Source organism: Lepus europaeus, chromosome 5 (assembly GCF_033115175.1).
Source record: "Lepus europaeus isolate LE1 chromosome 5, mLepTim1.pri, whole genome shotgun sequence".
In the NCBI taxonomy this organism is placed as follows: Eukaryota; Metazoa; Chordata; class Mammalia; order Lagomorpha; family Leporidae; genus Lepus; species Lepus europaeus.
Genome location: NC_084831.1, coordinates 155,192,923 through 155,769,638, shown reverse-complemented (window position 1 = coordinate 155,769,638; position 576,716 = coordinate 155,192,923). Strand labels below are relative to the sequence as shown.

Genomic DNA, 576,716 nt, shown 5'->3' with positions numbered 1-576,716 from the left:
GGGGGAGAAGGGTGGCCCCCCCGGTCTCACTGTGTCTGACCTCAGTAACACAGCACTGGGCCCTGGGGGAGAAGGGTGGCCCCTGGTCTCACTCTGTCTGACCTCAGTAACACAGCACTGGGCCCTGGGGGAGAAGGCTGGCCCCTGGTCTCACTCTGTCTGACCTCAGTAACACAGCACTGGGCCCTGGGGGAGAAGGGTGACCCCTCTGGTCTCACTCTGTCTGACCTCAGTAACACAGCACTGGGCCCTGGGGGAGAAGGCTGGCCCCTGGTCTCACTCTGTCTGACCTCAGTAACACAGCACTGGGCCCTGGGGGAGAAGGCTGGCCCCTGGTCTCACTCTGTCTGACCTCAGTAACACAGCACTGGGCCCTGGGGGAGAAGGGTGGCCCCCCGGTCTCACTCTGTCTGACCTCAGTAACACAGCACTGGCCCTGGGGGAGAAGGCTGGCCCCTGGTCTCACTCTGTCTGACCTCAGTAACAGCACTGGGCCCTGGGGGAGAAGGGTGGCCCCCGGTCTCACTCTGTCTGACCTCAGTAACACAGCACTGGGCCCTGGGGGAGAAGGGTGGCCCCTGGTCTCACTCTGTCTGACCTCAGTAACACAGCACTGGGCCCTGGGGGAGAAGGGTGGCCCCTGGTCTCACTCTGTCTGACCTCAGTAACACAGCACTGGGCCCTGGGGGAGAAGGGTGGCCCCTGGTCTCACTCTGTCTGACCTCAGTAACACAGCACTGGGCCCTGGGGGAGAAGGGTGGCCCCCGGTCTCACTCTGTCTGACCTCAGTAACACAGCACTGGGCCCTGGGGGAGAAGGGTGGCCCCCCCGGTCTCACTCTGTCTGACCTCAGTAACACAGCACTGGGCCCTGGGGGAGAAGGCTGGCCCCTGGTCTCACTGTGTCTGACCTCAGTAACAGCACTGGGCCCTGGGGGAGAAGGCTGGCCCCTCTGGTCTCACTGTGTCTGACCTCAGTAACACAGCACTGGGCCCTGGGGGAGAAGGGTGGCCCCCGGTCTCACTCTGTTTGACCTCAGTAACAGCACTGGGCCCTGGGGGAGAAGGCTGGCCCCTGGTCTCACTCTGTCTGACCTCAGTAACACAGCACTGGCCCTGGGGGAGAAGGGTGGCCCCTGGTCTCACTCTGTCTGACCTCAGTAACACAGCACTGGGCCCTGGGGGAGAAGGCTGGCCCCTGGTCTCACTCTGTCTGACCTCAGTAACACAGCACTGGGCCCTGGGGGAGAAGGCTGGCCCCTGGTCTCACTCTGTCTGACCTCAGTAACACAGCACTGGGCCCTGGGGGAGAAGGCTGGCCCCTGGTCTCACTCTGTCTGACCTCAGTAACACAGCACTGGGCCCTGGGGGAGAAGGGTGGCCCCCCGGTCTCACTCTGTCTGACCTCAGTAACACAGCACTGGCCCTGGGGGAGAAGGCTGGCCCCTGGTCTCACTCTGTCTGACCTCAGTAACAGCACTGGGCCCTGGGGGAGAAGGGTGGCCCCCGGTCTCACTCTGTCTGACCTCAGTAACACAGCACTGGGCCCTGGGGGAGAAGGGTGGCCCCCCGGTCTCACTCTGTCTGACCTCAGTAACACAGCACTGGGCCCTGGGGGAGAAGGGTGGCCCCTGGTCTCACTCTGTCTGACCTCAGTAACACAGCACTGGGCCCTGGGGGAGAAGGGTGGCCCCTGGTCTCACTCTGTCTGACCTCAGTAACACAGCACTGGGCCCTGGGGGAGAAGGGTGGCCCCTGGTCTCACTCTGTCTGACCTCAGTAACACAGCACTGGGCCCTGGGGGAGAAGGGTGGCCCCCGGTCTCACTCTGTCTGACCTCAGTAACACAGCACTGGGCCCTGGGGGAGAAGGGTGGCCCCCCCGGTCTCACTGTGTCTGACCTCAGTAACACAGCACTGGGCCCTGGGGGAGAAGGGTGGCCCCTGGTCTCACTGTGTCTGACCTCAGTAACACAGCACTGGGCCCTGGGGGAGAAGGGTGGCCCCCGGTCTCACTCTGTCTGACCTCAGTAACATAGCACTGGGGCCCTGGGGGAGAAGGGTGGCCCCTGGTCTCACTCTGTCTGACCTCAGTAACACAGCACTGGGCCCTGGGGGAGAAGGCTGGCCCCCGGTCTCACTCTGTTTGACCTCAGTAACAGCACTGGGCCCTGGGGGAGAAGGGTGGCCCCTGGTCTCACTGTGTCTGACCTCAGTAACAGCACTGGGCCCTGGGGGAGAAGGGTGGCCCCCGGTCTCACTCTGTCTGACCTCAGTAACACAGCACTGGGCCCTGGGGGAGAAGGGTGGCCCCCCCGGTCTCACTCTGTCTGACCTCAGTAACACAGCACTGGGCCCTGGGGGAGAAGGGTGGCCCCTGGTCTCACTCTGTCTGACCTCAGTAACACAGCACTGGGCCCTGGGGGAGAAGGCTGGCCCCTGGTCTCACTCTGTCTGACCTCAGTAACACAGCACTGGGCCCTGGGGGAGAAGGCTGGCCCCCGGTCTCACTCTGTTTGACCTCAGTAACACAGCACTGGGCCCTGGGGGAGAAGGGTGGCCCCCCGGTCTCACTCTGACCTCAGTAACCGAAGCCACGCTTGTGAGGACTGGGATTCTCCAGCAATTGTTTTTTTTTACTAATTTTATTTTTATTTATTTTTATTTTATGTTAAAGGCAGAGAAACAGAGAGGCCTCCCATCTACTGTTCACCTTTTGTCCCCCCTCCCCGCTCCCCCTCAAATACCTGTAACAGCAGGGCAGGGCCAGGCTAAAGCCGGGAGCCCAGAACTCCATCCAGGTCTTCCACACGGGTGGCAGGGGCTGTCCCCAGGGTGCAAGTGCAGGAAGGCGGATGGCAGCTGCCATGGCTCAAACCTCGCACTCTGATTCGGGGCACAGGCTCCCCAAGCAGCATCTTAACAGTTGCACTGACTGTCCACCCCTCCCCGGTGTCCTTTACCAACCCCTGGCAATGGGGAACGTGGGGACAGCATGGTCCCCAAGTGCAGAGTCCCTGGGCCCAGTTCATGCTCTGCCATTTGTTGTGCATCTTCAGACAAATTCTATACACTGAGCCTTAGTTTTTCCACCTGTAAAATGGGAACAGTAGTAGCCCTGCCCTTCAAAGGTGACACTATAGATCAGGTAGATTCTGTCTGTGAAGTATGTAGATCATGGCCGGACAATAGGTTCTTTTTTCGTTTGTTTTCCTTGCTCCTGTGGGCTGATGCTACTGAGCAGGAAACACAGAGCTGCTTCTGGATGAGCCAGGAGAGCCTCATCACCCTCCAGGCAGACCTGGGGTAACCGCTCCCTGCTGTACCAAACTGCATCACTGACAGGGTCCGGGCAGGCCGGCTGCTGAGCTGGACACCGGAATGAGATGCAAAGCTTCAAAAATGAAAATGCTATCTTCCTTCTCCGGCAGGCTCTGCCTCTGGTGAATAACCCCCTTAAGCAACATTTGACCTTAAAAACTTCGAAGGAAAAGGGCAACACGCTCCAAGGAGTGGCAGCAGGCCTCCTTCACCGCTGCAGCGAGGGGGTGTCCGGTGGGAGCCGGCGGCCCCCAGAGGCCCCCAGGACCCCACCAGGCAGTGGAACAGGTGTGTGCTGGGAGGTGCCAGCACCTGCCTGCTTCCTGAGCTGCCACTCACAAAGCAGGTCCTGGCTGCAGGGAGAGCCCCTGCGGCTGGAGCGAAGCCGCCGCCGAGGGCCCCGTGGGGCTCCAGCCCTCCCACTCCGGGCCTGGGCCCCGTGGGGCTCCAGGCCCTCTCCCTCCCAGCCTGGGCCCCGTGGGGCTCCAGCCCCTCCCACTGCGGGCCTGGGCCCCGTGGGGCTCCAGCCCCTCCCCCTCCCGGCCTGGGCCCCGTGGGGCTCCAGCCCCTCTCCCTCCCGGCCTGGGCTGGGAGCTGCCTGAGGCTTCTCTTCCCACTGGACTGAGCTGCTGAAACACCACGCCAAAAAGGGTGGAGCGGGAGGAGGGCAGGTGCACTCTCACTTTGCATGTTAACAACACAGCACTGGCCTCAGACTGTTTTAAACATAGCGATTGACTGCTGGTGGTCTCCTGACCTCCATTCGGTGTTCAGTACCTATTAGCACCCAATCAGCAGCAGCACCCTTTCCTCTCCAGAATATTCCACTGGCCGCTCCCTGGGAGGGTGACCCAGGATGAAACTCAGGCCCCCAGCAAGGCTCCTTGACTCTCTGGGTAAAGAAGGAAGTACCAGTCGCCTTAAGACACGCCCCAGGGAAACCGGGCCTCAGCTGGGCTGGGTGGCTGACTGTCATCTTCCCAGGGAGCGGTAGATAGGGGCGCAGCCAGGTCCCTGTACAGGCCCAGCCTTGTGGAGACAGACCTAGCTCGTGTGGGCGGCCAAGCTTACCTCTGAGATGCTCCAGCTAGGCCCCTCTGCAGCACCCAGGCAGGCAGAGGGCAGACTCCAGGCCTCTCTCAAGAACGCTCCTGCCCCTGCAGCCAGTCTCGGCCCCCATGGGGCCTCCGCCGCCCCTGGGGAGAGCACCCATGGAGCAGCCTGCGACTCCTGATTCCCACGCTTAGAATGCACCCTTCTGCCCCAGGCATGCCCACCAAGTGAGAACTCCATTGGCTGAGGGCCCGCTGTGTGTCACGTGGAAGAAACACCTCACTGAACCACACAGCAATTCTGAGAGGTAGGAACTACTTAGCCCATTTTATGGATGCGAAGACGGAGGCTCGGAGAAGTCGAGCAAATCCCCCATCCCCAGCCTGATGACCACCAACCATACAGCTAGCGAGCGAGTGGCAGGCCAGGGTTCAGACTTGCTGGGCGGGGCTTCCTGAGCTGTTTCTGCCTGCCTGGCATGGGCCGTAAGGAAGGCAGGGCTACAGGGATGGCATGGGGCACGTGGCTGGTGACAGGCCTTGCAGTCACAGCCCATCTGGAGCCGCGAGGAGCAGCGCCTGGCAGCCCGCGAGGCGGATGAAGAGCCGGCCCTCCTCAAATCGTTTTATTTCAAGCCAGACTCCTGACTGTTTGGAGCCGCTTGATTCTGCCACTGCTTTTCCCTTTTCCTTTCTGCTTTTCAACATCCCTGGGAGATAAGGGGAGAGATGGGAGCCGGGCCCCTCGCTTGCAGACGCTGGGGAGAACCCTGCCTCTCCCACCACCCGGGGGGCCGGCCCCGAGTGGCAGCTTGGTGGCACGCGACAGCGCAGGTGCCCAGGGCTCGGGGCTGAGGCAGGCAGGAAGCCCCGCGCTGAGCCGCACCTGAGCTACAGATACAGCTGAAGCCTTTTACCTTTATAGTGAGTTTCACCGGCATTAAACTTCATTCATGTCTCCATAAATATATACGGCTTTGAAGGGAAGGATTTACAGCTGCGTTTTTCTAAGTTCCATCTCTCGGTGGCACTGCTGGGGTCACTGTGCGGGGACAGCCCCTGCACAGACCACTGTGGCTTCTGCCCTTTTTCAACACGGCCCTTTGTAGGTCTCCGGTGTTCAGGGCCCTGTCCCCTTGCCCGGCTGGCCACGCACGCCCCCTGCACCCGAGCTGACAGGGGCTCTCTGCCCTGGCGCTGCCCTCGTCTCTGTCGGCAGAGCTGCCCTCCGCCCCTGGCTCACAGCTGGCTGGGCTGCCGGGAAGAAGCGGAGGGGGCACGGGGCTGGCGGCTGATTTCCTCTGCACACCTGTCTGGTGGCTCAGGTGCCTGTGCTGCCCTTGCAATCGACAGAGCTTAGCGGGGAACGTCAGGAGGTGCTTAAACAGGACAGGCCGGCCACACGCGGCTCATGAAGGTGTATGTCTTACAGAAACGCCTTTGGACGAGCAGGCCATCCGCGCGAACGTGGCGCTCTGTGGCTGTGAGGCTCCCATCACTCTGCGAGGCTGGCAGTGGCTTCTCTCCCGATGCACTTGCGGAGATAAACTCAGGGTAATCCATATAAACCCCAGCCTTCGAAACTGCATGCCGTCAAAAAATTCAGACAATTACTCTAGCCCGGCCAGGAGGTGGCTGCTAAATGTTCTTCTTACGGAAAACATAATTATAAAGGAAGGGGAAATGTTTCATAAATAAAACTCAGAACGGCGGAAGAAGCAGAAGAGGACGGCAAAGGTTCTTGGTGGCCTGGTGCGTGCTCAGAACCAGTGTCTCCCGAAGGCTCGAATTAATTTCAGTCTGGTACAATTTCCAGGTAATTAATTGGCAAGAGGCATCTTTCAGATATGTTTAAATATTGGCCTGTCGGGCTCTTGGTGCTCGAAGAGTAGAAGAAAAAATAGCCCAACACATGCTCCTAAAATCAAGGTGATGTAAAACAAGGGCCAGCCCAACCCATTAGTTCTTGAGTAGCACATAAAATCCAGGTCAGCCCAGCTAATTGCTGGCTTGTTAAAATGCCAAGTACCCCAGGCTGCATCCAGCCCCCAGGCCACATTAAACAGAAAGGGGCACGGTGGCTCACAGCGGACACGCTCCAGGCCAGCACCGTCCCGGGCACTCTGTGCTCATGCCCCACTTAATTCCCACACAACCCCTTCAAGAATTCATGGCCTCCTTCCAGGGAACGAGGGGGGCCTTCTGATGAGGACCCTAGACACAGCCTGAGTGACTGTCCAAAGTCACAGGGCCAGTATACGTGCAGCAGGACCCCGCAGCTCCCTTTCCTGCTGAGTGCCCCGGTCCTGCTGCCTTCATGCTGTGGGTCCTGTGTAGGTGCCACCCAGAGTGGGAGAGGTTGTGGCTCAGACACAGCAGCAGAGAGGAGGGGAAGAACTTGGGCTGTTTCCACCTCCTGGCTGTGTTACCTAGGGCAAGCTAGTTAACCTCTCTGAGCCCTTCAGAAGCTTTGTTTTTTCCCATCTGTGTGTCCTCTCTCTAGATCTTCCTGGGGAAGACCTGTTATTATTTCAGCTCATGTTTGTGCCTGACCAGGGTCTCCCTTTCTCACTTCGGGGAAGGTGTTCCTTCTGGGTCGTTGAGAGGTTACATAAGAGAGTGTGTGTTTCACACCAGCACAGGGCCCTCATACAGCAGCCACCAAAAAACAGGAGAGCTGTTTTACCCATTCTTGTGAGAATCAAGTGAGACACTCACTGTAGAACCTGGCACGGAGCTGGACACATCAGGAATGCCCCATAAAACATGGCTGTTGTTATTATCACCGCTGAAAACAGAAACCGTATGGGAATTCTGGTACTCGGCTGAGCAGAGTCAACAGCAAATCTGGGTTTTTATTGAGCCCCACTATGGGCCAGCCCCTGGTAGATTCCCTAATCTCAGCAAGAAGTTTTCACCCAGAAAGAGGAGCAACAGTGCCAGATGTCAGGCTCCTCTGAAGAAGCTTGAGATGAGTCACAAGGGATCCATCCTTACCGCCGAACGCATGACAAAGGCGACACAAACAAGCAGTGAGACGCAGCCTCCGAACGGGACTGAGTCCCAGCACTGCCACTGCTTGGCTGTAAACAGCTGGGCGGGTCATTTAGCAGCACGGTGCTTCCACTCCCCCGTCTGCAAAATGGGGATGATAGTAGACGTCGTCATAACGTTTTAGCCACTCCGTGATATCAAGTGCTTAAGGTATTTATTTAGTAGTAACGAAAGCACACAGGTCGTGAAGGGCGTTCTGTGTGCTAAATTCTTGGCTCAAAGTCCTGGTAAGCACTCAGCAAATGTTGGCTGGCACCATCACTGAACAACGGAAAGATCCAAGCGACCAGGGCTTTTAGGGGAATGAGGATCAAAGACCAAAATCCAAGTGTCAGCCATCCTGGGCTGACACTGTCGCAGGATCAATGCTGCGGACTGTCACCTCTGTTCCATGCAGTGCGATAAGGACCCAATCAGATGAAAGAGACTGTGAATCCCTCTGGGTCTGAGTAATAACCCTCATTGAGTCACCTGTCGCTGAGCGTGAGCTGTTATTAGAGAAGCTGTTGGAGTGAGCCTGGGAGTGCTCTGCTTTAGGGACCGTGGTCCCTAGGGCATCAGGGCTAAACCTTCAGTAAACTGACCCCGGAACTCCTTCCTTTATGACGGCATGTCACCCGTGACCTGTAACCCGGAGATGTGTCTGCCACATGAGGGCTGTGCCTCTCCCCCGCCTGCAGGTGCCTCTCTGGGATAGCAGTGGGGCACTTCAGCGGGAAGAGCAGGTCCCGATTCACTTTATGACGGCGTGTCACCCGTGACCTGTAACCCGGAGATGTGTCTGCCACATGAGGGCTGTGCCTCTCCCCCGCCTGCAGGTGCCTCTCTGGGATAGCAGTGGGGCACTTCAGTGGGAACAGAGCAGGTCCCGATTCACTTTATGACGGCGTGTCACCCGTGACCTGTAACCCGGAGATGTGTCTGCCACATGAGGGCTGTGCCTCTCCCCTGCCTGCAGGTGCCTCTCTGGGATAGCAGTGGGGCACTTCAGTGGGAACAGAGCAGGTCCCGATTCACTGAGGTGGTGTCCGCTGTGCCCTTTGACAGTGAGCCTGTGTGCAGGCGATGGATCTGTTCACTCCTGTGTGTCAAGCCCAGGTGTCCTCTCCCATTTCCCTGCAGGAAGCCACCTGCTTGGGCTTCCCGGGAAAAGGGAACAATTTCAACGCAAGTGAGAGCCATGCCCAGAGGGTCTCCCTTCCCTCTTTGCTGGAAAGTAAAGCCGGAACGATTGGCTGAAATTAGAGGACGGGAAGAGGAAACAACTCAAGTGCCCATCCACTGATAAATGGATAAACAAAGCGTAATCTACACATAAATGGAATATTATTCAACTGTAAAAACAAAGAGGTCCTGACATCACTGCAACAATGAACCTTGAAGCCATGATGCTAAGTGCAATGAGCTATATACAACAGGACGCATACTCAATGACCCCACTTGCATGAGACATCGAGAGCAGTCAGATCGTCCGAGACAGAAAATAGAGTGGTGTTCACTGTCCATGGCTGGGGAGAGACAGAAATGAGGTTATTGCTGAATGGGTACAAGTTTCAGTTTAGGAAGATAAGAGTTCTGGAGGCAGGTGGTGGTTGTGGTAGCACAGCAATGGGAATGCTCTAATGCCACTGAACTGTACACCTAAAAACGGTTCAAACAGTACATGGGGGAAATGGAAGAAAAGAGCAAGGCTATTGAATTCCCTTTGCCAACTGACACACTGGTTACTTGCTGTGTTCAAAATAAGTCAATATAGTTCTGGTCTACAGTCATATTCCAAGGTAAAGATGAGTGTTCTCACAGATGATAGGAAACAGCTTTTAGACAATTCTCTTCCAAGTCTCCCTTCCCCACTAGAACTGCTCTAAAGAAGATGAAACTCTGGTGAGCCAGGGAATCTCATCTTTATTGATAAAGCCCGTAAGCGAGATGGGGCAGAGGCACACCTCTGCACTCCTGTCAAATCACCCACTGGGACTGGCCCCCGGACTGTCACTTGGCTTTGGTGTTTCCATACCGACTTTTGCCTAGATGTCAGGATTTCTTCATGCTGGCTGTCTTTTTACTCGCCATGACCTAGACTGAGCTCTGTGGGATCCCAGTTGGGAGAGATGACTCAGGCACCTGCTCGTGAAAGAGCTGGCTGGGACACTCTCTGAGGCAGGCCAACCCAGAAAAGGGCAAAGCCTGGGGAGAAAGTGCCAAGGCAAAGTCCCTAGGTGGAGCAGGTGGAGGACACGGCTGCCTGCTGAGTATGTATATGAACAAGTCTGTGATCTGCCTGGACACTTTCTGAAGTCTGATCTGCTAGTTAACCTGACAGAAACACTGATTTCCTGGCTGAGGACTCCCTGCTCAAATTGTACACAAAATGTCCATTTCTACCCAGTGATCCTTCAACTAGATACAGGGTAGAAGAGAACTGAACAGGCAAGGTACCAGGATAGGTTGTGTGTGTGTGAGAGAGATGTTCTCTTAATAGTCTAGGGTCTACATTACATGTCTATTAAGTAATAAATTCAGCAATGCATACCCACTGCATAATGTAGCAGTGTAAGCTATGGTGAAAGAAGTCTGAAGGTGATAGGGTTAGGGGAGGGAAAGATCGATTGGAAAGAAGCATAAAGGAACTTTTGTAGATCTTATTTGAGGTAGATGTTAAATGAGTGTACACAATACTCAGAGCTTACTAATCTGGATACCTAAGACCAGTACATTGTGTTAGATTCAAATTATACATCGATTTTTAAAAAAAAAAGCAACAGAGGCCCTTTCCAGGGAAAGGACGGTTGTGGAGGACAGGCAGGGTGCTGGCCTTCACCTTACCTCCCTTTCTCCACCATCTCCCATCCCCTGAGGTCCCAGAGGCATCCCAGGACAGCCTCTGACAGTGAAGGAGGGCTGCATAGGAGAGCCCAGTGCCTTCCCTCCCAGAATGTTGGCCAGATGTGAGGCCTGGGACTTCTGGGTTTGTCTGTGGGCTGGGTTCCAGTTTCCCACCCTTCTTGTAGGGTTTCTATCATGGTTGGAGCCCAACCATCTCCTGCTCCTGCTCTTTAGGCACCTTCCCTATGTTCTGAGCCACAGTGGACTCGATGAGGGTCACAGGAGAGAAAAGTTATCCAACATCCCAAACCATGACATCTACAGCAGTGTGTGATGGGAAAAGTCTTCATCTGTGATTTCTGGGGCAAGGTCAGTGTCGCTATCCAGAGCGTGGCACCAGTTCAGCCTGGAGGTCACCAATCTCTTGGCCTTCACTCAGCTCCTGGACCCATCTTCTTGGCTGAGAGCTAAAGGTCAACAGCACCTTGGGGCTCTTGCCTGATTCTCGTTCTTCACTAGGGGGAAGCCACCCCCCACACGGAGTTATCTGAAAGGCTTGGTTGCAGAGCTGTTCACCGAGGAGCAATCCCTCCCTGCTCTCCCGCAATGAGCTCTTCTGCACGTTAGTGGATCAGGAGTCCTATTTCCGCTTTTGCTACCCTGAGGCCTAGCAGTCTCTCTATGCCTCTCCATTTATAAAATGGGCTCAATAATGTCATTAAGTGCTTCTTTCAGAGAAAACTTAGGGGCACTAAGGAAATAATGACCACTATTATGAATATATATAATGAGTACTGCATATTCAGTAAGACACAGTAGCGCCGGACAGTGCCTATTGCAAAGGCATGATTTTATACACAAAAAACACTGAGAGAGAGATATATCGTGCAGCAATCCATCTACTCCCTCATTCAGACTGGGGAATTTGAAGGACAGGAGCAGTTGAAATATGAATGAGTCAGTGTTGGTTTCTGGTGCTCTGCATTTGTCTATTTCAATCATTTTCCCTACCGTGATAACCTCTGACTTCACACTCTTGCTGTCTGCCTTCTACTTCCTGCCATTCTAGGGACTTGCTAAGATTTCTGGATCCGATGCTGAGCGTTATAAAAAGGAAAGCTCTGTCCTTCACCAGAAGAATCTCCAGCCAGTGATAACATATTTCCTTCATCTTGGAGGAGGGGTCCAGGGTGCGGAATTCAAAGCAAGACCAAAAAAAAAAAAAAAAAAAAAAAAAACAGCCCACTAGGGATGGTCAGGGTTACAAAGAGTGAACCCCCAGCCTGTATTTCCCCTGCCTGGACACACTTGAAGATGGCAGGCAGAACCATAAAAAGTTAGGAGCAAAATCAAGGCAGGGCTTTCTCTTACGAGAGGCCACATCTCTTAAATACCCCTAAGGGATGCTGGAGAAAACCCAGGGAGACTCAGGCAACAGGAGAAAACCCCCAACACCACTTGTTGAATGGACCCACTCAAGCAGCTCTGGGCAGGACTGGAAGGGGGCAGGCCAATAGTGTCTCCACAGCAAAGCCACGGCAGATGCAGAGAATTGATGAAGTGTACTTCAAGGAGGCATGGAGGAGAAAAAAAGAAGTACCTTGCAAAAAGTAGTAGCAATGATGTAGTAACTGTGATGAGCTCCTGTTGGCGGAGCCCCTTGGTACTGGAGGACACAGCACCACTTCTAGCCTTTCTGAGCCAGGAGCCAGTCTACGTTCAGTTTTGGCTCCCTCCCTATGTGGAGACAAACCTTTCTATGTGCCAGGTGCCCCAGAAAGCAGAACAGGACAGACTTTGTCCTCTTTCCAACCATACACAGCCAAGGATGACAAAGTGGAGGGGACCGCCTGCCTCCTTGCAAATGTAGAATAACCCATATTGGCCAATCTCTGCACAGTTCAAGATGCTGGTATTTTCCTCCCATCATGAAGTCAGAGAGACTTCAGTGCCTCATGCTGCCCCAGCCCAAGGCTCACCTGTTGTACCTGCCCACTTACCATGGGTTCACACCAGGAAGAAGTAAAAGGTCAAGTTGGGCTCTCTCCACAGCAAGAACCCAGAGGATCCTGGGGAAATTGACATTTAATAGAACCACCTCCTCTGAGCTCGTCCAGAGAAGCATAACTTTTAACTCTTCCGCCACTTCCAGCCCCTCTCCGCCAGCCAGACTTCCTTTGCAACACTTTCCCACCACGGAGGGCTCGTCGGGAAAGAGTTAAAGACGGTGCAGGAGTAAATCCCCCCAATCCTCTCTCTTATCTACATACAAAAAGAACAGCTGCACACCCAGCGACACGCAGAAGCCACCAGCAATCCAGCTCCGACCTCACCTGTCTTATGCAACAGCACACACAGACACACGCACCCGGCAAGGCCCGCGTCCACATCATCCCCCTTCAATTCAGCAGACACAGTTTTGTGCGTTGCTTTTCCCTACGCAGAAGCTGGCTCCCCCGGCAGCACAGAGAGAGAGATGTAACCTTAGCGCCAGACGCCTTGCAGGAAACACACACAGACCAGAACGCATCTCATAGCTCTCCTTGGTGCTGAAATCACGCTAGGGAGGAAAGCAGAGGCGCGAGTGCTCTGGACTTACCGGGGGGCTGGGGGTGCGCGGCCGGGCAGCGAGAGGAGCTTCCTGGGAAGAGGATTCTTGCCTGCTGGGGCTGGAAGCAGCTGATGCGCTCAGAGACCTAGAGAGCCCACCTCTCTCCCTTCTCTTCTTCTCTCCTTCCTCTTCTGAGAGGAAGAGAGGAGGCTTCGCGAGAGAAACGAAACCCAAGCTGGCAGGGCTACGAGTGCAAGGAGGCGGCAGAGGCGAACGAAGAGATCAAAAAGTCAGGTGGCTTTGCTCCGCTCGCAGCAATTCCCTGGGTCAGGAAGGACCCCCTCTCCTCTCACTCTCTCTCCGTCTGCCCCTGCCTCCGTCTCTGCATGTTGAGCCAACAGCCTCAGCACAGTTGGTTCCTGCCTCTGACGTGAACGAGAGGAGGAAGCCTGGGACTGCTCTGCTGTCTCTCTCTCTCCTCTCACGCGCTCTCTCTTTTCCCCTCTTGCTGAAATTTCAGCAGCATGGTATGTTTTTAAGGCTCTGCCTTTTCCATCCCCCTCTGGCAGCCCTCTAGTGGACAGAAAAGGAAAGCAATCCCGATTCCTCTTGAACAGTCCAGATTCCGGCACCAGAATACTCCCGGCACCCAGGAACTCTTTGTGAGCTGCACCTGCACAGCCAGGCTTGAAGAGAACAGAATCTGCCCCCTGGCCAGCTTAGACAGGGCGTGAGGGAGAGGCGCTTCTGTAGATCTTTTGCCCGCGATTGCAGGAGAAGTAATGGGTGCCACAGGCTGGGGGAGTGGATGGGCACAGATGCTTTGCAAGATCAGTCTTGGAGATCTCACGTGTTTTATGGCCCTGGCTCAGCAGAAGAAAGCTTCCGAAGAGTCAAGGCCTGCACCAGGTGATTCAGGTGTATATCCAATACACCCCAGGCTTACAGACACAGGGCGAGTCGAAAGCCAAAGGGACAGTTTCTGGCTGGCAACCCGTTCACCCCATTATATGGCTTTTTTGAGAGTTGGTAAGAAAAATACCCGGGAAGACATAGCCCGAGCTCAGAGTCAGAGACAGACATGACCTTGCTGAGCATCCATGGCGAAACTCGGCCAAGAAGAAGCCTCCTGGGGTCCCTGCTGACAGCCTCACAAGGGATCTCTAGCAGTTGCTTCCTGTGAACAGTCTCCTGGTCTCCTGGATGAGCACGACTCCTCGTATCTACAAACGAGTCTTAGTTCCGGACTGCCACTTGCTTCTCCATGGTTCGGTTCCACCATTTGTAAAATGTGGATAATGCTGCCCCCTCCCTACTGAAGAGAGATGCTGAGGGAATGGAATGACAGAAAAGCAGAACCCTGGCAAGGCACTTAGGGAATCTCAGCCAAGCGTTTTCTGGTGTTTGCTCAACCCCTGCAAATAATAGCTCACACGTACAGAGTACCTACACTGGTGCTAGGTACTGTTAGGGTCTTTGTATGTATTAGGTCATTTAGTCCATACCGTAATGCTAACATTCAGATGTTATATTGCCATTTCATAGACTAGGAAACTGAGGCACAGAGGAATGATCACACCGTTAAGAATAGCAGGGGTGGGGTTGGTACAGGGGCCATCCCACCCTGGGCCTCCTCTATTCATCGCCATAGGCAGTAACAACATCTGAAACAAATATAAAACAGCACCATAATTATAATTGTCTTTATTTATAATAAAGTTCTTAGATCATTAAAATAAATTTTTGTGTGGCTTAGATTTTTAAAATATTTACAATAAATAAAAATAAGATATTTACAACTTTGAGTACCAAACAAGCTAGAGACGTTGCTATTACCAACACAAATCCCCTAAGCAAAATAGTTCTCGGTGATTTGGGTAGTTTCCCAAATGTTGCAAACTAGTTATATATCTCATGAAATCGGAAGATATCAGATTTTCTCATCAGTCAATTCAACACATCATTCAATTTCCTACTGAAATCAGTTTGTTATCTGGTTCCCAACATAGTGCTAGGATGGGGCCAGCAGCTTCCGGAGCACTCAGCAATAAGCACTCAGTGAGAGACTGACACTATATTCAGAGTTGTGGCATTTCTACTCTGATCTGGCTTACTTTTTCTGACTTTCTTGGGAGCCATGGTAAATGGGACAGGGCAAAGACAGGCCATGATGGTTAACAAAGCACGGTCCCAAAGGAGGAAAGGCAGGGCAAGACACAGATCATTATGGTCCAGGGGCCAAGCGCCCAGACTTGAACAGATGCACTGTATTAAGTGAGGGCACGGAAAAGACAATTAACTCCATCTCTGAGGGCCAGTGAGCTTCCTTAGGAGCGGAGCATCTGAGCCAAGGCTTTAAAAGGGAGATGTTATTACAGTCACGGAGGGGGGGGGGGTGCTAAGCTGAATGCCCAGCAGGTGCAAACTCCTGGAGGTGAGACAGAACAGTGCAACTTTCAAGGCAGCTCAGCGAGCTCGGTGGTTTGCCCAGGGCACACGTCTGGCACCTGTAGATCTCAAGTCAAATGCACGTCTCAGAAAGCCAGCCTGTCTGTGAAGCACCACGGCATTTCCCATCACTGAGAAGGGCACACGCTAAACAAGGGGGTTCTTCAACATACACACAGTAACTGGGTGAGGACAAGGCATCTACCAGGAAGATGGAAGTGTAACCAGTTCCTATTAGACAAGGAGGCCACAAGAAGGCACTAGTCAGTACAAAACAGGAGGAATTTATGATAGCAGAACTGTTTCTGGTGGGTATGAAAGCACTAAACGTAGGGAAAACTGGGAATATTTCAGAAGTACAAAGTCATTAGAGACTTGCATTTGAAAGGAGGGATGAATGTAGGAAGGGCTAAAAGAGAGTATCAGGTCAGGTTCTATGCAAGCCCAGGGGAGTGGGAGGGTCCTTCCACCCAGAAGGGATTAGGGGAGACTTTACAAGGGCAGTGGGCATTCATCCAGCCCTAAAGGCAGGTGGGTCCCGGAGATGGTGCTCCGTTGAATGCAGACATACAACATGTGGAAAACATGAGATCTGAGCCATCCTGAAGACTAATTGGACAATGATTAAAGGGAGAGTAGAAGACTGTTGCAGGCAGAAAAACGTTATGGCTCTTCATACTTTGGAAGAGGGACACGTTTGGGAGAGGTGGGTGGGAAATGAGATTGATGGTTGAATCTGGTTGTGAACATGCTAAGTTTTAGAAAGGAGCAACTATATACCACAACGAGATGTACAGAGAGTGGTTGTGCTACGTCTCTGGAACTCTGCAGAGGGATCTGGAGTTCATGATATAGGAGATTGGCAGCCCAATGTATGTGAATGTGACAGTGGCTGGGTGGAGATCAATGGCAGAGAAAACTAAAGAGATTGAGGACAGCATTCTGAGTCAAGTTTCTTCTTTCCTTTTAATCCTATGACCAAAGTGCTTGGTGCCCAGGAGCTATATACGAAATACTTATTCATTGGCTCACAATACAGCCCAAAAATATTGGTTGGAGGTGATATTGGGACTAAGATTAATTGTTAGCTCACTGGCTTCTGACTCACTCTTCGCTTCAAGGCCCCTTGGTCATAGTTTCCCCTGTAGAAGCTGATAATCACTGGCCCCTCCAGCTTTGGTTTTGACCTCACACTTCAGTCCCCAAACTTTCTCCACATTAACTGTCCATCCACACAGTCAGACACTCAGCTGTTTTCAGAGAATCAGCAGTTACAGTGTGATCAACCACGATGCTGCGATGTTCCAAGGAAAGTCTGAACTATGATACGGGCATTCCAGAAGACCCTAGGATCCAGCCTTCCAGAACCTGAGGTTTGGACACAAGGGCTCAGAAGGTGCAGCTTGTAGCTTTTACAGAGAAAAGGGAAGGAAACTTAGGACTCCGGTTTGCAATGTGGTAAGTCCACAATAACCAAGGGGAGTCCTCCATTCCCAGGCTGACCCATGCCCACATTGTACCATGGTTTCAAGGAGCACAGAAAGGAAGGAACTTTGCTGTAAATATCAGATAAGACATGCAATGGCCTTGGGCTTCTGGCCAAGAAAAAAGAGGAGAGGAGCTGCAGATGAGATCCAGGAAATGAATCACCACCCAAAGCTCTTCTTTTCCGGGGAAGTCTCTAAGAGCAAGACTTCTGATTTCTCAACCACCCACCCCTACCCCATTTCTAACTGTGCCTCCGCTCTTGGTCAAATAGGTGTCTACACCTGGCCACAGTTACATAGGACTGTGAAGTATGGCCCTTGGGTGTACCTTCAGGAAACATCTACCAGTGCCCGTGGAGCTCTGTCCACTTCCAATCCATGGGTGAGCCCAGGAGACAGAGACTGTTAAGGAAACAGGGAAGGAGGGAGGAGGTGGGGGAAGAGAAGGAGGGCTTCTAAGTAAGTCTGCGATATCAAGGGAGAGAGCAGAGTGGATTGAATTAAGGCTCCTCCAAGTTGGAGATATTGTGTGGGAGTTAATTTCCTCTCTCATTTTCCTTACTCATAACAAAAGTGAGAGGCTGGGCTCCCTGTATATTTTTCCTTTTTTTGTCCTTTGGGATTTGTTTTATTTGTTTAATGGGCAGAGAGAGGGGGAGAGAAGAGAGAAAGATCTTCCATTTGCTGGTTCACTTCCCAAATGGCCCCAACAGCCAGGACAGCTCCAGCTGAAGCCAGGAGTCAGGAACTCCACCTGGGTCTTCCATGTGCGTGGCACAGGCCTGAGCACTTGGGCCATTTTCTGCTGCTTTCCCATGCGCATTAGCAGGGAGCTGGACTGGAAGAAGAACAGCCAGGACTCGAACTGGCACATGGATGTGGGATGCCAGCATCACAGGCTTAACACACTGCGCCACGACACCAGCTGTTCCATTCAGTCTTCAAGGAAACTCTGCTACTCCGTACTAGAGCTGCCTACTGTGTGCATTCATGGGACATTAGTTGCTGTATTCTGTACCCAGAGAGCTGAGGAGTGTTAGGCACAGTGACCCAAGAAATAAGTGAGTCCTCTAAAGTAATGCAGCGTCTTAGCCTTGTCAGAGTCCCAGTACTAGAGGAGGAGGGAGGATGAGATTGTTTTACAGTGTCCCAGAGACTCCTCTGGAGCCCTGCACCCACTCCCAGGCCACAGCCCCTGACTGTGTGTGCACTAGGAGAGCGTCTACAATGGCAGAGAGCTCATGTCTTCCTGGCACCTACCATGCGAGTCATCAGGACTCAAAGAATCAGATCCATCCTGGAGAAGTTGGAACCTTTAAAGTGAGGGTCTGGGCACTATCTTTTGCTCCCAGGGTCCGCGAAGAAAGAGAAAAGCAGAGAGGGCAAACTGCCAAGTCAGAGAGGTCCAACCATGGGGACTTCCTAAAAACGGTTCTACTAAGGCAGGACAGCCTCTTGGTAGAAGATTGTGGGGGATAGTCAAGCATTGCTGACTGACTCATCCGTTCCCTTCCAGCTGGTGTAAGGTAGGATGGTCCTGGCCTAAGGCTAAGGAATTGACTCAGAAAGGACACTTCCTTTTCTGGGAAGTGGAGGGAGGAATTCTTAAAGAAGACCATGAAGATGATGAAGCTGAAGATGCTCACTCTCACAAGGAGCCGAGGAGGCTGTGTCTCCCTGCAGCCAGCGCAGGGCTTGGGTTCTGTCCCAGCCTGACTCAGCAGGACTTGGTGACCTCATTGCACAATAGGGATGATGTCTGGGAGGAGTTCTGGACAGCTAGCTGACTGCCACAGACAGGCAGGCCAGAATTACAGGCAAGTGGGGGGGGGGGGGGTATGTGTGTCTCAGGAAGTGGCCTTTTGGAGCATGGATGAGGAGGGAGGAGGAGGAGCCTAGGAGAAGACAAAGGCCTGTAAACCAGGTCTTGTCCAAGCTGGGGAAAGACACAGCAAGAGCTGTCAGCCCATCCAAGAGCCAGGATCTGCCTGTTGTATTAGTGGGATAGGCAGGAAGGGATCCCTGTCCCAAATCTGTCTCCTACCCTGGAGCCAGCAGGTGCCAAGCACCACTGCAGTAAACTGCGGTATGTACTATTTCCCTTGCCAAACCCTCTTCCCTACCTCGTTCTTCTTTTTCTAGAGTCAGAAACTGCCCATCCCCAACCCAGGCTCCAGCCCCAACACTAGGACACTGGCCACGTAGAATCTCTATTCCTGTACACAAAGGGATGGATGGGTCAGAGTTGGGCATGTGTGCTAAGCGGGGCCAATCAGAATCTCTCTCAGGATTTGGGGAAGCAGGTTTCCTTTTCTGATTGGTTGCCAAAAATCAGCTCCGTGAGCCTAGAGTTCAGCAAAGTCATCTTCCCTGGCTTTATGGAGGCATCCCACCCACTGTTACAAACAGTGACGCCGACACCCGCAGAAAACAGTGACAAACATGGGGACAAAGGGAGCCCCGAGATCCACCCAGCCCTGAACTCTCAGTTCAGTGAGCCAACAAATGCTCCTGTCATTCAGCCAACATGTGTTGGGTTTTGCTGAAGCCAGCTTAACGTCTGATCCTTCTCTATTTCCTGGGAAAATTCAAATTCCCCTTAGGTGGATGCCACCTCAATGAATCAATAGTTGCCTGGGGTATGGGTACGGGAGTCAGAGGGGAGGCTGAGTGGGTCTTTTAGGGAGGAAAGTCAACGTTTTCTTCTCCCTCATCCTGCTGAGAATGAGCATTGAGGCTCAAGTACTGTCTTGAGGAGGGCAGAGAAAAAGTCTAGTGAGATGATAAGGTAGCTATTGCTACATCTGTATAGAAGATGGTAGAACGTGGGAGATATGGGGCATACATTTATGGTGAAGCCAGTGTGGTTACCTGTGCCTTTCCAGATGGAAACATGCCGTACCTGGGACCTGTTACTGCTGGCATCAGGGGCTCTGCTGCTCTGCTTTGTAGAGTGGCCACTGGGTGTGGATGGCAATCACAGGGACAAACTGGCAGCAAGCTGCAAGCCTGAGTCCATGTGCGCAAGCCTGAACCATCTCCCTGGGGCAGGAACCCTGGTCCTCCCCCTGTCCAGTCCCTCAAAGTTCTGCATCAGGTATGCCTGGCCACCTGCAGGCCACCTGGGGAAGGAGGGCGGCTGGGTGATGGAATGCTAGCCAGGGAGGAACGCAGTGGAGCCCCTGGCTCCCCAGTTCTCCTGCCAACCAATGGGAATTGTTATCTACACCGCGTGAGCCAGGCTTCTCACACTAAATTAGCAAGAGCAAAGCAGCTGTCTCCCTTCAGTGCTGCAATGGATTAGCATCGAGGCAGCTTCTTTCCCCTGATGCTACGGATACGTAGCAAGTGTGAGCACCCAGGGCAGGTGCCTTTCCTGTTCTGGGACCTCACCATGGCTGGGCAGCTGGGACCAAAGCTACATCACCTATGCCACAACCCAAGCTCTTCCCCTCCCTGACTGCTCCACAAACTTACTCATTTTGTTTTCAGAGCTGGTATCCACTTCCTACTGTCTTTGGGAAAAAAAGGGGGGGAGGAGGGCTTCATTTTAGGTCTCATCTTCCTTTGTGCTGCCCATTTTAGAAGCTTCAGATTCGTGCCTCACCCACTCTTCCTCCCTGAGCCCACCCTGCTGTGGAAGGGCTCTGGTCTGAGGCACTGGGTCCTCGCTTCTCCAACTGCTCCCCCTGCATTGTGAGAAGTGCACTGTTAGGCGACTTCATCGTGTGGACATCAGAGTGTACTAGCGCAGACCAAGATGGTTGTGACGTCACTAGGTGACATACTCTTGGGGGATCACCATCCTATGTGAAGCCCATCGATGGCCGAAGCATCATCACACAGCACACAACTGTATTTATAAACTCGGCAGTCTCCAGCACTTGGTTACAGTGACATAGACTAAGAAAGGAATGGAGGGGCTGGGGGCCTTCCGGCTTGTCATTGTCACTCTGTGATCTCCCAACCCCCTCTGCATCTCAGCCTGGGTTCCAGTGGCTGAAACCCGCCCACTGTTGATGGCCTGACTCGTGCCTCCCTCTTTACTGTAAGTTTCACTGCAGGTGGGGGAAGATGGCAATGAGGGCGTGGCTTCCTGCACTGACCTGCTGGGTTTCAGTCTTGGGCCCGGCCCCTCTGCTAAGGCGTGAGGGGTGCCCACCTCTCTCCCCAACTGCCTCCCTTGTAAACTGAAGATAATGAGCGACCCACGCACAGGGCAGCTGTGTGGGTTCTGGGAGCTAAGCCATGGGCAGCCCCAGCTGCAGCGTGCCGCACCCACACGGTCTGTTAGCCAATCCTTTTACATAAATGCATTTTTCCAAACCCTCCCCATGCTGTCCACATGGCTGGTCCTGACTTCATGAGTAAAATTTCTTTCTGGGTTTAGCACCTGCCCCTGGCTTCTGACTTGGACTCCGCCTGAACTTTAGTAAGAATCTCAGCCTTCGGCTCTTGGAGGCCTCATCAGGTTCTGCCAAGACACACCTGTGTGCTGACGGAAGCGGCGCCCGGAGCCTGAAGCCTGCAGACCTGAGTTTGAGCATCTGGGAAGCCACGTCTAAGACGCACAGCCTCTGGCTGGTCACTTTTCTCTGCACATCTTAGTTCCTCGTCCACATTGACAAAGAGAGGTACATTGATCAAACGCAGTAATGGAGGAGGGTTTCAGGGTCAACGCTGGCACCGCAGTAGAAACGGCACAGATGTTTGCTGACTGTGAACATCTGTCTGCACCTGCCCGAGCTAGCTCCCTCTCTGCCTGAACCCTCCACCCAGAGAGGGCTTTCGCTCTACCGTCCACTGTTGGCACCACAGGCCAAGGCCCTTCCAGCATCATTCTTCCTCACGCCTCTTTACACCAGCGGCTCTTTTCTGGTTCAGTTCAGTGTCCAATCCTCCAGCACACTTCCTCTCCCAGAGAGCAGGGCTCTGCCCAAGTCGTGCCCCCAGTCATACCCAGCCCATGCAAACCTACTCCAGAAACACGACCACACTCGCGAGCATATTTATACCCTCTCATTCTGAATTCCCTCGTAGCATGTTTCACAGCAAGCAGCAACATCTCTGAAGCAGGCAGAGCGGAATTTAAACCTTCTCTCTTCTACCTTAAAAAATGCACTCTGGGCTCCTGGATTTTCCTCTGTGAAATCGAAAGATTATGCCACAGGCTCGGCGCCTGAACAGCGATGGACTCACAGATGTACCTCATTAAGTCCTTGCGGAATGGACAAATGAAGGAGGGGAGACCGAAGCGCTCTCCCCCTACTGGTCTGGCGGCGGCCCCACCTGCCCCTCTTCCTTGCTTCCTCCCTCCCTAAGGCTGGCATGCCGAGAATCCTGCTAATCCCTCAGCCACAGGGCACCTGTCTCGCTGAGCCCCTGCTGGCTATAGCAATCTGGATCAGCGTTAGAAGTTATTACCCTTTACAGCAAGGGTCGGCCACTATTTTAGCTCAAGTGCCACAAATATGGAACAAATTTTGCCAGAGGCACCAGAGTGGCCGAAGGAACATTTTTCCAGTTTTTGCAAAGGTGTCACCAGCACCCAGTGGCAGTTTGGCTTCGTGTTTGGCTTTTCTATAGTATGTACCTCCAGGATCTCATTTCATCTTCTGGCCTATCACTCTTTTTCTTTAATAAAGCTTTATTTTTTTAATCTGATGGGAGGTATATGCTGCCCAGCTGAGCTCCTCTCCTCGATGGAGACCAGGGCCTGTGCGCTAGCCCCCGGGGGTATAATATCGTCCGCCCTGTCCCAAGGACCACACACAGGATCTGTGCAGTCCTCAGTGTAAGCTCAGATTCCCCTGCAATGTCTCACCAGGTAAGCAGGAGCCCCCGGGCTTGTGGCGTCTCCCGCTGGACTGCTCCAAGGCCCAGCCACACTGTGGGTCCTCCCGCACCCTGTTTTTTTTTTGGCCCAGGTCAGAAGCTTCCGAGTCACAGGCTCCTAGCCCCGTTAGCTCTCCCCACCAGAGCCAGGAGTCTCCGCTCAGCAGATTGCCAGGCGCAGCCCCGAGCTGGCGCAGCTGTGAGGTATGTCCACAAGGGCACCCACTCTATCGGCTTGTTACAGCCCACTTTTGTAAAGTGATCAGAGAGAAACATGTCTGTCCTGTCCTTTATTTTCTCTCCTCTAGTTTGGCTGGTGCCCTTTCCCCCGCGGGGGTCCAAGCCGGGTTCCCTCTAGGCTCTTCCTGCCACCTTTTCGCCAGTGGCTCGAGCTGCTGCAGGTGGGCTCATCTCGCTTTCCAGCGCTGATGCGGAGGCTCCCGGCTGCTGCAGTCCCGAGCCGTGGGCGCCCACGCCCTCCACGTAGGCCCACCGTGTCCCTGTTTCGGGACTGTTTCCTCTGCCGTTTTTTTTTTCCCAACTCTTCCCTGAGACTACACTGTCTCCACTTTTTTAAACTATCTTCTCCTGGGCTACAGCAGTAAGCTCCCCCCTCCTCCTCTGCCACTCCAGAGCACTGCTTCCGCCTCCACCACACCACAGTGCCGGCCCCACCACAGCACCGGCCTCACCACGACGAAGCACCACCGCCACCACGCTGCAGCGCCGGCTCTGCCTATCACTCTTGGGTAGAGTCCCTCTGCTCTTCCTCTCCTTCTTTCCTTCTCTGGGGACTTTTGGCTTCTTCAGTATTACAGTCTTCTCCACTGCCGGGCCACTTTTTTTTTTTTTTTTTTTTTTTTTTTGGACAGGTAGAGTTATAGACAGTGAGAGAGAGAGAGAGAGAGAGAGAAAGGTCTTCCTTCCATTGGTTCACTCCTCAAATGGCCACTACAGCCAGCGCTACGCCGATCTGAAGCCAGGAGCCAGGTGCTTCTTCCCGGTCTCCCATGTGGGTACAGGGGCCCAAGCACTTGGGCCATCCTCCACTGCCCTCCTGGGCCACAGCAGAGAGCTGGACTGGAAGAGGAGCAGCCAGGACTAGAACCCGGTGCCCATATGGGATGCTGGTGCTGCAGGCGGAGGATTAACCAAGAGAGCCACGGCGCCGGCTCCCCACCTGCCTTGGTCGTCCTCTCCCCAGGTGGGCAGCATGTGGAAAGATGCCAAGACGCAGGTATGGGAGGAAGCGGATGGCCTATCATTGGGAGGTCCATGTCACTGAGACACTGTTGGCCCAGGGGGATCTCCATTATCCCTACCCAAGCTCTCAGAGTGAACGCTCTGGGTGAAAACCTACCACCATCCTCTGTATTGTTTTGTGAGTCAGCACCTAGGCATGCGTGGTTAGGATGAGTGCGGGCCTTCTGAAAGGAGGCACCCTGGTCTCTTGGTAGAGGCTGGTGCGATTTCAGTCTTCTCATCCCCGTCCGTCTGTTACTCTCTCAGACTTCTGCAAACCACACGCACACAGGTGGCTCACAGAACACACATTTTAACCTTGGTGCAACCAAGAACCTGCCGAAGTCCCCCAGGCTTCATTATGCTTTTATCACCTCTTGAGTTTGCATTTTTGCTCCTCCTAAAAGTGAGAGCAAGAATCTGTCCTCTCAGCTCTGCACTCCTTGGAGCATTTTTCTGAGGGCCACTATGAGGCCATAGGCTTTGGGCAGCAGGAGGGGCACAGCTCCAGAAATAATCTGTAAACCCATCCCACCTGCCTTGCTGTTAACATGGGGATGTGGTGGTGGTGTGTGTTGGAGGGAGTCCAGTTCACTATTCCTTTTAAAAAGATTTATTTTATTTATCTGAAAGGCAGAGTTACAGAGAGAGGTAGAGAGACACACAGAGAGAAAGAGGTCTTCCATCCACTGGTTCACTCCCCAAATGGCTGCAATGACTGGGGCTGGGCCAGGCCGAAGCCAAGAACCAGGAGCTCCTTCCATGTCTCCCACATGGGTTCAGGGGCCCAAGGACTTGGGCCATCGTCAACTGCTTTCCCAGGCACATTAGTGGGGAGCTGCACTGGGAGCAGAGCAGTTGCGGCTCGAACCGGTGCCCATGCGGGATGCCAACACTGAAGACTGGGGCTTTAACCTGCTGCAACACAACACCGGCCCGCACTTTTTTTTTTTCCAAATATAAGGACAGCCCAGATTCCTCGGCCTAAGCCCCGGCTGACATGGACTTAGATCTTCTTGCTTGGAACAGCCCTGCTGGGGGATGTCAACTCAGCAGCTCAAAAGCAGAGTTTGGGTGTCTTTGACCTCGTGGATGGGGGCCCTTGCAGTGTCAGTGACCGAGCTCCACAGATGAACTGGGCCAGGGCTGGAGTTCCACAAAACACACGTTCCTGGGGCGTCTGTGAAGCGTGAAGACGAGGCCTCGCCTTCACCAGAATCTGCTGAAGTGCTGGGGGCCCACGGTGCCATGCATCTGACTGCAGGCACCGCCAGGGGACGAATCCCAAATGCACGCTAAGTGGCCTTGGATTTTTCTTTAAGTATTTCAAATGACACAGATATTTTGGCTAGAGGAGAACATCAGAGGAAGACGTATTAGGAGAATATATATATATATATATATATACACCCTTATACATATGAATACATTATTATGAGCAGGCATTGTGCTGAGCACTTTACACACCAGGTTCCATTTATTTAAATGCTCCAAAGAAAAATGGGGGAGAGAGTTTTCTAAGCAGCCGAGAGCACACATTTATCCTGTACTAGAGAATGAAGATGAATGAAAAGCCCTGGTGAGAAAGTAGGTAAAAGGATCCTACATGGAGGCCATTTTTAGTCTGGGCTGCTCGCCAGAGGTGTCCAGAAGAAAGGAAATAATGAACTTGTAGAATGTCAGAGCTGCAAAGAGCCTCAGAACGTACCTCGTCCAGCCACCGTCCGTTCCGTCTCACAGAAGAAGCCGCTGAGTGTGCCCCCAGCCCAGTGCACGCCAGCTGCCATACCCGGTGTCTGCTCCCTGTCCAGAGATCTTTCTGGAAATCTAACAGTGACTTCACCCCCCGCCCCCCCCCCCAGCACCATGTTTTGCAGACTGAAGATTCATTTTCCCTTCACTACCGCACATACGTATTTCTTGTATTCAGCTGTTGGCCTATGAATGGGTCATGGCCAGTCACCACCAGCACACTAGGGCTGTTTTGCCTCAAGCTGACCAATCCAGCTCTCTGGTTTCCCAGCGCATCTGCTCAGGGAGCCTGCGGCTTCGTCCTGCAGCATGGCCCCGGTGTCATTGCTGGGACAGCCAGAAGTGGCTTCTGCCATTTGAACGTGCTTGGGCACCCTAGAACCTTAGGTTCACAAACATTCAAGCTGATAGAGAGCCCACGTGGCACCTGACTCAACTCCACCAATCAGAGAGCAGGGAGCCAACGTCCCCGATGTGGCACAACTGGTTAAAAGCTTCAATGCCAGTGCCTCTCTTCACTTCCTGTAGGAATACTCATCAATACTAGTAGTGAGCACAATCACTTACCAGTACACTAAGCGTCCTAGTAGATTGTAAGTACTCATGGCTACTGAGAGGGCCACTGTCCGCAGTGTGAGCTCAGAGGGGTGGCTGCACAAGGAAGCATCCACGCAGCTGGGTGTCTGGGCACTGCTTCCCCGGCCAGTTGAGGCAGCCAGGAGCACTGCTACCTTGCATTTGCCCAATCCCTTCGCACTGTCCAACCCTTTTACATCGAATCTGCCCTTTATGCAGTTGATTGATGCTCTCATCAATTCCCAGCCCTGCTGCCCAGTGAGGTTCTGCTGCTTCATAGATAACAAGCAATTGATAATAAATAACAACACTGTTAAAATACAAGTTTAATATAACTAACAAATGATAATACAGTATTAAATAAGGGACTATAGTCAAACAATAAATAAGATATAGAGCCTGAGGTCTCGTATCTCTAGGTGTGTGTTTCCCTCATAATGCAGCCACGAATAACTTATTTAGCACTTACCAGGCATCCCACAATGTTGTTCTAAGCTATAAAATGCATGTGTATCTATGTGCATATGTTTATATATAGACATATATAGTAGGTGTATGTACGTACATTCCCTTCACATACTCAACATGTATATTCCCTTATCCTTAGTCATTCTGCATAACAGCCTTTTGTATAGATTAGAATACTGATGGCTACACAGGATAAACAAGCTCAAAACAAAACCATATTCAAACAGCAATACACAGGGGCTGATATTTGGCCCAGTGCTAAGCCAACACTTTCGATGGTAGCATCCCACATCTGGTTTGAGTCCCAGCTGCTCCTCTTCTGATCCAGCTTCTTGCTAATGCACTGGGGAAGGCAGTGGAAGAAGACCCAAGTATTTGAGCCCCTACGGCACATATAAGGGACCTGGATGGAGTCCCTGGCTCCCAGCTGCAACCTGGCCTAGCTGTGGCCATTGTAGCCATTTGGGGAGTGAACCAGCAGATGGAGGATCTCTCTCTCTCTCTCTCTCTCTCTCTCTCCCCCTGTCACTTTGCCTTTAAAATAAATGAATGAATCTTTAAAAAAAAATAGCGATACTCATACTTTGTTCAGGACTTTCAGCTCATGGAATCTAGCCACAGCTCCCTGTTCTGGAACCATCAAGTAGAGGCAGAACGTTCCTCCCCTCACTGCCCTCACTGCTTTCTAGCTAACCAAACAAAGGGGCCAAACCAAAGCCCAGAATTTCCATGAAATGTTTAGTGTCTTCCTGGGTCTCCCAACTCTCATTTTAAGCCTGATAACAAGAGGCAAGAAAAGTCAGCTTGCAAACGCTGATGTGGAGCCAATCAGGGGTCTGGGCGTGAGAGGCAGCCAGGCAGCTCCAACAGCGCCGCTAGAGATGGCACCGCTGAATGGCGAGACGGTGTTCTGCGCATAAACAGAGGGTTGGACTGTAACCTGAGAAGCTATAAAATGACATCTTTAGATCCACCTAATGCCCCACAATCAGAAACCAAATTATCTGTTAGCAAGAGCAACTGAGTAGATAGTTAAGTGCAGGCAAGGAAGAGGTGGGCCGTGGAGTGGGAAATTCTGGGTGCAATGAGCGTGCCGGTCAACAGGTGGGAGAGGGGAAGGGCAAGACAACGGAGGCTTCGCAAGCAGGCTCAGGAAAGTGAGATGTTTGGACAGAGCTGAGCTGCGGCATGGGGGGCAAGGCGTCTGCTTTTCCTGCACCCTTGACACAGAGGACCACCCACGGGGGCTGCTCAGCCTTCTGGGGGGGGAGGAGTCGGCAGTCTACCTCCCGTTCTGGGTTGCTACTGTGGCAAGAGCTTCCTTGGGAAAGGCACGCTGCAGGTGCCCTGCGACCGGTGACGTCAGGGAGAAGCCATTCCCGAGGGAGCGGAAACAGAAATTGTGGTTAGCATTTTTTTTTTTTCATTTCTACCAGTTTCCAGGTCACTATCCCAATAATGAGATTGCTCACTTAATGACACTTGACCCCAGGCACCTGCTCAGTTCACGTTTGCGGAGGGGAAGGAATATGTGAGCCGAGTATCGAGGACAGCCACTGTGGGTTTTAAGGAGTCCTCTACTCTCCAGAGCTCACGTTCCAAATCCGTCACCACCTGTCCTTTGTTTTATAGACTAACCCACCTGGTCAGAGATGCAAGGCTTCAGACAAGAGATCGTACTGCATACATAGTTCAAGCCTAGAGCTCGTGACCCTTAGTGGAGAGAACTTACGGCCTCTGTGCATTGCTGATTGTGTGTGTGTATGTGTGTGTATGTGTGTATGTGTGTGTGTCTTAGTGGAGAGAACTTATGGCCTCTGTGCATTGCTGATCGTGTGTGTGTGTGTGTGTGTCGTGGGGAGGGGTAGTGGGCACCTCGGAAATAGGAAGTGGTCTCCCACAGGCACTGGTGAGGGCACCCCAAAGGGGCCCTGTGCACCATGAATGTGTTCCCCGGCACCCATGGGCCAGAGCCGTCTACAAAAGCATAACTCGGGGACCACTCACAGAGACACAGCCCCGAGGAGAAGGGAGGGGGAGCGGAGGTTGGAGTGAAGCAAGAGGGGGTCCTGGGTGGAGAACGGGGCTTGGCTGCAGCTCTAAGTTTCCCATTGTGTGGGGTCATCCCCTCTGAGTCCATTTCCTGGGGCTGCCATCGTAACGTACCACTCCATGGTGGCGTCTGCAAATCCAAAGTCAAGGTGTCAGCCATGCTGTGGTCCTCTGACACTTGGAGGGGCCGAGATGCTGGGGGCTGCTGCCACGCTTTGCCCCCCGAGGCTCGGAGCCTGGCAGTTCCACCTCTGCCGCACGCTGTGGCCTTCCCCTGCCATGTTGCCCATGAGGGTTCTGAGCGCTGGGGCAGGGCCTGCTGCAACGCAGTGCGACTTCTCTGGACTCGATTCCATCTGCAAAGACCCTATTTCCAAATCAGATCACGCTCACAAGTAGCACGGGTTAGGCTTTGAGCATGTGCTTGGGCAGACACACTTCAACCCATCAACCCGTCCAGTCTTGGGTTGTAGTGTGTGTGAAGAAACAAGGGACAAAACAAACAGAGCAGGTGCAGCCGCCGCCCACCCTCTCCTCCGGCGGCTCCTGAGAGCTGCTCAGAAGAGCAGTGGCCGCCTCCTCCCTCACTCCGGCTCCTCCTTGAGCTATTTCAGAGGCGCTAACCCTTTAACAGGAGGTGTGAGTGTCTCCGTGTGTGTGAGGGTGATACACGGGCACTTGCCTTATTTCACCTCCATCCTCTGCAAATTACAGCCCTCATGGGAATGAGAACAGTGTCTGACTCCTGTGTGTTTTCTAGATCCAGGTGCAGGACTGCCTCACTCAATAAATATTTGTCGAATTGAACAGAACGAAACTAAATTGAGTTGTGGGGAGCAAATTGTGCCGACATTGCTTTAGCCTTGGAAAGCAGAGAGAAGGGAATGTGTTAAGAGAAGAACAAAGGCTGGGGAAGGAGAGAAAATGATTCCCCCTAAGTACTGATGAGGCCACAGCTGGGCCAGCCACGTGGATACGACATGCTTGGCTCTTCTTTGAGTACATTATTATATGTCAAAGATCCCCTGGCTCCCAGTCCTCAGGGGGAGGGGGCTGTACCTGTCCAGCACCATCCCTGCACTGTCATGTATTTGCCTTTAATGTGCATCTCCACTGATGCCTGTTTATGTCACATGACTGCTAATGACCCCCAGCGCCCCCAAGTGATATGTCACTGTTGACACCTTAAAGCTAAAGTAAGAAGCTGCCGCCTGTGACACTGGCATCCCACAGGGGCACCAGTTTGAGTCCCGGCGACTCCATTTCTGATCCAGGTCCTTGCTAATGCACCTGGGAAAAGCAATGGAGCATGATCCAAGTATTAGGGCCTCTGCTACCCAGGTGAGAGTCCCGGATGAAGCCCCGGCTTCGGCCTGGTTTAGCTGTGGCCATTGAGGCCATCTGGGGAGTGGATCAGTGGTTGGAAGATATATCTCTGTTTCTCCCTCTCTCTCTTTAACTCTAACTTTCAAATAAATAAATAAACCTTAAAGAAAAAGTTAAAGATGCTAGCACCAACACTGGTCCTCCCCTGTTGTATCACTGACTCCCACAGGTGAGCTGCCATGGCCACGCCACAACACCAAGGCCACCACCACTGTCACCAGCGTTGCTTCCTACAGAGGCAGCACCTTCATCCAAACCTGCAATTTCTGTCAGCAAAGCTGCAGCCACACGCAGCCCCCAGTCCCTACGCTACTGCCTGGCTGAGCGACTAGTGCCCCTTGGATGATGGAGGGATCACTCTTGGAGCATTTATATGTCTTTTGGGCAACTTCCCCACCCTGGGGTTCAAGCACGGGACTACGGGGCAGGAATGAAGGCGCTCTGAGAAGACCAGGGCTGCTCTTCAAATCGCCCCTGCAGCTTGGGGAGGCTGCCTGTGTCCTCAGCCCCTTCAGAGTCAGAGCCCACCTAGGGGTCCACAGGACCCTCAGAGCTGCCCTTCACTGGACTTCTCACAGGCCTGATTGCGAGAGCAGGCTTGGAGAAATCTGCAGCTAGAAATCCCAGTGTGTCCCAGCATTAGAGCTCAAGTTTGCCTCAAATGTGTTTCTCTTGGTATGAAAGTCAAGCTTCATGGCAGGCCCAAGAGCAAACAGCACAGGGCCAACCAGCGGGTCATACACAGCTAAAGGAACAGCCCGAAGAAAACTCCATGATTTACCTTCCCTAAGCACTCTGCATGTGTTTACTGTAGCCATAGTCCTTGGGAAACTGGTTAGGAACTGGGGCCTTGGTATAAATGGAAATGGCCCAGATTGTGTGGAATAAGATGAGATTAGAGTCCCGGCTGCTCCACTTCTGATCCAGCTCTCTGCTATGGCCTGGGAAGGCAGTAGAAGATGGCCCAAGCCCTTGGGCCCCTGCACCTGCGTGGGAGACCCAGAGGAAGCTCCTGGTTCCGGATCAGTGCAGCTCCGTCCATTGGGGCCATTTGGGGAGTGAACCAGCAGATGGAAGACCTCTCTCTCTCTCTGTCTCTCTGTCTAACTCTGCCTTTCAAATAAATAAATAAATCTTTTTTAAAAAATGTAATGTGTATGAGCAAAATTGACACTCTGAGCTTCACTGATGGTTGACAGCCCTGGTCTTTATGTTGAGGAGCAGAGTTGCTTACTATTCGCTGAATTCTTTAGTGAGTGTAGGGTTAACCTACGAGTATAAAATAAACTGAAAGTAGACCACTGCAAAAACTAAAAGAAAGAATAAGGAAGGAGGAGGGAGGGAGGGTGGGCAGGGGGGCGTATTACCATGCTCCTAAATCTGTGTGCATGACATATATGAAATTTGCTCACCTTAAAAACTAAATAAAGTGGGCCGGTGCCACGGCTCACTAGGCTAATCCTCTGCCTGCAGCACCGGCACCCCGGGTTCTAGTCCTGGTTGGGGCGCCGGATTCTGTCCCGGTTGCCCCTCTTCCAGTCCAGCTCTCTGTTGTGGCCCGGGAAGGCAGTGGAGGATGGCCCAAGTGCTTGGGCCCTGCACCCACCTGGGAGACTGGGAGGAAGCACCTGGCTCCTGGCTTTGGATCAGCGCAGCGCACCAGCCGTGGCAGCCACTTGGGGGGTGAACCAACGGAAGGAAGACCTTTCTCTCTGTCTCTCTTCTCACTGTCTAGCTCTGCCTGTCAAAAAAAAAAAAAAAAAAACTAAATAAAGTAATTAAAACGGAGCTAGAGCCCTGATATCTGCCCCGCCTACCCAAGGGCTCCCCAGGCTCAAGGGCATGTGAAAGCTCCACAAGCAGGTGTGGCCGCGTTTCCAGGGCGAGGAGGTGGAATCCCATTCGGCTTCGGCCACATTTCTTGTTCCTGCCTCTACAGGAGTGCCAAGGGCAGCACGGGCCTGAACTCCAAGACCAGCACGATGCTCTCCGTCCACGGGCTCTCATCCATGGACGGTGAGGGCAGTGGACACTCCGGGAGTGAGGCTCGCGGGTGGAGTCCACCTCCAGCGTGGAGTTTCCTGTCCCACGTGTGCATCCTGCCTTCCATCATGGGACAGTGCAGCAGATGAAGATCCTTCTACTTCCCAGCCTCCAGAACTCTCTGCCCCCACCGCCTGCCCAGGCCCAGATATTCTAACAACACAAAGCGGACTAAGCAGGCACCTTCCAGGTGGCGCAGGCTGGGCTCCTCCCATGCAGGGCAGATGAGCTCAGAATGCCGTGGTCTCATCCCCAGGAATGGAGACCGACAGCAGGAAAAGCAGCCTCCTCGTTCTTTCCTTGTCTGGAGAGGGAGGACATGGAAGAGGCCAGAGGCTTCGCCTGTGCACCCTCATCTTCATCCCCACAGCCTCCCGAGCAGGAGGGAGAAGGGGCTGACCTGGCACAGCAGCTCACATGTACTCAGCGTGCCCACACACATACCAGAGAGCCTGGCCTGAGTCTCAGCTCCTTGGTTCCTGTCGATCTTTCCACTAACGTGCGCCCTGGAAGGCAGCAGATGATGCCTCGAGTGCTTGGGTGCCGGCCATGCACATGGGAGACCTGAACTGAATTCTGGGCTCTTGGCTTTAGCTTTGGCCATCCCTGGCTGTTGTGGGCGTGTGCAGAGTGAACTGCTGGGTGGGAGATTCTCTCTCTCTTAAAAAACAAACATAAGTAAAGATAATCCTTCTCATTGCCCCAGGAGCCCGTGGTGGATGACTAACCCTACTACTTGGGCACAGAGCCTTTGCCAGGCACAGATCTACCAGATTCCAGTACGAATCACGCAGTGAAAGTATTATTAGCTCCACTGACAGACGAGGAAAGCAGGTGCCCACCAAGGATAAGGATTTGGCCTGCATCGTGCCCGGAACTTTGTAGACATATGCTATCCAGGGCTTTTGCACCCCAATTTAGCTCCGCTAATCATCTGGTGGAATCCTGCAAGGGATTCTAGTGGGTGTGCTCACCCAAGACAGCACAGGGCTCTGCTGAGAAACCAAACTTGGGACAAGAGGGAGGGATTTGGATTACACAGGAGAATAAGTGAGTTCAGTTCCAGTCAGTTCCACCAGAACTTAGTAGCTCCTCTTATTCCACTGAAAAGACGACTTGGAGATGGCTCGCGTCCCTCGGGGACCGCTGGCAAGGTGGAGACAGACCTCCACAGCCATCACATGGGATGCTCAGGCAAGGGTACAGGTGAGTTCAGGATGTCAGATGCATCTCGAGGAAGGGTTAGGACAGCCTTTGGAGAGGGGAAAACACTTGGACCGAGTCTCAAGGATGAGTGAGACTTCCCAGGGAAAGGAGAGGAGGAAGTGAGGCGGAAGAGAGGCAGGACGTCCAGAACGGAGGGAATGGACAAAGACACACAGCTGAGAACAGCCAGGGGCCGGGCAGAGAACTTGCTGCTGGGAGGCACCGGCAAGGGACCCCATGGCAAACATCTTGGCCATTATCTGGGAAAAGTAGAAGCACATTTGTTGCTGTTGTCATTGTATTTTCCCCAGAAACCTTTTATTTAGGGAATACAAACTTCATACATTTCATAATTACAACTTTACAAACATGGTGACTCTTCCCACCATGCCTGCCCTCCCACCTTTTCCTCCCCCCTCTCCTAATCCCATTCTTATTTTTTCACTAAGATCTATCATGTTTTAGAAGACAGGAGAACCACAGACAACCAGAGATCAACCTTGCCATCCAGGTGAGAGACAACATGCCCCTGATCTAGGGGAGTGCAAGCCCCGAGACGTATTTGATTGGTCACCAGGCCTTGAGGATCCGATTGTTTCTGTATGGAAGCGCCATACCTGATGCTGTGAAATTCTCTGTCTGCATGATGCAAACCCTTCCCAGCGCAGCCACAGCTTCTTCCTGTAGGCTGCGGCCTCTTCACAGTCTTGGAGAAATCCAGAGCTGAGACCCTCACATACGACCTCAGTTTTGCTCTGTTGGACCTGATGCTTGGCTCTGTTTTCCTGTGACTCCAGTAGAATATGCTAAGTGTGGTTGGTATGGCAACCCATGGCTTAGGGCTTCCCTGAGCCCTGGACTCCTCTCCCAGGTCTCTTGACCCATGTTGAGTCTCTCAGCAGAGAGTGTGGGACAGCCCAGGACTGTAGGATCGACTGACCTGACTACCCTTGCTAGCCCTAGAGTCCAGTGTGATCATATGCTGGAATATTCCATGAGTCTTTAGACTTGAGGAATCCCCAAAGCAACAGGAAACACCCCCACTGAAATCTCATAAAGAATTATAGAGCAATGCAGGTGGGCATTTGGCATGGTGTTTAGGAAGCCACTTGGGCCACCAGCAGCCCATACACAAATCCCTGCTCTGCTTATTATTCCAGCTTCCTGCTACTGCCTTGGGAAGCAGCAGGTGATGGTTCCAGCACTTGGGTTCCTACCACCCACATGGGAGACCCAGATTGGGTTCTGGGATCCTGGCTTCCACCTGGCTTATTCCCAGCTGGTAGTGGGCATCTGGTGACTGGAGTAATGGATGGGAGAATTCTCTGTCACACATACATGTGCACACTCTCGCTTTGCCTTTCAAATAAACAAATACATTTCAAAAAAATTTTTAAAGGATTATAATACTGGAGTGATTGAAAGTGTTATTAAATCCTTTCAAAGGCAAAAATGATTTTTTGCCTTTTGGTGGTGTGGTGAGGAGGGGACAGTGGGTAGGATCTCTGGCAGGAGGGCTGAGAGGAGCTGGCTCTGTCCTTGGTCAGGTGAGCTTGCTCTGGCTCAGAGATCGCCCGAGACTACCCCTCAGTCTCCTAGACACAGGGGTTTCCTGGTGTTTCACTGATGCTCTGAGGCTGTGACCTGTGCATGGGAAGCTGGGGCTACAGCAATCAATCAATCATCTTGCTCTTTGTTATCTGGCCAAGATGTGGTGAGCCCATGCTTCATGCCTTCTGTGGGATGGCTGATTTCTCCGGGGGAGGGCTCCAGGGAAGGGGCGTCACTAGGGCCGGCCTCTGCTCTCACCTCTGCTGTGCACATGACCCTGTACATCCATCGGCTGCCCTGGCCAAGCCACCATCCAGCACCAGTGTGAACGGTCCACCCACCACCCTGCCTCAGTGTAGTAGCCAAGAGAAAGGAGCACCCACCCCCCAGAGTCAGCTTTGAAAGGCTCCCTCCTACCCAGCCGTACCGCAGACTCGCTCCCCACAAGAGCTAGAGCATAATTTTAGGGGAAACTACCAAGGCTTGGTTTTGCTTTTGCAAATGGCAGAGGACTAAATTTAGCAGCCTGTCTGGAACACATTCCCCAGGGTGTCTCTACCCTTTAGAGAGAACTGCAGAGAGCCGTCCACCCACCAGGGATGTGGCAGCAGAAGCCGGTCCCTCCCTTCCTCCGCCAGAAGCTACCAGCCGCACGGGTGCCTCAGAGAAAGCAGCAGCTGCACCCCTCTACTCTCCTGCCCAAGATTCTGCCGTGAGTGCCCACGGCCTCTAACGCCCACCTAGGAGAACCTGCAAGGGACGCTCGAATCCGAATCCACTGATGTGCATCCACTCCATAAGTGACTGAGTGGAGAGACGGGGTCACAGCTCCTGCCCTTAGAGAGCTCAGGGTTTGGTGCTTTATGCTGGTCAGTGTGATCTGGGTGTCACCTTGATCAGGCTGAAGCTAAGCTGTTAAAGCAAACACCACTCTAGGTGTGGCCATGGAGGCACGTCGTAGGGGTGGCTGAAGTCCATCATCAGTGGGCTTTAAGTAAGGGAAATTATCCCAGATCATCTGGGAAGACCTGAGTCGGTCGTCGATGCCGTCTCAGGAATAGAACAGTCCACTGTGGCCAGCAGCTCCACTCTGTCCAAGAATTCCAGCCTGCCCTTTCCCACAGTCAGCCTCACTCATTCCCAACATGTCCCCACAATTAACAACAAATAAATAAATCGCCAGGCCGGCGCTGTGGCTTAGTGGGTTAAGCCTCCACCTGTGGTGTTGGCATCCTAAAATGGCAATGGTCCAAGTTCTGGCTGCTCGTCTTCCGATCCAGCTCTCTGCTTATGGTCTGGGAAAGTAGTAGAAGATGGCCTAAGTGCTTGGGCCCCTGCACCCATGTGGGAGACCTGGAAGAAGCTCCTGGCTCCTGGCTTTGAATAGGCCCAGCTCCGGCCATTACAGCCATTTGGGAATTGAACCAGCAGATAGAAGACCTTTCTCGCTGCCTCTCCCTCTCTCTGTCTGTAATTCTGCCTCTCAAATAATTTTTTTTTAAATTGCCTAATATTTATCTCCTACTGGCTGTGCTTCCTTGGCTGACCATGAGGGGACATGGGTCATCTCAGGCCAAGTACAACATGGACCAAGCTCCTGCTCCGTGCCAGGCACTGGACTAGACGGTCTCATATGCATGACCTCAGTTCTTCTCCCCAGTTATCTGGCTAGGGAGGACCAGCAGAGAGGAAAGCGAAGCTCAGAAGGACTGAGTAATCTCCCTGCGGTCGTACAATTAGTAAGTAGCAGAGCTGGAACTCAGACCAGTCCTGCCTGATCCCCAAACTTGCGCTCGTCCGGCTGCACTGTGCAGGCTGCTGACTTACTTCTCTTCACTGTCTCAGTCTGTTTCCTCAATGGTGAAAAATGGACGCCCTCCAAAGCGGATCCCACTATGAGAAAGCAAAGTGCGAATTCAATATCACCATCATAGCTGGTAGGAAAATCTCTTCCCAAGAGCGCGGTCTTTGTGGAGAATAGAGTTTGATAAGAGCTTATGGGAATCAAATGTCACCAGTCTGCAGGGAAGTGGAGACGAACCTGCAAACCAGGAGTGGGGTTGGCAGCCCTCAGGGGCAGAGAGTGAGAATTGAGTTGGGAAGAGGGGGCAGAGGGAGGGAACCCCCAGGAGGGCAGAAGTCTGTGTCCCTGGTGCTGGCTTTTGCGGGACCTTCAATACAATCTACTCAGGGCACAGTACTCAGTAAAAGTACCTTTTGTTGTTGTTGTTGGAGAAGGGCCTGTAGAAAAGGCTGATTTACACCGAGATCAGCACAGAGCTCGCACTCAAGAAAGCTGGAACCCAAGAGGCAGAGGAACCCAGAGCAGCAGACTTCACCTTGCCGAAAGGCTAGCCACCAACTGTGTCAGAGATTGGTAAAAATCTCAGGGACCGGTGCTGTGGCGCAGCGGGTTAACGCCCTGGCCTGAAGCGCCAGCACCCCATATGGGCGCCGGTTCTAGTCCCGGCTGCTCCTCTTCCGATCCAGCTCTCTGCTATGGCCTGGGAAAGCAGTAGAAGATGGCCCAAATCCTTGGGCCCCTGCACCTGAGTGGGAAACCCGGAAGAAGCTCCTGGCTCCTGGCTTTGGATTGGCGCAGCTCCGCCCATTGCAGCCATCTGGGGAGTGAACCATCGGATGGAAGACCTCTCTCTCTCTCTCTCTGCTTCTCCTCTCTCTGTGTAACTCTAACTTTCAAATAAATAAAATAAATCTTTTAAAAAAATCTTGAAAAGGCTTTGAACTTGCCCAGTCTGTGGACTTGGGGCTTATTCAAAGCAATTTCATTCAGATTTAAGGACAAGGGAAGCCTCCAAGCACAGCTGCTTCACACAGAGAGGTGTGACCACCCCCAGGATCGCTACTCCCTCATGCCACAGCCAGCTCTGACTCAGGCACAGTTGCTGGCAGCTCGGGGCCCTGCGTCGTGCTCACGGCTTGGGCAGGCTGCATTTTGACTTCCCAAACAGGCCACACGCTCGTTGCGGGGCTCAGGTAAGAACGAGCCTCACACTTCTCTGTAGCCCCCTTCATTCCCGACTCGAGCCTGGTGCCTGGGCGTATGGAATCCTAACACCAGTTGGTGGCCTCCTCTCCTGGATCCCTTAAGTGAAAGATTAGTGTCCACGCCAACAGCCAAAGGAGACAGTCATCAGTGCTGACACTTGAACCCAGAGACTGTACCCTCTGGGGACTGTGGCCCCAGGTCTGCAGCTGGGAGAACACACAGCAGCACTGTTCCCAGATCAGGTGACCCACTACTGAGCGCCCTGCTGGGGATGTTTGCCTGCACCAGGCGGCCAAGGCACCAAAGCAGACCTCAGATATGGGAGCTGCGACTCTGTCAGTCCAGCGACGGGAGGCATCCCTGAAAGTCCCCCAGGGCACAGCGTGGGGGAATCCAGCGTTGCCAGGGGCGGAGTCTCTATGTGGGGTCACACACCAGGATCCTAGAGTTTCCTGTGCACCCAGACTCCCGCAGAGACCTCCTTCCATCGCACCTGCTCCGGTCACGCCCCAGCGCTCTCTGCCGGCTCATTTTCCCTCCACTGTGAGGCTTGTCCAAGGAGCAGCTGAAGTGGCCCCATGCCTCCCTGCACGGTAAACCCTCGGCCTTTTTCCTTCTGGCCTGCTGTCGCCTCTCTAATCACAGCTGTGTGAGATGCTGGTGAGACCAAGACACCCCAGGGAAATGCACCCGAGAGGCCACAGGGAGAAGAAGGCTTCAGGAAGGCAGGGCGGTCATGCAGAGGCACACACAGATGGCACTGCTCCTCTCCCATCTCAGCCTTGGGCTCTCCGCACAGCAGCAGGGGCAGGGGGCAGAGTCCCCCTCCTGGGTGCACAGACGCCCTTGATTACGGGGAGCCAGGTGCAGGGCCCCGCATCTCATCACCACGTTAGCCCTGCTGGCAGGCCCCACTGTTGCTGAGACTGGAGCAGCAGAGGGCAGGGGAGGGGAGGGGAGGGTCATAGGGAGCCAGGCGCAGCTCCACCCATTCCCTGGGACTGCTCTTGGCTCAACCTCCTCCACTCCGCCAGCCGGCAGATTTGGAAGCTGGGAGCTCAAAACGCTTATTCATTCAGACGTCAAGAATGCGGGATTTTAAGCTGCAGGGAGGATACTCAGTTGTGTAAGGAACAACAGTTTGCAGTGCTCTCAGGGACCTTGGCAGGTCTGCTGAAATCGTCCTTGTGCAGGATCAGGCTGCCCACGAACCATTTTCATCTCCTCATTTGAGGAGACCCCTGAAGTATCTGCTGGTTGTGACTCACCTAGTTAGTTATAGGAACTCCTGGAAAATAGAGGAATGCACCCTTTCTCTTGGAACTGGTACTTGCCACTAATCCATTCTGGCCCTCTCCTACTCTCGGTATGTACAAGGTACTTCAGAAAGTTCATGGGAAGTGGAATTAAAAGCTAAGTTTATTTTGATGCAAAAAATTTAGAACTACTTGCACAATTTTTTCATAATAAGCATTTTCCATGAACTTTTTGAAGACCCCCTCATACGAGATGTTGCTGAACTGCTCATCTTCTGGCTCTCTCTTCTGCTTCCAACGTGGGAGGAGTTGCTGGCTTCCCCTCGGACCCCTGGCACTGTGCTCTGACTCACTCATACCACCCCACCCCCACTCTTGACCTTGCCCTCCCCCACTTCCTTTCCCTCCTCCTTCCTGCTTCAAGGACAGGGTCAGAGAAGCTATGGGAGAGGGGCTTGCTGAAAGCGGATCCGGGTCCCTCGCTGAAGATGTCAGCAGAATGTGGGACGTGTTTCTGGGAGCTGCAGAGCGGCGCCATGCCTAGAACAGGAAATGATCCCATTGCCACCATCGTCTCTGCTCATCAAGCCTGGGCCTCAGACATAACAGAAGCCCCAAGGATCACTGGGAGGCCCGATCCAATCACTTTCTATTCGAGTTGACAAATTCCAGCTGCCAATAACAGGAATCCTGAGCTCCAGTGTGTTTCTGCATCTGGCGTCTTGTTAATTAAAGGCACAGACATGAAATGCCAGTGACAGGGTAGCGAAGGGAGAAGATGTAAAGAGCGAGAAATAACTCGTGCCCTCAAGGAGCTTACAAAGGCCCAGGCAATGAACCACGAGGCCCTGAGTGCAAAGATGTCTCCGTCATTTCTGACACCAGCTCCCGTGAATGACAGGGAAATCGAATTGAGCGCCTGGCCGGATTACACAGGACCGGGGGATTGTCAAGATGTGATTACGAAGGAGCAGAAAACACGGAGATGGGCACTGACTACTTGATAAAGAGGAGGATGAAATGTACAGGTAAGAAGAGGAGAGAGAAGTTAAAGCTGGAACCAAGGATGGCTTTTGCCATCCCGTGAACCTTTAGTTTGTGGATTTTAAAACCCTCCACTTTGTAGATATTTAGTAAGCAGGTGCAAAGCTCGAGGCTCTGAGCTGGCCGACTCAGCTACCACATAAACATCAAGGGTGAACATGAACTTGGCTCCTAGGGGCTGTGGCGCCCTCAGCTCCAGTGCTTTGTCTGGTGCCGTTTAACAACAAAGTTCTTCAAGGATCTGCCAGTCAGAGCCCAACCTGTAGAAGCCCTCCCCAGTGGGCCTCTGTCGATGTGCAGGGGTTAGTGCTGGATGTCTCTCAGGCAGCCACCCCCACTCCTGCTCCAGTGGGCGTGGGCAGATCTGGACTAAATCCACCAAGCCTGCTCTCCTGGGAAGAGATGCCAGAGGGAGCAGGCCAAGCAGGCCAGCGGGGTTTCTGATGATTTGCACATGTGTTGGGTGACATTCTCACCAGAAGGCATGGAGCCAGGGAGCAAGTGACTTTTGCCAGCTGAGGCTGTGAATAATCAAGAGAAAAAGCTGATTGCTTAATTGCAAGGTGGAATGTAAATAGCAAACAGGGAGGCCAAGGGGCCCGGGCTCCCTTCTCCATGGCTCCTGCGGGCATTTGCTCTGCCGCACACCAGGTTCTTGGAAGACTTGCTTGCTGCTGCTGTTTGCCACTGCACAGCCAGCCACGTGCCTCGTGAGTGTGTCCTCCCCTGGGGGGCTTTGGGCAGGACAGAGAGGCACGGTTGTCCTGCATTACAGCACCAATGCAAGCAGCACCAGGAAGACACGTGCCTTGCTCAGGGTTGTAGCAGGACGTGAGCCGGGATAGCTACTAGCAAGCTCCTCAGCCTCATCACCTGCCATCTACGTCATGGAATCACTGGTAGAGTGAACCGAGGTGGAAAGTAAACCGTGTTACCCGGGACCTAGAACATGGTAAATGTGAGGGCACAACTAGTACTACTGTTATATTTGGAGATTATTTTAGAGTTTAAATATTCCTCATTTCAAAGAAAGAGCTTGTGTGTAATTCTTTCATGAAAAATAATTAGAATTGAAAGACAGCTCCTTCCCAGCCATTTGAGCAATGCTACTCAAATGCAGTGAGTGTAAAAACCTCCCAGTGCACCAGTTAAGATGGCAGAGTCCCTAGCTACCCTCCACAGCCTCTCCCTTTCTGTGACTATCTAACCCAGTCTCTAAGGGGAGGCCTCCGCCATACTTCATGCAAGTGATTAGCTTGTATGTGTGTGTCTATAAATCCAAGGAGGGAGGCAAGTGTGTTTTGTTCTTCTCTGTGTCCCCACTCTTAGCCCAGCTCCTGGAACGTAGGAGTAATGCCACAGGAAGCTTCCAAGTGCCATGTGTCCTCATGAGTTACATCTGGGTGAAATCGCGACCCAGAACTAGAGCTAGAACTTCCATTTCACATCCGATCCAGAGAGTGGGTGCTAAGCGAGAGGACAACAGGACTGCACCCACCAAAAATATTTAGTGCCTCTGATTGCAGCCCCTGCGATAAGAAAGGAGAAAAAGCTGCTTGAACTTCCCCAGAGCAGAATCTGCAGAGAAAATGCAGTCAGGCCTTGGAAGGGAACAAAGGGATAATTTTCCTTAGGCAAGGAAGGAAAATCAAGACAAAAGAAAAACCATCCAGAAAGAAAAATGGAAACGTGAAAGCAACGAGAATTTCCTTTGCCCCTGTGCCTAACTCCTCTTTATACACCATAGACACCAAGCCACTGGGCCTCCATGCAGTTCCACGGCTACCTAACTTTGTGACCAGAGGTAGCGTCCTAGCACTCCCATCTATAATTACAACGGTAGCTTCTTCACCTTGAGTCGCTGGGAGGGTGTCTGGAACATGTGCTGAGGGGAGTGAGTGGAAGAGGAGAGGGGGAGAGTCTGAGATTATTTTCTGAGATAAGAAAAATGTGCCCAACTGTTGACCGGCAGGTGACTGGAAGAAGGGCAACCTCAGTGCTGTGGGAAGGCAGTCGAGAGATCAGCAGGCACGGAGTGGCTTTGACTCCAGCACTGCTGTGTTCACTCATGAGCAAAGGCCACCCCTGGGACAAAAGTCCTTCGCTTCCCCACTTCCTAACTGACAGCAGCTGGTTGGTGCACAAAGAGCACTTCATCTGAAAAGTTGAGGTTGAACTTCCAAGGCACTCCTGGAAGGAGTCCACCATGGGCTAGGAGGGAGGAAGCACCCGCGAGTGAAGCCGCTCAGAACAACTCACCATGAGCAGCTGCCCACGTCCCCCAGGGCTGCCCGCCCTAGGCAAACCCTGAGGAGTGCCTGCGCCATGTATGATCCTGAGTTTGGGTGGTTTCAGACCTAACAGCATTTGAATCCTGCCTTAGATTTCTCTGTATCCCACACAATCCAAAATGGGCCGGACAACTACACAGCCTCACATAAAAGGGGCTTGAATAAACGTCATGCTTCCTTGGGTCCTGGATGGCTGTGTGTGTAATCCACACGATTCATCTACTGAGACTGGAAAATTCTATCCTATTTCACTGAAGACACTGAGGCACAAGTAGGTTAAGAAAGTTGCCCAGAAAACACAACCTACAGAATAAGAGAAAAGATTTGAAGACTCCACCTTCTACAAGGGCTTAATAACCAGAATACATAAGGAACTCAGACAACTCAGTGTTGGGGGACGCCCACACAAAATCTAATTTAAAAATAGACAATAAATCTAAACAGACATTTTCCAAAGGAAGACATACAAATGACACACAGGTTTATAAAAAATGCTCAATACCACTAATCACCCAGGAAATGCAAATCAGATCTCACCTCACTCCAATGAGATTAGCTACTATCAGAAAAACGGAAGATAACGAGTGTCGCTGTGATGTGGAGAAAAGGGAACCCTAGCACACTGTGGGTGTGATGTAAATTAGCATAGTCATTGTGGGAGACAGAATGCAGGCTCCTCAAAGAACGGAGACTAGAACTGCCAGGTGATCCAGCAGCCTCACTTCTGGGTACATATCCTAGAGAATGGAAGCAGCCTGTCAGAGACATCTGCACTCCTGTGTTCACTGCACCACTATTCACAATGCCCAAGAATGGAAGCAACCTCAGTATCTGCCAGCTGATGAATGGGTAAAGAAAATGTGGCATGTGCACCCGACGGAAAACTCTCCAGCCCCCAAAATGTGGTATGTGTACCCGACGGAACACTATCCAGCCACAAAAATGTGGTATGTGTACCCGACGGAACACTATCCAGCCACAAAAATGTGGTATGTGTACCCGACGGAACACTATCCAGCCACAAAAATGTGGTATGTGTACCCGACGGAACACTATCCAGCCACAAAAATGTGGTATGTATACACAACGGAACACTATCCAGCCCCAAAAATGTGGCATGTGTACACAACGGAACACTATCCAGCCACAAAAATGTGGTATGTGTACACAACGGAACACTATCCAGCCCCAAAAATGTGGTATGTGTACACAACGGAACACTATCCAGCCCCAAAAATGTGGTATGTGTACCCGACGGAACACTATCCAGCCACAAAAATGTGGTATGTGTACCCGACGGAACACTATCCAGCCACAAAAATGTGGTATGTGTACCCGACGGAACACTATCCAGCCACAAAAATGTGGTGTGTATACACAACGGAACACTATCCAGCCACAAAAATGTGGTGTGTATACACAACGGAACACTATCCAGCCACAAAAATGTGGTATGTGTACACGACGGAACACTATCCAGCCACAAAAATGTGGTATGTGTACCCTACGGAACACTATCCAGCCACAAAAATGTGGTATGTATACACGACGGAACACTATCCAGCCACAAAAATGTGGTATGTATACACAACGGAACACTATCCAGCCACAAAAATGTGGTATGCGTACCCGACGGAACACTATCCAGCCCCCAAAATGTGGTGTGTGTACACAACGGAACACTATCCAGCCACAAAAATGTGGTATGCGTACCCGACGGAACACTATCCAGCCACAAAAATGTGGCATGTGTACACAACGGAACACTATCCAGCCACAAAAATGTGGTATGTATACACGACGGAACACTATCCAGCCACAAAAAGGTGGTATGTGTACCCGACGGAACACTATCCAGCCCCCAAAATGTGGTATGTGTACCCGACGGAACACTATCCAGCCACAAAAATGTGGTATGTGTACACAACGGAACACTATCCAGCCACAAAAATGTGGTATGTGTACACAACGGAACACTATCCAGCCACAAAAATGTGGTATGTGTACCCGACGGAACACTATCCAGCCACAAAAATGTGGTATGTATACACAACGGAACACTATCCAGCCACACAAATGTGGTATGTGTACACAACGGAACACTATCCAGCCACAAAAATGTGGTATGTGTACCCGACGGAACACTATCCAGCCACAAAAATGTGGTATGTATACACAACGGAACACTATCCAGCCACAAAAATGCGGTATGTGTACCCGACGGAACACTATCCAGCCACAAAAATGTGGTATGTGTACACAACGGAACACTATCCAGCCACAAAAATGTGGTGTGTATACACAACGGAACACTATCCAGCCACAAAAATGTGGTATGTGTACCCGACGGAACACTATCCAGCCACACAAATGTGGTATGTGTACACAACGGAACACTATCCAGCCACAAAAATGCGGTGTGTATACACAACGGAACACTATCCAGCCACAAAAATGTGGTGTGTATACACAACGGAACACTATCCTGCCACAAAAATGTGGTGTGTATACACGACGGAACACTATCCAGCCACAAAAATGTGGTAGGTGTACACAACGGAACACTATCCTGCCACAAAAATGTGGTGTGTGTACACGACGGAACACTATCCAGCCACAAAAATGTGGTATGTGTACACAACGGAACACTATCCAGCCACAAAAAGGTGGTATGTATACACAACGGAACACTATCCAGCCACAAAAATGTGGTATGTGTACCCTACGGAACACTATCCAGCCACAAAAATGTGGTATGTGTACCCGACGGAACACTATCCAGCCACAAAAATGTGGTATGTATACACGACGGAACACTATCCAGCCACAAAAATGTGGTGTGTGTACACAACGGAACACTATCCAGCCACACAAATGTGGTATGTGTACACGACGGAACACTATCCAGCCACACAAATGTGGTATGTGTACACGACGGAACACTATCCAGCCACACAAATGTGGTATGTGTACACAACGGAACACTATCCAGCCACAAAAATGTGGTGTGTGTACACAACAGAACACTATCCAGCCACAAAAATGTGGTATGTGTACACAACGGAACACTATCCAGCCACAAAAATGTGGTATGTGTACCCGACGGAACACTATCCAGCCACACAAATGTGGTATGTGTACACGACGGAACACTATCCAGCCACAAAAATGTGGTATGTGTACACGACGGAACACTATCCAGCCACAAAAATGTGGTATGTGTACACGACGGAACACTATCCAGCCACAAAAATGTGGTATGTGTACACGACGGAACACTATCCAGCCACACAAATGTGGTATGTGTACCCGACGGAACACTATCCAGCCACACAAATGTGGTATGTGTACCCGACGGAACACTATCCAGCCACAAAAATGTGGTATGTGTACACAACGGAACACTATCCAGCCACAAAAATGTGGTATGTGTACCCGACGGAACACTATCCAGCCACAAAAATGTGGTATGTGTACACGACGGAACACTATCCAGCCACAAAAATGTGGTATGTGTACCCGACGGAACACTATCCAGCCACAAAAATGTGGTATGTGTACACAACGGAACACTATCCAGCCACAAAAATGTGGTATGTGTACACAACGGAACACTATCCAGCCACAAAAATGTGGTATGTATACACAACGGAACACTATCCAGCCCCAAAAATGTGGTGTGTATACACGACAGAACACTATCCAGCCACAAAAATGTGGTATGTGTACACAACGGAACACTATCCAGCCACAAAAATGTGGTATGTGTACCCGACGGAACACTATCCAGCCACAAAAATGTGGTGTGTGTGCCCGACGGAACACTATCCAGCCACAAAAAGGATGAAACCCTGCCCTTTGCAGCGACAGGACTAACACTGGAAGTCATTATGTTAAGTGAAATAAGCCACGCACAGACACACAAGTATCACATGGTCTCAGTCATACATGGAATAGTTGATGTCCTAGGAGTAAGAGACTGGGTAGAGTGGCCAGGAAGAGAAGTTAAGTCATTGGTTATCGTTACGCAGGAGGAGCAAGTTCTGGTAGTCTAGGGCACAGTAGCGTGACTTTAGTGAACGAAGTATATTTCAAAATTGACAGTGGGGATAATGTAGCAAATGATGTAGCCTCACCCTGATTGGTTCTTGTGAGGATTAAATGCAAAGACTTGGTATAGCGTTCATAACAGTGGTCACTGCAGAGCCTGCCTTGTGGTGCAGGGGGTTAAGCTGCTGTCTGCAATGTTGGCATCCCATGTGAGAGACAGTATGAGTCCCAGCTGCTGCACTTCTGATACAGCTCCCTGCTAATGCACCTAGGGAGACAGAGGAGGATGGCCCAGGACCTGAGCCCCAGCTATCCATGTGGGAGACCTGGAGGAAGTTCAGGCTCCTGGCTTAGCCTGACCCAACCACAGCCAGCCATTGTGGTCATTTGGGGCAGTGAACCAGCACATGGAAAATCTCCCTTCCCCCCTCCCTCATCTCTCCCTCCCCTCTGTAACTCTGCCTTTCAAATAAATAAAACAAATCTTAAAAAAAAAAAAAACAGTGATCATTGCTTGGCAGGTATAACTTGGCAGGAACATATCACTCGCCCCACGTCCCACAGCTGATAACTTGTAAAGTTAGGACATGAGGCTCTCTGCCTCCAACGATCAGGGAATCTGCTCTCAATGCGACAACCGGCTAGCGTGGCAAACTGGCTTAACATCATTATTGCACAACAACATTTTCTCTGTAGTCTGTTCACTTTAGATGAGAAAAACAGTATGCAGTATATGGTGTGTATGTGTGTGTGTGTGCATACGCTTTTTTAATCAGATAAAATCATGTCCAGGCAGCCACAAAGTCATGCTCTGTGTGTGCTGCAGCCTGTGACAAGGTGACGGACAGTGCCTGGGGGCCTGACAGTCAGTGCTTCTAACAGCTGTGTTATTCATTCCCAGCCCCGGCTCTAATTTTCTGACACAGAAAACCACTTTTAGCACCAAGCCACGGCACGAGCCAGTTCTTCGTAAACATTTGCTCCATTGGATTCCTGCTGAGCTAGAGGAAGGTAGGTAGAGGGTGGGCTGGCACAGGGCACACAGAAGTCCACCTCCCCCACAAACAGCCAGCAGGTGGGCCTGCTCCTTTGTGCCTGGCCCCAGCTCACATCTTGGCCCTACTGATGAAGCACTCTGCAGAAATAGCTGTGTAAGTGCTGATATGGAGCCAGAATTTTAAGAAGCCATTAAAAATAAGCAGAGCCTATGACATCACTGTCTGTTGCACAGCGAAGCCAGGGAAACTGCAGTGACCCACAGCCAACGGGGAGTTAGGTCACACTGACAGCAGTGGCGAATGAGGCCAAAGCACACACAGCCCAGGAGCAGCACCAGCCTTAGGACAGCAGACCCAGCCCTTCCCACGGTCCCCAGCGCTGCTCCGTGTGTTTAAGGGAATCTAGCATTTCCTTTGTCTCACCATTGGTCTTTCTTTGTTGCTCTCCAAAGTCTTCCCAGGAAGAGAGGTCAGTGCTGGGCTTGGAGGGGCTTGTGTAGAGGAGCCACACAGGATCCCAGGAGTCAGTGCTCCACAGGGCACTGCTGCTGCTGCGTCCTGGCCACCACCTCACAGGCAAGGCCACCCACCTGGGAGGCGGATTCCTAGGTTCCCTGTGTCCTCTTTCACAGAGCAGGAAGCCGGCTCACTGAGCTAGTACCTCACTCCACCTCTCTTGCAATGCACCTGTTACATTTGTATCCCTCCATGGTTCAAGTCCTATCTACTCACAAGATCTGGGCTGTCCCACATTCCCCCTCCCCTTCTCAGAGCCATGCACTTTAGAATCTCCGTCATTTTTCGCATGGTTTTTTCTCTCCCAAGCCTCCCATGGTACGTTGGCTTTGTGAGGCTCAGTCTCTGATCCTCATCTTCCAGCTACATCCCCTCCTGGACAGTCCCTCCCACCAGCACCTGTAAACTCAGTGGCAATTCAGAAGCGCAAACCCGTTCACGTTTTTCTCCTACTTACAGTCCTCCAGTGGCACTTAAAGCTGAAGAATGACCATCGTCACTCTTCATAGAGCACAGTGAAGCCTTCCACAGCCAGCCCCTCTCTCTGCTCTCCAGCCACAGCCCCTCCCACCTGTGCCGCAGCCCAGAGACGGGCCTTCTGTATGCTCGATGTCCTGCCTCAGTGTACCACACTCTCTGTCCTCCAAGCTTCTGCTCAGCTCTCAGTCATCCAAACCTGCGCCCCTCGCCACTGCCCTCTCTCTCCAACACAGCGAGGACTCAAAGAGCCCATGGGCTCAGCCTCAAGAGCATCTTTGCCACCTGTCCCCTCCTCTTCCATCGTCTCCTGCCCAGGTGGTTGTGACAGACTCCTTCCTGTGTCTCACCCCACCCCCACTAACCCATTCTCCCTACCCTTTTCTCGAGTTTCCGTCAAAAATGCAACTCTGATTTTTGTCCCCTTTCATCGCCCGCTCTCTGCCCCCATGAAGTGCAAGGCCTTTACCAGTCTCCTTCTCTCTACTTCTCCCCAGAGGCTCTTGATGGTCAACAGGCTTCCCCAACGCTGCACACGCAGCTTCTGCTGGTAGATTCTCTGTTAGCAAAGCACATTTCACCCCTCACATTTAAACTAACCTCACTGTACCTACTAAACCTGCCCAGCTACTCCGGTGGAACACAGTCCATGAGGTCATTGCACCTGTGTTAGTGGTAATGATCCTGAGCCACCCATGTCCCTGTCCACATGGGCGCTCCCTGAGCCTACTTCCCATTCAGCTCTGTGGGCCCAGGTTCCTGTGAATGAACCTCTCAAGCAGGACAATACCTCAGCTATATTTGTCTCACACTTCTACTAGCTGGGAAGGCCCTGACCCCAGAGACCAGTTGTATCACTCTGCTGTGTTTAAAAAGACTGAGAAAAAACCCAGTGCGTGCCCTGTCGCTCCACCATTGATGATCCTTTATTTTAGATCCTAGAATAAGCATCAAAGGCTTGGAAGGTAAAACAAATCACAAAACACAGCCTCACACATCAGGACCTGGGAGAATGACACCTCCATCCTTTTCGCAGCATGGAGAGACAGCAGGCTGGCTATGTATGTGGCCTTTGATCTGTCTGGAGTTCCCATCAGCCTTGGTGAGCTAAGGAGGAGGAACGAGGGTCTCGGAGCCACCCCCTACCCCCAGCTCCCACTTCTGTACCCAGAACAGAATGTGCCTGCTGTTTCTAGGTCAGATTTACAGCCTGTGTGACTCTGTCCAACGTGCTGAACCTTCACTTTGCAAAGCCGACGTCGACTTCCTAAATTCATGCTGCCCAGAAATGCTCATTTTAAGGCAAGGACCTGAGGTAACTTTAGGCAACGAAAATACGGCAGACTCCACTGGATCACATTCTGTCTCTATTGTCAGTCCTCAATGAGTAATTAGATGGCTGCTTTTCTTAAATAAGACTATGTCCATTTGTTTTTTTTTTATTATTTTTTTATTTTTATTTATTTATTTATTTATTTTTTGACAGGCAGAGTGGACAGTGAGAAGGAGAGACAGAGAGAAAGGTCTTCCTTTGCCGTTGGTTCACCCTCCAATGGCTGCCGTGGCTGGTGCGCTGCAGCCGGCACACCGCGCTGATCCGATGGCAGGAGCCAGGTGTTTATCCTGGTCTCCCATGGGGTGCAGGGCCCAAGCACTTGGGCCATCCTCCACTGCACTCCCGGGCCACAGCAGAGAGCTGGCCTGGAAGAGGGGCAACCGGGACAGAATCCGGCGCCCCGACCAGGACTAGAACCCGGCGTGCCGGTGCCGCAAGGCGAAGGATTAGCCTAGTGAGCCGCGGCGCTGGCCTATGTCCATTTGTTAAACAAACTCATCCAAGTAATGTCTGATTTGAACCCAAGACAAATACGTAGGCTCGTGTCGTAGAGCACTCTGAAAGCAGCCAGTCCACAAAGAGCAGTGGTCACTGTGTTTTCCAGGGAGAATCACTCCCAGGGACACAGAGGAGAGAGCTCACGTTCTGAGCCCACTGCCAAGGACACAGGTACATCAGATGCCAGAGACAGGGGGCCGCGTACCTATCATCCTGCAGTGGCTGGACCACAGGGAACTGTGAGGCTGCACGTTCCCGTCCACCAGCAAGCTGGGCTCAGAAAGGTTCAGGGTCCAGGGGCAGGGGCAGGTTCCGGAGGCCAAATCCCCAGGTTCGCACAGAAGTTCTGGACTGTCACAACATTCTCACAACAGGCAGGAGCAGGGAAGGCAGGCAGAGGAGAACTGTCAGAACCACAGGGACAGCCAAGTGGGGATGACCAAGAACAGGGGTAACAGGAAGGAGCGGGGTGTCCCAAAGCTAGGGAAGAGCTAGGAGCACCGTGGGAGGTGGGGGCACACTGACCCCAGTCTTCAGAGGAGGCAGTGTCTGATGACCTGAGAACACTGTGTCCTGCTAAGACCTGAGGGATGTGGATAACACGGGACAGGGCCTTTATTCTCTCCGGTACCTTGCGTCTGAGCCCCATAAATGAGCAGGAAGACATAAATGTCTAGCAGCCCAGTCTGGATGGAGATGGGGTGAGGATGGGCACCAGACAGGGGCAGGGAAGCCTCTGAAAAGCCCTGAGGGGTAGGAGGCCACCGAGCTCTCAGAACAGAGATGGATGCGTTCGCTAGGAAGCTGTGAGTCTGCTGCCGCGTAAACAGCCCTCTCCCCACCTCCCTTCCAAATCAGCACCGAAGTCTGCCTTCCACAAAGAGCAGGAATAGAAGAAACAACACGCATTCTCCGTCTGGGTCAACGCAGGGCAGCAGAAACAGCTGACGCCACAGGACCACGTGAGGACCCATAAAATGAGCTCGTTCTGCAGATGGTCGTCAGGGTCAGAGAGCGGCGAGCACTCACGCGTCTGGGAAAGAAGGGGAATCCTGATGGAAGCATTGTGATTCCGCGGGCTGCACCGTGGCAGTGCAAGGAGTCTGGTCTGGAGCCTGGGGGCTGGCGGATCACAGGGACAGGAAGGCAGAAGCTCAGCAAGAGTGTGTGCAGAGGACACGGGCATAGCGTTCTCCTGGTCAGAGGAGGACAGGAGGAAGAGGCAGGAGTCTGAGGTTCTCACAGTGGGAAGTCGCCTCCAGGAAGAACACTCCAGGGCTCGCCCTTGCCCATGGAAACAATGCTGGAACAGCCTACATCTTACTGCCTTCCCAAGTGGGAGGGCCCCATCAACACAGCTCCAAGTAGCTCTCCCAGTGGAGAAGGAAAAATTGGACCCATGGAAAGTTCTGGAAGGTTGGAGTGGTCACGTGTGAAAGAGATGCTCCAGTAGAAGAATCTGGTCCAGGCCAGGCTATGGTGATGGTGAAGAGATGGTGTAGGGAGAAGCACTGGCCAGCTTCAGTGACAGACAAGAAGCTGTGACCACCTGAGTGAGAGGGGGCTGTGCAGAGGGTGGAAAAAGCGAAGCTGTACCCCTCCGCAAAGGTACAGACGTGGGACATAGAGGAAATAAATCAAAGACTCTGAGCTTGGCTGATGGGGAAAATGATGGTGAAAGCGCTGGAAATGATGAAGGGATGTGGTTTCAAAGAAGAAAACAAGATTGTCTCCAACAGCGCTGAGTCGGAGGTGATAGTCATGTGGACGAGCAGAAGTGCCTAATGAGACCATTAAAATGATAGGATGGGCTCCAAGGCCAGGACTTGAAATTGTGTGAGGGAGTCATTTACTTAATGACACGAAATTGCGAGAGGAAGCGTGTGATAGATGATGTGGGAGACCCCCGCGGCTGCAGAAGTGGAGGGGACACAGTAGTCAGAGAAGGAGGCGGCCCAGGGAGGGAAAGAGAGGCCAGAGAGAGAAGAGAAGGCAGCGCGGTGAGGGCTGCCACAGTGTCACAGAGAGGTGTTTAGACTCCAACCCGGAAACAGACCTGGTGGGTCCTCTGGGGAGAGAGTGGCCAGGTCCACGGCCCTTGGGAGCTTCTGTTAGTGATGTGTGCAGAAGGATTCAACGTGCAGAGACCAGGGTGAAAACCTGATAGAGGAGCACTCTCCTGCCTCACTAGATTCCACCATCAAAAGAAGAAAGGAAGGACTGCAGGAATAGAGGAAGGATCTTCTCACCCCGAAGGCAAGGGCTGGGAGGCAGCCGGGGAGGGAAGAAGGGCGTTTCGAGAGGATGGTGAGGGAGCCAGAACTGGAAAAGGGGGAAACTGGGAAAGGAAGAGGGCCTGTCTCCTTTAGCTATTGCTGCATGACAGCCCCCACACCCAGTGGCACCACACACTGCTTATCAGGGTTCTCCAGAGAAACAAGATCACTAGATCGTGTGTGTGTGTGTGCATGTGTGTGTGAGAGAGTGTGTGTGCCTGCAGCTGCAGGAAGACACAGATTCATTGTAAGGTATGGCCTCCTGCAACTGTGGAGCCTGGCAAGTCCAAGTTCTGCAGGCTGGAGACTCGGCACACAGTTGGTACTGATGCCAGCGCTCAGACAGTCAGCTGGCAGAACCCCCTCATTGCGGGGGAGCGCAGTCCTTTCCAAAGGATCTCTAAGATCTTTCAGGTCTTCAGCTAACTGCGCAAGACTCACATTGTGGATGGTCATCTGCTTTACTCGGCCTACCGTTCCAATTGTTCATTTCATCCGAAAAACACCTTCACGGCGTCCAGATGGGTTTGACCAATTACCTGAGTACTGGGGCCTAACCAAGGCCACACACAAAAGTAAGCACGGCAACAGCTTCGGTTTTACCGTGGCTGACCGAGAGGCTGAGCTGTTCTGCTCTCAGGACCAGCTATGATCAAAGCCATCCAGGTTTGCACACAGATCTGCAGTCAGCTAGGGACTTGGCTGACCTGAGATGGCTCTGCTGCGGATGCTCAGCGCTCCTCTCCATTTTCTCCCGTCTTCCAACGGACTGGCCTGGGCTTGCTCTCATGCCGGGGAGGGGCTCTGAGAAACAGCAGAAGCCTGCCAGTGTTTTTGAGACTGAGGTCCAGAACTGGCACCCATTCCTTCTGCTGTACGGTCCTGGTCTAGGCAGGTCCCAAGGCCATTCCAGATTTCAGAGGGGGGCGGATTGGAGGAGCCACCACATTGCATTGCAAGGGGCGCAGATACAGGAAGGACAAGACCTGGGGCCATGGCTCTCAACGCACCTGCGTCTCCTTGCCCTCTAAAACGTGAGAGGAAATGCACATGGAACAGGAGGAAGGCAAAGCAGGGACAAGGTCCTGGTTTTCTCAAGAGCATAGGAAGCCGAGAGCGCAGCCTGGGAGTAGACCTGCAGCTTACGCAGAAGCAGAAAGATGTGCAGTAGCCACTGAGAGCCGCACGTGAGGGAGCCATGATGCAAAAGCAGTAAGGACTGCCGGGTAGTGCAGTGGGGACCCAGGTGAAAACAGGGGCACCAACCAGCAGTGGCCCAGAGCTATACAGCACATGCATAGTGGGACAGGAAACACACACAGCTGGGGATGATGGGGATTCAGGCTTTCGTGGGGCTAATGAGATAGGGCAGAAGAGCAGCAAAGTCGGGCATGTGCTTTCTCTTTGAAAATGCTGGGAGGCCAGATGTGGGCAACACAGCCAGCTGCCCCGGAGACTGCTGGGAGCCTTCTCTCGGGAGAACCATGACCCTTGCTGTCTCTCATGCCCTCAGTACTGGCAGGACTCCCCACAAGGAGCCTAAAAAGTGTGCAAATAGCTGAGTGGTGGCAGCTCTGAAGGGCGACGCAATCAATGAATGGAAAATACTTCATTTCTGTCCCATTGATTTCTTTTTCTGCTCATTGAGGTTGCCATTCCACACTGTCATTAAATCAACCACTTTTCAGCGAGATGCTTTAACCCTCTTGAAGATCAACTCCTGGATAACCAACGTGTAAAATACATTTTGTAGAACACATCTGTTTTCCCAGACGTGAATTTTTAGGTGGTTGCATACCCACAGTGGGGCAGTCAGTCCAGAGACGTCCTCCCATTGTGGCAGAGCCTCACCCCTTGTCCTTTCTGTATGGGCAGGCTTAGCAGCACCCGCCTTTGGGAAACGCCCCCTTCGCCCAGCCTCCCACCAGTGTGGCTTTTCTTCTGAGTCCCTGAGCCCTCCCACAGCAGACCCTGCTGTAAGCCCATGGCGCTGTTCTTATCCCCTCCCCAAGAGTCACTGCCAGCCTTCAGGCCTCCAAGGTTGCCCATCGTTCCCCGCCCCTCCCACAAGGCAGGTGCACCCTCTCTGCCCAGTGACAGTGGCCCAGGGCGGTGCAGGGAGTGATTCTCACTGGAGGGCAGGGAGTTACCAGCTGGAGGGCAGTAGCAGTGTGGCGTTTAAAGCCTCCCACCCCATTGACTCTAGCGTTCCTTCTTCCTCTTCTCCCAGCTAAGATCCTGTGTCGGGAGAATGCTTGTTCACACACAGCCCTCTGCCTGGAGGCACGAATGCCCACTGGCAAGCTGGCTCCTCTCTGCTGGATCCCTCACAGGGAAACAGACTGGAGGCCAAAGACTCTGCAAGAGTAGCAACATTCAACAGGAGCTTTGCTGGTCCTTATTCTGAATGAACCCTTCCTGTGTGTCCCAAATCATTGTTAAAGGCTTCCTCTTGGAACTATTTTAAGAGAGGTGGTGCTCGGCCTCTCGTGTTGGAGTGTGTGGCTATTCTGGAAGGCCAGTCCCTCCCATGGATGGCTGCCCAGCTCTCTATTTCAGAGTTGCTCTTTCTCCTGAACATCTCACTCCCGCTGTTGATGGGACCCTTGCAGTTGGATGTTCCAACTTCGAATTAAAACTCAAAATGCCTAGCTTGGGATCTTATTACTTATTCTTGAATATCCGTGTCCCCTAGGGACATCCGGGTTTCTGTTGACGACATCACTCTTCACCTCACTTAGATTTTAGATCGCCTGTGATGCTGGCCTTCTCGGCCTCTCGTCCTCCCTTGCTATCCCCGGCTACCGAGTTGAGTCAGTTTGTAAGTGCCTCCTGTTCTCTCTTGTCCTTCCTCTTCTTGTTAGCTTGCCATGCCTACGTGATCAACCAAGGGCAGCTGAGCACTGGTCCCCTCACGCCTACATGTGAAAGTAAAATCCTAAAATTAAACCTCGTCAACCCTCAATTCCATCTGAAGTTTCATGATCTGGGGTCACTCCAAACTTAAGGGCTCTTGTTACCAATCCCTTAAGGACCACCTTAGCCGTCCATACTTAGTCCCCACAACATGTCCCTCACTGACCTCTTACAGTTCTCAAAGTGCATCCATTAGCCCAGCCAATCTGTGCCGCTCGCTCTCCTCACACACACTGTGCTCACCATGTCTCCGTGTGGTGCTCACGCTGTCCCATACCCAGGGATGTCTCCTTTCCTCCCGTCTGCATTTGTAAGTCCTGCCCAGCCTTCCACGCTTGGCTCAAGCAGCCTTCTCCAGAATCCTTCCCTCCCTCTTCCTAAAATGAGGAAAAGACGACTAATGTGTCTAGCGCTCCTGTTTGAGCTGCACATACACTTCCTCCCTTCAAACCCTTTGGAACTTGTTGTTCATTTTACTTCTAAATCCCTTATTCACACCCGCCATTCTACTGGGCTCCTGAATATGCTGCAATGATTAAAACTGTTTTTTTTTTTTGGAGCTTATGGAATGCTTACACCTGTCTTACCTTAAAACTTATGTGTGTGTGTGGGGGGGGGGGTGCCGGCACTGTGCCACAGCAGATAAATCCTCCCCCTGCAGTGCTGGCATCCCATATGGACGCCAGTTTGAGTCCCAGCTGCTCCACTTCCAATCCAGCTCTCTGCTATGGCCTGTGACAGCAGCATATGGTCTCCTCTGCACCTGTGTGGGAGACCTGGAAGAAGCTCCTGGCTCCTGGCTTCAGATCAGTGCAGCTCCAGTTGTTGCGGCCATCTGGGGAGTGAACCAGCAGATGGAAGATTCTCTCTCTCTCTCTCTCTCTCTCTCTTTCTCTCTCTCTTCTGCTTCTCTGTAACTCTGCCTTTCAAATAAATAGTCTTTTAAAAGAATAAATAAACCTTACATAGGAATTATATGCCACATTTTAAAGATAATTAAACCGTTTTGAAACAGCTATGTCTAGAGTAGAGAATGGGGCAGGTGAGCTCTGTGGCTTCTACACTGCTGAGTGCTAACTCATAGAGAGAAAGAACACTGACTGGACCGAGACACAAGGATGGGCCCAATCCTGAAACTGTCTTTCATTAGAACTTGGTAAGTTCTCTCTGGAGGGTGGAACAGCTATGCTGAGATTCAAGAAGCAGCCAATAACAATGGTACAGCGGGTTAAGCCACCACGTGTGATGCTGGCATCCCAGATGAGCACCGGTTCCAGTTCTGCCTGGGGAGAATAGTCCCTTCAACAAATAGCGTTGTGGCATTGTTAGACAGAAGTCCTATGTTCTAGGGTTCCACAACACAGGGGGCACTATAGATCACAGTACGAGTTACACACTGAGTAAGGAACTGAAGGAGAGGAGCTGTAAGCACCAACATGGAGGAAGGGCTGGGATATGGGGATGCTGTCTGTCTAACCTGATCAGATTATATTGCATACATCTGTTGAAATATCCCATGGTGTCCCACAAGGATGCACAAGTAACATGTGTTAGTCACAATTTTCAATAAAATAAAGACAAGACAGTATTGGGTAATCGAGATATCTGCATACAAAAGAATGGAATTGAACCCTTATCTTATATCATACACAAAAATCATCTCAAAATGCATTAAGGACCTAGAGGTAAGTCTCGAAGCCATTAAACTCCTAGAAGAAAAGTTTCTTGACCTTGGCCATCTTCCACTGCCATCCCAGGCACGTTACCAGGAAGCTGGATTGGCAATGCAGCAGCCAGAACTTGTACCAGTGCTCATATGGGATGCCAGCACCATAGGCAGAGGCTTAACCTTCTATGGCACAGCACCCACCCCTCCATCCACATTTTTGCTTCTGGGATTCTGGGTCAGGATTCCCTAAGATCACCCTCAGACACAGCACTAGCAGTGTCACAGGTCCTAGAAGAGGAGTGACAGTAACGTCTACAGTTAACACAGCAAAAGGTTGCAGTGTAGAGCCACTAAAAGGAACGAGGCATGGGACGAAGTCCAGAAGAAACCAGGCGTAAGCTTCCAATGCCTCCTCCCCATGCGTGAGTTTAATTCTCCCAGCAGCAAGGTACGAAACAGCATGAAATGTTGCCAATCAAAGAGGCTCGCTTGAGACTTAGGGTACAGACTTATTATTAGGGGTCAGCTATTTCCATTGTGTCTGGGCTTTAGAAAATATTTAACAAATTATTTTAGCTCGGTCTGACATGAGATCCGAAAAGCGATTGTGGAGATTTTGCTCTGTGCTGAAGGGGCTTAACTTAGAAAGGCAATTGGACTCTGGGACTTTCTCCTTCTCAGTCAATGGCCCTCCTAGACGCCAAAACCAGAGACGAGGCCGTTACCCTGCCTTTCGCCCTTTCCCCAGCCTCCACACCAGTGAGCCATCAGCATCGGCCGTTCCTGCGGGGTTTCTGTTTACAGAGTGAATGTGGGTGAGGGGAAAGGAGGGGTGTTTCTGTGTTTTACGATAACACAGTCAGCCGATGCCACACAAGAAGCAGGAGACGGCGCACTACCTAGCATGCATTAAACAGGCGCTTATTGATTGTGTACATGAGGTTTTTGTAGAAATATGCTTTCACGGAAGTGCTACTTTCGTTTGGTGAAGCTGACTGGTTCATAATGGAGACCCAAAGAATGCTTGGGAGCCTTTTATGTCTTCTTACGGAGGCTTTGTGTGTCTCTATTCATTGATAAGAGCAAGGAGGAGAAATTCTGGCACATTTTATCATTATGCAAAAAATGAGCTGGCTTTTCAACAGCTTTCTTAAGATAAACTGCTAATTTCCATTTAAAAAGAAAAGCCAGAACTTCATGGAATGACCTTGGTCCCAAGCTGTTGTGCAAAAACAGGTCTTTTCTGTAGTTCATTTCTAGAACTAACATTTCTCTTGGCAGGCATTTCAAAAAGAGGCACAATGCACGAGGCACACATACCTAATAAATAAATAAGTAAACAGTTCACTAAAACCATGGTAAAATATCCACAGATTCTGCTCCTATTGGTGCTAAATCCAGGGAGGAGGTGGGAGTTTATCCCCATGGCGATCCTGTTAACAGCTGTGAGCTTTCTAACAGCCTCATACAGAGCCTTGGGTAGATGATTCAACCTCCTGCCCCATCTAAGCCCATGGCACCTCTTGTCATCGCCTCCCTTCTTATTCCAGCCACAGCTGCATCCCTCAGCATCAGGGTTCTGGGCTGCTGCTGGGCCCTTCTGAAATTCCCTGGGATGAGTCTAAGGGATGGATCACTGGTACCATGGACAAAGAAGGTCCAAGGTGAATGGCAGCCAAGTCAGTATCTACCAAGGTCAACAAATGACGGCAACCCTCATCAATGAAGCAGGAAGTCTACGCAGCTCTCCATTGAAAGTTCAGAAAATAACTCCTTCTACCACAGCCTTGGGCCGGTGGGCACCAACAAAGTTCCCTGTGTACCTATGCCATCCTTGCAGTAAAACCTTCCAACCTCCACCCTCGGCCTTCTGAGAAAAAGCAGCACGAGGTTCACAGGCCCCCTTCGTCATCCACAAAGCCAGCAACCCTGGCTGCATCAGAGGGGTGTGGATCCCGTCACCACCTCCTGGCCAGAGGCTGCGCCCTGCCTGCTAGGGGACCAGACGGACAGCTTCTCAGGACACCAAGCACCCTTCTCAATCACGCTCCTCCCCAGGGCCTCCAACTCTCCCACAGAAGGGACAGGACTAAAATGTAAATACCGACTCCGCTCCTGGGCTTACGGGGAGGGTAGCGGAGGCCTCCAGAGGTTATTCTACACCAGAGACAGGCCAAGGGCTGTGGCTGCTCTATGGCCCAGAGAGGGATATTTCAGTCAGCCCTATGGGAAGTTCCTTTTAGGCGGCCGCTTGGTGAGGTTTGGTGAGGCTTGGTGAGGCTTGGTGCATAACTGGAAATATTTACAGGGGAGGCACCAGCAGGGGGCAACCTAAAGACACACCCTTCATTCTTATAAAGAATTCCTAAGACAAACTGTTCTCATGGATCGAGCACTGAGGTGTGTCAGGACATCAGGTATACACAACACCCTGATACAGCTGTCCTGACCCTCGTTTCCACAAACAAGACAAGTCGCGCTGGAAGGCAGTTACAAAGGATCACGTCCATCCAGGCCCATCTCTGACCCCTGAGCCAGAACTTAGTCCTCTCCACCTGGTCACCCTCATGTCGCTGAGAGTCCTGCACGTACTCCGAAGGGTGCTGACCCGATAGCTGCTCAGTCGGACCCATGGTCTCCCAGCTGGAATATGCTAGAACCCTTGTGTTAAATGATGGAGAGACAAGTATGAGAGCAGGCATTCAGCCTGGCAGTCAGACCCCGGCATTCCACATTGGGTCGCTGGGTTTTATTCCGACCTCTGGCTCCTGACTCCAGCGTCCTGCTCATGCAGACCCTGGGAGGCAGCAGTGACGGCCCAGGTAGCTGGCTTCCTGCCACCCACAAGGGAGACTTGGATTGAGTTCCTGCTTCCTGACTTCACCCCAGCCCTGCTACTGTGGGCATTCGGGGTAAACCAGTGGACAGGAGCCCCCACGCACTGTCTTCGCTTCAGCCTCTAAAATAAAATAAAGAATTTTCAGAGAGAGAAATGAGTTCCAAGTTGGGATTTTCTGATAGAATTGGCAGAGTAAAAGATGCAGAAATGTTTGTGAAGAGAATGTTTTTGGTCTTTTTTATGCCAACAATAAAACACTTTGTTCTATTTTGTTGCTGAAAGGAGTTTTATGGAGGCAGAGAGAAAAGAACACACCTCGTATTTTCTTCGTATAATTTCCATGTTTGAAGCCTCAATCCAGTGATGTGTTAATATTTTAAAACCGCTCCTCTGGAGTGCGGGAAGGGGCTTACTTAGAGCACTTGCTGATTTCCCTGGTGTAACTACTCCCAGCATGCCCTACTTCAAGCTACTGACATATGGTGCTACGGAAACTTAATAACAGGCTCTCGTGAGCCCATGCCAACAGCCCCGGCACACCGCGGTTTAAATCTATCACAGTGATACTGACTGAGTCTTTGACTCCCTTGCAATGGCAACTGACAAGACGCCAACGTGCAGCTCAGACAAGCTTCACTGGGGTTTATGCGCGAGCACGAGGGAGCAGCGTGGCAGGCAGCAGGTCCACGGACTGGCTCAGGAGGGGAGCAGGCTGGGGGTTTTCGCCGGGTGAGGAGGCGTTGGTGCTGCCCCTTCAGCACGTGGTATTCTGAGGCTCCCTGCCCCATGCTCTGTGAGGCACTGGTGTCTCTCAAGCACACGACACACTCAGAGCAGCAGGCTTGTTTGCTGAGACCACCCCATCAGCAGCCTGGGACCACCCCGGGCATGGGCACAGGCAGCCTGAGGTCTTTCACAGTTAGGGGATGGAGGCTTGGTGCTTCTGCTTGGCTCGGAGTTGGAGATGGACACACAGTGAGGTCGGGAGAGGGATACAAGCCGAGAGGGAGGACCTGATTCTGAGAGTCCTGCTTCTGCCCTGCCTCAACACAGGAAGGGCAGTGTGGAAATCCCAAGAACCCACCAGTCGTGCTCACTGGACTCGGGCCAGACTGTCCACTGGTTTGCAGCATTTTCTCTTGTTACATGCAAACGCCTCTCGGAGAAGAGGCATATGAAGTTGTTATCAGTAACTGTTCTTCTTTAACAGTGCCTAGTGGCCACCAGTGCAGGGGGCACAGGGAACACTAAGTGACTTCAGGGACCTTCGGCTTCCTTATGCCACAGACATTCCTGAAGGCTGAACAAAGGAGTTATCGTGGTTTTACACAGTCGCTTTTCTTTTCTTTTTCTTTCTTTCTTTCTTTCTTTTTTTTTTTTTTTTTTTGACAGTCAGATTTAGACAGTGAGAGAGAGAGAGAGATAGAGAGAAAGGACTTCCTTCCGTTGGTTCACACCCCAAATGGCCACTGTAGTAGGTGCGCTGCGCCGATCCAAAGACAGGAGCCAGGTGCTTCTCCTGGTCTCCCATGCGGGTGCAGGGGCCCAAGCACTTGGGCCATCCTCCACTGCACTCCCGGGCCACAGCAGAGAGCTGGACTGGAAGAGGAGCAACCAAGACAGAACCCGGTGCCCCAACTGGGACTAGAACCTGGGGTGTCGGCACCGCAGGTGGAGGATTAGCCTAGCAAGCCGCGGCACCAGCCACACACAGCTGCTTTTCAAATACATGTATTAGTATGGTGGTTAATAGTACTCAATTTTAGATTATAGCATTATTGGATTCACAATTTCTCACTGGACACACACACACATACACAAGCAACCACTAATGTGTGTGAATTGTGGACAAGGCATGAAGAAGAAGGAAATCTACAAGTTCTGATGTTTAAAAGTGTTTCCAAAAAATGGGGAATCAAAGAACATATCAAATAACATCAGAAAGATGCAAATCGGGGCCAGGAATTGTGGTGCAGTGGGTTAAGCCGCCACTTGGGATGCCTGAATCCACACTGGAGTTCCAGCTGGAGACCCAGCTACCTGCTTCTGTTCCGTTTTCCTGCTAACGCTCACCCACGGAGGCAGCAGGTGATGGCGCAAGTACTGGAGTCCCTGCCACCGTGTGGGAGACTCAGGTGAAGTTCCAGGTTCTTGACTTTGGCCTGGCCCAGCCCTGGCTGTTGCGGACTATTGGTCAGTAAACCAGTAGATGGAAAATCAATCAATAAAATACATTTTAAGAGTCAGTGATCCTTAAAAACAAAAATGATGCAATCAGCCACATACAGAATGTAAGAAATTCTAGTAGAGAAATGAATCTGTTTCCTCAACAAATAAATGGCATTAAAAATATAGTGAGAGAACTGTTCTGAGTTTAAGCAGACAAGTCAACCAATTGCAATGAACAGACTTCGACTGGATCCTCAAACAAGCATCAGAGGACCAAAGGACATTATTTAGGCAACTGGGATGATTTGAACATGATCTTACACTAGATTATATTATGGAATTATTATTTTGTGTGCTAGGATAATGGTTTTGATGTTTTCAATTGCCTTGAAAAACAAAAAATAAGGCCAGCACCACGGCTCAATAGGCTAATCCTCTGCCTGTGGCGCCAGCACACCGGGTTCTAGTCCCAGTCGGGGCGCCGGGTTCTGTCTTGGTTGCTCCTCTTCCAGGCCAGCTCTCTGCTGTGGCCCGGGAGGGCAGTGGGGGATGGCCCAAGTGCTTGGGCCCTGCACCCGCATGGGAGACCAGGAGGAAACACCTGGCTCCTGGTTTCGGATTGGCGCAGTGCGCCAGCCGTAGCGACCATTTGGGGCGTGACCAACAGAAGGAAGACCTTTCTCTCTGTCTCTCTCTCTCTCTCACTGTCTAACTCTGCCTGTCAAAAAAAAAAAAAAAAATAGCCAGGAGTGGAGGCAGACAGGTGAAATTAGCTTGATAATGTTGGCCAGGTAAGTGAGAAGTACTTAGAGATTCGCCATGTTCTGCTCTTGACCTCTTTGCTTTGTGCTGAAATGCCCATAATAAACTTTGAGCAGGAACAAGTGATCATCTTTTATTTTAAAAAGTTGAGAACCAGCCTCACAGACATGACCCAAACACTACTTCACAACAGGTGATAGAAAGTGAAGGCATACGTATCCAGGGTGACAACTCAGTTTGATTTCATAGAAAAAAAAAAAAAGAGTCACAGGCCACTCACTTTACCCTCCCTGGACCTCAAACAATTCCTTTTCTGTGAAGACAGGATAATTGCTAGCTACTTAAATAAGCATTAAGCAAGCCTATGTAGCATTAGATAATTCACATTAAAGCCATCGGAACTATGAAACGCTGTGTGCGTGCAGTACTCATTTTCATCATCACCATCACCATCATCATGATCTTTCCAGCGTATTTAGCTATGGAAGAGTGCAGACGAATTTCCCGTTGAAGGTACGAGTGGGTAATGGGCATGAGTGTCTGATGGCAAGGGGATGATCAAGTAGACCAGGACAGGGTTCGAGCCTCCTCCCAAGAAGGTCTGAGAGGCTTAGACAGGACCAGGAAGGTGGGTTCTCCTGGATGCTCATTCACTCACGCATGAATTGCTTACTGGGCCCCCCGTACTACACGCTGGTCATTGTGCTGGACGCTCAGCACAACGGGCTGCTCAAAGCTGACTGGGAGGAACAGTAGCTGTGAAGACGACCATAACACCACACGGTTTTATGGGAATGCGGGGAGGCTCCTCGGAGCTGTTTGGATTAGATGGCAAGGGGGAGGAAGCACATTCCAGTGGAGAGACGGTGTGACTGAAGGCAAGAAAGAGGGGCCTTAGGGAACGACGAAGCAGCAGCTGTGGGAGGCCTGGAGCCGAGTGCTGGGACCGAGCACGGTGACAGAGGCCAGAGCCAGAGGAGAGCCTGGGCTGGGCCAGGAGAGCACAATGCTCACGGGCACGAGTGGCTGTGGGATGAGGAAACGGTGGCAAGGCAGAGGCCACCAGGGCTGGCAGGGGCCCAGGGAAGTGCTGCGCTTCTCCTGGCATCGTGACTCAGCTCACCCACGGCCCCCAGGGTAACAGTCCCCAGGTTCAGCAGAGGAAGCCAAGGCTACTGCTCCGGTGGAAGCCCCTGGGCCGACGGCGGTATAAACAGCGCCGGCTCTCACCAGGGATGCCGGTGGGGAGTGTGTGGGGCTGCGTGCACGTTCATTTGGGCCTCCCATGGTGATCAAACAGAAGCACCACCTCCAGCTCAGCTATTTTATATATATATATATATATATATATATATATATATATATACACACACACATTAAAGTTATATATATATATATCTATGAAAGTTCAGATGCCTCTCTCCACTGGCTCTTCAAACCAGAATGCCATCTGTTCTTTGACTTCAGCAGGGTGAGCAGAGACACCCACTTTACTTGTGCAGCTGCAGAAACAATGGTCCCCTTTGACATCTGGGTCTAGAGGATGGGCCCAGGGAGCTCCTCCTTGCTGCCAGCGGTCCCCGTCCCCTCCCCACTGGGTCTGACTCACACTCCTGTCCCCTTCCACGTCCCAGGGGTTTTTATCTTCCCTTTCCACGGAGATGAGTCAGTCTACAAGACATGAGGAAACATTGTAAGTGTGTCTGTCTTGTCAGCCTAAATAACAACCAGAGAGTCTCCAAAGAACAATGCCATTTATTTGGGAATGACAGAGTGTTGCCATGGACACACATGTGCCATAGTCAGCCAGGAGCATATTCAAGGAGGTTGAAGCAAGGCTACGTGTGCAGAAGTAGAAAGCGAGGAATTTAATAAGCCAGTCTTGGAAGCCAACAGAGGCAGGAATTGGCACCTGCTCACGAGCGGAGGCACCCTGGCTGGGACAGGATTTTGTCCAGAGCATTTTCTCAGCTTTGTCGCAGTCTCCAGGAAGGTTAAAGACAGACTAGTTACGGAGGTCTGTGCCCGCATAAGAGACATGCAATCGGAGGGTGGATGCAGAACGAGCAGGACACTTCCATCCTGGTGTAATCAGCTCTCACACCCCCACACCGGCGTCTGAGGACCAACAGGTGTGCAGTGAGCCCTGAATTCTCAGCAGTACCCAACTTCACAACTTGAGGCTTTAAAACTTTGGGGTTTTTAAAAATCATCATCTTACACACTAATGGAATCAGTGGAGTCATCTTGTGATTAAGCAATGGTGTAGGGTTGGGATGCCCTGCTTGTGTTTACTTCTTGTGCCAACTGAAGGTCAAACTACACAAGCCACTCCTCTCTGTGAACACAGGTTTCCAAGTTGTTTACATTAAAAAACAAAAACAAAAACACCTTATGGGGCCCATTCTGGTGCAGCGGGTTAAAGCCCTGGCCTGCAGAGCCAGCATCCCACATGGGCGCCAGTGCAAGTCCCGGCTACTCCACTTCTGATCCAGCTCCCTGCTAATTCACCTGGGAAAGTAGTAGAAGTGCTTGGGCCCCTGCACCCATGTGGGAGACCTGGAAGAAGCTCCTGGCTTCTGATAGGCCCTGCTCTGGCTGTTGTGGCCACTTTGGGGAGTGAACCAGTGGATGGAAAACCTCCTCTCTCTCTCTCTCTGTCTCTACCACTCTCTCTCTCTCTGTAACTCTGCCTTTCAAATAAATAAAATAAATCTTTTCTTTTAAAAAGTTGTTCATGTTGAAAAAGGAGCTTTCATATCTTCTCTCCCGCAAAGGTGCGCTGAATCGCCAATGTATCTGCATTAAATAAAACCTGAGATACTGCTATTTTTTTAAGGGAAACAAGGTACCTTTAAAGAATTTCTAGATAAGCTCTTACTAAAACTGGCACTTGAGTTGGCATCCTGACAGTTTTGATAAAGGCTGAGATCTGATTTTCTGGAACGAGCAAACACATCCCTGAATGTAGCAATATTGTGTGAACCAATACATTTATGTGCGTTCTTGTTGTCATCGTTGTTGAAGTCAAAATAAAGAGACAAATGTGAGAGGGGACTCCAAGGCTGCATCTTTACTGTGAAGTTCAAGCCAGCTTCAGGAAGTGGCCGTGGTCTCTTGGGGAGGGGCAGTGGTGCCATGCGCACACCTGGGAGTCAATCTGCATCAGGCAAACCCCACACCAGGGGTGTGCTCTCTGCCTCAGCTCCTTCAACTGTAAAATGGGGGTGACAATAACAATAGCACCTGGTGAATAGGGCTGCTTTAAGAACTAGATGAGGGGCTGGCGCTGTGGCATAGTAGGTAAAGCTGCCGCCTGCAATGCCAGCATCCCATACGGGCACTGGTTTGAGTCCTGGCTGCTCTACTTCCGATCCAGCTCTCTGCTATGGCCTGGGAAAGCAGTAGAAGATGGCCCAAGCACCTGCGTGGGAGACCCGGAAGAAGCTCCTGGCTCCTGGCTTCGGATCAGTGCAGCTCCAACCATTGAGGCCATCTGGGGAGTAAACCAGCAGATGGAAGACCTCTCTCTTTCTCTGCCTCTCCTTTCTCTGTGTAACTCTGACTTTCAAATAAATTAATTAATTTAAAAAATATGGGCAGAGATCTGAATAGATCTTTTAAAAAAATAAAACTAAATGAGTCAATAAATATAAATTGTTAGATAGTACCTGGCACATGGATAGAAACTTTGGAAGAATAGTCATGCAAAGTGTTACTGGTTTCATGAGCAAAAGGTAACTTCTTCAAACCAGGCAGGGCAGTGAACGGCCATTTGAGATTGTCCTGGACATTGCCCTTGCTGCCTTCTGAGCTCCAAGCTGGAGATGGAAGCCCTCCTGAGACAAGTGCTCTATATACAGCTCGGGAGTGGTTTCCAACTGCCCTCCTTGGAAACTAAAAGTATCCATGACATGTCCTGGGTCTCACAAATATTTTGACTCAAATTTCTCACGTAACCTCCAGATTTGTAATAAGAGCCAGCACAATCTCAAATGTGCTCGGTGCTAAGTCTGACATATTGAACCAACCAATGGTTTCACTTCATGCTGCTTTGTTAACTTTTACAAGATGGACTGGAGAAGAGCCTCAACTGCTTCATCCATGGGTACGTTTGAACGTCGTATAAATGAGCCATTCGTTATGACATGTGTAGCCTGCATTGATCTTTTTAAGATTCAAACATGCATAAGTAAAGGCCAAAGGTAAAAACATGAAAATGTAGATACTACCCAATACTTGATGAGACATCAGGATAGGTTGGTGCGGGGGAGGGAGAGGTCCCCTGAACCCCCTCTCCTCCTGGCTGGATCTAGAAACCCAATTTACACACGAGTAGTTTAACAAGAGTGTAAAGGTTTAATTTTACAAGTGCATGACAATCTTCACCAGACAGAAGTCTGAAGAAATGACCAAAACATGATGCTTTTATACATTTTAGACAAAGAACAATAAAATTACGAGGGAAAGATGACATCCTGCGTCTCTGAAGTGGGATAGTAAGTTCTAGGGGTGCTACTCAAAGGCGTAAGTGGAGGGGTGGGTCATGTAAGAGCTCATGGAAGACAGGGATGATAGCCTCGCTGAGTTCGTCCGCCCAGGTTCATCACCAGTCCGGTGACCCACGCTGTCTTCCAGCTGTGGGTGTGGAAGCTCTCCCTCTCCAGAGGAACCGCTGTGGCTGGCTGCGGGTAGGAAAGGACAGGCCAGAGTCCTTTGTGAACTATACGTTCCTCTGGTGATCTCAGTTTGAAACAGACAGCGCATCCACTCAACGAAGTGGAGCACGGACTGTCTGGCTCCTTCGCTGATCCTTGCCTTCATTCAACAAGCACTTACTTCAGGCCTGCAAGGAGGCAAGTTCCTCTCCAAGCGCTTGCACATCGCCACATGTATTCAGCCTGTAATTAACACGCAGTAAAAAGCAAAATCAGAACACTTGCATGACGTCACTGCTGTCATAAAACTGACAGGTTAAGACAAGCACGGGGTGTAGATGGGCTCACTGTTAGAATTCCCAGAAGGAAACGAGCTAATTGCTAGACACTGTTGATGACTCCACTTTAAACAAGTCCTATAAATCCTCTTTAATGCTTCAGGATCAGTCTAATCGAAGAGAATCTTGACAGTGCACAGTCAGCTACTCAGCTATGTAAGTCTGGATTTTATTAATATTGTGTATTAAAACGGATGTCAGAAATTAATTGGCTGATGAGACCTATGTGAGACTGCAAATGTCAGCCACAATTATGGTTTCCAATTTTTGTCTTCATCAACATAGATTCAGGATGCTCTTCGATTGACTAGGAAATAACTGGGGAAAGGAAACTTCCAAAGTGTTGCCTTTCTGTGTTTTATGTATTGAGATACCAAGTAACATTCTGCCCTGGGGGGAAAAAAACTGTTGTCTTGATGTTTTAAAATTGCTAGCTTAAGAAAGTCAAAAGACCGAGGGAGAGAGAAGTATGTATGGGTTCTACCCTAGGAGCTAAAACAGAGCAGAGAGCTCTCAGGGCTTCTAGCTACTGAGAGAGGAAAAGAAACCAAAACGGAGTTTTTTTAAGTTCTAAAGCAAAACTAAAAACCTTTAACCCCTTTATCTTTGCCTTTTTTCTTAAGTTTTGTCAACAGAACATTTAAAGAAAAAGAAAAATAAATTTAAAAAACTAGAACCCTTCAAGCAAAAGAAGATCTGGAAGGTGTTGTTTAAGGAACGGCGACGCAGAGAACAGCCGGGGAAACCATGTCATACCCACCGCATTTTTCTCCTGCTAATAGGGCCAGCCCTGGGGATTGTGGGCGAGGAAGCTACATCCCAGACAGAGCCCTGCTGCGCATCCTACCTGCTCACAGAGACGGTCTCTGAAGAGCTCCTCCCTCCTACTTCGGGCAGCCACTCCAAAGCCTCACCACGCTCCCACGTCCCTCCTGGACAGCAGCCTTCCTCGAAGAGCTGTGGAGACCGGCTTGCAGCTACAGAGGAAGTGCGAGCAGGCTCCAGGACATACGCTCTGACCTGGGCTGCCTGGGCCTGAACCCCACTGCGTCACTCAGTAACCACATGACCTTGCATAAACTAATCAACCCAATGAATTCACCTGCCTCGCACCATTGTTTTCTCATTTGTAAAATAGTAAGATTATCTTCCTGAAAGGCTGGGTACAGAGCTCTCAGAAAAGGAGTTGGCACAAAGTAAGTGCTCAATGAGCATTAACTGGATGTGTAATATTGCCTCCTTTCTCTTCCGTCATCACTAAACTGACAGAAGAGATTTTAAAATAAATCCATAGCAGTGCTACAACATCAAGAGAGGAGCCAACTATCAGCCTCCAACCAGAAGAATTTTCTGAATAGTAAGAGGATAAAGACTGGCAGCAAAGTCCACAAGGAAATCACAAATGTAACAGGTGCAAAAGGAAAGCTCTTCTTAAAAAATGTGACTTTTCCAGGGGTTCCCCAGGGAAACCTTAAAATCATAGGCACTGAGAGTCAAAATAAAGAAAAGTAAGTGCACAGTGATGGAATGCTCTTCTATTGTTCCTAATTTCAGAACAAATTATTCCAGTGTTTACCTCAGAATAAATTTTAAATATTGCCCTTTAAAATAAAAGTTCTAACTTCCACATTTTAACTTTCAAGTCAGTGTTATGGCTGGACAATCAGGGTGATATCCAAGGTAACTTAACTTTCCGGCAGTGTTTGGATGGCCCTATTCCAGGAAATGTGCTGTCGATAAGGGTACTTTAAAATGCTCATGGAAAATGGAACTAAAGGATGATTTTATTTTTGTGCAAAATTTTTTGTGAAGCCATGCATACAAGACATCAAAAAGGTAATTAAAATGCATATGATGAAAAAGCTATGCATTGATTTTAAAATATTTTGCACAAAAACAAGCATCTTTCATTTTTAAAAAATATTTATTCAATTGAAAGTCAGGGTTATAGAGACGGGGGAGGGAGAGAGAGAGAGATCTTCCATATGCTGGTTCATTCTCCAGATGGCCATAACAGCCAGGCAGAAGCCAGGAGCTAGGAGCTTCTTCCCACTCTCCCATGTGGGTAGTAGGGGCCAAAGCACTTGGGCTATCCTCTGTTGCTTTTCCCAGGCCATTAGCAGAGAGCTGGTTTGGAAGTAAAGCAGCTGTAACCGAACCTGCGCCCATATGGGATGCCAGCATTGCAGGTGGTGGCTTTACCTGCTATGCCACAATGCCAGCCCAAAACTCATCTTTCAGTTTCATTTTTGATGAACTTCTTGAAGAACCCTTGTCCATCCCCTGAACACAAGGTTTTCAAGCATGGCCAGACATTGGATCACTGTGGAGCTTTTGAAGCTCTTGAGTGCTAGATCGAATCTTCATGGGATCTGGTCTGATGACTCTGAACTACAACTGAGTACTGGGGTTCTGGAAGTGCCCATCAGTGATTCCAGCGTGCAGCCAAGGGTAAGCACGTTTCTTTTGAAACTGGAGCTGATTTAGACAGATGCTGGGGTGGGAGCTGATGCTGAAATGGAATGAACGTTTGGGGAATTTGGAAGGAGGTGTCTTGGTCTGCTTTGTGTTGCTATAACAAAGTATCACAGACTGGGCAACTGACAAAGAGAGAAAATATTTCTTACAGTCCTGGAGCCTGGGAAGTACAAAATCAGGGCCACATCTGGTGAGGGACTGAATGCTTATCATCCCACGGCAGAAGATGGAACGGCAAGAGAGCATGAGAGAGCCAGCGGGGCCAAACTTACAGCAAACCCCCTTTCTTGATAATTAACCCACTCCACAACAAAGACAGTAGTCCATTCGTGAGATCAAAGCCCTCATGACCTGCTCACCTCTGACCAGGCTCTGCCCCAAGGATTAAATTTCTTTTAGTTTCTTTCTTTCTTTTTTTTTTTTTTTAAAGATCCTACTTGGGACACTCACATCCCATATCAGAGTGCCTGAGTTTGAGTGCTGGCTCCACTCCGCCTTTTTTTTTTTTTTTTTAAGATTTATTTATTTTTTTATTTACTTGAAAGAGTTACACACAGAGAGAAAGAAGGAGAGGCAGAGAGAGGTCTTCCATCCCCTGGTTCACTCCCTAATTGGCTGCAACAGCCAGAGCTGCGTCGATCCAAAGCCAGGAGCCAGGAGCTTCTTCCAGGTCTCCCACGTGGGTGCAGGGACCCAAGGACTTGGGCCATCTTCTACTGCTTTCCCAGGCCACAGCAGAGAGCTGGATTGGAAGTGGAGCAGCCAGGTCTCAAACCAGCGCCCATATGGGATGCCGGCACTGCAGGCGGCGGCTTTACCCACTACACCACAGCGCCAGCCCCAAAGAGGATTAAGTTTCTAACCCATGAGCATTGGGCACACATTCAAACCACAGCAGGAGGCAGGTGTGTTTGCATCAGGGAGGAATATAATGCAAATAATTTGTGGCCAGCGGGCAAACCATAATAGATTAAAAATATGTCCATAAGTTATTTGAGACTCGTCCCTTAAAAATGAGTGTGTCCTTCCCTTGACTCTGGGCCGGACTTCGTGGCACAGCTATAATGAACAGAGTAAATCAGAAGTGACAGCATGCAACTTCCGAGTAGATCATAAAACCCACCGCAATTTTCTCCTTGCTCACTCATTCATGGCTAACCCGCCCTGGAAGGACATGCAAACAGGCTGTGGCATGTGACCAACAGGCAGTGAGGAGCCGAGGCCTCCTGCCAGTAGTCATGTGAGTGACCCACCTCCAGCCCCAACCAAGCCTCCAGGTGACCACAGTCCCACTGACACCCTCATAAGAAGCTCTGAACCAGGGCCACTCAGACTGCTAACTACAGAAACAGAGATCATAAACTCTTGTTGGAGTAAGCCACCACGTTCTATGGACAATTTCTTATGCAGCTATATATATACATATAATATAAGACAATATCAATGCAGATCCTACAGATATTAAAAGGACCATGTGCTAGCCTGGCATTCGGCCGAGGGGATGAGATGCCAGTTCACACGCCTACCTCCATATTGTTGCTTAGGTTAGACCACTGGCTCAGTTTCTCACTTCAGTTTCCTGCTCATGCAGACTCTGAGAGATGGCTCAAGTGACTCGGTTCCTGCCACCCATGTAGAAGATCTCCACTGAGTTCCTGGCCTCTGACTTGGCCTCTAGCCCAGGGCCATTGCAGGCCTTTTGGGAGTAAGGCAATGGATGGGAGAATTCTCTCTCCCTCTCTCTCTCCCTTTCTGTCTGCCTCTCAAATACATACATGATATTTTTTAAAGTACCGAATAACAATATTTTGAAGAACTTCATACCAATAAATAGGCATATTTAAATAAAATGGACAGTTCTTTCAAAAAAAAAAAAAAAGCTCAGACAAAAAGGAAATAGAAAATTCGGATAAATTTAAATCTATTTTAAAATTGAACTCATAATAAAAAATTTATGGTAAAGAAAACTTCAAGCCCACATTTTTATTAATTCTATGAAACATTTAAGGGAGGTACAATATTAGTTTTACACAGACTATGTCAAAAAATAAGAAAAAGTGGGATATTTCTAAACTTTTTTTTTAAGATTTTATTTATTTATTTGAGGGGTAGAGTTACAGAGAGAGGGAGAGACAGAGAGAAAGGTCTCCCATGCACTAGTTTAATCCCCAGATGGCCACAACAGCCGGAGCTGAGCCTATCCGAAGCCAGGAGCCAGGAGCTTCTTCTGGTTCTCCCATTTCGGTACAGGGCCCAAGGACTTGGGCCATCCTCTACTGCTTTCCCAGGCCATAAAAGAGAGGTAGATTGGAAGAGGAACAGCTGGAACTCGAACCAGAGCCCATATGGGATGCTGGCGCCACAGGCAGAGGTTAGCCCCTGTGTCCAAAACTTCTTATATTAGAGGAGCATAATCCTGATTCCAAAGTCTGGCATAGAAGTTATAAGAAAATTATAGATGAATATCTTAATGCAAATAAATATAAAAACCTTTAATAAGCTATCAGCAAATCACAAAAGTAACATAAAAAAACCAATATCACAAAAAGTTAAAACTTACCCTAGGAAAGCAAAATAGATTTAATCTTTCTAATTAATCATGTAATTCATCACGTGAGCATAATAACAGAGAAAACAGGACCAGCCTCACTGAGGCAGTACACGCCTTTGACAATCTTCAACAAGCATTTTCAAAATTTCCCACAAAACAGAGACAGAAAGAGCTCCTCACTCTGACACAGGGACCCTGAGAACCTGCAGCTGCCATACTCAGTGGAAGCAAAGCTGCATTTTGTTCACATCACCTAAATTCAACCTCGTATTAGAGGTTCTTGCTAGTGCAAGAGAAAGAAATAAAGACATACAAATGGGAAAATAAAAATTAAAGTCTTTTTTTTACATGACATGACCATTTATGAAGAAAATTTGGAGAAATCTACAAAAAATCGATCACAGCTTCTTACTGAGTTTATCAGTTACAATATGCAAGGTCAACAGAGAGAAACCAATTGTTAATCTATATACCAACAGCAAACGACTGCAAAATGGAATCTTACTCTGGTTATTTTTTTGCATTTAAAAAGCATCAAGTATCTAAGAATAGAAGTAATGAAAGATACGCAAAACCTTAGAACTGATACTACAGAATTTGGTAGAAATTAAAGACGACGTAAGTAAACAGAGATTCGGGGAGGAAGGCACAGAAGAGGAGACACTGCTTCACGGACACACCTGCAGCCCATATCGGAGCGCCTGGATTTCCGTCCCACCTTTCCTTCTGATTCCAACTTCCTGATAATGCTCACCCTGGGGGATAACAGGTGATGGTTCAAGTATCTGGGTCCCTGCAACCCAAAGGTGGGTCATGAGCTGAATTCCTGGGTCCTGGCTTCAGTCAGGCCCAGCACTGTGTGTTGCCGGCATTGGTGAAGCGAACCAGAAGATGGGAAATGGTTCTATGTCTCTATATCTCTCTCTTGCTTTACCCTCTTTTTTTTTTTTAAGATTTATTTATTTAGTTATTTGAAAGTCAGAGTTACACAGAGAGAGAAGGAGAGGCAGAGAGAGAGAGAGATCTTCCATCCACTGGTTCACTTCCCAGATGGCTGCAACAGCTGGAGCTGTGCCAATCCGAAGCCAGGAGCCAGGAGCTTCTCCTGGGTCTCTCACATGGGTGCAGGGGCCCAAGGACTTGGGCCATCTTCAATTGCTTTCCCAGGCCATAGCAGAGAGCTGGATCGCAAGTGGAGCAATCGGGGCTCGAACCGGCACCCACATGGGATGCTGGTACCGCAGGCGGCAGCTTTACCCACTACGCCACAGCGCCGGCCCCACTTTCTCTCTCAAATAAAATAAAAGTAATGCATTTTAAAAAACAAATACATTTCTCAGAAGTTAAAATACTTGACATTAAGATATCAAATCTCTCCTATTTGGCCAATAGATTCAACAAAATCTCAATTTAAAAAACTTTCTTTTTTTGTAGAACTTAAAAACTTGATCATAAGATGTATACGGAAGTACAAAGGTTCTAGCACAGTAACGGCAGTCATGCGAATAACAAGGATGAAAGCTGATCAACTGATGCTCTGATTTCAGGAGCCACTGTGAAGTTACAGCAATCAAGACTGTAGTATTGTGGCCAGCACTGTGGCGTAGCGGGTCAAGCTGCCACCTGCACTTCTGGCATCCCATATGGCTGCCTATTCAAGTCCCGGCTGCTCCTCTTCCAATCCAGCTCCATGCTATGGCCTGGGAAACCAGTAGAGGATGGCCCAAGTGCTTGGGCCCCTGTACACACACACACCCCACCCCCATGGAAAACCCAGAAGAAGCTCCTGGCTCCTGGCTTTGGATCGGCGCAGCTCTGGTCATTGCAGCCATTTGGGGAGTGAACCAGTGGATGGAGAACTTCTCTCTCTCTCTCTCTCTCTCTCTGTAACTCTGCCTTTGAAATAAATAAATCTTTTTTTTTAAAAAAAAGACTGCAGTATTGGCTGAAAAAAAAAGACACTTATGAATAGAGGAAACAGACACATATATTTATCAATAAAACTGTCAGGAATTCAAAGGAGAGTCTTGCCAACAAATGGCACCGGATGGAGCAAGATAAACATATAAAAAAAGCAAACCTTAAATCCTACCTCAAACCAAACACAAAAAGCTATTGCTATATGTGCAAACACTTGTTCTATCATGTTCTAGACAAAAACACGACAATATGTCTTCGTAAACTTGTGGTAGGAAAATCTCAAAGAGCACACAATGGGGCTGACGCTGTGGCGGAGTGGAGCAGGAAAAGCTGCCACCTGCAGGGCCGGCATCCCATATGGGTGTGGGTTTGCCTCCTGGCTGCTCCACTTCTGATCCAGCTCTCTGCTATGGCCTGGGAAAGCAGTAGAAGATGGCCCAAGTCCTTGGGCCCTGGCACCCAAATGGGAGACCCGGAAGAAACTCCTGGCTCCTGGCTTTGGATCAGCCCAGCTCCAGCCATTGCAGCCAATGGGGAGTGAACCAGCAGATGGAAGACCTCTCTCTCTGCCTCTCCTCTCTCTCTCTCTCTCTCTCTCTCTCTCTGTGTGTGTAACTCTGCCTTTCAAATAAATAAATAAATCTTTTTTTAAAAAGTACACAAAAATTAAACATCAAAAGAAAACCAGTTAATAAATTAGATATCAAAATGTGGCTCATCAAAAGATAAAGACAAGAAAAGGCAAGCCACAGCCTGGCATAAATCTTTTCAACACATTGGTCTGACAAAAGGCTCGTGTCCAGAACACAGAAAGAATACCTACAAATCAGTCATCAAAACAAGCTCCCTAATGTAATGGGGGGACTAAAGTGTGAGCAGACATTCTGTAAAAGTAGATATGCACAACGGGAATTTTCATCCACCACCTGTGCAAATCAGAAACCCTTCTTCTTTTTTTTTTTTTTTTTTTGACAGGCAGAGTTAGTGAGAGACAGAGAGAAAGGTCTTCCTTCCGTTGGTTCACCCTCCAATGGCCGCTGCAGCCGGCGCACTGCGCTGATCTGAAGCCAGGAGCCAGGTGCTTCTCCTGGTCTCCCATGCAGGTGCAGGGCCCAAGCACTTGGGCCATCCTACACTGCACTCCCGGGCCACAGCAGAGAGCTGGCCTGGAAGAGGGGCAACCGGGACAGAATCCAGCACCCCGACCGGGACTAGAACCTGGGATGCCGGCGCCGCAGGTGGAGGATTAGCCTAGTGAGCCGCAGCGCTGGCTAGAAACCATTCTAGCACTTGGAAAATGGTTTGTCAGTTTTTATAGCATGAAACATACACTGACTCTATGATTTAGCAATCTCACCCAAGAGAAGTGAATTATCTTCCCATAAAAATACATGTTCCAGGGGTAGACCTTTGGCACACCTGCAATGCTTGCAGCCCTTGTCAGTGTGGAGTCCAGCCCTGGCTATGCTCTGGATTCCACCTTCCTGCCGACAAGTGTCCTGAAAGGCAGCAGCTGATGGCTCAAGCACTCGGGTTCCTGCTCTCAACACAGGTGCCTGGACTGAGCTCCCGACTCCTGGCTCTGGCCTGGCCCAGTGGCCCAGCTCAACTGTCGCGGTTGTTTGGGGAGGGAAGCAGCACATAAGAGACTTGTCTCTCTTGCTCTCTCTCTCTCTCTCTCTCACTCTCTCCTTGTCTTTCTGCCTTCCAAATAAATAAAATAAAATCTTGTAGAAGAAGTTTAAAAAATACTAAAACTAAAAAAAAAGATTTCTACAAGAATTTTCTTTCTTGAAGCAAATTCATTCATCTCCAACCAAAACTGAAACAACCCAGATGTTCATCAGCAAATAGAAAATGCGTGGTGCACAGTGATACTGAGATACAGCACAGTGTTTACTGTAAAGCAATTACAGTCAATCCTATGTCTTCTCACAGACTGTGTATGGGAATGAAGAAACCATTGCTGTACGTAGTGGAGTTGCATAAATGAATCCCACAAACACGATGTTGAGTGGAAGAGGCCGGATCAAAAAACGCTTATGCCTTATGACCCCATGTGTATGAAATTCAAGAATAAGCAAAATCATTATAAAGTAATGGAAACAGAGCAGTAGTGTGAACAGGAGGACGGAATTGATCTGAGAGTGGCAGGAAAGAAATAGTCTATATCTTATGTGACTGTAGGCATTTATCAAAATCTATCAGATTATACCCTAAAGATCTTTTCATTTCACTGTGTGTACATTTTATCTGAGTTAATAAAACATAAGGGAATAGAAAATTGAATATGATATGCTGAGCCAAGGCAAAAAGTCAAACAAAAAAAAATCTAATTTAAATTAAAAATACTAAGTCAGGAGCTATAATCCTAAAAACAGCAAAATAATTTTAAAATGGAAAGAACAAATTAATAAATATAAATTAAAATAATGAATTATTTAAAATCAGTCTAATAAATTTTTATTCCTTTAAGAAAGACAGCTTATGGGGCTGGCATTGTAACATGGCTGGTTAAGCTGTCACTTGCAATACTGGTATTCGCCATGGACGCCAGTTTGAGTCCCAGCTGCTCCACTTCCTATCCAGCTCCCTGTTAAAGGCCTGGGAAAGCAGCAGAGGATGGCCCAAGTGCTTGGGCCCCTGTACCCATGTGGGAGGCCAGGAAGATGCTACTGGCCCTGGCTTCAGCATGGCCCAACCCTGGCCATTGGCCCATTTGAGGAGTGAATCAGCAGATGGAAGATTTCTCTCTCTGTCTCTCACTCTCTCTGTGACTCTGCCTTTCAAATAAATAAATAAATCTAAAAATAAAAAGACTTGTGTAATTAAGAAAGAGAAGAAAGGGCTTGTGTTGTGACACATCAATTTAAGACACTGTGTGTGATCATGGCATCATATTGGAGAGAGAGTTTGAGTCCTGGCTGTTCTGCTTTCGACCCAGCTTCTCACTAACGTGCCTGGGAAAGCAGATGATGTCCCAAGCACTTGGATCACAGCCACCTATGTAGGAGACCCAGATGGAATTACAGGCTCCTGGTCCAGTCCCAGCTGGTGCAGCCATCTGGGGAGTGAACCAGCAGATGGAAGACCTCTCTCTCTCCCTCCGTCACTCTGCCTTTCAAATCTGTAAAAAAGATGAAAGAAAAGATAAGGAAACATTGTGAGGATGTGCACAGAGCTGCAAGTGTGCAGGAATTTAAAAAATAACTAAAATGGGGGTCAGCGCAGTGGCGCAGCTGGTTAAAGCCCTGGCCTGAAGCACCGGCATCCCATAGGGGTGCCGGTTTGTGTCCTGGCTGCTCCACTTCTGATCCAGCTCTCCGCTATGGCCTGGGAAAGCGGTGGAAGATGGCCCAACTCCTTGGGCCCCTGCACCCACATGGGAGACCTGGAAGAAGCTCCTGGCTCCTGGCTTCGGATCAGCGCAGCTCCAGCCATTGTGGCTAACTGGGGAGTGAACCAGTGGATGGAAGACCTCTCTCTTTGTCTCTACCTCTCTCTGTAACTCTGTCTTTCAAATAAATAAGATATATAAAAAAACAAAAAAACAAAAACAAACAAACAAAAAAATCTAGAATGGGAACTGGCACTGTGGAGTAGTGGGTAAAGCCACCACCTGCAGTGCTGGCATCCCATATGGGCACTGGTTCTAGTCCTGGCTGCTTCACTTCCGATCCAGCTCTCTGCTATGGCCTGGGAAAGCAGCAGAAGATGGCCCATGTGCCTGGGCCCCTGCACCCACGTGGGAGACCTGGAGGAAGCTCCTGGCTCCTGGCTTCAGATCAGCACGGCTCCCACAGTAAATGCAGAGCATCTAGAGTCCTGAAGCACTAAAGAAGAAGTAATGCACTTAAGGGTGGATAAATAATAAATAATAATTCTGAAGTATCGGGTGTTCCAGGGCTGGGGCAGCACTGCTTGGCCTATTCAAAACAGTCTTCATGGTGAGAAATGCCTCCTGGACGTCTTCCCCACCAGTGTTTGAAGACAGACAGCCATACTTTTTTGAACCCTATTTTAGGGGTTTTTTTTGAAGAGCATAGTAATTGTATTAGGGATATACGAAGATACATATAGTCTATTCCATATGTATTGTATTCACATCCTTGCCAATGTAGAAAGACAACAAGAAGCATTAAGAGATAGATACTAATGGAATGCCAAGTTTTAATTATCTGTAAATAATATAGTTCTTTATCCAAAAAATCCAGAGCTGACGTAAAAACTTTTACAGCTAGTAAAAAGGAAGTCCAGTAAGTTGAGCAAATAAAACATATAGGCAAAAATTCAATGAGCATCCATTAGAACCTTCTAGCTCCTTTTCGGTCCCCATCATGTGTATACACTTATTTGTATCCACGTTCGACTTCAAGGATGATTGCCTGATAAACACTACGTGTTGGGAAACTTTGGTTTCTCCACATCCTTGCTAGTATCTGGTATTTTCTATGCATTTAACTTCTGCCATTTTAGTGTATGTACAGGGATAGCACATTGTGATTTTAATTCTAGTTGCCTGGGGACTAATCAGTGTTGAGTATTTGTTCATGTTGACTACTCCATTTGGCTACCCTGTTCCGTGCAGTGCCTTTTCGAGGCATTTGCTCACTTTTTGAAATCTGACTGTCTCTCTTTTTCTTATTGACATATGGTTCTTTATATATACTGGACATGAGTTCTTTATTGGATCTAAGTTTTGCAAATATTTTCTCTCACTCTGTTAACAGTGTATTTTGGTAGACGCTCTTGATTTTAATGTAGTTCCATTTGTCACTTTTTGTCTTTTAGGTTTAGTGGTCTTATGCCCTGTTTAAGAAATACCTGCCTATATCGTGATATGAAGACATCATCCTATGTTGTCTTCGAAAGCTTTATTATTTCATCTATCCTACATCTACATTGATATCTAAAACTTGGGGTGCGTGGAATCAAACCCTCAGGAATGAGAACCGAGCCCACAGCTCAGGACTTACCCCAAAGGGGACCCAGGAGCTTGTCACTCTGGGAGCAAATGGGAGGGAAGAAACAGGTGGCAGCATTGCCCTGTCAGGGAGACCGGGGGCCAGGAGAAGCCCCAGGGCCAGAGTGGCTGGCTCTGGGCAGCTGAGTCCGGGGGCCCCAGACAAAGAAAGAGGAGGGTGACTGACTGGGGCCTGACATGGAGCCCCAGAGCTGGGCGGAGGCGTGGTGCATCTGCAATCTAATACGGCCCTTGGGGGCTGGGAAACGGACCATCCCGAAGAGACAAGCCAACACCCTTTCTCCCCGCCCGCATGAAGATGGATATCCCTGGCAGAGACAACTTGCAGCACAGCAGACCAGCCAGGTGGAGAGGAGACAAACAAGAACGACATAAGATCCTTGCGCTCCTCGCCCACAAGAGGGATCCTTCCAAAAGGTTAAGTCTCTTTGGGGCCAAGATGTCACCTTCTAACACCTGTGTAAGTGGCTTACTCTGCTCCATCTTGTCCTCAAGGGTGTCTGGGTAACTCCACCAGGTGCATAATAAGCCCGTCTTGTCTCCTTACGCGTTTCTGCACCTTTGGGGCTACATGATCCTGAAGATCAATAAAACGCCCATTCACACTGAACTCATCTCGCATGTGGCTAAGGGCTGGGCACAGAAACGCAGGCAGACCGTGCTGCCGGGGCGGGGCCTTGCAGGAAGTGGGTTTGGAGCATCAAGTTCACTTTCAGCACTTGGAAACCATCCATCTTCGTGAGGAAATGAAATCAGCTGGTCTTTTACTGCATCAGATAATAAGTGTGTGACCCTAAAGGACACCTGCTCACCCCACGCCATCTCCACTGCTCTGAGCTCTGAGCAGCAGACACGAGCGTGAAGGAAAAGGAGCTTTCTTAATGTGCACAGTCAAGGATGGATGGTCTCAGCCAATGGGGGAGCTGGAGATACCGGGAACCCCAAACGGCAGTTAATTTTAATTTTAATTTTAATTGGCCTTGGCGTGCCCTGGATGATTTCTTGTGCAATAAATCCATCCTCCTAATTATTAGCTTAATTAACCTAATTGTCAGCTGGGCTAATATTTAAGTTAGTTGGTATTCTCTAAGTAACTCAAAGGGCAAAAGGGCCCAGGCGCGTGCAGAACGCGGGGACTGAAGCGGAGATCAGAGTGATGGGTAAGTGGAAGCGAACAGACATTCTCACAAGGAACTTCAGGCATGGCTAGCGGGGCATAAGCTGATTAGAGGGGTTCTGGACCAGCGGAGCCCCCAGAGTTTTCAGGCAACCACTGCTGGGCTGGGAGAACGGGCCCGGTGTCTGGGCGCTGGGGCTCTCCTGCGTGCCTCCACGCAGCTGCCTCCTGCCCTGCGCTTTTAACGTCACTGGACTCTCCCTCCCCGTCGGGATGACTCACTCAGTGATCCTTCCTGCTGGCAGCCTTCTCAATGGGCTCCCTCACTAATGGCTCCGTATCAGTGACGTCCAGCACATTGCCTTGTGGGAGAAGCCATTCAATAAACGATGAAGACAGGAAGCGACGACCTGAGCTTTGCACTTCCTACATCTAGAGTCATTGCCTGTTTTCGTGTGTATCACTCCTAACACCGAACGCCCCCAGAGAACTGGGAACAGCGAGTGCATTTGTATATGGCCACTCTTAAGAATGCAAAGCACACAAAAGGCACTCCATCAAGGGGGCAGGCCCACCTAGTCCCACCCTGGGAAGCCGTGAGCTAACGGTACAGCTCTCACAGGTCTCATCACCGCTCCCCCTCGTGGGAGCCAGGGACAGGTAGGGCGTGGAGGAGGGTGTTAGATGGGGCGTGGAGGAGGGTGTTAGATGGGGCGTGGAGGAGGGTGTTAGATGTTTCCTCCTGCTCCTCGTGCAGATAAGGAATCTGAGGCTCAAGATTCTATGTCCTGCCCCGATCACACACTCACAGGTGAAGCAAAGCCTGCTGCTGGGTTCTTGATTCTGAGTCTATACTCTGGTTTCTACTGCACAGCCACCGTTTGTTCCCATCTCTTACCCACAAATCCCATCTCCCAGGCATACTCACCCTTCAACTGGCTGTGAACTAACATCCACATGGGGGTTAACCACTGCAGCTTGAGGGTGAAGGGAAAACACACACAGAAATGTCTGCCTTTCAGGATGACACATCTGAAAATTGATGTCTAAGAGAATGACTCCGGGCCGGCGCTGTGGCACAGTGGGTAAAGCTGCTGCCTGCAGTGCCGGCATCCCCTATGGGTGCTGGTTTGAGTCCCGGCTGCTCTACTTCCGATCCAGCTCTCCATTATGGCCTGGGAAAGCAATAGAAGTGGCCCAAGTCCTTGGGCCCCTGCACCCATGTGAGAGATCCAGAAGAAGCTTCTGGCTCCTGGCTTCAGATCGGCGCAGATCCAGCTGTTGTGGCCAATGGGAGAGTGAACCAGTGGATGGAAGACCTCTCTCTCTCTGCCTCTCCTCTCTGTGTGTAACTCTGACTTTCAAATAAATGAACAATCTTTAAAAAAAAAAAAATAGAGAGAATGACTCTCCAGTACAAGAATTTCAGACACCAGGCCAGGTAAGGAGGTGGTGAAAGATGACAGACATAACCTTGGAAAGACAGGTCTACCGACTCTTCCTTTCCTTCCCTTTCTTGTTTTTCCTTTTCTTTTCCCCCACCTCCCTCTCTCCCTCCCTCCATAATGTTAATTATTTTTTATTTGAGAAGTAGAGAGACAGAAGCAGAGAGACACACATGGTAGAGTGAGTGAACTCCCATCCACAGGTCCACTTGTAGAATCAGAATCAAAAGGGAGTGAGTGCGGCTAGCAGCTAATTGCAGATCTCTTGCTTCTGTACATACTAGCTTTGCTTGCTAACATCTAAGGGTGGATCCTGTGAAACCATGGGGGCCAAATTCCCAGGAACTAGGTTGACCGAAATGCGTCCTTCACTGTTATCTTACCCCCATATCTTGGATCTGCTATTGGGTTTGTTGTTGTTAGCTGTTATCTTACAACCATATTCTGGTTTTCCTCTTTATTGTTCACTGCATACCAGGGGTCCAGTTCGAAACTGTGAGCCCTAGTGGACAGAACACTATAAAAAGCTGTGTAACCTGCTGTTGGGGGCTGCACTCTGGTAAGGAGTGTTGGTCCCGATGGGTGGTCGGTCCTGATCGGTTACCTTGCCTCTCATTTGCTTCTCATTTGCTTCTCATTTTCAATAAAATTCATGTGTGACTGTCACTAGTTTTTCTAGTGACGAGTGGATGCAACACACTCCCCAAATGCCTGCCATGGCCGGGACTGGACCACAAGGCAGAAACTAGAAGCAGGGAACTCAATCCAGGTCTCCCTTGTAGGTGGCAGGAACACAAATATTGGAACCATCATCTGCTGCTTCCCAGGGTCTTCAATGGTGGGAAAATGAAGCTAAGAGCTGGAGCTGAGAATCAAACCCAGGCACCCAAAGTAGGGCAGATAGGTCATCACTCATTCCAGAGGGATTCTTCCTTACACCCAGAGGAAAGAAACCTCCCTGTCCTCAAAGGCTCAGACACTAGGAAAGTCTGAACAAACTTGCAAAACATTCCCTGCTTATTGCCCTTACAGTACACACTTTTGTCCTCCAATCATATTCCCCTACAACTGTCCTCTTATCAAACTTAGTATAAAAAATGTACAGGTTAACCTGTTCCTTTGGATCTTCATTCCTAAGGCTCCTGTGTCACACAAATCTCATATAAATCAATGTGTGTGCTCTTCTCTTGTTAATCTCTTTTATTATAATTGCTTCAGCTGAAGCTGAACTTGGGATGGATGGAAAGGATGTTAGGTCTAGCACATCCCCTAAAGAGCACAGTGGTCAACGCTTACTTGTCAATGCTCTGTGTACCCATGACTGCTCCTTTGAAAAGAGGAGGAAAGGGGCTGGCGTTGTGGCGCAGTGGGTTAACGCCCTGGTCTGAAGCGCTGGCATCCCACATGGGCACTGGTTTGAGACTCCACTGCTCCACTTCCGATCCAGCTCTCTGCTATGGCCCTGGAAAGCAGTGGAAAATGGACCAAGTCCTTGGGCCCCTGCACCCACATGGGAGACCTGGAAGAAGCTCCTGGCTCCTGGCTTCAGATCGGCTCAGCTCTGGCCATTGCAGCCAACTGGGGAGTGAACCATCAGACGGAAGACCTCTCTCTGCCTCTCCTCTCTCTGTGTAACTCTGACTTTCAAATACAGAGATAAATCTTTTTTTAAAAATCTCTCTCTCTCTCTCTCTCTCTCTCTCTCTCTCTATATATATATATATATATATATATATATATATATAAAAGAAAAGAGGAGGAAGATAGAAAAAGAAAGAAGTGTGAAGATCAAATTCTGACTGCCACACTGGCTCTCTTGCCGCAGTAGAGTGGATGGAGTAGAACACATACACAGGGACCTCTCTGCCTAAGAGGGGGTCACTCTGCGTCCATGTTGAAGATCCGTCCTGCCAGCGGGGTAGGGCCAAGCTGCACTTTCTAACGTCGGCATGGAATCGCAGCAAGAGGAATCCTTCTCTGTCAGGACTCCAGGAAGACCTGCAATCCAACCCTGGGGAGGGCAGGTCCTCTGCTAATCCCAGAGGAAGGGCGGGGTCCAACGCGAGGCAGATTCCAGCCCCATGGGGTATACCCCACCTCAGTAGGTGGGGAGCTCCTGTCACTGGGAGTGTCTGTCAAAAATGCAAACATCAAATAAGAATGAATTTCGGGAGGCTTAAAATCAATTGCTTAATGGCCTTGAAGAAGTGGGTGGAGTACAGGGGCGCTGGAGCAGGGCTTCTTGCCCTGCCAGATTCCCAAGTCCTCCAGTGCTCCCAACCTCAGACGGCGCTGGGCGCGGGCAGGAACAGGGTCTCGCTCCATCTACAGGCACCGTGGGAGACTGAGCTGAGCGAACACTTGGGTCTCTTAATCTAAGCGCCTGTGTTCTGCCAAGGAAAAACTATAGAACACCCAGGAGATAAAGAACATACTCCAAATCACTCCCAGTCCGAATATTTAACAAAATTGGGGTTTGATTTCTTTTAAAAATAAGGCATCAGTGGCTCTTTTTAAGCAACAAAGAGAGTGTTTCATGCAAATTTCCCCTCAGGGCTTTCATTAAGATGTTAACATCTTTCTTGTCACAATATCTACCTTATTACAATGAATCCTAGCCGGTCTCCACTCTCTCACTGAGACGTTCTTGTAAGACAAACTCTCCAGGCTAAGAACAGGGCCTGACTTTTTAATTTTCAAGTGAAAACCCCTTATTAAGAGTTTTAAGGGAAAAGTTGGGAGATAGATTTTTAAAAAGAAAGGCTTCCCGGGGTGGTGAGATGAGCGAGTGGATCTAGAAACCTCCCTGTGGGGAAGACACTGGGAGGCTCCGCTCTCTGGTGCGAGGCACAGGGAGACCCAGGCTGCTCCTGTGGGGACACACCGCAGTCCTGTGCAGACAGCCTCGCCTCGGCCTCCAGCCCTCAGCTCCCGCTCCGGGTCGCGAGCACGTGAGCGGCTGTGTGGACACAAGTGTTTTTCCTTTGCACACGCATCGCACCGTGCTGGAATGGACAAGGCAGTCCCAGGGCTGTGAACTCCTTATGAGATCTCCTTGGGTATGGGGAAGAGAAACCTGTTGTTTAAGGTTCGAGACGGGGAGCGCAGGGCTAGTGTCCACTTCGGAGAGAACAGTCATCAAGACAGAGACTGCCGCAGTCCAGAGCTCAGCAAACTTCCCGGGAAGGGCCCAGAGAGCAACCATTTCTGGGCTCAGAGGGAGGGCCATGTGGTCTGCGCTACAATACCCACTCTGCTCCCCCTGAAGCACCACGCAGGTGTGGCTACGTTCCAGGTAACTCCCGGCCTCTGAAACTGGAATTTCATGTGATTGTCACGTCACCAAAAAAAAAAAAAAAAGAAAGAAAGAAAATTCTTCATCGGATTCTATTGTGTACCCTTTACAACTGTAAAAACCACTCCTGACTCGCAGGTCGATAAGCACAGGCAGCTAACTGCATCATGTCCTCACTCCCACACTGGATTCGGACAGCCGGCTGCGTTCACGGCCCTCCGTTCCCGGGTACCTGGCCTACACCCACTTCCCATCCCCAGAGCCGCTTAGGCACTGTGCCTGGGCCACTACTCACTCCTGCGTCATGACCCTTGCCATTCAGCTTCTGTCTCCTGACCCCACGTGCAAGATTCCCGCGAGGAACCACAAACAAGTGCAGAGAAGGCTTCAGCTCTGCCTGCCTGGACGCGATGGGGTACGAGAGTGGGGAAGTCGCGCTGCTCACACCTGGCGGGAAGAGCTGTACGAGAATGGGGGGTGGGCTTCCCCTGACAGCTGCGGCTTCTTTCTCTGAGTAGGGAGTGTGCGGGCCTGAGCCCTAGCGTCGCTCCAGCTTCACAGGTGTGGACAGGTAACTTGTGACCACCCACTTCCTCTGCAGGCACCAACTGTCTACCATGTTAAGGGGATTAAGCAGCCTAGCCCGACTGTCAGTGCTTCTGACAATGCTCAAGAACCCCTAGCATTTCTCATGAGTCGCATTCCATGGACCTCACATGCTTTCCCCTTAAAAATGTTGTGAGTAAAGCCGCCACCTGCAGTGCTGGCATCCCACATGGGTGCTGGTTCGAGTCCCGGCTGCTCCTCTTCCAATCCAGCTCTCTGCTGCGGCCTGGAAAAGCAGTGGAAGATGGTCCAAATCCTTGGACCCCTGCACGCACATGGGAGACCTGGAGGAAGCTCTTAGATCCTGGCTTTGGATCGGTGCAGCTCCAGCTGTTGTGACCATCTGGGGAGTGAACCAGCTGATGGAAGACCTCTCTTTCTGCCTCTCATTGTCTGTAACTCTGCCTTTCAAATAAATAAATAAATCTTTAAAAAAAAAAAAAAACTGTGTATACCGTTCCCATTTATCTGAATAGCTTTCAGATGAAGCTTGGGTTATATGTGTCCTCCCAACTGGGGTGTTTCAGTCCTCATAATTATAAGCGATGTTTCCCTACACATCTGTATAAAAATAGATGTTAGCTTATGTGCAATTGTCCCCTTGAGTCTGTAGAAGGGGAAACACCAACTGAACACACGAGCGACCTATTCGTGGTCTCACGAGCTGGGGACAAACGTTGACACCAGAGACGGAGAATTCCGATCTTCAGAGAAACACTCCAGCACCAGGTCTTATTATTTTTGGCTGGCGTTTGCTCATTCTTGTGAGGTGGGAGCTTGAGTTCCCTTACCTCTCATGTTTATCATGCGCGATGATTCTCTTCCTCGCTAACCTTACCACTGCGTTTGCTCTTTGTCCACTTTCCCCTGCCACAAGTTAAACAGGAGCGTGACTGCACCCCTTGGAGATGTGCACAGACCCTTGAAGTATTTGGAATTCGGCTCTGTTGTATCTGTGATATAGATATTTCCCATTTATTTCTCCTACATCTGATCTTTGTTGTTTTCTATGAAGTTTTAAATCTATGTGAATCTTAACCTGCCAGCTTTATTTTTTTTTACTGTCTTGAACAACTTGGATATACAGGTCTCCTATTAATTTATTTATCGTTGTTTGAGAGGCAGAGAGACAGACAGGAGGCCCTCCCACTTGCTGATCCATTCCCCAAATGCCCAGGAGCTGGGAAATTAATCTGTGTCTCCCACGTGGGTGGCGGAGGCCCAACCAGTTAGGCCCCCTTACTGCTCCCCAGGACACACTCTCAGGGAGCAGAGCTGGGGCTTGAGCCCAGCCCAGGCTGTAGTCACCCCAAGTGGTGCCTTACCCACTGTGACGAATGACCACCCCTCACCCTGTCACTCAGCAAGGGATCATTAACTGCTCCCCAGCTGCGTAAGGATGTGCACACACACACACCCCCCCCCCCCCCCGGTGCATAAAGATGAGACTGTACTTTATCCCTAACCCACCTGGACACGCGATGCCATGCGTTAGAGATCTGGATTTTTTTTCCACATTGCTTCCGGTGATCCCAACAAAGCACAGTTGTTTTCCTAGTTCTTTATACTTCCCTTGTCACATATTCTTAAAATACTTCATTCTTTAGAGTCTATTTCTAGAATCTCTATTATCTCCCAGTGACCTATATTTTGTTTTTAAACCATTCTGTAGCATCTTAATAACTGTCACACACACACACACAAAAAAAACCAAACTTGCTTGAGCAAATTTCTAGTCAAACACACCAATACCAGAGCCGGTGCTGTGGTGCAGAGGGTTAAGTTGCTATATGGGTGCTGGTTTGAGTCCCGGCTGCCCCACTTCTGATCCAGCTCCCTGTTAATGTGCCTGGGAAAGCAGCAGATGGCCCAAGTCCCTGGGCCTCTGTACCAACTTGGGAGACCCAGATGAAGCTCCTGGTTCCTGGCTTCCACGTGGCCCAATCCTGGCTGTTGCAGCCATCTGGGGAGTGAACCGATGGATAGAAGATCTCTGCCTCCCCGTCTCTCTGTGTAACTCTGACTTCCAAAAAAGTAAATAAATCTTCAAACACACACACACACACACACAGTTCCTAGGATACATTAGAGGCTCAATAAATGTTTGTGGAAGGCTGCGGCCCGCAGGACCAGAAATACGCATGCGACACCTGAGGGTAGAGCCTCAAATTCCTACGCTGAGCCAACACCGCAAGGCGCTCAGCCACCAGTAGCCCGGGGCGGCGGGGACACGCTGCCCACACCCGTGCCCGCACCCGAGAAGCCCCGGCCGCAGGGCCTGGCCCCAAGCGCGGCCAGCAAGGGCAGCAGGTGCGCAGCGTGCTCCTCTGGTCGCTGCAGGGCCTCGCCGGCCCCAGGCGCCCCCACACCGGGGAGAGGCCATGCAAGGGTCAGGCCTGCGAGGGACCCCGGCTCTGAGAGCCCAGAGTCCCTGGTGCAGGACCCACCGCCCGCCCCAGCCCTCCTGGGCGCTGAGTGACCACTGCGTCCATGCCCACACACACCACACAAGCCAGCAGAGCAAAGCAGCCCGAACCTGTCCACCGGGCTTCCTCTGCGCCCTCCGGCTGCCGGGGAGCAGGTGCGAGGCTGCGCCAGCAGGGCCATGGCCCTTCCCGCATGCCCGCGCTCACACCAGAGCCTTAACTACTTGGGGAGCCTCCCGCGCCGTCTTGGGCCTTGTGTTTCCCCAAACCGAGTTGTTTTTTTTTTTTTTAACTTTTATTTAATGAATATAAATTTCCAATGTACAGCTTATGGATTACAATGGCTTCCCCCCCATAACTTCCCTCCCACCCGCAACCCTCCCCTCTCCCGCTCCCTCTCCCCTTCCATTCACATCAAGATTCATTTTCAATTCTCTTTTATATACAGAAGATCAGTTTAGTATACATTAAGTAAAGATTTCAACAGTTTGCACCCACATAGAAACACAAAGCAAAACATACTGTTTGAGTACTAGTTATAGCATTAAATCACAATGTACAGCACATTAAGGACAGAGATCCCACCTGAGGAGCAAGTGCACAGTGACTCCTGTTGTTGACCCAACAAATTGACACTTTAGTTTATGGCGCCAGTAACCACCCTAGGCTCCCGTCATGAGTTGCCAAGGCTATGGAAGCCTTCCAAGTTTGCCGACTCTGATCATATTTAGACAAGGTCATAGTCAAAGTGGAAGTTCTCTCTTCCCTTCAGAGAAAGGCACCTCCCTCATTTTTTTTTTAAGGGGAAGGGTTTATTGGGGAACACCCAACTGACCAGAAAGCTGATTCCAGCCAAGACTGGGAGAAAAGTCACTCATCTTTTGTAGGTAGAGGGGTTTGTCTATAGAGAAATTTTGAACAATTATACAGCATTAAGTGGGGAAGAGGACCATCAGTACACACAGGTTGGGAGTAGAGCCATTGGAGGTAGAGTAGAGGTTATGATTACAAAGGAATGAGGCCCAAGTGCGCTAGACAGGGTCTAGAACAAAGGACAGAGTCATTATTAGAGGAGCTAAGAAAGGTGCTGTCTAAGCTACAATTAAGTTTTCTGATTGAGAGGCAAATAGAACCTGACAGAAGGGGCTTGATAATAATCTGGTGGGCTTTAGGCCTTGTAAATTCAGAGGCCCAAACCTATCTCTTCACATGGGGTATATCCTAAGGGAGGTGTGAACCTCCTAGGGGAAGGCACTCTGTTGACTTTCATTACTTGGCTGGCCTGGGAGGAGAGCTGGCCAGGTAAAGGCAGGGGACATCTCTAACAAGAAATTTACAGTTCTGCCTGCAATGTTGCTAACACTACTTGGCCATCCCCTCAGCTGCAGTGGTCACTTTGGAAGTTGGGCTGAGTGAAGGGCTTTTCAGCTTAGAGCCAATAAGATCTGTGGCTCTGACCTGGGCATCCTTCGACTCCAGGGCAGGTCCATTTCCAGTGATCCAACTCTTGGCAGAGCTGCCAGGGCTCTTCACAAGCTGACTTCTGCTGAAGCCCAGGCTTACCACATTGAAAGCCACTGCAGTGGACTGGCCTGTTGGGTCTCCTTGAGGGCAGATCACTGTACAGATCAGCCATTAATAGGCCTGCCACCCATTGCTTCTGATGCCGAGCTTTCTTTTTCTCCTGGTTTTTGTTAAAGCAGACCAGAGGATGCAAGTCAAGTGAGTGCCCAAGTCCCATCTCGAATCTTCGGTGGCCTGAACTATAAGTCTATAGTCACAGGCATGGTCTGTAGTAGTTTTTCTAAGGTAGACAATGCCCATGAGGAAAATTATATTCCCACTTAAAAACTTTCTTTCCCTTTGGTCTGAAAGTGAGGTTTTTTCTACTTACTGTTTACTTCGCTGATGGCGAAGTGAATCTAGCTATGAAATTATAATTTAAGCTCTTATTTTGGCTATGCTATTACAGAAAAATGTTAGCCATCTCTTCTATAAGGTCTAAAGATTAAATTGTGCGTCCTACAGATTCCTTCATAATAGAATTAGTTTCCTACCTTGAAGAGAATAGAGAAATGAAAGAACAAGTTGGGCTTAGAATAAAGAAATGAGGGAGCAAGTTCTAGATCGCTTGCTGACAATAGCAATATCACATGAATACTTAGCAAATAGTTTCAACCATTAGATAACAACTTAAGAAAACATTTACCAGAAGGTCCAATGCCTTCTATACATTTTAAGAATCATGTATTTGGAAACACCTCTTAAATATCTAACATGGTGTAGTTTGTTTAACCAGTAAACTTCAGCACAACCATATAAAATGTTTTTAGTTTCTTTCTACCAACAAGTATAAAACATATGATACAGAGATTCAGGTCACACGAATTAAAACGTAATGGAAAATGCTATTGATACAAATGTTTGAGAATTTAAAAGTCTAATGATCTTGTGTTACTAGACATGATATTTATCCTAATGAGAAAGCCCCAGAGGCCTAAAGGGTTAAATACTTGTAAAACCCTACAGGTGCTTTCAAAAATACTGTGAAGTAAGCAAGTGCCTCTTGTTGGTTGATGAGTTTATAATTTTAAACATGGCAACTTAAAGTCTTTTGTCATCCAGAGTTATATATGATTTGCTGCTCATAAAACTAAAAGCGTTGTTGGTTCTGTGTTTAGCTGTCCTCCTATAGGTTCCTATGGACTTTTTCCAGCCACTTCTATTGTATTCAGTACTTTGGGATGGCTCTGCAAACAGATGAAGCCGGTAATGTATTAACAGTACCAACTGAGAGAAAGTATGGTTAACTGAGGTTACTAAAAACAAAAAGCAATTCAAATCAATTGGCAATTTACAAAAAAGAGTTAAAGATTTTAAAAGCTATTATTAAAATTGCTATATTGGTCTATTATATTATGTTATATGTGTGTACATATTGTATGTCCACATGGGAAAATTTTGTTTTATTAAAATTTTATTTTAATTGGCTTATAGATAAGATTGTCCACAAATTTAAGCTGCTAAAATTAACCAAACCGAGTTTTTTAACAAAGCGTTAACTTTACCTTCTGTTCCTGGTGTGTGTGAGCAGGTGTTCTGTATCAGCCATCTAGAGCAATAAATGTTATATTTTTAAAATGTCAAAAAAAAATGTTTATCGAGGCAATGGACAGACAATGCTCTCCAAATTATTTTTGTTACTACACAGCATGATTGACAATAACTTCCACACCGCACCATGGAGTACTTTCACAGGTAGCTTAACTGGATTAAAGCTGCAAAGTAACTTGGAGAATCCCGTCATCTGCAGGACCCAGCTTTGTCACTCCGGAACAGGTTTCCTCTTTCCGCTTCGGAGTGTAGGCGCGTACACAGGTAGCACTGTATTTGAGAATATTTGCTCTAATCCTCCTCGCTTCTGTGGTTTAGATTGTAAGACCTCAGCTACTTGAAAGTATTCTTCCTTTCACTTACATGATACAGCCTTTCTTTGTCTTTAAATCTTTACCATGTTATTTTCTGATCAGCTTTCTCTGTTAATTGATCCTGTAAGAGACTCTCTACAGATTATTTATTAAAAAAAAAGTCTGGGGACAAGTGTCCAGCCTAGTGGTTAATATGCCATGTCCCACATGGAAGTACCTGGATTCAGTTCCTCCAGCTCTTTTTTTTAAATAGAGATTTATTTTATTTATTTGAAAAGCAGAGTTACAGAGAGGCAGAGGAGAAAGAGAGAGACAGAGAGGTCTTCCATCCTCTGGTTCACTCCCCCGATGGCCACAACAGCCAGAGCTGTGCCGATCTGAAGCCAGGAGCCAGCCTCCTCCAGGTCTCCCACGTGGGTGCAGGGGCCGAAGGACTTGGGCCATCTTCCACTGCTTTCCCAGGCCACAGCAGAGAGCTGGATCAGAAGTGGAGAAGCCAGGTCTCGAACCGGTGCCCGTATGGGATGCCGGCACTACGGGCGGCGGCCGTACCCACCAGGCCACAGCACCAGCCCCCCTCCGGCTCTAGACTTCAGTGCCCACCAGGGAGGCAGCGGTGATGGCTGGGAGACCTGGGTGGAGTTTCTGGCTCTTAGCTTTCCCCGCAGCCCAGCGGCAGTCAGCGCGGATATTTGGGGAGTGAACCAGTGAGTGGGATTGTTCTCTCTCTTTCAGGTATATGAATAATTTTTAAAAAACAAATTAAAACGCTCTGGGAAACTTCCTGTTCTCATGTCTTTACCGACTGCTTCCATATTGGTTTAACTTCCCTGCTTTCTATTTTCCAGAGCCAATCTTCCTATGTATTAGTCTTGTTTCTGTTCACGCATTACAATTATCTGTTTATTTAACCCTTCTCTGCATTTGTTTAATTTTACAACTCATCTTTAATCTCACTAGTTTGTTGGTTCAGTGTAGACTCGTATTTTTTCATTTCTAACAATATTCAATTTTTCACAAAACATCTATTATGCAGCCGTAGTCTCAACCTTTTTGTGTTTTGAATTCTTATTAATCCCTAAATCTTCTTTCTTTTCTCCCACCCCCCCCCCCCCAGGCGTATCTTCTCTGTTTTCGGAAGCATGCTTGCTCATTTCTGTCACTGCCCATGTCTCCCCAGGCTTTTACAGCTTTATGATTTTTTTTTCTGCTGCAAAATTTACATTTCACAGATTTGGATTAAGAGGGGAGCAGGCACAGGAACCTTTGAACCATGTTGCAGTGCACTGCCTGGCTGAGGAGAGGTTCAAGCGGAAAATCAGGGGACTCAAAGAGGAGGTGGGGGCGGGGTTGTGACAGCAGAATGGAACACCTGGCAGCTTGGAACACCTGCATCCCATATCGGAGCACACAGCCTGGCTGCTTCACGCTTCTGATCCACTTCCTGCTAACGCACGCAGGAAGGCAATCGAAGACGGTACTCGGGACCCTGCCACCCACGTGCAAGACCGAGTTCCTGGTTCCTGGCTTCAGCCTGGCCCAGTCTGGCTGTTGGGAGTATTTGGGGAATGAACCAGTGAATGGAAGATCTCTCTCTCTCGCTCGCTCCCTGTCTTTCTCTCATTCTGCCTTTCAAGTAAATAAATAAAACTTTTTAAAAAGGAGATGCGGTAGGTGACCTAGGTCTCTTGACAAAGAGGAACCCAAGGCTGAGGGTAACGGGGAGACCCCGGGCAGGGGAGGCGCAGGTTCACACAGTCTGGGTGCGAAGTTCAGGCGAGTCCCTGGCTCCCCATGTACCTGGGAGACAAACACAGGAAGATAATTGGCTTCTCACAAAGAGGCAGGAATTGGGGAAGTTTCTGGATGAATGATGAGCCGAATTTATGGTGCTATGTAAACATGAAAGCTTAACGGGAAGAGTGTAGAGAGAGGTCATGATCACACACTCCTTTCCCGCCAATTAAAAGTTGGAAATGCAGCCTGCCTGCTGCCCGCCTCCGAGGCGATCCCCGGGATAATTAGATCGGCTGGGTAGGCTCAGTGAAGAGCACGGGGCGCGGATCTCCCTGGAGCCAACTCCTCATCTGCCCTGGTGAGCAGTCGCCGGAAACAAACAAGATCCTGGTGGATCAAGTGGGAGAGGCAGAGGAGGGGTGTGGAACCAAGAGAGACCCAAGGTCTGGAGGGTAAAGTGTTACATTGCATTTCCCGCGCAGCACGGAGGAAAAGCCCCCTCCCTGCTCCCCAGGTGTGGACGTGTGACTCAGCCTCGGCCCCAGCTCCCCTGCCCCAGATTCTGTGTCTGGGATGAGAATTCTCCGCCCACCAGAAGCGTGCCAGCCTGCTGTGTGCTTTGCTGTGTTGCTGTGGCCTCCCACAGTGGAACCAAGAGCCGTGAGCGAGTCTCTCAGGAGAGAGTTGGGTGCCCTTGGGGAAGAAGCCCTTGGCGGGCACAGTGGGTGCACCAGGAAGTGGCCTGTGTGCTGGGTCCTGCGCTGCACCTCTCTGGTGGGAAGACTGCGGGTGGGGCCGGGGACTGTGTGACCTGTCGGAGGAGGCCACCGTGAGGAACCCTTCCGGTCCCAAAGTTCTGGGAGAGGAGCGGATGTGGTGCCTCTTCCGGGCCTCATCTGTGGGGAGAGGCCGCGGTTTCTGAGTGATTGACAGAGCCCTCAGGAGGAAGCTGGGGTGAGCTGTGTCTCCCCAGGACAATCCTTTAATCCTTCCTCCAAGGCAGGCCCCCTAGGGGAGGCTCCTCTGCCCAGTGCCTGGTGGGCTCTCCAGACTGACAGCACTGAGTCGTGAAACCTTGGGAGGAAATTTTCCTAATTCACACTCTGCAAACCCTTTGTCTTGGAGGAGGAGGCGGTGGAGGGCAAGAACTGGACCCCTCTCTCTTACACGCCCCAGCCTGAATACAGACTGCTCTCAGCACGCGTTCTCTGCTGAGCCCGCCCGGCCTGCCAGGTGTATTCCCGCCATGGAACCATGGAACTGTGCTGTCCGCAGGGCCCAGGCACTCTGGGATTCTGTCCCAATAAACCTTGCTGCCTTGCTTACCATCACCACTGCTCCCTGTCATACCTCTGAATTCTTTGCTTGTGCGAAGACAAGAGCCCACCCCACCCATCTCCGCTAACAGATCCTTTATCTTTCTCTGGACTGTAAGGGGTGGATCTGTTTTAGCCCCAGTCTCCAGGTCCTACTGACGGTCTCTCTATGCCTACTACTTCAGCCCCTGCTGGACCCTCATCCTGCGGCAGCCAGACTTACGACAGGAGCATCCTAATGCCACCTCCGCTGTCCCTTGGTGTCCCCCACCCCCACCCCATCCATCCTCCGCTCCTCCTCCAGAGTGATCTTCGCAAAATGCAAATAGGATCCCATCACTTCCTTGCTTAAATTGTTCAGCAGCTCCCCAGTGCCTTCCTGATAAAGGTCAAGCTCCTTAATATGGACGGCCAGACTCCCCGGCTGGCCAGCCGCTCCGGACTCCTTGAGCGCGGGGATGGTGAGGGGCTCATTCCGGCACGTGCAGGACCCTACACCATGCCTGGCACGGCAGAGGCGCCACAGATACAGAGGGAATGAACAGACGAAGTTCCCGCATCTCAGCCCGGCTCAGCGGCTTCTCAGAAGCCGGATGCCTGCCTGTCACGCTTGTGTCCTCAGAGGTGGTCCTGACCCTCCCTAGGCCCACCTTGGGTCCTGTCCCTACTCCCCACCACCCCACCCCAGGACCCCACTTGGCCTTTTCCGGAGATTTCAGGACACACAAACTGTTCAGAGACTGAGCTGTCCTCAGACAGCCTCAGGCTGCCCCCCAGCCCCTCCCGGACAAAGGTCACTGCCCCAGCGGAAGCCGGGCACTGGCTGGGCCTGCCTGGGCTCCGGCAAAGAGAGAGAGAAAACCAGGCTCTCCTCCCACGTGGCTCACAAAGCCGTAAACAAGATGTGAAAAGGGGGGCAGGGACAGAGGGGGCCACGTTGAAGCTGAGGTCAGCATCTTAGAGGAGAGAGCGGACCCCCCCACCCCACCCTCCCGCCACCAGATAGGTGCGTGGCAGGCAGGAAGGGGCTGGTCGCGTATCGGAGCGGGGACACTGCTGAATTTGACACTGGTAAACGGAAGATGTCAGTGCAACATCTGTTCCCGACTCCTCCGCAGCTAATTATTTCTCTGTGCACTGCGGTCTGCTGGCTGGGGGAGCCGAAGGGCAGGCCCTGGCCTGTCAATAAAACTGACGTTGACTGGCGAAATAAATAAGTAAATAAATAAACAGAACCCACGGCCACAATAAATAACAGCCCAACAGCCTCGCTCGCCCCAAAGGATCAATTGCACTTTGTGCTGGGAGGGGCGGAGGCCCGGGGAGGGACTGGGAGCCCCAGGACTTCCTGTTGTGCTCAGAATCCTCTCCCCTGCTGGTTTCTGGGAGCCCTGGCCCCCCTCTCTGAGCCTCTTATCCTTAGCTGCTGAAAATTTCATCCTCTGTCAGCCTGCCTCTTCCTCGTTGCCAGGCTCTGGAAAGCTGGAGAACCAAGAACATGCTTCAGCTAAGGCTTTTCCACTCACCGTCTCTCGGTTTGCATTCCAGGGGCGGCGCAGGTGTGTTGAGGAAGCTCCTTCCACATCCTTCTTCCTCTTCCAAGGCCCAATCCCTGCCCCCTCCAGGCCCCTAACCACCCCCTGGATCACCAGCTAAGGGAACTCATCTAGCCAGTTTCTTCAAAAATTGTTATCAATTTAAAATGTGACAGCTCGGTTTTCTAACCTCGTCTCCATTCTGGCTGGGGATCAACCTTGGGTCTGGAGAATGGGTGGAGCCCAGTAGGTTTGGGAAAAGGAAGTAGGGAGGGGAGGAAGGGTGGGAGGGGGACCTGTGGATGGAGGTGTTGGCAGGGATTAAGTCATCTTCGTAACAGTACATTATCTAGGACTCTAATGAGAGTGGAGTCAGAGACCATAGCTGCACCCTTGGGATGTTCGCAACAGACAAAGACGGGAAGGAGAGGACCTGCCGCCTGAGAGGGGCTCCAGCAGCCATAGATGTGTTGGTCACTGTTGAAAGCTGATGGGGTGGGGTGGGGTGGACAGGCTGGGAGTGAATGTGAAAAGACACGAAGGCATGGAGGTGAACGCCGAGTCAGCTGTCGGTGTCTCCTGGCCTTCTGAAACTCTGTCTTCCGGTCTGTAGAACAGGGATAGGAGAACTTCCCTCAGGGGCGGATGTCAAATAGAAAAACAGGGTTTTCCTGCATGCATCTAGAGGCCTTTTCCCAAGACCCGCATCCGACTGTGCTGCTTCTGCTACAAGCCCTCCACTTCCCACAGCCTTTAGAACAAAGCTCAAGACCTTTTCTCAGTGCTTCGAACTTGACCCAGAGCCTGCTATGTGCTGGGCTATCTGCCCTTTGTATCTCCACCTGGCTGCTTCCACTCGGCCTCGGAGCTCAGTGCAATGTCGCGTCCTCAGGGAAGGCGGCCCTGCCCTCCTCTTCCACTGACCCAAAGCCCATCATGTTCCTCCCCCTCTACCTCCACCCGCTTGGTTCTACCCCCATCATCTCTCCTCTGGCCTCAGTGTCCCCACTCTTGTCCACCCAGTGCATTTCCACGCAGCAGCCAAGGTTGTGCCGGCCTGGACTCTGCATGCACCGTTCTCCCAGCCTGGAACCATTAGCCCTAGAGCTCTGCCAAGCCCATGTCTGTCCTGTCCAGTCTCTGCGCAAAAGCTAGCCCTTCAGGGGGACTGTCCTCCCTACACTCACCCTGCCGCCCACTCACACCCTAACCACTTACTCTGTTCTGTTTTTCTTATCACGCTCATCACTGCGTGAACTCACGGTATAGGCTTATGTTTAAGCTCCACGTGCATCTGAGTTGTGTGTCCTGCGCTAGGATACAAACTTCACAGGGGCAAAGCTTTGCACTGTTGGCTGATACCTTCTCGGCTTCTAAACCTGTACCTGCCACACAGCATCTCTGCAGGAGCCCACAAGTTATTCTGTGCAGTGATGTCCTGGTTAGGGTCAGGGTGAGGACTGCATCTGTGCCTACTCATCACCTGCCCGAGACCTAGTGGGCACTAACAGACACTGAGCAGCCACGTGTGAAGAGAGCGGATGAATGGCAACAGGAAATGATCAAGCAACCCAGACTCAAGGTTATACACTGAAGATGACTGCGCCTGCCACCTCTGGGGAGCTGGGGGTGGATGATTTAGTCTGCATCCACCTGGCTCGGTTCTCTCTGTTGCTTTTCTCAAGGATGTTTGCCAAGCAGGGCACAGGCCCCTTCTCTCCATTTCTCCTGGACTGTTAGATCAGGCCCACAAACTCACTCGTTCAGTTTTCCAGCTCACTTCCAGTACCATTAACTATTCCCTCAATGCAGTGCTCAGAGTAAACTCACATAAGTGTTGTCATTTCCAACCCTGGCTGCACACGGAAATTTCCATCTCGCCTGCAGGCAGCCTGTGAGCTCAACTCGTGGCAGATATTTCCTGTGTCTCATGCCCCCCCGAGTCTAGGGGCAGAGGCCGAGAAGCTGCCAGAGGAGAGCCAGGACTGAGTGCAGCTCGACGCTGCGTGCTGCCCTAAACTTCACTGCCACGTATTTGCGAAGACGGGAATCAGCGACTGGCGCCTCTGCTCCACTGAGGAGGCAGTCATTTCCAACTGGAGGATATGAAACTGGACAGCACCCAGCGTTCTCGGAGCAGAGTGACTCACCTTCCGGGGGCTCCATCAAAACCCAGCCCGGTTTATTTCATCACAGCATTTGGTGTGATGATTCAAATTACCATAAAGCAGCCAGCGCCGCAGCTCACTAGGCTAATCCTCCGCCTGCGGCGCCGGCACCCCAGGTTCTAGTCCCGGTCGGGGCGCCGGATTCTGTCCCGGTTGCTCCTCTTCCAGGCCAGCTCTCTGCTGTGGCCCGGGAGTGCAGTGGAGGATGGCCCAAGTGCTTGGGCCCTGCACCTGCATGGGAGACCAGGAGAAGCACCTGGCTCCTGGCTTCAGATCAGCGCAGTGCACCGGCCGCAGTGCGCCAGCCACAGCAGCCATTGGGGGGTGAACCAACAGAAAAGGAAGACCTTTCTCTGTCTCTCTCTCACTGTCCGCTCTGCCTGTCAAAAAAAAAAAAAAAAAGTACCATAAAGCCCCCAGAACTAGTCTAGGGCGCAGAGAAACAGAGAACGGGTATCTTATCAGGCTAAGAAAGAACCAGCAGACATAGCCCTGAATTCCTTCCCTTTCTAGCTAGGAGCTCGCTCAATGCATTTTGGTCCATCCAGGATCTGGCCCTGGCAAAGCACAGGAATATCTGATGGAAAATGTTACAAGACGGTTCTTTTAGAATAACATGGCTGTGCGGGTTTTATAGCTTTGTGTTTTAAGATCTTCAAACAAGACCACTTTTATCTGACCTCCCTTTCCTGCGTTTCCCAGTATAAGTCGCCAGCACTGGCCCGTGAGTTTGTGAAAGTGCTTGGGGGTGAGAAGACCTGTCTGTTAATCAGGTGACACAAGGCAAGACGTCCCATCATCCCGAGCCTCAACTTCCTCCCCCGTAAGATCAGGATGCTCAATCCTGCCTCATAAAGCCAGGAGAGTTAAGTGAGATCATCTGTGTGGCTCCTAGCAGACGTCAGTAGCAGCGGCTTCCTCTTCTGAGACATCTCCATTGGCTGCTCGCCTCAGAGCCAGCCCCCGCCTACCGGTTGGCACCGGCTCTTGCTTCTGTTTTGTAGTCTTCCTCTGTCTTTTAGTCTTCGTTTGTCCTGACTTCACGCCAGAGGGTAAACTCCTTGGGGACAGGAACCGCCGCATCCCTTCCTTCCACGGACTGTGACTCTCCAGCATCCCGCTGTGGTGCCCGTGCACAGGACACACTGGCCCTCCCTCGACTGGCTGGACCTGGACGTGCTGCGTGTGGTGACGGTCAGAGGGAAAGCGCCGGTCTGAGGTTGCAGGGAGAGCTGAAGGAGCGCTAGCAGGAAGGAAGGCCTGGTCCCGGACGAAGGCGTGCTCAAGGAGCAAGACTGTCCTCCGCTGCCGAAATCAAAACTTGTGTTGCCTTTGTTTGTTTCTGATGAGAACTGAGATACCATCTTGAAAGAATGGCCCAGATCCCCTCAAGACCTAGTTCTACAAAGGGGTATAGTGTGTCACATGTGTTTTACAGAATTGGCAATAACAACGTAGCATGTCCATGTAAGTTTGAATTCCAGATAGACAACAAGTAATTTTATGATAGGACTATATCTCATTCAGTACTTGAGATATTTTTATACAAAACATTATTTCTTGTTCAGCTCAAATTCAGACTTAGTGGACAGCCTATATTTTATCCAGTAATGTTCATTAGACAGAGGGTACCCTCAAAACAGCAAATAGGACAGAAAAAACAAAATTTCAATAAACATCAAAATATGTAGAGCTAATATGTCAGCAAAGGAATTCCAAAATAATTTTATATGAAATTAATTTTACACAACAGCTGGATAGGCTTTTTAAGAACAGGGTCTTGGGGCCGGCGCTGTGGCATAGCGGGTAAAGCCGCTGCCTGCAGTGCTGGCCTCCCATATGGGTGCCAGTTCAAGACCTGGCTGATCCACTTCCAATCCAGCTCTCTGCTGTGGCCTGGGAAAGCAGTAGAAGATGGTCCAAGTCCTTGGACTCCTGCACTCATGTGGGGAACCTGGAAGAAGTTCCTGGCTTCTGGCTTCAGATCGGCGCAGCTCCTGCCGTTGCAACCATTTGGGGAGTGAACCAGCGGATGGAAAATCTCTCTCTCTCTCTGCCTCTCCTTCTCTCTCTGTGTAACTCTGACTTTCAAATTAAATAAATAAATATTTTTAAAAAGAAAATATTATTGAATTTTTAGAACTAAATACTTGGTAAAAACTTGATGGTAGACACTGTGAAGGAAAGATTTCATAATCTGGAAGATGAAACCAAGGAATTCACTCAAAACCGAGTATCTCGGTATATATACTAGAATACACATGTATAATACATGTATGTAGTATATATCTATTTACACATCATACATATGTAACGTGTGTGTGTATGAGAGGTCTGAACTTGTGAAGCCTCCTCAGACACAAGTGCATGTATGTACACACACACACACAATGCAGTGAAGTGACAAGAGGGACCAATTTAGAGAGAGGTTTCAACATTCATCTGATTCCAGAAAAAGAGAAAATGGAAAGCATGGCAGGTAATCAACACTGGAAGAGATGACTGCTGAAACCTTTCTAAACCTGGATAAAGACCTGAGTCTTTACGTGGAAAGTGTGTTCTAAGTATCTAGCGAGATACACAAAAAATAAAGTCACTCAGACTCATTAAGGAGTAACAAGGATTTTGGTTGAAAAAAGAGCAATTGCACCCCCAGCAGACCCCTCCGTCTCAATAAGGACAGGAAGAGAGTGTCTCCCCAACGTGCACCCTGACAACAGAGGCTGAAACCAATCAGACCCGGGACAGGGGGCGTGGGGCTCTGTGCACCTGAGAGCCCTGCCCTCCTGCCTGTGCTCGGAGAAGGAAGGATCTAGACACAGGTGTGACCCTCTGTGTGTGACCCGGCTGTAGCGAGACCTCGCCACTCAGCGTTTCCCACCTGCAGCTCACTGGCCACTCCTAAGTCCTGCTGGGCAGATGCAATGCTGGGTCCGGGGCGGGCAGTTAGCAGTCACTGCCACAGCTGTTACACAAGAGTGGGGGCAAAATACACATTTTTAGTTATCAAAAGTGCCAAGACCTTTGATAGCCACAGACCCCCACTAAAAGCATTATCAAATATGTACTTCATTTAGAAATAAAATAAAGCAGAGGGAAAATGCAGACCACCAGAAGCAAAAATATGTCAACATGTACAATTCCAATTTACTATAAGGAAATATATTTTGGGGGGATTTGGCTTTTAAAAGAGTAAAACTAGGGGCTGGCGCTGTGGCATACTGGGCTAAGCCTCCGCCTGTGGTGCCAGCATCCCATATGGGTGCCAGTTCACGTCCCAGCTGCCCAACTTCCAATCCAGCTTTCTGTTAATGGCCTGGGAAAGCAGCAGAAAATGACCCAAGTGCTTGGGCCCCTGCACCCATGCGGGAGACCCAGAAGAAGCTCCTGGCTCCTGGCTTCAGATCAGCCCAGCTCCAGATGTTACAGCCATCTGGGGAGTGAACTAGCGACGGGGGTAAAACTAAAACTGCAAATCAAAGTATAAGATGATGAGATTCTTTGAAGATGACAAGATGCTAGGGTGGTGAACATACAGGTTGTAGGTTTTTCTTTGTAAGTTTAGAGTATCCCATGGCTTAAATAGGGAGGCAATACCTACACAGAAATGTAAAACTTCAATACATCAGATGACACTACAAATAAAGGTGGAAGACAAGAAAGCAAGACCAGAGGGCAAACTCTTGCATTATGTGTACCAACAGAAAAATCAATATCTAGGCTATAAAGAGTTACTATATATCAACAGAAGAAAGCCAAAACCTAATGGAAAAAGAAAGAGGAAAGGTGAGGAATGACATTTTATAAGAGAAGAAATACAAATGGCTAATAAATATTTTTAAAATATCTCAACCTTACAATTAGGGAACTTCTATTTAGAACAAGAAGAGTGTTGTTCTATTTTACCCACTTGAGAAATAAACATTTTGGAAATTTAAAATGCCCTGCATTGGCAAGAAGGTTCTGTAGGGGACATTTGGCAAATCCTCATTGGTAGTACTTAAAATTTCAAGAAGACGTAATATTGGGCCCATAGTTCTTTCTAGAAATCTGTTCTACAGAAATGATTGCGCATGTGCACTGAAATATATGGATAAGTATAATCACTGTAGCATTTACTGGGATTACAACAAAAAATTGACTAACCTAAATGTCCAATAATAGGAGAAGAAGAAAGAGATAATGACACACCTGTGCTACAGAATATCAGGGCACCACAAAAAAAAGATGGAGCGGATCTGCAGAGTGACTCGTCCTGACGCACAGAGGCAAACGGCACAAAATGTCACTCATTTGCTCCTTTAAAATTACATGTGAATGTGCTGTATGCTTAGAGAAAAGACTGGAAGAATGCACATGAAAATACTAAGAGTGGTGGGCGACAAAGAAGCCTGGGGAAACCATTCTGTATTCTGTGCTGTCTGGATTGCTTAACACCTGAGGCTTGTCCTGCATGATCTCACCCATGAGGAATCAGAATCAGTTGAACTCATGGAAGGAGGGAGTGGGAGGGTGGGTACCAGGGGCTTCGGGTGAGTTAGGGGTGATGGGGATCTGTTGTTCAACACCGTGACTGCTGTTAATGACGATGTCTTGTGTGTGGTGTTGAAAACCGGTAAGAGGGGAGACTGAAAGGGTTCTCACCACCAGAAAGGTAAGTGCAGGAGGTGATGCATGTGTATCGGCTTGATTTAGCCATTGCAAAGGTCAACAGGGAAATGTGAAAAAGCAAGTGAGAGAAACAGTAGGATGTTCTGGAAGGAGTTCAGGAAACATTGCTAGACATCGTTTTTCTCATGTATAAAATGAGGATAACTGCTCCTGATCTTGTGAATGTGAGCTTCAGAGGTTCAGGAGAACACACTGAATGGGAAAATAGGGCATGTTCGAAAACAAGGGAGACCATACGCAATGGACTATCACAGAATGGGTAGGCTATACATTTTACACACATTCCTCATATGACATAGATAATGTCTTACTGATCTCGATAATTTATTATTTTTTTTGACAGGCAGAGGTAGACAGTGAGGGAGAGAGACAGAGAGAAAGGTCTTCCTTCCGTTGGTTCACCCCCCAAATGGCCACTGTGGTCGGTGTGCTGCACTGATCCAAAGACAGGAGCCAGGTGTCTCCTCCTGGTCTCCCATGCAGGTGCAGGGCCCAAGCACTTGGGCCATCCTCCACTGCACTCCCGGGCCACAGCAGAGAGCTGGACTGGAAGAGGAGCAACCAAGACAGAACCCGGTGCCCCAACTGGGACTAGAACCTGGGGTGTCGGCACCGCAGGTGGAGGATTACCCTAGCGAGCCGTGGCGCTGGCCATGATCTTGATAATTTAAGAAAACAGTCTAGTAAGTGGCAGAGCTGATGATGGAGCTAAAATAACCTTGCCTCCATGCTTGTCCCACAACCCCGGCGCCCAGTGTTTCCTGAGAAGCAGTTCCTGTAGTGGCTACGAGTGCCAACTCTGGAGCCCAGGGCCTTGCTTCGGTCTCCATCACCCTCCAGCTCTGTCTCCCTGGGCAACTCACCGGACTGCTGTTTCTCAGTGTTCCTTTCTGTAAAGTGACTATAACAACAATACCTATTGCAAATAGTTATTGCAAAGATGAAGTGAGCTGGCACAAGGGCACTTTGAAATCCGCACGGTAAATGGAACTGAAAGTGTATTTTGGTGTAAAATACTTCAACTTTTATTTATTTATTCATATTTGAAAGGCAGAGACACAGATAGATAGAAGTCTTCCAACCACTGGTTCACTGCCCAAATGCCTGCACCAGCCAAGACAGGGCCAAGGCGAAGCTAGGAGCCAGGAACTCAATCCAGGTCTCCCACATGGACGCAGGAACCCAAGTACTTGAGCCATGACCTGCCGCTTCCCAGAGTGCACAACATCAGCAGGAAACTGGGATTGGAAGCAGAGCCCAGCCACTCTTATACCTGGGATGGAGGGGTCCCACAAGACACCTGAAGCACTGAGCCAAATAATCATCACGTTGCCAAAAAACAACAACACAAAAATGTGGAATTCATGCATACAAGGGCTCTCCAGAGAATTCATAGAAAATGTACTTTGAAAAAATTATACATGGATTTTAAAAAAATTGTACCAACAGGTTGGCACTTTGGCATAGCGAGGAAAGCTGCTACCTGCAGTGCCAGCATCCTATATAGGTGGTGATTCAAGTTCCAGCTGCTCCACTTCCGATCCAGCTCTCTGCTATGGCCTGGGAAAGCAGTGGAGGATGGTCCAAGTCCTTGGGCTGCTGCACCCACGTGGGAGACCCAGAAGACGTTCTGGTTCCTAGCTTTGGATCAGCACAGCTCTGGCCATTGTGGCCATTTGGGGAGTGAAGCAGGAGATGGAAGACTTGTCTCTCTCTGCCTCTGCCTCTGCCTCTCTGTAACTCCGCCTTTCAAATAAATAAATCTTTCAAAAAATTGTACCAAAATAAACTTATCTTTTAATTCCATTGCGCATGAACACTGTGAAGTACCCTTGCAAATATGAAGCACTCATTTATCAAGACGCATGGCACAGTAAGTGCTAAGTAAGTGTTGGCTGTTCTTATTGTTTGCTTCAATCAACTGGTTGATCAACGGGAAAGAGAAGCATTTTCCAGGCTCCCCTGCCTTTGAACGGAAGGGGGAGTGAAAAACTCAGAATGGACCTCTTTTCTTCCTGCATAATCCTCCCACATATGGGCAAATATCCTTCATTTTATTCAGAGTCCCCAGTAGTTGAGGACATATCCATCACTCCCTCCCTGCCCACCTGGAAAGCAAACGCCAGCCTGGCCCAGGAACAGGTCCCCTGCACGTGCTCGAGACTGGCTGTCTTGGATCAGCTGTCTAGCTTAGCATTCATGACTCCACCTGCCAACCCAGAGGCCAGATTTTTAAAAATTATTTATTTGAGAGGCAGAGTTACAGACAGAGAGAGGGAGAGACAGAGAGAAAAAGGCCTTCCATTAGATGGTTCACTCCCCAAATGGCTGCAATGGCTGGAGCTGGGCCAATCCAAAGCCAGGAGCCAGGAGCTTCTTCCAGATCTCTGATGCGGGTGCAGGGGCCCAAGCATGTGGGCCATCCTCCACTGCTTTCCCAGGCCATAGCAGAGAGCTGGATCGGAAGTGGAGCAGCTGGGACTAGAACCAGCGCCCCTATGGGATGCCGGCGCCTCAGGCAGGGGTTTAGCCCACTACGCCACAGCGTCGGTCCCACTTTCAGCTTTTGAAGCCTGTGGGTGGAGCAGAGGGTGGCGAAAGCCAAGTGCACTTCAGAGCCTCATTTCCAGAGGCACCGTGGGGGCTGGTGCTTCCTTCCCAGGACATGGGAAGTCGGCTCCTCCCTTCTCTGGCACACGGCGTTGGCGGGAGACGGTGGCTGATTATTGCAGCTTATCCCCACCCCAAGAACAGGCTTTCCCAACCTCTCCAAACCTTCAAGAAGTTCACAGCAAACGAACACGTCTGCTGCTCATTTACTGACCTGGGTAGAGGTCTGACTGGGGCTGGGAGCACGGGAGCCGATGATGCCGGCAAGCCAGGGCTGCAGGACCCCTGAGGCAGGGAGCTCCAGGCCGTGCCTCTGTCTCGGTCCCACCCAAAATGTGCAAAAGCAGGGGCTGCCTCTGTCCTCTGCTTGCTAAGCTTGGCCTGGGCCCCGGGGTCACTGAATGGTACTCTCTCACCAGTAGATAGACTGGTTTTAAGAAGCACTGGATGGCAGAGGGGCCAAGGGTGAAGAGGAGGGAGAATTAGAGGACCGCCAGGAAGACCAACAGAGCACTCAGGAGGCAGCAGCTCCAAAAGGCAAAACCGAGAGGCTCTGATGTGCAGACAGAAGGCACGGCCTGATTCTCAGTGTTTACAGATCTCTGCAAAGCGAAGGAGCCTTTGGCAATGTGGAACGGCAGCGCCATCACCAACATCGCTGAGCTCTCTTCTTCAGGAGTAGCCTTCTAAAAGTTGCTTGACGTGGCTGAGCCAGTTCCCAACTTTGGAAGACAAACATACACACCAGTATAAGATGAGTTGCGCTGGCTTGAACACGATAGAGGTTTATTATCTTCTCATCCAGAAATAGGCTGTTCCAAGCCCCTGTGAAAGCTCTACAGTCATTGGAAATTCTGGGCTCTTTGTTCTTTCCACCATCCCGGCCTTGAAGTTCAAGTATACCTCACAGCCCAAGACGACTGACAGAGTGCCCACCATCATGTCTGAATTCTAGGTGGGACGGAAAGGAGGCAGGTGGCAGCTCTTAGGGGAGTCAGCCTCCTTAAAGACTTTTGCTGGGATGCACCCCCAGTCTCCTCCAGCTCGCACTCGCACGTCGTTGACCATCACCAGCTGTAAAGAAAGCTGGGAACTGTCTTTCAGCTTCGCACATTTCCACCTGGAGTGAAATGGGGAGTCCGTTGGAAAGAAAGCAGATGGGACCAGATACTGGGTAGATGGGCTCTGTTGCAAACCCCAGAGAGTTGCTTAATAGTTGTAGGAAATGCCGCCTGTGACTAAGGCGTGCACGGTAAGCGCAGAAGGGCTTTGCGGCTGCTCCCATGCTCCTCCCACAGTCCTGCAGAGAGGAACGTGAGGTGCAGAGAGACATTTGAGGTCAAGGTCACTGGCCATTAAATGAGCAGGGATTACAATTGAAGCCTGTGTAGGTATTTTCCGTCTTTCTTAGGAAGTCCCTTGTGAGCCCAGGGAGGGAGTCAGCACGTGGCTGCCTCCCACTCTCCTGAGGGATGGGGGCAGGGAGTCCCTTGGAGCTGGCAGCCTGAGGCACAGCACATGGAGTGCAGAGCGCGGAGGCCCCCAGTTATCGTCAGCCTCCTGAGCTATGGCCACGCCGTCCTCTTTGAGATTATGGATGCTTTTAATTTTACCTTTTACCAAGGGCCTTGGGACCTGAGGCCTTCATGCATGAGTGCCTATAAATTGCATCTTATTACATTATTAATTACTGTGTTATCTGGAGTCAAATAACTGACTAATGCTTTGGCGAGCAGCGCTGGGAAATAAAAGGCTTCCCAATTCCCTTCCTCCTCGGCCCTGCCAGCTCGTAGAGGGAAGTCAGGGGTCCTACATGCCCACCTGCCTTGAATTTCTTAGAGGTAAGACTCACCTGTGGCCGGGGCAGGCTGCCGTCCTAGGGTACAGGCAGCGCAGCTGCATCATGAGATAGAGTGAGCCCACCGGAAGCAAAATGAAGGAAACAGGCATCCCGGCTCATCTGGAACCCAAGACAAGGTGGAGTGGGGCCGAGGGGGGACTGGCCTGAGGTGTCAAAGTGGCTCTCCCAGGAGCCGGGACGAGAGAAGAGGGAGGCTGGTTCTGTGGGGCCAGGGAAGAGCAGTGCTGGGCCGTGAGCTGGCTGGGAGCCTCACGGAGGGAGGGCATGGGCACTGGGGCTCCCCTGGAGCACTGGCCTGGAGGCGAGATTCCGGCGTGAGAGCAGGAGTGCAGGATACACCCAAGCACGGAGGGAGCCAACCTAGAGTCGCAACACCTCACACCTGCCCTTTGCTGCGAGAGCCCAGGGTCTGTTCAACCAGTAACCCTTTCCCGATTTCCAAAAAGCTGCCACAGAGTGGCCCTGAGTGCGTCAGGCCAGAAGAGGGCCATGAGGATGGGGCGGCAGTCTGAGGACCGGCTCCCTTTCATGCGTCTTGGTTCCCTTTGTAGACAGAACCTCTGGCAGGTGCAGGAATGCCCAGGTTCAAGGCCACCCTGGAAGGCTCGCAGAAGGGACTTTGGGATATTCCAGGATTTTAGGAGGCTGAGCTGCTGGTGGGCGGTGGATTTTTGAAGGACCTGCTGACTACCTTGAGGGCAGTAGACAGGTAGCAGCCACACCTCCCCCAGCCCTCTGCAGGTGGACAGACATGCAGGGCGGTGAGATGCTGGTGGGCTCTTCCTGCAGGGGGCGAGCACTCTGCATCTCCCTACTGCCTCTGCTTCATGGGCAGAACCCTTCCTGCTGGAGTTGCTGTGGGGGTTAAAGACACAGGCAACACCCCTGGCACAGAAGGGCTGCTACGTAGGTGCCGGCTGTCCACGACTGTCCTCGCCCCTCCCCAGAGTGTTGTCAAGGGTGCTGGTGGGTGCAAGCAGACAGGGACGCCGAGCCCACGTGCACTGCCCATGGCTCCCATGAGATCAGCTGCCAGAGCCTCTGCTGGGGCAGGACTAAGCCGGACAGCCACATCTCTCTCTTCCCTAGGTGTGGACACGCACGTGGGAAAACTGCCAGGAGCATAACACTTCTATGGGCTTTCACCCCATCCCAAGAAACACAGCTGTCATCATTAGACATGACCTCACCAACATTTCTAGACAGGGAAAGGGGCAGGCAACACAAGTCCAGAGAAAGACGAGTTGATGGGGACTACCAGGCCTAGAAAGACTGAAAAGTGGGGCCCGCGTTGTGGCATAGCAAGTAAAGCTGCCACCTTCCACTCTGGCATCCCATGTGGTGCCAGCTCATGTCCTGGCTGCTCTACTTCCTATCCAGTTCCCTGGGAAAAGCAGTGGATGATGGCCCTAGTGCTAGAGCCCCTGCACTCACATGGGAGACCTGGAAGAAGCTCCAGGTCAGGTCCAGCGCAGGCCACTGTGGCCATCTGGGGAGGGAACCAGCAGATGGAAGATCTGTCTCTCCCCCTCTCTCTGTAATTCTTTCAAAATAAAGAGACAAATCTTAAAAAGAGAGAGAGAGAGACTGTCGCTCAATCAGCCATTCTCTCTCAAGCACATGTACATTTGAATATGTACATTAAAGGACTTGCGGCCCCTTCCCCTCCTCTCCCTTTTGTGGAGATCCTAGGTGCCAAACCGATCCTTCCAGTCTCCTTGCAGTGCAGAGTAAGGCACAGAGCATCTTGTGAAACAGATAAGGGGGAGTCCCCAGAGGCTTCAAAGAGACACCCACTTTTCCCCAGCCACCTATTATACCCTTCCTCCTCCCCCAGTGGCAAATTCCCTACTGGTTGCGTGCCCAGCACGCCATCTCTTCTCAAGAACAGACTGTCGCCAACCTCTTTGCTCCAATAAAGCAACCTGTCTCTGTTGAGCTCGGTCCCCGGCTCCTTTTTCCGTCTTTCCTTTCTGGGGGTATGAAAGGCCAGAACCCCGAGCTATTCCAGACCTAACATATATAGACACCACTTAAAACAGGCTGAACGCACATTTTTTAAACTGCCTGACACTTGCACTCAAAGTTGATGAAAAGTAAGTCCCCCATAGGGCAAAGTAAAGACTTGGCATAGTCCCTGGTGCATTTTACAGTGGCCAAAATCCCTTCTTGCCAAGCTACTGTGCCGATCAAGTTGCATCCATAAAGCCTTTGGCACAGCGCCTGCTGCAGAGTGGCAGTTTAGCAAACATTAGCTATGCATTATTCCACTGGGCCCCTCCCAGGCCACCCGCACAACTACACAGCTTACCCACTGCCCACAGACTAGGCAGGCTCTGCACGGCCCCTCCTGAGTTTGGGCAGTGCACGCCCTGCTGAGCCCTCCTAAGAGTAGACACAAACCACTCCAGGGCAGCCCTCTGACTTGGAAGCTCGGCTGACCTTCCAGGCCTCTCATTTGCTCTTTCCTCAACCACAAGTCCCCCCGTTAGTGGGTAGCCTATGCGGGGTACCCAGCGAAGGACAGGCCGCTGTCTCCCCTGTCTCCCTCGAGGTGTAGGTCTTGGTCTCATCATTTCTAGGGTCACTGGCTGAGAAATGAGACAATGCCACGTGCTCTGCCTGGACAATGAGCCTGGGCTCTCTGGCCTGGGTGCTCGGGGACCGGAGCTAAAGTGATTACGAGATAGAAAAAGGCTGTTAGGAGATGCCTGTGTTGTTCTCTCAGCCAAACTTGAGCAAGGCAGCTTAGGAGACTGCCGCTATGCTGTTTTGATTTAAGTGTTGCCGAGTAGCAATCCCCAAGTCGTTTATCGGTGAGCGCAGAGGCAGGGACACAGGCTGGCTCTCAAGGCCGCTCCAGTTCCCAATGCACTAATGACACTTGACAGACACCAAATCTTTGCAATTTCCAAACAAAACCTTGAGCTCCAATCCCCGGGCTCCCGGGAAACACTCCACCGGGCGCCCCAGGCTTCGCTCAGCTGGGCCTCCGTGATTGCCAACAATCCCCAGCTGAACACAGCCCGGCCCTCCAGCCCCCGCCCCCAGTCCTCCCTGGCCTCCGCTTCAGCTGGGGAGGAAGTTAAGCTTCCAGAACCATCCGAGAAGCTGGCCAGACGGTGCGGCAGACCCTGATGGATGTGGTAACAGCTTTATCCAGTGGCTCAGGTTATGCCAGTGGGTGACAGGGCTGGGATGCACAGATTTGCCGTTTTAATTTTGCAGAGCTCCTGCCACATAGCAAAAGCTGACAGCTTTTCACTCAGAAAGACTTTACCAAGATACAAGATAACACAGCTCACAGCTGCTCAGCTCTCTTTCTTAAAACCAAATTTTGTGTTTGCGTAATTGTATTATTATTGTTTAATTTTTAGTTTAATTATGGAAGAATTCAGACTTACCAAAAGAAATAGCAAAAAAGCAAACAAATTCTCATGTACCCAACACCCAAGGTAAAATATGTTGAAAACCACCAGCGTAAGCAAGCTCCACTCTCTTCTCTCTCACCCCAGATGTAACCACCCATCCTAAGTTTGGTTTTTATGATCCTCATTTGTATTTACACATCACAGCACTTTTTTATCCTTTTTTTTTTTTTAAAAAAAAGCTTTTAATAAATATAAATTCACAGCACTTTTAAAAACTTTTTTATCTTGGGGCTGGCACTATGGTGCAGCAGGTTAAAGCCCCAGCCCCATATGAGTGCCAGTTTGAGTCCCAGCCTCTCCGCTACCAATCCAGCTCTCTGCTATGGCCTGGAAAAGCAGTGGAAGATGGCCCAAGTCCTTGGGCCCCCGCACCTGCATGAGAGATCTGGAAGAAGCTCCTGGCTCCTGGCTTCGGATCAGTTCAGCTCTACCTTCTGTGGCCATTTGGGGAGATGGAAGACCTCTCTCTCTGGCTATAGCACTCTCTGTAACTCTTTCAAATAAATTAAAAAAAAAAAAATTCCCAAATGACCTCTCTATGCCCACCTAATCTAGCATTCTCTTTAAAAACAACAACAATAACAACAAGAGATAACTCTAGATTTGCATGCAGTTGTAAGAACAGCACAGAGAGCCCTTGTATCACTCACTGACTGTCATCCAGTGGTTGCACTGACACAACTGGAAAATTGGCATTGATGTGGTCACTGACTGTATCCAGATTGCACGTGTGTGTGTGTATGTGTGTGTTCAATTCTATGCAGTTCTGTGCTAGGTGTAGATTTTTTTTCCTAAAGGCATTTTATTTTATTTTTTAAGACTTATTTTATTTATTTGAAAGACAGTTACAGAGAGAGGTAGAGCCAGAGAGAGAGGGAGGACTTCCATCCACTGGTTCACTACCCAAATGACTACAATGGCCAGAGCTGAGCCAATCTGAAGCCAGGAGCCAGGAGCTTCTTCTGGGTCTTAGATGCAGGTGCAGGGGTGCAAGGACATGAGCCATCTTCTGCTGCTTTCCCAGGCCAAAGCAGAGAACTAGATTGGAAGTGGAGCAGCCAGGACTTGAACTGGCACCCATGTGGGATGCTGGCATTGCAGGCGGTGCTTTAACCCGCTGCGCCACAGTGCCGGTCCCTAGGTGTGGATTTGTGTGACCACTCCAGCCAAGGCACGTGACAGTTCCATCCCAAGGAACCCTGTGCCAGTCACTGCCACCTTCTCTCTTCCCTCCCTAGCTCCTGGCCACCATGAATTTGTTCTCCATTCCTATACTTTGAGACTGAAATTATGCAAATAGGATCATACACTTACAACCTTTTGAAACTGGCACTTTACATTTAGCATAATGCCCTGAGGCCCACCTGAGCTGTTGCATGTCAGTAATCCATTCTTGTTCATTGCTGAGTAGTATTCTACTGAATGGATGTGCCACAGTTTGTTTGAATATCCACCCACTGAAGGACACTTGAGTTCTTTCTAAACTGGGGCTATTACAAATAAATCTGCTATGGTGGAAGATGGCCCAAGTCCTTGGGCCCCTGCACCCTGGTGGGAGACCTGTTGGATCTTCCCTCCTGCTCAGTGAGGATTTTTCCAACCCGTGGGCTGACATCCCCTACAGTTACACACGTTTAAGAGCTGGAAAGATCCCAAAAACGTGAGGACAACATTTTTGTGGCCACAACTCAAAACAGTTCTAGGTCCACTGATGGCCTTCTTTCCTAGTCCGTCCCATGGGATCCAGCCATTCCCTCACACGCACTGTCTGCACCCCTCGTGGGGAAGCAGGGTCCTTCATGGGGATGCAAACATCATGCAACCTCGCCATTTTCCTAGGACACACCATTGACAGATCTCACTCCACACAAACAGTGGACCACATCCTTTCCAGACTGCTGACCTACTGCTCCTTTGCTCTTCTCCCCCACTATGTTATATGAATCTGCCTCCATTACTTACAATCCCTCCAGCTATTATCAGTGGAGGGGACCAAACAACGCATCCTATTCAGTATACATGGGAGAACTCACGTCAATGTGAAGTACAGGTTTCTGCCTTTCTCAAACATTCATTTTGCAGGAGGCTTGCTATGGGCTGTACCCTGCTAGGTTAATTGCAATCAGAGGGGTTTTTTTCCTGCCAGATTGCTATATGTTAGCATTAGCCAGGTATGATTCCTGTTATAAGGCTGGAGCCCCTATTATCCTTCCCATCAGCTCAGACAGGATGTGGCCGGGGTTGTCTGCTCAGGGACATTTTAGGGACTTGTTTGTTTTACTATTCAACAATACGCATGTCAGCAATTCCCTTCTCTAGTCTGCTCAGTTACATGCTTGAGAGGGTTATCTCTACACGCTCAGGTACCTCACGGAGTAACCCTTTCACTGTAATTTCCTGATTTTATGAAGTAAAAACAAAGGAGAGAGTTGGAGTCTGACACTTGGGACATGATTCTCGTCAAGTCTGCATGTGTAATAAACTGTTTGCCTTTCCTCCTGAAAAAAAAAAAAAAAGCAAAAAAGAAGCAGCAGCAGCAGCTCCTGGCTCCTGGCTTCGGATTGGTCCAGATCCGGCCATTGCAGCCATCTGGGGGATCCACCATCGGATGCAAGACCTCTCTCTCGTTCTCTCTGCCTCTGCTTCTCTGTAATGCTGCCTTTCAAACAAAATAAGTAAATCTTTAAAAAAAAATAAATCTGCTATGAACATTTGTGTTCAGGTTTGTTGTTTCTGTGCCTCTGGTGTGAAGGGGCAAGACTGCAATTGCTGGGTTGTATGCTGAATCCTACTATTACTTTAAATATATAGTACTGATTTGTGACATCACACTGTACGGATATTCTTCTGTGTCTCACTTTTCTCTTGCAACACATATTCCTTCCATCTCCACATTGATACATGTAGCCTGATATATTAGATCATGCTGTTGGGTAGCACTCCCTTGTAGGAATGTCCTATAATTTATTTATCTATTGTAATTCTGATTCTGGAAGGCATATAATCTTTACAAGGGAAAGGGCTTGGTAAGAAAAGGGATCACTTGTTTTTCTTAACCGAGAATGGGATAACATGGAAAGAAGCCTTAGGCAGTCTAGACACAAGACAGAGTGGTGTCTCAGTTCTTTCATAAGACGGCCTTAACAAAGTCACGTAACCTCTCGGAGCTCATCCTTCTCCTATGTAAAGTGGAACCTCAGGGCAGCGTTGCGGCACAGTGTGGTAAACCGCTGCCACTGCCATATGAGCAGCCGCTCTAGACCTGGCAGCTCCACTTCTGATCCTGCTCCCTGCTAATGTGCCTGGGAAAGCAGCACAGATGGTCTGCTAGCTGCATGGGGAATTGGGCTAGAGTGCCTGGATCCTGGTTTCAGCCTGGTCCGGTCCTGGCCATTGCAGCCATGTGAGGAGTGAATCAGCAGATGGAAGATCTCTCTCTCTTTCTCTCTTTCTTTCTTTTTTGTTTTTGACAGGCAGAGTTAGTGAGAGAGAGAGAGACAGAGAAAGGTCTTCCTTCCATTGGTTCACCCCAAAAATGGCCACTACAGCCAGCGCACTGTACCAATCCAAAGCCAGGAGCCAAGTGCTTCCTCCTGGTCTCCCATGCGGGTGCAGGGACCAGGGATTTGGGCCATCCTCCACTGCCTTCCCGGGCCACAGCAGAGAGCTGGCCTGGAAGAGGAGCAACCGGGACAGAATCTGGCGCCCCAACCGGGACTAGAACCCGGGGTGCTGGCGCCACAGGCGGAGGATTAGCCTAGTGAGCCACGGCAAAGGCCAGATCTCTCTTTCTTCCTCTCTCTCTCTCTCTCCCCTTCCTTTCTCTGTGTAATTGTGCTCTTCAAATAAACAAATTTTTAAAATAAAATAAAGAGGGAGATCCCAATAATAGTCACAATAATAATACATGCCTTAATATTAGTAGGGATGAAAATATAGTATGTAAACTAAACTAAACCAAAGTAAACCCAAGCTGAGTAACAAGGCCATTACATTTGCTAGCAAGTAATTATTACTAAATATCCACTCTACTAAGGGAAAGAACAACCAAACTTTACAATCTGGATCTTTCAAGGAAAACCCATCTCCTTCCATTGCCCCTCAAGCCACCCTGTCACACCTGCTCTGCCGTAGAATTCAGACAACATCTAGTGTCTGGGGCCAGGCCCTCGTTCTCACCGCCTTTGAAGGTGGGGACTGGAACCCATGGGGAGACAGGCCCAGGGTCACACTGGAGCTGGACTCGATGCCTCCAGAGCCACTGACCCCACTCCTCCCATGTCCTGCACAATGGGAGGAACTTCAGGAGCCTCTGGGCTGCCCCCACTCAGGGGCCAGGCTGAGACTAGCAGGGGATCCCCATCTCCAGAGACCCTCCCATGCACACAGGCTCCCGGGGCACAGCCTTGAGACCAGCGAGCTGAGTGAGAAGCTGCCACACAGGCCGGGACCCTGCCCCAGACGGAAGAGGCTTTGGCTGGCACCCAGTGGATGGCCAGGCTAAGCGTCGTGCCAACAGCCTCCAAATGGTTAAAAGGCCTGAGGCCCCAGGAAGGAGACTTTCTTTAGCCGGGAATGAGGAGGGGGAGGTGGCGGGGAAGGAGGCCGGTGAGGAGCAGACAGGAGAGCTGGAGGCCAGGCCCGGAGCCACTTTCCCTCCCTCCGCCATCTCTCCCCCTGTAGAGGGAGGGGCCGCACTGGGCGTGCCCTGAGTTCTTCGTGCCACTCCCACTCTGGAGTGTTCTCTGTGGGGAGAACCCCTTTCCCATCTGCCCTCAGGGCCCTGCCTGTCCTTCCAGGGAGGCAGAGAGAGGTCTCTGGAGCTCAGGCCTAGGGCCATCACAGCTGTGCCTGGGCTCTCTGGGACCACCGCCCTTGCCTCACCAGCCACCAGAGCTGTGGGAAGGGGCTGGAGAGGGAGGAGGGGAGGACGAGGAGGCAGAGTGGTGATGGGGAAGGCCAGCACTGCCGGAGACCTCCTGGGCCCTGGGCTCCACCCTGTGGTCTGCGAGGACCCCCGGGAGGGGACAGACGCTATCATCCAGGTGTGTACCCAAGTGACTCCCACACCGGTGAGAAGGCCAAGGCTCAGCCTTTCAGAGCCCGAGTCTCCCGGGGGAGTAACGACGTCCCCTGGCTGTCCCACAGGGGTCCCCTGAGCACCAAGCCTAAGGCCACGTTCCCGGCCCTAAAGCCCATGCCGGCTGGCAAGCAATGGCTGGAGCCGGGAGGGAAGCCACGGGTGGGATCCAGCCCTCCCCACCACAGCCTTCTCCACTTTCATTTTCTTTAACAGTTGGAGACATAATTTACATTCCACACAGTTCCCAGCAGGCGTTGTGTCTGGAGGTGCGGACTCCAGCTACAGCCCCTGCAGTCAAGGCCAAGATCCGGGCACTAACCAACGGCGCACACTCCGCCTCCACCCCTCTGTGCTCTCCACAGATGCTCCCGTGAGCCCCAAGCTCTCCCTTCACGACCCTCGCCCCGGGAGGCACCTCCCTTCCTCCATGTTGCTGATGTTCCCACAATGTGGTCACGGGCACAGGCTCTCTCTGAGGGCCCGGATGGAGGGAAGTATCTGGCCTCTCTTCTCCCCTGACCTGCTGCCGTGTCTGCCCTGAACCCCACACGTGGGCAGCCCTGCCACACCAGAGGGGCCAGGAGGAGCCTGAAGCCCCCAGGGGCCTGAGCCACGTGGGCCTCAACAGTCAGGACTCCAGCAGCTCGTCCTGGGGTCTGGCTCAAGCCCATTTTATCAGGGGAGACTTGGAAGTAGGGGAGGGTCCCCCTCTAAATACAGATTTGGAGAAAATGCCGAACTGAGCCTTGACCGGTCCTGGAAAAGCAAAGAAAGAACAAAGGTCCTGCTCCCCCTTACCTGACCCCGGGGGCCGGGCCTGCTTTGGGACTCAGAAGGTTCAGATTTGGGGGCAGACAGGAGGCTCATTCCTCCGGCTTGCACCATTGCGGCGAGGGCTGGGGGCCCTGCAAGGAAGAAGGGAGAGGGAGAGGCATGAATATTCACACCAAGTGGGCTAAATAAAAGACTATAAATAGTCGCAGTCCAGGGCAGGTTTGGTTTCTAAATGAGCTGCAGAATGACTCCGTTTGCTGGCTGTGGATGAGGGAGCCAGGGCCTGACTCAGTTAGTCCTGGCCTCCCCCCAAGCCTGGGATCGCCTCTCACGTGCCTGCTGTCCGGTGGCAGTGTCCTGCAGCCTGTCGCCCATTCCACGACCTTCCAGACTGCCCTGAGAAGGCCAAGTTCTACCCCCTTCCCCCAGCTCCTCTCCATGCCCCAGGAACCAGGACCGTCTCAGCCCCAAAACCCATCCACAGAGTCCGCTGTGGCTTGAACAGGGTGGGGCTCCCCAGCTCACACACAGCGTTAAGTCCCAAAGTCACAGATGCAGGGTGCCACCAGGGGAGCCTGAGTTCAAGTGAGGACGTGTGCAGCCAGGGCCTCTGGGGAGTGGGGAGCTTCTCTCAGCTGTTTGTCCCAGCACAGACTGGCAGAGAAATAGTTGTTACCTCTGTTCTTTGCCTCACATGGAAGAAGAATTTCCAAGCGGATGGGCAAAGAGATTTAAAAGTATTTATTAGAGTGAAGGAGACCCAACAGGCCAGTCCACTGCAGGGGCTTTCAATGTGGTAAGCCTGGGCTTCAGCAGAAGTCAGCTTGTGAAGAGCCCTGGCAGCTCTGCCAAGAGTTGGATCACTGGAAATGGACCTGGCCTGGAGTCGAAGGATGCCCAGGTCAGAGCCACAGATCGTATTGGCTCTAAGCTGAAAAGCCCTTCACTCAGCCCAACTTCCAAAGTGACCACTGCAGCTGAGGGGATGGTCAAGTAGGGTCAGCAACATTGCAGGCAGAACTGTAAATTTCTTGTTAGAGATGCCACCTGCCTTTACCTGGCCAGCTCTCCTCCCAGGCCAGCCAAGTAATGAAAGTCAACAGAGTGCCTTCCCCTAGGAGGTTCACACCTCCCTTAGGATGTACCCCATGTGAAGAGATAGATAGGTCTGGGCCTCTTAACTTACAAGGCCTAAAGCCCAACAGATGATTATCAAGCCCCTTCTGTCAGGTTCTATTTGCCTCTCAATCAGAAAACTTAATTGTAGCTTAGACAGCACCTTTCTTAGCTCCTCTAATAATGACTCTGTCCTTTGTTCTAGGCCCTGTCTAGTGCACTTGGGCCTCATTCCTTTGTAATCACAACCTCTACTCTACCACCAATGGCTCTACTCCCAACATGTGTGTACTGATGGTCCTCTTCCCCACTTAATGCTGTATAATTGTTCAAACCTGGTAAATGCCACTCTTAGGATCCTTGGTTACTATCCTCACTCTGTCTTTTATGACCTTGTCTAAATATGATCAGAGTCGGCAAACTTGGAAGGCTTCCATAGCCTTGGCAACTCATGACGACAGCCTAGGGTGGTTACTGGCGCCATAAACTAGAGTGTCAATTTGTTGGGTCAACAACAGGAGCCACTGTGCACTTGCTCCTCATGTGGGATCTCTGTCCTTAATGTGCTGTACATTTTGATTTAATGCTATAACTAGTATTCCAACAGTATGTTTCACTTTGTGTTTCTATGTGGGTGCAAACTGTTGAAATCTTTATATTAAATTGATCTTCTGTATATAAAGAGAATTGAAAATGAATCTTGATGTGAATGGAAGGGGAGAGGGAGCGGGAGAGGGGAGGGTTGCACGTGGGAGGGAAGTTATGGGAGGGGGAAGCCATTGTAATCCATAAGCTGTACACTGGAAATTTATATTCATTAAATAAAAGTTAAAAAAAAAAGTATTTATTAGAGTGAAAGGCCTCCAGAGTGGCGTGGAGGGGGCTTCCAAGAAAGGAAAAACCCACAGGGACCGGTGGCAGTGGGCTTTCCAAGTACAATTTCTAAGGAAAAAAAGAACAAACTTGGCAATCAAATTGGCATTCAGTTACCAGGCAGGCGAAGTGGGCAGGCATACAGGTTAAAACCAATTAGGTTTGTGAGCTGGAAGACCACACCTTTGCCACGCCCCTGTGTGACCTCACACCCTACCTGATACCTTCGCCACGCCCTTGTGTGACCTCTTGCCCCTACCTGGCCACACTTGGGTGCCCACCAGCCAATCAGGGTAATTAACCACTCCCCTTTGGAAGTGGGTTAAAAGCCTGGGACAGGGTGTGACCTGGCCTGTCTCTTTTCCCTTGCCTCTTGCTAGGAAGGGGCTTGTCTGTAGCCCTGCTCCTTCAGGGCGCACCCACCCTAGGCTTCCTGGCCCAGATGCTCCTCCACAGGGCTGGTTCCTGGTGCTCGGTACGAACTCAGATTTCCCTCTCTCCCTTAATAAAGCTCTCTCTCTCCTATGCATCTTCTCAGTAAATAAAAGCTTAAAATGTACCGTGCTGCCTTGTTTATCTGTGCCGGTATTTAGAATTCTTCTCTAAATATTAGGCAAGAACCCTCTTGGGCTTATTAATATTGGGGATTCATTAGTAAGCATATGGTGAAGTCGTATGGCACTCCAAATTCCAATGGCATACGTGGCACCCCAGATGGCACTTCTGGGGAACTTTAAGGGGCCACATTATTGTATGGATTTTAGGGGGTCATCTCCGATTTCAGCGAGGACAAAAACTATCAGAAGGCCGCATTTACAATTCTCCATCCTGCCTGGCCCGCTAAGGGTGGGATAGGTAACTTGTTTTTACAGTAAGCTATGAGCTTAGGAAGAGCTCCCTTGCTATTCTCATGGTAAATGTGGAGATTCCACCGGGAGGGTGGCCTGTTTGTTCTTGCTAAAGATAACGTTTTGGAGAAGGAAGCAAATTTTTACACCCCAAATTCCACTGGGGTCCCCTACCTACTAACCCATCTGACTCCTCACAGGAGCACAGGCAAGGCTGCTCTGGGACCTGGGCCACAGCTTACAGCCAGAATGCTGGGGAGGGCAGGCCCACGATGTTGTGTAAATGTTATAAAAGTGTTCCCCGTGTGGGCAGGTGCACCCAGAGGGCCCATGGCTCAGTCGATGGCCTGGCCTTCTCCCTGCAGCCTTGGCTCAGCACCACAGGCAGTGACAGGTGGGTAACTGTCTGCTGGCCCTGATGGGAGCTCTGCCCAACCTCCAGGGAGAACAGGACGGGGCTTGAGGGAGGGCAGGCTGTGTGCACAGCCCACCAGGGCCGGCAGCCCCTGGAGCACCTCTCTCAGGGAGTACACAGGAAGCCCTCCTTTGAAGACTTGGGGGCAGCCTGCATGGGGACACTGACAGCGGGTCTCCCAGAAGCCCTGGCCGGATGCACTTTGTGGAGAGTTGTGCTCTGATGTTCTGCAGGTGAGGGCACACCCATAGACGTTGAAGTGCCAGCTCCTCCACGCTCTCGCGCTGGGGAGGCCTGGGCCCTGGTTGCTGGTCCCCGGGTTAGCGGAGCCCTCCATCGTCCAATCACAGAAGGGAAGGAAAGCAGTGTGGGCTCTCCTCACAGCTCCACCCCCACCGACCCAGGCGCTGCATTGCCCCTGCCTATGCCCGGGCAGGAGGCGAGCGGAAGATCATTAGGCAGAACAAAAGATGACAAATAAAGACAAATGGAGAGGAACGAACGGCTCCCCTACCCCTCCCCACTCTCCCTAGAAGATCAGATTATGACCTGAAATCACTGGATACATATTTTATTATGTGGATAATTTAAAGGATTAGAGTGAGACAAAGAATTCATAAGCCGCAGTCACATTAGAAGACAAATTGTTTCCATTAATCTCTGAAGAAGCCAGGGAAGGAGAGAAGTGAGAACACGTGCAGGTACGTGAGCAGGAGGGAGCGTGGTGGGCGGGGGCACGGGGACCAGGGTGCGAGGGTGCGCGCCTGCTTTCCTCGCTGGGCCCCCACCCCCAGCACGGAGGCTGCACTCGGAATGAGGCTGATTTGCATTGCAGATTGAACTCAGCTGCTTTTCGCTTCTGTTGCCAACCAGCGATGGTTTAAATAACATGTATTGTTCTGTGTGATTTCTTATGCAAATGTTTCTGGCCTGTTTGTTATTCTTGAATAATTTCCAGCGCCTGCTGTCTGGGCAGAAGCGGCAGCTCGCTCTCCCAGCTGGGGCAAGAGTCACCTGCCGGAGGCAGAGGGTACAAGAACGGGGATGTCCCGGCCGGCCCCCAGCCTGGAAGGGCAGCGATGGCGGCCCAGAGGGTCAGGTGTGCGAGCCTCAGCCCGGCCAGTCCGGGATTCCAGAATGTGTCCGGGAGGACTTCCAAGATCCAGTCTGACAGCAGCCGGATCTGGTAGGAGAAGAACCCAAGTCGGAAAGGACGAGTGGCTGCCCCGTCTGAGTTTCTCTACTGAGATCTCGCAGCACGGGGCCCTCTGCAAAAGCTGACTTCAAAGCCACACACCGACCGTGGACGAGCGAATGAATGCAAAAAATGAATGATTTGGGATTTAATCTCTGAACACACAGCTTTCCCTTGAGTGCTGTTTTTTTTTTGCCAGGAACGGGCACGAGGGAGAGGTCCTGATTTAGGAGGTTATTCCTCCAGGGCCTGATTTTGGGGTGCAAGTAGCAACAGGGCCTGCAGCATTTGCTCCCTGTCAGCCCACCTGCTCACAAGACCGGGCCTGCCTCAGGACCCTAAAACCAGGGGTACTGCTCTCCATTCTTCACACATCCCAGCCACGGCCTCCTCGTAGTGAGTGAGGGCCGGCCCGCAGCCCTGGAAAGCACCACTCTGTCCTGTAGCTCACTCACTCGTCATCCATTCGTTCCGTTTCCCACTCTCAGAGTCTGTGTTGTCCTCCAGCGATCACAGCTGAACCAGCAGGCCCTGAAACCCAGCCGACCTCACTCTGGATCCCGCTCCGCGCCTCCTGTGTGATGTCTCTTGAAGCTTCAGTTTGCTCGCCTGGATTAAGTTTGCTCGTTGCTGGATTAAGCAAGGGGATACATGTGCAGTTCTGAGCACAGACCCTGACACGTTATAACCAACCGCTCCACAGTTATCATTAACAAGATACAAACAAACCTGTTAGGCAGTGGGGACACGGAGGTGACCATCAGCATCTGTGGCCAGTCCTTGTCTTCCTGACAGGGCTGGGGGACATGTAGCAGGTGCACTGCTGGGCGGTGACAACACCAAGAGGCCACAGGGACAAGTGCTCTGGGGAGAGGAAATTCCTCAGGCAGTGCAGGGCCCTGTGTGTAAGGAGAAGAGGGCAAGTGGGTGCCTCTCCCCGGGGGCACCGAATGGAAGGAAAAGGGGTGCAGAACAGAGGGGAGACAGAACAAGAACTCACAGCCAGACCGAACCTATTCAGAGAAAAGAAACTCACATTGGTCGACCAACTGCCATCAGGCTCACAGTCAGAACACGAGGCAGCGGGCCCAGACCCCAGCAGGTGGGCCTGTTTATATCTCAGGTGGGCTGGGGTGGGGGCAGTAGGCCCAGGTGAGCGTCTCCACACTGGTTCTTCAGGTTTGGCCCAGACCTGGGGAGGAATGCAGGGGTGGGTGGGGAACAATACAGGGAGTGAGACAGAACTGGTCTCTTGAGAGAAGGCCGGGGTAACAAGAACCTGAAGGGGCTGAGGCTTGGTCCTTGTTCTATCCCTGTGTGCAAAGCTCAGGACAGCAGTGCTTGTTCAGAGACCACGGCTGCCCCGTGCCTCCCCTGCGCCGAAGCTGGACTTGACCAGGCCAGCAAGGACACCACGCCCTCCTCTCGCCCCCTTCAGTCCTGGATTCCTGCCACTGGAACCCCCCACCCAGACAGCCACCCCTCCCTTGGTTCTGCGGGGGACACAGGAAGCGTTCAGCGACAGGATTTCACCCCCAGCTGGATCCCACGCTTGGCAATCATTGCACTGTGCAAATGCACACAGAAGTTTCCTTTTTTTTTTTTTTTTGACAGGCAGAGTGGACAGTGAGAGAGAGAGAGAGAGAAAGGTCTTCCTTTGCCGTCGGTTCACCCTCCAATGGCCGCCGCGGTAGGTGCGCTGCGGCCGGCGCAACGCGCTGTTCCGATGGCAGGAGCCAGGTGCTTATCCTGGTCTCCCATGGGGTGCAGGGCCCAAGCACTTGGGCCATCCTCCACTGCACTCCCTGGCCACAGCAGAGAGCTGGCCTGGAAGAGGGGCAACCGGGACAGGATCGGTGCCCCGACTGGGACTAGAACCTGGTGTGCCGGCGCCGCAAGGCGGAGGATTAGCCTGTTAAGCCACGGCACAGAAGTTTCCTTTAAAAATCATTAATGCTTTAAAAAAATAAAAGCATGAGTCGATTTAAAATATACTAAGTAAATAATTATTCCAGGTGGTGCTTAGATACAAGACCCCTTGAAGAGCTACGCCAATGGCCCGAATTCAGGCACAACCAGGGGTCTGAGGCTCACAGACTAGGAAGGGGAGTGTGTCACAGCCCGGCCTCAGAGCGTCTGCTGCCCGGGACTAAGACTTTGGGCAGGAACTCAGGACCCAGCCCCATTCCTGGGTCCCCAGTGCCGGGCGATGTGGCCCTAGACACACTGCAGTGGTCTTCCCCTGGTGCCGCTGTGTACAGCACATGACCATCAAGCCAGCCCCAAGTGGCCCTGCTGGGCCTACCTTTCTCTGGGGTCCGGAGGTGCATTTCACAGTGCGGTGAAACCACTGAATAGGGGTGGGAGCTGTGGCACAGCAGCTAAGCCATGGAAGAGCCTGGGTTTGCATTCCAGCCGCACTTCTGAGGCCAGCGTCCGGCTAACGTGCACCCTGGGAGGCGGCTGTCATGGCTCAAGACGTTGGGTCCCTCCACCCACGTGGGAGACCCGGATGGAGTTCCTGGCTCCAGACTTTGATCTGGCTCAGGCCCAGGTGTTGCCAGCATTGGTGAGTGAGCCAGTGGATGGGGGCTCTTTCAGATAAATATGTTTTAAAAATAGCAGTAACAGGGCCGGCGCCGTGGCTCAGTAGGCTAATCCTCCACCTTGCGGAGCCGGCACACCGGGTTCTAGTCCCAGTCAGGGTGCCGGATTCTGTCCCGGTTGCCCCTCTTCCAGGCCAGCTCTCTGCTGTGGCCAGGGAGTGCAGTGGAGGATGGCCCAAGTGCTTGGGTCCTGCACCCGCATGGGAGACCAGGATAAGCACCTGGCTCCTGCCATCGGATCAGCGCGGTGCGCCGGCCGCAGTGCACCAACCGCGGCGGCCATTGGAGGGTGAACCAACGGCAAAAAGGAAGACCTTTCTCTCTGTCTCGCTCTACTGTCCACTTTGCCTGTCAAAGGAAAAAAAAAATAGCAGTAACATAGTAGCTATGTCCGTGGTGCATCAGGGCAGGGGGGCTGTGCCTGCGCATCCCAGTCTGAGCACTCGGACTTCTGAGTGCGGTTCCCAGGCTGCCTGCACTGCCTAAATAACGCAGATTCCAGGCCGTTCCTACACCTCCCAAGCCAGTAACAGAGGAAAGACGGGCCCTTCAAGCCCCTTCCCATACTCCTCCCCGGCCACAGTCTCTTCCTCTGGACCGTGGGGAGAGGGTGCTAGCTTGCTGGGGCCGTCGGGAGGGCCGCACACGTGGGTCTCTGTGGCTTCTGTTCTTGCAGGGCTCCCCCGGGGAGGCCCGGAAGTCTGTATAGCGAGGACCTCATTAACTAGCACGTGTTCTGAAGTTCGGAGACCACCGCTCTCAAGTGCAAGGTTCTTAGAGCTGCTGACGCCTGCTCTTCCACCCTCTTCCTTCTACTGCAGCGCTTAACCTCCAGCTGTTAGGGCCCAGCCCCGGTGACCCCCCAGCTCTTGCTCCACCGGGACCCTGGGCACAACTGAGTGACAGGACCTGCCCTGGCTCCCCGCCGCAGATGCAGAATGGCTGGGCTCTGTCCCACCCCCACTTCTCTTCTGTGAATACAGCAAACTGCTGACAGGCACAGCTGCGTGGTGACCTCTGAGATCAGGGACAAGGAAAGGAACTCCACACCGAGAAGACAGTCGCCTGCTAAACCTCCTTCCCGATGTGGAGCTGGATCGACCGTGGTCCTGCCAGCCCTGGGACAGCCCCCCACAAGCCCAGGGGCTCCACAGGCAAAGGGCACAGGGAGACACTGGGAGCTGGGGGCCCCCAGCCAGGGCGAGGCAGAGAGATGTCCTCAGTGTGATAGGCCGGCGGCTAAGATGAGCCTGGCGACTGTCAGCAATGATGCCACACAGCCACGGCCTTCTTTAAATGCCTCTGCCCCACACCCCTGAGGCGTAGGCAGGAGCAAGTGGTATTTTTATTTCGTTAAATTGAAAGGAAGTTTTGATCATGCGGGAATTCCAGGGAAAGAAAGGGGGAAAGGAACCTTCTCCCTGGCTCTGGGGGTGCCCGGCTGGGCGAGGGGGCGGTGCCTGCATCCACAGAGCAACAGGATGAGTCACCAGGCGCATCCCTGTGTACCGCACAGCTCTCGGAGCCGGGCAGGTCCCTGGGTGCCGTGCTCGCCTGTCCTCCCAAGGCAGAGGCATCCCTTGAGCTTCAGGAACTGCCATCTCCAGGGACCTGAGGTTGTCACCCCTGAAACAAGCCAGATGGCCCAGTGAGCACGCAGCTGCTGCAGTGCAGGGGCCGGGGGGGGTGGGGTGGCGTGTGGATCCGGAGTCAGCAGAGCTGCTGTAATCTCGGGTCTTCCCCTGGCCGGGCCTCAGTGTCCTCAGCTCTGAAAAGGATATTTGAAGAGCACAATTACACAGAGAAAGGAAGGGGAGAGAGAGAGAGAGGAAGAAAGAGAGATCTGGCCTTCACCGTGGCTCACTAGGCTAATCCTCCACCTGCGGTGCCAGCATCCCAGGTTCTAGTCTCGGTTGGGGCGCCAGGTTCTGTCCTGGTTGCTCCTCTTCCAGGCCAGCTCTCTGCTGTGGCCAGGGAGTGCAGTGGAGGATGGCCCAGGTCCTTGGGCCCTGCACCCCATGGGAGACCAGGAGAAGCACCTGGCTCCTGGCTTCAGATCGGCGCAGCACCAGCTGTAGTGGCCATTTTGGGGGTTGCTCTGAGGACTGAGTGTGATGTAGTCGTCTGTCCCTATGTGCAGGGGACATGTCCCTGGGCCCCGGCAGAGGCCTGCACCCGCACACAGTCCTGAGCCCTATGTACCCTACATTCCCCCCCCACACACACACACGTACTCTCACACAGATGCACACACACACGTACTCTCACACAGATGCACACACACGCACACCCAAGTGTAGAGCCTTTTCCTTCTTAGCTAAGCACTTGCCACGCTCTGTGGTTATAACTTTGGCAGTTTGAGGTGCAATAGCAAATCGAGCACGGATTTCTTCTTCCTTCTTCACAACTTCAAAGATAGAAGATTTATTCTTACCCCAGATCTTCGCAACCCCAGCGTACAACTCTTCTCCTTCCTGATTAAGTCGAGAGCTTTCCGCTTTCCACTTACGGGAAGCACTTTACGGCTCCTCGTCGTATTGCCAGCACCAACACTCTTGTGCTTTTTGTCCCTATTAAGTAAAGTAAGGATTACGTGAGCACAAGCAAGGGCAACACTGCAGCAGTCACTCTGTAGGCAAGAGGCCACCTAGTGCCCAACAGGCAGGTAACGGACACAGCACGGATACACCCGACACAGCCATGATTCACATCCTGGGCAGGAAGGAGTGGGACGATGCAAAAATCCATCACACTACTCAGAACGGCCCACAGTCTAAAGTGTATGAATTTCTAGAATTTTCCATGTCCTATTTTTGGACTGTGGTTGATCACAGGTAACTGAAACTTGCTAAAAGTGCAACCGGTAGATAACAGGGGACAACTGTACCACACTCCAAAGCACGCGCCCATGGTAGGGTCAGGAGTCCTGCTCTCCCCACCCCCATTCCCCTGCCACGTTTCTCTCTGGCAGGCCAGGGGGTCTCTCCCAGTCCTGCCTGACCCTCGGGTAGCTTTGCAGGGACCTTCTTTCGGGTCACGGCCTGAGCCAGGGGATGGGTCACCACAATTGTCACCTGCCTCATCCAGTAAACTCAAGCCTCCCGCCTAGATGTGATTTGTCGGCACGAAGGTGGTTTGTAAAGCCTGGTGGTTGTTGCATATTCCTAACCTTGAATTTGCTTTCCATGGGACCTGGCCATTGCTCCAAGGGCTAATGGAGACTGCCGGTGTTCCGTGAGCTGTGTCCTTTGAGCCTTTGGAATATCAGTGCCTCGGCACAACTGCCAGGAGCCTCGTTTGGGGCTGGCCTGTGAAGGCAGGCATTGTTAACGCCCTGGGTGGGATTTGCTTTCTGCACTGGCTGGAAAGCACAGCCTTCCACCCGTGGCCCTCGTTTTCTGGGGGAACACGGAGAATCGTGTGTGGAGGCAGGTGGAGGTCCGGAGACGGTGTCACTGCAAGCTCTCCAGGCCTCACTTGGAGAAGGCGACTTCTGCAGGGACCCTGAGAGCTCCCCTTAGAGACCCAAAGGGTCCCTGGGCAGTCCTTCGGGTCCTCAAAGAGAGGAAGGATTTTCAAATGCTCAGAGCTGGCTCGCCAAGAAACGGCCCTCTGCAGAGGCTGGAGAAGGACTCCAGACTGGCTTCCAGGCCGTGTGCCCTGACTTCCACTGGCCTGTGGTTCCACAACGCACAGAGCATGCACCCTGTGAGCAGGTAGGCTGAGAAAGAGACATTGGCCTGCCAGAGGAAGAGTGAGTGGCTCTTAATTTGTCAGAAGGACAGATCGGAGAGCTCTCCGCTGGGAAGCTGCAGGCCCAGTTTCTTTTTTTTTTTTTTTTTTTAATTTTTGACAGGCAGAGTGGACAGTAGAGGGAGACAGAGAGAAAGGTCTTCCTTTTTGCCGTTGGTTCACCCTCCAATGGCTGCCGCGGTTGGCGCGCTGCGGCCGGCGCAACGCGCTGTTCTGATGGCAGGAGCCAGGTGCTTCTCCTGGTCTCCCATGGGGTGCAGGGCCCAAGCACTTGGGCCATCCTCCACTGCACTCCCTGGCCACAGCAGAGAGCTGGCCTGGAAGAGGGGCAACCGGGACAGGATCGGTGCCCCGACCGGGACTAGAACCCGGTGTGCCTGCGCTGCAAGGCGGAGGATTAGCCTGTTAAGCCACGGCGCCGGCCTCAGGCCCAGTTTCTTTCTCACACACCAGTTCAGCCACCCAGGCCCCCCGACTCCTGTCTTCCCACCAGTGTCTGGGGGGACAAGGGGAGTACGTGAACTACGAGAGCTCCCCAGGCCTGGAGCAATGGCAGGGCTCCGGCAGCCCTGGGCACTGATTCCTGTTCAAACACTGAGGGATTAGATGCTGAGCTGGAAGCAGCGTGTGCCTGGGGATAGGGACAAATGGGTTGTGGCTGTGCTGAGCCAGGGTCACCTTAACCATCAAATCCCATTACCCACGGCACGGGCGATGCTGTCAGCTGTGGAGGGGTCGATGGGGAAGCAGCGCGTGCACCAGGCCAAGCAGGCTGCTGCCGGATCTGATCACCGCGTCCTGACGCAGCCACCGCCGGGAAGTCGATGGCGCTCACCAGGCCAGATGGGCTCCACAGGCCGGGAGCCCGGCGGGGCCTCTTACTCTCTGTGGGGCACTGAACAAGCGACTGGTTTTCTCCAGGCCCACGTTTCCTGACATGCGAGCAGGAGGGAAAACTGCTATCTCACGAGAGAGCCCTGATGGTAAGATGAGCTAGAATGACACATCCACCTCACGAGAGGACGTGGGCTCCAGCACACAGTAGGTGCTCAGCCAGCCTCCATCGCTTCCTGTACTCACTCCTTCAGTCAAAGGGGGCGCACTGGCCGTATTTCAGAAGATACCAGAAAAAGGCCCCATTTCTGGGGTAAGAGAAGGGCCAACCTCTCACCCACTAAAGACTGTGCTCAACCAGACCAGGTTTGCAGGTCTGATGAACTGGTTCTCATCTCAGGGCCAAAAATGAGAGGAAAAAGAGCTGTCACCTGACAGACCCCAGAGACCACAGCCCGAAGCCCATGCGCTTTGGGCATAATGGATTCTAAAGACTCAGCTGAAACCTGTTCTACCGCCTCAGTCTCTTAGGCCTGGTTGGGGGAGCAGCATCTTCAGCCCACCAGGCTGGGGATGGGTGTTTGACGTACAAGGCGAGACACTGTTTGGGACGCCCACATCCCATCTCGCAGTGCTTGAGTTCAATCCCAGCCCTCCTTCAGAGTCAGCTTTCCTGCTAATGTGGACCTTGGGAGGCACTGGGGGATGACCCAAATGTTGGCTTCCCTGCCGTCCATGTGGGAGACCCAGGGAAAGTTCCTGGCTCCTGGCTCCCACCTGGATCAGCACTGGCTGTTACGGGCATTTGGAGGGTCGAATCAGCAAATGGAAGATCTCTGCTTATTCCTCTCTCTCTCTCTCTCCATCTTTCAAATAAATAAGTAAATTTAAATCCACCAGTTTTAAAGTAATATTACTGAGGGCACTGAGCCTTAGTTTCTTTGCCTGTAAAATGGGCATCTTAACACCTACTTCACAGAGGTGGTGCAAGGATTAAGCGCTGTAGCACCCAAGGATCCAGTGCAGCATTTGCACAAGATGGGCTTGCAGACAAGGGTAGCCTCCCTCCCCTTTCTTCCACCTGCTCCCGATGCCAGCCCTTGAGTGGTCACTGTCCCAGAGATGCTGTGCTGCCCTAAGCCTGTAGCTGCCCTGCCTGCTCCCTCTGTGGGCCCGGGAGTGGACGATCAACCACCTCCCCCCACCCCTAACCCAGTGGGGGACAAGGAAGAGGAGCACTGAGCAAACTGGTCGGCGTTTATTAGATGCAAATTCTCGGTGGGTTTAAGAGGAATTAGTGTACCTTGTCTCCTAGCAGATGCCACACTGGTCTATCTTTAGCAACTTAAACACGGGAAGGTTCCGGGGATGTGAGCATCCTTGCTCTCTGAGGTTGGCTCTATAAATACCCTCCCACCCGGCCATAGCTGCTCTCTCTACTCTGGTCCAGAAATAGCCCCTCCTCTCCTGCTCTGGAGGAAGGCTGGCCCAGAGCCCTGAGCACACAGGGCCCAGGGCAGAGACGTGAGGGCCCCACCTCTCCCCTTCCTCCTCACCTCTGCCTCCTCCAGGGCCCCCATACTTCCATGTCCTGTGGAGCCTGGGAGCAGACCCCGTAAAGCCACAGTCCCTGGGCTTGGGCCCAGGAAGGCAGGCAGGAAAGAAGGGAAGACAGGCGGCAGGGGATAAAGCTCATTCCGTCACGGGCTCCCTGCGAGCTCCTGCTCTGTCAGCGGGCCCAGGCGCTGAGGGACGCACCAAAGCCAGCCCTGGCCCTCGGGAGCACGGAGCCACTGAGCGCACAGTTAACATGCACGTTAACATGCACGCACTTTTCCGGGAGGCACCTCAGTACCTTTGCTGCTTGTAAACTCGCAGCCTGGGAAGAGAAGGGCAGACAGACGGAAAAGCAAGGCCAGTGTGTGTGCGCGTCCTCTGTCCTCCCACCATGGGCGCCTCCCACCTCTGCTCCTCTTCCGATCCAGCTCTCTGCTGTGGCCTGGGAAAGTAGTGGAGGATGGCCCAGGTCCGCGGGCCCCTGCGTCCATATAGGAGAGCTGGAAGAAGCTCCTGGCTCCTGGCTCCGGATCGGCGCCGCTCCGGCCATTGCGGCCATCTGGGGAGTGAAGCAGCGGATGGAAGACCTCTCTCTCTGTCTCTACCTCTCTCTGTAACTCTGTCTTTCAAATAAATAAAAAGAAAGAAAGAAAGAAAGAAAGAAAGAAAGAAAGAAAGAAAGAAAGAAAGAAAGAAAGAAAGAAAGAAAGAAAGAAAGAAAGAAAGTTGCTTTGAAGGACGGGGGGCTCCATACTTCAGATAACCTCAGGTGAGCTTGTCTGTGATGGAGCTAACTATGCCTGCTGTGTGCAGACGCACACACACACACTCCGGCTGCCTCACCAGCTCATAGGGTTCACTAAGGGTTCAGCTCCCCCCAGGCCGGGGCCCCCACTGTCAGCGCATTGAGGGTGGTCCCTGGGCACTGTGCTCTGCACGATGGCAGTGGGAGGTGTGGCATTCCAGCTCCTCCTTCCCACCACCTTCCCATCACCCATGGGTCTGCCTAAGCAGCGGGGAAGGGAGACACAAGCACAGAGGGAGGAGGGCTGAACAGGACAGGAAGACGGCTGGAAGGAGACAGAGGAGAGCAGGAGGGAGGAACGCGGCTCTCACTCTCTCCATCCCTTTCCTCAGCCCCCTCTCCCCTCACCCTGCTCCCAGAGCGCTCTCCTCTGCTGCACAGACCACACCCAGCCCAAGCCCCGCCCTCACCCACAGTGTGAACACTGGCCCGTGGCTGGGCCTTGCTCTCCAGGGGACACTCCTAGAGCCACGGTCACATGTGGCCCCAGAAAAGCCTTCCCTCCCCATGCCGTGCCACGTCCTGGGCCACGCCTGGCCAGCAGCAGCAGACGCAGCCTTTCCAAGAAGGCACAGCACAAACATTCAGCAAAGGGGGTGGAGCCGTGGCAGCAGAATGAGCCCAGCGGCATCATGGGAGTATTGTGAGCTTAGGAACTGGCCAGGGACTCGACACCCACCTCAATGGTTACCCCATGAATGGCCTTCCAAGTGGCACCCCACTGGGGAAAGCCATGAGATCCACTTCCAGGCTGGGGGCCGGGGCCACGCCCACTCCCCAGGGTACCCGAACATTGGGGCCTGCCTTGTGACTTGGCACCAGCAGACCTGAGCCTCTGTCTGGAGCGGCGGCTGGTTTGTTTTCATACCCTGGTGTCAGACTGGAGAAATCATGGGCTCGCTCCTCGGCAGCTGCAAGTGGAATTGAACAGTCAGCGAGACTGCGGGGTTAGAAGTCAAGAAAGCAATTTTTTAAAAAACCGACCTCAACTCGTTCTGTAATATTTCCTATTTACATTGAAGAAATGTCAATTCTTGGCTTTAAGCCTCACAAGAGACCAAAGATTTAGAGACGCTTATGAGACAGATATAAATCTTTGATAAGACAATAACCGCACAGAGAGGCATGCTGGAGATGTTTAGTTGGTTAGATGTGGTCGCAGCTCTTCGCTTGATTTTTCCTTCCTGATTTGACTCCCAGACACCTGGGTGCTCCACTTGCTCCGGTGACACAGGTGCTCTGTTCTGTTCACAGTAGGAAGAGCCATTAGAAATGTGTTCATTGTCCTGTCATTTGTACTGTGGTCCCCAACGTGTAAGCACTCAGAGCATGCTGGCCTTGGGTGCCTGCTACGGCCATGGCTGCTCCCGCCAGTGCCCCGTCAGGATCTCTGATGCGTGTCAGACGGCCCCACCTGCCGGGGACCCAGGTGGATTCCAGGCATCAGGGCAAGAATCTGGGCAGGAGTTGGACCTCGGAAAGGACAGCAGAGCCTTGACCAGATGAGTCTTTCGCCAGTTTCTTGAATCACAGACCCGATTTCAGGTTTTGGTAAGAAGGTGGTAGGAAGAAAGTCTAGCAGGAAAACACGCTGGAGTGGACCTCAGTACTGGTCCCGGCAGGAAAAGACAAGGAGATGGGGCAAAGTTCCCAGCAGTGCCAGGCGCAGGCAGAGAGCCAGCAGGACACCAGGTGGGGGCCAGAGGCCTGTTGGTTCACAGCCCAAGCGTCGTCTGTGGCTGAGCTCCCCAGGCATAAACTGTGAGAACTCTAAGGTCCAACTCCCTTTGGAACTCTCCAAGGAGCTTTAATCGCTGGGGCTGAAGCACGACCAAGCTAGAAGGAAGTTCGTGAGTCTCCTCCTCCCCCGGAGTGCTCACCAGGCCTCGCTGGTCTTCAGCTGTGACCCCGAGAGGACCCGAGGTGACCCGCTTGCGGGACCCCAGGGCAGCCACATCCCCGCATCCACCCTGGCGGGGTTGCCTGGGCTTGCAACTGTGAATGCAACACCCAGCCCTCCCTCTGCAAAGTCTTTCCCGGCCGCATCTCGGGGGCCCTGCCACGCGCACCAGAGCATGCGTAGTGCTTTCCCGTGCTCTCCCACTCTCCCCTCCCACGGTGGGCCCTGCAGCCCCCTTGGCTCGGCCCGAGGTGCTGCTGCCTCCACGGAAGCACCCGGGTTGCCCACTGGCACCGGAGGTCGAGAGAGGGCGAGGGCAGGAGCACCACTGGGCTTCCCAGTCGGCCTGTGGGTCAGCACCAGCCGAGCTCTATTCCACGGAGGCCGGGGCACGCAGGAGCCTGGTTCTTCGTTCGCACCGACGCTGCCACGAACCACACACACACAAGATTTCCCCTACAGCTTTGGGGGCGTTGCTGAACCTCTGGGAGGCTGTGGACCCACAGCCAGCTGGCTGGCCTCCTGGTTGCCTCTTGCCGGGTCACTCCATGCTCCAAGGACCCTGAGCTGAACCAGACCAGAGAGCATTTGACTCTGGCTCCAAGGGATGGTCGAGGGTAGGGATGGCTGTTGGCACCACTTGGCTTTCTCTCTCCGTGGAGCGGCTTAGTTTGCAGTGAAATAGCGCTGTGGCTTAGGCACCCTGGTCTGCAGCCGCCGACAGTCCTCTTGGTACTGCGTCTCACCCTCGGGATTTGGGAGGATGGGGCCCAGCCCTGCCCACAGCCCAGCAGATTGCTGGAAAGCTGCTGGAGGCCTGCCCCTGGGGGAGGCTGGGGCACCCTGGGAAGCCCTAGCACAGCCCCCATCCACTTTGGGGCTGCATCCATCGGTGGCTCCTGCAGCTCTCGCTGTCTGTGGTTTAGCCACAATCACTGCTCTCGCGCCGAGAGCTTGGAGGCCAGCTTCCCTTTGGCCCGAGAAAAAAAGAATGATTGCTTGTTTATTAGCTGGGAGGAAATGGCCAGCCACAAACGTGCGCTTGGGCCAGAGCCAAGTTCCGGCAGCCCCTCCCCACTGGAACTCCTGGGCTGCTGGACCCGTAGCTGCGGCCTGTCATGAGCAGGTGGCCCAGAAGCCCCAGGCATCCCCATGGAAGTCTCCAGGCATCCAAGAACATACTGGCGACCTTGACTCATTCCTTGGTAGGTGCAAGGGTGAGGGGGCAGTGCTGCGGGACTCCAGCCACACAAGCTACTGTGGCAAAGGGAGCCCAGGCTGGCCTGGCCATTGGCATGAGCCCATCTCAGCGAGCTGCAGGGCGCTCTGGCTGTAGGTCCCGTGGTTCTGAGTCAGGACTACAGCGGTCTAGGTGACCTGGGCATCAGCGACCATGGCTCTGGCTCTCCCTCTGCTCCCACCCTCCTTCCCTGAGCAAGGACCCTGGCGTCACCCAGGCAGGGACTCAAATCCCAGCTCCGCCACTGTGCTGTCAGATCTTGGCAAACTGTTTAAGCTCCCTGAGCCTCAACCGGGGATCAGAACGCTGGGGTCACAGGACTGGCGCCAGGGAAGACACGGCGGTGGGGAACACAAGGCCCGAGCACGTGAGGCCCCCGACACGAGGTAAGAGAGGTGCTGGTTGTCGGGCCTTTCCGTTCCCTTCCTGGGAAGGCCGCACGTCGCCGTGAAGCCTCAGGCTCTCTGCCTGCCATTGCTGGCACCCAGCTCCCTGCTGTGTCCTCTCACGGCTGGAGAAGTCAGCTGGCTTCCTTCTCCCAGCAGGCGAGAGGGCACCCGACCCCAGCCCCCACCTTCCTGCTGTCCAAGTGTCACAACTGGCCCTTGGCTTGGAAGGTCTCACTGCTGACCATGAAACCGAAACGGAAAGGCGCAGCGTTCATCGGGCCACGGCCCCAGGCTCCACTCTGTCACCACCTTGCAAAGTGAGCTTGGACAAGGTGGTGGCCCTCACAGAGCCCCAGTCTGCTCACCGGTCAGAGAAGTTTCTCCTGCCCTACAAATACGGTTTTCTGTTAGAGACCCCTGTCCACATCTTCCTAAGTATTTGTCCCTGGTCTGTTTTCCTTCACTCCCCTTGGTGCTGCCTTCCAAGCCTCTTGCCACCTGCTCTTTGCTTTCTGAGATGCTAGCCCCCCTCCCCCATCACTCTTGGTGGGGCCCAGGCTCCCGTTCTGGAGGGTCAGTGGGAGTTCAGGTGACTCAGTGGCCACTGCCATCTCAGGGGCTCCCAGGTTACTCAGGGAAGGCTGGAACCAGGCACTCCTCCTCCTGTCCTCATCGCCACTGTCTCAGCCAACTGAAGCTACGCTCAGCAGTAGAGACCAACGTCCCCCATCCTGGTGGCTGACAACAGCCCAGAGTCATTTGTCACTCACGTTCATGTTCACGGTGGTCGGCAGAGCTCTGTTTCATGTCCCCTCCACTCAAGACCAAGAAGCAGTGGTGGAACCATGAGATGGCTGGCTCCTCGGGTTTCTGCCTGGACCCAGTACATGCCACTTCTGTTCACAGGTCGTTGGCTGGAGCAACTCACCAAACCCAAAGGCTGTTGGTGGACAGAAGGCGTCCTCTTCCGTCAGGGACAACGACACGTCCACCCTATCATAAGGCTTAGCACTGGTGTCCTCTGCACCATCGCATCTCACAGATGTCACGGAGCAAGGGCATCATGGAGGAGGCGGCACTGGAGTCCAGGTGTGTGGATGGCCTTCCAGGTGGGAGAGGGGCCAAGCAGACACGGAGCCAGGCTCAGGCCCATCTCCCGCCGCACAGCCTCCACTTCCCCTTCTGTACCGTGGGGTCACAGTGGTGACTCCTGCAGGGAGGCTCGGGAGTCGGTGAGGTTTCCCAAGTCCTCACGGAGTGTGGGACACAGAGCAATCCCAAGACATATTTGTTCCCGGCCCTTCTCTCAGCTGCTCCAAACACCTCCATTTCACTCTCCCCCTCTCCTTTCCTCTCGTGAGGATTTATTTAGTTGACACTCAGAGTGACACACACACACACAGATCTTCCACCCACCGGTTCACTCCCTACACACCTGAATCAGCTAATCTGGGCCAATCCAAAGGCAGGAGCCAGGGACTCCATGTGGGTCTCCCACGTGAGCAGCAGGGGCCCACACACTTGGGGCATCATCTGCTGCCTTCTCAGGCGCATTAGCAGGGAGCTGGATTGGAAGTGGAGCAGCTGGGACTCAAACAGGCACTCAGATATGGGATGCAGGCAGCACAAGAGATGGCTTAACCCACCGCTCCACAACACCGGCCCCTCCTCTTTTTCTTTCCCTGCTTTCGAGCCTTGCTTTTGCTTTGTTTTTCTTTTTCCAAGAAATGTGCAGAAACAGAAATTCTTCTGGGGTTGCCCCAAGCTCGGGAGGTAAGGGGTCTCAAACCCCCCCTCCAGTACTACCTGATGACTTAGCTCCCGGCTGCATCCACTGTCTCCACGGATCCTTCCAGGGCCCCCTGCTACTCTGACAGTACTGATAGGAGCAGGGGCTGCCAGTCACAGCGCTCCGAGCTCCACATGTCCATGGTTTCCCGCTGCACCTGAGGGAGGCCTCGCCTCACGTTTGCCTCCCTCTCCTCACACCCCTCACCCCGCGGGGTGCAGAGAACACCCTGGTCTCCGGCTGGTGTGGGAGGGTGGCCTGGGGGAGGGCGACACCGGGAGAGGGGCTTCAAGAACAGTTGTCACCGGCCCTGTTTGGCTTCGTCTTGGAAAAATTCTGTTTTCAACATTCATCGAATGCAGGTCCAGGAAAGCCTGTTCAAGCAGAGCCATTTCCTGGGAGACCTGACAGTTAACATTTCAGGGCTACAGCAGGGATATTTATACTTCCAACCCCCTCCCGAGGCCAGCTCTGGAACCTGTTTGGAATATGTTTTTATGATTAGGTGAGGGGTGTGTGTGTGCATCTGCTTGTGTGTGTGTGTGTTGCATGAGCAGGTTACTGGCTGCTCTCTCTCTCTCTCCTTTGAAGGACTATTTTCTTTGTTCCGGGAGACTGGCTCTTCTTAGAATGTCTAATAACGGCACAGATGGTCCCAGTTTATTACCAACTCCCCTATCTGCGAGAGGCCCCTCCGAGTCCCTCTGTCCCACCTTCCCACACCTCTCTCCCCAGGAGCACCGCTCTGCAGCCAACCCCTGCTCCCTCCCCCAAGCCAGCCCCTCAGCGGCCCCCCGGGCAGACACAGGGGCTCAGGCTGGCCCTGCCAGTGGGACAGACATCCCTTCTCGGACAGACACCCCCTCTCGGTGCTCTCCTTGAGACAGGAGAACATGCCTGGTCCCCAGCAAGGGGGGGTCCTCGAACCTCAGTGGGGACCTGGCAAAGCAGAGGGGTTTCGCCGAGAGTGAGAGACGGGCTCTATTGCCAAGCTGGACTGACTGTGCTGTGCTGGGCGGGGAGAGGCGTGCTTTCATGGAGAAGCATGAAAAGCAAAGGGCCTGGGGCCCAGGCAACGGCGTGCTCAGTTTTCTTCATAGTCGACGGACCACCTCCCCAGGACAGCGGCAGCTGCATTTGCCCATGTAGGAGGCATGGGCGGGGTGGCAGTGGCCCAGCCAATCACTCACTCATTCACTCATCAGGCGTTTCCTGAAAGGTTTGGTAGGGTCCAGATACTGTCCTGAACATCGGAGGCACAAACGATTGCCTTCTGGGGATGGAAAGGGACCGGGAGCCTCTGAACACAGGCTGGTCCCTCCTCTTCCCTCCTGATTCCGGCTCGGCAGACCCCTCTGGGTGAACGGCTTCACCCCCACCTCCACCTGACAGTGGCCCTGGGGGACAAGCCTTTGTATCTCCCCATTGCTTGAGCCCCATAGCTTCTAGAATAGTGCTTTGCATTCTGTAGATGGGCAACTACATGCACCCAAGAGCAAGCATCGTCCCTCCAGGACCCACGAATGTCGACTCTCCCCTCTGTTCTCTGCCTGTCGGTCACGACCCTGCTCCATGGGATCCTTCAATTCCTGTGACCCTGGCCAGGAGGGTGAGGGATGGGGCAATCCCCGGGAGAGCAGCTTCCCCTGAGCCACACGTGTGACGCGGCAGCAGCCACTGAGACCCTGCACGAGATGCTGCGTCCCCTGGAAGAGCCCTGGGGTTTCGGCCCAGCTCTCTGCTCCATCCAGCCTCCTACTGATGGGCACCCTGGGAAGCAGCAGATGCGGCCCCAGTACATAGGCCCCTGCTGCCCACACCTGGGTAGGGCTCCGGGCTCCTGGCTTTTACCTGGCCCAACTCCGGCTGTTTCAGGCATTCCGGGCGTGAACTAATGGATGTGAAGTCTGCCTCTTTCTCGCTGGCGAGGCTTCAGGAAGATCTAGGACCTGAGCAGAGGTGGGGATGGAGGAAACCCTCTCTGGCCTTGTCACTTCCATTCCACTCTGCAGGCGTCTGCCCCTCCCCTCCCGGGGACAAGTTCATCGCAAGCAAATACATCGACCAACCGTGGAGTCCACCCCCCACCACGTGTCTCTGACCTAAAGGCTGGACACTCCCAGGAACACCCTGAGGCCCCTCCCCACCCAGTCCCGGCTCCCGGGTCCATCTCTCCTCACCTTCCCCAGATGCCTGCAGGCTTCCACTGCTGCCCTTGGTGGGCCTTCCCTGTTCCCCCGGAGCAAGCACGCAGACACACACACACACACACACTCACACATTCACACTCACACTCACACACACACACACACACCTGCTCCCCAGTCCTGAATCCACAGACGGAAAATGGGAGTAACTAGAAGCAGCGTCACAAGAGTCGGTTTGCAGGTGAAAGACGCAGCTGTCTGCAGGCCTGTAGGAATGCCCCTGGAGAATGCGCCCACGTTCTCACACGGATTCCACGCAACAGGGAGGTGCCCCATTGCAGAGGTGAGAAACTGAGGCCCAGGCTTACAGCTAGTGCGCGGCTCAGCCCAGATTCAAAGCTGGGACTTCTCTCTCTAATCTCCGAGTCCAGCACACCCTGGTGAAAATAGAATGAGTGTTCCCTGCCCACAGGAAGTGGAATCCAGGCAAGGAGCCTGCACGAGTTGCATGGAAAATTCCCGAGACTGGATCCAGAGCTGTTTTGTAACTGAGGGCCTGGGAGGGAAGGAGGCTGAGGAGTGTGACAGGCTGTCTAGCTCTCTAAGAAGCTGTTGTCGGAGGGCTCTTGGCTCCCGAGTGAGGATCCTTGCCCACTCCCTATCCCCTCCTCCCAACTCGGGCAGGCCTCAAACTGCTCCTCCTGTTTGATTGACAGCTGGCAAAGAAACAACAACAAAAAAACCCCAACTAGATTAGCAAGGCAGCATATGCTGCTCACGGGAAGTTAAACAAGTGCACTTCTAAACAGCAGCTCAACACGGAATAGAAGAGATGTCACAGGCAGGATATGATTAATTGCCAAATGAATTATTGAAACGGTAATTCAGAGGAGTTCACTGTGTGGGCTGAAATGGACCGCAGAGGCCAGGGCAGGGAGCCATGAGAGCTGCCCCTACAGTGTGGGCACCAATGGACTGGGCGCTCCTAAAAGGTCCGATGAGAAGGTGCACAAGGGCACAGGGGTTTGGTTCAACAGTTCAGATGTCGCTGGGGATTTCTGCACCCCGTATCAGAGTGCCTGGATGGCCGCCCAGCTCTGCTTCCCCGTAATGTGCAACTTGGGAGGCAGTAGATGATGGCTCAAGTGTGTGGGTCCCCGCCTCCCATGTGGGAGGTCCGAAATGAATTCTGGGCTCCTGGCTTCTGTCTGGCTGTTACAGTGGGCATTTGGGGAGGGATTCAGTGAGTGGAAGAGCTGTCTGCCTCCATCTCTGCCTTTCAAATAAGATGAAAATTAAGAAGTAAAAAAAGTAACACAGAGAGAGAGAGAGAGAGAAGGTACAGAGGTAGGTAGGTGGTGTGACTCAGGGGCTGGGAGCTCCGGGGAGTGGAATCCAGACAGGCCTGCCCACCAAGGGCACTGCACCTGGTGGCCCATCCTCGCCTGGCCTCCCACCTGCACTCTGACACCGTGGGGCTGCGTCCTCTTCCCCTTCTCTGGCCCAGTGCCCTTCTTGCCTGCAAAGTGATGGCTCATTCTGCACAGTCAGTTGGACAGAAGGTCTCTCTGTCTTAGAGAGAAAAAGCAAAACTCAGCAAGGTTTGCGGAAACCCTGTCACGCCGAGGTTCATTGTCACAAGGGCTCAGCTACACGAGTGAGACTGATCACGTTTCCTGAAGGCAGGCTAGGGGACTCAGCGCAGGCTGAGCAGTTCCCACAGACCAGAGCCGACATCCTCTGTCCTCTAGCTGGCATGGTGGTCTTGGGCAGCTTGTTGAACTTCCTCAGCCTCGGTCTTCTCATCTGTAATGTGGAGCTGTGTGTGGCTATCTCATAGGGTTGCCTTAAGAACCGCCTGGGGCGATGCTTGTCAAATGCCCAAGCCAGGGCTGGCCCTTGGTGGCTTAGCTCCGTCGACAGCGGTGGACGTTAGCAAAGGGGAGCCGAACCCTTGTCACCTAGAACAGCTGTGCCGTGGCCTCCATGACAGCATCATAAAGCGCGTACCATCTGATCTGTATCCCAAGTGGCAAGGATACAGCATGGGCCAGAGCCCAGGACCAGAGGGCCAAACAAGAGAAGGGACTTAGTGTGGAGGAAATACGGCCGTAACCAGAGACAGGGAAAGAAATCGGAGCCCTCCTGCCAACAGAGACCTTGAAAAGTGGCTGCTAGGGAGGCAGCTGCCCCCTGTCATCTGGTCCAGGGAGGGAAGAGTCCTAAGTTCTGCTTCTGTAACTCCAGGCACAAATCTGTCCTAATAATTCTGCCCCGGTATCTCCTTTACAAACATACCGGGCCCACCGACCACTGGAAGTGTGGTCCTAGGACACGCAGGCTGCAGTTTAAACCCACCAGTGCTGTACCAGCTAAGGTGTGATGCTGATGAACCTAGAAACACTAAGAAACTTGGGACTGTTGCTCAGTTCTCGGGAAATGGTTCCCGCTGGGCCCGCTGGTGTAACAAACTGCTGATCCTCCACTGTCTCTGGTGCCTGTTTGAAGGGAGGGAGCTTCCCACCCCGGGTTTCTGTAACATTGGGTGGCAGGTTGAGAGGGACACCGGCTGATGGAGGGCAATGGTGACACTTCAGGGGCCTGCAGCTCCTGCTGGAAGACAGGGATTTGAACCCAGGCCACAGGAGCCGGCACGGCAGTGGCAATTCCAGAAGACTGCAGAGACGTGGGGTGGGGTGGTGGCTAGTTAAATGGCAGGGTCTGAGGTGCCACATACACCCTGGTGTCAGCTGCCAAGTGTGGTAAGGTACTAACTTTAAGAAGCAGGTGCAGTGCAGTTGTGGGATTAGGCTACTGACACAGTGTGGAGAAGACTGACAGGAGCTTAACTTTCCTTTCAGGATTTCTCACTTTAGAACCAAATATGCCCCAACTGGCAAGGCAGCGTCTTCCCAGAGAGAGGGTGGGCTCTTTTATCCCACACCCCCACCCTGACTCAGCCCTCCCGGAAGGTGAGGCTCAATCTGCGTGTTCTGCAGATGCCAACAAGGCTGTCCTGCGAGCGGGCAGCAGGCAGGCAGGGGTCCCACGCCGGGCCTGGGCAGGTGGGGGAAGGCAGGTAGCTGGAGCACGGCTGGACTCGGTGGAAGGCGGACTTGAAACCGTTGTTCCCAAGCCTGACGGCTTCTCAGGACCAACAGCAGGCGCTTTTGGAAGCGTGACTTCCTGGGCTCTGGCCCAGAGCCACCGCAGGAGAGCCGGCAGCGTCTGCAGCGCCTCTGGGCGGCCGAGGAACCCGCAGGCCAACAGCGCCCCTCTCGGCCCTCGGAGACCCTGCGCTCACGCGCTCGGCGCCCCTCTGCGCAGTGGGTAGGGCGGGCACCTGCTCCGAAAACCCTTACCTCCTCCTCCTCCTCCAGGGACGGAGGCCCCGGGCCAAATCAAGCAAGAGCCTCGCCCCTGCGAGTCCCTGCCCCGCCAGTCCGGCTTGGGGACTGGAAAGACACGGATCACGAGTGACTCTGGATTCCAGCAGACCGGCAGAGTGCCCCATTTCTTTCTTTCTTGTCCTTGGGATGCAAATTCAAGTTGGAGTCTGCAGCCCCCCCAGAAGCCTCTCTCCTGTCTCCCCAGGGCTTGGACAAGCTGAGGCTGCAGAGCTGAGCCCTGGTGGTCTCTGGGCTTCGTCCCGGGAGCTCAGAGCGGCCCCTGTGAGTGCGTGGCAGGGAGGACTGTGCCAGGCACAGAGCCGTTGGCCAAGGCCACTGCTGGTGTCGATCTGTCCACGCTGTCCTACGCCTGGGACACCCACCATGCCGTCCCCACTGTCCCTCCAGAGCCACACCATTCTCAGGGCCCATGAGTGTCCAGGCTGGTGTCGATCCGCCCACGCTGTCCTACGCCTGGGACACCCACCATGCCGTCCCCACTGTCCCTCGAGAGCCACACCATTCTCAGGGCCCATGAGTGTCCCGGCAGAAGGCAGAAGGGTCCTGCAGGCTGAGGACCTTAGCCTGAGAGCAGCTGGGGTTTCCTAGCCCTTCCTCGGCTTCCTCCTCTTTCCTCACCTTGTGTTGACACGTTGGATTCGGTAACACAAGCCGGGTACACAGATGATAACACGACCCCCTCCGGACCACCCAACGGCTTGTCTGTAAAGCTTTTGGATGGGCTATTTTCTCTTCGGGGGATCAGGGCGTTTGTGGTGGAGTCTGGAAATGGTGCTGTTGTGTCTTATAAGGGAGCGTTCCTCTCTGGCTCGTGCCAGGTGGGGCCCACCTCGTGCGTGATGAACACACCACTTAGCAGCTCTGCAGGTCCCCGGGCCACCGTGTCCTCCTCGCCTGCCCCAAGGACGCCCATGGGAAGCTGAAGCCTGGCGCTCAGGAGGACCCACAGACGATGTGCCACTCACAGCTCGCCCCAGGGAGCAGAACTGTGCCCCCCGCCCCCAGGCTGTGTGTGCCTTCCCTCTCCCTGCCATGTTGCTCAGGAACGCCAAGAGACAGCCTTGTGCTCGGTTACAGATGAGGACAAGCGAGGTGAGGTGGAGCACACGGCAAGGGGAGGGGCCCTGCTGGCTGTATGATGGCAGCACCAGCGTCAGCACGGGGGGGGGGGGGGAGAGAGAGAGAGAGAAGGGTCTTTAATCTGCTGGTTCACTCCCTAAATGGCTGCAATGGCTGCAGCTGGGTCGATCTGAAACCAGGAGCCAGGAGCTTCTTCCAGGTCTCTCATGTGGGTGCAGGGGCCCAAGGACTTGGGCCATCTCCTACTGCTTTCCCAGGCCATAGCAGAGAGCTGGATGAGAAGTGGAGCAGCCAGGACTCGAACCCGCGTCCATATGGCATGCAGGCGCCACAGGTGGAGGCTTAGCCCACCATGTCACAGCGCTGGCCCCCCATGATGGAGTTTTGAAAGCAGAACCTGGAGGGTCCAGAGGTGCTTGGCAGGGGGAGAGAGTCGTGGAGGTTCTGTCCTAGGAGTGCTCAGGCAGGCTGGGAGCTGCCCGCTGCAATAGGCCTGGACTCTGGCGCGTGGGGGAGACTCTGGAGGAGGCGGACGCCGTCGGGACAGCGGCAGCTCGGGGAAATCCCAGAGAGACTTAGCAGTGTGTCCTGGTTACGGATTTGGACTCAGGACCCAAACTGACTTGGTTTCTTTTTAGAGAAGGGAACAGCGTACACATGGCAGGGCTGAGTGGCGGAGGAACCCGTGCGTGGAAACTTGCTCACTGTGTCACCCGGGCTCGCTCGGCGGGGTTTTTATGATTGCCGCACAGGAGAGCTGAGTAGCTATCACTCCGCAAATGCCAGGCTTTGTTCCCTGTGTGAAGTGCAGAGCACAGGCCTTGGATGTTTCCCTGGGGCCTAGCTGCCCTTTCCTTTAAAGATTTATTTATTTATTTGAAAGGCAGAGTGGGGAGGGAGAGAGACACATGGGGAGAGAGGAAGATCTTGCATCCGCGGATTCACTCCCCCAAAGGCCTGCAACAGCCAGGGCTGGGCCAGCCTGAAGCCAGACGTTTGGAAGTCCGTCTGGGTCTCCCATGTGAGTGGCAGGGACGGTCTTCCCAGGCATTTTAGCAGGGAGTTGGATCTAAAGCAGAGCAACCTAGACGGTAACTGGAGCCCATATGGGATGCCCACTCCAGCACAGCGCCAGCCCCCGTCTGTCCCTGACTGCTTACAGCACCCCCACCCACCCAGGTTTCAGAATGCATGGCCGGGAGAAGAGGGGACTCCGCAGTGTTGGCTTCCTGGATCTGATCCCACGCTTAGGAAAGGCCCCTGAAGAGCGGCTCTGTTCTTGATGCTGAAGGCCCTCCCTGGAACAAGGAGCTATCCGGGGAACTTGTGCACAGAACCATTCATTCCCACCCACCGAGCGGACTGCCAATGTGGCCATGGATAGGACTTGGGGACTGGCAGGTGTGTCAACACACACCCAGCTCCTCCCTCAGGAGAATCCTGCTATGCAGCCACAGGCAGCCCCACCTGTTCCCAGTGCCAGGACTCAGTGGCCCTGAACAGTCAGTACTGCACGCAGGGCTTGTGAGAACCTCTCCCACTGGGACCCTCCAAATGAGGAGGGCTGCTTTGGTGGCCTTGCACCGAGAGCTGAAGCAGAACTGCTGTGCTCCTCGGGTCTACAAATACATTCAGCCTGTAAATATGTATGTGCCCCAGTGCTGTGACACCGGCATCATCTGCCACGTACCCCTGCTGCACGGTCAGGAGAGGGAGTGGGGAGGAGATGGTGAGGCCACCTATGGCGCTTTCTCCTGCCTAAAGGGAAGAGAACAGGACTGCGATTAAACATGTACCTCTCCCCTGCTAAGGACAGGTACGTGCAGGTGTAAGTGAGCCGACTGCAGATGGAGCCCTTGGGAGGCTCCCAGTGTGGGAGGGAAAATGATTCAGCAGATGAACGGTACCTCTGTGTTGGCACACAGCACGGAGTGACACGGGTGTGTGTGTGTGGCCGAGACTGATTTCCGTAGCGGTAGTGCTGGTGCAGGGGCAGGACCAGGGGGCCATGAAATCATGGAAGGTTTCCATGGTGAGAGAGCATTCCTGGCAGAGTGCTTAGCTTATGGGCAGACCAAGCGATAGGAAATCCTAGAGTATTTTTGGGTGGCAAACACAGGCTGGAACCTCTTTTTATTCACACATATTTGGGGGTACACTGTGTGTCAGTGCTGGGTGCTGAATGCTCAAACGTCAGGGTGAGTGGCAGGAGTGGAATCAGCCAGGAAAGGTAGGCTTGCCCAGTGTGTAAGGAATCAAGCTGAGAACGCACGTCTTTGCATCAACCAGGAGGGATGGGGCAAAGATGTGCCAGGGGAGCATGACTGAATGGTCATGTCCCCTTCTTCCAGAGGACCTTAGCCTGGTCATTTGAAGAAAACGCCTAAGAGGGGGAGGAAGGAGCCACACACACTGAGGCTCGTTGTAGGAGCAGCCATTGCAGCCTCTGCAGAAACCCCACTTGGCAAAAGGATGATGGCAATGAGCAAGAGGCATGGGCTGTGCAGCACTCGGGGACCACAGCAAAGCTGTCACCGTCAGTGAGGCCATGGACAACTTGGGGGACTTGGTCCTGCCACAAGACAGCATGCCCCACATGGTTAGCTAAGTTAGCTAAGGAGCTGTACGAGTCCTTTCTGGTGAGCCTTAACCGATCTGAGCACAGAGGGGTGAAGAGAACAACCCCATACGGCCCTGCAGTGCTGTGTGGCCTCCTTCAGCGCCGTGGCTGCGGGGCTGTGGCAGGGGCCGTCTCAGAGAGATCTGATTAATCCTTCTTGGCTCCACCACTCTAGGGCTGCTTGGAGCAGAATTCACATCTCTTGGCCGGCGCCGTGGCTCAGTAGGCTAATCCTCCGCCTTGCGGCGCCGGCACACGGGGTTCTAGTCCCGGTCGGGGCACCGATCCTGTCCCGGTTGCCCCTCTTCCAGGCCAGCTCTCTGCTGTGGCCAGGGAGTGCAGTGGAGGATGGCCCAAGTGCTTGGGCCCTGCACCCCATGGGAGACCAGGAGAAGCACCTGGCTCCTGCCATCGGAACAGCGCGGTGCGCCGGCCACAGCGCGCCTACCACGGCGGCCATTGGAGGGTGAACCAACGGCAAAAAGGAAGCCCTTTCTCTCTGTCTCCCTCTACTGTCCACTCTGCCTGTAAAAAAAAAAAAAAAGAATTCACATCTCTTGCACAGGAACGTGTAAGAATACGGTGAAACCGTAGGACATGGTAGGAGGCCTCTTTGCTGATGCTTTGGTGGAAGTGTTGGGGAAATATCTCTAAAATCCAAGAATCTTTTCCCAAACCAGAATCCTCTTCACAAAGGTAGTAGAGAAAGAAAACAATTTTCATATTACACTGAAAACACTTTTATTATCGGATAAGCTATTCAGTAAGAACGACGCACAGCACAGGCAGTTGCCGCGATTACGAAGACAAAGGAATCTCACCTCTGAGCGGCCAGGCAGATCAACCCCTCCGCGTACAAGTTCTCAAGGCGAGTGAGGGGCCGCGAGAGCACCTCTGCCACACGGAGTTCGCCCTGCTTTACCCGGGTCGTTGGGAGACCGCCTGTGCAGACGTTAGCCAGAAGAAAACCAAACTTCACGTATCCTTACGACAGAGGTGGCTTTGCAGAGTAGAGCGAGGCCCCCACTGAAGCCGGGCTGTTACCTTCCTCAGGAACTGGGAGATGGGGCCCTGTCCCCACAAGTGTGCACTGCACACAGGACTCCCAGGCCCCTGGAGGGACACTCCCGAGTAGGGAGGCTTTTCCAGCCTCACACAGATTTGTAAACGGCAGGAAGAATAGTCAGACGCCGTGGAAGGGAAGAAGGGAGTTCCTTTTCCCTTGCTTTCTACAGGGGAGCGTTAAGTCCTATTTTTTAATTTGTATTTGCCCTTACAATCACCTCCCTGCATCACTGTGAAATAACATTACAATCTTCTAATTATTTCCATATGCTTTCTAGTTCTAGGCAACTTGTGGTTGTCTAAATATCCAGAGAGTCCATCGTAAAATGGAAACAAAGCAATTATGAGAATCACTTCATGATCAATTTCAAAATTCAGTATGGTATCTGCCGTGGGGGAATAACCTTTAAATATAACAACAACCACTTTTGTTTTTCCATCCATGTTGGAACTGCAAAGAACTTGCATCCCAGAGTTAATTCACGAACATTAGACCATCCAACAATTAGATGTTTTTCTTTTCTACATCACCCTTCCAATCAAGCCAGCTAACATTTTCTTGTCAAATGTAGAACTTGAGAACCTAGGTGCATACACATTACTTTTATGTTGTTATTATCCAGCGAAGAAGATGGTCCCACGTGTACATTGCTAAATACTAGATTGTTAGATTTGTAAATCTATACCATGTCCACACTGGGAAGTTAATTTAGAATTGATTAGAAATATGTGGATGTAATTGTGGGAACCAGGGCCGACAGCACAGAGACAAGTGTGACACTTTGTTTTCTAGTAAAAACACTTTGTTTTGTAATTCCTGTTTTCAGGGTAACTGGAATACTCCCTGCTCAGAACAGGGCAGCCAAGCAGTCTCAGAGAATAAAACGTTTTCTAGACCATTCCTTTTCTGCGGAGATCAACACCAACCACTTACTATGGAAAACTTAGGTTCCAGACCGTTTGTGGGAGCCACCCTTGAGTCCTCCCTGGAACTGGCTGTACATGGCAGCACGGATCCAGCAGTGGGGCCTTCTCCCTGTGACAGCTGTAGGCTACCAGCAGCCCTTGGAGGGGCCCCCTCTGCACCGTGAAGCTCCTCAGAGACACTTTTACGTGGATGAGGTCTCCCAGGGAGAGGTGTGGCAGAGTTACCGTGGCAGTTTCTTGTCCATCTTTTTGACTTCAGTCTCAAGGTTTCTGGGGGTGGAAGCCTTTTAATTGCTGAACGAGATTCTGAGAGGATTCAGTTAACTGGACACACGCTATGGCCTCCGACACAAGTTCACAGGCTTGCCAAAACTCAGTTCAAAGGGAGAGATCCCAGGTTTGCTTTCAGGAGTCATTCTTATTTATTTATTATTCTAATTTTCAGCAAGGATGGTGGCTCAACTTTGTATCTGTTACATCTAGGAGAACGCTGAATCTTGTCTAAAAGAGCGTTTTCTGGTCTGTTGATTTTGAGTGATTCATTTGCTGTGCTCATCACAGTTCTGAGGTGTTTAGGAATCTGTAAACACGTGCGTAATTCCTGGACAGCAGCAGAAATAAAATGATTTTCCATGATTCACTGTGCTTCGGTTTTCCCACAGAGGGAATTCTATGCAGTAGGAAAGTCCCTACCGCTTTCTGAGTATCAGCTTTTGAAGAAGGAAAGATGTCAGGTTATCTGCACATCACACACACACAAGGCTATCCACACCTGTCTGTCTGTCTGTCTGTCTCCAGATGCCCTCAGGCTCTTGGTAGAGTTGGTCAGGGAGAACTTCCTGGGCTTCCCTGTAAGCAGCAACCTGTAAGGAATTTTACTGACAAAGAGTACTTGATGTTCTCACAGGTCCTTAATCACCTTACCTTTCCGGCACATGTAATACACATTTAATGCCTCTAAAATCCCTCTTTTATTCAGGTAATTTTGTTGGTGATGCGTGTACAGCAGCACCTAGCAAGCAAACAGAAGCTATGGAATAGAAATGCATTTGTTGTGTGATCCTCAGAGTCCGATCGAATTTCTCTCAGCCCCTTGTACAACCCTTTTGTCCACCCCCTTTTGCAAAGAACACCTGCTTCTTGTGTTAAAAGTGGAGCTTTTAAGTTTGGAGACAGCCGGGTGCTGGCAGCAATCATCGCAGCCCTGTTGGCTAACGGACCACTGAGACCTAAGCTGGCACGTGTAAAGCTGCTCACAAATCCACCTGTCCAGCAGACAGGTTTTATTAGTTCTCAGTGAAGTCCAAGACTTCCCCACTGGCTTTTAAGGTTCTTGCTGTTTTCTATGATAGACACCAAACACATATTTACTATCAGCATATATACGTAAGTCCAGAACCACGAGTTGCAGCTCTAGCAACCGCTATGAATTCAGTTGCCAGTGCCAATTTAATTGCAGACAAAGCACAAAGCCGCCAACACTTCACAAGAGTCACTGTAGCAGGGATGAGTGCACGACCCACCGGTAGACGTTACCAGCTCTGCCTGGCAAGTCTGACATAGCAGGTCAGGGCCTAGCATTCTCTGTCTTCTATTACCACTGTACAGTCATGATCATCTATTGCATCGTGGTCTGGTAAGAAGGCAGCAGAGCTAAGGAGAATGCATTTTCCAAGCACAATATTAGGATTGAGTAAAGATCCTTGTTCATCCTCAGTTCCACAGTGTGGTGGAAAATGTTGGGCTTTGTGCATCCGTCAGATGACGGTCACAGCTTGTGGGGACATGGACAGAGTCAGCTGGCCCAAGGTAAGAGCCTTGGCCCTTTCCTTAAGAATGCAGGCTCTCACTGCCACCACCGCTGTGGGAAGGCAGGCAGGCATCGCCGGCACGGAGGCCTCTGGGTTGGAGGCATCAACTACTGTCTGTAGTCCAGTCAGCCTCACCAGCAGCACTTTCATTCTGATGACCAAACAAGTGGAATGGTTTTTCAAGTCTGGAATCCCTAAAACTCGGAGAGGCTATGGCCGATGTTGGCTTCGGCAGAGTCGAAGGACTAGTCCAGGAGGCCTGGAGAGTTAGCACGTCATTGCCCAACAGAGGTTTTGCATACTTGGCAAAAGCTGGGATTCATGTACCACAGCAGCTCACTAATCCTCACAGTGCTCTAAGCTGCTTCTTACGTCGCCCTGTTTTATATGCAAAATCAGCTGCTCCTACGAGGTGATGCTCTGGTCTGACCGCAGCCGGGCACCACCGCGGAGTGTCTCCTGGGCCTGATGACCCTGTGAAGCAGGGAGCTGCAGCCAAGCCCAAGGACCTGCTTTGCATTGCTCTTCCGTTTCTGAGGCTAACAGCAAATCATCTGCATACCGGATAATTATAGATCCCTCTGGGGGGACAAATTTCCCTAAGTTGTCCTACAAATGACTTAAGAAACGGCTGGGGAGTCTTGAAACCCGTGAGGACTTCTTTTTGCCATAAATATTGGGCTATTTCGTAAGCAAAAGCAAACAAAAATTGACACTCATCTGCTGGAGGACAGGAAAAACAAGGAGCAGACCTTCAGTCGGTCATCGAGAAATTCCTTGCAGGTGACAGGACCCAGGCTAGCACAGCTGCAGAGTTAAGGACTACAGGAGGTAATGGGCCAAAAATTATTTATTTCTCCAAGATTATGAACAAATCTATTTATCTGTGTGGGAGTTACCTTCCTTCTTCACTGGAAGTATACTACTATTACAAGGCGAACGTCTCCTTTAAATAACTCTGGTTTCCTGATTCCTTTATAACTGGTTTGCCCCCTTCTAACTGAGCTCCTGACAGAGGACACGGTTTTACACAAGCCATGGCTTATCTTTCTTCGAAGCTACTTTTGTTGGTTCTATATCTTGAATTGCACTGGCATCACTATTTCCGGGGGCGTACGATTGAGCTCTTTCCGTATTCCCTTTCTTCTGAGGGTGTCTTTGTTCATGGAGCTGCACACACACTCCATCCAGAGCACAGAAGATGGCAGCCTTCACTTTGCCCAGCAGGTCTCGGCTTGCAGGACAGAGGCAGAACACACGATCCTCAGTGCAGCACCTCTGCCTGGCAATCACAGAGGCAATGGACAAGCAGAGGGCTGGCCTGAAACTGCAGCAGGTGGTGCTGATCTTAGCCAGACGGAGAGCAAGGGCTTTCTGAGGAAGTTCCAGAAAAGGCAAGGGTAGACGAGGCCACGTTGGTTACTGACATAGATGCTTCAGCCGTTCCCACCTCTGGGATCCCTTCAATCTGTGTGATCTGTGCCATCTGCCAGGTATTCCGGGCCAAGGGTTTGACCTGCCCAGCCTCTCCTGTCTCTGCAGTCCCAGGATCCTCCAGTCCTGCCCAATGACCTGGGTTTTTGCAATAACAGTTTCCTCCCCCTCCGTGATCTTCAGTTTGGCCAGAGAAGGGGTTATTCCCTTTAGTAAAGAGAGCTAATGAAGCAGTCAACACCAATCTTTGCATTCCTTTTGTCTTGTCTTTCTCTGGATTATCCCAAAGCAGTGCATCTGCTGCTAGGATTTAAGCAGTACTCAGTCTGCCCTTGCCATCCTGCCATTTTTCTGAAATCTGGGCTTGGACAGTGTACAGAAGAGCTGAGACAGAGGTTGCCAAGACTACGGTGCAATTTTGATCTTCCCCGGGCTCCAGGCTAGTAACACAAAGCACTGGTGGCCTCGCTTGCCTTCTGCACTCTCCCTTGCAGTGTCTCCCAGCTGGCCTATCAGGAAAAGGCTTCAGGGCCATTGCAGCACTCTCTCTCGGGGGATCTCTAACTAGGTACTCTTCTGTACCTGTAGGGAGGGGTGGATGGTCAACTTCTCTTGGCCACAGTGCCCTCTTAAGTGAATGGCTGTCTCCTGGTCCACGATGAGATTGGTTCATCAAACAAGCAAAATCGGCTGGCTACGGAGTTCCCTGCAACAGCCAGTGTACATTTCTACGTGTGGTTTGCCTTGCACTGAAACAGGGAAAAGGCACTGTTATACAACACCCTGGTTTCCTTTCCTGTGTTGGTGTTTATCCGCTGAGCTTCGTTGTCAAGGAACTGGCCTAATGAGTTGCAGATGAAGGCCTGTCCCCTAAGTTCTCCGTCACTCCTGGATCTTGATCAGTTACATCTGCCCTATGTGCCCTTCTAGCTGAGTGGTGTGTGGATGAGAAGTGACCCCTGGAGGTGGGTTCTGACATGTAGCAGACCCTGAGCTGGCCCAGGAGGCACAGAACGCTCCATCCTCAAGCAGAGTGGGTAAGTCATTAGCGGTTGGAAAAGTTGCATCCTCCTTACACTTATCAGGGAAACACACAGAAGAAGAAAACCACTCATGTAAGAGTTCATCACCTACCCCTTCCCAGGAGTCAGTCTGAGAAAGGGAGGGGTAAAGTGAGGCACGAGGCAAAGAGGGCACTAGGACAGTGCAGGAAGGAGGAGGAGACTTCTTGAAGGACAAAGTGGTCTTGATTCTCAAAATCCTGCTTCTGTATTTTCAGTCCTTCCCTCTGGCTATCCAAATTATTTCTGTTTCCTCTTGAACGATATTCATCTCATATCTACCAGGAACTCATTTGCTTGGAATCAGGGCCTTCCAAGAACTTCTGGAAATGCAGTAATTTATCCAAACCCAAAGCAGCATCAACTGGCCACTGCAGGCTGGGCTGTCATGTGTATGTCCATTCCACATGGGGCAGCGAGATGGTAACCATTTCACAAACAGACCTGCAGTCAATATTCCTGGCAGCCCAGATTTTTCTACCACGGAGGCTAATGGCCATCAGGGGATTTGAGAGCCAATATTTCCCATGCTTACTTAATAGGAAAGGTTTGAAAGTGGAGAGGGCCGTTTGTCCAGCTAATGTTCCAAACAAACAGAGATCCAGAAGGCAGACTTTTTACATCTGAGGGTCCCTTAACTCACTTGTCTGCTTTACCCAAGAACTGCCAGACATCCTACCATCATTTGTCAAAACCGTCGGGCAACATGACAAACCACCCAGAAACCCTCTTCTCAAAAGCAGTAGGGGAAGGACTTTTCTTATCACTCTCAACACTTTCATACTGAACAGGCATTAAACCAGTGCGTAACGTGCATCACAGGCAATCCCTACGGGAAATGCAAAGACAAAGGACTCTCGTCCACTATGGCCAAGAAGCCACAGCCCATTACACGTACGTTCTCAAGGCAATTAAGAGGACAAGACAACCCCTCTGCCATGCAGAGATTCTCCTGCTTTTTCTTGGTAATTGGGAGATCACCTGTGTAGGCTTTATCCAGCAGAAAAACAAACTTTCAATACTTTTTATCACAGAAGGTAATTTTGCAAACTGGAGCAAGGCTTCCACTTAAGCTGGGCTGTTACCCTCCCCAGGATACTGGGCGACAGGAAGCTGTGTGCTCTGACGGGTGCACTCCACAGAAGACTCCCATGTCCCTGCAGGAATGTTCCTGAGTGGGGAGGCTTACCCAGCCCCTATACAGATTTATATACAGTTGCAAAGGACAAAGAAACCTTGACGGAGGAGGGGGAGCTGGGAAGAAAAGGGAGAAATATTTCCCCTAGTTTTCACCAGGGAGCACCGGGCTCTTATTAATTTGTATTTGCCCTAACCATAGGGAGACAAATATTCCACCTGTTTTTCTCCTGTCTGAGCCAGTTAGGATCAGATTCCGTTCTGAAAGTGAGCTAAAGGGAAGATTCTATCTGAGGCCCTGCCTTCAGGCAGCTGAGTGCCTGAATCATTAGGACCCATGGTTGGTTGTTTCGGAGGGTCTCCAGGGATGGAGAAGTCATCCATCTCCACTCGTAGTCCCTTTGAGTGTGTTAATAACTTGAGAGGTTCAGAGCTCTTTATTTTGCCTACTTGAAGTTCTTCCTATCAGAAATTATCAATCAATACTATAATTAATGTCATTCTATTATTATATAATAGTGATCTTATACTGGTCAGTAGTATTAACACATTAACTAAAGCCGTACGTTTCTGGTCAGACCTACAAGGTTTCTTGGTGTCTTACTAGGGTCAAGATGTGCATATTTTGTCTTTCTTGAAGGGAACTCAGTGGTGCCATTAGCAACTGTTTGGGCCATGGCAACAGCCATATGATTCAGGACTTTCAGAATGCCACTCAATCCCAAATCCTCTGTGCAACACATTTAAAATTTCAATAACTCTTTTAAACAGTCTTTTACCTGTAATATTTGTAGCAGCTTTTCAAACTCTCTTTACCTTGTTTGTAAAATGTGGGCTTTTTAAAATGTTACTTGATGGTCTTTCTGGTGGATTCCTTTGCCTTTCCCTTCAAGTTCTCCACTCTCTGTTGAACTCTCTTCTCTTTTCTCACTAATAGGCACTTACACTGATGGCATGGAGGAACGATAAGTTGAAACCCCAAAAAGCAAGTTGACAGCTCCTTCCAAAGGCACCCAGGCCTGCTAAGACAAAAGACCTATTCAAGTGCACATGGCTGAATAATAGAACCAAGACTAGGAACAGGTGAATCTACAACAGCCTAATTCTATGTCAATGATGAGTTATTATGGCCCAATAATAATGAATGTGGAACAATTATTTAACTTGTCCACCTCCAATGATTTATGGTCCCAATAACTAAACCTCAGAAGCACTGGCTAAACATTTGAAAATGTGTACAAGAGGCCTTCAAGAAATTCTGAGAAAATGTAATTAAAAATTAAGTTCACTTTGGTGCGAAAATTTTGAAATTTATGCATAGTTTCTTCATAATACATATTCTTCATGAACTTTTTGAAGACCTTTCATATGCATGGATTTTATGCTACTAAAGTAAACACCACTCAGTTCCATTTTTCTACTAACTTTTTGAAGTCCCCTTGTATATGGTCTGAAGTTGAAAGATAGGGGTGATGACTGAGAGCATGAAATCTAAAAACCCTGAAGCCTGCATTCTGCAATGAGCCCATCTATAGGAAACAGCAAGTTGAGTTAGAACAACAGAAAAGGCAGTGGGGAGGGGGAGAAGAGAGAGCAGACAAGAGTGACTGGTTACACAGCATCTCCTCATTTTTTTTTTTTTTTTAAGAAGACTGAATGCCTACCTCCCAAGATCACTGTATTATATATAAATTACTTTTTCATGTGTGCTTACCTTATCTGCCTAAAGTTCCAGAAGGGATCATGCTCTGTATTATTTGACATCCTCCATAATGCCTGGCACAGTGCCTAGCACAGAGCAAGAAGGAGGTGTAGTGGGAATGGGGAAGGAGGTCTATGGGAGCAAATTTCAGCTCAGTTAAGGAAAAATCTGCCTAACAATTATAATCAGTCACTTTAGAATGCCACTCAAATGCCATATCCTTTATGCAAACCATAATAGCCATTGGGCTCTCAATGGCCGTTAGCAGTTAAGTAGAGACTCTAAGACTGCTCACCATGGTGGCTATACAAGGAATTCCCGCATTGGGTAGGATAATTAATTCACTGGCTGCTTTGCAGAGAATTAGAAAATAACTTGGAACTCTTGAGAAGAAAAAGGTTACATACTGAACCGTACTGAGACTAAGATAGTGATGGCTGGATGTCTGCCCCAGTATCTGGCCCTACCTTCCCATCCCTGAGCCTGAGAGAGGGGCAACTAATGTCACGGTACCCCCACCACCGAGACCCTGAGATAACGGAGAAGTAAGCATGCAGTTACACTGAAGTCCCTGGACTGCCTTACACACCAAAGAAAGGGAAAGGACAATCTTCTTCCATCACCAAGATCTGTGAGAGTGCACTCAGACGACCAGAGGGGAGGAGATACTGAATAACGGCTCCCCAAGACCGAATCACTGGGAAAAAATGTTCGGCCTTCACCTTTGGCTCTCTGGATGTGACTACTAGCAGGATATTTCCCGAAAGCCAATCTATTTCCTTTGCTTTCTCCAATCTCATTGCCTTGTGTGCACAGGAAGACTAATAGAGGCAATGCTGGTTTTCAGCCTGAAGCCATAGAGTCTCACTGTTGAATCTGAGAAACCATTGGCATGTGGTAGGAAAAGGGACATTTTCAAAAGTTTCATTTTGGGAATTTTCCTAAGCTAGCTTTTCACTGCCGCTGTGATGGTGGCCTTTGGTAGGTCAACTCCCAGAGACACAGATACCATGTTTAGAGAGCACAAGGAATGCCAATTTCCAGATCTGTTAAAACTTCTAGAAGAGCTAATCTTTTTTTAAAGAGTTATTCGTTTCAAAGGTAGATTGACAGAGATGGAAGGAGAGAGGGGAGAGGGGAAAGGGGAGAGGGGGAGGGAGAGAAAGGGAGAGATCTTTCATCTGCTGGTTCACGCCCCAAAGGGCCACAATGACCAGGCTGAAGCTGGGAGCTTGGAACTCTACCCAGGTCTCCAGTGCAGGGACCCAAGCACTTGGGGCCATATTCCACTAAGTTTCCAGGTACATCAGCAGGGAGCTGGATGAGAGGTGGAGCAGCTGGGATTCAAATCGGTGCTCACATGGGATGCTGGTTGGCTTAACCTACTGCGCCACAGTGCTGGCCCCAGAAGAGCTGATCTTCTAATATCCATTTTCAATTTTTTGGGGGCCATTTTAATACTTTAAATTTCTTTCTTCTTCAAGATGGAAAACGTTGAAGAGGAGTGACTACATGTTTAATACACACATGCTACCAATGCCCTGCATTCCCAGAGGCCTTTGCGGAGAAGCCATATTACGGAAACTGTACCAAGAGCCTTTGCAACTCAACAGGAACGCAACAGGAACACCTTATATCAGTTCAAAGAACACAAGTCTGCCTGGCCTGAGGGAACTGCGGAGTTATGTTTATCCTGGGACTGTCCAAACAGAATTTGGGAAAGGTGAGTAAGGACTTTCTTAGGGTATGAACACTGACCAAGTTTGGTCATTAAAATATGAAATATATTGAAAAAATGGGCTAGCTGTAACAATGGTTAATTTACTTAAGGAGAAAAGCAGTTTTGTTGATTCTTTCAAAGTGTAACTCCTCAAGATTAGCTGGAGTTCAAAGATTATACATAAAATATGTATGAATATTTATGAGACCCAGTCATCCCAAAACATCAGGTTCCAAGTCTTAATCAGGTTCCAAGTTTAAGTGCTAAGGAATCCAAGAAACATTTTTATATTCGAACAAAAATTTCGATAGTACAAGAAGTGGAAAGGAGATAAAAAGGGGGAAAAAAAGCCAGCTTGTAAAATATCCTCTGCTTCCCGACACTCAATAGGCCGCTTTTGAGCACAAATCCATCAGAGTAGTCAGGTGTCCCTTAATGAAGGTACATGGCTGAGAAATGTGGAGGAAGACTTCCTAAATTAGAGACACACTGATTGCACATCTAAGAGAATGAATGCAAACTCAGCAGATCCGATTTTTCAACGATTTTCTTTTTCTCTATCACTGCTGTATGGTCAGCATCTAGAACAAGGGTTAGCAAACTATGGCTGTAAGCCAACTTTTTTGTGGCCTCTTTCTACATGACTGACAAACTGTCTTTCCATTTTCAAATCCTTGAAAAATTAAAAAAAATTCTGTGACATGACAGTTTAATTCGGATTTCAGTGGCTTTACAGAAATACAACCATACTCATTTAATTTTGTCTGGGCCTGTTTTTTTTTTTTTTTTTTTTTTTGGGGGGGGGCTGCTTTGACATGCAGAGTTGAGCAGTGGTGATGCCAAGTTCATTGCCCCCCAAACCAATCACTATTTGGCCCTTTCTAGAAAATGGTCTGCTGACTCCTAGTCTAGAACAGTGACTATCACATAGTAGGCACTAACATTTTTGTTGAATGAATGAAATCACCATATGAAAGTGGCTAAGTGATTTTATTCTTAACTTAAAGCACTGTATCTAATCTGAGAGGCAAACACAGAGAGATCTTCCATCTGCTGGCTCACTCCCTAAAAGCCCACAACAGTCAGGGCTGAGCCAGGCTACAGTGGTCTCCCACATGGTGGCAGGGACCCCAGTACTTGAGCCAGTGTCTGCTGCTTCCCAGAGTGCACACTTAGCAGGAAGCTGGATGAGAGGTGAAGGGGCCAGGGCTTGAACCAGACTCTGCAGAGCCAAACACCTGCCCCTAAACTCTTATCCTTCCCTGCTGAGCAGCTGGGCATATCCACTACAGACTCTGGGCTGAGGTACCAACCAAGGTAGTAGACTGAATCACTAGGTTGCTTTCCCAGTTAAGCTAACTCACATAAAAGTTAGTTGGGATCAAACATTCTTTCACCTGTATAAAAATACATTTCGGTATGTAAAACTATGCTTCTTTCTTTTGAAAATCCTTCAGACTCTTTATTCGCTTCTTTAAAAAGGTTCCAAAACTTCTAGATTAGTAGCAGACCGTAGGGCAAAGGTCAGATCTTGCATTTCACACAGTTGGTTAGCCTGGAATGCGAACATCTTTGGGAGCTTAGAAGTCGGCACAGTGGGTAGGAAGCCACTTGGATGCCCACACCCCGTATCAGAGTCCCAGTTCTGCTTCTGATTCCAGCTTCTGCTGCTGCACACCCCTGGAAGCAGCGATGGCTGAAGTAGCTGGGTCCTTGTCACTCACACAGGAGATATTCCTAGGCTCAGGCTGTTGACGATATTTGGAGCGAACTAGCAGACAGATTTATCTATCTCTCAGTCTTTTGAATAAAAAAAAAAGTTCACAAGAATCCACCTACTTCTATACAATCTCTTCATAATCTGGGCAGTAGGGAGTTTGCTTCTAAAACTGATTAATGAGGGGTGGGTGTTGTGGTGTAGTAGGCTAGGCCTCTGACTGGGATACTGACGGTGCATGGGGGTGCTGGTTTGAGGCTTGGCTGTTCCACTTCCGATCCAGATCCTTGCTGGTAGGCCTGGGAAAGCAGCAGAAGATGGCCTAAGTCCTTGGGCTCCTGCTCCCATGTGGGAGATCTGGAGGAAGCCCCTGGCTCCTGGCTTCAGCCTGGCCCAGTCCCGGCTGTTGAGGCCACCTGGGGAGTGAACCAGAGATGGAAGAGCTCTTTCTGTCTCTCCCTCTCTCTCTCTCTAATCCTGCCTTTAAAATAAATAAAAAATAAATCTTAAAAAAAAAAAAAAAAACTTGATTAATGAAAAAAGACTCATGGAGATGTGGGAACAAATTAACATGGAAGGATTTCTTGATTCTCATACTGAGAAGCTGTAATTACTCAAGTTATAAGAAGACATAAGTAATTGCAGGCACTCAGATATCTGAGTGACTAATCATAAGAATGGCATGGGCTTTAAAGAGTGCACTCTTATTTATTAACAGATGAAAGTATCATCCTCAGGAAACAGAATTTAGAGATAAATATGGAGTGAAGAGGTTTATTTATTCTTTTTGGTAAAACTACAGGATTTCTTAATGGCAAAGTTGAGACCGGGACATAAATCTCCTCTAAACTCCATATCTTTTGCCTCTATTTAAACGACAACTGGAAGAGATCTAAGTGATTTGCTTTCTCTACTTTCCACAGCTTTGACTGCCAATACTCCATCTTGAACTATTTTGTATATAGTTATCAATTCCCATACTTTAAAAACAAATTTTAAATTTGTTTCTTGGAATAATTTTTTTTTTAATTTATGGAAAAAAGATAGTACAAAGTGCCATATATTCTGCACCCTGCTTCCCTTGTTAACATTTTGAATCAGTACGGTATGATCATTACAATTAATAGACTAATATTAACAGATTAAAGTCAAATGAAGTCCATACTTCACTCAGATTTCCTTGGTTTTATGCAGCGTGCTTCCCGTTTCAGAATCTCACGCAGGCAAGTGCAGTACCTGGATTCAATCTCGAGTTCATCATGGCTATGACAGCTTCTGCTTCTTTGTTTTTGATGACCTTGATGTTTCTGAGGAGTACCGGTCAGGAAATTCAGTAGGATGTCCCTCAACAGGGATTTGCCTGATGTTTTTCTCCTGTAGACTGGGGTTATAGTTATTTGTGGAAAAAGGACCACAAAGTGCTATTTTCATTACATCCTATCAAGAGTATACAGTACTATCAACATGATTTACAGCTTTTAATGTTGACCTTGACCACCTAGCCGAGGTAGTGCCAGTGAAGTTTCTTGATTATAAAGTTACTTTTCTTGTTCTTCCTTTCTGCACTTGACTCTTTGGGAGAAAGATACTATGTACAGACCATACCTGAGGAGTGCGAGGTTACGCTCCATGTCCTTGAGGGTGCAGTATCTATCTAAACTATTTGAAAATCTGCATGAAAAATCTGTATGCTTCACAGACATTTACTTTATATCCTGAATTATAAGGTATTTTTGTTGTTCAAATTGCCCCAGTTTTGACCATGAGAGTTAACTGTGCTTTTTTCTCTTGGTCTTGAATGTTCCTTTGGCATCACAGCTTAATTCTTACTTGCTTTTCCAACTCAGTTGAGAGGGTACCTCCTGTAGGAAAAAAATTCCTGACAATTGACCTTTAGTTCTTAATCTCTCACCACCGTATGTATACCGTATGTATACTTACAGCTTACACCTGCCATAGTACTTGCCAAACCTGGCTTATTCATCTGTCTCTCCCACTGCACAATAAGCTTGAGGACAGCAATTGCATCTTCCTGGTTTATCTTCATCTCCAGCATGTAGTGAATAGTTCCTTGTACAAAGTGGGAGCTCAACAAATAATTCTAGAATATCACTATGGTCTTCCTTCAGTCCAAGAGTTCAGAAGTGTCTTTCACATCAACTAATATCAACATTTGAGTTGATAGCTGACCGCTCTGGGATGAACTACAAAGTGCTACTATTACAAGTGTTAATGCCAGCCATGTAGAGTAATAGGTTCAGGATCTAATGTAACACCTCCTAATGTCTCATTTTTAAGTAAGCAAAAGTTTCCTATGGATCCCAGTTATACTTGCATGAGTATATTAAGGGTAATGACCAATTACCTCCATATTTAGAATCACGACTAGCTGGGACAAATGGTACCCAAAGAGCTCACAAACATTTTTTCACTGTTATACTTTAAAAATTAATGAAGAATCTTCCCAGAAATAGGAATTATAGGTCAGATAATGCCCCATTAACTCTTGATTGATAATCTTCCTAACTGTATTCTTTCCATCATCTAACCTTTCACCATAAATCAGATCAGATTATATCATTTGATTTAACATCTTTATAACAAGATTCAAATTCTCAGCAACACTCAAGAAAGCTCCACCCTACTGGGCTCCTCTAATTCTCCAAACTCATCCTGTACATCTCCCTTGCTTGCTGATGGTCCAGCCAGGCTAAGCTTTCTGAATCTGTTGCTCCCTCCCTCCCTCCTTCCTTCCTCCATCCCTCCTTTCATCCTTCCTTCCTCCCTTCCTCTTACTTCTTCTTCATTCCTCTTCCTTCCCCCTCCCCCCCCCGCCTCAGTTTATCAGATCATTTTCTTAAAAGAACTTGGTAAAGTTCTTTAATTTTTGTTGTTTCTTATGTGTGAGCTATGTGCTTGAGAACAAAAGCAAGTTCTGACAAACTGCTAGAAACCCACTGAATCATATTTTGACAACCCATATTATTCCTGAGTCAGAAGTATTTTTGGAATTAAAATGTATATTAATTTTAATCAGTTGAAGTATTGTTATTTTTGCAAATAATAGTATAATATTTCTATCCTCTAGAAACTAATTCAAATTTAAAAATGGTTTCTCATTTTTTTTTTAAAGGCAGAGTTAGACAGTGAGAGAGAGAGAGACACAGAAAAAGGTCTTCCTTCCGTTGGTTCACCCCCCAAACGGCTGCTAAGGCCGGCACGATGCGCCAATCTGAAGCCAGGAGCCAGGTGCTTTTCCTGGTCTCCCATGCGGGTGCAGGGCCCAAGGACTTGGGCCATCCTCCATTGCCCTCCTGGGCCACAGCAGAGAGCTGGCCTGGAAGAGGGGTAACAGGGACAGAATCCAGTGCCCCGACCGGGACTAGAACCCGGTGTGCTGGCGCCGCAGGTGGAGGATTAGCCAAGTGAGCCGCGGCGCAGGCTGGTTTCTCATTATTTATAAGAAAAATTTAGTTTGAAAATTTAAATGAAGCATTGACTTCGTAAACAATTTTTAAAAACTGAGACCCTTTGCTAATGAAATGTACCTGATTGTAATCATCCAAACATATGAAATTAACATGACCCCACAATGTGAACTGCTTGAAATAATACAAAAAAGCGAGGCCAAATTAAAAAGGCAAAATAGTCTGCTTCTACCTAATTGCATTCAAAGAACACTAACATTTTGCCTTCTATCTTGATGATTTTCTGGACATTTAACCCTAAATGTAGTTCATTAAGTGAAAAATTCCTATTTGAATGTTCTTTCTACATCTCTGCAAAAGGTCAGTCATGAATCCTCCAAATGGTATCTGACGAAATTGCTCTGGTTGGTGACAGGTCCAGCTATGACGACACTGGCCCTTCCTCTTAAAACGGAGTTAAAAAGTCCATCAGGTCTTAACACTGCAAGTCGGTAAAATGTAATTCTTTCAAAGCCCTGAAAACTAAAAATTTTACCTAGGCAAATTCACTTGGTGGTAAAAACCTGACTCCAGTTGATGAAAGACTATTTTTAGCCTTTACTTACTAATCCATACAACGTGGACATTTATTTGTTTTGTTGCAGAAGCACTGGCATGTTTGGTTGTAGCCTACAGCTTCAGACTCTGTCAGGGGTTGTTATATGTGGCATACACACTATTATTTTTCTGATATTCAAATAGTTCTAAGCTCCAAAATACATTTGGACTCATGGGCTTAATACAACAAAATAAGAACTTGTGATAGGTTTCAGTAATTTTGAATGGAGGGATATGGTAGGATAGCCTGAATACCTTCAGCATGTATATCTTTATTCAACCAAGGGTCTCCAAGTGTTTATCTAACATGTGTGGGCTATAATTTTGTTTATATCTTAAAAAGTTATTTTTAAACATTTATTTGAAAGGCAGGGAGACAAACAGAGAGACAAAGACAGGTAGAGAGAGCTCTACAATCTGTTCGTTCACTCTCCAAATGCCCGCAATAGCCCGGGCTGGGCCAGGCCAAAGGCAGGCGCCTGGAACTCAAGCTGGGTCTCACAAATGGGTGGCAAGGACCCAAGCACTGCAGCGATCATTTGCCGCCTCTCAGGGTGTGTGTTAGCTGGAACTGGAAGTGGAGCCCAAAATTGAGCCCAGACACTCTGATGTGGTAGGTGGGCATCCTAAGTGCTGTCTTAATCATTGTGCACAACATCTGCCTCTAGTGTTCAGGTTTTTATAAACTCTTCACAATACTTTTACTTAACTTGCTGCTCTATTAACTTCTTTCCTTTTACAATTTGAAAACATTTAGAGATCACATAGCTGCAAAGTCTAAAATATTTATTATCTGACCCTTTATGGAAAAAGTTTACTGAGCCCTGCTCTAAGTCATTGTTCAGCCCAGGATGATACTAATAGCTGCGATCCTTGATAGCTATGATTTTTATAAAATAAGCTGGTTAGATACACACTTAGGGCTTGTAATATATGAAGATACTTCAAAGTGTTCATGGGAAAATGGAATTACAAGAAAAATTTAATGCAAAAATTCTGAAATCCATGCATAGCTTTTTCCTAATGTATATTTTCCCAGGACCTTTTTGAAGATTCCTTGTGTATGTGACATTTCAAAGGCAAACGCAGAACTAGAGACTGACATTTCTTTTCTGTTTGAATGTGGTCTCGCAGCTGAGCAGCATGGTACGTGTTGATGACACAGATCAGGTGACAGAATGAAGAAAAGAATTCATAAAGTAATCAAATTAATCTTTCTATCTACTATAAACATTAAATTCACCAAAGGAATCCATACACTTGATGTTTGGTTTACCTTGATATGCATAATTCCAAGGAGGTTGGGAGATACTTTGCAAGTTATTCACAGGTACATTATTCCATAGTTCACAAATGCTACTTCTTGAAAAGGAGTATTTCTTGCCATACTTGATAAAACTTCCCCAGCCTAGCTGTGGCTCAATAAAATTTTATTATTTTTTATTTATTTTTATTCAAAAGAATTTGTTTCCCTATCACAAAAATTAGAGAATCACACCACCAACAGCAGCAAAGTCCATGGAGTTACATTGATGGTGGAGAGTTTGTTGAGTATTCCCAATGTCCCAAAGGTCATAAAGGAGGGGGAAAAAGGAAAAGAAAAAATACTCAAAACAATCCAAAACCCATGATGACTTTGGGGGAGAGACATCACAGGACGGTTTCTGCTGCTTCTCTCATTGTCAGCTGCAGATGTATTTCGGCAGGATCAAGTACAATCTGACTTCAGTAAACCTTTCATACCAACTCTAGCACCTAATTGGGGAAAAAAGAGGAGGGATCAGTTTAATAAAATGGTTTTAAAATATAGAGGGAGGTTAATAAATCTTTACTGTATTTATTAATGGAGAACCAAATCAAAAACACATTTCCCAGCTGGTAAAATACCAAAGAATTTGAGAGAATTGGACATTAATCTTTCTCCCTTTTAACTCAATAGCTGCATGAACTCGTCAGGTTCGTTACTGCTACAGTTAATTAGGGAGTCTTTAAGATAAACTACATAAAACATGGATAAATGAACCAGCTAATGCACAATATGGATATAACATTTTTGAAAAATACTTTGGTATATTTCCACATTCTTAAGAAAATTGTAGGTGGTATATCTTTTTAACCTATTTATTTCTTCCTTTGATAGAAACTATTTCTATTGATCAAGGGATACAGGCCCTAAAATTCTGTCTTTTCCTACTGCTTCATTCATTGCTAGTCAATCATCTGCTGTCAAAATATACTGTAGTTTTTTTTGTCATAAAAGTTGTGATGTTGCTAAATATAAAAATAAGAGGAAGCACATGGCTAAGAAAGGAGAGGCACATGCGCTGTCAAAAAGGGCTATGGTGAGTGGGAACCGCGATTCTACGTGGCAAAGATGGGAAGGTGCAGCCTTCCCTTCTGCTCAGCTAAGGCTTGAATCTTAGTGTGCTTTCATTATGCTTTTTGTCTTTAAATTAGGCAAACACATTTCTTAAAATAAGACATCAATGCTGCTGAACAATGTCTTAGGTTTGTCAGTGACATTCTGCAAGTATCTATGCAATTTTGAGCTCCCGCAGGCATGTTAGCAATCCCAATTGCTCCAAAGTCCCAACTTGTTGAAGAATATAATGTACATCTTTTGAATTCATGTCTTGTCATGAGAATAAGACAGATTGAGAGACTATGGAAAGCAACTTAAATCAGAGTCCAAAATCTTCTGCCATCTTACTTGAGGTTTCCAGAACATAGCAAATGTTGACTGGTTCAAAAGCCTAGTTTGCATTTAAGCTGTCACTGGTTCTCCAAGTTTCTAAAGAGCAACATTAGCTACCTAATAAAGGTGACTATCATGACTAGCTAACAGTGTGGTTGCTCTGCTTATCTCATCTCTTTAGCACATGTTAGGCTTGGAGTTCCTCGTTTTCCACTTAGGATGTGTTGAAGGAAGCCACAGTAAAAATCTGCTGAGTAGCAGGTGAAACACACCCATTGTAAAATAAACAAAATATTTCCCGACATTTCCAAATCAGCAGAGATTATGTAGAAAGAACAAGTACCCTCAGAATGCATGCTAATCAAATCTTTGTACTGAACACCTCTACCAAAATGGTGTTTTGGTTAGAAAGTTTACAAGTTAGCTCAGGATCTACTTATCCATTGTATTATACTTAATCACTAAATATCCAGTGGTATAATCAGGTACATTTTTTCTTCCTCAAGCTCTAACTATAAAGAACATGGAAAACTAAGGTGAACTTATGAGATCGTGTACCAAAGGACATTCATGTTTTCAGATTACAGTAATGGCAATGGTACATGATCAATGACAAATGAATATTAAAATACTCCCTGTTGGCAACTGAGAAAAAAACCTACTAATCTGGGAAGAGATGGAAGAGAAACATGAGGAAGCTAACAGTAAAGTAAGAGTGAGTTATGTTTAAATATGGTGAATATTAAGTGCCTCCTTCTGTCTTGGACCCTGAGTATTGAATGCTGGGTAGTATAGTTACGCTGGCATAATAAAAACCAACAGTGCTTGGTCCACAGTAAGTGCTCAATAATCTTCACCCATTTTTCATTCTATCAGTCCATCTAGCATCCATACAATTTCAGCAAGTACTGTCTTCTCATGGTTGCAAGCTACCTATTCCTTTCCCCCTTTCAACCAAGCCATTTCCAAGGAGATAAGACCCATGATACAATTGTATTCTTTCACAATCCCATTACAGGCTAAAGATGACTTGAGGTAAAATGGAGATATATAGAAAGCTTACCTTAATTGTACCCTGGCTGTTAGCAGCAATCAGCACATTGGACTCCTGGAAGAGAACAAGAGCTTGTAAAGCACAGAGAAGGGCTTCCTGGAGGGCAGTCCAAGAGAAAGTTTCCTCTTCAACTTTCTTTCTTCACTCCTCCCTAAGACACCATTGGGATGCCAATGTTAACAGGTTTTTAATTATGAATTTTCAACCTAAAGCACATATTTTGAGGATTAAGTTTTAATTAAGAAATATTGTCAGAAGCAGATTAGGAAGTAAAAAAAAAAATGTGAATGAGAAAAGGAATGCCAAAAAAAAAAAAAAAAACAGAAAAAACAAAGTCTGAAATAAAATGCAAATAACTTGAGAAAAAGTGGGCAACTGCTTCTGTGGAACAGTCCTCCCATACAGTATCAGTGATTAATGTAAATAATGCTAACCTCTTTAGCAACAGTCTCTACGGGTAGACTTTTGGTATTCCAAAAAAAAAAAAAAAAAAAAAAAAAGGGAATAAATATTCATCTTGGAGAAGAAAGGCTATCTTTATTTTAAATTATTTTATCACTTTTCATATGCATTTTTAAAATAACCTTGGTAATTACTTGAATAATAATATATGTGGAAAAGTGTATTTCATACTCTAAGCCTTAGAAAAAATATTTTACTATAAAGTAAAAATGGTAAGAAAAGAAATGCACAAGGCTGATTGTATGAGAGAGAATCTCAGAAAGTTTTTAAATTAAATGTAAGTTATTTGACAGGTAGAGAAATAGAGAAAGCGATACAGACAGAGACCTTCCACTCCCAGGCTCATTCCACGAACAGCTGGGGTATGCTTCCTGTTGGAAACGGAGCACCCAACAGGGCTCTTCAGCCTGGACGTGTACTCTGAGGTCTTTTGTTCTCCAGGGTAGACCACTAAGAGGAGGCAAACAGACTTAAAATGGCCACAAAGGCTGCATGGCTGTTGGAAAGGCCAAGTCTAAATGACAGCTCTGAGAAACAGATAAAGTGGTCAAAACCCAAGGAAGGACAGTTCTGTCTATTAGCCTTCAGCCTTCCTGTTAGAGATAAGGAAAAGAAAGAACACTCTTGGCCTACATGCTGGGAAAGTCAAGTTAAGTTAAACCTGAATTTCCTTGCTATAAGGGATTTGTGTTTTTAAACTCACACATTGCTATTTTTATATTTTCCCTTAGATTGTAGTGATGCTACTTTTGAAAAATGTTCATCTCGTTACTACTAGCCTGAAAGGAAACAAGTAATTTCTGGGGCCAGCGCTGTGGCTTAGCGAGTAAAGCCGCTGCCTGCAGTGCCAGCATCCCATATGGGTGCCGATTCGAGTCCTGGCTGCTCCACTTCCGATCCAGCTCTCCGCTATGGCCTGGGAAAGCAGTAGAAAAACCTAAGTCCTTGGGACCCTGCATCCGTGTGGGAGACCAGGAAGAAGCTCCTGGCTCCTGTCTTTGGATCGGCGCAGCGCCAACCTTTGCAGCTAGTTGGGGAGTGAACCAGCAGATGGAAGACACACTCTCTCTTTCTCTGTGTAATTCTGACTTTCAAATACATAAATAAATCTTAAAAAAAAAAAAGTAATTTCTTCCACTATCCCAGAATTTTAATGAGACCAGAGTATTCCTTGGATATGACCAATGGTGACAGTCCATCAAAGGTCACAGCTGGTATGTGGGCAAGGAAAATTCAGGTCTTTCCTTGAAGCTTCCCTTAAATCAGCACGTTACATGGGTAAATCTCTTAGAGTCCTCACAATTGGAATCAGCTTAAATATCCACTTTGGGGAATTACGGGCTATTTTGGGAACTCAATGTGCATAGAATCAATGTTACCATATGGGGTAGTAGTCTGGGGTGAGGGGATCAGGAATATAAATTTGAAATTTATCTCTTCTTTTAGTGACTTGAAGATAGAAAGTGGATGTAGTGGGTTTTGGGAATCTGCAGAAAACTAACTTATCCTAAGATGGCCAACAGGCAGAATTTCTGCCTCAGGAGACAGCAAAGAGGCACTGTATGATGCAACAGGGATTTCTTTCTAGTAGAGCCTCAGAAAATAGCAATGATACTATTGCTGATGCTCAGGAATGTCTTCCTAAATAAGCTTTATGATATCGGACTGCCACAGGAGGACTCAGGAATGATTCTCCTGTCCACACCCCCCAGAATCAACCCTGAAAACAGCACTGATGGAGCTGGTCACTGTGTAAGGAGAGCAAAGACTCCGGTTTTCAGGCCAGTCCTGCAAGGAACCACCACCAGTACTTGCTCCCTCTGCTGGGAGAACACACGACGTTGGGACAAGGAGAAATTTACAGTCCAAAGCTCTAGCTCTTGCCACCATTTTCATGCCAGTGATCTTTTAACATAAAGGTAGAGAAATCTGGTAGAGGTAAGGATTCACTTGGGGGAGCAGGAGATCTACTTCTGTCAGTTAAGAGATTACAAATCACACAATTCAGGCTTCTGACTCCTGGTGGGAAGGAAGCTGGAAGTGTGGTAAATTATCGCCCAGTATGAAAGATCAGGCTCACTATAACTAAGATAATCTAGCCAGATCGCCACACAGGCGGCGTGTGAAGTCGGTAAAACTTTAAACCCAAGGAGGAAGACTCTCTGGTTTTGTAATCTCAGAACTACTATGGCATTAACAGATGACGTCACAGTGGACACTATCACAGGGATACTCTCAGGCCATCTTCCTGTGGAAGAGACACATATCTCATTTATAAAAAAGCTGACAACGAGTCGACTGCTCAGTTTAAACAGCTTTTAGGACTGACATACAAATGATGTGGGATTCTAAGAATTCTTATAAATGCTCAAACAATTTTAAAAAAGCAATGAATAAAATGGCTTCACATCTCAGTATTCCTTCTCCCCCCACAAAGACTATGCAACTACAAAAAAGTTCCTTAGCACTAAACTGTCTGTCAAAAGGCTTGATACTGGCTTAAGGGACATTAATTTTTGTGTGCAACAGAAAAATAAAACCAGATATTTTACTTCTAGCATAGAAGTCTTGAAGTGACATGTGTAAGATTATTACTTATAAATTTTGAATGCTTTGTTTTTGCAGTTTGGATGACTGGCAATTCCTAGCTGTGGTCTGCTGGAGCCTCATGGAAATAAGTTCCGGCTCAATGGGCTGTTTTTACTTGCTAACTAAAATAAAAATTTCAGCCAGCAATTCTCATTATTTTTCCTTGTTTTTGGGAAACTGGCAATCCTATTTAAAGACTTTCCTGAAGGCAAAGGTAATAAAGTACCTGCTATTCTTTCTTAATATTAAGAGATTAACAAAAGACTACGGAAAGCTTACCAAGTCTTAAAAAAAAAAAAAAAAAAGACATACAGACACACAAAAAGTGCTTCAAAAAGTTCACAGAAAAATGAAATTAAAAGATAATATGCATTTTCCAGGAAGAAACTTTGTATACATCAACTTGCTTAGAACACCAGTGATAGTATATTAACTTTCAATAAACATTGTATGAAAGGGGTCAATATACTGCCAATTTGTTAAAATCCTGAGTAAAGTGAGAATTATTTCCTTAGTTTATGATTGGACAATGTATTCCTAGAGATAGATGTAACTGATTTTGAATGTGAATTAATTTTACCATAAATACGCCAATGTATTTGAAGTAGAAAATGTAAAGAAACAAATAACTTCCGTTTCTAGGTATGCGAGAGTAAATGGACTAGATTTCCTCTCCTATAAATAGCTAGACAACTGAACAAAACATATTAGACAACACTGGGCTACAGGCAGTAGTAGACTATGAACCCTGAGAAAAGCAAAACAGATGAGGTGAGTCTTATAATCAGCCTGGTTTTCTTTCTTTCTTTTCTTTTCTTTTTTTATTTGACAGAGTTAGTGAGAGAGAGAGACAGAGAGAAAGGTCTATCTTACATTGGTTCACCCTCCAAATGGCTGCTACGGCCGGAGCTACGCCAATCAGAAGCCAGGAGCCAGGTGCTTCTCCTGGTCTCCCATGCGGGTGCAGGGGCCCAAGCACTTGGGCCATCCTCCACTGCCTTCTTGGGCCACAGCAGAGAGCTGGACTGGAAAGAGGAGCAACCGGGATTAGAACCCAGAGCCCACATGGGATGGCAGCGCTGCAGGCGGAGGATTAACCAAGCGAGCCATGGCGCTGGCCCCAGCCTGGTTTTCTGTTTAGGGGCAATTTCTGGACCATTAGCAAGGAAGGGGAATTCCAGATAGAGCACAGAGGACTCTGAGCAGAGCATAGCGGACTCATTGAGTTGAGGAGACACAGTCCAAAGTTCAGGGTTCTGAGGGCAGCTGCAAGTTTTAAGGTAAAGTCCCAGAGAGGAAGCTACATTGAAGCAGAATTCCAAGAACTTGCATAGTGGTCTCATAGGGGTCTCCTTGATTCCATGTCCAAATAATTAGCTCTGTATTCATAGTGTGAAACTACACAGGCCAGCACAATAACAAGGAACAGAAGAAGCGCAACGACTGGGCATCTATGATATCAAATCTCCAAGTTCACAAGGGCTGGGAGATCCCTGAGTTCTGACTAGCCAGAGGGAAGAGACCTCACCGAACATTCAGCTGATGCAGAGTCCCCACAGGCGCCCTGCTCTATTAGTGGGGCTAGACTTAAAGTAAAAACTTCACTAGGCTGGCCTCAGTAAACTATAGCCCATAGACTTTATGTAATATCCCACTGTCTGTCTTTTGTATTTAAGTTTTACTCGAACACAGCCAAGGACATTTGTATATATATTGTCTATGTGTGTTCTTGCACTACCCAGGCAGAGTAGAGGAGCCAAAATAGAGATCATATGGCCTACAAAGCTCTATGGCCCTTTACAGAAAAACTCTGCTGATGGCTACTTTGGATTCACCCTGATAAAAATTAAAAACAAGTATCAAAATAATCAAGTTTATCTGAAAATACTTAACTTTCTGTCAAAACAAACTTCAACACACTTAAAAGACTTCAACAAATTCTAGATATTCAACAATGCAACATTGAAGAGGCTATAACCAAGGTGGGAAACCATGCATTACAACCACAGGGTAAAATCAATAAAGAGAAACAGATTCAGCAATGATAAAGACAATGGAAATAGCAAACAAGGACTTTTAAAGCAGGTATTATAATTAGGTTCAAGAATCTAAAGGGAATAATGAACTTAATGAGAAATAGAAGGTGAAACTTATAAGAACCAAATTGAATATTTACATTTGAAAAAAAGTATTTGCAATGACAAATTCATTGGACATATCATAAAACAGTGAAGAATAAAGGATTTGATAATACAGAAATAAAAAATACAACAAAGAGGAAAAAAGGGTGAGAGGCAGGGGATTAACATTTTAGTGACCCACAGGACAATACTAATCAATGTATTATTATAAATCTATCTATCTACCCATCCATTCTGTTGGTTGTATCTCTGTGGAGAACCCTTTAATTAATTCTACAGAGAATAAATCTTCCTCATCAACTTCACAGTGGCTTCAATATGAAGCTTATTAATTTTGTGCCATTCTGTTAATCTGTGATTATTTACCCACCCATCATCAATAGGACAGATATTAGATGCCAGACATTATGCTGGAGTTTTGATTAGAATAAAGCATAATGTCTGATCTTGAGAATACAGACTCACAGGGGAAGTGGACATTTAAACAGAAATCTCATACTGCTCTAAGAAACAGAGTTCAAAAAGGCAACTGAAGAAGCAAAAGAGCAGTCCTCAAAGAGGTAGGAAAGGCTTCACAAAGATGCAAATGGAACACAAAGAGTAATAGTTGAAGTTTTTCAGGAGGAAAGATAGAGGACATGTTAGGCAAAGGTCCTGTAAATGCAATAGATTGGGGAGAAAATGGTTTCAGATGATGAGAAATTGTGACTGCAAAGCAGCTCATACATGAATTGATGAGACAGGAACACTAGGTTGGGGTACACATGCAAACTAACTGTACCGTATCACAATTAGATGTTTGTTTACAATAACAAGGGGTCAGTGACTGTCTTTTGCAAAGATGAGATAGAATAAGTTTTTCATTGATGTGGTAGGAGATCAGAATATGCCATACTTGCATAAGGATTAATTTTGCACAAAAGGCAAGTGAGAAAAACAGGGCACAGGATAAGTTCTCTGCCCTCCTTTGAATGGCCTGAAAAAAAGATAAAAAAAATTCTTCTTGTAAAGGTACATCCTTTAGAACCCTTAGCCACTTTCCATATTAGCAAGGGGATAGCAACACTATCCTCAGAGAAGAGACAGCACTGAGAGAGTCCACACAGACAAATCTACTCACTAGCACTTACCTGCCATTAATTTCCTATATATTGGCCTTTCTATAATTTGTTCCCCTAGAAACCATAAATTTATTACCTTTGCCTCATCTCTTTTCTTTACATTTATCTTTACTTCTTTTGTCGCCATTTTTGGGGACTTTCTCTTCTTCCTACTGAGTTCCCTACAGCACCATGCCACATAAAACTTTAAATATCACATAAGATTGACTGCCTTTTCTCCTGTTTTAATTCATCTGTTGTTAGTTCATTTTGCAGACCCAGCCGATCTAAGAGGGTAGAGATTTTGCCTCCTAGTATTGCTCTATTTCTTCAGTGATGTCTTAACTCAACTATAGTCATTTTCTTTAATCCTATCTTTTAAAAACATGCTTCAAATTACACGTATTAAGTTCAACAAGTAAAATTCTTTTAAGTTCCTTTTTATTCTTTTAAAAACATTTTATTTAGTTTATTGTAAAGGTAGAGTTACATAGAAAGGGGAAAGGGGGAGGGAGAGATCTTCCATCCCCTGGTTCACTCCCCAAATGGCTACAAGAACCAGAGCTGGACCAGGCCAAAGCCAAGAGCTTCATCAGGGTCTCCCATGTGGATGCAGGGGCCCAAGCACTCTGGCCATCTTCCACTGCTTTTCCCAGTCCATCAGCAGGAAGCTGGACCGGAAGTGCAGCAGCCAGGACTTGAATCAGCACCCTATGGGAGGCTGATGCTTAACCTCCTGTTCACAGCGCTGGTCTCTATGATAATATCCTCATGTGATAATTTCATCTCTTTGCACAGTAGACTTTAGGAGCTATCTAATGCCTAAAGAAGAAAACCCAAACTCTTTTTTTTTTATCCCCAGTATGGCATTCAGGACTATACAATCTGGTACGCTTTCCAGCACCAGCCCTCTCTAGACTCTTTCAGCATCTTAGACTACTCTATTACAAGTTTCCTCAACATCCGTTGCACTTTCCCTCTGCACCTCTGTTCACACTGTTCTCGGAAGTACAGCACACAGTGTTAGTTTTTTTTTTTTTTTTTTTTTTTTGACAGGCAGAGTGGACAGTGAGAGAGAGACAGGGAGAAAGGTCTTCCTTTGCCGTTGGTTCACTCTCCCATGGCCGCCGCGGCCGGCGCACCGCGCTGATCCAAAGGCAGGAGCCAGGTGCTTTTCCTGGTCTCCCATGGGGTGCAGGGCCCAAGCACTTGGGCCATCCTCCACTGCACTCCCGGGCCACAGCAGAGAGCTGGCCTGGAAGAGGGGCAACCGGGACAGAATCCGGCACCCCGACCGGGACTAGAACCCGGTGTGCTGGCGCCACAAGGCGGAGGATTAGCCTAGTGAGCCGCAGTGCCAGCAACACAGTGTTAGTTTTGAGGCCAGGCAGGCTTGGGTTTAGATTCCAATTCTACTCTTTATTTAGATGTATAATCTTGGGCAAATCTGAGCCTCAATTTTACCTGTAAACAAAGTCAAGACTATATACCTTAAAAGATTAATGATCATGATTTGAAATAGGATAGCACATAGTACAATGCCCACCTGGTACCTAACAGATACAGGTGTGTCTATGGTCTTCTCTATAAGAACTTCCTTTACTGTGACTTAAGCCTTCTAAAACCTTGTATGTCTTTATGGAGCCCAGCTCAAAAGCCCACACTGTCACAAAGCATTCTATAATTCTCCAAGTTAGATGTAAAATCTACCATCTAGAGCTAATATTGTCTAGGAATTTCTTCCTTTCAGGTTCACAACACAGTGATTTGTTAATGCATATTTATATTTACTAAGTTGTAAAACTCCTAAATGCAGAAAATTTATTCCTATTACACAATATTTGACTAGTTAAAAACAAGTATACTTGCCCATTTATATGGATTAATATATAAAACGTTGAAGATGACAACGTTATTTATTGATTTATCTCTTCTCACCTATTTTCTCAATGCATATCATGTATTTTCTAATTGTTTCCAGAATACTACATGGGAAATATTATTATTCTAATATCACTGAAGAAAGTAAGGCACAGAAAAGGTGACTAACTTGTCAGAGCCTCACAGCTGTTGAGTAGTAGCAATAGAGAGCAAACCTGGTAATCTGGCTCCAGTACTCTTACTTTTTTTTTTTTTTTTTTAAAGATTTATGTATTTATTTGAAAGTCAGAGTTATATATAGAGAGAAGGAGAGGCAGAGAGAGAGGGGGGTCTTCCATCTGCTGTTCACTCCCCAATTGGCTCCAACGGCTGGTGCTGTGCTGATCCAAAGCCAGGAGCCAAGAGCTTCCTCCAGGTCTTCTCACTTGGGTGTAGGGGCCCAAGGACTTGGGCCATCTTCTGTTGCTTTCCCAAGCCATAGCAGAGAGATGGATTGGAAGTGGAGCAGCTGGGACTTGAACTGGCGCCCATATGGGATGCCGGTACTGCAGGCGGCAGCTTTACCTGCTATGTCACAGCGCCGGACCCCAGTACTCTTACTTATAGCAAAACCCTAACACAGATACAAATAACATATGCCTCACCCTCTACCCTCAGAAGTTTAAAAACACAACTTTGTCAAATAAAGATCACAAAAAAATTCACATTTTTCTGCTGTAAAACAACGTCATTGTTCTGTGCTTAAGATTAAAGGCAGGGGCTGGTATTGTGGCATAGCGGTCTCTGTGTACAGTTTAATCTATCATGGACTTTGTGTACAGTTTAATCTATTTTTCACTCAGGCATCCCACACAGGCACCAGTTCCTGGCCCAGCTACTCCACTTCCTATCCAGCTCCCTGTTAATATGCCTGGGAAAGCAGCAGAAAATGGCCCAAGTGCTTGGGCCCCTGTACCCACATGGGAGACCTGGAAGAAGCTGTGGGCTCTTGACTTCAGCCTGCTACAGTTCTGGCTGTTGTGGTCATTTAGGGAGTAAAAGAGCAGATGGAAGATCTTTCTGTTTCTCTCTCTCTGTAACTCTGACTTTGAACAAATAAATAAATCTTATAAAAAGACTAAAAGCGAGTTCTTTGAAGATTTTATTGGGGTTAAAAGAAAAGTCTAGACAGAAAATTTAAGCTCGAGCTGTGAGAGAACACTAATAGTGATAAGAATATGTAAAATACACTGAAAATGATATTCATATTTGTACTCTAAGTGCAATAGCCACAGCTGGGAGAGCAAGTAAAAACTGACAGCAGCAGTTCTGACTTCAGCAGTTTGTCTTTGAAGTACTGAACTTTATTCTTTTTTAAAAAATATTTATTTATTTATTTGAAAGACAGAGTTACACAGAGCGAGGAGAGGCAGAGAGAGGGAGAGAGGTCTTCCATCCAATGGTTTACCCCTCAATTGGCTGCAACAGCCGGAGCTGTGCTGATCTGAAGCTAGGAGCCAGGAGTTTCCTCCAGGTCTCCCACATGGGTGCATGGGCCCAAGGACTCGGGCCATCTTCTACTGCTTTCTCAGGACATAGCAGAGAGCTGGATCGGAAGTGGAGGAGCCGGGTCTTGAACTGGTGCCCATATGGGATGCCGGCACTTCAGGCCAGGGCATTAACATGCTGCGCCACAGAGCCGGCTCCCTTGAATTTTATTCTTAAATGAGATTAGATTAAAACTGTACATCCATGGAAGCCTTTTGGACAAGAATGTGTTAAAGTGGAAATGGTCAATCACTATGTACAAGTTACAGTATCTACAAACACAGCTCCCTAGAGGCCACAGGAAGGAGAAGAGTTTCTTTAAATGAACATAAAAAAGTTAACACAAATTTAGGTTTACTAGGATTCCAACAAGAGCTCAATTTACATTTTATCTATTAAGTTCTTAAAATTCTCTCCATAGAACCTTTTGTTTTAATTGGAGAAATGCATTCATTTTCCCTTTATGAGAAGAGAAGTCTTGTTTTCTCACTGCCAGAAGAGAGAGTGGTAATTTGTAGCGATGATTCAGTGTCACTGAAAAATAACAACACTGTTTCCACTTTAAGATCTTTTCAAATAGAGTTTGAAGGCTCCTTATTTTCCTCTTTCTTTGGGGTTGGGTGGGAGAGTATTAATATTTGTATTCCAAATGCATCTTGAAATTAAAGGAGATTTTCTCCTCATGTTCATGGACTCTGTGCACAGTTTCATCTATTTTTCACTCAGGATCCTGAAGCCACAGAACAGTTTCTTGGGAATTTGCCTTTCAGGTTCCCTCTTAATGCATGATCTAGGGCTGCTTTAGGAAAATCCTTTCCCTTTCCCTTGAGGAGAGATACAATATGCAGAGATTCTTAATAGTTTTTCTTCAATCAATGCTCTGTTAAATGAAGCTATTCAACTGTTCAATTTCATCATTCTTTTTTATTTACTTCATACCATCCCAAAGCCTTTAGGCTCCCCTCCCCCATGGCACCCTCTGACTTCAATGCAAAAGAGAAAAACGTTCAAAGTGCTGACGCTTCCTTGCTTCAGCCTACTGGGCCACAGTCAATTTCCTGACAAGTAGAATAATTCTCTTACTACAATTACTTTAGATATCCTCTTCTTCTTCGTTTTTAAAATCAAGTTTCTACTATTTTTGGTTCTCAGAGTCAAATGCATTTCACTGTTGTCTGGGTTTGATTCCTCAGGAGAGTCTTTCTATTTGACCAGTGTTTATTTACCTTAACATAGACAAAAATCTTTATCACACATGTGCAGAATGTGAGAGCCCATACGAGATATTCAAACACAGGTTTCAACATGATCTTCAGAGGCTTATACATAATTCCCATCTGTAACTTGTTTCTTTTGGTTGACCTTTCTTTCAGTGTGTGGTTTTTCATCATTGACTTGATACAAGTATGTAAGTATTTTTAAGAAAGAGTGAATACAAAACCACAATCTATCAATAAGTAGTCCTGTTCCATTTCCCCCCCTTCTTAAATTTACTTATCTGAGAAGCAGAAAGTCCTATGGAAAAACAGGGGCACACAGAGAGAAAGATCCCCGAGCTGGTTCACTCTCCAGATGCTTACAATGGCTGGGGCAGGGCTAGGCCTAACCTGGGAGCTGGGAACTCAATCAGAGTCTACTATGTGGGTGGCAGGGACCCAGCTGCTTGAGCCATCATCTGTTGCCTTCAAGGGTGTGCATTAGTATGGAGCTGGAATTGAGCTGGGCCAGGACTTGAACCCTGACACTCTGATAGGAGGTACAGGCATCTTAACAACTAAGTCCAGACACCTTGCCCTTTAAACTGTTATGGTTAGCACTCCATGAATTCTATAAAAGATCCAAGGTTATGTGAATTAGTTGTGTGAATTGTGTTTGCAAGGCAAATAATAGAAACTTTGTGATTTTATAATCTAAAATTCTAAGATCTGTGCCTCATTTTACTATATTACAGAGATATTTTAAAAATCCTATGATTACTATGTAGCATTTATTGAACACTATAGACTAGCTACTTTGCTAAGAACTTATATGGATAATTGCACTTGATCTACCTAGCAATCCCATGAGGAAGATAATATTTTTAGAATCAACTTACATAGAGAAATCATTGTCTTTGAGAGACTTAATAACTTGTCCAAATGGATTCACACAGCTAAGAAATAGCAAAACTAGGAGTCAACTTTTAATGACTGATAAACACCAGTGGTGGTTTGTATCACATTGGCCCAGTGAGCTGATAGCAGACCAGGGGCCCCATCCTGAATTTACCTAATCAGAACAGAGGTAGATAGTCTTATGTGAGCTCAGAACATACGCAAAAGAGTCTCAGGGGTGGTGCTGTGGTGTAACAGGTTAAGCCTCTGCCTGCAGCACCGGCATCTCATATGGCCATTGGTTCCTGTTCCCGCTGCTCCTCTTTCAATCCTGTGGATGGCCTGGGAAAGCAGCGGAAGATGGCAGAAGTGCTGTGAGAAGTGAGAAGAAGCTCCTGGCTTTAGATCGGCTCAGCTCCAGCCATTGAGGCCATTTGAGGAGTGAACCAGAGGATGGAAGACCTCTCTATTTCTCCCTTTCTATGTATCTCTGCCTCTCAAATAAAGAAATAAATCTTAAAAGAAAAAAGAGCCTTAGCTCTCATATATATAGATCTCACATTTTAAATCTCATTAACATAGATTTCTAAAAGTCTTGTTATATGGAATTTGGTCTTTAATAGATCTACTGATATATAATGATTTCGAGTGGTATCATTGGAGGAAAGGGTTTGGCCATAGAATCAAGATGTTGGAAGTGTTTCAGAGTTAACAAATGGAACTTGGCCAGGCCAATACCAACCCTCATCCCAGGTTAAGACTCAGGAGACTGGGGCTGCAATCACAAAGGAATAATTTCCAGATCATAGGCCGGCGCCGTGGCTTAACAGGCTAATCCTCCACCCTGCGGCGCCAGCACACCAGGTTCTAGTCCTGGTTGGGGCACTGGATTCTATCCCGGTTGCCCCTCTTCCAGGCCAGCTCTCTGCTATGGCCCGGGAAGGCAGTGGAGGATGGCCCAAGTCCTTGGGCCCTGCACCCGCATGGGAGACCAGGAGAAGCACCTGGCTCCTGGCTGCGGATCAGCACGATGCGCCAGCCGCAGCGGCCATCGGAGGGTGAACCAACGGCAAAAAGGAAGACCTTTCTCTCTATCTCTCTCTCTCACTATCCACTCTGCCTGTCAAAAAATAAATAAAATAAAATAAAATAAAATAAAATAAAATACAATTTCCAGCTCACATAAATAAACCAGGCCCCCTCTTTTCTTACACAGGTACCTTGCTTAAGATATACTGGGTCTCTTGTAAAGATGACTATGAATAGAATGGTATAGTCTTAATTCTGACTAATAATGAGTCCTTGTTTTAATAAAATATGTTATCTTTATTATACTTCATCCTTTTTGGGATTCAAATACTGCTCTTAACATTTTCAATTTCAAAACATCTAACCTGCTAAATTAAGATTTTTCTGAACGAACAAGGGAAACATTTCACATTGAGAACTTTCTACAATCATTCTAAGACAAGGTGGGCTGGATCTTTCATGGCAAACTCATGCCACTCCACATGCTGGATGTTCCCTATATTGAATGGACAGACTTAAGAAAGAGTAGGAATTAACTGGATGGAAGACATAAGTGCATATGAAATTCAAAGTTTATCTCATGGCCAAAGGCCTTAACGTGATCATGAATATAAACACAAAAATACAAGCCCATTAACTAAATTTTATCATCAGAATCTGTATCTACCAAATAAATATGAAAATCAGGATTCTTTTCCCCTCTCTAGGGAAATGATCTTTATATACCTATACAGATTTGTCTAGTAAGTATAGCTTCTTGTAGAACTTCTAAGATGTTTTACCATTTTGCCTTAAAATATTTAAACCAATTAGTCAACTAATTTATTATTATTTGAAAGGCACAATGGGGAGCAGGGAGAGGAGCATGAGAGAGAGAGAGAGAGAGAGAGAGAGAGAGAATGCACGTGTGAGAGAGAGCTTGATCTTACAACCACTGGTTCACTCCTCAAATGTCCATAACATCCAGGCTGCCAGGCTGCAGCCATGAGCCCACAGGGGTGGCGGGGCCCAGATACTCGGACAGTCACCTGCTGCCTTCCAGGGTGTGCATCCACAGGAAGCAGAGTCAGAGCTGAGGCTCTCTGATTGGGTACGTGAGAGTCTCAACAGCTGTCTTAACTGCTGGGCCACAATGCCCAACCCTTTTACATTCTGAAAGGCTAACTTAGGATTTAAAAAGCTCACACAAACACTTTAGAACAGTCGACAATCACGTGTCTCATTTTACACAGACAGAACAACACACACACTCCGAAGGAGGAAAGGGAAGAAGATCCATCTGCACTAAGCATTCACCTCCATTAGAATCATCAGATCCTGTTACATTTCCTTCTGTCTCCCACTTTTCTGTTAAGACTATAATCTTTTTTGTTGGAGGTTCAAAGGTACTTGTATTCATTTTTAGAGTACATACAACACAAGCTATGCTCAAAGTGGATGTTAAATAATTTTTAAAAACTGGCATTGGTACTAACCTATTATAAAAATCTATACCACTGTACATCTGATCCTGATTTTGCTGGCCATAAGTGTAGTTATAGGTCTATTCAATCTTTAAGAATAACAGTATAAATACAGTAAATGTTCATCTTCTATCACAATGGGATTTAAAGTTTATATTGTGGAGATCAAGTATAAGCTCCTGCAAAACCTGAAATGGCAAAGGCAAAGCAGACTGTAATTAATGGTACTGGTACAGTGTACAAAATATTCACTTGTCTTTATAGTCAATAAGCCTACTGATTACAATTATTAACTCTGAGTTATAGATCTGCCTTCAGAAGAAGCCAACTGTGATCCATTACATTTTAGAGGAGTCTGTGGAAGAGAGAGCTTTAGGGGACATATATAATCTGGAAGGAGAGTGAGGATATGCACATCTGGTTACGTGTAAGAAACTGAAGCACATGGCAGCAAGCAGACTCAAGAATACAGGAGCATAGGTGGGTGTTATGGCACTGCGGGTTAAGCTTCCACTTGGGATGTCTTCATCCCCAATGGAGCACTGGTTTGAGTCCTGGCTACTTGCATCGGATATAGCTCCCTAATGTATTCTGGAAGGGAGCAAATGACAGCTCAAGTACTGGAGTCTCACGTGAGAGACCAAGATTAATTTCCTGGTTCCTGGTTTTGGTCTGGTCTAGTCCCGGTTGTTATGGTCATTTGGGTAGTAGTTGTTAACAGCCATTTGGGGAACAACCAGGGGATGGAAGATATCTCAATCTCTCTCCCTTTCTGTTGCTCTTTCAAATAAATAAACAAAAAACCAAATCTTTAGAAAAAATGAATATCCTGAGTAGAAAATCTTCAAATGACTCATTAATGATGAACAGAGTAGATTAAGGGGCCGAGAAAAAGAAGGCTACTCACTCAACAGCTGCATGATGAAGAAAATGCCCCGTGTAAAAAAACGGAGATTTCAGAACAGCAAACATGAATCCTCACACAACTGTTTACAACTAAAACCAGCTGTGGCTTGCTTATAGATACCCTGGTGTGTTCATCACACACCAGGTCAACAGAAATGTCACTGCTGCTCTCAGGTCTGGTCTACTCCTATCTTTCAACTTATGGCAGAACACACACCTTGAAAAATCAAGATTTCAAATGTAGTACTAAAAAGTAAATATTTAATAGCCAGACTTTCCCCGGAAATGCACATTTCTGATTTTTGGTTATAGACTTGAAAGACTACATAAACCATATTTTGGAAAAATCACTTTCTTAAAATGAAACCAACTCTTAATCAAACAAACTTTATGGATGCTGTTTCATATCTGTATATTGATTTAGCTTTACTGATAACCCTGCAGCCTCTTAAAAATTATATTTATGCTTTAATTCTACTTCCTGTTTCTTAAACAAGCAAAGAATGAAACTTATTTTCAAAAACCATAAGGTACCTCAAAAATCAGCATAGATGGATATAGAAGCATTTACCTAGCAGTCTTTTTAAGTAATGTAGTACCCTTAACTAGTAGAGATTTTTTTTTTTTTTTTTGGTCAGGCAGAGTTAGACAGTGAGAGAGCGAGACAGAGAGAAAGGTCTTCCTTTTCCGTTGGTTCACCCCCCAAATGGCTGCTATGGCTGGCGTGCTGGGCCGATCTGAAGCCAGGAGCCAGGCACTTCCTCCTGGTCTCCCATGGGGTGCAGGGCCCAAGCACTTGGGCCATCCTCCACTGCTTTCCTGGGCCACAGCAGAGAGTTGGACTGGAAGAGGAGCAACCGGGACAGAATCCAGCGCCCCGACCGGGACTAGAACCCGGGGTGCTGGCGCCACAGGCAAAGGGTTAGCCTAGTGAGCCGTGGCAGCGGCCACTAGTAGAGATTCTGAAAGAAAACAAAAATGGTAAGGAGAGCAGTATTCAGAGCGACTGGATGTCAAAGCTGTATGGAGGGGAACGATCAGACTTAGCCAGCTGTCCTAAGTCCGACAGAGACCTCCATGTTTATGTCGGATCGCTGCCTGCTGCAGACAAAGGGATTTTTCTCTTTTGTCCACATGGTTGGTTCCTGCAGCTTCCATTTTTGGTGAGTTTTATTATTAAGAAGTCTTTTGCTATTGAGTCTTGTTTCTCTAATTTCCTAACTGCATCAAATTCTCATTTAAATTCATTTTAATGCATTCAAATAAGCTAAATTAAAAACTCAAGATCCAGATAATAGAAGAAGAATATTAAAGAGGCACACTTTGCATACAAAACCGGTGATCTCTAATCAGTGTAAAGAACATGAACAAGGGAACGGGGACTGAGTTTTACAAAACAGCCTTCTCCGTTCTCACCAATGTCCTCCTGAACTTGATTTTCCTTGACACAAAGCACTCAGCTATCTGCACCACCTTCAACTTCATCGTTATGTCAGTACATCTCTGGTTCCTGGATGACAACCCGAATGTACTCACAACGACATGAACAAAGAACTCTGGATTGTTCATGAACATCGAGAAGAGTTTCTGACCACAGACTGTACGTGTCTAAGGGCACTACTTGCAAATTTCCTCCAAACTACTCAGAAAGGTATTTACAGAGTTTTGTCCTAGGTTAGCCACATCATATATCACAGTAGGAAAAAAGAAAGAAAAAACTTCAGACATGGAGGTCAGTATTTGCACTTGGTTCTGCCACAGGACGGCTTAGTTCTTTTAGAGACTTAATTCCCACAACGATAAAGCAGATAATCTTATGTACTTCATAGAGTGTAATCTAGATTCCAAGAAACACAGCAGAGCGTCTGATGGTGTCCAAGATACACTACCTCACAGAAAATGTAGCAGATCCTGCATGTGAAGGGTCTTCATAGACTTCACAAAATGCACAATATGAAAAAGTATACAAAATACGCAGGTAGGTTTACACATGTATTATATATATCTATACAAACACACGTGTACTTCCTATTGAAATATGTCAGTTCTGCTGCTCAGGAGAACTTTAATTTACAATTCTAAATTTTTCAACTCTAAATTACAATTCACATGGTTTGTAGATTGTTTTTTCTTAGCATTTGTCCTTTTATATTATTAATATTCTTAAATATTTCAACTGTTTCTCTTTAGAATTCCTGAGTATTCTGCCTTTACCTGTTATATATGGAAACAAATCTATCCTCATGTGCTGTCTCTTCTATTTGACTCTGTAAGACTGATTTTTCATATATTATTTATCTTACTAGAATCAAATTTACCAATGGCTCTTCTCATAAACATCTTGTCAAATCCAAAAAAATGTAAAAAAAGTATATCTGTAAAAAAAAAAAAAAAAGATATACTACCCCAAAACATGGCACCCTGGCATTTAATAAGACAACTGTAGCAATAGGGTCTCTTGCACCTTCCTCTGCCCTTCTCCCCTAAAGCAGGCCAAACAATTCAACATTCCTCTGAAGCAGGTCATCAGATCTTAATTCCAGAGGTCCCCACATTATACTAGAAGAATAGAATTTCCTTATCTCTAGAGACACATGGACAATGAAAAGTATCTGAACAAACAGGCCTTGCTAAGTTCCCCACAGTTCAATACCATTAGATCATACCCTTTTGTCTTTCTATCATATTTCTCTCCATGACTATTCATTTCTTCATCAAACCTTAGCATAAAAATACATGCATGTGTCTTTATTTTCTTTGGGTGTTTATTTCTGAAGGGTCCTGCGTCATCTAAAACTTCTATTACATACAGTTCTGGCTACTCTATTTCTGATTTAGCTTCCTGATAATATGCCTGGGAGGTGTCCCTGCCAGCCATGACATCCGGATGGAGCCCCAGGCTCCTAGCTTTGCCCTGGTCCAGTCCTGGCTGTCGTGAGCATTTGGGGAGGAATCAGTAGCTGGAAGATCTCTTTCACTTTGCCTTTCTAAATAAAAATATACACTAAAAGAGGAGAGGGGGAGGGAGGGAGGGAGGGAGGGAGGGAGGGAGGGAGGGAGGGAAGGCAGGAAGGACAAAAGGAAGAAGGGAGGAAGTGAAGAAAAATAAATTTATTCTACAGGGCCGGCACTGTGGCTTAGCAGGTTAATGCCTGCTAAGCGCTGATGTCAGCCTGCAGTGCTGACATCCCAGATGGGTGCCGGTTTGAGACCCAGATGCTCCACTTCCAATCCAGCTCTCTGCTATGGCCTGGGAAAGCAGTAGAAGATGGCCCAAGTCCTTGGGCCCTTGCACCCACATGGGAGACCCAGAAGAAGCTCCTGGCTCTGGATCGGCACAGTTCCAGCCGTTGTGGCCATAGGATGAAGACCTCTCTCTCTCTCTCTCTCTCTGCGTAACTCTTTCAAATAAATTAATAAATCTTCAAAAAAAAAAAAAAAAAAAAAAAGAAATCTATTCTCCTTCGCAGCATGTAGCCAGGAAGTAACTGGCATATTACAGCCTCTAAACAACTAAGTGCTGTCCACTCCAGCACTCCAGGGAGGTGGGGCCTGAGAGAGGTTGTTAGAAGTCACATAAAGCATCTTAGGTTTTCTAGTAACCACTGGACATCACTGGAAGACTCTAAACATAGGATACATGAACTCAGAATTATTAAGAAGCAGTGGCAGGGGATGGCAGAACTTGAACTAGTGTTAGGTGGCAGAGCAGTAGGTTTAGAAATCAGGGTAGAAGCAAGACATATTGAAAGTAAAGCAAGACCTGGATTGTGCTTAGATATATAGCAACCTGATTTTACATTTGTAAGACTTTAGACTTTAATGTTTAAAACTTTGTACTTAACTAACATTGGCCTAAAATTTATGAAATGCTTCAGAATATGCTTAATAAATTAAAAAAATTAATCCAACATTTTCCATGCCACAGTAAGTTACTGTAATAGCCAATATTATTTGAATTTATTTCTATAATGATTCCTCTGGTTCATAAGAATGCCAAATTGGCATAAATGTGACTTCATACATGTTAAGTATATTTCAGAAGTCAGATGAATTATTGGAGAAATATTTACTATGAGAATAAATAATGTGAAAGTTCTTTTTTTTTTAAAAAATTTTATTTTATTATTTGACAGAGTTAGAGAGAGAGAGAGAGAGAGAGAGAGAGAGAGAGAGAGGTGTCTTCCTTCCGTTGGTTCACCCCCCAAATGGCCGCTACGGCTGGAACTACGCCGATCTGAAGCCAGAAGCCAGGTATTTCCTCCTGGTCTCCCATGTGGGTGCAGGGGCCCAAGCACTTGGGCCATCCTCCACTGCACTCCTTGGGCCACAGCAGAGAGCTGGACTGGAAGAGGAGCAGCCGGGACTAGAACCCGGTGCCCATAAGGGATGCCGGCGCTGCAGGCGGAGGATTAACCCAGTGAACCACGGTGCTGGCCCCTTAATGGTTAAGATCATGTGACAACACAATTCTAGAAAGTCCAAATATTTTTTCCACACTTTAAAAATTCTTGCCCTTGGCTAAATTTGTATTGCTATCTTTATTAAAAATCAAATTTCAAATAGATGATTTTATTGCTACTATAAATTGAGAGCTAAAATTGAGATTAGTTCTTCACTAGACTGTGAATGGGGCTGGGAGCAGTGGAGATGGCACTATTGGGAAGTGACAGCATGAAGAAGGCTAGACAATTAGCAACATAAGCAATGGGTAGGAAAATAGAAACTCTGAAAAAGGTTTTTATTTTTTCTGATATGTATTATACCAGATTTTTAAAAAGGCAATCATCCTTAAAATACTGTAAGAAATAAAATGTCTATTTACTCTTAGGGCAGTAGAGAAATTTGATGAGCAACACAAAAATTGAAATAGTTAGAAACAAGTCAGATTCACTCCCCAAATACCCACAACAGTTGTGGCTAGGACAGTCCAAAGTCAGGAGCCCAGAATTCAACCCAAGTCTCCCATGCTGGGCAGCCAGGACCCAAGTACGTGTGAACCAGCACCTGCTGCCTTACAAACTTTTTCATTTGATTTCAGTGGATCAAAAATACCCTGAAGATCCTTATGTGACAGGTGCTACACGAATCCTACATAAATAATTTTACTGAGTTTTTATTTTCTACTACAGAAACTGAAGAGCCCCAAGGACCACAGAGAGTAATCAAATGAGGTAATTAATTGCTAACGGAATGCCCACACTTGATTTAATGACACAGCTTTGAGAAATGGTTTGGTTCTAGAATGGTCAATTATATTAACTAACTCAGTACTAAAGTGTCAGAATTATCACCTATTTTGTTCATTTTAATGTGTCATTATTTAACATAAATGAGAAGCTGATAACTTATGCAAATACTTGCCGACTACAAACAACTACATAGTTCAGAAATGTGAACTCCTCTGACTGATGCTCTCATTTTACAAGTAGAATAAGTTATCCAATCATATCCTCAGAGCAGTGTCAGGAAGGGAAAAGAAAATTCATCAGTCTATTATTCTCCTATTCCACATAATCCTTTTAAAATGTTAGTGGTTATTAGAACAGAAACTCTTCATCAGAGGAACAAGACAGAAGCAGGTGTTATTAAGATGCAATATAAACTCAATAATTTATTAACCTGTGGCAGTAAAAGTCTATTTGGGGGCCAGCACCATTTTGTAGTGGGTTAAGCTGCTGCCTGTGATGCCAGTATCCCATATGGGCGCTGCTCTACTTCTGATCCAGCTCCCTACTTATGTGCCTGAAAAAGCAGCAGAAGATTGGCCAAGTGGTTGGGACCCTGCACTGGTACTGGTGTAGGAGATCCGAAGGAAGTTCCTGACCTTTGGCTTCAGCCTGGCCTAGCCCCGGCCACTGTGGCCATTTGGGGAGTGAACCAGCAGATGGAAGATTTCTCTCTCTCCTATGTGAGCCTCTTCCTCTCTCTGTAACTCTTTCAAATAAGCAAATCTTAAAATTTTTCCTTTTTTAAAAAAGTCTACCTGAACACTTGCTGACAGTTGATGGTATAAAGGTGTCAGAGTGAGTGCAAAAAATAATACAGCGTTTACAGCAATAGAAACATTATATTCAGAATGAGGTAGCAAAGGACGAACGAAAGAGATTTAAAACACATTTCAGTGACATATTTTACAAATGAATTCAGGGTCTTTATCCCACCAATGTTATTTGTAAAATATTCTTGGAGTAGAGCCATAATCCTTAGGGGGTGTGACAATTTGCTACAAAACAATTTCTAAAAACTGCCAGAGATGCTGGCGCTGTGGCTCACTAGGCTAATCCTACGCCTGCGGCGCCGGTACCCCAGGTTCTAGTCCTGGTTGGGGCGCTGGTTCTTTCCCGGTTGCTCCTCTCCCAGTCCAGCTCTCTGCTGTGGCCCGGGAGTGCAGTGGAGGATGGCCCAGGTCCTTGGGAGACCAGGAGGAAGCGCTTGGCTCCTGGCTTCAGATCAGCACAATGCACCGGCCGTAGCAGCCATTTTGAGGGGTGAACCAACGGAAAAGGAAGACCTTTCTCTACGTCTCTCTCTCTCTCTCTAACTCTGCCTGTCAAAAAACAAAACAAAACAAAAACAAAAACAAAAAAACAAACCAGCCAGAGAAAATTCAATTTCTCCCAGAAAATTTCCTTCAACAGACGTTTTGGCTCACCTTCTCAAAAAGCTCCTGTGCTTGCAGCAGTGTTAAGTTGCCATCTGGGACATCCATGTCCCCAATGGAGTTCCTGCTCTGTTCCTGACTGTACCTTCCTAATGTGCAACCCACGATGCAGTAGGTACCTGTGCAAGTCCCTGAGTACCTGCCATCCATGTGAGAAAACCAGGTGGAGTTCTTGGAGCCCAGCTCTGGCCTGGTGCAGCAACAACTGCTTTTTTGAGTATTTAGGGAGTGAACCAATGGATAGCAGATCTCTGTGTGCCTTTCAAATAAGTAAATGAACATTTTTTTTTTTAAAGTTTCTATTGTAAAGTGAGTTATGCCCAACTAGCATAGTGGTTTTTTCCCCCAAAGTTAAGCAAAATCCTAGAATTGGAAGCAGCTTTTCCATTTGAAAATGAATTCAGGAGCTAAGTTATGAATATTACAAGCCAGAGTTCTCAGACAGTTAACATTTTGGTGAATCTGTTATGCATGGGGTGAACTAATGTTCAGCATGTTAGTTCACATACATACTAAAATAAAATCTTACTATAAGCATAACTGGTCTTATAAGTGGCTATTGGGCAACAGAAAGCTAGAATACAGCTCTCTGAAAGTAGAGAAAAGGGGCCGGTGCTGTGGCGCAGTGTTAGCGCCCTGGCCTGGCCATATGGTTGCTGGTTCAAGACCTGGCTGCTCCACTTCTGATCCAGCTCTCTGGTATGGCCTGGGAAAGCAGTACAAGCCTGCACCCACGTGGGAGACCTGGAAGAAACTCCTGGCTCCTGGCTTTGGACAGGCACAGCTCCGGCTGTTGAGCGGCCAATTAGGGATTGAACCAGCAGATGGAAGACCTCTCTCTCTCTCTGACTTTCAAATAAATAGATCTTTTTTTTTTTTTTTTGACAGGCAGAGTGGACAGTGAGAGAGAGAGATAGAGAGAAAAGTCTTCCTTTTTGCCGTTGGTTCACCCTCCAATGGCCGCCGCGGTAGGTGTGCTGTGGCCGGCGCACCGCGCTGATCCGCAGCCAGGAGCCAGGTGCTTCTCCTGGTCTCCCATGGGGTGCAGGGCCCAAGGACTTGGGCCATCCTCCACTGCACTCCCTGGCCACAGCAGAGAGCTGGCCTGGAAGAGGGGCAACCGGGACAGGATCGGTGCCCTGACCGGGACTAGAACCCGGTGTGCCGGCGCCGCAAGGCGGAGGATTAGCCTATTGAGCCACAGCGCCGGCCATAGATCTTTTTAAAAAAAAAAAAAAAAAAAAAAAAAAGAGGGGCCGGCCGTGGCTCACTTGGTTAATCCTCCACCTGCGGCACCGGTATCCCATATGGGTGCTGGGTTCTAGTCCCGGTTGCTCCTCTTCCAGTCCAGCTCTCTGCTGTGGCCCGGGACGGCAGTGGAGGATGGCCCAAGTGCTGGGGCCCTGCACCCGCATGGGAGACCGGGAGGAAGCACCTGGCTCCAGGCTTTGGGCTGGTGCAGGGCCGGTGCAGTGCCGGCTGTAGCAGCCATTTGGGGAGTGAACCTACAGAAGGAAGACCTTTCTCTCTGTCACTCTGTCTATAACTCTACCTGTCAAAAATTTAAAAAAAAAAAAAAAAAAAGAGAGAGAAATGAGATTCAGACATGTTAAGTGACTTACCTAAAAACTAATTAATTGCCATCAACCTAGAATCATCATCATTCTTCTGAGAGAGCAGATCCTGACAATTTAAACTTAACCATCTCTCAAAATCTTGGACCAAAGTAAAACTACAAGCAGTCTTGTTCACTGTGGTCAATCTTATGCACTTATGGTAGCACTATTTTTGTTTTTTAAGAAGTGAACTAATAATCATAAATCAAAAATTCATGTCAAATTTTCTGCCTGAAATTCTTCAGAATTATACAAATGAGGTTCGAGGTTTTAGCATGTTCTAGAAGGAGTAACAATCTATTTCCAGTTTCATGTCTCACCGGTCCAGTAACATTCTAGCAGCCTCCAAACACTGCGCTTTTCATATCCTTAAGCCTTGGCATATGCCGTTCCTTCTGGCCTGACATGCATAACTGAGTCATGAGGACAGGAGACATACCAAAATGCCAACTTTCCAAGCTTCATGAATTAATGTCATTAGCAGTAGCTGCCATCTACTAAAAATTTACACTGTATATGTGTTTTAGGTACATAATTTCATTAATTTCCCAACAACTCTTTGAGGCATTTAAATAGCAAACTGTACTTCAGAAATGAGAATACAGACTCAGAGAACACAAAACATTTTCACAAGGTTTAATCTGACTCCAAAGCCTGAGCTATGTGCAAATATGAAAATATATACATGAATACTGGTTTTCTTTTTTTAATCTCATCCTTTTTGTCTCCTTCTACAATAGTGCTGTCAGGGTAAAGAGAAATTGATAGTTTATCCTTTTTTTTGAAAATCAAAAACGCAACAGGTGGATATCAACCGATAAAAAAATTTTGAGTCCTTTGGTCCAAGCATGTGTGTGTGTGTGTGTGTGTTCTGCCACTTAACAGATTTTACATCACAAACATTATACTGCAAGAAAATAGGGGAAAAATAATAAACCTAAAGATACTGAAAACTTTGTTCTGAGAAAAACTAGAGGTAGTCTAAATTTTTTTTTTTTTTTAGATTTTTATTTATTTATTTGAGAGGTAGAGTTACAGTGAGACAAACCAAGAAAAAGGTCTTCCTTCTGTTGGTTCACTCTCCAAATGGCCACAACGGCCGGAGCTGTGCCGATCCAAAGCCAGGAGCCAGGTACTTCTTCCTAGTCTCCCATGTGGGTGCAGGGGCCCGAACACTTGGGCCATCCTCCACTGCTTTCTCAGGCCACAGCAGAGAGCTGGAGTGGAAGAGGAGCAACCGAGACTAGAACCCGGCGCCCATCTGGGATGCCGGCGCCACAGGCGGAGGATTAACCTAGTGCGCCATGGTGCCAGCAGTCTAAATGTTTAACAACAGACAAATGGTAAGTGCTAATAATCTAAGTGCTTGCTACCAGTATTGAGGGGAGGTGAGAAAATGTCACAGTTAGATATAAAAAGCTAGTCAGGAGGAAAGGATTTGGTCTGGTGGTTGAGATGCCACTGTACATCGCAGTACCTGCACTGGAGCCTGGTTCTAGTCCCAACATCAGCTCTCTGCTAATGTCCACCCTGAAGGTAGCAGTGATGGCTCAAAGGGTCAGGTCTCAGTCATCCACACGGATTGGATTCCCAGCTTTTGGCTTTAGCCTGGTCCAGTCCAGGCTGTTTTGGGCATTTAGGGAGTGAATCAGTGAATGGAACATCTCTACATTTCTGTCTCTATTGCTCTTTTCTGTCTCTACTTTTCAATTAGAAAAAGCTAGATCCAAAAATATATCTACACTGTAAAATTAGTTTTCAAAATGTTGGCTGAAGACTGGAAAGACAAACAAAATGTTAACTGCAGTTCTGTCCAGCTGGCAGAATTCCAGGTCAGTTTTTTCTGTTCTTTATTTTCTATAAGTTCTCTGTTAGTAGAGGACAGCGTAACACAGGCATAAGGACAGTGGGTCTCACTGCATCAAGGAGGTCTAAATGTGGAAGACGAGTTTCCGCTTGGTCAGACATCACTTACGTAACAGGCGGAGAAGGAAGCTTGTGGTTCTTGGCTGTGTTTTGACTGATACACACCAGTATAACTTGGTAAGCATGCTGATAAGGAGCTGCATAATTCAAGTGCAGATATTAATGCAAACAACCAAATCTCCCGCTTATTTTAAAAAAGTAATTGATACACCACTTACATGGCTCTAAAGGGGCGGGGAAGATCTCTCCCAAAGCATTTATTCACACCTATTCAGAGCCAACTCACTCTTTAGTTATACAGGTTGATGCAAATATCTATTTCTAAGCATTAAAGGTAAATAAAATTGGATAGGCTTTATTTAATAGAAAAAGCAGACCTTCAAACAATTTATAGTATTGCCAAAAAGCAAAACAAAAGTTCCCTGTTCCCATCACTAGTAATACTAGATGAGTGAGTTTAGAGTTAATGTGTCATTTAAACAGATTAACAAAAAACTCCAACTAAAAATAACCCTGTCATTATTCTTGAGAAGTAATCATTTTCGCCATCTCTCTAAAACAATGATCTGGAAAGCACTGTGTGAAAAGGAAAGAGAGAAATAAGTAATAGCATGCATTTAAGGCATAAAAGACAACCCCACACTAGTCTACTTAAAAAATAAAAGGTTTTTCTTCATTCTAAAAATGGTATGTGTTTGCATTCTCAGGGAGACTATAAAACCTACATGGTAATCGAGTTTTTTTTTTTTTTTTTTTTTAATCAGTAAGACCAGTGAGATCCCCACAAGGGATCGTAGAACTTACTTTACTGTCAATGATATTTCATGCTTTCTATTAACAAAGGGAAACAGAGTTGCCAGATCTTAAAAATCTTAAATGTTTTTACAGGAAAATGTAAAAGGCTTAGAATTAGAACCTCTTAGCCTTTCACAAAACAGAAAACTCTGATGCTTTATAAATAGGGACTCCTAATGATTTTTTTTTTTAAGATTTTATTTAGTTACTTGAGAAGTAGAGTTACAGTGAGAGAGAGAGAGAGAGAGAGACAGAGAGATACAGAGACAGAGGACTTCCATCCATTGGTTCACTCCCCAAATGGCTGCAATGGCCAGAATTGAGCCGATCCGAAGCCAGGAGCTTCTTCCAGGTCTCCCACATGAGTGCAGGGGCCCAAGGACTTGGGCCATCTTCTACTGCTTTGCCAAGCCATACCAGAGAACTGGATGCGAAGAGGAGAAGCCAGGACTAGAATCGGTGCCCATATGGGATGCCTGTGCCGCAGGCAGAGGATAAACCTACTGCACCACAGCGCCGGCCCCCTTAATGAGTTTTGAAGTTACAAAACTAATTTGTTGAGAAAGGCATAACCTTTCTCAATTAATAATCTATTTTATTCTTTTTAGAATATAAAACCTTTAAAATGTAAATACCTCCAAGTCTATATCAATTATTTATTATTAGTTGACAACTTGGTTTAGTCTGTATTACTATAGACCTCCATTCATACAAACACTACAGATGATCATGTGAGTTAGAGATTTGGTTGCCCAGAAAAATCTGGTAAGAAAAGGTCATGAGTATTACCCATGAAACTTAAATGATGCTTGGCTGCTTTAAAAAAGGATCATATGCATTCAAGTATGTATTTCAAATTTAGCAAAGGGATTTAGAAAATATTGCATGAAGTAAGATGTTTCATTTCTCCTTTGCCAGATGATAACATTACCTTGGGCTCCCAAGGAGACTTTTCCATGCAAACTGTAAAACGTTATTTTAGAAAATTTTCTTAAAAAGTGAAATTATAAACTCTTGTGTATCCTAATAAACCAGTTTAGAATGTTGCACTAAAACCATACTATTTTTCTCTTCCAATTCCTTGTACCCAAGTCACAAAGTCACTGCTCTAGACATCTAAGATTTGGAATAATAAATGAACAAAAGAAAACTGAATCTTAAAAGTCAGATTTACTTTCTATACAATCTATTCCTAAAATTTTCTGTTTTTTCTCAGAAAGCCAAAAATCTTGAAGATAAATATAGCGTGACCAATTGCCTATGTAATACTCCACAATGTGTAAACATCTGCCATTTAAACCAAAGGGTTCACTTTTTTTTTTTTTTTTTGCCTTCATCTTCTGGTTGGCTATCATAGTTCAAATAAATCTTTTATATTTTCTTCTTCAGTATTCTGCTATCCACTGTTAAAAGAGTAATGCAAACAAGCCAAAAAAAAAAAAAAAAAAAAGAATCCAATGGCTTCTTCACAAAATTATCATAGATCAACTCCTTTAATCCATATAGCCAAGTAATCCCAAATAACTGTTCTTACTTCCTTATCTCTGCCAAGCTACATAAGTCCTGTTCTCCAAGGACAGGCTGCTGTTTCTCTTGTGCACTGAGAGGCAGCCTTGTCGGCTAACAGTAAACTTTTCCCTTACTCCGGTGTTCGGTGTGTATGGTGCTGGCCTTTCACTGATTACATACACCTAATTAAACTAGGAAAAAAATTTTGATTAAGTATACTTCAGTATATTCAACCAATTCACAAAGTATTCATTAAAAATTTACAAGTAAAGGAAACAACAGTCAATATTCATTTTTCCACTACCACTATGGAAAACTGGGAAGAACGATGAACACATAAACAATTAGAAAGAAAGCTAAATCTCTTCCCATCTCAAAATATTCTAGGTGCTTTTAAGCATGATGGAATAATAATGAAAGGTATTTATAAGTTAGTGGCATGTTTTAGAATGTATTCTCAAAATAATTCTATTTATTTTTTCCCCTTAAGAGGTAGAACTAAAAACAAACGCAAAAGGAAGTAGCTTTAAGGTTTGTGTCAAATTGATGCTTCACAATTTGTATACTTAGAAAAAACAAATAAGAAAAATATAAATAAGAAAAAATATAAGGAATAGTCCAATATAGGTCAAATTCCATTATTGCAAATATAAGATGACAATGATCTATATTAGATATCAGCTAGTGGACCCCAAATAATATTTTGTTGATTTCATTACAATATCCACTATAAAATACTTAATGTAAAAAATGTTTTCTCAGAGGCTGTCTGCACAGTGCTGGACATTAAAACCAAAGCAAACTTGTATTTCAAATGATTCACACAGAGCAAAGTATACATAACAGGTTTGCTTGTTTTCTACCACCTGCTGTCTCCTCTCCTTTCCAGTTGTCAACCCCACTCTGGCTTGGCCCCTGTGGAAGAAGAACGAGAAGTAGGAGGATACGGGAGCCACAGTCTTCCTGGAGTCAGGGTCCATGCTCAGACTCTCCCACTTCCACTCCCAGGACAGACTGGAGTTCGTTCAGCTTGGCCCTCTTCCACTCAGCAAATTTTCTCAAGTTTTATAAACCCCCCAGCTAGAGGCAAGACGGAAGGAAAGGAAAGATAAAAGGGACAAGAGGCACGGAGGTGAAGACAGGGAGGAAGAAAGAGATGAAGTTCCCACGTCGTCTTCTCGGTGTTTCCTGAGGAGACTAAAACAAGAAATAGCTTCTGCGTATAGGACATCAGCACACCTTGAGGGTAGAATTTTTTAACTAAAGGAAAAGGGCAAAGGCCATATCTTATGTTTTTGGTTTGTGTAGGTGAGGGACTAGCAAAATCTTCTTACGGTGAGTGAGGGAGCAGTAAAATCTAAGAGCCCTTAGGTCTTTGTGATTAAGCTTCGAGCAGATTGGGTCCCTGGGTTACTAGCTACACCAGACCTCTTCCCAGGGGGTGGCATGATTCATCTGTCCCCAAACTGGATTGTTTACATCATTTCCCAAGGATACCTGGGCACCTCTTCAAAAACAAAACTTCATGGAAAATGGAAATTAAAAGATATTTCTTTTGGTGAAAAAAATCTGAAATCATACATACATCTTCACCCTCCCCATTTTCTGTACTGAAATATATATTCATGGTTTAAAAATGGAAGAATTTTGATAAGTGTTTTGGTTAGACTCCTAGATGATTCTGATGGTCAGGTTTGAGAACCACTGATATGAAATAAGATTTACTGTTATGTCAGCCAGATGAGTTCCGTCCCTAGTGTAGTACAATCTGATGCTTTACACAAAATTTGTTTACTAAGAAATCAAAGAGGATGCCTACTTCTTTAGAGAAAACGGCATTGTGGAATAATGTTAATATGCTGTTTTAAGGGAAGGAGGAACACCCATATAAATCTGATAAAATATTAGTCAACACTAAATACAAATTCCCCAATGCACATTCAGGGATTGTTGTTGCCTTTGAAAACAGGCAAACTAGACTGGAGATTATATCCCAAAAAGAAAAATGGTACTTTTGAAATGATGACATAGGTACAAACGAACGGTTCACATCAGGAAGGTGAGCTTTCTTAAGACTGGTATGGTCTTGACAGTGCCACTGAGTTTCAAGCCCATTAATGCCGGCAAGGTGTCCCATGTCTATTTCAGCATTTCTTTGGCTTCAAATAATTAGTATGTCATTAAACATGAAACAAAGAAGATAAAGCCATGCCTGAATGTCTGTATTATCAATTTCTTGAATTATATACTGATTTTGTACCATGTACAAACAAGTGAGAGCAGTTTTTACTCTGTGGAAAAAGCTGTTCTAAACAGTTCATACACACGACCTTGTTAAGAAACAGGTTGGTGCCACCGTCAGCACTACAGATGCGGACACGGAAGCCCAGTGTCGCAGAGCTAGGAAGTAGGGAATCTGAGGCTTGGACCTCTGTGGCCCGGCTCCAGAGTTGTGCTCTTCCTCAGAATATGAGGATGCCATTTCTCAAGGAGGTTACCAGATTAGCAGGAGACACAAGTAAGAGCATAAAGACACAAATACCAGTATAAGGCAGCATACTAATCCATTCAGCACATAGGTTTAAAGGATAGGAATCATGAGAAATTCAGGAAAAGAAAAGATGATGTACTTAAAAAAGTTTTAGCTACGTACATCAGAATAAATGTTACACTGTATGGCTATAACAAAAAAAAAAAAACTTTAGTTCATTAGAAATGAAGAGAGAATAATTTTATTATATGACTGAAAGCAAAGGTTCTCTGGCCTTCTACTGTCTTAATTCTGTATAGAATGGATGATAACATGACTGGCCAGCTCCTGAATCAAGGTTTGCTATACTTGGTTTCAAGGGAGGGAAATGAGGGAATCATCATCTGGATTCTCCTCATTCTAGAGCCACAGAAACTTTTATGTCATTCAGGAAATGTTCACCTTATCATCAATGCTTTTTGTGATGATAGATTATACATTTTTTGTCACTTTTGAAGAGCATAAGGAGTCTTAATTGTCTTTTACAAGTATTGCTTTTTATCATTAGCTATACATCTAGGACTAGTGACAAGGTAGGTACATATGACATGGTTTAGAGCTGAGGAAACAAAGATGAGGGTACTGCAGCCTCAGCTGGGATCAACGCAGTAGTTCTGAATAATAACATGGAGCTTCCCACAAAGGACTAAATGTAGATGATCTAGTCATCCCACTTCTGGGTTACATTCCAACAAACTGAAATTGGTCTAAGACTGCACTCCCAAGAACACCGCATCATTATTCACAAGAGCCAAAATATGGAATCAACCTAAATACCCATCAGACAAGTGAATAAAGAAATTGTGGTATGTATACACAATGGAATATTGTTCAGCCTTTATAAAGGAAATTGTCATTTGCAACAACATGGATGTAAGTGAAATAAGCCAGACACACAAAGACAAATATTGCATGACATTATTTACACGTGGAATCTAAGTCAGTCAAGGTCTCTGTGGCACAGCACACTGAATCGACTTAGTAATGATGTAATGTGTATTTCAAAATTCCTAACTGAAGATATTGTAAATGTTTCTACCACATATACATAAAAGCATGTGAGGTCACAGATATGCTAACAGGTTTGATGTAATCATTCCATAATGAACACATCTATCAAAACACCGCATTATAACCCATACATATGTACAGTGTTATTTGTCAACAGTAAAGAATCATTCCTTAAAGGATAAGAAAAACTCTCATTTCACATTTTATTTATTTTCAGCAGTTTTATGACCTTGTGCAAAGGTGTTACTAACCCACCACCAGTTGGGGGTCACAGGATCAGACAATAACTGATGTGAATCTAGCACTGACTTAGCTAGCTTCATAGGAAGATATAGGATAGGAAATTCAGCACACACAGTATCTTCTAACTCATCAACCATTCTCACGAATAGCCTCTTGGACCTCTCGTCCACCCATGTGGAGTATGCACTGTTGTCAGAGATAGTTAAGGTCCATGTGGCTTAACTTAATACAGAGCTACGCACAGGGTTCCTGCCAGTCTTACACCATTCAATTAGCACAGATATAAAGCCAGAAGCCAACTCAAAGTTCTCTAATACTAGATGTGACGCAAGAGAAGCACTTTCAAAACAAATTTAGAGATGACCAGCTCCTAGCATGTAACATTCCCAGTGTGCCTCCACTCTATTTTTAGAGAAATGGTGCTATGAGCAGGCATACCTATGGTTAGACTTCCACACAGGCCTAGGTCCAGACGTTATGTTAAACTTCACTCGTGTGGATTTCAAATCAATCGTTCTCTGCAGTTCCAAGGGTTAATAAGTCGCTGTCTTGGTGTCTTTCATAAACTAAGTAAAATCTCAACAATAATTCCTTTTACTATTTACTTCTGCCTCATTTTTTCTTCTAGGTCTCCTAGTGAATATCTTTCTGTATATTTTCTCCTAACTTACCTGCTAGTTCATTAATTCTTTTCTATCTTATTTTCTACTCAACCCATTGAACTTTCAATTTTGATAATTATATTTTTAGTCTATGATTTTCATTTTTAAAAAGTTTCCCAGTTCCTATTTGCAAATTTTCAGTCTTGTCTTTCATCTTACCATAAGCACAGTTATTTTTTTAATGCAATTTTTAAAAAGATTTATTTATTTTATTTGAAAGGCAGAGTTATAGAGACACAGAGGCAGAGAAAGAGAGACAGAGGTCTTCCATCCACTCCCTAAATGGCTGCAACAGCTGGAGCTGGACAGATCTCCAAAGCCAAGAGCCAGGAGCTTCTTCTGGGTCTACCACGTGGGTGCAAGGGCCGAAGGACTTAGGCCATCTTCCACTGCTATCCCAGGCCGTAGCAGAGAGCTGGATCAGAAGTAGAACAGCTGGGCCTTGAACTGGTGCCCATATGGGATGCCAGCACTGCAGGCAGCGTCTTACTGCTATGCCACAGCACCAGCCCCAGCAGTTACTTTCAGCTACGTCTAATAACTCTAATACTCAGAGCTGCTGTGATTGTTTACATTACATGTTGCCGATGCTGATTTTATTTATGTTGTGATTCATTTTACTTGTGTATGCCCTAGTTATATTTGCAAAAGTATAATAAATAAATAAACAAACTCCTAGGTGATGTTATCTTCTTTCTGAGATAATATAAGTTTGTAGCCTATGGACATTAGCAATCCAGGGTCACCTCAATTCAAAAATTTTAGGGATTGATATGATATGAAATTGAATTGTAATCACTGTGAAGGCTAATCTTCTTCTGGTTTACCCTAAAGTATAACCCTTTGAGGACCTAAAACAAAGTGAGTAACCCACAGTGGCTGGCACTGGACTGTAGTATCAGTGCCTCTGTGAAGCTGCGCTAACGCTTTACTTATCTCACCAACACCAGCAAATGCTCCAAGGAGAAAAGTAGATTTAAAAGCCAGACTCACATTCCAAGTTGGAAATTCTTTTCTGCCTTGTTTGCTTTCCAATGTCTTCAAATAGGCTTGTTTTAAAAATACATACTTGGTCCAACTTTTCCAATTTTACTTAGAGGAAGGGTTGGCCCAAATTACTTGGTCTGTCATTACCAAAACTGGAAGATGATTCACAGAAGTTTAAACAAGACAGCAATGGAATATATCTAATTAAAGTGAAATTGTACCGGAAGCTCAGATATTTTAAATTACACATTAAGTCAGAATGCTTTGTGTCAAAAATAAAAGCAACCATGTAAGCAACTAAAAAGCTATTTTAAAACACATGACACTAATGAATATTGTTTATATAAATCAAGATAGTTGAAAATAATTATTTCTTCTAACTTATGGAAAAGCTTATGCTTTAAAATGTGTAAGTGAAAAGTTTGAGGAAATTACTTCTTACAACCTAGTAACATAAGTTTCTCAACAAGAAATTGAATATGCTGAAATATTCTTATGTAAGTATATTTTGTAGCCAGCAACTTTACCCTGAAATAGCTTTTAATTAGGTATACTCTCCTTCTCCCACGTCATTTTTTTTTTCTTCCTGTTAAAATATATCACCTCAGCTGAATGCTTACTGAGCACATACTGCATATGGTCATTAAGGAGGAGAGACACAGTATACACTAGTTTGAAGGAGAGATAAAACGAGATAAGGAGACACTGGCTGTAACTGAGGCATGCACAAGAGTCTATGGGTATGCAAGAGCGACATCAAGTCAGTGTTACAGTGTTCCATCAGTGCCATTTCACTTACTACCTAAAATGCCTTTCTTTGGTGGGAAGGGGATGTGTATGTTGGGGAGGATGATGATGGACAATGGATATGGGGTACAAGTATTTAAGAATAACTTTTAATGTTCAACAGCACGGTATGATAATTATAACTGACATCAATTGTATATTCAAAATAGATAGCAGAGAGGATTTTGAACATACCCAACACAACAAGGTAATAAATGTTTGCCATTATGCCAATTATCCTGATCTGATCATCACACCTCATACTCATGTGGTGAAATGTCATTGTGTACCCTATAAGTGCACTTATTGTGAAGTCACATGCAAAGATAACTACATATGCACAAAGCAGCATGTGAGACAGCGAAGTGAAGATGCTGATACGAAAACCTACCCCATCTGGCAATGCTCTCCAGCAAACAGCGCTAACAAACTCATTGGTATCATCCTCTTTCCGGTCTTTGTCCAGAACACTTTTGACTGTATCAAACTTAAAAGTTAGCAAAGTCTTAGAAAGTCCTTTGTAGTACAGGTAGAGGGAGTTGTTTTCACTTCCTGAAAATAAATAATAATTTTTCAGGATGAGAAGCTGGAATTAGGATATAACATTCAAACAATAATTATCATGTTTTTAACACAAAAAGCAGTAATGTTTTATGGTAAATTTTGAAAGATTAGAACACAGGACTAAGAGGGAGTTATGTGATAAAAGAATTTTTGGACAAAAGTTACACCTTAGTACTCTAAAGAAACAATGTTATATGATAAAACCATAGTAATAATTCTAAGACTGAAATTGTCATATAAAAATCATTTATAGTAGAGGCCTACAAAACCAGAAATTTGTAATCACAGGAAGAATCTTTTTCATTGTTTCTTTTTTTTTTAAAGATTATTTTACTGGGGCCAGTGCTGTGGTGCAGTAGGTTAAGCCTCTGCCTACGGCACCGGCATCCCTTATAGGCACCAGTTTGAGTCCTGGCTGCTCCACTTCTGATCTAGCTCTCTGTTAATGGCCTGGGAAAGTAGCAGAAGATGGCCCAAGTGCTTGGGACCCTGCAACCATGTGGGAGACCAGGAAGACGCGCCTGGCTCCTGACTTTGGGTCATCCCAGCTCTAGCTGTTGCGGCCAAATATTTGGGGAGTGAACTAGTGGATTAAAGACTTTTCCCTCTGCCTGTAACTCTTCTTTTCAAATAAGTAAAGACACACAGAGAGTGAGGGAGAGACAGAGAGAATCTTCCATCTGCTGATTCACTTCCTAAATGGCCACAACAGGCCAGGCCAAAACCAGGAGGCAGGAGCCAGGAGCCAAGACCCTCCTCTGTGTCTCCTACATAGATACAGGAGTCCAGGCACTTCGGCTATCCTCTGCTGCTCTCCCAAGTGCATTAGCAGGGAGCTAACTGAAGTGGAGCAGCTGAGACTCATGTGGTATGTGGGCATCATCCTGGTTTTATCCACCATGCCGCAATGCCAGCCAGAGAGGAAAAAGAAAACTGCTGCACTTACAAAGAAAAATTTCAATAGCCTGTACAGTTAACTTCCCAATAGTGACTAACGGCATTACTCTATTAGATGGGTGGTCTATATACATTTTGAGCAGTTGATCAGTATAGGATAACTGTGCTAGATATTTGCTTTGGTATTGTTTAGGTTCATATGTGGAGAAAAGCAACTTTATTGAGTAAAAGCCATTTCAAAGTACTGATGTAAGATCATATATTCAGGCATCAGACATATTAGAGCCTTTGAGTAATATAAAAATTAGTTTTTCTATGTCTGATTTAAGAATAAACTATCAACACTAAAAGTGACAGAACAATAAATTAATGCTATCCAACCAGATTGCTTAATAAAGAGAACACTAGACAGGAGAAATGAGTATTAAGCTTAAGAAGACAAACAATGTCTTCTTATGAATATCATTAGAAGAAATTAAAACTTTTTGTCTTATTGATGTTTAAATATAGGAATTATGTTTTACTGGAGAACAACCAAAAAACACAGTTAAAAAACCCTTATGCTATTGCTTGTGTTCAGGTTTTGTGGTCAATAAAAAAGGGAAGGTCTAATGTGCTTCCAGTATAATTTGAGGAAAATTCACAGTGCAAAATCAACTTGTTGTACAAGTCTACCTGGAGTGTACAGACTATTTTCTTTCTTTCTTTGTTTTTTAAAGATTTAGTTATTTATTTATTTGAAAGACAGAGCCACAGAGAGGCAGAGGCATATCGAGAGAGGAGAGCCTTCTATCTGCTGGTTTAATCTCCAGACGGCCGCAACAGCTGGAGCTGTGCTGATCCGGAGCCAAGAGCCAGAAGCTTCTTCTGGGTCTCCCAGGGAGTTGCAGGGGCCCAAGGACTTTGGGCCATCTTCTACCACTTTCTCATGCCATAGTAGAGAGCTGGATTGGAAGTGGAGCAACTGGGACTTGAACCAGTGTCCACATGGGATGCTGGCACTGCAGGTGGTGGCCCCACTTGCTATGCCACAGCACCAGCCCCCAGACCATTTTCTGACATAATAGGCAGTCTAATTCTATTGAATTCAATTTCAGTGAAATAAATCATTAAAAAAGTTTCTAGAAAAGATGATTTCACTTACCACAAGCGATATAATCTCCATTGGAAGCGAGGCCTACAAAGTTTTTTTCATTGATATGACCCTTGAAGGAACGTAGACAGTACGGTTTCCCTACATTCCACAGCTTTAGCTGGCTATCTGTTGAGCTGAGGTAAACACAGAGTCAGAACAGATTTAAGACTGCATGGCATGAAATTCTTCATTACTCTTTAGAAAGAGGCAAGCAATCCCGTTTGATGGTCAAGAATACAGACTCTGGAGCCATACTACTTGAGTCAGAAAGTTCAATCTGACATTAATTTGCTTCTGAACCTTGGGCAAGTTATGAAATCTACTGGTTTCAGTTTATTGTCAATTAGATATAAAATATGATTCCTACTATATAAAATTAAATAAATTCTATGAGATAGTATGAAAAATCAAATTCATTTGAAACGTTTCAGTGGTGCCTGGGCATGCAGGAAATACTCAATAACCATCAGGCATAACACTACCAGACCACCATCAAACAATGAGACAGCTGTACTGAGAGTTCTGTTCAATTCCAGGGATACATTTGTTCCTCTTGGATTGATTTATTTTTCAATATTGAAGTGGACTGGCATATTGAATATAAACTATTTTCACAGCTCAGTCTTGCCTACAGGTATGGGATACAAAGGATCTATAAAATGTCATTTATCTTGCTAAAAGAATATGCAAATAGAACTATTACAAAATAAAATAACATACCCCAACATACAAATCCTGGTATTCTTTTCAATCTTAGGAATTTAAGAAAATATTTGTTTTTCTCTGAATTTCTGTTGCAAAACTTGGAACAATTTACTTTGTAAACTGCTTTCCCCATTAAACAACTTGTTTTACAGTTTCTTGTGCCATAAAACATTTCTATATATTTATTAATGGCTGTCCAGTAAGTCATCTTTTCTCTTATGTAACATTTTATGAACAGGGAACTGTGCTAAGGGTTTTACATTTACTACTTAAATAGTTAAAACATAAGATTAAGTACTATATATTTTTAGTCTCATTTTAGAGGTGAAGAAACTGAGGTTTAGAAGGTTAATGATATTTCCAAATTACTACTGCTACAACCAGGATTAACACTGATTTCAGAGATCAAATTCCTAAATATTTAATACTTTTTTTGGCTTCCTATCACTTTTCAGCATAACATCTATTCTTAAGTATTGGTTTTAATTTGTTTCTGCTGAACAATGTTGTGCTAAATTTCTAATTATACAGCCTATATTTAAAAATGTACTTTAATATTAATGTCTACAAATATACTTTTGGATGAATTTTTCTACATACTTCTAAGCTCCAAATCTATCTGAGAATAAAAATAATGATGATTTGTAAAAACTAAAAAGGAAAAAAGATTGAAGAAAGCATATTACATATCCACTAAGGTGACCTAAGATTTCCAACTTACGCAATTCAATTAGTGTTTATATATTTCAATTAACTGAAATAAAACTAATTGATTCTGAAATTAAAGAAAAATATTGTTGCAATACAAACTACCAAATATGTTTAAATATAAATAATAATTTATTTACTGCCCATTATTTTTGCTCCTAATGATGGAATAACTTTTGCCTTGCTACCACTTAATTTAAATTTGTGAATTAATTAAATATATTTCCCTTGGAAAGTTAAGTTACCACTTTCTTTGTAACTCAATTCAAATTACCTTTCTAAATCAATTCAAGTTACCAAGTTGTTATTTAGAGCAACTAGGGTGGAAGTGAATGTGGTGGGAAATGCCAAATATAAGGCATTGGCATTAAAAAAAAAAATCTCTGAAGAGAGATAAGAAACTATGTGAAAAAAAAAGAATATATTTTCAAGCTCGACAAGAAACAGTAGATATGAAAAAGAATCTAAGAATGGGTATTTGCTGGGGTAATATGAATGAAGAGAACTATGGAATGGATGTACATAAGATGGGACTGCCCACTTAGGTGGAAGACATTTATCATTAGTTTGATAACATTTATTGACCTCACTGACATCTTACTACCTTCAAAGTCAATAAGACAAAGCTTACATTCTTCAGTTTCAGAAGGCTTGTCCAAGGACTTTTTAAGGTATATGTAGTCATACTAAAGAAAGTTCTACACAAAACATTAAAAACCTACCATGAAATCAGAGATAAACATGTCAGAATAAAAGTCAAGGAAATATTATTTAAAGCCAAAGGTAATTCTACTACTGTGGTACAAGTACATACACATACTTTTCATCCTATTATACCATCTACGTTATCTCTTAAGGAGAAGCAGTAGTCCAAATTCAATTAAATTTCAGGTGCAATCAAACTTCAGAGTGTTAGAAAAAGGAGCTACTTTGAAAACTATTATCTTCGGGATTTTATTCACAAGTAACAAAAAATTAAGCAATAAAGAGCAGAATATACATACATTTTAACTGGACAAATATAAGATCTACTATTTATAAAAAAGGGACCTACAGTCCAATGTACTATATTGGTACACACACCCCAGTGAGCTCTGAAATTAGTGAATGACAGAGGTTTGCATGGAGCTCAGCCTTTAAGAAGAGTAATACTCACGCAGAGACAATTTCTTCACCACTCACAAACTTTGCATAAGAGACAGCCTTTCGGTGTCCTTTGAATACCATGATTGGTTGTTTAGTGTTACGAAGATCATAGTAGTGGACACAGTGATCTAAAAAAACCACAGAAAACCAAACACAAAATGACAACCTGTGAAACGCAGAAATGAAACAAAGCTAATTTCAACTGGATGTGGCATTTTTCAGCAAATGTTTTCACAATATCAAACTTCTAACAGAAAATTAACAGATATGGATGATTTTCAAACAATGTTAAATTGTGTTTGAGTCTAGGAAAATAATGGTCACATAAAAAAAGAATGTATGTCAATGTCAGTTTGAAATGGAGACCCACTGTTATGCCCTCTAATCTTAACTCTTGAAAACAAAGCAGAAAGGGCTCAAAATAACTGTCAATTTAAAAGTTTATCTTAAGATTTTAATGGCTTTATAAAGAAGGCAACATAAACATTGTGGGAAATCTGGATAAACATGAAACTACATAACTTTATTTCCTACCTTTTTTTAAGGAAACACTTTAATGAAACATATTTTATCTGTAATAAAATTCACCCACTGTAAGCATACAATTCAATTTGCTACTCAATGTACTTAGTGGTACAAGCACCACCAAAAATCAGTTTTAGGAAATTTTCTTCATCCCAGTAAGATCGCTCATACCCATCTGACTGCTATCTACTTCCCTAGGCAACCACTATTCCTGTTTTCCTTTAAATTACCTTTTCTGGATACTTCTTATAAACGAAATAATATAGTGAGTGGCCTTGACATATGGCTTCCTACATTTTGTGTGACATTTTAATGTGTATCAGTAGTTAATATGCTTAATTTTTTAAAAAATCAACAATTTTTAATTGTACCATTTTACATTCTCTTCTGCAATATATGTGGACTTCTAATTTCTTTAGGTGAGTACTTTGAAATATCTATATATAAGATCTTTATTAGATATGTGTTTTGCAACAATTTTCAAAGTTTCTTTTCTTATGTTTTTATTTCCTTAATAACAAGTTGTAAAGGACCAAAAAGGAAACCTGTTGAAGTGAAATGGACACTATGAGAAACAGTGACTTGATCAGCCCTTGTCCTGACTGTTGATGTACAATTTAATTCTTTATCCCTTTTAGTATTTTTTGTTCTAGTTAATACTATTGGTTGAACTCTGTAATTAACACACAATTATTCTTAGGTGTTTAAATTTAACTGAAAAGTGATCCCTGTTAAATATAAGAGTGGGAATAAGAGAGGGAGGAGATGTACAATTTGGGACATGCTCAATCGGACTTGCCCCAAATGGTGGAGTTAGAAACGTGCCAGGCGATTCCAACACAATCCCATCAAGGTGGCATGTACCAATGCCATCTCACTAGTCCAAGTGATCAATTTCAGTTCACAACTGATCACACTGATAGGTCTAAGAGTCAAAGGGATCACACAAACAAAGCTAGTGTCTGCTAATACTAACTGATAGAACCAAAAAGGGAGAGAATGATCCAACATGGGAAGTGGGATACACAGCAGACTCATAGAATGGCAGATGTCCTAAATAGCACTCTGGCCTCAGAATCAGCCCTTGAGGCATTTGGATCTGGCTCAAGAGCCCATGAGAGTATTTTAGGCATGGAAAGCCAAGATACTCTGGCAAAAACAAAACAAAAAAAACCCCAAAAAACCTAAATGAAAGATCTCTGCAAGTGAGATCCCAGTAGAAAGAGTGGGGCCATCAAAGAAGAAGGTACCTTTCTCTGAAGGGAGGAGAGAACTTCCACTTTGACTATGACCTGTCTGAATAAGACCGAAGTCAGCGAACTCAAAAGGCTTCCATAACCTTGGCAACTCAAGACTAGAGCCTAGGAAGATTACTGACGCCATAAACAAGAGTGTCAAATTGTTAAGTCAACAACAGGAGTCACTGTGTACTTACTCCTCATGTGGGATCTCTGTTCTTAATGTGTTGTCCAATGTGAATTAATGCTATAACTAGTACTGAAACAGTATTTTTACACCTTGTGTTTCTGTGTGGGTGCAAACTGATGAAATCTTTACTTAATATATACTAAATTGATCTTCTGTATATAAAGAGAATTGAAAATGAATCTTGATGTGAATGGAATGGGAGAGGGAGTGGGAGATGGGAGGGGTGCGAGTGGCAGGGAAGTTATGGGGGGTGGAAAAAGCCATTGTAATCCATAAACTGTACTTTGGAAATTTATATTTACTAAATAAAAGTTAAAAAAGGACCAAAGTTTTAAAATTTTATTAAGGTCCAATTTATTTCTTTTCAAAGATCAAGCTTTTTGTGTTATAAATAAGTTAATTTTGGTACTGGTGCTGTAGCACAATGGGTAAAGCCACAGCCTGCAGTGCTGGCATCCCATATGGGTGCAAGTTTGAGTCCCAGCTGCTCCACTTCTGATCTAGCTCTTGGCTAAGGCTTGGGAAAGCAATGGAAGATGGCTCAAGTCCTAGGACCCCTGCACCCACGTGGGAGACCCAGAAGATGATCCTGGCTCCAGGCTTCGGATCGGCCTAGCTCCAGCTGTTGTCACCATTTGGAGAGTGAAGCAGCAGATGGAAGACTTTTCTCTTTCTGTATCTCGACCTATGCCTATCTGTAACCCTGCCGTTCAAATAAATAAATCTTTAAAAAAAAAGTTAATTTTGACTAATTCAAAGACTTAAAGATTTTCTCCTGTTTTTAAATGTTTGTGCTTTTAGTTCTTACAGTTAAGTGTGAATTAAAGGTCTAAGTTCATCTTTTGCAAGTGATATCCAATTGCCCTGCTCCATTTATTGCACAGACTGTTCTTTCCCCCAGTAAATTGCTTTCTCAAATAAATAAATCTTTCTTGAACATGAAGTTATTATAAATAAGGATTTAGTACACCCTTCTGCCAGTGCAACAGTCTTTTTATTTATTTATATTTTAAATTTATTTATTTGAGAGGTAGGACTACAGACAGTGAGAGGGAGAGACAGAGAGAAAGGTCTTCCTTCCATTGGTTCACTCCTCAAATGGCTGCAACAGCCAGAGCTGCGCCGATCCGAAGCCAGGAGCCAGGTGCTTCTTCCTGGTCTCCCATGAGGATACAGGGGCCCAAGCACTTGGGCCATCTTCTACTGCTTTCTCAGGCCACAGCAAAGAGCTGGATTGGAAGAGCAGCCAGGACTAGAACTGGTGCCCATATGGGATGCTGGCACAAACAATAGTCTTAATAATTATAGGTTTACAATAAGCTTTTAAATTCAGAAGCTTTTAAATTCAGAAGAAAAGGCTTCCCAAGTTTGTTTTTTCCACATAAATTTTACGATCAGCTGATCATTTCCTGTAAAGAAGCTTGCTGGACTTTTTCCAAAAATTGAGTGTACACGTGGATCAATTTGGGTTACTGAATCTGTCAATCCGATGACAGAATTCTGTTCATTTGTTTACATCTTCTTAAATGCTCACAATACTGCTGTAATTTTCAGTGTGCAAGTGTTGCACTCAATTTATTAAATTTATTCCTTAAGCATCTTACTCTTTTTGATATTATACCACATAGGATCATGTTCTCATTTTCAGATTGTTCATTTTTCCTGTATAGAAATACAACTGATTTTTACACATTGACCTTTTATTCCATGACTGCTGAATACTTTTATTAATTCTAATAATTCCCTAAAATTAACTTACTAAATTTTTCAACATATGACATGATTTAATTTGCAAATAAAGGTAACTTTTTTTATATCTATGTATTTCAGATCCTTTTCTTACGTCAGTACATTGGCTAGAACCTCTAGTACTACACAGGATCGAAGAGACAAGGGCTAACATCCTTGTTACATTCCTGATCTTTGGGGAAAAGCAGTCAGTCTTCACCACTTCACCGTTAAATGTGATGCTTAGTGTAAGCTCTTTATTAGGCTGAGGAAGTTTCCTTCTATGCTACGTTGGTTTGTAGTTTCTATCATCAATGACTGTAAGATTCATTCAAATGCCTTTTCTACAGATTTCTACTGAGATCTTAGTTTTTTTATTCTATTACAATGGTATATTACATCAATTAACATTTGTATGTTAAATACAGCACTTCTGGGACAAACCCCAAATTGTCACTGTATATAACTGTTTAAATGTGCTGTTTGATTTAGCTTGACATTATTTTGTGGAAGACATTTTCATATATCCTCTTTTTAAAACTGTTTTCAAGATTTATTTATTTGAAAGTCAAAGTTAGGAAGGGAGAAAAGGAGGGAGGGAAAGAGACAAAGCATATGGATAGCTGTAACAGCTGGGGCTGAGCCATGCTGAAGCCAGGAACCAGGAGCTGCTTTTGAGTTTCTGATGTGGGCGGCAGAGGCCCAAGTTCTTGGGCCACTTTCGGCTAGTTTTCTCAGGCCGTTACCAGGGAGCTGGATGGGAAGTCAAATGGCCTAGGTACCAGTGTCCAAATGGGATGCCAGCATGGCTGGTTGCAGCTTTATCTGCTTTGCCATAACTCTGGGCCCTTATCTATCCTCTTTGAAAGATTTACTTTATTAAACTGAAACAGTGACAGAGAAAGAAGCGGGACAGGGTGGAGGAAGAGACAGAACAGCTGGGACTGGTACTAGGGATAGGCCAAAGCCAGGAGCCAGGAACTCCATCCTAGTCTCCCATAGTTGGGCCAAAATCTAGTTTCCCAGGCATATTAGCAAGGACCTGGATCCAAAGCAGACTAGCTAGACTCTAACAGATGCTCTGGCTTGGGGTGCTGTCTTTGGAAGTAGCAGCTTAACCTGCTTTGCCACAAGGCTGGCCCCCTATTCCATACTCTTGACAAAGGTGGGTCTGAATTTTTCTGTTCATGTGGTATCGTTGGCTTTGGTTTCAGGGAAGACTTTGTGAAGTACTGGTATTGCTTCTTCTTTAAAACATTTGATGGAATTCACCAGTGGAGCCATTTGGGACTCAGCTTTTTCCTGGGGAACACTATTAACTGCTGATCAATTGCTTTCCTTTTACAGATACATCTGGTTTTGTACTTCTTCTTGAGTCAGTTTTGGTTCCTTTGTCTTTCTAGGAACTTTCATTTCATCTACATCACTGGGAATGTTAGCATGAGGCTGTTCATGGCATTCCTTTATAATTTGTTTAATTTCTGGAAGGCCAGTGTTACTGTGCCCATCCCTCTTTTATTTAAATTTGAAAGGCAAAGAGACAGAGAGAAAGAGATCTTCCATCCGTTGGTTCACTCCTCAAATGGTTGCAACAGTTACAGCTGGGCCAAGTTGAAGCCAGGAGCCTAGAGCTCTATCCAAATTTCTCATGTGGGGTGGCAGGGGCTCAAATGCTTGGGCCACCTTTTACAGCTTTCCCAGGAGCATTCCCAGGGAGCTGGATGAGAAGTGGAACAGCTGCTACTTAACCAGTGCTCCAGCAAGGGATGTTAGAGTCACAGGCAGGGCCTAGCCTGCGACACCACGACTCTGGTCCAGCTCTTTCATTTTTTATCTTGGTAAATCTATGTATTCTCTCTTTGATCTCAGTCCAGCAAAAGTTCTGTTAATTTTATCATTTCAGAGCACCCATTTTCAGTTTTAACTGCTTTTTTCTATCATTCTTCTGTTTGCTATTTCATTCATTTCCACTCTAACATTTATTACTTCCTTCCGTTTATCTGATTTGTTAGTATTTTTCTAGATTTTTGTGATAAAAATTTAATTATTGTGATTTCTTCTTTTAAAATATACACATTTAAGGCTATGTATTTCTCTCCAGACAACACTTTAACTGTCAGCACAAAGTCTGATATGTTTCCATTTTCATTCCATTCATATTCTTTTTTTTTTTTTTTAAGATTTATCTATTTGAAAGTCAGAGTTACAAAAAAGAAGGAGAGGCAGAGAGAGAGAGAGAGAGAGAAAGACTTCCATCTGCTGGTTCACTCCCCAATTGGCTGCAACTGCTGGAGCTGTGCCCAGGAGCTTCTTCTGGGTCTCCCACATGGGTGCAGGGGCCCCAGGACTTTGGCCATCCTCTACTGCTCTCCCAGGCTACAGCAGAAAGCTGGATCAGAAGTGGAGCAGCTGGGACTCGAACCGGAGTCCATATGGGATGCTGGCACTGCTGTGTCACAGCACCAGCCCCCCAAAATATTTTTAAAATTTCCTTTACGATTTCTTCTTTGGCTAATGAGTTTAGAAATGTGAGATTTCCAAATGGTTGTGGATTTTTCAAATTAACTACAGTTGAATTCTAATTTAATTTCGTTTAGGTTAGAAAACATGTTTTGTATGACTCTAATCCTTTCAATCTTATTAAGAGTTCTTTTATGGTCTAACATAGTCTATCCCTGGAGATCTGTCCATGTGTTTAACAAGCATGAGTATCCTGTGAAGATATGTTAGGTGAGGCTGATGTTATTCAAATCATCTACATTCTTGCTGATTTTTCGTCAAATAATGTTATTGGTTACTGAGTGGATTACTTAAGGTACCAAGGACTTTTAAGTATCTACTTCTTTGAATCCTTTTAATATAGTTTCATGTACTTCAATATAGCTCCTGTTTTTAAGTTTCTTTATAATTGTATATCGTTTTTACCATTGTATGATATCCCCATTTGTTTCCTAGGCAAGTTTTTACTTAAAGATGATTTTGTTTGAAATAAGTACAGGTGTTCATGCTTTTATGCATTTTCATCTTTTATTTCAGGTTATTTGGTTGTTTCACTCTAAAGTGTGTCTCTTATAGACAACAGGGATACATGACTGGGCCCTGATTTTTTTGAAGCTCGTTCTCCAATCTCTGCATTTAAAGTTTTTATTTAAATTTAATATTTTTATCTCTATGGTAGGAATTACACCTGTAATTTTTCTTTTTGTTATTCTTTTATTCTTATATTCCTTTGTTACTGTCTTCTTTTGCATTCAACAGACTTCCTGGGATAATATTTTTAGTTTCTTCTTTTTCAATGTATTTATAAAAGTCTAATTGAAAGCAATCTCATTCGGATTTTCCCTAGCTTCATTTTAATACTCTATAGAGCTTGCACAGTAATACCACTTCTTCCCTGCTCCCCATTTGCTGCTATTATAACCATGCATATTACATCTTTCTTTTATACGTCTACTAAATGATTTTATAATTACTACTTAACTATCTTTTAATAAAATTGTCACCAAAAGATTTAAGCTAGCTTATATATATATGTATGTATATACCGTTTTACCAGTGTTGTTACTTTATATATGTGAAGGAATACTGTATTGTGTATCTATCTATATCCTTTCACTGCAGCCTGAAGGACTTTTCAGTATTTGCGCTAGCGCAGCTCTGCTACCAAATAACTGTCAGTTTATGGGAATATCTCAAATTCTTTTTTTGGTGAGTAGTTTTGCTGGATGTAAAACTGTTTAATGACAATCTTTTCCTTTCAATACATGAAGCACATCCCCTTTTTTCATAAGAAGTACGCTGTTACTCTTATTGAGGACCCTGTACTTACGGAATTGATTTCTGCTTGCTGCTTTTCTGTCTTCTACTCCCAAGGCTATGAATATGATGTTTTCAGGAATGCATCTCTTTGAATCTGTCCTACTTGGGGTTACTGAGCTTTGTGTATTTGTAGGTTTGGTGTTTTCCATGTACAATTAGAAAGACTCTGGCTGTTACTACTTCAAACATTTTTCCACCCCTCTCTGTCGTCTTAAGTATGTTGACATGCTGGATGGTGTCTCACATGTTCCTGAAGTTCTATTCATTTTCTCCACACTTTTTTCTCTCCATTCCTTAGACGAGATAATCACTAATGGCCTATCTTGGCATTCACAGCTTCTTTCTTTTGCCAGCTCAAATTTACTCATAAACCCCTATAGTAAATTTTTCATTTCAGTTGTAATACTTCTCAACTAAAGAATTTCTGGGTTGTTTTTTTTGGGGTGGGGTGAGATATACTTGTTATATTTTCCGTAACTTCTTTAATTATGGTTTATTTACTTTGAATATATTTATAATAGCTGCTTTAAAGTCTCTAGCTAGTAAGCCCAACATCTGGGATCACTTTTATTGATTGAATTTTCCATGCTTTTCTGTCTATGCCATATTTTTTCTGTTGCTGAAAATCAAGCATTTTAGATAAACTGCATGTGGCAATTCTGGAATAAGTTCTTACTCCTGGACTTGTGACGGGGCTTTCTGCTGTTTTTGATGGTAGCATTTTTGTTCATTTGTTTAGTGATTTTTCTGTGACCAATTCTGTTGAGTCAACAAGAGTTTTTATGGACTTAGAGTACACCGGCAGTGAGCAGTGAGCAGTGAAGATGCTCACAGCCCACACTGAAGTGCCCGGCTTGATGTCCAGTTCTGACCCCAGCTCCTGCTGATGCAGCTCCAGGAGGCCCTGAGTAACTGAGTCTCAGCCCCTCATGGGTAGCCTGGATTGAGTTCCTGGTGCCTGGCCTTAGTACGGAGTAGTCACAACCAACGTGGGCATTCAGAAGAGAATCAGAGCATGAGAGCTAACTCTTTGTCTATCTCTCAGGCTTGTGATAAACAAATAAATAATAAAGAAAAAAGAAAAGAGTTTATTTTGATGCCAAAAACATTTATAACTTACTCTTAGTTTCTTCCAAATATACACTTCCCTTGACCTTTCTGAAGACCTCTTGTATGCACTTATTAGATTAATTAATTCCATTTACCCACAAACTTTCTGAAGTCCTCTTTTATAATTCCTGTTGTGTGGAACCACTAAGAGTCTTTACTAAGCTTAAAATTTATTTTTAATTTTTAAACCTGGATAAGTAGGGGTTGTGCCTGGGTCCGTCTCACTTGGCAGTCTTAAGAGTTCCTTACTGGCTCGTTGTGTTGCAGGCGACCTGCAAAGCTGGCCTCCCACATGGGCACCAGTTTGTGTTCTGGCTGCTCCGCTTCTGATCCAGCTTTCTGAAGATGGCCCGAGTGTCTGGGTCCCTGCCACTCTTGTAGGACACCTGGAGGAAGCTCTTGGCCCTTCCAGGCTTTGGCCTGGTGCAGTGCTGGCCATTGGGGCTATCTGGGGGTGAGCCAGTGGATGAAAGATTCCCCTTCTTGTCTGTATCTCTGGCTTTCAAATAAATAAGTAAATCTTACAAAAAATAAAAAGAACTAAGATATCTTTATATGCATTGAGCCAATATGTCTTCTACCCTTTGCCAAAGGGACCCTGTATGTCAGGGCATGCTTTTGAGCTCAAGCAACTCACAAATCTGCTTTGGTCTTCACTTCCTGCTTGCATACAGCCTTAACTTTGGTCAGAGGTGAGTGGTGGGGCCCTCTCCATCACTGGGTGGACACACTGCCTGCATACACACACAACATTCTACATTCCCGGCGCATGTCAGGGGTTTTCAAAGTCCCCTGTAGCAGTTTTGTTGCCCATATCTTTTTAAATTTTTGACTACATTCTTATTTGGCCCTACTGGCATCACAGCCTTACAAAGGCATGATACTGTATCTGCTTTTTTGTTTGTTTGTTTGTTTGTTTTTCACAGGCAGAGTGGACAGGGAGAGAGAGACAAAGGTCTTCCTTTTCCATTGGTTCACCCCCCAATGGCTGCTGCAGCTGGTGCACTGCATTGACACGAAGCCAGGAGCCAGGTGCTTCTCCTGGCCTCGAGCAGGTGCAGGGCCCAAGGACTTGGGCCATCCTCCACTGCACTCCCAGGACATAGCAGAGAGGTGGACTGGAAGAGGGGCAACTGGGACAGAATCCGGCACCCCAACCGGGACTAGAACCTGGGGTGCCGGTGCTGCAGGCGGAGGATTAACCTATTGAGCCGTGGCGCAGGCCCTGTATCTGTTTTCAACACTCTAGGTACAGGTCTTTCCCCATGAAGAATCTGACTTCGGTCAAACACTAACAATCTTCTGGCAATGAGATTTTTTGATAGTTGGAACTACTTTTTTTTCCTGTTAGTGGTTGAAAGGCTGTTCAGTATGGATGGTAAGTTACCAAATGGCTGAGGTTTCCACAAACATGGTAACTTTGAAAGAAACCTGTGTTGAAATATTCAGAACCAACTTGCTATGTTTAGTGGCGACTTATTCATATCTATCCAACTTATTATCATGTCACCATATTGCTATTGTGAATTTTTCTTGACTGTATATTAATTGGGATTTGTTTTGAGTTTAAAGTTTAAGAGACAGGAGCATATGAAGATGGCCTAGAGTTTTACATCTGCACATATGTTTTAGTGACATTATGATTCGAAATAGTTTAGGTCAATGGGGGAGTCTAATTTTTTTTCATTTTTATATTTTTGACATCATTTTTCAAACACCCATAATTTCAGGGATTAGGTTTTTTTTTTTTTCTTGTTTAACTTGTCCATTTGAAAAATTTCAAACCCACAGCAAAACTGAACAATATAATGAACAGCTTTGTATCTTTCACTCTAGACTCACCAACTGTAACTATTCAACCTACACACTCCCTTCCCCCACTGAATCATTCATAAGTTTCAAATTATCAGGATATTTTACCCTTAAAAACTTCAGCTTCATCTACCTTCTAAAAATAAAAACTTCTAATATTCACAATACCATTATGTTATGCACAAAAATATTGACATCTAAAATGCATCCTATATTCAACTATTCCGTCAGTTATTAAACACAGCGAACTTATTGTTTTAGTCAGGCTCTTATCCGGAGAAGATCAATTAGTCAGTGTGTTATAGCATCAACTTTGCCAAGAAATGAACTGCTGTTGCCTAGGCTTCGTAGTTCTGGGAGTTCAGGAAATTTTTCTGGTCTACTCTTCAGTGTTTATTTGTTTAAAGACTTATTTGAAAGGCAGAGTAAAAGAGAGACAGGAAGAGACGGAGCCATTTGGTTCACTCTCCAAATGGCTGCATCAGCCAGGTGTAGGCCAGGCTGGAGCCAGGAGCCCAGAGTGCCAACCTGGTCTCACATATGGTCTCCTATCTTTCACAACCCAGCAGGGAGCTGGATTGGAAGTGGAGCAGCTGGGATTCGAAAGTCACTCCAACATGGTGCAATGGTGGCTTCATTCACTGTGCCATAGTATGGCCCCACCCTTAGTTTCTAACAAACTCTGCATGAGCTGAAGAGGGGGTCTTTATCTACGCTACCACCCTTCCCCAAGCAGAATAACTTTGCATCCTTTTTTGTTGCTAGGATTCTTCATGGTACAGGAGTTTTTAGTTTCGTCTGCTGTCTTAGGGCACATGTACCTGAGCTCCAGGCATGGGGCTGTTGTTAGGGTCTGGTCCTTCATGAGCATGGCCACCTAACTACATTAAATCTAAGACAGGTCTTCGGTATGAGAAAGTTTCATGTCACTCTGTCAGTGGTAGCAGATCTCTGCTTTGTATTGATACAGGGAACTTAGCCTAAGAAATTTTCCTATTCCTTCCCCAACATCTTAAAGCTTCTATTCCATGCGACATTTTCTGTAGTTTACCCAAGAACTGATTACTTTTATAAACTGCTAAAAGTCAATGACAGGGCTACTGCCCTAGTCCAATCTTTCTTTAGAGTAGGCAATGGAGGGCCATGGAGAAGACTTTGTGGGTTTTTAAGCGTGCAATTCCTTGTATTTTGGGCCTCCGGTAAACCTGAATTGATACGTCAACCCATAACTGATCATTAGGAATGCACTGAAATTTTAGTTAATTTCTTTTTATCAACTTCTAGAGTAGTTATTTTTCCTTTAGTGATCTGCAAAAGGTGAAACATGTTGTTTCCCATCTCTCCTTGAAGGGAAAGTTCCTTGTTTGCCTGTGACCTCAGCTCTCTGACAGAAGTTAAGAAAAGCCATTATTTTGTAGCTTAGGGGGCTGCCACCAGCATCCCTATGCATGCCGGTTCAAGTCCTGGCTGCTCCACTTCGAATCCAGCTCCCTGCTAATGTGCCTGGGAAAGCAGTGGAAGATGGCTCAAGTCTTTGGGCCCCTGCACCCACATGGGAGGGTCTGATGAAGCTTCTGGCTCCTGGCTTCAGCCTTGCCCAGTCCCAGCCACTGCAGTCATTTGGGAGTGAACCAGTGGATGAGATATCTCCATATCTCTCCCTCTCTCTCTGTAACTCTGCCTTTCAAACAAAGAAAATAAATCTTAAATTTTTTTTTGGTAGAAAAAGCTTTTTCTAGTTTTAAGACAAAAGTGATTCTGTGTATGTGTTTGTGTGTGTCTTCTACATAGTAAGCAGAAGTAAAATTCCAGATGAATCATTTGATAATATTTTCTTATGTACTTCTAAATTCTTGCATGTCTAAAGGAAAACTATACTACTTCTGCTGATACAATGTTCCTTCCCAACCACACCTGTTGACAACAGTAATAGTTCACTGTTTCCTGTTTACTTTACAGCATCATCTTTTAAGTACTCTGTTTAGAAAAGTTAAGCATATATGTCATCAGACACAGGGTACTTCAAAAAGTTTGTGGAAAATGGATATAAAAGTTTATTTTGGCACAAAAAATTAGAAAGCCATGTTGTAGTTTCAAATAATATATATTTTCTAGAAAATTTTAAAAGACCTTTCACATATTAAAATTGGTCTCACAATCAGCTGCCCTTCTCTTAAGATCAGTATACATAGTTAGAAATACAGAGTGATAAAATGTCTAAGAGAAGAATAACTACAAAGAAGTCAATTACAAGTTGATACAAGGCAAATAAATTAGTATCAGCAAAAACTGGAGATATCTTTACTTGCATGGTAATGCAGAAAGATATTTCTGTCAAGGCAGAAGAACCACATAGGAAGAGTCAAAGAAAACAGAGAAGTTAATTAGTGGTAAGGTAAAGAAGTCAGGAAATGTGTGTGCAGACACACAGAGAAGAGACCCAATACGGCACTAACTGTATGCATGAGGGTGGAGGGGCAAGTACAGGAGCAAAGAAAAATCGAGAGGAAAAGGACCAGAAGGAGGGAGATGGAGAAGGCAATACAGGCTAAGGAAGGGCAGGGAGGAATCAGAGGTGGAAAAGGGAAGAAGGGAAGGGAAAGACCGAGAGAAGGAAACAAGGGAGGAAAAGGACAGAAAGGAGGGAAGGGAGTAGGAGAATTCTGGGGGCAGGCAAGATAAAAGTTTCTGAGCTTCTGAATTTGTTCCTACACACACAGATGGTTCTATTATAGTAGACAGATAACAGGTTTTCAGAATTCTATATGAAGTTATTAAAAAAAAACCCATATCTTATTAAAACCACTCCACTTAAAGTATAAAATACATATTGCTTCATAATTTGAAATATTAATTTTTAATAACATTGTACCATACTGCATTTAAAGACTAATCTATAAATTCAAATACTTAGTACCTACTTTTTGTCTAGTATTCATTGACACCCTAGCATCTATACCGACCTAACCTCATCAGCCTATAAATTAATTTAGATAGAAGACTTTTATTTTCTTAAGCAAAAAACTGAAAAAGTACATTATAAAATTTTAAATCAATATCTAAAAGCTATCCTTTAATAGAAAAATTTACATACTCTTTTCTTTGAATTTGTATTTACATTTTAATTTATCCAAATGATTTTATAGTAAATTGTTTTTTCATCTTACTATTCTATATTAGAAAACAACACTTATCTCTCTATATGTACATTCATTACTCTCCTGTGACCAAACTATTATCATTGCAAGAAATTTTTCCATTTCAGTAACTATTAAAATTGCTAGTACTGACGATATTGTGATACAGTGGCTGAGCAGCCACTCGTGAGGCCAGTATTCCATATCGGAGTGCTGGTTCCAGTTCTAGCTGCTCTGCTTCTGGTCCAACTTCCGGCTGAGGCACCGGGAAAGGCAGTGGAAGATGGACAAAGTACTTAGGCCCTGTCACCCAAGTGAGAGAGCCAGAATTCTGCACTTCTGACTTTGTGTTGGCCCAGCTCTGGTTTTGCAGCTATCTGGGGAATGAAACAGTGGAAGAACTCTGTTTCTTCCTCTTTGTCACTTTGCCTTTCAAATAAAAAAATAAATCTTGGAAAAAAAAGTTAATAGTAGCACACAACTGCTCAACAATGATATAAATCTTGATAATTATTAAACAAAACATCTTTTTGCAAATAAGAGGACACTTCAAGGAGCTCACAGAAAATAGATAAATTTATTTGGGAGCAAAATTTTTGAAATTCTTAAAATTCATGTAGTTTTTTCATAATATATATACTTTCATAAATTCTTTGAAGATCTCAGGTATGCATGGATTTCAAATATTTTTGTACAAAAATAAAATCAATATTTTAATTCCATTTTCTATGAACTGTGAAGTATTTCTGCATATCTTAATGAAATGACTGTGATATTCTCTCTTCCTCTACCCCATGTCTTTTATCTGCAAATAAATTTACATGCTCTCAGAATTCCATTCCTATAATCCAGTATTTCAATACCTACTGCTCATTTTTACATTTATTACATATACATATAATCATAGAAATAGAAAGTATTCCTGGTAATGATGGATATGCCAACAACCTCACAGTAATCTATTATCAACAGTATTTTTCAGGATCTGATGAGGCTGCTCTTTAAAGAACTGGAACCTCTTGGCTTGCTGCTTAGTAATGAGGTAACTCAGAGGGGTGGGCCTTTGGCCTAGCAGTTAAGCTGCTGGTTAGTGCCTGGGTTTGCTATCCAGCTCTGGTTCCTGATCCCAGCTTCCTGTCAATGGGGACCCCAGGAGGCTGTGATGATGGCTAAAACATCTGAATTTCTGCAAACTATATGTGAGACCTGCATTGTGCCCCCACACTAGGCTTCCAGCTTCCCCTACCTCACAACACTGAGGGCACTTGGGGAGTGAATCAACAGATGGGGACTCCTTTGTCTTTCAAACAAATGAAAAGATTTTTAATTTAAAAAACAAACAAAAAAACAAAGGAGTCTCAGGCAGATTTTGCCAGTCAGCAAAATGGCTTCACCGTATAAATGTATAGGACTATAAGCCCTTATCAGGGTCAACGAGTTGCATAATTCTGAATTTTTCAAATTTTGTAAAGTATATGGTTCATGCTGTGCAATATTCCCAATAACTGTTAAGCATATTTTGATTAAATACAGTAATATTTCTGCCGTAAAATGCATGAGCAATTATACTAAGTGGAATATAAAAAAAAGTTCTGCTTCATATCTGATCATGTCATCAATTGAACAATATTTTTAATATTTAAAACTTCCTGGATTTTCACATTAAAAACAATGCACAGTGGACCAGTATTATCTTTGTTATTAATGTACTAAAAAATTATAAAAGAAAATGCTGCAGTATACTGTTACTAACATCACTTTGAGCCAATATGTTTCCTTTTTCATTTTATATTTAGATAATTTTTGTTAAAATCTTCACTATGGAGATTTAGTTAGCAATTTATATATAAAAAAGAATATTTTATCTGCCAGACTATCTTTTTCAATTCAAATAAAAGTGTTAATATGTATCCTCGTAACCACAAAACTTCTGCATTTTGATTTTCACAGACAAATGGGTAAGCAGGGTGTAAGTACTGCCTGGCTGAAGTAAGGAGATCTATTTTCAGCATTGGTGCTAATACTCTGCCTCTTCGCTCTGAGCCCTCAGACTTACTTTCAGGAATAACGTACATTTTTTGGCAATACTCAGAAAAGACAAGCAGTTTTTTTTTTAATTTTTGACAGGAAGAGTGGACAGTGAGAGAGAGAGACAGAGAGAAAGGTCTTCCTTTTGCCGTTGGTTCACCCTCCAATGGCCGCCACGGCTGGCGCGCTGCGGCCGGTGCACCGCGCTGATCCGATGGCAGGAGCCAGGTGCTTCTCCTGGTCTTCCATGGGGTGCAGGGCCCAAGCACTTGGGCCATCCTCCACTGCACTCCCTGGCCACAGCAGAGAGCTGGCCTGGAACAGGGGCAACCGGGACAGGATCGGTGCCCCGACCGGGACTAGAACCCGGTGTGCCGGCGCCGCAAGGCGGAGGATTAGCCTAGTGAGCCGCGGCGCCGGCCGACAAGCAGTTTTTTAAAGAGAAAACTTCATCCACTTCCACCATTTATCTCAACACATATCTAAAGTGAAAACACAAAGTATAAAATATAGTTTTTCTAATGACATGTTTCACTATTAATAGAAACATCTATAAGACAAAGAATGAGAAGTTACTCTAGGACCAACATTTAGAATCACCTCTAATGTTGCTGCCGATGGTGGGGTCTATCCTACAACAATGTAGCATTTTAGATTCTGGGTGATGAAAGCTACAACTTTCTATTGTAAAACAGAAGAAAAGTTACTATGACAGTTGAAGTAGAAAAAGGAGAACTGGTACATCTTAAGCTTCACTGTCACCCACAAACATACACACACAATTTAACAATCTAAAAATTCTGCACTGTCGACTTTGGTAGGTCTAATTTTCTTGGTCTTTTAGCGTCTACACACACCATGAACAGTGCAAGTGTTCCACCAAAGTTTTCTTACTCCATTTTGGACATCTATGCTTTATTATAGTAAAATGCCTAAGTATGTATTTCCATATGTGTGAAAGATTCTGAAATTATGTGCATAAAAGTAGTAGAGTGATTTTATGTCATTTTTTTCTGCTTTTAGACAAGCACAATTAGGTGAAGAAGATATAATTGGCTATAAGTACTTTGCTACTCTAAATGTAATGATTTTTTATGAACAGAAGATCAGTTAGAGCTTTGATAACCATAATGGAGAGAGGGCCTTCATTATAAAATTTAATACAACATTAGCCATTACTACAAAACTGCTACAGAACAAACTGTCCCAATATTTGGTATCTTACTCTTCCTCATCTGAGGGACACCTTAGGATTGGCTGCTTTCAGAACATGCTTAGGTATCTGGAGGTTGACTGACTGAGACTGGGGCAAGTGGACTCTACTTTATCTTTCTCCTCCTGTGACCAGCAGCTGGTTTGAGCAGTTTCCTGGTGATAGCAGAGGAGCAAGGGCAAGCAAGCCCAGTCATGCTCACACGTTTCAAACTTGTGGGCAGCGTCACACTTAACATCATTTGGACCACAAGGCCAAGCTCAGAGTCAAAGGGTGGGATGGTTTCTCATGGCAGAATATTCAGATACAGGGAGGGGAGAACTGAGACCATTAATGTAATTTACTATAAATATTAAACATAAAACAAATTTCTCAATGTCTTTCAGAAGTTTAACATTCATCAACAGAGCAAATCATTAGTTCTGTTATTTTAAGTAAAATTAGTAGAGTCTAAAAGGTAATTTATATGGCTTAATATTAGTCCAGGACCACAAAGAGAGCTTTAAATCGGCCCAGCAGCAGCCTTTGTGGCCATCTGGGGGAGTGAAACAGAGGATGAAAGACTTCTCTCTCTCTCCCTCTGTAACTGTGCATCTCAATAAATAAATAAATCCTTTTATAAAAAATAAATGTTAAATTTCTGCAGAAGCTCTTTCTAATATAATCTTTTTCTTTCTTTTCTAAGAAATTCTTTAAAAAGATTTATTTGAGAGGCAGATGGCTAAGCACTATCCTTGGAGTTATATATTCATTCCCTTTCTTTTCCTTATGGTTTCATCATCAATGCATACACTTCTCAATATTACGTTATTTATATGTTTGTATTACATGCTTATAAATGCAGCAGTACTGGTGCTCTTCTGTGACTTTCTTTCACTCAATACTTATGCTTGCTACTCAATCACACTAATCAATGCACCTGTAGTTTATTCATTTTCACAGCTGAATACATTCCACAGTATGACTGTCCTATGAGCAAACACTTATACCAGATTCAGCTTTAACCACTGCCAACTATGCTACCATAGCCACTATTTAAATATATGTTTATCTAGGGCAGGGTTTCTTATACTTTAAGAGTATATAAGGACCGGCGCCGTGGCTCAACAGGCTAATCCTCCACCTGCGACGCCGGCACACCGGGTTCTAGTCCTGTTAGGGGTGCCGGATTCTGTCCCGGTTGCCCCTCTTCCAAGCCAGCTCTCTGCTGTGGCCCAGGAGTGCAGTAGAGGATGGCCCAAGTGCTTGGGCCCTGCACCCCATGGGAGACCAGGAGAAGCACCTGGCTCCTGGCTTCGGATCAGCGCCGTGTGCTGGCTGCAGCACGCCTGCCGCGGCGGCCACTGGAGGGTGAACCAACGGTGAAAGGAAGACCTTTCTCTGTCTCTCTCACTGTCCACTCTGCCTGTCAAAAAAAAAAAAAAAAAAAGTATATAAGAATAACCTGGAAAGTCTGTTAAAACTCAGGTTTTTGGGGTCTACAACTTCTTTTTCTGCCTTTTAACTGGCTAAAATTCTTTATGCTTTTTTCCTCCTTCTTTTGGACTTGACAAATATTCTATTTCCTTTTCCTCCCAATCACAGTCTGGTTTCCTATTTTGGTTCTATTATTTTCATGGTTCCTCTGAAATGTATATCACATATGTATTTCATACAGCAAAAGTGTTTTTGTAGCAAATATTAGTTTTGAAAGCCATATGATGACAGTATCTATTACATTACTATATGACAGTATCTATTATATTACTAATAGTCAAATAACAGATGTTCGGTGTTAAAACATATCTACATATAATTTAGATAAAAAATTTCTTGTGAGCTCAGTTTTTCTATGATCTGGTAAGAGTTATTTATAGCCTGGGAGGAAATATAGACACAAAAAGGTAGATCTGCTAGATGTTTCACAGTTATTTTAGATTATAGCAGTCTCAAAAGAAGCCTTTTTTCATGATAATAAAGTGCTTCTTAAATACTGGCTTTATGTATGCCTCTTCTACTTGAGTTCACTCCTATTATTGGAGAAAATGAAAATACAAGGTCTTCTTTCCCCTATTATTTATGTGGTATAGGTAAGTAAAATACATATTCATGAGAGCTATGACATTAATCAAAATTTTTCAGAATGCTATGATATTAATCAGAATTTATTAAAGAAATATTCAGACATATGATTTATTTAAAAGGCAAAGGAAAAGACACCATCCTCACTGGCAAACACTGCATAAAATAAAAGACAAGGCAGATTAATGAGTGTAGCAAACTTAAAATGTTACCCATTATTTCAATAAGATGTGAAAACATAAAAGATATTCTAAGTACTTACATACCTATCTTACTTAAGGTCCTCCATAAAATGAATTAAATTAGGTTTCACAGATCAAATGAAAGACTAGGTTCTTTATTTTAAGATTTATTCATTTATTTGGAAAAAAAAAACACAGAGAGAGAGAGAGAGAGAGAGAGAGAGAGAGAGAGAGAGAGAGAGAGAATTTTCCCTCTGTTGATTCATTCATTCCCTAAACACCTACACTAGCCTGGGCTGGCTAGGCTGATGCCAGAAGCCTAGAACTCCATTCAGGTGTCCCAGGTACTGGGCCATACACGGTTGCCTTCTTGGGTTTATTAGCAGGAAGTTGGATAGGAAGTGGAGGCGTTGTGCTTCCAACAAGCATTCTGAAATGGGGTGCAGGACTCTAAAATGGCAATTTTACCTATTGTGCCACCACATCCATCCCAAGACTAATTTTTTAAGTTCAAAGGAATTCATTATTCTTTAGTGATTGTGAAGTTGGGGGAAAGAGAGTGATTAGGGTAGTCCACAAATTGACTTCTGAGATTCACAGCCTAAAATTGCATGAGTTTTACACATTATAAATATTCATTCTTTGGATCCATCCCATTAAGAAAGGAAGAAAACTGCTCTAAGTAAATAAAAATACTTACTGGCCTCTTAGTTAAGAAAAGTAACCATCTGTGACAGAAAGATATTCAAGGAACTCTTAACAGTAGTACCTCTGGAGGGTAGTTTAATCAAGTTTTGTAAGTGGAACCTAAGCATTATTTAAAATGTGTGAAAGTTAGAATGAGGATATAATCTTCTGTTATTAGTATAAATATAGATAACTTTAAGTGAATATATACAATTTTAAAATGGAAGATCATGTAAATAGGTTCAGATAGCCTTCTGAGACTCGAGATCTTCATGGAAGATGCTTTACCACAATCAGTGAGATTTTCAAAAAGTAAAAACCATGAGTAAAGTATAACATTGGAGCAGATCACAAAGGGCCTAGAATGGAAAGCAAAAGAATCTGTATTTTTAAGCAACAAGAAGTTGCAGAAAGTTTAAGAGTAAAGGAAGTAATACTTAAATTAAATCAACCAAAAAAGATTATTTTTTTCTTTTGAAGACTAAGAGTTCTCACATTCCAAATCACAAAAAAACTAAACAAGTTAAAACAAATGTTGTTTATGTGTGAATTGTTTAGTGCACGAGAGTAATGAAATGTTCACAGTAACTAAAATTGAAAATTTTTGTTAACCTGGTAAAATAGCACATTTTAGTCTTGTTTGTTTATTCTAGGAATAGTAATCCTTCCTAAGGATTTTTGTTATTACATTGTAAGTCATAATGAAAACAGAATAATACAAATTTTTTACGTATAGCAAAAATTTCTTCTTTTTTTCAAGATTTATCTATTTATTTCAAAGTCAGAGTTACAGAGAGAGAGAGAGAGAGAGAGAGAGAAATCCTCAGTTTGCTGGTTCACTGCCCAGACGGCCACAATAGCCAAGGCTGGGCCAAGACAAGGCCAGGTACCAGGTACCAGGAGCCAGGAGCCTGCTCCAGATGACATATTGTACCACATTTCTAAGAGGAAAATTATTATACTTTAAAGAACCCATATTCTTATCTAAGAATACCATATACCTTAAGAACCCCATATTTCTTATTTAACAATACCAATTAATTAATTTTCTTATCTATAATATTAATATCAACACATTTCTTACCCATAAATATTAATCAAATTATCTATATCAATTAATCTATGTTAATTAATAATTAACAATATCTATAATAAATTAATATCTACAATATTAATATGTCACAATATTAATATCAATCGATAACATCTGAATATTAATTCTATAAAATTATAAGATACTTCAACTTGGTTTGCAAGTAAATGTACAATTCTACTACAACAATGGGGTTGCTGGGAATTCTATTCATTTCAGTCTTTTTTTGTAAAGATTTATTTATTTATTTGAAAGTCAGAGAGTTACACAGAGAGAGGAGAGGCAGAGAGAGAGAGGTCTTTCATCCGATGGAAGCCTATGATAAGTTTATAGCCTATGGAAGATGAAGTGTTAAAAACTATATTGGGCATTGCCTAAAATAGTCCTTAATAACATGGCGCCTGGCGGATGTTGGTGGGTGGGTGGGGATGTGTCTGTGGCGAGATAGGACCACCTGCAGGGATAGGTTCAATTTAGTTCCGGACACGTGGACAGTGCATGATCCCTATACCTTGCTTAAGATGCCCCTGTGCGTGGTTCACCCATGCCTGTATGACCTTTTCGCTGATTGGCTCCTCTACTGTGTATGTCCTTCGTAAGCTTTATAAGCCTGTATACTTCCTCAATGAAGTAGTTCCTGCTTTGACAGAACTCATGGTGCTTGCTGCGGTGTGCTTGACCCATCGACCTTACCTCTCCTGTTCGCCTTCTCGGGGAGTGCTTCTACTGCCCCTTGCTGGTCGGGGGATAGTCTCAGGCTTAAGACCCCAACAAAACTATATTCCCAAGATCCTCTTGCAGCTTTGCTTCTAGACATGAATTGGAATGTACCAATCCATTACTCTTATGTAAGGTCCAAGGAGGGTTTTGTGGTCAAGTTTCTGCTGCAAGCACCATTATAAAGCTGTGAGGGTTTTCTGCTGTGATGCTCCAGGGTCCACTCTCTAGCTCTGTGGGAACTGCAGTGAAGAGTTCCTAATCCCTTAATTACAGCAATAGCATCTTGCTCTGAGTCTTAATAGCTTTAATGGCTGAAAGAGTAAAAGGAGCTCTCTTGGCCTATCCATTCTACATGCAGCGAAAAGTCATTCTAGGGGCTCTGACCCATGGAATGATGCTCTAGCCCTTCTGACAAGTAACCTTGGGTAAGACAGTGGTAACAGCTTGTGTTCTGGCCAGAAGCACGTTCCATCCACAGACCTCCTCTACACATGTACACTGACATACCTTGAAGAAACTAACAAATATAAACGAAGGCTAGACTGACAAAAATGACACAAGAGAAAAGGCATGATTACAGTCAGGGCATGTTTAAAATAAAAGGATTACAAAGAAACGTTATAAACAACTTTTACCAACAAACTAGAAAACTCAGAAGAAATCGACAAATTTCAAGGAAGAGAATAGCTTCCAAAACTGACTTCAAGAAGAAACAGAAAACACAAATTCTTCTAGAAGTGAAGAAATTGGATTAGGAATTTAAAATCTCCCCACAAAGAAAAGCTGAAACCCAGATGGTTTTTCTGATGAATTTTACCAAATATTTCAAGAATAATAGTAATTTTTCAGACTCTTCTCAACTCATTCTTTGAGCTCAGCAAACCTTGCTATAAAAGGGAAAAAGCATTACCTAAAAAACCTGAATAGCTTTTATACACACTGATGCAAAAATACTTATCTGTGAACTTGTACACATAAAAGGTATTTTACACAAGGCCAAGGTGGAATTTTCCAAAGGAATGAAGAACTTGTTAAACATTTATTTAAACAGTGAACTAATATAATATAACATTAACATCTCAAGAAAGTACTTGACAGAATCTTACACTTACTGACAGCAAAAAACATTTAGCAAACCAGAAATAGATGAAAGATTACTCAAATGATAAAGGTTATCTACAATAAAACCCACAGCTAGCATTATACTTAATTGTGAAGGACTAAATAAACGCTTGGCTTCTAGGATAAGAGTAACTCTTGCCACTTCTATTGAAAACTGTACTTTATCTTACACCTAATGCAATAATTTAAAAAGGCATTCACAAATTGCCTTAATTTACAGGTAATATGATTCTACATATAGAAAATCCCAAGAAATTCACAGTAAACCTACAAGAAATAAGAGTAACAAGACTTAGGATACAAGATCACCACACTGAAAAAACTGTAGTTTTGTACCCTAGCAACAAAATAATGCACAGATAAAATTGAGAAACAATTTCATTCACATGAGAACTGAACGTATTAAAATACTTAAGAAAAAATTCAACAAAAGTTCATCATATATACAAAGAATATTACAAAACATTTATGAGACATTAAAAATGTTAAGGACAGTTAAAAGCACAGAGAAGAGTACAGTTTATGGATATAGATATTAAAAACACCAGCAATGAAATACATCAGTTTATCAAAAGAATTCAATAGAGGAATTCAAGAAGGCAGAATAGTGTGGAAGCTCACTGTTCTAGTCTACAGAAAGACAGTTAAACAAAAGTGGAGAGAGTGCAACTTCAGAGAAGTATAGGGAGCAATCAGCAAAGGAAGCTCCACACAAATGAGACGGTCACTGTGGACCTATGTGGAGGGTGTGGACATGTACAACTCAGGACCCCAGCAGTCGAGAGCCTCTGCACCAGCTCTGGAGTGAGGTCAGACCTGACTGCAGCAGCCCAAGCTACTAGTGACAAAGATGCAGGAAGACCCTGGCTCAAGTCTGGCTTGGAGCCCTGGGGGAGACAGAGTACTTGTCAACTTAGAGGAGAAAAAAAAGGAGGCACATTTCTCTCTCCCTAGCCACCCTGCACTGGCTTCCTGTAACAGGCCAAGAGTGCAGGCACCATTTTGGACATACATAACAATTTTGTCAGCTCATGTCCATGTGTCCAGCAACCAGCTGAGAGGAGACATCTGGGTCTGGCTGGGAGAACTGACACGGGGCTGGGTGCATGTGACTGTGAAAACACTGTGGCTGTGTGGGAGAAGCTGGGACTTTGGGCAGTCACTGTGGAAGGCTCCACACACTTGGGGCTCCCTGATTCCCTGGTGAGGGTCATTGCTGCAGGATCCGTGCTCACACTGAGGACTGCATGGATTCTTTGGTTCTTGTGGCAGTGTAGATTGTAAATTGTACCAATGGGGTTAGTGCCAAGGCATTGGTATCCTTTGAGGTGAGGGGGTGAGCGTGAAAATACACCAAGAGAGCAGAATAAACTTCCCCTCTGATTAAAAAAAACAAAAAACAAAAAGAAAAACAAACAAAAAAAGGGGGAGATTTACCATACCCAACTTGGTTGTGACCTGAGACACTTCTTTCACCCTGGAGCACTGAACAGAGCTCTCTGGCTACACTCTCCACATGCCTCTGGTATTCACTCAAAGAAGGGACTAGCCACTAAGCCACAAAGGCATAGTCCAAAGATAAAAGCCATTAGAGGAAAACAAACAAAATCAACAAGTATCTCCACAAAAGTCTAGTAATAAACACAGCAATTCAAGAAACAAGTGTAAGACAACATAATGCCTCCAAAAGAAGATGACACTTCAATACTACAAAGTGAAGACAAAGAGACTGAAGAAATGCCAGAAATCAAATTCAAAAAATTGATCAAAGCCAATCCACAAACTCATGAAATCTGAACATGACATGAAAGAAAATTTCTCCCATGAAATTGAGATTTTAAACAGAAATTGAAAGGAATATTGGAAATGAAGAATTCAATAGAACAAATAAAAAATGTGGTGGAAAGCCTTAACAGCAGAGATGGTGAAGCACAAGAAATATCTGAGTTAGAAGACAAATCTCTGGAAATTTTATGAGACCAAAAAAAAAAAAAAAAAAAAAAGATGAAGAAATTAGAAAACTAAAACTAAAAAAACAGTTTTGGAGATTTATGGGATACTATCAAATGAACCAACATATGAGTGTTAGCAATTCCTGAAGGCATGGAAAGAGAATGGATTAGGCAGCCTTTTTATTAAAATAATTACAGAAAATTTCTAGTTTGCAGAAATAAAGGGATGTCCAAAGACAGGAAGCACACAGAACTCTTAATAGACATGACCAGAAAAGTTCTTCACCATGACACACTGTAGTCAAACTCTTCACAGTAAAACATAAAGAAAAGATTCTAAAATGAACATGAGAGAAATGCTAGATTACTTTCAGAGGATCTCCAATTAGACTCACAGCAGACTTTTCATCAGAAACCATACAGGCTAGGAGAGAACTACAAGATAATAGTCCAAGTCTTATGAGAAAAAAAAAAAAAAAATGAACACAGAATATTGTACCCTGAAAAGCTCTCATTCATGAATGAAGGTGAAATAAAGACCTTTCATAACAGAAATTGAAAGAATTTGCCACCACTCATCCAGCCATACCAAAGATGCTCAAGGATGTGCTACACAGAAACACAGAAACATGATCAGCACTAAGAAAGAAGGTGAATGTAGAAAATGCCCCAGTAAAAGGACAAAGGAAATTCAAAGTCAACAATAGGAATATTTATGGAAAAATGGCAGGGCCAAGTCCTTACTTATCAATAGTCACCTTGAATGCATATGGCCTTAACTCTTATGTCAAAAGATACAGACTAGCTGAATGGATTAAATAACAAAATCCATCTATTTACTGCCTACAAGAAACACACCTCACCAACAAAGATACATGCAGACTAAAAGTGAAAGGATGGATAAAGATATTCCATGCTAACAGAAACCAAAAAGGAGCTGGTGTAGCCATCCTCATATCAGTCAAAATAGATTTTAACATAAAAACTGTTAAAAGAGACAAAGAACACTATGTAATGATTAAGGGATCAATTAAACAGGAAGATGTGACTATTATAAGAGTATTAATATATGATAAACATAGATGCAAAAATCCTCAACAAAGTATTAGGTAACCAAATCCAACAACACATCAGAAAGATCATTCACCCAGATCAGGTGGAATTTTTTTTTTAAGATTTTATTTATTTATTTACAAGGTAGAATTACAGACAGTGAGAGAGAGAAAGCTCTTCCTTCCATTGGTTCACCACCCCCCAACAATGGCCGCTACGGCCGGAACTACACTGATCAGGAGCCAGGTGATTCCTCCTGGTCTCCCACGTGGGTGCAGGTACCCAAGCACTTGGGCCATCCTCCACTGTCCTCCTGGGCCACAGCAGAGAGCTGGACTGGAAGAGGAGCAGCCAGGACTAGAACCGGGTGCCCATATGGGATGCCGGCACCGCAGGTGGAGGATTAGCCAAGTGAGCCACAGCGCCCGCCCCACCAGGTGGGATTTATCCCAGGTATGCAGGGATGGCTCAACATTCACAAATCAATTAATGTGATTCATCACATTAACAAATTGAAAAACAAAAACCTTATGTTATCTCAATAGATGCAGAGAAAGCATTTGATAAATTACAACACCGATTCATGATGAAAACTCTAAGCAAACTGGGTATATAAGGAACATTCTTCAACATAATCAAGGCAATTTATGAGAATCTCACTGCCAGCATCCTATTAAATGGGAAAACATTGGAAGCATTCCCACTGAGATCCAGAACCAGACAAGGATGTCCACTCTCACCATTGCTATTTAATACAGTCCTGGAAGTTTTAGCCAGAGCCCGAAGGCAAGAAAACAAAAATCAAGGGGATACAAAATGGGAAGGAGGAAGTAAAACTATCTCTATTTGCAGATGACATGAATTTTTATATAAGGGATCCAAAAGACTCCACTAAGAGGCTACTGGAACACATAGAAGAGTTTGGTAAAGTGATAGGATATAAAAATCATCACACAAAAATCAATAACCTTTGTATACACAGACAATGCCACAGCCGAGAAAGAACTTCTAAAGTCAATCCCATTCACAATAGCTACAAAAGAACCCCAAATACCTTGAAATAAATTTAACCAAGGATGTCAAAGATTTCTACAATAATAATTACAAAACATTAAATAATGAAATAGAAGACACAAAAAAATGGAAATATCTTCCATGTTCATGGGTTGGAAGAAACAATATCATCAAAATTTCTATACTACTAAAAGCAATTTACAGATTCAATGTGATACTGATCAAAATAACAAGGACATTCTTTCAGATGTAGAAAAAATGATGCTAAAATTCATATGGTAACACACGAAACCATGAATAACTAAAGGAACCTTATGCAACAAAAACAATGTTGGAGGCATCACTATACCAGATTTCAAGGCAGCCTGTTACTGGCACAGAAACAAATGGATAGATCAGTGGAACAGAATAGAAACACTAGTATTCAATCCACATATCTACAACCAAGTTATCTTTGACAAAGGAGCTATAATCAATCTCTGGAGCAAGCACTGTTTCTTCAACAAATGGTGCTTGGAAAACTGGATCTCCACATGCAGAAATATGAAGTAAGACCCCTACCTTATACCTTACACAAAAATCCACTCAATATGGATTAAAGACCTAAATCTACAACCAGACACCATGAAATTATTAGAGAACATTGGGAATACCCTACAAGACATTGGCATAGGCAAAGAGTTCTTGGAAAAGGCCCCAGAGGCACAGGCAATCAAAACCAAAATTAAAAAATGGGATTACATCAAATTGAGAGGCTTCTGCAATGCAAAAAGAAACATTCAGCAAAGTGAAGAGGCAACCAAAAGAATGGGAGAAATTATTTGCAAACTATGCAACTGATAAAGGATCAATAACCAGAATATATAAAGAGATCAAGAAACTCAACACTAACAACAACAAAACAAAACAACCCAGTTAAGAAATGGGCAAAGGACATCTTTCAAAAGAGAAAATACTATGCTACCATGCACTCCACAATAAAAGACTGAAGCTCCGGCATCCTATATGGGTGCTGGTTCAAGTCCTGGCTGCCCCTCTTTCGATCCAGCTCTCTGCTATGGCCTGGGAAAGCAGTACAAGATGTCCCAAGTCCTTGAGCACCTGCACCTGCATGGGAGACCTGGAAGAAGCTCCTTGCTCCTGGCTTCGGATCAGCGCAGCTCCAGCCATTGTGGCCATCTGGGGAGTGAACCAGTAAATGGAAGACCTCTCTCTGTCTCTGCCCCTCTCTGTGTATCCCTTTCAAAATAAATAAATAAATCTTAAAAAAAAAAAAAAAAACAAAAAACTTGGGATTCCTGTGTCTATAGGAAAAAGCATTGGTTCATGAATGCAAACACTTTAACAAACCCATTTCTATGTACTAAAGAAATGTGACAGAATAGTACAATTAAGGGTAGAATACTAAATGAGTGATGATAGTGTACTTTATACTTCGAATTTAAAGCCTAATAATGAAAACAAAATTTAAGCCTATAAAGATATTCATTTTTAAATCTTCCTCTATCCAATCCATGATACTCAATTAACATTAAAGGAAGATAAGTCTGCCTTCATTTCTTACCTGCACAGCCGAAAGCCAAATGGTATCTGGAAGAGGGGCTAAATTTAACACAGCATACATTAGCCTTTGCCTCAATGCTTGCCACTGAATTATCTAGATTGGTAGACCACAGCTTCACTAAGAGAAAGACAATAAAAATAAAAACAAATAACATATTAACAAATGCTTCTGAAACTTCAAAAGTCTGCTTATCAATACAGGTATCTTTTTCTGCCAATCTAGAACATTTTAATTTACTAAGACCAAAAATATTTAAGTTGATTGACCAAATAATAAAAGAATTTATTAAAACCACACAAGCTTAAAGTCAATGTCAAAAATCAATATAAACTGTGGATTTATACTGAAAGGTAACAAGGTCCTACAACTCAGACATAAAAGGTGTTTAACAAAGTAATCATTAGCTAGGATGTATTCATTATGTGTACTTGTTACAGAATTCTTTAGATTATGTGTTAAGTGTGTATTGTGAAAAGTACTATACATATATCTGATAGATATATTATATCTATCAGAATACAAGGATCTCCAGGATCACTTAGAAAGTGCTCTTAATTTTTAAACTAAGAATATCAAGATTTAAAAATTTTATGTAGGTATTTACTATATGATTTAAATGCATCTAAAGTTATAGATTCTGGAATTATTTAGCTAAATTACAAAATTTTACTTTTATATTTGATAGTCTATTCTGGTGATGTGTGTTGAAATTTAGATTATGGAAAATAAAGTTGATTAACTGGAGCAGATCTGATCTGGAGCAGTAGAAAGGTAGCTGCTGTTTGACAAAGGTATCAGAGCAAATATCACATAATTTTAGACAACAGAAACAGGACAGACATTAGAATACATGCATAAAGTAGATTTTCAGGATATAAAATGTATCTTGACTGTAACATAGAATAAATAATGAACAGTAACCATAATAACAATAAAATCTTCCTTTTAATGTTTCATGTATCACAATTTCCCATCCAGGACAATACTCAAATGAGGCCCAGGTACTGGTATTTTAAAAAATGTTCTCCAGGTGATTTTAAACTTGCATTTGAAGTTGAAAATCAGCATAAGGAAATGTAGATTAGTAAAATGTTAGAAACATTTTTAGGAGTATTAATACAATAATCTTTAAAAAAGCAGTGAAACAAAAGTAACAATGGCTCCAAGAAATACTACTTCTGTGATACAGGATTTCTTTAAAATAGAGAACTAATTTCAATATATGAGATCTATGACTGGAAACCAATCCTTACTCCCCCTTCCCAAAAGCTGTTAAAATCAATTAAACTGGCCAGCGCCGTGGCTTAACAGGCTAATCCTCTGCCTTGTGGTGCCGGCACACCGGGTTCTAGTCCCAGTTGGGGCACCAGTTTCTGTCCCGGTTACCCCTCTTCCAGGCCAGCTCTCTGCTATGGCCCGGGAAGGCAGTGGAGGATGGCCCAAGTCCTTGGGTCCTGCACTGCAAGGGAGACCAGGAGAAGCACCTGGCTCCTGGCTTTGGATCAGCGAGATGCGCAGACCGCAGCGGCCATTGGAGGGTGAACCAACAGAAAAAGGAAAACGTTTCTCTCTGTCTCTCTCTCTCACTATCCACTCTGCCTGTCAAAAAAAAAAAAAACAAAAAACAAAACCACCACAATTGAACTTCCCAGAGAAAACTAAGATAGTCATAAGACAGCAGGAACTTTAAAAAGCAATGTTTTACTTGTTTTGTTATTTTAAAATAAGAATGATGCGCTATTTCAAGCAATTTACAATTATTTAAATAATTAAGATATAAAACACTAAGATGAGATGGATAAAATTAAAAGTCTCCATATCAAACGTAACACAGGTCAAATTATTAAGTGAACTTTGGTAGAAGTGTACTCTAACAGATGGAAGACAAAAGTAATCCACAACAACACACATGGGACACTTACTACAACCACTATTCCAAATAATAATCACTAATAAGCTTTATAAACAAGTGTCACCTACTATCAAGAAAGTTTAAAATGCAAGTAACCACAAAAAAGATGATGTACTGATGGAATGATAGTTAAAAGTAAATTTTTTAAATTCATGGTAATTTTCTCAGTGGAGTAATCATTAATATTTGTCAAGTGTTACAATGGTAGCTACCATAATTATAATTTTCTATATATATATATATATATATATATCAGAATTTGATACAAATTTCTGTGCTACAAGGATAGCCAAGGTTACAAATAGTTAAAGCTATAATGAATAGAAGAAACACATAGAACAGAAAGTTAGATAAAGATTTTACTTTCAGAGTGATTACTAAATAGATATTGTGAGTTGAACTGTATTCCCCAGAAAGACATGCTGAAGTTCTAACCAACATCACCTTATGTGGAAACAGAGGATCAGCAGATAACACAAATCTGCACAGGTTAATAGGCGGTCATGTCGGATTAGAACAGACGCTGAATCCACTACCACTGTCTTTTCAGGGAGGAGGTCTGTAGACAGACAGAGAGAAGGCGGCCTTTTATAGAGAGGCGAGATCGCAGTGATGCAGACACAGGCCAAAGAATGCACAAACAGCAGCTGCCAGAAGCTGGCAGGAGGCAAACACTGATCCTTTCCCGGAGTCTTCAGAAGGGGCATGGCCCTCCCAGACCTGTGACCCTGCAGGTCGTCAGCTCCACGAGAGAATAAATTTCTGTCAACTTATGGTCTATTTTGTTATGGCACCTGATGAAATTAACAACAGATATGATGCTCTACTGTTAAAAATAATTAAAATCTATTCAGTATCGGACTTGCCCCAAATGGTGGAGTTAGAAACGTGCCAGGGGATTCCAATAAAATCCCATCAAGGTGGCATGTACCAATGCCATCTCACTAGTCCAAGTGATCAATTTCAGTTCACAATTGATGACTCTGATAGGTCTAAGAGTCAAAGGGATCACACAAACAAAGCTAGTGTCTGCTAATACTAACTGATAGAATCAAAAAGGGAGAGAACGATCCAACATGGGAAGTGGGATACACAGCAGACTCATAGAATGGCAGATGTCCTAAACAGCACTCTGGCCTCAGAATCAGCCCTTGAGGCATTTGGATCTGGCTCAAGAGCCCATGAGAGTATTTTAGGCATAGAAAGCCAAGATACTCTGGCAAAAACAAAACAAAAGAAGACCTAAATGAAAGATCTCTGTGAGTGAGATCCCAGTGGAAAGAACGGGGCCATCAAAGAAGGAGATACCTTTCTCTGAAGGGAGGAGAGAACTTCCACTTTGACTATGACCCTATCGGAATAAGATCAAAGTCGGCAAACCCTAAAGGATTCCATAGCCTCGGCAACTCATGACTTGAGCCTAGGGAGATTACTGATGCCATAAACAAGAGTATCAAATTGTTGAATCAACAACAGGAGTCATTGTGTACTTACGTCTCATGTGGGATCTGTCCTTAATGTGTTGTCCAATGTGAAGAAGTAATGCTATAACTAGTACTGAAACAGTATTTTTACACCTTGTGTTTCTGTGTGGGTGCAAACTGATGAAATCTTTACTTAGTATATACTGAATCGATCTTCTGTATATAAAGATAATTGAAAATGAAAAAAAAAAAAACCCCTTGGTGTTAAATTGGAAATTGCATAGAAAATTAATCAATTCTTAAAAAATATCATGTAGAGCCGGCGCCGCGGCTCACTAGGCTAATCCTCCACCTTGTGGCGCTGGCACACCGGGTTCTAGTCCTGGTCAGGGCACCGATCCTGTCCCGGTTGCCCCTCTTCCAGGCCAGCTCTCTGCTGTGGCCAGGGAGTACAGTGGAGGATGGCCCAAGTGCTTGGGCCCTGCACCCCATGGGAGACCAGGAGAAGCACCTGGCTCCTGCCATCGGATCAGTGCGGTGCGTAGCGCGCTACCACGGCAGCCATTGGAGGGTGAACCAACGGCAAAAGGAAGACCTTTCTCTCTGTCTCTCTCTCACTGTCCACTCTGCCTGTCAGAAAAAAAAAAAAAAATCATGTAGGATCTCTGTCCTTAATGTGCTGTACATTGTGATTTAAAGCTATAACTAGTACTCCATCAGTATTTTTCACTTGGTGTTGCTATGTGAGGGCAAACTGTTGAAATCTTTACTTAATATATACTAAACTGATCTTCTGTATATAAAGAGAATTGAAAATGAATATTGATGTGAATGGAAGGGGAGAGGGAGCGGGAGAGAGGAAGGTTGCGGGTGGGAGGGAAGTTATGGAGGGGGGGAAGCCATTGTAATCCATAAGCTGTACTTTGGAAATTTATATTCATTAAATAAAAGTTTTAAAAAAAAATCTATTCAGTACCTTAAGATGGCATCTTAGATCAAAAGATCCAATACCATAATCACTTAAGAAAATACAGAAGAAACAAAAAAACTAACATAATATAAAAAAGATGGTCCTCAAAATAAGGATAGTATATAAATCAATAGAAACACGCTAGCTATTATTTTCTTGTTAAAATGATGGTAAATTTCATTTCAGCTCAAATATTATAAAATCAACATCTAATCATGAAAATTTCTTTTTGAAAGGTAAGTAAAAATGAATTTAAAAGAAAACAGCTTCAAGGTAAAGAGGTATAGTAATGAAATGAAACAAAACACACTGTACTTCCTTTGGTTCTCAGCAAATAATAAAAAGAGGGATTGCTAGGAAAATCACAAGGCAATGCAGGAGGTCAAGAATAAGCAAACTCTTTCTACATACTACCTACTTAGCTTTAGGAAATAAATCTTATCACTAAGTTACTTAATACTGAGCATTCTATACAAGTTTCATCTCTCTCTTTCTCTCTTTTTTAAAGATTTACTTATTTACTTGAAAGGCAGAGTTACACACACACACACACACTTACACACAGATTCTTTATCAGTTGGTTCACTCCCCTCATGGCCTCATCATCCAGGGCTAGGCCAGGCCAAAGACAGGAGCCTGGATCTCCGTTTGGGTCTTCCACATGGGAGACAGGGGTCCATGTACTTGGACTATCACCTATTAACCTTCCAGGTGCAGTAGCAGAGAGCTGGAGCAGAAGTGGAGCAGCTGGGACTTGAATCAGTGCTCAAATGGGATGCTGGTGTTGCAGGTGGGATGTTAACTCGCTGTGCCACACCGGCCGCAAAATTTTCTTTCTTTAATGTTACTAGGTGAAGGAAAGTTCTACTTTGCTAAAAAGTAATACTTGATTCTTGAGTTCAATTTAAAAATACTCAATTTTTAAAAGATCCAACCACCCTATGGAATGAATGAAGCTTCTCATCTAATAATCTGTACGGAGGTACTAGAAAAAGTTTGAACAAAATGAAATTGAGTTTATCTTGGCTCAAAATTTTTTTAAATCCACACATTGTTTTTTCATAGCATGTTTTTTTTTTTTTTCAAATTTTCTGAATCAAAAAAATTTGCATTGATCATTCCTCAAACCATTTTGTTCAAAATGATTTTTCTGAAACACACTGAACATCTATAGTAACATCTATAGAATCTATTTCAATATGCAAGAATTTATGATTGAGCTTCTAAGACAGAGTTCCTTCCATGTCCATTTGCAACAAAGTGTCCTAAAAAAGAATTCATTATCAAAGAAAAATTTAACAGACACAGAAATTTGATGTAGTAAGAAAGCCCAATTCTTCAGTGAGGATGTGTATGTATGAGTATGTCTGTTATTTGCTACTCCTAAAACTATTTTTACAGTACAATCTGGGTCTTACAGAAAACCATTTATATGAATAAAATGGAATAGTCATGTTTTACCCAAAATTACCATAAAATTGAGGGATATTTTCACTGTTTTATACTTCCATAAAAAGAATAAAGTACTCAACACACAGATACATCCTTTGATAATACTGCTTACCAAATATAAGTAAGCCTTTTCTTTTAAGCTTCATCAAGGAGAGAACTGGAGACTTATTTCCGCTCAGCAAATTGACCTAAGACTTAGCAACTGAAAGCAACAAGCATTTACTATCTAACCATTCAGATTCCAGGAATCTCAGAGTATGCTGCATGGTTTTGGCTCATAGTCACAAGAGGTTGCAGCTAAACTGCTGACGAGAATACTAGATTCTACTAGGCTACCACTTTCAAGCTCTCAGTATGGCTACCGGCACAAGGTTTCAGTTCCCTGCATGTGAGCTCCTAACAGTACAGATGGTTTCTCCCAAACTGATGACTGGAAAGAAAGAAAATGATGATTAGAGAGGCTGCAGTGTCTTTTCTAATCTAATTCTGGAAAATACACACCTTCATGACTACAGTCCTTTCACAGTCAGGCAGATGAGCACAGAAGCAGGGGGTTAAGGGTAAGGAGATAAGCATGACGTTAACAAGAAACAGAGATCTTAGGAGCCACCTGAGATGCTGGCCACTTAAGTATTTACATTTCCTTTGGAATCAGGAAATAAGATAGTTAAGATATAACCTATAGAAAGATAGCCTCTAAAGTTCAAAATTCTAACAAAGATAAAGATGACCATAATGCTACTTACTCATCAGGCTGCAGTTCATTTTAGGAAGTGGAAGTGTGTTCATTACTGATTTTTAAAATTCACCAAGATTTCAAATGCACCATTTTTGCATTAACTTATACAATGATTAAGGCTTTGTAACTCAAACTTTCATAAAGTCTAAACTCTTCAAACTCACATTTGAAGAAATATATTTTTAAAGAATGTGCTTATTCTAATTTAAGAATAGGATCATTTACTGCAAACTTTAGTTTTTAAGAGAAAAAATATTTTTCCAAAAGATCTATAATGTTGCTTATAAAATTCTCTTCTGGTTTGCATGCTACCTATTGGCTGCTCTTCAACATGTGCATAGATCAAAGTAAATCATTTTGAAAATACATAGCATGACTAGGAAAAAGATAATTTATATGACTCAGTACATAATTATACAATGAAAAAATAATAGCTTATGTTAAAAAGTAACTCTATTAACTTTACTAAATACAAAAATAAAATAATTTGTCTAGAATACATTCTATTAAAAGTAATTTAAACTATTTTCTAACAATAAAATTTAACTCAAAGAGAATATTTTGTAGTTAAGACCGTGAAACTGTCAAGGTATGATAAATACATTTAATTAACAATAAATAACACTCAAGATGGGTTTAAAAGTCTTTGAGCCTTTTACTGCTAGCCAAGAGAAAAAGTAAACCAACCAGTGCCAATATCTTTATGATTTTACTCTGGATAATATTGAAAAAATAAAAAGCAATTATCTAAGGAAACTAAAAAAAAAAAAAAACCAAAAAAAACAAAAACAATCACTTTTAGTAGGAAACTGACAACTTAAAAAGAAAGGATTCACAGGGGGAATCAACGTGTAATTTTCCTGTCTTTCCCATGGCAAATCGAAGCCAGCACCTAGAAAGCAAACGCTGCGGAAAACCCCAGGTTGTCTGGCCACAGAAGTGTGAAAATGGGCCTCTGTAGACCAGTTGGGGGGTCATTTTTATTTTTCCTTTTGCTCACCCAACTTTTTCTCATGGGTGGGTTCATCAGAGAGCTACAACTGTGTGAGAAGAAAAATTCAGTCTTTGAAATAAGTATAAAAGGAACATCTGTGGGAGGAAGAGTATGGCAGAAAACAATCAATTTCTTTTTTTTTTTTTTAAAGATTTATTTATTTATTTCAAAATCACAGTTACAGGGAGGGAGGAGGTGGGGAAGAGAAAGAAAGAGAGAGCAAGCGAGAGAGAAAGTCTCCATCTGCTGGTTCACTCCCCAAATGGCTGCAATGGCCAGGGCCAGGGGCAGGGCCAGGGCAGGCCGAAGCCAGATGCCAGGTGTCCCACATGGGTCAAGTGGCGCAGCCAGGACTCAAACCTACACCCATATAGGATGCTTGTGCCATGGCTGGTGGCTTTATCCACTATGCCACAGTGGGGGCACCTGTTTCTATGTCTTTGTTGCTTTGCCCTAGGGAGAGTTACAGAGAGACAGGGAAAGACAGAGGTCTTCCATCCACTGGCTCACTACTCAAATGGCTGTAACGTCCGGAGCTGAGCCGGTCCGAAGCCAGGAGCCACGAGTTTCTTCTGGGTCCCCACATAGGTGCAAGGGCCGAAGTACTTGGAGCCATCCTCCGCTGCTTTCCAAGGCACATTAGCAGGGAACTGAATCTGAAGTGGTGCAGTTGGGATGTGAACCAGCACCCATTTAGGATGCCAGCAGTACTGGCAGCGGCTTTACCCAATAGGCCTCAGAGCCAACCCCAACCAGGATTTTTTTTTAGTACAGAAAACTTAATTCATAAATGTATATGGAAAGCAAAGGAAATGAAAGAGGTTAAGTAATTTTAATGAACAAAGTTGACGGACTCACACACTACTTAATTTCAAGACTTAAATGAAGCTACATATCAAGACAATGCAGTACAGGTAGAAGATAAGACTCAAAGAGACTAAAACTAAGCCCATATACATCCTTATATCAGATATGGACATCTTTAGCAAAGCAGATTATTTAGGGCATAGCTGAATTCATAGTTGAATTTGGCACCACCAAACATAGAATAAACATTGTTCTCAAGCTTACATGGATCCTTTATCAAGGTAAATCACACTGTAGGCTATAAACACTGTATTTATGACACTGTATTTGGCAATGATTTCAGACAGGACACCAAAAAGCACAGGCAATAAAAGAAAACATTTTAAAATTGGGCTTTATATAAAAAAAAAATCGGGCTTTATGAAAAAAACTGTGCATTAAAGAATATGATCAGAAGAGTTAAAAGGCAAATTATAGAATGGAAGACAATATTTGCAAATCATATACCACAATAAGTCATTAATATCTAAAATATATAGATAACTCCTACAATGCAAGAAAATTAAAATGAAAAATCAAATTAAAAAGCAAGCAGGACTTGAATAGATATTTCAAACAGTACCTTTTGCATCATCAGAACCTGACGCCAAGAGTTTAGGATCCATCAAATTGAAGTCAACACTCCAACATCGCTTCTCATGTTCCTGGACAGAGAAGAAAGACAATGTACTTTCAAAAGGAATTAGAGTTAAAATAAGTGGAACAAAAAAATTTTTTGGTACCAACTAATGTCAATGGAGGGAGTGAAACATAACAGCCATGAAAACAGATGAAAAGTAAATACAGATACTGAAGAAGAGTGGTTATGATGCACTGCTTTCAGAAATGCATTCCACACATTCTAAAAACACAGAAGTCTGAAGGAATGCTTCAGAAAAGCATTTAGTATTACCTAGGCACAGACAGACTGAGTAGTGATTTCCAATCTGTAATTATAATAAGAAGCTTGACAATTGTTAAGAAAAATAAATACATTAAGACTGGTATTCTTATTTACCTGATAGACTTTTGACCTCTGTCCTGTAAATCCATCCCATAGGATAACAGTGCCTTCATAATCACTGCTAGCTAACAGATTCTTATGGTAACTACTCCAACTGATACAGCTAAAAAGAAAGGTAAAAGGTATTTTATATAACCTATGTAACAGTGGAATATGAAGAACTGTAATTACTTAGAAAGATTAGCACTCATTTTAAAAATGGTGTACATGAGTTCATAATCATTACTTTGCCCACAGCACATCCAGAAACATACTAATAACTCCCAGATTTTAAAAACTGAAACTATCCGTTGACTGATTACTAGCTGTAAGATAAACATGAACACAAAGCTTTCACTGGCCAACTTTGACACATGAAGAATGCATGTCCATCAGTAATGATGACAAAGGCCCAGGGGCTCAAAGCATACAGAGTAGGAGACCATGGTGAAGCCCCTAGATCTAGTTGAGCCTAATAAACTAGTGTAACTGGTCTCCTGCATTTACATAAAAAGGGTCTTGACGAATATAATTTATGACCAAAATTCCAACGAAAGGCATCTAACAGAATCAAACTTTTAACATTCACGGTTTCCATTGTGCCCAAGTGCTCCGTAAGTCTGTAACATCTAAAAACGCTGGCTACTGCTGAGACACATACGTGAATCAGCAGACAGTATTAAAGTGAATGTATGTTAAGGAAGAAGCCACCACGCAACCCGTCAATGTAGATGACTTCTAAGCATGCGAATCAAAAAGCCTCTGCGTTCTACTAGTTGCATCTGTGCTAAATTTCAGAGAGTGGTGAGTTTATCTGTGTCGTAAAACACAAACTTACTAGACTTTCTGGTGAAGTTACACAGAAGACTTGAGAACTAAATTTTGGATTTGGACAGATCTGAATTCTCATTTAGATCAGCTATTTACTGTAGCTCTGGCTAATTTAGTTCACTTTCATAAATGGTATATTGATCTTTTCAGTCCCAAATTCACAGCTTTCAGCTTTGAGTAGCTTCCACCATTTACTCCAAGGTGCCATAAAGAAATACAAATTATTTGTTGAACTCTTTTGCTTAGTGTAAGGTTAACTATCTGATCATTAAGAAAACTGAAAATTGATCATTGTAAAACTTAAGAGTGGGAATGTGATAGGGAGGAGGAGGAGGAGGAAGGGTTGGAGTGTGGGTGGGAGGGAGGGTGGGGGAACTGTCACCATGTTCCTAAATTCCTATATATGAAATACATGAAACTTGTATAACTTAAACTTAAAAAAAAAAAAGAAATATATGTACACATGTCCTGCAAAAACAGGTAGGCAGTACATTTAAACTCTTACCCATACTCCATTACAGTAACACTTACTGCAAGTACTCGCTATGAGTCAACTACTGTGTTGAGTGCACTATGGAGATTTTTTAAAGAAAAATAATCGTGTAAATCATATATAACTATTATGACCTCCATTTGATAAGTACGTTGCATGAAATGGTTAAAGAGCAGAGATTCTAGAACCACGCTGCCTGAGTCTGAGTCTGGCTCCTGCACACGCTGTCCAACTTTAGCTTCCTTGGGCATAACATGGGACAATAATGGTACCTGTCTCATAGGTCTGCTAAGAACAAAGCACAAAGAATTCCTGATACATAAAAAAATTAATAATTACTTCACATTAGTCTCTCCATATAGAACATAAACTGTAACAGATTCTCAATATGTGCCACCGATAAATGGGCAGGCTCACAAATTATCAGAGTCTAGTACTTTTATGAATGAATTAGAAAACAAATAGGAATGCTATGACAATTAAACTATACAGACTATAACACTTGCTATATTAAGATGATTAAAACATACATATGTTTATACATACTACAGATTAAACATCACTAATTGAAAAGTTTAAAATCCAAAATGCTACAAAATCTCAGACTTTTTTGAGCACCAACATGATGTCACAAGTATCATGGTCCAATGCAAATTTTGTTTCACAAATAAACTAAAAATATTACAGAAAATTACTTTTAGGCTATGTGTATTATATGTATTTGACACATCAATGAATTCTGTATTCAGCTTTGGGTTTTATTCCCAAGACATTTCATTATGTATATGCAAACATTCTAAAATCCAAAACACTTACAGTCTATCATACATTTCAGATCAGGTATATTCAACCAGTATATATATGTCATTCATCAAGATAAGGAAGGTATAAGGATGGATTTTTGAAAATCCTCAAAGTTCTTATATCAGATGATTTTCTTATATCATTCCTTATTCTCAGTGCTCAAGAGAATTGCATGTGATGCTTGTTTAAAAAAAAAAAAAAAAAAAAAAGGACCAAAGAGGCTGGTGTCATAGTATAGCAGGTAAAGTTGCCACCTGCAATGCTGGCATATCATATGGGTGCTGGTTGGTTCCTGGATGCTCCATTTCTGATCTAGCTCCCAGCTAATGGCCTGGGAAGGCAGCAAAAGATGGCCCAAATGCTTGGGCCCCTGCACCCACATGGGAGACCCAAATAAAGCTCCTGGCTACTGGCTTCGGCCTGGTCCAGCCCTGGCCATTGCGGCCATTTAGGGGCTGAACCAGTGGATGCAAGATCTCTCTCTGTCTCTTCAGCTCTAACTTTCAAATAAATAAATCTAAACAAACAAACAAAAAACCCACAAAAGGAGATTCTAGAATTCCTGAGATTTTAGAAAGTGTATAATAAGCAGGATTCACCTCCTTTAGTAGTCTTTCAGGACTGAAAAGTGCTCCTCTGAAATTACAATCACTTCTACATGAAACTTTCCTTCACTGGAAAACAGAATACTCTGCGAACGGAGTTCTTCAGCACTAGAAACAACTATAATATCCAGAGATACATTCACACTACAGAAAAATGGCTGATTTTCAGACATTATTCATAAGCTACAAAAATTCTTTATTCAATACTCCACTAACAGACACATCCAATATTGACTTTTATTTGACTAAGTGAAAGAAAACTTTCATTAGGCAACTTGAAAACCAATGCTGACCCCTACAGGAGAAAAGCAATCAAAATCAATACCTATAAGAAAGATACCTGTTTTAAGTCAGTAATTCACACATAGTCAGGTAGAGAGTCTCCCGGTAAGGTAGAGCAATGCCACATTAATTACACACACAATAACTGTCACATGCACACTGTCTTCATGCCAAGAAAAGGATGTAAATACCTGATTTTGGAATTGCAGGTCATTTCATTTTCAGGGTAATGAATGTCCACTGCATCCTGGATGACTGTGCCATATTCATAGACTTTAATTTTCTTTGTCACCCCAGCAATTGCAAAATAGTCACAATCCCGGTCAAATTCAATACTAAAGGAAAAAAGTATATGTGTAGTAAGACTAATTTACCTATGCTTGTGAGATTTATAACGACAACATTTTAGAGAGGAGTTATTTTCTGTTTCTAAAGTGGGTTTGTCTAAAAGGATTAGAGATTTACTTGAAATCTCTTCAAATTTGTCTAGGTCTCATCTCCAGATTAAATCATCAAGACATCAAATTATAAGCACTAGAGCATTGTAAATGTCTGTACAACTGTGCTTCTAGACATACTTTTCTTTTTAAAATTTTATTTTTTATTTATTTAAAAGGCAGAGTAACAGAGAGAGAGAGAAAGAGAATATCTTCCATCTGCTGGTTCACTACCCAAATGACTGCAACAGCCAGGGCTGGGCCAGACTGAAGTCAGGAGCCAGGAGCTTCTCCTGATCCTCCACATGGGTGCAAGGGCTCAAGCACTTGGGCCATCTTCGATTTTCCAGCAAGGAGCTGGACTGGAAGTGAAGCAGTTGAGACTTAAACCAGTGCCTGTATGAGATGCCTGCATTGCAGGCAGAGGCTTAACCTGCTACACTAAAATGCTGGCCCCTTTAGTCATACTTTTGTCCTAGACATCTGACATGACTTTCAACTCAACTTTAGTAACCAACCATATTACATCTATTAGGAAAGATTTAATGAGGTAAGTTACTTGGAATACTAAAAGTATGTTAAAAGAACATCACAATTTTTCACAAATTTCAGTTATTTTCCTTCCTATCATTTTGTGAAGATGACAGAATTTCACAATATTTAATGATAATCCATAAATTAGTATACAAGCTGATTTACTGGAATAATTTGGTGATGATAAAAGGGACAGAATACACATAAAAATAGAACCACACAAATTATTACTATTTACAAATCCACTCCTAATGCCCCGAATACGACCCAATACATATTCTTAGAGATTTACAAACAAGGTAAAATTTTTAAAATCTCCCTTCTTTTAGAGTTACTTAGGGATCCCACCACTCTGAGACTTGTTTTAAATTAAGGTACTTCAGAGCAAAGCACAAACTCTTACTGATTTTTATAGAACTTGGAACCTCAACAAAGTTATTATTATGAAACTAGCTAGGAATCTAATTGGACTAATTCAAGGAAAAGTTAAATAAATCATTTCATATATATGTACTTTGTTTTTCAAGATTATTCATTTGAAAGTGAGAGAGGGATCTTCCATCCACCGGCTCACTCCCCTTACACTCTCAGCAGCCAGTACTAGGCCAGGTCAGTCAGGAGCCAGCAACTCCACCAGTATCTTTCCTGTGGGTGCCAGAAACAACTCCTCGAGCCATCACCCACTGCCTCTGAGGCCCATTGGTGGGAAGCACGGAGCAGCTTGAACTCCAACATGGGATGCAGGAGCTGCACTGGGCGGCTGCACCACATCTGCCTCTCGTACATTGTTTCCTGATATGATTTCAGTGTTCTTTCTAGACACTCAGCCACAAGGCCAGAGAATACACGAGTTCTTGCAGATCGACAACTGATTAAGTAATTAGCATTCACTGACTACTCACTAACTACTAAACATTTTCTATCATTTAATTCTTAAGACAACCAGAAGCAGGTATTATCAGTATGCACAAGTTACAGAAAACAGAGGAGCAGCAGCAAAGCAATATCCCCAAAGTTAGAGGCCTTGCAGTTGCTGAGATTGTATTAAAAATCAGGTAGTCTGGATTCAGAGCTGATGCTAATCATTATTTTCCTATATCACAATTGAAAGCTCTTACGTAAATCTCAAATTTTGAAGGCCAAAAGTTTAAACCCCAATACAACTCTACTGAATATGTCTTTTATATCTGCATGTGTTTCTTCCCCTCAAAGTGACTAGGCAGTACTCTGCATAGAGGAGGGTCAGGCATTCATTATGCACACAAACACCTACACGAATACTCTTCTTTATGTATTGTCTGTGATATCCTTTCACAAAACAGTTAAGGGTGACTTAACAACTTAGTAAGAAGCTTGCTAAGAAAACTGAGTGCCCATTAGAATATTTTTCTTAAAAACGCACTGAAATGTCTCATCATAGCTTTAAATTCTTCTATAATTTAATTTTTGAAAAATTTTCATTCAGGTGTCTCACTGAGTATCCACAATTCAGCAAATGTTCCCCCCAATAAAATATGTCTGAATAGCAATGCAATAGATTTACTTGTATAATAATCTTAATTAAAATGCTGCCTCAGCTACTAGTTTTCACTGCGGATTCTAAAACAGCTTGATTATATTGATGGTAACTACTCATCTATTCCAACTCAATTTATACCTAAAGCTCTGTCATTAAAAGATAAATTCTGTATTTGGCAAAAAGATAAATATTAGTGTATCTGGCAAAGAACAGAGTTACCAGAATAGAAATCTTGTCTAAAAAGAGGATTGGGTATGGCTGAGACTTCATATGAGAACAAAAATTATATTATTCCTAAAAGCTTTTCTCCATCTGTAAACATCCATAGCTAACAAATTCACACATTCTGATTGCTGCACAAGTAAAACTATGCCTTTAAAAAATATGTCATTATCAAAGTATTTTTAATACAAAAAGCTTAAACACTAAATTATTAAATTAATACTGCAGAGAAACTGCAAACAGAAACTGACACATAAATAAAAATACTATCTGACAAAGGAATTGAAATGACAACCTAAGTAAGTCCATTATTCTGTTTTTTCCTTGCTATTTAAGACAGCACTCTTTTTTTTTTTTTTTGACACAGGTTATTACATAGCTACATTAGCTCACTCTCACCTCTCATACTGAAAATTGACTTTATTTTGATTTCATTTGTTATTGTTTTCTTACATTAAGTTTTCTTTTTAATACAGGATATCAAGGACCTGCTCAGTATGTATGTTTAATATTTTGTAGTATTGAAGTAATTTACAGTTGTAAAATAAGATTTTCATAGAAAATAGAAATAGAAAGTATGAAAAATAATTATTTCTAGTAAGTTTTAAGTAAAAGGGAAAAAAGACAACTAGCTGCCCTGTCTTTTATTTATTAAATACAAGCACTTCCATATCACTAAGACTCAAGATTTAAGTATTTCCAAATACTGCAATCCCATTTGCTCCTTATTTTTGACAGCTTTAATTGTATCCATTCCCAAGCATAAGTACATGTGACTCTAGAAACAGATCATGGAATAAAGGTGCAGAGAGCTTTCCAGAGCTAAGCCAAAGCAGATGGCCTCACATTTCACAGCATATTATAGCCACCTGGATTATGAGTCAGATAATGCAAACGAAAATTAAACAGTACCTAGATAGGCTAAACCAAAATAAAAGGACTTATGTTTAATTTCAAATATACAAGTACATTTCCTTTGGAAAATATAGTATTACTGAAAAAATACTTTAAGCATCAAAATAAATTACATTTCTCTTTTACTCTCAAATGTTCCAACTGTTAAAGAAAGTGATTTATTTCAACCCCTGGAAAATGTAATTCAGCTGTAGGAAACTGGCTATATTCTCTGTCAAAAGGGCCATCAGTCAAGTGATTAAGCAGCTAGGCAGCAGACCACACAGGACAGCTGATTAATGAACACCGTCAGTATAACGTGGCACAAGCAATGCAAAGCTGTCAGTATGTCCAAGAAGTGGATTTGTCAGTATTCCCGCAGTCTGTCATACCTTTCTGCAATTATGAAACAGATATTAACAAACAAGGTGGATTAATATCCATGACACTAGCACCCAATTATCAAAAGAAAATACAGGTAAGAGCACTATCAAAAGGTTTCATTCTTACTATGACAGTGTGCCTCAAAAAATAGACAACAATAATTTCAAAGAAACAAAATACAGGCATAAACTGCCCATTTTCATGAAAGGAAATGAGCATTTCTTTAAAGAATACAAACACAAGGAAAATAAATAAAGAATTCATGTTACTTGGGACCGGAGCTGTGGTGTAGCGGGTTAAGCCGCCATCTGCAGCTTCAGCATTCCATACGGGAGACTTTTTGAGTCTTGGCTGCTCCACTTCCGATCCAGCACACTGCTAATAAGCCAGAGAGAGCAGCTGACCCACGTGGGAGACCCGGATGGAGCTCCTGGCTCCTGGCTCTGGCCTAGCTCAGCCCTGGCTGTTACAGTGATTTGGGTAGTGAACCAGCAGATGGACGATCTCTCTCTGTCTCTCCCTCTCTGTGATGTTGACTGTCAAATAAATAAATAAATCTTTTTTTAATATGAATTCATGTTATTCACCTGAATTTCTCTCAAACCAATTTTTAAAATAGCTAAAACCCCCACAATAAATATCACACTGTGTGTCAGGCATTGTTTTAAGCACTTTAAATAAATTACATTAAATTAATTCAAATTCAAACAATCTAGTTTTAGAGACTATGCTCTCAATCATTATTCAAAATTGCCATTTTAATGAGAATAGGCTAGTCTTCAAAGACTATGCACACAGCCCCCTCAATAAAACATAGAATAAAAATATACATTACAGCCGGCGCCGTGGCTTAACAGGCTAATCCTCCGCCTTGCGGTGCCGGCACACCAGGTTCTAGTCCCGGTTGGGGCGCCAGATTCTATCCCGGTTGCCCCTCTTCCAGGCCAGCTCTCTGCTATGGCCCGGGAAGGCAGTGGAGGATGGCCCAAGTGCTTGGGTCCTGCACCTGCATGGGAGACCAGGACAGGCACCTGGCTCCTGGCTTTGGATCAGTGAGATGCGCCGGCCGCAGCGGCCATTGGAGGGTGAACCAATGGCAAAAAGGAAGACCTTTCTCTCTGTCTCTCTCTATCCACTCTGCCTGTCAAAAAAAAAAAAATATATATATATATATATACACACATTACATGTGACAATAACACATAATTCAATCTGTGCAAAAAGTTAAACATAAAAGGATAAAAAAAGCAATAGTCTCACAGGGCTTGTGACCAATAGGAAAAACTATACACAATATAAGCAAATGCCAAAGTATAAGATACTATGATATTGAAATTCAGGAGTCAAAGATTACTGGGGCCAAATGGAACAAAAGGAGGACGCATGAGTGTTGTCAGCCATCAAATACTCAAAATGCCCATCACCTGCCAGATACTTATAGAGCTGATGAAAACCCAAGATGTTATGGAAAATTACATAATATCTGAGAACTCTACAGAAATATGTATTGGGCACCCATTAATACCAAGCTGTGTTACTGTAATTAGCCTCCTTGTCAAGTCTTCTACTCCAACTTCCCTTTTATCTAACTCATTTTAAAGATTAATCTAGAGGGTGCTGGCACTATGGCGCAGTGGGTTAAATAAAGCCCTGGCTTGAAGCGCCAGCATCCCATATGGGTGCCGGTTCTGGTCCCGGCTACTCCTCTTCCATTCCAGTACTCTGCTATGGTCTGGGAAGGCAGTGGAAGATGGCCCAAGTGCTTGGGCCCCTGTACCCACATGGGAGACCTGGAAGAAGCTCCTGGCTCCTGCCTTCAGATCAGCGCAGCTCCAACCATTGTGGCCAATTGGGGAGTGAACCAGCAGATGGAAGACCTCTCTCTTTCTCTCTACCTCTCTCTGTAACTCTTTGAAATAAATAAAATAAATCTTTTTTAAAAACAAAGACTGATCTAGAACAAATTTCCAAAAACTCATCTCTGTTCTAATTTTCATTTACTACTACATAAAATCCAACCTCCAACCATGACTGCAGATCCTTTGCAACCCAGCTTGAAAATATTTTATTTTTAAAAATGTTAGGTAGGCAACAGTTCAAAATATCAGGAAAGGGCAAGTCTCCTTCCCAATCTTATAAAATAAGTATCACTCCATAGAGGCAAAAAAACCCAATTTCAGTTTGTACATGATAGTAGAGTATCCACACACGTATTCAAATTCCTTTTTTAAGTAAACACAGGAGATGACATCATACACACCTGTCTGCACCTTGGTATTTTAGATGCCTGATAGTATCCTGACAATTGCTTCATATCAGGACATGATAGTTAAACGGAATTCCATCATTGGGATGCACTATAAATTCTATTTAAGTAGTATACTACAGAGGGGCACTTAATTTCTAGTCATTTAATCTTAAAAACATTCTTCTCCTTGTGTCATTTCTCATACATGCAAGAGTATCATTAAATATACCCAGAATGCAAAATGCCAGGTAAAAAATTATGTGAAATTTAATATTAAAAGATCAGCTTTCCTTCTAAATATTGCCACCAACAATCTCAATTTCTTCCCTAAATGTTTCCTTTGCTTGTTTAACTGAAATGCAGCTCAACCCTAAAGCCCATACACATTTCATACTCAAACCTGTCTCACAGTGAAGTCAGTGTCCTTGCTATACATGGGTCTCCCAGGCATTTTTCCATGTAAAACCTACCAGTCCAAATTTTTTGTAATATAATCCGTCCAGTATGTGTCCCTGTAACTCTTTCTACCAACCCATGAGTTCTTGGGAATTTTAACTTTTAGCTCATTGTCACTCTCGCCAAACCTACTCTTGTCCTAATTCTTAATTTCTTCAATAATGATGAAGATGATTATTAAAATGTCTTGGTTTTATCAGCTTCGTGACTTCCTCTTGTCCAAAGATCTTTTATTCTTCCATTTCCATTCCATACAACTATGAACATACCCCAGACAATGTCAATGGAGACCACTTCACCACCTCCATGATCTCAATTTTGCCTTATGACAGAACACTTTCTGCCAAGCTTTCCTTCTTTTCTATGATGACTTAAAAATTCACTGATGCTATGGCCACTGGCCCTCACCTTGTTATGAACTCACTTTCTTCTTTATCCAACATAAATTATATGGCCAATAATATAACTTCTTCATACATAGCTCTGCACTCTTTCACTGTTTTCATTATCTTATTTTCTGTATGTCACCTTTTTTGGCAGAACTCTAACTTTCCTTGTATGTCTGTACCCACTCTACATCTGAAATGGAACAGTTTGTCGTGTCTAGAAAAAAAATGCTTCACTCTCATTTTAAATTCATGATCCTTAAATGGGCAGGCAATACTACCCAGCTTCATGGGAAATAAAACTTGTCCATTTACTTTCCTATTCACATAGAATGCAGTTACATATTTTTTTCATTCTTCTAAATTTCCCATGCTTCCTTCTTCATAATCTCTCAGCAATTACTCTGCTCTTCAGTTTACTGAAAATACAAAAGGAACAAGAGGATGATTTCCTAGAGCTCCCATCACCATCGCTGTCACCTGAGAGCCTTTACACCAACATATTTAGATATGCTCTATCACTTCTCTTGCCATTCTGCGTGAATGATCCATGTTCCTAAATCTGACCAATGTACACTAGATTCCATTCTTATTTGCTTATTTAAGCATTGCCTCCTAAATTCTCCTCTTTTTCATATAAATTTTCCCAATTATCTTGGGATAATTCCCATAAGACTTTTTTTTTTTTTTTTCTTTGACAGGCAGAGTTAGAGACAGAGAGAAAGGTCTTCCTTTTCCATTGTTTCACCCCCCCAAATGACCACCACGGCTGGCTCATTGCGCTGATCCAAAGCCAGGAGCCAGGTGCCTGTCCTGGTCTCCCATGCGGGTGCAGGACCCAAGCACTTGGGCCATCCTCCACTGCCTTCCCGGGCCATAGCAGAGAGCTGGCCTGGAAGAGGGGCAACCGGGATAGAATCTGGCACCCCAACCGGGACTAGAACCCGGTGTGCTGACGCCACAGGTGATTAGCCTAGTGAGCTGCAGCACCGGCCTCCCATAAGACTTTCAATACATTTTCCTTGGTTTTTAACAGCCAAAGAAAACAGAGTAACTCTTACAATTCTATTTCCACCTTAGTTGCCACCCTCTTACTTTTTTATTTTTTAAAGATTTATTTTATTTGAAATGCAGAGATATACAGAGAGACAGAGATGGAGGCAGACAGTGAGATCTTCCATCTGCTGGTTCATTCCCCAAATGGCCACAATGGCTGGGACTGGGCAAATCTGAAGCCAGGAGCTTCTTGTAGGTCTCCCATGTGGGTATAGGGGTCCAAGCACCTGGGACATCCTCTGCTGCTTTCCCAGGCACATCATCAGGGAGCTGGATCAGAAGGGGAGCAGCCAGGTCTCAGATCAGCACCCATATGGAATGCTAGCACAGTAGGCAGAGGCTTAACTTTCTACAGCTCCCTCTTACTAATAGCAGAACTTTGCCAAAAAAAAAAAAAAAAAAAAAAAAGAGTCTATACTCACTGACTACTGTTCTTCTTTTCCCATTCCTTTAACCTACTAGAATCAAGCTATTTTTATAAATGCTTATTTTATTTATTTAAAGGCACAGTGAGAGAGAGAGAGAGAGAAAGAGAGAGACAGACAGACAGAGAGAAAAGGTCTTCCATTTGCTGGTTTACTCCTAAATGGCTGTAACAGCTGTGGCTAGGCCAGGAAGAAGCCAGCAACTTGAAACTCCATCAGGATCTCCCATGTGGGTGTCAGAGGCCCAACTACTGGAGCCATCTTCTGCTGCCTTCCCAGGCACATAGGAAGGGAGCTAGAATGGAAGCAGAGCAGCCGGGATTTGGACTAGCATGCCAGTGTGGGATGTCGACATCAAAGGCAGCAAAGTAACTTGCCAGGCCACAAAGATGGCCCCTAAAATCAAGCTTTTACATCCATCACTAAAAATGCTATATCAAAGTCAACAATGACCTCCTCCAATAACAGCCAACTCTGAATGCCTACCCTCCTTTAACACCAACAACAGTTATCATAGATGATCACACCCATTTCTCTCAATGGAGTAACCTTTCTGCTACTTCACTATCTACTCCATCATAGATTTCAGTAATTCTTCCTCAACCTCACTGTCACATTCAGGCAACCAATAGCTATGGCTCATCTCTAAATCTACATGAACTTTTCTGGTTACCACATCTAGATTCATAGCTTTATTATTTTTTAAGATTTATATGTTTTATTATTTGAAAGGCAGAGTTACAGAGAAAGAGGAGGAGAGGGAGAGAGAGAGCGAGCAAGCTTACTTCCATTGGTTCACTCCTCAAACAAACCCAACAGCTGGGGGTGTGCCAGGCTAAAGCCACGAGCTTGGAACTCCATCCAGGTCTCCCATGTGGGTGGCAGGGTTGGTCCAAGCACTTGGGCCATCTTCTGCTTTCCCAGGTACATTAGCAGGAAGCTGGATCGGAAATGGAGCAGCTGGGACTGGAACTGTTACTCACATGAGATGCCGATATCACAGATGGCGGCCCAAGCCTCTGCACCACAATGATTGTCCCTAGCATCCCGACTTTAAATGGACGTATTGACACTATCAAGTGGTTGTCTCTTATACCACCACTTTTCTACTCAACAGCCTCATGCCTGACAGCCCCAATTATAACTTAAATCTAACAGCATCACACTGTGTTCTAAACTGAGCTTCTGAATATCCTGGCACACATCTTCTTGATCTCCATAGTTAACCACATTCCTCTTACTAATTTATGGTAACCCAACAGTAAATCTTTCAGCCCAATCTCTTAAAATATTCAGAATATAAGCACTTCTCATTGGCTTCTTGGTAGGTGCTGGCTGCTGTAACAATACCGTAAACTGGATAGCTTGTAATAACAGAAATTTCCTACAGCTCTAGAGACTGGAAATCTGAGACCAAGGTGACGGTAGACTGGTGTAGGGGCCAGATGGCCATCAGTGGTGCAGTGGGTGAGGGATCTCTCTAAAATCTCTTTCATAAGGGCACTCATACCTCTCATGGAGGTTCTGCCTTAGAGACCCAATCATTTCCCAATGGTCCTCCCTCACACTGGCTATTAGTTTTCACTACAAGAATTTGGAGATGCACAAACATTCAAACTATGGTAATAATTCACTGCCACCACTCTCATTAAAACCACTGTTTTTCTTGCTTATATAATGAAGCTCCTTGCTGGTATCTCTGCTTCTAAACTCGACTTTCTACATTTCTGCAGTCCATTTTTCACAAAAGTCAGATAGATCATCAATACGTGGTCCAAAACCCTTTAATGACTTCCTGTGTTACCTTATAAAAGGGCAATATGATTATAAACAGTATATTTGACTAGCCCTCCCTTTGCTCTAACTACCCTGGCCTCCTCAGTAAACCTAAAAAAATTCCAAACCTACTCTTACTTAGCCCTCTGGTGCTTTTCTCCCCAAATATTTTCATGACATACTTCCTCCTCACTTCCTTTAGGTCTTAACTCAAAAGGAGGCTTCTTACTAAGACTATTTCCTACCTCAGTTTCAACCTTATACATGTCTACATTATATTTCTCTGCTTTATTCTTTCTCCATAGAATCTTAAAACTTATATTTTGTATTTTAATACTTTGCCAGCCTTTTTTTTTTAAATTAAATATCCAATCCATCTGGAATTTACTTAAAATAATTTAATTAGAAATTAAATCCCACTTTCCCATGAAAAATACATTTTTATCATATAAATTCCTACTAAAATTTAGGATGAGTGCAGAAATTGTTTGTATACAATTTCAATCATTTACCACATGTTTACATCACTCAGTTTTAATCACTGATTCTTATAATATGTTATATCATCTTGTAGGAACTAGTACTTTTTCATTAACTCTTTTCTTCAGTGTTCTCACAGGCAAACTGTATTTTAAATTTAGAACCAAGTTAGTTTCAAAAAAGAAAAAAAAACCAAAACCTAAAATGTGTCTGCATTGGTATTTTCACTGCAATCATGTTCAATTCATACATTAATTAGAGGGAAATTGACATTTTCATGTTTATAGTCTTTCCACCTAATTATATGCATGTGTTTCCATTTGCTTAAATTCTATTTCTTCAGCAATATTTTAGATGTCATTTTTTTGGATTTCCAGTTCAGCTAGGTTTATTCCTAGGTTTATTTGTTTGAAAACTTTATTCTATTTTTGCTACAATAATTAATTGGCCTGTGTAGGCTTCTGGTGTCTTCTAGAGCTTGTTCAGATCATATCATTTATTTCCTAGAAAATAATTTTTCATCTAAGTTCCCCAAATTACTTATAAAAGACTTGAACAAAGTAGTTTCTTGCTATTTTTTGTTCTATGCACCTACAGTTATTTCCTCCATTTCATTTCTTTTTTAAGCAGTTGTAATGTCTCCTACTTTTATTAGTTTAATAATTTGCCTTTTTTATTTGTTTTAAAAAGCTCATGGATTACTAGCCTATTTTCATAATGCTTTCTTAGTTTTACATTTATCTTACGAATTTTTTCATTTAACTTCTTGGATGGGTACTTAACTTATTTTCATACTGTTCTTCATCAGTAACTATTTAAAACTAGGAATTTTATTCTTAGCATTTTTAGTTAAGTCCCATTGGTTCTTATACATCTAGAAGCAATATCACAGTGCTTGCTTTCCATTTTGTTCCTAGAACAGCCAAAATAGCTTTCAAATTATCATGTGGCAGGATTTTTCTGTTTTCTAAGTTTGTTACAAATGTCAGATCTTATTGCACCGTGTGGGATCAGAGAATGCTTTCCCTACTCTTTACTGTCTATAACTTGAGGTTTGCTATATGATCTAGATTTAGTTTTAAAAAAGGAACATTTTTATTAATGTCTGTGTATGTGCTCTAGCTTGTAAATTTTGTTACTTAGGATTTAAATAGTTTTATTTATTTTGGGTCAGTATACCTGTCATATCAAGATGTGTTCTGATTTAAAGTCTTATACAGCCAGCGCCGTGGCTCAACAGGCCAATCCTCCGCCTTGCGGCGCTGGCACACCGGGATCTAGTCCAGGTCGGGGCGCCGGATTCTGTCCTGGTTGCCCCTCTTCCAGGCCAGCTCTCTGCTGTGGCCCGGGAGTGCAGTGGAGGATGGCCCAAGTGCTTGGACCCTGCACCCCATGGGAGACCAGGATAAGCACCTCGCTCCTGCCATCGGATCAGTGCGGTGCGCTGGCCACGGCAGCGATTGGAGGGTGAACCAACAGCAAAAGGAAGACCTTTCTCTCTGTCTCTCTCTCTCTCTCACTATCCACTCTGCCTGTCAAAAAGGAAAAATAAAATAAAGTCTTACACAATTATGTGCATTTGTCTTATAGATAACACTTTTTTTAATGCATAAAGATATTTATAACTACTATAACTTTACCATAGACTGAACTTTGATTATTAAGGAGGGAAGGAGAAAAATTGATTTAAAGCCTTCTCGCCTGAATTAAATCTTATTTTCAGGTTCCACAATTCCAAATTTTAAAAATTCTTATATACATCACAGACTTGTGCTTTACATGTGACCTGTGAAAATATTTCCCCTTTGATAGGAAGCTTATTTACATTTACCAATCACATATGTTTGCTTGTTTATCTCTCATTTTGTGATATATATTGGTTCAACCACATTTTTAGTACGGAGAATCTTTGAACATATGATTGCTTTCTTTTGTTTTCTGCGTTTTTCTCATAATGGGAACTGTAGTATTTTGTTCTACTAACACATAATTACTTAGTGAGATACTACAGAAAGAAAGAAAGGATTAAACATCCCTACTGAGTCTTGTCTACAAGCAAGGGACAACATTATTTTTGCTCTCACACTGCTCTCTTCCAACCCCACCCATTATAGTCTTAGAACGTTAGAACGTACTTTATATCTTAAAAGATACTTATACCTCTTTTGTTCAAATAAAGAGCCTACAAATATTTATCTGGGTATAGAAATAACCTCAAGAAGAAATTATCCTGGCATTTCTAACATTCACTGATTACTCCAACTTATTCATAACAAGTAGGTCTAAGAATCTGATCATGCCGTTATGCTGTCTAATCGAGGCATATCTGTTTTATAGCTATGAAATGATTCTCAGTAGTTTGCTAGGGGGATGATATATGCTTCATTTACTAAGAACATACAACTGTATTACCTTCTCTCTTCCACAATATGAAATCCCATCAAATCCCATATGTGAAAACTTTGACCTCCTTTCCCTCCGCAACAGTGAACTTTCCCTCTGTGCTTGGGAATCTGACGCCACACCTTATCCGCATCAGATCTATACGTGAGTTACCAAATCGACTGAAATTCAAAACAAATGTAAAGGTTTGATACTTTGAGAGCATAGGCTGTGGCAGGTCTCACTCTGTCACTCCAAAGACCAGAGCTCAGACTGCAACAGGCCTTGGAGCTTTGAAGCTTTGCCTGTTAAAACAAGCCTTGCCCTCTAGCTCTGAAGGACCTTACAAGCAGTCAGATCTTCGCTGTTTTGGTCCGCTCAATTTCTCCTGAGAAGGTGCACCTCAATCTTTAATTAGACTTTACTTTCCAGAGAGGCTTGTATCCGTCTTATTAAACAGACTTTAATAATTTAAGAATTCATTTAATACATCGTCAATGTATCATGTTTATTGAGTGCATTCTCTGTGAGACTTATTCCTGTATTCTTCCACTCTTTAAGTATTCTGAGACCTAACAGAAAAATTCCTAGTATGGATGGCAACAACGTGTGATACATGAAATCATACTTTGATGATCCTTATTTTAACCAGACAGAATACTCCTCAAGTATATACATTTCAAAATGCATCTTAATTTAAAATGTTTTTTTCTCTCTCATTTTACTAGAGTTAAGAAATTATCATTTTTATGTGTCTTTAGGCAAATTGCAATATTTATCAATTTTACTTTAGATAATGTCAGTGTTTAAATAAAACTCTACTATGGACATTGAAATTTGAATTTCATATAGATTTCACATGTCACAAAATATTATTCTTTTTATTTTTTTCATCTTTTTTGAACACAGAAACTCTCTTTAGCTCACAGGCTGTCCAAATCAGATAACAGGCTCGAACTGGCTTGCAGGTCTTAGTTTGCTGAGCGTCACCCTGAAATAATGCATGCACTTGGTTCTGCTATGCAGACACTAGTAGAAGGCACATTTTAAAGTCTATGTATATTTGTAATTGATTATTTCTATCAGCTGGCTTGTTTTGTTTTTAATTCCATAAAGCCTCACAAGATCTGGCTTTTAAACAACCACTTTAAAAAATTTTACTTTCCTATGCACTTTGGCTATCAGTGAAATAGCTAGAACAAATACACTAATAGTATTTCTCAAACCAGTTAAAATTAAAGATGCAACTTACGGCCCTTTAAGGTCAACATAATAATCATCAGTTTTTGCTCATTTAAATTTATAGCAAGTCATAACTTATACTCACATAAATTGATTTAGTTGTGTACTCTTCAATCTGTTTTAAATCACTCTTTCTAAACACAGCATAATGGTATGCTGTGATGGGTGGTATTTATTAGTGTATTTTAGCAAACCAAAATTAATCTCTGAAGTTAAAGATTAATAAAAACATCTTCTAGAGAAAAAAACAAACTGAAAAACAAAATTATTTTTCCCAATATGATTATGACATTTTCTTTTCTTTGAAAGGTAATAGTGGCATTATACAGAGATCAATATACAAGCAAAAGTTTGAAGTCTTTAAGTTTGAAACGGAAGTAGAAAATACATCTGATTTTTCAGGTCTAGTTCTGGTAACATTTACAAAGCAGCCAATGGGATCATAATAAATCATTAATGCTACCACTGTGATGCTTTATCAGAAAACAATAAAACTATGACATAAAGAAACTGTTTCATACTAATAACGACTAATCTGAAGCAAGAATTCAGTCTAGAGAAAAATCTTATCATATTTAAAATTGTGCCCACAGAATCACATTAACAAGACAAATTTAACAAATCAGAAACACATCTCAAATTCTTTTAAGAACAAGTGATCAAAAACACTTAAGAAAAACATATGAAAAAAATGTGACACTCTCCCTTCAAACCACTGTACTAAGTTAAAAAAGAGTTCTATAATTTACAAATGCAAAGGACTTAGAATAGTCAACTTTAATAAGAATAACAAATAATGAAGGACATATTTTCTGATGTCAAGGTTTGTTATAAAACTATGGTGATCAAAACAGTATGGTACTGGCCTAAAAGCAGACATACAGAGTCATGGTGCCACATAACAACGTTTCAGGCAATAATAAGCCACATATACAATGATGGTCCCTTAAGATAGCTATCACCTCGTAACATCATAGCTTTCTGAGTTTGTGTAAGTGCAGTCTGTGATGTTCAAATAAAGAAGAAATTGCTGGAGCTCACACTGTGGTGTAGTGGGTAAAGCCACCACTTGCAAATACCAGCATTCCATCTGGGTTCCAGTTCGAATCCTGGCTGCTCCATTTCTGATCCAGCTCCTGGTAACATGCTTGAGAAAGCAGTGGCAGAAGGCACAGCACTCGGGCCACTGCACCTATGTGGGAGAGTGGGTGGAAGCTCCTGCTTCCTGACTTTGGATCAGCCCAGCTCCAGCCCTTGTAGCCATTTAGGGAGTGAATCAGCAGATGGAAGATTCTCTCTCTCTCTCTCTCTCTCTCTCTCATTCTGCCTTTCAAATAAATAAATAAATATATATATTTTTTGACAGGCAGAGTGGACAGAGAGAGAGAGAGAGGTCTTCCTTTTGCCGTTGGTTCACTCCCCAGTGGCCGCTGCAGCCGGCACGCTGCGACCGCTGCACCGCGCTGATCCGAAGGCAGGAGTCAGGTTTTCCTCCTGGTCTCCCATGCGGGTGCAGGGCCCAAGCACTTGGGCCATCCTCCACTGCACTCCCGGGCCACAACAGAGAGTTGGACAGGAAGAGGAGCAACCGGGACAGGATCTGCCGCCCCGACCAAGACTAGAACCCGGGGTGCCAGCGCCACAGGTGGAGGATTAGCCTAGTGAGCCGGGGCACCGGCCAATAAATATATCTTAAACACACACACACACACAATGAAATCGCCTGTCAACAGATCATTCAATACAATGAGGGCATAGAGTTAGGAAGTGGACTCACTTCATTTTAAACAAAGATGCAAAGAGGAAAAGGTTATCTTCCAAAAGATTGATGCTTGGAACAAGTAGATTCTCATATGGGAAAGAAAAAAAATTGAACTTCAGCCTTTATTTTCCTCACGCTCTAAATAAAAATTAACTTGAAATGGATTATAAATCCATATGTAAAATACACAACTACTGTCTAGGTCTATGCCAACAGGGCTTGTCCCACAGCCGCTTATCACTGGAAACACTTCATAGTGTATTTCTGTGGTTTTGCTTTACTCACAGGACTTTGTTTTAGGTCTGTGTGAAGGAACTACAGACAATTAAAAATATACACATACAACTACTACAATTATGAGAGAAAGCACTGCAGAAAAATCCTGACAACTTTATGGAAGGCAAACATTCTACAGGGCAGGAAATTTTAAAAAATTGATAAACTGAAACTTATCAAAACTAAACACTTATTTTCTCTGAAAGAATGGTGTTAAGAAAATTTACAAAAGACTAGAAGAAAATACTAGTAATATATATATCTGACAAAAAATCTGTATCTAAAACATACATTCTCATGATTAAATAAGAGTAAGAGCTGATTTAATAACTGGCAAAAATAGACACTTCACAAAACGTACATAAATGGCAAGTAAATATATTAACCACTACCAGTGACAAGGGAAAAACAGAAAAACGATAAGGAAATATCAGTAACATATCTACTATAGTATAAACCATCTGATATTAAAAAGAATGACAATGGCAAGAATTATTGAGGATTTGAGGCAACCTAATTTTCTTACATGGCTGATGGGGATGCTAAAAGGCAATCACTTTGGAAAACATTTGGGCAGCTTCTTAACCATAAAACTCAGCAATTCCAATTCCAGGTATTTATATACAAGAAATAAATATAAACACAAATATCCAAAATGACTCGCATGTGAACATTGCTAGCTTTATATAAAAGTCAAAGAGTGTAAACAATTCAAATGTCCATCAACATGTGAGTAAATAAATGACCTGCAAAATATTCAAACAATGGACTAAGTAAATAAATATACTAGTTTTGCATTCTACAACAATGAACTCAAAGCTGAGTTAAATAAACTACACATAAAATAGTATTTACTGTATGGCTCCAATTATAGAAATTTCAAAATGGCTAACCTATTCTGTAGTGACAGAAAGAAGATAACTAGTTGCCTGGTACAGGTATTTGGAGAGGGGATGTGGAATTACTGCAAAGTGGCAGGAAATAAATATTCTTTGATTGTGGTTTATACAATTATCAAGATTCAAATTTTGTACTTTTTTAAAGATTTATTTATTTGAAAGGCAAGTTACAGAGAGGCAGAGGCAGAGCCTGTTTTACTCCCCAGTTGGCCACAACGGCCAGAGGTGGGCTGATCTGAAGCCAAGAGCCAGGAGCCAGGAGCCAGGCGCCTCCTCTCCGTCTCCCACATGGGTGAAGGGGCCCAAGGTCTTGGGCCATCTTCTATTACTTTCCTAGGCCACAGCAGAGAGCTGGATCAGAAGTAGAGCAACCAGGACTTGAACCGGTGCCCATATGGAATGCCTGCACTGCAGGAGGCGACCTTACCCGGCTATACCACTGCATTGGCCCCCAAATTTTATACTTTATAATATGTAACTGTTTGTCAAAAAAAGTGATATTAAGTGATTTTTAAAACTATTCAACTTGTGATTCTGTATTTCTGAAATATCATAATATAACCACAAGTAAATCTCTTGGGCACAAATCAAAGCAGTTTTATAACTCTAGATGCTATCAACATCACCTATTAACATGGGAGTAAAGAGGGGAAAAGGAGAAAAGAGAATGTGAACAACAGAAAGCACTGGGGGCAGGAAAGCGGCTTTGTTTCAAGTTCAGCAGGATATAGCTGAACGGTCCAGCCAGAGAACACTTTTATTACATCTCAGGGCATCTTTCAGCTCTTCTGATAAGTAACGTCTAAAGGACCCAAACAGGCAACTTTCTGCAGATGAAACCAGAATTTGTTATCATGTAAGTAAAATCCATAGCTGGCAATAAGCCAATGATAAAGTGGTTACTAAATGAGAGGCCTAGCGCTAGTAAGCAAGGAATGCTGAAGCACATAAAATAGTTACAAGTAGATCAGGAAACCTGACAGAAGACACTTTCTGTCAAAAACACCGATGCACAAAAACAGGAGAGAATAATCACGAATGTAGTAGAACTTCTTTAGAGCCTACAAAAATCTAAGAGTCAGCACACTTTGTCTGCAACAGGGCCAGAGAAACTTTGCACTTCTCTTCTCCAACTACCAAACTCTGCTGCCAAAATGCAAAAGCAGCCACAGAGATTAGCACAATTGTGTTCCAATAAAACTTTATTTCAATACACTGAAATCTGAATTTTATATAATTTTCATTAAATACGGCATATATTATTATAGCTATATATTACTGTTTTTCAAACAACTGAAAATGTAAAAACTACTAGCTTATGAGCCATTCAAAAATAAATGACGGGCCACGGTTATTGTTTCCTGTACTGGGCAAAAGTCACTACTTTTCTCACCTAAAATGTTTACTTTTCTGTAAGTAAAACCACTGCAAAAATCACAGTTCCCAACAATTTAAAAATAATTATCAAAAATACAAGTATTTTTCATATTTCATTAACACAACTGGGGAAATTTTTAAAGTTACTTCTAAGGGCTAACCACATTACAACAGCATTTTATTTTTTCTTGAAGATTTATTTATTTATTTAAAAGGCAGCATGACAGAGAGCGCTGGAGAGACATCTTCCATCAGCTAGTTCACTCCCCAGATGGCTTTGACAGCTGGTCTGGGCCAGCCTGAAGCCAGGAACTGCATCCTAGACTCCAACATGGGTGTCAGGGACCCAAATACCTGGGCAACCTTCCAGGGCCTTCTCAGGCACATCAGCAGGAAACTGGATTAGAAGTGCAGCAGCCAGAACGTAAACCAGTCCATATGGGATGCCAATGCTGCAAGCAGTAGCTTAACTCAGTGCACCATGTCAGCCCCAAAACAGCATTTTCTGGACACATCTGAAGACACAATAAATGCTCAAAAAGTCAATTTTGGAAACAAATTTTAACCCAAGTGTAATTTGTCAAGTATAAAACATATTCTTCATTAGCCTTGTATGAATATACTGAACACGGTGATATGCCACCAGTGAACACAGCTCTGTCATTCGTAGTTCCTATGTGCTCTATTACACCCCAATGATCACAGGATCTCTTAAGATATACCGTATTGATCTCATATACCATACTGATCTCATATTAAGTGGATAACATACTGCTTCACTTTGAGGTACTATTTATGATTTTATCATTTCTTCCCCTCAATCAAGGTAGTAGCTATCACTTCTTGGCTGCTGTCATTCAGTCTCTCTACCACAATCTCTTTCCCCTTTAGAAATTAAAGAGGTACAAACCAGAAACTAAGATTACAGAAGTTGTATATAAAATAAATCAACAGGCCTAAAGTAACAACACTAGAAACTAACCTAAGAACTTTAGTAATTAATTTAGTGCCATGTGTTTGATAATAGAAATATTTTAATTTTTCATACTATGTTTCAGTCAATTGGGACTGTCAGAGGTTAAATTCTGTACAAGTGTCAGCATATATGAAATACTAGATAAAGAAATTCATTCAGATAAAGGAGAAAAAGTGGAAATGGTACATGTGGACAATTGTTCTTAGAGTAATACCTTACTTAAGAAGCCTTAAACATCTCAAAATGCCTGATGAAGGGCAATATCAGTATACGCAACTTCCATTACCTAGGGCAAATTTCTGTTTATCAAATATTTGGACTACAAAACACTCATCACCAGACTAAGTTTTGCATATACTGACATCACAGTCATTTCTGAGCAGTAGCTGTGAAAGATCAAAATATGTCACCCTGAAATATGCTCCTCTGTCCTGAGGCTGATTCTGAGCTGAAGGCCACTGAGAAACAGCACACACAACAGGAGCTTTCAGCCTCTCCAGCCATCTTGAAAGCAGAACGCAAATGCCTCTTGTAAAGAGGTCTTCCCTCCCCACCACTTCCTGTACCACGAAGGTGGCAACAACTGTATCACCGGAGATGGCACCAAGAAGGAATCCACACAGCAAGCACTATGAAGGAGAGGACTAGCAATCTTTGGGGTTATTTTCTTCTTTTGAGACACCCCTTAGGGGCATGTGCAACTTTCAACATCAAATACATTTGAATGACTTTCTCATATTTTAAGTTTACTTCACAGGTATAGTCACTGAACCTAATTGGTACAAAGCAGTCCCACTAAATTCATACCAGTGATAGAATGGGTGGACACTTTATTTTATTCTAATTAAGTCTATATGATGAAATTTCAAAAAGTTCATGGAACTTACTTTGGTGCAAGAAGTTTTGAAATCTATCTACAGATTTTTCATAATACCCATTTTCCACATACATTTTCAAGACCTCTCATAAGAATACAGAAGTTAAACTTAAGAACATTTTTCAAATTTTGTAAGGTCCAAAACTTCCACCTCAATCCCCAGAATGTGTGTCCTATTTACTGTCAGCCCAGTGGCTTTTTTCTGTGTCAAGCAAAGGTGATTTTCCAACGGAGGAAATGTAAGTTTCTTTTTAAGAACCCAGCTTTGCAAGTCAGTATCAGGATTTCATACATTAAAGAGCACAAGCTCAAATTTTTGCTGTCAAATTCCTTTACTAAAAGTGACTAAAAAAGAACATTTTTTGAAAGAAACTATATATCTTAATTGTTCTGGTTTCTAAATTATGGTGATTAGCTATCAATGTTAAGAAGCAAGGGAAATACATTACACATGTGATTGACCCTTCTGACAGTGAGATAACTGGTTTACTAGATGGTTTCCCAACCCAAGTGTCCCAAGAGCAGAAGGAATAAGGTGGCACACATGCAATCTTTCACAGCACACTACACAACTTAAGACAAGGTATCAGTTTAGAAAACTCCATATAATTAATGGCTCTTAACCCTGTTTGATTCATAAAGTATGAAAAATAAATATGACACTATAAGGGAATATATATGTCATACCAAACCCAAAAGAACATAAATACCCAACCCAAAAGAACATACACAAACCCAAACATTATCCAAACTCAAAAGAACATAAACAAAAAGTAGGCTCTAATAACAACCATGGGTGTGGGGTGATAACGATGTATCAAAGTAGGTTCGTCAATTTTAACAAATCTACCACACCAGTGTACGATGTTTTTAATAGGGAGGCTATGCATGTGTGGGGATTGAGGGGTACAAGGAAAATCTCTGTACCTTTCTCTCAATTCTGTTGTGAACCTAAAACTGCTCTAAACATTAAAATCTAGTTAAAAATAATTTATTTTTCCCTAAAGAATGAACATGATAAATATTTCCAATTAGAAATACACGTCTTCCTTTTTGAAACTCTAAACGAGGGCAGGTGCTGTCCTGCAGCAGGTTAAGCTGCTGCCTGTGATGCGCGCGTCCCAGATCGGAGCAATGTCTCAGGCCCTAACTGCTCCAATTCCAGCCCAGCTCCCTGCTCACCTGCCTGCGAGAGCAGCAGGGCCCTTGCCACCTCTGTGACAGACCCAGAGGACCCAAAGCCATTTGGGGAGCAAGCCACTGAACGGAAGATCTCGTTCTCTGTCTCTCCCTCTTTCCTGTCATTCTGTTTTTCAAATAAAGTCTTAAAAAAGAAAAAGAAAAAAAAAGCAACGAAGAAACAACTCTTGACCCAATACAGTGATTCTCAGTAGTATCAGTATCCCTGGGGAATTCTTTAGACCTGAAAATTCTTGCGGAGCACAGACAAGAGAGTCAGAGCTCGGGGAGTGGACTCAGTAATCTGTGTTCTGTCAAGCCCTCCAGCTAACTCTGAAGCACTGTCCTTAGGGTATGTCTGAAAGGACAAGAATCTTGCCTAATGTTTTTTAGGAGAATGTGCCACATAAAATTCTAGAATAAATTCAAATGAGTTCTCATTTCACTTCATTTCATTTCAGTCTGAATGATTGAGCTTATTTCTGGTTACACTAGATAACTAAAAGAAATTCTTTTTTTTTTTTTTTCAAACCACACAAGACTTATTGAAATTGGTCCTTTTAGCCCCCTTTCAAATTAGGAATTGCAGCCTAAAGATTTACGGAGGTCTCCTATAGAAGTATTCTAAACAACTGAATCTGTGGGAATAATTATATTTATTTTTCTTCTATGTATTTTTTTTAATTTTTTTTTTTTTAATTTTTGACAGGCAGAGTGGAGAGTGAGTGAGAGAGACAGAGAGAAAGGTCTTCCTTTTGCCATTGGTTCACCCTCCAATGGCCGCCGCGGTAGGTGCACCGCGCTGATCCGATGGCAGGAGCCATGTGCTTCCTCTTGGTCTCCCATGCGGGTGCAGGGCCCAAGCACTTGGGCCATCCTCCACTGCCTTCCCGGGCCACAGCAGAGAGCTGGCCTGGGAGAGGGGCAACCGGGACAGGATCGGTGCCCCGACCGGGACTAGAACCCGGTGTGCCGGCGCCGCAAGGCGGAGGATTAGCCTAGTAAGCCGCGGCGCCGGCCCTTCTATGTATTTTACCAAAGAGAGTTAAAAATAAATTTTATCTTCCCCTTAAACTTACTAAGTACAATGACAGCCCAGTCTTTAACAACAGTTAGGACTTCCACCATGAACTTCTGTAAGAAATTAGACATGATTTTAGAGATAACAAATATTAGAAAGCGTGTTAGTGCTAACTTTTTTTTTTAAAGATTTTTATTTATTTGAAAGACAGAATTACAGGGAGGGGCAGAGACAGAGAGAGGTCTTCCATCCGCTGGTTCACTCCCCAGATGGCTGCAACAGCTGGAGCTGCGCTGATCCGAAGCCAGGAGCCAGGAGCTTCTCCTGGGTCTCCCATGCTGGTGCAGGGACCCAGGGACCTGGGCCATCTTGTACTGCTTTCCCAGGCCATAGCAGAGAGCTGGACTGGAAGAGGAGCAGCCGGGACTAGAACCGGCGCCCATATGGGATGCAAGCACTTCAGGCCAGGGCATTACCCTGTTGTGCCACAGCGCAAGCCCCAGTACTAACTCTTGCCTTAAAAAATCAAGTACAAAAAGTTTTATCTATAGAAATTCAGGGAAACAGTAACAACAACTTAAAAGAATTATTTCAATTGCCTCCAGGAAACTGAAAGTTATAGCCTCAAGGAAATTCTTCCTTTAGTCAGCTCCCAAAGTGTTTTTTTCTCCACAAATATTTGTCATTTATTTTCTGCCTTGTATTTTAATAAATTCTCTAATGGAGTAAACAGTCCAAAGAAACATACTTGTTGTCAGTGGTGCAAACACTTCTCTCTCAGAAGTTTCATTAGAGCTCTCTAGCTTGCCTGCTAATTGCACAACTCTTTGTTCCTGAACCTCAAAAAACTGATTCCACTACTTCTCGCCTACCTCTGAGCAGTCTCCTACCTCATTTTCTTCAATATTCATTACATTCTACAGCCCATAAATTAACTCATTGTCATCATGAAATATCTTCCTTTTACACACACAGGTGAACTACAATGATGTCTCCTTTCCCATTGCTGAGATGACAATTGCAAACTGTGTAGCTCTTAAAGGATTCTTTAACTCCCTGTCACCAAATCTACAAAGGGATCTGCCTCTGCACTCATTCTCTTTTTTTTTTTTTTTAAAAAAAGATTTATTTATTATTTACTTGAAAGTCAGAGTTACACAGAAAGAGAAGGAAAGGTGCAGAGAGAGAGAGAGAGAGAGAGAGAGAGAGAGGTCTTCCATCCGCTGGTGCACCCCCCAGGTGGCCGTTAAGGGCTGGAGCTGCACAGATCCGAAGCCAGGAGCCAGGAGCTTCTTCCAGGTCTCTCACAAGGGAGAAGGGGCCCAAGGACTTGGACCATCTTCTACTGCTTTCCCAGGCCATAGCAGAGAGCTGGATCGGAAGTGGAGTAGCCGGGACTCAAACCCACGCCTATATGAGATGTCGGCACTGCAGGCGGTGGCCTGCTTGCACCACAGCGCTGGTCCCCCATTCTCTTCCTTGATTCTCCTAATATCCAAAAGAAAGTATTCTAGTCAAGGCCAAAAAGTCTTATTTTGATTTGGACCTGATACTGTCCTGGGATGATGATCCAGCCAGGTAGATTATCTCCTATTCTCATTAGTGTGCTGCTAATTCTCTCTACTACTTGTATCTTCTCATTCTGCTTTATTAATTCCGTCTCATCTACCTGCCCTCTGTGCCACCTACAACTAATGTATCAATTCCCAGATTCACAGACCTCGTCTCAGTACGTGCCAAATCTCTAGGAGATCTCCAATGAAATTTGTTGCTTTTCAAACCTGTTCTTCCTGTAGAATTCCCACCTCTATTTTTTCTTCCCGGCTACCCAAGCCAAAAACTTAAGAGGTTATCTTCCTTTGTTTCCAAACAATATCCACTCAAAAATGAAGTTTTGGGCCAGGCAATCACCCTAGCAATTAAGACACCCACGTCCTATACTAGAGTACCTCGGTTCACTCCTCAGCTCCAGCTCCTGACTCCAGCTGCCTGCTAGTACTGACCCGGAAACAGCAGTGGCGACTCCAGTAGTTGGATTCCTGCCGCCCATGTGGGAGATGCCCACTGAGTTCCCAGCTCCTGGTTTTGGCCAGCTCACTCCTAGTCCCACCCAGTCCCAGTCTTTGCAGGTATTTGGGAAGTGAATCAGTGGATAAAGTTCTCCTTCCATTGATCCATCTCCCAGTCTCTCTGCCTCTCAATAAATTAAAATGAAGTTTTGTCTATCTTGGTCCCTAAGCATTTCTTGAATACTTCTTTAGTCTAGCTTCAGTCAGCTTACTTACCCATACAGGACATCATCCTGTGCTGCCAGAAGATGTCAATAATCACTCTAATGGATCGTCCTACTTCCACGCTTGCTTCTGCATAATCCACGTGTAGCCTGCAGACACTTTCACGGCCTTCTCACACTCTATGCTACAGAGCAGCTTAGAGGCCTGTGTCCCCACCACTCAGTACATCACTCTTATTTTATATTCTCAGTACTTACAGTGTCTGGCATTAATAGGTACATTTAGAAAGAAAACCTAGACAAGGACAGCTGAATATAATACTGATCCATAAAACTGATTTTTTTCAGTAAAAGAAAAAAGCTACAGTTTAGTTTTAAAAGACATAAGAATGTACGACAACTGACTACTGACGAAGCTTATTCCACCATGAACACTGCTGACTAAAAATATATTCTTCATCTGAGTATTAACCTTAAAATGTGGCTTCTAGTCAGTCCTTTTTCTATCTCTTGGACATCAAACACTGATTTGTGACAAATCTTGACTAACTCACTAAAATCTCAAATGCTGATCTAACTAATATTTGCTTTGCAATGATAAGTACAATATGAGGAGAATACTTCACAAAGTACATGGAAAAACAGATTTAAAAGACAAGTTTATTTTGGTACAAAAAATTTAGAAATCCATGGGCAATTTTAAAAATATTTATTCTTTCATGAACCTTTTGAAGACATCTTGTTTTTCAGTATCCAGTTTCACTCTATTCGGAACAAGCTTCAGCAAAAGGCAAAGGAAAATTTACAGGAAAATAAGAGGAACCGAGATGAGAATAAGAGTATCTTAGGGTAGATATCATGGAGGAGGGAGAACACATAGTGACATCCAAAGCTTAGTATGAGACTGTTCCATCTTTAGCTTATATTTTGAATTATCAGAGAAGTAGGGAACTCATCAGACTTGGTAGCCATTTATTTTAAACTGTTAACAGGCATTTACATTATTATTACATGAAATTGGTGATTTTTAAACCTAATTTTAGGTTAGGAACTTTTTCTCCAAAGGACTATTTATCAGCAAGTAAATATGTAAAAGTAGGCTAAGACGGATACTGCTTAGTCTCCTCATTGCTCTAGTCCCACCCCGAGCAAACTAATTTTTAATTCATGCATACATTCATTCAACAATGACTGAGTACCTGCCATGTGTCAGACATAGGAACGCAGCAGGAAACAAGACAAATAAAAACAGCCCTGATGAAGCAGCCAATCTAAAACACAGTTTCAAAAGCGCTGGATTTCAGTTTTGTGACATGTGTACCCTAGAAGGCAGCGGAGATGGGTCCCTGCCACTCATGGGAGACCCAGCCTGAGATACTGGCTTCCTGATTTTGTGTGGCTCAGCTCTTCCTGTTGCAGGTATTTGTGGCGTGAACCACTGGGTGGGAAATCTCTCTTTCTCACGTTCTCTCAAAATAGGGACCAGCACCGTGGCTCAGTGAGTTAAGTTGCTGCTTATGACCCTGGCATCCAATATCAGAGTGCTGGTTTGAATAACAGCAGCTCAACTTCGATCCAGCTCTCTGCTAACATTCCTGGGTAGGCAGTGGAAGATGAGCCAAGCACTTGGACCCTCACCACCCAGGAAGGAGTCTAGAATGGCGTTCTGGACTCCTAGCTTTGGCTTTGGCCCTGACCTGCCTAATCCAGCCATTTGGGGAGTGAACTATAGGATAGAAGATCTCTTCTCCCAGTCTTCCAAATAAACAAATACAATAAATCTTAAATAAATGATAGAATATTTTTAAAAGTAGTATATGTTTCAAAAACAATAAGAAGACCTGCTTTGAAAGACTATTCCTAGGCAAAATTGTGGAAGGAAGTCCTTCACTCTGAATTCTCATTCATCTTATTTTTCACCCCAATCCTAGATCATCAATAGCTCTTACTAAAAGAGAAACTTTACTGATAGTATTAAAAATTAAGCCTACTTATCAGAAAACAAGTCAATAATACTTGGAGATCTCTTCTGTGGTAAAACTGAAATCTCACAACCATCCGATGATATGTTAAAAAGAATATATTAAAAGTTACCTTAATCTGGACCAACACTGGCTATCATTATTAAAGTTTAACAAAAAAAAATCCTTTAAGTAACTACTTATAAAGAAAACCAAAGTTTAATTTTAATAATTTCAAACTATGGCAAAAAAGGCACCTGAACATACAATTAACATTAAACTCAAAATACATACATGAAGGACTAGAGAAAATAGAAATAAGGATGAGCAGTGTCAGAACTTCGAAAGCATTAATTCTGTTTCTTCATGGGGTGACTCCAAAGTACAGTGTTCCTGAATCTCTTCTCAAAGTCTCAGCAGATCCTGAGCTCAGTGAACCAGAACTCAAGAGCCAGAAGGTCTGGGGAAGTCATTCTCAGCTTTGTCTATACTTGCTGGGTTTTGGTTCAGGACAAACAATGTGAATTTCCTTATCCATAAAGTGGGAATAAAAGCAGTATCTTACTGCTCAGAGTTGATATAAGAATTAAAGAAATTAGTGAACTCAAGTAATACTTCTGAGGGTATCTAAAAAAGAGTAAGTAACCAAACACCACTTCACCAGTGTAGTGACTGATCAAGCAGCAAGGATTGTTATACATACAATCACCCTTTTCTTATGAATTTATTAGTGTTCCACACAATGCAATTTTAACAAATTATAAAAACATAAGCAAAAATGCTAAAACAATATCTAAAGGTAAAATGTATAGCAATTTTTAGCATAACAATGTGGATATGTAAACATAAAGACAAGAGCAACACTATGAAGTCCTAGATAAACTAGGCACTTTCAAACAATTTCTCTCTAGTGGCCACTGAACACCTCATGTAAGAAAAAATGAAAAATTTGACATTGCTGCTATATGTAAAAGGAGTGCAATAAGTATCTTCATTCTTTTCGACTGTTTGCTAATATTAATCTGGAAACAACTGGGACTTAACTAAAAGCCATTAATTTCTATACCTTGTCTGTTGACTCAAGGTTGAGGTACTGTCAAAGTATATAAATGCTGCCACCTTGTGGATTGATGACATGGTATTAACTCCACACAAGCAAAGGAAGAAAAGTTAAGCTTCTGATTTAGCTTTCCGTCAACACACTAAGTAACCAACATTAGATATATTCCACGCTATTTTACAGTAATAATTACTCTGCTACAATGTAATGATGTAATATACTAAATTCAATACTATCTGTCTTCTCTAACATTTATTTTTCTTTCTAAAAATCATTAAATTCCCTATTTTGAGAAGTCTTTAAAATGAATTTATTACCAATAATGTGCTCAAATATGAGAAATTAAGAAAAGGCAAAATATCACCAGGGATGTGAAAGCTGTGAAGCCTTTTCATTTCTTTAGTTACAGCATCCTTTCTTGCTATCTATTAGTCTTCATGTATCCTACATAACAAATTTTGAAATTTGGAAAATTCTCTTTCAGAAACGCTAATTCAATGCAATTAAGAGAAAAGAATAGATGCTAAAATGTGTAGGATGGATGCTAAAGATAACTTTAAATTTTTAATCAAAATATTTTCATGTAACTAACCTAACTTTCAGTAAGTGATATGCTCAAACTAAAATCTCATTTAGGTCTTCCTAAGACAATAAATTTCTCCTTTACAGTGCAAAGTGCTTTGATATAAATGTCTTGGTATGATCAAACTTTATCAGAATTTTTTAAAATCCAGGATTATATTAAATCAAGCTAAAAGGACTTTCAAGTAATGACAAAAAAGGAATGACTTCTCATTTTTGAATGACAAGCAATCCCACATTTTCTAGAGATGCTATTATTATAACATGATATTAAGAAAGAAGTTTTGATTTTTTTAAACGGAAGAAGAAAATACAGGCTAAATTCATGATGTTCTGGGACATAGATCAACACAACTAGAGAGCACTCATTTGAATTACAAGGTACACATAATTATAGACCAGTGTATACATGAAGTCAATATTATAAATAACCTTTGATAGTTATTTTATTTACTAACTTCCAGAAAAATGAAGAGTAGACCTGTGATTAAAACTAGACCTAAATACTACAAGAAAACCAATTGTAATCCTGTTAGATGGATACTATTAATCATTCCATTTTAATGATGAACAAATTTAGGAGTAGGGAGATTTAGAAACTTACCTAAGATCACAAAACTTTAAGTTGGCAGATAAATTCAGAATTCAGGTGTTTAATGAAAACGCTGTACTTGATATTAAAATACAATTAGAGTCTTAGTATTCTTACAAATGAAAATACGAAGGAGTGTGCTCACCACTTACCTGGAGACTATGCTGGAACCATTATAGAGATCACTAGCATATGACAATGTGGCCAAAGGTCGTACTGAATTATATCGAGTGAACTTAGATAAGCATTCCTGAAATTCATCCAGCTGGCTTGCAGTTCGACTGTCATCTATATGACAAAAACAAATCAGATGAATGCAATTATAAAGTTAATCAAAGATCAATAGTCACAGATTGAAAATTATATTCTAAATGTAAAAAGCACTCTTTAAAAAGATTTCAGAGAAGACTAGTTTGCACAAATTAATGTGAACTTTTGATCTTATTAAAAAAGTCATGGTGGCTCTTTACAGAGAATGTGTCTTTCAACATCAATAATAATTCTCTTTATCCATAATTTCTTGGAAAAGAAAAACAACAACAACAAGATGGTTCTGGGGAAGAGAAACTATTCATTAGAGTAAAACTACCTGACAGTGGGGAAGAGGAATATATATATGAGTCAGGGGGACACCCATGTTTATTTATTGCCAAAGCCCTGTTCATACTTTATATACTTTAGAACAAAAATAGCTTTTTTAAATGAAAAAATTTGCTCACGGGGCCAGCGCTGTGGCGCAGCAGGTTAAAGCCCTGGCCTGAAGTGCTGGCATCCCATATGGGAGCCAGTTCTAGTCCCGGCTGCTCCTCTTCCAATCCAGCTCTCTGCTATGGCCTGGGAAAGCAGTATAAGATGGCCCAAGTCCTTGGGCTCCTGCACCAGTGTGGGAGACCTGGAAGAAGCTCCTGGCTCCAGATCGGCGCAGCTCCAGCTGTTGCAGCCATCTGGGGAGTGAACCAGCGGATGGAGGACCTCTCTCTCTGCCTCTGCCTCCCTCTGTAACTCTTTCAATTAAATAAAATAAAATTTTTAAAAAATAAAAATAAAAATAAAAAATTTGCTCAAATAAAACTTTCAAGTGTTTCAAATCCTGTTACAGGAACACAATAAGAAACTGTGATGCATGAATTACTAATCCTCAAACATAAATTAAAAATATTTGAAGTGACTTTCATTTATCATAAAGGAAAAAAACACTTTCACTCAAATGTCATGGTGGATTATACAACAGTAATTCTGTCCAAGAGAACACTGCATAAATACTATAAGTAAAGTCCACTTCAGTAAACTACTCAGAGCTAAGGCATGTAGGCATTAAATCATAGGATCAGCTTATGAAGTACCTGACAATAAATAAGGTTAATCTATTTTGCAGTATATCTGCAGGCCTATATTGAAAGTGTTAATGAAAAAATCATCACTTGAAGTTCAGACTTGCATTTTCCTTTCCAAAGAATGAAAAGAACAACACAGTTATTTTAGCTTCCTAGATTAAAAGAGAAAAAAGTTTGTTATAGACTATCTTTCCGTAATTTCTTCCTTATTTTACACTTATCCACATACATACATACAACTTTTTTTAGGTAAACAATCATAATTCCTCTCTTTAAATACCATCTGAAGGTGATAGTGGGCACTTGTAATGAAATTCTGATGAAAGAATCATTCACTTGAAAGAGTTATAAGACTATGACATACATGCAAAAAATTTATTTTATCTGGAAAGCTAAGGTTATCTTGAAAATAATTGTTGGCATGTAGAGATTTTAAAATTATCCCAGGATTATAAATACTTGAGAAAACTAAGTAAGCCTTTGTTTGTGATGTTTTTCAAACTGTAAAGATTTAAACACTAAGCAAATCTATCAACCTATATTACAAGTGTCTAAGTTTGTAGTGCTTCTGTTTAAAAAACAAAAGAAAGAACCTAAGTAGCATTTAATATCATAGTGATATCAAGATAAAGCCCCTATTCCAAAAAATTATTTCCAGGAAATTTAACAACTTATACATAAAACATGGATTATTGTAAAAGAAAAAAAAAATCCACTGTACTATAGAGTGGCCTGAATATAATAGGTAATTGGTTCTTTTTAAGTTTTATTATTGTATAATATAATAAATACTGGAAAGATAGTTACTTTACATTTATAAAGCTTTAACATTAATCAATTATTTTGAGAATACACAATCATAAGCATTCAAGTATGTGTATTCTATTGAAGACCATAATCCTTTTCTATGGTAACTAGACCTCTCCTTATTATGCAAGCTCATTAATAAAACCATAAAACTAATTCAGTATTTAAAAGAATAGCAATTGACTTTCAGTTATGTTGTTATGAAAAGGTAAGATTTTGTTGGCTTGGTTGTTTTACAATCAACATCTAATACAAATCTGCTGACCTATCACCTCTCTTATTCTAAATACAGACCAGTTTGTAAATGTTTTTAGTACCTTTTCCTCTAATGCTTTTTAATTACAATCCTCTTTCAATTATACCTGAGTAAAGGATATTAATTTATTAATATTCCTGTCATTTTCAGAACAGGGAGGGAGTAGATTTATGTATTCTCATTTGAAAATATACAATGGAAAATTAACCTTTTAGGTACTTTTATATCCAAGTTGAAATTTCCTCTCCAAATACAGTCAAAGGCACTAAGACATACTTTATATTTAGCAACATGATTATGGTAGCCAGTGTGTAAATCTAAGATAAACTTGAGATTCCTGAAAATTAGGAACAGCATATTTTAAGTGTAATACAACAACGTCACACAAATTAAAGTCTAATTTTCCTCCTGCTTTTTATTAGTCTATTCTACCATAAACCTACACTAAAAAAAATACTGTGTTCTCACTAGCTTTACTACTGTATAGCATGCCTATGGTGCTAGAGACTTAAAGATCATTATTGGGGCCGGCGTTGTGGCTAATGGGTAGAGCTACTGCTTGCAATGCCAGCATCCCATATGGGAGCATGTTTCAGTCCTGGCTGCTACACTTCTGATTCAGCTACCTGCTAATGTGCCAGGAAAAAAAGCAGAGGATGGCCCAAGTGCTTGGGCCCCTGCACCCACGTGGGAGACCCAGATGAAGCTCCTAGTTAGGCCTGGTCCTGGCTGTTGTGACCATTTAGGGAGTGAACCAGCAGATAGAAGATCTTTCTCTTTCTTTGTGTCTCCCCTCTTCTCTCTGTTAACTCTGCCTTTAACAATGTTACCTACCTCAATCTCTTTTTCTACTTTTTGTTGTTTCAATAACTGCCAGGTGGTCCACAACTGTACTCCGACATCACACCATCAATACATGAAAACGTTACCAAGGACTCTCCCACCCAGGATGCAGTTCTCGGTTCACTTTAACTGAGCAGCTCCTTACTGCAGTTACACTACAGACTACTACAGAGGTCAACCAGGAGTCGTTCTGAGCAATAAATGACAGCTTTCTATGTGTAAAAACTTATTCACAAAAATATCTTGGCTTCCTCTAATCTTCCTAGAAAAAAACACTACGTAAACCCAACGTAAGGAGTTTCAAAAAGTGTATAAAAAAAGGAATTGAAAAGGTAAGCTTATTTTGGTGAAACATTTTTAAGTCTACACATAATTATTCTAATTATTTAAAATAATATCCATCATCATGAGGTTTTTGGAGATACTTTGCACATTTTTTCTCTCTACTACCAAACCTCATATAAATTTGTGTAAAATATTTAAGCAACATATAGATTTTAATAATAAATATTTTTTTCAAGAGAAAATTAAGGCCTAGTTTTAAACAACCAATGAAAAATCAAGGCATATTTTTCTTTGGTGGCCTTGGGGCATGTGTACTAATGACATCAATTAACAAAATAGCCAAGAAATGCCAATTGCTGTGCTTCACATAAATGACCTGTATCCCCTAAATAAACCTTTAATGTAGGTATTGATGTCACCACTTCACCAATGAGCATAGATGCTAAGAAAGGCTGAAGAACAGGGAGTTTTATTACTTCTCCACTCAGCGCACTCTATGCCATCACATCATATCTTGGAATACGTCACCTCTTCTACCTTGAACATGTTTCTAATTACGTTTTCCAGTTAATCCCTAATAGCCCAAATACAACTTCTCCAAAATCCTGATAGGATTCCATCTCTCCATTTTCAACTCTGCCTGGCTTTCCCCTATTTGTAGAATAGGAGATTTCTTCTCTATTACTATAACATCCTTTGCATATTTAAGTAACATATAATATCACACAGAATTATGACTTACTTGCTTTCTCCCACTAGGTTTATTACTCCTTTACAGTAAGAATTGGTTCTTCTACCTTTCTATTCTCAGCAGTGCTTAGAACTTAATGGTGACGAGGTAACTTAATATTTTTATTTTTGCTAGCTATATGTTTATGGTTGCTTTTCCAAGCTTTATACAACTTATTATATGAAATTAAAAACTTTCAAACAGAGAGCAAAAATCACCACTAAAACGCAATATTCTCCAATCTCTCTCAGAATCTCCACACTGCTCTGAAAGACTATGTAAAAAATGCAAACTTATCCGTTGCAGCTAGAACTTCCCAAAAATCCAGCATAAAAACCTAGAAATAGATCTGAAATATGAATTTCAGATACTTTAAGAGGCGTCCTGAACATGTACCTGAGATACGAGACATCCTTGTAGAAAAATAACACTGCTCTAGGTCTTCAAAATGAGCAGTGAGTCGTTTTCGTCTTGAAGCTAATGTGCTGATATACCAAGGCTGTTTCTTTGTCTAAGGCAATAATAAAAAAAGATATTTATAACTCAGAACAAATCAGACCCTTTTATACAGAATATTATCCAAATGCTTGTATATTTATAAGTATCTAAAGTTCATCACAATAAAATGATTACAAACGGTGAAAAACCATGGTTTTTAGATCATATTTTCTGATTTCTCTTTTAAAGTGAAAATAGGTACCAAATTTACTAACAGAATGATAAAACAAAAATGAGTAAAAGATAAGTTCTAAATGAGAGTTTTATAAGACTAAAATGAGAAACATCTTAGAACTCTCTGAATTAAATGAAGATAGAACCCATTCTATCATTCTAAAATTTTGAATTTTACAAATCTTAAAAACCAGAAATTATTAGAAAGCAATTATCAAACAGAAAACTATTTTTCATCATCCTTATATTGTAGTCTCACACTGAATTATCAGAACAGTTCCTGATTGTAGGAAATATCCACTTATTATTGATTATTAGATTAAGCAGTAGTAATATTTATTGCTAAAGAGTTTTACTTATTTATTAGAGAACAGAATAACAAAATCAGATAGAAAAAGTCAAAGACAACAATCCTGAAATATGGTACAAGATACTGTAAACATCAAAGATTCACGATCCTAGGTGTACATTACCTACAGCTTGTTTAAAAATAAAGGGGGGGGGGCGCTATTATCTATGCTTGAGGCACATAAACAGATCGAGAAGATATATAATGAGATTTTGTAATAACACAATTCACCAACAGCTACAGTCAGAATGTCAAAGGCACTACCTCGAGAGTACTAAGCACTACAGCAGACACTGTATAGCATGTCCTTGCTTTAATCAAACTGGGTGGAAGGTAAGAATCATATTGTGAAGTACTGAAAGATAACGTCCAAAGACATAACAAGCAAGGAGCTGAACTCAGAGAAATGATGGCGAACAAAATACAACAGCACAGGAGAGTGGGGGTAAAGAGGACAGCAGTTAGTCTGGGGACAAAAGCCTGTTTACCAAGTCCTTCACTGCAATTTAGCAACCATCCTATGTGAGGAAACCTAAAACAGAATTTGCAAACTAGAAGAGATATCTAAAGGAATTATCTACAGTGAAATCAGAAACCAGAAAGCTGGAAAGAAACGATACGAGAAATAAAAGACGGAATAATTATTTGAAATAGGCCAGAATATCACAAGAGTGCAACAGTTTCAATAAAGAAGTGTTTAAAGAACTGGTAGTTGGAAAACTTCCAGAACTGGAACACACAGACACAGAAACTATTCCTACCAAGCAGGATGACTAGGAGGAAATCTAAAAGTCGAGGCCTTATGTTTTTGTCCAATGGCATAAAGAAGATCTTAAAACTCAAGCAGAAAAGATAACTTAAATTTAACAGGGACAATAATTAAAGAGGCATAATACTTTTAACAGCAATAGAAGAAGATGGAACACAATGTACTTTGATTATCATCAAAAATTGAGGAAAAATAACTCCATCTAAAATTCAGGACCCAATAAAACTATCTTGCAACATGAACAAAATATATTTTCCTGTGCATGAAAATAGTTTATAACTAATGAGCCAAATCTAAAGGAATTTCTGAAATTTTGTATGGTACCTGAAACACACTTATGAAAAACTAGAAGGTCTAAGACACAAAACTGAGAGAGCAAGAAAACTACCAACCGAATAAATGATTCTAAATATTGCTGCCAATTATAATAGTAATTTGTGGGGTTTAGAAAATACATGTACAACTACATATATAGCATAGACATCATACAGAAATGATGAAAATCTGGGTTTTGAAGTGACTATATTTTTCAGGAAAGTAATTAAGATACTGATTAAGAATAGACTCTGTTTTGATGACAAATGTGGATTAATTTCAAGGATAACTACTGAAAGGATCGTAACACAACAGGTAGCATTCAATACCGTAGAGGTGTAGTGGGAGGAATAAATATAAGAAAAAAATCAAAATGTGAGAAAATAGCAAAAATAAGGAGTAAAACAGAGAGAAACTACATCAGTATTCATAACGAATCTAAATGGAAACACTCACCAACGGAAATAGTGATAGAACTCATTTTCTGAAAACATAACTGCAGGCTATCTGCCAAAGAAACATCTAAAACATAAACAAACAGATTTTGGAAGACAGTATGACAGATAATAGGAAAATATTAACCGAAAAAAAATAGAATCAAGATGTAAAGGATGGAAACAGTACTGCATAACAGAAAAAACATTTTATTCAACAACAATAGATATGTCTATTTGTAATAAAACAGCCTCCAAAATGCAGAGAGTAGAAATTTCCAGTGAAGTCAACAAATCTACCAACACAGTAGGAGATAAGCTTTGTCAAATCAATTCAAAGAGTATTCCAGTAACACATATTTAGTCAAACACAGAAGTTTGATTTAATAAATACAAATAAAACACTGTACTCAGTTACACAATGTGCCTTCTTGAGCACACATGGGACTTTTACAAAAACTGTGTTGTATGCTACTGGAAAATGTTGATGACCTTGACAAAAAGAAGTGTATCTCAAATGATACATGAAAAACAACAATTATAAAATAAAATGTTATAAATTCCATGACATAGAAGTTAAAAATACATGCTTATCAACATCATTATTAAAAAGTTGAGAAAAGAAGCAAATTGTAAGAAGATTTTTTTTTTTTTTTGGACAGGCAGAGTTAGAGAGAGAGAGAAACAGAAAGAAAGGTCTTTCTTCCGTTGGTTCACCCCCAAAATGGCCGCTACGCTCGGCGCACCGCGCCGATCCAAAACCAGGAGCCAGGTGCTTCCTCCTGGTCTCCCATTGTGTGCAGGGCCCAAGCACTTGGGCCATCCTCCACTGCCTTCCCAGGCCACAGCAGAACGCTGGATTGGAAGAGGAGCAATCAGGACAGAACCGGCGTCCCAACCGGGACTAGAACACGGGGTGCCGGCGCCACAGGCAGAGGATTAGCCTAGTGAGCCGTGGCGCTGGCCAAGAAGATATTTCTAACACATAGAAAGGAATGATTGGTATTCAGGAAACATTTATTTTAAAAGAACTACAAGCAAATGAGAAAGAGCAACACCCACCCACCCACACACAAATTGGAAAAGACATGAATATGCAACACCATTTCACAAAAGATCAAACCATCAATGGCCAACAGTGAGACCTAGCACCAGATAATGCCCAAAGGTCAATTCTTGCAGACTCAGCCTTTAGAGCTGGTGCAGCATCAGGCAGAGACACACTCTCTACTGGGATGGACTCTTCTCAGTGTGTCAATGCCAGCCTCAAATGGGCTTGGTGAATACACCTGTGACATCCTGGGATCAAGTGACTGTGTTACTCAGCCTAGTACCAGCCTGGGCAGGTAAGGGGATGCCTTTATCTCTCAACACTGGGCGGACTATAACGGAACCATAGGACCTTGTCTGGAGAATCAGTGCTGGGAAGCAAAGCTAAACACTGGGCAGATTCTAATGGGCCCATTCACAGATCCGTGCCTGCATCCTGCTAAGACAGACAGACTTGTTTTGGAGTGTTTCATTACCAGCTTCACTAGGGTGGCATGTACCCCAAGATTGCACAGGGCATGATGACTGTGGAGACCCAGGTATGACTGACCTAGTGCCATCATAGGTAGAGGAAGGGCTGTCTCTATCACCCCCTCCTATGACCTCAGGCAGCAACAATCACAGACTGCATGGAAACTCAGTGCTAGGCTGGGAAAACTCAACACTGAGCACTGAGCACTGGAATCCTAATGACCCGTCCTCAGGCAGTGCTTGCTTTGGTACCAAGTACAGTTCTGTGACCCTAGTTGATCAGTCTTACACCCCAGCCAGCATCACCAATGGCATGTGGGAATGGCAAGAAGCAGGGCGGGTTTTGGTCCTACCTCCAAGGAATGGTGCAAATGGGCTGTAGTCTCCAGGTAGGATCTAGCATCAAGGCTTTGGTCTAAGTCTATGTTAGCTCCAGGAAGGGGTCTATAGGGATGGAATACACCTTTTTAGGCACTCCCACAGTTCATTCTGAACAATACACCAAATGTGAACTTAAAACAAATTTGAGCTTGGAAAGCACACAGGACTGAAACTATGAAAAAACATTCACAGCATATCAAAAGCAAAACTACATTTGGGATGCTAGCTAGTACTTATATAGCAGAAATGTCCAACAACTCAGAGAAAATAAGAAATTGCTTAGAATTTCTACAAGAATAGCCATAATGAAGCCAGATTACTATAACCAGTCTTTCACTGTACAGATGATGTCATACACCAACAAACCTCAAGAACGTCCAGGGAATCAGGACGTCACCTAATGAACAAAAAAAGTGCCAGAGGGGCTGGCACTGTGGCACAGTGGGTCATGCCGCCGTCTGCAGCGCCGGCATACCATCTATGCATCAGTTCATGTTCCAGTTGCTCCACTTCTGGTCCAGCTCCCGGTTAATGTGTCTGGGAAAGCAGCAGAAGATAGTCAAAGTGTTTGGGACCCTGCTCCCACATGGGAGACCTGGAAGAAGCTCTTGTCTCCTGGCTTTGGCCTGGCTCAGCCCTGGCTGTTGCAGCCATTTTGGGACTGAACCAGCGGATGGAAGATCGATCGATCGATCGATCGATCTCTCTCTCTCTCCCCTTCTATTTTTGTAATACTGTCAAATCAATCAATCTTTAAAAAAAAAAAAAAAGGCACCAGAAATAACCATCTAGGAATCAAAATTTTCAAATGCTATATAACTTCAAAATAGCTATCCTAAGGCAACTCAGTGAACTTCAAGAGAACACAGAGAAGCAATTTAATATTCTAACGGAGAGAACTGAAAAAGATGGAAGCGTTTTTTTTTTAAAGGCTTATTTATTTATTCAAGAGGCAAAGTTGGGGGGGGGGTGGAGAGGTCTTCCATCTACTGGTTCACTCCCCCAAATGGCTGCAATGGCTGGAGCTGAGCTGAACCGAAGCCAGGAGCCAGGAGCTTCTTTTGGGTCCCCATACGGGTGCAGGGGCCCAAGCAGTTGGGCTTTCTTCTGCTGTTTTCCCAGACCATAACAGAGAGCTGGATTGGAAGTGGAGCAGCCAGGACTTGAGCCGTTGACCATGGGATTCTGGCACTGCAGGTGGTGGCTTTACCCGCTACTCCACAGCTCCAGCACCAGAAGTAATTTTTAAAAAATCAAAATGAATTCTTCAAATGAAAAGTATATAAGTAAAATTTACAATGTGTTGGAAGGCATAAATAGTAAAATAGGTCAAACAGAGGAATTGGTGAACTCAAAGAAACTCTATTAGAAAATTCACAATGGAAGGGGAAAAAGAGAGAGCAGTAAGAAGGATAAAGAAAGCTTATGGGAACTTTAGGACAACACGAAGAAAGCAACTATTTGAGTTACTGAAGTTCAAGAGGGACTGGAGAATGCAAAAGAGGCTGGAAGCATATTCAAAGAGACAATAACACAAAATTTCTGGAACCTAGAAAAAGACACAACCATCCAGGTACAGGCAGATCAAGGATCACCAGTCAGTTTCAACACAGCCAAGCCTACCCCAACACACATTATAACCAAGCTCTGGAGACCAGAGAAGAGAAGATTAACACAAACAGGGGCCTCAATCCAACTGACTTCAAACTTCTCAGCAGAGACCAGACAGGCCAGGAGGAAATGGGACGAGACTTTCACAGTAACCAAGGGAAAAATGGCCAGTCAAGAATACTGTGCTTGGGGCTGGTGTCATGGCACAGCAGGTTAAGCTGCCATCTGCAACGCCAGCATCCACATGGGAGCGTCAGTTTGAGTCCTGGCTGCTCTGCTTTAATCCAGCTAACCTGACTGTGAAGGAAAGGGAAGACAGCCCAACAGAACAGGGAGGAAATTTAAAACTTTCTTGAAATGAATGGAATGGAAAAAAATTATCAAAACCTGTGGGATGCAGCAAAGCAGTACTAAGAGGAAAGTTTATAGCAATCAAAAAAGCAGAAAGACCTCTAATAGATGACTTATTACCATGTCTTGAGGAACTAGAAAAACAAGAGCAAATCAAGCCCAATACTATTAAAGGGGAAAAAATAAAAAAAATTAGAACAGATATAGATGGCACAGAGACAAAAAATTACAACAAAATATCAATGAGGAGAGAACTGATTCTTTGAAAAGACAAACAAAATTGGCAAACCCTTTGCTGGACTCATTGGAAAAAAGGAGAGAAGATTCAAATACCTAAAATCAGACAAGAAAAGGAATTGAAACTGACACCACAGAAATACAAAGGATTGTTGGGGCTCACTATTTGCCCAAAAATTGATAACCTAGAAGAAATGGACAAATTCCTGGAAACATAAAACTTTCTAAGATCAAATCATGAAGACACAACATATCTAAACAGACCAAAAATGAGTGGCAAGATTAAAACTATAATAAAAAGTCACCCTTCAAAGAAAAGTCCAGGACTACATGGCTTCAATGCTGATTTCCACAAAACCTTTAAAGAAAACACCAAGTCTTCTTAAATTATTCGAAAACAGAGTATGAAGGAATTCTTCCGAACTCATTTGACAAAGGTATTATTACTTTACATTAAAACTTTTGCACTGCCTGACTTTAAAATGTATAGCTACTACAATTTAAACAGCATTGTATTGGCATAAAAATAAGATACACAGTTCAATGAAACAAAATGGAAACTTGTAAACCAATGCATCTACAGTCCGCCAATGCACTGGGAAAAGCACAGAGTTTTCAATAAATGGTGCTGAGAAAACTGAATGTTTAAATGCAAAGAATCCTGGCCGGCACTGTGGCTTAACAGGCTAATCCTCCGCCTTGCGGCGCCGGCACACCGGGTTCTGGTCCCGGCTGGGGCGCCGGATTCTATCCTGGTTGCCCCTCTTCCAGGCCAGCTCTCTGCTATGGCCCGAGAAGGCAGTGGAGGATGGCCCAAGTGCTTGGGCCCTGCACCCGCATTGGAGACCACCTGGCTCCTGGCTTCGGATCAGCGTGATGCGCCGGCCGCAGCAGCCATTGGAGGGTGAACCAATGGCAAAAAGGAAGACCTTTCTCTCTGTCTCTCTCTCTCACTATCCACTCTGCCTGTCAAAAAAAAAAAAAAATTAAAAAACAAAAACTAAAATCCTATGTTTCACTATGTACAAAAATCAACTCAAAATGGATTAAAGACCTAAACGTTGGACCTGAATCTTTGCAAGTACTAACAAAAAACAAAAACAAACATTAAAAAAAAATAGGGGAAATGTCTCAGGATATTGGAATGGGCAAAGATTTCTTGGATCAGATCCCAAAAGGACAACAAACAAAAGTAAAAATAAACAAATGGGATTGCATTACAGTGAACAGCTTCTACACAGCAAAGGAAACAACAGAGTGAAGAGACAACCTACAAAGTGGGAGAAAATATTTGTAGCTATACAACTGACAAGGAGTTAATAACCAGAATATAACAGGAGCTCAAAGAAGTCAATAACAACCACCACCATAAGAACAAATAATGAAACTTTAAAAATAGGCAGGAAATCTAAAGAAACATTTCTCAAAGGAAGACATCCAAATGGCCAAAGGGTACATGAAAAGTGCTCAATATCATGAACCATCATGTAAATGCAAATCAAAACGACAATCAAATGATACCTTGATCCAGTTTGATTGGCTATTATCACAACGACAAAACAGGGGCAGGTGTTGAGCCTAGCAACTACGACATAAGTCAAAGTGCCTGGGTCTGATACCAGCTCTGGCTTCTGGATTTAGTTATAGGATTCCCAACACCCACAAAGGAGAGTGGATTAAGCTTCTGTCTCCCTACTTTTGGCCCAGTCCAGGCTGTTTCCAGGAATGGAAATTTGTACAGTCACTGTGGAAAATAATATAAAGACTCCTCAAAAAACTAAAGACAGAACTACCACATGATTCAGCAATCTCACTACTGAGTATATATCCAAGAGAAATAAAATCACTCTGTTGAAGAAACATCTGTACTCCATGTTTATTGAAGCATTATTCAAATAGCCAAGAAATGAAAACAATTCATTGATAAATGGATAAAGAAAATGTAGTACATATACACAATGGATTACTACTCAGTCATTAACAAGGGTGCAATCTGTCATTTGTGACACTGCTGATGGAACTGGAGGTTATTAAGTGAGATAAGGCAGTACAGTAAGTACAACGTGATCTTGCTTACATGTGCAATCTTTAAAAAAAGGCATAATGACAGCTGAGGAGAAAGGGGGAAGGTAGGGATAGGGAATGATTAATGGGAATTAGTTCTGGGGTTCCACTGTACAGAATGACTATAGATAATGTTAATGTACTATAAATTTCTCTATTAAAAACAGTACTTGAAGATGGGACTTGGAATGTTTTCACCATAACTAAATGTAAATGTTTGAGGAAATAATTACCCAGAGTAGACATCATGGAATGTATATGGTTTCAAAACATCACATGATATCCTGTAAATATGTACAATTTTATGTCTGTTAAAAATAATCTACAAAAACATAAATTTTCAAAATACTTAGAAACGAGCTTTTGAAGAAATGGGCAAATCTTACACTCAGTATCATAAGGACGTCAATTTTCCCTAAAACAATTTTTAAGTTAAAGGCAGAAATTCTAGGAGTAGACATTAGGTGCACTGGTTAAGATGCTGCTTGGAACACCAGCATCCCATGCTGGAGAGTCTTGGTTCAGGCACCAGCTCCACTTCCAATGCTAGCTTCCCATTAAGGTGCACCCTGGGGTACAGCACGTGAGAGCTCAGGTGGCTGGTCCTGTCCTTACCTGAGACCCCTGGATTAAGTTCCCTGTTCATGGATTCAGCCTGGCCCGGCCCAGCTCTCTTGCTCTCTTGCCCTCTTGCTCTCATCTCATCTCATCTCATCTCATCTCATCTCGCCTTACCTTTTCTTTCTCCCTCTCACGATTTTTTTAAGGCAGTTCTAATAAAAATCCAACAAAGCATCTTTATAGAGCTAGATAAGTTGATATGGATGTTATTTTGAAAAAGCAAACAGGAAAGACTATTCTGTAAAAAGAAAAATGACAGAAGATTGGTTAGCCCTATCAGATGTTAAAGGGGTATCCTACAAAATAAATAAACTATTCAAAACATGCAGGTGTCATGAAAGACTGAGGAACTACACCACTTGAGAGGAGATTAAGGAGATAAGACGAATAAATGCAATAAGTGATTCAGAGTTTGTCCTGGGCCAAGAAATGTTTTCTTTTTATCTTTCTTTTCCAGTAATGGACAAAAGGGCAAAAATGGCCAAAATTTAAATTTTAAATAATTTTAAATTAAAATTATAAACTGTCAATCTGTGAATTACCTAACTTATCTAATTATACTATGACTATAGTCATATACTGGCAGCAAATGGTGGAGTTAGAAATGTGCCAGGGGATTCCAACACAATCCCATCAAGATGGCACGTACCAATGCCATCGCACTAGTCCAAGTGATCAATTTCAGCTCACAATTGATAGCTCTGATAGGTCTAAGAGTCAAAAAGATCACACAAACAAGACAAGTGTCTGCTAATACTAACTGATAGAATCAAAAAGGGAGAGAACGATCCAACATGGGAAGTGAGATACACAGCAGACTCATAGGATGGCAGATGTCCTAAACAACACTCTGGCCTCAGAATCAGCCCTCAAGGCATTCAGATATGGCTGAAGAGCCCATGAGAGTATAGCAGGCATGGAATGCCAAGATATCATGGAAAAAAAAAGACCTAAATGAATGATCTCTGTGAGTGAGATCCCAGTAGAAAGAACGGGGCCATCAAAGAAGGAGGTACCCTTCTCCGAAGGGAGGAGAGAACCTCCACTTTGACTATGACCCTATCGGAATGGGATCAAAGTCGGCGAACTCTAAAGGCTTCCATAGCCCTGGCAACTCATGACTAGAGCCTAGGGAGATTACTGACGCCATGAATAGGAGTGTCAAATTGTTAAGTCAGCAACAGGAGTCACTGTGTACTTACACCCCATGTGGGATCTGTCCCTAATGTGTCGTCTAAAGCCAAGTGATGCTATAACTAGTACTGAAACAGTATTTTTATACTTTGTGTTTCTGTGTGGGCACAAACTGATGAGGTCTCTACTAATTATATACTGAAGTGATCTTCTGTATATAAAGAGAATTGGAAATGAAAAAAAAAAAAAAACAACCTGGTGTTAAAATGGAAATGGCATAGAAAATTAATTAATTTGAAAAAAAATTATGTAGGATCTCTGTCTTTAATGTGCTGTACATTGCTATTTAATGCTATAATTAGTAATCCAATGGTAGTTTTTTCACTTTATGTTGCTATATGGGCAAAATGTTGAAATCTTTACCTAATATATACTAAACTGATCTTCTGTATACATAGAGAATTGAAAATGAATCTTTACATGAATGGAAGGGGAAAGGGAGTGGGGAAGGGGAGGGTTGCGGGCGGGAGGGAAGTTATGGGAGGGGGGAAGCCATTGTAACCCATAAGCTGTACTTTGGAAATTTATATTCATTAAATAAAAGTTTAATAAAAAAAAAAGAAAATTAAAAAAAATACAAAAAAATAAAATCGAGCAGCAGATGTCACACAATACATTCAGCCACTTCTAAAAAAAAAAATTATAAACTGTCAATCTGTGAATTACCTAACATATCTAATTATACTATGACTACATAAAAATTCTAAATCAAAATCAATAGGCAATTAATGAAATTCTAAAGTATAAAATAGCTACTTAAAGTTCTTATGTTTCTGGTTACACTTACATTACATTGCTAACAATTTTTTAATAACAACTATTAAACATTATTTTTAAGAACAGTAATATATAGGGCTGGTGTGGTGGTGTAGCCAGTAAAGTCTTCGCCTGTGACACCAGCATCCCATATGGCTGCCAGCTCATTTCCCAGCTGCTCCATTTCAGATCCACCTCCCTGCATATGGCCTGGAAAAACGGCAGAATGGGCCCAAATGTTTGGGCCTTTGCCCCCAACATGGGAGACCCAAATGAAGCTTCTAGCTTCTGGCTTTGGCCTGATCCAGTGCCGACCATTGTGGCCAGCTGGGGAATGAACCAGAGGATGGAAGATCTCTCTTTGTCTCTCTCTCTTTCAGTGAAATTCCATTAAAATAAATAAATACTTAAAAAAATAAAATTCTCCATCCTGTGGTTGTAGCATAATTTCTATAACTATTCTAAAATGGCTAGGGTATTTATTTTTCCAGAATTTTTACTTACATAGTTAATACTGGAAATTATATACTTTATAATTATGTTATTTTACATAGTACATGGACTCATCTCATACAATACATTCCTACGTGCTTAACTAATAAATCAACATTATCTAACATTTGCCATACCAACTACCAAAGACTACCAACTCGGAGTCCCGAGTTGTGGCACAGCAGGGTGAGCAGCCGCCTGCGACACCAGAAATCCACATGACAGTGGTTCAAATCCTGGCTGCTCTACTTCCCATCTAGCTCCATGCTGACATGCCTGCGAGAGCAGCAATAGATGGTCCAAAACCAAGATATGGCCATTGCGGCAATTTGGGGAGTGAATCAGTGGATGGAAGATCTGTCTTTCTCTCTGTAATCTGCTTTTCAAATAAACAATAAATCTTAGAAAAAAAAAAAAAAAGCCTATCAATGCGTCTCCCTCTCCTGTCCTTTGCACTCACCATCTTTCACACAGACATACATTCACACTGCAAGTAACAGTACTTACCATTCTGAAACATTCCTTTGATCTTATCCCTATTAGATGACCTTTGGCATACCTTATATTATCTCATATTTTGCTTTTATCACTCAGGAAACTGAGTATTATTTCATATATGAACTGAACGGATGCATTTTGTTTTTAATCATGTCCTCCTTGCTATTTTTTTTTATCCTACTAGGAGATTTCATTAAAAAAATAAAAAAAAGGACATCGAGGTGGAGAATAAAGTGTGTGGTGCAGCAGTTAAGTCATTGCTTGGGAAACCCATGTCCCATACTAGAGTATCTGGTTCCAATCCTGACTACTCCAAATCCAATCCAATTTACGTTAACGCACATCCTTGCAGGCAACAGATGAAGGCTCAAATATTTGGGACCCTGCCAACCACATGGGGAACCCAGATGGAGTCGTAGGCTCCAGTCGTTACTTGGGCCCAAAACTGATATTTGTGGGCATTTGGTGAGTGCACAGGGGAAGAATCAGTGAAAGGAAGATCTCTCTCCATCTATCTCTGTGTTTCTGTCTTGAGTCCTCCCAAATAAAACAAAAATTTATTAAATAGAATGAAACTGGTATTAAGCCATTTACCTACCACACTGATACCTCTCCCATTTTAAGTATAAATTTTGTGTTTTTATTTTCTTTAAAGGCTAGATTTATTTATTTGAAAGGCAGAGAAACAGAGAGAAGGAGACAGAAAAATATCTTCCACATTAGGGTTCATCCCTTCCATGGCAACAATGGCCTAGGGTGGACCAGACCACAGCCAGGAGCCTGGATCTACACTCAGGGTCTCCCACGTGGGTGCAGGGGCCCAGGTACTCGGGCCATCTTTCACTGCTTTCCAGGTGCATTAGCAGGGAGCTGGATCTGAAGCTGGGACTTGAACAGGCACATCAGCATCCCAACAATGCCAGCTTGGTGCTTGCATATATGCAGGCTTCCTTCTTAATCTCTATTTAGTTCTTTTGTTATTTAAGTCCTTATTTAGCTCATCTGGATTATTTCAGTAAGTGATAAAAAAAAAGGAGATAAACGATCAAATATTCCCAGTTGTCACAAAACCATATGTTTAATCTCTCATCATTGATCTACATGTTTATCATTACTAGAGGCCAAACTAAAAATTATCTTTTGTTAGGATGTTTAAGTTTTAACCTGTTCCTTTTGTTACAGAAGTCTTACAGTACATTTTAATATTGATTGGGTAAATGTTCTCTCCATTGTTAACTCTCATTTATTTTCCCAATAAATTGTAAGATAAGCTGGTCAAATTCTCTGTATTATCTTAGCATTATTGTGATTTTTAAAACTCAAAGCTACTAAACAAATAATTATGGTTACCAATGTATTCAAATTAACTTTTCTTTTCAAGATTTATTTATTTATTTGAATGAGTTACACAAAGAGAGAAGGAGAGGCAGAAAGATTCATCCCCTGGTTCACTCCCCAATTAGCTGCAACAGCTAGAGCTGTGCTTATCCGAAGCCAGGAGCCAGGAGCTTCAGGACCGGGGCCATCCTCCACTGCTTTCCCAGGCCATAGCAGAGAGCTGGATCAGAAGTGGAGCAGCCGGGACTCGAACAAGCACCCATATGGGATGCTGGCACTGCAGGCGGTAGCTTTACCTGCTATGCCACAGTGCCAGCCCCCCAAATTAACTTATAATTGCTTTAATTTAGGGGCTGGTATTGTTGCACAGTTGGTTGAGCAACCACCTTTGAGCTGGCATCCTATGTGCGCACTGGTTTGTGAACTGGCTGCTCCACTTGCATTCCAGTTCCCTGCTAACGGCTTAGAAACAGCAGCATAAGATGGCCCAGGTGCTTAGGTCCATTTCCACCCATGTAGGAGACTTGGTAGAAGCTCCTGACTCTTGGTTTCAGCTTGGCCCAGTCTTGGCCATTACAGCCATCGGAGAAGTGAACCACTGGATGGAACATCCCTCTCTCTAACACTACCTTTCAAATAAATCTTAAAAAAATATTTTTGCTTTATTTTAGTATTTTTATTTTCCTTAGAAATTATACATTTCATTAACACTGCTATTTTGATTAGTATATATTAGCATTCTCTATTTTTAATCTATTCTGAATCATAATAGAATCAATTTATGTTGTTTATGGGTGCTGTATAAAGTTTGTCTTTTTACATTTACTTTCTTACAATAATGTAGACTCTTGAGATAAACGATTATTTATTTACTTTCATTCTTATCTAAAAATGAAGTATGATACAACTATTCACATTGTACTAAGTATTAAAGTATCAGAGATAATTTAAAAGTACACAAGAGGATGTGCACAAGTTACATGCAAATACTATGCCATTTTATAAAAGAGGCTTAAAAAAATCAGATTCTGGGGTTTGCAACAGGAGGGAGTGGGGCCGGGTAACCTGGAACTATTCCCCTGCAGATTCTGAGGGACAACCGTATATTACTTTTGGGAAGTATGGCTTGTACAATTACATGGAAAACTCTGTTATGATTCTCCTGGAGTTCTATTTTCATTAGTACTTGTACTTTTTTTTTTTTTTTTTTAATTTTTGTTTTAGCTTTTGGTGTATGAAATTCTTTAGTTTGCATTTGCCAGTTTGGCTTTAACTATTCTATTATTTTGATCTTTATGTCAATTTATTTTAGGTCTGTCTGATATAGAATACAGCTAGGAATGAGGAGTGTGGTGTTCTATGCAATTTATCATATTATTTCCATTACATTAACAATAGTAGGACTTTCTGCTCTCTAGAAGATGCTAAGATTGAATTTTCCAAAAGACTCAGACTGTTCAGTCCTGAAGCATGAATTTACTCTGCACAGAGTCACTCACAGACAGCCCTGCCCTAAGCATATTTTTTTAATCATCTATAAATTCTTCCTAAATTTTTGGTGTGAGAATAGCAATGCATCAATGGGGTTTCTTGTAAATGGGCCTTGGGAGATATTAACATATTGTTTCAGCGTACAAACCAGGAGCTACCTTCACTACATACGTATCTTGGGAGACATTAACATTGCTACTCAAGTGCAGGCCTGCACATGAGGGTAACAAGAGGTGCAGAGCAGTCGCATACACTAACATAGGTAGGCACACAAGTTTTGAGGAAACAAGAACAAAAGCTTTACCATAAAAAGCATGTATGCTTCATGTTGATAAAAATACTGGCACTATATTTTCACAAAGTGAATATATACCTGTTTCCGTTTTACTATAAAAGAATACTATTAGGATAATTCATAAATCTAAGAAAGATCTGAGGATTAGATAATGGTATCAATGTTAACTTCTTTAATTTTAAAATTATATTTTGAATATAGGAAAATATTTTTTAGGGAAATATACAATGAAATATTTAGGGCAAAACAACATGTCTAAAACTTAAGCAATCCAGAGAAAAAGTTATATGGATACAGATGTAAAAGAGAGACAAAATGAGAATGATAAAACAAATGTGATAAAATGTTAATGTTTGGACAGTCTGGGTGAAAAATATAAAGGAATTCATTTTAGTATTCTTCTAACTTATTCTCTGAGGCTGAAATCATTTCAATATATAACTGCTTTTTCAAAAAAATGAAAACTCACCAGGTCTCCAAAATAGGTTTGACAAATATAAGCACCCCCAAGTCAAAAACGAAGAGAGTAAAAGCCAAAATAATCATACAATTAACTAGAAGAGGAGAAAATAATGTGTCTTGCTCAAACCTGTAGTCTACATTCCATAAAAAACTGAATGTTTCAACGGAACGATGGAGAATCCACTGACATGGTAACTCTTAGACAAACAATGCCATGGCTACTCACACTTCCCTCTTAAAGTATTTCCTTCCTCCCGCAGTCTAATATTACAGGTAAGTTAAATTTTTTAACTCTTATCTTTCACATACAATGGCTAATAACAGCTAATTCTGCCCTTATGCATCAGAGCTATTCAAGTCCTAATGAATGCCATAGCATTCAAAAAGGCTATTTTTCTGACAGTATATTTATGGAACAATTCTACCATATTGTCAAGGTACCACTAATGCTCAAGGTACCACTAAAACAAACTATTAAATACATTATTTACCTGAGAACTGCCACTGAAACCTGGAGGTTGGCTGTATTCTGTGGAATCAATAATACTACTGCAAATGAAGAGAAAAAAATGTGATTTCAATACTTATATTATTATAGTATCAGAAAAAGTCAATCTAAAATATATCATACATAATCTGATATTTCTGATTTCTAAGCAAAGATTAAATCTGCTGCCATTCATTAGATATGAAATACACAATCCAAACATAAAATCAGTGAATATTTAAGCAACTTACCCACTCTCCTACCACCTCAAGCACATATACCAAGGAAAACTAATGATAGGAATGACTGCAAGGCAGGCCTCTATTTTACAACTCTGTTTCATTTCTAGATGGGTAAATAAGTTGTTTGTAATTTGAAGGTAAGCAGGACTTACATTACTGAGCAAAGAGCACAAGCATGCAAACAATAGCTGTGGTTAACAGATCTTGCCACGCCACTGAAAAGCTATACACTCTCAGGAATCACCTTACACAAAGTAAGGTGAGGACCTTCAGATTATCCTATCTAGCTCAAAAAGTTATGATAAAGTCTTAGGTGAAAGAAAACTATGCATGCAATGGAACAAATGTACAAACAACAATAACCTTTTATAATCCAAAATCTATATACTTTGCCCTGGTCAAACATAAACCGCTTTCTGCTCTGGCTCTTTTTATTTGGTTATATCATCTATACACTCGCTGAAATGTAACTATTCCCTCAAAAACAAACAAACAAACAAAAACAAACAAACAAAAACCCTGCAGAAGTCCAAACTATTTTTTCTTTAACTATGTCACCATTCATCACATCTATCCACCCTCATCTTTAATTAAATCAGCCTATAAAAACTTATCAGCAACTGAGAACTATTTGGCCTATATACTAATCATGACATATTGACAGCTTTTTATTTTCTTTGTATTCTTTGTCTGTATTTCTATTACAAACATGGTACATTCTTGTCCACACTAATCAAATCTAATTAATTACAGGCACTAATTGAAATGGTTCCCTTCACAAAAACACAAAATCATTAGTTACTCTGTGCTAAAATAACTTCAGAATTGATAAAATAATGGGTGTTTTTAGGAGCATATTTTGAATTTTACATGTTAGTAACTAAAAACTGGACTCTGGGGAAGTTATCAATCTCATTCAATCTCTAGTTCTCCACCTAATAAATGATGAAGACACATAAGAGGGGAGTGAGGTTTAAAATGTATATCAAAATATGGTAAATACTGAATAAATGTTAGTTTCTAGTAATAAAATTAGTCAGTTAACATAAAACCCCACATTTTCAATAATGTGACAAGCTATATGAAACTATCTCACAGTGGTCTTTTTTAAACATTTATTTAAGTATTAAATTGAAAGGCAGAGCAACAGAAATAGAGGGACAGACAGAGAATAATCTTCCAACTATTAGTTCATTTCCCATATGGCTTGCAACAGGCAGGTCTGGACCAAGAGAAATCAGGAACCAGGAACTCCATCTGGGTCTCCCACATGGATGGTAGGGGCCAAGGTACTTGGGCCATTTTCCACTGCCTTTCTAGGTGTATTAGCAGGAAGCTGGATCAGAAGATGAGCAGCTGGGACTCAAACCAGTGCTGAGATATCAGACCAGTATATTGCAAAGGGCAGCTTAAACCACGGCCCCAAAACGCCAGCCCCATGGTAGCCTTTTTCCTTTTGAAGCATATATTAATACATAGCTTTTTTTAAAAAGATTTATTTATTTATTTGAAAATCAGAGTTACACAGAGAGAGAAGGAGAGGCAGAGAGAGAGAAAGAGAGAGAGGAAGAGAGAAAGAGAGAGAGAGAGAGAGAGAGAGAGAGAGAGAGAGAGAGAGAGAGAGAGAGTCTTCCATCCGCTGGTTCACTCCCGAATTGGCTGCAAAGGTTGGAGTTGCGCCGATCCAAAGCCAGGAGCCAGGAGCTTCTTCTGGGTCTCCCATGTGGGTGCAGGGTCCCAAGGACTTGGGCCACCATCTCCTGCTTTCCCAGGCCATGGCAGGGAGCCGGACCAGAAGTGGAGCAGCCAGGACTTGAAATGGTGCCCATATGGGATGCCGGCGGCTTTACCCACTACGCCACAGACCGGCCCCAATATATAGCTCTTAATTTATTGTTTTCTTAATTGTTCCTATAGTAAGACTGAATTATACAAGAAGTAATCTTTTAATTACTTATAAAGATTCCATGAATTCTTTATAGTGGTTTTTTTATGAAATATATCCAAAGCTTACCCCCTGAAGAGTCAGTCACTGTTATGAAAGATTACATATTTTCAGTCTACTCCACGTAGGAACAAACAGGGCTAAAAAATCAGGAGATGCATTCAACGATCTCTTGTTCCTCTTACTAAGAGAATCCAATTTCCTAGCATTTGCATAGCATTAATAAAAGTGTGTGGTATTTAGAACCCAAGAGGTAGAGCAATTTCTAACTATGGTTGGCATGGTTTTATGACTCAGAGTTTTTTTATTATAAACCTGAACAACGATATTGATATTTTGGTGTGTATAGGGAGATGATGCTACAGTTATGTTTATAATTACTCAGTGGCTTGTTGCAGATACTGAAATCATAGGTTAAGTGATATTTTATTAATAATGAATGATTGCCAAGACTGAACCACCATGCTATGTATTTATCTAGGTACTTTTTAAATTCTCTAATTACAGTGGGAAAATTCTGGATTAGCCCACCTACTTCACAGATATCTATTATGGAGAAAAAGGAAAAATAGTAACTTATAAATATGAAACAACCATCAACTGCTTTAAATTAATAGTTTTCAAAGAGCAATAAAAATTTATGGACACTAAACATGGCAAGGGAAAGAAGAAATCTTCAGGTTAGTAACTAAAACTGAGTCAGAAATAACACACTTTCTGGGGTCAGCGCTGTGTGCCCTGACCTGAAGCACCTGCATCCCATATAGGTACCAGTTTGAGACCTGGCTGCTCCATTTCCGATCTAGCTCTCTGCTATGGCCTGGGAAAGCAGCAGAAGATGGCCCAAGTTCTTAGGCCTCTGCACCCGCGTGGGAGACCTGGAAGAAGCTCCTGGTTCCTGGCTCCTGGCTCTGGATCGGCACAGCTCTGGCCGTTGACGCCAACTGGGGAGTGAACCTTCGGATGGAGAACATCTCTCTCTCTCTGCCTCTCCTCAATGTAACTGACTTTCAAATAAATAAATCTTGAAAAAAAAAAAAAAGAAATAATACACTTTTAAGATGGGCAAAGCAGATGACTAAGTAATTCCCAATGCTTTTGTTGGTGACAATTAAAAGTTTAACTAAAAACACAAATGATGACAATGTAGGTGCTAACCTTAGGTTCAAGGGAAATTCATAGTTAACGACTCTCACTTAAATAACTAACTCTGAAAAGCAGATATACTTTGTAATTGGAAGACACACTGTTAAGTTAGTTTTACATTAAAGGTATATCTATAATGAAGAGGTAATGAGACAAAGCAGTGGTTTTTCCTGGGTTAAAATTATGCATTTACTAATTTTAGATTGGACCTGCATTTGAAAAAGGCTAATTTATATTTACTAGCAGACATAATGCTCTACAGGCTCTAGAGTAAGGAACGGAGTTAGAACAGCAGTTATGTTACTGTGTGAAGCTGGGCAAATTCATCTTTTTTGACTCTGTTTGCTAATTTTTAAAATAGAGTAATAAAGCCTATTAAATAGGAGTTATCAGGACTGCATGAGATATTACATGTTAACTACAAAACAGTAAACAGCATACAGTTGAAATGCTACTGTGACAGTCACAACCTCTGCAAATACAGTTCTCTAAGACACTATTTCTAAGACAGACTTCTTGATTTTTGACTCAAAGTACAACTGAATATTAACACAGAACCTTCACACTGTTCAGGACTTTTTAGAAACAGTACAACTTCTGTTGTCATGGTATTTGAAAGACTTTCAATGAGACAAATTTTAAATAAATAACCACTAGTTATCAAAATGGCCTTTTAGTAATAACACAGACTAGCTCTTAAATATATTGAGTTCAAAAAGATATATGTCCTCAAATCCTAAAACACATAACTCCAAAAAAAAAAAAAAACAAGAATTTTTATGTTTATGAAGGTAAAATTTTACACAAACAGAACTAACATGTTTCAATACATATTAATGAGTTTGGTTATAGGGAGCAGATCTTAGCATTTCTTATATGATATATGATATATGCATGTGTTACTTTTTAAATTGGGGGTGAAAGAATAGGGAAAAGACTACTCTGAAACACATTTGAACCCAAAAATTTCCAATACAGTTTTTGGGACTAATATCATACAAATTTGTTTACTTGAGGAATGCAAGGTTAGCTTAACAATAAAAGTTCTAGGCTCCAGAATGCACACTTACGGTTTCTAGAGAAGAGATACATTTATAATTTATTATTTAAAGAACAGGCCGGCGCCGCGGCTCACTAGGCTAATCCTCCGCCTAGCGGCGCCGGCACACCAGGTTCTAGTCCCGGTCGGGGCACCGATCCTGTCCCGGTTGCCCCTGTTCCAGGCCAGCTCTCTGCTGTGGCCAGGAAGTACAGTGGAGGATGGCCCAAGTGCTTGGGCCCTGCACCCCATGGGAGACCAGGAGAAGCACCTGGCTCCTGGCTTCGGATTAGCGCGGTGCGCCGGCCGCAGCGCGCCTACCGCGGCGGCCATTGGAGGGTGAACCAATGGCAAAAAGGAAGACCTTTCTCTCTGTCTCTCTCTCACTGTCCACTCTGCCTGTCAAAAAAAAAAAAAAAAAAAGAACAGAAGTTGCCAGTGTTTCAGCACTCTAGACAAAAATTTGTCAAGTATCTGTTTCTCAGCCTTTCACTGGTATATGGTTAGGAAAAGTGGTAGATAATGCATGAGGGGAACAGGGAACTTAACACTTAGACTGCCTTTTAAAATGTCTGTTATACATTCCATAACAACCCTGAAGTTGAAGAGAAACAAAAAAGAGCAGCTCATTATAAAGTTTTCTTTGTTAAAGTGGCTTCCTTAGAGAAAAACGTACCACTGGCAGATGTCAAAAGCAAATCGGATGGAAATTCGCTGAAGGATGAAACCAGCCTAAGTCTACTGCTTTACTGCCTTTGTAAGTAAACAACTCTGCTGGGTAGCATTTCTAAACCATAAAAGAATAAGCTCAACGGAATAAGACTGACAAGACTGTTGTAGATCCAATAAAACTGATGAAAGTCTCAGTTCATTACACAGAGCTGTATCTGACTACTTTATATTCAACTAACACTTTCCAATGAGTTGCAGTATAGTATAATTATTTTTTAATCCACAAGGGATAAAATTTTAATTATCAGATGATACAGATGCTACACACATTTAGGGTTACAAAAATACACAAAAATTATCCAAAATAAACTCAGAAAAAGATTATAAAGACAAAGAACTTTGAAGAAACTTGATTTGATGGATTTTAAAGACATTATAAAACAAGATGTAACTTTAGAAAATATAGAGTAAAACAAATAAAAAACTTTACCCCATTTTTTATGAACAGAAAAGTTTGATTTAGAAATTTATTTTAAATAAAATTATTTATTTTAAAATATATCAGTAATACATACATATTCATTACCTACTAAATCAAAGTTTCTATATTTTTTAATCTATACCATCTATACCACCCACCCTAGACTTGCATTTGAGTCTCGGGACCCATCTGAGACCTGATGAATCAGATGTGGTAGCAAGGTCCAAAAACCTGCATTTCCAACAGGGATCTTGCTTGACACTCATGAACACTGATCTGGTCTCTTTAGACCTCAGGTTTAAGAATGTAAATAGACTATTATAATACCTTCATGAAGCAGTGACAATAAGTGTATAACAAGAAGCCCAATGTTTTGTTAAAAAAAAACAAGAAATATCTACTAATCAGATATAGAAGTTACTAGACAAATATACTTTGATGAGCTTAAATTCTTGGAATCAGAGTCTGTTACATCATATTTTAAGAATAACCCATTGCCAGAGCTGTGGTGTAGAAGGTTAAGCCTTTGCCTGCAGTGCTGGCATCCCGTAGAGGCGGTGTTCACGTCCTGGTTGTACGACTTTTGATCCAGTTCCCTGCTAATGATGGCTCACTGCACCCCCCTGGAAGACCCAGAAGACGCTCCCTCTTGGCTTCAGCCTGGCCCAGAACTGGCCGTTGTGGCCATTTTGGGAATGAACCAATGTATGGAAGATCTCTCTAGCTCTCCTCTCTCTAATTCTGTCTTTAAAAGGAAGAAAAGAAAACAGAATGAAAGAAAAAGGAAAGGAGGGAGGGAGGGAGGGAGGGAGGAAAAAAAAGAAAAGAAAGAAAGATGCCCATCTATCAGTATAACTGATTTTCTATCCTAAATCTGTGTAACCCTGACAGCAGGGTCCTAAGGTCTATCATATTCCAAACGCATCCCAGTGCCTGACACACTGTTTTAGGCATGCCTGATATACCCCAAATACTGGCTGAAAGACTGAGGAAAAAAAAACTTTTTAAATTATTCTAAATAAAAAAAATTATACTGTCTAAAAAAGATTTTCATAACTTGCTTCACTTCTATTACCTATCAATTTTAATAAGAAATTACAGATATATAAAGAACACCCTTTATATTGTCAACAAGGAAGTTTGTTTTTTTGTATTTTGTGTTTGATTTTGGTTTAGTTCAAGTTAAAATTCCTTAAGTGTCTTCAATGTCTTCAATGGCATAAAATTCAACTTTTTTGGGTCAGAGTTAAGGCAAGTAAGCATTAGTACTCACAGCAATAAAATAATCATGTTTGTACTACTTCTCCCACATTACAAGGAAACTTTATTAAAATACAGCAAACCATCAAGTATCTTCAAAAGTCTCCAATGCAAGCAGAGCTGAGAATTCTTAAAATCAATAAAATAATAATAATAAAAAACAAAATAAAATAATAAAAAAAAACAACAAAAAACCTAAATGAAAGGTCTCTGCGAGTGAGATCCCAGTGGAAAGAACGGGGCCATCAAAGAAGGAGGTACCTTTCTCTGAAGGGAGGAGAGAACTTCCACTTTGACTATGGCCCTGTCGGAATAAGATCAAAGTCGGCAAACCCTAAAGGATTCCATAGACTTGGCAACTCGTGACTAGAGCCTAGGGAGATTACTGACGCCATGAACAGGAGTTTCAAATTGTTAAATCAACAACAGGAGTCACTGTGTACTTTCGTCTCATGTGGGATCTGTCCTTAATGTGTTATCCAATGTGAAGTAATGCTATAATTAGTACTGAAACAATATTTTTACACTTTGTGTTTCTGTGTGGGTGCAAACTGATGAAATCTTTACTTAGTATATACTGAATCGATCTTCTGTATATAAAGATAATTGGAAATGAAAAAAAAAACATTTTAAATTGGAAATTGCATAGAAAATTAATCAATGCTTAAAAAATATCATGTAGGATCTCTGTCCTTAATGTGCTGTACATTGTGATTTAAAGCTATAACTAGTACTCCAACAGTATTTTTCACTTGGTGTTACTATGTGGAGGCAAACTGTTGAAATCTTTATTTAATATATACTGAACTGATCTTCTGTATATAAAGAGAATTGAAAATGAATCTTGATGTGAATGGAAGGGGAGAGGGAGCGGGAAAGGGGAGGGTTGCGGGTGGGAGGGAAGTTATGGGGTGGGGGAAGCCATTGTAATCCATAAGCTGTACTTTGGAAATTTATATTCATTAAATAAAAGTTTAAAAAAAATCTATTTGTAATCATCTACACCTTGGAGATTTGAAAAAAAGCATTAGCTTGTATATATAGAATTTCCCATATTGTTACAACCTCCCTCTCTTAGGAAAATAAAGATTATATATAAAATGTTTTATATGTTTTAAAGGAAGATCCCTTTAAAATACAAAACACACACTATAAACGAAGATCCCTTTAAAATACACAATAAAGTAGTGATAAATTTATACAGATTACTTATACTTAAGCATAATAGCTTCCGTTTCTATGTTTTAAAAAATTATCTTCCTGAGGCTGGCACTGTGGCATAGTGGGTAAAGCTGCTGCCTGCAGCACCAGCATCCCATATGGGCACCAGTTCAAGTCCTGGTTGGCTCCACTTCTGATCCAGCTCCCTGCTAATGTGACTGGGAAAGCAGTGAAAGATGGCCCAAATTCTTGCGCCCTGCCACCCATGTGAGAGACTCAGATGAAGCTCCTAGCCCCTGGCTTCGGTCTGGCCCAGGCCTTTCTCTCTCTCTCTCTCTCTCTCTCTCTCTCTCTCTCTCTCTCTCTACCTCTGCCTCTCCCTCTCTATAGCTTTGACTTTCAAATAAATAAGTCTTTAAAAAAACCAATGTTTCCAAGGAAACTATTGCCAAATGTACCAAGCATTTAAGCATTAATCTGTGAAAAAGGGATAATTACCACTACCGTGGTTGTAGGTGTTAAAATGACCTAAAGACTCAGTATGAAGAAAGCTGACGTGTTTTTCATCCATTACACCACACAGACCTCCCTATCCATTCCTGAGCACGCTGGTACATGTGCACACGCACACACACACACACATTTTCTAGAGGTAAGTATAATTGCATAGTCATGTGCTAAGATGGACAGAAATTTCTCAATCCTGTCCAAAAACCGTCATGCATAATCAAGCTTCTTGAATGGAGCCAGCATTGTGGCACAGCAGAGTAAGCTGCCACTTGAGATGCAGCACTCCATATTGGAATGCCTGGGGATGCAGCAGAAGATGGCCAAATAATTGGGCCCCTGCCTCCCAGATTGGAGACTAGAATGGAGTTGCTGGTTCCTGGCTTTGACCTGGCCTAACCCTGGCTGTTGCAACGATTTGGAGTGAATCAGCAAATTGAAAAATTGGTCTCTCTCTGTCTCTCCCTCTCTGCCACTCTGCTTTTCAAATAAACTTTTTTTTTTTTTAAAGAAAGGCTTCTGAATTCATTAGTTTACCAAACTATAAAGTACATACTTTTATGAGGTGTTAGATTAGCAGCTTATACAGAACCTTAGAGAACAGCTAAAGATTCCTAGCAGCCACAGAGTGACCTCTTGGTTCTTTCCTTTGATTATCTCGGGACTTTGTCAAAATGATGGAAATCCAAGGAAAACGCTGTTAGAGTAGTTAAAGAAAAACAGAAAGTAGATTATATATATAAGTCTTACCTATACATTTTATTTATAAACCTCTTCCTTTACCATGGGAAGCTTAAAATAAGCAATTCAAAATGGAAATTTATGCATGTCTCTTTAAAAAAAAAATCAAACATTGTCAATTATAAATCTTTTATCAGCAAAAGCATCTTAAACATGAAAGGCTCTAAATCAGAAAAAAAATTGTTACTTACATTGTATTTACTTACTATTTTATCCTAGGGAAACAAGAGCTTTTCTGCAAATTTAATTCCAGTGACTATCTGGGTCATATTAAAATAGAACTATCTGAAGCAGATAGGGAAGCTTTAATTAAAAATTTATCTGCAAATCAAGTTCTCTGAAGTTGTGAATACACAGAGAAATGATACTAATAACTAACAATTCTGAAATACTTGCTTATACAAAAGAATAAAACATTATGAAAATAATTTTTAAGACAAGAAATCATATCAGTGAGAAGCATTTAGAAATTTACAAGATACTAGTAATAACTTTAAGAAGATTTAAAAATCTAAATGAAGAGGCTGGGGTTGTGGTGTAGTATCCCTCTTCTGATCTAGCTCCCTGCTAATGGAGAAAAGCAATGAGAAAGGCCCAGATGTTTGGGCCCCTGCTACCCACTTGGGAAACCTGGAAGAAGCTCCTGGCTCCTGGCTTCAGCATGGCCGAGCCCTGGCTGTTGTAGCCATCTGGGAAGTGAACCAGCAGATGGAATCAATCAATCAATCTCTCTCTCTCAGTCTGACTTTCCAAACAAATAAATAAATCTTTTAAAATAATCTAACTAAAAGAATGCCAGTGTTCCATATCACATCATATTTATAGTTAACTATAACAGAGTAGGAGCAAGTTTATACAACACTATCAGAGACAGCTACTCTTGGGGGATGGGTGGAGCTACTTAGAAGAATCCATGAGGAGTTTCCAGGCAAAAGGTACAGCACAAGGGAAGATATCCTGACACACTGCTTTGGGAGTTATAATCAATTTTTTATTTATTTGTTTAAGATTTATTTTGTTTACTGGAAGGCAGAGCCACAGAGAGAGCAGAGACAGAAATCCTCTATCCACTGGTTCATTCCCCAGATGGCCACAACAGTCAGGGCTAGGCCAGGCCAAAGCTAGGAGCCAGGAGTTTCTTTCCAGTCTCCTACATGGGTACAGCGGCCCAAGCACTTGGGCCATCCTCTACTTCTTTTCCAGGTGCATAAGTAGAGAGCAGGACTGGAAGTGGAGCAGCTGGGACTCGAACTGGTGGACATATGGGATGCTGGCATTGCAGGCAGAGACCCAACCTACTGTACCACAATACCAGCCCTAGTTATAATCAGTTTTAAGACAGAAATTCTAAGTTAGGGCTCAGGTGATTATATATAGATTATATAGGGCTCAGGTGAAACCAATTTAAATAACAGAAAGGTACTGAAAGATTTAAGTAGGAAAGGAGCACATTTTTGGCAATGATGTGTAAGATTAGTTAAAAGATCACAGCTAGACTCTATGTGATAATGAGGATTTAAAGATGCAGCAGCAAGAGTACAGAGAGGATACGACAATCATTTCTTCAAGGCAGGTAGAATACAAAATGGGGGTAGAGGACAGAGACCACCACGATGTGGTCTCCGTTTTTATTTTCATTTAAACATAATTGAAATATAAAACCAGAATCTGTGTAAAGACTCCATTAACCTGAAACAAAAAGGTCCTCATTACAGAAAAAAATATCTAGAAAAAATTTTTAAGGAAAGACCAAAACTTTATAGTAAAGAATAAAAACAAAAATATTCTTCTTTTTTTAAAGATTTATTTATTTGAAAGTCAGAGTTACACTGAGAGAGGAGAGGCAGAGAGAGAGAGAGAGGTCCTCCATCAGAAGGTTCACTCCCAAATTGGCCTCAACGGCCGGAGCTGCGCCGATCTGAAGCCAGGAGCCAGGAGCTTCTTCCGGCTCTCCCACATGGGTGCAGGGGCCCAAGCACTTAGGCCATCGTCTATTGCTATCCCAGGCCACAGCAGAGAGCTGGATCGGAAGTGGGACTTGAACCAGTGCCCATATGGGATGCTGGCATTTCAGGCCAGGGCGTTAACCCCCTGAGTCACAGCACTGGCCCCAAAACAAAAATATTCTAACAGTTAAATAATGAAGCTAGCAACCATGAAAGAAAGAGGTGGGTGGGGGGCAGTGCTGTGGTGCAGCAGGTAAAGCCGCCGCCTGTAGTTCCAGCATCGCATATGGACGCTGGTTCATGTCCCGGCTGCTCCACTTCCAATTCAGCTCTCTGCTATGGCCTGAGAAACCAGCAGAATATGGCCGAAGTCCTTGGGCCCCTGTACCCGTATGGGAGATCCGGAAGAAGCTCCTGGCTTCAGATCTGTGTAACTCCGACCGCTGCAGCCAACTGGGGAGTGAACCAGCGGATGGAAGACCTCTTTCTCTACATCTCTCTCTGTGTAATTCTGACTTTCAAGTAAATAAATAAATCTTAAAAAAAAAAAGGGGGGGGGTTAATATAATTGCAACTATAAGCTATTTTTTGGAAAAAAAAGAAAAAAAAATACTGATATGTAGCATAACATTTTTCCTAACATTTTGGATTTCACATCTTAATCTTAACAGTCATTTTCATAAAAGAGTAATTAAGGCCTATATCATTTTTCCCAAGTGTGTCTCTCTATTCTTAAGTGCTATTTAAATGTCTTGTTGAAAGAAAACATCAAAAAACCTTTTTGAAAAAATGCTGTATTTGCCTATTGCCCTTGTTTCATCTGTTAACCAGTATAACGCTAACAGAATCTCATTTGGCAATAGTTTTACAACTGATTCTACCAATTCTCCAACATTTTTCTAGACTTCATGAAATTTTGTATCTTTTATAAGTTCTGCTGCTTTATTATACAATACAACTGCTCTTACCTCTTCTACCAATAAAATCCTAATCCAAACCATCATTTCCTTTGTTCTGATTACTACAATGCCCTCTCCACTTTTCTGTTTGCTTCCAATGGCAGGGGATTGAGATAATATTTTCTTTGTCTTAAAAATGGAAACACAAATAAACATTATAAAATCGAAATCAGACCCTGATCAACATTACCAAATGACCCTCCATCATATTTATTCTTTATTCATGCACTTCCTTAGAGAAGCCAGTTATCCATACTAAAATAGAATCCTCTGGCAAACCCCTGGCATGCCTAAGTTTTCTTCCTAAGGTAGTATTAGTATGTCATGTACTACTACCATCCTACATAGTTCCTTGGTTTCTGTCTCTCTCAATCTACACACACACCACAAAAGGTTCCACAAGGGCGAGCGCTTGGTCAGCTAGATTCAACACCTAATATACAGCCTGACTCATCAGAGGCATTCAAAATATGCACCAAGTAATCAAATGCACTATACTGTCACATGTCAGACTGCACATGCAACAAAGACCTGGGCCTAACAGATACAAATAAATGGTACTGTTAAGCAGAGAGGGATATGACAACGGAAATGAACTATCAATATCTTGGAGAATTTTCTGTGATACATATTCCCTGTATGTACTCACACAACAAATATTCAGTTGACAAAGACCTCATGTATATTAGAAAGTGAAAGCCAGTCTTAAAGATAACCATATTCCATAGACCTACTTATTCCCAAATGTTTTATATAAAGTAAAATATGGAGGAAAATCAGCTGAATTATGCAGCTAAACTTACCCAGAATCAATCAGAACTCAAGAAGATTCTCCATACTATGGTAAATGAGACAAATACCAAACCTCCCACAAATGTTCCTTAATGAGATCCCCTGAACCCCTTCCTCTACTTATCAAACCACACCAAAATCATAATAGCTTTCTGAACTGATAAAAAGTTATGAAGGTTAGTGTAACCTACCATAAGGGCACTGGCCCACAGGTATTCCTCAAAATATTTACATGAAAAGTTTCCACTGAAGCAAGGGGACATCAATTATTTCAAACATTATTTGCAGGAAATACAAAATCATCAAGTTCAAAATTAGCCTGTTATACATTTCTTGAATTTCAAGTTCTGCCTGTGGTTGTCTGGGCAGGGCCAAACCAAATGATTACTTGGGCCTTTTATGGCCTGTGGGCCAGATGTTCCCAACCCATGCTTTATAGCATTATTCTAAATAGAATGGTTACAATCTACCACAGGCAGTCATTATATTCTACCAATACTTGCTAAAGGAGGTCAGGTGTTATTCTAACATCTAGGGAAAGAGATATTTTAGCGAGATAAATACAATCCCTACTCTAATAGAAGGGAAGGCTAAATTAAATTAATAACAGGAAGTTATAAGTAAACACCAGGGAGATCTAAACTAACAAATCTGTCTACTGAACTCATGTTAAATCTGGAAAACACATGCTGCTCAAGAAAATCCAGTGACTCTGAGAAAAGTCAAGCTTTTAAAAATCGTATTTCTCCCTAATATTGCCATTTCCTGTTTTTGAATTTAGATTTTAATGATGTCTGACTTTAATTCACAAGATATTTAAAACTATCATTTCAAGGAATTCACCAAACTTTTAAGGCAACTGGAAATTCATAATATTATATTATTATTCTAACTATTCTTGGCATGAAAATTCACAACATTAAAGAAACAGATGGGCATCTGAATCTCATTTCCAGTTCACAGCTAAAAGTAATTTCTTATGAGTTTTGTATATTGTGTGGAATAGACTTCCAAAGACTGGTTGCATATACAAACCTTGTAACACAAATCTGAAAAAACTGAAATATGAAGCTTTGTACCTGTGTGATGGAGAAGGAGCTTCAAATTGAGGCACAGTGCTGTCCTCACTGACAGGAGAGTACAAGCCGCTCATTTCCTGAAAGTGCAATTATGTGAGTTATGCTAGACACTGCACATAGAAGATGCACAAATCAAAAAGAGATGTGGTATTATACTCCTTTCCAATCCTAGGCTTTCATCAGTTCCTTTTTGCTTCAACATACAAATTTCTCAAAGCTTCCTCTCCAGAGTATAAAGGCAAGGTTATCTAAAAAGTTAATAGCAAAGCCTTTTCCATGGTACATATTTTTAAAAAACTCTAAGTTTTTTAATAATAAACATTGATTATCACTACTGAAATCACCAAAAGCAAAGACAAATGCAAGTGCTTAAAAGGATATGTACAGTATATTATGTAAACAGTGAACTCGCTAATCACTAACCAAGTGATACCCTATTAATAAACACTAAGATCAATGAGAGAGTAAGCTTAGTGGATCATCAACTTCAAAGTACAAAAAAATCAGAATTATGTCATGCTCTACTTTAAAAATATTCTCTGCAAACATTAAGTAGCACTCCTCTTGATTCAAATATTATCTTTGTTTAATAATAACTTACTCTCTATTTTGGATTGTTAACCCAGAGAAAAGGCCTCACAATCAATCAATATCTCACAAATTATGTCTCTGAATCATAATGACAACTGGTTTACTTCTGCATGTGCTACATTTTGGTTAATGCAAAAACAGAAAATTTTAAAATGCCACTAAAGAGGCATAATCAAATTGAATTAATTTTGACTAATCCAAGCTCAGCTCAATCATGTACAGAAAGCAAGTGACATAAATGTAATAACAAGTCAGGTCTTTAATACATGCTTGTCAGCAAAAGAAAATTATAACACATGAGAATAATTAAAAATGCAAACTAAATTTAAATATAGCTAAAGGCAAACAGCCTTTGAGCCTCCCAAATACCACACCATAGATTTCTATAGTAAGCAGTATTAGACTATATATAGTCCTCCCAAACTCCCAAATATTGGTGAAATAGTTTCATTATCTCTCCTTCAATTATGTGCATATAGTAGTGCACATAATACACATATAAACATTTTTTGCTTAATAAAAGAATGAAACTAAAGAATCATCTTACAGGAATAACCGAGGTTTTCATTTAATTACTTGGAAATGTTCCACTCAGTAAATATCATGACACACTAAGACAACTGACTGATGTTTTCAATCTAGTCAAAAAGAATGGAGGCAATAAAACATTGAGAAAAAATTCAGACTACATTTTATCATCATAAAGTATTCAGCTTTTTCTTATAAAAATATATTCTCGATTAAAATGAAAGTAACATCTGTTACTTTTTTCAAAACTGAGACCAACCCATAAATTTAATAGAGCAACTTAAAGAAAAGGTGATAGTTTCATGAAATTGAAAAGTTGCTAAAAATGCAAGAAATTCTTGATTTCTTACTTCCACTCTTTTAATATCCTCTTCCAAAACACTCAGTTCCTTCTGGATCTGTTCCAGTTGCTGTAGATTAGAGAGAGAGAGAGAGAAAAAAAAAAGCCTAAACCAATCACACTGGCATCAAAATCATAAAATAACTTTACATTTGGGAAATGATTCCTATAAAACTGGGCACTAATGGTAAATTAGGGGGATGAAAAAGCACCGCCACCACGAAACAAAAAAAAAAAAAAAAAAAGAGATTTATCTTTTAGAAAGCACAATGCTGTACTTCTTTAACACTTTGAGATTAACATTACATAAAAAATATGGAAGATGAACAATGGCAGTGACTTAAAAATGCATGATATCTAAAGAACATTCATATTAATCTCATTTAATTGTTAAAAATCAAATAAAAATTCATCATCAGTTATTAACTCAATTTTACAATTAAAAATTAGTCTGACATAGTTAAATTACACCATCCAAAAGCAATCATAAAATTAGTATCTTAACATTTCCTTCTTAGGGGATTTCCAAACCTATTTACAGTAAGTTTAAACTTCCTGATTTTATCTATTACATCATAACTATTCTATACCATTAAAATGTAAATATTTTAAGTGTTAGGTAATAATCAGCAGTATATTTAACCATTTCCCTCTCACTAAAGATTTATGTTGTTCACGAACTATGAGAAATAATTCTACACGAGTCTTTCACATTTTATTTCATTTCAATTTCAGATTCTATTAAAAATTTACTTCAGATTTTATCAAATTATTAAAATGAAATTATTTGATCGAAATAAATACTCTTCATTATGTAACACAAAACAGCTTCCCAGAAACACAATACCAATTTAAGTAACTGATTTTATAACCACCAAAAAAGTGGTAAACTTGAATAAAAGATGAACAAAGGAAGAGGTAGTATTATCTATCTTGAATGGCAAAGTGGTATCCACAAAGAGAGGGGGAAAGACAGAATACTTTCAGAGCCAGAAGTTAAAAAAGTGATTAACATTGCCAAATGCTTTCAACTCATCCACTCACTTCAATAAACTTTCTCCACCTTAAATTTTGACAAGAAAAACTACTCCCTTAACTGAAATCTTGCTCTCCCTGGGAAGACAATGCAACAAATTCTCTAATGTCCAGTGTACACAGGACTCGTAATTTCTGCCCCTTCCACCTAATATTAAAAACCATCTGGTGTGGCTCAAATCGAGCAACCAAACCGCTCTCTACCCATTGCACCCGTCTACAGCCATTCCAAGCTATTCCTCACCATCACTGAAGCCTTTGGTTCCCAGAAATTTAGAACTGCAGTGATCCTGAGCTCTAACTCAGTAAGTACTCCCATGATCTCCTCTTACACTTATTTTCCTTTAATTATTTTGAAATGTTCCACTCTTTAATCTTTATTTAAACAAATGCTTAAATATCAGGGGTCTTTAGTATAATTGTTTAAAAAGTTTCTTCTTCAAAAAAGACAAAGTAATTTGTAATATCGATATCCAAAAATAGCCAGTATCACTTATATGACACACAATACACAATAAGATGAAGGTAATAGTTTTTATTCCACATTTGAATTTGAAATGCCAAGAAAAAAACAATTCTAATGTCATCTGAAATCAGAAATCAGAAGATACTGAACTGTAATATCCTCCAAAGATAATATCCCACCTTTCTACTGCTCCAGAGCTTTTGCTGGATATTACATTTACTGTTATATAAGAAGAGTACTTCATATAAGATGAACTATATAGAAGCACCAATATTCAAGCAGTTCAATTTAAAATGCGATAACTAAGATATAAGTGCTGTCCTGATATCTATGTGAGAAAGTCTGAAAAAGTGTCAGGCAAGAAACATTAAGACAAAAAAACATTCAAAGGAATCAAAGTGTTTTGAGTGGCCGGTGCTGTGGTGTAGAGGGTAAAGCAACGTCAGCTTCCCATGTGGGCCCAGCTGCTCCACTTCTGATCTAGCTCTCTGCTGATGGCCTGGAACAAGCAGCGGAAGATGGCCCAACTGCTTTGGTCTGTGCTACCTACATGGGAGACCTGGAAGAAGCTCCTGGCTTTGGCCTGGCCCAGCCCTGGCCATTGCAGCCATCTAGGGAATAAATCAGCAGATGAAAGATCTCTCTCTCTCTCTCTCTCTGTGTCTCTCTGCCTTTCAAATAAATAAATGAATAAATCTTAAAATTTCTAAGCCAATTCCATTTCAAGATGATATTCTGAAGCAGTTTGGAACTGACTGCTTAGGACAAGATGTGTTAGCACTGGTAAACAGAAGAAAAAGAAAGGACAACCATTAAAAATAAGTGAAAAGGAAAACTGGACACAATTCATTCTGAATCAACATAACCACAAGAAGCAGAATCTAGAACAAAAGCATGAATAGATACCCAAGACTGTTCAAGAGATATATGAGAAAGAAAAATTCATGAAGAAGATCTCCTATTACCTGAATGAAAATCAGTCACAAATCGGGAATGATAAACTACTGTTCCAACTTTGCCCGAATAACCCAATGTGAGGCTACTCAATAATAAGATGAAGAGATAGGAGATGGTACTTCAGGACATGATCCTAAGGCATCGAGAGCAAGCACTCTCTTAACACTGCACCGACTGCTCCTCCAAAATCACAGAATCATTTCACTTTAAAAAGTAAGGAAAAACCTCAGACTCCTTTTTTATTAAGATGAAAATGTAAAAAAAGAAAAAATAGTGACTGACATCAGCTTTAATGTTGTGGCTATCACTGGTATTCATTTATTTGAACTTCACTAGCGGTTTGTTAAAGATAATAAAGTATTGAACCCTACAGAATTTTGTTTTTCAGAAGCTAATATAATTGAGGATAAATTATAGATAATTATTCCAATGGAACAAAATAATACATGGTTACACTGTCAGAAAAAAAGCTGGTGAAAAAAAAAAGTGTAGCAGAACTTAGTATGTACTAATTCTAACAGAGTTGCTACCAAAGGCAAAGCACTTAGCCATAGGAAGTTAACACTACAGCAGTAAAAACCCCAATAACCCCATACTCTACCCTACACACACACACACAGACTATCTAATGGCAGGCAATTTTAAGACTTCAGCCCTCCCACAGCCACTTTTTTTTTAAATAATGCAAAAAAAAAATATGGATGGATGGAAAAATAAAACATATGGATGGATGGATAAATGGGCAGAGACAGGGTAAAGTAAGATGACTCATCTAAAGGCAAATGTAAGAAGATGCCAACATCAGGACTGTGATAAATTACAGATGTAATACATAGAACATTGAAAAGCTATACAAAAAAACATACTCAGAAACATTATAGATGAACAAAAATCGGATTCTGAAAAAAAAAAAAACCTCAAGAAATCACAAGGAGAAAAACAACAGCAGCAACCCAAAATCAAACAAAAGAGGAAAAAACCAATAAAATGGTGGTTCAATAGTTAAATACACAATTGAGTCACTGAAACTAGAATGAAGTAAAGAAAAAAAGAGTTCAAATATGTGGTGTCCATGAGAAATTCAAATCAAATATAATGATTCAATAATGCATATAATCAGGTGACAAAGATCAGGATGCAGAAAATTCTCATCACACATTTAATAGCTTTGTATTATACCATCCAGTTGCAGAAAACATTTATACGTCAAGGTTTAGCCAATTAGCAGGAGATAGAGCAAATACTACATTCAAGGAAAAACTCAAAGTATCTTCTGATTATAATGCAATTATAAAAGAAATCCATAATGAAAAAGACAATAAGAAAATCCTCATGTTCAAGTAATAAGCATATTCCTAATTAATCCACAGGATCAAGAAAAAATTATAATGAAAATCAGAAATTATTTTGAACTTGATAATGACAAAACATGATAGCAAAATAATAAATGCAACTTAAAACAAAGACTATGACCTTAAAGTCTCCATAGTAAAAAAAAAGCAGCCCACATAATTATATGCATATCCAAGTCAATAAATTAGAAAAGTAACTAAAAAAAAGCTTAAAAATGAGAAAATAAATAACCTAAATTAATAAAAACAAAAAACCCAGAGAGATAAATAAAGCCAAAAATTGGTTCTTAGTTAAAACTCATGAAATTGATACATCCCTGGCAAGAACTGATCAAGAAATAAAGGAAGAAGGAATACCATACTAAGCCATGTCGATATTAAAAGTAAAGATTACACTGAAAACCCAAAAATACTAAAACCTAGAGACCGTTGAGATCAATCTCACACTAAACAATTTGAAAATTTAGATACAACAGATAATTCCTAGAAAGAGTATATCAAAGTGATATCTGAAACCATAACCTGGGAGTGGGTCTTGCAGTGCTGCGAGTTGAACTGCTGCTCAGGCTGCCTGCAGCCTATATCAGAGCATCAGTTCAGGTCCTGGCTACTCTGCTTCCTTTCCAGCTTCCTGCCAATGCACTGGGGAGGCAGCAGATGATGGTGCAAGTCCCTGGGTTTCTGACACCCACGCAGGCCTGACCCAGTCCAGGCTGTTGCAGCCATTTGGGGAGTGAACTAGTGGAGGACTGTCTCTCTTTCACCCTGCTTTTCAAATAATTAAGCCATTAAAAATTTTAAATACAAAATAAGAAAAAAATCTAAAAATCATGTTAACTCCTCAATAACTAAATCAGTAATTTAAAATTTTCTGATAACAAATCACAGGTCCAAATTGTTTCACCAGCAATCTTCCATAGAATACACAACTTCTGAATGTATTTACCAATTTATTTGATAAAGCTAAAATAATTTTTATGTCAAAACTAGGCAAGATTCATGTAAGAGAGAAACATAATCTCACTCATGAACACAGATACAAAAAATCCTAAACAAAATATTAAAAACCCATTTCATTTAGGAGAAGACACACATAATGACCAAGTTTAGTCTGTACAAGGGATCCAGTTAGGGCAATCAACTGTCTTAGTGGGGTTTCCTAGAAAGCAGAATACAGAATGATAGGAACTAATAGATCCCCGGGTCAACCAGGACAGTTGGTCACCCTATGTGCAAAGTTGATTTGACTTTCTATCGTTAAACCAATAGAATTACTCTATTAACAGAAGAAAAAAAATCATTCGACTATCTTAAATGCTCAAAAATTTTGAAGAATACTCAATACTATTCACAATAAAAGAAAAAAATCTTAGAAACCGGGGATAGAAATTAACTTCCTTAAATGATCAAAAGTACCTACAAAAACCTATGGGAAACATCATACCTATGGTGACACGTCGAATGCATTCACTTTGAGATCAGCACCAAGACTAGGATGCCCCGCTATCACCACTTCTATTCATCACTGTACCGGATGTCCTAGCCAGCAGAGTAAGACAAGAAAATAAACAAAAGATGTAAGGATCATGAAGAAAGAAACTAAACTGTTATTATTTGCAGATTATGATGTGTATATAGAAATATAAAAGAACATATAAAATTAGAATTATTGAGAGTTTAACAAGTTGCTGGATATAAAAAAAAAATATTTAAGAATCAACTGTATTTTCCTATACCAGCAACAGAAAGAATTGAAATTAAAGACACAGACATCATTTATGATAGCATCAAAATGACTAAATCTAAAATAAAGATGTGTAAGCATAATAGCCTAAAAATATAAAAAATTTTAAAGATACTTTAAAAGATCTAAATAGAAATGCCGTATTTCTGGATTAGAAGACTCATTATTCAAACTGTAAAGATACAGTCTCCAAAATTTATCTGCAGAGTCAAAGTAATCCCAGTAAAAATCACATCAGGATTACCAGGAAATGTAATTGCTAATTCTAAGATTTGTACAGAAATGCCAAGAGCTATAAGTAGCCAAAACTTTCTCAAAGAATAGTAACTTACTTAAAAGTTCTAAGTATTTAATAATGTGGTATTGCCAAATGGGTAAACAAATAGACCAGTGGAGAAAGGAAAGCCTAGAAACAGACACACACATAGATGGACACACGATGTACGGCAAGGCTGAAACCAGATTCAGAGAAACGAAGAATAAAGTTTCAAATAAAGGACAGTCCAGGAAAATGTCTTTGTGATTCGAGATAAAGATTTCTTTAACTGCCACAAAAGATACTAATTCTAAAAGGAAAGGTAAATTTGACTCCACTAAAGTCAGAAACTTATCTTCAACAAAAAGATAAAATTCAGAACACTGGGGGAAAAAAGTGCAGAGTAGCCCAATTAGAGGGAAAGATATTCTTGAGAGTGCAAGAATTGGGTGGGAGGGGGAGCAATAAGAGGGATGGAAGGAGAAACAGATCTACAGATAATAACAAAGAATTTGTATCTAGAAATTAGGAAGGGCTTCAAAAAGCTCATGGAAATTGTGTATTAAGAAAAAAAGAAAAAACTATGTTTGGAATTCAAAATTTTTGTTCCAAAATAACCTTCTCTTGTAATTCCATGAAATTTAATCCAATGGGTGAATTTAAAAAGGTTGTTAACTTGGTTCCTCAAAGTCATTTGTGTAATTAAAACGGAAATAGTCAAAGTCACTAAATCATAAGTTAACATTTCCCACAAACTTTTTGAAATACCCTCATATAAATATCAAGCCACTAAAAAATAAATCAACAATAGGAAAAGTGAAAAAAGTCCTAAATAACTAGTACTTTAGACACACACACTCAGACACTAATCTAAATCGCCAATATACATACCACCAGATGCTCAACCTCATTAGTCATCAGGGAAATGCAAATTAAAACCATAACAAGATAGTAATACATAGCCAAGATTAGCTCAAGTGGAAATTCTATTGATAGCAATTACTGACACAAACACAATGCAATAGGAATGCTTACACAAATACAATGTCTACAGGAAAACTAACTAATATAATTTGCTTAGGAAAACATTCTGGCAGTATCTTTTTTTTTTTTTTTTGACAGGCACAGTGGACAGTGAGAGAGACTGACAGAGAGAAAGGTCTTCCTTTTCTGTTGGTTCACCCTCCAATGGCTGCTGCGGCCGGCGCACTGCACTGATCCGAAGGCAGGAGCCAGATGCTTCTCCTGGTCTCCCATGCGTGTGCAGGGCCCAAGGACCTGGGCCATCCTCCACTGCCTTCCTGGGCCACAGCAGAGAGCTGGCCTGGAAGAGGGGCAACCGGGACAGAATCTGGCACCCCGACCGGGACTAGAACCCGGTATGCTGGCGCCGCAGGCGGAGGATTAGCCTATTGAGCCGCGGTGCCGGCCGGCATTATCTATTAAATTCTAAGAGATACACAGCTGATCAATTCCACTTCCAAATACATCCTTACAGTTTAGGTATGCTAATATATACCTGGGAGCATACACTGTGAACAGCCCAAACTAAAACAAATCCAAATGTCCATCAACACAAAAATGGGGTATTAACAACAACAATCAATCAATCAACTATGGGCATCTGCAACCATATGTATGAATCTTAACATTCAGCCAAAAAAGACAGGAACAAAAGAGTATATACTGTACACACACATTATATATAGCTCAAAAAAATAGAATAATCTATAAATAGGTAGCAAAATATTAAAGCAAGGTAAAGTGATTACTATAAATATCAGGATATTGGTTACCTAATAGGCAAAGAAGAAGGTTTTAATGTGAAGGGAGACTGGCAGATTTGGGGCAGTAGCAATATTCCATATTCAATCATGATGGCAGTTACATGTATGATCACTCTACTACAATTCTTTAAACTATAATTTGGTTTATACTCTTTTGTGTGCTTTGTATAATGCAAAAATTGAATACATTAAAATTCCAAATGAAAACGAAAGGAAACCAAGACTCATAAAAAATGTTCTATTAAATTGATACCAAAAATGCCTAAAAGTATATTTGAAAATTAAATTACATGATATATAAAGCAATTGTTCAAATGCTGGTGCAAATTTGCACAAATGATACTGGCTTCTGCATGGAACATAATGCCCTTCTAGTCAATCTGATCATGAAGGAAGACTAACATGAACACTTGAATATACGTAATTATTAAATGCTGTGGTAGTAGGCAGGTTCTATAATGGCCTCCAAAGATCAATCTTATATAATTCTCAGTACGGATAAATCAATGATTCGCTTCTAACAAACAGAATCCTGTAAAGTGTTTGGACTTAACTTTGAAGATTAAGTTACAAAAATATGTGACTTCTGGATTCAACACCCTCCACTGCATTTCACTCACTCCTTCTGGGGAAGCCAGCTGCCATGTATTAGCCACCCTATGGAGAAGTCCACAGGGCAAGAAATGAGTCCCACGTTCTAACAGCCACACTGCAATCTTGGATGGGTTCCTACCCTAGTTGAACCTTGAGATAACTGCTGCCCTCTCTAATACCCACGACTGTGGTTGGTGAGAAAACTTCAAGCTCTGGCACCCAGCTATTCTGCATGAAGATTCCTGACAGAGATGCTATGTGTTTATTGTTTTAGGGTAATCTGTACAAAGCAATACATAGCTAATGGAAATGCCTTTTATGTGCCTTGCACCTTTCATTCTCTTACTATTCTAGGGCAAGTCAACAGGGAAAAATAAAGCAAAAGTGAAAATTAAATAAAGGATGTTAACAGCCTTAAATTACAAGCCAGATGAGACACAGAAGTAATAATTACACTAAATCTGAAAAGCAGATTTAACAACTTTGATTGGTATATATCAATATCTAAACCAACACTCATCATAGCCCAAATTAAATGTTACAAACAAAATCACAAAGTTAATTTTCAAAGGACGGAATGCTAACTTAGGGAAACAAATTCAAAAGCAGTAGTTTGTCTGAGTTGACTGATATTTTACTTGAATAAGTTCAAGTACAAGCTATATATACTACAGGAAATAGGACCATTAACAACTGTATTAATTTTGAAGATTAGGCTGGCACCATGGCTCACTTGGCTAATCCTCCACCTGCGGCGCTGGCACCCTGGGGTTCTAGTCCAGATCAGGGCGCCAGATTCTGTACAGGTTGCTCCTCTTCCAGGCCAGCTCTCTGCTGTGGCCCGGGAAGGCAGTGGAGGATAGCCCAAGTGCTTGGGCCCTGCACCCGCATGGGAGACCAGAAGGAAGCACCTGGCTCCTGGCTTCCGATCAGAGCAGCGCGCCGGCCATAGCGGCCATTTTGGGGGTGAACCAATGGAAGGAAGACCTTTCTCTCTGTCTCTCTCTCTCTCTCTCTCACTGTCTAAATCTTCCTGTCCAAAAAAAAAAAAAAAAAATTGAAGATTAAACATGCAAATCAAAATCACAATTTATACACAGGAAGAAAATATAACCACTAACTTCATTATGCCTACACTAAAACATGAGGTATTAATCAACTGCGTTTTCTAGACCAAAGTTTATTATTATACAAATTACTATAGTTCCCAACTCCAATCAAGAAGAAATCCATGAAATTTAATCTAATAGGTGAATTTTAAAAGGTTTGTTAACTTGACTCCTCAAAGTCACTTGTGTAATTAAAACTGAAATATTCAAAGTCACTAAATCACAGACACATTAGAAACAAGAAGACCAAAATATATTACTAATAGTGTAAACCCTGCACACTAGGGGCACCAATATCCAGAAGTACTTAGAACTCGTATGTTTCCTGATTAAACGACCTAATAAAAGAAAATATGGTCTTGGGGAGAGAGGGAGTATTCAACTAGATGGATTATATTACATTAAGCCAGAAGCACTAAAGCACAATTCACCCAGAGTTTTATAATAGAAGTACAGGAACAGTATACTAGGGCCATGTGATCCAAAACAGTATCATAGATGTTATTGGAAAACACCAGCCACCACATCAAAGGCAGAGCAAATTATGATCCTAAAAAAAAGGGTTAATGTTGGGAAGCAAGTCTCCACTGATTTCCCCAATTTCTGTACATTTTGTGATAGCTTTCGTTTCAAATTTTATCTTTCCAAGTATTCTGTATGGTAAACAGCCGGCAAGATGGAATTAGTGACTTCCTCCAGGCCAGAAGGTAAATCTGTTTTCTGATCAATGTAATAAAGCTAGTATCATCCTGCAGGACAAAGATTACGCTGGTTCAATAGCCATCCTTTTTTTTTTTTTTTAAGAAAACCTTTATTTAATAAATATAAATTTTGAAAGTACAACTTTTGGATTATAACAGTTCCCCCTCCCAACCACTCTCCCACCTGCAAACCATCCCATTTCCTACTCCCTCTCCCATTCCATTCTTCATCAAGATTCATTTCCAATTATCTTTATATACAGAAGATCAACTTAGCATATACTAAGTAAAGATTTCAACAGATTGCACCCACACAGAAACACAAAGTATAAAATACTGTTTGAAGACTAGTTTTACTGTTAATTGCATAGTACAACACATTAAGGACAGAGATCCTACATGGGGAGTAAGTGCACAGTGACTCCTGTTGTTGATTTAACAACTGACACTCTGATTTATGATGTCAGTAATCACCCGAGGCTCTTGTCATGAGCTGCCAGGGCTATGGAAGCCTCCTGAGTTCACAAACTCTGACCTTATTTAGACAAGGTCATTATCAAATTGGAGTTCTCTCCTCCCTTCAGAGAAAGGTACCTCCTTCTTTGATGGCCCATTGTTTCCGCTGGGATCTCACTCACAGAGATCTTTCATGTAGGTTTTTCTTTCTTTTCTTTTCTTTTTTTTTTTTTTTTTTTTTTTGCCACAGTGTCCTGGTTTTCCATGCCTGCAAAACTCCCTTGGGCTTTTTAGCCAGATCCGAATGCCTTAAGGGTTGATTCTGAAGCCAGAGTGATAGCCATCCCTTTAAAACATTAAAGTTTCCTAAACTCAGGATTCCTTAGCTGTGACACTAGCCCACTGTATGTGCAGCATCCACTTGGGCCCATCTTTATTACCCACGGGTAATAACAAGGCTCTTCTCTCCAGCCTGCTAGTCTCTGGTCTTCTGACAGTATCTATGTAATTGTGGCAAGAAGGCTAAAAGCTCTCAGAATCTTCATAGTTTTTTATGCTTATAAGTGGTATCTTTATCACCTGAGACCATACCAAGTCTAACAATTTGTTGCAGGCATCAGAAAAGCTCTAGAGAAGTAGTAATCAATATGGAAAAACTTAGGGGCTTATGAACAGCTTAAATAACTCAGTACACAAATAACAACCACACATTTCATTTAACCCCCAAGCATCCTCATGTGTTGACTGCAGTCACTTCATTGATGCATTTCCTTATTCATCATCAGGTACGGTGTTATGTACTGAATTTCATTCTCCATGAGTTCAAAGTCAAAAAGAAACAAAGAACTACTACAAACTTAATTTCACATTCTGTTTTAAATGAGGGAGAGGATGTACAAATACAAAAAACTACTATTCTTACAGTGCAATTTTGATGGCAAAAAAATGTTGAGAACGTACACTCAACATTAACAACTTTACTTCCATATATCATACAATTTTAAGCATTACTATTCAAGATATGGTCTAAGGACCAAGAGATTCAATATCACTTGAAGTTTGTTAGAAATACAGAATATGAGGCTTCAACACAGACACACCCTTGATGAGAACCTGAATTTTAGCAAGATGCTTAGATGATTCACACACATATTGCAGTTTGAGAAGTATCGTAATATAAGACACTCAAGCAAATAAGTGGCTGGATATCACCTCTTCTTCCATCCAATAAAAACCAACACCTCCCCACAAAAGAAAACCTGAGATTCCAATAAATCTTAAATTTATAATGAATATAATGTTTCTGTTAACATACTAAAGTCACAATTGTTAACTTAGCAAAAGTTAAGGGTAAGAAAAATTAGTCATGAACCTTGAAAGGAATACTTAGCTACCAAACATTAGCATTAAATCAGAAAAATCTATTAAGAACAAAGTTAGAAAATGTTAAAATCAGGATATAATGAATAATCAAAACAGGAGAAATATACCAATATAAAATAAAGTTCAAACCATGTAAACTTGTAGAGTACTTCATAAAAGTATCTTTCATTATATTTCAGAAAGGAAAAAGCTGAAAACATACCACATAATTTACATTTTTTAAATGAGTACTCTAATTAGGCAACTCAAAACCATCAAAGATTTGTGACAGTTATGAATTTAAAGAAAAATAATTTCAAAGTGACTTCTGCATACTACTCAGAGCACAGAATTTTGTTTTGATTATGCATCTTTTGTGTGAAATGAGTGGTGAATTTTGTAAATGTTATATTGCAACATACTGGCTATAAAACTGCTAATAAAAATTTTTTTAGCTATCCTACATGACTTAGATTTTCTAAGTTCTAGATAGATAGCTGTTTTTACTTGTTTTTCCCTGCATACATTTTTACAAGAAAAACTGTAACTCTACTTAAGGCTTTATTACCTAAAATTTCCCAACTTTTCTTTTCATTGTGAACAGCAGGATATCATTTGATAATTCTATTTCCCACTGATTACAGCAGGGATAGGGAAGTTCTGGCCTGGAGGCTGTATAAGGCCCACAAAACCATTTGGTCTGGTTTTATCAAGCCAGCCATAGGCAGGACTCAAAATTCAATAAATCAACAGAATTTTTAAGTTGATAATTTTGTAGGGCCCCCAAATGGATGTTATAAATATCCAAATGGCCCCTGGCAGGAAAACAGGCAACCCACTCCTACTTTAAAGCTTTGAGGTAAGCCACTGTAGTAAAACTCACTGAAAACTTTTTAGCACATCTCCAAAAAAGGAATTTAAAAATCTCAGGTTGCTGGGTAGCACTGTGGCATGGCAGGCTAGGCTGCTGCCTGCAATGCTGGCATCCTATATGGCTGTCAGTACATGTCCTGACTGCTCCACTTCCAAACCAGCTCCCTGTTGATGTGCCCAGGAAAGCAGTGGAAGACATCCTAGGTGCCTAGAGCCTTGCCACCCACATGGTCACCTGGCTTTGGCCATTTGGTGAATGAACCAGCAGATGGAAGATCTGTCCCTCTCTGTCTCTCCCTCTTTCTCTGTAACTTTGCCTTTCAAATAAATAAATCTTTTTTTAAAAAGAGAGCATGCTCATAAAAAAAATTCTCAGGTTGTAAAGTTAAAATAACAAGCTTTAAAACACTTTAAAAATTAAAATGCTCTTAAATATTTAAACAATAGTTTTTAGCCTGAAACTTTTACAAAGTGGGAATAGTAAACAATAGTAAATGTACATGTAGAACACACAAAGTAATATATACCTCTCTCTTATTCCTCCTTGCAACCTTGAGGAACTCCATAAGGATCTGTAGTTGGGCTGCATGTGATTCCTACAATAGAAAATTATAGTTCTTTTTGAAATAGAATCTTGAGTTCAAAGATTTCCTTAACATCACAATATAACCAGAAAGAAGCAACTTTATACACCATTTAAGTTAGTTTATTACTTTTATGTAATCAGTCTCCTGAATTACTAGTTAGCATTTCTAAAAGCAAGAAACTTTTCATGAAATTAAAACTCATTTTAAGAAACAGGTGTTCTACAAGATTACTTTCAGAATCGTATGTATATAAAGTTAATTGATAATAGATCTTAGTAAAATTTAGGGAGGAGGAAGGAGGGTGGGCACGGTGGGAAGAATCATTATGTTCCTAAAGTTGTACTTATGACATGTATGAAGTTTGTAACTGTAAAGCTGTATAGTTCTGCAAAAAAAAAAAAAAAAAAAAGAAAGAAAGAAAGAAAGAAAGAGAAACAGGTGTTCTAAATTACATTCCCCATCTACCATGCTGAAAAATCTACTTATGGGGAATGGCAAGCTTGTTATCTGACTCCTAGTCTTCCCTTTCAGAACCAATTAGTAGAAAATCAAGACAGAAATTATAATGGAACTAACAGAGTTTCTAGGTTTACTAAGTAATTTTATCAAAATTTCATGTTCAAGTGTCAGAATTTAAATAAAGAGAAATCCATACCTTTTAGAAGTCCTATTTACTATTTCTGATTATTTCTTGGTCATAGAGGGAATTCCCTAGTCACATTAATATATTTCCATAGAAGACTTCATTCAAAACCACACGTTTAAAGACCAAAACATTTAATATAATGGTGTCAATGAGCAGTTAAATTGGTACTAAATAGTAATCGTAAGCTTTAACATTTACTGGGCACCAAAACAAAGGTGTAAGTAAAAGGAGACTTGGAAAGATGGAACGGAAACACACACACACAAACGCACACTTTATTTCTTAACATAAACTATCAAGTCCAAGATAGTCTTGCAAGTGATGATAGCAGTCAGTCTATTCCTAAAACACTGAGGGCTCTGGAAACTTAACCATGTCAGTTAAATCTCTTCTTATATTATTAACTGGAAAAAAAAAAAAAAAAAAAAAGGGTGCCCTTTCAGAACTAAGATTAGGAAACAAAAAGAAGTCAGAAGGAGACCAATCAGGACTGTAGAGTAGATGCTTCTGATTCCCTGAGGAAATGCTCTCACAGGAGAAACGAACAGAAGCATTGTTGCCATGGAGAAGTCTCTGGTGAGGCTCCAAGGGCAGCTTTTCTGCGAGAGCTCTGGGTGACTTCTCAAAATACTCTCAGCACAAATGGTATGGCACTTTGGTCCTCCAGAAAGATCAATAAGCAAAGTGCCTTCGACATTCCCCAAAACTGATGCTACTGCCTTTCTCTCGACTTGTCTGCTTTTGCTCTGACTGGACCACTTTCTGGTAACCACCGCTTCTACTGCACTTTGCCTTGGAGATCATAAAATAAAGCCATGTTCCATATCCTAGTAAAATCTGTGGAAGAAAGGCTTAAGGATCCGCTACCTCTTGTTCAAAACTTACTTTGAAAGGTCTGCTCTTCTTTGCCGCTGATCAGGGCACCAACTGAGCACTAAGCTTACATGAAGTTTTCAGTCAGAACTGTATAAACTTAATTAATTGATGCTAATGATGTTAGCTGTTGTTTGTGCTGTAAATTGTTGGTCTTCTTAAAATAGGGCAAGAATTTCTTTCCTTGCAAATTAATCTGGATGGTCTATTGCTGTGGGCATCATCTATTTTAAAAAAATATTTATTTAGTTATGGGGCCGGCACTGTGGCGTAGCAGGTTAAGCTGCTGCCTGCAGTGCCAGCATCCCACATGGGCGCCGGTTCGAGACCTGGCTGCTCCTCTTCCGATCCAGCTCTCTGCTATGGACTGGGAAAGCAGTAGATGGCCCAAGTCCTTGAGCCCCTGCACCTGTGTGAGAGACCCAGAAGAAGCTCCTGGCTTCAGATCGGCACACTCTGGCCATTGCGGCCAACTAGAGAGTAAACCAGAGGAAGGAAGACCTCTCTCTCTCTCTGCCTCTCCTTCTCTGTGTAACTCTTTCAAATAAATAAAATAAATCTTAAGAAAAAGATTTATTTATTTATTTTAAAGGCAGAGTTATAGACAGAGAGAGGGAAAGACAGAGAGTTCTCTCATCTGCTGGTTCACTTGCCAAATGGCCACAATGGCCAGAGCTGGGTTGATCACGTGGGTGCTGGGGCCCAAGCACTTGGACTATCATCTACTGTTTTCCCAGGCAATCAGTAGGAAGCTGGATCAGATGTGGAGCAGCTGGGACTGGAACTAGCACCCATATGGGATGCTGGCACTGCAGGAGGAGGCTTAACTTACTACACCACAGCATCGGTCCCATGGGCATCACCACGAACATCCTTTCAGGGCCACCACTGTGGCTCAGAGGGTTGAACCACTGCCTGTAGAAGAGTCCCAAATTGGTGCCAGTTTCAGCCCCAGCTGCTCTACTTCCAATCTAGCTCCCTGTTGATGAGCCTGGGAATAGCAGTGGAAGATGGCCCCTGCACCCACGTGGGAGGCCCAGAGGAAGTTCCTGGCTCCTGGCTTTGGCCTGGCTGTTGCGGCCATTTGGGGAGTAAACCAGCAGATGGTTGATCTCTCCTCTCTTCTCTCTGCAATTCTTTTTCCTTTTTTTTTTTTTTTTATTTTTGACAGATAGAGTTAGACAGTGAGAGAGAGAGAGAGAGAGAGACAGAGAGAAAGGTCTTCCTTCCATTGGTTCACCCCACAAATGGCCGCTACAGCTGGAGCTACACCGATCAGGAGCCAGGAGCTTCCTCCTGGTCTCCTATGTGGGTGCAGGGGCCCAAGGACCTGAGCCATCCTCCACTGCCTTCCCAGGCCACAGCAGGGAGCTGGACTGAAAGAAGAGCAACCGGGACTAGAACCCGGCGCCCATATGGCATGCCAGTGGCTCAGGCAGAGGATTAACCAAGTGAGCCACAGCACCGACCCTTGCAATTCTTTTAAATAAATAAATAAATAAATGTTTTAGAAAAAAAATCATTTCATCACTTCTTAAAACAATTTATGCCTTGGTAAACTGCTTATTTCATTGGGGAATTTCCCCATAAACATTTCAAAAAGCATCAGTAGTATCACAATTGCTTCACCTAACCCTCACACAGATTTAATGTTTATTCTTGCTTCAATTTTAGCAGAATTCATGATGCTCTGATACGGGTTCTTTTCAAACTGACCTTTCATTCTTCATGACTCAAACTAAATCCTGTTCAGAAATTTTATAACATGCTAGTACAAGTTGATTTGAGTGCAAAAATATTTGAGATCCATGCATAGTTTTTCATATTAGCCATTTTCTGTGAACTTTTTGAAGACCTCTTGGATACAAATGTGTTACTTGCTGATAAAAAAAATCTGTAAGAAGAACTAAGAAATTCCAAGTGACTCTAATAAATAAATGTAAAAAGAATATCAAAAGCTAAAAATCAGCTAATCTAACTATAAAAAATACTAGGTTGTCAACACACTGCACCTTCTTTTGCAGTTTAATCTCCTTAAAGGGAATCAAGATGATCCCTAAATTATGATTTTTCAACTTTATAATGGTACTAAAGAGATACACATTCAGTAAAATCTTTAATGCAAATTTTGATTTTTAACTGTTTTCCAAGCAAGCAGAGCAGCAGGTAGCCACAGCCCCTAATCAGTCCAGATCACAAGGGTAAAAAATTGATATCCTATTAATATACTATGTTACTAAACTAAGATCTTTGGTAGATGCATTAAATAAATTTCAGATGTAACAAAACTATCAATTTACAATACACATATAAGGATGTAATCCCCATAGTAAGTTAAGGAAAAATTAGAATTTTTACACTAACATCAAGAAAAAACATAAATGGTAAATGTATGAAACTCTAACTTGATGTAAAAATATGACAGAAAATTATATAAAAGAATACATAAATAATAAAAATGCTAAGAGTATAACCAACTATATCAAAATGACATCTAGGCACATGATGTTCTGCTGGAAAAATCTCTGAAATTAAACATCAGCATAATCCCCTAAAGACACTGAATCCACTACTAAAACTACAAGTCAAATTCTCTAAACATTTGCTACAACTGTCAAAACTCTAAAACAGACACAATGATCATTTAGCCCAATTCTTTCATGTTCAGAGGAGCAAACTGGAGTAAGAAAAATGAATGAAAAAAAAACTTGAAGGAGAGGAGGTGAAACACATGTTTAGAATCTTAGTCTCAACTATTGATATTCCTTACAACATACTAAGTTTTTTCTCCTATTTGTTACATCTGGTTCATGGTCAACTGTCTCAATAGAGAGGATGCCTGACATTTAAATGGAATATAATTCAAAAAAATTATTTTTCAAGAATTGGTGTTCTTTCCATGAACTTTTTTTTAAAGATTTATTTTTTTTAAAGAGTTACACAGAGAGAAGGAGAGGCAGAGAGACAGAGAGAGAGGTCTTCCATCTGTTGGTTCACTCTTCAACTGGCCACAATGGCCAGAGCTACGCCGATACAAAGCCAGGAGCCAGGAGTTTCTTATGGGTCTCCCACGTAGGTGCAGGGGCCTAAGGCCTTGGCCTATCCTCTACTGCCCTTCCAGGACATAGCAGAGAGCGTGATCACAAGTGGAGCAGCCAGGACCTGAACCAGCACCCATATGGGATGCTAGCATCACAGGCAGGGGCTTTACCTGCTAAGCCACAGCACTGGCCCCTCGGCAAACTTCTTTTTACAGTTCCTCATTTATTTATTTAAAAGGCAATAAGAAATAGAGAGATTGATCTTCATCTGCTGGTTTACTCCCTAAACGCCCACAACAGCCAGGGATGAATCAGGCCAAAGCCAGGAGCTAAATGTAGCTCTCAATCTAGATCTCACAAGGGGATGGCGGGACCCAAAGTCCTTGAGTCAGCACTGTTGCCTCCTAGAGAAATCACCAGGAAGCTGGACAACACAAGGAGTTGGGACTCAAATCTATACTCCAATATAGGATGCAGGGGTCTCAAGTAGCAGCTTAATCCACTGTACCAAAACACATGTCCCATGATACAAATTGTTAATAAATTTTGGTTTTTATATTTTCCTATCCTCTCAATTAATTTTGCTTTATTCCAAAGTCAGGAAAAAGTTCCTATTACGGAAGTGGATCCAAATGCCTGCACAGGTCATAAAATAATTAAATTTGTTAATCATATATTTAACTCTTCTTGATCCAATACCATGCTTTAGTATCCTTCTAACATATGGCACAGTAAATAGCTTTCCAAATGAAAGAAAACACACTGGTCAGACCTCTATAGACATCTAAATAACCCATTTCTCTTTTTAAGATCTGTTTATTTATTTGAAAGGCAGAATGACAAAGAAAGGGAGAGACAGAGTGAAAGTGACAGAAAGGAGAGACAGATGAGAGTGACAGAAAGATCGTCCATCTCTTGATTGACGCCTTAAGGGAGCCAAGAGCACAGAACTCCATCAGAGTCTCCCACACAGGGGGCAAGGACCATCATCCACTGCCTTCCTAGGCACATTAGAAATAAACTAGATCAGAAGTACAGTATCTGGGACCCAAAAAGGCACTTCAAAATGGGATGTGGGCATCACAAGCAGTAGTTAACACACTGAGCCACAAAGCCCACCCACTAACCTTTTTTTTAAATGTTTATTTCTATTTATTAGAATGACAGTGTGGTGCAGAGAGAGAGAAATCATATCTACTGGTTCATTCCCCCGATTCCCACAACAGCAGAGACCAGACCAGGATGAATCCAATATCCAGAAACTCCAACTGGGTCTCCTACATGGGTGGCAGGAACCCAAGTACCTGAGCCATCATCTGCTGTCTCCTAGGGTGCACATTAGCAGGAAGCCAGATCAGAAGCAGAGAGGTCAAGATTTGAACCACACCTTTACTATGTGCTGCACCACAATAACCACTCTTGATCTCTCTCTTTTTTAAAGATTTATTTATTTATCTGAAAGGCAGAGTTGCAGAGGCAAAGAGAGAGAGAGAGTCAGTCTTCCATCCACTGGTTTACTCCTCAAAAGACTACCATGGCTGAGCTGGGGCCGATCTGAAGCCAGGAGCCAGGAGCTTCTTCCAGGTCTCCCACATGAGTACAGGGGCCCAAGAACTTGGGCCATCTTCCACTGCTTTACCAGGCCATAGCAGGAAGCTGGATAGAAAGTGGAGCAGCTGGGATTCGAACTAGAGCCCACATGAGATACCAACGCTGCACACCAGGGCTTTACCTGCTATGCCACAGTGCTGGCCCCTCTTTATCTTTTAATATTGTAAATTAATAACTCAGTTTTTATGACTTTAAATACCACGAGGTCATCTTTCCAAGGATAGCTAACTTTAAAGCAGTTTTTCAAAATAAGATAAATGGCATTTTAAGGGAAGAAATGTTTACCTGTATAAGATTTTCCATGTAGAACACTATGGCATGCTATTTTGAAACAGAGAAGTTAAAAAAAAACACACAAAAAAGAATACTTTTATAGAGGTAATATAAGAAATTAGGAGTGAGGGAACTAGGAATGCTGATTTTTGCTATAAACTCAGTCTGCTCACGCAGCACACAGTAAGCCAACCAATGACATGTGGCTGGTGGAGAAGAGTGGGTATTTATCACAATGTGCAGAGCAAGGAGCTGGGCAGCTACCAGCCACATGCCAGACTCTCCAGCAGAGAGAAGACAGTGAATCTAGTAGACAGAAAGTTGGGGAAGAGCACTGTGTGATCAGCTCACGCGCGAGCCTCTGGGTGGCCCACAGTGTATGAGGCCTTCCTTTGGTCAGGAATAGGGGCCAGCATGTTTCCTCTGGAATGGTAAGGAGAGACTCTGGTCTTTCTGGGTCCAGGGGTAGATTGGGTATCATTTACTTTGACAGAGGCTTGAATTTTCTGAAAAACATCTCAATTTAAGGCTAACATAAGAATGTTAGCCATAGGAGTGATTAATGATCTTCAGGGTCTGCAGCTGGGAGCTTTGCCTGTGAGTTCTTGCAAAAGCTCTCAGAATAGAGGCCAGCATTGAGATGTTAACTATATAGTGACAATCCTGCTATGAGTAAAACTTCACAGAGGAAATGCAAGGTAAGTATCGGAATCCAAGAGATACTGCAACCCAATGAATCTACATTAAAGGCTAGTAGGGATGGGACTTGGTTACAGTTTATAAGATTTCTTCCCTAATGATTTTTCTACTTCTTTGCAGGTGTTGTAATACAGAAAGTAAAACTAGCTAAAATATTCTTCCTGATTAGTCTTGCTTTTTTCCTTTGTCAGGCAGCAAGGATGAGAGACTGATCTCTGGTTTAAATCACGAATGTAGCTGAGTTGAGTCAGTTGACAGCTGAGTCAGTTTCAGTTCACTGACTTTGAAGAACAGCATGTCTTTTAATTTATCCCCACCTTTTGTTGTTACTCCAGAAGAATCCTTTTACATTTTATTCTAAAGAAGATAATCACTATTTTTTTGAACTTAAATATTTTATGTTGTAAAAGTGTAGCTCTGTGATCCAGTTTTTCAAATTTTAGTTACTTATTCTGTGAACTACATTGTCACTCTTTTTGGTTGGTTGTTTTTTTTTAAGATACACAAGTTTCATGTATTTCATATACACAGATTTAGGAACACAGTGATACTTCCCACCCTACCTTCCCTCCCACCCACACTCCCACCCTCACTCTACAGTCTTCTTATGTTCTGAAGCACATGTGCTCTAAAATTATTGAGGGTCTAAATGTCCTTTAATATATTAATTGGGGGTTCATGTCTTCCTTCTATTCAAAAATTTTCTGGGGGCTCCAAGATGGCAGAATAGGGAGGGAGCTCACTGATAGTCCAGGAAAAGAAAGTTTAATAAAAGTGGATAGTGAAGTCTCAGGGAAGAGTTAGGGAAAAAACTGCAAAGGAAACTTTCAGAATTAGAGGGACACGGTGGACCCTACGTGGAGGACATGGGAGCCCGCGGCTTGGGAACCCAGCTGCCAAGAGTCTCCTCTGTGGTGAGGCGAAACCACAGCAGCCCGAGACACCGGCAGAAACAGCAGGAAGAGCCTAGAGGGAGCGAGGCTCGAAGCCCCATGGGGGAAAGTACACCAGCCTAACTAGAGGAGAGAGAAAAAACAAAAGGGACAGTATGGACACAATTCTCTCTACACACACCTTACAAAGGCGTGCGAGACAATAGAGCAGGTGCCATTTTAGACATACGTAACAGCTGCGCCAGCTCGGGGCTGTGCCCGTCCTCAGCCAATCAGAAAAACCTGACTCTGGTTGGGAGTAATAACAGGAGACTAAGATCTAGTGATTGTGTGGAGCTCATGAAATGGGACTGTAGAAAAAAACAAACAAACAAAAAAAAAAAACCTGAGGGTGTGTAGGAGAACTCACAGTGTGGCTGAGACGTCAAGTAGTCTTGGTGGGAGATGCCACAAACTCGGGAGGCCTTCGTTACCTGGTGAGAGACGTTGCAGGGGAATCTGAGCTTACACATGACTGCACAGATCCTTTGTGTGGTCCTTGGGACAGAGCAGACAAATATTATACCCACTGGGGCTAGAGCTCAGGCACTGATTGCCAAGAAGAGAGAAGAGCTCAGCTGAGCGGAATTACTTCCCTTCTGAATAAAAAGAAAAAAGAGAGAGAGAGAGAGAGAGAGAGAGAATTTATAATGCCAAACCTGGATGTGTCACCTTTGCACATCCTCAAACCTGAAGAACTGAATAGAGATCTCTGGCCACAACCACCACAAGCCTCTAGAGATTCACCAAAAGCAGACAGTCCACTTAATCTAGAGTCACAGAAAAACAAGAAAAGCCACAGTGGGGGAAAAAAAAAAAAAAAGAAGAAACCAAAGAATATTTCCACAATGCCAAACAGCAAACGCAAAAACCGAGGAAACAAAAACAAAGAGGACATCATGACACTCCCAAATGAACATGACACTCCAATACAACATTATGAAGATGATGAAATAGAAGAAATGCAAGATACGGAATTCAAAAAATTTATGATAAGAACATTTAAAAGCTATCAAAAACAAATGCATGAACTACAGAAATCCATACAGGACAGAACAGAAAATCTCTCTCGTGAAAATGAAATCTTTTTTTTTTTTTTTAAGAATTATTCATTTATTTGAAAGTCAGAGTTACAAAGAGAGAGGAGAGGAGAGGCAGAGAGAGAGAGATCTTCCATCCGATGGTTCATCCCCCCAATTGGCTGCAATGGCCTTAACTTTGCAGGTCTGAAGCCAGCAGCCAGGAGCTTCCTCTGGGTCTCCCACGTGGGTGCAGGGGCCCAAGGACTTGGGACATCATCTACTATTTTCCCAGGCCATAGCAGAGTGCTGGATCGGAAGAGGAGCAGCTTGGACTAGAAATGGCACCCATATAGGATGCTATGCTTCAGGCCAGGGTGTTAATCCACTGAGCCACAGTGCTGGCCCCTGAAATCTTAAGGAGGAATCAAAATGAAAGGAGGAATTTAGTAGAACATGAAATTAAGAGTGTGAAGAGAAATCAAAATGAAATGAAGAATTCAATAGAACAAATAAAAAACACATTTGAGAGCCTTAAAAACAGAATCAGTGAGGCAGAAGAGAGAATATCAGACTTATAAGACAGAGTAAAGGAAAGTATACAGTCACACCAAAGAAAAGAGGAGGAAATTAGAAATCTAAAAAATATTGTTGGGAATCTGCAGGATACTATTAAAAAAAAAACCAACATTCGGGTTCTAGGAGTTCCTGAAGGCATGGAGAGACAGAGAGGATTAGAAGGCCTTTTTAGTGAGATACTAGCAGAAAATTTCCAAGTTTGGAGAAGGAGACATCCAAGTATAGGAAGCTCATGGAACCCCCAATAAACATGACCAAAAGAGAACCTCACCACGAAACATTGTAATCAAACTCACCACAGTGAAACATAAAGAAAAGATTCTAAAATGAGCAAGAGAGAAATGTCAGATTACTCTCAGAGGATCTCCAATTAGACTCACAGCAGATTTCCCATCAGAAAACCTACAAGCTAGGAGGGAATGGCGAGATACAGCCCAAATACTAAGAGAAAAAAACTGTCAGCCCAGAATATTATATCCTGCAAAGCTCTCATTTGTGAATGAAGGTGAAATAAAGACCTTTCATAGCAAACAGAAATTGAAAGAATTTGTCACCACTCGTCCAGACCTGCAAAAGATGCTTAAAGATGTGTTACACACAGAAACACAGAAACACGGTCATCAATACGAATGAAGGTAAAAGATCACAGAAAATTCAAACTATATATTAGAAATATCTTTGGAAAAATGGCAGGGCAAAGTCACTACTTATCAACAGTCACACTGAATGTAAATGGCCTCAACTCTCCAGCTAAAAGGCATAGACTGGCTGAATGGATTACAAGAAACACATCTTTTCAACAAAGATGCATGCAAACTGAAAGTGAAAGGTTGGAAAAAGATATTCCATGCCAACAGAAACCAAAAAAGAGCTGGTGAGCCATCTTAGTATCAGACAAAATAAACTTTAACACAAAAACTGTTAAGAGAGACAAAGAGGGGCACTATATAATGATTAAGGGCTCAATTCAACAGGAAAATGTAACTACTATAAATGTACGTGCACTTAATTACAGGAAACCAGGTTATTTAAAAGATATGTTAAGGAACTTAAAGGGAGACTTAGAGTTCAATACAATAGTATTGGGGAACTTCAATACTTCACTTTCAGCATCAGACAGATCAACCAGACAGAAGATCAACAAGGAAACAGCAGATTTAACCGACACTATAGGCCAAATGGATCTAACAGATATCTACAGAACTTTTCATCCTACACTTAAAGAATTTACATTCTTCTCAGCAGTACATGGAACCTACTCTAGGACTGACCACATACTAGGCCATAAAGCAAGTCTCAGCAAATTCAAAAAAAATCGAAATCATATCATGTATCTTCTCAGACCACAATGGAATGAAACTGGAAATTAGCAACTCAGGAAACCCTAGAGCATCTGCAAACACATGGGAACTGGACAACGTGCTCCTGAATGAACAGGGGTCACAGAAGAAATCAAAAGAGAAATCAAAAACCTTCTGGAAGAAAAAGAGGGTAACAACACAACATATCAAAACTTACGGGATACATCAAAAGCAATGTTAAGAGGAAAGTTTATAGCAATACATGCCTACATCAAGAAATTGGAAAGGCACCAAATAGATGAGCTATCAATGCATCTCAAGGATCCAAAAAAACTGCAGCAAACCAGACCCAAAACTAGTAGGAGAAGAGAAATAATTAAAATCAGAGAAAAAATTGACAGAATTGAATCCAAAAAAACATTACAAAAGATCAGCAAAATGAAGAGCTGGTTTTTTGAAAAAATAAACAAAACTGACAAACCATTGGGCCAACAAACTAAAAAAAGGAAAGACCCAAATCAATAAAGTCAGGGACCTAAATAGACATTTTTCAAAGGAGGAAATCCAGATGGCCAACAGACACATGAGGAAATGCTCAGGATCACTAGCCATCAGGGAAATGCAAATCAAAGCCTGTGAACCACTGCATACCCACACCTAAGTCCTACTGCTGCCCCCACCATGCTCAAAAGAAAGGCTGAAAGGGAGGCTGAAGGAGATAAGGCCAAGTAGAAGGACGAGTCAGAGAAAAGATGTGCAAGGCTGTCTACTAAACCGGCTTCCCCCCTCAAAGCCAGAACCCAAGCCTAATAGGAGAGGAGGAGCCCAAACGGTAAAAGAGAAAAGCTGGCAGATATGGAACTAACCCTCCAGAAAATGGAAATGTCAAAACAGCCCAGGAACAGAACGCTAAGGTGCTACAGATGCCAAGTAAAGCATGTGCATTTTTGAAAACTGCACTTCCCGGGATTGTACCATTTAAAATACTAACATTTATCAAGTTTTAAAAAAAATGCAAGGTGGTGTTTTACTTCTCTTTAAGCTATTTTTTTCAAGCACACAGAACACTTCATTGTTGCTCCTAAAGAAGTCACACAAGTCAGTAACAGAGTCTCTGAAGCTGGCTTGATATGGAGGAAACACTTTTCTTCTCTAGTTTTGAGAGACTTCCTCCGGGCTCCCACGAGGAGGGATTCCCTAACATTGACACAAAATCTTGTGTCATGGAAAAACTAAATTCAATTTTATGTCTTCTTCCTCCTCCCTGTCCACCTTTAATATAGACTTAAACCCAGGGACCTTTTGGGACTTGACCCTATAAATTTTTTTTTTTTTTTTTTACCAGCACAACAGGCAATCTGGACTTAACAATGACACTATGGAGATGGTGTCCCTCAAAGACTATGGTTCCTTTTCTAGCTTATGGATTCTCAATTGATAATTCTGTCATTTTCATTTTATTTTCTGAATGGTCAGGGTCAACCTGTGAAAAGTTGCTAAGTGACATGCAAAATGTGAAATGTCAACTCCCAGTCTGAACTTTCCCTGATCCGAGAATCAAACGAAGATTCCACTGGGTTTTATAGTGGCTTTCTGATTTTAGTAGTCCATTGAAGAAGAGAGTTTGAATGTTGTTGCATACTGTTAATGACTGTCTGATCATGTCCTGCCAGAAATACTACAATTGTTTATGAAAAGAATCTCTAATAAAGCTGGATATACTTTGGCTTTGGGGGGAAAAAAACGCTGGGGCAGATACTGGGATGCAGCAGCTTAAGGCACTACATAGAATACCCAACAGTCTACTTTGGAGTTCTTGGATTGATTCCCACCTCTGCTTCTGTTCCAATTTCCTGTTAATATGCATCCTAGGAGGCAGCAGATGATAAATCAAGTACTTGGGTTCCTGCCATCAAAGCAGGCGAACCAGATGGAGCTTCTAGCTCCTAACTTTTGACTTGGCACAGCTCTGGCTTTTGTGGACACCTGGGGAATGAAACAGTGAATGGAAGATCTCCCATGCTCCTTTTCTCTAGGTCACTTTGCATTTCAAATTAACAAAACAAACAAACAAAAAAAACCCCCAGCAAAGATAAGAGATAAACATTTGTATATATCAGACATATAAAATAAATAATGCAATTGGAAGCAAGATGGCAGCTGAGTAAAATGTTATAGTAATCATCTCCCCACAAAGACAGCAATTTCAACAGCTCCATACATGCCAAACTACTTTCACAAGTTTGTATACCTTAAATAAAAGGTTTCTGGGTTTTAAAAAAATTTTAAAAAGAAATTAATAATTAAAAAAAAAAAGCCAAGCAAACCAGGTAAGAGACCACAGTTTTAGTATGCCTGTTTCAGTATGAAAATAGAAAAAAAGTGCATTGAAGAAGGTAGGAAGGAAAGGCTTGCCCAAATTACCGTCTCCTAAACCCAGGCAGTATTGCATAAAAAAAAAACACCTTCCACTTTGGAGAAGAAAAACGAATTAGGTCCCCAAATCTGGTACCAAGCCCAGCACAGTGAAACCCACTGTTGGACAAAGCTTCGTGGCCCCTTGCCCCAGGTCAGTAACCGCACACTGAACCTCAGGATCCTCCTCAGCCAGGTGGTCACAGGACTACCTGCACCATCCCTCCCTCAACCCAAGGCAGACAGCGTGGAGGAAAACTACTCACTGGGAGTGAGGGAGAAAAGTGAGCACAGGACTCGCTTAGGAGCTTGCTGCCATTCCCAGTACAGCATCAGGCAGAGTCCATGCTTGCAAACAGATTCTTCAGACATGACTGTCACCAGGCCGACATCTGTGCCAGTGCAAAGACCTGTTTTCAGGTCTCTGTCACTCCTAGCCAGGCCATGGGCCTGATTTGCACCTCCAAGTCTGTGGCTATGAGGTTCAGGTGCAACCTAGTATAGCATTACGCTGGGTAGCCCAAGTGACCTGTTTCAACACCACTCTCCTAATTAGTACAGTAAAAGAGGAGCAAGATTACTCCCACACAGCAGAGTAAAGCAGAAAAATTAGCAAAGGTTAATTAGAACTTAGAACTCAATGCCAAGCTGGTAAAATTTACACAGGGTAGATCCTAATATTTCTTATCCATAAGCCAGAGCCCATGGCACCAGGTGGAGACCCTTGGTTGCAGTGGTCTCGGGCCAGGAGTTCACTTCAGCATTATGCAGCCCCTGGCAGCAGGGGCATTCATCCTGCCCCTGTACTGTATTGATCTTAGTACTGTGGGCTCCATTTGTCCTAACATCCAGGCACATGTGCCTACAGGAGGGCCACCCCGTTCTTCCCCAACCTCAGTCAGCACAACCTGGACAGAATAATTGTTTCCTAAATGGCAAAAAAGAGATGTGGGCAACAAATTCTTGCAGGGGACCCTAACCTGAGTCCTGAGTCCCAGAACCTGGAAGTGCTCACTCAGGTGGCTGACTGAGGGCAAGGCATCTGGGCATCTGCAAAGACAGACTACCCTTCCAAGGCATTCACCTATGTCATCCGAACAATCCTGCAGCTGTGAGACAAACATGGACTTGGGATGCACTGTAGTGCTAAAACAGTAAAAATCCACCAACAGTGGACTCATGGCAAACATGACTCTAGGGTATCATCTGGTACTGAAATAGCAGAAATGTCCACAGGCTCAGATAAGTGGACTGCTTAGAATTTATGGAAACACAGGTAGGAGCAGAGCCAGATTATGAAGACTAGAATAAATACATAATCTTTCAATGTGCAGATGATAGTGTTTGAAAACACCATCAACAACTTAAAGAAACATGATCTCTCCTAAGAAACAAAATAAGGTGTCTGAAACCAAATAGGTAGGAACTAAAATTTGTAAATTCTCATATGGAGAATTCATTCAGGTTGGTCTTAAGAAAATGCAATAAACTTCAAGAGGACACTGGGAAATTATTTGATAGTCTAAAAAGACACAGAAAGAAGGAAGCAATCTTTAAAAAGGAAACAGAGGCCGGCGCTGTGGCTCAACAGGCTAATCCTCCGCCTAGCAGCGCCAGCACACCGGGTTCTAGTCCCGGTTGGGGCGCCGGATTCTGTCCCGGTTGCCCCTCTTCCAGGCCAGCTCTCTGCTGTGGCCCGGGAGTGCAGTAGAGGATGGCCCAAGTGCTTGGGCCCTGCACCCGCATGGGAGACCAGGTGAAGCACCTGGCTCCTGCCATCAGATCAGAGCAGTGCGTTGGCTGCAGCACGCCAGCCATGGCAGCCATTGGAGGGTGAACCAACGGCAAAGGAAGACCTTTCTCTCTGTCTCTCTCTCACTGTCCACTCTGCCTGTCAAAAAATAAAAAAAAAAAAAAAAAAAAGGAAACAGAAATCCTGGAACTGAAAAGTATACTAAGCAACATGTGATATAAGGCATCAATAGAAAAACAGAGCAAATAGAAGAATTAGGGTGCTAAAAGATAGCCTACTTGAAAATACAGAGGAGTAGAAAAAAATGAAGAATCAAGAGCAATAAAGAAAGCTTACACGAACCCAGGGATAAAAAAAGAGTCGACTCCCTAAAAAGAACTACCCAGAAATGAAAAGGGAGACATTGCTAATGATACCACAGAACACAAAGGATCAATAGAGATCATTACGAGTAAGTATGCTAGGAAATCTGACAACCTAAAAGAAACGAACAACTTCCTGTCAGCACACACACAATCAATATCAGATCATGATTAAATACAGAGTCTGAGCAGGCCAACAATGAGCAACAATTCTGTATCGCTAATAAAGGTTGCTAGTAAAGGAAGGCCCTGGACCAGATGGTTTCACTGCTAAATTCTACCAAACTCTAAAGACCTAATACCACTCTTCAATGATTCCAAGAAACTGAAAAGGAGAGAATTCTTCCAAATTCATTCTAAAAAGCCAGTATATTCCTGAAACCAAAACCAGAAAATAATTCAACCAAAAAAACGTTACAGGCCCATATCTTGATGGACATAGATGAAAAATTCTCAACAAAATATTAGCAAACTAAATACAACAGTATAATTAAAGAGATTATTCACTGAGATCAAGTGAGAATTTATCTCTGGGATGCATGGGTAGTTCAGTATGTGCATATCAATAAACATCAGTATAGAGCATTATGAATAACTATGCTAACACATTTGACAACCTAGAAGAAATGGAAAATTCCTGTAAGCATACACATAAGCAATATCAAATCATGGTTAAATAGAGAACCTGAACAAACCAATAATACGTAGAAAGTCTGAATAGTAAGTCTCCTAGTAAAGAAAGGCCAACAGATGAGTAACAATGCTGTAGTGACCTCAAGATGCACAAAATTTTTTTTGCAAAAGTCAATATTCTTTCATGATAAAAAAAAGTCTGAACAAAGTAAGTAAAAGGAATATTTCTCAGTATAATAAGCCAACAGCTAATATCATATGAAATAGGAAAAGTTGAAGGTTTTCTCTGAGAACTGGAACAAGTTGGACAAGGATATCCATTTTCATCATTTTCATTTACTATAGTACTGGAAGCCTTACATGACAAAGCATTTAGGCAAGAAAAAAAAAACAACAGAAAGTTGGAAAGGAGGAAATCAAACTGTCACTGTTCATAGATGATATGATCACATTTATATAGAAAACCTCAAAGACCCCATCAAAAAATTTATTAGAACCAATAAATGAATTCCGTAAAGTTGCAGGGCACACAGTCAAGACAGAAAATCAGTAGTGTTGCTATATGCCAACAGTGAATTATCTAAAAAAGAAATCAAGAAATATCATTTCCAATGGTGATCCACATAGTCAGATATCAAGGGATAAATATAACAAAAGAGATCTCTGCAACAAACACTATAGAACACTGAGGAAAGAAACTAGAGAGGACACTAAGAAATGGAAGACATCTCAAGTTTGTTCATGAACTAGAAGAATCAATATTATTAAAATGTCCATACTAATCAAAGCAACCAACAGATTCAATGCAATCCCTATCAAAATGCTAATGATATTCTTCAAAGAACTAGATAAACATTCCTAAAATTCATATGGAAGTTGAAATAAGTAGCTGAAATAAAGAGCCCAAGTAGCTGAAATAATCTTGAACAAAAAGAATAAAGCAAGAAGCATTATACTATATGACTTCAAAAAATACAAGGCTATTGTCATTAAAACAGTGTGGTAATGGGATAAAACCAAGATGCACAGATCAGAGAAAACACATATACCTAAACTTATCTACTGCCAACTGATCCTCAACAGTCGTTAAATATTCAAACACAGTAAAGGACAGTCTTTTTAGTAAATGATTCAGCAAATTGTATATCTACACACAAAAGACTAAAACTAGTTAAATACCACATGATCTCACTCATGTGGAATATATGTGTGTGTGTGTGCATGTGTATTTATATATAAAGCAGATTTTATCTGTTTATCTATCCATCCATCTACCTATGAAAAGAGCAAGCATTGGCTGGTGCTGCGGCTCACTAGGCTAATCCTCTGCCTGCGGCACTGGCACTCCAGGTTCTGGTCCCTGTTGGGGCGCTGGTTCTGTGCCGGTTGCTCCTCTTCCAGTCCAGCTCTCTGCTGTGGCCCAGGAAGGCAGTGGAGGATGGCCCACGTGCTTGGGCCCTGCACTTGCATAGGAGCCCAAGAGGAAGCACCTGGCTTCAGATTGGCACAGCACGCGGGCCATGGCAGCCATTTGGGGGGTGAACCAATGGAAGGGATATCTTTCTCTCTGTGTCTGTCTCTCTAACTCTACCTGTCAAAAAAAAAAAAAAAAAAAAAAAAAAGAGCAAGCATTTAGCCTAGCAGTTAAAGCATTGGTTAAGACACCCAATTTTCCGTATTAGTGTATGTTGGTTTGACAGCTCCTGACTTCAGCTTCCTACTAACGCTTACGCTAGGAGACAGTATGATGGCTCAAGTAATTGGGTTCACATCCCCCGATCCTCTGTGGGGTGCCTAGATTGAGTTCCAGGCTCCGTGCTATAGCCGGTCTTAGTCCTAGACAATATGAACAGTTGGGGAGTTGAACTAATGGGTGTGATACCTCTCTCTAATTCTTTTCTTAAAGTTGATCCTATAGAAGTCAAGAACAAGAAGCAGAGAGGGAAGGAAAAAACCTGATTACTGTGTACTAAGTTACAGTTAGGAGAAGGAAGTTCTGGTGTTCTCTTGAAGAGCAGGATGACTACAGATAAAGATAATGTAATGTATATACACTTTTTTCAAGCTGGAAGAAAGGCTTTTGAATGTATTTACCATATGGAAATGATAAATGTTTCAGAAAATAGATAAGTTTATCCTGATTTGAAGATTACTTAATGAATATATATATTGAAATATCATGATATTCCACATACTAATACTAATTTTTCATTTATCGGTTAAAAATTAAAAAAGTAAGTCATCACCAGAAAACCTGCACTTAAGATATACTCAAGCAAAAGAAAAATATCAATAGAAGGCAATCTGAACTATAAAAAAATAAAGTTTACCAGATATAATAAATATTACATATAGGTCATTTCAAAAGTCCCTATAAAGCATTATTGTTTAAACTATAATTAATAATTATGCATTATGAAGTTCAGAACATTTGTATAAGTAAAATGTATACAAAAATAGTACAATGCCCAAGAGAGAAAAATTAACATTTATTATTAGAAGTTTCTTAATAAGATAGATTTGGTAGTATATTATTTGAAGACAGAATGTAGCAAAATTAAAAACTCAAAAGCAATCACTAAAATACAAATTTAGGCTGATAAGTCAACACAGCAGGTAAACAGGAATTCTATAAAATCATGTAAATTATGTTCTCCAACAAAAGTGCAATTCAACTAGAAGTTAATTACCGAAATAAATGTTTGATAACGTAGTAACAGCTACGATGCAAACACAGAAACACATACTTTGAAATTAGTAAGAAAAAATATGATATAATAGGAACAAAAAAACAGGATATGAATAGATAAGTCATCAAAAAATAACCCAAGACAGCTAAACAACTGAAATTCTTGGTTTTGCTAATAATCAAAGAAATATTACACACACACATACACACACACACAAAACAGCATTGCATACCTATGAGACTGGTAGAAACGAAAAAGGAGAAAACACTGATTAGATGGTATAAGCCCACAGAAGTTGTCAGTATCTAACAAAAGAAGCAATCTGTCAACAGCTAGTATTTAATCAGGTTACTCTGTGGCCAACAATTCCACTCCTAATAGGAGAGAAGGGGCTCTGCAAAAAGTTTGTGAAAAATTCAGTGAAAGATTAAATGCATTTTCAATCAACATGACCACCTGTCATGCATAAGTAACCAGAAGGAGCACTTCAAAAAGTCAGTGAAAATGGAATTAGAAAATAAATTTGCTTTCTGTTAAAAGAAATCACTGAAATCTATGCACAGAATTTTCTGAATTCTTCTTTTCTAAATTTCTTCAGAATTTTCTGAAGATCCTCCAATTTTGCATATTAAGAAACTACTGACTAACATGTAATCCTTAACTTCTTTATGGGTACAGTGAAATATTTCAGCACACATATACAGCATAAATCCATCAAACCAGGCTTCTAGTTTTTCCATTGCTTATATTTTGTGTTTGTACCTCTCTTCCAGTTCTGCATACAGCATACAAACTTTACGCTGCATAGTTACCCCACTATGCTCTGGAATACTGTCAGCTGCTACTTCTGTATCTCACTTCTCTCTATCCCCACCTCCTCTTTTATTGTAAGTTTCATAGTTTCAAAATTGAGTAAAGTAACCTCTTTATCATTAAGCCTCTAGGGGCTGGTCTTGTGGCACAGTGGGTTAAGTCACCGCCTGCAATGCCAGCATCCCTTATGGGCACTAGTTTGAGTCCTGATTGCTCCACTTCTAATCTAGCTTCTTGTTAATAAGCATGGGAAAGCAACAGAAGATGGCTCAAGTGCTTGGGCCCCTGCACCCATGTTGGAGACCTAGACGGAGTTCCAGATTCCTGACTTCGGCCTGACCCAGCCCCAGCAGTTGCAGTCATTTTGGGAGTGAACCAATGGTGGAAGAGTCTCTCTAATTGACTTTCAAATAAAATTAAAAATACACATATATATCACATCTCACTATGTGAACACATTAATTGACTTGGTTTAACTCTACATCCACAAACACATACACACAGCAGAACCCTGTGTGGTTCACAGGCTCAGACAACACCTGCCACACAGCAGATGATAGGAGAAAACCAATGGGAGAATGAGCCACAATTGTGGCATAGCACGTAAAAGCCACTGGCAGTTGGCCGGCGCTGCGCTCAATAGGCTAATCCTCCACCTTGCAGCGCCGGCACACTGGGCTCTAGTCCCGGTCGGGGCACCAGATTCTGTCCCGGCTGCCCCTCTTCCAGGCCAGCTCTCTGCTGTGGCCTGGGAGTGCAGAGGGGGATGTGGCCCAAGTCCTTAGGCCCTGCACCTGGATGGGAGACCAGGAGAAGCACCTGGCTCCTGGCTTTGGATCAGTGCGGTGCGCCGGCCGCAGCGGCCATTGGAGGGTGAACCAATGGCAAAGGAAGACCTTTCTCTCTGTCTCTCTCTCTCACTGTCCACTCTGCCTGTCAAAAAAAAAAAAAAAAAAAAAAAAAAAGCTACTGGCAGCACTACTGGCATCAGGTTCCTGTCTTGGTTTTTCCACTTCTGATCCAGCTCCTGCTGGTGGCCTGATAAAGGCAGCAGAAGAGAGCCCTCCCACGTGGGAGACCCAAATGAAACTCTTAGCTCCTGGCTTTGGCCTGACCCAGTCCTGGCTGTTGGCAGCCATATGGGAAGTGAACCAGCAGATGAAAATCTCTGTCTCTACGTTCTCTAACTCTGACTTTCAAATAAACAAACAAGCAAACAAAAGCCACTAGGAGACATTCCTCCAAATTCACTACCCAAGACACACCATTAGAGACACTCATTCTAGATGCTTCAACCTCTCAGTCCTTTCTCCCACTAGAACATTTACTGTATTCAGTGAGATGCAGATCCAGGCTAAGTCAATGAGACTCTAAATTAACATTTTTTAAAGATTTATTTTTTATTTTAAAGGCAGATTTACAGAAACAGGACAGACTGAGAGAGATACCTTCCATCTGATGGTTCACTCCTCAAATGGCTCAATGGCCAGGACTTTCATCAGAAAAAATAAATACAAATGAAGAGATGCAGATGACATCATTTATCACGTGATAAAAAAATCTATGATAGGAGAAAAATCAGAGCTGTCCCACAGGCAGAAAGGGGCACAAAACAAAGAGTTTCAACAATATCCAAGTTCCTGATCTACTTCTCCTCCAGAGAGGCCAAAGTTCTAATCTCCTCAAAGTATAATTGTTCGGCTCTTCCTTTTTGTGTATGTGAGCTACTCACTTCTTTCCTTTCTCAACAAATACTCCCTTTATGTTTAAGCTAGATCTGGGTGTGTACTGCTTATGCTAAGGTATATACTGCTTATTAACAGATCAGTCAATTCCTAATGCATTCACTTTCTATTTCACATTTTATATTTTTTACATTTACATGACAAGATGCAATTTTACATCTATTTTCATTTCATTAAATGAAATAGGATATATTCACCTAGAGACATCTCTTTAAGTGCTTAGATAATCCACAGATCACTGATGCGATGCAAAGATTTTATAAACTTAAAGATAATCTCCCCCAAACCTTATACGTGAAGAGAGGCTGACATGGCAACAAAGATTTACTCACTAGAAGAAAAATGACCAATATAACAGCTATTAAAATTAAAATTTACTTTCTCATGATGTTTAACACTCAGTTTTTGTTAATGCAAACTGGTCACTGCAAATGTTGTATGTAAGGAATCTGTTCTTTCCTTAACTTGAAATGGGAGACTCTGTTTGAAGCAGTATTTTGCAGATGTTCCTAGCCAAGTAAAATGGATAGATTAGTCACATTACCATCTTACTTTTAAACATTTCTAGATCTTTTATACAGCAATAAGCATCACCACTTAAAATTATTTTTAAATTCGGCTACCACTTACTGCTTCCAACTGTTTTTTCTTTTGTGCTAATAACTCCAACATGAGGTTGACATTGGCCAAATCAAGGTTATCTTGGTCAGTTCCCAACAAATCTTGAAATATTTGCCACCTGTGGCCATTCTAAAAATGAAAACAAAAAAAGGAGAAACACATAACTTCCTAGGATTATTTTAGAGATAACACAAATATTAAATTGCTACTCTACTTTCTAACACGCTTATTACAAATGTATTAAACATATTCATACTTCTTTCCCACTGCCATCTAATTATAATTTAAATACTATTTTTCCCCTACATTAGCCTAGATAGCAGTTTGAAAGACAAGTAAATGACAAATGTTAAGCTAAAATCTCTAAAGGTGTAATTTCCCTTCAAACTAAGTGATTGGATCTTCTTTGGTCATATTTTCAACTTTGCTTTTGCAGGTATTAATGTAAGCTCACTTATCTCAGTAATTTGGGTCTAATCCTTTTATATTGAAAATCTTTCAACAATTGTTTCAAAGTATCTCTCCTGTATTTATTTCTCTTGCTGTATAATGCTTCAAATGTCAGGACAACTCTGTCTCATGACAAAGGTCTACTTTACTTTAGCAAAGTAATATAGACAATGTGGTTAAGAAAGTTATGTGTTTGAACAGAAAATCCTAAACAAATGTCTTTTATGAAAATTCAATCATATACTAAAATTTAACACCTAATTAATATTAAAGCAATATAAAAACAAAATAAAATATATTAAAAATAGTAATAAGAGTTGAAACATACGGTACTACTCACTGAGTGGTCCAATTTGAACCTCTTTTCCTCAAATCTTTGCTTCTGTTTCAGAATGAGCTCATTCACTGAAAAGAGACAAAATAAAAAAGATATATAACTTATGTTTTTGCCAAATATGTCAAATAATGATTCTGCTCAAATGGATTCTATTTTAACTCTATACAATCCCCAAATTAAAACATAAAAGGCTTTATTTCAAATGAGAAAGTTATAGTACAGCTGCTGCAACCACAACAACTAGTAGATGAGAATTCTTCTGAATATGCAGTTTCTCTCATAAGCCTTTCAGGGATGACACTTGGTACATGAGACAGACAACTGCTCACTGCAGGAGACTACCCAATGAACCACAGATAACAGGCATGGCTAACTGAGATGAGCACTAAAAACTTCTGGTTTTAACTTTTCTATAAATACCATTGATAACACTATCATTTATCTATCCAAAAACCACCTTACTCTTTTCCTTGATAACACGATTTTTTTCTGTTAGACTACCATACAACTTTGAGAGAGGCTAAATCCGTCCCAGCTCCACTATATGATTCTTGACTAACCCAAACCAATCTATTCTTTCATATCCTTAACAGAGACTGATGTGGGGAAGTATAAGACCTAGAGGTAGGTTGTCTTTCAAAAAGACAAGGATAAGGGAAATAAATATTTTCCCTTTCTAAGGGCGTGATATCCAGAACTACCTAGAACCACCTTACAAATTTGAGGGTAGCTACCCAAAGGATCAAGGCATATGCTCAGATAGAGGAAAGATGGAAATATCACTGAATTATTAAATTAAGAATTATTAAATTATTAGATAATTATTAAATTAATAACTTTGGAAGTTACTTTCCTGTGAATCAATGAATTTTCTATAGATTTTTCCCTCATTTTTTTTCTAGCTTATACACATATATAAAATTGATAAAGAATAATTGATAAAGAGAAATGTGCATTAAGCTAGGTAGGTATTTTATAATTATTTATTGCACCTATTACAACAGAGAACATGAAGAACTTACAGTGACATACAGAACAAGAAAGAGTCGAGAAACAAACTCAACTAACACATTCCATTATCCCACAATGCAACTATGGATATTTTGGAAAATAACAGCTAGCTTATACTAGGGATACAAGTTTCAAAGATAATTAAGACTATCAAAAATGTCAAGCAACACAGACTAGCAAGAAAGATATATATGATGTTCAAGAGTTAACGTGCTAATCAATACTATCCTTGAAACAGATTCACAAAATACATAGACCAGGAATTAATTAAATATTAACAAGCAAGCAGGTTTTTTTTCTTCTTCAAATTAAGGTGATATAGAATTGAGCCATAATAGACACACAGAGATTTAGTAGGCAGAAAGAGAATGGAAAATATTTCAGATAAAGGTAGATGGGTGTGGGTATGTAGGCGGGTGGGTGGGTGTAAATAACTGGAGACAAGATGATTTCAAAATCAATATAGCTGAACCAGGGTCAACATAATTTTGTAAATGATTAACAAGGGTTAAGAACTAAGGGTGGAAATTTACACAGATTGAAGTCTGAATCTGAAGAGCCTGAAATGTGTATACTTCACAAATGTATTACTATAATCCAAAGAAGATAAAGGAGAATTTAAAACAATGCAATGAAAATAAATAGGACTAAGTGAATAGGAGTTTAATATTTCAGTTACAAAATTAACCATTTGATTATGAATTGTCACATGGCATTTTACCAAGAAATTTCACACTGTATTTGATTCTCACCAACAATACTATAATAATTAAATTTCTGATGGCCATAAAATTAAATTGCAAAATATTAATAATAAGTGAAAGCAAAAAGAAAACATTATTGATTGGTACACAGCATTATATAAAGTCATTTAAATTCTATATTTACCAAGTTAAATTTTTTATTATTGTATCAAATTTTTCACTTGGTAGGTAATTGGAAAAAAAAAGATTACTTTTTCTTCTCTAAAAATTATACCCTACAACAAATAGTGGTTACATCTTGGAATGATTTTTTTAAAAATATAGTTCGTTTAAATTGTTTAAATTTTATACATCATCAAGGAATATTTTACTATTTTGTAATTTAAAATTTTAATTAGAAAAGGAAAACAACACCTCTTAAAATGCAAGACACATAAATGGACTCAAGATCCAAATGTCAGTACATCAAAGACATCAAAGTCACATCTTCACTAGAAAATACTTCCAAGTATGCCGTAACTCATAAATAAGAAAAGTAGAATAGTGAATTCCATTCTGTAACTTGGGAAATTTCTTATAAAAGCAATGAGCATCCCATCTCCCACTCCCACTCCCATCCCAATATGGGTGAAATGTAGTTCCATTAAATTGTTGTTTTTGCCACTGTCTAAATTCCCACTAAACTAGGGTCTTTTTACCCTTTTTAAACAGCTTTTTAGGGAAGTATTGAGCCTTTTTACGCTAATGTAATTTTAAAATATATTATATTAAGAGCTAAAAAAAAAGGGAAGGAAGTAGGAAAGGGGGTGGGGGACAGGAAGGGGGGAGGGAGGAAGGGAAAATCATTATGTTTTTGGAATTGTATCTGCAGATCACATTGAATCTGTTAAAAACTAATTAAAATGTTTTTTAAAAATTAAAAAAGCAACAAGCAGGGGCAGCACTGTGGCATAGTGTGTTAATCTGGTACCCAATATGGATGCTGGTTCAAGTCCTGGCCACTCCAATTGTAATACAGCTTCCTGTTAATGCACCTGGGAAAGCAGCAGGGGATGGCCCAAGTCCTTGGCACCCCCGCACTGATGTGGGAGACCCAAAAGAAGCTCCTGGCTACTGAGTCTGGACCAGCCCAGCTAGCCGTTGTGGCCATTTGGAGAGTAAACCAGTGGATGGAAGATCTCTTTCTGCATCTCCCTCTCTCTAACTCTGCCTTTCAAATAAATAAATAAATCTTAAGGGAAAAAAAGCAATGAGCATAAGACACCAACTGGCCTACTATTTATACATATTTATAATAAATATTAAATCTATTTATATAGAGATTAAAGCACTGAAATATTCAATTCCAGTTTTACTCACCAATGTACAGTTCCTGTACATAGTAGGCACCCCGTGTTTGTTGAATGAACTAAAGCTTGATGACATATTCTTGGATTTCTAATCTGACATGCCACTTTTAGCTAACATTTTCATAATCCTAATCAAGGTAAGCATTTACCTGAAACCATGATCAGTTCTCAAAAACGAGATTTAAATTTGAAGGATTTTGTTTATATATGTTGATTTAAGTATATAGAGAAGCTTTATAATATCTTTAGCACTAGGAACAATTATTAGTACTAAGAAAAATGTATTTCTACAGCTAATGCCTCCATTCAGCAACTTTTTAGTGGCAGACGGCATAGACTCAAGCCAGACTGCCTAAAACCAGATTCCAATTCTACCACTTACTTACTACCTGTGCAACTTTACACAAGCTCCAACTGTGAATGCCTTAGTTTCTTCACCTGAAGAATCAGGGTAAGAGCAGTACCCATCTTCCTCCTGCTATGAAGATTAAATGAGTTCAGGAACAGAAAGCACTAAAGATGGTGTACTGGCATCCAATACTGCAGTGCCAGTTCAAGCCCCAGCTGCTTTAATTCTGATCCAGCTCCCAGCTAAGGCACTCTGGAAAGCAGCAGCAGATGATCCAAGTGCTTGGGACCCTGCACCCACATGGGAGACCTAGATGGAGTTCCAGGCTCATGGCTTCAGCATGGCCCAGTCGTGGCCACTGCATCCATTTTGGGAATGAACCAGCAGATGGAAGATCTTTTCCTCTCTCTGCCTTTCCCTCTCTGTCACTCTGCCTTTCAAATAAAAAAAAAAAAAAAATTGTTTAGCCAAAAAAAAAGGATGGTGTCTGGTGATAGTAAGGATTTTTTTTAAAGATTTATTTTATTTGAAAGTCAGAGCTATACAGATAGAGAAGGAAAGGCAGAGGGAGAGAGAGAAAGAGGTCGTCCATCCACTGGTTCACTCCCCTAACTGGCTGCCAAAGTCAGAGCTGTGCCAATCCAAAGCCAGGAGCCAGGAGCTTCTTCAGGTCTCCCATGCAGGTGCAGAGGTCTAAGAACTTGAGCCATCTTCTACTGCATTCCCAGGCCATAGCAGAGAGCTGGAATGGAAGCGGAGCAGCCGGGACTTGACCAGCGCCTACATGGGATGCTGGCACTGCAGGCAGCGGCTTTACCCACTACACCACAGCGTGGCCCCTATAGTAAGGATTTAACATAAGTTACTTTTTAAAAAAGTTTGCATTGCTTGTGTCCTCTACATTAATGAGTAAATGCATCATTCATCAGAAAGATGAGAAAATTCATTTTATAAATTTCATATATAGGAGAGAAAGCTAAGGAAAGAACTAGCTAAACAGAGAGATAAGGAGTTTGAGGAAGAGAAGGAGAGCTTTATGAAGAGCAAATTTAGACAGGACTACCTTCTAGTGTTAAGTGTGTGTGTGTGTGTGTGTCTGTCTGTGTTAGAGAAGGGGCTTTCCAGCCTACCTGAATGAACCTTTTAGGGTCAGGAGACAGAAGGCAAGCTCTCAAAACCAACGGAGATGGAAAAGAGCTAAAACAGAATGTGCTCTGAGAAAATCAGGGGGGAGTGAGAGAAAACTGCTGTCGGAGGTAGAAGAGATACAGGGCAGGGAAGAGTGTACTGGAGAGAATGCAGCGTAGTGGTTAGGTGGGAGAGGAAAAACATCTGTGTTTACGAAAGTGTATGACTCAAACGACGAAAAGAACTAAGTCCGTCTTGAATGTTTCGCTTCCAACTTTCTTCGAAGTTGAAGAAAGGGCCTGACTTGTTAACAGGGTATAAAAATTTTTTGAAAATAAATCACCTAAGTGTTTTTTAGCACCTAATTCAAAAAGAGGTTAAAAAATTGAGTGATGTTCCATTTAACAAAACTCCTTAAATCTCCCAAAACTTACTTACAATTTGTATTTCCTAAGAGTAGCTCACTCTCTCTTCTTGCCTCTCAATACATTTTGGTAACAGGTTTCTCAAGACTTGTATGTTTAAAAATAAAAAGAACACAAATGAAACTGAAGCTTTCTCCTAGCAGTAATTATCAATGACACTTGAATTAACTGGAGAGGTCAACATGCACCTCAGTAAGTGGTACATTCTCTACAGACTTCACGTCAAATACGTAACAGTGCAATGCTTCTCAGATCAATTACACAATTATAAATAACCCAGGAAACTATTTAAGATCTTTTAACATTTAATAAAAATTCCAAGAAAACTGTTAACTCTGATTTCTACATAGGTATTGTTATTACCAGAAAACACTGCAGGCATGAAAACTTATTAAATAATAAAATTATGTGAGTGATTAAATTCTACTTAAGTAGAACTTCACAGAGAAAAGGAATGAATAAAACTTTCTAAGTAAAAAGCTTATTTATGTATTCTCAATCAATGATGTTAAGTAACAAACCACTAAGGTATTCAGATTATACAGAATACATTTTAAAAACAGATAGAAGTTCCAGGACTACATTAAATAGCAATGGTGACAGTGGGCATCTTTGGTTCCGGATCTCAGTGGGAATGTTTCCAGGTTTTCCCCATTCAATAGGATGCTGGCTATGGGTTTGTCATATATTGCCTCGATTGTGTTGAGGAATGTTCCTTCTATACCCATTTTGCTTGAAGTTTTCATCATGAAAAGATGTTGTATTTTATCAAATGCATTCTCTGCATATACTGAGATAATCAAATGGTTTTTGTTCTTCAATTTGTTAATGTGATGTATCACATTGATTGATTTGCAAATGCTGAACCATTTCTGCATACCTGGGATAAATCCCACTTGGTTTGGGTGAATGATCTTTCTGATGTGTTGTTGGATTTGACGAATTGATATTTTGTTGAAGATTTTTGCATCTATGTTCATCAGGGATATTGTTATATAGTTCTCTTTCTCTGATGTATCTTTTTCAGATTTAGGTATTAAGGTGAGGAAAGCTTCATCGAAGGAATTTTGGAGGATTCCCTCCCTTTCAATTGTTTTGAATACCTTGAGAAGAATTGGAATCAGTTCCTCTTTAAATGTCTGGTAGAATTCAGCAGTGAAGCCATCTAGTCCTAGGCTTTTCTTTCTCTATCAGATTGAATTTCCGTCTTGGTTATTCGTCTGTTTAGATTTTCTATATCACATGACTCAATTTTGGTAGATAGTATGTTTCTAGGAATGTATTCATTTCTTCTAGGTTTCCTAATTTGTTGGCATACAGTAATTTCTGTATGTTGGCATGTAGTAATTTCTGATGATTCTTTTTATTTCTGTGGTACCTGTTGTTACATTTCCTTTTTCATCTCTGATTTTATTGATCTGGGTCTTTTCCTCCTCCTCCTTTTTTTTTTGGGGGGGGGGTGTTAGTTGTGCCAATGGTATATCAATACTATTTGAAATAACTATATTTATAATACAGTTATATATTATCTCTCGATTCTTCCTTTCCTCCCTCCCACCACTCACTCAAAAGAAAAAAAAAAGAAAAAAAAAGAAAAATTTTGAATGCTAACTTAAAAATTTGTGAGGAAGTACATCATTCTTCAGAATTCTTGTGTAGGTTACACAAAAAGGTTTAAAGAGCAATAATATAGAAATTGTGTGGCCCAGCCCTCTCTGACTTCAGTAGCTGTAGAGCATTAAAAGTGAAGAGACTGAACCAATCAATAAAAAAGTGCAACACTACCTACAATTCCTCAGAATAGTATAGCACTTGTGTAGTTACCTAACCATATTCAAGAGGAAATCTGAAAATTACTTTAGAGTGCTCTTAACTAATAACTGTAGGGATTATCCAAATCATACAATAAACTCAAGCTGAAGCAACAGAAATAAATAGCTGGGAAAAACTGTTTTAGTATAGGGTAACACAAGTAGTACTCCATGGTCAGGAACATACAGATAACAGATCTCAGATATTCTTCTAAGTGCTTAAGGAGACAGTCTCTATCATGTAACACAGGAACTGAAGGATTTGTCCATCACTGTATAGAAGATAAGCTGGAAGTGGTGATGGACAGAAAAACAGAGACATATAAATCAGGATGAAATACTATTTCCATGGCTGACATATAACCACACTGGAAGCTGCACTATAATTCAAGTACCAACATTTAAAAAAACTCCAATTTCCTAAACCTAAATTCTTTTATTTACAAATAGAGAACATTGAAACTGGATCATCACCACCAAGATAATATCTAGCTTAAAAATCCAGTACCTGTGGTCACTGTTCACTGGACACATATATTTGAGTATATATATAATGTAGGGAATCACTTCCCAACTTAAATAGCACTATGTTTATATATTCTTTCCATATCAGTATACACACAGTACTCCTTCTCTCATCATTAAGAAACTTAAATACCAGAATTTCAAACTTGTGGAGTCATTAAGGAATGTTGCCTGCAAAATGAAGTAAGTACCAAAATCTTCAGAACATTAGATTCCTTTCTGTGCCTGGCTATTCCAAGTAATTTTCCAGTGTTATGACAACAGAGAAAAGAGTGATCCTAGATCCCAATCTATATTTGCAAGTTCAGGGGACAAAGGATTCGGCTTTGCAAGAATGCTTTTCCTTTTGCCTAACCTGGCTCATGAAGTCCAATCCTATCACTCAATATTTCTTTGTTCTTTTCCAAAGTTCCTTCTCCAAGTTTCTGATAAGAATTTATCTACTCAGAAGAATTCATCATTCCAGCAAAAAATCTCCAAACTATTTCCTTCAGGGCTCCTTTCTGCTCTGCAGGCCTCCGGTGATTTTCCTTTGTGAAAAGATCCTGGATTGTAGTAAAGAGCGGCCAGGAAAAAGGAACGACACTGTAGAGCAGAAATAAACCATCTGAATTGTAACTGAAGCATTTGTAGTTCAGAATCCAATATACTACTAGTCACTAGAACCTAATTTTAAAAAATTTTTTAATTTTTAATTTTTTTTTGACAGGCAGAGTTAGACAGTGAGAGAGAGATAGAGAGAAAGATCTTCCTTTTCTGTTGGTTCACCCCCCAAATGGTCGCTATGGCCGGTGCGCTGCGCCAATCCGAAGCCAGGAGCCAGGTGCTTCCTCCTGGTCTCCCATGTGGGTGCAGGGCCCAAGCACGTGGGCCATCTTCCACTGCCTTTCTGGGCCACAGCAGAGAGCTGGACTGGAAGAGGAGCAACCGGAACAGAACTGGCGCCCCAACAGGGACCAGAACCCAGGGTGCCGGTGCCACAGGCGGAGGATTAGCCTAGTGAGCCGCGGCGCCGGCCACTAGAACCTAATTTTGAGCATGTTACTTTTTGGAATGAAGAATTAACCTTTTTGATTATTTCGTGATATATATATTGCAAAATATATATATATAAATATTTATATATAAATATATTTAATTTATATACATTTATATTTAAATTTTATATATAAATATATCATCTATATAATGTATGATATATAATATATATTTAAAATTTATAATATATAAATTTATAAATATAATACTATATATTAAATATTTATATATTATATATTAATACATTTATAAAATATATATATCACAAAAAATATATATATATATATCGCAAAAGAATGGCCCACTTCATGCCTACTTATTTCTGACATTTAATGTTTGACTTATTATTCATTCCCAAAACTAAAGACTAAAGCTTTCGTATGTTAGGCTACTCAACTTGTAGAAATATTTTTCACATTGACAATTAGCCTCTGACCACTTATTACTCCCAACCATTTACCATTTATACTTAAGGATGCCCTATTCATACTTTCTTCCAGTTATTACTATTTTTGTATCAAAAATTTTATATCCATGTCTTCCTTCCTCAATTCCAACTTTTCAACTAATCCCTTAGTTCATAGACTCTCGTCTCCCATCCAGGAATCTTCACAGTCAACTTTTTCCCCTTCTTCCCTCAATTTTCACTAACGCTGCGTTCTCCCTTCCCACCTTTCACTTATACTCCAGAAGCAGAAGCAGCAGGAACACACAATAATGCAGAGAGACAAAAAGGTGCTCTGGAGCTCCTGTCCTGTTGTCTACACAAGATTCTAAGGATTCTGTCAATGTTTTATTAACAAAATTGAAAAATAATACAATATGGTTCTAACAATGTATGGGATCTACGCTACAACCTAAGAAGAGGTGAGTAGCAGAAAAAGGTCTCTGAGGTATGTCTTGTGAATAAATTAGTGCTAGCACATACTTTTGAGGATAGGATATTTAAAAAGATAAAAATCATTGCAAAGACTCACCCAGGAAATTAGGATAGAGATGGTCAATATTGTCCACAACATAGTTACACTTGGGACATCTGTTATTGTCCTCCAAACTCTGATGAATACACTTGTAGCTATTAGCAGGGAAAAAGAATAAAACAGGCTTACTCAAATGTACAAAAATTAAATTGGTCACAAATGATGCCTAGTCTTCCATTCTTCATTTTCAACTTAAATAATCTAACAACTCAATCTCCACTCATATTTTCAAATCACAAACAAGACACTCATGGCACTTAATAGTTGAACAGTATAAAAAGTTATTTCAAAGTAAATCTGAATAATAATCTCACTACATATAAAATTATCAAAGATGTAGTAACTAAATTTTAAATTTATTCAATGTGAAAAGTATATAACACCACCAGAAAAGCTATGGCTGCTTTCAATAAACAAAAAGATCCATGCTCTTAGAGTACTTATATCCTTAATACATAAAGAGCTTATTCAAGTAAAAAAAAGAGAAACATTAGTTAATTCTTGAGAAAATCATAAACTTCACCAGCAACATAGTGGTTGTTTGTTTGTTTGTTTTTAGGCAGGAGGTTAGCTTGGCAGTTAAGTTGTCTGTGTCCAACATCTAAGCGGCTAGGTTAAAATCCAGGGTCTGGCTCGGACTCCAACTTTCTACCAGCACAGACCCTGCAAGGCAATGGTAATGGTGCAAGTAACTGGGATCCTGTCACCCACCAAGGAGACTTGGACTGTATCCCAAGCTCCTGGCCCAGCCCTGGCCACTGAAGATGTTTGCAGAGTGAACTGGCAGATGGAGCTCATCTATTTCTTTGTCTCTCTCTCTTGCTCGGTAATAAATAAAAAATAATTTTTAAATATTTAAATTAAACACAAGTTTTACCACTCAGAATGAAGCCTTTCCTAAAGGCAAGTTGCATGAAAAATGTTAAGATTTTGCATAACCTTTAGTGTATTTTACTGCTAGGAATTTAGCTCAAGAATATATCTATATATTATATATATAGATATATATATATAGAAGATGATCAATGTAGAGTTATCTATGAATAGCAAAATAAAATAGAAGCAACCTAAACATTAGGAAAAAGACTAAACAAAATTGTAAATAATAATCCAATGCAATGATATATAGCCAATAAAAATCATATGTAACATTTCTGCCACAGAAATAATCTATGAGTAATTGTCACAATAGTAATATGATGTATGAAATTTTCCTTTCTTGCACATTTAGTGATGTTGGACCTTTTGCAACTGTGAATTAACTTACAATTAAAAACAGAGAACTATTTAAATACACTGTTCAACCAAATCATGGACATATATCAAAGTAACATAAGAAAAGTCACTATATCATAATACTGCTAATTAAATGATAAAATATAATACAGTGGATATAATACAATCCTATTTCTGTTAAAAAATAAATGTGTATATTTAAAATAAACTGAAAAAATTCACAGTATTAATACTATATCTCTGAGCAATATAATTAATTATAAGAAATGTTTTCTTTGTAGATTTCTTTAATCAAAGTTTGTACAGTAAATATATATTAGTTCTAAAAATGAAAAACCTTCTAATAAATTACAAGTGTGATTTATAAAGATCATTCCTAAAATGAAATCACATCTTTTATTCTATATCCAAATTACTATAAATTTACTTCAGCTTTACAAATTAAAGTACATTTTTATATCCACCTATCCCCTCTACCTTATTAAGAAGCTAGAGATGAACAAACCTATCCCAAGAGATATTCCATCATCATCCTGTTATCAATTAGTTTCTCATTTCAGATGTGTCACTTTCACAATAAGCAAAAAAGAGGAAGATAGAATCACAATAACGTTTGCTTTTAACACAATACAGGGCCTAAAACTTGGAATAAGTACCTGACAGATGATAGATATTCAAAGATCTGTTGGCCAAATAGTCAGTACTTTAGTAACAACAGCATCACCTCATTTAACTATGACAAAGCTAGAACTGCCACATTATTACAGGATATGCTTTTGTTTGCATTTTTATTCTAAGACAAAAGTATTAACATACATAAATAAATACAATACAGTAAGAATCCCAACATGGAGAAATTTATAGTCTACTAAGAGTAAATAGGATATAGTTCACTTACCACATAAGATAATGAATTAGAATTATGTAGGAATACACATGGCAAGATTTAATTCTTTAAAAAAAAAAATCAACAAACAAAAAAGCAAGCCATGTTTTTAAAATGTTAGGAAATCAGCAAACAATGACAAGAACATACTAAGCTGTTAAGAATTTGCCAGCATACAAGAAACTGTTCCAGAGAGCATTCTCCTTTTTCTCTGGCTTCCTAATCACACTGCATACCAATAAGCTTACCGCCACACTATCCCTCCTAGAACAAAACATTGTAGGGATACAGCAGAAAGAACTGTCCTCAGGAACAAATTTCAAGTGACGTGTTGCACTGCACTGGATGACATCCATCTGCACTATAAATTAAAGAGCATCACACTACAGACCACAGTACAAAACTTCAGCGACAAAGTGTCACAGGTTTATCTTACAGTGTCTTCACTAACACCCCCCAGCAGAACTGCTCTAACCTGTGAAATGGTAACTCTGTGGTATCAGCCTTCTGGAGGCAGGGATTTGGTTTACACATCTCTGAATCCTTAGTGTCTAGCACAACAGTCTGCTACAGAATTCTAACTCAATAGTGCAACATGCATGAAGAACTAGGTATAAACAAGGAAGCAACACATTTCTGCTGCACTATGGATCATATAGGAGTAAAAATTCATTCTCATTCATCTAACTTACTTGCCTATCACTATCACACAACACTTTGGATGCCAAGAGACTGGTAAGTGACTAACCTTGTCATCCAAATAAGTAGGCATAAAGACGTAAACAATGTGACAAATAAATAAATAACTGGGGTCCACTTGAGTGGTTTTCAAGTTACTCTCTGTTGTTCTCAAAAATAGAGCTGGCACTGTGTCACAGTGGATAAAGCCACCGCCTGCATTAACAGCATTCCATATGGGCTTCAGTTCATGTCCTGGCTGCTCCATTTGTGATCCAGCTCCCTGCTACTGTCCTGAGCAAAGCACAGGAAGATGGCCCATGTATTTGGGTCCCTGCCACCCACATGGAAGAAGAAAATGAAGCTCTGGGCTGCTGGCTTTGTCCTGGTTCAGCCTAGGCTGTTGCAGCTACCTAAGGAGTGAACCAGGAGATGGAAGATCTCTCTCCCTTCCCGTAACTCTTTCAAATGAATGAATAAACCTTTTTTTAAAAAAATTAGTATTCACTATCACAGTTTGGTGACATACATTGGTGCCCTTAATATTTACTATTAAGTATATATCAAATAATAAAAGTTAGGTATTTAGTTCTCTGCAGATGTATACACTTATCTGTATACCTGTCCATAAAACAATATATAAATATCTTTTTTTCTTTTTTTTTTTTTTGACAGGCAGAGTGGATAGTGAGAGAGAGAGAGAATATCTTTTTCTAAGTAGAGATGAAAACATACAAAAAAACTCTGAGTAATCAGAAAATGCTATAAACAGAAAAACAGCAGCAAGGACATATCAGCTCCAGTTATCAAATATAATAAACAGATCTTAAAAAAAGACTAATAGTACAGTACAAGACAATGGAATAGCCAAGAGTCTGAAAGGGCCACCTGACACCCAGGTTACATATGCTGTGAGATGATAACACCAAAGGACTCCATTAACTATCATTAATTTATAATGAAACAAAATAGTAAATCAGGACTTGGTGGACATCAAGTCGAAGAAGTGAGGTGAAGAGGACAGGCCAGACAAACACAAAGAGCCAATTTTACCTTTATAGCTCATAGAACCCAAATTTATTTTTATACTGAGTCTTAGCCATGCTACTGTTAATAGCAGATTTATATGAGAGAAGAAATTTTCAAGCAGTAATAAATAAAGTGATAACAGTTTCTCCTAGCATCTCCAACCTATTACTAGGAAAGACTTCGCCTTTGTACATGGGATGAGGGATAAACTGATATGATCTAATTTTGATTTAGTTTCCCTGATTTAAACGGACCTTTCAAGTAGTATACTGCTTAGCTACAGTTACCAGCCAGGATGCAGCTTAGACAAGAGTTGATGGAACAGCCTGGCCTCACGTTTCAGGAAAAACAACAGAATTTTGCTTTAAACAACACTGCAATTAAGTTTCACAGTATAGCAAGTGACACTGGCATTGCCAGCCTTTGGTTTCATTAGCTCCTGCCAATGCTACAGTCTCTATCCTATCAAAGTTTGCTCTTGTGTAGGTATCCTAAAACATTGTAATGAAGTAAACTGTTCTCATCTGAAGGGGGAAACCAATGGGATCTCCATCCCCCTTTCTGTGACACTACCTTTCAAATAAATAAATAAATAAATATTTTTAAAAGGGGGGGACACACTGTAGCATAGTGGGTTAAATTGCCACCTGTGATGCTGCATCATATAGGTACTGGTTCCTGTCCCAGCTGCTCTGCTTCCAATCCAGTTCCCTATTAATGGCCTGGGAAACCAGCAGAAAGATGGCCCAAGTACCAAGGCCCCTGCCACCTAACATGGGAGATGTGAAAGAAGCTCCTGGCTTTGGCCTGGCCCAGCCCTGGCAGCTGCAGCCATTTGGGGATCAAGCCAGTAGATGGAAAATCTCTCCCTGTCTCTCCTTCACTTCCTATAACTCTGCTTTACAAATAGATAAATAAATCTTTAAAAAGAAACAAAGAACCCAACCAACCAATCAACCAACCAACCAACCAACCAATCAAAGGGTTTCCCAACAATGATCTAAAGATACCATCAAGATTGTAGGATCAGGCCGTGCCGTGGCTCAACAGGCTAATCCTCCGCCTTCCGGCACCGGCACACTGGGTTGCAGTCCTGGTCGGGGCATCGGATTCTGTCCCGGTTGCCCCTCTTTCCAGGCCAGCTCTCTGCTGTGGCCTGGGAGTGCAGTAGAGAATGGCCCAAGTGCTTGGGTCCTGCACCCCGTGGGAGACCAGGAGAAGCACCTGGCTCCTGCCTTCGGATCAGCGCAGTATGCAGGCCGCAGCGCGCCAGCTACGGTGGCCATGGGAGGGTGAACCAACGACAAGGAAGACCTTTCTCTCTGTCTCTCCTGTCTCCCTCTCTCTCTCTCTATCCACTCTGCCTGTCAAAAAAAAAAAATTGTAGGATCAACTGAAAACGCCAGGCCTACCCAGTTAAAAAGTCAACAAATTATTACACTTCACAACATGGTGAGGCAAGATTACTGAATACATCCAGAGTATTTTTTAAATGCCACAGTAAACATATATAAAACAGGAAAGCTAGAAAAAAAATTTTACAATCCATTTTATATTTCAACACTTTTAAATCTACAACAGAAGAAGTCAAAGAGGAGGAAGAGGATGAGAATAAGGAAAACAGGGAGTAGAGGAGGAAAAGCAACAAGAAGGCAGAGTTGGATTTGCGTGACTTGACAAAGATTAGGTAAATTTTATAGCTAGAAGTAGAACCCTAATTTACTAACTTCAAGAAGTAGCTCTAGATCACCAGTTTTCAATGGTGGGCAATTTTTTCCCCAAGAAATATAGGTACGTCTTAACTGGGAGGAAGGGAGTTGCTACTAATCAGAGGCCATGGACAGTGCTAAACAATCTACACGCACCAGACATTCACCACAACAAAGTATTACGTGGTCTAATGTGTCACTAGCACCAAGGCTGGGGGGTGGCACTGTGGTACAGTGGGTCAACCAGCCCCCTGCCATTCAGGCATCCCATATGGGCACCAGTTCGAGTCTGGACTGCTTCACTTCCAATCCAGGTCCCTGATAATGGCTTGGGAAAGCAGCAGAAGATGGCCCAAGTACCTGGGCCCCTGCCACCCATCTGGAAACCCAGATGAAGATCCCAGCTCCTAGCTTCATCCTGGCCCAGCCACAGATGCACTCACCTGGAGAGTGAACCAGCAGATGAAAGGTTGGTCTCTCTCTCTCTGACTCTCAAGTGAATAAATAAATCATAAAAAAAAAAAATAGTGTCAAGGCTGAAAAAGCCGATTGTAGATCACTCAATTTTCCAGAATAATCAAAATCCAAAAATTCTGAGAGCAGTATATGGTTCCTTATGGAATGCTAAGGTGAAAGATCAATTTACGGGCCAAAGGGAACACTGCTGCTGAATAATCTGACTGAAAAGACCAAGACCATTTATATGTCAGTTTAATAATAATAATCAATCAGGAACTGCCTCTGATTCTCACCTTATCAGAACTTGGTAGACACTCCATTAGGAATATAAAACAAAATGTGATTTATTCATGAATTGTAATAATGTTAATGCGTTGATATACCAAAAAATAAAATTATTTGAGAAGGTAAAATTGCCTTTAAAAAAAATCCTGGCATAAAGATTCTCAAAGAATACACACAAAGATCCCTTACCCTTGATCACTTCTGAAAAAGTAGGCAAAAAGACAGGAGAAGGGAGAGATTGACATCGTATTTTACATTAGATTTTTCTGTACAATAAAAGTTGCTTTGAAAGCCAAGAGATATTTTGCTCTATGTGAATACATTTTTATTTTAACAAAAAATATAGATAATACAGGCTAAGAAAGTTATATTTATTCTCAACTACCTACCACAGAAGCATCATGCTACACATGAAAACTAAGTACAAACTGGTATTAACAGTAAATATTCTTTATGAATAAAGTATATCAACCTACCACACATCACATCCAACACAGCATAAAAGTATGGGCCTAATATCATTATGAATTAGAATATAAGAACTATCAGAACCCAACAGAAATATTGATAATATATCAATTGAACAGGTAAATAATTTACAAAAAAGTGACTAATCCACAGTAGCATGCACCATCCCCAAGTAAAAAACAAACCTACAAAATAACAAAAGTGATGACTGCAAGCTCCCAGAAAGTCCCAGGACTGCTGAGTGCCAGGAGAATCAACCATGCGATTCGAGGGTTGGAACTTTCAGTCCTCCCTTAAATCTCTGGGGGAAGGGAGAAGGTGCTGAAGGTTGAATTGACTGCCTATGGCCAATGATTTAATTAACAATGGCAGCTTAATGAAGCCTCCATAAAAGTCCAAAAGGACAGGGTTCAGAGAGGGTTGAACAGAGGCAGGTCCTGGGAAGGTGACATCCAAGGAGAGGGCATGGAAACCAACACCCTTACCACATCCATTACCCTACTAACTTCACTTGTCTCTTTTATGTTACTCTTTGTAATAAATCAGCAACAGTTAAGCTTAAAAACAAAAAAGCAAAAAAATGTTAAAAAATACTAAGTGTCAGCAAGGATGTGGAGAAATCAGAACCTTTGTACACTGTTGGTGAGAATATAAATAGTGTGGTCATTAGTAGAAAACAGTATAGCAGCTCCTCAAATTAAATGCAAATTACCATATTTTATCCAACAACTCCACTTCTGGGTATGTATCCAAAAGTACTGAAAGTTGGTTTCTACAGAGTTATCTGTACACACAAGTTCATACCAGGATTATTCACAATAGTCAAGGGGTGGAAGCAACCCCAGTGTCCATGGATGGATGAATAAAACATGATACACACACAAAGCAGTGTTATTCGGCCATAAGAAGGACAATCTGATGCATGCTACAACATGGATTAACAATGAGGACATTACGCTAAGTGAAATAAGGCAGTCTTTAAAAGAGAAATATTTTTCAATTATATGAAGTATTGGGGCCAGTGCTGTTGTGCGGAAGATTAAGCCGCTGTTGCAGCACCAATATCCCAGATGGGTGCTAGTATGAATCCTGGCTGCTCCACTTCAATCCAGCTCCCTATTAATATACCTGGGAAAACAGCAGAGGATGGCCAAAGTGCTTAGCTCCCTGTACCCATGTGGGAGACCTGGATGAAGTTCCTGGTTCTTGGCTTTGGCCTGGTCAACCTTGGCCATTGCAGCCATTTGGGAAGTAAAGCAGCAGATAGAAGATCTCTCTTTCTCTCTGTCTTTCCCTCTCTTACTCTGTAAATTTCACTTTCAAATAAATAAATAAATAAATAAATCTTTAACATGAAGTTTCTAGAGTTCTCATAAAAACAAAAAAACCTCATAAAAACAACGCATGCTGGTCTCCAGGAACTGTGGGAAAGGGAAAATGAGGAGCTATTTAATGGGTAAATAGTTTCAGTTTTACAAGATGAAAAGGTACCTTAGATCAATTATGCAATAATATGAACATACTTAACCCTACTGAACTATACACAGATTATAAATTGTATGCTGTAAGAATCTTACCAAATTTTTAAAGACTCAGATGAACATGACATAATACACGAGGGTATTTTTAAAAGTTCATGGAGGAGCAGGTGTTTGGCACAGCATGTAAGTAACTCGTTGTCACCTCTAGGTATGCTCACATTCCATAGTCAATGCCTGGGATCAAGTCCCACCTCTGCTTGCAAACCAGCTGATGCACACCCTGAGAGGCAGCAGTGAGGACTCAAGTACTGGGGTTGCTGCAACTTACAGGGGACCCAGACTGAGTTTTAGGCTTCTGGTTTCAGCCTGGCCCAGTCCTGGCTATTGCAGGCATTTGTAGAGTGGACAGTGGATGGAAGATCTCTCAATGTCTATGTCTCTCTGCCTTTCAAATGAGTAAAAGTAAATAAATAAAAAAAAAAACTATAAGAAAAAAAGTTCAAGGAAAAATGAAATTAAAAGATGTTTATTTTAGTGCAAAAAAATTTGAAATCCATGCATGAATATTTTGAAGATAATACTGAACAAAGAATTAAAGAAGAGAACAGGGCTGGCGCTGTGGCATAGATTAAGTCTCCACCAGCAATGTTGGCAGCCCATATGGGTGCCAGTTGGGGTCCTGGCTGCTCCACTTCTGATCCAGCTACCCACTGACAATCTGGGAAAACAGTGGAAGATGGCCCAGGTGCTCGGGCTCCTGGACCCACGTGGGAAATCTGGAAGAAGCTCCTGGCTCCTGGCTTTGGACTGGCCCAGCTCTAGCTGTTGCAGCCATTTGGGGAGTGAACCACTGGGTGGAAGACCTTTCTGTCTCTCCCTCTCTCTGTCTGTAACTCTGCTTCTCAAATAAATAAATTTAAAATATCTTAAAAAAAAAAGAAAGAAAGAAAGAAAGAGAACAAAGAATTTTCTATTTCTAGCAGCGCTGTGGCATAGCCAGTAAGCCCTCCGCTTGCAGTGCCAGCATCCCATATGGGCGCTGGTTTGAGTCCTGGCTGCTCTACTTCTGATCCAGCTCTCTGCTATGGCCTGGGAAAGCAGCGGAAGATGGCCCAAGTCCTTGGGTTCCTGCACCCACATGGGAGACCCAGCAGAAGCTCCTGGCTCCTGGCTCCTGGCTCCCGGCTCCAGCAAGGCGCAGCTCTGGCCCTTGTGGTCACTTGGGGAGTGAACCAGTGGATGGAAGAGCCCTCTCTCTCTCTCTGCCTCTCTGTAACTCCTTTTAAATAATAAATAAATAAATATTTTTTAAAAAAAGAAACAAAAGGGGCCGGCACTGTGGCACAGCAAGTTAAAGCCCTGGCCTGAGGCACTAGCATCCCATATGGGTGCCGGTTCTAGTCCTGGCTGCTCCTCTTCCAATCCAGCTCTCTGCTATGGCCTGGGATAGCAGCAGAAGATGGCCAAAGTAACTTGGGCCCCTGCACCCACGTGGGAGACCCGGAAGAATCTCCTAGCTCCTGGCTTCAGATAGGTGCAGCTCTGGCCGTTGCGGCCATCTGGGGAGTGAACCAGCGGATGGAAGACCTCTCTCTCTGTCTCTACGTCTTTATGTAACTCTGACTTTCAAATAAATAAAATAAATCTTTAAAAGAAATAATTTTCTATTTCTTTATATCCCTTTCCAATGTCCTTCTCACCCTGCTTTACTGGACCTCTCACTTCTCCTCACAAGCAACTCTTAGGCGTCACTCATGGTCCTGATCATCACCCCCAATTTTCTAAAACAGCAAAGTTTTTGTGAATAAGAAATACAAGTTTTTAAATTCATCTATAAGGCCTATGGTAAATCTAAGTTTAATGGAAATTATGCACCAACGATGTTACTTTCTTGAGCTGTCCAACCTGTAAAGATACATCAGTCAAAAAAATTGGTTTGCAAAGCATAACTTCTCCCTGATTACATTTATACATAAGCTTTTAAAAATACCAAAAGACTTTTTCACTGAATAAAATCATCTTACCAAAAGCTGTGGCCACATTTTGTCATGTATGCTTCCTCAATCATATCAAAGCAGATGGGGCTAAAAAGAAAATAGAAAAGTAATTGATATATGCTTTTTGAGTTACAACAGATTGGGAAAGGCTTTTAACAGTATGAGTTTAAAATCATATTTCTACATGTAAGTCTTCAAACATTCTATCATCGAGAGATGGAATTTCTATTGAGCTGAACTTTAAGGGATTGCTTAACAAGACAATTTGTTCAAGATGCTCCTTACAGCCATCAAGCTCTGAGGTAAATTGAATGAATAAATTAAAATGGTTCCAATATTTTAACTCAGTCCATAACTTTTAATAGTGCAAAGTAACCACCAGAGATCTTAAGAAAATATTACCATCTTCCTCCACTAAGCAACCCATATATTTAAAGCACCTGTCTTTTCCTACTAATCTATATGCTCTCTTTGCTTTCTCAAAGCAAACTAATTCCTCAAGGGATAAACTTACAATTCCAGTTTAATAATACTTCCTGGTAATATTTAAAATGGAATAAACTATATCCATTAAACCCATGATGTATATTAACTCATTTAATCCACTGAAAAACAGCGACGTAAGTACCTATTACTAGACTCCATTTATAGATGAAAATATTGAGGCACAGAGTCTCACATAGCTAGGAAGCAAAAAGCCAAAATTCAAAATTAGGTCTATGTTCTTAACCACTTAGACTTAAGTTCTATTCCTATTCTCCCTTCTTTTTCTAGAGAGGATCAAAACAGAATATTAACCTGTCTTGAGTGAGACTGGACATATGACATAGTTCTGGTCAATGAAATCTAGGTACCAGCCCCTGAGAGCACACTGTCCATCAGAACAAAAATGTAATGCTTTCCTTTACCCTTCTCTTCTCTTCCTCAAACTCTAATGCAATCCCCAGAGATACACGAGCCATCTGGTGATCAGAATGACAAAAACCATAAGCTGGGAAGACAGGTGGGTCCTTGATGACATCTTTGAGCAGCTCTATCTTCCCTGGATTGCCTACTGCCAGGCTTCCCGTGACACAAGAAAAGTAAACCTTTACTTACTCAAGTCAATCAATGTTTATCAAGGTTTCTATTACTTGCACACAAATCAAATTATTACTGATTAACTCTTAAAACTATCACTGAAAATTTACTCATTCCTTCAAGAAAAATTTTCTGAGCATAAACATTTTTGTGAGGATATAAAGTTTAATGGCAGAGTCATAGGCATTATAGATGATTATTATCATATGAGAAGAAATCTTTAAGAGTACACACTGCATATAATGGGGCCCTTAAGAAACACAACTGATATTTGAGGGTTAACAAGACAGGAAAGGACAGAGAAGAACAAATTAGCCAATTCACTGAAAATGTCCATAGTGATTTAATACAGGGGAACTTCAAAAGTTCATATAAAATGTATAATTTGAAAAAAATATAAATTTTTATACCATAATGTATTTTTTAATTCTATTTTTCTATGAACTTTATCAAGTACCACTGTATAAAGCTATGTAGATGGGAAGCAGGACACACAGCAGACTCATAGAATGACAAATGCCCTAAACAGCACTCTGACCTCAGAATCAGCCCTTAAGGCATTCGGATCTGGCTAAAAAGCCCAGGAGAGCATTTCAGGCATGGAAAGCCAAGACATTGTACCAAAAAATTGCCTACATGAAAGATCTCTGTGAGTGAGATCCCAGTGGAAAGAAGGGGCCATCAAAGAAGGAGGTACCTTTCTCTAAAGAGAGGAGAGAATTTCCACTTTGATGATGGCCTTGTCTAAATAACGTCAGAGTTTGTGAACTCAAGAGGCTTCCATAGCCTTGACAGCTCATGAAAAGAGCCTCGGGTGATCACTGATGCCATAAATAAGAGTGTCAATTGTTAAATCAACAACAGGAGTCACTGTGCAATTGCTTCCCATGTAGGTCCTCTGTCTTCAATGTGCTGTACTATAAGAATTAATGGTTAAAACTAGTCTTCAAACAGTACTTCATACTTTGTGTGTCTGTCTGTGTTGGTGCAATCTGTTGATATCTTTACTTAGTATAGAGTTGATCTTCTGTATATAAAGATAATTAAAAATGAATCTTGATGAAGAGTGAGATGGGAGAGGGAGTAGGAGGTGGGATGGTTTGGGGGTGGATGGGTGGGTATGGGGGAAGAACTGCTATAATACAAAAGTTGTACTTATGAAAGTTATATTTATTAAATAAAAGCTTTCTATAAAAAAAGAAATGTTAACTAAAGGTAATTTCTTTAAATGGATGGAAAATGATGTCATATGAAATCTTATCTACCCAAAGTAATAAAGAGTGCTATTAGTAATAGATATCTGAGGGCCGGTGCCGTGGCTCACTGGGTTAATCCTCTGCCTGCGGCGCCGGCATCCCAGATGGGCGCCGGGTTCTAGTCCTGGTTGCTCCTCTTCCAGTCTAGCTCTCTGCTGTGCCCTGGGAGGGCAGTGGACGATGGCCCAAGTGCTTGGACCCCTGCACCTGCATGGGAGACCAGGAAGAGGCTCCTGGGTCCTGGCTTTGGATCGGCACAGCGCCGGCCATAGCGGCCATTTGGGGAGTGAACCAACAAAGGGATGACCTTTCTCTCTCTCTCTCTCTCTCTCTCTCTCTCTCTCTCTCTCTCTCACTGTCTGTAACGCTACCTGTCAAAAAAAAAAAAAAAGTAATAGCTATCTGAGTAAAAAAAGAGCTATGTAGTTAACTGGCATAACTTTGGATAAGGGATATTTTAATGATCAAGTGTCCTTAAATGTAAGTATATCATTGCTAAGACATGAAACATTTCTATGCAAATAAAAAAAAACGTACTCCCTGAGCCTATGTGGAATTAGAAATAGGCACTTTCACAGTCCCATAAGAGGGCAAAGCTTTAATGAATACATGTAAACACAATTTCAAGCCTAACTGTCCCCTCATCACTGAACATGACTGTTCAGTGTATACAACCTGCACGTGAGCATATAGCAAACTTGGATGCCAAGTTTCCACAGTTACCTGCCAGAAATATGATAGGAAAACCAAAAATCTTGGGCAGACTTCTAAGTCACAACAACAGCAGACTTATAGAAATTATTTCACAGTCTGTCCTAAAACCTACCAAAATGGCAAGGGAGGAAAAAAGACTTAAAGCCACAACAATAAAAAGAAAAGGAGCAGCAGAGATAAAGATACATAAACAGGGGCTGGTGCTGTGACGCAGCAGGTTAAAACCCTGGCCTGAAACGCCCACTTCCCATAAGGGCACCGGTCCTAGTCCCGGCTGCTCCACTTCTGATCTAGCTCTCTGCTATGGCCTGGGAAAGCAGTAGAAGATGGCCTAAGTCCCTGAAATTTTGTAATTTTACTTTTTGAGAATCAACTCACTTCCATTCTACTTTTTAAAAATATCAATCTGTGACAAAAAATAGAAAAAAATTATCTTTTATCACAGAGCATTTGAGCAACATTAACAGAGGGGATTCCAATCTCCTGCTCTCTCTTCCAGAACTGTGTGATTGAGCACTTATCGTCCTGTCCCCGGGATAGTCATAAAAAAGGCTTAATTTTCATGTTATATCAAATTCAAGCAACAAATCAAGAAATAGTTTCATAATTTTTTTTAAAGATTTTACTTATTTATTTGAGAGTTAGAGTTACAGACAGTGAGAGGGTGAGACAGAGAGAAAGGTCTCCCATCTGCTGGTTCACTCCCGAAATGGCCACAAAGGCAGGAGCTGGGCTAATCAGAAGCCAGGAGCTAGAAGCTTCTTCTGGGTCTCCCACATGGGTGCAGGGGCCCAAGTACTTGGACCATCTTCTACTGCTTTCCCAGGCCATAGCAGAGAGCTGGATCGGAAGAGGAGCAGCCAGGACTAGAACCGCCACCCATATGCGATAATGGCGCCACAAGCAGAGGATTAACCTACTGTGCCACAGCGCTGCCCCAATATTTTTTAAAAATATTTAATTATTCATTTGAAAGGCAGAGATAAGGGGGGGGGGTGGGAAGAAGAGAGAGAGAGAGAGAGAATGAATGAATGAATCTTTCACCCACTGGTTCACTCCCCAAACGGCTGCCAACAACCAGAGCTCAGCTGATCCAAAGCCAGGAGCCAGGAACTTCCTCCACATCTCCCCTGTGGATGCAGGAGCCCAAGCACTTGGGCCATCCTCCACTGCTTTCCCAGGTGCATTAGCAGGAAGCTAGATCAGATGTGGAGCTGCTACAACTCAAGTTGGCGCTCATATGGGATGCTGGCATTGCAGGTGGCAGCTTTACTCGCTATACCACAGAACCAGCCCCTTATGATATTATTTAGTGAAACTGAGGCAATCTAGTGTACCAGTAAGTAACACAGGTAGTGAGCTCATGACACCTGTGTTAAATGATAGCATTCCCACTCACTGTATAATAATCAATTATTTAATCTAGCTGTGCCTCAGTTTGCTCATGTGTTAATATGAAACAGAATTAGTCTTATATGGAAATTAAGATTAAAATTTTTAAAAAAACTGTAAAGTATTTATGACAGTAACAAGTACTCAGAATCACTCAAATGTCAGATGTTGATGATAATAATGATTAATTCCAGGCAAAGAAATCACAAAAAGAATTAAAATGATTGCTCTTGATTGGAAAGACTATCTTGGAAATGTTGAAGGGGAAAGCTCTGTTGCTTTTCATTATGGGACATCCTTATGTTTTTTTAACCATATAAAATTTTGATTTTTTTTTAAGTCCCCTTGAATGAAACTCTGTAGTCCTATTATTCTAAAACTAGAAAATCCTCTTCCCTATGAGTAGACAACAACAAATATGCAAATTTTCTACCACAGATAGTCAAGATACCTACATGCCAGCCTTTCAAATGGCACCTATAAATAAACATTTTTAAAGATTGGGAAAAAGATATTTCCAGTTTCTAAGTAAATATGTTTAGAATAACAATGCTATCATAACAATATTTTCATATGCCTGTTCTAAGCTGCATTCAGTGATGCTTAGAAGTAAAATAAAATGTCTTAAGACATTCCAGTTTCTTTGGAAGTTAATCCATACTTCCAAACATGCCACCACTGGACATTTAGGGCCAGGCCAAGCTCCCAAAATGAATCAACTGTGAATACTTGTCAATACTTCTCAGAAAATTCCAATTTTTAAAATTTCATTCAGTAAACAAATTACATATTGAGCACTGACTGCATACCAGACTCTGTTCCAATACCAGGATAAAGAAGTAAATGAAACAGTAATCCCATCATGACAATTACAATCTAGTGCAAGAGATGGATAATAAACAAGATAAACAACAAAGACCATACAGCAAGATGAGATGGTGACATAAATGTTAAGGAAAAAAGCAAAGCAAGGAAGCAGGATAGGAAGTACTGGGTTGTGAAACTGGTTGCAATCTGTAAAAGGTAGTATGGAAAGCCTGAAGAAATAGTTGACATTTGAGTACATATTTCAAGGTAGTGAAAATTATTTACAAAGAAATATAGAGGAACAGCAACCCAGCAGAGAGATCAAGTACAAATGCCCTAAAGTAGAAAAAGATCCGACATACTCTAAGCAAAGCCAGCAGAGAGTGAAATAAAGTAGCAGAATAGAAGGATAGGCCAGAGAGATTATAAGGGTCCACCTAAAAACAATTCTCTAAGTAAGGACTTTGGTGTTTATAGTGAGTAACACAAGAACTCACTGGATACTTTGGAACTAAAGGAGACATGACTTAACACAGTGATGAATCCGACCACTTTACTTAAGCCTGGAAAAGAGAAGACAGAGAAGCAAGGGTAGAAATGGTATGAAAACTATGATAATAATCCAAGTGAGAAATTGTTTGGTTTGGACTTCAGTAGTAGCAGTGGGGCTGATGACAATCAGATTCCTGATACTTCTGAAGGCAGAGCTATGGGCTTGCTGATAGATTACATGTTGCATGAGACAAAAATGAATCAAGGTTGTTCAGCCAGAAAACCGAAGAACTGACAGAGTAAGAATTCACTCCACACAGAGATCATTAATTTAAGAAAAAAGAGGCCGGCGCCGTGGCTCAACAGGCTAATCCTCCGCCTTGCGGCGCCGGCACACCGGGTTCTAGTCCCGGTCGGGGCACCGATCCTGTCCCGGTTGCCCCTCTTCCAGGCCAGCTCTCTGCTGTGGCCAGGGAGTGCAGTGGAGGATGGCCCAAGTGTTTGGGCTCTGCACCCCATGGGAGACCAGGATAAGCAGCTGGCTCCTGCCATTGGAACAGCGCGGTGCGCCGGCCGCAGCGCGCTACCGCGGCGGCCATTAGAGGGTGAACCAACGGCAAGGGAAGACCTTTCTCTCTGTCTCTCTCTCTCTCACTGTCCACTCTGCCTGTCAAAAAAAAAAAAAAAAAAAAGAATAGACTACAGAATGTGTCATTTCATGTGTTCCAGTAATACCAAAAGTTGCGATACCTAAAAATACTTGCAGATCTGTTTAAGTTAGCAACTTTTAATGAATGTTTTCTAACATGTGATTTAAAGAGTCTCAATTCTTATGACCAAAGGCTTGCTTTAATACTTCCAAAGAAAAATAGAATAGATACTAATTGTAACTACACCATCTACAGTTTTATGACTTTCTCTTCTTTACAATTTCTCAAATTCTGTTTCTTCCTTTCTATATCTGGGATGATATCAGACTTCTGATTAACAAGGTATCTAAGAAGTGTTCAGTAAAGCCCACTATACAGTATTCATTAAGTGCCAGAAAACATCAAAAAAAGAGATAATGGAAAAGATTATCAGTGAGAGAATTGGTAGTATGGGCTGAACATCTGTGTCCTCCAAAAATTTATGTGGAAATCCTAACGCACGTGATGATGGTTTAGGAGCTGGGGCTTTTGAGAAATGATTACGTAGTTAGGCCAGCCCTCAAGGGAGATCAATGCCCTTAGAAGAAAGTCCAGGCCAGGTCAGGTGTTGTGGCACAGTGGGTTAAGCCAACACCAGGGATACCTGCCTCCTATTTCAGAGAGCCTGGTCCAATTCTTGACTACTCTGCTTCTTATAAAGCTTCCTGCTAATGCACCTGGGAAGCATGAAAACAATGGATTGCTTGGATTGCTGCTAACCACATAGGAGACCTAAGTGGAGTTTCTGACTCCTGGCTTCAGCCTGGCCTAGTCCTGGCTATTTGGGGTATTTGGAGAATAAGCCAGCATATGTAAGTTCTCGGGGTTGGTCTCTCTCTCCCTCTGTGTACGTGTGTGTGTGCGTGTGTGTGTGTGTGTATTCCTCTATGTCATTCTGCCTTTCTTTTAAATAAATAATAAATAAATATATAAATTGTAAAAAAGAAGAAACCAAGGACGCACGACTGCCCCTTCCACCATGTTAAGGACATAGCCAGAAGGCATCGTCCAGGGTCTGGAAAGCAGACCCTCAACAGAGCCATACCTGCCAGTTCCTTGATCTCTACAACTGAGAAATAAATTTCTGTTGTTTATAAGCTACTAGTTTAGGGTATTTTGTTTCATCAACTCAAACATACTAAGACATTTGAGCAGGGTAGTATCCACCCAAGTCAAAACTTTCAAAAATTCCTGTTAGAAATAAGTAGAACACAATAATGGTATAAGGGCAAACCAAGAAATGGAAGAAATACCCTTGCAACTACAGAAATACAGAGGAAATACTAACAAAGCAACAGTAGCTCTTCCCAATAGAACATAACCAGAGTAGTTTCAGAGAAAGTGTTACCCATTTACAACAATCCATCTGGAAAAACAATGCAGTTAGAAACCTTCTACTCTTTCAATAAATAGTACTCTAAAAGACACAAGCACAAGCCCAGGCATAACAAATATCTAAACTGGTAAGAAGGTCAACATTACCTGGATGCCTGAAAAAAGCCTCTCAAAATCACAAAGACCCTTAAAACATTCCATGGTTGCCAAGACTGTTTCCAGCTTTGAGGCATAGCTGACAAATACAACTTATACATATTTAAAGTTTACAACATTATGTTTTCATCTTCATATACACTGTGAAATGATTACCACAGTTAATTAACAAATATCCAGCATCTCACATAGTTACCTTATCTTTTATGTACTGAGAACATTTAGGACCTACTCTGTTAGTAAGCTTCAAGGATCATACAGTATCACTAACTACTGTCAAGATAGTTTACACAGGAGGCCGGCGTGGTGGCTCACTTGGTTAATCCTCTGCCTGAGGCGCCGGCATCCCATATGGACGCCAGGTTCTAGTCCTGGTTGCTCCTCTTCCAGGCCAGCTTTCTGCTGTGGCCCAGGAGGGCAGTGGAGGACAGCCCAAGTGCTTGGGCCCTGCACCGCATGGGAGACCAGGAGGAAGCACCTGGCTCCTGGCTTCGGATCAGCATAGCTCTGGCTATAGTGGCCATTTGGGGGGTGAACCAACGGAAGGAAGACCTTTCTCTCTCTTTCTAACTCTATTTGTCAAATATATATATATACATATATATATATATATATATATATATATATATATAAAGTTACTTTACATAGATCTCCAGAACTTACTCATCCTATGTAACTGAAATTTGGTGTCCTATGACCAACATCTCTCCATTATCTTCAACTATTTGGCCCTAGCAAACACAGATCTCTCTGCTTCTATGAGTTCGACCACTGGAAAATTCCACCGAGAAGTGATATCATGCAACATATTCTTTCTGTGCTTTATTTCACTTTGCATAACTCCTTCAGGCTCATCCACCTTTTGGCAAATGGCAGGATTCCATTAATTTGAAGGCTGAATGCTACAATCTCAATGTATCCTCCAAAATTCATACATTGATATGTTGAAACTAAATGACCATGCAGATAGTATTAAATAGTAAGACTTTTTCAAAGGGTGATTAAGTTACAAGGCACAGTATTCAGGGATGGTTTGCTCTGAAACTTTGTCATACAGTACAACAGCATTCAAGGTACCATCCTGGAAGCAGAGATAAGACACTCGCTAGTACCTGTTGGTACCTTGACATGAGACTTCTCAGTGACAGAACTGTGGAAAATAAATTCCTATCTTATGAATTACCCAGTATCAGGGATTTTGTTATAGCCAAAATGACTGAGCCATTGAGTAACATCCCTGGCATTGTGGTCATTTGGAGAGTGAGCCAGCAGACGGAATCTGTATCTTTCTCTCTCCCTGTCCTTCTCTCTTTGTAACTCTTTCAAATAAATAAATAAATCTTTTTTAAAAATTAGCAAATCAGAGCAGGCACTGTGGTGCAGCACTTTAAAGCCCCGGCCCGCAGCACTGGCATCCCACATGGGTACTGTTTGGAGTCCTGGCTGTTTCACTCCCAATCCAGCTCTCTGCTATGGCCTGGGAAAGCAGTGAAAGATGGCACAAGTCCTTGGGCCACCTAGAAGAAGTTCCTGGCTCCTGGTGTCAGATCGGCACAGCTCCAGCCATTGCAACCATTTGGGGAGTGAACCAGTGGATGGAAGACCTCTCATTTTCTTTCTCTGTAACTCTTTCAAATAAATAAAATCAATCTTTAAAAAAAACTAGCAAAGCAAATCCATTTGTATACACATATATTTCTATGTTTAAATAGGGCACATAAACTGGAAAGAAGTAAAACTGTATTTGTGGATGACATGACTATCTTACAAAATCCCATAGGTTCTATCAAAAAATAATAAAAAAATGTGACTTTAAAAATTCACAGGATGGTGGTGGGAGTCATAGTGCTGGGTTAAGTCACAGCTCTGGACATTCACTCCTGTATGAGAGAGCCTGGGTTGGAGTTCTGGCTACGCTACTCCCACTCTCGCTTTCTGCAGATGCAACTCCTGGGAGAAAACAGGTGATGGTTCAAGTTCTTGGGTCTCTGCCACCAACATAGGAGATCCAGCTGGAGTTCTCAGATTCAGGCTTTGGCCTGTTTAGCCCTGACTCTTGCTGACATTTTGAAAGTTAATGAGCCAATATGGAAGATCTCTTTCACTCTATTTTCAAATGAATGAAAAATAAATAAACTTTAAAAAAAAGAAAAGAAGAATCATCACCATGGGAACTAGATTTGAAAAAATTAAAAATTAAAATTCATAAAAGATCAAATACAAAAATACATTATACCGTTATATACTGTAATAATTCAGAATTGAAATTAACAATTAACAGCATCACAAACAAAAATATTTAGGAATAAATTCAACAAATATGCTATAAGACCAAACACTTAAAAGTTTAAGATATTGCCAAGAGTAATTAAAGAATACCTAAATAACTAGAAATAAATTTTAATATAGTTTTCAATATAGTTTTAATTAAAATTTTACATCTTTTTCAATAGAAATTAACAAGTCTATTTGGAAGTGCAAACAATCTAAATAATCAAAATGACTGAAATAAGTGGCCCAAATTACAACCTGATTTCAAGACTTATTCAATACAGTGTAGGAATAACGATACAAAACAACAGAACAGAATGAAGATTCTGGAAATAAATATGTGGTTGATTTTTAAAAAAAGTTTAAAGAAAATTCAATGAACAAGGATAGCCTTTCCAATAAATGCTGCTATGATTATCAGACATCCATGGTGAGCCTTCAACTCTTTTTTTTTTTTAATTATTTATTTATTTTATTATTTTTTTTTTGACAGGCAGAGTGAACAGTGAGAGACAGAGAGAAAGGTCTTCCTTTTGCCATTGGTTCAGTCTCCAATGGCTGCTGCGGTCGGCGCACCGTGCTGATCTGATGGTAGGAGCCAGGTGCTTCTCCTGATCTCCCATGGGGTGCAGGGCCCAAGGACTTGGGCCACAGCAGAGAGCTGGCCTGGAAGAGGGGCAGATGGGACAGAATCCGGCGCCCCAACGGGGACTAGAACCCAGTGTGCTGGCGCTGCTTAGGCGGAGGATTAGCCTATTGAGCCGCAGCGCCGGCCGAGCCTTCAACTCTTAACACACAGTGTATGAAAACCAATTTGAGGGGATGGTGCTGTGGTGTAGCTGGTTAAGCAGCTGCCTGCAGTGCTGGCATCCCATATAGGCACCAGTTGGAGTCCTGACTGCTCCACTTCTGATCCAGCTCTCTATGGCCTGGGAAAGCAGTGGAAGATGGCCCAAGTCCTTGGGCCCCTGCACTCATGTGGGAGACCCCAAAGAATCTCCTGGCTCCTGGCTTTGGAAAGGTGCAGCTCTGGCCATTGCAGGCATTTGGAGAGTGAGTAAGGAGATGGAAGACTTCTCCTTCTGTCTCTCCCTCTCTCTGTCTTTAACTTTAACTCTCAAATAGATGGATAAATCTTTAAAAAAAAAAAAAAAAGAAAGAAAGAAAAAGAAAAAGAAAAAAAAGTTAGGTTAGGCATTCGCATGCAGCTCTGGCATCCTCTATGGGTATTGGTTCTAGTCCCGGCTGCTCCACTTCTGAGCCAGCTCTCTGCTATGGCCTGGAAAGCAGTAGAAGATGGCCCAAGTCCTTGGGCCCCTGCACCTGTGTGGGAGACCTGGAAGAAGCTCCAGGCTCCAGGCTTTGGTTTGGCCCAGTCCAGGTTGTTGTAGCCATTTGGGAAATGAACTATTGGATAAAGTTCTCCCTCCCTCCCTCCCTCCCTTCCTCTTTCTCTCTCAGTGTGTGTATGTGTCCTCTCTTTATAACTCTTTCAAGTTAAAAAAAGTTCCTGCTTGGGACAACTGCATCCCAAATCATGAGTGCTGGTTCAAGTTCTAGTTCCTCCACTTCCTAATGTGCACACTAGTAGGCAGCAGATGGCTCAAGTGCTTAGGTACTTGCCACCCACACAGGAGATCTGGAAGGAGACCTAGGCTCCTGGCTTCAGAATGCCCCAGCCTAGCTGTTGCAAGCTTTCAGGGAGCGAACCAGCAGAGAGATGATCTGCCTTTCAAATAAAAAAAAATTTAAAAAGATCTGAAAGAGCTCTCAAAACAGATGAAGTCCACTTTGTCTCATTATCTCTATTGCTCTATTGGAGTTAACTAACCATCCCTGAACTAATACTGAGGGGAGGGGATTCCAATGCAGCTGGTTACTTTAGCCTGGATTGTGTGTTCCAACTCTGAATTCAGAGGAGCAGCCACCCCAAACCACACAAACTAGCAAAAGGATGACTTCTTTAAGGTTATACCAGAAATAGAAGAAACAGAAATCAGACCAGTTTTGGTAATCCACTTTTCACTGAGAAATAAAGACAAATTGAGTCGATGAAACAAAAATGAAAGGACAATTAACTTACAAATGAGGAGAAAAAGTTACCGCATGAAAATATTATAAGGCAGGAATTTATACAAATAGACCCTGACCTAAAAATATATAAAGAAAGACATCTCTGTCTTTAATGTGCTGTACACTCTTATTTAATGCTATAACTAGTACTCCAACAGTATTTTTTTTTTCACTTTGTGTTGCTATATGGGGGCAAACTGTTGAAATCGTTACCTAATATATACTAAACTGATCTTCTGTATATAAAGAGAATTGAAAATGAATCATGATGTGATTGGAAGGGGAGAGGGAGCGGGAAAGGGGAGGGTTGTGGGTGGGAGGGAAGTTTTGGGAGGGGGAAGCCATTGTAACCCATAAGCTGTACTTTGGAAATTTATATTCATTAAATAAAAGTTTAATTTAAAAAAAAAAAGACATAAAGCAAAGAACAAGTGAAGTTGAAGGCAATGAGCAGAGGTATGGGGACAGATGGACCACATCGTATGTAAAAACAGGTCAAGATATAAAAGGCATTTATTTTGGATAATACGAATTTTAACAGGAAAGAGAAGAATGGCTAATTACAGTTTTGTTTTGTTTTGTTTTCCATAAAAAGCCTTTCCTTCGAAGCTGTAGAAGTTTTCTGAGAAACGGGGCTGCAGACTAAAATAATTATATAAAACATAAAGAAATCCCACAACAGCAAACATATGTGTACTAGGAAAAGTGAACAACAAAATTTAAGGTTACAGTTATTGTAGTCAATAACAATTCTTGGATGGGAAATGATCACCTAAGTAATACTGGCTCATTATCAGGAAAAGTAAGAAAATCTGTGAAAGGAAAAGATAACTATCAACATTCTTGGTAATGAACCCTAGCATGCAAGTACTTGTCTCTCAATTAAAAACTAGAATCCAAATATCCTGCTTCATAAGCATATTCATTTTCTCCACCATTTAGTTCATCTATGTCTTCTGGTTACATCAATTCTGAAGACCCACCATCTGAGAGTTAAAAGGACCATACAGAAAAGCTATAATTTGGCATCATTTTCTTAAGAAAACATTTCATCATCACTGTCATCCAAATTCCATATATATTTATAGAGCAAAAGAATCATCAAGTGTCAGTTTTACAGATTCAAGGAAGTTCTTGAATGATATTACAACAATCTAAATTTCAGTTGATTTCAGTAATTGACTATGCTTTAAAAGCTCTTTAAATTACAGAGTCCTATATGTGTAAGTTCACAATGGTCAAAAAAGTCACCTAAATTCTCCACTTACATTACCATCACAAAGAAAATTATATCCCATAATACAATAACTTTGAAAAATTGTTTATCCTTATGTCCATTAAGAAAAATATTGCACAGGGGCAGACACTGTGGCATAGCAGGTTGAGTATCTGCCTGGGGTGCCAGCATCCCATATGTACACCAGTTTTTGTCCTGGCTGCTCCACTTCCAATCCAGCTCCCTGCTAATGTGCCTGGGAAAGCAGCAGAAGATGGCTGAAGTGCTTGGGCCCCTGCACTCACGTGGAATACCTGGCAGAAGCTCCTAGATCCTGGCTTTCGATTAGCCCAGCTCTGGCCATTCGGGGAGTGAACCCGTAGATGGAAGACCTCTCTGTTTTTCCCTCTCTAACTTGGTCTCTCAAATAAATAAATAAATCTTTAAAAAAAAAAAAAAAGAAAGAAAGAAAGAAAAGAAAAAGATTGCACATACCTTGTAAATACATATCTAACCAAAAGTTTCATCAAACTTTGTTATTTTCATTCTGATAGGTTCTTTGATAACTACTACTGTATTTCTACATTTAATGGTTTGAAAAATAAAGCACCAAGAATACTCAACATGTTTCATCTTTAATGCTAAATGTGATTAAAAGGTAGTGGCTGCCCAGTGTGTTACCTTGAGGATTATAACATCTAAATTCATTACGGTATTTAATATCTGCCGCAGCACTAAGCAAAGGGAATGGCAGAACCAACTGCCATAATACTAGGAGAAACAGTAGTACCAGGTTATAATATTATATGAATAAAAGTCTGTCTTCACAACCAAACTGTGGGATCCTTAAGGATATTCTATTCTAGTTTGACATAGAACAGGCAATCACATAAATATTGAATGGTGGATCTATTTAATGTTTTTCTATTTTCTATCAAGCAGATGACTAAAAGTTAACTGTCCTACAAGGAGTTTACATTTCCTTACAAATATGAGGATACTTCAAAAACTTTGTGGCAAAATGGAATCAAAAGTTTATTTTGAGCAAGCAAGTTTTTTAAGTTTTGCAATTTTTTTTGCACTATACAATTTCCATTAACTTTTTGAAAACCCCTTCATATTCATGGATTTTAAACATTTTTGCACTAAAATAAGCTTATCTTTTAATTCCATTTTCTATGAATTTTTGAAGTACCATTGTACACATTTCTGCTACAACTTGGAGAATAACAGACTTGTGGAGGCAGAAATGGTCATTTGAAATAGTCAGAAAAGCAAAGGCAAAAGCAGTAGTTATGTCACAGAATAAAAGAGCCAGAATAGAAAAAAGAAAGCATCTTCCAAAAATAGTCTAGACTCATACATTAGTTAAATGGACCAAAGAAGAGAAATATAGAAAAACCAAGGCAACAAAGACATTTTATGAATGCTGAAAATTCAGTCAACGTACAGCTAAATTCTACTCATCCCTGTACCACAGATTCCCCATCTACAGGTACCCACATTTTAACATACTTCCAATCCTTATTAAATATTAAAATACAAAGTATAAATCCCTAAAAAATTAATTCTGCAGTTAACTATACACCTATTTTCAAATATAAGAGAAGCCAGTGTGTGCATCTGAACATACATACATGACTTTATTTAAACTGTTCTTAGGAAGGAAGACAGTTGCTCAATCCTGTCTCCAATTCTGACTATGGTATCTAGGGATGTGGACAAATGGGGAGAGGGAGTGGTCAAAGACAAAAATATTTATCTCATGTGAATGAAATAGCTGCTTCGCTCTATCTACCCCATTTTAAGAACCATTGGGGGGCTGGGGCTGTGGCGTAGTGGGGTGAAGCCACTGCCTGCAGTGCCAGCATCCCATGTAGACGCTGGTTCGAGTCCTGGCTGCTCCACTTCCGAACCAGCTCTCTGCTGTGGCATGGGAAAGCAGTAGAGGATGGCTCCTGTCCTTGGGTCCCTGCACCCAAGTGGGAGACCCTGAAGAAGCTCCTGGCTCCTGGCTTTGGATTGGCGCAGCTCTGGCCATTGCTGCCAGTTGGGGGGTGAGCCAGCAGATGGAAGACCTCTCTCTCTCTCTCTGCCTCTCCCTCTCTCTCTGTGTAACTCTTTCAAATAAATAAATAAATCTTAAAAAAAAAAAAAAAAAAAGAATCACTGGGCTAGATGGCTAAATACAAGTACCTTAACTTACAGATCTAAAATTCTCTAACTACAAAGAAAGTTCTAAATTGACAATGTTGAGATGCAAGTTTTCATTTTGTTCCTGAGCTGTCCAATCTGAAAAAAAGCTACTTATCTTCTCTGTGCTTCAAAAACAATTATATTTTTAAAAGACAAGTTCTCTGTAAACTCACAGAATTGCTGTAAGAATAAAATGAAATGTTAAGTATAAGCAATGTTTAAAATGTGCTATAGACAAAAAAGCAATCATCATTACTATTTGAACTTGGGCCTCACTTGGATATAAAGGTGCAGAGTAATTTGAATTGGTCAACAGTTTGACCTTGAGGCATACAAGACCAGATCAACCAACCACCAGAGCCAATCAGAAATGAAAAGGATTCCTCGGGCCTTGCCTAATTCATATCCTCTTATCCCAAGAGTTTGGCCAAGAGCAAACCTTGGCTTAACAGGCTAATCCTCCGCCTTGCGGCGCCGGCACACCAGGTTCTAGTCCCGGTTGGGGCACCGATCCTGTCCCGGTTGCCCCTCTTCCAGGCCAGCTCTCTGCTGTGGCCAGGGAGTGCAGTGGAGGATGGCCCAAGTCCTTGGGCCCTGCACCCCATGGGAGACCAGGAGAAGCACCTGGCTCCTGCCATCAGATCAGCGCGGTGCGCCGGCCGCAGCGCGCCTGCCGCGGCGGCCATTGGAGGGTGAACCAACGGCAAAAAGGAAGACCTTTCTCTCTGTCTCCCTCTACTGTCCACTCTGCCTGTCAAAAAAAAAAAAAAAAAGAAGAAGAAACAGAAAACGGTCTCTCATTAGTTAATTCCACTGAATATTCAAATTTTCCAGAGAAAGAAGCAACAGACAAATGAGATTCCTAGACAGAAAGTGAAATATTCATGTTTTTACCTAAATATTTTCATTGGACATTTCCACACTAGAAACCAATAGTCTAGGCAACATGGCTAGGACTCAAAACTAGATTGAAATTTCTAAAAATTGGGGCCGGTGCTGTGGCGCAGCAGGTTACCACGCTGGCCTGAAGAGCTGCCGCCACCAGCATCCTATATGGGTGCTGGTTTGAGACCTGACTGCTCCACTTCTGATCCAGCTCTCTGCTGTGGCCTGGGAAAGCAGTAGAAGATGGCCCAAGTCCTTGGGCCCCTGCATCCTCAAGGGAGACCGGTAAGAAGCTCCTGGCTTCGGATCCCAGCTCCAGCCATTGTGGCCAATTGGGGAGTGAAGCATCGGATGGAAGACCTCTCTCTCCTCTCTCTCTCTGCCTCTCCTCTCTCTCTGTGTAATTCTGACCTTCAAATAAATAAATAAATCTTTAAAAAAAATTAAGTGATAAATAAAAATTTTAATAAAATATTAAACTAATTAAAAAATCGGTGCCATCTACTCCTACAACGTATTTTACAGTACACAGAAACTGATAGGGCGTTTGGCAAAAAGCAAATGTCAAATAACTATCTGTTGAGTGAATGATTGCTTCCCGTATTTCTCACCTCTTTTATACTATTTTTGTGATCTATACAGATGCTGACATGTTTGTTTTCTTTTAGTCTATTGAAAACTGAAAGGCAAATAGTGTTTACAAAGACAACTAAATTCTGCAGACTCCCACTATTTTATTATCTTTTACCTCATGGTGTGGCTCTATTGGGACTGGGAGAGAAAGCAAGCACCTCTTGGACACAGCCACAGACTGTTCAACTTATTTATGAACAACAACCCCAAGTATAGCCCAGTGCCAATGAAAAAATGAACTGATTTTGAATCCAGAAAAAAAGCAGAATTATGAATAAGGATGTAATTCTTCTGCAGGAACAAGAATCTGTCTGTACATCTAATCAATGAAAGTTCCTGATCATTTCCATTTCTAGCCCTATCACGCTTAATGACAATTCCGATTATCTTCAACCCTGAAGACAATCAACTTCCCTCAGGAATGTGCAAGCCAACTCCCTACATTCCCTGAAAGTTCTATCAACGACCCTTGCTGCAGGAAGGGCACAAATCCCTGTCTGTTCTTAATCAGCTAAAAACTGCTGCTGTCTCATAATCCTATCAACAGTAAACACAGCCTAATGAAAAGCTCAAAACGTACTCAGCAAGACAATGAACTTCACCTGTCACTTAAAGTCACTAAATCGCCTGAGTTGAATACAACCGCATGCTACTGTGTATCATTCAAGATGCAACTATGATGACAAAATGTCTACAGGCAGCGTTTCAAATCACTAAAGGTTCCGTGTCCTCAGTCATACAGTGTAAAACGATACACCTGACTCACGGGCAATAGTTCATCAACGTGCTTCGTTCTTTCAAGAAATCCACCTGACAAGTGGGATTTTTTTGTGCACAGACTGGCTGCTGTAGCCTCAAGCGCAGATTTAAAAATAAGCGCCTTAGCCATTGAGATGGGAAAGGAGAGATATTTATACTCAGGCAGGGTGGGTACTTGTATTGAACCCCTCTTCCTAAAATACCCACACCCAGGGTCAGGGCATCATGCAGCACGCCTCCTCGGAGCACATTCTGACCAACTCCACCCCTCAGCATCCCAGCAGGAAAGATCCTCTCCCTCTGCAAACGTAATTCGCCACCACGGGTACCGTCGGGTCACCCAACAGCCAGAACACTGCAGACCCCACCTCCCCGCCCAAACTTCTCCGGGTAGCAGCCACCGCTGAGCGGACCCTGCACGCTTCCCTGCGCCCCCGTGCACTTCTCTCCCTGGCCCCGACCCTGCCTCGGGACCCCCGCACGGCCCACCCCAGCACCCCGGGCCGGAACGCGTCTGCACAGCACCGGACCCCACCGCCGGCCCCCGCCGGCCCCGGGCACAGGACTCCCCAGCTCGCCGGCGCGCAGCCGGGCGCGCGGCAGACCCACCAGACGAAGTCGTTGCTTTTGTCCTCGTAGGAGTTGAGCAGCCCGTTGCACAGAGGGGCGAGCAGAGGTCGCTTCCGGCTGCCGCTGCCCAGGCCGGAGCCGCCGCCGCCGCCGCCGGGCCTGGCCGCGCAGCCGAGCCGGGACGCCGCCCCGCCGCCGCCGCCCGACACGGCGGCCGCCGCCAGCACGGGCCGCGCCGGGCCCCCGGGGCCGCCCGCCGCCGCGCCGGGCGGCGACGGCGAGGAGGACAAGGACGAGGAGGCGGAAGTCACCGAGGAGGCCGCCGAGGAGCCGGGGCTCGTCCCCGCGGAGCCGGCCGCGGCCTGGCGGCTGCCGGACATGCTGACTGCCGCGCTCCGGCCGGCGCTCCGGGCCGAGGGCCGCCGCCGCCTCAGTGCATGCCGCGGGCTCCGGGCCGAGGAACAATCAACTTGGCTTTTTTTTTTTTTTTTTTGAGGCAACCACACCACAGCGCGCGACGGGAGGGGGCGGAGGAAACTCGTCGAGCGGCGTCGGAGCCGCGGCAACCCCGGCGCGTCGTGGCCGGCCGTGCGCACGCGCGGCGGAAGGGGCGGGCCCGTCCTCGGCCGGAGACTCCCGGCTCGAAAGCTGTGACGTAGGCGAGGGCCTCCTCGGAGCGGGGAGTGAACGGCGAGGGGCGGCGCGGTGGCTTGACGGACGGCCGGAGGGGCGGGGAGAAGCGCTTGGGAAAGCGACTGCGCACGCGCGCCCGGGTGCCCGGCCCCCGGCGCCGCCGCGCGGAGGCCGCATCGCGCATGCGTGTGGGCGGGCGCGCCGCGTTCCGGAAGGCGGAGTGGGAGTGGTGGCTGGCTTTCTCCTCAGAGGCGGGCGGTGTGGCCCGGTGGCGAGGGCGCAGGTGTCTGGGGACCCTCGGAAGGAGCCGAGAAGCGTGGAGCAGCTGTAAAGGTCGCCGGGCTGGGTGAACGCCTTCCGGCTCTGAGGTGAATCGCTTTCCCCAGCGTTGCCGGCGACAGCTGGTGAATTGCAAACGTTATACAGGTGTTCCCGGTTTCACTCCCGTATTTTGAAGAGTTTACTAAATTTTACGCGGCAATGATGGGAAACCGCGTGGTACTTAACCAGAAGACAGCTGTGTCAGATTCCCGCTTTAACGTTGGCCTGTTGCAATTCTAGCACGGAGCGAGGAAACCTGGCCTGTGGCACCGTTGGAAAATGTGCACTTGGGAGTAGGCTTTTTTTGAGTATTGGAAACTGCAGATTCTTTTACTTGCCGCTCTTGAGAATCCCTACCATTCTGGAAGATGCCAGATTTGCTTCTGTCCTGGTGCTGATAAAGCCTGTTGGCACCGAGGGGCTTTCACTGGGAATAACTGGCCATGCTGGCGGCCAGGACCAAGGAAAGGCTTATAAAACTCCAGCAGCGCAGACCTGGACTTTGCCCCGGGCAGTAGCCATCTCAAGGCACCTGCCATCCCAGTCCCAGCTTCTTGGGCTTAGCTCAGGGTTCTGCTCAAATGAGACAGGAACGAGCTTTCTGAAAACAGCTCTTGCAAGAAAGCCTTGCATCATCCGAATTGTGGGTCTTTCAAGACCCAGTGGAAGCATGAAGTCTTCCAGGCTTTCCTTGGCAGAGATCTTTGCACCCTCCTTTGTGCAACTAGGGTATTCCGTTTGCCCTTGTAACGTTGCATTTTAGTGCTTTCCTTGCGATCTCCATCAGCCATGTCAGCTTTCAGCTTTGTATTGTGCTCGTGCCTGACCTGTGATAGGTCTGTATTAAGCATTTCTGTGTTACCAGGAATAACCCTATTGATCATCTCATTTTTATTTAACATCTGTCTTTCCAACTAAATTATTAGCCTATGAAAGCAAGTACCATATGGGGCATTCAGTAATTATTTGATGAGGGAATGCATAAGTAAATTGATGGTGAAGATTTATTAAATGCTCACTATGTGTTAAGCCTGGATTGCTAGAAAGAAAAAGTTTATAAAAACATTGTTTCTGCATTTAAGAAACCAATGGAATAATTGAAGAATTAGGAATAAAGGTAATAATATCAAGGAGCACATGCTAAATGCTTAGCAGGTGAAGTAGAGAGTCACCATAGGAGTTTGGAGTAAGAGCATATATAAAGGGCCAGCCATTTTGCTGGAGGCCTTAAGAGAAAAATATGGCTTGGTTAATCAAAAAGTGTAAAGTTATCATTCTAGGGCCGGCGCCATGGCTCAACAGGCTAATCCTCCGCCTAGCGGCGCCGGCACACCGGGTTCTAGTCCCGGTCGGGGCACTGATCCTGTCCCGGTTGCCCCTCTTCCAGGCCAGCCCTCTGCTATGGCCCGGGAGTGCAGTGGAGGATGGCCCAAGTGCTTGGCCCTGCCCCCCATAGGAGACCAGGAGAAGCACCTGGCTCCGGGCTTCGGATCAGCACGGTGTGCTGGCTGCAGCAGCCATTGGAGGGTGAACCAACGGCAAAGGAAGACCTTTCTCTCTGTCTCTCTCTCTCACTGTCCACTCTGCCTGTCAAAAAAAATTATATATACATATATATCATTCTAGAGGAGACAAGCTTTCAGCAGATTCAGATTTTTGATAGAGAAAGAACTATTCCTCTAGGAGAAATTTCTCTGGAGACTACATCATCAAGACCTCAAATTTAGTCTGAAAAATAGCCAATAAACAATTGAGAACAAGAAAGCATTAACCAGAATTTTTAAAAAATGTGACAAATATGTAAGATGTTAATGATAGGGGAAGCTGGGGCCTGTTGTGCCAGCATCCCATATGGGCACTGGTTCGAGTCCCAGCTGCTCCACGTCTGATCCAGCTCTCTGCTATGGCCTGGGAAAGCAGTGGAAGATGGCTCAAGTCCTTGGGCCCCTGCACTCACATGGGAAACCCAGAAGAAGCTCCTGGCTCATGGCTTCAGATCAATGCCACTCCGGCTGTCACAGCCAACTAGGAAGTGAACCAGAGAGTTGAAGACCTCTCTCTCCTCTCTCCTCTCTCTCTCTCCCCTTCTGCCTCTCCTTCTCTGTGTAACTGTGGCTTTCAAATAAATAAATAAAAATCTTTAAAAAAAATGTAATGAGGAACCTGAATTTGGGGTATATAGGAACTCTGTACACCTCCACAATTTCTATTTTGTAAATTTAGAACTATTTTGAAATAAAAAGTTTTTAAAATGGTTGTTTTGAAGACTTAAATTTTTGGTGGATTAATTTTAAATGAGGTGGCAGTTTAGGAGCAAAAAGACTCAAAAAATTACAGCAATCAATAATAAATGATAAGATTCTAGATTAGGTCACTGATGAGGAAAGTAAAATATTCTGAGAAAAAAGCTAAAGGTGCCATAGTGTTACGTTAACTCTGTAAAAGAATCTAAGAAATTTGAAGGCATGACCCAAGTCTGGTACATCACTGTCTTTCTCAGTGCATGGCACCGTGGCCACTATGGTGACCAAGAGTAAGGAATGACTCCAAAGATAACTCTGCTAATGTGATGCTAGAGTTGGAGACACCCAGTGGTGATTTAGTTTTGAATGTGTTCACTATGGGATGAGAAAATATTCTGGTAAGTATATATAGGAAGTGGTTGAAAATTCAAGGCTGAGGCTCAAAAGAAAGTTGAGTACATGAGAGAAATACTTGGAGGTTGGTAAAGTGTATCAGTGACTAAGATGATTTTAAGAAACTTATTAAGCCATGATTATCAAATCTTAGTCTGGAGAAAATTCATCTAGGAAGTTTGTTAAAAACTGCTGATTCCTGGGGCCAGTGCTGTGATGTAGTAGGTCAAGTCTGTGCCTTCGATGTTGGCATCTGCTGTGAATGCCAGTTCAAGTTCCAGCTTCTCTATTTCTGGTCCAGCACCCTGCTAATGGGCTGGGAAAGCTGTGGAAGATGGCTGAAGTGCTTTAGGCTCAACACCCAAGTGGGAGGCCTGGGAGAAGCTCCGGCTGTTGCAGCCAATTGGGGAGTGAAACAGTGCATCAAAGACCTCTCTTTCTCTCTGTAACTCTGCCTCTCAAATAAATAAATCTAAAACAAAAGAAAGAAAACCTGCAGGTTCCTTAGCTCCACCTTCAGATACCCTGACTAAACATGGGATAGAGCCTATGAGGATGTGTGTATACTAGCATCCACGTGAATCTGGTGCTGGTCATTAACACTTTGAAAACACTGATTGATAATGTGCAGGATATAAGTGAAATATGTGAAATAGTCTCTTCCTTCCAGGCAGGTTATTCAAAAGGCAGATAGTAATAGCTCTCCTGGGAAAAGAAGTTGTCAATGCTTGGAACCAGCTTCAGTAAAATCAAAATTCAGAAAAGGAAGTTGAAGGTATGTGATGTAATAGAATTTCCCTTTCATACCGTAATGATATGTGAAGACTGTTTGGAAATACACAGCTCTTATTAGTTTCTACAAGCAAGATATTCTGGGAAAGCAGAAGCAAAAAGAGGAAACAGTAAAACACTCACACACAGAAGAACATCAAGCAACTCCAGAGAAATAACAAGAGAAAATAAGCAAACATGAAGAAATAAAGTAAATGTGAAATCAAAACTAAGTCCAAATAGTTAATCATGTTAAGTGTATTAATCCTGTGAACCACAAAAATGTCCAGACAAAATCCAAAGTCTTGTAGCAAAGGAATTGTGATGGAATGTAACTAGCAAGAGGATTTCCCAGACATGGAAAGTGTGGGAAAATGTAATTTAAAGCTTTTTTTTTTTTTTGGTGCAAAAATGATTCATGCATAATTTTTTCACAGTGGAATTTCCATGAATGTTTTGAAGAGCCCCTTCTGTGCATGAATTTAAAATTTTTTTTTTTTTTTTTTTAGTTACAGAGAGAGGAAGAGAAGAGAGAGCTTCCATCCAGTGGTTCACCCTCCAGTGCCAGCAATGGCTGGTTCTTGACCAGGCCAAAGCCAGGAGGCTGGAATTCCATTGGAATCTCTCATGTGTATGAGTGGCAGAGATCCAAGCACTTGGGTCATCTTCTGCTGCCCTCCCAAGTACATTAACAGGAGCTGGATTGAAAGTGGAGAAGAAGAGACTCAAACCAGGGCTCATATTGGATGCTGGCATTGCAGAGGGCAACTTAACCTGCCAGACCACTATGCTGGCCCCTTCCATGAACATTTTGAATTATTAGCTCTTTTCTTTATTTTTCAGAGAGACGTTTAGAGAGTTCCCATCTGTTTGCACACTCCCCAGATGCCTATAATGCCTGAAACTGAAGCCAGAATCCTGGAATGCAATTCCTACATGGATGGCAAGAACTCAACTACTTGCACCATCATCACTCCCTCCCATAATCTACATTAGCAGAAAACTGGAATCATAAGCTGGAGCCAGGAATCTAAACCAGATACTCCAAAATGAGATGTAGGCATTTTAACTGCTAGGTTAAATTCTCACCCCTGAAGTATCATCATCATCATATTTCTGAGGTGTTCTATTCAAATATCATACTTAAGACTGCTGGTCTCCATCTACAGCTAACCCTGCCTTTGGTAACTAGTCCTCCAAAAGATCTTCCCTGAAGAGCTTTATCTGCCTGATTGATCTACAGGATTTGCTGCCTGTTTGCCCTGCTTGCTGTCTTACCAGTAGCTTCTTGGTGAGTTTTTTTAAAATGTTAATATGGTTGCTCTGTTAAAACAAGTTAGTGGGGGATGGCACTGTGGCACAACAGGTTGTAGGACACCACTTACAACCCATATCAAAATGCCAGTTGAGTCCCTGCTGCTCAACTTGTCATGTAGCTGTCTGCTAATGCTCCTTGGTAGGCAGTAGATAATGGCCTAAGTGCTAGGTCCCCTGCCACCCATAAGAGAGACAGGAGGGAATTCCTGGCTCATGGCTGTAGCTTTGCCCAGAACCTAGCTGTTATGGCCGTTTGGGGAATGAATTAGCAGATGGAAGATCAACTGCTGTTGCTGTGCCTTTCACATGAATAAGTAAATAATTCTTTTTTTTTTAAATTTAGTAATGTGAAATAACATAAATATGGTATTTTTTTCTTTTTAATATTTATTTATTTGAAAGGTAGAGTTACAGAGAGGTGGGGGGGGAGGGCAGAAGGGAGGGAGGGAGGTCTTCCATCCGCTGGTTCAATTCCCAGAGGGCCACAACAGACGGAGCTGAGCTGATCTGAAGCCAGGAGCCAGGAGCTTCCTCTGGGTCTCCCTTGTGGGTGTAGGGACCCAAGGACTTGGGCTATCTTCCCCTGCTTTCCTAGGCCATAGCAGAGAGCTGGATCAGAAGAGGAGCAGCAGGGACTTGAGCCAGCAGCCAAATGGGATGCTGGCACTGCATGTGGTGGCTTTACCTGCTATACCAGAGCACCAGCCCCTAAATATGGTACTTGAAAGCTAAATTAAGAACAAAAAAGTTTTTTCCATCTGTGAATGAACAGAAAAATAGAGATTTTTATGAACCCAGTACTATAATAATGCCTCTACAAAAATAATATACGTTCTGTTGATAAGACCCATAATATACTAGTATCTATGGAGAACTAGAATTTCTCAGAGTTATTGGAGGGTGATCCCTTTTATATAAATGTCTATCCCACTGTTTCCATTGCATGTGATTTCACCATTAGCTTTTATTCCTCCTTTAACATTCTTCTTTTATAAACTTACAAGTCTTTTTACTTTTAGGGAAGGTAAGCTAATAGCACTAATACTTTGTTATCATATTTGTGTTGAAGCAATTCTTTTCGGGTTACTGCTAGCAATTTTAATTAAAGCAGTTATATAATATGGTCTGAAACAATCAAAAGTGTTGGAACACAGAAGCATTATAGATGGGGCTGAATAAATATGAATACAAATTATTAAATAGGACTAGTCAGCTTTTAAAAAGCCCAAGATTAGGAAAATAGCAACATTAACAAAAAATTTACTTGTTTTAGTACAGTGAATCTGTATATACTTTGTGAAGATATGGAAATGTTTAGATCTACTTGAAGATCATAAACCATAACATGATCTAGGGAATTCTGTGAGGAAAGAGCAATAGTCCATATGAGGTGGTATTAAAGGGAAGAAGAAGAAAATAATCAATTCACACTGTAACTAAAGCAGATCACATTACAAGTCTCACTCCATATATTTGATCACGATACCTGTAATGCGGCACAATGAAGTGATCTGGGAAAGTGTGTATGGCTAGAATCAGGAATATTTATAATTGTACACTGTCACCTGTAATTTGCAACAAGTCCCTTTCCTAGATTGTCAGTGATACTTTTCTGCCTAGACTCTGAAGAATTCAGATATAATTACTGGCAATTGATACTATAATAACTCCTCCAATATCTGCTCATACCACTCCTGATGATGGCTTTTGTGTTATATAATATGTTATTAATATTACACATGTGTCAAGAAGAGACAACAAAAACAGGAAATTATGAAATTCAGTCTTAGCACTATATGGAAAAGGAAGAAAGGGGCCAGTTTTCCTGAGGGACAGTGAGGTTATAAACTGACATTAGTCCCCAGAATGAATCCTATGCTACTTGTATTTTATGCATGTGGTCATGCCTAATCATGCCAACAGGGCTGAGTGTTTCTTTACATGAGAAACTTGAGGCTTTGTGGTGATAAGTCTGACAGAGAGAGATGGTGTGTACACGTTTGGTTTAAGGGCAAGGCATTGGAGCAGGGTGGGGTGGCATTGTAGCATAGCTAAGTAAGCCTGTGGTGCTGGCATCCCATCACTTTCTGTCTAGCTCCCTGTCAATGTGCCTGGGGAGGCAGGAGGTAATGGCTGTAGTACATGAGTTCCTGTCACACGTGTAGAAGACCCAGATGGAGTTTCTGGCTTTTGGCTTCAGCCTGGCCCAACCCTGGCTGTTGTCACCATTCAGGGAGCAGACTGGAAGATGGAAGATCTTTCTCTGTATTTCTTATTCTCCCTGTAATTCTGTCTTTCAAATAAATAAATAAATTTTAAAAAGCTGGGAGTAGTCTAAAATTTGAGGGGTTGGGACAGGCATATTAGTAGGTAGATGCCCATGTCCCACCGCAGAGTTTTGGGGTACAATTCCTGGCTCTGGCTCCTGACCTTAGCTTCCTGCCAGTACCACGGGAAACAGGAAAGATGGCTCCAGCATTTGGGTTCTTGCCACCAATGTGTGAGATCTAGATTGTGTTCATGGCTCCTGGCTTCAGCTCTGGTCCTCCCCAGCTGTTGTGGGTGTTTGGGGAGTAAAATAGTAGACAGGATCTTCGTCTCTCTTTCACTGCCTTTCATACGAAAAATGGAAGTAAGTTTGAAGGTTTGTTGTAACTAGTGCAAATTACTCTAATTCACACAAATTTAAACAAACTTTAAATTCCTAACAAGCACAGAGGAAGTAAAAGTGACATGAAGTATTAATTTTGAACATAAAGTGATAGTACTGTTATTTCTCTATACATTGTGATAGAAAACTGGACTATCCACTTTAAAATGTTATCAGTTGGGCCAGCGCTGTGGCGCAGCAGGTTAAAGTCCTGGCCTGAAGCGCCGGCATCACATATGGGTGCCAGTTCTAGTCCCAGCTGCTCCACTTCCGATCTGGCTCTCTGCTATGGCCTGGGATATCAGTAGAAGATGGCCCAAGTCCTTGGGCCCCTGCAACCGCGTGGGAGACACAGAAGAAGCTCCTGGCTTCTGGTTTTGGATCAGTGCAGCTCCGGCCATTGTGACCATCTGGGGAATGAACCAGCAGATGAAAGACCTCTCTCTCTGTCTCTACCTCTCTCTCTGTAACTCTGTCTTTCAAATAAATAAAATAAATCTTTAAAAAAAGTTATCAGTTAATCTTTGCTTCATACAATGCAGAAATATATTCCAGATAAAATTTTATGTATAAAATAGTAATTATTGGGGCCGGTGCCGTGGCTCACTTGGTTAATCCTCCTCCTGCAGTGCCGGCATCCCATATGGGCACCAGGTTCTAGTCCTGGCTGCTCCTCTTCCAGTCCAGCTCTCTGCTGTGGCCCAGGATGGCCACAAGCGTTTGGGTCCCTGCACCCACATGGGAGACACTTGGCTCCTGGCTTTGGATCAGCGCAGCACCGGCCGTGGAAGCCATTGGAAGACTTTTCTCTCTATCTCTCTCACTGTTTTAACTCTACCTGTCAAAAAATTTTTAAAAAATAATGATTATTGACTAATAATGAACATTTCTGAGTTTTTATGTTGAACTTTGTTAAACTGTTTTTGCAAACCTAGGAAATGGGTATACTACCATATTTATGTCACAGTAAGTAGGACTGCAGACTTTGTAGTAGGAGTAGGATTGCCTGTATCAACACCCTACTCTCTTTTAGAATTTAGAACGAAGATTGGATCATTTTTTGTATTTCTTTTGTTTGCCCTTCTGTGGACCTTTTCAATCTGAGTTCCTTTATCTTTCTTTAATTCAGGGAAATTAATCTTTACTATTTTATCATGTATTTCCTTTTCTTCTTTCTGAGATTTCTATTAATTGGACTTGGTCATTCATTTTCTATCCTCTATACTTCTTAGCTTTTCTCTTAAATATTCTTCTATTTTTTACTTTCTACTAGAGTTCTTCCATGTATTTTATGTTGCTAATTTGTTGTTTGGCTGGATTTATCTGCTATTATTTTACTAACCATTGTTCTTTTACTACTAAATAGTTTTACTTCTTCTCAGTATAATTTTTGGTTCCCAATATATATTTGATTAGCAGATGGTATCTAGTTCATAAATTCATTCCTTGAAAAATTTCAGTGAGTCTCTGTCTCTGTTATTCAGGAATAACATTCATTGATTCAACAATTACTGGACCCTTAAATGGACAAGTATAGCAGTGTGTGAGCCAGAATACCAAGTTGTGTAGTAGTTACACAAATGTCCTTCCCCTTGGGTCTTAAGCACTTACGAGGAAGACAAAATAAGCATTTGAGCTAGGTAGTAAGTGCTGTGAAACAAAGTTGAGTAACAGAAATGCTATTTTGCATAAGTTGCTCAAAACCACATCTCAGACTTTGTGAGATGAGACAATGATGAGAAGTAGGTCAAGCAAAGAGTGGGGGAGGATCATTTTAGGCAGAGGTTATTACTGCATTTGCAAAGGTTGAATGCTTGCAGTATTTGAGGCTTGAAAGCCAGTGTAAAGCAAAGAGAAGATAGAGCAAGGAAATGAGGCCAGAAAGGTATAGACTGAATTTGTGTCCCTTCAAAATTCATATGTTGAAGCCCTGACACCCAGTATCTCAGAACCTGGCTGTGTTTGGGGACAGGACCTTTAAAGAGGAAACTACATTAAAAAGAGTGCTTAATCAAATCCAACTGGTATCTGTATAAGAAAAGGACATTTAAACACAAAGAGATACCAGGGATGAAAAAGCACAAAGGAAAGACCTTCTCTCTTTGTGGAACACAGAGAGAAGACAGCCATCTGCCAGCCAAGAAGAAACCTCAAAAGAAACTAACCCTACCAACACCTTAATCTTGTACTTTTAGACTCAAGAACTGAGAAAATTAGTTTTTGTTGTTTAAAACACCCAGTCTATGGTTTTTTGTTATGGCAGCCTTCTCAACTAATACAGGCAGCCAAGAACTATTTTTTGAAAGATTTATTTATTTTATTTGAAAGTCAGAGATACTCAGAGAAAGAAGGAGAGGCAGAGAGAGAGAGAGAGAGAGAGAGAGAGGTCTTCCATCCACTGGTTCACTCCTCAGTTGGCTGCAATGACTGGAGCTGTGCTGATTTGAAGCAGGGAGCCAGGAACTTTTTCTAGATCTCCTACATGGGTGCAGGGGTCCAAGGACTTGGGCCATCTTCTACTGCTATCCCAGGCCATGGCAAAGAGCTGGGCAGGAATTAGAGCAGCTGGGTCTTGAACCAGCGTCCATATGGGATGCCAGCACTGCAGGCGGTGGCTTAGCCCACTACACCACAGCACTGGCCCTAGCCAAGAACTATTTTTAACAACAAACTGTTACCATTTGAATAGAGATTTTATCATAAAAAATATAAATTTACATGTTCCAGTTGTTTTAGTAATGTAAAAAGTTTGAGAAACACAGAGAACTTGGGACTTTCTTGAGGACAATATTAAGAATCCACTTACTTCCCATGAAAAGAGACACTATAATCCAAAATATAGTAAAAATCATGAGGAATTTAATTGCTAAGGATCCTGACATAATAACTAAGGAAAAGACAGACATATTTGGAAACATAAAGAACAGTAAAAATTAAACTACCACATATCAGTGATGAAGACCAATATAAAAAGGGAAACCATCAACTCTGAGTAAAATCTTAGAGTAACTGAGGCCCTTTATTGTGCCCCCTGGTTGTGTTTAAGACCCCACCATCCGTTTACCCTACTTCTGGTGACTGCTTTTCCCTTTATGATTATTCAGCCCATGTGGTTCTGGACAGAAGCCAACCCTCAAAACTTCAAGAAGTTTAACAAACAGTCCAGGTTTAAACGAAAGAGTGAATCTTAGTGCCTCCCCGAGACTGGTTCAAGCAGAGGCAAATAATTAAAGAAAAATGAAATTCTGCTTTTTTGTGTAGAATTAGCTTGGAAGGGTGTGGATTTTTTTTTTAAGTGGTATACGGCTACAGCACAGAGACCGCTAAAAGTCTCTTAGTTGCTTGTCCCTCACCAACTCTTTGCCTAGCCCACATGAATTTTGCTTTGAATCCAGCCATGCCTGATATCAATTTTATTCCAAATTATATATTTAAAAGGGAAATACATTCCATAACTGCTACAATTGTACCTAGTTTTGCAATTGTTGATATCTTTTAACTAGAACGTCAGAATCTTGATTGCAATAATTATGTTTTTTCTGGTCTGTTCCCAGTATCTAGTATATCATGGACAAGGTTAACACATTTTCCATGAATGGATGGATCACTATGTCCTCATGTTTTAAAAGTACCTTAAAGAATAATCTGACTTCCTATATAAATTTGGCTTTCCTTTACAAAATTATGAAAATATTTTAAAATCTAGGGTGAATGCGTGACTCAGAGAACCCTTTAATATCATGACTCTGTATTTTGGGAGGGTGACACCATTTGATACACTTCCACACACCCCCATAGCAACCAAAGTTTTTAAAATATACTCAGAAGACCTATTTCCATCCTTGTCAACTCACATCCTATGCATCATCTCAGATCATGAGCCCCATTTGCAATCTCTTTGAAATCCTCCTTTGTCTCCTTCCCTCATGAGAGTCCTCAGCAGAATCTCTGGATGAATACTCATTTGTTCCTTTTTTTTTTTTTAAGATTTATTTTATTTATTTGAAAGACAGAGTTACAGAGAGAGGTAGAGACAGAGAGAGAGGTCTTCTATCCACTGGTTCACTCCCCAGAAGTCCACAACGGCCAAGCTGCACCAATCCAAAGCCAGGAGCCAGGAGCTTCTTCCGGGTCTCCCACGTGGGTGCAGGGACCCAAGGACTTGGGCCATCTTCTACTGCTTTCCCAGGCCATAGCAGAGAGCTGGATAGGAAGAGGAGCAGCCAGGTCTAGAACTGGCGCCGATATGTGATGCCGGCACTTCAGGCCAGGGCTTTAACCTGCTGCGCCACAGCACTCTCCCCATTTGTTCATTCTTTCTGTATGCATGTGACATATCGACATATGGTTAACCTCTTGTTGCAAGACAAGCATCCACAAACTTGGAAGTTTAAACAGCATCCAGGATTTAGTTTACAGTTGGGCAGTTCCTGCTGAGTTCAGCTAGGGAATTACTCAGATCTCACATGGACTCCAATACCTGTTGTCAGCTGCTGGGTTGCCTGGAGGTTGGGTGGTCTGTGAGGACCTCAGCTGGGATAACACTGTGCTCCACGTGCATGTCCTTTTTTTACTTTCAGTGTTAACTCAAGGTTAAGCGTAATTCATCAAACATTTAGACTCAGGATACCACAGAGTAGGCAACACCAAGAGAAATCACCGAGGAAACCGTGTAATAAAAGTTAAATCTGACTTTATAAGGAAAAATTTTATTTAAAAGGATTATGACGAGATAGGAAGGAAGGCTATTGCATAAGAGCATATGGGTTTGATCATAGGTCTACAAGTGACGTGAGAGTCAGACACAAAGGTTTTTTTTTTTTTTTTTTTTTTTGGGGGGGTGGTGTGGGGTAGAGAGCAATAAGCAAAGCTGAAAAAAACCCAGTGTGGCAGTGTAGGGTGAATGTCTGGTGATCAGAGAGTATTTTACCCTGATTCCAGATTATTCTGAGGAGAGGCTTCCTACTGGCCCAGGCTGATGGAGCTGCTGAGTTCCGGGGCTGACTCCCGGAGGAAAGAATGAACCTAACTGAAATTCTGCTAAGGTGCATTTTGTTCCAGTTGATCAAGATTTTCTTCCTTCTTTTTGTCTGAGGTGGCAAGAATTGCCTTGTAGCCTGCAGTCCCAGTTGTCTGTGATTCAGGGAGACTGTGCTCAGAAATGAGAAGGTACAGCTGGCCAGGCTTTTGTGCTGACATTTTTCCTACAGGCTCAGAGGTCATGACAGCCAGGAGTCTGAGCACAGATCCCGACCAATGTGAGGCGTCCCTTCCAGATGCTAAGCAAAGTGTTCACATCACTTGCTTTTACAGGAAATAATACTTTCCACTTTTCAGAAACTTTTCTCAAAAGCAGTATGTCAAAAAACTTATGCAGCTCCTGGGGAAGACAGCGCTCTTATCCTTAAAACAAGGAAAAAGCTATTTTGGAAGCTACAGCGTTCAACAAATATTTAACAAATATATGGTCAGTGTGCCAGGCACTGTCTTATGTCCTAGAGACAAAGAAATGAACAGGATGGTTTCTATTCTCATAGGTTCATCCCAGTTGGAAAAACAAATACTTTATGTATTCATAGAAGCTTTTTAAATATTAGAACACATGGCTTTTTGTGAGTTGCAAATATTTTTCTCTAATGTGTAGAGGGCATTCTTATTTCATTCTTATTTTGTTACTGATTTTAGTGAAAATTCTTCTACAGTTTGTCTCTTCATGCTGAAAATGATTTCTGTTGTAGATTTCACATTGTTGAGCAAATTAAAGATGCTCTGTTTCCAAGCTTGTAGGAGTTTCTATCAAGAATAAAGGTTAAATTTGCTAAGTGCTTTTGCATAATAAAATTGATGCCAAATGCTTTTTGAGTTTTTTTTTTTTTTAATTATTTGAATAGGGACCAGTGTTGTAGTGCAGCAGATTAAGCTGCCTCCTGCAACACCAGCATCCCTTATCCGATAGCTGATTCCAGTCCTGGGTGCTCCACTTGACACTCAGCTCCCTGAGAATGTGTCTGCAAAAGTCACAGCAGATGACCCAAGTACCTGGGCCCCTGCTGCTCATGTGGGAGACCCAGATGAAGTTCTGGGATTTTGACTTTTTTTTGTCCCAACCCTGGCAGTTGCGGCCACGTGGGAAATTAACCAGTGAATGGAAAATCTCTCTTCTGTCTGTGTCTCTCGATCTTCCTCTCTTTTGTTTTTTTTTTTTTTTTTTTTTTTTTTTTTTTTTTTTTTTTGACAGGCAGAGTAGACAGTGAGAGAGAGAGACAGAGAGAAAGGTCTTCCTTTGCCGTTGGTTCACCCTCCAATGGCCGCTGCAGACAGTGCACTGCACTGATCCGAAGGCAGGAGCCAGGTGCTTCTCCTGGTCTCCCATGGGGTGCAGGGCCCAAGCACTTAGTCCATCCTCCACTGCACTCCCGGGCCACAGTAGAGAGCTGGCCTGGAAGAGGGGCAACCGGGACAGAATCCAGTGCCCCGACCGGGACTAGAACCTGGTGTGCCGGCGCCGCAAGGCGGAGGATTAGCCTAGTGCCTGTGGCGCCGGCCCCTCTCTGTCTTTGTAACTCTGACTTTCAAATAAATTAATAACTCTTTAAATAAAAAGTATTGGAAATGTTTTCCTTTTTTCTCTTCCATGAAAGTTTAAATAAGAAAGACATTGTTGTTTATATACCTCGGAATAGCTATTCTAGTTTATTTTGGTACTTTATTGTTTCTAAAAAATAAGCTACTGTAAGTTTTAAAATTTCATGACATTGAGTTCTGTGTGGTTATTAAAATCTCTAATGATTCCACGTTTTAAGCTGTTGTATGTTTTCCTTCCCATTTTATATATAACGTTGTAATTTGTGCATTCTTCCCTCCCTAATTTTTCTTTAGTTCATCTTGCTAAATGTGTGCATATCTCATTGGATGCCACTCCCACTTAGGCTTTGGTGTGACTGATTTTTGTGTTTTCTTAATTTTTTTAAAATTAAAAAATTTTTTTTTATTTTTTATTGTTTTCTTAATTTTTTTAAAAAAAGAATTAATGCATACATTGGTTAGGTTTATTCTTTTATTCCTCTTCTGAAATTGACACATATTTTGTTAATTTGAATTCTTTCTGTTTATTTTCTAAAATGCACTTAATACTTTAACGTCTGCAGCCTATGCATTTTTACAGTTAGCATGTTCTGTATCCATAAGTTCTGATTATATCATATTTTGTCTTTAACTCATGCATTATTTATAAGGTGCAAACACAATGTGTAATTTGGTGAGTCATGTGATCATCTTTATTACTAATTTCTAATTTAATTGTATTATGATTTTAGAATTTGTGACATCAATTCTTTTTTTTTTCATTTATTAAACTTTTATTTAATGAATATAAATTTCCAAAGTACAGCTTATGGGTTACAATGGCTTCCCCCCTCCCATAACTTCCCTCCCACTCACATCCCTCCCCTTTCCCGCTCCCTCTCCCCTTCCAGTCACATCAAGATTCATTTTCAATTCTCTTTATATACAGAAGATCAGTTTAGTATATATTAGGTAACGATTTCAACAGTTTGCCCCCATATAGCAACACAAAGTGAAAAAAATACTGTTGGAGTACTAGTTATAGCATTAAGTAACAGTGTACAGCACATTAAAGACAGAGATCCTACATAATATATATTTTTTAAAAAAATTAATTTTCTATGCCATTTCCAATTTAACACCAGTTTTTTTTTTCATTTCCAATTATCTTTATATACAGAAGATCGATTCAGTATATAATTAGTAAAGATCTCATTAGTTTGTACCCACACAGAAACACAAAGTGTAAAAATACTGTTTCAGTACTAGTTATAGCATCACTGCACATTAGACAACACATTAAGGACAGGTCCCACATGGGATGTAAGTACACAGTGACTCCTGTTGCTGATTTAACAATTTGAAACTCCTGTTCATGACGTCAGTAATCTCCCTAGGCTCTAGTCATGAGTTGCCAGGGCTATGGAAGCCTTTAGAGTTCGCTGACTTTGATCTTATTCCGATAGGGTCATAGTCAAAGTGGAAGTTCTCTCCTCCCTTCAGAGAAAGGCACCTCCTTCTTTGATGGCCCCGTTCTTTCCACTGGGATCTCACTCACAGAGATCTTTCATTTAGGTCTTCTTTTTTTTTCTTTTCCATGGTGTCTTGGCTTTTCACGCCTTCAATACTCTCATGGGCTCTTCAGCCAGATCCGAATGCCTTAAGGGCTGATTCTGAGGCCAAAGTGTTGTTTAGGACATCTGCCATTCTATGAGTAGGCTGTGTATCCCGCTTCCCATGTTGGATCCTTCTCTCCCTTTTTGATTCTATCAGTTAGTATTAGCAGACACTTGTCTTGTTTGTGTGATCCCTTTGACTTAGACCTATCAGAGCCATCAATTGTGAACTGAAATTGATCACTTGGACTAGTGAGATGGCATTTGTACATGCCACTTGATGGGATTGTATTGGAATCCCCTGGCACATTTCTAACTCCACCATTTGGGGCAAGTCTGAGTGAGCATGTCCCAAATTGTACATCTCCCTCTCTTTTTCCCACTCTTAAATTTAACAGGGATCACTTTTCAGTTAAAATTTAAACACCTAAGAATAATTGTGTGTTAATTACAGAGTTCAACCACTAGTACTAGAACAACAACAACAACAAATACTAAAAAGGATAAAGTATTACATTGTACATCTAGAGTCAGGACAAGAGCTGATCAGGTCATTGTTTCTTATAGTGTCCATTTCACTTCAACAGGTTTCTCCTTTGGTGCTCAGTTGTCACCGATCAGGGAAAACAAATGATATTTGTCTCTTTGGGACTGGCTTAATTCACTCAGCATGATGTTTTCCAGATTCCTCCATCTTGTTGCAAATGACTGGGTTTCATTGTTTCTTACTGCTGTATAGTATTCTGTGGAGTACATGTTCTTTGGAATGATTAAGGCATCTTTTGTGGTCTAGTACATAATCAGGTTTATTTCAATGTGTTTTTCCCCAGAAACCTTTTCTTTAAGGAATATAAACTTCATGCATTTCCTAAATACTGCTGTAGGAACATAGTAATTCTTCCCACTGCACCCGCCCTCCCACTAACACTCCTACCCATTTTCCTCCTCTCACTCCTATTCCCATTCTTATTTTTTTTTTTTTACTAAGGTCTATTTTCAATTAACTTTATAACACATACTTTTAACTATACTAAATAAGGAGTTTAGACCGGCGCTGCTGTGGCTCAATAGGCTAATGCTCCGCCTGCAGCACCGGCACCCCAGGTTCTAGTCCCAGTCGGGGCGCCGGATTCTGTCCCGCTTGCTCCTCTTCCAGTCCAGCTCTCTGCTGTGGCCCGGGAGTGCAGTGGAGGATGGCCCAAGTCCTTGGGCTCTGCACCCCATGGAAGACCAGGAGAAGCACCTGGCTCCTGCCTTCGGATCAGCGCGGTGTGCCGGCCACAGTGGCCATTGGGGGTCGAACCAACGGAAAATGAAGACCTTTCTCTCTGTCTCTCTCTCTCACTGTCCACTCTGCCTGTCAATAAATAAATAAATAAATAAATAGTTTAACAAATAGTATGAAAAAGCTGTTCCTTAACAGTCAAGATTAAGGGCTGTTCAAAGTCATTACATTTCAAAATGGCATTTCACTTCTAGAGATTACTGTTCAGGTACTCTATTAAGTTATCAAAGATCAGAGAGAACATATGGTATTTGTCCTCTTGGGACTGGCTTGTTTCACTAAGTATGATGTTTTCCAGTTTCATCCATTTTGTTGCAAATGACAGGATTTCATTTTTTTTAATGCTGTGTAGAATTCGTGGTATACATATCCCATAATTTCTTTATCTAGTCTTTTGTTGACGGGCATTTGCCTTGATTCCATATGTTAGCTACTGTGAATGGAGCTGTAATAAACATGGGGATACAGATAACTCTTTCAAATGCTGATTTTATTTTCCTTGGGTAAATTCCCAGAAGTAGGATAGGTGGGTCATATGGTAGGTCTCTATTCAGATTTCTTTTTTTGTTTGTTTGTTTTTAAGATTTGTTTATTTATTTGAAAGTCAGAGTTACACGGAGAGAGAGAGAGAGAGAGAGAGAGAGAGAGAGAGAGAGAGAGGTCCTCTATCTGCTGGTTCACTCCCCAATTGGTTGTAATGGCTGCAGCTGCACCGATCCAAAGCCAGGACCTCTGGATCTTCCTATGTGAGTGCAGGGGCCCAAGGACTTGGGCCATCTTCCACTGCTTCCCCAGGCCACAGCAGAGAGCTTGATTGGAAGTGGAGCAGCCGAGTCTCAAAACGGTGCCCATATGGGATGCCAGCACTGTAGTCAGCAGCTTTACCCACTATGCCACAATGCCAGCCCTTGTATTCAAATTTCTGAGGTATCTCCATCTCCATACTGTCTTCCACAGTGGCTGTACCAGTTTACATTCCCACCAACATGTTAGCATGGAATATCTCTTTACATTTTTTTCACTTTCAGTCTACAAGCATATTTGCTGGTGAGATGTGTTTCTTACAGCCAGCAAATAGATGGGTTTTGTTTTTGAATCCATCCAGCCAGTCTGTATCATTTAACTGGAGAGCTGAGGCCATTGACCTTCAATGTTACTATTGGTATGTAAGGACTTGGCCCTCACATTTTTCCATAAGTATTCCTGTTGTTCACTTTGGATTTCCTGGAGGATTTTCTGCCTTCACCTTCTTTCATAGTGATGACCATGTTTCTGTGTTTCTGTGTAGCACATCCTTAGGCATCTTTCGTAAGGCTGCATGAATCGTGACAGATTCTTTCAAGTTCTGTTTGTTTTGGAAGGCCTTTATTTCACCTTTATTCATAAATGAGAGCTTTGCAGGGTACAGTATTCTGGGTTGGCAGTTTTTTTTCTCTTAAGACTTGGAGTATGTCTTGCCATTTTCTCCTAGCCTTTAGTGTTTCTGACGAGAAGTCTGCTGTAAGTCTTATTGGAGATCCTCTGAAAGTAATCTGACTTTTCTGTAGTACAAATTTTAGAATCTTTTCTTAATGTTTTACTGTGGAGAGTTTGACTACAGTGTATTATGGTGAAGATCTTTTCTGATCATGTCTATTAGGAGTTCTATACTTGGACGACCCTTTCTCCAAATTGAAGACATTTTCTGCTATTATTTCACTAATCCATTCCCTCTTTCCATGCTTTAGGAACTCCTTAGACCCATGCATTGGGTTGTTTGATAGTATCCCATAAGATAAGTCTCCATCACTCCTTTTTATTTTCTAATTTCTTCTTCTTCTCCTTTTTATTTATTTATTTATTTATTTATTTATTTTTTGGTTTGACTGTAAAATTTCCAGAGATTTGTTTTCTAACTTGGATAAATTTTCTTCTACTTCACCAGGTGTGTTGTTCAGGCTTTCCACCATATTTTTTATTTGTTCTATTGAAGTCTTCTTTTCTAATATTTCATTTTGATTTCCATTTAAGATCTCAATTTCATGGGAGAAATTTTCTTTCATGTCATGTACAGATTTCATTAGTTCATGGATTTGCTTCTGATTGCTTATAAATAATCCTATGATCAATTTTTTGAATTCCATTTATGACATTTCTTCAGACTCTTTATCTTCACATTCTAGAATTGAAGTGTTGTATTCTTTTGGGTGTGTCATGTTGTCTTCCTTATTGTTTCTTGAATTGCTGCATTTACTATTAGGCATCTGTGGATATACTTGTTGGTTTTTGTTTGTTTGTTTGTTTTATTTTTTTCTCCTCTGTGATGGCTTTACCTTTGGACTCTTCCTCTGTGGCTTAATTGAGTGTCCCCTCTTTCAGTGAATACTCAGAAGTATGTGCTGGGTGCTGCCAGGGAGCTCTGTTCAGTGCTCCAGTGTGAAGGAAGTGTCCAAGATGACTCCAAGGTTAGGCATGGTAAATATCTCTTTTTTTTTTTCAGATGGGAGGTTTTTCTGCTTTGTTGCCATATTTTCATGCTCATCTCTTTTCCTCAAAGGAGACCAATGCCTCACTCTAGCCCCAGTGGATACTATTTACATCTGAGCTGCCAGAACTACACAAAAGGATCCATGCAGTCCTCGGTGTGAGCACAGATCCCACAGCAATGACCCTTACTAGTGAATCACAGAGCTCTGAACATGTTGAGCCTCCCAGAATTTCTGCACAAAGTCCCAGCTGCACCCTGTACCCTCCCACGCAGCCACAGTGTTTTCACAGTCCCAGCAAACAAGGCTCCCACAGTCACAAGTACCAAGACCCCTGTCAGTTCTCCCAGCCAGACTCAAGCATCTCCTCTCGGCTAGTTGCTGGGTGTGCAGACACAAGCTGGCACAGCTGTTATGTACGTCCAAAATGGTATCCATCCTCCCTTGGCTAGCTACAGGAGAGAGAGATGTGTCTCCCACCATTTTGTTCCCTTACGTTGGCTGGTACTTTGTTTCCCACAGGGCTCCAAGGCAGACTCGTGCCATGGTCTTCCTACAGCTTTATCGTCAGTGGCTTGGACAGCTGCAGTCTGGTTTCACCTCACTCTCCAAAGCTGGTGTTGAGGCTCTCAGCCGCTGGGGTCCTGAGTTGTGCATGTCCACACCTTCCACATAAGCCCATAGTGTCCCTCTAATTTGTGTGGAGTTTGCTCTCCCATTTTCTTCTTAAATTTTGCCTGAAATTGCACTCTCCTCCACCCCCCTTTTTTTTTAAACTCTCTTTCCCTAAACTAGAGCAGTGAGCTCCCTCCCTATTCTACCATATTGAAAACCTCTGGTATTATGTATTTTTAAAAAGAATATATAAGATCTATTAGTTGTATATCCTGTTCTATATTAACATTGAATTTTTCAAGTCTTCCGTATATTGTTAGTAAAATTTATGTGCTTTTAAACTGTCCTAAATTTGGGGGATAGCACTGTGGAATAAAGGGTAAAGCCTCTGTCTGTGACACCAGATCCCAAATGGGTGCTGGTTCGTGTCCTGGCTACTCCACTTCTGATCCAGTTCCTTGGAATTACCCTGGAAAAAACAGTGGAAAATGGCCCAAGTGGTTTGGGTCCCTGAACACCATGTGGTAGACTCCTGGTTCATGGCTCCTGGCTTTGGCCTGTCTTAGCACTGGCTATTTTGGCAATCTGGGAATGAACCAGCTCTGGCTTGCTCTCTCTTCCTCTGTCTCTGTAACTCTTTCAAACTAAATAAGTAAAAACATACACCTTCCCAAATTTTGCCTAAAATCTTTCTCTTTGCAATTCTCTGTTTTGGCTTTACATATTTTAAAGCTATAGTATTTGATACATACATGGGTTCATGATTTTAATTTCTTCTTGACGGTCATTGTTCCTTTTATTACCACGTAATATCCCTTTAATTGCTGCTAATGCTTTCTTCTATTAAATTCTAATTTGTCTGACAATAATATTGTGAACCGGGTTCACTTTTAATTAGTATTTTATTTATTTATTTATTTTTAAGGATTTATTTATATAAAAGGTAGAATTACTGAGAAAAAAGAGGACGAAACAGAGAGAAATAGATCTTCCTTGCACTGATTCACTCCCCAAATGGCTGCAACAGCCAGGGCTGGACCAGCCTGAAGCCAGGAGCCTGGAGCTTTATCTGGGTCTCCCACATGGGTGCAGGGGCCCAAGCACTTGGGTCATCTTCTGTGCTTTTCCAGGCACATTAGAAGGGAGCTTCATTGGAAGTGGAATGGTCAATACTTGAGCTAGAGCCCTTATAGGATGCTGGCACTGCAGAAAGCAGCTAAACCCACTATGCCACAGCACCACCCCAGTTAGTATTTCATTAGAATATATTTTTCACCCCTTTATTTTCTATCTCTTATTTTTATTTTCTGTTTTTTATTTTCTTATTTTTCTGGCATTTCATAAAAAGCATTTAACTGACTTAAAAAATCCATTATGATGCCCTCTTTCTTTTTAAAAAAAGATTTATTTAAATTTAATTATTTATTTAAATAAATTATTTAAATTATTTATTTATTTATTTGAAAGGCAGAGTTACAGAGAGGCAGAGGCAACAGAGGTCTTCCATCTGCTGGTTCACTCCCCAAATGAACACAATGACCACACAGAGCTGGGCCTATCCACAGACAGGAGCCAGGAGCTTCTTCTGGGTCTCCCATGCAGGTGCAGGGGCCCAAGGACTTGGACCATCTTCTACTACTTTCCCAGGCCTCAGCAGAGAGCTGTATAAGAAGTGGAGCAGCTGGGCCTTGAACTGGTGCCCATATGGGATGCCAGCACTGCAGGCAGAAGCTTTACCTGCTATGCCACTGTGCCTGCCCCAATGTCCTCTTGCAGTACGGAATATATTCCCTCCTTTGGATTCACTTTTCTTCCTGGTAGGCAGCTTTTGAACTGTTTCTTTCAGCAAGTGTCTGTGGGTAATAATATTCTTCATTTATGCATATGATAATATTTCAAGTTCACATTTACTGTTGAACTATAGCATATCAAGATATAAAATTCTTTTTTTAAAATTTATTTGACAGGTAGAGTTATAGACAGAGAGAAAGAGAGAAAGGTCTTCCTTCCATTGGTTCACTCCCCAAATGGCCGCTACAGCCGGTGCTGCGCGGATCCGAAGCTAGGAACCAGGTGCTTCCTCCTGGTCTCCCCTCCTGGTGCAGGGGCCCAAGCACTTGGGCCATCTTCTACTGCTTTCCCAGGCCATAGCAGAGAGCTGGACTGGAAGAGGAGCAATCGGGACTAGAATCCAGCGCCCATATGGGATGCTGGTGCCGCAGGCAGAGGATTAACCAAATGAGCCATGGCACCGGCCCCAAGATATAAAATTCTAAGCTGACATCATATGGAGACACTACTCCATTTTCCATGCCGGCCCGCCCAGATCCCAATGTCCCTTTATGCTGATATTGTCCAATCAGATGAAAGGGCGCGTATAGCCTCAGGTCGAAAGTTCATCTGTTTCACCTGGTTCTTCCTAGTTGTTTATGCAGAGTCCATTCTGTTTCATCTGTTTCACCTGGTTGTTTTCGTAGGACTTGTGGTCAACCGATTGCTGCAAACTATGTAGATGAGGAGGTTCTCACAGGTGGCCAGCCTGCGGTTCCCCACAATAGTGATACTTCACATCCTACTTACCCTCCTGCCACACTCCAACCCTTTTTCTTCCTCCTCCTTCTATTCTCACTCTTAATTTTTACAAAGATATACTTTCAGTTTACTTAGTGGGTGTAAAGTTAACCCTATACCAAGTAAAAGAGTTCAACAAATAGTATGAAGAAAAAAAGCTTTTACTCAATGGAAGGGATAAAGGGTATAAACAATCATCAAGTTTCAAAATGTCCATTTCACTCCAGTACATTATATCTTAGGTATTCTATATTACCTCGAATCAGGGGAAACATGATATCTATCTCTTTGGGACTGATTTATCTCACTAAGTACAATGGTTTCCAGTTCCATCCATTTTGTTGCAAGGCAGGATTTCATTTTTTTTTTCAACTGAATAAAATAATCCATAGTGTATATATACGATAATTTCTTTATCGAGTCAACAGTTGATGGACATCTGCACTATTGTGAATTGTGCTATAATGAACATGGGATACAGATAACTCTTTCAGATGCTGTTTTCTTTTGGTCTGGGTAAATTAAATACCCAGCAGAGGGATGGCTGGATCATATTCAGCTTTCTGAGGTATCGCCATACTGTCTTCCACAATGGCTGCACCAGTTTATATTCCCACCAACAGTGGGTTAGGGTACCTTTCTCCCCACATCCTCACCAGCAATTTGCCGTTTCAAATGAGTGATTTCTGTTGTTGATTTCTGTATCAGAGTCATTTACACTGGAGTGAGGTGAAACCTCATTGTGGTTTTGATTTGCATTTCCCTGATGGCTAATGATCCTGAGCATTTTTTCAACTGTCTGTTGGCCATTTGAATTTCCTCTCTCAAAAAATACCTGTTCATTTCTTAACTGGATTGCTTGTTTTGTTGTTGCTGAATTTTTGAGCTCTTCATAGATTCTGGATATTAACCCTTTTTCAGTTGTAGTTTGAAAAATTTTCTCCCATTCTATCAGTTTCTTCTTTACTTTGCTGAGTATTTCTTTTTTACTGAAGAAGCTTCTCAGCTTGATATAATCCCATTTGTCAATTTTGGTTTGATTGCTTATGCTTCTGGAGTCTTTTCCAAGAAGTCTTTGCCTATGCTAATGCCTTGCAGAGTTTCCTTAATGTTCTCTAGTAATTTGATGGTATTGGGGCATACATTTAAGTCTTTAATCTATTTTGAGTAGATTTTTGTGTAAGGTGTGAGGTAGGGGTCTAGTTTCATACTTCTGCATGCATAGGTCCGTTTTTCCTTGCACTATTTGTTGAAGAGACTGTCCTTACTCCAAAGATTGATTTTAGATTTTAGTTCCTTTATCAAAGGTAAGTTGTTACTATATGTGGCATTTGTTTTCCATTGATCTATATGTCTATTTTTGTGCCAGTACCAGGCTCTTTTGATTATAACTGCCCTGCAGTAGGTCTTGAAATCTGGTATTTTAATGTCTCTGGTTTTGTTTTTGTTGTATAAGATTCCTTTAGCTATTTTGGGTCTCTTGTGTTTCCATGTGAATTTTAGCATCATTTGTTCTAGATCTGAGAAGAATGTCCTTGGTATTTTGATTGGTATTGCATTGAACCTGTAAATTGCTTTTGGTAATATGGACATTTTGATGATATTGATTCTTTTAATCCATGAACATTGAAGATTTTTCCATTTTTTGTGTCTTCTTCTATTTCTTTCTTTAATGTTTTGTAATTTTCATCACAGAGATCTTTGATATCCTTGCTTAAATTTATTCCAACATATTTATTTTTGTAGGTACTGTGAATGGGATCTATCTTAAAAGTTCTTTCTTGGCCATGGCATTGGCTTTGTATACAAAGACTATTAATTTTTATGTGTTGGTTTTATATCTGGCCACTTTATCAAACTCTTCTATGAGTTCCAGTAGTCTCTCAGAGCTGTGTTTTGTATCCCCTGCATATTGTCATCTACAAATAGGGATAGTTTGAATTCTTCCTCCTTTCCAATTTGTATCACTTTGATTTCTTCTTTTTGCCTAATGGTTCAGGACTATATTAAATAGCAATGATGAGAGTGAGCACCCTTGTCTGGTTCCAGATCTTAAGGGGAATTCTTTCAGCTTTTCCCATTCAATAAAATGCCAGCTGTGTGTTTGTCATACATTGCCTTGATTGTGTTAAGAAATGTTCCTTCTATATCAAATTTGCTTAAGGTTTTTTTAATATTTATTTATTTTATTATTTATTTGAAAGTCAGAGTTACACAGAAAGAAAGTGAGAGGCAGAAAGAGAGAGTTCTTCCATCTGCTGGTTCACTCCCCAACTGACCTCTATGGCTGAAGCTGTGCCAATCTGAAGCCAGGATCCAGGAGATTCTTCTGGGTCTCCTATGCGGGTGCAGGGGCCCAAGGACTTGGGCCATCTTCTACTGCTTTCCCATGGCATAGCAGAGAGCTGGATAGGAACTGGAGCAGCTGGGACTCAAACTGGCACTGAAATGAGATACTGGCACTGCATGAGGCAGCTCTACCTGCTATAATACAGCACCAGCCCCAGCTTAAGGTTTTTATCATGAAAGGATGTTGCAATTTACTAAATCCTTTCTCTGCATCTATTGAGTTAACTATAGGGTTATTGTTCTTCAGTTTTTTATATGATGTGTCACATTGATTGGTTTGTGAATGTTGAACCACCCCTGCACACCAGGGATATATCATACTTGGTCCGAGTGAATGATCTTTCTGTTGTGTTGTTGGATTTGATTAGTTAATATTTGAACATTTTTTATCTATGTTCATCAGGGAAATTGGTCTGTAGTTCTCTTTGTTGCATCTTTTTCAGGTTTAGGAATTATGGTGACAGAGGACTCATAGAAGAATTTGGAAGGATTCCCTCCCTTTCAGTGGTTTTGAGTAGCTTGAGAAGAAATGGAATTAGATCTTCTTTAAATGTCTGATAGAATTCAGCAGTGAAACCATCCAGTCCTGGGCTTTTCTTGTTGGTAGGGTTTTTATTACTGATTCAGTTTTCATCTTGGTTATTAGTCCGTTTAGATTTTCTGTGTGTTCATGACTCAATTTTGGTAGATTGTATGTGTCCAGGAATCTTTCCATTCTTCTAAATTTCCCAATTTTTTGGCATATAGCTCTTTTTAGTGATTCCTGATGATTCTTTTTGTCTCGGTAGTATATGTTTTTCATTTCCTTTTACTTCTCAGATTTTTATTGATTTGGTCTTATCCCTCTTTTTTTTATTTTTTGGTTAGTTGAGCCAATGGTGTATACGTTTTGTTTATTGTTCCAAAAACCCAGCTCTTCATTTCACTGATCTTTTATATTGTTTTGTTAGTTTCAATTTTGTTTATTTATTCTTTAATTTTAATTATTTCTTTCTTCCTACTAAGTTGGATTTTGGTTTGTTGTTGTTTTTCTTGATCCTTGAGATGCCTTGATAGGTCATTTACTTGTTACTTTTCCAATTTTTTAGTAGGTGCCAACTGCTATAATTTTCCCTCTTAACACTGCTTTTGTTGCATCTCATAAGATTTGATATGATGTATTGTCATCTTCATTCATTTCTATATATTTTTTGAATTCTCTTTTGATTTCTATGACCCACTGTTCATTCAGAAGGTTGTTGTTCAGTTTCCATGTGTTTTCACATGATGTAATGATTTTTATGTTGTTGATTTCTGTCTTTATCCCATTGTGTTCAGAGAAAGTTCCATGCACTGAGGAGAAGAATGTGTATTCTGCACCTATGTGATGAAAAGTTCTGTAGATATCCATTAGGTCCATTTGGTCCATAGTATTGATTAGCTGTATTGTTTCTTTGTTGATTTTCTGTCTAGTTGATCTGTCCATTGTTGAAAGTGGGGTGTTGAAGTCCCCTGTTACTGTTGTATTGGAATCTATGTTTCCCTTAAATCTATTAACAATTCCTTTTAAGTAGCCAGGAACTCTATAATTGGGTGCATAAACATTTTTTGATTTTTTAAAAATTTATTTATTTATTTGAAAGGCAGAGTTACAGAGAGGCAGAGGCAGAGGGAGAGAGACACAGAGTGGTCCTCCATCAGATGACCACAACTCTTGGAGTTGTGGCGATTTGAAGCCAGGAATTAGGAGCTAGCTAGCTAGCTTGCTTGTTTGCTTCCTCCCTCCCTCCCTCTTTTCCTTCCTTCCTTTCTTTCTTTCTGACAGTGAAAGAGAGAGAGAGACAGAGAGAAAGGTCTTCCTTCTGTTGGTTCACCCCCCAAATGGCGCTGCACCGATCCAAAGCCAGGAGCCAGGTGCTTCCTCCTGGTCTTCCAAGCTGGTGCAGGGCCCAAGCATCCTCCACTGCCTTCCCGGGCCACGGCAGAGAGCTGGACTGGAAGAGGAGCAACTGGGACAGAATCCAGCGCCCCGACCAGAACTAGAACCCAGGGTGCTGGTGCCGCAGGCAGAGGATTAGCCTAGTGAGCCATGGTGCCGGCCACCAGGAGCTTCTTCTGAGTCTCTCATGTGAGTGCAGTGGCCCAAGGACTTGGGCCATCTTCTCCTGCTTTCTCAGGTGATAGTAGAGAGCTGGATCAGAAGTAGAGTAGCTGGGACTTGAACTGCTGCCCACATGGGATGCCAGCACTGCAGGCGGTGGCTTTACTTGCTACACCACAGTGCCAAACCTACATATGCATTTATTTTAGTCACATCTTCCTGTTGAATTGAAGCCTTAATCATTACAGAGTGCCCTCCTTTGTCTCTTCTAACAGTTTTTGTGTTAATGTCTATTTTGTCTGATGTTAGGATGGCAACACCTGCTCTGTTTTGCTTTCCATTAGTATGGAATGTCTTTTTCCATCCTTTCACTTTCAGTTTATGTGTGCCTGTGTTGGTAAGATGTGTTTCTTATGTGTTTTGTTATTTACTTCTAAATAGGATTGTTTTGGTTACTGATTTTCATGATGAATTTAATTTTACTAAAAATTATTTGTAAATGCTTTCATACAGTTTTGTAAAAGTAAAATTGACAGAAAATAAACTGCATGCATTTAGCATGTATAGGGGTTTTTTTTTTTCCACACTGTTTCTCTGATAGTATCTTTATTCAAAATAAGTTGTCCAAAAAGATTTGACCTTTTTGCGATAAGCAAATTTAAGAGTTTATCCACCAGGCTTCTTTCCTTCTGTGGCAGTTTTCTTCTCTGCTGGCTTCTTGGAAGCTGCAGCCTTTTCCCCCGAAGACTTCTGCTTCCTGACACCAGCAGCCTGCTTTCTTTTCTTCACCTCCACAGGCTTCTTGCCTGCAAACCCCTTCTGGTCTGACTTGGCTGCTAATGCTGCTGCCGCCTCTCCACCCGGAGTTTATGATTTCTGGACCGGCAAGGAATGGTGTTCCAGCTCGTAGTCTGCTTATGGGTTTGGCTTCAACATGGTTGGAATGTTACTCAGTGGATTCTTATTCAGTACTCAGCAATGAATCTTTTTGGTGTGGTGCTTGGAGAGCTCTTTAAATCTCTGGGCTTTTCAAGATTCACTAAGGTCTGTATTGAGCATCTTGTACATGGGAAGGTTGTAGTTACTTTTGAGAGAAGCAGCTTCATGCCAAGTGCCATATAATTCATCTAGCTTGCTGAAAGACTTTCAGTCCAAGTTCAGGAACATCCCACGTACCCACCAGGAGCAAGCTTTAAAACTGAGCAGAATAATTCCAAGGATGTTGCTGAAGGCCCACTAGGGCTGGGGAACCTTCCCTCTGCTGAGGACCATTTGGATATCTATAACATCGTTCACAGGCCATGATTTTCACCTTAAAAATTAATCTGCTGTAGTCTTAACTGAATTTATAGTCCTACCTGTCATTGTTTTGGCAGGGCCAGACCAAATGATTGGTTTACAGGCCTTCAATGGCCTGCCGTCTGGATATCCCCAACCCTTGTGCTGGATTCCATGCTGGCTACTCGTTTTGCCCTTGCCAGCTCTCTGAGAGGCATAGACTTTTTTGATGTCTTGCCAGGCCTTAAGAGTCTGAAGCAGGCTGGCACCGTGGCTCAATAGCCTAATCCTCCGCCTGCAGTGCCGGCATACCAGGTTCTAGTCCCGGTTGGGGCGCTGGATTCTGTCCCGGTTGCCCCTCTTCCAGTCCAGCTCTCTGCTGTGGCCCGGGAGGGCAGTGGAGGATGGCCCAAGTGCTTGGGCCCTGCACCCGCATGGGAGACCAGGAGAAGCACCTGGCTCCTGCCTTCGGATTGGCGCGGTGTGCCAGGCGCAGCATGCCAGCCGCGGCAGCCATTGGAGGGTGAACCAACGGCAAAAGAAAGACCTTTCTCTCTGTCTCTCTCTTTCACTGTCCACTCTGCCAGTCAAAAAAAAAAAAAAAAAAGTCTGAAGCAGCAAAACAGTCTCCTTGATCTTTTTGTAACCTTCCACTTTATCTTCAACCATCAGGAGGACGTTAAGGAACTTCCTCAATACAGTGGCCTTTAGACATTACCAGTGCTGGCAAGGCTGATACAGCCAGGGCAGAGCAGATGGCCTGTCACTTTTGGATTGTGTAAATGCCAAAATGCCAATGGCACCAAGTTTTGGTTGGTACAAACATGCAGCCTATTTGGCACAGATTTCCAAAAGCACCCTGGACAGATCAATGAGTTCCACTGCCTCAGACACTGAGAACTTGAGCCACAGCTCTGCCAGTACTCCAAGACCCAGCAGTGGTCGGTGACCTGCTAATTCAGTGACAGCATCGGGCTGCCTGGTGTTTTTGTGCACGCTGGTGTGAAAAAAGTTCACCTGTCCCACAGAATGGGAACCTTTGGCATAGAAGATAAAGTGATGTTTTTGCCAGATTACTCTTCTCTTCTGGAGTGGACAGGCATATACCATGGCAGAGAAAAGAGAAAGCCATACTTCTCTCAACTTTGGCTCCCTCAGGAGAAAAAAAAAAAAGCTAACATGTATACTTTAATGAATTTTGACACATTAATGTACCTGTGAAACCATTGCCACAATCACGATTGTGAACCTACACATCATCTCTAAACATGTCCTTCTAAGTCTGCTTTGGGAATAGATTTCTCTGCTTTTGTTTGTCTTGCTTTTCTTCTCCCCATGCTTACCTCCCTATGTTTGGAAACTTATTGTAACTTTTATCCAGACTCCCCACATTCCCTAATTTGAAAAGTATTTTATGTTAACCAGTAGGTAAAAGGACCCAAGTCCTGCCATGATGACAATGGCTAACCTCATTTCTCCTAATCCAGGCTGCTACAAGATGTGAACTGTATTTTCTGGATGTGGGCCAGAACTCTTTTAAATCTAACTTTATAGACAGTGGACTTCATCTACATGGTGAGCCTGACTTTGGTGCCTTGCCACTATGGAATACTACTCTACAAGCTCTCCAGGAGTTACACAGGCATCATCTCTGTGGTTTCTGACTCCAGAGCCCAGATCTGCAGATAGGTAGATCTGTGTCTGAGTCAGGAAAATGATTATCTGATTTTTAAGCTCAACAAACCTTATATTTTATGCACTTTTTCATTGCCATATGTTTGCGGGGAGGGCAAAGGGGGAGCTCCCTGTGTGAATCTCATACCTCATAGACCCATTCTTGTCCTAACAAACTCCAGATTGAGCTTTAATCCATCATGTTGAGTAGTATGAGTGCCAAGATAATTGTCTATTCGCTATCCCTGTAGCTGAATTCTCCTATGTTAATTCATAACCTTTCCATTGATATTTGTACATGGAATGCTTCATCCTTCAATGGCCACATTGTTACTTCAGTTTTAAAAGTTCACAGATCATCTTACCCTAAAGAGATCCTTCAGTGAATAACGAATCTACAACAAAAGTTAAATTGCTTTTATTGAAATACATCTTAGAAAGGTCTTTTCTTCTAGGAATGGATAAGCATAATAAATCCAGGAAATAGGGTGATCTCTCAATCTAGAAGAAAAAAAAAAGGCTTGCATGTGAGTAGGACATGATTATTGCATACTTTCCAAAACAAGGATTGTTGGAAGGCCAATGTTCCCCAATGGTTTTTAAGAAGGAAAACATTTATAAATGTGGATTCTTGATTGTAGTAGGTAGAAAAGAGAATGAACATCAAAGTCATGTGTATGTGGGTGTCTGTGATACTGTCTTGTTAATGACATATTAATTATATAAATGAGTGATAGGAAGTAGGGGCTATTAGGTGAGTTGGAAACAATCCATGATGTTGGTCAAAACATGCTAAGAATACGGGTGCCCACAGCACTTGAGAGGACCTGAGGCACTGCCTGCTCCTGCTTCATCAAGCACTCAGATTGCAGAGTGAGATGTCATTCAGAAAGAAGCTTGCTATTGTCCTCAACTCCAGAAACCCTGGCTCCGCAGTTTTGCCTGGGAAGACAAACAGGCCAGAAAACGGAAAGCTCCCAATATCTTCCCAAAGAAACTGATTTCACTGGTAGCAAATTGTGTGCAAGTTCAAGACTAAATACACGAAAAGTGGAAGCTATGGAAATTGGAGGGTGGGGGAGATTCAAGGATTTAATACAGTTACAGATTGGATTGTAGACTGGTGGCTACTAAAAGAGAACTGTGGAATGAAACAGCTGGGATGAATATTCCTGGGATCAGAAAAATTTTCAAACACTGACCTTAATGACTATACCTTTCGAGGAGTCAAATTTGATGGGATTAATCAGTTCAGCAATTTATGTTACAAAATGCCGTTGAAAACAACATAGTAATTAGCCAGCAATTAGTTGAATTTAACAGCTGTGTGTCATCAGGGAAAGAGATGAAGACAGCAACTGTCATTCACTGTGAATGTGGCCACATTCAAAGCTGCATTACCCTCAGGAGGAGCACCCGAGGTCTTGCACTCTACAGGCATTTGGAAATGGAGCACAGATTTTACTAAAATAATCCAACCAACCATTAAGCAAATAACAAGTAATATGTCCCATAAAAGATGAGTATGCCGCATGACTTGCTACAATATATTATCTAAAATGTCCATTTCCCAAGAAAAATTACAAGACTTACAAAGAAAGAGTATGACACATATATACAATAGAAATTTTCATGAGAGCAACTAGATGTCAGAGTTAACAGAAAAAGACTTGAAAATAACCATTATAAATACATTCACATAACTAGAGGGAAGTATGATTAAAGGAGTACAGGAAGATGTGATGATCATGTTAAATTGCATAGAAGAGTAATAACAAAGAGAGGAATTTTAGAGAAAAATCAAATGGAAATTCTGAAGTTGAAAAGTATATATGAAATAAAAAATTTACTGCAAAAACTAGTTTATTTGAACTGGCAGAAAATTAACAAATTTAAAGATAAATTGATAAACTTTCTGTCCAGTGCATTTTGTATATTTTTGTAATTACTTAGTTTCAAATATTTATTAGCTATGTGTATGATTTCATATTTTATTAGTTATTTATAACCTCGCTTAAATTTAAAATATTTGAGGTTTTTCTAAATAATTTTATTGATATCTGATTTAAATTTTTATGGTTAGTGGACATATTCTAAAATTTGGAACTCTTTCAATAGATTAAATATTGTTTTATGTCCTAGAATAAGGCTATCTTGGACAAATGCTGTATGTGCCTTTGGGAAGAATGTAAAATCTGCAGGTTTTAGACAAATTATTCCATAAAAGCCACGTAGGTTAAGATGGTTAACAAAATTTTTGGATTTTCTATATCCTTTTATTTTACTCTATTTATTAAGGGGGAAATTGATGTTTCACTTCTGATTGTAGATTTCTCTACCTGTCCATTCAGTTCAGTCAGCTTTGGCTTCATTTATTTATTTATTTTAAAGATTTATTTATTTATTTGAAAGTCAGAGTTACACAGAGAGAGGAGAGGCAGAGAGAGAGAGAGAGAGAGAGAGGTCTTCAACTCCTGGTTTAGTCCCCAATTGGCTGCAATGGCCGGAGCTGCGCCGATTGGAAGCCAGGAGCCAGGAGCCAGGAGCTTCTTCTGGGTCTCCCACGTGGGTGCAAGGGCCCAAGGACTTGGGCCATCTTGTATTGCTTTCCCAGGCCATAGCAGAGAGCTGGATTGGAAGTACAGCAGCCGGGTCTCAAACCAGCGACCGTATGGGATGCTGACGTTTCAGGCCAGGGTGTTAACCCTCTGTGCCACAGTGCTGGCCCCTGGCTTCATTTATTTTTAAGCAAAGTTATTAACCACTTCCATTATAATATTGCTATAGCATCTTCTTGGATTGATCTGATTATCCCAATAAAATGTCTGTAACTTCATGTTTATTCTTCTTAAGATTCATTTAATCTATTATTAATAAGCTTCAGTTTTCTTATGCATATCATTGACAAGGTATATTTTTTTCCTTCCTTTTATTTCTAATCTGTTTCCATGGTTTGTATATGGTTTGAGTGTGCCCACTAACTGTTCCTGTTTGGTATCCTGTGTGGTTGTGTTAAAAGAAGGTGGATGCTGATGCCGTGGCTCACTCTGTTAATCCTCTGCCTGCAGCGCTGGCATCCCATATGGGCACTGGGTTCTAGTCCCGGTTGCTCCTCTTCCAGTCCAGCTCTCCGCTGTGACCCGGGAAGGCAGTGGAGGATGGCGCAAGTGCTTGGGCTCCTGCCCCCGCATGGGAGACTAGGAGGAAGCACCTGGCTCCTGGCTTCAGATCGGCGTAGGTCTTGCCACAGTGGTCATTTGGGGAGTGAACCAATGGAAGGAAGACCTTTCTCTCTGTCTCTGTCTCTCACTGTCTAACTCTGTCAAATTAAAAAAAAAAAAAAAAAGAAAGAAGGTGGAATCTTTAAGAGTTGGGCCCTAGTGGAAGGGGATTAGATCATTACAATGCAAGCCTATGAAGAGATTAAAGTGGTTCTGTGAGAGGGATGAATGTAGTTCTCACAGGAATCCAATTACTTTCTTCAACAGTAGATTGTCACAACAGAGTAAAAGTGGTCACTGCATCTCCCTGAATCTCCTTGTTGCACACACTTCTGCTGCTAGAGGATGAGCCCATGAGGCTGACTCCAAAGTGGGAACTAACTAAACCCCTTTTCTATGTAAAGGATCCCTCAGGTATTTTGTTATGCAGCAGAAGATAGACTAAAGCACTGTTTTTGTTTGTTTGTTTGTTTTAATTTATTTATTTTTGACAGGCAGAGTGGACGGTGAGAGAGAGAGAGAGAAAGGTCTTCCTTTGCCGTTGGTTCACCCTCCAATGGCCGCTGCGGCCGGCGTGCTGCAGCCGGCGCACCGCGCTGATCCGAAGGCAGGAGCCAGGTGCTTCTCCTGGTCTCCTATGGGGTGCAGGGCCCAAGCACTTGGGCCATCCTCCACTGCACTCCCTGGCCACAGCAGAGAGCTGGCCTGGAAGAGGAGCAACCGGGACAGGATCGGTGCCCCGACCGGGACTAGAACCCGGTGTGCCGGCGCTACAGGCGGAGGATTAGCCTATTGAGCCACGGCGCCGGCTCTGAAGCACTGTTTTTTAACACTTAATGAAATTGCAGATATGGCTATTTAGATTCATCATTTTTTTACTTTCTTTCAATTTTCCCAATCTATTGTTTTATTTTTCTCTTTATCCTTTCCTGACTTGTTCTGGCTAATACAGCATTACTTAAAATTGTAGTATAATCAGTATGTGGGTTTAGCTATACTTATTTGTACTATATAAACATTTTAAAATTTATTTTCATTTTATGTGAAAGAGAGAGAGTGAGATAGGGAGAGAGAGAAAGACACAGATCTTCCATTCACTGGTTCACTGCCCAAATGCCTGCAGTGGGCTAGGTTAGCACAAAGATGGAAGCCCAGATCCCAGTCTAGGTTTTCCTTGTGAGTAGCATGGACCCAAGTATTTGAGCTGTCACCTGCTGCTTCCCAGGATGGTATCAGGATTGCAATATGTATACCAACCACCATTTTCTCAGAGTTAATATTGTTTAATACTTTAAGTAAAGTGCATGACCCATGTGACAGCATAGTTCCCTTTACTACTCCTGCCCTGTGTGCTATATATATATATTTTTTAACTTTTATTTAATGAATATAAATTTCCAGTGTACAGCTTATGGATTATAATGGCTTCCCCCCCCCCATAACTTCCCTCCCACCCGCAACCCTCCCCTCTCCCGCTCCCTCTCCCCTTCCATTTGCATCAAGATTCATTTTCAATTCTCTTTATATACAGAAGATCAATTTAGTATAAAGATTTCAACAATTTGCACCCACATAGAAACACAAAGTGAAACATACTGTTTGAGTACTAGTTATAGCATTAAATCACAATGTACAGCTCATTAAGGACAGAGATCCCACATGAGGAGCAAGTGCACAGTGGCTCCTGTTGTTGACCCAACAAATTGACACTCTAGTTTATGGCGCCAGTAACCATCCTAGGCTGTCGTCATGAGTTGCCAAGGCTATGGAAGCCTTCCAAGTTTGCCGACTCTGATCATATTTAGACAAGGTCATAAAAGACAGAGTGAGGATAGTAACCAATGATCCTAAGAGTGGCATTTACCAGGTTTGAACAATTATACAGCATTAAGTGGGGAAGAGGACCATCAGTACACACATGTTGGGAGTAGAGCCATTGGTGGTAGAGTAGAGGTTATGATTACAAAGGAATGAGGCCCAAGTGCACTAGACAGGGTCTAGAACAAAGGACAGAGTCATTATTAGAGGAGCTAAGAAAGGTGCTGTCTAAGCTACAATTAAGTTTTCTGATTGAGAGGCAAATAGAACCTGATAGAAGGGGCTTGATAATAATCTGTTGGGCTTTAGGCCTTGTAAATTCAGAGGCCCAGACCTATCAATCTCTTCACATGGGGTATATCCTAAGGGAGGTGTGAACCTCCTAGGGGAAGGCACTCTGTTGACTTTCATTACTTGGCTGGCCTGGGAGGAGAGCTGGCCAGGTAAAGGCAGGTGGCATCTCTAACAAGAAATTTACAGTTCTGCCTGCAATGTTGCTGACCCTACTTGACCATCCCCTCAGCTGCAGTGGTCACTTTGGAAGTTGGGCTGAGTGAAGGGCTTTTCAGCTTAGGCCGGCGCCGTGGCTTAACAGGCTAATCCTCCGCCTTGCGGCGCTGGCACACCGGGTTCTAGTCCCGGTCGGGGCGCCAGATTCTGTCCCGGTTGCCCCTCTTCCAGGCCAGCTCTCTACTATGGCCCGGGAAGGCAGTAGAGGATGGCCCAAGTCCTTGGGCCCTGCACCCACATTTCTGTCTCTCTCTCTCTCACTATCCACTCTGCCTGTCAAAAAAAAAAAAAAACCATAGGATGTATGGCTATATATATTTTAACATAAATATGTGTGAATATATGCATATATATTACAACATGTGGACACTGTAGATGATATAATGTGGGGGGCCTGGATTATGAATATTTTCCTCTCAAGAATGTTGAATTTTGTTCTGGCAGTCAGTTGGACTGATGTTGGATACTTTGATCTTGTCAGTTCAAAGCTTAAAAGCAGGTATTTGACATAATGGCTAAGGTGCTGGTTAGGACACCAGTTTCCCACATCACAGCACCTGGGTTTGATTCTCAGCTCCTGCTCCCAATTCCAGCTTCCTGCTAATGTGCACCCTAGGAGGCAGAGGTGATGGCTCAAGTAGTGGGTTCCTGCCACCCACCTACCTGGGTTGAGCTTTGGCTACCAGCTTTGATTTTGGTTGAGCCCTGGTTGTTGTGGGCTTTTGGGGAGTCAACCGATAGATGAGAGTTTCTCTCTCTCCCCATCTCCCCTCTCTTCCCTCCCCTCCTCCTTCCCTTGCTTCCTCTTTTTGCCTCTCAAATACTTAAATGAAAATTTTGTATGAAGTTTTGAGCTTAGTCCTAGGAAGTGAAACTTACTCTGGAACATGGCCTTTCTGAAGTCCCAAGTGTATTCTGAAGATGACCAGAGAGGTCTTTTTAAACTCTAGCTAGTCTGAGACTTCACTATATATTTTTTAAAATATTTATTTACTTGAAAGAGTTACACAGAGAGAAGGAGAGGCAGAGAGAGAGAGAGAGAGAGAGAGAGAGAGAGAGGTCTTCCATCTGCTGGTTCACTCCCCAATTGGCCACAATGGTCGGATGGAGCTGCGCTGATCCAAAGCCAGGAGCCAGGAGCTTCTTCTGGGTCTCCCACACAGGTTCAGGGGCCCAAGGACTTGGGCCATCTTGTACTGCTTTTCCAGGCCATATCAGAGAGCTGGATCAGAAGTGGAGCAGCCGGGACCTGAACCATTGCCCATATGGGATGCCGGCAGTGCAGGTGGCAGCTTTACCAGCTACACCATAGTGCTGGCCCCTGAGACTTCAACATATGATCACATTTTAGCTCTTGGCTCTGTGTCAGGCAAACCCTGCTATGCTTTAAGCAATCTTGTCCTGCGCTTGGTTAGGCCAAGCCACTTTGACTATGACCCTGTCGGAATAAGATCGAAGTCGGCGAACCCTAAACGCTTCCATAGCCTCGGCAACTCGTGACTAGAACCTAGGGAGATTACTGACGCCATAAACAAGAGTGTTAAATTGTTAAATCAACATCAAGAGTCATTATGTACTTACGTCCCATGTGGGATCTGTCCTTAATGGGTTGTCCAAGGTGAAGTAATGATATAACTAGTACTGAAACAGTATTTTTACACTTTGTGTTTCTGTGTGGGTGCAAACTGATGAAATCTTTACTTAGTATATACTGAAGCGATCTTCTGTATATAAAGATAATTGAAAATGAAAAAAAACCCCTTGGTGTTAAATTGGAAATTACATAGAAAATTAATCTTTTTAAAAAAATATCATGCAGGATCTCTGTCATTAATGTGCTGTACACTGTTATTTAATGCTATAACTAGTACTCCAACAGTATTTTTTCACTTTGTGTTGCTATGTGCGGGCAAACTGTTGAAATCTTTATATATACTAAACTGATTTTATGTATATAAAGAGAATTGAAAATGAATCTTGCTGTGAACGGAAGGGGAGAGGGAGCGGGAAAGGGGAGGGTTGTGGGTGGGAGGGAAGTTATGGGGGGGAAGCCATTGTAAACCATAAGCTGTACTTTGGAAATTTATATTTATTAAAAAAAATAAATAAAGGACTGGATTATAACCAAAAGTGTGAAATAAATATTCATAAATAATAATTAATAATAATATGGATATTATGAATAATAATTCATAATATAAATAAATGACTGAATAAGTATGTTCACAGGGAAGAAAGGACAATCTCCCATACAGAAGAATTATAAATATTATAGGCAGATACTTTTCCTTCATGGGGATGGAGCATAACTCTCCATTCCCTAGGTATGGGCTATGCATAATGACTTTTTTCCAAGGAATAGAGTGTGGAAAGAGGAGGGGGGGGGGGCTTACAGAGGAGAAAGCTGATTAACACTACCTCTACCAGGTGACCAGGGATATCAACAGCGAGGTCATGTTGCTAGTAAGTAATGTTGATAGGGTGCAATGAAGATGACATTTTACCACTCTAGTCTTGTTCACTTCTGCTACTCACTAGTTTAATCTCTGTGCTGTAGTTCCTCTTCTGTGAAAAGATCTTAATAGCCCTATCACACAGGATTATTCTTCTGGTGAGGAGAGAGTGAGTTACTGTACGTAAATAATTTAAAATAATGCCCAGCATAGTAATGGCTATGTGATTGCTAGTTATGATTAATGGTCTTAATCTATAATATTGCATTTTTAATAAATGATTTTGAAATAATTTTAGGTTTATGAAAACATTGCAAAAATAGTAGAGTTCCTAAACACCCTTCACTTACTTTCCACTAATGATAATAACTTACATTAGCATGCTACATTTGTCAAAACTAAGATTAACATTGCTACATTACAATTAAATAAACTTACAAGCTTTGCATTTCACCAGTTTTATTTTCAGGATCCAATCTAGGATGCCATGTTGCATTTACTCCATTATATTTTATAAAATAACACAGCCATGTATTATGCTCCCCATGGCAGAGAAACCAATGCCAGACTGTCAAGGACAGGATAAAAGTGTACTGAATATATGAGGCAATTATACTCAGACACTGAATAGCCATCAGCACAAGACTGAGTGTTGAGAAAATAGCAATAGCAAAGTGAGCCTCACTATGACTTCAGACTTCTGTCAGCGGACATTTCTCTTCCCTCCAGGAGGGAAGGAGAAGCCAGGTGGAGCACAAGCTGAAGTGACAGAGATAAGAGAGAGACTTCTGAAGCAGCCAGAATTTGTGGAGCAGGGACCTGGAAAGAGAAGGCCCAGGTGTCTGGTTAGGCTTATCGGGCAGCCAGGGCCATGGGTTGGGTTCTCATGATCCTGAGCAGTGGCCAAGAGCTGCAGATCCCAGTCAGCCATGTGATCACGAGGGTAAATAGCTCATGCGCTACAGTGCTTAGCTAAGGTGTTTGATAGCTTAGGTGCATTTGCAATTACTATAGTTTCAATGTACAATGGGGTTATTGGGATACAACCCAATCCTAAGTTGAAGAACTTCTGTACACATATTTTGTACTTACTGAAATTATCTCACAGTTTGTATGTTCTTTTATTCTTTTTTTCATTCATTATTCTATTTGTATTTGAGCTTGGGAAGTTTTTATCGACCTATTCTCAAGTTCACTGCTTGCTTTCTCATTGTGCAGTATTCTCCCTTTCCAGGTATAGGATAATACTCCCTGGGACTGAGGGTCTTAAGATCTAATATCAGGCCGGCGCCACGGCTCACTAGGCTAATCCTCTGCCTTGCGGCACCGGCACACCGGGTTCTAGTCCTGGTCGGGGCACCGGATTCTGTCCCGGTTGCTCCTCTTCCAGGCCAGCTCTCTGCTGTGGCCCGGGAGTGCAGTGGAGGATGGCCCAAGTGCTTGGGCCCTGCACCCCATAGGAGACCAGGAGAAGCACCTGGCTCCTGCCATCGGATCAGCGCGGTGCGCCGGCCGCAGCGGCCATTGGAGGGTGAACCAACGGCAAAGGAAGACTTTTCTCTCTGTCTCTCTCACTGTCCACTCTGCCTGTCAAAAATAAAAAAAAAAATAAAAATAAAAAAGATCTAATATCAGAGAAGATATGCCAGAGAGTTTATGTCCAGGGGAGGGCATTTGGTGAGTGGTTAATATGCTGCCTGCCATGCCAGCATTCCATATCAGAGTGCTGGTTTGCATCCCAGTTGCTCTGCTTTCCATCCACTCCCTGCTAATTTGCTTGGGAAAGCGGCTGAATATGGTCTATGTACTTGGGCCCTGCCTCCCATGTTGGAGACCCAGATAGAGGTCTAGACTCCTGGCTTTGTCATAGCTAGGCTCCAGCTATTGTGGCCATTTAGGGAATGAACGAGTGGATGAAAGATTCTCTTTCTCTCTCTCCCTTTAAAACAAATAAATAAAAATGTGAATAAATCTTTTTTTATTAATAAATAATACATTAAAATCTCAGGGTTACAGCAAATGCATGATAATTACTATGACACAATTCTCATATTAATACGATATTAATATGAGAACTGATTCAGTGTACTTCATAGATATAATTCTAATTGTATTTCTCATCCTCCTTCCTTCCCTTCCTCTTTCTTTGTTTCATTTTCAAATTTTCAGGTAAAAATTTTTTTAAACATTTATTTATTTATTTGAAAGTCAGAGTTACACACAGAGAGAGGAGAGACAGAGAGAGAGAGAAAGAGAGAGAGAGAGAGAAGTCTTCCATCCGATGCTTCACTCCCCAATTAGCCACAATGGCTGGAGCTGCGATCGGAAGCCAGGAGCCAGGAGCTTCTTCTGGGTCTCCCATGTTGGTGCAGGGGCCCAAGGACTTGGACCATCTTCCACTGCTTTCCCAGGCCATAGCAGAGAGCTGAATTGGAAGTGGAGCAGCCGGGTCCCAAACCGGCACTCATATGGGATGTTAGTGCTTCAGGCCAGGGCATTAACCCGCTGTGCCACAGCACCAGCCCGGAGATAAAATATTTTTAATTTACATTATAAGCATAGGCTTAATGCTCCACTAAATAAAGAGTTCAACAAGTAAAAAGATAAAAAGTCCATAGTTCAACAGAAATATAGGCAAGGGTTATAAGCAGTTATCTAAAATATGTGCATTCTACTCATATATGGTAAATTTTAAAATAATCACAGATGATTAAAACTATAGTAGCATATTTATATGTATTAACTACCAAAAATAGAAAATGTGTGGCATTTTTTCTTTTGGGTCTGGCTTATTTCACTTAGCTTAATGATCTCCGGTTGCATCCACTTTGTTGCAAATGTCTGGATGTGGTTCTTTTTGGTGGCTGATAATATTCCATCTGTATATATACCACATTTTCTTTATGTAATCATCAGTAGATGGACATGTAGGTTGTTTCCATAGCTTAGCCATTGTGGATTGAGCATCTATAGGCATCGGAGTGCAGGTAACTCCTTCATATGGTGTTTCATTTCCTTAGATATATTATCAGTAGTGATGAATCTCCATACTGTCTTCCATGATGATTGTGCCAGTTAACATCCCCACCAACAATGTATCAGGGTACCTTTTTCTTCACATCCTCACCAGCATTTGTTATTTGGTGATTTTTGGATGATAACCATCCTAACTGGGGTGAGCTGATGCTTCATTGTGATTATTATTATTATTATTTTTTTTTTGCATTTTCTTGATGGCTAGTGATCTTTAACATTTTTTCATGTGTCTTTTGGCCATTTGTATTTTTTTCCTTTGAAAAATACCTGTTCATATCCTTTTCCTATTTCTTCACTGGGTTGTTTGCTTGGTTGTTTTTGAGTTTCTTGAGTTCCTTATATATTCTGAATATTAAACTTTATTAGATGTATAGTTTGCAAACATTTTCTCCCATTCTGTTGATTTCCTCTTCACTTTATTGTTTCTAGATTTCTTTCCAAAAGTGATTGATTGAGAATTACATATGTTTAAGGATTTATCTAAAATTTTATGGTGATAATTATTAAAAGCCAAAAATAGATTTTTCTTTCTCTCTCCTTCCTTCCTTCCTTCCTTCCTTCCTTCCTTCCTTCCTTCCTTCCTTCCATTCCTTCCTTCCTTCCTTCCTTCTTCCTTTCTTTCTTTCTTTCTTTCTTTCTTTCTTTCTTTCTTTCTTTCTTTCTTTCTTTCTTTCTTTCTTTCTTTCTACTTTTATTTAATGAATATAAATTTCAAAAGTACAACTTTTGGTTTATAGTGGCTTTTACCCCCATAACCTCCCTCTCACCCACAACTATCCCATCTCCCACTCCCTCTCCCATCCCATTCTTCATCAAGATTCATTTTTAATTATCTTTATATACAGAAGATCAACTTAGTATATACTAAGTAAAGATTTCAACAGTTTGCACTCACACAAATATACAAACTATAAAGTACTGTTTGAGTACTAGTTTTACTGTTAATTTGCATAGTATAACACATTAAAGACAGAGATCTTACATGGGGAGTAAGTGCAAAGTGACTCCCATTGTTGATTTAATAATTGACACTCTTAAAAAAATAGATTTTAACTTCAAAGGTCTTTTGGGAGAGGATAGAAAGAGGAGAAAATAATGTAAATAAGGACCACATAATATAAGTTAGAAATCAAATAAAATATTGAGGAGATATGAAAAGCAAAAATTATAAAATAACACAGAATTAAGATACATTTTTATATATCCACAAAATACATATGCATAACTTAAAATTGTTAAATTCCTTTACTATAGTAAAATACACTTAAATCAAGTAAAAAGTATAAACCCACCAATATGCCATTTACTGGAGCTATATGTTTAAGAAGCAACTCTGAGAAATTTAAATAATAAGTGTTTAAAAATTTTTATGAAAAAAAGCCTTGCAATGATAATTCCAGACAAAAATTGAATTCAAGGCAAAAAAAATCACAATGACTAAGGACATTCAAATTAAGATGTAACTGAAATGCATGTGTCAAAAGATTGTTTTCAGGAATATAGGGAAAATGCACAAAAAGTATAATGCAATGGGAAATGTCATTTACCTTCTCTTAATCCTTGAGTGACAGAGTAGGAAAAAATATGCAAAGCCATAATAAAGAAAAAAGTGAATAAGATTGCTTTAATTTATATAAATATCTTCTGTCCTACATACAGCAAGCTGATAGTACTGTTTCTTTCTTTTTTTTTTTTTTTTGAAGATTTATTTATTTATTTGAAAATCTGAGTTACACAGAGAGAGGAGAGGCAGAGAGAGAGAGAGAGATCTTCCGTCCAATGGTTCACTCCCCAATTGGCCGCAATGGCCGGAACTGCACTGATCCGAAGCCAGGAGCCAGGAGCTTCTTCCGAGTCTCCCACACGGGTGCAGGGTCCCAAGCACCTGGGCCATCTTGTACTGCTTTCCCAGGGCATAGCAGAGAGCTGGATCAGAAGTGGAACAGCCAAGTCTCGAACTGGCACCCATATGGGATGCCGGCGTTTCAGGCCAGGGCGTTAACTCATTGCACCACAGCACCAACCCCATACCGTTTCTTTATCCTCATAAAATGTTTATAAATTTTGTTCATGTATCAAGTAACAAGGGAAATAATGAATTTAAAATATCAAAAAATACATGCCATGTTCTCTAGTTATATTACAAAACAGTTCTTGTTCTTTACAGTAATAGCCTACTCTATTTTGAAATAGATATTAATAAAGTTCAAGTGGGAATGCAGTAGTTTTTTCTTCATAGTCTCCATATGAAAAAGTTGTACTCAGGAGAAAATGCATGCCTTTAAGTACTTTGATTAGCATTTGGTAAATAAAATAAATTATTAGTGAACTCAGATGTTGGGAAATAAGCAATTAAATAACTCTAAGATAAACAAAAAGAACCAATAAAGATAAAATTACTAATTAATAAGTAGAAAAAATAGAATAAATATACAACCCAAAACTTGTTCTTTGAGAAAATGTTTTACTAAATAGAAAAACCATTAATTTAACTTCTCACAGAAGGGCAGAAATGTAAATACACAAAACTCAGAATGAACCATGAGTAACAATTTCTGTGAGGAAAAGTAAAAGAAATTATAAGCAAATACTTTGCAAATATTTTAATAGATTTGAAAAATAGGAAGTGGTATGAAAACTTTTGAATTTTTATATTTTAGTCAGCTTTTCATCACTATAGCAAAATATTTGACAAAGGCTACTTATGAAGAGAAAGATAATCTGTGTAGCTGACGATTGTGGAGGCTGGAAGTCTCCATGCAAGGCACAGGCTGTGGCTCTGGAGAAGGGCCACTGGTAGGTTTTGGGTGACAGATGCCTGAAGCAGTAGTGTATGCAGGAGAGGGATTACAGGAACCAGGAGGCTGGGAGGCAGCTGGGTGGGACCAGGCTTTCTCCTTCTGTAACAGCTCTCTCACAAAAACTCAAAATATTCAGGTGGAGTTTTGACCTTGCAAGTGCATAGCCACAATGACCTAAGGACCTCCTACTAAACCCCATCTCTTACTAAACCCCATCTCTTAAAGTTTCCACCACCTCCCCATAATGCCACGCTGGAGACCTAGCTCCCAACACATGAATCTGTAGGGTACACAAGCCATGTTCAAGCCATACCATCATCGTCGTTTTTTTTTGTTTTTTTTTTTTGACAGGCAGAGTGGACAGTAGAGGGAGACAGAGAGAAAGGTCTTCCTTTTTGCCGTTGGTTCACCCTCCAATGGCCGCCGCGGTAGGCGCGCTGCAGCCGGCGCACCGCGCTGTTCCGATGGCAGGAGCCAGGTGCTTCTCCTGGTCTCCCATGGGGTGCAGGGCCCAAGGACTTGGGCCATCCTCCACTGCACTCCCTGGCCACAGCAGAGAGCTGGCCTGGAAGAGGGGCAACCGGGACAGGATCGGTGCCCCGACCGGGACTAAAACCTGGTGTGCCGGCGCCGCAAGGCGGAGGATTAGCCTACTGAGCCGCGGCGCCGGCAATCGTCAAGTTTTATCTATCATTTGTTTTCTATCAGTGGCCTGAGCACGTTCATAAACTCACACCATATGATGGAAAATTTAACATAAACTTGCTAAGTCTTTCTGAATTTCTTATTCCTTTTCCTCCCCAAGATAGCACTTGAATATAGTTGAGCCAAAAACTTGTTCACTGTTTGGCAATGGGGAAAGAGAAAGCTTATATAGGAATGAGATCCTTGTGTCTTACCCTGGCTTCTGTGGCCTCTACCATGGAGTTCGCTTCTGGAGAATCGCCTGGTCCACACAGTCTGAGGTTTACTGGTGGAAGTCTGACCAACTTCCATGTAAGTAAACCTTCTCCTCAACCTTTGCTGATGCTCTGTCTGTGGCCATGTACGCAGAGGTTCTCAGGCCCAGTTCTGCTCTGCATGTTCTTTTTTTTTTTTTTTTTTTTGACAGGCAGAGTGGACAGGGAGAGAGAGAGAGAGCAGCCAGGAGCCAGGTGCTTCTCCTGGTCTCCCATGCGGGTGCAGGGCCCAAGCACTTGGGCCATCCTCCACTGCCTTCCCCGGCCATAGCAGAGAGCTGGCCTGGAAGAGGGGCAACCGGGACAGAATCGGGTGCCCTGATCAGGACTAGAACCCGGGTGCTGGCGCCGCAGGCGGAGGATTAGCCTGTTGAGCCATGGTGCCGGCTGCTCTGCATTTCTGTAGTGACCCAGTGGCTACTTCATCAATTAGATGCCCTCTGTATCTTTACACAGAGTGCATAGGAACTCTTGAATCCCGTAGAAGTTGAGTACTATATCTGGCTGTCTATCTCCTTGGTAAATTTATTCTGCAGCTATCATTCCAAAGTGGTTCTCCCCATTTGATGTGGGTTCTCCCCAGTTTGAGGGTGGGAATCAACCCCATAGTCCCCTCCACAGCTTCATGACATACAAATTATGCACTAAATACAGAGATTGCATTTTAGTAGGTAGAGCAGTGAAAAGATAAATTATGTATTTTAAACTGAAAGAGACATTTTGACATTGTAAAAGAATGAGCATTGCAGTGACAATTGATGGATATATAGGCTATCTATTTGTCAATTTAGTTTTAACTTCCTCAGTGGCCGTTGGTATTGAACATCTTTCACTTGGTTATTTGACATTTGAGTGTCTCATCAGGAGAAATATCTATTCAAATCTTGTGCCCATTTTCAAAAATTGAATTTTCTGTCCTTTTTTGTTGAATTGCTAAAGTTCTTTATATATTCTGGATATTGGCCACCGATCACATGATTTGCAAATATTTTCTCCATTCTGTGAGTTATTTTTTTTTCTTGCTCTCATACTATCATTTCCTTTGGTGCACTGTTTTAAATTGTGATATACTCTAATTTATTTATTTTTTCTTTTATTGAATGTGCCCTTGGTGTTGTATCTGCGAAACCATTGCCATATCCAAGGCTTTGAAGATTTATCTCTATGGTTTCTTCTAAGAATTTTATTTTTTTTTAGGTCTTATAATTAAGTCTTTAGTCTATTATAAGGGATCTTTGATACATTGGACTTTCTTTTGTATCTTTAAAACATTTGATTGTGCCAAAATATAGATAACACAATTTATCATCTTAACCATCTTTGAGTGTACAGTTCAGTAATGCTAAGTGTATTTACACTGTTGGGCAGTCAATTTCCAGAATTCCATCTTGTAAAACTAAAACTTTTACTCAATAAACAACAACTCCCCATTCCCTTCTCTTACCTCCAAATTGCTATCAACCTTCATTCTACTTTCTGCGTGTGTGAATTTGACTATCCTAGATAGAAGCATTTGTCTTTTTTTTGGACTGCTTATTTCACTTAGCATAATGTCTTCAAAATGAATGTATGCTATACAGAATGCCTTTTTTCCCCAAGGTTTTGAAACACTTTAATTATTTATTTATTTTTAAAGTTGTCTTTCCTTTTTAATTCTGAATAATTTTCCATTTTATATATATGCCATATCTTGTTTATTCATTCTTTTATTGGCCTACATTCAGATTTCTTTGACTTCTTGTCTGTTGTGACTAATGCTGCTATGAAAATGAGTGCTGCAAATATCTCTTTGGGTACCTGCTTTCTATTTTGTTCCATCATACCCAGAAGTGGAATTGCTAGATTGCGCGATCATTTCCTGTTCTCAATTTTTTTGAGCAACTATTATATTATTTTCTAGTTCTTGTACATCTTGCATTGCTACCTAAAGTGCGTAAGGATTCTAATTTTTCCACAACCTCATTAATGCTATTTTCCAGTTTATTTATTTATTTATTTTGAATAGTGGACTTCTTAATGGGTGTGAAGTTGTGTATGCCATGGATTTGATCTGCTTTTCTTAGTTATTTGTGATGTTGAGCTCCTTCTAATATGCTTATTAGTCATTTGTGTGTCTTTTTTCTTTTTGAAGAAATGTCTATTCTAGTCTTTATCCATTTTTACATTGAGTTTTTTATTTTTTGCTGTTGTTCAGTATGTGAAATTTTTGTACATTAGGTCTTTACTAGATGTACAATTTGCAAAGATTTTGTCCCACTTTTCAGGTTACTCTTTTCACTCTGATGGTTAAATCCTTTGATGTAAGATTTTTTCTTTTATTTTTATGTAGTCAATGTATCTATTTTTACTTGGTTTACTGCATTTTTAGTGTCATATTTGAGAAATTATTGCCAATTCTAATGTCATGAAGCTTTCATTCTGTGATTTCTTCTAAGAATTTTATGGGTTTGGATCTTATATTTAGGTTTTTTACCCATCATATGCTGTCTTTGATATCTCAAACCCTGTTGTGTTACCTTTTAGAGCTTTCAAAAATAGATGACAACTTTGAGGCTTTATTAGGTAAGATTGAAACTCCTGCAGTCATTTGGCCAGGATTGACAGCTTTTTAGTATTCACACTTGACATATAAGAAATTATTATGTAAGCTCATTCATATGTAGGTTTTTATATACATGATTAAATATTTAACATTCTCTTTATGAAAGCTTTGTGTATAATTTATGCACTATTCCTAAGTACATTATATTTTTATTGCTACTCTAAGTCAACCTGTGCTTATTATATTTTTTCACCGTTTATTACTGGCTTTGAAACTAAGTCTTAAAAACATATTTGTGTTGTGTATATTCACTGTAATGAACTCCTTTATTAGTTATAATAATTCTAACATTTACCCCAGTAATTTATTTAAATTTATGTATGTAGGAAAAATATATTTTGTTTTCAGTTGATGTATTTGTTAGTATAAACTTAGAACATTAGCTATTAATAAATATAAACATAGATTTTCTTTTATAGCTATAAAATGGAAGCAAAAAATTCTCTTCAAGTTATGGGAAAATATGTAATAACTAAAAATAAAGTAATACCTACTGACCAAAATTGACATCTACTAACTACATAATTTTGGCAATTTAACATGATGTGCCTCAGTTTCAGTGTCTGAAAAGATTTATTATAGCCCTTACTTCATGAGGCTATTGTAATAATTAAAATAAATATCCAAGTGATATGGCTTGGTTTATTGTATGCTACACAATAATCATTAAGCAGCTTGTCATTATTGTCAGTCTATTGTTCAGACATCTAGAAAAATGTTATAAAGATAAGGTTGCATCAGGCATCCTTTTATTCCCTGTGATTCTAAAGTTGTTACTAATGTCTCAGCATTAAGCATGAGCTTACCAGGAGGGATTTACCTTGAGTGAAGCTTCAGTTTGAGAGTATCTCACATATTCCCCTTCCAAGACCCTGGGCAATGTCTTTACATGATCATTTATGTTTATAAAATTTACGAAAGTAAAATATTTAAACACATCCTCCACTGCCTTCCCGGGCCACAGCAGAGAGCTCGACTGGAAGAGGAGCAAGCAGGACAGGATCTGGCACCCCGACCAGGACTAGAACCTGAGGTGCCAGCGCCACAGGTGGAGGATTAGCCTATTGAGCCATGGTGCCTGCCAAAAGTTTATATATTTTAAAAATCCTTCTTAGAAAAAGGTTTATTTATTTATTTGAGAAGGAGAGTTACAAAGAGAGGAGGAGAGGGAGAGGGAGAGGGAGAGAGAGAGAGACATTTTCCATATGCTGGTTCACTCCCAAATGGCAGCAAAAGCAAGGCTGGACCAAGCTAAAGCCAAGAGTCTGGAACTCCATCTGAGTCTCCCGTGTGGCAGGAGCCTAAGCACTCAGGCCATCTTCCAATACTTTCTCAGGCACATTAGCAGACAACTGGATAGGAAGTAAAGCAGCAGGGACTTATTAGGATGCTGGTATGGCAGGTGGCAGCTTAACCTGTTGTACTACAACACCAGCCCCCTAAAAGTTTATATTTAAATTTAGTTTTTTTTGGTCCAAGATTCAGAAATCATAATGAAGTTTAAGAGAGAGTTCAATACAAGTGATGGAGTTAGACTGTTGTATAGAAGATATCCAAATTTTGTGAATTTGGAGAAGTAATATTATATAGTAAATCCATTTTATAGCTGTGCCCTCTTATGACTGAAGTGTTAGTGAATATCATTGAGTTACACATGAATTACATATCCTAGAAGTTAGGTGTTAAAGTCACTTAGAATGGGGATGAGATTGGGTAAGGAATGGAGTGAATAGAAAGACTACTCCATTTATCAAAGGCATCAAGAATGGTGGTATGGCTTAATGAGGGTGGTAAATAGCTGTCATTACTTGTTGAAGAGCAATTTGAAGCAGGGAACAGTCAAAGCTTTACCTCCTCCTGTTGCCCAATTAATGAAAAGGGTTGATGAAGTAGTTGTGTTATCATGACAATGCTATGTTTCAGTTGAGGCAAAATTTGTGGAAAGCTTTGAGATTGCATTGAATGGTATCTCTTATAATTTGAGTAGACTCTTTGGTCCCTGTGGTACTTCCTTGGCTTCAGATCAAAACTATCTCAAAGTCAGTAGAATCCTGTCCTCCATTCATGTCCTCTTGAGATTCTATCAGTAGAGATTAAATTTCCTTCTGTTTTCTTGGAATAAAGAAACTTACTCAGATCCCATGAATTCCTCTATTTTTGACCAGTCTGTTCCTGGTTTTCCCCAGATATTTTCTTTTTTCTGAATCCTTTGAACCTCTATTTTTTTTCCCTTGGAGCCCATTCCCTAGACTTTAGTTTATTTTGGAATAATGCATCATGAAATAAATCCGTTTTCAAAGACATTTATAGTATCTTTTCTTCACTTGCAGCTTGAGTGACACACTCCCAACTTTCAGCACTTTGGTGGACCCTGACTTCCTTCTTTTCTCCCTCTCCACCTTCTTCTCCTTCTCTTTTCCTTCTCAGTATTTAGTTAAGGTTTAACCATACCTTGTATTGTTTTCTCTTCAGCAAAGAAAGAGGAATATAAAACTCCACCTGTTCTGCCTTCAAATAAGTTAGGAATACAAATAGTGATGCACTTTGAAAATATATTCCCAAATTTGCTTATAAGTATGTCTTTTAAGAACACAATTGAAGCCTTTTTTTTCCTTCCTTTTGCATCACTAGTATCTGACACTGTGACGTAGAGTCATGTAACATGGATTTGATTGATTAATCCTTCCCAAAGTCCTATTGATATTCACTGGTACACTAATGAAATTATTAAGGGGTTTGAGCTTTTCAGGTATCAATGGAAAGACAACCAGGCCACAATTCTTAGGATTATTTCTTTACTTCTTTTATTTTTAGAGATTTATTTATTTATTTATTTGAAAGGAGGATCGAGAGAGAGAGAGAGAGAGAGAGAGAAAGAGAGAGAGAAATGGATTTTCCATCTGTTGCTTTACTATCCAAATGGCCAAAATAGTCAGAGCTGGGCTAGAAGGAAGCCAGGAACCAGGAACTCCATCCAATCTCCCACATGGGTGGCAGGGTCCCAGATACTTGAGCCAACATCTGTTGCCTTCCAAGGCACAATAGCAGGAAGCTGGTTTGAAGTAGAGCAGCCAGGACTAAATTCTGCACTCTGATATGGGATGCCAGGTCTCAAGTAATGATTTTACTCACAGCACCATAATACTGGTCCCTATTTTCTTTACTTGAGGGAAATGCAACACAATATCCTTCTTTAGCCTTGAGAAGTCCACTATGTGTTCAGAAGAATTTTGTCTCTCTCTCTTTGTGTATTTGTGTGTGTACGTAAGTTTAGATGTGTTTTAAATATTCCTAGATCTGTGCTACCAGGACATGCTGATTTGAAAACATCCACAATATTTAATCTGACTCATTTATCTCCTTGTCTAGATGAACTTTGTATCCTATTGCACAAGTGGTAGAAATTTTATTTGACCACTGTAGATTTTTTAAAAATTTTATTTAAGTTATATAAGTCTCATCTATTTCATATATACAGATTTAGGAACATGTCTGTTTAAAGATTTAGTGATACTTCACCCTCTACCCTCCCTTTTGGCTATGCTCCAATCCTTCTTTTCCTACTTCTCATATTCCCACTGCAAATCTTTTACAAAGATCTATTTTCAGTTTACTTAATGACCATATAGTTAATCTTACACTAAGTAAAACAGTTCTAAAAATAGTATGAAGAAAAAAAATGTCCCTCCATTCCTCCAACGGAAGAGACAAGGGCTGTAAACAATCATGGCATCTCAAATGTCCATTTTACACCAATATATTGTATTTTAGGTATTCAATTAGTTATCCCTGATCAGGGAAAACACGGTATCTTTTTGGGACTGACTTATTTCACTAAGTATAATGGTTTCCAGTTCCATCCATCTTGTCTCAAAAGGTAGATTATTCATTATTTTTTATGGCTTAGTAGTACTCCATATTTCATATGCATCATAATTCTTTATCTAGTCAATATTTGATGGACACTTGATTGCATATCTTAGCTACTGTGAATTGTGCTACAATGGACTGGGGCTATAGAATGACTCTTTCTGATGCTGATTTCTTTTGGTTTAGGTAAATTCCCAGGAGTGGGATGGTTGAATCATTTTTAGTTTCTGATGAATCTCAATACTGTCTTCTGTGATGATTATGCCAGTTAACATTCCCACCAACAGTGCATTAGGGTCCTTTTCTCCCCACATCCTCTTCTGCATTTGCTATATATTGATTTCGGAATGAAAGCTATTCTAACTGGAGTAAGGTGAAACCTCATTGTGGTTTTGATTTACATTTCCCTGATGGCTAGTGATCCTGAGCATTTTTCAAGTGTCTGTTGGCCATTTCAATTTCCTCTCTTGAAAAATGCCTGTTCAAAATCATCAGCCAGTTGTTGACTGGCTGACGTTAAACACCTGAGGGTGCCTTCTTCCGATTTTACTCCAGTACCTGAGTCTACACCCTTTCTCTCTTTTTTCTATTGTGTTTTGAACTCCGCGTTACAATACTCCGTTGTAATGGAACACAGCTCTTAGGTGTTTACTGCTGCTGTAGGTCAGGAATTTTATCCTTTAAATTGCCACAATCACCCACTGTAATGTTTCTTGCACCTTTTTGGAGGCATGAACTCAGAATTAGGGTTTTATGAATCTGACTAGGCCAACTTCTAAATTTTGGCTCAGATTTCTGTTGCCTGTCAATTTCCATTTTAACAGTGCTTTTGAAGTTTATACAGAAAGCTTTAAAAGTTAGTTTGTGCCCTTGGTTTTTATTCTTAAAACTGCTAAAATACCTCTGTAAGCCTTATTCTATATTCTTTCATATGTTGTATAATAAATGTAAAGAATTCATTGACCAACTGAAATGTTGGGTGTCTGTAAATGAGACCAAAATGTGGGTTGCTTTTTTTCATAAAATAATTTCTATTTGGGGGTTACTGTTTAATGAACAGCAGCTAACCTATAACTGTGAATGCTTCATGTCATCAGTATTTGCATTACATTCATAAAAGTGTGCAAGTCCTGTGACTCCCAGCTTAACTAAAATACTGTTATGCCACCTAACTTGAGTTCAGCAAACTGGTTTTAGGTTTTGATGGAATTGATGTAAAATGATATCTCATAAATAAAAAGCATTTGTGTTTGGTTTAAAAAAAAATACCTGTTCAAGTGTTTTGCCTATTGCTTAAATAGATTTTTTTGGTGTTAATTTCTGGAGCTCTTTATAGATTCTGGATGATAACCCTTTATCTGTTGCATAGTTACAAATATTTTCTACCATTCTGTGGTTGCCTCTTCACTTTGCTGAGTATTTCTTTTGTACTATAGAAGCTTCTCAGCTTGATATAATTCCATTGGTCATTTGACTTTGGTTGCCTGTGATTCTGGGGTCTTTTCTAATACGTCTTTGCCTATGCCATTGTCTTACAGGGTTTCCCAAGTATTCTCTAGTAATTTATGGTATCAGGTTGTAGAGTTAAGATTTTGATCCATTTTGAGAGGGTTTTGGTGTAAGGTATGATGTGAGGGTTTAGTGTCATACTTCTGCATGCATAAATTCAGTTTTTCTAGCACCATTTGTTGACAAGACTGCCTTACTCCAGGGATTGATTTTAGCTCTTTGTCAAAGACAAGTTGGTTGTAGATATATGGATTGGTTTCTTGGGTTTCTATTATGTTCCACTGGTCTACTCGTTTTTGTTTCAGTTAGGCTCTTTTTTTTTTGTCTTGAAATCAGGTATTGTGATGCCTACAGCTTTTTGTTGTTGTATAAGATTGTTTTAGCTATTCGAAGTCTCTTGTGTTTCAATATTAATTTTGGCATCTTTTTTTCTAGGTCTGAGAAGAATGTCATTGGTATTTTGATTGGCATTGCATCAATAAGTAAATTGCTTTTGGTTGTATGAACATTTTGATGATGTTGATTCTTCCAATCCTTGAACATGGAAAATTGTTCCATTTTCTAAAGATTGATTTATTTATTTGAAAGTCAGAGTTACACAGAGAGAATTAGAGGCAGAGAGAGAGAGAGAGAGAGAGAGAGGTCTTCCATCTGCTGGTTCACTCCCGAATTGGCTGCAAAGGTCAGAGCTATGCCGATCCGAAGTGAGGAGCCAGTGGTTTCTTCCTGATCTCCCACACGGGTGCAGGGGCCCAAGGACTTGGGCCATCCTCTATTGCTTTCCCAGGCCATAGCAGAGAGCTGGATCGGAAGTTGCGCAGCTGGGTCTCCAATCGGCACCCATATGGCATACCGGCACCGCAGGCAGCGGCTTAACTCGCTACGCCACAGAGCTGGGCCCAATTGTTCCATTTTTAATATCTTCTTTTATTTCTTCTTTAGTGTTTTGTAATTTTCATCATGTAGGGCCTTGACAATCTTGGTTAAATGTTTTCCAAGGTGTTTAATTCCTTTTAGAGCTATTGAGAATGGGACTGATCTTAGAAGTTCTTTGTCAGCGACGGCGTTGTCTGTGTATACAAAAGCTGTTGATTATTCTGTGTTGATTTTATATCCTAACACTTTGCCAAATTATTTTATGAGTTCCAATAGTCTCTCAGTAGAGTCTTTCAGATCACCTATATATAGAATCATGCCATCTCAAATACGCATAGTTTGATTTCATCATTTCCAATTTGTATCATTTTGGTTTCTTTTTCTTTCCTAATGGCTCTGGCTAAAAATTCCAGGTCTATATTAAATGGCAATGGTGATCGTGGGTATCCTTGTCTGGTTTTGAATCGTAGGGGAAATGCTTTCAGATTTTCACCTTTCAATAGGTTGCTGGCCTTGGGTTTGTCATAAATTACCATGATTGTGTTGAGGAATGTTCCTTTAATACCCAATTTGTTTAAGGTTTTCATCATGAAAGGGTGTTGTATTTTATCAAATGCTTTTTCTGCATATATTGAGAAAACCATATGGTTTTTGTTCTTCAATTTGTTCATGTGATGTATCATTGATTGATTTGCGAATGCTGAACCATCCCTGCGTACCTGGGATAAATACTACTTGTTGCAGGTGAATGACCTTGCTGATTTGTTGTTGGTTTTGAATAACTAATATTTTGGTGAAGATTTTTGCTTCTATGTTCATCAGGGAAATTGGTCTGTGGTTCTCTTTCTCTGTTGTATCTTTTTCAGGTTTAGGAATTGAGTGATGCTGGCTTCATATAACAAAATAGGGAGGATTCCTTCCCTTTCAATTGTTTTAAATAGTTTAAGAATAAGTGGAGTTAGTCCTTTAAATGTCCGATAGAATTCAGCAGTGAAGCCGTCCCGGCCTGGGCTTTTCTTTGTAGGGAGTGTCTTTATTACACTCAGTTTCCATCTGGTTATTGGTCTGTTTAGATTTTGTGTGTCTTCATGACTCAATTTTGGTAGATTGTATGTGTCTAGGAATCTATCCATTTCTTCTAGGTTTCCCAGTTTGTTGGCATACAGCTCTTTGTAGTACTTTCTGATGATCCTTTTTATTTCTGTGGTATCTGTTGTTACATTTCCTTTTTCACCTCTAATTTTATTGATTTGGGTCTTTCCTTCCTTTTTTTGGTTAGTTAGGCCAGTGGTATTCAGTTTTGTTTATTTATTTATTTATTTATTTATTTTTTGACAGGCAAAGTGGATAGTGAGAGAGAGAGAGACAGAGAGAAAGGTCTTCCTTTGCCGTTGGTTCACCCTCCAATGGCCGCTGCGGCCGGCACATCTCGCCGATCTGAAGCCAGGAGCTTCTCCTGGTCTCCCATCGGGTGCAGGGCCCAAGCACTTGGGCCATCCTCCACTGCCTTCCCGGGCCATAGCAGAGAGCTGGCCTGGAAGAGGGGCAACCAGGACAAAATCCGGCGCCCCGACCAGGACTAGAACCCGGTGTGCCGGCACTGCAAGGTGGAGGATTAGCCTGTTAAGCCATGGCGCCAGCCAGTTTTGTTTATTTTTTAAAAAAACCAATTCTGTTTTATTTTAGTATTGTTATTTTTGTTGTTTCATTTTGTTTATTTATTTTCTAATTTTTTCAAAGATTTATTTCTTTGAAAGTCAGAATTACACAGAGAGAGGAGAGGCAGAGAGAGAGAGAGAGAGAGATGTCTTCCATCCGATGGCTCACTCCCCAGATGGCCATGACAGCCCAGAGCTGTGCCGATCTGAAGCCAGGTGCTTCTTCCGGGTCTCCCACCCGGGTGTAGGGGCCCAAGCAGTTGGGCCATCTTCTACTGCTTTCCCTGGCCATAGCAGAGAGCTGGATTGGAAGAGGAGCAGCCAGGACTAGAACCGGCACCCATATGGGATGCCGGAGCTTCAGGTCAGGGCGTTAACCTGCTGAGCCACAGTGCCTACCCCTCTTTTCTAATTTTAATTATTTCTTTTCTCCTACTAGTTTTGGGGTTTGTTTGCTGTTGTTTTTCTAGGTCCTTGAAATGCATTGATAGCTCATTTATTTGGTACATTTCCAATTTCTTGATGTAGGCACCTATTGCTATAAACTTTCCTCTTAACACTGATTTTGCTGTATCCCACAAATTTTGGTATGCTGTATTGTCATCTTCATTTGTTTCCAGAAATTTTTTGATTTCTCTTTGGATTTCTTCTGTGACCCACTCTTTATTCAGGAGCGTGTTTTTCAGTCTCCATATGTATACATATGTTCTATAGATTCTTGGGTTGTTGATTTCCGGCTTCATTCCATTGGGGTCAGAGAAGTTACATGGTATGATTTTGATTTTTTTTTTTTAATTTGCTGAGACTTGTTTTATGGCCTAGCATGTGGTCTAAACTAGAGAAAGATCCATGCACTAGTGAGAAGAAGATGCATTCTACATTTGTAGGATGAAAAGTTTTCCAGATATCCATCAGGACCATTTTGTCTATAGTGTCAATTAACTCTGTGATTTCCTTGCTGATTCTTTGGTTGTCTGTCTGTTGCTGAAAGTGTTGCACTTACGTCCCTCATTACTATTGTATTGGAATCTATGTCTCCCTTTAGGTCCAATAACATTTTTTTAAAATAGCCAGGTGCCCTGTAATTTGGTTTATATGTGTTTTTAATAGTCATATCTTACTGTTGAACTGATCCCTTAATCATTACATAGTGCCTTTCTTTGTCTCTCTTAACATATTTTATTTTAGCATCTATTTTGTCTGATAGCAGAATGGCAACACCTGTCCTTTTAAAATTTCTATTAGCATGTAGTATCTTTTTCCATCCTTTCGTTTTCAGTCTGCATATATCTTTGTTGGTGAGATGTGTTTCTTGTAGGCAGCAAATAGATTTTTTTTTTAAATCCATTCAACCAGTCTGTGTCTTTTTTTTTTTTTTTTTGACAGGCAGAGTGGATAGTGAGAGAGAGAGACAGAGAGAAAGGTCTTCCTTTTTGCCGTTGGTTCACCCTCCAATTGCCGCTGCGGCCGGCGCATCCTGCTGATCCGAAGCCAGGAGCCAGGTGCTTCTCCTGGTCTCCCACGCAGGTGCAGGGCTATAATCTGGTGCCCCGACCCTGACTAGAACCCGGTGTGCCGGCACCGCAAGGTGGAGGATTAGCCTGTTGAGCCACGGCGCCGGCCCAGTCTGTGTCTTTTAGCTGGACTTGAAGCAATTTACATTCAAGGCGACTATTGATAAGTGATGACTTTGCCCTGCCATTTTTCCATAAATATTCCTATTTTTTGCTTTGGATTTCCTTTGTACTTTTACTTGGGGATTTTCTACCTTCACCTTCTTTCATAATGATGACCATGTTTCTGTGTTTCTGTGTGTAGCACATCCTTAAGCATCTTTTGTAAGGCTGGATGAGTGGTGACAAATTCTTTCAATTTCTGTCTGTTGTGGAAAGTCTTTATTTCACCTTCATTCCTAAATGAGAGCTTTGCAGGGTACAGTATTCTGGGTTGACATTTTTTTTTCTCTTAAGACTTGGCCTATGTCTTGTCATTCTCTTCTAGCCTGTAGGGTTTCTGATGAGAAGTCAGCTGTGAGTCTAATTGGAGATACTCTGAAATAATTTGGCATTTCTCTTGTGTATATTTTAGAATCTTTATGTTTTACTGTGAAGAGTTTGAATACAATGTATTGTGGTGAAGATTTTTTCTGGTCATGTCTATGAGAAGTTGCATGTGCTTTTTGTATGTGAATATCCCTTTCTTTCTCCAAATTAGGGAAGTGTTACATTACTGTTTCACTAAAAAGGGCTTCTAATCCAATCTCTCTTTCCATGCCTTCAGGAACTCCTAAGACTTGTATGTTGTTGGGTCATTTGATAGTATCTCATGGATCTCCAGCAGTGTTTTTTAGTTTTCTACTTCTTCTTCTTCTTCTTCTTCTTCTTCTTCTTCTTCTTCTTCTTCTTCTTCTTCTTCTTCCTCTTCCTCTTCCTCTTCCTCCTCCTCCTCCTCCTCCTCTTCCTCCTCCTCCTCCTCCTCCTCTTCTTCCTCTTCCTCCTCCTCTTCCTCCTCCTTCTCTTCTTCTTCTTCTTTGTCTGATTGTAAAATTTCCAGAAATTTGTCTTCCAACACAAATATTCTTTCTTCTGCTTCACTGAATCTGTTAATGCTTTCTACCACATTTTTTTATTTGTGCTATTGAATTTTTCATTTCCAAGATTTCAGTTTGATTTCTCTTTAAGATCTCAATTTCATGGGAGAAATTTTCTTCCATGACCTGTACAGATTTCATTCATTTGTGAATTTGCTTTTGATTACTTCTAAGTAATCTTATGATATATTTTTGGAATTCAATTTTTTTGGCATTTTTTAAGTCTCTTCATCTTCACATTCTAGTATCTTTTCTAGTGTTCTTTTCTTTTGAGGGCATCATGTTGTCTTCCTTATTCTTGTTTTTTGAATTGCTGCATTTGTTATTTTGTATTTGTTGAGATACTTGTTGGTTTTTGTTTGTTTGTTTTGTTTTTTCCCTGTGATGGCTTTTATCTTTGAACTATTCGTCTGTGGCTTAGTGGAGTGTCCATTTTTTCAGTGAATACCTAGAGGTATGTGGTGAGTGTAGCCAGAGAGCTCTGTTCAGTGCTCAGGGTGAGGGGAGTGTCCAAGGTGACACTCAGGTTAGGCATGGTAAATATCTCTCTCTCTCTCTCTCTCTCTCTCTCTCTCTCTCATCATAAGGGAGAATTGTTCTGCTCTGTTGGCATAGTCTCTTGCTCACTTCCTTTCCTCAAAGGAGACCAGTGCCTGGGCACTTGCCCCAGTGGGTACAATATTCATCTGTAGTGACAAGAACGAGACAAAGGATCTCTGCAGTCCTCAGTTTAAGCATGGATCCTATATGAATGAACCTCACCAGGGAATCAGGGAGCCCCAAACATGTGGAACCTTCCATATTGACTACCCAAAGTCCCAGCCACACTCTGAGCCCTCCCATGCAGCCACAGTGTTTTCACAGTCCTGGCATACACAATTCTCACAGTCATGAGCACCCATACCCCCATCAGTTCTCCCCACCAGACTCAAGTGTCTCCACTAGGTTAGTTGCTGGGTGCATGGACACGAGCTGCTGCAGCTGTTACATGTGTCCAAAATGGTGCCTGTCCTCTCTTGGCTTGTTACAGGATTCAGGTGCAGGGTGGTTGAGGAAAGAGTCTGGTCTCACCTCACTTTCTAGAGCTAGTGCTGAGGCTTTTGAATGTTGGGGTTCTGAGTTGTGCGTGATGACACGCTCCACGTAGGTTCATAGTGTCCCTCTAATTTGTGTGGAGTTTCCTCTGCCATTTCTCCCTAACTCTTCCCTGAGACTGCTCTCTCTCCATCTTTTTAAAACTATCTTCTCCTGGACCAGATCATTAAACTCCCTCCCTATTCCATCATCTTGGATCCAATCTCACATTCTTTTATACCGATGGCTATCTTCCTGTGTTTCTTTGTGTAGCACATCCTTAAGCATCTTTGTAAGGCTGAATGAGTAGTGACAAATACTTTAAATTTCTTTTTGTTATGGAAGGTCCTTATTTCACCTTCATTCTTAAATGAGAGTTTTGCAGGGTACAGTATTCTGGGTTCATTTTTTTTTTACTCTTAATACTTGGACTATATTTCACTATTCTCTTGTATTCTGTAGGGTTTCTGATGAGAAGTCAATGGTGAGTCTAATTGGAAATCCTCCCAAAGTTATTTTTTGTTTCTCTCATGCACATTTTAGAATCCTTTCTTTATATTTTACTGTTGAAAGTTTGCTTGTAATGTGTGATGATGTAATCTTTTCTGGTCATGTCTATTAGGAGTTCTATGTGCTTCCTCTACTTGTACATCCCTTTCTTTCTGCAAATTGGTAATGTTTTCTGTAATTATTTTCTTAAATAGGTCTTCTAGTCCGTTCTCTCTTTCCAAACCCTCAGGTACACTAAGACCCATGTGTTGGATCATTTGATAGTATTCCATAAATCTCAATGCTGTTTTTATGTTTTCTGGTATCATTTTTTTTGATCTTACTGAAAGATTTCCAAAGATTTGTCTTCTAGTTCAAATATTCTTTCTTCTACCTTGCTAAGTCTTTTTTGAGGCTTTCTAATGCATTTTTTATTTAATCTATTGAATACTTTATTTCTAACATTTCATTTTTATTTCTCTTTAAAATCTCAATTTCATGGGAAAAATTGTCATTTATGTCATGTATTTTTTTTTTTTAGTTCATGGATTTGCTTCTGATTACTGTTGAGTAATCCTATGATTAATTTTTTGAAATTCATTTCTGGCATTTCTTCAGTCTCTTCATCTTCACATTCTAATATTGAAGTGTTGTTGTGTTTGTGGGGTCATGGTGCCTTCCTTTTTCCTGTTTCTTGAATTTATGTCTTTATTTTTAGGCTTTTAAAGAGTTGATTGTTGTTTTTCCCTCTGATGGCTTTCATCTTTAAGCTATGCCTCTGTAGCTTAATGGAATGTCTGCACTTTCAGTGAATATCAAGAGGTGTGTGGTGGGTGTGACCAGGGAGTTCTGGTCATTTCTCAAGACTGTGGGGTATCCAGGTAACACACAATTTGAGCATGGTAGATCTCTTCTTGTTAACAGAAGCAGGGGCATGGTCACCACTTTAGATATGATCACCTCCTCTCCTCCAAGCTAAGCAGTGCCCTCATGTGTTCAACACTTAACTATGTCACTGTATGAACCACACACATGATCTGTGCCATGCTCACTGTAAGCACAATTCCCATTGCAATGACCTGCCAGGCTACCAATGACCTCCGAGCATGTGGAGCTGCACCTGGTGATTGCCCAGAGACCCAGCTACACCCTGCACTTTCTCTTGTAACCACCAAGTCCCCAAGCACACAAAGCTCCCACAGTTGCTGCATGCAGAGGTTTGATTCTGCCCTGCCAGCCTTTCCAGTCAACAGAGAGGCAGTTGTTTCCCGAGCCATCTCTGCCAAGACATCTTGATCCTGGGTGGCAGGGGGAACCTTCAGTCCTATGTGGCTGCCCAGTCACCTCCCAGCCAGCCTCAAAGTCAGTGGGGATTGTATATTTTCCCCTCACCCCCCACAACTCCACTAGAATCTCTGGATCACACATGTACACAAGAGCCACTGTCTGAATGTTGCTCTCTTCCTGCCATTGCTCTTAGTACTGCTGAGAAGATGGTATCCTGTCTTAGCCAGTTGCTGTGCTCACCCACAAATTCTTCTGCATCTCCCACCCAAACCCAAAATGGTGCCCACCCTTTCTCAGCTAGGCAGCAGGTGCTGTTATGGGGAAGCTGGTATGAGATAAACTTGCCCCATCTACTTCCACTGGGCCCCCAGTAAACTGCTAGAAATGCTAGCCTCCAGGGCTCCAGTCCAAACTCAGTCCACTTTATCCTTATGGCTGTATTACCACGGGTTGCTGCCATCTGGTCTCACCTTCATCTCCAAGCTGCTACCTGCTCCAGCTCTCAGCTGCTGCTGTCGTGTGGTGTGTTCGTGTTCGTTCTGTGTGTAGACATCCTCCACATAGGTCTACAGCATTCCTCTTCCTCTTGTAGGATTTCCAGTGCAGTTTTCTCTCCAGTTTTCCTTTGAGAGTGCACTTTGTACACTTTATTTTTTTATTATTTTTATTATTTTTGCTATTTATCCCTAGCCTGGCACAGTATGTCATTCCCTAATCCACCATCTTGGAATCCTCACTGTTGAAGATTTTAACAGGCTGTACACTCAAACTCAGTATTAGAAAAAATTGAACAGTTACTCACCTGAGAGTGCTGTAGTTCACAGTCAAAATATACCAGTACTAAGATTTCTGAAATAATCAGAGCAATTTGAAGAAATCTGCAGAAGATGCCCAATAGTGGGGGACACATTCGTATTTTTCCATCTATCCCTAATCTGTTGTTGTCAGCCATTTTGAAATAGTCAAGGAGGCTTCATAGCTTCGCTTTTTATGCCAAAAGATTCCAGTTATGTCACCTTGTTCTCCTAGTAAGACTGATTCAGAGATTTTCCTAACTGTGGATTTCTTCTTCATTACAAGTTAAGCTTATTTAACTGGTTTATTGAATTTTAAATAGAAAATGACTTTAATTCATTCTTTTTCACCTGTTCCCTGCACTACTTATTCCAAGCTCCTGGGATAAAATCTGTCAGGTCCCAGGGCTTTTCTGTCTCATTAACTGATGAAAATTAAAGCACAGAAGCTTCTCGTAAGTTAAAAATGTCATCTGATTTATGTTTCCTTTCCCCAGTTGAGGGCAGTTTCAGACTCAAGAGACTGAGAATGGATTTGTGGAGAGATTCTTGCGTTGGCTAGTCTTGTCTCACTGCGTTCTCCATTTACTAGTTGCTGTTTCACCTTAAAGTAGGAGAGGAAAAAGTAAGGGGAGAAAATTCCTTGTGCACCTGAGGTTCTGATCTGATGATGCTGCCATGTGGGCATGGTAGAATCCACGGCTCCTTGTCCCCCTTGTTGTCCAGGGACACTTCCTTCAGTTCAGGGGTTCCCTGGACACTGTCCTCTTCCGTTCCTGGCAGGGATGCTGCTGCTCCCATGTGTCTGGCTTCATCCCTGCACTGTGCTCCAGCACCTATGGCACATCTTTATGCTCTCATTATGGAGGCTACCTCAGGCTTGGCAGGAGCTTCTGGTGGAACCCCTAGCCAGCTAGTTAATGACCATCAGCCAGCACCATTCCACAGGGTTTGTAGGTGATCCATGGAAACACTCTGCTGTTTTCAATGGATGTGTTACTTACAGTGATAGAGCTTTCTTTTTCTTCTGTAGGCAGCTCTAGCTACATTACCTCTGCTTTTTTTATTCAGTCGTAGGTCAGGTAAATTGCTCCTATGCCCATAAAATTCCAGAAAATGCATAAGGGGTTTTACTGAGATCCTACTCAAAGCATGTAAGGTGAAAAAGATCTTAACCTTCCCTCCTGTGAGTGAGAGAGGGAAGTGACAACTGTCTAACATCAGTCTCTAAATTCTCATTATCAGCCTCTTTGTGTTCTTTGTGTCTTCTTAGCCATCTCTTAAATAATTGGAGGTTAATGGCTGAAGAGCTGTCTTCCCCAGGTCTTCAGGTATCCACTGGAAATAAAGCACCAATAAGGCAGGTACATTTGTATATCAAAATGTATAACATTTTAGATATATTTTGGTTTGGAGAGTAGTAATCTCTCAATGGATATATGTAGAACATATGAATGAATGAATGAAAAATCAGTCCACTACTTTGCTTTATTGTGTGTAGATATGGAATCAGTTGTATTCTTCTCAGACTTTGTTGAAATGAAGATGGCAGGGCCGGCGCTGTGACTCACTTGGCTAATCCTCCACCTGCGGCACCAGCACCCCGGGTTCTAGTCCTGGTTGGAGCGTTGGGTACTAGTCCAGGTTGCTCCTCTTCCAGTCCAGCTCTCTGCTGTGGCCCAGGGAGGCAGCAGAGGATGGCCCAAGTGCTTGGGTGTGCTTGAGTCCCTGCACCCATCTGGGAGACCAGGAAGAAGCACCCAGCACCTGGCTTCGGATTGGCACAGCACTGGCCGTAGTGGCCATTAGGGGAGTGAACCAACAGAAGGAAGACCTTTCTCTCTGTCTCTCTCTCACTGTCTATAACTCTCTCTCTGTGTCTCTCTCTATCACTATCTAACTCTACTTGTCAAAAAAAAAAAAAAAAGAAATGAAGATGACAGGGTGAAGAAAGCAAACCAAAGAAAAAGACAAAGGAAGACACGTCAAATTTAATATCCTATCACACTTATTTTCAAATTATCTTCACAAAGAGAATACACCCTAAATTTGAGAATTCTTTCAATGATGATATCTAAGAATACATGTCTTTTTTTCAGGGAGAAAGTGTTATGATTACAAAGCTAGAAATTTAGCTAATCCTAGGCAGTCTAGAATGAATAGGAAATTTGGTTTACTTTAGTAATTTGTTCTATTCACTTGCAGATTACAAATTCTAGCTAAAACCTTGAGAACCTATAAAGAATGTGTAAGAGTAGAAGTTACCGGACTCTGTGGCTCACAGGATGAGGCCAGAATTCAATAATGCTGCTCTCTCAGACTTCTCTAATGCATGTCTGTGCCTTTAAAGCTGAAGTTTTGAAACTTGTTCTGATGATGGATCATGTGGGACGTTGAAGCTATGAATCAAGTTGGACTTTTAGCATTGCAAACATCAGTACAGATTATTCACCACTGTTGTTGTCATTGGAAAAAACTCACTAAAATTAATTGGACAAGTGACACTGTTTAGAGTTGTGTGTAGAATTATTTATTTATGTAAGAATCACAAAGGTAGACACAGAAAAGGAAATTTTTGAAAAAGATTTTATTTATTTGAGAGGTAGAGTTACAGAGAGGGGGACAGAGAGAGAGAGGGAGGTCTTCCATTTGATGGTTCACTTCCAAAAATCTGCAATGGCCAGAGCTGGGCTGACCTGAAGGTAGGAGCCATGAGCTTCTTTTGGGTCTCCCACGTGGATAGGCACATGGGCCATAAGCAGAGAGCTGGATCAGAAGAGGAGCATTCAGGACACAAAACAGTGCCCATATGGGATGCCAGCACCACAGATGGAGTTTAGCCTACTATGCCACAGCTCTGGCACCCAGAAAAAGAATTATTTACTTGTCGTGGTTCAACTTTGATCAGTAAATAGTCATGCCTGGAAAGCTAAACTGGGAAGGGTTTGGGGGCTAAATTCAGTCCCTGTGATATGTGATTGGTGAGAAACAGTACACAGCACTGGGGAGATAGCATATGTGAATTCCTACTCAACTGTGGTTAGAATGTTTGAAGTGTCAAAGGTAGCTCAAATTGCAAACTATGAGGGAAATGTAGTTAAAGATGGTAGTTTAAAGATCATTCTACTACACTCCTATCTCTGTAATCATCTAAACACTCAAAGACATTAAATTGTGACTGAGTATCTCCAACAGGTAAAAGCAGTTTTCTGTGAGTCACTGATCCAAGATAGTCAAACTTTTCTTGATTCAGAACCAGTGTACTGTGTCTTCTGGATGTGACCTCAGAGAAGGATTGCCCTTGAACCTTATTAGAAAGGATCCTTCCAGGTTCTTCTTAACACCTCACACTGCGATAAAGCTTCAGTAACCCAAGAATTGGTTCTAAAAAGGGTCCCTCCGGACTCCTGAAACTGTACTTCTGTTGGACACTTTTAAGGTGAAGTGAACCGGGGAAATATTTTCCCAAAAGCAAATGAGATCACAGGACATGAATGACTGTCCCAAGATGGAAGGTCAAGATTTCTTTGCTAACATGAAGGCTTTATTTTCCCATCCTTTTCTTATTTCCTGTCCTGTTAACTTTATGTTTCCTCACAAGAGAATCTATGGAATCTTAACTTATTGATGGTTGTTGTTTCTGGAAACTTATGCCAAAAATATTGAGGAACTATTTTATTATTGCCAATATTCCTCCATGTTCCTCTTGACAGACACCTTGAAAATCCTAAAGGAAGAGGGAAAGTTATCCTTAGTATTTACATGTCATTACTCTGTGTTTTCCTAAACTCACTAGGAATAATACTATGACTTTCCCAGTTGGTGGAATAGATGAAGGAAACTTGTCCAGATGATACCTGCACATGATGTGCTTTTAGGCATTATACGTTCATGACCTGAGACCACATATATAGGTATAAGCAAATGCTTGTTTAATGTCACTGGATTAAATTCAGTAGGATTTTTTTCTGGTAGATGTGGTTATGTACCCTTACAATCTATCTGTGATAGAATACACTGGAGAGGGAATTTTTCTTTGTGCCTTATTCAGGAGCTATGCAGTTTATGGGGAAATGGATAAGACTGACCCCCTACTCAAATGCCACAGGGTTGTTCTTCTTTCCAGTTCCTGATGTTCTATAATGGCTCTATGGAGAATTTACCTATTCTGTCTCTTCACTGTTTGGGGTCTTGCTCTCTGGCCTGGCTTCCTCTTGCCTTCTGAATAACTTTTCTCAAAAGTTTCCGGAATATTTCCATTAATCAGAGACCAAAAAAGCCAATGCTTGAAATTAGTTCTCATTTTAAAGTAGATTTGGATGAATTGGTTTCCAATGAGGAAAGGTTCTCTTTAGGACTCATCCTTGATGGTGCTGGGGTGCATGTTGTTTAGAACCAAAAGGTAATCTGTAGGTTGGGAAAGATTCTGGGATACATAGCTAATTAGCCCTTATAAGAATTCAGATGGGTAGAGGTCTCGCTTCAACAAATGGTATCCAGCAAAAACACCTCACAGAATATCATGCAGCTTTTGATTTTTTTTTTTTTGCAGAAGTTGGGGGCTTGTATGTGGTATTGACCAATACAGAATGCTATAGTTATCTTATGCTTCATTTAAATATTACTTGGAAGTTGATTAAAAAGGTGGTGGATAATACCATTGCTGTACACATGGTCACTAAACACTTTAAGAATGTTACTCAAGTGAAAGGAACATGGTGTTTCATGGGAACAGCTAATAACTGATTTGCTGGCATTGTGAATGGTGGGTAGCAGGCCTGACTGTTCCATGATACCTTTTTTTTTAAAAGATTTATTTATTTTATTTGAAAGTTAGAGTTACACAGGGAGAGAAGGAGAGGCAGGGAGAGAGAGAAAGAGGTCTTCCATTCACTGGTTCACTCCAAAGTTAGCCGCAATGGCCAGATCTATGCTGATCTGAAGCCAGGAGCCAGGAGTTTCCTCCAGGTCTCCCATGTGGGTTCAGGGGCCCAAGCACTTAGGCCATCTTCCACTCTTTCCCAGGCTATAGCAGAGAGCCAGATCAGAAGTGGAGCAGCTGGGACTCAAACCGGCGCCCATATGAGATGCCCGCACTGCAGGCAGCAGCTTTACCTACTGTGCCACAGCGCTGACCCCTCCATGATACCTTAATCCCACTGCTTTAGTGTGTTTGCAGATCACTATGACGTGGGTCATCAGACTAACAGGAAAACTGAGTAACTCTCTAGATTGAGACCCTTTTTGTGATTTTTGAACATTATCATAATGTAAACAAGGACTATGAGGACTCAGATGCTGTTGTATATCATGAATTCCTGAACTGTGAATTGTTTGGTTTTGATTGGTTTGACTCATGGAGACTCCTGTTCACAAAGTATGTTTTAGTTTCTTGTTATTGTGCTGTACTTACCCAAAAGTCATAAAAACATCTCAGTATGATTAGAATATTAAAAATATAAAGCTTAAAAGTCATATAACTAATTTGGTATTATAAAATAAAAATTTTGTACTGAGATCATGCAGATTCATTATGATGGTTACAAAGGTGGCATGACTGCCTTGGACCATGGTTTTACTCAATCTGTCATGATGGAGAGGATGACCAAAAGGGAGGAATTACAGAACTGAAATAAATTTGACTTTCTCTAGCTTCTGTACCTGGACAATAGATTTTGCCCCAAGAATCCTCTGTACACAGTGGGCACCTATCCAGGTTTACAAACGGTAATGTAATGTAAAGGTACACCATTGAAAACAAGTAACTCATCAGTCAATCATAACAGCTGTGTCAGAGATTGAAAATCAGAGGCTGAAAGCTTCCCAAACATGACCAAATAAGGCAGATAGTGACTGCACCTAATAAGGTCATTTCTTTATGTCACTTCCTTTTCTCTGGCTATAAATATAACCGTCAAAATGTGGTGAGGTAGGGAATTCTGAATCATTTTCAGTCTGGAATACGGTACATTTCTAGAAGTCTTTTTTGTTGTTGTTCAAGTAAACTTCATTAAATTAAACTAATCTTAGTTTTTCTTGTAACACACAAAAGACTTATAATACCTGGTAATATTAGAATTAAAGACAGTAGAAGAGCACTTTTCTCTCACACTAAGGGCATAGGCATTCCAATAGCTGTTTCATAGGAAGCCAGCCTGTGTTTTCCTATAGAAGTGGAACTGATCATCATTCAAACAATGATAATAATTTGTATCTCAAAGTCTTATGTAACACAATGGTATGATCAGATTTCCAAGAATTTCATCATTAGTTTGCTTTTGATATTAATGTCCAACCTAGTAGGAAAACATATAAATAACTCCCTCCTAATCTTAACTAGCTTGATCACATATAAAGTTCTTTTTACAAGTTTATCATCCACAAAACTTCTACAACTTTGCTGTCCATTAAAGATTGTTTTCTAGAACAATCTAAGCATTGTAATTTGAGATAATGCTCCCTTCCCCTCAATAAAACAAAACTTCCTCAAACCTTTATTTTTATTTATCAAAGACACATCTTATCTTCTCGGTGTACTTGCATATAGAGTTTGTTCCTAATTATGTCTAACAATTTTAGTTACATTAATTAAAGTTCTTAACACATAGTGGCCTGAGTTGCCAAAGACGAGTAGGAAGGAAGCAGTTGTGTACTGCTTGTTACACCAGCAACTTGTAGATTGGCAAATCAATTAACATAATTTTTTAAAATGTGCTTTCTCATATTACTGATTGGCCAATTAGAACATGTAAATGAATGGTCCCAATATCTTTAGTCTCTGTAACACGAAACTATTTCTATCCCTTTAGATTTTCACTAGGTGAAAGAGTTAAATTGTTGCCTGTACAGATTTTCCTCAGCCACGGTTTTTTCCATTCTTTTAAAAATGCCTACAACAACTGGGCTGAAGCTGGAGTAGGGACTCAAGCCAATTCTCCCATGCAGGTGGCAGAAAGCAAACTCTCTGAGTCTTCTAAGGGTGTGCATCAGCTGAAAGTTAAAATCAGAAGTGGAGCTGGAACTCAAATCCAGACACACTGATGGAGAATGTAGGCATCCAACTGGGAGCTTAGCCACTGGAGCAAATACCGGACCCTCTTGTTTCTTTATAAGTATGTTAAAATCCTCTGGTGTAGTCAGGAAAGTGTTTTTAATGGACACTGTGTCCTACATCTCTTTAACCTACTTGTTGTTATTATTTGTGTGTGTGTTACTTGTAAAAAGAAGACATTAGGGGCCAGCATTGTGCTGTAACAGATTAAGCTGCCACCCGCAATGCTGGCATCTCATGTTCAAGTCCTCACTGCTCTGCTTCCAATGCAGCCCTCTGCTTACGTGTCTGGAAAAGCAGTGGCAGATGACCCAAGTCTTTGGGCCACTGCGCCTATGTGGGAGACCTGTGTGGAGCTCCTGGCTCCTAGCTTCAGCCTGGCCCAACTCTGGCTATTGTGGCTACTTGGGGAGCGAACCAGCAGATGGAAGATCTCTGTCTCTCTCCCTCTTTCTCTTTGTAACTCTACCTTTCAAATAAATAAACTAAATCTTGTAAAAAATAACATTAACAGTCAGAATCCCAAGTAATTTTTTCCCAGTGAACAAGTTTTCTAATGCTGACAATAAAATATATTTTTATCAGTAAGACTGGGTAAGAAAAATCATACACCTGTATTAGATAAAGTGTTGGAAATTCTAGGGATTCTAGTTGTAATCAAATCAACACTATTCTTATTTACTGAAGATTACTCAAAGCTCTGTGACTTTAAAAAGCTTTTGAGTCAGTTCTTAATTTTCTTAGAGATTACTTCATTTATATAATATTTACTTATTTATTCTCTTAAGCCTAATTAAATACATTTAATTTGATCATTTTATTTGCCAATTTCTTAAAGAGACAAAAAGATTATTACACCAGTATATCATGTATTTACACAGATATGTAGACATAAATAAGTTATATTGCTTTCTTTTTTATTTTATTGTGTTTTGATTGATCCAATCATACATATGTGTTTATGGGGTACAATGTGATGTGCTAATACACATATTCTCTGTGTGGTTATCCAGTTATAATAATTCACACATCCATAACCTCAAAATTTATCATGTCTTTGTGGTAAAAACATTAAAAATCCTCCTTTAGCTGTGCTAAAATATATAATACATCATCATTGACTATAGCCTCACTGTTCAGTAGAACACCAGCCTGGCTTCCTCCTGTCTGACTGTAGATTTGTACTCCCTACTGTGCAGTAGAACACCAGCCCGGCTTCCTCCTGTCTAACTGTAGATTGGTACTCCCTACTGTGCAGTAGAACACCAGCCCGGCTTCCTCCTTTCTGACTGTAGATTGGTACTCCCTACTGTGTGGTAGAACACCAGCCCGGCTTCCTCCTGTCTAACTGTAGATTTGTACTCCCTACTGTGCAGTAGAACACCAGCCCGGCTTCCTCCTGTCTGACTGTAGATTGGTATTCCCTACTGTGTGGTAGAAAAACAGCCCAGCTTCCTCCTGTCTGACTGTAGATTGGTACTCCCTACTGTGCAGTAGAACACCAGCCCGGCTTCCTCCTGTCTGACTGTAGATTGGTCCTCCCTACTGTGCAGTAGAACACCAGCCCAGCTTCCTCCTTTCTGACTGTAGATTGGTACTCCCTACTGTGTGGTAGAACACCAGCCCAGCTTCCTCCTGTCTAACTGTAGATTGGTATTCCCTACTGTGTGGTAGAAAAACAGCCCAGCTTCCTCCTGTCTGACTGTAGATTGGTACTCCCTACTGTGCAGTAGAACACCAGCCCGGCTTCCTCCTGTCTGACTGTAGATTGGTCCTCCCTACTGTGCAGTAGAACACCAGCCCAGCTTCCTCCTTTCTGACTGTAGATTGGTACTCCCTACTGTGTGGTAGAACACCAGCCCAGCTTCCTCCTGTCTAACTGTAGATTGGTATTCCCTACTGTGTGGTAGAAAAACAGCCCAGCTTCCTCCTGTCTGACTGTAGATTGGTACTCCCTACTGTGCAGTAGAACACCAGCCCGGCTTCCTCCTTTCTGACTGTAGATTGGTACTCCCTACTGTGTGGTAGAACACCAGCCCGGCTTCCTCCTGTCTAACTGCTATAGTCTCCCTACTGTGCAGTAGAACACCAGCCCGAATTCCTCCTGTCTGACTGTAGATTTGTACTCCCTACTGTGCAGTAGAACACCAACCTGGCTTCCTCCTGTCTGACTGTAGATTGGTCCTCCCTACTGTGCAGTAGAACACCAGCCCGGGTTCCTCCTGCCTGACTGTAGATTGGTACTCCCTACTGTGCAGTAGAACACCAGCCCGGGTTCCTCCTGTCTGACTGTAGATTTGTACTCCCTACTGTGCAGTAGAACACCAGCCCGGCTTCCTCCTGTCTGACTGTAGATTGGTCCTCCCTACTGTGCAGTAGAACACCAGCCCAGCTTCCTCCTTTCTGACTGTAGATTGGTACTCCCTACTGTGTGGTAGAACACCAGCCCAGCTTCCTCCTGTCTAACTGTAGATTGGTATTCCCTACTGTGTGGTAGAAAAACAGCCCAGCTTCCTCCTGTCTGACTGTAGATTGGTACTCCCTACTGTGCAGTAGAACACCAGCCCGGCTTCCTCCTTTCTGACTGTAGATTGGTACTCCCTACTGTGTGGTAGAACACCAGCCCGGCTTCCTCCTGTCTAACTGCTATAGTCTCCCTACTGTGCAGTAGAACACCAGCCCGGGTTCCTCCTGTCTGACTGTAGATTTGTACTCCCTACTGTGCAGTAGAACACCAGCCCGGGTTCCTCCTGTCTGACTGTAGATTGGTCCTCCCTACTGTGCAGTAGAACACCAACCTGGCTTCCTCCTGTCTGACTGTAGATTGGTCCTCCCTACTGTGCAGTAGAACACCAGCCCGGGTTCCTCCTGCCTGACTGTAGATTGGTACTCCCTACTGTGCAGTAGAACACCAGCCCGGGTTCCTCCTGTCTGACTGTAGATTTGTACTCCCTACTGTGCAGTAGAACACCAGCCCGGGTTCCTCCTGTCTGACTGTAGATTGGTCCTCCCTACTGTGCAGTAGAACACCAGCCCGGGTTCCTCCTGTCTGACTGTAGATTGGTACTCCCTACTGTGCAGTAGAACACCAGCCCAGGTTCCTCCTGTCTGACTGTAGATTGGTCCTCCCTACTGTGCAGTAGAACACCAGCCTGGCTTCCTCCTGTCTGACTGTAGATTGGTACTCCCTACTGTGCAGTAGAACACCAGCCTGGCTTCCTCCTGTCTAACTGTAGATTGGTATTCCCTACTGTGTGGTAGAACACCAGCCCGGCTTCCTCCTGTCTAAATGCTATAGTCTCCCTACTGTGTGGTAGAACACCAGCCTGGCTTCCTCCTGTCTGATTGCAGATTGGTATTCCCTACTGTGTGGTAGAACACCAGCCCGGCTTCCTCCTGTCTAACTGCTATAGTCTCCCTACTGTGCAGTAGAATACCAGCCTGGCTTCCTCCTGTCTAACTGTAGATTGGTCCTCCCTACTGTGCAGTAGAACACCAGCCCGGCTTCCTCCTGTCTAACTGCTATAGTCTCCCTACTGTGCAGTAGAACACCAGCCCGGCTTCCTCCTGTCTAACTGCTATAGTCTCCCTACCTTGCAGTAGAACACTAGCCCAGCTTCCTTCTGTCTAACTGTAGATTGGTCCTCCCTACTGTGCAGTAGAACACTAGCCCGGCTTCCTCCTGACTGTAGATTGGTACTCCCTACTGTGTGGTAGAACACCAGCCTGGATTCCTCCTGTCTGACTGTAGATTGGTACTCCCTACTGTGCAGTAGAACACCAGCCTGGCTTCCTCCTGTCTAACTGCTATAGTCTCCCTACTGTGCAGTAGAATACCAGCCTGGCTTCCTCCTGTCTAAATGCTATAGTCTCCCTACTGTGCAGTAGAACACCAGCCTGGCTTCCTCCTGTCTAAATGCTATAGTCTCCCTACTGTGCAGTAGAACACCAGCCTGGCTTCCTCCTGTCTGATTGCAGATTGGTATTCCCTACTGTGTGGTAGAACACCAGCCCGGCTTCCTCCTGTCTAACTGCTATAGTCTCCCTACTGTGCAGTAGAATACCAGCCTGGCTTCCTCCTGTCTGACTGCTATAGTCTCCCTACCTTGCAATAGAACACTAGCCCAGCTTCCTCCTGTCTAACTGTAGATTGGTACTCCCTACTGTGCAGTAGAACACCAGCCCGGGTTCCTCCTGTCTGACTGTAGATTGGTCCTCCCTTCTGTGCAGTAGAACACCAGCCCGGGTTCCTCCTGTCTGACTGTAGATTGGTCCTCCCTACTGTGCAGTAGAACACCAGCCCGGGTTCCTCCTGTCTGACTGTAGATTGGTACTCCCTACTGTGCAGTAGAACACCAGCCCGGGTTCCTCCTGTCTGACTGTAGATTGGTCCTCCCTTCTGTGCAGTAGAACACCAGCCCGGGTTCCTCCTGTCTGACTGTAGATTGGTCCTCCCTACTGTGCAGTAGAACACCAGCCCGGGTTCCTCCTGTCTGACTGTAGATTTGTACTCCCTACTGTGCAGTAGAACACCAGCCCGGGTTCCTCCTGTCTGACTGTAGATTGGTCCTCCCTACTGTGCAGTAGAACACCAGCCCGGGTTCCTCCTGTCTGACTGTAGATTTGTACTCCCTACTGTGCAGTAGAACACCAGCCCGGGTTCCTCCTGTCTGACTGTAGATTGGTCCTCCCTACTGTGCAGTAGAACACTAGCCCAGCTTCCTTCTGTCTAACTGTAGATTGGTCCTCCCTACTGTGTGGTAGAACACCAGCCTGGCTTCCTCCTGTCTGACTGTAGATTGGTACTCCCTACTGTGCAGTAGAACACCAGCCCAGCTTCCTCCTATTTAACTGTAGTTTGGTACTCCCTGACTGACCCTTGCCTTCCCCATTGTGCCACACTCTGGTAATCACTATTCTACTCTCAACACTTACAAGTTGAACTTTGTTTAAAGTCTGCATATGAGATCACATATTTTCCCCCGTCCTAATTTATTTCACCTAACACGAATTCTTTTAGATTCCATCAAATTACAAATTAAGGATTTCAACCTTTTAGTGGCTGAATAGTATTCCTATATATATATTTTTCATCTGTTGGTGGGCACATGGTTTGATTTCATATCTTGGCTATAGTTAACAGTGCTGCAATCCATTCATGCAGATGTTTCCCCCACAGAATTATTTAATTTCCTTTGTATTTATGCCCAGTAGTAGTCATAGTGTAGCTCTGCTTTTAATTTTTACGTCATAGTATAGCTCTGCTTTTAATTTTTAAAATGACATGATTGATGTTGAACAATTTGATACCAACACTTTTGGCAAATTATGAGAAATACACATTTCTTCAAAAATACAGATTCAGAAAACTGATGTGGTTAGAAAAAAATTGAACGTAGTCATTTGCATTTAAGAAATTAAATTCATTTAAAAACTCTTCCTCCAGAGATAATTAAGGGGCTAAGTAATTTCACTGGTGAATTCTGCTAAGCATTTAAAGAAGAAATAATAGCACAGTAACATCTTCTTTCAGAAAACGAAGGATGGAATGCTTTCCAGCTCATTTCAAGAGGTCGGTATAGCACTGATATCAAAACCTAATGAAGGGCAAGCATTGGAACAGCAGTGAAGATGCAATTAAGACACCCGTATCCCATATTACCACACCCGGATCTGTGGTGCAGTGAGAAGGCCATGCCAAGGTGGCCACTGGCAAGCCAGTGTCAGTTGCTCAGGAATGGCTTTGAGACCCACCTGGCAACAGAGCCTGCCTGGCAACAGGCTGTGATTGGTTGGGGCATAGACCGCCCCTTGACCAGATTGACTGGTCTTGGCTATATAAGATGTTGTTCCAATTGTAATAAACGAGTCTGTGGGCTGCTTGCCTCAAGCCCACTTTCACCTGACTCCCGGGGTCTGTGTGGTGACTCCGCACCTCTTGCCCCCACCATGCTGCTCCTCTCAGAAACCAATCCACTGCAACATTGTTGAGAAATCAACGGCAACACAGATTAATCCCTGGTTTTGGCTCCTAATTCCACCTTCCTGCCAAGGCAGACCCTGGGAGATTTTTACAGGTCGGATTTTTCAAGCTTCCAAAGAACAAATTATCCTAATGTTATTGCAACTGTTAGAATACATAGGGAAAAAAAACTTTCAAATATTTTCTATCATACTTTATGATCAGTTAATGCTAGAAGTAACAAAGGTGGTACAGAGAAAGAAAAGCATTGACAAATATTACTTTTGATTATCAATGCAAAATCCTTAACAACCTGCTATTAGCATCTATTAGTAATTTAAAAGAATAACATATACCTAGCAAAGTTCTTTTCAGGAATGAACAAAATTAATTAGAAAATTAATTTAACTGGTATATTATTAAATTAAAGGGTTAAAAACTGCTATCTTCATAGATATTGAAAGACATTTGATATAATTCAATATTCATTTGTAATAATATAAAACCAAACACATATCAATAGGAAGAAATTGCTTTTATTCCCTCTTAAAACAAGAGAACATAAAATTAGCAATTCACTTAAGGTCATGAACCTAGTAAGAATAGATCCTGGATCTGAACCTAAAAGTCTTTGATGCAGAGATCACTTAATGCTGTTCTAGATGTGAACGGCAGCGTTGTCCACTCTTTGCATGTAGTGCTACTCATAGAAAATGAAGCTACTTTTATGACAAGCTGGGAAATCGATCAAGGCTTTTTGTGGAGACACCTGGCTTAGGATGTGGGCTGTCCTAGGGTCAGTTAGCTAAGCTGGCCCAGGGACCAAGGGGGCCCAACATTTGTCACATCTTGTGGAGGTCTGCTGAACTATACAACCTCTAGAGGAAAGCACAGTCTAATATAGACTCAAATATATGGCAACCCTATATATGCTAATGGTGACATCAAATCAGACACAAATATGTTGTTATTATCTTGGTGTTGGGATGACTGACTTTCCATTTAGGGATAAATATTGCTGAATATCCACCAACTTCTAAACTATGAAAAGTAGTTTTCCAAAAGGAAACAATAGTGTTCAATGAAAAAATGAAAATTGAAAAGCTCAGTAATGTCTGTATAAGGAAGAATTTTCTAACCAGGATACAGAAACACAAAGGCAGAGGAAAAAACACTGACCAATGAGTATAGGTTATATATCAAAAAAGAAGAAATGGTCTGTGTAGCAACAACTATTCTAAACAAAGTCAAAATACAGTTGCAAAACTGCAAAAATATATACAACATTCTAGGGAAAATACTTATTTTTTTAGCATTGAAGAATTCTTAAAAGTCAATAAGAAAAATATGAGCTGTAAAATAGGATATCAAATAATGTAAATAAGTATTTCAAAGACAAATAAATGCAAATGGATGACACACATGTGAAGTTATGTTCTCTTCACTCATAATTAAATAGACGTATTTTGAAACCAACCACAAAACCACAAAGTCAGTGTAATTTTCCACAGACAAGATTATTGAAAAGGACTAAAAGGTAGGATAACAATAGAATGTTAATATTGATGGGGGAAAGTGACACTTTCATTCACTAGTAGCGAGAGTACAAATTGGCAAAAATTCCTCTGTGGAAGGCAGTTTACCAATACCCATTACATTAGCCACAGCAATGCGTCTCATACAGAAATTCCACTTTTAGGCGTCTATCCAGCAGATATTCACCTGCAAAGTAGAGCAATGTTTATGCAAAATGGGGCAGCACTGTTTATGAGGAAAAATAGACACCAAAATGTACACAACGAAAATGTACTGTGCAACTGTTAAAAATAAATATGTCTTGGCCGGCGCTGCGGCTCAATAGGTTAATCCTCAGTCAGCGGCGCCGGCACACCGGGTTCTAGTCCCGGTCGGGGCACCGGATTCTGTCCCGGTTGCCCCTCTTCCAGGCCAGCTCTCTGCTGTGGCCCGAGAAGGCAGTGGAGGATGGCCCAAGTGCTTGGGCCCTGCACCTGCATGGGAGACCTGGAAAAGCACCTGGCTCCTGGCTTCAGATCAGCGCGGTGCGCCGGCCACAGCAGCCATTGGAGGGTGAACCAACGGCAAAGGAAGACCTTTCTCTCTGTCTCTCTCTCTCTCACTGTCCACTCTGCCTGTCAAAAAAAAAAAAAAAGTCTTGTTATAAAAAGACACAAAACAACTCATATTCCTCATGTTTGTGTAAAGCAAAATAATTAGATAAATAGTTATTAAAATACACATAAGTGTGAATGCAGAGGACTTCTGGAAAGAAAAGGAACTGATGGAAGTAATTTTGAGAGGCATAGCTGATTAAGAAAAAAGAAAAGAAATTTTATATAGTTGTATTTGAGGATTTTTCCCCTCTCTGTGCTTTTTTATTTAAAAAAAAAAAAAAAAAAAAACCTGACGGTAAATCCCTCCTAACAATACTGGCCACTGGGCCATCCTGCTGATCTCTTCCAGAGCAGCCACTCTCCAAATGAACACATCACACAATATCTCAGGGGCTCATATAGGTCTTTGTCCCAAGTGGTGAATTAAACAGTGCACCAAATGTCACATCCTGATGTAGGCATCTCTTAGCCTTATAAGAAAGAAAATGCAAAAAGGAGGGAAAAAATAGAAATTTGACTGAATCCAGCTTCTGGAACAATACAGCGTATTTTAAAGCAGGCTTCCTAGGGAAGTCCTTTTATCATTAAGTTATTAAGTTATTGTTTTTTTTTTTTTACATAAATCTTTTTAACAAATATATTGAAAGAAGGAGCCAGGGGCTGGTGCTGTGGTACAGTGAGTTAAAACCCTGGCCTGAGGCGCCAGCATCCCCTATGGGTGCCAGTTCAAGTCCTGGCTGCTCCTCTTCCGATCCAGCTCTCTGCTATGGCCTGGGAAAGCAGTAGAAGATGGCCCAACTTCTTGAGCCCCTGTACCCATGTGGGAGACCCGGAAGAAGCTCCTGGCTCCTGGCTTTAGATTGGCTCAGCTCTGGCTGTTGTGGCCGTTTGGGGAAGTGAACCAGCAGATCGCAGACCCCTCTCTCTCTTTCTCTACCTCTCTCTGTAACTCTGTCTTAAATTAAAAAAAAAAAAAAAAAAAAAAAAAAAGAAAGAAAGAATGAGCCATTCAGTCAGAATAGGTCAGAATTTCTATCTCTTCTGAGAAAATATCTCTTTCTCAGTCTTTTAAATCGATGGTTAGTTTACTCATTATCCTGTGTCTTTTTTCAAAAATGTTTATTTGTTTGCATGGGAGAGAGAGAGAGACAGAGAGATCTTCCATCTGTTTGTTTGCTCTCCAGATGGCCTTAACAGCCAGAACTGAACCAGGTGGATGCCAGGGGCCAGGCAACCCATCATCTAGTTCTCCCACATGATTGGTAGGACTCACATACTTGAACCATCACTTGCTATCTCTCAGGGTGCACAATAGCATGAAGCTGGAATAGAAGCAGAGGAACCAGGACTCAAACCAGCACTGCCATATGGGATGTGGATGTCCCAAACTGTGGCTTAAGCTCCAGCACCACATTGCCTGCCCCCTCGTTAAACTGTTTTAAACCAAAAGTTAGTATTTAATTATTCTTCCCTAGAACCACTTCTCCTCAGCCTGAGGAGGAGTCTGGTGGAGTGAGCTTGCAGCCTTTGGTTTGAATTCTGAAAAGTACTATCTCCCCTCGCTTCTTAGCTTAGGTGAGGCATGGTCCAAGTAGAGGCACTTACTTTTAGATACTGCCACTTGGGCCATCCTCCACTGCACTCCCAGGCCACAGCAGAGAGCTGTACTGGAAGAGGGACAACCAGGACAGAATCCGGTGCCCCAACCAGGACTAGAACCGGGTGTGCCGGCACCGCTGGCTGAGGATTAGCCTAGTGAGCCGCAGCGCTGGCCAGGACAGTAAATTTTTTCCAAAATCATTGCCAGAGTACTAGACTGAATCCCATCAGGCCTGTGGGGCTGTGATGACTATATTGCCTTTCTCTTTTGGCAGCAAATACATATACGGCAGCCCCCTCTGACTCTGCACATGGCCCAGTGACTAACATCCCTCATTTCTCTCTGCAATCTGCAAATAACTCTCTTGTCAATAATAACTTCTCCCTGCCCCCGAAGACACCCCCAGACAATTCTCAGTGCCTTTACGGGAGTAACTTGACTCCTGCTTGCATATCAACCCTACACTCCCAGGAGTGGCCACGTTTAGAGCGCTGGCCACGGCGGCCATTGGGGGGTGAACCAATGGAAAAGGAAGACCTTTCTCTCTGTCTCTCTCTCTCTCTCACTGTCCACTCTGCCTGTCAAAAATAAATAATAAAAAAAAAATTTACTGTCCTTTCTCAACAAGGATGATAATGAACATGACTGGGTAGAGATGGGACTACCAGGACTTGGAAGATATCCCTCTTCCTCTGGTAGATGAACTGCGCATTGTGTTCAGGTCACATGTGTTAACAACAAGGGAGAAACCACAGACAGGAAGTACCCTCCGGGACACAGCTGAGAGTCACCAGACACACAATGTTAATCACAAAAGGAATCTTAGCAAATAAGAAACCCCCACCCCATTTTTTTTAAAAAAAGGTTTTATTTTGTATTTGAGAGGTAGAGTTACAGACAGAGAGAGGGAGAGACAAAGAGAAAGGTCTCCCCTCTGCTGGTTCACTCCCTACATGGCCACAACAGCCAGAGCTGAGCTGATCCAAAGCCAGGAGCCAGGAGCTTCTTCTGGGTCTCCTACATGGGTGCAAGGGCCCAGGCACTTGGGCTGTATGCTGCTGCTTTCCCAGGCCATAGCACAGAGCTGGATTGGAAGAGGAGCCGCCAGGACATGAACTGGTGCCCGTATGGGATGTTGTCACTACAGGCAGAAGCTTTGCCCACTAAGCCACAGCACTGGCCCCTGGAAAGCCCCCCTACCCACTTTTTTTTTTTCTGCTCAGGACATTGGAATCTTGGAATCTGTCTTAGCAATGGGATGCAATCCTTGGGTGTGCAAGGGATTTGCTGGCTTGTTCAATGGAGCCAGGACTTGGCAGCACAGCATGAGGCCACATGCACAAGAAGGATGCCCCTGGTGAAGGAGACCTCCTGGTTTTAAATATCCAAACTTTATAGAAAATATGCTGTTTACATGTGTGTGTGTGTGTGTGTGAGAGAGAGAGAGAGAGAGAGAGAGAGAGAGAAAGAGAGAGATTGATTGAGATTGTTGGGCAATTGTTCATGCACATAACAGGCTGTCATATTAGAATGCAAAATACTTTAAACAGTTTCTTCATCACTAAAGAATTATTACGGTTGAAAATTACTTTGGATTCAGTAACATACTAAATTTTTATGCTGTAGCATTGATCTTTTTAATTAAGATTTATTTATTTATTTGAAAGAGTTACAGAGAGAGGGAGATACAGAATGAGAGAGAGAGAAAGAAAGAGAGGGATCTTCTGTCCTCTGGTTCATTCCCCAAGTAACCACAAAAGGCAGGGCGGAGCCAGGCCAGGAGCCAGGAGCCAGGAGCTTCCTCCGGGACTCCCACGTGGGTTGCAGGGGCCTGAGCACTTGGGCCATCTTCTGCTGTTTTTTTCCCAAGCCAACATCAGGGAGTTGCATCACAAATGGAGCAGCTGGGACACAAACTGGTGCCCATACAGGATGCCTACACCACAGGCGGCAGCTTCACCTGTTACACCGCAATGCCAGCCCCCATAGCACAAATCTTATATTCAAAGCAGACAGCACACATCAATCAATGTATTTTCTATGAAATTCAGACACCATTTTGCAATATAAAGGCCGTTTTTGCTAATGAAGTTTACTTTTCAAGAAGGGTGGAGCATTGAAACATGAGAAGTGGAGATGGGGAATTTAACGGAGTGTTAAAACAGTCATTGGTTGTCTCTGGTTGTAGAAGGTAATGATGTGTTTAGTAAAAAACATGCAGTTTCAGGAAAATTATAGTGATGCATTGACATCAGTCTGTTCTTGGAGGCATTTTTTCCCACTGCAGTTAGATAAACATGCACAGTTTCATGTACTTCCAAAATAGTTCCATCTCATCTAAAATTATCTTAGTAGAATAACTTCCATAGTCCATAATTTTGGGGATGAGATGGAAGATTTGACAGAGTCAAGATTGAAAAGCATGAAAATAAGTAAAGAGGAGTTGGCATTTAGCACAGTGTTTCCCAAATCTATCACTCTTGGGAGCCATGTTTTTCTATTCCTATGGTGTTCTATAAGAACTGTCATCACTGTATTTTACACCCCAACTTTCCTAGAGGTGCTACTATGTTGGCCAAACTGTCAACCCAAATTAGTATTTCTCTGCTGAGATAGGTGGGAGAAGACGATCTCCTCTCTTCAGTCTCATGGTGCTGTGGTATGTGAGTTTGGATTGCCAGTCCCATTTTTCCCTATCACAGGGAGGAAGACTGTGGTTAGAAGAGAAGACCAGTCTCTGGAAGGCAGCAGAATCAAACCATGGAGTGGAGAGAAGCCTGAACCCATCATTTGTGCCCTCAAGTCAATTGAGGTCTGAAAATAGTTCTCTGCCTGGACCTTTCTGGTATACAAGCTAATATATTCTTTCTAAAATTATATTTTAATTTAAATTAATTTGTATTTGGTTTCTGGTGTTTGTCATGAAGAGATGTGACTAACACACTGTCCAACAATCTGCACTCTTGGACTCCATATGGAGGATTCTGAGCTGTGGTTTCTGTGTGACAGGATCCTCTTTTTGCTCACTAGGTATGAGGTGAAGAAAGGTATAAGGGTGTAGATTATGTTCAAGAAATATTTACTGGGATGGGCGTTTGGTACAGCAGTTAAGATGCTGCTTTGGGCAACCGAATTCCATATTAGAATGCGTGGGTTTGATTTCCCACTCCTCTTCAGATCCAGCTCCATGCTAGTGTGTACCCTGAGAGGCATTAGATGGTGGTTCAAATACTGTGGTCCTAGCCACCCGCATAGGAGACCTGATAGAGGTCCAGGATCCTGGCTTCACAGCCTGGCCCAGCCTCGGCTTTTGCAGCCTGTTTGATGGAAGATTCTTTCTTGTTAGTTTTGTGGGCTGACCTGGCAACTCACGTTATAAACCATGTTCCCATGTAAAAGAACATCTTCAGTTCCAGATTAGCCAATTAGAAATAACTTTTCTGGGGAAGGTTATTGGAAAGTCTTGGCGTTATTTTACTCCTCTTAGAGTTTGTTTCCTACAAAGTGATAAAATGTGGTATAACAAGAGATATCAAAAGTAAACTGTACTCTAAGAATAAAGCAGTTGTGGCCGGCGCCGCGGCTCACTAGGCTAATCCTCCATCTTGCGGAGCCGGCACACCGGGTTCTAGTCCCGGTCGGGGCACCGATCCTGTCCCGGTTGCCCCTCTTCCAGGCCAGCTCTCTGCTGTGGCCAGGGAGTGCAGTGGAGGATGGCCCAAGTCCTTGGGCCCTGCACCCCATGGGAGACCAGGAGAAGCACCTGGCTCCTGCCATCGGATCAGTGCGGTGCGCTGGCCGCAGCGCGCCTGCCGCGGCAGCCATTGGAGGGTGAACCAACGGCAAAAGGAAGACCTTTCTCTCTGTCTCTCTCTCACTGTCCACTCTGCCTGTCAAAAAAAAAAAAAAAAAAAAGAATAAAGCAATTGTAAACTTGTCAATCTTGAGGAATAAAAGAATCCGCATCACACATTATGAGTTTATGAAATATACCAAACTAAATCTCTGGTCTTCGAATGATTTTTAAAAATCCACCAAGACATTCTATTTAATTACCCTTCAAGGACTTGAAATTCCTTTATAATTGAAGGGCTTATGAAAATTCAGTGAATTTATATTTAGAAATAGAGTAGGTTTTAAAAATAAATCAATCAGGATGTTATATAATTATTTGAATGATCTAAATGATTATTTTAAACTATCTTGTAAATACATTTGATATTTGGTTTTAGAAACATAAATTGTATGCGAATCTGTGTTTTGACTCTTGTGTTGGAAATAACAACAGGAAATTCATGGGTAATAGAGTCAGCATTAAGATGGCTCCCTGACACGGATACTGAAACAAATTGTAGCATTACTCATCCTTATACATCAATAAAGAGTCTATTTCCAGACATAATGACATTTACTGGTTTAGTAACTATTTTTATCTCATATTAAAGAACATTACCTTTATTTAGAGTCTCTTGGAGGTCTGATGACATTTGCTGATTGGATTGGAAAGTCAAGTAGAAGATGAGTTGTTTCCTCTCACACACAGTGTATGTAGGTTTTAAAATTAGAAAGATGTGGTTTCAGTTCTCAGGCCTGCAGGAAACTAATTGTGTGAGCATAGGAAAGTTACTTAGCTACTCTGGATCTGGGATACTAACCTCTGAGGGTCATGTGAGCAAAAGTGACAATGTGGCTTAAGAATTTACCACATTTGCAATCTGTTGAAATCTTAGTATAGTCTAAGTTGATCTTCTGTACATAAAATAATTAAAAATGAATCTTAATGAAGAATGGGATGGGAGAGGGAGTAGGATATGGGATGGTTTGTGGGTGGGAAGGAGGTTATAGGGGGAAAACTGCTATAATTCAAAAGTTGTACTTTCAAAATTTATATTTATTAAATAAAAGTTTTCTAAAGAAAAGAATATCAGTCATAACACACACACACACACACACACAAAGAATTTACTACATGGGGCTGGCATTGTGGTGTATCCAGCTAAGCTGTCACCTGTGATGCCAACACCTGAGATAGCAGCGTTGGTTTACTCCCAATCCAGTTCCCTGTCAATTCACCTGAGAAAGCAGCAGAGGATGGCCCAAGTGCTTGGGCCCCTGCGGCCTCGGTGGGAGACTGGGATGGAATTCTAGGCTCCTAGCTTCAACCTGGCCCAGCCATGGCTTTTGTGACCATTTAGGAAGCAAACCAGTGGATGGAAGATCTCTTTTTCTCTCTGTCTTCCCATCCCTCTCCATCACTCTGCTTTTTCAAATGAATAAAGTAAATTTTAAAAAATTTACCACAGTGTCTGGAACATGATAGCTCCCAAGCAGCATGGTGGAAGCCATCAGGTCCACAAGGAGAGCTGAAGCACAGTGCTCTCTGGGGAGTTCGCTACCTGTGAAACAAGAAGTGACCCACTGTCACACAGCATTTTACTTAGAAAAATAAAGTTAGAATATTTTAACATGGCTAAAATATTGGGGTGCACCTCTGAATAAATCTGAAAAGGACGAGGTGAAGAGAAAAGTCCTAAGAGATTGAAGGGGACTGTGCAGAGAATAGGGAAAGTGTGCGTGTTCGTGTGTGTGTGTGTGTGTGCGCGCACACATTCAAATGTGGAAGGTATGTGTTGGGGGAGTACGGTTAGGACGTATGAGGCAAGTGGATTATGGCAAAAGAAATCAGATTATATTCCTCTTCATAAAATTGGAGAACACTTTACACGTGGTGGGGACTTTTTCACTTTATTTACATTTTTTCTTTTTTCAACACACAAACTGTCTGGAGATTTCCAGATACTAAAAAGTGAAACTTCCAGAAGGTGGTCTTCATGATGAGAAAGCTACCCCTGTGGACAGGGGAGGGTTGATAAAAGGACAAGGGAGGTGATTGGCTTCTTTCAAGGGCCAACTACTGATATCAGTTTTGTGTGTTTTAAAACGAAGATTGCCAATATGTGTTAGTAGAGTTTTCAAGGTGCATATGTACATGAAGAGAAATGTTGTGACATTTTCTATTATTTCTCTTCCTGGCATCCTTTTCCTCCTTCTGCATTGCCTACAGGAGTCCTACTTCAGGATGGTAGCATGATAAGCACTTTTTAAATGCACCCTTGGCTGGCGCCGCAGCTCAATAGGCTAATCCTCCACCTGTGGCACCGGCACACCGGGTTCTAGTCCCAGTCAGGGTGCTGGATTCTGTCCTGGTCACTCCTCTTCCTGTTCAGCTCTCTGCTGTGGCCCAGGAGGCAGTGGAGGATGGTCAAGTGCTTGGGCCCTGAACCCGCATGGGAGACCAGGAGAAGCACCTGGCTCCTGGCTTCACATCAGCGTGGTGCGCCGGCCGCAGTGGCCATTAGGGGGTGAACCAATGTAAAAGGAAGACCTTTCTCTCTGTCTCTCTCTCTCACTGTCCACTCTGCCTGTGAAAAATAAATAAATAAATGCACCCTTGCTGAGAGAATGATCCAACATGGGAAGCGGGATACACAGCAGACTCACAGAATGGCAGATGTCCTAAACAGCACTCTGGCCTCAGAATCAGCCCTTAAGGCATCCGGATCCAGCTGAAAAGCCAATGAGAGTATTTCAGGCATGGAAAGCCAAGACACTCTGGGAAAAAAAAAAAAAAGAAAAAACGATCTAAATGAAAGATCTCCATGAGTGAGATCCCAGTAGAAAGAAGGGGCCATCAAAGAAGGAGGTACCTTTCTATGAAGGGAGGAGAGAACTTCCACTTTGACTATGATCTTGTCTAAATATGATCAGAATCAGCGAACTCAAAAGGCCTCCATAGCCTTGGCAACTCATGTCAAGAGCCTAGGGTGATTACTGATGCCATAAACAAGAGTGTCAGTTTGTTGGGTCAACAATAGGAGTCACTGTGCACTTACTCCTCATGTAGGATCTCTGTTCTTAATGTGCTGTACATTGTGATTTAATGCTATAACTAGTATTGAAACTATTTTACACTTTGTGTTTCTGTGTGGGTGCAAACTGTTGAAAGCTTTACTTAATATATGCTAAACTGATCTTCTGTATATAAAGAGAATTGAAAATGAATCTTGATGTGAATGAAAGGGGAGAGGGAGCAGGAGAGGGGAGGGTTGCGGGTGGGAGGGAAGTTATGGGGGGGGGAAGCCATTGTAACCCATAAGCTGTACTTTGGAAATTTATGTTCATTAAATAAAAGTTAAAAAAAATAAATGCACCCTTGCTATTAAACAATTCTGGCCAATGAGATATAAGTGGGCATCTGCTGGTTGCATATTGGAAAGCTTTTGCTTTCTCTTTTTATTTATTTATTTATTTGACAGGTAGAGTTATAGACAGTGAGAGAGAGAGAGTGAGAGAGAGAGAGAAAGGTCTTCTTTCTCTTGGTTCACTCCCCAAATGGCCGATACGGCCGGCACTACGCCTATCCGAAGCCAGGAGCCAGATGCTTCTTCCTGGTCTCCCATGCAGGTGCAGGGGCCCAAGGACTTGGGCCATCCTCCACTGCCCTCCCGGGCCACAGCAGAGAGCTGGACTGGAAGAGGAGCAACCGGGACTAGAACCGGTGCCCATATTGGATGCTGACAGCACAGACGAAGGATTAACAGAGTGAGCCACGGTGCAGGCCCCAGAAAACTTTTACTTTCATAACAACAGGAGACCGGAGTGACTGGTATTGCCTCCCCTCTCCTCCCTACCCTGCCCATTGTCATAGTTTTGATCTTGATACTTAGAGCAGCAGCATCTATTTTGCAATCATCAAGTGCTAAACACAAAGATCTGTGGCTTAAACCTGAGAAGCTGTTATGGAGCAGCAGGACTAATAGTGATCAACTATGTAGTGTGAACTTGTGATATGAAGAAAGTAGCCCCTCTTTGGCTTAAGTTGATATCAGCTCTCTGATGCTTGCAATCAAGTGTGTTTCTAACCAGTATTTGTTAACAAGATTTTGGTAGAATTTCTTTTTTAAAGGAAATTGATATTGATTGTATAATTTCTTTTTTTTTTTTAAGATTTATTCATTTATTTGAAAGGCAGAGTTACAGAGAGGCAGAGGCACAGTGAGAGAGGTCTTCCATCCGCTGGTTAACTCCCCAAATGGCCACAACAACCAGAACTGGGCTGATCTGAAGCCCTGATCCTGGAGCTTTTGCCATGTCTCCCACGTGGGTGCAGGAGCCCAAACACTTGGGCCATCTTCTACTGCTTTCTCAGGCAATAGCAGAGAGCTGCATTGGAAGTGGAACAGCCGGGACTCAAACTGGCACCCATATGGAATGCTGGCACTGCAGATTGGGGCTTTAACCCACTGTGCTGCAGCAACTGCCCAATTGTACAATTTCTAAACCAATTCAGTCACTTAAACTGTACAACTCAATGTGATTTTAGATATATTCACAGGGTGTGGAATCATCATCACTATCTAATTTCAGAATTCTTTTCTTCCCCAAAAAGAAATACCTTATCCATCAACAGTCATTTCCTACCTCCAAACTACTCCCCTCCCAATGCCCTGAGACCTAGGCAACCACTAGTTTACTTCCTGTTTCCATTGATTTGAATATTCTGTATTTTTCATATGAAGAAAATAATATACCTTGTGGCCTTTTGTGTCTGTTTTATTTCATTTAGCATAATGAAGTTCATACATGTTATAGCTCATATTAGTAACTTGCTCTGTTTAATGGCTGAATAACATTCTGTTGTTTGGGTTTACCATATTTTCGACATTTAGATTTTAGGTTTTTTTTTTAGCTATTATGATTACTACTGTTGTGAATGTTCACATACAAGATTTTGTCTAGACATTTTTTTCATTTTTGTTGTGTATATATTTAGGAATTGAGTTGTGGATTATAGAGGACTATTTTGAGGATGTACCAAACAGTTTTCCAAAGAAGCTGTACCATTTAACATTCGTATATTGAAGGTTCCAACTTCTCCATAACCTTACCAACATTGGTATTATCTACCTTTTGGTGACAGCCATCTTGGTGGATATGGAGTGGTATCTCATGGTGATTTTAATTTACATTTCTCTAGTAACTAATGTTATTGAGGATCTTTTGTGTAGTTACAGGCCATTTGTATGTCTCCTTTGAATAAATAGCTCTCGAAATCCTTTGTCCATTTATATATGTAAATATGTGTATGTACACATACATACGTATATACATATTATGTGTCTTATAAGAGACAGCTATAGGATAAGTTAATAGATTGGAAGTCTGAACATTGGACAAGGGAACAGCAGCAAGAAAGAATTCTGAGTGAGGAGAAAGTGGTGTCTTTGTAGAGGAACATTGGCATCTGAAAGGCAAAAGAAGGGTCTACAAAGATGATTGACAAGGTGCAGCCAAAAATGGAAAAAGGAATCAGAATTACTGGGGGAAAAGTTATCTTCAGCATCAGATGACTTAGAGTGGCCTGATAGCACAAGAACTTGGATGTTTCCGTCTGAATCAAAAGTAGATTTGAGGGGGTAGACATATGGCCCACGTGGCATATCAGAGTACCTGGGTTTAAGTCCCCATTCTAGCTTCCTGCTATTGTAGCCCCAGAGAGGCAGTTGATTACTCTAGTACTTGTCTCCCACAAGAACTTGTACCCACAGGAAGACTTGGATTGAGGTCCTGGCTTCTGGCTTTGGTCTGGCCCAGCTCCCATCATCTGGGGAGTGAACCCTTGGGAGCTTTTTGTCTTTCTGTCTCCGTCTCTCTCGTACTCTCAAATAAATAACATGTTTTTAGCAGAAGAATTTTTGTTTTGTGCTTTTAATGAGAGCAGTTTCAGAGATATAATCGCAGTTAATTACTTGCGCACCTGAGATTCGAAGCCTCGTCTGTCTAACTCTAAAACCCACAAATACAGTATGTGAGAGGGAACATCTTCTTGTCCTTTACTTTCAAATTCAATCAGCAAATGTCATTGGATCTCCAAGAGATTTTTAATAAAAGAAATACCCTTTAATATTAAGATGGAAATAGTTTCCAAAGCAGTAAATGTTATTATGACTAGAAATAGACTCTTCATTCATGTGTAAGGATGAGTAATGCTGCAATTCGTTTCAGCGTCTGTGTCATGGAGCCATTTTAATGCTGACTCTATTACACATGGATTGCTTTTCATTATTTCAAACACAATGGTCCAAAGCACATTTGCCTGATTGTCTATTGCAGCAGGGAAAGGGATGAGAGTGATGGAAGGCTGCACTGCTGGAGGACTTGACATTTAAGCAGGGACCTAAGTACAGTGAGAGAAACGTACACACACATTTCTGCCAAGGGAACAGCGAATGCAAAGGCTCTACAATGATAAAGTGTTTATCCCATGGAAGGAGAAGCAACAGGACCTTAGAGCCTTAGGCTTAATTCTTCAGCAGATGTGTTCGAAAGTCTCCCAGGGTGCAGTTTTCAGCCTGTTCCTTTTGTCCTTTTAAATCTTTAAAAAAATCTGTCCTGAAAAGGGAATCTTACACTTAGAGGAAAGGCACCAATACAGGGCAGGGTTTTTTTTTTTTTTGTCCTTTTGTACCATTTTGTAGTAAGTTGCTAACACAGTCCATCACTCACACTTTTTTAATGCATATTTTCTACACATAAAGATGCATCCCAGTGACAGCGTTTTGAGGAAGCCGTATGGTATTTTCTCAGGAGTTTCATTCCGTGTGTGTTTTACGTTTATCCAAGCAGAACAATAATTTTATTGTATTCATAATAGATTTATGAACAAATAACTGTACTTAATATATTAACTTATCAAAAGTTGGAAGTATTGCATGTGTCACCCTGTTTTATAGATACTCAGTAATGATTATCTGTCTGAAAGAAAGAAAGGAAGAAAGAAGTAATGAAGACATTTTTCCTCAGGAAGATTTTATGTCATCACTTTCTTTTTTAGTATAGGCAGTTTAATCTGGATGCTAAATCTCTGCTGTCCTAATTGTAATATCATATAATTCAACATTATTATTGTTGTTTCTCATACTTTTTATAAATAAATATAGGTTAGAATGATGACATGTTGTCTTAGTGGATCTTAGTAATAAAATATTGGTTGTTTTTGTAATTTTATTAGTTTGTATGATCATTGGCATGAGCAAGATAGTACATGCTAAAATGCTGTGTTGTGAGACTAAGCCTATGAACTTATTAAAAATAAGAAAAGTTATTTTTGTTATTTTGTTAGCTACTGTGTACTGTTAACAAAGGTGTTATCTGAAGATGTGATTAAGATTCTGCGCGTCTCCAATTCAAGAGTCTTTATACTGCTTCTAGATGATTACATATATTTATATAATTTACCATTGCTGCTTTAGTTCAGTTTTTAAATTTATAAAAATAAATCAATATTAATGAAACACCTGTATTTCCAATGTGCAGAACAAGATACTTAGTTAAGGCTATAGAATTGTCTAAGTAATTGAATAAATTAAAAGTGACACATTTCATGTGATTATCTCCTTAACTGAAATATTAAATCTACATCTTGTAAGATAAGCAGTTCCTTATATTTTTTATCTTGACTGCTAACATAGGCATTTGAGTATTACTGTTCCCAGTGAGAAGTTTAGTAAGAGCTGCGATATTTTCCGTTGCTGAAATAGTTGAATTTTATTTGTTTCCACACACACATGATTCTGAGGCTCTGATAGGCTCAAAGCATTGGTTTTCAAATTACGACCCCCTAGAGCTGGCACCTTGAAGTCATCTCTGTCATTGTGGCTGTTTCTGCCAAGTCTATCAGGATTCACCAATCTAGGTGCCTCAGCTTGGCATGCCTACCTTGGAGGGAGTGCCTGTAATTACCACACTGATGCAGTGAGGAGACATTTGGAAGATGAATAAAAAGGAAATGAGAACTCAAATTAAAAAAAGAAAATAATTAATAATTAACCAGTTATTGAGCACTAATCAGCTGTTTACTGCTTATAGCTCCTCACATTGTCTAAAATAATTTTGCTGGCCATAAATGTAGGTGTTATTCTTAAGAAATGACTGAGTTTGAAAGAGCAATATTTCTTTTCTTTTTTTTTTTTAACAGACAAAGTTAGACAGTGAGACAGAGAGAAAAGTCTTCCTTCTGTTGGTTCACTCCCCAAATGGCTGCTACGGCCAGCATGCCTGCTATGGCTGGTGTGCCGTGCTGATCCGAAGCCAGGAGCCAAGTGCTTCCTCCTGGTCTCCCATGTGGATGCAGGGACCCAAGTGCTTGGGCCATCCTCCACTGCCCTCCTGGGCCACAGCAGAGAGCTGGACTGGAAGAGGAGCAACAGGGACAGAATAGGTGCCCCGACCAGGACTAGAACCCAGGGTGCCGGCACTGCAGGCAGAGGATTAGCCTAGTGAGCTGCGATGCCAGCAAAAGAGCAATATTTCTTTAAAACACCCCAGAGCTTTCATAATTGCTGTGATATCATGTCAATGATATCTTTTTGCAATAATTTAATGATATCTTATTGATTCATTTCTTCTTCTTCTTTTTAAAGACTTGTTTGTTTATTTGAAAGTCAGAGCTACAGAGAATTAGAGGCAGAGGTGAAAAGATACCTTCCATCTGCTGGTTCACCCCACAAATGGCCACAACGGCTGGAGCTGGGCTGATCTGAAGCCAGGAGCCTGGAGCTTGATTGATTTATTCTTTTGCCTACCTGTTTGCAGATGCCACATCCAGCCCCCAAGAAGGGTATGTGTAACCACTCCTTAAATACAAGTGAGGAATATCCGTATGTTTTATATTTACCATGTTTAATAGGAATGTGATTGTCACACTGCTGTACAGTTTTTCCAAGATGATTTTAATGTTTCTGATTTTGGTAAGTATGGAATGTCTTCTTGTATTGATGACACAGGAATTGAATTCACCTTGACAGCATCAGTCTGTGTGGATCTTGATTGGTCTACCAGCATTTTCAGGTTACTGTTGGCAGTAACTCAATCTCTTGGATTACCATCATTTTCCTCATTCATGTGACTGTTACCTAAATCTGCTTGTTCTCTGGTTTAAATGACTAAAGGGTATAGGATTTTGAAAAATTCCTGGCACATAATAAATCCTAAATAAATACTAAGTAATACATTCTGAATATTATTCAATACTGAACATTATTTGTGTTGAGTCCACTGCTACCAAGAAAAATACCTCTCAGCTCTGTGAATTTTCAGTTAGGACTGAGGCTGTCAATGAAACTTTCCTTGTCTTCTCCACTTGCTAACTTGTGTAGGGTGTTGAAACCCTATTTAAGGTAGTTTTGTGAATAAGCCATACTCCTCCTGCCTGCCTCTCAGTAGCATAGGTGTAACAGATTTGTGTCAATGAAAATGCATCCCTTCACCTTGACTACAGAGTAACCCTTGCACTGTCTTCTATCATCAAGCCTACCTAAACACTGGAATTAATTGCTCAATAAATTATTAATAGTAAATTAATAATTCAATTATGACTAATGTTATAAATGCAGTTCCTAGTGGTTCACTGTGTAGCCTTCCCACATGTCAGGTTTCTAATACCCAAGGCTAAATGTTTTAAAATACAAAGAATATGAATGTAGCAAATATGATTTCATTTATTAGTATCATGAAACATTGAAACCTATGGCAAGAAACTGAGAAATCATCATGAATGGACTAGGTCTGTCTTAGGGAGTAGTAGTTTCATCTGTTCAGAGGTATTGCAACTTTTACTATGTTTTGTTTCAGGGAATGGTACTGTCTCATATTTATTTCAGAAATTTGAAGAGAAATCTGACTTAATTTAGTCTTAAGAATTTTATGACACCCTTTGGGTAGTGGGTGACAGCTGACTTATATAACACAAAATGAGTGTTGGAAATTATTGGCCAATCTGTAACTCAACAATTCACACTTCTCAAAAGATAGAAGTACAAACCATGGCATCATCCACAAATTTCATTTGCCCCTAGACCTAGTCAGAGACTTCAGGGAGCACCTTGAAATGAAAAGGGTGTACTTTTATGTTATGAAAGTCAGAAGTGACACAGAGAAAAGGCTTGAGACTCAGTGCTGCTGCTTTGTACCAAAACCCGCCATCCTTGTAAGTCACGAGAATTCACGAGAATTCTTGTTTAGAGTGCGGTGGAGAGAACTTATCTCGTTACTGAATCGGCTGTTAGAGACTGCGTGTGTGGTATGGGAGCTCAGAAAAGGGATTTGATGGTAGTACAAAAGAAGAGTATGACTGGAATGACTGACCTGGTACTGAGATCCTTCATGCCAGGGATGAGCAAAAACATTTCTCTGCTTCCATAAATCAAGCCTAGTGTTCAAAGCCCGACTCTCCGACTGGCTCAGAGTAGAGGTCAGCCTGACATCAGCCCGTGGGCAGGAGGCCCTTGCAAATTGATTGAAGATTGGGAAGATTCTGGTTCTTGTTATTTTTCCCCCCTCTGTTTTCCAAACTTCCATTGGAATGCAGTAGGAAGTTTTGGATATGTCCCAGGAACCAGCAGAGGACAACTAAGCTTAATATGATGAAATAATATCCAGTTGCATTATCTGATAAGCTCATGATAACTAATGACTTGAATTTACATCATAATTTTGCAAATTTAGGTTAGGGAGGAAGGTTTTCAAAAATTTCATGAAGAATGCATATGATGAAAAATTACATGTGGATCAAAAAAATTTTTTATCAGAACAGACTTTAATTTCATTTTGACAAACATTTCTCCTGACATTCCATTGTATTAACCTAAGGCCCATTTTTCTTGTTAAATTTCTGGCTAAGGTAAAGTCACATTTAAAATTTGGTGGCACATTACTCTCATCCATTAATATGATAAATGCTTACTGAGTAATACTGTGCTAATGTCTGTGCGTATGTATGAAGAAGCAAACCACCCTTAATAATCTACTCTGGGAGGGGGGCTGAGACTTCATACTGGCCCAAGTGCTATGAAATTTTATTTGGGCCATGAGAAGTATTTTGGGACTAGAGTACAGTCAGCTTTCTGTACCCAAGAGTTTTACATTGATGGATTCCACCTACAATCGTTGAAAATATTTTAAAATGCATTTATATGGAATCTTTATGCCCTGACTCTGTAAAATACAGCATAATACTATTTGCTTAGCATTTACATTGTATTAGATATTATAGATAGTCTAGAGATGATTTATGGTATGTAGGAGGATGTTCCTAGGTTTTATATAAATACCACAACACCATTTTATTTAAAGGACTTGAGCATCTACAGATTTTACTATCTGGGCGGTTGGGGGTCTGAGGCAGTGTTTTGGATCCCATCCCTGTGACTACGGAGGGATGACTGTAGCCTATCTGGGTGGAGGAAACTAAATGCATGACACAGAGGCAATGAAGTTCAGATGTTTGTGGGCAATAGTTCTTCATTCCATAAATGTTTATAGAACGCCTACTATGTGACAAGCTCTGTTTTAGACTCTGGAGATCTTGCAAGGCTCTCATGAGTTTATACTGACAGAAGCAAGGGCAGGTGGTGAATAAGTCAATTAGGTAATTTTAGAGAGTGATCAGTATTATGAAGAAAAGAAAGCAGGGCAGTATGACAGAGCACGAGTGGGGTGGGTGATATTGGATAGGGTGGTTGAGGAGGAGCTGGATTGGACTGGAGAGTAGGGTATGGGAGTAAGCTCATGGAATAGAATACCAGAAAGGGTGTTGGGGAGTTCCTCTTTACTGTTAAGTTCTTTTGGGAATTTCTAGAAAACACTAAGACTCTGGTACTCACTTCTCTGACCAATGGATTTTCCCAAATTATATGGATGCACTACAATCTCCATTTTGACAGATAAGTGGAAATGGTATATATATGTATATATATATACATATATATATATGTATATATATATCTCATTCTCTCTCTCTCTCTCTCTCTCTCTCTCTATATATATATATATATATATATATATATATATATATCTTGAGTCATTTATTTGACTTATAAATGCCAAAGAGGTTTATCTTCCCCGGTTCATCTAGGGAATATTTAAGAATCTTTCATCAGTTGTTCATACAATTATTTAAAATCACATTTAACTTCAGTTCATTATTTTTCCTAGCTTTCACTAAAATCATATCTCATGCAAGTGTATTCACACAGGAATCTATAAGCTCCAAACATTTCAGTTGGTTTTCTAAAAATGAGCAAATACAATTTCCGAAGAATAAGATTAATTTTCCTGCTTCTGAATCTCAAACAAATAAACACACCTTAACTCCCCCTCCAATCCAGCCAAATGTTTTGATTTAAAATATTCCAGCAATATGATTTTTCATTTAGCACAAATATGGAATATGTTAGCTAACAAGAAGAATTTTTATGTTTTTTAAATTTTGTTTAAGGAATACAACTTCATGCATGTAATATATACCCATTTGGAATATGATAATACTTCCTCTCCTCCCTCCCTTCCTTCCATACTCCTACCTTTCTTTTTCCTCCCTCTTTCCTGTTCTTATTTTTTACAGAGATCAATTTTCAGTTAATTTTTATACTCATAAGAGTAACCCTATACTAAGCAGAGAGTTCACCAATTAGTATGAAGAAGAAAATGAAGAAAAGAACAAAACCAAACAAACATTGTTCCTTGACCATCAAGGCAAGGGGTGTTCAAAATCATTACGTCTCGAAGTGTCAGTTTCACTCCTCTAGATTACATTTTAAGTACTCTCTTAGTTACCACAGATCAGAGAGACATATGGTATTTGTCTTTTTGTGACTGGCTTATTTCACTAAGTATAATGGCTTCCAGCTACATCCATTTTGATACAAAGAGACACTCAACCCATAATGATATACAAAGAGAGATGGAGCTTTTCTAACTGAAGCATAAAGAACAAAGTTTTGTTTGGACCAGTGTTGTGGTGCAGTGGGTTCAGCCTCTGTTTGTCATGCTGGCATCCTATGTTGGAGTGCTGGTTCTAGACCTGGCGGCTCTGCTTCTGATCCAGCTTCCTGCTGATGCACCTGGGAAGGCAGCAGAAGAGGACCCAAGTGTTTGGGCCCATTTGCACCAGGATGGAGTTCCTGGATCCTGACTTTGACCTGGCCCAGGCCTGGCTCTTGCAGCCATTTGGGAAATGAACAAGAAGATGGAAGATCTGTTTCTCTCTGTCTGTCTCTTCTTTTTCTCTCTGATGTTCTCTCTTTCAAATAATTGAGTGAATAAATACAAATTCAAAAAGTTTTATTACAATGGAACAATAAATTTGGCCCTGTACTTCCTGGAAAATAAATATATTTTGTGTGAATTTAATCCAGTGGCTAAAGTAGTCCCCTCTTTATCTACAGAGGATAATTCAAGACCAACCCCCATATATGCTTAAAGCCATGCATAGTATGGAATCTTATATTCATAGATAATATGTGCATACACTTTTATGGAAAGTTTCATTTATATTATGTATAGTAAGAGAATAACAATATCAATAATGGAAATAGAAAAATTATAACAATAGAATGTTTGTATTACAAGATGCTCTAATGAGATTGCCAGTGTCAGGGCTGGCACTGTGGCATCGTGGGCTAAGCCTCTGCCTGTGGTGTTGGCATCCAATATAAACACTGGTTCCTGCCCCTGCTTCTCCTCTGCTATGGCCTGGAAAAGCAGTACAGGATGGCCCAGGTCCTTGGGCTCCTGTACCCCTGTGGGAGACCCAGAAGAAGCTCCTGGCTCCTGGCTTTAGATCAGCTTAGCTCTGGCCATTGCAATCATTTGGAGAGTGAACCAGAGAATGGACGACCTCTCTCTCTGTCAGTGACTACCTCTCAAATAAAAAATAAAAATTGCCAGTGTCACCACTCTTGTTCTTTGGGGCTGTTATTAAATAAATCAAGGTTATTTAAACATGGGCACTACATGCAATACCCTGCAAGTCAATCTGATAACCAAGAAGGCTTTTAGCAGGCAGGTATCATGTACAGTGCAGATACACTGGACAAAGGAAGGGTTCATGTCCTGGGAAAGCAGAGTGTGATGGTGGCAGATATCATCTTGCTACTCAAAAGAGTATATATAATTTGAAATTTATGAATTGTGTGTTTTTGAAAAGTTCCACTTAATATTTTCAGATTGTGGTGAATGTGAGTGACTGAACCTGAACAATCTAATTATGGCTAAGGGGAGACTAATATAATCTCAATATCTTAAGCCTCATTCTCTCTTATTGTATATTCCCTGTTTGTTAAAGTAGTTTCAGACATTGGCCAGACATTGACACACATTGAGTGTGCATTCATGGGTTAGCATGTATTTTGGGGCTAGAAAGTCTATCACACTCTGTAGATTTTTTTTTTTCTGTAGTGAGGAATTTTAAACACTACTTTTATCTCTTGGAATTTGGGAATAATACGTCAGGAAGCACAAGATTTGAACCCAAGGTAGTTTATTGGTACCAAAATGAAAGATCAGATTCTTTGAGCTGGGATCGGCACTGTGGCATAGTGGATAAAGCCTCCACTTGCCGTGTCAGCATCCCACATGAACTATGGTTCAATTCCTGATCCAGCTCCCTGCTGATGTGCCTGGGAGAGCAGCAGAAGATGGCCCAAGGGTGAAGCTTCTGGCTCCTGGCTTCGGACCAGCCGAGCTCTGGCCATAACTGCCATTTGGGGAGTGAACCAGCGGGTGGAAGATTTCTCTGTCCCTCTCTCTCTCTAACTCTTTCAAATAAGTAAGTAAAACTTTTGAAAAAAAGATTCTTTGATCTGTCAATGCACACACAAGAGTAAAAGAAAACTAATGGAAAGTCACAAACCTTGCAAGCAGATTCTTTCAAGTCTGATGGTGATTTGCAAATCTGGTTGCTGGTTTAAGTTAATAAAAATATATTTTTTTTACTAAAAAAGCTGAAACAAGTCAAATATTATATTCTTTTTTATCCAAGTGAATTTAAAATAATTTCATTCTTTATTTAAAGATTTATTTATTTTATTTAAAATGTAGAGTGATGGGGTGGGGAGACAGAGAGATAGAGATAGAGATAGAACCAGAGAAAGAGAAAGAGAAAGAGAGAGAGATCTCATGCAGTGGTTCACTACCCAAGTAGCTGTAGTGGGTGGGACTGGTCGGGCCAAAGCCAGAAGCTGTGAACTCCATCGGGGTCTCCTATGATGGTGGTAAGTGTCCAAGCTTGGGTGATCGTCTGCTGCCTTCCCAGGCACATTAGTGCGAGGGTGGAATTGGAAGTGGAGCATCCGGGACCCAAACATGTGCTACAGCATGGGGTACTAGCATCATAAACAGTGCCTTCACCTGCTGCACTACAATGCTGACTCTAATTTTATTCTTAAAATTACCAATATCTATGGGATAAGTGAACAAAATTACTGGTCACAAATGTAGGTTGAAATTTTTATTTCAGATACTGTTCATTAGTCAATATAATTACACAGCGCAAAGGGTCACACAATCATTTGAATGATGATTGCACCAATAAATTAATAATAAGTCCTTAAATGGTTTGTGTCAGTCTTTGATTTATTTTAGTTAGTTTAAACATTCTTTGAATTCAACTTGGCTCTTAAATCTGTTTCGTTTTCTCAAATTTGTAGAGTGGGAAAAATAATTCCTGTTCATTGAGATCTTTTCAAAATGGAACATTGAGAAATATCAATGCCTGAAGGTGTAATTAGAAAACAAGTATAATGTAGCCCAAAAAGTAACTCCTTCATTCATGCTTTTGCTCATTCATAAAATGATTGTTTATTATTGAGTATCCTCTACATTTAAGGATATTTGCTGGGCTCTGTATGAGAAGGTGGTCTCTTGTAATTTTCTTGCTAGTGCAAAAGGCAGATGATAAAAAAATGATTAAAATACAGTAACATGTCATAGCTATGAGATAAGCACTAGCATTCCTGGACACTTACAAGGGTCCTGGAGGAGATAGTTCAAGTTGGCTTCTGGAGACAATGCCATGTAAACTGAGGGTGAAAAGAAGCAGGCCATCGGAGGGGCAGGAGTTCATGGGAGCAGCTGGTTCAGAGGCAGAGTCACATCCGAGTGATAACATGGGTTAGTGACGCTGGAACATGCAGTGAGAGTATGAGGCAAGAGGTGAGGCTAGGACAGAACTCTGCATGCCATGTTAACCTGGCACTCTCTCCTAAAACTTTTGAAGGGATTTAGCCAGTGCATTAGTGTGATCTAGTCTGTGTTTTTGAATGACAGTGTCAGTAGGAATGTGGCAAATGGATGGAGGATAAGGTGTGAGAACTGTGGTCTGGGATCAAGTTAGAAACTATCACAGTAATCTGGGCAAGGAATTTTGAGGTCCTGAATTAGCCTGTTAACTGTTTCTCAAAGACATAAAAACAAATCAGTTACACAATCCTGGGCCAGATGTTTCAGTTATTTAGAAGAGAGCAGATCATATCTGCTAGCAGGCAGGGTTAGTTAATTCCTTTCTTTCTCATTAAAGAAAAAATCTGACAAAACCTGTTAATGCAATTTCAAAGTTATATAATATCTTATAACTCCCCATGACAGATACAACACATAAGCATACAGATGTTAACACCCCTGCTTACAGATAGTCCAGTCCCTTATCAGGAAACCCCATGGAGATTAATCAGAACCAAACCCTTAAATCTTAATCACAACATATGCTCTGTCATCTGCCAAGGTATTTTCAAGTCCGTGCAGGTATGACCCTATGCCACAATAAATGAATGAACTAGAAAGATCAAAGTTATTTGATCTGGTTCTGTGATTTATAATTTCCAAATCAACATGAAGAGAAAAAGCAGGCATCAAACATCCATCTATGCTTGTACCAGGTCATACACTGCAATTCTATCCAAGCACAAGTTTCCAGGGTAAACAGGGCAAGACTTGCCAATACTTCACAGGTTTCCAAAAAGCAGCTATGTCCCTCTTGGGAGAACTTTGTAACTGGAAAAGGAAATCTTTACAGATGAAATATGCAGCAAAATAAAGTCGCAGTCTGTATTCTGCAGCGAGCCTTTTGCCAAATGTCTCATCAACAAGTATGGCACTGGCAGTGACCCGTCCACTGGTAGAGGTGGCAAAACCCTCCTGCCAAACCTTGTTTTCATTTGCTCATAGCTTCCTAGAAAAAAAAAGATTGTACATTGATTTAAAATTTTCCGTGTTTCATTCCAGTCCAAAGGTGACTTAAAATTTTTTTTTGGTGGGGGTAGTTGAATTAATTTCAAATGAAATTTGTAAACTTTAGTCATTTGAGGAGCTATGTGTACACAAAGGTCTCACTAGTTAACACCAAAAAAACCCCACATTTTCCTTTATCTTGTGACTTTTGGAAGACTAACTCCTTTGGCTGTTTTTTTTGAAGGCATTTAACCTTATTAGGGTCAGGAAACCAATCATTTCTAAAATTTATTCAAACATACTTTGCCTATGATGAACTAATATGAATTTATGTATTAAGTTCCTAGTAGTTTTATTAAAATTTAGAATGCCCCCACAGACATCTATATTTGATAGAAAAAAATTCTCTAAAAAAATGGGAGTTTAATTCAATTAAAGTCAACAAATCTGCTAAGTACCAGGCATGAAGAGGCTCAGTGTCTGGGATATATGAAGCTGGCAAGACAATCTCTATTCTCAGGGAATGTGTGCGTTGGTAGTGGAGATACAACTGAATTTATGTATTTTTTATTTTTTGTAAAAGGTAATACTTTTAAAAATTTTTAATTAGTTTTTAACAGATTAAATGTGATTTGTAGATACAGTTCTATGAACATAATGATAATTCCTTCCTCCCTTCCTCCCTCCCCCTCTGTCTCTCTCATCCTCCTTTCTGTTTGTCCTTTTTTTAAGGTTTTGAGATAGCGTATTTTAAATTTCCTTTACATGAAAAAGGGTTAATACTTCACCAAATAAGTTTAATAAGTGATAAGCAAAAAGACATTAGTTTAATGAGAATATAGACAATGGCTATAAACAATAATTGGAAAAATGATGACAGTACAAAGTGGAACATAATATGTGTTGAGGCAGAGTGTAAGCTCAGTGATGTGGGATTGGGATTGCCATTGTGGGGGAAATTAGTGTGGACTGGAAGTCAGGGATAGTTTTTATTTTTATTTTATTTTTTTTAGTTTTACTAGGTTGAATGAACAAGAGTCAGTCTGTTAGGAAGAACATTTCAGGTTAGAGTCTAGTGTGAGCGCAGCCAGAGTTCGGAAATGAGAGCAGCCAAGATGGCTGGTGTATTGGATATGAGAAAAAAGGAGTTGAAAAGAAAACTCAAAATTCAGGGTCGGAGTTTCTCAATAGCTCTGCTATTTGGTGTCTTGAGGATAGTTCTTAGTCATCTCTAGACCTGTGTCCCTGGTACCAGGCTCCTACAAACCGGGAGTAGTCCCTCGTCATTTGGACAGTTGGAAAGAACCTTCTCCGATATTTCCAGACACTGGCTGGGGGTGCAGTGCAGCCCTGGAGACAATGGCTGAGGGAACTTTAGACCCCACGTTTTGGGTAGAACTTAGTTCTGGAGGTGACTAGGGACTGGTAAAGGATTCTGACCAGAACAAGGGCATGAACAAACTTGTGAGTTGTGACAGTTGTCCTGGAGAGCGAATCAGAAAAGGGGAATGTTGTGAAGCAGGTTGATCAATTCATTTTATTACAATTATCTAGGCAAGAGTCATTATGGACTTGAACTGAATAATTTCAGCAGCTTGGTACCTGAAAACATTTATACACATTTTTATTCCTCTTGTCTCTGAAACCCCATACCACTATATTGCAGAACTCTTTGTGCTGTAGTTGCTAGTTGCTTTCCTGTTTTTTTCATTCTCCAAATTAATATCATATGGTACATTCAGCATTACAAAAACAAGATTCTTAGAGGGTGATCATAACATTCTTTCTACAACACACTTTCTAATTGTAGAATAAAGCACATGGAGAATGGAAAGCTCTATTTAAAAAGAAAGACCAAAAAAAAAAAAAAAAAAAAAACTGTCTCTGTTTCCTTTTCAGTAGTATTTGGATCCTTTCCCTTCTTGACTTTTCTCCCTCGTTTTGTGAAAGGAGGTGTCTGTTGACAGTAGACTGAATGCTTCTGAATCCCAGATGTGGATACAGTGGAAACTCAAAGTGGATAGGCAGATGGAGTATGTCAGAAGCACCGCTGGTGGCCAGAACAGAAAAGATAGTGCCCAAAGCAGGGAAGGCAAGGAGATAGCAGCACTTCTCTGACGTGTGCAGGAAGTCCACGAGACTGGCGGTGGAAGCCAGCAGTGTGGCTGCCCTGACAGAGCACCCATCTGTGTGCATGAAGAGTGTCCTGACTCAACACGCAGCTGTGCTCACAGCTCATAACTTGTCCTCTCCAGCTGCTGAGATATTGCCGCCTTCTGGTTTTCCGGAGGAACTTTGGAAGGGGCTATCCTGACATAAGATAAACCACAGATCCATTATGCTTCAGTTTTCCCTGAAAGATCCTCTTTGGGAACCTTCACGTGGTTTTTTGCTTTGAAACAAAGTGAGATTTGAGCACGTTGAATAGCTGAAAAGTTGGGCCATGTTTACGGTTTGAGCCCAGGCCCAGTGACTTGAGATCACAGGATTGAATCTGATCCTATTCATTAGTGAGACTCCTTTCTCCAAACCTCATCCTTTGGGGCCGACTACTGTTAAGGGTTTCAAATTGGCTTGACATCTCTAGACTTTCTGGGTCTATATTCCCACATGGTTTCCATGTGAAAAATGGTTTATTTTGTTTTGTCATTGAGGAATATATTGAAAAATCGTGATTATAATGTTTTCAATATCTTTGATACTTAATACGTTCTCAGCAATTTTCATATATAAGGGCTCTTCAAAAAGTTAATGGAAAATGTCAACTATCATTTAATTCCATTTTTACCATGAATCTTTTGACGTACCCTTGTGCTTTGGTCCATTAAATTTTCTGTAACTCAAGAGTTTAAGGGACTTACTGAAAGTCATAGACTAGAAAATCTAGGATTCAAGCCCAGGTCTTCTGACTCCAAGCCCAGTGCCATTTCTTCTACAGTTTGCTATTCAATGACCTATACTCTGATCCCCTGAATTGGTGGTGAGTAGGACCAGAGACCTCTGAGTAATAAAATCATTCCAACTTAACATCTGCTGCTTCAAATAATCTGAGTCAGTTCCTTGGCAGTTCCCAGAACTGTCTCTCAGAAGCCTTTGACTGCACCTGCTTTTGTGGGTCTTGGCCCTCAGTGACAAAGGATACCAGTGGCCCCAGCTTTGGGTGACTGTATTACTGCATCTATGGACTCCTAACAGCATTTTCTGCTGGTTGTGGAGGCTCTTATTAGTGATTTTTGAAAGGCCTCTTGGGTCATGCTTCCTGGAATAGCTCTTTAGCAGGCAAATAGCTCAGCATTGCAATCTCCACACCATCTGTAAGGACAGATCTCAGCTCTGATTGTCTTCGGTCCCCAAAGTGACCTGGGGAAGCAAGATGTCACAGAACCTGCAATCTCACACTGCTTCTTGTTGTTGTTGTTTTACGATTTATTTATTTGAATGTCAGAGTTACAGAGAGAGAGAAAGAAAGAGAGAGAGAGAGGAACAGAGAAAGAGACCATCCATCTTCTGGTTCATTCCCCAACTGGCTGCAACAGCAAGAGCTGGGCCAGGCCAAAGCAGGAGCCAGAAGCTTTTTCTGGGTCTCCAAATGGGTGCAGGTGCCCAAACATTTGGACCACATTTCGCTGTTTTCCAGTCCATTACCAGGGAGCTGAATCAGAAGCAGAGCAGCCGGGGCCCTCCGGACGTGCACATATGGGATGCTGTCCTGCAGATGGCAGCTTAACTTGCTGCACCATAGCTCTCACCCCTGCTTCTTGGGTTTATCTGAACCATCAGATAGATTTGGATCTACTGAATTTCCATTGTTTTTGGGTGACTGCCATAAAATATCTCTCCACAGGCTCCTCTATCTATTATTGTACATTTATGAGAAGAAAATTCCCCGTGTGGCCCTGGGTATCTCTGAATTCTCACACCTCACAGTTTTTCTAACAGTGACACTGGGTTCCATGGCAACTCAAATTTTTAGGGTTTGTCATATGTCCCATGCCTGTTCTAAATGCATTCTATTAACTTTTTTTTTTTTGACAGGTAGAGTTATAGACAATGAGAGAGAGAGAGACAGAGAGAAAGGTCTTCCTTCCATTGGTTCACTCCCCAAATGGCCACCACGGCCAGCACTGCGCTGATCCGAAGCCAGGAGCCAGGTGCTTCTTCCTGGTCTCCCATGCGGGTGCAGGGGCCCAAGCACTTGGGTCATCCTCTGCTGCCCTCCCGGGCCATAGCAGAGAGCTGTTCTGGAAGAGGGGTAGCCGGGACTAGAACCTGGCACCCATAAGGGATGCCGGCACTGCAGGCAGAGAATTAGCCAAGTGAGCCATGGCGCCAGCCCCTCTATTAACTCTTAAAATTCTAATAATACATTCCTGAGGAATATCCTGGTATAAGTCTCTTTTTAGCAGTGAGGAATGGGAGGCTTACAAACTTGAAAATTTGCTAAGGAGATAATAAATGAGAGACCTACTTCTGGTAGTGTCTGTGTTTTGGAAGTTACTAAGTGGGTAAGGAATCAAACACTTGGGTGCATCCTTTATCTCCTTGCAGAAGGGCACACCTCTCCTGAAGCAGTTTCTTCAGCCTCCTGTGCTCTGATTTCCTAACTTCTCTGGTAGTCACTTCCTTTCTTACCTAATAGCCAATGTGTTTTCTTCCTTGCTAAGGTCCCTGGTTTTGTCCAGAAGGCAGTGGGCTGGCTCCTTGTTGGCTTCATTCAACTGTAGCACTCTAATTCTCCTTTGGATGTTTACGTAGGGGGCAGGTCCGGGACCCAGTTTCAGATGAGTCAGGGGCTTTTCTGGAGCTTTCGGACAACATAATCCTCTCTGGCGATAGCACCACAGGAGGAAAAACTCTTTCGCCTTCATCCTTCCCAAACTGTTCTGGACAATGTTGACTTAAGAAGTGGTATCTGGGCTCTGGAGGCTTCTGGCCATGGGGTTACAGGCTTAATCACAGCAGCTAACACTCTGCAGTCGCAGAATAGGATGGTGATGATGATGAAGATGATGATAAACTTGTTAACAACACCAGGCTCCCAAATGAATTTTGGGACCACTTTTGGATTTGTCTGGATGAAGTGAACAATAAATGTGTATATATTTCTGCCAATATGAAGGAAAACATGAGCAGTTCATGCCAGTTCACAGACTTCATTGTGCTCTGGGAAGAGGTTAGAACAGAAACTGAGAATAGGTTTAGAGACTTTTATGCCAATTTGATATTGTCACAGAATCCACACCAGCGACGAGCAGACTTGTCTTGTTAACTAGAGTATTGACCACTGCAGGATGGAAACCAAAGCAGCAAGATAACAACAGTAGCTGGTCCTTCATCGAAGATAGTCAAGTTTAATTTTTTCTTATTATCGGTCTTCTTAACTTCCAGACCTCTTAAAGGAGAAAAGGTTGTGTCCGTATGACTGATATGCTCTCAAATTTTAAAAAAGATTTATTATGTCGAGTGTTGGCCAGTAGCTCAGAAGCTGTCCTAGAAATGATCCAAAGTATGTCCTCCTCTTTGATTTTTCTGTGGTTGTCTCAGGAAAAACGAAGCCACAGCGGTCACCTCCTAAATACAGGAATGCCTCATTTTTATTGTGCTTCAGTTTGTTGCACTTGAACATATTGAATTTTTCTTAGCTTGTTTACAGAGTGAAGATGTGTGCCAACCCTGCATTGAGCAAGTCTATTGATGCCATTTTTTTTTCTTCTGATAGTGGGTGATCCCTTCATGTCACTACCTTGCATTTTGGGATGTTTTGCAATATTTTAAACCTTTTCACTATTGTATCTATTTTGGTGGTGATCGTTGGTCAGCGAACTTTCTGGTTACTATGACATTTTGGAAGGGTGCCACGAATCATGCCGACATAAGACAGTGAATTTAAACAATCAATGTTGTGTGTATTCTGGCATTCCTCCATATTGTGCCCACTTGTTGGGCCTCTGTATTCCCTTGGACACATCAATATTGAAATTATGCTAATTAATAATACTACAATAATCTCTCAGTGTTCAAGTGAAAGGGAGTCACATGCTTCCCATTGTAAATCTAAAGCCAGAAATGATTAAGGCCTCTCATGCCAAACGGACAAGTGTTGGAGGCAGAAGGAGTGGTCTTGAAGGAAGTCAGAATCGTTCCTGCAGTGAACACATGAGTGATAGGAAAGCCAAGCGGCCTTCTTGTTGATGTGCAGAAAGTGGTCTGGGAAGATCAAATCAGCCATTTCCAGAGGTTGAAGACCAATGCAGAGCAGGACCCTAACTCCTCACTTCTAGGAGGGTGGGCTGAGGTGAGGAAGGTGACTGCAGAGGCTGGTACGTGAGGTTTAAGGAAAGGCATTGTCTCCACAGTGGAAAGTATACGAGGAAGCAGCAAGTGCCGGTTAGAAGCTGCAGCAAGTGATCCAGAAGGTCTAGCTGATCAGCACAGCACATGGTATGGTCTGATTTTATGAAATTGCCATAACCACCCCAACCTTCAGCAAACCCTCACCCTGATCAGTCAGCAGCCACAAACATTGAGACAAGGCTGTCTGCCAGCAAAGGATTGAGTTGCTGAAGGCTCAGATGGTCATTTTGTAGCATTTTTAAGTAATAAATATTTTGTAATTAAGGTATGTAGATTGCTTTTGTGACATAATGCTATTGCACCCTCAATAGACTATGGTATATCATAAACATAATTTTTATAGGCTCTGGGGAATGAAAAAATGTGTTTGGTTTTGTTGTGATCCAGGTTTAATGTGGTAGGCCATCTTTGAAGGATGCCTGCCTACAAAAGGTATGAAGTTGGCACATTTAGTGTAGTGCCCCTTCATATGGCCCACAGAGTTCCCCCTCCCCTCCATTGCTCTGTGTTTGATTTTAGCTTGACACCAATTAGCCTTTCATATGGCTTTAGCAAACAAATTCCCATAATGCCACTCGAGACTTTGAGTCTTTAGGAAATATCACTCACGTCTGAGTCTGCACTTCCTTGTTTGTGAAGTGAGGACAATGTGACGTGCATTACAAGGTTATAAATAACAATGACAACACCAGTAACAATAATAGCTAGTGTTCATTGTGCGCATGCTGAGTGCTTCAAGCCCTCCTTAGGCTTACCACATTTAGTTCTCTCAACTTAAGGATACATGTGCTACAGTTTTATCTGCATTATATAAGTGAGTACTATGACCTGGGTTACACAGCTAGTACAAGACCAGGATTTGAACCTTTTTAAACAAAGAATTACAGAGAAAGATGCAGGGTTGGGGGAAGAGAGAGACAGACAGACAGACAGGAGAGAAAGAGAGAGAGATCTTCCATCTACTGGTTTACTCCCAGAATGACAACAAAGAAGTCAGGAGCCTGAAAGCCCATCTGAGTCTCCTATGTGGGTGCCCGGGCCCAAGGACCTGGGCCATCATCACTGATTTCCAGGTGCATCGGCAGGGAGTTGGATCAGAAGTGGAAGAGGTGCAGACTCCAACACATGCTGGTATGAGGAGCTGGCATCTTAGGCCGCAGCTTAACTCACTGCCCTATGATCTGAACATTGCCATGACCACAAGAGCCTCCCCACTCAACCCCTGTACTGTAGCTCTTCCCAATAAGTGGAAGAGATTCTCCATAGTATATCATGGAAAACAGTGCATCAAAGCTGGTCATCTAGTTGTTTCATCTGAGTGAATCACCCACACACATCACTGTACCAAAATGGTTACAGGTGCAGCTGCTATGGTGTGACTGTATTCTTGAGAACTCATGTGTTTGAAAATTAGTCCTCAAAGCAGTGGTGTGCAAAAGTGGGGGGACCGCTCCTAGATGACCAGGTCTTTAAGCAGGATTAATCTCACACTAGTGGGAACAGATCAATTACCTCGAAAGCAGACCACTTTGTGTTTTCCCCCTCCGCCTGCTGGTCCTACTCTCCCACATGTTATGACGCAGCAGGAGTATCTCGCCAGCTGCAGCAGCCTGAGCTTGAACTTTCAGTCGCCGCCAACTATGAGCCAAAATCAACGTCTTTCCTTTATAAATTACTCAGTCTCAGGTAATCTGTTATAGCAACAGAAAATGAACTAAGACAGTAGTAATGAGCTATTTACGAGGACCGAAAAAAAAATCAGCTGGAACATTCTGGTTGGTTTCCTGTTCAGGAGTTTCCTAAAAGTAAACTTAATCACTGTGTTGATATTAGCCGATGAGAACATGCGGATGGCTGGGAGAGTGTTGCCAACTGGACAGTGCCTTTTCAGGTTGATCACTGAGCAGGCTGAGGCAGAGAGGAGATCTCCATCATTGCTCGATAATCAGCCTGTTTGATGGAAGGAAGAGCTGAGTCCAGGAAACAGACAAACCAAGAATCAGGTAGTTGGCGTTCATGGCTGGCTTCTTTACCAACTAGCCAAGTGACATTGGGCAAGTCTCCAGCTCTTCCTAGTGTCAGCTTTCCTTGCGGTGAGGCTCAGGGAGATAAAACAGATGTGAAAGTTGCTTGTAGACTGTAGAGCCTTGTGAAGGTGATTTATTTTACAGTACAGTTTTTATTTATTTATTTCATGTTATTTGAAAAACAGAGAGACAGAAAGTGATATCTTCCATCCACTGCCTGACTCAAATGCATGCGACAGCCAGCACTGGGCCAAGTCAAAGCCAGGAGGTTGCAACTCCATAGTCCATTTGGGTCTCTCTTGTGGGTGGCAACAACCCAAGTGCTTACACCATCATCTGCTGCCTCCCGGATGGTACACATCAGTAGGAAGCTGGATCAGAAGTTGAGTAGCCAGGACTCAAATCAGGCAGTTCAGTGTGGAATTTGGGTTCTTAAGTGACATCTTAACTGTTGTGCCAAAAGCCTACCCCCTTGTGAATGTGTTTTTTGTTACTTTGTATTTGTATGACTGTCAGCTCCTAACTGACACTGTTGTATTCGGAAAAGATAGCAGGCTTTGGTGAGAATTCCACTGCCTCAGAGACAACTGGTCTGGCTTCTAGTCTCACTCCATCTGCAGCCTGCCATGGCAACACTTTCTTCCATGAAAACTGAGAGCTGTGTGTGGAGGTAGGGTTTCTCAAAGTTCCCTAAAACTCATTTGATCATCAAAAATATAGAGATGCTTTCTTTAGGTATTTATCAATAGATGTTGCTACTGTCACATTTGCACATGCCTGAAACACATGGTGAAAACAGTCCAGAAACCTGATTTTTGCTTGTTTTTAACATTTTTTATTTATTTTATTTATTTGAAACACACATACACAGAAACACATGCATATGCACACACACCCACAGAAACACATGCATACGCGCGCACACACACACAGACACACATGGTGGGGCGGGGAGCTCCAGTCTGCTGGTTCATCCCCCAAATGCCTGCATTGGTTGGGAACCTGGAGCCAAGAAGTCTATTGAGGTTTTCCCACATGGGTAGTAGGAATACAGTCACTTGAACCATCGATATCGCCTTCCAGAGTCTGCATTAGCAGGAAGCTAGAGTGAGGAGCCAGAGACATGTATTAATCCCAGGGGCTCTGATATAGGATGCGGGCATCGTACCTACTAAGGAAAATGCTCTCCCAAGCCTGCTTCTCTGACACACAGACAGCAGACTGCAGCACCAGGTCAGAGTGCCACGCAGACATGGTTAGATGTTAAGTGCCCCAGGTGCCTTATTGGCCTGGGTACTGCATGAGCACAGTGCTGTGAGAAGATTTTCCAGTCTGAGGACATGGCTAAGGTTAGCAGTATCAGTCCTGCTTAGAATAGCAGAGCTACAAATATCAGTGGGGCGAAGCAGGAAATTGAAGTCCAGAGAGGACAGAAAAATGGCAGGAGGCTACACAGATAACCACAGTAAGCAGGGCTACAAGCTCACCCAATTCCCAGGTGGGGCTCTTTTTATTGTCTCATAAAGCCTTCTGTATGAGACATCTCTATGAAGATGATATTATTAAAATTATTCTGTGGAATTGCTCAAGGAAAGCACTACAAAATACCTAAAGAACACAAAACCTCTGAAATACCCAGCTGATCTACGTATTTTTCTACAGGTGGATGGTCTTAGAGTATTTTTCTTAGCAACGTATGATGTGCATGCATAATTCAGTAGCCTTCCTTCCCTGCATCATTTCTGAGAGTTATTTATGACCACAAGGATGACACTGCTGTATCAAAGTGATGCAACTTCATATCGGAATGATTCTTCTTTGTGATCTCTGTTTTATAGGCAGCTGAGGCAGATATCTGAAAGGAGCCATTTATTTTGTGCGGAGTGCAATGCAAGCACAGTGCAAATCAACCAAAGGCAATGCATAGTGGGAATGGCGTGCTACACATAGCAAGGCCAGAGGGGCATGGTGAACTGTGAGCCACATGTGAGTCTACAATGGCTTGTTACCAAAGCAAATCTTGTATTTTGACATTTCAAATGGAGTAAACTGGAATTAGGTAGTTTTCCTAGTTTTCCCAGTGACTGTCAGTGCTTTAATTTAGCCCTGGTCTACTTTTTTTTTTTTTAAGGGAAAGGGTTTATTGGGGGAACACCCAACATACCGGAGTGAAGGGACGGCAAAGGAAAAAGAGAGAGAGAAAGAGAGTATGAGAGAGAGAGAGAGAGAGAGAAGAGAGGAGCTGGAGAGAAGCCAAGAGAGAAGAACCAAGAGACCAGAGGAGGCTAGAGAGAGAACCCAGAGAGCGCAGGAGAGAAGGGCCGAGAGCACGTGTTCACGAACAGGCCCTTTTAAAACTTTGCCTGAGGGCGGGCAGGGAAGCAGGAGCAGCCAATCCCATTAGGATGGGGGTGGAGCCTGGCTCAGGTAGCTGGGCCATGCGGCCACCTGGCTAAAACTGGGCCTGGTCTACTTCTCTTCAAGTGAATTGGCTAAATGGTAGACGATGGATAAGAAGAGATTCAGTTAATAAACAGAAGAAAACATTTCAACCACAGGATAGGTTATAATAATAGAAGATGGTATGAGTTGGTAGAAGAGGACGGAGAGTCAGCTGAGATAGTAAAAAGAATAACGACACTACTTGTTGTGCATCAGATGGTAAATTAATAGTTAGCCGTTAGTGTTTGTTGCATGTCAGCACAGGCTAAGTGCTGGTCACGTAGCATCTCATTGAGGCCTCACAAAAACCTACAGTGGTGGTCGCTGTTATCACCTGCACTTCCTGAGGAGGGCAGTGAGGCTCAGAGGCGTTCAGTATCATCCCTGAGATCACACAGCTAGGAAGAAAAAAGCCAGGAAGGAAAAAAAAGCCAGTCCCTCCTGCTTTTTGTAAAGACACTGCCAGTGTTCTTCAACTCTGGTGATGGTGGAGGGATGCCAAGGTCCCTTCCAAGCTGCAGGGCGGTGGTTTTCAGTTGGTCTCATTCAGGCGCTTGTGAAATGCATCCTCACAGATGTGATGAGAACACTAAGGACTTAGAGCCAGGTCTATCAGAACCAGAGTCTGAGTTCTTAGTCACCACAGGGAATTAAGGGAGAAGCATTAAACTTGTGTCCATGAAAGCAAAGAGAAAACGAAGAGCAATTGACAGGTTATTTCTTTCTTTCTTTCTTTTTTTTTTTTTTTTTTTTGACAGGCAGAGTGGATAGTGAGAGAGAGAGACAGAGAGAAAGGTCTTCCTTTTTGCTGTTGGTTCACCCTCCAATGGCCGCTGTGGCCAGCGCATCTCGCTGATCCGAAGCCAGGAGCCAGGTGCTTCTCCTGGTCTCCCATGCGGGTGCAGGGCCCAAGGACTTGGGCCATCCTCCACTGCCTTCCTGGGCCACAGCAGAGAGCTGGCCTGGAAGAGGGGCAACCGGGATAGAATCCAGCGCCCCAACCGGGACTAGAACCCAGTGTGCCGGCGCGGCAGGCGGAGGATTAGCCTGTTAAGCCACGGCGCTGGCCAATTGACAGGTTATTTCAAGAAGAATAATCAAAATGCAGCATTACAGTAGTTAAGGGAGTTGGTTATTTTCAGATGTTTAAGCTTTCATTAATTTTAGATCAATGATTAAAATAAGATAGATTTTTAGCTGTTTATTCCTAATACTCAAAAGAACAGCATTGCATAAACTAACATCCCAAATGAAAAAAATGGAAGTGACTTTGCAGTCTCTGTTTATCAATACTCTTTCTTAGCTCTGCCCTGCGCTGTGGAGCCACTGTCAGGGCCCAAGTCTTGGTGACAGAAGTATCTAAATTCTCCCATTACAAATTCTTCAGGCCTTCCTTTTCTGACTTGGATATGTTGAACAGGTACTGGTGATTTATGTTTGACAGCTGTCTACCATTAGTAAAGCTGGTGCCAGAATCTTAAAAGATGTAATTGCCAAGTCAGTAGCATTTTAAATACCCGTGTGCATATAATGCAGGTAGCAGACCCTGTGGGGAGATGCAAAAGAGATTTTAGACTTAAGTGATGACACACATAATCAGTTCATACATTTTATTTCTTTGCAGTGTTTTTTAAATTTGAGTTTCATTGTTTGAAAGTCATAATAGATAATAATGGTAATAATAGATAATTTCCTTTGTTGCTTTATTCGTGGTTTCCAAAACACTTCTGTAATTATCTCTTAATTTCTCCTATTAGAAAGTATTTTCCTGTTAAATAAAATATTAAAAGCATCAATCACAAGAAACAGAAAATGTATCAGTAATAACTTGTGCTAGTATGTTCTAAACTGAAATGGGACAATTCATTATTGACATTTTAATAAATAAAACTTCTAAATGATCTTGATAAATTATCCCTTTTTTAGATGTAGAAAATAAAAGAATACTTTAAAGGAATTTGTCATAATCCTCCCTTATGTCTAGAAGTTGATGTTACATTACAATAAAACAAAAATATCTCAATGCTAAAAAATCACCATAAATAACTGATGTTATGGCTTCTTTATTTTCGTATGCACTTTACCATAAAATTGAATCCAAAATTAATTACAATTCTGTAATGACCTAAGAGATGACTGTTGTAGTTATAATGGAAAAATTGGTTTTCATTGTAACCGTAAGTAAAGATGTACTCTGAAATTAAAAAAAAAAAACAAAAAGAATAATCAAACCTAACTGTATTGCTAGAGAGAGTAGCTCCATAGTCCCACTTTCCCCCACCTCAGGACAGCTGTGATCCAAAAATGGTATGTGGAAAATTCCAGAAATAAGCAATTCATAAGTTTCAAATTGCTGCCTTTTGGAATCATGTGCTGGAATTCCACACTGTTCTGCCCTGTCCTGCCTGGCCTGTGAAAAATCCCTTTGTCCAGTGTATCCACAGTGTATCTACTCCAAGCTTGGTAATTTCCTTAGTTATAAGATTGACTGTCATGATATTGCAGTGCTTGTGCTCAAATCATGTTTACTTAGTAATGCCCCCAAATGCAGGAGTAGTAATGCTGACAACTTGGGTATTCAAAAAAAAAAAAAAAAGCTGTAGATTATTTTCTTTAAGTGAAAAGGTAAAAGTGTAATAATAAGATTTTGAGAGGAAGAGAGAAATTCATATAACTTTTATTACATTATGTTGTTACATCATTCTGTTTTCATTATATTGCTATGCTGTTATTGTGCCTAATTTATTGACATGTATGTTTAGGAAGAAATGCAGTTTGAGGGAACTTAAAACATTTCGTGGAGGCAGGACATTTTGCCCGGTAGTTAAGGTACTGCTTAGGAAATCCTTGTCCCGTGTCAACATTCCTGAATTTAAGTCCTGGATCCAGCATCTGATTCTAACTTCTTCCTAATTCAGACCCTGGATCCTGGCAGTGGTGATGCTCAAGTACTTCGGTCCCTGTCACACACGTGGGAGATCTGAATTGAGTTCGTCTCCTGGCTTTAACCCATCCCAGTCTCAGTCATTGTGGAAATTTTCAGAGTGAATCAAATGATAGTGGCTCTATCTCTCTATCTCTCTGCCTCTCAGATTTTAAAAAAGTGAGATTAAAAGCTAAATTAATTTTGGTGTAAAAAAATTATAGCCTTGCATATTTTTTCATAGTATACATTTCATGTGAACTTTTGAAAGGCTTCTCATATTCTTGAAGTTAAATTTCTTTTTTGTACCAAAGTAAACATCTTTTATTTGCTTGCTTATTTTAAAATTTATTTGATTTGTTTGAAAGGCAGAATGACAGAGAGAGAGAGAGAGAGAGAGAGAGAGAGAGAGAGAGAGAGAAAGAGAGAGGGAAAGAAAGATGTCTTCCATCTGCTGGTTTACTTATCTAATGGCCGCAACAGCTGGGGTTGGGCTAGGTAGAAGTCAGAAGCCTGGAACTCCATCCAGGTCTCCCCCGTTGGTACAGTAGCCCAAGTACTTAGGACATTTTCTTGTGTTTTCCCAAACATATTTGCAGGGAACTGGATTGGAACAAGAACAGCTGGGACTCAAACCACACTCACATGGAATGCTGGCGTCTCAGGTGGCAGCTTAACTGATGTACCACAGTGCCAGCTCAATAAACTTATCTATTAGTTCCATTTTTCACAAACTTTTCAAGGTAGTCTCATGTATGTAGGGTACAGTTCTATCCACAGTTTCAGGCATCCATTTGGGGATATCTCCTTCAGATAAGGGGGCATACTGCATTTAAAATAAATTAGGGAGAAAAATCATTTTAAGACTAGTTTAGGGGCCTTTGGGATTATGGAAAGTGGAAATAGGAGTTATAACTCTAGGTTCCTAATGTACATTGTTTTCCATTTCCTGGTCAGTAATTCAAGTCTTCACTTGTCCAGGCTTATGCAAATACTTCGAATGGTAATTGCTAAAGAGAGGCAGTATGCAAACTGTGAGATGGCTTGCAGAGGCCATTAGGATTATATATGAACGCTGTTCCAACGTGTGTCTCCGGTTGGTGGTGCCGAGACTAGAGTGTGATATTTCCAGTTTTAGATTTGGCGTGCTGGAACTTAATCTAGGTCAGAAATACTCACCATGTGGTTTCTGAGCCCCTGTAAGACCTTGAATCCCTTCCAGGGTCTCTATCAGGTCAAAATCATTTCCAAAATATTATTAGTATTTTCCTTGCTTTAGTCTCAGTGTCTGGTGAGTGAGTAGTGGCGATTTTCATTATTATGCAAAGAGTCATGAAAGATTCCAAGGGGAAGTAGATAGGGAAATTCAGCAGCCTTCTATTAAGTCAGATATTTAAAATTTTGCAAATAATTCAAAACAATAATGTTTTTCTACTATTCTTTTTTTGGAAAATATAATTTTTTATAAAATATACTATTAGTGTTAATATGCAATGGTTTATTAATTTCATTTAATAATAAATAATTAGTTCATATATAATATATATAAAGTTCAATAGTCAAAAACCACACAAAATTTCCTTGGGGTCCTCAATAACTTTTAAGAGTGTGAAAGGCAGGCTGGTATTGTGGTACAGTGGGTTAAACTGCTGCCTCTGACATTGGCATCCCATATGGGTGCTGGTTTGAGTCCTAGCTGCTCCACTTCTGATCCAGCTCCATGCTAATATGTCTGGAAAAGCATCAGAAGATGGCCCCAGTACTTGGGCCCTGCTTCTCAGGTGGGAGATCTGGAAGAAACTCCTGGTTCCTTGTTTCAGCCTGGCCCATCCCTGGCCATTGCGGCCATCTGAGGAGTGAACTAATGGATAAAAGATCATTCTCTCTCTCTCTCTCTCTCTCTCTCTCTCTCTCCCTCTCTCTCTCTCTCTTTCCATCTGTCTCTTCCTCTATCTCTGTCACTCTTTCAAATAATTAAACCTTTAAAACAAAAGAAAACAATGTAAAAGTCTGAAGAGGGGATAGCATTGTGGCCTAGCAGATAAAGCCACCTCCTACAATGCCATTATCCCATGTGGACACCAGTTTGTGTCCCGGCTGCTCCACTTCTGATCCAGCTCCCTGCTAATGGCCTGGGAAAAGCAGCAGAAGATGGCACTAGTGCTTAGGCCCCTGCCACCCATGCTGGAGACCTGGAAAAACCTTCTGGCTCCTGACTTAAGCCTTGCCCAGCCCTGGCTGTTGCAGCCAACTGAGGAGTGAACCAGTGGGTAGAAGACCTCTCTCTCTCTATGTAACTCTGACTTTCAAATAAATAAATAAATAAATAAATCTTTACAAAAAAAGAAGTCCAGGGCAGGGTGCCATGGCTTACTTGGTTAATCCTCTGCCTGCAGCACCAGCATCCCATATGGGTGCCAGGTTCTAGTCCCGGCTACCCCTCTTCCAGTCCATCTCTCTGCTATGGCCCGGAAGTGCAGTGGAGGATGGCCAAAGTGCTTGGGCCCCTGTACCCACATGGGAGACCAGGAAGAAGCACCTGGCTCCTGGCTTCGGATCGGCACAGTGCCGGCCGTGGTGGCCATTTGGGGAGTGAACCAAAGGAAGGAAGACCTTTCTCTCTGTCTGTCTCTCTCTCTCACTGTCTATAACTCTACCTATCAAATTAAAAAAAATAAAATAAAAAAGAAGTCCAAAGGTCTTGAGAACTTCTGTTCTTGGCTTTGAAGCTTGATGTTCAGGGAGGAGTTAAATGTGTAACAGACATGGAGAGAAAGACGTGGACATAAATAGAGAGAAATAGGAAGACTAAAGAAAAGGAAATTGAAAACTAGGCTCATATTTACTTTTCAAATTGAAGAAAACTCAAGGAAAGAAAACTGCAGGGCAGGCTCTGAAGAAAACAGAGAAGTGAAGATTCTGAATTGGTTCATGGGGTAGAAGGGTGGTGCTGCATGGATAAAAGGTGGGATGCATATTTTTAAATTTTTTTTTGACAGGCAGAGTTAGACAGTGAGAGAAACAGAGAGAAAGGTCTTCCTTCCATTGGTTCACCCCCCAAATGGCCACCATGGCTGGCGTGCTGCGCCAGTCTAAAGCCAGGAGCCAGGTGCTTCCTCCCAGTCTCCCATGCGGGTGCAGGGCCCAAGGACTTGAGCCATCCTCCACTGCCTTCCTGGGCCACAGCAGAGAGCTGGACTGGAAGAGGAGCAACCGGGGCAGAATCTGGCGCCCAGACCGGGACTAGAACCTGGGGTGCCAGCGCCGTAGGTGGAGGATTAGCAAAGTGAGCCGTGGCGCTGGCCTATTTTCAAATTTAAACTTTGTTATTTTCCAGTTTTATTGAGGTATAATCTTGTTTGATTATAATTACATTTAAAATTTAAATATAAAATGAAATGTAAAAATTAAATATTAAAACTTGTATATATTTATGGTGTATAACTTGGTGCTTTGATATATGATACACAGAAGCACTGTGAGTGTTTAACACAATCAAGCTAGGTAACAGATCCATCAGCTTACACAGTCACTTGTTTTTGCTTTGCTGAAAGCAATCACGATCTACTCTTTTGGCAAAATTCAGGCACACACCACAATATTATCAGCTGCGGTCCTTTTGCTGGACGTGAGATCTCCAGAGCTTACTCATCCTGCACAACAGAACTTTGTACTTGAAACTTTATATCCACATTCGCCCAATCCCAACCTCTATAAGCACTGTTCTATTTTCCCACTCTTTTACATTCCACATAGGAATGATATTTGCAGTATTGTCTTTCTGTGTTTGTCTTATTTCACAGCATAATGTCCTCCAGATTCATCCAGGTTATCATGAGTGACAAAATTTCCTTGTTTACTTAAAGGCTAAATTATATTTCATTGTATATGTAACACACGCATAACACATTTCATTTGTTGAACTATTTCTATTATTTTTATTTATTTGAAAGAGAGAGTGAGAGAAAGACAGAGACAGAGACAGAAAGAGAGATCTTCCATCTGTTGGTTCACTCTCCAAATGCCCAAAGCAACCAGGGCCAGGCTGAACCTGGGAGTCAGGAACTCCATCAGGGTCTCCCACATGGGCAGCAGGGACCTACATACCTGTGCATTAACAAGAAGCTAGAATCGAAAGTAGAGCCAGAACTGAAACCCAGGCCCTCAGATCCTGGATGTGAGCGTCCAAGCAGCATCTTAGCCACTATTCCAAACTCTTGCCAAATACGTATAAACATTTAAATGTGATGTACTACATTAACAGAATGAAGAACAGATAAAAAAAAAGCATTTGGCAAATTTAATACTTTCATGATAGAATTCTCAAAAAAATAAATATAGGAGGAAAGTACCTCAATATAATAAAGCCCACCTGTGACAAAATCACACCTGACATGATCAGTGATGAAAGACATTCCTCCAAGATCAAAAGCAAGACACCAGTGCCCCCTTTCGTCACTCTTACTTGACATGGTATCAGAAGTGCTAGCAGGCCGGCGCTGTGGCATAGCGGGCAAAGCTGCCATCCCATTTGGGCGCCTGTTCGTGTTCCGGCTGCTCCATTTCCAATCCATCTCTCTCCTATGGCCTGGGAAAGCAGTAGAAGATGGCCCAAGTCCTTGGGCCCCTGCACCCATTTAAGAGACCTGGAAGAAGCTCCTGGCTCCTGGCTTCAGATCAGCACAGCTCCAGCCGTTGCGGCCAATTGGGGAGTGAAGCGGTGGATGGAAGACCTCTCTCTCTCTCTCACTCTGACTTTCAAATAAATAAATCTTAAAAAAAAAAAAAAGTGCTAACCACAGCAGTTAGGCAACAAATTGGAACAGGTATCCACACAGAAAAGGAAAAAATTAAGTTTTCCCTGTTTACATATGATAAGATCTTATATATAGAAAAACCCTGAAGATATCATTAAAAATCTTTTAGAATTAATAAACAACTTAAACATGTATCCCCATGTTCATGGCAACTCAGTCACAATAGCTAAGATATGGAATCAACCCAGATGTCCATCAACTGTTGGTGGGACAAGAAATTATGGTATGTATACACTATGGAGTGCTACTCAACTGTAAAAAAAATATGAAATCCTGTCTTATGCAACAAAATGGATGCAACTGGAAGCCATTATACTTAGTGACATAAGCCAGTCCCAAGAAGACAGGTACCATATATTTTCCCTGATACCAGGTAACCGAGTACCTAAAATGTAATGTGTTGGTGTGAAATTGACATTTTGAGATTCAAAGCTTGTTTACAGCCCTTGTCTCTTTTGTTGAGGAACAATATGATTTTGTTTTGCTTCATACTATATGCTGAACTCTTTTGCTTAGTATAGGGGTAACTTTAAGATCATTAAGTAAAATGAAAGTAGATCTTTGTGGACATTATGAGTGGAAACTGGAGAGAGAGGGCAGGGCAAGAAATATCACTGTGTTCCTAAATCTATCTATATATAAAATATATGAAACTTATATAACTTAAATAAAAATTAAAAAATAAAAATAAACAAATTAAATAAAGTTTCAAGGTGCAAGATCAACCTACAAAAATCAGCAATGATTTTCCTATATCAACAACAAACTGTCTGAAAAAGAAATGAAGAGCACCGTGCCTTTTAAAATAGCAGCCAATGAAAAAGTGAAATGCAGATAAATTTAGTTAGAGTTTGAGAATATTTTACCCAAGCAGATGAAAGACCTCTACATTGGTTAAAGAATGTTTTATCAAAATTTCGATAAAATAAATTAAGACACAAATAATTATATGTATCCTGTGTTCATGGATTGAGGTAATTAATAGTGTTAAAATGTCCTTGTTATCCTTAATGAGCTACAGATTTAATGCAATCCCTATCAAAATTCCATGACATTTTTCAAAGAAATAGAAAACCATTCTAAAATTCACATGGAACTAAAAAAGACCCAAGTGGCCAAAACCACCCTGAGCAAGAACAGAGTTGAAAGCATCCCATTGCCTGATTAGACACTATAAAGCTACAGTACTCAAAACAGCACGGACTGGCACGAAAAAAGACACACAGACAAATGGAACAGGAAGGGGAAACCAGAAATAAATCCACACATTTATAGTGAATTGATTTTTAGTAAAGATGTCTCAAGTCTGTGGGGTTTTTGTTTTGTTTTTTTTCCAATCACACAGAGCAGTAAGGGAGTACCTACCCTGTTCCTTTGTTCCTAGCTCTCCCAGGGGACCAGGATCTGCAGGTCAATTTGTGCTCAGTATTAGACAAACTAGAAACCAGCACCATGAAATGTTCACTGAGCTGCTGTGAATAAGGCTGCCTTTGCTTTTTTTTCGTGTCTTGCAGAGGGAAAACCTTAGTGCTGTACCTAGTCCCAAAGTTGTAGGGCAGTGTTGGCCATAGGAAGGTTTGCTCACCTATTTTCTTTGTTCCTGGCCATCACAGAGGGCAGGATCTACAGGGTGTTCAGTATTTGGCAGGAGAATAGAAATTGGCCCCACGGAGCACACTTGAGAGGCTAAGAGGCCAGATGCATACTCCAGTCTTAATTTCCCTCCTGCAGAAGGCAGGCATGGGTAGTGATTATGGGGTTGAGTTAAGCCTGTTGGAACCTGATATGGGTGAAGTGAAATTGCTCTTACCTATTAGATGTGACTGCTAACGTTTGTGCTCCTGTAGGGTGCTTCTACTTGGCTGGATTTTGAGTTTCTCTCCAATGTGTTTTGTTACCCATATTGTTTTATTGGCATTTCTCTGGAATACAGCTGCCTACTCTTCCATGTTGCTTTGCAGAAATATTTTTAAAGGAAACTTATTGTCTCCAACCAGATGAGGTGGTCTTGTGAAGTAGTTAAATAGATCATAGAGATACAAAGATTAGAAACTTCTGGTCCTAATCCTGGCTATTTGAATGAAGTGAAGGTCTGATCTTAGTTCACTAGAAGCTTGCCGATGGCATTGGATGTTTTCAACGTAGAGTAGTCTTCACTTACTGTGGGAGATACATTCCACCAGCCCCAGTGGATGCTTGAAATCACAGATAGTATTGAGTTCTATGCATACTATGCTTTCCCCCATATGTATCTACCTATGATAAAGCTTTATTTATTTGTTAGTTGTAACAACTCGTAAAAACATGGGACAATTTAGCAATACACTCTAATTAGATTGTGGTTTTCTCTCTCAAAATAATGGACCGTACTCTTGTTTTTCTTGTGATGGTGTGAGATGATCTAATGCCTACTTGATGGGGTCAGTTGAGGTGAATGATCTAGGCATTGTGATGTAGCACTAGGCTACTACGTAAAGTTTCCTTGAACACTAGCAGTGTGATACTGTGCTAAATAATTTTATAACGAAGGTGGATAAGTGGCTAATGGGCTGGAAGCATATATAGGATGGCTTCACCGTACAAAGGCATGACTCACTTCCTGGGTGGGGTGATGTGAGGTCTCGTCACACTACTCAGAATCATGCACAATTTCATACTTTTGAATAAAATAAATTTTTTTGGAATTGTTTCTGGAATTTTTCATTTAATATTTTGAACTGCAGTTGACTGTGGGCAACAAACTGCAGAAAGCAAAACCATGGATAAAGAGAGACTACTGTAGTTTATTTTTATACTGCCTGTTCACTTTAGGACTCTTTGCAAATAACTTTTCAACTGAAGACTTATTTTTACTCCTTACTGACATGTTTTAAAAGCATGTGTAGCCACGGCTTACTTTTGAATACTGAAGACACAGAAAACCTTGTGAAAATAAGTGATTGACTGGGGACTGCTAAGTTGTGAATATAGTTTACAAATGACTGACGGTCTCACAACCAGCAAAAGAAAATGCAAAACATCTCAGGGAGTATACTTCTTCAACTCAGAGCACACAGGATTTCCACAGATAAAGCCAGAATGAACTTTGTCTTACATTCCAAAATTATTAAATGCTAGAGAGACAAGTCACTGTAAGTGACTGTGTCGATTACTGTAACTAAGAGCTGAATATTGCCAAATGCCTCTTCTAAAAATCATGTAAAAGGATAAATAAATTATGAAAGGATTCTGAAAAGAATGAACATTTAAAATGATTAAGTGGAACTTTTTAAAAATGGAAGCATACAGACAGTGAAGTAAGTGGATGGGTTAAACATGTTAGACATATAAGGAAAAGGAAAATTTGTATACTAGAATATAAATTTGAGGGAATTATCTAGAAAGCACTGCAAAGAAAGAAAATATTTAAAAATATGAAAGAAACATCAAGAGACATTGAGACTATGAGAAGATGAGACAAACACTTACTGGGAGTTTCCAAAAGTAGTAAAAAAGAATGATGTAGAGTTAATAGTCAAAGATACAGGAGCTAAGAATTTTTTTTAGCATTAATAAAAAGCCTGAGACCCAAGATTCAGAAAGCACAATAATGTTCTTGGTAGAATAAATAAATCCACATATGAACCATCTTAATGAAATTATAGAACATCAGAGACAAAAGGAATATACGAAAAGCAACTTTAGAAACAAGACAAGCTACCAACAAAGGAATGATAATCTGACTACTTCTCTCTCTTTCTCTCTTTTAAGAGAACAGGTTCCTTTGATGACACTGTGTACAAAATAAGATAGGTTACAGCTCTCAGGAGCTAAGATTTTGTGTTTTTATAAAAATTTCATTTATTTAAGTCAGAGAAAGAAAGAATTGAGAGAGAGAGAGAGAGAGAGAGAGAGAGAGAGAATCTTCTGTTTACTGATTCACTCCCCAAATGCCTGCATTGATGTAGTCTAGTTGAAGCTTTTAAAATGAAAGCGCAATTGCTTGACTGCTGTCATTTTAAACTTTAGATCAGATTAAAGGTATTGTTCAGTATAGGATAGTACAATGAAATGAGAAATCGAGAAGTCACTAAAATATACTACTTTTCCATTAAGGATTTCAATTTAATAAAGGCCAACTTTTTAAAGAATAAAACACTTAATATTCTAGAGAGGTGCTGACAAGTTTAATTAGCCTTTAATTGGGGAATGGGGATTCACAATTAAGGAACCTGGCAGAATGAGAGCTGTGGAGTTGGCTCTGAGGGTTATGTTAATTTGAAAAGTAATTTATGCTGCATGATAATCTTCCCTACTGAGCCCTTTCTTTCTTCCTCTTTTTCTTTTTTGATATAGGAAATATGGACAATGGATTACTCTACCTTCTTCTATCATTATCACCATACTACATCATGAAGAGTGTTTTATTGTTTTCTCCTATGAACTCTTAAGTCTAGCAGAAGTCTTTGCATAAAATCTGGGGAGATCCATCAGTTCTGTTTAGCAAATATTTATTGAGTGTCTGCTATGTCAAGTCATATACCAGGGGCTGCGGCTATAAGGAAGGGGTGGTATACAGAGTGAGGGAGGCAGGCAGGTAAGGTGGTCAGTTCAGTGTTACGAGTTGGATGACAAAGGGACTGAGGTGAATATTTTCTGCAGCCCGGGTTTATTATTAATAGGGGTCCAGTGCTTCTGATAGGTTTTTAATACTGGCTACATATCAGAATCACCCAAGGAAATTTAAATACTATGTCCCCCACTTCTTATCACCTACAAGTAAACTTCAGAAAGTTTGTGGAAAATAGAATGAAATGATAAGTTTATTTGGGTGCAAAATTTTCAAAAGTCCATGAACATAAGGGGTCTTCAAAAGTTCATGAAAAATGGGTATTATAAAAAAATATGGATTTCAAACTTTTTTTTTGCACTCAAACTGATCTTTTCCTCCACAATCCTTTAGAAATGCCCTTGTAGATTCTGAGTTAATCATCTGGTGTAGCTTAGGTGCAGTCCTCGCCAAATCTCAGTTAGCAGGCATTACTTAACAGTGGGCTGTGCGATGCCAAAGCCTGGTTTCCAATGCAACCACTCTAACTAGGCCTTCATTTCCTTGTTGCTAAATAGGGACAATGTTAGTATTTGCCTGTAGTGGACATTTGCCTGGAAGCTTGCTTTCCACTGGGAACTCACATGGTGCCAGCCGGTCTGACAGTCCCATGCCTTGCCTATCTCTGGTCAAGAGAATGGTCACAAGACTCAAAGTGTCTGGTCTGAGTGTTGTGCACATGAGTTAGCAAGGCCATTCTGAGCCCTTTTGGGAGGAGTAGAAGAAGCAAGAGGGAGGGAGTGAACGAGAAAGTTTCTTTTCCTTTTGACCTCTCCGTGTAAGCATGTAGGCTTGGAGCTTCCAGCAATCAATTTCCTGAGGGATGTCAACAGTGACTGTGAAAGCAGCCAGCAGTCAAAGCAAAATAGAACTGGAAAATGAAAACAGTGACAGAATCCTGATCACATCATGTAATCCCATGGCTCCAGCCATTTCTGAGGCCAGGAATATCTACCTCTGGACTTTCCAGTTCTCTAAGACAATTCCCTTTGTGGTTTGGCTATTTTGGGTTGGTTTCATATTACTTGTTACTAAAAGTCCGGTCAAATAATAAATGGGATGAAGTTTCTGTGAGCATGAAGTGATGTAGGTGAAGCATGATTCTTGGAATATTATAGATAATCAATAAATGCTTCCTGTTGTCTTCAACATCATCACCACCACCACTACATGATCTTATTTTCTTCTTTTAGGACTCTCTCTTATTGGACTGTCAAGTGGAATTCAGCTTATGATATTTTCTTCTTTTTGTATGGCTTATTAGAAAGAACTCAAGAACTTTTGACATTTTTTTAGTTTGCTTATATTGTTTTAGCTAATGTTTCACTCCATGAAGGAACCAGGGTGCTTCAAGCCCATGGGCCTTTGTATCCTCCTGGTCTTCAGTTCTTATGCTGTAGCAGGGGGAGAAAAAAGCACCACTTTAAAGATACTATTCTTCATATTTTACTAATCATTTAAAAATAAAACTCACATCCCCTCTGTGATTCACTTCCAGGTGTCCATGTGCCTCCTGCACATGTTTGCTCCAACTTTCCCTGGAGTCCTTCCTTACCATTTTTTTTTTTGACAGGCAGATTTAGACAGTGAGAGAGAGACAGAGAGAAAGGTCTTCCTTCCATTGGTTCACTCCCCAAATGGCCACCACGGCCAGCACTGCGCTGATCCGAAGCCAGGAGCCAGGTGCTTCTTCCTGGTCTCCCACGCGGGTGCAGGGGCCCAAGCACTTGGGTCATCCTCTACTGCCCTCCTGGGCCACAGCAGAGAGCTGGACTGGAAGAGGGACAACTGGGACAGAATCTCCTGGTAGTGTCATTTATTTTATTTTATTTTATTTTTTGACAGGCAGAGTTAGACAGTGAGAGAGAGAGAGAGAGAGAGAGAGACAGAAAGATCTTCCTTTTCCATTGGTTCACCCCCTAAATGGCAGCTACGGGCGGCGCGCTGTGCCGATCTGAAGCCAGGAGCCAGGCGCTTCCTCCTGGTCTCCCATGAAGGTGCAGGGCCCAAGCACTTGGGCCATCCTCCACTGCCTTCCCAGGCCACAGCAGAGATCTGGACTGAAAGAGGAACAACCAGGACAGAACCGGCACCCCAACCGGGACTAGAACCCAGGGTGCTGGCACCACAGGCGGAGGATTAGCCTAGTGAGCCGCGGCGCCAGCCAATCCTTCCTTACCTTTTCTTCTTGTAAGATTTGCTGCCCATCAAGACCCAGATCAAATTCTTTGTTCTCCATGGAGCTTTCCTTGAATACTCTGAACTGACTACCCTTTGTCAATACTTCTTTCACATCCGACTAGGGATGTTTTCACGTTTGTGGTTGATATATCATCCCCAAAAGACCTTATTGTTCTTGAAGGTAGATTTCTGCATTTCTCAGACTCATCTTTAACATGACAGATTGTCCAGGAAGACTGGTTCAAAGAGTACCCTTCAATTTAGGCAATTTTCTTACAGGTAAATGAGGAGTTGCCATTGGTTGGTTATAATGTTATATGTGGAACCTAGCTCCAAAAAATTCACCAGAATCCTTTTGTAAGAAGGGAGAGAAAGAGAATTAGAGATAGCGATAAATAGATAAGTAGATAGATAGATAGGTAGGTAGGTAGATAGATATAGAGAACGGAGAGAGTGAGCTTAACTGTTGGCTTACTCACCAAATGCCTACAGCAGCTGGGGCTGGGGAGAGGCTGAAGCCAAGAGCCAAGAGCTCAATCCAGGTTTCTCACAGGAACCCAATCATTTGAGCTGTCTCAGGTGCCTTTCAGGACCTACATGAGTAGGAAGCTGGAGTCAGGAGCTGGAGCTGAGGATTGAGCCCGGCTACGCTGATGTGGGATGTGGTCATCCTAACCAGAGTCTTAATGGCTAGACTGTATGTCTGTGCCCTGAGCAAGGGACTCGTACATCATAGCTCGAACATAGGCATTGTAGGTATCAGTTCTCATTGAGTTTGCAGTCAAATCACATCAATTCTATGTCTCTGTTGTCTCCTGTTTCATCTTCTACTACTAGGAATGCCTAGGAGATTGACATGGGTGTTTAAGCTTCCTTTAGTCAAATCTGAAATCTCATTTTTTGTGCCATAATCTACTCATATTTTTGGATTCAATGTCAACTTCCAAACATTTTCTTCTGGGCTTTTTTTTATTGCTATGCAGATCAACAAGGTGCCCATTGAGCTTATACTTTCTTGTGTGCTATGAGGCAATGATTTCTTCTGTATTAGGTAAATTTAAGAGATAATTATTTGGGGGCTTTTCTCCTCAAACATAGTTGTATCCACTGTACTGAAGCCAGTATTTTTTAAAAAAATTTTTCATTTATTTGAAAATCAGAATTACACAGAGAGAGGAGAGGCAGAGAGAGAGAGAGAGAGGTCTTCCATCTTCTGGTTCACTCCCCAATTGGCTGCAATGGCCAGAGCTGTGCCGATCTGAAGCCAGGAGCCAGGAGCTTCCTCCGGGTCTAACATGCAGGTGCAGGGGCCCAAGGACTTGGGCCATTTTCTACTTCTTTCCCAGGCCACAGCAGAGAGCTGGATCGGAAGTGGAGCATCCGGGTCTCAAAGTGGCACCATATGGGATGCTGGTGCTTCAGGCCAGGGCGTTAATCTGCTGCGCCACAGCGCCGGCTCCTGAAGCCAGTATTGAAGTGAAGTGTTTCCTGTTTTGTTCTCTTCTTTATTGAATTCTAATTATTTGTTTAATAATAAGACGTCTTCTGGAAGTTTTCCTGACCATATAAGTAGAGGATGTCGCACCATAGACTCAAGAGCACGCTTAGGCTATCATCGAAGAAGATGCAATGTTTAAAGACCCTTGGAAAACCATAAAGCACTGCAAAACTGAGGGCTGCTAGTACAATTAGAAGGTTCATGATTGTATTTTATGTTCGTTCAAAAGCTCATTTTCTTTAGAAATTTGGTAACAGCATCAGCATGCCAACATGAAGCTTGTTTTATTGCACATGAAGCTCTAGCTTGTTTTACTAATCCCAAAGGAAAAAACAAGAGGAAATCTAACACACACACACACACACACACGCACACACTCCTGTAATTTAAAGCAAAATATTGGATATTAGAACAATTGCTAACAAGCAATTTTTTCCAGAAAACTAAATGCAGATTAACTAGTACATCTAAAATGATAAAACTAAGCAGGTATCTGGTCAACAATTGAGACGCAGATTAACATACCCACACCCCGTGTCAGAATGCCTGGGTTTGATTTCTGGCTGTCACTCCTGATTCCAGCTTCCTGCCAGTGTAGATCCCATGAGACAGCAGAGTTGGCTCAAGAAGTAGGTCCCCTGCTACCCACATGGAAGACCTGCATTAAATTCTTGGCTCTTGGCTGCAGCTTGGTCTAGCTCTTTGTGGGCATGTGAAGTGTGACCCAGCAGATGGGAGCTCTCTGTTTTCTCTGCCTCTCAACTAAAACATAAGTAAATAAAAGCATGGAACATTCTATTATTATTCAATATTATTAGCAAAGATAAAATGCCTCGGAGCAACATACGAGACTTGTAAAAGAAGGGCCATTTACTTCAGAGACTATTAACAATAGACACAAATGTATGAATTTTTGGTTATATAGGTTACACAGAAGCTTAGGCACAGGGAATCAGCATTTTGTCAAATTGCATTAACACACATTGTGACGCATTTAGTGTGAAAACAATCAACCCAACTGTATTGGAAAAATAGTTTTGTGGGTTATGTAGTAAAACCTTCTTGTTTATTGTTTTATAGTCATACATAGATAGCAATTACAGAATGAGTAGAGGGGCTGTATATCTTTTGTTTAAAAGCAAGCAGAAAACAAACATCACTCCCATTATGCACTAAAAATTGTGAAGTATACCATTTGTAGAAAAGAGGGATCAAGAACAGAAATTGGTTTATAAACAATGGCAGGCTGGAGAGGCCTGGACTGGGTTTATACCCAACTCACATGAAGAACGAGCTATATGTATCTCCTCCCAGCTCCTCATTCAGTGACATCCCAGATGTCGAATATCATCATGGTGGGAGTCTGACAACTCAGAAATTAACAAAAACTACAAATCAGCATCCAAACCCCCCAAAAAGACTGGTAGTGAAGTCTTTTGCAGTACAACACTGAGATCCAGACACAGATGAATGTCAACAGACCCTAACTTTCTGATGTTGGAGATAGAACCTGATAGTTGTGTTTACTATGCAAAATTGCAGGGACCTCTGTCAGGTGCTTTGGCAATAATGCAGATACTTTAATATTAAAGTAAAAATCTTCTCATTTAGAGATATCTTGGCTAGTATTGCTTGGATTTATGCATACACACACACACACAACTCAGTAGATGCAGTGTTCCATAAACCTGGGGTATGAGTACATTAGGGTGATCTATAGGGATTCCAGAATACTGTGGTCTCACAGTTGTAGAGCAGGTGAGAGCCTGACATTAAAATGAGTATGCTTTAGGTACGACATGATTCTACCACCAACATACTTGCTGACTATATTTCTTTGAGATTTCTTACAATTTGCATAATCCTCAAAAATGACTCCACATTAACCTTGAAGTTAAAAGCAGCCATATTGGTTACTAAGTTCCTGTCATCAATAGGTCATAGTTTTGCTTATTCAGGATTTTAACTTCAGCTCTGACTGTGAATGTTTCATTGCTTTGGGATCCTCTTGGTCCTTCAGTTTTTGCGGTGGCTGAGAGGTCTTGCTACTTTGGCCACCAAATCCATCATCAGGTTTTGCTCCTCAGTTTTACCCTAACTTTTTTCTTTGCATTTCCTTTTTGTTTTCTTTTTTCTAAAATGGTGTCATCATTCCCTGTGTCTGTTAGTCCTCAATGGCCTTAGGAGTTCCTTTTCTTTGCAGGCTGGTGGCCATGTTTTTAGAAACCCTGCTTCCTGGAACCCATTTATCCTTTCTATTTTAGCAATTCTAGCATGTACAGATTTTCCCATGTTTTCCTCAGTGGTGAGATTTCCATGAAGAAAGGTCCACAGGAGCTCAGGACTTGCTCCCTCTCCAGAAATTTAAGTTTCAGGACCTTCTCAGCATATTTGTCCATGGTTTACCACCTCCTCCTTTCCCACGACCCATGATTTCTCATCCAGGTAGTCCACAAATGTTTACGGGGGACACATCACACACCAAAACACCGCATTAAGTGATGGAGATACCTTTACCTTTCAGTGAGGGTGGATTGAAGATAAGTATTTTTGTTAGGGTTAAAAACAGCAATGTATATGAGGATGGCACAACCCAGGGCTGGCAGGCAGGCTCCAGGAGTGGTCAGGACCCTGCCAGACAGGCAGCATCTGAGGAGATCAGGCTATTAGCTGCAGGTTGGGGATTTGAGAAAATGCATTTTTCACTGTCAGAGAAAGAAGGAAAAATTCTGGAAAGGGCAAAGCTAGAATGCAGTGGACCATGTGGAATTGGATTGTAGTTGGAAGTATTGCTGTGAACTTATGGATATACAAAAAAAGCATGGAAATAGTATTAAAGGATAAGTTTATTTTGGTACTTTTTTTGAAATTCATGCATATTTTTAAAAATAATATGTATTTTAATGAACTTTTTGAAGATCCTTTTTATGTTCATATATTTATTTTTTTTTTGTACCAATATAAACTCTAGGAGTACTAAGCTGGTGTATCAGTTTCCAAACATTGCTGTCTACTTGAAGAAATGGTAGTATCTAGGGCTAGGCCAGGGAAAGTAGAAATAAAACAGTGCTTGGTGCTGGCACTGTGGCATAGTAGGCTAAGCTTCTGCCTGTGGCGCTGGCGTCCTGTATGGGTGCCACGCCTCTGCACCTGAATGAGAGACCTAGAAGAAGCTCCTGGCTCCTGCCTCCTGGCTCCTGGCTCCTGGCTTCAGATTGGCCCAGCTCCAGCCCTTGCAGCCATTTGGGGAGTGAACCAGCAGATGGCAGACCTTTCTCTCTCTCTCTCTCTCTCTCTCTCTAACTCTACCTATCAAATAAATAAATAAATATTCTTTTAAAAAACAAAAGAGTACTTTTCTTTAAAGAAAAGGACACAGCAGACAGCTTAAAGGCCTCTCAGGCCAAATCTAGGCCATGGTGAACATGAAAACAAATGGATTATCAGGATTATAACCAACTGAGCAAAACAGGCTGCTTTGGTATACATGAATAAGGAAGAAGGAAGAAGAGAAAGCTGTTCCTTACAGTTGAAAGTCAACTGATACATGTAGAAGGGATGTACTATTACAGAACCACTGCTGATAATAATCAGAAGAAAACTTAGACAAGAAACATCAATAAATGATAAAAACATGTCCATGAAATTGAGGTGAGAAATGGGATTTCAAGTAACTTAAACTTATTTCCCCATAAAATATTTTTTTGTTATAAAGAAATTATGTATTTTTGAGAGGTTGAGGAGTGTGTGTGTGCGTGTGTGTGTGAGAGAGAGAGAGAGGAAGAGAGAGAGGAAGAGAGAGAGAGGAAGAGAGAGAGAGGAAGAGAGAGAGAGGAAGAGAGAGAGAGAGAGAGAGGTACCATCCATAATTCATTTCTCAAATGCCTACAACAACAGCCAGGGCCAGACTGGGCTGAAGCCAGGAGCCCAGAACTCAGTCAAACTCTCCTACGTGGATAGCAGGGATCCAACCACTTGAGCCATCACCATTGCCTCTCAGGATACATATTAGCAGACATCTGTTGTTGGAAAGAGAGCCAGGACTTGAACCCAGGCACTCCGATAGGGGATGTGGGTGTTTCAACTAGCATCTTACCAGCTAGGCCAGACACTTGTCCCTAAAATATTTATTAATTTAAAAGATAAGTAACTTGACCATGGAGAAACCTGGAAGGCACCATCTTAACCAAGTAATCAAAATTAATGCACAGTGTCTCTCGTGGCCTTCTTAAGTCTCATGTAGGTGCCATGTGGAATGTTGATGGCATGTGGTATTTACATGAGGAAGAAGTAGCCAGGAGCCAGATACGGCACCTTTGTGTTTCTTTTCTTTTCTTTTTCTTTTTTTTTTTGACAGGCAGAGTGGACAGTGAGAGAGAGAGAGACAGAGAAAGGTCTTCCTTTGCCATTGGTTTACCCTCCAATGGCTGCCATGGCTGGCGCGCTGCGCTGATCCGATGGCAGGAGCCAGGTGCTTCTCCTGGTCTCCCATGGGGTGCAGGGCCCAAGCACTTGGGCCATCCTCCACTGCACTCCCGGGCCACAGCAGAGAGCTGGCCTGGAAGAGGGGCAACCGGGACAGAATCCGGTGCCCCGACCGGGACTAGAACCCGGTGTGCCAGCGCCACAAGGCGGAGGATTAGCCTGTTGAGCCACGGCACCGGCCAGCTTTGTGTTTCTTACCAGGACTTACCTGATAGGCGGCAGAAAAGCACACGACACAAAGCCAGTTGCCTTAAGGATGCTGTAGTGAGAGGTGTGGAGGAATCAGGGGACTGGCTAGGCTGTGAAGGTCTGCTTGCTCCTATCACCTTTGTTTCTTGTAGATACCTGTTAAAGGTCATGGGGAGTTGTCTTTGGTTTCGAAGCTGGGAAATGGCTTGATGAATGTTGCTGTTAAGGTTAATGGAGTGGTTGGCAAGGAGATTTGGAGGAGAAAATTTTGGAGGCAGTAGCACTAGGCTGTAACAAAAACATGGGAATGGTGCAACAAGGGACTAGATGAAGATCACAGGCAGAAATCTGGAAAGAGACTTGTTATGAGAGATTTGTGAGAATAACATGCACAGAGCATGGAGAGGCTATTAGGATAGGACTTTATATTTGGAGCTGAGATCTGAATATAGCTTCTATACTGTAATGGTATTTCTTATTTTATTTAAGAGACAGAGGGAAGGAGGGAGTGAGAGAGAGAGAGAGAGAGAGAACAAGTGCTCCCATCTATTGGTTTACTCCCCAAATGCCTGAAAGAGCCAGGACTAGGTGATGCTGAAGTCAGGAGCTGATAATTCAGTTTCAGTCTCCCACATGTGTGGAAGGGACTCCACTACTTTAGCCATCATCTGTTGCTTCCCAGGGTATGTATTGGTAAGAAGCTGGAGTCAGGAGTGAGAACTGGGTATCAAACCCAGGTACTTTGATGTGGGATGCGAATGTCTTAATCACTACGTCAAGTACCCATCCCTGGAATTCCTTATTTTAATGTATGTCGTTCTTTGTTGAGCATTAAGTATTTTCAATTGATGCTAATATTGACATTGCCTTCTTATTTCTAATAGAAGTGAGGCTGAGGGAGGTGATCAGCCATTGACAAACATTAATTAATAATAGTACAAGGCTGGGAACCAAGAGCTTATAACGCTGAATTCATTGGATCAATTTACTATCTTGGAATGATATCCATCTGGAAGGATTTATGGTTGAGCCCAGTTAGGAGATAACCCTGTCTTCAGAGAGGGAGCTGTTGGGACACAATACAGACATGTGCCACCAGAGGGTGCTCTTACCCCAAGAGAAATTGGCAGTCTTTCCCACAGTTTAAGGACAGAAGACGTGTTTGTTCCATGGCTTCTTAGAAGCTGCAGGATGAACTCTGGAGACTTCCAGAGCTTGTATCAGAGAGGCAGACTACGTTAGGCCGATGCTTACTTCTCTCAGCAGTAATCAGAAATGAGGTTTTTCTGGTGATGCCCGGAGATGGAAGGAGACAGAAGCTGCAGGGTTCTCTTTAGGTTCTTAGTTTATTTGTACATGCTCATTTGTAGAAACCCTCAAAGGGTCATATTTAAGACTTTTGATCTTTGCTTTAGTAGGAGAAATTATGTTGCAAAGTGAGGAAGACAGCAACCTCAGCCTTCTTTTATTGCTTTTGTGCACAGTTTCATTCATTATGAATCCTTCCCGCCTTTCTTTCCTTCCTGACTTCTCTCATGCATCAGAGTTACTTTAATGAAGGATAAGAACGCACTCACCTTATGTTAAAGTAGCTGATACTAGCTTAAAATGGTACCCTCCATGCTAGGTGTTCGTGGTCCATGTTAAGCAACATCTATTCACATTGGAGTCCCTGGGTTCAGGTCCCACCTCAACTTCCGATCTAGTTTCCTGCCAGTGCACGCCCTGGGAGGCAGCAGATAATGGCTCAAGTACTTGGGCCCCTGTCACCAACCTGGGAGACCAAGGTTGAGCTACAGACTCTAGGCTTCAGCCTGTTTCAGCCATGGCTGTTGTAGACATTTGGGGAGTGAACTAGCAAATGGAATTGATCTCTCTCTCTCTCAAAACAAATAAATACAATTGTAAGATATTGCCTTCCTATCATTGCATATGCTATAACAGAAATTAAGTTCTGCACCAAGGACTTAAAATTTTAATGGAATACAGAGTGGCATCCAGTGGGCCTGGGCAGTGGTTTTGCAGGAAGAACCAGCAGTTTCTCCTTGGAGTTTTTTTTTTTTAAAAAAACACTTTTATTTAATAAATATAAATTTCAAAAGTACAACTTTTGGATTATAGCACTTTTTCCCCCCATAACCACCCTCCCACCTGCAAACTATCCCATCTCCTACTCCCTCTCCCATCCCATTCTTCATTAAGATTCATTTTTAATTTTCTTTATCTCCCTGGAGCTTTAAAGTCTTCTTCCCATGAGCACTCCTGTTTTTGACTTGAACTTTATAGCTGTCTCTGAGAATCTCCTGGTAGTGTCATTTATTTTATTTTATTTTATTTTTTGACAGGCAGAGTTAGACAGTGAGAGAGAGAGAGACAGAGAGAAAGGTCTTCCTTTTCCATTGGTTCACCCCCTAAATGGCTGCTACGGGCGGCACGCTGCGCCGATCTGAAGCCAGGAGCCAGGCGCTTCCTCCTGGTCTCCCATGCAGGTGCAGGGCCCAAGCACTTGGGCCATCCTCCACTGCCTTCCCAGGCCACAGAAGAGAGCTGGACTGAAAGAGGAACAACCAGGACAGAACCGGCACCCCAACCGGGACTAGAACCTGGTGTGCCGGCGCCACAGGCGGAGGATTAGCCTAGTGAGCCGCGGCTCTGGCCAGTGGTGTCATTTATGATCTATTCACAAGGAAAGTGGAAGGTTGTGAGCACCACTGACCAACCAGAAGCTTGGGCATGCATAAGCTGATCATACACCTCTCAACCTCAACCCCAGTCTATAGGCATCTTCACCCGTAGGTTCTCATGGAGTCTGACAATGAAGCAACAGTTCACAGGTTCTTGCTCTGCACTGCTTTCTTCAACCACCCCAGTGTCAGTGATTAGCTTTCTGTCGAGTGAAAGGACCCATGTTTGGGGGTTCTACAACAGCACCTCTAACTAGTTTAGGGTGTTGTTCAGCAACAACTCTGTTTCTCGTTCAGTCGTTCCCCAATTGGTACCAAGGATAGATCAGACATCTGTGGCTTTCTATCTTATCACTGGAGCAACCCTGATGGAAAGAGGGCATTTCCTTTCAAGCTGATCTTATCACACTGATTTGACTCATACGCTTCCTGTAAGCAACCAGGGAGATGGAACATTCTGAGTGGCCAGTGCTTGGTCAAAGGCTGACTCTGGAACTAATGAAATAGGATTATCCTCACTCAGATGACGAGGAGAGATTGTGGAGGAGGACTTCTTGTCCTGCAGAAACAACACAGATTCTAACACCAGCGGGAGGAGAGGTAGAGAGGAAGGATAGGAAATACCTGCATTTAAAAACACAACTGGGTGTAGCACAGTCTGAGTCTGATGCTACCCGTCTTGGAGTTAGCTTCAGACTCTAAAATGAGGAGACAGTTCCCCCACAAGATTACCTTTACTTCAGGCTCCAGCCGCAGTGTGGCAATCACCTGCACTTCTGACCGATTGGCTGCAAATCTGGGGCTTTCACAACCTCCAAGGGCTAATGACTTGCTGGAAGAACAAGCAGAACTCATGAATGTGCTACACTCACGCTTATGACTACAGATTTACTAGTAAGACACGTGAGTGTAGAGCCTCCACATCCTGTAACGGAGTCGGGTGCCTCTCCCTTCTGGCACATCAGTATGTTCAACAACCAGAACCTCCACGAGCCTCGTGCCCAGAGGTTTTGTTGGGGTTTGATGAAATCAGTGGTCATATGATTGACTGAATGCCATCTCCAGTCCTGCTCCCTTCTTTGGAAGTTCAGTGACGCAGAGTCCCAACCCTCTTGTGACCAGCGCTCATCCTGTAGCTATCTAGTCAACCACCTTGGGTCACATCATTAATATGACAAAGACAATTCTCTCACTCAGGAAATACCAAGTGTTTGAATATCTGTGTCAGAGACCAAAGAGCAGGGAAGTGGTTCCTTGTATGACAGGGTGAAAGAGGGCTGCTTGCTGGGGAGGTGGTATTTGCGTTGTCTTCACATTGGATGGACAGCATCTGTGTGAGGTCACTAAGGTATGAGAAAGAAGGGTAGTTTTCAGGGACTACAGATACAGTGAATGAGGTGGGAGAGGAAGCCGTAAAAGTGGGCAATGTCCCTATCGGGCAATGATTTGCAGGCATTCTTTTATCTTCTGGAAGTTGTTGGGGGGACCGCTGAAGGGTCTGAATTTTAAGATTAGGTCTTTGGCATAGGTGTGAAGGGTGATAGGAAGGTGAGCAAAGTGGAATGAGGTGAGCGCAGTAAGTCAGGCAAGGACTTCAGTTTCCAGACACCTCCTCCACTCTTTTGCCAAGGACAGACCCTTGTCTTCTGTGTCACTGTTCTAGGATTGTAGCAACACATGAACACAAACTAGGTGGCTTGAAAAACAACATAAATGTATTCTATCACAGCTGTGAAAGTCAAAAGTCCAAAATCAAGGTATTGGAGAGGTTGGGTCCTTTTGAGGGCCATCATGTTCCAGGCCTTGCTCCCAGCTTCTGGTGACTACTGATAGTTCTTGGTCTTGCTTGGCTCTCAGTTGCATTGCTGTACTCTCTATGTGTGTCACTACATGGTATTCTTGTGTGTTTTCATATTTTTGTGCCCAGATTTCCTCTTCATATGAACACAACAGTTAATGGTTGAGGGCCTGTCCTAACTCAGAATGGCTTCAACTTAACCTGATTACATTTGCAATCACACTATTTTCAAGTGAAGTCACATTTGCAGGTATCCAACATGGGGGTTAAGATGTCAACATATCTTTTTTGGAGACATACTTCCACATGCTAATATGCCTCATCCTTTCCTGACACAGAGAGAAAAGTGATGGATCCTCTGTAGCTACAAGTGACCCGGATGTTTGTTGGCCTTGTCTAGATGATGGTCACAGCGATCACAACAACTTCGTGTCTTTGTCGTTGTTGGTTGTGTCTAGCTGAGCTGAAGGAGGAGAGCTGTCTTGGTACAGTCTGGGAAGAGGAGACTCCCCCTTACTTCTTTCAGCTGTATTCTTAACTGGGTGAAGGAGGGGCTGCTGTTGTGGAGCTGTGGGTCAAGCCACCACTGATGATGGTGGTGTCCCATAAGAGCACTGGTTCAAATCCCAGCTACTCCACTTCTGATCCAGCTCCCTGTGAATGTGCCTGAGAAAGCAGTGCAAGATGGTCCAAGTGCTTGGGCCTCTGCCACCCACATGGGAGACCCAGATGTTATTCCTGTCTCTTGGCCCAGCCTGGCCATTGTGAACATTTGTGAACTGAACCAGTAAATAGAAGACTCATCTCTCTCTCTCTCTCATTCTTTCCATCTCTCCCTCCCTCTCTTTCTGTGACCTTGCCTTTCAAATGAACAAATAGATCTTTGAAAAATTTTGGGTGAATGAGACTAGAAATACACCTCTCCCTTATACCAGTCTGTAATTTATATAGCTTTCCCATTTTTCTAGAGCAGGAGTAGGAAACATATGGCCTGTGGACCACATAATCATTTGGTCTGGCTCTGCCAAGGCAATCACAGGCAGGACTCAAAATTCAGTAATTCTATGGGAGGTTATATTCTAAGCTGATAATTTTGTAAGACATGATGTTACATATATCCAAATTACCTTTGACAGAAAGAAGGCTCCCCAGCCCACCCTAGAGAAAATGAATAGATGTGTCTATAGCCCAATGTCTGCCCACCTCTTACTGCAAGAGGGATTCTAGCAGGAAGTACCATGTGCTGTCTGATCTCATTGCCTTCTCTTTCTCTCTTCTCAACCAAAGCATTACATGGAACACTTTTATCTAGTGTTGCTGTCTTCTTTGCTGTCTTTAGGTTGTTGTTTTTTTTTTTTAATTTTTTTGACAGGCAGAGTGGACAGAGAGAGAGAGAGAGAGAGAAAGGTCTTCCTTTTGCCGTTGGTTCACCCTCCAATGGCCGCCGCGGTAGCGCGCTGCGGCCAGCACACCGTGCTGATCCGATGGCAGGAGCCAGGTGCTTCTCCTGGTCTCCCATGGGGTGCAGGGCCCAAGGACCTGGGCCATCCTCCACTGCACTCCCTGGCCACAGCAGAGAGCTGGCCTGGAAGAGGGGCAACCGGGACAGGATCGGTGCCCCGACCGGGACTAGAACCGGGTGTGCTGGCGCCGCTGGCTGAGGATTAGCCTAGTGAGCCGCGGTGCCGGCCAAGTCTTTAGGTTGTTAACCCTTGAAATCATGTCTCATGCATCCAAAATGCTGGGAATTGTGAAATGAACTGTTCAATATTGATTTGATCAAATATTCTAGCACATACACTTCTACGTCTGGTGACTTAGATACAGTTAGGGAACCAATTTGCTAACTAATACACCACCACCCTAAATATATGAAATGCACCTAGTCAGAACCTAAGCTTTTGAGGCCGTGGATTTCAGGTGTTTCACCTTGGGGCCCAGTTCCTTGTCTCTGGAGTCAGTGTTCTAGGATTAGACACACTTGGCATGTCTGTACTCTACTAAAAAACGTCAAGCATTGTTCTTCTCCTATTGAAAATGGATTGCTGTGCATGAAGGCAGAAGTGTTGGACATTTTAAAATTCATTTTTATTTTTTCTAAGATTTATTTATTTATTTGAAAGGCAGAGTTACAGAGAGACAGAGTCAGAGACAGAGAGAGAGAGAGAGAAAGAGATAGAGAGAGAGAGAGAGAGAGAGGTCTTCCATCCGCTGGTTCACTCCCCAGATGGCCGCAATGGCTGCAGTTACACTGATCCGAAGCCAGGAGCCAGGAGCTTCTTCTAGGGCTCCCATGTGGGTGCAGGGGCTCAAGGACTTGGGCCATCTTCTACTGCTTTCCCAGGCCATAGCAGAGAGCTGGATTGGAAGTGGAGTAGCCGGGACTAGAACCAGCACTTATATAGAAGGCTGGCACTGCAGCGGCTTTACCTGCTGCTCCACAGCTATGGCACCAAATTCGTTTTTACAGTCGACAGAAATAAAATCTGTGCAGATAAAGTGAATTTTTGAGATTCACTTCATTTGGTGGCTAAATCATCCTGGTTTGTCCTGAACTTTCCTTGCTTTAAAACGAAAGATCATCTGTCTTGGGAACACTCTCAGTCACCCTATACCTTAAAAATGGCAACACATTCTTCTGTGACACACTTTTTTTCCTGCAATTCTTTCATATCCACCGCTTTCCCCATTCCTCTCCCCATCACATTATCCAGTGTAAGTTTTCTCAAATGTCTGCTGTCTGAAGGAATGTTATCTAAGAAGCCAGAGCTAAACACAGCAAAGGAAGTTCACCCAGTTTCCAGCACTTGACTTTGTCCCATTAATGTCCTGAATGCTTAAGGGACTGAGAAGGTCGGGAGGGGGGGAGTGATGGTAATGGAGGGTGAAAACTCAGAAAGTTATTTATAGTCCAGGAGGAGTCTTAGTTGAGTTAGTGGCTTTTCTCCAAGAGACAAACAGCTCCTAGATTCCAGAGAAATCCCCCGGTAAAGAACTTTTTCAGGAGAAATCACTGTGTAAATTTTCTCAATGAGATCAAAGCTAGTGTCCATCCGGTGATGTCCTGTTCCATCTCCCTTCACCCCCAAGATTATCCCTCTGATGCAATTTACGGACTGTGATCAACCAAATACTTGTCATAATTTCATAGCAAGAGTATAATCACATGTTTGTTGCTATGACAACCATCAATAATATTAATAAAATCCTGCCTGGCTGAACCACTTGAATAGGACATGTAAACAGAGACAAGAATACTCATATCAGATGTCAACCAGGACCAGCAGAAGCACAGCAGTCTGTATGATGATATTTGCCTCCCACTGCACCCAAGCAGCCACATCTGTCTTCATATGCCTGTAAGTCATTGGTATCTCAGTATAGGCAAGTTAAGTAGGTACGTGTAAAGGTACCTCTGAGATGAGAAAAAGAGAAATAACTTACCATGAGTCCAGTATTTCATGCCAACTAGAGGTTCTCTGTATCATATTTATACATTGTTCACCAATTATGATCATCATGGAATACATTGTCTACAAAGATTGTTCTTTGTAAGGATTCACTTTGCACATATTGATGACGTAAACAGTGGTTGACTTTAGCTGGAGGGTCTCTGGATGCAGTAGCCTGGTAAGCACTTCATTTACTCAGATTCTTCTTCTGTAAAATAGAATAATCCAACCTACCTCCTAGGCTATTGTAATAACCTGATGAGATAAACAAAGCTCTGTGTATGGTGATTGTGTATAAGTTTTCAGCAACGGAAACCTCACGGGGGTGGTCTTGGACTTGTGAGTCTTTGTAAAGTCCAGCCTTTGCATTTTGCAACTGTGCATCCTTAGGCAAGTTTGGCAAGTCTCTCTCATCCTCAAATGAGTTTCTCCTGAGTGGAATAGTGCCCACATTGTAGGATTGCTGTGAGAATTAAGTCATGTTCTGTACCAAAGGTACAAACTTCAGTGCTGAAGATTTGGAGGGGGCTACCCAGGAAGTAGTAGCTGGTGCTGATATTACTAGTGGTAGCACTGTTATCAGTGTGCACTGACCATAGAAACCAGCGTTGCAGCAAAATCTTGCAGGAAACATTTATTTGGTGAGAATGGGGGGACAGAGTAGGCTGTGCAACTCATGATTCTAGCCTTTCTCCGTCCAGTTTGGTTAGTACTGGTGCAACAAAGCCAAGGGACCGTCAGTAGAATCCCACTTCATTTTGGTGACAGACTGCCTGCAAGTATTAGTCTTTCTCCAATTTTTAAATTTCACTTTGAAAATCCTCGGTATAAATCGATGCTATAAACCATCAGATCATAGTGTCTCTTTATTTTAGACTGAAAGCATGTTTCCTGTATTTATAGTTTCTTTGCACTTCCACATCTTTGTGCTTCAGCCTTCACCTTTGCTGTTTCCCATCTTAGTTAACTGCTCACACACTGGGCCCAGTATTCTGGTAACGCGAGACTCTCCAGAGCCTCCAGGGGAGAGGAATGAGCAGCTCTTTTCCTACCAGCATCCGACTTGCTGTTCTTCATCTCAGAGTGATCTTCAATCCTTACTAACCTTGCTTTCAACAGTCTTCCCTTTGCTCAATTGTAAAAAGACATCTGTTTTAAAGAAGATCCATTGCTCCTCAGTTCTTCTTTAGAGCCCTCACCAGCAAGGTCCCTGAAGTCCAGATTTCTACTAAAATTTGCTTAAGGCAATTCAAGCTTTCTCTAAACACTCTCCTGAAGACATTTTTAACTTCTATCAACTGCCCAGTTCCAAACCCACTCCAATATTTCTAACTCTTTTTTATGGTACCAAAATCTGTACAAGTTTCTTACACAAAAATGTAGTTTTTTTTTTAAAAAAGATTTATTTATTTATTTGAAAGGCAGAGTTACAGAGAGGCAGAGGCAGAGAGAGAGAGAGAGAGAGATCTTCCATCTGCTGGTTCACTCCCCAGATGGCTGCAATGGCTGGAGCTGGACTTGGGCCATCTTCTACTTGCTTTCCTGGGCCATAGCAGAGAGCTGGATTGGAAGTGGAGCAGCTGGGACTTGAACTGGTGTCCATATGGGATGCTGGCACTGCAGGTGGTGGCTTTACCCACTAAGCCACAGCACTGGCCCACCGAATGTAGTTTTAACAACTAACATTTATTATGTTTATTTTTGCCAGTTAAGAATACGGGTAGGCTATCTGCATGCCTCAACCTCAGATCCCTTACCAGCCCATTGTCAACTTATTGGTTGATGCCAAAATCTCTTCAGAAAGCTTTGACTGAGGTAGGATTCATTTCCAAGCTCACCGTGACTCCCTTCAGTTCCTCATGAGCTATTGAACAGAGGGTCGTCTCAGCTCTCCACTGGCTGTCGACTGGGGGCCTCCATCAGTTCCTTGCATTTGAGTCTCTTCATAGGCCAGACCACAACAGAGCAGCTGGCTTCAACCAGAGTGGACAAGAGGAATAAGAGGCAGAATGTTGGGATAGAAGTCTTGTTCTCTTTACCTTGATCTTGGACGTCACAAACCATTATCTGTGCTATCTTCTAGATAAGAGCGGAGTTACAAGATCCTTCCTATTTCCAATTCTAAAGTATAACATGTGAATATAGGAGGTGGGGACTACTGAGGGACACTTTGGGGGCTGCCAAACATGAACAACCATCTGATGCTATGAGGAGGGAGAGAGAAGAAGAGATCCTCAGAAAAGTAGAGGCAAGGTTCACACTCTGCCTTGACTCACCATCTTTCCTGTTCCTAACTGGAGCCTACGTGAGCAACAAGTGCATTGCTTGCTTTTGGCTTCCACAATATAACTTTAGAACTTATGTGATAAATTCCGTTTTTTTTAGGAAAACTCGAGTGATTTCTGTTACTTGCCATTGAAAAAGCCCTAGCTGAGATAGCACTTTATTTCATCAGCACAGGTCTAGGGCCACATTAGATTCTCAAACTATCTTTGCTAAACAAACTGAACTCTAGAATATTCTCTGTGGTCCCATGTTGTCATCTTAAACATAGATGAACCAGCAAGAATACCTCCTATTTCAGGGTTTGGTGTCAACTATGACTTCCAAGGGATAGGGTTTCTCACAGCCTCAATGGTTAGTCCAGGGCCTGGTGGTATGAGTTGTTTATTGTATCTGTTTTTGTTCAGTTTTACAATATTTGTGTGAGGAGTAGGATCAGTGCCATGGGCCCCCACATTCCATGCATAGACGATAGTACTAGGGGAGATGTTAGGGCTGTAATAATGGGGGAAGGGAACTGGAAGTGGCCCACAATGCATTCCTAGCTCTAAATACTTTGAGGCAGCGGCTTTATCATTAGTCTTAGCCTGGTCCAATGTGTTTTAGAGTTTCATTCTTTCAGCTTTCCACCACTAACCCCTAGCAAAGGGCTTGGCTCTGTGGTAATGTGGACCGACTGTGCAGTATTCAAAATCCCATGTTTTGGCAGATGTGGGAATTCTTTGGAGGATGACTGTGGCTCATCATCAGAGATCATCCTTTCAGGAATTCCATGTCTGGCAAATGCGGCCTTCAATTTGTGGACTCTTGTGGTAAATGGGTATTGTTCAGGCTTTCCAATCCTGAGATTTTTTATTGCAGTTATCCTCTGTAATGATACAGTCGCTGTTACTTTTTCTTCCAGATAAACATGTTGGTGCCAACCTTCTGCTGTGGTCTGGTTGTGGAAGCTTGCGATACCATTAATGTTTTAAAAATATATACTATATACCTTTTAAGGAGGATTGGATATTGGTTGATGCATCAGCCCATTTATTAATGAAACCATGGGCCTGAAAGAAGGAATGTTTATGGCAATTTCTGTACTTACTGGGAACGTGATAAAGTTTGAGAGCTTCAAGAAACCTTGGAGATTATCCAGTTAAAAACCCTCAGTTCAAAATCATCCCCAACTGATCCAGGGATTGAACACAGGGTTTCTGATTCTTGCTCTTCACCACACTATTTTTAACTTGAGCTGGTCTCTTATTGTTACACACACATAATACAGCCAACAGAAATGGAATTCAGCTTTTCAATGAGCATTTTAAGCCATTGTCTCTTATTTCTACTATTGTTCTACTCTTAGAAAACTTCTGAGGAGAGTAAACTTCTGTTTACTTATAAGCCAAAAGTAACATAACGTTCCCAACTTTCCTAGATTTGCCATTCTTTCCATTTCTGTAACGTTGAATGGCAATAGTAGAATCCCCAAAGTTATGTGGCTGCAGGATGTCCAGCTGTCTCTCTAGGTGTTCTGAGGATCCTCAGTTTGCAACAGGAACGATTAGATATCACACAGTCACTCACTTGCCTTATCCCACAAGACACACACGGTGGTCTCAGATCGCAACACCAGCCTCTGTGCAGCAGTATGATCTGGGTTCTATTTGTGAGGCCCTCTAGTCTTCCTCCTTGCAGTTATATGACCAGCTAGATACGTAAGTCCTTTAGTTTCATTTTCGTTTAACTTTTTTGGAAATGACTTTTAAATTTAATTTTTGCAACTATGAAAATGATTCTAAAGGTAAATCTCTGAATCAGCATATATTTAGGGAAATCCTAACTATTTCTGTCCAGTTTATAATGTTCTTTTCTAACTGTAAACTTAGGTATATACTTATGGCTTATCCTTGCTTTTCTCTTTGTTATATAAGTATTTAAAAATTATTCATTTTTGTTTATTTGAAAGACAAAGAGCAAGAGAGAGATACAGACAGATAGAGATTTTCCAACTGCTCAGTTACTCCGCAAATGTCTGCAACTGCTAAGGATATGCCACATGGAAGCCAGGGCCTAGAACTCCATCTGGGTCTCCCACATGGGTGGCAGGGACCCAAGTACTGGAACCATCACCTGCCACCACATGGGGTGCACACTAGCAGGGAGCTGGGACTGGAAGTGGTACCCAGGCTTGAACCCACTGATATGGCATGTGGCGTTCCCAATCAGTGTCTCAACTGCAGTACCAAATACGTGCCCCACAAGTCTATTTATGTAGTGTTTTACTATTTGATCTTAGTATACACACACCCCACATACATATATACATATATATATAAGATATATGAGTATTTATATATGGTATTTAGAGAAGTTTACATTTAATAATAATTGACCTCAAATAAATGCATTTTAATTTTCCCTTTCCAATATGGATGTTTCTTTCTTTTTCTTTCCTAAATGTAGTGGACAGATATTCTTGTATAATGTTGAATACAAGTGATAAGACTGTACACTTTGTCTTATTCCTAATCTCAAAGGGAATACATTTACCCTTTCATCAGTAAGTGATATGTGAACTGTAGGTTTTCCATACATGTTCATTGACATATGGTGATAGTTCCTTTCTAGTTCTACTTTCTTGAGAGCTTTTAACTAGTACAGCTATAATGGAAAACAGTATCCAAATTTCTCAGGAAACTGAAAGTAGAGCTACCATGTGCTCCAGATTTCCCACTTCTAGGCATATATCCAAAGGAAATAAAAGCAACATGTGAGTTACCTGAACTCCCAGGTTTATAGCAGCTCAGTTCACAATAGTGAAGATATAGAACCAACCTGGAAGTTCATCAACTGACGACTGGGTAAAGAAAATGTGGAATATATACAGGATGGAGCCATAAAAAGAATGAAATCCTAACATTTGCAACAAAATGGGTACAACTAGAGATCATTATGCTAAATGAAATAAGCCAGACCCAAAAAGAAAAATATCACATTTTCTCTTATTTGTGGAAGTATACCATATATATATATATGTGTGTGTGTGTGTGTGTGTGTGTGTATACACACATACATATATATATATGCTACTATCATTTAAATGATCTGTGATTGTTTTAGAATTTACTGTATATGAGGAAAACGGATATCTTTTCATTTTTTTTTTCATATTATGTGTTTTCATTGACTTTTTTCCCATTGAAACCTTTCATTTAAGGTATACAAACTTCAAACAATTCATAAATAAAACTTTAGGAGCATAATGATTCTTCCCACCCTACCTGTCCTCCCACTTGCACTCCCACCCTACTTTCTTCTCCTCCTCCTATTCCCATTCTTATTTTTTAGTATGATCCATTTTGAATTAACTTTGCACATCAGATTAACTCTATACTAAATAAAGAGTTCAACAAATAGTATGAAAAAAACTGCTACTCAACAGTCAAGACAAAGGCTGTTCAAAGTCATTGCATCTCAAAATGTCAATTTCACTTCTACAGATTACCTGTTAGGTGCTCTGTTATCACAGGTAAGGGAGAACATATGGTATTTGTCTTTTTTGGTTTTTGGGACTGGATTATTTCACTAAGTATAATGTTTTCCAGTTACATCCATTCTTTGCAAATGATCAGATTATGGTTTTTTTTTTTTAACTGCTGTGTAGTTTTCCATGGTGTGCATATCCCATAATTATTTATTCTGTCTTACTTGACAGATAAGTGTTGATTCCATATTTTAGCTGTCGTGATTTGAGCCTCAATAAACATGAGAGTACAGATAACTCTTTGATGTGCTGATTTCATTTCCCAGGGGTGGGATCGCTGGCTCATATGCTAGGTCTCAGCTTTCTGGGGTATCTCCATACTGTCTTCCACAGTGGCTGTACCAGTTTGCATTCCCACCAACAGTGAGTTAGGGTACCTTTTCCCCCATATCCTCACCAGCATTTGTTGTTTTTTATTTCTGTATCAGAGTCATCCTAACTAGGGTAACGTGAAACCTCACTGTGGTTTTGATTTGTATTTCCGTGATGGCTAGTGATCCTGAGCATTTTTTCATGTTCCTGTTGGCCATTGGATTTCCTCTTTTTGAAAAATGCCTGTTAAGTCCTTTGCCCATTTCTTTTTTAAAAAAAACTTATTTAATAAATATAAATTTTGAAAGTACAACTTTTGGATTATAGCAGCTTTTCCCCCCATAACCTCCCTCCCACCTGCAACCATCCCATTTCCCACTCCCTCTCCCATCCCATTCTTCATCAAGATTCATTTTCAATTATCTTTATATACAGAAGATCAACTTAGTATATACTAAGTAAAGATTTGAACAGTTTGCACCCACACAGACACACAAAGTATAAAGTACTGTTTGAATACCAGTTTTACCATTAATTCGCATAGTACAACACATTAAGGACAGAGATCCTACATGGGGAGTAAGTGCACAGTGACTCCCATTGTTGATTTAACAATTGACACTCTTATTTATGGCATCTGTAATCACCCAAGGCTCTTGTCATGAATTGCCAAGGCTATGGAAGCCTCTTGGGTTCACAAACTTTGACCTTATTTAGACAAGTCATAATCAAAGTGGAAGTTCTCTCCTCCCTTCATAGAAAGGTACCTCCTTCTTTGATGGCCCATTCTTTCCGCTGGGATCTCACTCACAGAGATCTTTCATTTAGGTCAGCTTTTTGCCACAGTGTCTTGGCTTTCCATGCCTGTGAAACTCCCCTGGGCTTTTTAGCCAGATCTGAAAGCCTTAAGGGCTGATTCTGAGGCCAGATTGCTGTTTAGGGCATCTACCAACTATCAGTCTGCTGTGTATCCCACTTCCCATGTTGGATGGTTCTCTCCTTTTTATTTCTATCAGTTATTATTAGCAGACACTGGTCTTGTTTATGTGATCACTTTGACACATAATCCTATATTTATGATCAATTATGAACTTAAACTAGTAAGATGGAATTAGTACATGCCAACTTAATGGGATTTGGAATCCAATGGCACGTTTCTAGCTCTACCATTAGGGGTAAGAATGAGTAAGCATATGCCAAACTGTACATCTCCTCCTTCTCTTATTCCCATTCGTATTATTAATAGGGATCAATTTTCAGTTAAATTTAAACACCTAAGAATAATTATGTGTTGGCCAGCGCCATGGCTCAATAGGCTAATCCTCCACCTGTGGCGCCGGCACACCGGGTTCTAGTCCCGGTCGGGGCGCTGGATTCTGTCCCGGTTGCCCCTCTTCCAGGCCAGCTCTCTGCTGTGGCCCGGGAGTGCAGTGGAGGATGGCCCAGGTCCTTGGGCCCTGCACCCTATGGGTGACCAGGAGAGGCACCTGGCTCCTGGCTTCGGATCAGTGCGGTGCGCCGGCCGCAGCGCGCCAGCTGTAGCAGCCATTTAAGGGGTGAACAACGGCAAAGGAAGACCTTTCTCTCTGTCTCTCTCTCTCTCACTGTCCACTCTGCCTGTCAAAAATTTAAAAAAAAAAGAATAATTATGTGTTAATTAAAGAGTTCAACCAATGGTATTAATTAAGTAGAACAAGAAAATACTAAAAAGAATAAAATAGTAAGCTGTTTCTTGACAGTCAGGACAAAGGCTGATCAAGTCATTGCTTCTCATAGTGTCAGTTTCACTTCTACAGGTTTCCTTTTAGGTGATCAGTTAGTTGTCACCGATCAGGGAGAACATATGATATTTGTCCCTTTTGGACTGGCTTATTTCACTCAGCATGATGTTTCCAGATTCCTCCACTTTGTTGCAAATGACCAGATTTCATTTTTTGTAATCACTGTATAGTTTTCTATAGAGTACATATCTCATAATTTTTTTTTAATCCAGTCCCCTACTCATGGGCATTTAGGTCGATTCCATGTCTTAGCTAGTGTGAATTGAGCTGCAACAAACATTGAGGTGCAGAAGCTCTTTTATTTGCTGATTTAATTTCCTTTGGGTAAATTCCGAGGAATGGGATGGCTGGGTAATGTGGTAGGGCTATATTCAGGTTTCTGAAGAATCTCCAAATTGTCTTCCATAGTGGCTTTATCAGTTTGCAATCCCAACAACAGTGGATTAGTGTGCCTTTTCCCCCACATCCTCACCAGCATCTGTTGTTAGCTGATTTCTGTATGTAAGCTCTTCTAACCAGGGTGAGGTGAAACCTCATTGTGGTTTTGATTTGCATTTCCCTGATGGCTAGTGATCCTGAACATTTCCTCATGTGTCTGTTGGCCATCTGAATTTCCTCCTTTGAAAAATGTCTATTTAGGTCCTTTTCCCATCTCTTAAGTGGGTTGTTTGTTTTGTTGTTGTGGAGTTTCTTGATCTCTTTGTAGATTCTGGTTATTAATCCTTTATTGGTTGCATAATTTGCAAATATTTTCTCCCATTCTGTCGGTTGCCTCTTTACTTTCTTGACTGTTTCTTTTGCAGTACAGAAACTTCTTAATGTGATGTAGTCCAATTGTTAATTCTGGTTTTGACTGTCTGTGCCTCTGGGGTCTTTTCCAAGAAGTCCTTGCCTGTGCCTATATCTTGCAGGGTATATCCGATATTCTCTAAAATTTGGTGGTGTTGGGTTGTAGATTTAGATCTTTTACCTATGTTGAATGGATTTTTGTGTAAGGTGTAGGTAGGGGTCTTGCTTCATGCTTCTGCATGTGGAAATCCAGTTTTCCAAGCACCATTTATTGAATAGACTGTCCTTGCTCCAGGAATTGGTTTTAGATCCTTGATCAAATGTAATTTGGTTGTAGATGTTTGGATTGATTTCTGGTGTTTCTATTCTGTTCCACTGGTCTATCCATCTGTTTCTGTACCAGTACCATGCTGTTTTGATTACAGCTGCCCTGCAGTATGCCTGACATCTGGTATTATGATGCCTCCAGTTTTGTTTTTGTTGTACAAGATTGCTTTAGCTATTCGAGGTCTCCTGTGCCTCCATATGAATTTCAGCATCATTGCTTTCCAGATCTGAGAGGAATGTCTTTGGTATTTTGATTGATATTGCATTGAATGTATAAATTGCTTTTGGGAGAATGGACATTTTGATTATATTTATTCTTTCAATCCATGAGCATGGAAGATTTTTCCACTTTTTGATATCCTCTTCTATCTCTTTCTTTAAGATTTTGTAATTCTCATCATAGAGCTCTTTAATGTCCTTGGTTAAATTTATTCCAAGGTATTTGATTGTTTTTGTGGCTATTGTGAATGGGATTGATCTTAGAAGTTCTTTCTCAGCCTGTGTATACAAATGCTGTTGATTTTTGTGCATTGAGTTTATATTTATATTCTGCTACTTTGCCAAACTCTTCTATGAATTCCAATAGTGTCTTAGTGGAGTTCTTTGGATCCCCTAAATAAAAAATCATATCATCTGCAAAGAGGGATAGTTTGACTTCTTCCTTCCCAATTTATATCCCTTTAGTTTCCTTTTCTTGCCCAATGGCTCTAGCTAAAGCTTCCAGTAATATATTATATATCAGTGGTGAGAGTGGGCATCCCTGTTTGGTACCAGATCACAGTGGAAATGCTTCCAACTTTTCCCCATTCAATAGGATGCTGGCTGTGGGTGTTTCATAAATTGCTTTGATGTGTTGAAGAATGTTCCTTCTATACCCAATTTTATTAGAATTTTTATCATGAAATGGTGTTGTATTTTATCAAATGCTTTCTCTGCATCGATTGAAATAATCATATAGTTTTTTTTCTGCAGTTTGTTAATGTGGTGTATCGATCAATTGATTTGCGAATGTTGAACTATCCCTGCATACCCAGGATAAGTCCCACTTGGTCTGGGTGGATGATTTTTCTGATATGTTGTTGCATTCTATTGGCCAGAATTTTATTGAGGATTATTTTGTCTATGTTCATCAGGGAAATTGATCTGTAATTCTCTTTCAATGCTGCATCTTTTCTCAGGTTTAGGAATTAAGGTGATACTGGCTTCATAGAAAGAATTTGGTAGGATTCTCTCTCAATTGTTTTGAAAAGTTTGAGAAGAATTGGAGTTAATTCTTCTTTAAATGTCTGGTAGAATTCAGCAGTGAACCCATCAGGTCCTGGGCTTTTCTTTGTTGGGAGGGCCTTTATTACTGATTCAATTTCTGACTCAATTTTGAGTCTGTTTAGGTTTCCTGTGTCATCATGGTTCAATTTAAGTAGGTTGTATGTGTCTAGGAATCTATCCATTTCTGATAGATTTCCCAGTTTGTTGGCATACAACTCTTTATAGTAATTTCTGATGACTCTTTTTATTTCTGTGGTGTCTGTTGTTACATTTCTTTTTTCATTTTTGATTTTATTGATTTGGGTCTTCTCCTTTTTTTGGTTAGTTGGGCCAATGGTGTGTCAATTTTATTTTTTCAAAAAACTAGCTCTTCGTTTTGCTGATCTTTTGTAATTTTTAAATTCAGTTTTGTTGATTTCTTCTCTAACTTTTATTATTTCTCTTCTACTAGATTTGGGTCTGGTTTGCTGCAGTTTTTGTAGATCCTTGAGATGCATTGATAGCGCATTTATTTGGTGCATTTCCAATTTCTTGATGTAGGCATGTATTGCTATAAACTTTCCTCTTAACACTGCTTTTGCTGTATCCCATACGTTTTGATATGTTGTTTTATCTTCATTTGCTTCCAGAAAGTTTTTGATTTCTCTTTTGATTTCTTCTATGACCCAGTGTTCATTCAGGAGCATGTTGTTCAGTCTGTTCAGTTGTGTTTGCATATGCTCTAAGGATTCCAAGTTGCTAATTTCCAGTCATTCCATTGTGGTCTGGGAAGATGCATGATATGATTTCGATTCTTTTGAGTTTTTTGAGGCTTGCTTTATGGCCTACTATGTGGTCAGTCCTAGAGCAGGTTCCACGTACTACTGAGAAGAATGTGTATTCTGCAACTGTAGGATGAAAAGTTCTGTAGATATCTGTTAGATCCATTTGGTCTATAGTGTTAATTAAATCTGCTGTTTCCTTGTTGATTTTCTGTCTGGTTGATCTGTCCATTGCTGAAAGTGGAGTATTGAAGTCCCCCAATACTATTGTATTGAAGTTTAAGTCTCCCTTTAAGTCCCTTAACATATCTTTAATAGCATGGTGCCCTGTAATTAGGTGCACATACATATATTTTTTATTTAAAAATTTTTTTTGACAGGCAGAGTTAGACAGTGAGAGAGAGAGAGACAGAGAAAGGTCTTCCTTCCATTGGTTCACCCCCCAAATGGCTGCTACGGCCAGCGCAATGCACCTATCCAAAGCCACGAGCCAGGTGCTTCCTCTAGGTCTCCCATGTGGGTGCAGGGCCCAAGGACTTGGGTCATCCTCCACTGCCTTCCTGGGCCACAGCAGAGAGCTGGACTGGAAGAGGAGCAACCAGGACAGAATCCAGTGCCCCAACTGGGGCTAGAACCTGAGGTGCTGGCACCACAGGCAGAGGATTAGCCAAGTGAGCTGTGGTGCCGGCCAGGTGCACATGCATTTATAGTAGTTATGTTTTCCTGTTGAATTGATCCCTTAATCATTATATAGTGCCCCTCTTTGTCCCTTTTAACAGTTTCTGTGTTAAAGTTTGTTTTGTGTGATAATAAGATGGCTATGCCAGCTCTTTTTTGGTTTCTGTTGGCATGAAATCTCTTTTTCCAGCCTTTCACTTTCAGTCTGCATGCACCTTTGTTGGAAAGATGTGTTTCTTGTAAGCAGCAAATAGATGGTTTTGTTTTTTATTCCATTCAGCCAGTCTGTGTCTTTTACCTGTAGAGTTGAGGCCATTTACATTCAATGTGACTATTGATAAGTAGTGACTTTGCCCTGCCATTTTTCCAAAGATATTTCTAATATATAGTTTGAACTTTCTGTGATCCTTTATTGAAAGATTTTCTTCCTTTACCTTCATTTGTATTGATGACCGTGTTTCTGTGTGTAACACATCTTTAAGCATCATTTGCAGTGCTAGATGAGTGGTGACAAATTCTTTCAATTTCTGTTTGCTATGAAAGGTCTTTATTTCACCTTAATTCACAAATGAGAGCTTTGCAGGATACAATAATATTTTTGGATGGCATTTTTTTTCTCCTAGTAATTGTGCTATATCCTGCCATTCCCTCCTAGCCTGTAGGGTTTCTGATGAGAAGTCTGCTGTGAGTTTAATTAGAGATCCTCTGAGAGTAACCAGGCATTTCTCTCTTGCACATTTTAGAATCTTTTCTTTATGTTTCACTGTGGTGACTTTGATTACAATGTTCACGGTGAGGATCTTTTCTGGTCATGTTTATTGGGAGTTCTGTGTGCTTCCTGTACTTGGATGTTTCTTCCTTTCTCCAAACTCGGGAAATTTTCTACTAGTATCTCACTAAAAAGGCTTTCTAATCCTTTTTCTCTCTCCATCCCCGTGACTCTGGATTTCAAATACATTTTAAAAATAAAATAGATAAATAAATGAATAAAAAAGACTGATTAAAAATGAAGCCAAATGGACCAAACTTTCTCTAAGAAATTAAATTGTGTCACAGAACAAGAATTAATAACATTCAAAATAGTGCAAATTATACAGCCACAATAAGTTAAAATTTACAGTGTCTGCCATCCAATTAAAATTACCAGATATCAGTCAATACAGGAAAGTGTGATCCACAAGAAGAAGAAAAATGAAACGAAGCTGACACAGCAATGACACATAGAATGAATAGGTAAAGGCACCACCTGATGCTGGAATTCCAAGTGGGCAGCAGATTGTGATCTAGCTGCTCCCCTTCCAATCCAGCTCCCCAAATGACTATAACAGCCACAGCAGTCAGGGCAAAGGTAAGAGATGGGAGCCTCTTCTGAGTCTGCTGTATGGGTCCAGGGACCCAAGCATTTGGGTCATCTTCTGCTGCTTTCCTAAGTGAACTGAATTGGAAGTAGAGCAGCTGGGTCTTGAATCAGAACCCACGTGGGATGCTGGCATCACAGGCAGCACCTTAACTCACTATGGCACAATACTGGCAACTATTTGGCTTCATTTTGATGGTGCCAGAGCAACTTTCAGTACAGGGTTAATTTTTGCACAATACTGTGGCAGAACTGTTTTGAGTAATCTACCAAAAGCCCTGTGGATGGTTAAATTCTCCATGTTTGCTAGTGGTAATAGGAACAATTCTCTAAGAGCCCCAGGAACTATTCTCCAATATTTTAGGTGGTTCTTTCCTTGTTTCACTAGTTTTCCCACATGCCTGGGTTGATTAGTGTGTTGGTGAAGACTCAGGGGGGACTACAGATCTCTAGACCCAATTTAATCTTAATTACTGAAATTATGTATTCTTTTATTTCTAATTCTCTTCTGAGTTCTATGTCTTCTTTGCTAAAGTTTTCAATTATGATATATGTTGTTCTTTCAATGCTTCCATCATTTTCTTAATTGATTTCTAGCTCACTTTGAAATATTAGGTTACGGTTTTATAGACTTGACCTTTTAGAGTGCTTTTGTTGTCTGAAAGAATTTTATTCTGCTCTTTATTTCCTTTCTTAAAATTATAACTTTTTGTGGAATTGGATCACAATCCTTATTTGTGGCTAATTTTAAGTGAAATGAATTTTTTTTGTATTTTCAGGATGGTAGGATGGGCCAACATAGCTTTTCAAACATTATGACTCAAGAGCTTCCTATTTGGTTTTCACAAAGTGGTTAATAAGTGGCCTTGTACTTTCTGAGATCTTCCTTCCTTATACTACCACTCCTTTTTGCTACTGTTACCATGCCCTGCTGTATTTGAATAGGTCCCCAGGAATTTCTGGACACTTCTGTGCTTTATTCTGGACATACGTTTTAGTTTGAAGAGCTCATACATGGTGTAGACATTAAGTCCAATATTTGAGATACTCATGTCTCACATTGAAGCACCTGGGTTTGATTCCTGCTTCCGACTCATAGCTCCAACTTCCTACCAGCGCAGATCTTGTGAATTATTAGGCAATGGCTTAAGTGATTGGCTTCCTGCCACCCACATGGGGACATGGGCAGGATTTCTGGCTCACGGTCTGACCCTGGACCAGCTGTTGCAGGCATATGGGGAGTGAACCAGCAGCGGAAGTTCTTTCTGTTGGTGTTTCTCTCTCTCTCTCTCTCTCTAAAAAATTTAATCATACAACCTAGTCTGATACAGCTCCTTCATACTTTATTATATATTCCTTTTTTTAACTTTTATTTAATGAATATAAATTTCCAAAGTACAGCTTATGGATTACAATGGCTTCCCCCGCCCCATAACTTCCCTCCCACCCGCAACCCTCCCCTCTCCCGCTCCCTCTCCCATTCCATTCACATCAAGATTCTTTTTCAATTCTCTTTATATACAGAAGATCAGTTTAGTATATATTAAGTAAAGATTTCAACAGTTTGCCCTCACATAGCAACACAAAGTGAAAAATACTGTTTGAGTACTAGTTATAGCATTAAATCACAATGTTCAGCACATTAAGGACAGAGATCCTACATGATATTTTTTTAAGAATTGATTAATTTTCTATGCAGTTTCCAATTTAACACCAAGTTTTTTTTTCATGTATATTCCTTTTACTCACCTTCTAAACAGAAATTCCCGCAGCTCAGCTACTGCTTTCAAAACCTTCCATTGCCCTTTCCAGTTAGTGTCTGTGAGGGATTTTTTAGATTGATTGTTCCCAGGTCTGTCAGTCTGCTGTTTTCCTTTGCTTCCTGTATACTGATGTTGTTACCACACAGACCTTACCGTAGTTTTTTCTTTTTACTTCTGTCTCTTCTTCCTTCTCCCTTGGCAGTCCTGTCACTTAGTTTTTGGGTAGACTTGTCTCTGGGTACTTTAGCTGTGTGTGGTTGGTAGCATGTCACTTCCTGTCCTGCACCAAAGATGCTCCCATCCTAATTCTTAGAACCATTCTTAGAATTCATACCTGGATGAGTTTTGTTGATGTAGTAGCAAGGATTTTGAGGTAGAAAGATTATAATGGAGTATCTGGGTAGGCTCCCCGTGATTTCAAGGGTACTTATAAGTGGAAGAGGAAGGCAGGAGAGCCAGAGGAGGAAATGTGATAATGGAGGCAGTTAGTGATGTGGCTTGAGAAAGACTTGACCCGACTTTGCTGGTTTTGAAGATACTGGGTACAAAGCACTGGGTACAAAATAAAAGAATACTTGAGTCCTTGAAACTTGCCTAATTGACATTATCCCACACACTTATATATAAGCTTCTTGTAGTTGCTGAGAAAAGTGATCATAAACGTCGTGGTTTAAAATAGTGAAAAGGATTGTCTCCTAGCTCTGGAGGCCAGACATCTGACATCTGGCTGTTGATAAGGCTATGCTCCTTCCAAAGTCTCTCCTGTTAGTGACTCTTCCTATCATTTCTTTTTTTTTTTTAAAGATTTATTATTTATTTGAAAGTCAGATTTACAGAGAGAAAGAAGAGGGAGGGAGGGAGGGAGAAGGAGAGAGAGAGAGAGAAAGAGGGAGAGGGAGCTAGAGAGGCAGAGAAGTCTTCCACCCACTGGTTCACTCCCCAATTGGCTGCAATGACCGGAGCTGCACTGATCTGAAGCCAGGAGCCAGGAGCATCTTCTAGGTCTCCTATGTGAGTGCAGGAGCCCAAGGACTTGGGCCGTGTTCTACTGCTTTCCCAGACCAGAGCAGAGAGCTGTATTGGAAGTGGAGCAGCCAGGACTCGAACCGGCACCCATATGGGATGCCAGTACGGCAGGCAGCAGCTTTACCCATTATGCCACAGCGCTGGCCCCTCTTCCTGTCATTTAGAACTCCTAATAGCTCCAGGTTCCTTGCCTTGTCACTGTGAAACTTCAGTCTCTGCTGGTTCCTTTTACCTCGTCTTCTCCTCTGGATCTGTGCCTTCTCTTCCATTTCTTATTAGGACATTCATTGTATTTAGGGATGATCTGATTTTAGTACCCTTACTTATACCTGCAAAGGACCACCCCCCACAGCACACACAAAGATTTATTTTCATGAGTGTCTTGGGTTAGAATGTGGACATGATTTTTATGTTTTGTAAAATTAATCAACTAGACTTTATTGTTTAGAGCAGTTTTAGGTTCACAGCATAATTGAGTGGAAGTTGCAAAGGTTTCCCATTTAGCTATTGCCCCACTTATGCTTAGCCTGCCCCACTCTCAGTCAGTTTTGTGCGGCTGTAACGGAATACCACAGACTGGGTAATTAGTCATGAGCAACATTTTATTTCTCAGGGCTCTGAAAGCTGGGAAGTCCAAGACTGAGACTGAGGGCCTGACATCTGATAAGGGAACTTCCTGCTCCCCCACTCCGTCATCCTGTGGTATAAGGGCAAAGAGAGGACAAGGAGAGCGAGAGCGAGAGTGAGAGTGAGATTGAGAGTGAGGGAGAGAGAGAGAGAAAGAGAGAGAGCAAGAGAGAGAGAGCCCTGGACTCCCCTTTTCACTGTGAAGCCTCTTCTATAGCGGCAGAAATACTCACACAAAAACGACATTCATCCCGTTCAGTCTTCACTCAGGGCCTTATCACCTCTCATTAGGCCCCTTCTTGCTCATGGATTGAAAGAATCAACATCATTAAAATGTGCATGCTACCTAAAGCGATCTACAGATTTAGTGTAAACGCTATCTAAATACCCATGAAATTCTTTACATAATTAGAAAAAAATTCCTAAAATTTATATAGAATCACAAAGACCCAAAGTAGCCAAGGCAATCCTGATAAAAATAAATAAATAAATCAAGCTCAACACATCACTCTACCTGACTACAAAGTTATGGTAACTAAAACAGCATGGTACTGGCATAGAAACCAACACAAAGATCAATGGAACAGAATAGAGAGCTTAGAACTTAACCCACAAACATAAAGCCAACTGATTTTCAGTGAAAATGCTCAGACCATACTGTATAGTAAAGATAATCTCTTCAACAAATGGTGCTGTCAAAAACAGGATTTATACATGGAGAATGAAATTAGATCCAGACTTCTCACCATATACAAAATCAACTCAAGATGGATTCAACACCTAAATTTAAGGTGTGAGAGTATGAAGTTGCTGGAAGAGAATGTAAGGTAAATACTGCAAGACACCAGTGTAGAGGGTGTCTCCTTGGAAAAGACCCCCAAAAGCATAGGTAACAAAAACAAAACTAAATATATGGGACTGTATCAAACTTGGAAGCTTTTGCATAGGGAGGGAAATGACCAACAGAGTGAAGAGACAAACAATAGACTGGGGAAAATATTTATAAGTTATTTATTTGACAAAGGATATCAACAACTTAAAAAACTCAACAACAGGAAAACAACCAATCCAGTTAAGAAAAGAGCAGAGGACCTCAGCAGACAGTTCTCAAAAGAAGAAATACAAGTACATGAAAAAAAAATATTCAACATCACTAGCCATCAGGGAAATGCAAATCAAAATCATGAGATATTACCCTGTTATTAGAATGGCTAAAATCCAAAAGACAGGGAGTAACAAATGCTGACAAGGATATGGAGAAAGGAGAACACCTATACACTATTGCTGGGAATGTAAATTAGTGCAGTCACTCTGGAAGACAGTGTGGAGATTTCTCATAAAACTGGAAACAAACTTGCCACATGATCCAGCAGTACCATTACTGGGCATACACCCCAAAGACATGAACGTATTATATCAAAGAGATACCTGCACCACCATGTTTATAGCAGCGCTGGTCATAATAGCCAACACCTGGAATCAACTCGAGTCTCCATCATCATCAGATGAATGGGTAAAGAAATGTAGTATTAGTCAGCTATGAAAAATAATGAAAATCTACATTTGCATCGAAATGGATACAGCCTGAAGATGTCATGTTGAGTGAAATAAACAAGACACAGAAAGACAAATACCACGTGTTCTGACTTGCATGTGGGAACTAAAGTTTTAAAAACTAAAAAATTAAAAAATGAAACAAAAAAAGGAGAAGAAAGACATGCCTGTATATATCCGAATTGCCGGAAACGTAATTTTGTCAATGTTTGTTTTTATCTTTGTCAAACCAGTGGTTAAGAATATTATCTCTCTCTCTCTCTCACTATCCACTCTGCCTGTCAAAAAAAAAAAAAAGAAAAAAAAGAAAAAGAATATTATAGTACTATAGTTTTGATGATGTGTGACTACATTAAAATTTACTGTATATGGATGAAATGGTCACCTTTCCACGTGACTCTTGTTTGTGGCCTTTGCCTGTATTCCCACTACACTTGGGGTCATTTTAATTTTTATTTGTTAAATTTCTTATTTGGTGAAGCATTAAGCCTTTGACTGTAATGTGAATTAAAAATATGTTAACTCAAAAAGAAAAGAAAAAAGTAAGGAAAGATAGAAAGGAAGGAAGGAAAAAAGAATAAAGAAATAAAGGGAAGAAAGCGTAGGGAGGGAGAAAGGGAATATCATTGTATTCTTAGAATTCTATCTATAAACTTATTGAATCTGTTAACAGCTAACTAAAATTTTGCTATTAAAATATACTATTGCTTTTAGGAGCAAATTTCTACCATATGGTTTTTGGGGAACACATTCAAACCCTAGCTCCTATTACAAACAATCCCCTAGCAGAATGGTGCATTTGTTGCAATTGGTGAACCTATCATTGACATATTTTATAATCCCAAAATCTGTAGTTTACAATAGGGTTTAGTCTGGGTACGTTCTATGATTTTGGATAAAGTACAATGACATTTATCCAATATTAAAACATCATTCAGAATATTTTCACTGTCCTAAAAATCCCTGTGCTCTGTCCACTCAACCCTCCCTCTCCCTGATTCCTAGCATCGACTGAGTTTCTTATTGCCTTCAAGGTTTTCCCTTTTCCGGAGGGGCACATGGTTGGAACCATATAGTATGTAGCTTTCCCAGAGTGGCTTCTATCACTTAGTAATGTGTGTTTAAGGTTCCTCCATGTCTTTTCATGGTTTTATAGCATTTCTAATTTAAAAAAAAATTCTTTTTAAATTTTTTATTTCATAAATGTGAATTTATAAAGTGCAACTTTTGTATTGTTGTGGCTTCCCCCCTAACCTCCCTCCCTCCCGTGGCCTCCCCCTCCCTCTCCCATCCCGCCCTTTATCGAGTTTCATTTTCAATTACCTTCATATACTGAAGATCAACTTAGTATATACTAAGCAAGGATTTCAACAGGCCGCATTCACACAGCCGCACAAGGTATAGGGTATTGTTCCACTAGTAGTGTTTTTAAGTTTCATAGTAAAACACATTAAGGACAGAGATCCTACATGGGGAGCATGTACCCAGTGACTCCCGTTGTTGATTTAACAATTGGCACTCTTATTTATGACGTCAGCAATCACCCGAGCCATGAGCTGTCTAGGCTATGGAAGCCCCTTGAGTTCACCAACTCTGAACTTGTTTAGTCAAGGCCGTGTCACAGTGGAGGTTCCTTCCTCCCTTCAGAGAAAGGCGCCTCTCTCCTTGATGGCTTGTTCCTTCTGATGGGGTCTTGTTCACCAGGATCTTTCATTTAGATTGTTTTTTTGCCACCATGTCATGGCTTTCCATGCCTGTGAGACTCTCATGGACCTTTTAGCCAGATCCGAATGTCTGAAGGGTTGATTCTGAGGCAGGAGTAGCATTTCTAATTTTAAACTGAGCAATATTGTCATCTGGATGTACCATAGCTTACCTGTCTATTCACCCACTGAAGTACATCTGGGTTGCTTCTAAGCAACTAATATGAGTGATGTTTCTATCAACATTGTGCACAGGCTTTTTAATATCTTGTTATATTTTCTTAACTCCCCAGTTTATTTATTTATTTATTTTTGACAGGCAGAGTGGACAGTGAGAGAGAGAGAGACAGAGAGAAAGGTCTTCCTTTGCTGTTGGTTCACCCTCCAATGGCCGTCCTGGCCGGCGCACCGCGCTGATCGGATGGCAGGAGCCAGGTGCTTCTCCTGGTCTCCCATGGGGTGCAGGGCCCAAGGACCTGGGCCATCCTCCACTGCCTTCCCGGGCCACAGCAGAGAGCTGGCCTGGAAGAGGGGCAACTGGGACAGAATCTGGTGCCCCGACCGGGACTAGAACCCGGTGTGCCGGCGCCACAAGGCGGAGGATTAGCCTATTGAGCCGCGGCGCAGGCCCCCAGTTTATTTTGAAAACAATCTTTTCTAGTATACAACCATATAAATTTGGGATCATCATCTGAAAATGTATAGAAATTACCTATATTTGCCACAAATTTATTAAATGCTAATGAAAGAACACTTCTAACATACCAATACTTAAAGCACACCAACATAATAGAACTTTTAATATAACTGTTTAAGATGTGTTTTCCCACCTAAGCTAATTTGTACTTGTCATTTGGGTTACATGTGTGTATGAAAACAGCCTTCAATTGACCATAACTAACTATCATATAGGTGTCCTTAATTATGGACACAAATGCATTTTTTTTTAAATAAAATGGCTCAAGTGGGAGGAAATAAGCTTACCTCTTCATGAAATAAACCAAACAAAACTCAACAAGTGTTAAGAGTGCTAATTCCATAAATTGTTCTCTCTTTCATATTCTTTTAAATATAAAAGAATGCACCATGGGTGTGTGAATTGAAATACTTGTTATCTAAACTGTGTGCTCTTTTGGGTGGGAAAAGACTCTGGGGCAAAGAGAGAGCAGTGAGGTAGACAGACTGCGTCTGTCCTGCATCGGCTGCCCACCCATGTGATCCCTGAGGAGGCCACCCCTCCACATCACACCAGCTCACATGCTGACCTGGGCCTTCAAGTCAACTTTTCATTATGCTCTACTTTTTTGTTCTATATCACGCTTGTTCCAATATTGGTGCAAGGTAGACAGTTCAGTTAGCCTAATAAAGCTGAAGGTGATTTGTAGACTGTCTGAATGAAAGATTTTCACTTACTCTTCTGCGTGTACAACTATTTCTTAAAAATAAGAAGCAATCAACAAGAGAGTCAAGTGAGGCCTGGGAAACATCCCAACATTTGAACACATGGTGGCCTGTGGAGCAGGACCAGCCTATAGTGCTTTCTTCAGGAAGGTTTTGCAGCACCTGACACACTGATGGTACATTGTGTCGATTTCTATGTCATTTCCATAAAAGGGTCTTAAGCAATGTTATTTTGTGGATCATCACTTAAGACCCTTATCAACAAATAAACCACAGAGCTAATCTCCACTATGGACCACATGGACCTAACTGACATCTATATTTGATATCCTCAGCTGCTGAATACACATGCTTTTCATCAGTGCACGGAACTTCCTGTAGGATAGATCACACACTAGGCAAGTACACCAAATTCAAAAGGTTGAAGTCATACCATGTATCCCTTCTGACCACAAAGTAATAAAGCTGGACATTAACAACCTGAGAAACTCTAGACAATATGCAAACACATAGAGACTGAGCAACATGCTCCTGAATGACCAGTGGGTCACAGGAGAAATCAGGAGGGAAATAAAAAATTCCTAAAAATTAATGAAGATGACAATACAACATATGACAACACTACTTATGGGAACAGCAAAACCAGTTTTAACAGGAAAGTTTACAGCAATTAGTGCCTACATCAATAAATTGGAAATTCATCAAATAAATAATCTAACAATGCATCTCAAGGACCTAGAAAAACAACAACAAACCAAAACCAAAATTAGTAGGAGGAAAGAAATTATTAAAATTAGAGAAGAAATAAACAAAATTGAAACCAAGAAAATACAAAAGATCAGCAAACCAAAAGCTGGTTTTTGAAATAATAAACAAAATTGACACACCATTGGCCCAACTAACAAAAAAGAAGGAGAAGCCCCAAATCAATAAAACCAGAGATGAAAAAGGAAATGTAGCAACAGATACCACAGAAATAAAAAGAATCATCAGGAATTACTGCAAATAGCTGTTGGACAATAACTGGAAAATCTAGAAGAAATAGATATATTTCTGGATGAATACAGTCTACCAAAATAGAGTCATGAAGGAACAGAAGAACTAAACAGACCAGTAACCAAGGAGATTGGATCAGTAATAAAGACCCTCCCAACAAAAAGCCCAGGGCCAGATGACTTCTCTGCAGGATTCTACCAAACTTTTAAAGAACTAATTCCAAGTCTTCTAGGACTATTCAAAGCAATTGAAAGGGAGGAAATCCTCCCAAATTCCTATGAGATCAGCATCACCTTTACTCCAAAACCAGAAAAGGATACAACAAAGAGAACTATGGAGTAATATCCCTGATGAATATAGTTGCAAAAATCCTCAACAAAATACTAGCTAATAGCATCCATCAACACATCAGAAAGATCATTCACCTAGACCAAGTGGGATTTATCTCTGGTATTCAGAAACTGTTCAACATTTGCATATCAATATATTGTGATGCATGACATTATCAAATTGAAGAATAAAAGCCATGTGATTATCTCAGTAGATGCAGAGAATGCATTTTATAAAATACAACACCCTTTTATGATAAAAACCTTAAGCAATTTGGTTATTGAAGGAACATTGCTCAACATGATCAAGGCTGTATATGACAAACCCACAAGCAGCATCATATTGAATGGGGAAAGATTGAGAGCATTTCCACTGAGATCTGGAACCAGACAAGTATGCCCATTTTCACCATAGTTATTCAATTCAGTTTTGGGAATTTTAGCCAGAGGCATTAGGGAAGAAAAATAAATTAAAGGGATACAAATTGGAAAGGAGGAAGTCAGATTATCCCTGTTTGCAGATGACATGGTCCTATATATAGGGAAACCAGAAGACTCCAGTAAGAACCTATTGGGACTCATAAGAGAGTTTGATAAAACTTACAGGATATAAAATCAGTACACAAAATCCAATAGCCTTATATACACAAACAATGCTGTGGCTGAGAAAGAATTTGTAAAGTCAGTACCTTTCACAGTAGCCACTAAAAATTTAAGCATTTTGGAATAAATTTAGCCAAAGATGTGAAAGATCTCTACAGTGAAAATTGTAACACACTACAGAAAGAAATAAAAGAAGGCACAGAAAAATAAAATAATTTTCTATGTTTGTGGATTGGAAGAATTAATGTCATCAAAATGTCCATATTATCCAAAGCAATTTACAGCTTCAATGAAATCACAGTTAAAATAGCTATGACATTCTTCTCAGATCTACAAGAAAACAATGCTAAAATTCATATGGAAACACAAGGTACTTTGAATTCCTAATGCAATCTTAAACAACAAAAACAATGCCAGTGGCATCACAATACCAGAATCCAAGACATACTACAAGGCAGTTATAATTTTAAAAAATCCTGATAATGTTCCTTGATTTCTAAAAAAAAAAAAAAAAAAAAAAGAAAAAGAAAAAGAAAAAAAGAGAAAAGAAAAAGAAAAAAAAATAAAATACATAGACCATTCCAGATGGTGATCTACCCTTCCCCCCAATTATCACAAAAGGAGCTATAATCACTAACTTATTCCTAATAATAATAATAGTTACCGGTACCTTTATAATAATGTACAATCCAATGTTTAAAATTTATACCACTTCAGTTTGGTTTGATCCTATAAATTTTCAACAGATGTCTTAAAATTTAAAAGCAGGCTGATTAGTTTGGAACCAGACTTCAAGTAGAGCTAACATTTGGTGAATAAGAAAACATCACATTACATTTTGGATGTATGAAAGAAAACTTGACCATTTGAAGATATATGAATAAAGAAATGTACTATAGATACTACTTTAGGAAAACACTGTTTGGTAAGTGTTTCAGTCTGATATTTTAAGTGTGTATTTCCTATACCTGTATAAAAATCTTTGAACTTTAAAAAAAAAAAATCCTGATAATGGCACAAAAATAGACATGTAGACCAATGGAACTGAATAAAAGCCTCAGAAATAATCCATGCAGCTACAATCAACTAATCTTTGACAAAGGAACCAAAATCAATCCCTGTAGAAAGGACAGTCTCTTCAACAAATGATGTTGGGAAAATTGGATCTATGCATGCAGAAGTATGAAACAAGACTCCTACCATACACCTTATACAAAAATGAACTCAAAATGTATCTAAGACCTAAACCTATAACCTGATAACACCAATTTACTAGAGAAAAAACAACAGAAAAACTCTGCAAGACACTGGCATAAGCAAAGACTTCTTGCAAAAGACTTCAGAAGAAAAGGCAATTTTAAAAATAGACAAAAAAGATTACATCAACCTAGGAGGTTGTACTGGAAATCTGAATATAGACCTACCATATGACCCAGCCTCCCACTTCTGGGAATTTACCCAAACCAAAAGAAATCAGCATCTGGAAGAGTTATATGTAATCACATGTTCATTGCAGCACAATGCACAGTATTCACTGGATAAAGAAATTATGTATATATACAATATGGAGTACTACTCAGATATAAAAAAGAAAAAGAAATCCTGTCTTTTGCATCAAGATGGATGTGTCTGTAAACCATTATACTTAGTGCAATAAGCCTGTCCCCAAAATACAGATATGTTTTCTGTGATCTGAGGTAACTGAAAGAGTACTTACAATGTAATGTATTGGAGTGAAATGGACATTTTGAAATTCGATAATTGTTTACAGACCTTAGCTCTTTCATCGAGGAACAATGCTTTTTTTTTCTTCATACTATTTGTTAAACTTTTTTATTTAGTGTAGAGTTAACCTTGCAATCATTAAGTAAACTGAAAATAGATCTTTGTAAAAATTAAGAGTGGGAAGGGAGAGGGAGGAGAAAGAAGATGTGGAACTTTTGCAGGAGGGAGGGTGGGGTGGGAAGCATCACTGTGTTCCTAAATCTGTATATGTGAAATATATGAACTTGTATAGCCTAAATATTTTTTTTTTTATTTTTGACAGGCAGAGTGGACAGTGAGAGAGAGAGAGACAGAGAGAAAGGTCTTCCTTTGCCGTTGGTTCACCCTCCAATGGCCGCCACGGTTGGCGCTCTGCGGCTGGCGCACCGCGCTGATCGGATGGCAGGAGCCAGGTGCTTCTCCTGGTCTCCCATGGGGTGCAGGGCCCAAGCACTTGGGCCATCCTCCACTGCACTCCCGGGCCACAGCAGAGAGCTGGCCTGGAAGAGGGGCAACCAGGACAGAATCCGGCTCCCCGACCGGGACTAGAACCCAGTGTGCCAGCGCCGCTAGGCGGAGGATTAGCCTATTGAGCCACGGTGCTGGCCCTAAATAAAATTTTTTAAAAAAGAAGAAAATAAAAAGAAATGGGCAAAAGACATGAAGAGGCATTTTTCAAAAGGTGAAATACAAATGGCCAACAACACATGAAAAAATGCTCAGGGTCACTAGCCATTAGGGAAATGCAAAGAAAAACCACTATCATCCAAAAATTAAAAAAAAAAAAAATTCTGGTGAGGAAGTGAGGGGAAAGGTACCCTAATACATTATTGGTAGAAATGTAAAATACTACAACCTTTAGGGAAGACAGTATGGAGATTCCTCAGAAATCTGAAAGTAGATCTACCATATGACCCAACCATCCCACTCCTGGAAATTTATCTGAATGAGTTGCAATCAGCATCTGGACGAGTTATTTGTACCCACACATTTTTTTTTTCAGCTGAATTCACAACAGCTCAGATATGGAATCAACCAAGATGTCCATCAGCTCATGACTAGATAACTAAAATGTGATAAATACACACTATGGAGTACTACTCATCAATAAAAAAGAATGAAATCTTTGCAACAAAATGGATGCAGCTGGATACTATTATGCTTAATGAAATAAGCCAATCCCAAAAAGAAAATTGTCATATGTTTTCTCTGATATAGTGATTAATATGTAATACAAAAAATGTATAGGAATGGCAAAAAAGAAAATACTAACTCACAGTTTGTAACGTGTTTCTTCATTTTCTTCTTTTTAAAGAATTATTTTTACTTATCTGAAAGATAGAGTTACAGAGATAGGTAGAGCTAGAGAGAGAGGTCTTCCATTTCGCTGGTTCACTCCCTATATGACCACAACAGCCAGAACTGAGCTGATCCGAAGCCAGGAGCCAGGAGCTTCCTCTGGGTCTCCCACCTGGGTGTAGGGGCCCAAGGACTTGGGCCATCCTCCATTGCTTTCCCAGGCCATAGAAGAGAGATGGATCAGAAGAGGAGCAGCCAGGACTAGAACCGATGCCCATATGGGATACTGGCACTTCAGGCTAGGGCTTTAACCTGCTGTGCCACAGCGCCTGCCCTATTTATTTTTCATAGAAAACTTTTATTTAATAAACATAAATTTCAAAAGTACAACTTTTAGATTATAGTGGTTCTTCTCCCCATAACTACCCTCCCATCTGCAAACCATCCCATTTCCTACTCCTTCTGCCATCCCATTCTTCATTAAGATTCATTTTTAATTATCTTAATAGACAGAAGATCAACTCTGTACTAAGTAACGACTTCAACAGTTTGCATCCACAAAGGCACACGAAGTATAGAGTACTGTTTGAAGACAAGTTTTACCATCAATTCTCATAGTACGGCACATCCAGGACAGAGGTCCTACATGGGGAGCAAGTGCACAGTGACTCCTGTTGTTGAAATTAATCTTTCTTGGGCCGGCGCCGCGGCTCAATAGGCTAATCCTCTGCCTGCGGTGCTGGCACTCTGGGTTCTAGTCCCAGTTGGGGCGTTGGTTCTGTCCCGGTTGCTCTTCTTCCAGTCCAGCTCTCTGCTGTGGTCCGGGAAGGCAGTGGAGGATGGTCCAAGTGCTTGGGCCCTGCACCTGCAGGCGAGACCAGGAAGAAGCACCTGGCTCCTGGTTTTGGTTCATTGTAGCGTCGGCCGTGGTGGCCATTTAAGGGGTGAACCAATGGAAAAGGAAAACCTTTCTCTCTGTCTCTTACTGCCTAACTTTGCCTGTCAAAAAAAAAAAAAAAAGCAATTAATCTTTCTTTCATAGATTGTTTTTGTTGTGTGTCTAAATCATTCCCATTAACCAGATTTGTTCTGATGCTAACTTCTAGTTTGATACTTTGCATTTTTTAGTTAGCTCTGTGATCCATTTCAAGTTAATTTATGTGAAGCGTGCAAGGGTTGTGTCAAGATTCATTTTTTTTTCCATGTGTATGTCCAGTCGTTCCTGCATGGTTTGTTGCAAAAATGATTTCTTTTCCACCATATTGCCTTTGCTCAAAGACAATTAACTATATTTTTATGGGTTCAATTCTGCACTCTCCATTCTGTTCTACTGATCTATGAGCTGTTATTTCACTAGTACCACACTATCTTTATTATTTTAACTTTATAACAACTTTGAAGTCGTATGTGTCAGCCTTCCAGCTTTTCTCCTTCTCCTTCAAGATTGTGTTGGCTGTTCTGGATTTTTCCTACTCCATACACATTTGAGTCAGTTGCATTATATCCACAAAAGCTTTGTGAAAGTTTGTTTGAAATTGCATTGAATCTGCAGATCAATTTGGGAAGAACTGACATTGTGACAATATTGAGCTTTTCCATGGACATGGAATGGCTGTGGAATTATTTAATTCTCCTTTTATTCACTTCATCAAGGTTTTATAATTTTTAACATGTAGCTCTTATATGTGTTTTGTTAGGTTTATGTATTATTTCACTTTTAGATGTTAATATAGGTAGTATAATGTTGTAAATTTCAAACTCTGCTTGTTCATTGTTGCTGTATAGGAAAATAATTCAATTCTGAATATTAATCCAGTACCAGCAATTCTGCTATATTTGCTTATTATTTCTATAAAGATTTTAGTTGTTTTTGTTGGTGGTGGTTCTTTCAGAGTTTCTACACAGATGCCCATGTCTTCTGCAAACAAAGATAGTTTTGTTTTTCTCTTCCTTTTCTTTATTTTTCCTATCTTATTGCATTAGGTACGACTTCTCATAATGTTATAAGCAGTGGTGAGAGGGGACATCCTTGCATTGTTCCTGATCTTAGTGGGAAAGCTTTGAGTTTCTCATTAAGTAACGTATTAGCTGCGTGTTTTTTGGTAGGTATTCTTTGCCGATTTGAGGGACTTCCTTCTGTTAATTCAGTGATATCTCTTTCTGGTTGTCACCATATAATCTGTTACTACTGCCTATAGTAGTTGCCTGGAAGAAGGAAATTCCTTCTGTTAGTCCATGATGCTTCTACTGTACAAAAAATATCAGTTCTTTGAAGTTCAGTTCCTTCTGAACAAATTTGAAATACCCTATGAATATTGCTAAAGATAGTGAACTAATATCAATATTTTTATAATTGATTGTGTGGGTTGCTTACATAACATTTGTGATTATTTTGCTATCAAAATAATTGGTCTCACTTTGCAGATCAGTGAAGAAAAATCAATATAAACGTCCTTCTCCTTAAGGCATCTTAAGCTATCCTTTATACTGCTCCTCTTGGTTTAGGGAGAATATGAAATCTTGAGATTTTAGTATAAAGTATTACAGTTCTCTTCTTTTTATATAGCTGAGTTTCAAGGAAATTGAAGTCATTTTCAAAGTATAAGAATCTGGTGTGATACTGACTATCTCTAATTCCTGGCATTTGGAATCAAAAAGGTAAAACAGGACCTGTAATTTCGCTTAGAGGATTGCAATCAAGTGCCTGTTTTTTACACCGTTTCAGTAGATTACTAATGAAGCTTGTGGAAATTGGTTACATGCAGTGTAGACCTTTTTTAGATGTAACAGAAAGTCAGGAATTCAACACTAGATTGTACCTTTCTGTGGTTTTTACTTTATGTTTATTGGAAAAACAACACATAATTTGACTATTTTTACATATTCATGAATAAAAACCCATCTGAAAGCAAAGGTAAAGTAAAATATTAATTTGGTTATTTTTCAAAAGAAAAGCCTTAACTGTTTTTAAATGCCTATTATTTTGTAAGTGATAAATTAATTTCTGGTAATTAGGTTTTGTAAATTGATCAAAATTCAAAGCCTCTGTGTTTTTTTAATCTTATGTGGACTTGGAAATGACCTTCTCGAACAGCTGCTTGGAGCTAATTTGTTGATTCTCAGTTTCTTTTTCTCTCTCGTTTGCCGTTGACTCTTCTGCTTTAGGGTCTGGTTTCTGCAAAAGTCCAGTTTTTTTCTTATGCACATTTTACAGCCATCAAACAAACAAACATGCACCACAAAGGACTGAAAGAAGCGTGAAGATTGGAAAACCAGAATTTGGGAGTGTGGGAAATGCGTAAAGGTTGTTCCGTTATGTAAAGGCAGATGAGGCAGTGTTAACAGTTGTTGAATACCGAACCGCCTAAATCTTATTTTCCCCATTATTCCCTATTAAAGAAAATAGTGTTAAAAAAAACTCTGAAGATTAGAACAAAGAATTAAAGACTTGAGATGAATGAGTGAAAACAAAGACATCCAACTGCTTTAATTATGTTCAGATCTTCGGACCAAGAGGAAGCAAAACATGGGAAGCAGCAGAGCTTGGAGATGTGTGTATACAAAACGGTGAAGGGGAGTGTCCGTCCTTTCCATGTGTGGTAATGGAGTCCCTGAGACTGGCTAATTTACAGTGAGCAGAAATCGATTTACTCCGGAGGCTGGGAAGCCCCCCTCAAGGAGCCGGCATCTGGTGAGGGGCTTCTTGTTGCATCATTTCATGGACGAAGGTATCACATGTGTGAGAGGAAAGCGGGCTGGACCCCCCTTTTACATAGACCCACTTCTATGAAAACTGACCAGCCCCTGCCAGAGTGGCATTAATCCATTCACTCTGCCCTCATGCCCCAGTCGCTCCTACAGGCTCCACTTTCCAACACTGTTGCCCTGGAGATCAAGTTTCTAATACATCACTTTTGGGGAGCACATTCAAACTATAGCACAGAGCATTGCCAAAAATTTGAGGAAAGCAAACATCTCAACTTTCGTAATACAAAACATAGGTTTCAGAAGTTGCATATCAGACCATGTGATGTAGAGTCACACTACTCTCCAGAATTATCTATTAACCATGGTAGAGGCATGGAGGATAAGTAGTACTCTAACCCCCTAGGCCAGCTCCCAGAATTTTTAACTTCAGTCCAACATCAGAACCTCTTGGTTTCCATTTGCAAGTGGCATGATATAGACTGCAACATTTGAGAATGAAATAGCTTTAAGAATTTGGAAAAACATGGTTCTATTGGGAGCCAATACAAGTTCACTACTACCAAGCCATGTCAAAACAACTAATTTTACCCTTGGAATTTGCTACTATTTTGTCAAGATACTAAGAACTGTAGAACGGGTAGTGATCCAAGAGGTTATCTAGTTTAAATTTCTCATGTGTCAGAAGACCATGGAGAGTAACTGCATTGCCTAAAGTGACACAGCAAGTTTGTGACAGGTGGGATTGAAATAAACTCAGATCTCCTGCTCTGAGTTTTTCCTAGCACATCACAATTTTCTTGTATCTTTGTTGACAAAAGGAAGTATGAGCTGACTAAAGTTCAGCTAGATGGATTTATAGTTGGTGCAATAGCCACGATTCAAAACTGTTTTTGTTAATTTGGAGAGAGATCTACAAAGGTATACATCAGGTTTCTGGCTCTGATTCTCTCACTCTCATGTTTAATGTTTTGATTACTGAATTTGAAATAAGATACAGAAAATGTCTTAGCAAATTTTCAGCTGAAGAAAACTGGGAGAAATGCCTAATACAGTGGATGACAGAATGAAAATTCCAAAGACTTGACAGAATGGAACAATGAGCTAAATTGCAATGGGGGCAGGTGCAAAATGCTATGATAAAATAAGAAAAATTAACCACCTCACTTCAAGAAGGGGTATTTGTTGAAACTTTAGTTGAATGTAAGGGCAATGTAGGTCAACAGTGCTGTTTTGCTGCCAAAAGAAGTTACGTAATGCCACCCTGTGACAGCATTATTGAATCCTCATCTAGGATGGTAATTATCCCGTGTGTAGACCACATGTGGAGGATGAGCTGGCTTGCAGACATACTAAAAGGCATATGGACAGTGGTAGCTCTTTAGAGGGGACTGGTAAAATTGTGAAGCATCTGCCATGCAGAGAACTGGCACCATTTACAAGAATTCTGAAAGGAAAGGTTTATAGGTGACTTGTCAGTAATTGTTACTCCTAACACCTCTTATTCGTTTGTTTCTTCTTTAATTTTAAAATTTTGTTCAGGGGCCAGTGCTGTGGTGCAGCGGGTTAAAGCCCTGGCTTGAAGCGCTGGCATCCCATATGGGCACCAGTTCTGGTTCTGGCTGCTCCACTTCTGATCCATTCCTGGGAAAGCAGTGGAAGATGGCCCAAGTCCTTGGGCCCCTGCATCCACATGGGAGACCTGGAAGAGGCTCCTGGCTCCTGGCTCCTGGTTCCAGGTCGGCGCAGCTCCGGTTGTTGTGGCCATCTGGGGAGTGAACCAGCGAAATGGAAGACCTCTCTCTCTGTCTCTACCTCTCTCTGTAACTCTGTCTTTCAAATAAATAAAATAAATCTTTAAAAAATTTTTGTTCAATAATGATCTATTTGAAATCTACTCCCCACCACCCCCTCCCCCACTAAGTAACAGGGACAAAGGTAAAATGACAAGATCTCTTCTCTTGAGGATCTCATCCTATAATGCTGTGTTTCTGAAAGCTGGATCTTTGTACAACATGGGGACCTGTTAAACAGTGTGGAATCCTAGGTTCGACATGAGAGCTACTAATGGAGTCCATAGGGCAGAGCCCAGGAAATTGTATTTTTAACCATACATGTTAGGAATGTAATTGAGTGGGTGTGGTGGTGGAGATTTGCTTAAACAACATATGCAAAGCATGTCAAAGTTTGTCTGATAGAGGCTGTTACGTGGTAAGAGGAACACAGTGTCCTGGAGAGCAGAATTAGAACCAGTGAGTAGAAATTAGGCTCAGTTTTCAGCTCAGAAAAACGAAAGACTTTTTTTTTTTTTATCCTGGATGAGGGCTTCAAAACTCAAATAGGCTTCCTAGTGATGTATATGTTTCTGCTTCTGGAGATGATCAAGAAGGGCAACGGTGGAGTGGTGTGAGGGAGTGTTTGTATCCCTTATCCCATGACTCACCTCAGAATGCCACCAGAACTGCCACTCCTTTTCTCTTGATCTGCTCACTTCCTCCTGCTCACGGGAGACATTAGTCTGGTTTCTTGGCCTGGGGCATTTTTGAGGTCCTGCTTTTCCAGGGCAGATCATCACATTAAGCTCTTCCTTACCAAGCTGATGATTCCTGTGGGGGTCGAATATGCCGGCTTTCCATCCACATGGGGACAAGTCCTCTGGCACAGCTCTGCATGATCCCATGGCATTCCCGAGTGTGTGTCTCTGTGTGTGTGTATTTGAAAGTCAGGCAGACAAATACACTGGGTGGGGGGTGGCTTTCACCTATTGACTTACTTCCCGAATGCCCACAAAAACTAGGGCTGGACCAAGTTGGAGCCAGGAACCATCCATATCTCCCATGTTGTTGGAAGGAAAACAACTACTTGGACCATCACCTGCTGTCTCCCAGGGTGCACATTAGTAGGAAACCAGAAAGGAAAGCAGGGTCAGGACTTAACCCTAGGCGCTTTGATGTGGGATGCAAGTGTCCTAAACCAAGGCTTAACCACTGCCGCAAATGCCCACCCCACCCAGGTAAATGTCGAAGGTGGAAGATAGGAGCTCCAATTTACACTGAGTCTAAGCCGTGTTCTCTGACGTAATTATCAGGATCCCTGTTTTGAGTATCACTGGACAATTTCCAGGCCATTAAGAAGCTGGTACATGAGTCTCCATTTGTTAGGAAGTTCCAATGTTGGATAGAGTTTGAGGTAGAGCACAGGTGAGCCATAGGCCCATGAATGCATAATGTGTTTTCTTTATTCCTTGAGTGGTTTCAGAAAACTAGCAGTTGGGCACTCCTGGCACCCAGATGGCTTATGGGTAGAAGGTTGAACCCTTAACTTTTCCAGGAGCATGGATGATCCAACACCTCATTTGTTTATAGATTTTTGGCTTATTTTACTTGAACAATTTGTCCTTAAGTCTGCTGATAATGATATCATTCTATTCATAATATCCATCTATCAAATGACTGGACTTCAAACTTGCATTTTCTTTCAGGACTTTTGAAATGCTTAAAAGGATACTGATATCTTCAATATAATTTAGGTGTTTCTCTTCATATATTTAACAGATTGTGGTACATCCTGTGATGTAGTATCCAGACCCTTCCTTGAGGACTGAAATGCTCACTGGCCCAGGTGTTGGGAGCTGGCAACTGATGGCTTGCAATGGAATCTCTAACTAGAGATTGTTTTCTGCTGAATGTAACCTCCCCCAACGTGGCAGTGCCTTCCTGGAAGTAGGCCATGTGCCATGTGGCTGATAGAGGGTGTAAAGACTCATCTGCTTCCCTAGGCTTGTACAACTCTGTTAGTCCCTCCTAGTCCCAGAGTTCCCCATGGAATTGGCTGAGGACTTTGTGTGATTTATCCAAGACCAGTTTCTGGCTTTACTCCGTGATGATTTCATCTGTTCCCAGAGGTATAATCCCAAGAGGATTCCCTAAAAAACTTCCTGTACACAAATGTCTCAGGAGTCCTTTTCCTCCTAGGGAACCCAACATGAAACACAAATGCTTGTTTTTTGAAAATATTGAGTAAGAGCTTGCTGTACGGAATACAGCAGCGAGAAAAGAGCCTGCAGTTCTGTAATCTGTCTGATCCTCCTACTGTCTTCTGCCCTTCTCTGTGTCACGACGTGGTTAAAACATGTTGCCCTCTTCATAGGTCTGCCTTGATCCAGATGTTCCCAGGGTGCTGCTGAACTCCTCTGAACCCCTTTATTGTGCATGGCTCCTCATTGGCTGTGTTCGTGTCACCAGCATCCTTGATGTTTTGAAGCCCTGCTCTTCTGTGATGTCTGTGCTCCACTCTGGATACCTTAGCAGAGTTGACAAACTGTTCTTGACCTCTACTTTCCTGAACGTGTCTGTTGTTTCTGCTGCTGTTTGTTGAAGCTTCTCTCTATCCTTGATGGTCTTTGTTCTCTGGGTCTTTTGTTGGTGAGGGCACCTACTCCTTTGTGTCTTTAAAGAGGTCCATGGACACAGCTGGTTGGCCCCCTAGTGGTAAAATCTTTCATTACCCACATCTCTTCAGATGTCATTTCTCATCAGAAATGCAAATTCATTTTTTTCATACACTCATCCCATTCCTTGGTATTAATGAGGAATTGGTCCCAGAACATCTGTGAATAGCTAAGTTAATGGATACCCAAGTCTCTCATATAAAAAGGTGTAAAGTTTGCATATATCTTATGTATTTACTCTATACACTTTAAATCACGTCTAGATTACTTATAATACCTAGTATATGTAAATTCTATGTACATAGTTGTTGTGTATATATTATTTAGGGAATAGTGACAAGAAAAAAAAAAGGTCTGTGTGTATTCATTACAAATGCAGCCTACAAAGAATTTTTCTATCCCAAGTTGGTTGAATCTGTGGGTGCAGAGCCCACAGATGCACAATGATGGTTATGACTATTTTTGTTTTTATGCAGCTTTGTTCTGCTTTGGATATATGGACATCCCAGGGGGCTGGATGGGGTTGATGGAAAGTATTTTAAAGATAGCCTCATCTTATACCCAGAATAACTGCTCCCTGTTCTACAGTCAGGCTCTGTCAAGTCTGTTCTTCCCCAGACTCCTCCCTACTTATAGTAACTTTTCCTTCTGCGGCCTGGTTTCTGCTCTTTGGAACATGGCTTCCCCTGAGACCTCCCAGTCTATCAGAAACGTCTGTATTTGTCTAGACATCAATTATGGACACAGTTCAACTTCTTTCCCTGGGGGTCCTAGGCCCCATACCAGTAAAGGGATGCAGTGAGATTCTTATCTAAGTGTTCATAAACATTCCGCTATAGTTACCCTTAATAGCCCAGTGCACAAAGATGACCTCTGGCCAGAAGGATGCCTAATTCCTCATGCTGGCATATCTGAACCTCAGCCAGAACGCACTGCTGCATACAATTCTGGAATCCCATGAAGTGATCATTTGTGATAGGGAGAGAGCTGAACCTGGAGTGGGAGATCTGGAAATAGTCTTGTTAATGCTGCAGATCTGTGGCTTTAGCTCTTTGGGATTCGTTTTTCTCAATTATAAATGAAGAAATTTCACTAGATTATCTCTAACAGCTCCTTCAGTTCTAACACTTTTTTTAATGGTCATTTGTGTCATCTTTCCACACTCTTTATTACCATGACTTTAATCGGGTCTGGCGTGAACTCCTCTGAGGGACATTTCCAAAACAGTTTGCCTCTGGAATGTAGATGATACTTTTCCAGGGCTGAGACATATGCATTTCTTTGTGTGACCCCTGGAGCCCAGCACAGAATTTTCCATCCTCCTCTGCCTGGGTTTAACCGGATACTTCAGGAGTGACCTATCCAGGATAGCTTATTTATTTGAAAGACAGAATGACAGAGAGAGGGAGAGACAGACTAAAGGAGGGAGGGCGGGAGGGAGAGAGAGAGAGAGGAGAGAGAGAGCGCACAAGCTGAGCCAGGCTGAGTCCAGGAGCCAAAAACCTTGTCTGTGTCTCCCATATGGGTGGCAAGGACGTAAGTACCTAAGCCATCGTCTGCTACCTTACCAGGTGAATTAGGAGAAAGCTGGGTGGTAAGTAGAGTAGCTGGGACTGGAACAAGGCACTCTGATATGGGATGCAGGCATCCTAAGTGATGGCTGAACCTGTTGTGCCACAACACATGCCCATAGGATAGCCCCTTTGAAACAAATCCTGGAGTAGAATTCATGAGGCTCACTTTGTGCACAGATAAATTAAAGATTAGAAAGAAATCTGTTGCTTTGAGAGATTCTTTAATGGATTTACTGCCTGGTACAGCATTCAGGATATAACAGAAAGCAAAGAGTCACAATGAGTGGGTTATACAGTCACAAAAGAAGAATATCAGTGAATAGAATTCCCATAAACTGGTTCTACAGGATCAAATGCTGCCACGGCATAATGTGAGTGTTTTAAAAAAGGGTGAAATGTCTGGAGATGGAATCACAAGGCTGTAAGAACCACGTGAAGGCCATCTATTGCCATCAAGGGAGGAACGATGTGCAGAACTAATGTAGAGTCACCTTAAAAAGTTAACCTTCTCTTTAGTCTCCATTACTCATGGGTTTGGCCAATTTTCTTTAAAATGCCACTCTGATAGTCTCGCTGTCATTGCCTGAGTTTAGGCTCTCATCAATTTTAATCTGCATTCCTATAATTGACTCTTAATTCAATAAGCTCCAATTCAGTCGTGCAAGCAGAAAAATGGAGCCTAATGCAAGATTTGGTATTCCTGGATTCGTCCAGCGTGTTACAAAACATCTCATTCTCTTGCAAGCACAAGAAATAAGATTGACTAACAATTATATAGCAGGCATGCACCAGAAGGAAGTTGGTGAGGGAGGGAAAACTCATATTGTGTTGGGCCTGCCAGTGCCAAACACTGGAAGAAAGATACTTTGGTACCATGAATAATAGTCTGAATTTGTGGGAAGTTCTATAGACTAAGAGTAGGTGTGGGGGCTGGCGCTGTGGCGTAGCAGGTAAAGCTGATGCCTGCATTGCTGGCATCCCATATGGGCGCCATTTGGAGTCCCGGCTGCTCCACTCCAATCCAGCTCCCTGCAGAAGCACCTGGGAAAGCTGCTGAAGATGGTACAAGTCCTTGGGCCCCTGCATCCACGTAGGAGACCTGGAAGAACTCTTGGCTCCTGGTCTCAGATTAGCCCAGCTCTGGCTGTTATAACCATGAGGGGAGTGGACCAGCTGATGCAAGATTTCTCTCTTTCTCTCTCTCTCTCTCTCTCTCTCTCTCTCTCTCTGCCTCTCTACCTTTCAAATAAATTGAGTAATTTTTTTTATAAAGAGTAGGTATTAAATTGGGGTCTCACCAGAGGCTAGGACTGTCTTGTCTGCTGTTAGAGTAGGCTGGTGCTGCTGTACATTTTTCACAGCTGATTCTGCACATTTTCCTTGGACCTGGGATATAGCTCATGCAGTCTTGCCATACTCCTCTGCACCTGCAATGGTTTGAACGTGAAATGTCCCCAGGGTGGTGCTCTTGGGAGGCAGTGGGACATTTAGGAGTTGGGGTTCAGTGATAGGTCTTAGATTATTAGGGGTGTGCACTTGGAAGGTAGTTCTCATGAGAGGGTTGTTAAAAATGTCCAAATTTGGGGGGATGGTATTATAGAGCAGTGGGTTTAGCTGCTGCCTATGATGCTGGCATTCCATATGGGTGCCTATTTTAGTCCCTGCTGCTCCCATTTCCATTACAGCTGTCTGCTAATGGGCTTGGGAAAGCTGTGGAAGATGTCTCAAGTGCTTGAGCCCCTGCCACTCATGTGGCAGACCAAGATAGAGTTCCAGGTTCCTGGCTCAGCCTTGCCCAGCGTTGGCCCTTGTGGCCATTTGGAGAGTGAACCAGTGGATGGAAGATCTCCCCTACCCCCTCAGTCTTCCTCTCTCTCTCTGCAACTCTGCCTTAAAAATAATAAATAAATCTTTTTTAAAAAGCCCAAGTTTGGGCCCAACCACTCTCTGTGCTTTCTGGCTCTCCCTATGGTCCTTCCTTCACACGTACTGTGTCAACTGTGTCAAGCTCTTCACCAGAGCTAAAGCCTGTGTCGAGCTGTGTTGACTTTGAATCTTCAAAACTGTGAGCTAAATAAACCTTTTCTTTTGGTAAAGTTAGTTGCCTCAGATATTTTGTTATCATGATGAACTGGTGAATAATAGGACAACAGATGTAACAGCTTAGTTTTTATATTGTTCAGTCTTGGATTTCTGCAGTCTGTCATTAGAGAAGTGATTTCTTTCTAAAATGCAGACCTTATTATGAACTTTGCCCTTCAATATCTTTCAGTGACCCCTATTGCCTTTTGGGGCTCTATCCAAACTTCCTGTTAGAATAGACAAAGGTTTTTGTGGTCCAGCTCTTGCTCACCTCCTTTGGATAGCCTTTGTTATGCTACCTTCCCTGTACGTGCTGTCATTTTGGCCTTGTATACTTACACAGTTCATGTGACTTGGCTCACGCCGGCTCATTCCTAGAGCCCCTCCCCTGGAATGCTATTCCTAGACCTTCTTCCCACTCTTAAGGGTCATCTCTGTGTCGTTCCATGCTGCACTCCTGTGAGTTCCCATAGAGTCCTGGGCTTGTTTCTGTCCTGGCATTCATCACACTGTATTGTAATTTCTCACTTCATGTTTGTTCCTCCCTGTTGGCTTGAAGCTTCTTGAGTTCTAGATCTTTTTTCATTTGTCTATCTCTTGCTCTAACCCTTAAGCCTGCCTATTGCATAGAATCATTAAGTGTGGGTTGGGTAAATGAAGTCAGAGGATCATCTAATAAGGATGATCTAAAGAAGATCTTTTACTGAAAACAAAGCTTAACAGAACAACCCTAAAATCATTCCTAATTCTTAAATAGGTGATTTTGATATATATTGGGATCTAGAGAAACTAAATTCTCAGAAAGTAGCCCCTTCTACATTAAAACACACATTCTTGTTAGTTAGCTGTTAAATTTGGTGATTTTGACTTTTTTCATGGTTGAGTTCAAAACATAAATCCTGTTTTCAAAAGTTTTTCTGATTCAGTCATCTTACAGAGATAATTTAGTTTCATTTTCTCTGTTCAAACATCTGAATCCTATGAGTTTCCATGCAATGCTGAGCTAGTTTCTATCACAGTATCATTCACACTGTATTGCAATGATTTATTCACTTCTGACCCTTCCACCAGAGATGGGTGTGGAGTGGAGCGATAGAGGCACAGCTGGGCTTAAGAATGAACCGGGTCTGAGCACCAGTATCAACCAGAGTTACATGTCATGAGGGTGAAGGGGATCTGACTTGGACAAGGAGTCAGATCCCGTTAGTGAGGGCAAGGCAAGAATGATGGCCTAGAGGATTGGTAGGTAGGAACAAAGGAGAAAGTAGGAAAAGATCAGGGCAAGAAGGCAGCCACAGACAGAAGGGAGAGCAGATTTGATACTGAGGTACAGTCTCACCTGTTGCAAGATTCTTGCTGTCCCTTGTTAAAGCAGAGAAAGTGTCACCATGAATTGCATTAGACCTATAGAGACATGTTTGTACTTTGCTGAAGTCAATCTGAGGGCAGCAAATTGGAGAAGATTCTGACTGTTGGAGGCTGTGACATTTCTTATGGTCCTTTAGATATTTTTATAGTTTCTTATAAAGCTATAGGATGCATTATATATGAATGAATTCCTTGAGAGAAGGAACCATATTTTTCTGTACTCAAACTCCCTGTTAACAGAAGTGTAATGCTCTCTATATATCTGGAAAGTCAGTAGTATATAACAAATTAAATTAACATAGTTAGAAATTGTGTCATTCATGTTCCGTAGATATAATTGAGTAGCTTCAGTGAGTCCTCAGATGTTCACTTAAGCCGTTGAGATTCAGTGATTATTAATGCCAGGCACTGATTTTTTTCTGGATAATTTATTATTTAAGGTCTGAGTGACCCTGAAAAATAAATAATGCACTGAGGAGATGCATTGAAATCTCTGATGAGTCAAAGAAAGCGTAAGTTTTTCTGGGACAAAGTCCCTGTCAGAGTGCCTGTTGAGTGAGAGAATCCGATCATGTGTCCATCAAAGGATCAACAGCGCACAGCAGTGGAACAGGTTCAAATATGACTCAGTGTGTCACAACTAAAGAAGACAAGTGCTGAAAAGCCTGTAAAGATTCAGAAACTTGAGATGTCAAGTTGGTCACTGCTTTTCTGGTAAAGAATCCTGACCTCAGGTCTATACACCTTGGCAACTGGAAGGTTACTCTGGAAGGTACAACTGTGATTGAGGTGCTGAGTTTTCAGAATCTTATGTAATAAGCACATGACTTAATTGTCACATCGAATCCTGACAGACGTAACACACACTGGGGCCTCACATCGGGTGGCTTACAGTTTTTTTTTTTTTTAGAACTCTTTTTTTTTTTTTAAAGATTTTATTTATTTATTTGTGAGGTAGAGTTACAGACAGTGAGAGGTAGAGACGGAGAGAGAGGTCTTCCATCTGCTGGTTCACTCCCCAAATGGCCACAACGGCCAGAGCTGCGCCGATCTGAAGCCAGGTCCAGGAGCTTCCTCCAGGTCTCCCATGCAGGTGCAGGGGTCCAAGCACTTGGGCCATCTTCTGCTATCCCAGGCCACAGCAGAGGGCTGGATTGGAAGAGGATCAGCCAGGACTAGAACTGGCACCCATATGGGATGCCAGCACCACAGGCAGAGGATTAACCCACTGGCCACGGCGCTAGCCCTTTTTTGTTTGTTTTTAATGAACTTATTTTCCACAAACTGGAGTCCAAACAGCTTTCTACTTGCTTGTCCCTGCTAAATGTTTTCAGCTATTTTTTCTCTCTGCTCAGCCATGGGAGTGAACAAATCCTATAGTTTTCTAGTGATGATTTGGTGACATCATATAAACAATGAGTCTCAGGTTAAGAATTCAGTTTTTAAAGTCTGGAAACTTGACACAAAAAATGCTTAACAATCTATTTGATCTTGTTCAGTTTACACATAGAGGGCATTTCTTTTTTAATTTTTAAAAAGGTTTTTTTTTTTTTTTTTTTTTTTTTTTTTTTTTTTTTTTTATGTGGACTCGTCTTGCAAGACCTGCACCACCAGAGAAAAGGGGCCGATGGTATTCTTCCACAGGAGGCACTGGAGACAGGCTTTGGTGAACATGTCCATCTGTCCATCTTTATTCATGACCACTTACACTTTTAAAGGGCAGTAACTAACTCGGGACAAACTTAAACTCTATAGGACAGAATGGACACTGGCACCAATATGCCTCTCCAATCAGCTTGCAGGTCACGTAGCTAGGGTAGCTTTCCAGGTGGGCCTGGGCCACACCCAGGAGCAGTTTACCTGATTGGCAGAGGCAGGGGTGGGGAAAATGTGCCTGGGGCTACTGCTGCCTGCCTGCAGTCAGGCTAACTACATGGGCTAGAGTCTCATGGGATCACCCACAATTTTATTAATTTGAAAGGTGGAGTTTATCATATATATATATATATATCATATACATATATGAGATATAGATCGATTGATCTTCCATCCACTGCTTCACTCCCCAGATGACCACAATGGCAAGGGCTAGGGCTGAACCAGGCCAAAGCCAGGAGTTACCTTCTGCTGGTTTTCCAGGTACATTAGCAGGGAGCTGCATTGGAAATGGAGCACTGAGGACTTTGATATGGGATGCTGGTGTCACAAGTGGCAGCTTAAACTGCTATGCCACAATGCCTACCCCGAGGGAATTTAATTTTTACCTGCTGGATTTTGCTGATTAACCTTTTCCCTGCCTTGTGTTAGGCAAAATACCAAGTGGATTTGGGGTCTAAGATCTTTGACTGGAATCTCAGCTCCACCATTCATTAGCTATGTGCATGTATGTCATTGCCAAAAGCTGTTTTCTTATATGTAGAACAAGAATAAAACCCTTTACTTTGTCAAGATTCATTAAAGAAATATAGATCATATGTCAAGATGTTCTGAGAGCGCTATTATCATTCCTACCTTTTCATCTTATTTCATTATGAAATTCTTTGAGATTAGTAGCCCTATTGTCTTAGCATGTAATTTTTAATGTAAAATGACATCAACTGTAACCAAAGACAAATAGAAAATAAAAATACCCATCACCATCACTACCACCGCCACCACCATCAACATCACAGTGCAGGGTTTACAGAAGTACAACAGTTCAAGGCAAGAGGAAGACCGTTCAGTGCTTGAGAGGGCAAATAAAACAGTGGTGCTTATTGCTCTGCACAGAACAAGTGCATATCGTTGACTCAGTGACAGCTATCTGCTTCTGATAGTTTGATTTGAAATATAGAGAAAAGCATTTTTGTCTTAAAATATAATCTCAATAATGACCTCTAGTAGAAAGTAGATAAAACCATAGGAAACAAGACTGACTACATTGTCGGTGGGATCTTGGGACAATGTCAGATTTCCATCATCAACAACATTTAAAAATAATGTTCCAAATTTCTGACTTCTTTTAGCATTTTCAAGGAGGACGTGAAGGTGCACGAGGGAAAGCTGCAGGAGGATAATGGATTCTTAGAAACACTGTACTGAAAACACATTTCTTTAGGGATAATTGTATATTAGTACTGTTATGATGAACAGTAATCTGGCCTACAGTCAGGAGACCTGGGTTCTAATTCTGACTTTACCACTAGAAAATTTTGGTTGCTCTTTCAGTCCTCTATAACTCTTGGGCTCTATTGCTATATCTTTAAAATGAAGGGTTGAATAAGTTATGACTTAGTTTCTTCTTCCAGAAAACATTATTGAGCTCCTGCCTTTTGCATAGCATTGTACTAAGGTCTGATGGTACAAAATAGATAGAACACAGCCCCTGTCTTCAAACTGCTGACATACTAATAGGGTAGAGAGATGATTCCTAGAGGTATGCTAGTGCTAAGTTAGATGTCTGCCTAGATCTCTTCTAATTTCCGTGTTCTATTATTTAAGTATCTCTTAAGTTACTAGCAAAGCTAACCTTACATGTTTGCCATTTTGTTAATGCCCTTCCTATCAATCACTAAAAATAATTTCCTACAATGCCTCACAGTCTGTTTTGGGTGTTTCACAAAGTGCAAGGAACCTTCTAACCTAAAAGAGATTATTAATTTTTTGATGTTTTTCACCCTAAAGAAACCTTTTATTTAAGGAATACAAACTTCATGCATTTCACATGTAAAACTTTAGGAACATGGTGATTCTTCCCACTGTACCCACTCTCCTACCCACACTCTCACTCCTTCTCCTCCTCCCTCTCCCATTCTCAGTCCTATTCTCCACTAAGATATATTTTTGATTAACTTTATACACAGAAGACCAACTCTATATAAGTAAAGAGTTCAACAATTTGCACAACAAAGCTGTTCCCCAATAGTCGAGACAAGGGCTGTTCAGAGTCATTACATCTTGCAGTTAATTTCACTGCTTTTTTTTTCCTTTTTTCTTCTTTTTTTTTGAAACAATTAACTTTAAAGAAGTGCTCAAGAATGATACATCTTTTGGGAGCACTTAGACATAGTTATAGGACATTTCGGACAGAGGTCCTACATGGGAAGTTAGTGCACAGTGACTTCTGTTGTTAATTTAACAATTAACACTCTTAGGACTCAGATACTACGTCAGTGATCACCTGAGGCTCTTGACATGAGCTTCCTAGCCTATGGAAGCCTTTTGAATCCACAAACTCCATCACTATTTAGACAGGGCCATAAGCAAAGTGGAAGTTCTCTCCTCCCTTCAGAACAAGGTACCTTCTTCTTTGATGACTACTTCTTTCCACTGGGGTTTCACCCACCAAGGTCCTTCATGTAGGACTTTTTTTTGCCACAGTGTTTTGGCTTTCTATGCCCGAAATGCTCTCATGGGCTTTTCAGCAAGACTAGAATGCTTTAAGGGCTGATTCTAAGTTCAAGAGTGCTGTTTAGAATGATTGTCATTCTATGAGTCTGCTGTGTGGACTGCTTCCCACGTTGGAGCATTCACTCTTTTTTAATTCTATCTATTGTTATTACCAGACACTTAATTGTATCCATATGATCATTTTAACACTTAAGATGATATTTTGACCACCAAGCCTAAGGGGACTTGGGGTTCCATGGCGAGTTTTTAAAGTGTAAGTCCATAGGAATGTATACAGAACTATACACTTTACAGTTATGTTTCATACACTTCATAATTGCAACTTTAGGAACATGGGTGATTTTTCCTACTATGCCCGCCCTCCCACCCATACTCCCACCCCTCTTTTTCCTCTTTCTAAAAGAGGTTATTTTAATAATGTACTTGCCCTTTATTATTCACACCCAATTTATGAAGGTACAATACTAAAAATAATGATAATGATTACTGCTAAAGCCATGATTAATTATTCATGTTCATGACAGCCACAAAATTTATTCTAGACTCCCCCAGGTATATTTAGGAAGTTTCCTTTTTATTTGATCATCGCATCACCCATTTCTGCCTGCCCCATCACAACGTTATCCTTGGTTATCTGGCCTTCTCCACTAGAGTATGGCACTTAGAGCACTCTCTTGTGTGGAGTAGATCCTCACTATGTGCCACTGGAATGAAAGAATGAATTTGATTATCTTAAGTACAGCCATTTAGACAGTAGCATTTTTTAAATCATAGTTTCTCTTGGATATGCAGACATACATTCAACCCTCAGATATTTGTTTTTAGATCATGGGAAGGCTGGTGCACATGATACATCTATTTGTGTTTAAATAAAGGGAATCTAGTTAAATGTCAATTTATACATTCTCAGATCTGGGTATTTTTTCTTTCTTTTTAGAACATTTTATTGCTAAATAATTTCATGCTTACAAAACAAAAACTGTGAAGTGGTAATACAAGGAGTTCCCATCTACCCACAGCCCACATCCCATCTTTTTTAAAAGGGATTACTTTCTCTCTCTCTCTCTCTCTCTCTCTCTCTCTCTCTCCCTTTCTCCCTCTCTCTCTTTCTTCCTGTTCCTTTGAAGAATCCATTGTCTCTATGACCTGAACAACCCAACCCCCAACTCCTACCTCTCCCTCACCCATACCTGCTTTTGCTTGCACACATATGATGCAATGCCATTTTCGTAATGTATTTTCTGAAGAGACTAGACACTGAGTCCATTTGAGTGGTGGCAGAGAGCTGAAATAGCTTGTATGTTTCTTTGGTTTCTGTTTGCTCTTCTCATTGAGGCTTGCAAAGAGAGCCTATATGAAAGAATCAAGCCTGAGTTAGAAACCATGGGATATTATATTTGACTACCCAAGTGGCAGAGAGTGAGAAAGGGGTTGGGTGTGAGAATTTGAGGACAAGGTTTACACACAGAACCAGTTCTATCTCAGTTTCCGGGTAACCAGATGTCCCTGTTTCCCTGAACTTATCCATGAAATTTTTACTTTGAAGAAACTGCATTTTATGTTGGCAGGATATAGATTAAATGTTTACCACAGTTGAGTTGTTAGTAGTCTGTGTTCCCAAGTGCTCCAGGTGTTCTGAATAATCTTATTTTCTCTCTTATCCACAGCAGTGAAGAAATGCTATTAGAGCATGAAGAAATAAAAAATACTAGCTTTGGAACTTCTTTAATCCCCACCCCCGTCATCTAGGTATAATGCCAGACCCTAACCATTCTGTATCCAGCAATTTAATAACGTCTACATTCATTTGGATTATATTGACCTCATCTGGTTCTGATAGCATATAATGTTTTGTGTCTTGTTTAATCACACACAAGAAGGAGAGTGCTCACTGAGTCATTCACTCACCATATTCCAACAGTAGAACATTTGATTATGTTTTTAATATTTTTCGATACCATCATTGTACAAGGCAAGGAAATCACATCTGGAAAAGAAGGCTATTCTCTCAGGACAGCACAGTTTGAAGAAATAAACTCTCTCCAGTAAGGTGGAGAGGAGTGTGGATTTAAGATCAACTCAAAGGAATAAGCAGGCATAGTTGAAATTCTTCCTAGTGTAGGAGGTAGTAGAGATTGATTTACTCATGCAAAAAATATCTGTTAAGTGTGTTGTGTGAGTAGTGTCCTGTGTGTTTGGGGATATACTCTGTGCCCTTTGGCAGCTTACAGAAAAAAAATTGAAAGCTTACTCTGAGGATGAAGAGAGTCATGAAAAAGGACAGAAGCGGGTGCATACAGGAGACACAAGCACGGAGCAGGAAGGACTAAGCTAAACCACAGGGTCAGCATGGCCTATGTCATAGATAGAAGCGATATTTCAACTGTGGCCTGAATAGGACTTGGCCAAGGTTTGAGAGCAGTGTGTGTGTGTGTGTGTGTGTGTGGTAGTAGAGGGGAGGTTTTCTGGGAAAGACATTCTATTTTATTATTTTTGAAGTATTATTTTTATTCTTATTTGAAAGAGAGAAGAAAGAAAGACAGAATGAATGAATGAAAATTAGGCTCTGATGCTCTAATTTCTCCTGTCTGTACCAGGCTCAGTCCAGGACCGAGGAATTCAGTATGTGTTTCCCACATGGAGGTAGAGACCCGAATACTTGAGACATTGTGTGCTGCCTCCCAGGGTCCTCCTGCATTAGCAGGAAGCTGGAATCAGGAGCAGGGCTGAGACTCTGACATGGGAGAAGGACACCCCAAATGGTGTCGTAAACGCTGTGCCAAGTTCCCACCCCACTCAACCTTTTCTAGGGGTCATTATAAGGGTCACATAAGAACATTTTTCTCCAAGTTTTTTTTTTAATTTTTTTAAATTTTTTTTTAATTTTTTTAGACAGGCAGAGTGGACAGTGAGAGAGAGAGACAGAGAGAAAGGTCTTCCTTTACCGTTGGTTCACCCTCCAATGGCTGCTGTGGCCGGTGCACCACGCTGATCCGAAGCCAGGAGCCAGGTGCTTCTCCTGGTCCCCCATGGGGTGCAGGGCCCAAGGATTTGGGCCAGCCTCCACTGCACTCCCGGGCCACAGCAGAGAGCTGGCCTGGAAGAGGGGCAACCGGGACAGAATCCGGCGCCCCAACTGGGACTAGAACCTGGTGTGCCGGCACCGCAAGGCAGAGGATTAGCCTATTGAGCCGCCAAGACTGTCTATCTTTAAAAATGCATAAAAGCATGCCAACTTTCCTTGAAGAATTTTTGATAAAAATTAAGAGTGCAGTTCAGAAGTATTGTAACATGAGGGCTAATTTTCTTGTTGGCTAGCTGGTTAAGTTTCTTAACTAGGACCTCTATTCATTTATATGCATAGATAGACTAAATGGTCCCCTATCCTTCTCAGTCATGATATATGGGTGAGAGACAAAGTTGGAACAAGCCTTCTCAGAAGGCTTTGCTTGTGGAATCATGACTTGTCTGTCTAGATTCTCCTGCTATGCACATGTATGTTCCTGTAACATCAGAGTTTTATGGACACCTTCCCACACTCTTTCCATTATGATGGGCATGAGTCTTGTAATTTTCCTTCTAGGGATTGGAAGAGAATTAGGCTGGATATGGCTGGCAGATGAGGGTCATACAGAAGGGTGGAGAGTATGTGCGGTAGGGAGATGGCATTTAAGGAACAATTTGGCCTTCTGAAAAGCCGGGATGGTAGAATAAATGCGTGATGGCAGAAGAGGCAATGCAAATGCAAGCATACTTCATTCAAGTCCAAGAATGACCTAGTGGAGGGGGGTGGGACAGGAGAGGAACTGAGTGGCACAGGGCTTGACAGAGAGGGCAGGAAGGTTAAGTTAGTTTCAGAGAGCAGTGAAACGCCAGGGTTGGATCTGATTCCATTAATGCAATACAATAGCCGCACAGCAAGCACAACAAAATGCCACTCCAGTGAAGGAGGGGACAGCAGTGTTCAGTGCAGCACAGCCCTAGAAAGCTTCAGCGTGGTGTCATTTTTTACACAGAACTTGTTATGTCTCCTGTTCCTGCTCTGAGTAAACTTCCTTTCAGAGCCAAACTCACTGCTGTATGACTGCTGTGCAAACTAGAAAACCTAGAAGCATAGAAATGGATTGGATGCCTTGTGGTTGGTGGACTTTCTTCAGGGAGTCCCAAAAGCAATGATGATGTCCTTACAACTTTGTCACCTCGACCCAAGGCTATGTTCCCAGTGCTTTTTTTTTTTTTTTTAAAGAATAGCAGGTAAAGCCACTGCCACAGTGCTGGCATCCCATGTGGGCACCAGTTTGAGTTCCAGCTGCTCCAATTCCAATCCAGCTCTCTGCTATGGCCTGGGAAAGCAGTAGAAGATGGCCCAAGTGCTTTGGCTGCTGCACTCACGTGGGAGACCTGGAGGAAGCTCCTGGCTCCTGGCTTCAGATCAGCACAGCTCTGGCTATTGTGGCCATCTGGGGAGTGAACCGGTTGATGGAAGACCTCTCTCTCTCTCTCTCTCTCTCTCTCTGCCTCTGCCTCTCTGCGACTCTGCCTTTCAAATTAAAACAAAAACAAAAACAAAAATCAAGCAGAGCTGTAATGGATGCTGTTTGGGAGAGCTGATCTAAGCCCTAGGACTTCCTGTATCACCAGAACACCATATGTTGAGGATCTCGTCTATCAATGTCCACAGAAGCCTTTCATCTTGTGTCCTGTGTGTGTGTTCTGGCTCCCGAGAAGGAGATCCAGGCAGGTGGCACCTTGTTGAGGTCGTGAATGAGGGCCCAGCACGCCTTCCTTCAGTGGTGAGCCCTTTAGAAGAATGCTGGGATTTGGAGCCCTCACCCAGAGGTACCCCAAAGTAACTTCAAGAAGCTAATGAGTAAAGTACAGTCACAAGAATGAGTCCCAATGAGCTCATTAAAAAACCGAACCACAGCTTTGGCAAGGGCAGGAACCATTGTCTGGAACTTGTTTGTCCCTTTGCAGAGTGTTGCAGGCCTTTGTACTTTCCCCACCCACTGTTTTAGAACAGAGAGATTAGCAACAAAAGATAGATTTCCAAAGTTCTGCACAGCCATGATTTACACTGCACCATGGGGACTGTTAGGACGGCTTCTCCTTGTTGTCGTAAAGGGATCAGCCCATCTCTGTTCTAACAGACCTCGGGGAACTTTGCTGTGGTGTGTGTGGAAAGCGGAAGAGCTCTGATCCCAAGTCCATCTTTTTTAAACAGACTTCTTTGTAATTGCTTTGGACTTTGGGAACCTGTCCCCCACTAAAAGCAAACAAAATTGGTTTCAAGTGCTGTCTTCCTTCTATCACTGTATTCTTCTGTATCTATATCACTGAACGCACGCACTTGTCCACAACTTCTCCTGGCTGCGTGAAGCTAAAGCTCTCAGAACATCTTCAGAGGTGAACGTGCTTTTGGGGCGCCAGGGAACTTATGCCCTGCAGGGAATTGTGTCCTCAGGAAAGGCAGGGCCGCAGCCGTGTAGTCCCTTCCTGGTTATGTCTGAGCCAGTTCTGTACTGATGAGGCAAGGGTAGAGGGAGAAGCTCACAGGCAAAACAAGTCCACAGGCAAGAAGTCACAGGTGCAAACACTGTCTTAGAGAAGTGTTTGATGTCAGCTACTGAAGCTGAGTACGAGCCCACACCGTGACCCTGCAGTTGCACTTCTAGGTGTGTACTCAAAAGAAAATTGCACCCAATAACATGTATAAAAATGTTCATAGCAGCATTATTCATAATAGCCAAATCCAAGAAACTACATTGACAGTAGAGAAAAAATAAATTATGGACTTTTTTACACAATGGAATAATATGCAGCAATTAGAATAAATGATCTACAGCTAAACGCATTGACATGGATGAATCTCAACAAATAATGTTGCGCAAAAAAGTCAAGTACAAAAGAATTCACACTGTATGATCCCATTTCTATAAAGTACAAAAACAGGCTAAACTAATCTATGGCATTATAAACTCGGGGAGTTTTTACTCTTGGGGAATGTGACTTTACTAGAAGAGAACATAAGGCAGCCCCCTGGGGTGATGACACGTTCAGTTTGTGAAAAATCGATTGAGATGTACAGTTATGGAATGTGCACCTTTCTACATACATAATTTGATTAAAAGGTAAAGTAATCACAGGCTGGTCAGTTTCATTCTGCTCCCTTAGTTAAGCTTCAATCTAAGGCGTTGCCTAGGAATGGAATTGCTGTTGGTCACTCAAAAGAAGGGAGGTGGGTGACCAGCTCACTGCAAAGCTACCCACACAATTTAAAACAAAACAAACCAACCAGTTAACTAACCAATAATTCAAACTGAAGGTTTAAAAATCGCTGTCGATTAGTATCACCACCTCACCCCACCCACCTGGTCTGCACACTTTTTGCCTGTATGTAACATGAAGGCTCCCAGTATGTAATAGTCAGGTGTTTTCCCAACCGAGCATCACAGGGGGATCAATGAGACCGGGTGAGGACATCCATGCTTTGCAGCAAGAGGCTTTTTGGCTAGGTTTTGTGACTGCATAAATCTTCTCTGTCATTACCCTTGGTGAAAACAAATTCTTATCCTCCCTCAAAATCCAGAATACTTTCTCTGATGCTGTCACTTTGCAAATTCACTTGAGTTATCTGAAAGGACAAAAAGACTAGAGGTTTATCCACACTTATACTGAACAAAAAGGAGTTGTTCCGACATGGCAAACATCTTGTTGGACCATTCCAGAGAAGAATAAAATCGAATATTATTCCTGTTTTTCAGCACCTTGGGGTAAGAATTAAGCTCGTGTGTGTTCTAAATATTTGAGGTCTGTGGAATCAAACAGGTTCTATGTTTTAGTTATTTCTCCACTCATTAAATGACTATTTACTGGACACCTATAAACCTAGGGGGCCCTGAGGGATGTCAAAGCCCTTGGACAGTCATCCTCCTTTCTATCAACAGAGAGGTGTGTAACCTGTATCTTCACCATGTTAACAAAATGAAGAATGAATACATTTTAAATTATAAAATAATAACCAGAAGCATGGACTCTAAGACACCTAAAGCAGAGTTTGAATCCTGGCTCAGATTCTTAAAAGGTATATGACCTGTAGCCAATTCCTTACTTTCTTTAAGCTCTAATTAAGATCAGAATAATGGTTATGACTACCTCATGGGTTTTGGGGAGAGGGATGAAATGTGATTGAATCACAATTGCATCTTGTTCTCCATTGGACTCAGCTGGCTGGAAGCTTGTTTCCTGCAGTCTCCTTAGTGGACAGTGACAACACTTCTCCCAGTCTTGTCCCTCTCACCAGCTCCTGTGTCCCCTCCTCCAGGGGACTGCTGTTGGCTTCCTAGAGTTGCTTGGCCTCTGTCCCGTTCACTCAATGGGCGACTTAGTGGAGTCTGAATGTGAGATTGTCTGGTCTTGAGGAGGGATGAAGTCTGAGACTGCAGTTTATGTCCCTGCTCTCTCTTTGGGATTAGGTCAAGGCTGGGACTTCTGATCACACACTTGCTTGATTACTACTAATTCCACGTCTTGATTACCTCATTTCCTTACCAGTTTCTGTTAGGAACAGTTTCTTAATAAACCACTGGCATATGGACCTCATTTCAGGATCTGTTTCAGAGGAGCCTTACCCAAGACAGTCTTTATTGCCATGTACAAATGGAGGTAAAATCTTTCCTGGGCAGTAATTGCATTTGGGCTGGGAACAGACAGATCTGTCAGATGGAAGGGTGTGCAGCATTGGGATGGGCTGCCTGTTTTCTGTAAAGCAATTCCCTGATGACCTTAAAGTTTTACAAAAAATATTCTGATAGTATTCCAAGTCCCTACATTCAGCAGATCATTATTGAATATTGATCATCTGTCAAGCACTATATAAACTAAGCTGTGTCTGAGTATTTGACCCGCAGAAGCTGTGAAGTAGTGATTACTTTTTGTGTTAAGAGATGAAGATAATTTGTTATACAGCAATAGTCATCTGGCACAA

General features: G+C 42.7%; 1 protein-coding gene, 1 long non-coding RNA gene, 2 other non-coding genes and 1 pseudogene across 8 annotated transcripts; 2 read left to right on the top strand and 3 right to left on the bottom strand.

Moving 5' to 3' along the window:
- Positions 1–163,976: 163,976 nt before the first annotated feature.
- On the bottom strand, positions 163,977–385,787 carry COP1 (COP1 E3 ubiquitin ligase). 3 transcript variants are annotated; one of them, XM_062192980.1, is made up of 20 exons: positions 385,432–385,787; positions 366,896–366,955; positions 356,638–356,735; positions 347,312–347,388; positions 346,543–346,662; positions 324,468–324,536; positions 311,259–311,318; positions 309,790–309,866; positions 295,824–295,881; positions 279,878–279,992; positions 275,379–275,514; positions 246,182–246,325; positions 242,991–243,099; positions 242,556–242,637; positions 233,636–233,752; positions 205,398–205,515; positions 202,838–202,962; positions 200,624–200,784; positions 166,322–166,366; positions 163,977–164,318 (listed from the first exon to the last, which is right to left on the bottom strand). In XM_062192980.1, exons 1-20 carry the CDS (start codon positions 385,770–385,772, stop codon positions 164,301–164,303), a joined length of 2,130 nt encoding a protein of 709 aa, XP_062048964.1. In that variant the 5' UTR covers positions 385,773–385,787; the 3' UTR covers positions 163,977–164,300. The 3 variants fall into 3 exon arrangements, with proteins under 3 accessions (XP_062048964.1, XP_062048965.1, XP_062048966.1); XM_062192981.1 differs by having other exon boundaries at positions 347,324–347,388; XM_062192982.1 differs by lacking the exons at positions 295,824–295,881; positions 309,790–309,866; positions 311,259–311,318.
- On the bottom strand, positions 182,522–182,662 carry LOC133761346 (small Cajal body-specific RNA 3). The gene has a single exon (XR_009866145.1). It is a non-coding gene; the product is annotated as a small Cajal body-specific RNA 3 (non-coding RNA).
- Positions 262,390–262,520, top strand: LOC133761338 (small nucleolar RNA SNORA18). The gene has a single exon (XR_009866139.1). It is a non-coding gene; the product is annotated as a small nucleolar RNA SNORA18 (small nucleolar RNA).
- Positions 385,788–386,241: 454 nt separating the features above from the next.
- LOC133760455 (uncharacterized) lies at positions 386,242–556,688 on the top strand. 3 transcript variants are annotated; one of them, XR_009865982.1, is made up of 6 exons: positions 386,242–386,393; positions 390,597–391,044; positions 467,212–467,354; positions 476,992–477,188; positions 554,662–554,852; positions 556,409–556,688. It is a non-coding gene; the product is annotated as an uncharacterized LOC133760455 (long non-coding RNA). The 3 variants fall into 3 exon arrangements; XR_009865983.1 differs by having other exon boundaries at positions 554,662–554,889; XR_009865984.1 differs by having other exon boundaries at positions 390,263–391,044.
- Positions 413,932–415,616, bottom strand: LOC133760523 (large ribosomal subunit protein uL4-like; annotated as a pseudogene).
- Positions 556,689–576,716: the final 20,028 nt, after the last annotated feature.

Coding starts and splice junctions, on each gene's coding strand:
- COP1 (XM_062192980.1), bottom strand. CDS start 385,772: ATGTCCGGCAGCCGCCAGGCCGCGGCCGGCTCCGCGGGGACGAGCCCC. Junction 356,736..366,895: donor AAATGTGGCCACAGCTTTTG/GTAAGATGATTT, acceptor CCCTGCTAATAG/CTACAAGTGTATTCATCAGA. Junction 246,326..275,378: donor GGTTCCAGCATAGTCTCCAG/GTAAGTGGTGAG, acceptor TTTTTCCTTTAG/TATTGAATTTGACCGGGATT.